Consider the following 468,117-nt stretch of genomic DNA (forward strand, 5'->3'; position numbering starts at 1 on the left):
AAAACTCCCCATATAATGTCAAAAAAACACCTTTAGTTGAGGTTTCATGTTTCAATTTTTCACGCTGCGGAATTTTATCATGTTTTTTTTTCAGTGAAAATGTTAGCACATGCTGAAGCGAAGAAGGGAAGGGGAAAAAAATGCCACCGTTTTATTTTCTTACTTTCTGAGTAGCCCAATTTGAATACATTGAGTTTTCCTTCGTGGGGTGAACGGGACTAAACTCAAATGGCTCAAATGCCTCATTTTGGGAGCAAGGAAACAATATTTGATTACCGTTGAGTGACGTGAGTCTAGTGTTTAAATGAAAGCAGGAAGTAAGAAACAACTGAGATAAACTGAGGTAAAACACTTGACACACATCCTTTGCTAAAGAATGTGTCGTGTATTTTACAATGTGACCACTTAGCCTTCTTTTACTTTTGATTTGTTTCTTAAGTATCATTCTCAAGTCTCATTGTGATAGTTTTGTCGTGATAACGTCTAAATCCGAAGAGAGAGAACAAAGACATTCCTCATAATCAACCTAAAGTTTCCTCTTTTGGATCGCAGAAGAAATGTGTTATCAAAAAGAAATAACCTAATTATTAATACATATTTTTCCACAAAAATAATCAATATAAAGTGCCAGACCTGTTTCCAAAAAAATAACTATGAATATTTCGCCACAGAATTTTTAAAAAAATAAAACATCCTGTTGTGGGGTTACAGTAGAGATCTGTTGACAAAATAAATTATTAACTTAAATTAATAAATATGTGTCCCCCAAAATATAGTCAACATGAAGTGTCAGACCTGTTCTAAAAAAGAAATAATTTTAAACAAATATTTGTCCACAGAAAAATATTCAACTCAAAGTGTCCTCTTTTGGGATTATATTAGAGATGTGCCCACAAAAATAAATCATTAACTTGACAGGTAACGAGTGGTGGCACATGACAAGTTGGGTTGAACCATTCTAGTATGAGGGGAAATCTGGCGTTTACAATAATGAAATTGAATAAGGAACTGAACATAAAATATGTTCTATGAATTTACATTCTCCTAAAACAATTAAAGAATTCAATAATTATTTCCAAAGGATTGTTGCGTGATTGTTTTATTTAAAATCTCGAGTACCCCCTGAAGTTCCTTCACGTACCCCCAGGTGTACTAATACCCCCATTTAAGAACCTCAGGTCTACGCTTTCATTGGAGTTTGGTTTTAGTTTAAGAGGCACGTGCCTGTTTACGTTACCGTCCAGTGTATTGTCATCGGGTTGCCATTCGAAAACGTCATCTGTGTGTCTACCCAAAACTCACAATAGCACACAGACGTCCGATCTCCATCTCTATTCCATTCCATGCGTTTGAAAGAAAACAAATCGGACTTCAAACCATGCAGTGTTTCCAACCCTGACGTCCCATTAAAACAATAAACGCAACTTACATTTAAAAAAAAAAACAACCTCCGAGCCAAGCAAAATGGTGAACGTAAGCGTTAAAAATAAAACTCGCTGTCATAAATCTTACGAGACTTTCACAATCGAGCGCTTGCCGAATGGTTGCAGGGGGGCTTTAACCCTTCCGTCCCATCTGCTGCGAGCCTGCTGTCTGCGGCGGTGTGGTTAGAGGAGAGTGGAGGTGAAGGTTAGCTTGGGAGGGACCAGCTGGAGGAGGTGGAGGGCTGCTTGAGCAAACCACCATCCCTCACCTCCCTCTCCCCAATGCGCAGGGACTCATCTTGTTGCCTCCAGTTATTGATCAAGTAGAGCAGGCAGGAAGCTAACTGAGCAAGGCCTTTACGGCCGAGTAAGCAGCAGCAAACACTTGGTGCGGCTCGCCTTTGGAAGCTGCCCACTTCCTCTCTCACGCACGCACACACACACACAGACGAAGAATAAAGACATTTTTCACTGTCAGGAATGCGCTAGCGGAACAAGAGCCACGGTCAAGTCTGCTGATTTCAGCAGGATAGGGGATTCAAACACCGTACCTGCTCGCCATTGTTAAAATCGCTCAATAAAGTCATCCATACAAAGTCTTTTTGTGGGTTAGGCTCCGTGCATTGCATGTCCACTGAAAATAAGCATCATGAATCTATTTTTCCAGACTAAATAACATGGATCAGATATTGGCATTTGATGGATATTATTGTTTCCGTCATCCTTTTGCTCATTACAGAGAAACTCATTGTATTATTGTGCTGTATTTTAGTGATGAGCGAATAATACAATAAGTAGTGATGTCAAAAGGTTAAAAAACTAAATCGGACACCCTAAATCATAGGTGTCGAACTCCAGTCCTCGAGGGCCGGCATCCTGCATGTTTTCCAGTTTTCTTTCCCCAACACACCTGATTCAAATGATTAGCTCATTAGCAGGCTCTGCAAGAGCTTTAAAATGATCCCAATCATTTGAATCCGGTGTTTTTGAGGGAAAGGGTTTGAAAACATGTAGGATACCGGCCCTCGAGGACTGGAGTTCGACACCTGTGCCCTAAATACTCAATTTTGTCCTTGGCCAGAGGAAGGAGAGCCACTGATTGGTCAGATTTTGATGACAGTCTTTACAAACCGGTATTAGACAGGGGCCCGGAAACTAAACCGTTTCACTGCTTTTTTATTTTTTTGCTGGTCAAGTACTGTGCTCCTTAGCCACTTGAAAGCTGTATAATATCGTAAGATGCATTAACATCAATAATCTTAATATTAGTCATTTTTTGTACCAAAAAATGGAAGAAATCTTCACTGTCTGCCAAACAAAGAATATATTACCACCTTACACAACTTGCTGATAAACATGGCTTCATGAAACTTGTTTCAACCAAAACACAACATCACATGGGGACACTTGGTCATTTTCGTTCCTTTTCAGTGATCAAGTACGATTAGGAGGCTACGAGAACAAACATACGGGCCAGCGTCCTGCCGGTTGGCTGTCGCGTCACGAGGCGCCACTTCATTAGCGGCCCCCTTCTCCAAATTGTCCCCTCTCCGTGGCGACCCCTCGACATCGCTCTTGTTTCTTTCACCTTGCTCTCGGTGTGCCGGAGACGTGCTTGAAACATACCCTGCGGACTTTAAGTCATCCGGTCCTTTAATCAGCTCGTTCATCTTAAGGACTGCGAATCTGCCATCCTCTGTGAGGTACAAACCTTGCACTTGGTTTTTATCATCCTCAGTGTGCTACACGTGCCCTTTGCCGGGACCGGCGTCTGAGGAGGCTTCAGTTGCTTAACCTTTATTCGGTGATGTATGAGCTGAGAGGGGGGTGGTGGCTGCGGGCCTATGCATCCATTATGTCACTGAGAAGTCCAGACTCAAGCAGTGGGAGGGGAAAAAAGCCTTAACGCCGCACGCTGATCTTTTTCATTGGGTTTAAATGATTAAAAAATAACAAGTCTAGGTGCAAGATGTTGGCAAGTCTGTTCCATGGTTGTGAAGGGAAAGGTTTTTCCAATTAATTGCACTCAGACAAACCTGCACTGTAGCAGAATTTTCAAATCATCAGGGTGTCCGTTTTGAGCCCAAAAAAACACGAGTTTGAATCACTATCCATCCATTTTATATAGCCGCTTATCCTCACTAGGGTCGCTGGCTTGCCGGTGCCTATCTCAGAATATAAAGTTTTACTGACAACGGACAACAAGAGGTAACCGAAAAACTTTCAAACCACAATGAATTTAATTACAACAATAAAACCAACCAATCAAATAAATGATGAATGGAATATATGAACTAAAGTGTGTAACTCAACAACAAGTGTGAAGCCAGAAGAATGATTCTTCACGTACGCTCAGACCTCCCGTAAATCAGGTGGCAGAGCTTGGAATGTTTTCCGAGATGTTTGCTCTCTCGCAAAAACTGTGATCAAGTACCAACCATCTGTTGTATTTGCACAGGTAGTTTTTTATAACGCAAAGTGGAACGTAGCAATTCTCTCTCTACCCTCACGCCCCCACAGACCCCTAAAAATCTCAAATTAATTGGGAGATTGTTGAATATTTGTCTGCAGAAAATCACAGCAAGCCCTTAATTGGGCGACTGATTGGCCAGTGCTAATGGAAGGCAAGCAATAAGCATATTGGAAGAACGGAGAAAGTGTGTGCGGGCGTGCGTGTACGCGAGGTGTTAGGGTGGTGTTGCTGACACCTCCCGCACAGGGTGAGATGTTGCGCCAATTAAAAGGCACTAAGGATGCCTCTTCCTGTTTTGCCTCGGCTTGCTAATTACTGGTGGGAGCTGCTTCTGACAACGGTCTGCGAGGAGAGAGAAAAAAAAAAAAGATGAAGAAAACGCAATTCACGGGAGAAGAAAGTGGCCGTCGAGGAAAGAAAAAAAAATCAGGTCCGTGGAAGAGAAAGAGGTGAAATCCTCGGTGGAAACGAAAGGTGACGCGGCAGATTAGCAGGACGGCCGCACTGATGGGAACAGGAACGATATCAGACGCTGGTCGGTCGGCTTGCCATCGCAACAGATGACTCGTGGCGGGAAGTCAAAGTCATGTTCTCCGCTGTCAGGGTCCTTCCTACAAAAGCGATTACACGAGAAGAGCCCAACGCCAGCGCAGGCCTGTAATTATATTTCTAAACAACTTGTGAATGTTTCACACTGAGCTTGGATCAAAGGCCTTCTCACAATGTCAATCCTCCCAACAACTTTTGAAATGTCTCTATGCTTGCAAAACACATCAATGCTGGCAGAAGTAAAGATTTACTCCTACACACAGTTACACTCAAGTGAACTTTTCAGGTGCAGCGAGGTAAGAGGGCGGACAGACACATCCAGCGACAGGTTTTCATGACCTGCCACTCGTAACATCTGATTTCTGTTAAGTTAAACACGCTTATTTATTCAACTCAATCATTTTAATTTACATGACTTTAGAATGTCAGCGTTTTAGCAGTGCTGGTGCAGAGATCAGCAAATTAAATATAATGCTTCACAGTTCATGTTTCTTTTCAAATGAAGATAAAATGAATTGGAACATGAATCAACTTATCGTCAAACTAAGTTATAGTGACTTCTTTGGAAAAAAAATGTAAACAGGGTACAGTGAAATAACATACTAAAATATTTAGGGAAACTCAAGGGATGTACTCAGTTTTGTGAGCTACAGGAAGTAAAGGAGGCGATTCAGTCTGTTTAACAGCCATTTCAGCTTCTCTGTAAAACTTCGCAACATCCTAGCCCCTCCCTCGCATCTTCCCTCGCCTTGTTTCCGCCTCTTGACATATGATGAAGTGCACATATTGAGTCTCTGGTTCCCATCTTCATTTCCCTTTATCTCCGCTGTTTGGAGTGTCACTGTTATTAATACCCGGGGCCGCAAAACAGCGAGACGCACGGCAGCGCTAGAGGAAGTAGGAGTGGCGCCACACGGCCAGGCTGGCACGTGAACTTCCGAGCGCGGCGTAAATACAACAAGTAGGCGGGGACAAAAGCCAGAAAGGAGGCGTGTCATCCGCCATGTATCACAGGCTTTCATTAGACGCCAAGCAAAAAGGTCAGGTGGATGATGACGGAAAATGCAAACAGTCCTGAGTTAGACACAATTAACCTTTTCCTTGGCAGTGATGATGTCTTCGTTGTCACTTCTGACACTCATGTAAGTCTTTCTTCTGCTTCTACCTGTTCTTTGCCTTTTTCTCCCTTCTCTGCACCACATCTTGTACAACATAATGGCCCACTCCTCTGTACACGCTTGCAAATGTCACCTAATAAAGAAAGAAAACCAAATCCATAGAAGAAGAAAGATACGAGCGTAGCTCTCAGTCTTTATATTCATCATTTATTCTCAAACGGTCTAATTTATGAGGAAACAACTCTTATCATTTTATTTTACAAGGGCCCTGAAGTAGTTCTATGGCATACATATTAACGATGGCTGAAATAACAGAAAACATTTGAATAGAATAAAAAAATTCTCCTCAGGTTACGACGGTCTCCCTTCAAAACAAGAGTGCTCTCCAAAATAAAATTAGGTGAAAGAACAAAGTTTATCCAACGAAACGGGGGCAAAAAGAGGCAGAACAATAGTACAATACTTTACAGTACAGTACGTATAGAGTAATCTATTTATTGTAGTTATTATTCATTTATTTTTGTTATTATTTGTATGGTTTTACGACTTACACTGAAATTCGGGCTGCACCGCGTCTTAAGTCGAGGACCCCCTGTATCACCAGTATATTCTTTTTCAGAAACAGCACAAAATTGACATGTGTCAGCACAGACAAAATATTATTTTTCAAAAACCACAATACACACCACTAGAGCATGAAATAAGATAGTGAATAAATATAGTCATTATGGAGTGGAGATTTTTTTTTGCCTTGTCTGTCAGCACTTGCGCTTTTGCTGACTTGACCATACTCCTTTGTTAAATTGTTTGAAAACAAGTCAGTTACGGATGTCTTGTGCATTGTCAAATCGTTCATTCCACCGCTTGAGCATTCATTTTGTTGGCAAAGAAAACACACGGCAAGTTTATCCACAATTTTGTTGTCAGTCTTTTTCTTTTTAAGGACATAATGTTTCCTAATGGACGATTTTGCTCTTGGTCAGCCATCATGCTATTAAACCATAAGTGAAACATAACAGCTCTGTGATGTCACTTGCTTCAATGAGAAAAAAAAACAAAAAAACAATGAAGAAAGAACCCTACCGGCCTTCAAAAGAAGGCTGTGGCATTATGATTCACGTTTCCTTCATCAACAAGTGGCACCATAGTGAACATTTTGATGCTCACGGTGGAGCATTCCTTTGTTCAGTCAACGCCTCACCATGAAACATCCGCCTGCCTTATATTTTTCTTCAATAGTCGCCATGGCAAAGTTTAATTAGCCGCCTAATGAGCGGTATGCTAAGTACTGAGCCGCATTCTCATGTCAGCCGACGGAGGCCATAATTGTGGTGTGAAACAAGACCCGCGGTAAAAATATAGAGCAAAAAAACAGAGTTTTGTTGTGCTTGAATTACTGAATAATGCCTTTTATTATGAAATTGAAAAACTTCTATCTTGCATTTCCTAGCTAAGAATCAATCAAGTGTGAGCTTGTCACTTTGCGAAGTGTCCATTGGTTACTGAAATGAAATCCAGAATGCTTCGCGTCAACCATCCAAAAGCGATTTCTTTCTTGTACATCGTGTATAAAAAACAAAATAACACCAAAAAAAATCTCTTAACACCGAACATTACTTTTTGCTTAATCACTCTGAACTGCACAGAGGCAGCACAAACAATGACATCACCAGTGATGCTGACAAGGCCGCAAACAAATAGGGAAATCAGCAGGATTTTGATCATTTGGGGGGAATTTTCATCCACATTCTCTCATAGTATTTTGGTTATGTGATAACTAAGCGCTGAACTTGAACACATTGAAACATCTTTAATGCAAAGATGAAAGAATTGGAGCAAATGCTGCACAAGCTTTGCAGTACTGCTCACGTAATGAGCGGTAAAGCAATTTTAAAGTGTTAGAGAAGCCAAATTAAAGGGCATTTTAGATATTATTTCTCCTTTAAATCCTTGTGAGACTTGCATATAAAGTACATAAGCGTGTAAGACTGCACAATTGGTGAAGCGGTAGTGCAGCGCTGTGCGTCGAAGCGCCAGGTGACCTTTGGGCTGGTGAGGAGGTGGCGTCTCAGTGACAGTGTGACAGAGCGAGCTTTGGCCTTTTTTGTAATGGATGGCCGTTCTCAAGGTGAACGCCAGCTCCCTCGCTACGCTCTTCATCCCACGTGTCCACTTTTTTTTTTTTTATTACCAATGGAATATCTCACATGGCTAGTCGCCATGACATTCTTTTTTATGGTTTACACATTAGATCAAGTAGGTAAACAAACCAAAACCCAATTTTGTCTTGTTATTGGTATAACAGTTCTTTTAAAAGTACTAAATCATTAAAAACATGTTTATTTAATAGATATAATTATTTTATTATATATTGGATGGATCCATGGATGGATGGATGGACGATGGATAGACGGACGAACAGCTAAAGCTACGCTAATAGGATATTATTTAATTGAATGGCAATACTATTTACAACTATTACGATGCAAATCTCTTAAGTTGGCGCACAAAATGACTTACCGATACTATAATGTCATTTAATAACTCAAGTACAGCTACAATAATTTTGATTCAACACATAGCTAATGCGCCTGAAGGACATTGGAGCACAGTTCCTGATGACGAGGTGAAATTCTAAGGATTTGCATCGTTTTAAATGAAAAGTGCCATGAAAACATGGATAAAAAAAATCCTCATCGATTCAATTATCGATTAATCGTTGGACCGCTAAATCCAACGCGCAATAACTTGACACAATTCGCTCCTATTAGGACACATTCGACATTCAAATATGATAATTCATATAAAATGTGATAAGTTTCTCTCCCGAAACACTAGTTTGCAAAATAACTGCTGCACATTAATACATAAAACACAAGATGTTTTTAAAGATAAAACAGAATCCGCCGATTGTCAAACGATGCCTATTGCCATAAGCGGAGATAAAATTGTATGCTAATGATGTTGAAGAGGCACGCATGAAACCCCGAGAGAGTTCATTCGTGCGGGTGGGATGAAGGAGGGCGTTTGCGTTGGGCCGTACAATTTTCTGGCAGTATTGATCGACGCTCGGGGGACACGCATGGTGGGTCACACCAACATATGCGCATGCTATTGATAGGGTACCCGCACATAACACCGCAAGGATCCTGTTTAGCTTTAAACAAAGCGCACAGAGCAAAACAGCCTATTGTTAAACAGTTTAAGGTTAGAATGCAGAAAAAAAAAGTACATTTCTGCGGGGTCCACAGGGGTTAGAATCTTGATTTATTTAATTCGCAAAACAAACGTTTTTACTATCTTTACGATCCTTAAGCGATAACAGGGACAACTCTCATGCTGTGTGAACGTTCAAATGATTATTCAGCAATTGTTGGCATTTCAGCAGGGGTGTGTATAGTTTTTTTTTTTTTTTTTTTTCGCTCTATTTTATGGCATATTTATATGTGAACGGTACTTGGCAGGCTTTACAAAAAGGCACTGAGATGATACTAGTTAAGGATGAAATTAAATTCGGCACAATTGCTGCTTTTGTATGTCGCCCTTGAAGCAGCTTTGAGCAAACAGTCTTCGGAGAAGTCTACACAAAGATGTCTGTCCCCGAATCACACTCAATGAAAAATAATATGCTGCCAAAAATGTGGCCTTGCGTTCGAAAGGACCTTATTTTGTCCACTTATTAAATATTATTCAATTCAGACTTTCCATTTAACCTTTTGTACAGTGGAGCACATTAGAAATAATTTACAAGTCTTTTCAACGGCAATATTATATTTAATATTATATATAATATTATATTTATTATAATTATATATATATATATATATATTTATATATATTATATTTGAGTTCATTTCGGACTTATGTGCCACTTTATAAATCACAACGTCAATAATGATGTACAGTATTGGTGATTTTGTGATGGAGATACAGGTGTAATATATTGATTTATTTCTTATTGTAACAAGCGTTTGCGACAACAGTAAATGGTGTGTTGGTGTTTAAATATGTAATTGTTTAAATGCCAGCCATTTAAAAAAACAAAATAAAATGCCAGCCAATTAGAGCATTCCAACTGACTAGATTCGTTTGGAGCCGTTCCAAACTTTTATCCGCTTATTCCCTTAAAAAATAAACACACTAAAACAGAGTAGCTGACGTCAATTGACGTCAATGGCACTCCTTGGTAGGGTTGAATTTTAAATCAAAAAAGTTATTTTTTCAGGTGAGTATTCGCTGTTTACATATAGTTACGATATGGCAAAGAGAAGGGGGACCATGAAGCATTGTTGAGGACAGTAAAGCGGTGTCGGTTCATTTTTCAGGCTATTTTCTGAAATTCATTGTTTTGAAGTGTGAAATACAAAATAAAATGGAATATTATGCTGCAAAAGTTTGTTTACTCAAAATGGGGGTTCCTGGAGTCACAAAAAGTAAAAAAAAGTTACAAAATACATAGAGTTTTGTTTCTTTTATGTAAAATATCACCAAAGGGTCATATTCTATTTGCCCATACCCGTTGCAAGGGGTCAAGTTTTTTGTCATTATGGTGGAGCAATTTACTTTTGGAAAATATTGTAAACATACCAATTTGGTAGTTCACCGCCAAGTCCCTCGCATCTCATTGGTCCCTTACAACAACCGCCACCATTGCACACATGATCACGCCCTCCATGTTCGACAAATCACTCAGCGCTAACCAAATATGTCACCCTCGGTCGCTTTAGCGATCCCATGTGTTTGCTAGAGCTCGTCTACAGAGATTAATGTTAATTGCGGGCGTCAATAACGATGCGATTATGGCGCCGCCCCCGGCAAGAACGGGCGAGCGCGGTGACCGGGAGCGGCATGATGACAAGCGGCATTCGGTACTCATCCATCACTCCGGGCTAACTTTGACGCTCATTTGAAAGTTTGCCGACGGATGCAACTTAAAGACCCCCGCTCCCAACGCACACCCCGCCCTTCCCTTTCATCAGTTCCACGCTGAAAGATGCTGAGCCTATAAGAGGCAAAGCAGTGCATTAATTAAAATACAGCAATTTGCTTTCCTTTCCTTTTTTTTTTTTTGTTGCAGGGGCGGCGGTCGGTGAGATTGATGAGGCCCTGTCCTGAACACAAAAGGCGCGATCCATCTATATCGGGGGGCCTGATGGTGATGGAACATCCATTAGAGGCTTGGTATGCATTAAAATGTCAACTTTTATATTATAAACACCGCTCGCTCACAACAATATTTGTTTGCTGAGCGGGAGTCTTTTAATATGTCGCATCACCTGAGCGGCTTTGCAAAAAATTCTGCCTATATTTTTTTTTGGGGGGGGCTCTGCTATACTGTACATTGAAGTAAGAGGAGAAGGATGAATAGTCTTAGACTCTCAGGAAGAGTCAAAGGAGCCCTCCGGGGTCTGTGTCCTTCTCATGGATCTTTGTGTATAGATTTTTACATTGGAGCACAATCATGTCTTTTTAATGAAGCTTTTCATTGAGAACACACGACAACAAAATATCCACTTCAGTTTACCCGACAGGCAAATGGGTAGTATAGATATCCTCCATCTTGAAAGTGTGTGTGTGTGTGTGTGTGTGTGTGTGTGGGGGGGAAGCTAAAGAAAACTGAAAAGAGTTTCCAGATGTTCACAGTCATCAACCTCCTGCTTTTACCAACATTTATCGGTAGGACTCATGCATTATTCAGCAAGAAATTAAAGAAAGTGTTGATAAATGTCCAATCTCGCAGCGTTAAAGAAAATGCCTGGATCGGCATCGGTCCTTAATGGGCTCCCGTTTGGCCCGAGCACCAACGTTACAAAAAGCTTAGTGGGAATCAATAAAGTCATTTATGCGTAATGCCGCTTATTAACAAACAAACTTGGTAAAGATAGATGAGCAAAGGCCTCTTCAATCAAAATGCCGGGATTTATTTAGTGATCTTTCGCAACAAAAATTTACATACGATCTTCAAATGGTTGCACAAAATGGCCGCTGATTGTACTGTGCACGTTCTGATGCAATGCATGTTGAAAACGAAAATCGTGGCCAAAAAGAGACCTGATCGGCCTTTGCCCTACAGTTAAAGGAGAAGAAAGGTAGGCAAGGTTTTACTAAACACATTTCATACACAACAAGGGGGCAGTGATAAACGCCATTCCAATTCAAGTTTCCAGTCAAAATATCACATTTGTAAGTCAATTTCAAATTGTTTGGGGGAAAAAGCAAGCGCTTTTTGCCCTCACCCTCTCTCTGATTTCAAAGCTAGTTGGAAGTGTGACAAATACACCCAAAATGTATTTTATCACAGTCACCCCTGACAGAAACTGTAACTGCAACATGACCCTCGATAAGAATGAGTTTGACACCCCTGCTCTAGGTAGACAGACAAATGCAATATCCACAGCGGCCAGAGGGAGCGCCAAAAACAAAAGTGACCCAAACTCTGTAACTGTTGAAAGATCAACAATATCAGTTCCAAAACAACACTCCACTTTGAGAATCACTGGTTTAACATATTGAAAATATTCTAGCTCGTGTATGACAGCCATTTTAAAAATGGCCAGGTACTTCCGTAAAGACATAAAAACATGACGCAAAACCGCTGCGTATGACAGCGTAGTGTCCTCAATGCACACGTGGGACAGTTTTGGGCCGTTTATAGTTAAAACACAAAAAAACGGATTTCACAAAAAATTCATTTCAGTGGCAGCGTTTGGTGTGTGGCGGCTTATCAGTGATCTTGTCGCAAAGCTCTACATCCAAACACCCGCCGCCTCCTCTGCGGTGGCCCTTCGTTCCCCGCCTCCTCCTCCAACTCCTCACCCTCCTCTCACCTTTTCACTCTAATTGATAGCAGCAGACTTAGTTAAGATGTCACCTGAACACATCCACAAGTCTCAGAACGCAGCGACAGCCCGCCCAGTTCTGCGCGGCGTCTAAGCGAGCTGCAAATTGGTGTTGTGAGGAGGGGCCGAGGGGTCCGCGCCGACCCCCTGGGAGGCTCGGACTATTTGACCCTCGCTGTCACGCGCACAAACAGGTTGACCTCCACCCGCTCGCTTCCGCGGCATCTCAATTACGACATGCGGCCGAGGAGCGCAAAGCGTTGCGGGCCCTCCGCTGACTTAAGTAAAGTTGGCAAGATATTGGCAGATTCGGACTTTCGCGATCAATACCTCTCAGATAAAACGTCGTCGAAACACCAAAGTCGCCTTTATGCCTCCTTCGTAACACGGACTACCAGCTACAATGTCAAAAAAAGACATTTGTAAAATATTTAAACCGTTTCTTTCGGTGAAAAGACGCAATTGATCTCTATGAGCAGCAGAGGCTGGGTGAGCGCGCAAGGGACCGTCTGCAAAGTACTAGATGAGGAGGGGGAAAAAACAATAACGCCAAAATTTGTGATTATGAATTCAACGAACACATCAAAGACATTAACATAATCATATTGGGACAGTGCTTTTGGATTAAAAAAAGCGTTTGTTTAATTTTGGACAATGTTTGTACTTAAAAATCATTAATAAACTGAATATTCATCTATAGCTCCAATATTGTTTAATATAATGAGTCCAAAATCACTGGGCACATTCATGACATTTTCATGATCACACTACAACACTCTTTTTTTAAATAAATTATTTTGATAAATTTTGGGAATTTATTTTAAATGCTTATTAATCATTTATACCCTCAATGAATCAGTGGCTCCCCTTTTTGAGTTGGGGTAAACACTCCTAAATCACTACACCATCAATGAAGTACTCCCAATTATCCAACAACTGCTGGTTTTCTAATAAATTCCTTTGCCTGATTTTAAGAATTTTTTTAAATGCATATTGACCATAATTTACCAATATATTGATCAATAGCTCTGCTGTTGGTTGAGTTAGAGACTCCAAAATCACCACACACATCAATGACATCCCTCCCCTTATGCTACATCCTCTGGTTTTCAAATAAATCCCTCTGCCTAATTTTAAGGATTTTATTTATGATTATTGATCAATATTTAACCATATATTGATCAATAGCTCTGCTGTTGGTTGTGTTAGGGACTCCAAAATCACCACACACATCAGTGGCATCCCTCCCCTTAGGCTACATTTACTGATTTTGAAATAAGGCCCTCTTCCTATTTTTAAGAATTTTTTTATGTTTATTGATCAATATTTATCAATATATTGATCAATAGCTCTGCTGTTGGTTGGGTTAGAGACTCCAAAATCACCACACACATCAGTGGCATCCCTACCCTTATGCTACATCCTCTGGTTTTCAAATAAATCCCTCTGCCTAATTTTAAGGATTTTATTTATGATTATTGATCAATATTTACCCATATATTGATCAATAATTCGGCTGTTGATTGATTTAGGGACTCCAAAATAACCAAACACATCAGTGACATCTCTTCCCTTATGCTACATCCTCTGGATTTCAAATAAATCCCTTTGCTTAATTTTAAGGAATATTTTATCATTATTGATCAATATTTACCCATATATTGATCAATAGCTCTGCTGTTGGTTGGGTTAGAGACTTCAAAATCACCACACACATCAGTGGCATCCCTACCCTTAGGCTACATCCTCTGGTTTTCAAATAAATCCCTTTGCCTAATTTTAAGGAATATTTTTTTATTATTGATCAATATTTACCCATATATTGATCAATAGCTCTGCTGTTGGTTGGGTTAGAGACTTCAAAAACACCACACACATCAGTGGCATCCCTCCCCTTATGCTACATCCTCTGGTTTTTAAAAAAAATCCCTCTGCCAAATTTTAAGGATCTTTTTATGATTATTGATCAATATTTACCCATATATTGATCAATAGCTCTGCTGTTGGTTGGGTTAGAGACTTTAAAATCACCACACACATCAGTGGCATCCCTACCCTTAGGCTACATCCTCTGGTTTTCAAATAAATCCCTTTGCCTAATTTTAAGGAATATTTTTTTATTATTGATCAATATTTACCCATATATTGATCAATAGCTCTGCTGTTGGTTGGGTTAGAGACTTCAAAAACACCACACACATCAGTGGCATCCCTCCCCTTATGCTACATCCTCTGGTTTTTAAAAAAAATCCCTCTGCCAAATTTTAAGGATCTTTTTATGATTATTGATCAATATTTACCCATATATTGATCAATAGCTCTGCTGTTGGTTGGGTTAGAGACTTTAAAATCACCACACACATCAGTGGCATCCCTACCCTTAGGCTACATCCTCTGGTTTTCAAATAAATCCCTTTGTCTAATTTTAAGGAATATTTTTTCATTATTGATCAATATTTACCCATATATTGATCAATAGCTCTGCTGTTGGTTGGGTTAGAGACTTCAAAATCACCACACACATCAGTGGCATCCCTACCCTTAGGCTACATCCTCTGGTTTTCAAATAAATCCCTTTGCCTAATTTTAAGGAATATTTTTTCATTATTGTTCAATATTTACCCATATATTGATCAATAGCTCTGCTGTTGGTTGGGTTAGAGACTTCAAAATCACCACACACATCAGTGGCATCCCTACCCTTAGGCTACATCCTCTGGTTTTCAAATAAATCCCTTTGTCTAATTTTAAGGAATATTTTATCATTATTGATCAATATTTACCCATATATTGATCAATAGCTCTGCTGTTGGTTGGGTTAGAGACTCAAAAATGACCACACACATCAGTGGCATCCCTACCCTTAAGCTACATTCTCTGGTTTTCAAATAAATCTCTCTTTGCCTAATTTTAAGGAATATTTTGTCATTATTGATCAATATTTACCCATATATTGATCAATAGCTCTGCTGTTGGTTGGGTTAGAGACTTCAAAAACACCACACACATCAGTGGCATCCCTCCCCTTATGCTACATCCTCTGGTTTTTAAAAAAAATCCCTCTGCCAAATTTTAAGGATCTTTTTATGATTATTGATCAATATTTACCCATATATTGATCAATAGCTCTGCTGTTGGTTGGGTTAGAGACTTCAAAATCACCACACACATCAGTGGCATCCCTACTCTTAGGCTACATCCTCTGGTTTTCAAATAAATCCCTTTGTCTAATTTTAAGGAATATTTTATCATTATTGATCAATATTTACCCATATATTGATCAATAGCTCTGCTGTTGGTTGGGTTAGAGACTCAAAAATGACCACACACATCAGTGGCATCCCTACCCTTAAGCTACATCCTCTGGTTTTCAAATAAATCCCTTTGTCTAATTTTAAGGAATATTTTTTCATTATTGATCAATATTTACCCATATATTGATCAATAGCTCTGCTGTTGGTTGGGTTAGAGACTTCAAAATCACCACACACATCAGTGGCATCCTTACCCTTAGGCTACATTCTCTGGTTTTCAAATAAATCTCTTTGCCTAATTTTAAGGAATATTTTATGTTTATTGATCAATATTTACCCATATATTGATCAATAGCTCTGCTGTTGGTTGGATTAGAGACTTCAAAATCACCACACACATCAGTGGCATCCCTCCCATTAGGCTACATTTCCTGGTTTTGAAATAAGTCCCTCTGCCTAATTTTAAGGAATATTTTATCATTATTGATCAATATTTAACCATATATTGATCAATAGCTCTGAGTTTGGTTGGGTTAAAGATTCCAGTCACCCCACACATCAGTGACATCCCTCCCCTTTTGCTACATCCTCTGGTTTTCAAATATATTCCTTTGCCAATTTTTAAGGATTTTTTATGATTATTGATCAATAATTACCCATATATATATTAGAATAGTCACCGTAACATCACTCAAACATTTCCTTATACTTTCTTTTCAATGTTATTCCCCATGTGTTCGTTTTTATTTAACTACATTCCATACCTGTGGCTTCACCTGTATTGCAATAGAACAGTTCCTCATGTGTAATAATGTATATCTATCTATCTATCTATCTATCTATCTATCTATCTATCTATCTATCTATCTATCTATCTATCTATCTATCTATCTATCTATCTATCTATATATATATATATATATATATATATATATATATATATATATATATATATATATATATATATATATATATATATATATATATATATATATATATATATATATATATATGCATAATCTGTGTGTGTGTGTTTCTGTGTGCAATTTAAATATGAGACATTATCATTGTATTTGATGTTTCTTGTACTGTCTTATTTTTCTTGAAAATAAAGAAATATATGAAATAGCCAAATACTCATGTTTGTTCGTTATTCTTTACCTGCTAAGTTTTACTGTTCCATTGTTACATTAGATAAGACATTCTTAGACCTTTTAACTACAATATAGGCCTACTGCATTTAGAATTTTATATTTAAAGTAATCAATTGATGTTTATTCAGCATTATTATTTCAATAGAGCATATTATTGATACCAAAGGCAAATGCAGTAGTTAATTACAACAAAGTAATGAATTTTAGTAGTATGATTTTTAATTAGTTGTGCAGGACTCTCACAAAGTAGGTAATAGGTCGTGAACAGCATGTGATCACTTCATAACCAATCATGAGCAAGCATCAATTAAGTTCCAGAAGGATACATCCACCCAGATACCTGCCTGTTATTTATACAACTGCCTGGAAGAAGAGCAGAAGAGAAAAAACGTCCTCTAATCACAAAAAGTCCTTACAGTCACTTCCAAGGATTTGTGTGAGTTGTTTTCGTTACAATTTTAATGTTATTTCTGTTGCTATAAAGTTCAGACCATGAGATGTGAATACATTTCTGTTTAATTTAATTAAACAGTGCTTCTCTAATACTGGGGCAGGCCCCCCTAGGGGGGTCGAGAGTTGATGCCAGGGGGGTGCGGATGACCCCAGGGAGAAAGCTGTTTTTTCATGTGACGTTTAATTGCATTAAAATAAGAATTTTCATCTTTCTTTTTCAGGCAATTTGATGCATTTCATTATTTTGTTCTGGTTTAGACTGAGCAGTAACCCATAAACGCAGAAAAGCAATAATTTGGGGTTGTTGACCGATTTATATTGCTTTTTTTCTTTTGGTAATGTTAAAAGAGATTCAGGTAAAACTTTGTTTATACAATTTTTATAGATGATCTTATTTATAGTCATTGCGTCAATTGTGTGTGTGTTTGTGTGTGTGTTTGTGTGTGTGTTTGTGTGTGTGTGAGTGTGTGGGGGGTGTCTCTTTCCTGGGGGGGCTTGGCAAAATATAATAGAGAAGCACTGCAACGCAACTTTTGTGTTGTTTACATTTGTCAGTTAATTTCACTCTGCAAGAATTTATTTAAAACATTAAATGTTTAGTCAATAATTACTACAATACTACAATAATTTTCACATATATGTGTCGTGTTTTTCTGAAATTAAATTTTTGGACTGAAGTTAAATGATTCCATTGCTATTGGCGCCCTCAGGTGGACAAGATCTAAGTTTATAAGTATATATATATGTATATATATATATATATATATATATATATATATATATATATATATATATATATATATATATATATATATATATATATATATATATATATATATATATATATATAAACTTAGATCTATATACTTATTTCTTAATGAATGCCAATCCATTTATAATTTGAAAGACAACAAGGTAGTTAAACAATTATTGCCGCTGTATATTGTATTTCATAGTGCATACTATATATTGATGTTGCTCAATGTTAATTATTTAGGTATAAATTAATTGCCAATTACTTACTGTTTTGCACATTGTTAACTACAGAGTACAAAGTGTCATATTGAAACACAGATCTAAGTAATGTAAATAAAAATTGACAACTACTGTTGAATGAATACTGAAATGTCTTGGAAATATAAAAAAAAAAAAAAAATGCCTGTACCTTGTTTCAGGATTTTGCTCCAGAAAGACATGGGAAGAGTAAAAAAGGGAACCAAATCTCAACGAAAGAATTTATGGGAAACTGCTGGTGGAGTGCAAGGTTTGGTAAAAACCCTGAAGAGTCTGATTACTGAAAAAAGAGATACTAGTTATTCTTCGCCCATATGGGCAGAAGCTTCTCAAAAAATATTTGGAGAAAATAATGTGAAAAAACGACTATGGCTGTGGATCACATGGAGTAGAAATAGTAAAGGGTTGAGGAGTTTATTAGAACAGGAAAATAAATCAGACACATGCAAAGGCCTTCAAAAGGAACCAGAAGATGTGCTACTAAATGATCTGGAGGAGGAAAAAAAACAAGAGACAGAGGAAGAAAAACAAAGAGTAAACCAAGAATGTTATGTAAAAACTGGTGAGCTGAAAGAAAATGAAACAGATGAAGAAACACAGAAGGAATATGTAGATGATGGGAAACATGTTTCCTTGGACCAAAATGAAGAAGAAACCATGGAAGAAACACAAAAGAAGGAATGGCGAGAGATGCCAGTTTGGTCAAAGAAGTTTGTTATCACCATTGATTCCAAAAAATGGAAAAAGATTGCCCCCAAACCTGGCACAACAACATTGAGACGGCCATGGACAACTATACTAAACAACAGTTTTCGGAAAAAAAATGCAAGTTGTGTTCTTTCCTTTAAAACCCAACATATAAAACCAAGAAACAGCCGTAAAATAAACAGCCCATATTTGAATGTCCAGGCAACCTGCACATTTCATTCTTGCAGTGCTAAGTACAAATTTAAAATGAACAAGGCTCCTGTGGGAGAAAACAGAGTTAAAATATTTGTTAAACAAATTGGCAAAATAAAACACAAAACTGGGGAAACAAAATTCCGGCCAGCCAGAAAACCCAGAAGGGGCAAGATTGCCGTTGCTCTAGGGAAAGGTGTGAGCAAAGTATATTACAAAAAACTAAGAAAAACCCCACATGCAGAAATAATATCAGGGAACATGACACGATGTTTAAATAAAAATGTCCTCAAAGTAATTCGGTCAGAAGTGAAAAAAAAGAAGCAAATCCACACAGACATCTTTATGGAGCTAAACTTAACACAAATAATAATGAAGGAATGTGACTGGAAATTTCACGAGATGTCTGGTTATATACAACATTTCCAGGTAAATCCTTTTGGTTTGCATTTGTACACAGAAACAGGAGTCAGCATTCTGATTCAGCATCTCAGAAAAAAGACTCCAGTGACATTATATCTCGATGCGACAGGTAATGTTGTGTCAAAAGTACCTGGCCAGAACAAACGAGTGCTGTATTATGCACTGACTCTTCCCGGAGGTGGACATAACGCACCGCCTATCCCTGTATCAGAAATGATTACAAATGAACACTCTGTTCCACCAATATCATTCTGGCTAATGCAATTCTTAAGAAAAGTTTCACTGTACACGAAAATAAAAATACAACAAGTAGAGACTGACTACAGCTGGGCTCTGATTCAGAGTGTTCTTTTGTCATTTAACAAAGACAACATCACAAACTACTTGGACAAAGCATTTGCCATTTGTAGACAGAGAAAGACATGGAAGGAAATAAATACATTTACAGTGCTTCACATATGCGCTGCACATGTCATTAAAGCTATTGGACAATCAATAAGACACAAAACATGTGATAAAGGTGTGAAAGAATTTGTAGTCTATGTTTTTGCAAGATTACAAAACAGTAGTTCACTGGCCCCAGCCCTCAAAATCTTCCACTCTCTTTGTACAGTGTTGCTCAGTAAACTTAACACTGAAATCGCACAACATCATGTGAAAGTTCTGGAGGATTTGATAAAAGAAAACAAACCAGCTGATATTCCACTAGCCGAGAAAATTGATACATGCCCATTACATAAAGAAGAGGATGAGAATGATGACAGAAATGCCCAGACCATTGTGGGTAGGTCTCCATTCACAAGGGTATTCCGAAAGGTCATGGAAGAGGCTCAAACAGAGATAGCCATGAATGAGTCCCCACCCTTGGCTATACCTCTAGACGACAATCCCTACTTCTGCCCAGAGATCATTGAACACCTTTTTTCAAATTATCTGGGCATTTTCCCACTCTGGAGTGGCCTGTTGTTAGGGAACCTGCAGAGGTTTGCAAAAGACAAAGAAAATCTGAGTTTTTTTATCAGCAAATCTAGAGATACTAACTGTCACGTGGAGAGATGGTTTGGAATATTGAAGAACTCCATCCTCAGAAAACAAAGGCGACTAAGACCAGGAACCTTTGTCAGAAAATTATACAGATCTCTGCAGGGAAGATACAGAGAGCATATTTTTTCTCACAAATTAATTGAAAATGCACTGTTAACACCAATGAAAGCGAAAGATTGTACTCAGGAAGAGGAACGCTGGTCTAAACGAGATGGAGCAAAGCCGATTGGAGCAACTCCTAAATTTTACTCTAGCCCATCAAAGGTTCCTGTGCCAAAAAAGAAAAGACCAGCCACACGAGACCAAAATAACAGCTGCAAAGGCCCCATCACCAAAAAAACAAGTCCTGCAACAGAGGTAATACACTAATAAATAGTTTTTCTTTTCAAGGAAAGATCAATTGACATTTTATTTGTAATATTAAATGAAAATGTGGTAAACCCCATTACGTGGTTGTAATTTTATTGTTCATTTCCTTTGAGGTTGATGCCCTTTGGACGTCTCACCCCACAGAAGCCGTGGTGGCAGTATTTAAAGATACACAACTAAATATAAATTTAAACCTCAGGCACTGTGAAATCCAGAGTTTGAGGCCTGAGGAACTCCTCATAGGCGAGGCAAGCTTCAAGATTTGTTGATTTACAATAAAAATGTTGGTTTGACTACAATCTGATATATTAACAATAGCATTCTGATTGGCATAAGCATTTTGCCCACTTATTATAATGATTAATGATTAAAAAAAAGTTTGCTTTAATGCACAATAGAATGGGCACAGACAAGTGACTTGAAATAAATCAAAACATAATTTTGTCATTAATTCTCATACAATTTATCTCAAAGACAATAGAATGCTACATTAGAGCTGTCCTCAACTCGGAGGATGCTGCAGGCCGTCTGTTCCAGTTGAACCACTACACCATTGGTGTCATTCTACATGGGACAAGACAGCAGATGGCCAGGCAAGGATTGACAAATGTAAGTCCAGCTTTGATTATTTTGCTTTTTTCATGTATGAGCTATTTCTGAGTGAATGCATTTAACATACGGACTTGGACCAGCATCTGCATCACATTAAAGGTAACATGCTGTATAAGTGGGAACTGTCTATCAGGACCACCAATTTTGTACCTTGAAAAATACATATCAACAATTACATTACATTTCTATGTGAATCATATTTGAACAATATTTTTTTTTAATCTTGAAAAAAAAACATTTCAGGTGAAATTTGATGAGTATGATGGAGCCATTGGGTTTGTCAACGAGAGAAATGTTCATTGGAAGTTTGTGGTGAGCATACTGCAACTTATTTGATCTGTGTGTGTTTACTTAAAGGTATAATTATTGGCGTTTCGGTTTATACATTTGTAGGTCTTATATGTAGATGTACTATTATGGGAATATAGTGGGGAGGAAAAAGAAAATAAAAATAGTGTTTTATTGTAATTGTTGTAATTTTCGAGGGCGGAATGTTTAAATGCTGTGTTATTTTTTTTACACAGTATCTCCATGCCCTAACAAACCACATATTTGTGGTTGATCCTCTAAAGGGGACTAAAGAGTTGGAGGACTCCAGAAATGCTGCATACAAATTTGGGTAAAATTTAAAGGAATATGTAAAAGTAAAAGGGAATGCAAACACTCCGTAATATGAAACAGTCAGTCCTTTTTTTTTTTATAGACAATATTTCAAGATGAGAAGAAACAGACTTGGAAAGGAGGATTGGGTGGACATCAAGTGGCAACCTGGCAAAATACCCCACAGCTATCAGAACGATGCTACAAGCTGTGGTGTTTTTGTCATGCAGGTAATATGTATGCGACTGTGTGTGTGCATATATCTGTATATCTGTATCAATATATATATATATATATATATATATATATATATATATATATATATATATATATATATATATATATATATATATATATATATATATATATATATATATATATATACACACAGTAAATACAGTATATACAGTATATATATAATATATATTATATATTAAAGTCTAGTTACTCAGAGTTGGTTGAAGTTAAAACAAACGTACCCGAGTGGTCGTATAAGACTGCTAAACCCTATTCTGGTCTTAACAAGTGCAAATGATCTTTAGAGTGAGGAGCAGCCATATATAATTTGCGTGTTTTTTCTACCTTCTCGTCTCAACGGTTACTCGACGAGTCGGCGGATTAAAGTAAGATGGGTAGACGCTTAAAAACTTAAAGGCTGTGAGCACCAGAACGTATCCTCCTCGACACCGGCTTACGCAGATGTCCGTCGCCTGGCGATACAGCGTTAGAGCTGTGCTGGACTAACGGGACGTCTTAACCCTTTACACGGAGAGTCGGTCAGGACTGTTAGTTGTCCTCAGATAGCTGACAGGACTGCGGTAAGAGCAGATCAGTCAATATATATATATATATATATATATATATATATATATATACAGTATATACAGTATATATATATATATATATATATATATATATATATATATATATATATATATATATATATATATATATATATAAATATATATATATATATATATAAATATATATATATATATATATATATATATATAAATATATATATATATATATATATATATATATATATATATATATATATATATATATATATATATATATATATATATATATATATATATATATGTAAACTTTTTCTTTCAAAAAAGGATTTGTCCATACTCCATACAAAGTTATATCATCATCAGTTTTTCTTACATAGATGGCAAAGATCACTGTAAAAGATTTCCCGAACATTCCTAAGGAGTATCGAATCAACCCTTCAAAAAAATCAATTCAACAACTCAGAAGAGATATGGCAGAAGAATTACTCCAAGGATCAGGTATCTGGCAGAATTTGTAATTTACTGTTTAGCGTTTCTCATTCATTTGTAAAAGAAACCCCCACATATACATACAATATGCGTTTGCATCTGCATTTTCAGTTTCCAAAGATGACTTCTGCTCCTTCTGTGGAAGTACAGACCAGCCAAATGCTGCAGTTGATCTGATCTGGGTAATTTTAATGTTTTTTAGATATTTTCTAGATTTGTTTTGTAGCTCTCAATCGTTAACAAGAATGAGAAAGATCATGATTAAAATAGGAATTCAATGATACAAACATGAATATTGATAACACTTTTATCATGTTTTGTGTAGATTCAGTGTGGAGCATGCAAAAGATGGTTCCATACCAACTGTCTGGGGATGAGGAGAAAAAAAATACCAAATGAAAACACAGCATGGTATTGCATCATATGCAACTCAATAAAGTGAAGATGGCTGAAGATATGGTGTTGTTGGTTATGTTACAATCATTAATGAAATCAAACAGATGGTCATTGTGATGATGTGATTGTGCAGTGATTTAGCATCTCTAACCTGACCAACTGAGAATGAACATCAAAGTAAAAAACAATTGATAAGAGTAAAAATTTCCCCAAATAAATGAAGTATGGTAAATATTGATCAATAACGATAAAAAAAAATAAAAAATAAGGCAGAACCATAAAAAAAACAAAAATTAGGCAAAGTGATTTTTTGGAAAACCAGAGAATTTATCATAAAGGGAGGAGTGTCACTGATGTGTCTGATGATTTTGGAGTTTCTAAACTAATCAACAGCAGAGTTATTGATCAATATATTGGTAAGTAGTGATCAATAAGCATAAAAAAAATCCTTAAAATTTGGCAAAGAGGTTTTTTAGAAAACCAGAGGTTGTAGCCTACGGGGAGAGGTGTCATTGATGTGATTGGTGATTTTGGAGTCCCTAACCCAATCAACAGCAGAGCTTTTGATCAATATATTGATAAATATTGATCAATAAACATAAAAAATCCTTAAAATTTGGAAAAAGGATTTATTTGAAAACCAAAGAATGTAGCATAAGGTGAGGGATGTCACCGAATTGTGTTGTGATTTTGGAATCTCTAACTCAACCAACAGCAGAGCTATTGATCAATATATGGGTAAATATTGATCAATAATGATAAAATATTCCTTAAAATTAGGCAAAGAGATTTATTTGAAAACCAGAGAATGTAGCCTAAGGGTAGGGATGCCACTGATGTGTGTGGTGATTTTGGAGTCCCTAACCCAACCAACAGCAGAGCTATTGATCAATATATGGGTAAATATTGAACAATAATGAAAAAATATTCCTTAAAATTAGGCAAAGGGATTTATTTGAAAACCAGAGGATGTAGCCTAAGGGTAGGGATGCCACTGATGTGTGTGGTGATTTTGAAGTCTCTAACCCAACCAACAGCAGAGCTATTGATCAATATATGGGTAAATATTGATCAATAATCATAAAAAGATCCTTAAAATTTGGCAGAGGGATTTTTTTTAAAAACCAGAGGATGTAGCATAAGGGGAGGGATGCCACTGATGTGTGTGGTGTTTTTGAAGTCTCTAACCCAACCAACAGCAGAGCTATTGATCAATATATGGGTAAATATTGATCAATAATGACAAAATATTCCTTAAAATTAGGCAAAGAGAGATTTATTTGAAAACCAGAGAATGTAGCTTAAGGGTAGGGATGCCACTGATGTGTGTGGTCATTTTTGAGTCTCTAACCCAACCAACAGCAGAGCTATTGATCAATATATGGGTAAATATTGATCAATAATGATAAAATATTCCTTAAAATTAGACAAAGGGATTTATTTGAAAACCAGAGGATGTAGCCTAAGGGTAGGGATGCCACTGATGTGTGTGGTGATTTTGAAGTCTCTAATCCAACCAACAGCAGAGCTATTGATCAATATATGGGTAAATATTGATCAATAAACATAAAATATTCCTTAAAATTAGGCAGAGAGATTTATTTGTAAACCAGAGGATGTAGCCTAAGGGTAGGGATGCCACTGATGTGTGTGGTGATTTTGAAGTCTCTAACCCAACCAACAGCAGAGCTATTGATCAATATATGGGTAAATATTGATCAATAATGATAAAATATTCCTTAAAATTAGGCAAAGAGATTTATTTGAAAACCAGAGAATGTAGCTTAAGGGTAGGGATGTCACTGATGTGTGTGGTCATTTTTGAGTCCCTAACCCAACCAACAGCAGAGCTATTGATCAATATATTGATAAATATTGATCAATAAACATAAAAAAATTCTTAAAAATAGGAAGAGGGCCTTATTTCAAAATCAGTAAATGTAGCCTAAGGGGAGGGATGCCACTGATGTGTGTGGTGATTTTGGAGTCCCTAACACAACCAACAGCAGAGCTATTGATCAATATATGGTTAAATATTGATCAATAATCATAAATAAAATCCTTAAAATTAGGCAGAGGGATTTATTTGAAAACCAGAGGATGTAGCATAAGGGTAGGGATGCCACTGATGTGTGTGGTGATTTTGGAGTCTCTAACCCAACCAACAGCAGAGCTATTGATCAATATATGGTTAAATATTGATCAATAATGATAAAATATTCCTTAAAATTAAGCAAAGGGATTTATTTGAAATCCAGAGGATGTAGCATAAGGGAAGAGATGTCACTGATGTGTTTGGTTATTTTGGAGTCCCTAAATCAATCAACAGCCGAATTATTGATCAATATATGGGTAAATATTGATCAATAATCATAAATAAAATCCTTAAAATTAGGCAGAGGGATTTATTTGAAAACCAGAGGATGTAGCATAAGGGTAGGGATGCCACTGATGTGTGTGGTGATTTTGGAGTCTCTAACCCAACCAACAGCAGAGCTATTGATCAATATATTGATACATATTGATCAATAAACTTTAAAAAATTCTTAAAAATAGGAAGAGGGCCTTATTTCAAAATCAGTAAATGTAGCCTAAGGGGAGGGATGCCACTGATGTGTGTGGTGATTTTGGAGTCCCTAATACAACTAACAGCAGAGCTATTGATCATAATATTGTTATAGATGAATATTCAGTTTATTAATGATTTTTAGGTACAAACATTGTCTAAAATTAAACAAACGCTTTTTTTAATCCAAAAGCACTGTCCCAATATGATTATGTTAATGTCTTTGATGTGTTCGTTGAATTCATAATCACAAATTGTGGCGTTATTGTTTTTTCCCCCTCCTCATCTAGTAATTTGCAGACGGTCCCTTGCGCGCTCACCCAGCCTCTGCTGCTCATAGAGATCAATTGCGTCTTTTCACCGAAAGAAACGGTTTAAATATTTTACAAATGTCTTTTTTTGACATTGTAGCTGGTAGTCCGTGTTACGAAGGAGGCATAAAGGCGACTTTGGTGTTTCGACGACGTTTTATCTGAGAGGTATTGATCGCGAAAGTCCGAATCTGCCAATATCTTGCCAACTTTACTTAAGTCCTCCGCTGCAATTAAACACGGCTCGCCAGTTGTGATTGGTAATTGGTAGCGTTGGTCTGACCCCGGCTGTCATGATCAATGGGTGTGACCAGGTGATTAAATAAGAACAAGCGCCCAGAAGCCATTGATTACACGCACAAACACGCGCGCACCGTTGAATATAGATCCGCGAGGAGCTTCGGCGGCACGCAATGTGTCAACCCGGCGGAATATCTTGTGTAAAGGTTACAAAAGGCTAGAAAATCTCCTCCTTAAGGATTTCCATTTCGAGGAGGACGCGAGTGACCTTTTGGAGAAACTTTGCCGGAATTGAGAGGGATTGAAATAATTGCAATGTGTGGGATAGATACTTAAGTAAAGTTGGCAAGATATTGGCAGATTCGGACTTTCGCGATCAATACCTCTCAGATAAAACGTCGTCGAAACACCAAAGTCGCCTTTATGCCTCCTTCGTAACACAGACTGCCAGCTACAATGTCAAAAAAAGACATTTGTAAAATATTTAAACCGTTTCTTTCGGTGAAAAGACGCAATTGAGCTCTATGAGCAGCAGAGGCTGGGCGAGCGCGCAAGGGACAGTCTGCAAATTACTAGATGAGGAGGGGGAAAAAAACAATAACGTCACAATTTGTGATTATGAATTCAACGAACAAATCAAAGACATTAACATAATCATATTGGGACAGTGCTTTTGAATAAAAAAAGCGTTTGTTTAATTTTGGATAATTTGTGTACTTAAAAATCATTAATAAACTGTATATTCATCTATAGCTCCAATATTGTTTAATATAAGGAGTCCAAAATCACTGGGCATTCATGACATTTTCATGATCGCACTACAACACTCGTTTTTTAAATGAATTATTTTGATAAATTTTGGGGCTTTATTTTAAATGCTTGTTAATCATTTATACCCTCAAAAAGAATCAGTGGCTCCCCTTTTTGAGTTGGGGTAAACCCTCCTAAATCACTACAACCATCAATGAAGTACTCCCAATTATGCAACAACTGCTGGTTTTCTAATAAATTCCTTTGCCTAATTTTAAGGATTTTTTAAATGCATATTGACCATAATTTACCAATATATTGATTAATAGCTCTGCTGTTGGTTGAGTTAGGGACTCCAAAATCACCACAGACAACAGTGACAACCCTCGCCTTATGCTACATTCTTTGGTTTTCAAATAAATCCCTCTGCAAAATTTTAAGGATTTTTTTATGATTACTGATCAATATTTACCAATATATTGATCAATAGCTCTGAGTTTGGTTGGGTTAAAGACTCCAAAGTCACCCCACACATCAGTGACACCCCTCCCCTTATGCTACATCCTCTGGTTTTCAAAAAAATCCCTCTGCCTAATTTTAAGGATGTTTTTTATGATTATTGATCAATAATTACCCATATATTGATCAATAGCTCTGCTGTTGGTTGGGTTAGGGACTCCAAAATCACCACACACATCAGTGGCATCCTTACCCTTAGGCTACATCCTCTGGTTTTTAAATAAAGCCCTCTGCCTAATTTTAAGGAATTTTTTATAGTTATTGATCAATAATTACCCATATATTGATCAATAGCTCTGCTGTTGATTGGGTTAGGGACTCCAAACTCACCAAACACATTAGTGACATCCCTACCCTTATGCTACAACCTCTGGTTTTCAAATAAATCCCTCTGCCTAATTTTAAGGATTTTTTTTGTTTATTGATCAATATTTATCAATATATTGATCAATAGCTCTGCTGTTGGTTGGGTTAGAGACTCCAAAATCACGGCACACAACAGTGGCTTACCTCCCCTTAGGCTACATTCTCTGGATTTCAAATAATACCCTCTGCCTAATTTTAAGGATTTTTTTTATGACTATTGATCAATATTTACACTTATATTGATCAATAGCTCTGAGTTTGGTTGGGTTAGGGATTCCAAAATCACCACACACATCGATGACATCCCTCTCCTTATGCTACATCCTCTGGTTTTCAAATATATCCCTCTGCCTAATTTTAAGGATTTTTTTATGATTATTGATCAATAATTACCCATATATTGATCAATAGCTCTGCTGTTGGTTGGGTTAGGGACTACAAAATCACCACACACATCAGTGGCATCCCTCCCATTAGGCTACATTTCCTGGTTTTGAAATAAGTCCCTCTGCCTAATTTTAAGGAATATTTGATCATTATTGATCAATATTTACCCATATATTGATCAATAGCTCTGCTGTTGGTTGGGTTAGGGACTCCAAAGTCACCCCACACATCAGTGACATCCATCCCCTTATGCTACATCCTCTGGTTTACAAATAAATCCCTCTGCCTAATTTTAAGGATTTTTTTATGATTATTGATCAATAATTACCCATATATTGATCAATAGCTCTGCTGTTGATTGGGTTAGGGATTCCAAAATCACCAAACACATTAGTGGCATCCTTACCCTTAGGCTACAATTTCTGGTTTTCAAAAAAAATCCCTCTGCCTAATTTTAAGGAATTTTTTATGGTTATTGATCAATATTTACCCATATATTGATCAATAGCTCTGCTGTTGGTTGGGTTAGGGACTCCAAAGTCACCCCACACATCAGCGACATCCCTCCCCTTATGCTACATCCTCTGGTTTACAAAAAAATCCCTCTGCCTAATTTTAAGGATTTTTTTATGATTCTTGATCAATAATTACCCATATATTGATCAATAGCTCTGCTGTTGATTGGGTTAGGGATTCCAAAATCACCAAACACATTAGTGGCATCCTTACCCTTAGGCTACAATTTCTGGTTTTCAAAAAAAATCCCTCTGCCTAATTTTAAGGAATTTTTTATGGTTATTGATCAATATTTACCCATATATTGATCAATAGCTCTGCTGTTGGTTGGGTTAGGGACTCCAAAGTCACCCCACACATCAGCGACATCCCTCCCCTTATGCTACATCTTCTGGTTTTCAAAAAAATCCCTCTGCCTAATTTTAAGGATTTTTTTATGATTCTTGATCAATAATTACCCATATATTGATCAATAGCTCTGCTGTTGGTTGGGTTAGAGATTCCAAAAACACCACACAACTCGGTGACAACCTTCCCCTTATGCTACATTCTCTGGTTTTCAAATAAATCTCTTTTCCAAGTTTTAAGGATTTTTTTTATGGTTATTGATCAATATTTATCCATATATTGATCAATAGCTCTGTTGTTGATTGGGTTAGGGACTCCAAACTCACCTAACACATTAGTGTCATCACTCCTCTTATGCTACATCCTCTGGTTTTCAAATAAATCCCTTTGCCTAATTTTAAGGAATATTTTATCATTATTGATCAATATTTACCCATATATTGATCAATAGCTCTGCTGTTGGTTGGGTTAGGGACTCCAAAATCACAAAACACATTAGTGACATCCCTACCCTTATGCTACAACCTCTGGTTTTCAAATAAATCCCTCTGCCTAATTTTAAGGATTTTAAGGATGGGTAAATATTGATCAATAATCATAAATAAAACTCTTAAAATTAGGCAGAGGGATTTATTTGAAAACCAAAGAATGTAGCATAAGGGGAGGGGTGTCACTGATGTGTGTGATGATTTTGGGGTCCCTTACCCCACCAAACTCAGAGCTATTGATCAATATATTAGTAAATATTGATCAATAATAGTAAATAATTCCTTAAAATTAGACAAAGAGATTAATCTGAAAACCGGGGAATGTAGCATAAAGGGGTGGGATACCACCGATGTGTTTGGTGATTTTGGAGTCCCTAACCCAACCAACAGCAAAGCTATTGATCAGTATATGTGTAAATATTGCTCAATATTAATAAAAAAAAAAAATCCTTAAAAATAGGCAGAGGGATTTATTTGAAAACCAAAGAATGTAGCATGAAGGGAGGAATGTCATTGATGTTTTTGGGGAATTTGGAGTCTCTAACTCAACTAACAGCAAAGTTATTGATCAATATATTGATACATATTGATCAATAATCATAAAAAAATCTTTAAAATTAGGCAGAGGGATTTATTTGAAAACCAGAGGTTGTAGCATAAGGGTAGGGATGTCCCTAATGTGTTTGGTGAGTTTGGAGTCCCTAACCCACTCAACAGCAGAGCTATTGATCAATATATGGGTAAATATTGATCCATAATCATAAAAAAATCCTTAAAATTAGGCAGAGGGACTTATTTCAAAACCAGGAAATGTAGCCTAATGGGAGGGATGCCACTGATGTGTGTGGTGATTTTGTAGTTCCTAACCCAACCAACAGCCGAGCTATTGATCAATATATGTGTAAATATTGATTAATAATAATAAAATATTCTTTAAAAATAGGCAGAGGGAATTATTTGAAAACCAGAGAATGTAGCATAAGGGTAGGGATGCCACTGATGTGTGTGTTGATTTTGGAGTCTCTAACCTGACCAACAGCAGAGCTATTGATCAATATATGGGTAAATATTAATCAATAATATAAAAAAAATCCTTAAAATCTGGCAAAGAGATTTATTTGAAAACCAGAGAATGTAGCCTAATGGGAGAGATGCCACTGATGTGTGTGGTGATTTTGGAGTCCCTAACCAAACCAAACTCAGAGCTATTGATCAATATATTGGTAAATATTGATCAGTAATCATAAAAAAATCCTTAAAATTTGGCAGAGGTTTTTTTTTTTTAAACCAGCGAATGTAGCATAGGGGGAGGGATGTCACTAATGTGTTTGGTGAGTTTGGAGTCCCTAACCCAATCAACAGCAGAGCTATTGATCAATATATGGGTAAATATTGATCATTAATCATAAAAAATATCTTAAAATTAGGCAGAGGGATATATATGAAAACCAGAGGATGTAGCATAAGGAGAGGGATGTCATCGATGTGTGTGGTGATTTTGGGGTCCTTAACTCAACCAAACTCAGAGCTACTGATCAATATATTTGTAAATATTGATCAATAATAGTAAAAAAAAATCTTAAAATTAGGCAAAGAGATTAATCTGAAAACCAGGGAATGTAGCATAAGGGATGGGATACCACCGATGTGTTTGGTGATTTTGGAGTCCCTAACCCAACCAACAGCAGAGCTATTGATCAATATATGGGTAATTATTGATCAATAATCATAAAAAAATCCTTAAAATTAGGCAGAGGGATATATTTGAAAACCAGAGAATGTAGCATAAGGAGAGGGATGTCATTGATGTGTGGGGTGACTTTGGAGTCCCTAACCCAACCAACAGCAGAGCTATTGATCAATATATGGGTAAATATTGACCAATAATGATAAAATATTCCTTAAAATTAGGCAGAGGGTCTATTTTCAAAACTAGGAAATGTAGCCTAATGGGAGGGATGCCACTAATGTGTGTGGTGATTTTGTAGTCCCTAGCCCAACCAACAGCAGAGCTATTGATCAATATATGGTTAATTATTGATCAATAATCATAAAAAAATCCTTAAAATTAGGCAGAGGGATTTATTTGAAAACAAGAGGATGTAGCATAAGGGGAGGGATGTCACTGATGTGTGGGGTGATTTTGGAGTCTTTAACGCAACCAAACTCAGAGCTATTTATCAATATATTGGTAAATATTGATCAGTAATCATAAAAAAATCCTTAAAATTTGGCAGAGGGATTTATTAGAAAACCAGCGAAAGTAGCATAGGGGGAGGGGTGTCACTGATGTGTGTGGTGATTTTGGAGTCCCTAACCCAATTAACAGCCGAGCTATTGATCAATATATGGGTAAATATTGATCAATAATGACAAAATATTCCTTAAAATTAGGCAAAGGGAATTATTTGAAAACCAGAGAATGTAGCCTAAGGGTAAGGATGCCACTGATGTGTGTGGTGATTTTGGAGTCCCGAACCCAACCAACAGCAGAGCTATTGATCAATATATGGTTAAATATTGATCAATAATCATAAATAAAATCCTTAAAATTTGGCAGAGGGATTTATTAGAAAACCAGCGAATGTAGCATAGGGGGAGGGGTGTCACTGATGTGTGTGGTCATTTTGGAGTCCCTAACACAACCAACAGCAGAGCTATTGATCAATATATTGATACATATTGATCAATAAATTAAAAAAAATTCTTAAAAATAGGAAGAGGGCTTTATTTCAAAATCAGTAAATGTAGCCTAAGGGGAGGGATGCCACTGATGTGTGTGGTGATTTTGGAGTCCCTAACACAACCAACAGCAGAGCTATTGATCAATATATGGTTAAATATTGATCAATAATCATAAATAAAATCCTTAAAATTAGGCAGAGGGATTTATTTGAAAACCAGAGGATGTAGCATAAGGGGAGGGATGTCACTGATGTTTGGGGTGACTTTGGAGTCTTTAACCCTACCAAACTCAGAGCTATTGATCAATATATGTGTATATATTGATCAGTAATCATAAAAAAATCCTTAAAATTAGGCAGAGGGACTTATTTGAAAACCAGGCAATGTAGCGTAAGAAGAAAGATGTCATTGATGTGTGTGGTGATTTTGGAATCCCTAACCCAACCAACAGCAGAGCTATTGATCAATATATGGTTAAATATTGATCAATAATGATAAAATATTCCTTAAAACCAAGCAAAGGGATTTATTTGAAATCCAGAGGATGTAGCATAAGGGAAGGGATGTCACTGATGTGTTTGGTGATTTTGGAGTCCCTAAATCTATCAACAGCCGAGTTATTGATCAATTTATGGGTAAATATTGATCAATAATGATAAAATATTCCTTAAAATTAGGCAAAGAGATTTATTTAAAAACCAGAGAATGTAGCCTAAGGGTAGGGATGCCACTGATGTGTGTGGTGATTTTGGAGTCCCTAACCCAACCAACAGCAGAGCTATTGATCAATATATTGATACATATTGATCAATAAATTTAAAAAAATTCTTAAAAATAGGAAGAGGGCTTTATTTCAAAATCAGTAAATGTAGCCTAAGGGGAGGGATGCCACTGATGTGTGTGGTGATTTTGGAGTCCCTAACACAACCAACAGCAGAGCTATTGATCAATATATGGTTAAATATTGAACAATAATCATAAATAAAATCCTTAAAATTAGGCAGAGGGATTTATTTGAAAACCAGAGAATGTAGCATAAGGGGAGGGATGTCACTGATTTGTGTGGTAATTTTGGAGTCTCTAACTCAACCAACAGCAGAGCTATTGATCAATATATTGGCAAATTATGGTCAATATGCATTTAAAAAAATTCTTAAAATTAGGCAAAGGAATTTATTAGAAAACCAGCAGTTGTTGGATAATTGGGAGTACTTCATTGATGGTGTAGTGATTTAGGAGTGTTTACCCCAACTCAAAAAGGGGAGCCACTGATTCATTTGAGGGTATAAATGATTAACAAGCATTTAAAATAAATCCCCCAAATTTATCAAAATAATTTATTTAAAAAACGAGTGTTGTAGTGTGATCCTGAAAATGTCATGAATGTGCCCAGTGATTTTGGACTCCTTATATTAAACAATATTATAGATATAGATGGATATTCAGTTTATTAATGATTTTTAAGTACAAACATTGTCCAAAATTAAACAAACGCTTTTTTTTTTTATCCAAAAGCACTGTCTCAATATGATTATGTTAATGTCTTTGATGTGTTCGTTGAATTCATAATCACAAATTGTGGCGTTATTGTTTTTTCCCCCTCCTCATCTAGTATTTTGCAGACGGTCCCTTGCGCGCTCACCCAGCCTCTGCTGCTCATAGAGATCAATTGCGTCTTTTCACCGAAAGAAACGGTTTAAATATTTTACAAATGTCTTTTTTTGACATTGTAGCTGGTAGTCCGTGTTATGAAGGAGGTATAAAGGCGACTTTGGTGTTTCGACGACGTTTTGTCTGAGAGGTATTGATCGCGAAAGTCCGAATCTGCCAATATCTTGCCAACTTTACTTAAGTGGGATAGATCTGCTTCCTTTTATGCGGAAACACACTCACTCTGGATTGGAAAATGATACGTTTTGTGTGTGAAGATGGGAAGCAGGGTCGGCTCTAGGCGGGATTTCATAAGCAAACCCCATTTCTGTTTATTTTACAATTCATTATTTTATCAAGAAGTTTTTTTTTTTTCCTGACATCAGCCACAGGCAGTCAGGTGTAATAAGGGCATTTGCATTTGAATTTGACGTTGACTATGAAAAAGCTACAAAAATAACAATAGCAAAATTGCTAGTATAAATCTGTGCGCATATGTAGCAATAGAAACACAGCACATTTTAATTTGTTTCAATTCGAATCTCGGATTTATTCCTCTTTCTGAGCGCACTATAAATGCACTATCAACAGCGGCCAGAGGTGGCGCCAAAAAACAAAGACACAACAAAAGCATTACCTTCACAAGAAGTCCGACCTTTATCTTCTTAGTTTAACATTAGACAGGTAATGTATTCAAATATTCTCATTTTTTATCCTTCAGAGACTCATTTGTGATTGGTTTATATCTTTTCGACTTATTCGAGTTACTGTACTGCCCTGCGCTTAGTATAGGACATCTTGGTCTTTGTTATGATGTCTTGTTTTTGTGTGATATGCAATCAACTTTGCTAAGAAAAAATGGACACAGAAGTGGAAACAAATAATTAGGTTCCCTCAGAAGGTTATGACATAATTGTAATTCAATGTTTCAAATTTTGTCCCTCAACAATGTGCAACTACAACTACGAAATGCATGAGGTTAAAATGCAATCGGATACGTGCGCTGAATATTTCCTTAAAATCTGTCCGGTGGCCTTCATTTATCTAACAACCGAGAGAATTGGGCACTTGTGAAGGTTTTTATTTGAGTTGAGGCATTTAGCTGTGGAAATGTAGTGTACCAGTGCCTTTTTGCAGGATGTTGGGCAGTTGGCATGACGAGGCAGCTGTCAAGTAAATGTTGTGCAGGAGCTGTGGTGGGTGGTCTCCCATGGGAAGCAAAAACACACACAGCCTGGAGATAGCAAATTGCCAGACGGAGGAACATCTGCTTACGATATCACTCCGTTATTTCCACACTTTCAAGTACTGATATTCAGGTTCACTGAGTTAACAAGTTTGACGTACTGCCAAAAGCAAGCCTCTCGCCGTGAAGTCTGCTAACCAGAAGCAAAGCTGCGCTGGGTTTGTTTTACAAAGTGGGCCTACAACAACAGAAATGTCTTTGTCAGAGAAAGCTGAAGAGCTGAAGAAAAGAAAACCAAATAAAATAGTAATTGATTTATTCCATGTCTATTTTATTTTACAGTATGTCTTTTTCAATGTGGAGGAAAAAAATGCTGTAAATGTGCACACCAGGAAGGTGGCGAGACGAAGAAAATCTTGACCAGTGATACCTTAAAAAAAAAGTTTTCTATTTTATATTTATAAATCATCGCCAATAATTGCCAAAGAAATGCTTGACTGGGATTATTTCACCTTCTTTTGCCATTAAGCAAAAGAAAACCATCTCATATGTTTGTTTTTGTTTTATTTTTGTTTTTTTTTTGGAGGGGGATAATTCATAACTGAGGATATTGTTTTGTCTAAATGTGTTGCAGCACTATTTGTGGTTTGATTAAATATGCGTTTCAAGAGCCCTAAGGTAGCATATTAAAAGTTAAGATGGGTGTTTGATATAAATAAACAACGTCTAATTCTTCTAGTGTTAATTTCAGTAAGGCTTTAATGGCGCAAACAGCGGGGCTAAAAATCTAACTGCACGTGAACATATTCTAGTATTTGTCAAAGCAAAGTCAAAGCAAAAAAACAAAAGACAAGGTATATATATATATATATATATATATATATATACTTGTATCTTAAGGCACCATTGTACTCATTTATATGTAAGAATGTATTTCTACAATAACAAATGAATTAGCAGTATGCTAATGCGGTAGAAATTCGCCTTAAAACGAACAATTGTGCCGCGCATTCTGCTTCACAAGTCTAAGTGCAGCCTTATTCCAACTGTTGTTTTAGCGTAAGATTTGGTCTTTGCAGGCCTTTTCCAAAAATACATCATATACAGTAGCTGCTTGGTCAAGCTTGTCCTTTTTCCAATCTGTTCACTCCATTTTCTTTCTGCTTCTGACCGTGTTCCACATGAGCTCAATCGCGGCATGTAGAATTTCAAAGTTAGAATGTTCTCTCAGTATTTTTATCCTCCGAGATTGCTTTATATCAATAGCATGCTTCAAGTGTTACAATATGATGAGATAGAGCAGCTTGATTGGACTGTAATATGTCACCAGATAGACATCGAGATTTCTTTTTACCAACTTTTTTCCTGATATGTATGTGAATACTTTTCAACTTGTGAATAGGCTGTTAAAGAAAGGTTTTATCGCGCCGCATATTAATTTTTTTACGACGGAGTAATGGGTTATGTTGCGAGAGAGGAAAAAAAAATGAGAGCTAAAGTCATCATGATAAGATTAAAAGACATAATGACAAGATTGAAAGTCAAAATGATGAGATTTATTGTCATCATGGGCAGTCGAATACGGTGGAGCAGAAACAAGAATGTGATTTCTTACTCATTAACCGTGGGATGTTGACTTGTGACTTTGAAATTTAGCTCCAGAAAGTCAAAACCCTGTGGCAGCGATTTCATTTTGTGTACGTGATCTTTCTTTCATTTCTGTGTCTCAACCGTTTTCAACATGACCGGTAGACTAAAATGCTCCCTTGAACCTCGTGATGACTATTTTAAATCTTGTAACGATGACAAGACAAGCCCCCTCCCCCTCAAATGAGGATTTACCTGACGAGTAGCAGATGATCAGGCTGAAGGTGTGTCGCAGTGTGTAGATTGTTCATCTAAATTCTTTCCATTGCGCGTCTCCGGGGGTGCGCCTCCAGTCTGCTGCTGGCTGTCAGTGGCGAGCGCGCGGCCTGTCTAAATGAACAAGGCCGCCTGGATCTCAGGGTGACCTTCTGCAGCACCCGGCATCCACTAGGACCACCATCACCACATCCTCCCTTCACCCCCACCTAACGCGTGATCTTCCATTTGGATGTAAAACTATTGGCTTTTGGCGGAACTTCATTTGATTTTTCTCTTTTTTTTTTGTTTTGTCCAACTTCTTCTGAATTTCAAGTCTTACTTTTGCGAAGTTAACAATTACCCACATGCATATTTATTACGACATGCTCAGCAAATAGGACACCAGAATCCAATTAAAGCGCTTAAATATCTCAGCAATTACATTCCTGCTCTCTTTGGGTTTCCACCACAGTCTTTTTTTTTTTTTTTTTAATCGATCAGAGAATCAATCCAGCAATTAATCACCTCATTAATTACCATCAAACCTGATTGTGATTGGGGTGGGGGATCAAGACTGCTACAGACACACTATTTTGGTGAGAGTAAAGAAATATCATTGATTACATGAAAAGCAGTATTGTATTTTCCTCAGTGTGGTACTAAAAATGTTTATTAGTTTGCATTTTGTGCTGAACTGTTTACTAAATTTGACGACATGAGCTACAGTGCTGTGAAAAAAAAGTCTCTCTTCCAGATTTCTGTGTTGAAGAATGATTTTCATCAAACCAATATCAATATTGCACAGAGACAACTCAGGGCTAAATAAAACACAGTTTCTAAATGTGTATATTATTTTTTATGCGAAAAGATAATCCCCGCCCTGAAAAATGGCAAAGCATCTGTGACCAACCGCAGTTTTGGGAGTTGAGCTCAATTCATCGAAATGCTACAGAATGTGTTCAATAGAACGTGATGTAAAGCATGGTGGTGGCAGTATCATGGTCTGGGGCTGCTTTGCTACCTCAGGACCAAGAAAAGCTGCTGTGATTGATGGACTGATTGATGGATTTGATATTACAATATTATGACTTTATCCTGGTAAAACCCACATTTTTCACCACTGTTAATGTCATTTCTCGTATTGCGACTTGTAATTTTTTTTGTGAAACAAATACTCATCAAAGCTGAATCTTTTTACATAATTTCAAACTGGAATGGATTGTGCGGCTATCGCTTTTGAAACACCTGAGCAAAAAAAGGACTGCATAAATTGGCTCCACCAGCAGAGGTGCTGTTGAGTCACTCACAACGAGCGTGCTGTTCAAAACATGACGTCACCTACGGAAACTTGCGTGGCATCTACCCAGACAAAATGACCTACCGTCTTTTCATATTTCAAACCGAATATAAAAATGAGAAAAAAAACGGAGAAGAATAAGACTAATCGGAAACAATGTTTGTCTGTCGTATCCCCAGATGGCCATTCAGAATGTGTTATGTTTATCTTGTGCGCAGGGAAAATCCCTTTTCCTGCAGCCGTTGTTCGTAACTTTGAGTGCGAGCGTGTGCGCGGCGCCAACAAAACAAAGCGAGATAGCATCTGTCGCCGTCTCACCTTAAAGCTCCCACCGATGGCTGGATAAGAGCCGGGCCGTGCCGCCACATTACTCATCCCGTGCGGCGAAGTGATCGTAGGGATGCTGCGCCTTAAGTGCCCAGCGGGTTGCTGAAGTTTTGTTTTTACTCGGGAAAAAGATGACCTCCTCCTCCTCCGCTTAAAGACGCCCGCCTGCGCCACGCAGCGTGCTTCCCATTAGTGTCAGCTATGCGGGGAAAAACGGAGCTGGGTTAGTTGGCTGTAGCAGAGGTGAGATTTTAACATTACATCAACATGTAATTGGCTGAAGTCAAATTTGGATTTGAATTGTCGTTGCGAGGACTCAATCTAGTCACTATGCTAATGCAGTTACGAAGGCTAACTTCAAAATAAAAGCCTTCTATTTCACTTCTATGACACTTGCTGGTGTTTGCATTTTTATAACATTCGTTTTTGGATGCATTGTTTCTGTTTCCGATGTATTTTGGACAAAAACCAAAAATCCGATTTTCCTTCACCGTTTCTGGATGCAAATTTTCAGCGGCTAAAACTTAAAAGTCAACTAAAAGTCTCGTCGCATCTACAAGCAAGTATATTTGCGGGATAACACCGCATGTCCACTTCAAACATCTTCACCAAACCGTAATACATCGTTGGCAGTTACAATCAGATTAGTTTCCCACAACTCCACGGATTGAAGGAAAAGCAGGCACACAATGTTTTGAAACGCGATTCCAAGAAAAAAACAATCATTACTTTGGCTGCTGCGGAGGCAATTCCGATGTGTCTTGAGGGTGTCGCTCGTTGGTCACGCAGAGTTAATGAGGCGGTGCCCTCAGCTCTAAGTCATCCTGCCACCGCCGCCGATCCCGACCGCGATTACTGTAATGAAACGGTCAGGACATTATTAAGCAAACGCCACCATATATCCATTTACGCACGCTCCGATGGAATCGGGAGACACGTAAGGCGGAAAACGAGACGCACAATGAAACAAGTGACAAAAGCCACGATGGAGATAATACGTAACAGACACGGAGAAGCGGTCGCTTATCAGAGCGGTTGTCTTTCGTCGCGCTGCCGCACCACCGCCAGCTACTGAGCCGCTTTTGTGTTCCCTTGACTGACACCTTCATACAAACAATTCAACAATGGAAAAGTAGACAAAAAAAGTTACATCTTGTTATTGGATTCATGCAGCGCTATGTGATTCATACTCGGGGGTGGCAAACCCCCGAGGCACGGGAGAGTTAGTTGGAGTCCTTGTCTGCTTTGAACCTTTAGCAACTCAACTTGTTAAGCACACAGAAAACAAACAAAAAAAAAAACACGTGAGCTATTCCCTAACTAATGAGCAAAAAGAAAAATTAAATGGCGTAACCGGAGCCATTAAATTAACAATAACCACAACCATCAAAATAATTGCAAGCTCAAGAACAACCAGAAGAACGACTACACTAAGAGCAAACTACCATGGCAAGGTCATCCAGTACAACTACTACAACTACAGCAATTACTACAACAGCCAGACAGCATTTATTATGCTAGCGTGCTTTTATTTTGAAAGCCAGGATTTTGACAGGACACTCCAGGCTGCTTGAGTTGTCGCAATGAAAAACTTGCTTTCTAAAATACACATTAGCATCTGTTTTTCACAGTATGACAGAAAGCTGAGTGATTCGCTCTAAAGCCTATGAAGAGGTTTCAATAAGGACGATATTTTTGGGTGACTGGATGAAATAATTTTAATTCCTCAGCGTGGGAAAATCGCTTTGGATCTTGAATGTTTTGGTTTAATTACGACTTTTTGCATCTGTTTTTCACAGTATGACAGAAAGCTCTGAGTGGTGATTCGCTCTAAAGGCTATGAAGAGGTTTCAATAAGGACGATATTTTTGGGTGACTGGATGAAATAATAAAAGAACAGTAAACACACACACAAAAAAGAACACAACTACTATCCCCAACACAAGTCCACAAGTACAATATTGAACAAGGTCATTTGGTTTAGCTTTATTTGCCCTTTTACGGTCTCGTTCAAAAAAAATGCTGTTTTGAATGTGTATTCTTTGTAATTGGATTCAATTGTCTGCATATTGTTGCTGCAAGGCTTTGCTTCTTCACAATAACGCAGCAACAATGTCCGCGCGTCTTTCGATAGGAACTTCCCATGGCGCGTGCTCAACCGGGAGAAGAATCGATGCGATAAGGGCGGGCGTCCGTCTGCCACTGTTCCACTCCCAGGGAGGGCGGGAGAGGCGGTATTTTTCACGGCATTATCTCTTCTTAATGACCAGAGGATTCTAATTAAAGGCGTGATTAGGGCTCCCTCTTAAGCACCTTACTGGAAATGAAGTGGAATCCATTCTGGCGGACGGGGAAGTCGGAGAGATACGCTTGTGCTGATGGCCCAGGTGAACTTGCTGCTCTTGCGCTTTTGCTTTACTCAAAAGGCCAAATTTGCATCGCGTGGCGGAAGTATCGAGCGTCGCCGTAAAAGAAGAAATAGTTTCGTCCGAGTTGGAGATAAACTTGATACACCTGGGCGTATTTATTTCGGAGGCGAAGTGGGGACAATAAGAAAGTGTTTTGGTACCTCTGAGAAAATGCGATCATGTAGTCAAACCAGAGGAGTCAATTTAGTCGGGCTCCCATTGGGTTGTCGCTCCCATCGCTGATTCAATTATGCAATCCATATGAGAGAAGAACAGCAATTGTCCCACTTCTGCCATTGGAAAAACAATAAAGCTGCATTACTGTGGCGTGTTTTCCTTTTTTTTTTTTGCCATGCTGTGAAAACACTCTTAAATGAGAAGCCATTGTGATCCCCGTACACAGACACACTCACGCGCACAAACAACAATTCTATTAAAGTCTATCGATTTTTCCACATGGAGCCATGGAGTATTGATCCCGTTCAATTCATTTGAAGATGTGAAATTCTACTGTTAAAGTAACATTATACTATTCTGGGCAACTTCATGAATATTAATTATAAACATGTTACACGGAGAGTACATAAGACATTTAGAACTAACGCACACATTAAGAAAACTAGAATCAATGCGTTTTTTTTCTTAGTTGCTGAGGTAGGATTCTAAAAATGTGGAAGCATGTGTCGATGTGCGCCATGATGTAAGCAAAACGGAGTCTATGGTTAACTCGTTTTTCACACTTATACCCCGTCTCTTACTATATCGATCTTTAGCACTTTTGTTTATATCAGCAATTGCAACATGCAGCTAGCTAGTTAGCTATGCCAAAACTTGGAAAATGGATCTACCCTACAAATGACTATTACTACAAATTATGCGGTGGCATTAGACAGAATTGGAGGAAAACTTCATAAAAATTAAAAAAAAAAAAAAAAAAAAACGGGATTAATATGAATGAATTGAAGTTAAAATTAGAAATGAAAATTGATTAGTTGATTACAAGTGCGCAAAAGAGCTATTCCGAGAATACTATAAAGCATGTGTGACACCTTATGAGCGTCACCTTCGAAATACTTGTCTGAAAGTTATGCCCTTATGCATATTAATTAATGAGCAAGAGTGAGAGCATTTGCAAACAATCCTATTGACGTTTTAGGGGGCGTAGTTTCATCACATTCTTTTTCACAATTTTGAAGACTCATTTTACGCACTTGCCGACTTTATCAATAAATGAAATAATGCCGGGACGATACCAACAATTCAGAAGATATTCATTTTCTCTTTAAAAGGAATTGTGAAAAATAAATATGCGTCCTATGAGTTATTTTGCACAGAAAACATATTTCTAGCTTCAAGTAGCCAGCTATTCATTCAACATGAATAGCTCATTCCATACATGTGGAATGTCTTATCACAGAGGAGGAAGGAGAAAAATAAATGGGATTATATCTGCTGATGGTCACACAGCCCACCCTGGTGAGTAAACCATAGATATTGTCATTGGGCCGGAGGGGACGCTGGGTTTACAGGGCAAGGTTAGAACTATAAAAATTGACATAACAAGCGTGGGCATGATTGATTTAAAATATCTGTTACTCCTCCTCCAGAGCCTTGGATGATATACCACATGCTGCTCCGACAAATCCCATGCCAAACACGTGATTATCTTACTACATCTCCAAGGAGCTAGCCATTCCGGATGCCAATTAAGAACCACTGTAATCACATGACACGGAGGTTAACGTACCGGCTTCAGACTTCATTCCGAAGCGTTGTGTGAGTTACCAATGAAGCAATCTGGCTGCTAGGCGGTGGGACCCGAGACCTTGAGATATACGCGAAGATGGCGGCGTAACGGCGATTAATGCAATTACAATACATGCGGCCTTGCTGTCCGTCAAACTTTATCACCACCGCCAGGATTCAATCAAGAGAATTCCATCATTCTTTTCGCTTGCAAGACAGGAGTTATATGAAATTCAATAAAGTGAGGTTGTGTGAAAGTAGACTTTTGGTCGACTATTAGCCCTTCAATAATAGGAATACAGTTTGGGGTTTACCTTTAGGTGAGGTAAAGCAGTAATAAATGAGAATTTCTCCAACAAGTACTCGAAAAACAGTTGGGTTAAAAACATAATCGAAATATGAGGAAAAAAAAATTCCTATACTTGGGTTGTTTTATACCAAACAACCCCAAATATGCATCTTTTTGTTCAAGAAAACCTCAAAAATTGGGATGAACGTACCCAGTTTGGTCAAATTGATTCTTGAGTCTTTTTTTTTTTTTTACCATAATTGGGTTATTTTTCACCCAAAGGATTTGACACTATTTAAGTCAATTGCACTTTTTGCTCATACCTTTTAGTTGCTGCTAGATTTGATATTTTCATTACATCCCCGCCATCCCTACCTCACTCATTTTAGATTTAGATTGTAGGGAACAAATGAAATTGTTTATATACTTTTGACAGGTAATGACACTCATAATTAACAGCTAAAAACACTATTATTATTATTAGTTACAATAGAACCCTAATCTTTAAATATTGAATTTGTAAAATAAAATACTTGAGTTGGCACGGTGTGTCTGCCTCAAATGCAGAGGTCGCAGGTTCGATTCCAACATTGGCCTTCCTGTGTGGAGGTTGCATGTTCTCCTCGTACCTGTCTTGTTTTTTTTTTGGGTGCTCTGGTTTCCTCCCACATTCCCAAAACGTATGGTAAGGTACCTCGATATGATGCCTTGGCCTTTAAAAGCTATTATATAAAAAAAAAAAAAAAACGAGCATTCAAAGCTGATCAGTCTGGCAGACTAGTCTAGGCGCAACTTGCCTTGCTCCTGACAGAGCATCTCTCCCGAGTTTGTGTCGGAGACACCCGCCATATCCTCCAGAGGCCATTTGTTGATCGCTGGCACCATTCTGTCATTCGACTGATTTACCTGAGGACAAAGACTTGAAACAAACCCGTCAATACCCATCAGTGTCTTTCCTTCGCTCACCCTGCGCCACTACTGTAGTCTGCTCCTTCAAAACGACGCTTCACACCGCCGCCATCGCACGGAAGCATAGATAATACGGGAATCTATTCAGAGAAAAGCGAAAGGCGGCAAGAGTTTGGACTGGAGTCGCAGGAAAAGTCTCGAAAACACACAGTAAAAAAAGAGTGCCAAATACTTCTAACTTGCCTCGCAAGACTTTTGCTCATCAAATTCCGCATAAATAGAACAATTTGTTGAAATGGTAGAAGCAAATATTGAAAAGATAGTAGCCACTCATCTTTTTTTGTGACAAATGTAGTTAGTAGAATCTTATTTTTGTATGGGTTAAAATATGACAAAAAACAAAGTTCTCCAATGCTGTAAAAATGCGTAGAATAATAAAATTCAACATTTCTGTCAACAAAGCATTGAGTGTCTTCATAATGCATAAGATCCCCCCCTCCCAAAAAAAGTGAGATCCAGTCGGCCGACAAGCTGTATTAATACAGCACGTAAATTTTCTTTTACAATAATACCTAACCGTATTTTGAATTCCACATGTACCCCTGGCTCCAAAACTGAAGTGCGGCGCGTTTCCGTTGACACATGCAAACAATGCGATTCAAAAGCAAAAGCCCCACAAAAATCCACACTCTCCTTTAAGCACCTAGCCCACAGACGTTCGCGAGTCTTGTTGAAGGTAGCAAATGTTGTGTCCATGACAGAGATTATTTTACATTCAAGACATTGGCAAAGAGTGCAATTTTTTCTTCTTACAAGGAAATGAATAGCTACCACAAAGATAAACATGTCATTAATCGATGAGACTACTGTGCAAAAAAAAAACCCTACATTTCCTGTGAGTCAACATCAGTGGTGGACATATGAGAAATATCCAAAGCAAGTCTGTTCTGAGCATTAGGTGACACGCTGGTTGGCAGAAGCGAGAAAATGTGGAAATAAGAGCTGTTTGCGAGTTTATTTTGAGCCCCATTACCCCCATTACAGATGAGTACGTGTTCTCGTACAGACCGAGGGTGCAGGTGGCCCGGAGAGCGGAGCGCCTATCAATCTCTACACTTCGCTCTGCCCATTTATTCATCAGCTGGTCGCGGCAACAATCGGCCCATTCCGCGCTACTATTCGTCCGCCCGTCCTCCATCTTTCAGATAATCAGCCCATCAACGCATCCATCTGAGCACCCGTCCGCCAATTCATCTACCCGCCCGTTTATGTGGCCGTCATTCAGCTTTTTGTCCATCAGCTATCAATGCGTCCACCTTAACACGCACGTGCTTTCAGTGGCTCCATTAGAGCTCCGCGTGGACTCTAAAACAGACAATGACCAAAAAAAAAAAAACGACACGTGGTCAATAGATGAATTGGGAGAAGCACGAGAAAGGAGGAAAAGCAATTAAAAAGCGTCAGATAGAAAAAGCCTAAGTACAGAAGCCGCGGGCCGCCTCGGTAACCGAGAGCCTCTGGAATCAATTACGAGCCCGCAGATAAATCGGCTAATTGAAATGGATTCACGCTAAAGGATCATTCTGCTGTACAAGCAGCCGTGAACGAGCAGTGGACTTTGTGCTGGAGAAGAGAAACTGCACCGTGTTATTGAGGGGCTGGTTTTACATGCACCGTGGGCCGCCGCGGCCTCAGTATAAGGAAGCCAAAAACGTTTGTGATTGGTGAGCTCATAGCTTTGGTATCCCACACAAAAGACAACCTGTCAATCTTAGTCTTATTTTTAACTTCCATTTATCCTGAATTGTAATAAAACACATTAATTACCCTGTTTGTTGTTTATTTTTTAGTAGCATAATGCTAAACGGACTGTTGTAAGGCAAAGCTAAGTGGAAACATTGATAGTTGTAATTAACAGAGTAAAGCCTTTTCTTTGAAGGCTTACTAGCTGTGAAACTGCTCCAAAACTGAAATATGTCACTCAATTGACTATTTCCTTAATAATGCAGTAGAGAGCATTTCTGCCTTTATTATTTTAACTGCTTATCCTCACTTGGGTCACTGGCTTGCTGTTGCCTATCTCGGCTGTTTATTGGTAGTAGGCGGGGACACCCTGAACTGCTTGCCAGCCAATTGCAGGACACGCAGGGACGACGAACCATTTACACACCCAATCACATCCAAGGACAATTTCGTGTCCAATACACTTACTATGAAGCCGGTTTGCCCGTAGAGAACTCATGCAGGCACAGGCAGAACAAGCAAACTCCACACAGGAAGTCCCGAACAAGCTGGAATTGAACTCAGGACTCTGAATTGTCAGGCAGATGTGCCAACCACGCATGCACCGTGCCTCTACCTACTCTGTATTAAATACAAAATACATGACACAAGAAGCCCACCACCACAGCACCAACTTATGGATCTACTGCCCCTTATTGAATCTCTCGAGTGCTACAACAACTGCACTCCCTGATATAAAATGCACTAGAGAATTGTCCATTGGAAAAAAAAAAAAATTGTGCCGAGGCTGCAAATATTTCACAGATGTTGCATCATAGGGAGGAAAGACATTGATACCGTGCTGTCAGCGAGATCTTGTTCTGAGGGCGTTATACTCAAGCCAACTAATTACAATGCTCTTGTAAGTGCGGGATTGGACTACACCACCACTCTTAAAAGATATGGGATATATCAATAAGATACAAATAGATACAATGAAATTTACTCAACCAGGAAAACACTGGAAAAAATAAAAGCTATTAGGTTGCACATCTGGATGACGCAGATTTTGCCGTTTGAGCCTGAAATAACAAAATGCTAATGTTCATCATTAATCAGAGTTCAAAAAACTACAAAGATATTAGAGTATCAGAGTAGAAAAGTATTGTTATTTAGTTTTTGAATACAAAGCATAGATATATTCCTATGTCAATAAAGCAATCATAGAATAATAGTGTACTGTAAAAGGGGGAAAAAAAACAGTCAGCAGGACAACAACAAAATAAAATGTGATAAAACAGATGAACAATGAGAATTTAATCTTATCAAAGAAAGTCCAAAGAAAATCCAAGGAGTGGGAATGACATCAGAATTAGGTCATAAAGATAAGGGATTTTTTTTGTAGTATGAAAAAAAATCGGGACATTGCAAGTCTAATGTACTATTGCAAGAAAAAAAAGTCAAGAAAAAAGTTGCACAGGAAGAAGAACAAAGTTGTGCTTTGAAGGAAAAGTCCTAAGTACAAATTCCTTTGGAAAAAGTATACTGTAAATATTTCAGGGAAATCCAGTAATATTACGAGGAACCAAAACCATAAAAAGCTGAGAAATAGATTTTTCTTTAAAGGGAAAAAAAAATAAACATCTTTCAGTTGGTTTAACCCTTTCAATACCGATTTAAAAAATACATAAATAAAACTTATGGCACCTATTACTTAAACGTATTACTTGTATATAAGTCTAGGATACTTGGAAAATGTGTTTAAAAAAATTCCCAATTCCATAGATTAGGTTACAGGCCCTGGGATTTTTTGTCCCATCGGTATTTTATATTAATAAAGAAGTGAAAATGATCACCAAACGCCTACAACACATAGTAATCTATAGTAAAATACATATATAACACATACTATGAATATATTTCCGCAGTACTAGATTGTTAATTCACGATAAATCGTACAACGCAATCTACCTTGTTGACAGTCAGCTCAGCACCGGCTTGTTGTGTATGGAAAAGTTGCTAAATGCCACTAGAATCTGGAGATAGGTGTGTAATGAACCGCATGGGATTTTTGAAAAGCTGCGGAAATGAAAGGGTTAAGTGGTAACGTGAAGTAAAATGAGTGAGCAACTTCTCATTGATCTGCTTCCACACGACGCACGGTCAAAAGGTGCGCACTATTAGGAATACAGTAAGACAACCCCGAGGGCTAAGTATTAGCAAGCAGGAGGTCGTGTGCGGCCATTTCATCATCCTTCTCTGCACACCCTCCGGCGCTCTCTTTTATTCATGTCGTCCTTTTTTCTCAAGTATTATTTTCCTCCTGCATCTCTGCTTTTCATTCTCTACCACCTCTTGGAGTAGATGGACACTTCTAGGGAGCATGCGAGTGAGCGGAGGGATGGACAGAAAGTGAGAGAGACAGAGAGAGAAAGACAGAAAGAATGAGAGGAGGGAGGGAGAGAGGGATATAGAGAGAGACAGAAAGACGGAGAGCGTTAGTGAGAGTGAGACAGGGTGTGCGACTGCGCATGAGAGCAAAGGTGAGAGTGAGTGTGAGCGTGAGAGTCTGTGACTGAGAAAGTGATTGTGGGAAAGTGTGTGTGAAATGAGACGGACTGTGATAGTGTGGAAGAAGGTTTTTGCGAGAGAGGGTTGAGAAAATGTTTTGATAAAGTGTGAGACAAAGTGCGCGAGTTGCAAAGAGTGTTCATGGGTGGAGTATGGTGAAAGTGAGAGAGAGTGAGGACGAGAGGGTGACGTGTTGGGTGGTTGAGTGTGAGAGAAGTGAGAAAATGAGTATCTGTCACAGGCTGTTTGTGAGAGTGTGTGAACCATAGAAGTACAAAAGCTCGCTCGCTCGCTCACTCACATCATCAGCTGAAATCAGACTTGACGGCAGTGGGCCCGCCCACGCCGCACAGTGTCGTGAGGAGGTGGGCTTAGCACATTATGAAACTATTAGGGCCTTAATTGACAGTTAATTAATCTAAAGTCAATTTAACCTTGGGACTGGCAGTCAACTGAAGCATCAGGAAGACTGATGTCATTTTATCACTCGCCTAATCTACCGCTGCTCCAACAAGTGATGAAATGTTTCAGTGTGCGTGTGTGCGTATGTACAGCATGTGTGTATGGCAGAGTCTGCGTTTGCGTGCGCGTCACACCTTATCTGCCTGCTGCCAGTGTATTCTGCTGAGTTAGTCGTTTAGGTGTTAATTAGTTGTCTGTGTATTCCTCAGACGTCATACTGTAGCTACTGGGTGTGGGTGTTTGCTACACGGCGGGGCTGATATTCTGGGTTATTCACTGCCCTTGTGGGGACCTCTTGTCCCTGTGGGATCATTTTAGAGGGTTCCGCTAGTATAGACCTCTTTTTCAGGGCCAAGTCTTGGTTTTCAAGGAAGGTAAAAACAAGATGGAGAAACATAAAGAGGAAATACAGCGCACCCTTCCATATTAAAAGCATGTATATCAAAATTGGATAAAACAGCTAAGTAAACAGTAAAAATTGGAGCACTTGATGAATTTTTAACACTGAATAAATCTTAATGCTGAAATTTATGAACACGGAAGGATTCAGGGTCGGACGGTGGTTCAGTCTGCTTGCTTCTTTTAATGAAAATAATGTGGTACAACATTGGTTAACAAACGCTGCTAACACACAACTGATTCTACCACTCCCACCCCCACCCCCACACATATATATATATATATATATATATATATATATATATATATACATACATACAGTGGGCCCCCTGTTTACGAACCCCCTCTCTTACGCATTTTTCATCTTACGACGTGGACCGCTGCGTTTTTTTGTCCCCCTCTTACGCAAAAACCTTTCGTCTTACGAACCAACCAACACGCCGGTCAGTGTGTCCGCACTATTTTTTTTCACTTCTCGTTTCAAAATAAGTTCTCGTTTAAAAAAGTTCCCGTTTAGACAAAAAAACTCATTGTTTAAAATCGCTTGTGGCGCGACGCAAAAGAATCACCAGACATCAGCGATGATCAACGGGACAGTTACTTTCAATTAGCGACACAACCATATGATACACAGGCAAACATTCTCATAATGCAAAAAAAAATGAAGCCAACAGTTGCATATATCCACGATGAAGTCAGATCATTCTCATTTACGTGACAGTCTGACCTTCGTCTGCAGTCTGTCCCACTGCGTCCATTCTTATCCCTTCAAACTCTTCAAGATTAAAAATTCGACTTCCTGCCGAACGAGCAGTCAGTCAATAGCCGACATTCATCAAAAACAATAAGTTTGCAGTTTTTCGGCGTCGGAATGCGTGTGGAGCGTGACAAATTTGTCTCCGCTTTGTGTCGCGCTGACAGGACGGAGGCGACGCGTCTCGGCCGACCGACTTTGTGTGATTAAAGAGACGACGGGCGCAAACCATCCGCCTGTCACGTCCATCTGTCATCACCCGGCGCTCGCCATCAGCTGCTCATCACTCAAGAAAACAACAACAATGCTGGGGAGGAGGATGAGGAGGTGCACCGTTGGAAATGTTGGGAGAAATTTGTAAAGGAGCTGCGGCATGGGCTGCGGTAACAACACATTTATTCAGGACTAGCCTAGCAGCGGTCATCTGAGAGCTTCTCAAAAACAAGTTCAATGAAAACAACATTACAAGGGAAAATGTATTGGCCGACAATTATTACGTATCGTGATAAATTGCGCAATTTTTCATCACTTTAAAAATTTTTTTAATCACTTGAAAAATCATATTTTTTCCCCGCTCTCTTAATATTGTAGTATTACAACCATTTGTTGTCTCTGACTATATTGTCCTAACAGTTCCGATTGTTTTTTTTTCTTGTTTTATAAGCATAATCTTGTAAAATCAGTAACTTTAGTTGAAAATTAGGGTTAAAAAATGTTTGTTCTTACATTCCAACATTTTTTTACATTAAAAATCCCACAGTGACTTTTTAACTCTCGTAAAATTTGATGTTCTAATTTCACCAGTGTTTTTGAGTGAAATTGTCCGTTTGCATTACTCTTTTCCGGTCTTCTGTACTATCTTTCCCTGGATAAAGACACAGTCAGCAAAGGGCCCATTGGGAATTTGTGGGCAAAAGCAGCCCTCATCTTTCATCCTCGCATTCCTGGCCGTGTTCCCTCTTTCCGCACCTCTACCTCCATCTCTGTCCCGCAGCCACAAAGCTCCCCCCCGAGCCGAGTATCTCCCTGGGATTATCGATTTGGCGTAGGCCGTGATGGAGTCTCGCCGGGTGTAATGCGGGGCCCTGAAGGTGCCTTCGGAATGGAGTGCATCATGACTTATGGACTAAGTATAGTTCTTCCGCAACACCTGAATCGCAAACACCCCAACACCTCATCAATGCAAAGCACCAAAAAAAAAAAAAAACCATTCAAAATGCCTACAAAGCAGATAATAGCTAAATGCTAACGTATAATGAGAAAAAAAAACAATTTCGCCTTTCCCTCACAATAATAAATTTCAGTTCTCGCATTACCACGTGTTAAATATTTGTTTAACATGTAATAACAGAATTAAAGCAATTGCAATAACAATAAACAGGCGAAGCTAGTGTATATATCAAACTGTGGCCCGAATCCTAATGTTGAAGACCATTATGGTAAACTATCTGTAATACTTATTTGGATTCCCGAGCACGGCGCCGAATTACAATTGATTCGCTAATGTTATTCATGCAACGTCGCTCTCTGCCGCCACATATTATTGATGATAGTTTGCGGGGCTTACAATACTGGCTGCATAATTGATTAAAAGGCGTTTATTGTGATGCCGTTTGTAAAATCTACGCGTACTTTTATCATCCATATATTAACAAACGCACTTTCTCCTGGAGCGTGCTACCAGGAGCCCAAAAGCAAAAGGGCGCTCATTGTAAATGTGTGAATCCTATTAGGATTGGCCCCAGAGTCGGCCTCTGCTTAGCAAATAAATAATAGTAATGATGATGATCCCTCATCTTGTCACCCGGGCGCACCCTCGGGAGGGATGGGGCGGCCCGGAGTATTGTGTGTGTGTGTATACGGGGGGGCTCATCGAGGCCTAATTGGTTCCAACCCTGCAGCATTTTCCCGACATCGCCTCCCTCGCGCTCAGAATCCGCTCTGTAAACCCATGTGCTTGTCTGCCGATATGTTCCTAGTCCAGGGTGGAACCATGCTCCTCTCGTCGTCAGATGGGATGGATTCTTATTACCTGCCACCCTAATGAGGACAAGCATGATAGAAAATGAATGGCGGTGCCTTGCGATCGACTGGTGATCATCCCGGGGTGGATCCCACTTATGTTACCATGTGACAGCTGGGATAGGCTCCAACTCACCAGTGATTCTGATTAGGACAAGCACTGTCCAAATACGATGGATGTGCCCTGTAATGGATTGTTGAAAATCCCGGGGTGGATCCCACTTCTGTTGCCATATGACAACTGGGATAGGCTACAACTTACCAGTGATCCTGATGAGGACAAACGCGATCCAAATATGGGGGATGTGCCCTGAAATTAACTGGTGATGAATGCAGAGTGGATCCCGCTTCTGTTGCCATACGGCAGCTGGAATAGGCACCAACTCATTCGCATGAGAACAAGCACTTTATAAATGTGATGGATGTGGCCTGGAATTTACTGGTGATCATTCAAGGGTTGATCCCGCTTTTCTTGCCATAGGTCAAATGGGATAGGCTCCAGCTCATCAGCAATTCTGATGAAGACAAGCACTGTACAGATATGATAGATGGATGGACTCTGGAATTCATTGATGAACATTCCAGGTTGGATCCCACATACAATATATTGCCATAGGTCAGCTGGGATAGGTTCCAGACCTCATTCTCACCTCGAATGAGGAAACGCTACAAAGAAAATGGATGGATGAATTTACCTTGGGAAAATTGTTGGTTGAATGGATGGATGTGACCTACAATTGTCTTGGGAAAATTCCAGGATGGATTCCACACCATCATAGTTCTGTAGACCCTACTTTCCTGACTTCCAGTTTATCTTATTAGTGATAAGACAGACTTCATTTTTTCATTATATTATAGCTTTTTAGGGTTGTGGCTAGTCTTTTTGTGTGGATCAGCTAAACCTATACTACCGTAGCTTTGTACCGTTTGATCAAGTCAAAAGTAAAATTGATTTATACAGCCCTTAATCCCAAAAGAATCTCCATTAACTCTACGAGCACACAGTTGTCAAATAATAACAATATCCTCTGATCTAAAACGGGGCATAAAAAAATGGCTAATTAATTTAACATGGATGGAGTGACAAGATCGGACAGTTTTGTATTGTACCGATTTTGTCCTGTTTTTACCTTACACTGCTAACAAAACGCCATCATTTAAGTGATGTTTTGTTTGTTTAAAATATTTATGACTAATATTTTTATTATACTATCTTAGACAGGTGTGGTCGCAAGGTTTTGGGGGTTGGATGCAGACAGAAGCAGTTCTGGCAATGACCTCCGAGCCGCCAAACATTTTTCAACAAGAATCATTAAGCGTCTGCCTGCCAGAGAATCTCTGATATAGTTATTATTTTTTGTCAGATGGTGGTATTGTAAATACTAAATATTTTAGGGCGACGGCGCTTTGTGCGAAGTGTACACGCAGATGAAGAGACACGACCCCCGCAAATGAGAGGCATTATTGATTGTTAATTAGAATCACATTTGACTGTATTTAGAATCACATTTAAATGCATTTAGCATATGTGCTGCGCATTATGATAATTGGCAAACAAACACATATTTGAAAATTAAGGCGGCATGCAACCATAATCTCAGAGTATTTAATTAATAGGGTTGATTAACAGTGCAAAACTAAGACGCAACATTTTGGTCCGTTGTGTTTGTCAAAATGTGGCGCAGGAGAGACCTCTGCTGTTTAAAAGAAACAAAACATGACATGCTTGTCTTTTTTTTTTTTTTTTTTTTAAACAAAATGCAACAAAAGGGAAAGCAAACCACATGGTTGTTGAACCAAGTTCAAGTGTGGCATGCTCGTTTACCTTCACACCAGATGATTTTTTAAGACATCTTGGGCATATTTTTCCGGAAATGTTTCTGCTTTAACAGCTTTGAGCAATCCTACAGTGTGGCCTCTGGGGCAGTAAGTTGATTCTTGGAGGGGAAGTGAGCCATGTTCAACGACTCACTGCATCTCCCTTAGATGACAATCGACAAAGACATCTGAAGAGAGAGAAAGCGAAAACACATTTGGGACGCATGGAGACAATTGGAGCAAAGGGGTGCAGTGGTGATGTGCATTTGTCTGTTTTGACATTATCCTGTGCCGACTTAGCGGTGCGCCATTCTCGTCGTTCCAGTTGCCTCACGATGTCAAACTGCCCCCTCGATACTGCATGTCGCCAGTTACACTGCACAGAAAATAGCTGCCCATCCCACCAAAGGTTTTTAGATGCCTCAGATGAATGCGTGCGCAGCTGTCAGTAATTTATACAACAAAGAACCACTTCCTACTTTTGCATGGATGAATCATGGGAAGTAAAGTCAGACTAAAGCGAATTGCGCGTTGTTTTTGCTCATTTTATTTTCAGCCAACTTGTCGTTCCTCGGTTTTTATTTCTGAAAATTTACTATCAACCTTTCAGCTAGCTAGCATCAATTAGATTAATATTTTACATAATTTTGAATGAAAGTCATTAAACAGAAAATGAGTCACCAACAGAGATCCAATGAGGTAAGAAAATGTCTATGGCTTTCAATGCGATATTGTCTCGACATTTTATTTCCTTCAATTGCATGTTTAAAATAGCCACTAAACCGCACACTATTAAACGGAATAGCACATCAGAGGTCAAATAAAACTGCTGTTGCGTTAGCACCAGCTTTAATGATCATCAGCTTTATATTGATTGAAATTGAAATTACATGAATGTGATATTAATGAACATTCATTAAAACAAGCCACTGGTGAAGCCCTCACACCAAAAAAAAACAAAAAAAAAAAACCATCAGATCTCCTGCAGTAAGTTGGTAGGGAAGAAACCCAACTTGCGTCCCGTGCTGACCTTCAGGTAACCATTCACCTCATCACCTTTCTTCACAACAATCTGCGCACACACACACACACACACACACAATTAATTTTGTGCGTCTCACACAACCTGTGTCGCGTATTGTGTGTGTGTGTCTTACCTGATCTTTTTTCAGCGTAATTTGGCCCATCTCTTTGTTGCCAACAAAGGAGCGCGTCACCTTGTACACTCGCTCACCAGCCCGAACTCGGATGATGTAGTTGGCTGGGATGAAGCCCGTCCTCTCTCCGATCTTTCCCTGACAAAAGATTGACAAAAACGCACTATTGGATTATATTGGCCAACATCTAATATCTCTGATATTAGCACTCCTATATAAGCCCTGTCATATTTTCTAACTGACTATCATTCTTTGTTTGAATAGTATCACTTGATGAAATGTAATCCAACAGCGTTAAGGGAAGCATCGTGTGCAGCTCATGGGTTCTCTCCAGGCACTCCAGCTTCCTCCCATACTCCAAAAACATGCTTGGCAGGTGTTTTGGACATACTAAATTTTCCTTAGGTGTGATTGGGTGCGTGAATTGTTGTTTGTCCCTGTGTGCCCTGCAATGGCTGGCAACCAGTTCAGGTATGTGTGTATTTTATAGAAGAAGTTCAATGGATATTTCCTAATATACAGACAGCCCCCCCATTTGTTTTTTGTGTTTTGCTGAGTAGACTGTTTCTAATGGTGTCACACATACCTGTATGCGTGGCACAACTTGATATTTGTGTTCTACCTGTGAGATCACAGACAGTTAAACGATTGTCTGTGATCTCACTCCTTTCGCTGAGCAGGCGTGTCCTTAATTTGAGGCCCAATTACAGCCTCCCTACTTTTGCCAAGTAGACTCAGCTACAAAGTTGTCATCTAATTCAACTCGCTCTTTCCGCATGTGATGTGAGACCCCCCCCCCCCCCCCCTTTTTTTTTTAACGATGTGTGACTTATTTCTAATTGGGTCAGACCTTCATCAACTAGCAAGCGCTTGTGGAAAGGCCTTTATTATTATGGTATATAAAATAGAGATATCGTTTTAACTACAGACAGAAACGTGAAGGAATTTAAGCAGTGCCATCATACAAATATCCGTTGTGTTTGTGAATGAATATCTTAATGCGAACATGAAATGGAAAACGCCACTAACTAAGTAACGAAGAGAACGTTTGTTGCCGGGTTAAGCTTTTGAGCACCTGACTTTCAAACAAAAACCCAGCATCAACTATTTACATTCTTGTTGAAAAGCCAGGCACACTCACCCTCCACCATTCCTCATTGGAGTCATCGATCACTGTGATGCGGTCGCCAGCGCTAGGCAACAAACAGGATGTCATTACTGACACATTAGGAAAAAGACGTGATAAGTGTGAGGACATGTGTCTGTACACTTACTGTACGTCCAGGTCATCTTTCTCAATTGCCTTGAAACGGTACAGAGCCAAGTAGTAATGAGACTGAGTAAACATGCCAATCTTCCCCGGCTGAGGCTTTTTACTCTGAGTAACGCAAAAGAAAACTGACATCAAATTTGCTGTTTTGTCTCATTCTAGATGAGCAAGCGCGTTCATGTATGTTCAACTGACCTTGTCGTCTGCTGGAGCCTTGTCTCCTTTCTTGTCGCCCTCTGAGCTTCCTACAACATATCCGTGAAAATATATAATAAATGCAGTCATTTGCAAAATACAGTGACAGCAACAAAATATTTCGCATGATGATAATAAATTGCAAGTTACAACCCATAAAGAGAGTATCACCATTATTTAACCACAGTGCAGATGTTTTCATGATAATTCACCAACAATACTGACCATAACAGAGAAATTAGCTAAATTAAAGTGGATCTTTGATATCCATATTCGCCAAAGGTAGTAAATGAGTCAAGATACTGTTATAAACTGATTCACTGCTATGTCAAAAATCCATTTCAATTGGGCTGGTGGTGGCGGCATCGCAGCACTAATAACTGAGGGTATCAAGTTACCAAAACTATGTCACAATACTTATCACACAACATACACATTATTCGAATTAACTTTGACAGCAATATCTACATGTATCAAAATACCTTTCCTATGAAGCAGCTTGTAGGACTGCAAATGATGAATTCCATATTTGAAAAACTTGTAAACAACAGGAATATTGTGAAAGTATGGCTCAGTGGTGGTTTGCCAACCAAGAGGCTGTGAGTTTGATCCCCTGACACTGAACCCCCCAATTGCTTTGAATGAACTTTAGAAAGAAAAGTAGTTGTCCACGATACTGGTCATTTGATAGTAGCACTTGCAGTAGGTCCTCAACCATATGGATTATATCCTTTGCCGATAACGAATTGTGTTCCAATACATTTCCAATTAGAAACTGTAACCATACTGATAACCCTTGGCAATGATACTGACAGTATCACAACACTGAACAAGAATTACTGACTCACCTCCATCACCTCCATTCTCCTGCTGTTTGGGCTGGGACTCATCTTCCTCCATCATCATCATCATCATCATCTAAAAGAAATAATATGCTCTGGCTCAGATTAGTGTAATAAATGGGATTGTAAAAACCCCGCTTGCGCACACACTGACATTCTTTTTGTCCTCGGAGCCTTTCTTGCGCTCCTTGTTGGCCATAATGACACCGATGCGCAGCGTCTCGAAAACAGGGTCGGTGCGATTCGACTGTGCTGGCAGCCCGAAATTACAGAGAAAGAAAACAACAATGCGGGGGATGGAAACAGGTAAGCAGCCCATATAATGACAACAATCCGAGTGCAATTGTGTTATTGTGTCATTAGTTTGTTTCACCCAACTAGTTCGACTCACAGAAGGGCAACAGCTGAGAGACGGTAGCATTCTGCTGGCTGCTATACAGAGGAGAACTGTACGCTCTTCTAAAGCCTGGTGGCTGACAGACACACAGCAAAGTAAAGTCATGGGAAGCTTTGCAAAAGATACTGCCAGCATCACAATACTTTTGTAATACTGAGGTCAGCAAGTATATTGCATCTCGATACTGTGTGCGAGTGATAGACGATGATATCACAATGCTGACAATGAATACAGGCAGTTTCCTCAAACCACATTGATAATATCATGATGCATCGATATTGACATGATAACTATACAGGTATAGATTGGTTAATGCAAAGAAAGCTCACAATTTTGCCAAAGCACCTCTGGAACTCCACGTACGATTGACACTGGTGGTGAATGCTGGTTTTGCAGTTCTTGCAGCGCAATGCAAATTTGTTGTTTACTGAAGACAGAAACGGTTAATAAATGAAATCAATACGTAAGGCAATAGGTCAACTGTTGTAATGCGTCAAGTCCCGCACATACAAACAATCATGCGGGCGCACACGTCACAGAATTTGGGCTTCTTGCAGTAGTGATCCTTGAACTTGTGCGGACGGTCGTTGATGGGCTTGATGGACTCGGGCGGGGGCGGCTCGTCCCGCTCCTCTACCTCTACCTCCTCATCATAAATGAAATAGACCTATAACATAACACAGGACCATGTACTGAGTTAAGACTTCTTGAAGAAAACTAATATTGGTTTGGAGATATATAGAACACTTATACTAGATGCACAGGTGGCGCTAAATTGCTGACTTTTAGCAACAAATCATATGAAACACAGCTATACAACATCTGTCACCTCAGTTCATTCTGACTAATGTCATAAAATGAGTTCAAAAAGTAACACAACCACAGGTGGAACATCTTGAAAAGGCTTAGATCCCAAAATAACTTTTGACTGGCAACCGGCAGAATCCCCAACTGAAATGTAACAAAGCTCGACGACGCTACTCCTATATACACTATTGCGCTGATTACACACACAGGCGTACATTTAGGTTTCAGACATGAGCGGCCTTCAACTCTCTGTCATTGTCAGGATTACAGGTTGTGCTGCGCTTGTCAGGCTGCGGATTAGCACTGCAATCAGCGGTTAATGCGGCAGACCGTTCGCACATTACGCCACCGTCACTCGGCGACTCTATACGGCTGTCAGAGCTTCGAAAGCCAGTGGCCACAATGGCTTGGAACATTCCGGGCCAGCATAGCCCTCGACATTCGCTGCGATAAAAGTATTACCCCAGAGAGGGGGCAATTGCGTCTGCCCCTAGTCTTCAAAGGTATAGAGAGGTTCATATGTCGAAAATAACTCTACATGGTACCACACAAGTGCAATTTCTGCACTCTACAATGTGGACTCTGATAATAGTGAGGCTGTGGTACATGGAAACGCGAGACCGCAAAAACCACCAGGAAAACTGGATTGTTTGTACTTAATAAAACAGAAAGTAAATGAATCAGTGCATGTCAGAGGTGATCGTAACTGCATATGCACTCCTCCAAGACGTGATCTGCTCCCACCGCGACATCGACCAATCTAGTCACGCTGTGAGCCCAATTACGCATCATGTACAGTCGGAGTGCCCATTAGCTAATTGACTGACTGTTTCGCCAGTCTTGTCCACTCTGTTGACTGTATGGTTGAGTACACCTCAAGCAGCTGACTGAGTGAAACTCAGCCTAACGTTTCTACAACTCAAGTGAGAGCCTCTCCATTGGCAGTGTTGCAGAATGTTAATTACAATAGTGTTGCGCGTTTTGGGCCTTTATGTGACAAAGCTGTGTGTAGCAGGCCCGAGAGAGAGGAGTGCATGAGGCTCACGGCAGGAGTACTAAGTTGCAATGTTAGTCCTTCTTTACCGAGAATGAGTAAAGAACACATGTATCTGCATATTGCTTTATACTTTGTTTGCATGTGTTGCTATCATTTGTGTTGAAACAAATTGTTTAAAGATGTATAAAACAACAGCTACCTTAGTTAGCCTGTCACTTGTTTTGCCATTAAGCATCGCCATCGACTCATTGTGTCACGGAAGAGAATTCTCGTCTTTTAAAATAGTAACAATAATGCTAGCACATCTAAATGTTTTCAAGAAAGTCCAGACGACTCTCCCTCACCCTCAAATCTTGCTAATATTGTTTCCAAAATGCATTTGTACATATATACACATGATCCCGTTCAATTACAGTAAATAACGATTTTTGGTTAGCTACCATACATAGGAATAAAACTAAAAACAACCTTCTGCCTTTCTGTTACAGATGACGACTTTGCTGGTCCGTTAATAATAAAGAGCACTGCAAACGGTGATCCCAGGCTACCATGGCAATAACTAAGACGCAGCCTTATACTCTAAAAAGAATATTTTAAAGTACAAATTTTACTTATCAGTGCTTTGATCCAAAGCAATTACAGTATAGTGTATTTCACTTGGGAGACAGCCTGAAGAAATATGTGATATGACTTACTGTGTTATCCTCCTCTTTCACCACATTATCTGGTCGAGGGGGGTTGTCATGAATATCCACAGAGTCCTTGTCATCCAACCTGTCGTCACATAGCACATTACCCTGCGGCACTCAAATAAATGGTGACAAATAAATAAAACAGGGCTTCAAAAATTACACCATTCAGATTTAATAGGAATCAGTGTAACCATGCGTACTCACGAATCATAGTTGGCCATGGTGCAATGTTGGCAGAAGGTGAGGTATCAGGACTGAAAACTGTCAAGAGCTAAGTCTTTTGGGAACACAAGTATGAAAGATGACCATTTAGTTATGAGACCTACTAGTGTTCCTGCAGTCACCGCAAACACAAATTGCATTAAATAAAAGAAACAGGGATCACACTGATTTTTTTAGTTAGTACAAAACTAACTAGTTGTGATCTGTCTGCCACTTACATTTCTCTGATGAAAAACATTCAAACATGCAAACTTAAAAAAAAAAAAAAAAGTAGAGTTAGACACACAGCGTGGTTATCAAACTGACCATTTCTAACTTACGATTCTGTCTGGCCGTCTTTTCAACGTCCGTTCCAAAAGAGACGCCAACAGGTGGAAGATTGAGAAGAATGCCAGCATGGCCAGCCCGGCCAGACTCTCCATTCGAGCGCATGCCTGACAGTTTGGGACAGCTGAGCACTTGAAAAGTTCTGAATGGCTCTCCCATCTGAATAGTCAGGAATTATACAGCTCCCCCCAATTGCACTTGGCCTCAATATAACCACTCATTTAAAAAGGGGACTACCGATGACCTATCCATTTCATTGCATCACAGAAAAAGATATTTTCTAATTCAATTTCTGTACAATCATGACAATGTATTTTTCAGTTTTGATTTTAGTTCATTGTACTTACAATCCATCAAGGGAAAATGCATCTTGTTGTCACGGTTTGAATCGCTCCGTGTTTTGGGCTCAAGTAATCTGGAATGGTCCCGTAGAAATTAGAACAGCTTCCTCTGTATACATTTTTGAATCTAAACGTCATTTCTACTCTTTTGGCACATTGTAATGATCACTACTCAAGTTTTTTTTTTTTTTTTTTTTTCCCCTAATTTAAACATAATGAGGACAATCCCTATCAAAATTAGGGATGGTTTGATTCGATCCACTTGATTGGTATCATGTCCATCCAGGCCAAAATGACTGGATCGGCATCAGATTGTTTATATTAGAACTAGGCGATCCAATTCATTAGTTCAAACAAAATCCTCAACCTTTGACCGGCACGCCATAGAAGAGCCAAGCTATTGCCACATTGTGGCGTTTTCATAACATGACTGTGTCCTGTGCTTGACTGGTGACCAGAGAGGAACGAGCATTTCTCACATCGTGGAAGTTACCCGCAACGCTAATAAGGACAGGCAAGAAAGAAAACTAGATAGATTGCAGCATCAAAAATAAAATTTAAAAAAAACTAACTTTTACTCAGCCCCAGCATGGTTTCATGGGCATAGAAGAGATAACCAGACAACTGAATGTGTACGTATTGAAGGGTAACAAAGGCACAACAAGATTTTTTTTTTTTGATTTTTCACCTTTTATATTCTTAAAAACAAACAAAAAATAACAGATTAAATAAAATATACAGTAGACATATGCAATCATTGTGCACTTCAACTACAATTTCTGATACTTTCTGCACAGCTGTCAACAAAAAAACGCAAACACAATGTGGTTGGAGGGGAGTCGGGCATTTAAAGAGGGGCTATGTGGGGAATGGGTGTGGGGGATAAAAAGGGAAGGAAGGAGGAAAAGGAGAAGAAAAAAAAGGCAAAAAACGTTTTTCACTCGGGGAGGAAGAAAGAAAAATAAATCACTGAATATATAGATTTCTTTATTCCTTACATCACTTATATAAATATATTGAACCCTCTCCCTCCCCCGAAAAGAAGAGCGCAATACAGAACCCCACAACAGCAGTAAGGCAAACAGAAAGCTAGAGAAGAGCGAGAGACAGAGAGAAAGAGAGAGTGCAGAGCAGCATGAGACATGGCAAGATGGACTCAAGAAAGTGTGTACATCAGCGAGGTGGCAGGAGATGTTTGGTGACGGGAAAAGCGCTGGAAGAAGAAAGGACGCACGGAAGGTGATGGACGAAGAGGTTTGACTGAGGTTGACAGTCCAGTGTGTTTTCTTTTCGTGTGCTACGTGACCCTGTTGTGTGTGTGTGCGTGGATGTGTCCCCCATTGAATGTATGAGATGGCATTTTCCGTATGATGGCAGCACAAACTAAATCAAGGGTGAAACGCATGCTCGCGTGTCCCTTGTGCTCTTCGGCAATATAAATACAAAAAACGAGAAATTAAAAACCAACGACTAAATCAAAATTGAAAGCAAACACCGACCACCTCAAGATTCACACCTTCCCTTTTTATATATTTGACACATTTTTTTTTTTGGAATTGTACACCAAGAGCAGCCCCCCTCTTCCCCCGACCCACCTCAGTCCTCCGTCTTTTTTCCACCGCTCCATGCCTAGAGTCAACGCAGGATGTCCTCTCACTGAGAGCTGGCCCTCTCCAGCACGCGCAGGTCATAGTTCTTTTTGGCGGCCCTCAGTTTGAAGAGGCCGGCCGCGCTGTTGTTCAGTTTGAAGGAAGCACTCTGGGCAGCCATGGTGCTGGGGAACACGGCCACCACCGTGTACAGGTGTGCTGGGTCACTGGCGCCGCAGCCACCCGCAGCCCCGGCGGGTCCGCAACCTCCCCGGCCTCCCTGAGGCTCCTTCAGCCACTGGATTTTGGCGCCGCACAGCGACAGCTGGTTGAAGAGCTTTTCAGCATCTGGACGCGAAATCCCTTCGGGCAGGTCCGTTACTTCCAGGACGCGACTCACCACTGAGACAGGAGCAGATGGGAGGAGGGTTATGGTGACAAGATAGAGGTTGGCGGGCCCCCTCGGACTCCCTTCTCAAGCGAGAATCTGGCTGAATATGATTATTCACTCAGTACAGGCCCACTTATTGAATGACTTAACGATGTCAACCCTGAGCTAGTGACCTATGTTGTGAAGTAAATTAAGAGCGCTTGAGTGTTTGTTCAGTTTGTGTTAAAGGATTGAAGAGTGCATCCATATGTGAGGGTATTACAGAAAGTAAAATTCCTTCCCCCAAAAATGATCTGCCTAATGTGATATGGGAGCCACATCGTATGATTTGCGATACACCTGCTATTGTTTTTGGGAATCCAGTCAAAATTGCTGTTATGCATCAAAGCATAAAGCACCTGTGAGGCCCGCTGGGTTTTCCATTGAACAAGGCTTCATCTTTAAACCAAGAGCACCATCTAGAGGACTCAAAAATATTACAACCCACCATTCGTGCATGTATGTCACTCATCAATGGTCACTACAGATTATTTTTTTACTTTCAAACTGAACTGTAGCAGACAAGTGTGACATACATGCTGTGATCTTGACAACAACTGATTCTGAAAAAAGACCCTCTTCTTTCATCTATCGCTCCTTGGACAAAAAGGCATATGTGGAAATATATTTTTATTTTATGACAATTGAAATTTTATGACAAATTCTGCATTGTGACATCTAGGCCTGTGTTGGTAGGTTTTCCCACTTTGCAGTCCAGCTTGTGTTGTGCCTCTGAGCTTTAAAAAAAAAAAAAAAAATAACACTGATCCCCAACATTAACATTTGTGGTATCGAATCATTATTGATAACATTCACGTTATTTACATGAATTTTGGGGATTTGCAATTTGGGAAAGGCTTCAATGCATGGATTTTTTTTTCACACCGAGGGATGTTTTTGCACATGCAGGTTTCGTTGTAGAGGAGTTCAACTGTATGTCTCTTGGAATGTGTGTGTGTGTGTGTGTGTGTGTTTTTTTTTGTTGTGTGTGTGTGGGTGTGTGTGTGTGTGTGGGGGGGGGGTTATTCCCGACATTCTTTGTATGTAGTTAATAAATAAGAATTCAACACCTGGACCTGCTGTGTAAATCCAGCCTAATAATTCCGCCTGAATCATTCTGCAGCTTTGTGATGAATACATTATTTTGCTGCATCACCTCTGTGATATTAAAACTCACCAACATCAGTGGTGCCGAGATCAGTGGATGCAGATTTGAGCGTTTGCTTCTTCCCCCGTGCACCATGTTTCATGCCTCCTTGGCCCTGCAAGCCACACATTGCATTGCACTTACATTGCAGTTTAAACACTAGGCGGCGCCAAACACAGCGTGGGAAATTTAAAATTTCCAAGTATGACCGGCCCAACCTGATGGGAGTTGTATGACGACTGGCCATGCATGAGTTGAGGAGGGCACAAGCTGTATTGGAGAGGCTGTCCCAATAGAGAGTAGCGGCCATCGCCTGAACACAAGTTGAATGTTCAAAACACAACAATAAGACCTTTCCTGCATAAAAATCTGTCGCAGCACATTTTTTTTTAAATTTTAAGATTCAATGCAATAGCTGTCTGACTTTAAAATATCTAATCCAATATAGAAAGACTATTGCCAGCACTATATATGTGTAACAATTCCAAGTGCAGATGAGGTAGCCATGTGTTATGAACAGCATGTTTAACGTGGCACATTGCCAGTCTTGTGACCCAATGAGGTGACCTGATAGCCTATTGGCTTAGTCATTACCTAAGCAATAGGGGTGGGGGGTAGATGAAAGATCAAGTCTTTGGCAAAGAGGAAGAGGCCAAGCCTTCAACATTTAATTAAACATAGAGTTAGAGAATAGAACAGGCCGAATGGAAGCTGCAAACTGCACAAAACTAGCTTTATTGGCCATTTAATGGAAACTGACCTTTTTTTTTCCTACAAATAGTTTTGGATTTTTTTGGGAAACAGCAGTGGTAAGAAAGGATGGGACGGGAGTCGTTTTCATCAGGAGATGATAGGAGTTTTTTTGTAGGAGTGAGATAGGACAGGGGGAAAAATCCACTCCTGTGTCAACCTCTAAAATCTATAGTATGTTTTACAAACGCATTATTAATTTACTTTTTTTTTTTCCTAAATAAATGCCACACTCAGTCGCAAGTGGATGCGTCATGATCACCTGGCGCTGTCCCTCCTGGCCGTGGAAACTGGGGAATTAGGGGCAATGGTCCCAAGCCCGGACAGACACTGCTGACGCTGCCAGAGGGAGATGGAGTGGGAGACTGAGTTGGTGAGGTCAGCGGACTCGTAAGCTGGGTGCTGGCCTGCAGATAACCAGGAGAATATGCACAGTAGAAAGTGAGAACTGATGAGTGTGAGAGCTTTGCTTAACTTGTGTAAACATACAGTATGTACCTGTGGAGTGTTGTCAGATTTGAAGAGCTCTCCCTGCTTGCTGGGTCTTTGCTCTATGCTGTAGTACTTGCACGGGTTCCACTGGACCAGAGGAGGATTCTGAGATGGCTGGGGTCCATTAGGGACGCTGAGCTGCATTACCATGACTCCAGGACCAGGAGCCGGGACTCCTGAAGACGCAGACATATTATCAGTAATCAAAGTTGTTAATATGGTATAGTATTATAGTACAAGTATAAAAAGAAGTTTATGGCATATTGTTTCAGTGTGTTCAGACGCAGCAAAGCATTAGCAAGGACACATCTAATACATTCTCGAGTGATAAAAAAAAAAAAAATGTTATTTTGTTTCACATTCAATCACAGCCAAATGGGTGCACAAGTCATTGGTGTTTTTCCAGCTATCCAAAAAGCTTTCAAATATTATCCAGTGGCTAACCTCATACCCCTTTTTTTCCCTGTCTGAACTTTCCCCAGGTAAACCTTCACCTGGGTTTTATGTAAACCCTGAAAACACACACAATGAGAGCTAAAGAAGGTGCACAAATTGCCTGAGGCATCAACAAAGTGATGGACTTTACACTCCCATTTTCAATAAGTAAGAAAAGGGAAACATGTCAGAATGTTAGGGTTCTCACCTGAATATTGCTGCTGCAACTGTTGTGGGTTGCAGGGGGACGGTGATGGTGTGATTTGATACTGCTCAGAGCTAGGGGCCTGCAAGTAACCTACTGATGGGCTGTGGAAAAAAGTTAACGGGCATTGGTAAAACTCTTTTATAGAAGTACACATCAAAGGCTTTCATCCATTCTAGAAAATTATTATTGCAATTATGTGAAATGGCCATTGGTTATTGCACTGCCAGGTTAAAACAGTCATTGTATCATTAAATGAATTGAATACAGATGATTCGCTACTTGGATCATGACAAACTGTACTATTTTTGGAATGGTGAAATATTATTTTTGCACAGCAGGTGGCACAACACCACTATATACTGGGACTACAGCACAAAGGAAACTTCTCTGGATTTAAATTACCAGGTACAAACAGATGCCCACAAAAGTGAATTCATACCTTGTGCTGTTCTGCTGTGTGGGTGTGATAACACTGTAGTATACAGGCATGGGTCCTTGAACCGACTGGCTGACCGGAACCATGACCTGCTGCTGGTACTGCTGCTGCACCACCTGCTGACTTTCATTACCTACTGGCACCTGCACAACAAAATATCTAATAAAACAAGAGTCTGTGGATTTGCATTTCATATTGTGACAGTATTTCTGTATTATCAGCATTACCTGATAAGATGGCATTTGCGGGTACTGCACCATGATACTTTGCATTTGTCCTCCAATGCCAGCTCTCTGAGAGTTGAGCAGGGTAGGGTTTTGTGGCTGCTGCACCCCTATCATGCCCTGGTAGCTAGGCTGCTGGCTGGTCATCATGGTCTGCAGACCTGGGAACAGCAAATGAGAATTTTAGAACAAAAAAAATATACAATAATAAAATCAAACGATTGCTCACTGTTAAAATGGAAGGCTACTAAACCGAAATATACAGATAATCTCGATAGGCAGAATTTGAGCATTTTTTCCTCCACCTTTCGATCAGTCTTATTTTAAGATTTTTGGGGGGAATGCAGTGTCCCATTATTTTTTCAGCCAAATATCAAACAAGACAATGGCCAAGGGTCAAGGTTGCGCTGACCAAAATTCATGTGGATCCGGCAGATCTTCAAACACAGAGTACAGTGTTTAATGGTGGCCTCTATTCAATACAAAAGCAACCTTAGCAAATTAGAAATGAAAGCTACAAGCGGCCGACTAGGTTATCCCAGCATATGAAAAAATATGCAAAAGAAAACATTCTATGGGGGTTCTGTGTATGGAGCATTGAAGAAAAGTACAGACCTGACTGCTGTGCAGGCTGAGGCATGGGCTGCGTGCGCTGAGCAGTGTAAGACACCTGATGGGACATGGGCTGGGCCACACGGTACTGCTGGCCTGAACTGGGATACTGGCCAGGGGGGTAGTACGAAACTTGTATCTGAAATTAAAAAAAAAAAAAAAAAACTTTTTTTTTTTTGAATGAACAGGCACTATCCAGTTACATTCAGGAAGGGGACCTTCTTAAAAGGGTATCATTGGCACGGATTACACTTTATTTTTCTTGTTAAGTGGGAAAATGACAACATACATTGTACATTTACTAGGCACATGAATGCACTTCAGGGGTAATGTGTGATTTTGACTAGGGGTACATAAGAAATGGGTTGAGAATCACTGTATAACATGATAATCATACTTTAACACTTAGGATAACGGACATGTTGTAAACTAATGATCCCTTAACAAAGCAGCATTAAGGGGAGAATATTGGTTCAAGTTTTAAAGCCTCTTAGAATAGACTATGGTCAAAGCTCCACATTCACCAAATTTAAGACTGCATCCCTTTTATTTGTCTATTGAGTGTGGAAATACATAGTCAAATGAAACTTTCCACGAGAAAAATCAATAGCCACTTGTGTCTTATACAACAAAGCTAAAAGTGGCAAATACAATTTCCAAATGAGAAATCCAGCAGGAGGGCCGAGGGGAACGCAAAAGTGAAAGAGGATCGATCAGTTCTTCCTGCACGAAAACACGTAGCCTTTTCTGAGGGTGCACCTGCCAATATCTCCACTCCTGTTACACTGGGGACTGCCCACACATTGAACAACACAGGGCAACACAAGCAGTGAGAAGAAGGGAAACTAGTGTGTGCGTGGGTGTGTGTGTGTGTGGTAAACTGTGCACTTGTACGGTAAAAAAGCTTTAGGAATGTACAGACACTGTATTTCTTTTCACCTGGATGCAGTACTATTGGCAAATCCTCTCACAATGAGTGTGCGCAGCTATTAAGACACAACTAAAAAAGCCTACCGGTCCAGGATTAACCAATGCTTTTACCAAACACTTCCCACTATGTCCATTGTTGTGCATTTAATGGCCAGTCACATGAACTTTGACATTCAGTTCCTTGCTTGAGAACAAACATAGGCAAAAAGTTAAAAAATGCTGTACAAAATTAATTTAATTTGTAAAAGTCATAGTGCATTTTGGTCTGTCCTGAATTGCTTGAGCATGGAAGCAGAATATCCCAAAATGTTGTGCATCATGTATGTTTATGATGAGTGACTTACCTGCTGGGGAGGAGGTGGCTGCATGTATCCTTGTGGGGGCGGCGCCTGCATGACTGGCTGAGACGGAGGAGGTGGCGGCGGCGGAGGGTGGGGATGCCCCGTGGCAGGCTGGTAGCCAGATGGAGGAGGCATGGGCTGGCCGGTCGTCGCCATGATGTAGCTGGTTTGAGGAGGAGCGTGCTGTGAGAGGACAGTTGGAGGAGCCTGGTACAAGGGGGGAGGCTCAGGGTTCTCGCTAGAGCCCTGGCGACTCAGCGTCATTTGGCTAAACTGGGGTGCAAGTTCTTCTCCCTAGGGGGGAAAAAAAGATTCAAATGTAAAAAAAAAAAAAAAACACTACTTCTATGTTCAGTTCTGTTTACTTATTTCACTTAAATTAAGATTTGAATTACCAGAGGAATCAAATACAAGTACACTGTTATCAGCATAAAATTGAAACATTTACTATGATCAAATATTCTCTCAGCATACTTTGTTATATGGAGCAAGAAACACTGCAGCGTTTGAAAGGTAATTAAAGTTAATACCTATACAATTTAAAAGGAGCGGAGGGTGCTAGTGTCTAGATAAATACAGTATAGTATTGGTTAATTATTGTCTCAATGTGTCAGTCAAACAAACAAACAAAAAGTAATGACATCACAAAATGGGCTAGTACCATTGTGTACTGCTGGGGAGGAGAAACTGGCAGGAGAACCTGGGGGCAGGAGGGGCTGGAGTAGGAGACAGGCTGAGAGGGCTGCAGAGATGCTACGGGCTATAGACAAGCATGAGCCCGCACACACGCATGCATACACACCACCAGAAGGAGAGCGCAATAGGAAAAACACAGAACACAGCAAGAAGAAAGGTGTCAGAAGCAGGCGGCAGAAAATTAGGATCCATGAAGACATTGTATACGTGAGTCAGATGACTGGAGAAAAGCAGTTAATGATAAGATGGATTGTTAAGAGAAAAAAAAACCTGTCACTGAATGATAAAGACTCTGAAAATCCCCAAAACATTTTTCCCACTACAAATGACAAAAAATTCTAAGGTGAACCACAGTAAAATCCAAAATGCACTTATTTGTGCTGAGTCTCACCTGAGCAATGATGTGGTTGCCAATGGGGTGCTGCTGAGGGGTCGGCAGCAGGGCAGTCTGAGGCAGGGCCTGAGGTTGCGGCTGCTGAGGCGGCTGCGTTGGGCAGGGGAGCAGGCTACGGCTAGACTGAGAAGCTAAAGGTGAGGGACACACATCAGGAATGACTAGGGGAAGGGAAAGTGCTGTAAAAAAGTATGGGACTTGATCGACATAATTGCACATTTCTGTGCACATTATGTCTCAACATTGTGAGTGCATCATATCAATTTATTGGACTGAATGGCAAGTATACATAGGATAAAAAGATTTTGAGCTTTGTCTGCTGTTAGTCTGAATGTTACTTGTAAAAGTTCTTTTCACTGTACGGTAAGGATCCTAGTTACTGGCAGAAGCAGCTGACAGGTACCGACTGGCCAAAGTGGTGCGCGGCTTCGGCGGTCACAAAGAAAAAATCTCTGGTTTTGGAGTTCGATTAGGCTTTGAGGAAATTTTGGGCTGAAGTCACCGAAATGGTCAAAAAATTCCTTGCTGGCAAGGCCCTATGGGTGGATGAGATCCACACGGAGTTTCTAACGGCTCTGGATGTTGTAGGGCTGTCGTGGCTGACACGCCTCTGCAACATCGCGTTGACATTGGGGACAGCACCTCTGAATTGGCAAACTGGGGTGGTGCTCCCCCTTTTTAAGAAGGGGGACCGGAGTGTGTGTTGCAACTACAGAGGAATCACAACAAGCTTTGCTGAGTTTGACACCTGTGCTTAAATGTTCTCTCCTTATGTACTTACAAGAGCGAGAGCCTTTGCAACTTCCATGTGAGCCTTTGTTACTCCCGAGGCTGTCCCCGCGAGTCAGGATGGAGATTCCAGAGAAGCTGCTGGCCTTGGTGACTGGAGGCCGCAGCGTACGGTTGGAGCTGTCTGAGTCAGTGCTGCTCCAGGGCCGCGGCTCCAAGCATTTCATATCGCTGTCCGTGCTGCTCTGACGACTGCTGGATGCCCGGCTGGAGCTATCACGGTTCCCTCTGAGAGGAGATGCATAAAGCGAGATGGGATGAAACAAAACAGGAAAGAGGAAGACGTAAGTAGAACATGAAGTTGAAAGGTTTGAAGTCAGAGTTGCAGAAAAAGAAACAGAATGAAAGGTTTATAAGAGCACGATGGTCTAGTCAAGTGGTAAATGAGTGCATCAACAATGTGACCGAATGAGGTTTTCAGGTGAGGTCTCAACACGAATGCAAAATACAAATCAGGCAACGAGCCACTTGACAAGAATCTTGATTTGACTAGAAATTCCACCACAATCTCTCTGAGCCACGCATACACACATACACTCGACAAACAAACAACGAAAACATGCAGAGGGTGGGAAAAAAAATGCTCCAGACAAAAACCAGACTGGTTGACAGCAGCACAGGATGAAATGACACTTAGGCAAACAATGCAGGATGGAAAGAAACAAATATGTAATGACCTGTACATGATGCAGACAAATAATGGCAAGGTTGTCAAACTGAATACTGCAGAACCTCCAATTCCAACATCTTTTTGCTTGGCATACTTGATAGCTAACTGAAGTGCTCAGTTTGGTTGAGCACTAAGATTGCTTTTACCAATGGCCTTAAGGATAAATGAGTCGAGGTGCTTGTTCAGTTAAGGCATGTTTAGCGCATTTTAATGTTTCCACTTGCTGTATTATTTTATTCTGTTTACGCAGACCTCACGTACTACCTGCACATCAGTGCTGGGTATTGGGTCTTGAAAGTGTACTGCTATATATTGCGACACAGCAAAGGCGTATTACGATTTGTAATGAGCTATATTCAACCTTAAACAAAACAGATGTGATGTTGATGAAAAAAAATATGACAAAAAACGAGGAGAAATCTATTGATCATAGTTTATCAAACACAGTGAAACCTCAATAGACAGCTACTTCTGTAAAGTTTTTTTTCATACTATGAAAATTACTGCTCTTCTACCACTACATAATTTTGCTTCTCGAGAACACAGAGGAGCTTAATTCAGGCAGCCTGAACAGGAGAAGGAAGTCCAAGAAATGACTACAATGCCTGCTGTTTGCCCTCCTGCTTTGGAACATTGCCTCACTCAAAAGTTGATGTACGGTAACATTTATTGTGGTGTTTTTGAAGCGCTTGGAATGATTTACATGCAAAACACTATTCATAATATATTCATAATACTTGGAAATCTTTTGGTCAGGCAAATAATGGGCTTGGGGACTGAGATGTGAACCACAGCAAACCAAACTAATAAGGAGGTGACTGTTGTTTTTAACACACCGTATTTTTAGGACTATAGGATGCACTAGCAAAAATTGAGCAAAAAAACATTTTGTCACAGATAAGCTGGACCAGACCATACACCGCAGGTCACAACATCAGATATTTATGCAAATAGATCTTATATGGAAGTTTTATACTTTATCAAATTACTTATCGAAGTACACGTCACTTTTATATGTGTTTTTTTTTATCTCTCTAATTCTATATTTTTAAAACTCATTTTGAATACAGCAATTGATTCACTTCTTTTGATTTGGATAAGCAGCACTGGACTATAAGTCGCAGGCCTCAAATCATGAGAAAACGTAGTGGCTTATAGTCCGAAAAATACAGTATGACTGATTTTTGGCTGCTTATACGAGTACGATATTTAATAGTGTTACCGAAATCACTGCTTCTACTGTTAATTAGGGTTTATTAATGTGGCTGTTTCAAGACACATGAACAAATAAATCAAGATACAATTAATTTGAAAAGGGAAACTTCTATATTACGTAATGGAATGAACTTATTGATTTTGGAGGTTCTACTGTACAAAAACCGCACATGCATTTTAAGTGTTGTATTGCAGACAAACAACCAAACAAATATACTTGGTAATTTCATACATGTATATAAATCTACAGGTAATGAATACAATATGTACAAAACATTCCAACAGATACTGAATAGAAAAATGTATATAATATTCAGACACACACACACACACACACACACACACACACACAGATCACCTACAAAGTCATCATCACTACCACTGGTTCACCACTACTGTTTATATCACTATGTTGCCTTATACAGTACACACAACCTTTGGCCTTTTGTAGTTTGATGTTGTGATGCTGTCACCCTGGATAAGGGGCAGCTGTTGAGAAAAGCAGCGATCACACTGTAAAGGAAAGCACCACTCCGGGAAAGCCCTCCACACAGTACAGCTGAGCTTATGATGCTAGTGATGGAGTTAAGGCTGAGGAGCGGGGATGTATATATGCATAGTGAACTGTATAGAGGCGGCTGAAAATATAGCTCCCCCCTGTCATTAATGGTCGATCTATTTTGAGCTCTCTCTCTCTCTCTCTGCACAACCTATTTTAAGCCAGACAAGATGCCATTTTCTATAAAGGTGGCTCCACAAGTGTTTACAGTTGGAGATTAAATAAAGGATGAGCCAGGGGAGAAACTAATCACATGAAATTTCTTTTGCAGCCACTCCTTATGATAGCATTCACTGCCACACAGACATACAGTCATTTCTAGTTTAATCTAAACAAGTGTATTGTTGTACTACAGCATAGGGTGGAAGCAAAAGATTAAGTCCATACATAGAGGGTCAGTTACTAATTCTGAACAAGCCTTTGACTGGACCCCACACCCAACAAATGTAAGAACACATCTTCAGCCTAGAAAAGAAAACATGGATGCAATGAGCCATTCAAAGGATGGGAGATTCTTCATTTGGCATGATTCAAAAACATAATTATGATCACATATAAGGTAAGGTTGGGCTTACTTTCAGCATGATAAATTGTTGGGGTTTTTTTTGTGGATATTCTCCCTCAGTTCTGAGGTAATGGATGGACTGATGGAAAGACTGATGGAAAATCTCTCAAAAAGCAAAATACAATGTTTCTATTTGTAAGGAAATTCCCCAATGGCAACAATTCAAACAATAAGGAGGGTGCTTGTGAGGACCAGAAATGAAGCGAATTGCAGAAAAGATATATAAGTATATCAGTATAAAAGAAAGAATATCCCTAATACTGAAGCAGGATAACTTGTTTCCAAATGAAAGACGGTCAAAGACGGTCACTTTTTAGGTTAGCAACAAGAAACCTTTTACTAATGCACAAGCTCATTAACTGGTGTTAAAACACCTAACTGTTTTGCTGCCAGTGAAGATTATGGACATAAAAAATTCACAGTAACTGGACTGGCAGCAGACGAGTTACAGTTGCAGTCAGAAGATTACGTAACTCTTACAATGTTTTTCAGCTCTACCGTCTTCTACACTTCTACATGTACAAGCCACGCTGGACTAGACTATTAGTCAGTTTGTAACATTCAAATATTCATACATGGAAGTAGTTTTTTTTTTTTAACTTATATTGGCTCCACTACTTCTTACTGTTGACAACGTGACAAACTACAAGAATAGGTCAACCACAAAACAAATGTTACTGAAGAGGCAAAGTGAGTACTTTATACAATGGTGGCGGTGGATGGTAGGCCCAGAGGAAAAGTACATAAGTCAGTCCTCAGTGAAACCACAAAGCAGCCATGCATGGGTCACAGGGAGTCCCACGATGCAGTAGAAAGAGGAAGAGACAATCAATCCATCAATCAATCAATGGCCAAGCAGATATAAAAAAAAAAAAAAACAAACACATCACCACTATCACTAATTCACTTTCAATTATGAGCATGGCAACATACAAGTACAAGTGCAGTAGCACCCCAATACCTAAAGATCTGCCTCCTCTTTTGAGAGCTAGAGCAGTAGCCCTCAGTGGAAAGTCTGTTGGGGTTAATGTTGGGAGAAAATGCTGGCATTACAAGACTGTAGTTCACAACAGGAGGAAGGGGAGGGGGGAGGTCATCACAGCGTGGCACTTTAGATCTTAAAAAGGACAAGGAAGGGAAGGGAAAAATGCACACAAGGCAACATTCATAAGTGTTGAAAGCTCAGGCTTCCCCTTTCTCTGAATGTTATATAGCATAGGTGTCAAACTCCAGCCCTTCTTGCGAATTTTCCAGGTATCTCTCCCCAACACACCTGATTCAAATGATTAGCTTATCAGCAAGCTCTGCAGTAGCTTGAAAATGATCCCAATCATTTGAATCAGATGTGTTAGAGAGAAAAGCTTTGAAAACATGCAGCCCACAGGCCCTCAAGGACTTAAAGTTTGACACCTAAGTTATAAAGTATTCTTTCAATTTGTGAGGCTTGGGTGCATTTGGAATAGAGTTGACAGCACGGGCAGTCAACATCTACAAATCATTCCACTCTTCCTTCAATTCTTTCTCAAAGACTGAAGTTACCCGTGACGCTAACCAGGTGCTTAAAAGGTACAGTTAAGTTAGGCTGGATTTACACTGCCAGTACGAGTGCTCATTTCCAATTTGCGGTGTTTGCAATTTTCAAAAAAGCCCAGTATGTATTTTATTTTTTAAAATATGTCCATAGAAAAACAACCATTTAGAGATAGAAAGTGTGACTAATAAGGTGTCAAGCATTGCAAGGTGGCCCAAATTGTTGCACCGTTACCAATAACATTGGGTCTGAGGGAGAAAAGTTACGAAAAACAAAAAAGGACTGGAGAAACCCTGAGATAAAAACTTTGATGAACATAGAAGCTGTCCTTCAGAGACTATTTAGAACCGAAGAGGAAACTGGGTCATTACATGTCAATTCACACAAATCCGGAAAACTCCCCATGGATACGACTTGTATGTGGCTGATTATATTCTATTAGTATCTAATGATGTCAAATGAGGGAATCCAAAGTTTGAGTTTGCTAGTAAGCTGGGAAGCTCCAACTTTGGTGGAATGGTTTAAGAGGTGTGGCACTTCAACATTTGGAGTATAGGATTTGCACACTTATTTTGGGACCATATGTGGAAGCCTTCACATTTTCTTTTAAGCTAAGTACAGAAATTGCTATATCTATGTAATTTGAACATATCTATCAAAATCTGCACTCAACGTCATCATAACTTTTATTTTTGGAGAGAAATTAACATTTGAAAAGTCTATTTTAGAATAACATCTTTCATTAATATTTTGAGCCAATGAAAACTATGATTGGTCACCTTCCTCACGATCAACTAAGCCTTTGCATGTAGTACTATTTTGAAGTCCGAAGGCTGTAAGAAGTAGTAAAAACAAATCCAAATAATTAAATACAGATTAAAAACGGATAATAATTCAAACACTTTATTACAGGTATACTAACCCTTATTTCACTGTACACAATAAAGGCAGAGCAGTTTTACAGTTCAACCTGAAACTGTTTAACTCCTCACAAATTCTGCCTCTCAACAGTAAATATTTTATGATTATTGTAGTCCTCCAAGCAATGAGGTCATCCACTTTGGGGTGTAATCAAATAAGACATTTGCAAACATCATCTTTCCTTTCGAAAACAAAGGTCAACATTTTTGCCTATATACACTGATATTTACTGTTTTTTTTGTTGTTTTTTTTTTTTTTTTTACATTTGAACAAATTGAGGGTTGTTTTTTTCCTCATTACACTGACATGACGCATATCCTAATTGTCCAAAAGCATTCCAAAAATTGTCACTTGAAATGCAGTATATAAATCCAGCTTTACAAGTGGTCACTAGAACTTGACATTAACTAGTCGGAGGACTCAAACTTGATTAGGCTTATGATATTTTGTAATCAACCCTTCCTCTTTTTATAACTGAAACACACAAGAAAGAAAAAGTAGCGGCACATCATCTTACCTGTTGTCGTTGACGTATCCATTTTGAGAGGACTGTAAAAAAAAGGACACCTGCACATTATGAAAGGCTACATTCACCCTGCGGCAATTTAACAACAACATTAAAAATTTTGTGAAATACAGACAGAACTGAGTCAGGCTTTGCAACACCGTTTTAGCCAATTGCTCGAAATAAAGTTTGATCATCTAACCTGTTTCCATCTACCTCAGGTGTCGGTAACTGGCAGCTTTGGAGCCGCATGCGGCTCTTTCATCCTTATGTTGCAGTTCTGCGTCGCTTGCAACAATAAGAATGCCTGGTTCAGACTGACTACTGACGGCTTAACAAGTGACGTATTTGAATTGCAGTCAATGCAGTTTGCATGATTGGTCAATAGGGCGACACTTAGGACATGTTGGGAGCGACAGCACACAATACGCGACGCGAGACAGCCAATCAGCTTCGGTAGTAAAACAGAAATATAATGAGGCCTTCCAAAATAAAAGCACAAATTTCCCTGACCTAACCATTAGGATGTATGTGGTGTGATCCAGTTTTTAAGAAGCGATTGCAATTGCCTTGCACGTATATTGGCAGGAGGCTATAGACACTCTGTGTTTGTACGAAAGCCAAGACACAAAACTTACTTCTCGGGCAAAGATCCGGTCTCGTACCCGCTGATATTCTTCCTCGCGCTCCTCAATGGATTTGCTACGCCGGCCATCCTGCAGTGGCACACGGATCTAATATTGGCACGGGGGGAAGCATACATTAAAATAAGTAAGGAAAAAATTCTGTGAAAAATCTGAACACAGTCCACTAAAAAGTATATGTAAGTTTGTATCGTACCTGATTATCATCCTTGTCCATGCTGGCGTCATCTCTCTTGAGAATGAATTTCTTCTGGAAGTCCATGTTGCGCTCATCCTTGATGTGTTCCGAGAACCTTTGCTCAGGGCTACAAAATCATAAAACAATTTTAGTTCATAGCATTACGAGGAAAAAAAAGCCAAACTGTCTTGGCCAAGGTCCTGAACAAACGCTCACATGCGCGTGTTGCCAGTCTTGTTGATAATGACCGCCTTGCCCGTCTGATCCACGTTGTGATCCATCCCAAAGTAGGCGGCCACACGGTGCAGCAGCATGCGGTGATATGACGTCATCTGAGGAAACTTCTTGTACTGGTTACTATGAGAAACAAAACGCATACAGTTGAGTGAGTACATAAGACAATGACATTATACATTTTCTCAAACACAATGCCATTTTGCAACTGTGAAGAATCTGCCTAAACATTTTAATATCAAAGTTCTGATAAGCAGCATCTTCTAAGTTACTGTCAGTTAAAAGACTGTGTAGGTTATCTTAACACCTTGACAAATCTATGAACACAGTGAAATGGGAATGAGTCACTAAAAAGACAGTTACTTACTTGTCGTCATTAATGAACTCCAGGATATCTTGTTCTAGTTTGAGCAGCATCATTCGATCCCTGGCAGCCCAAAGTAAAGCAAGATAGAGCAATATCAGTGGCTGGACTTGTTTAACGGCTTAATTTTACATTCAAAAACACATCTACTGCTCTTTGTTAATACATGCTGTTCATTACCAATTTAAAGTGTTGCTTATACAAGAATTAAAGTGAATCCCTAGGTGACCAAAATTTAGTAAAGTAAATCAATTTGTTCATTTTAAGAAGGAACAAAAATGTAATTGGAAATAACTAGAGTGCTGTAAACTGATCAAGTAGTCACTATATTTATTTGTGAATCTAAATAACAGACTATTACGTTTAACTTAAGCAACCAATGAGTGAACATGTGAGGAAGGAAAAATCTCCCACCTGGGATTGTTTTTCAGTGTGTTGACCAGAAACTCATGCACGTCGATACCCGTCGAGTCAGTGTATTCCTGACTGGAGTCTGACAAGAGAAGGACAGAACGAAAGCATGAATGCAGACAATAGAAGGATATGACATTGAAGTGAGATGTCAAGAAAGCTGCTCAGAATAATGGCCAAAGTGGTTTCTGACACCGCATTAACAATTTCTAAATTCTCAGAGAAGGGTAAACATCAGGAAAAAAAACTTTAAACTTTATTACTAATTATTTGTACTATAATTTCAGTATTAAAAAAATGCAAGTGGGTATCATCTGATAACTGAGAGTCTTGTCTGTGTATTTAAGTCCTTAATTTGTAGCAAAACATGAATATGTCATACCGGACAGAATAAAGACTAAGATGTATGTTGGAAGTAAAATGATGAGTGGTAAGGGATATCCTTTTAGCTGTGTTGACAATGTAATGTTCGCCTACATCATGTGTCAAAACTCCAGTACTCGAGGGCTGCAATCCTGCATGTTTTTGATGCTTCTGTCTTAAACACACCTGATTCAAATTATTAGCTCATCAGTAAGGTCAGCAGGAGCTTGAAAATGATCCTAATCATTTGAATCAGGTGTGTTTAAGAGAGCAGCATCGAAAACACGCAGGATTTCAGCCCTCAAGGACTGGAGTTTGAGACCTGTGGCTTACATTTTGATAACTAGGTTAAGATGGGTAATGTGTGTACTCAAGTTACTCCAATTTCTACACGGGAAGAGACCCCATGAACGATCCAGGACACGCTGGAGAGACTGTTTCTCAGATGGCCTGAGAACGCCGGATAAAGTGGAAGACAATGATGGATGGATGGATGGATGGATGGATGGATGGATGGATGGATGGATGGATGGATGGATGGATGGATGGATGGATGGATGGATGGATGGATGGATGGATGGATGGATGGATGGATGGATGGATATGTTAATAAAACTCATGATCCCAAGTTCAGGTTCCACCATGAACCTACCACGTGACAACATCTTCCGAGGAGCCTTGTCCTTCTTCTCCTTCTCTTCATTTTCATACTCATCCTTGGAGGACTTCTCCTCTTCCTTGTCTGACGGACAGCTGATATGAAGCTGGATGATATCCTAATAGGAAAAAACAACCATTCCAACAGGTTGTACATAAAATGATGGATAGCTTTCAGAATGTAAAGTTAAACTACAACAGTACCGATTCTGGAGGGCCATCATTAGAGAAGGGACCAGAAGACTCCTCACATACTGCCAGACTCCTCACCAGCTTCAGTTTTGCATTAGACTAAAACAAGAAAGAGACTATGTTATCAATCAATTAATCCGTTCCGGAGTTGGGGTCGTTAGGCGAAATCATTGTATGGCGGAAAGTAGACACCTAGGGTAATTAGCTAATGTGTATAAAACCCCAGGTAAAAACATCAAAATTGTATATACATATTAAAAATTAGAAACAAAATAGTACAGTAAGAGTGATTTATATAATATAAATGTATATAATTAAATAAAATCATAAATAAAAATTCTATAGAGGAAAAATTACATTTTATTTGCCTTTCCAGAGGTCATTTTTGATACGCTTTCCTGAGGCATATTATGGACACTCAATGAGGGCGATCCAATTGTTAAGCTAGTAAAAGTTATATTTCAGTCATCCACTAAGGCACCATTTGCGCTAATAAATCATATTCAAAATATGCATGCCACACATATTTCCGTGGCACAGTTATCGAAAACAAACAATTACAGAAATAAATAAAATCAACAAATACATAAATGTAAAGGTCATACCAGTGGCATATTTAGAGACAGAAATAGCATCACAAACGAGCAGGAATGTCAAATATTATAAACATAAAAGAACAACATATTTACTAATAGATCAGCATGCAATAACAAATTCACCTTGGCCCTTTTCCTGCCATGACTGTGGTTAGAAGCTCGTTTCTGCAAGATAATTTCAAGGAAACCTTAGAATAGTCTACAATAAAATGTTTTCAACTACATTGTACAAGCAAATTAGAAAGGCAGAAGTCTCAGTACATTAAAATAATGAATGAAATTTGGCCACACAAAAAAAGAAAGTTTGAATGACAAGCGTATTGTCAATAGGTACAATGGTACGAAAAAGTTTGGCCATCCCTGATCATTTTCAAGATTTTCCTTTATAAAACATTGGTGGTTCGGATCAGCAATTTCATTGTAATATATCATATAAATGAAATATCATATGAAGGTATTTTCTTCCGTATAAAACATCTCCAGTCCAGTCAGGCTCAATGGTTTCCGAGCTTGGACGGCCGGATTTTAATCACACCAGAGATTTTCAGTAATATTCAGGTCCAGGGACTGAGATGGCCATTCCAGAACATTGTACTTGTTCCGCTGCATGAATGCCTTGGTAGAGTTTGACCAGTGTTTAGTGTTGTTGTGATGTTGAAGTATCCAGCCTTGGCGCAATTTCAACTTTGTCACTGTTTCTTGAACATTGTTTTTCAAGCATCTGCTGATACTGAATCCATGCGACCTTCAACTTGAACAAGATTGCCAGTACCTGCACTGACCACACAGCCCCACAGCATGATGGAAAAGCCACCAAATATTACTGTGGGCAGCAAGTGTTTGTCTTGGAATGCTTTCTTCTTTTCCTGCCATGCACACAGCCCCTTGTTATGTCCAAATAACTCTATTTTGGTTTCATCGGTCCACACCATCTTATTCCAAAATGTGCTTTTGCACCCCTCAAGCAACTCTGTTAAAGGCAAGTGCGCCTTAAAAGATTTCTGCCACATTACTCTACCATACAGCATCCCCTTGCGTAAAATGCGCTGAACAGTTGAACAATACACAGTGACACCTTCAGATGCAAAATAATGCTGTAGGTCTTTGGAGCTGGTCTGTGGGTTAAGTTTGACTGTTCTCACCATTTTTCTCCTCTGCTTAACTGAGATTTTTCTTAGCCTGCCACTTCAGGCCTTAACTCGAACTATGCCTGTAGTCTTCCATTTCCTCACCAGGTTCCTTAGCTTAGTTTAAAACATTGAGAAAAATAGCCCACTTTCTATTGCACACTTTCTGTGAATCCTATGAACTTAATTTCATTTCTCAAATATCTCTGTGTTTATCTGCTATATGATATATTTTACTGAAATTGATTTGTAAAGGAAATTCTTGAAAACGACCAGGGTGCCCAAACTTTTTCATACCACTGTATGTGTCTCCACCCAACCTGTACATCCTGCGGGGAGCTTTCCTCAGGCTCCAGACCATCTCCTGTGCCTTCCTTGGGGCCCTGTGGCTGAGGAGAAGTCTTCCCCCGACCACAGGGCTCGATGAGTGGCCCACTCTCTCCCTCCTTCTGGATGTCTGGTGTCAGGCTGACTGACATCTTCGTCTGGGAGAGGGAGAGGGTGGGAGATGGGGAGGGGGTTGGGTGCAGCACCCAGGAGGTTCTGAAAGGAGAAACGACAAACATGAAAACTCAAAATAGTTGTTTGTATACAGAAATGTATCTATGTATCTATCTATGGTTTGTACCAGATCTGTCCACGTTTTAGAGTGAGCGTGATTGGGAAACACTGGAGTGGAAGATTCAGTGAAGAAGCCACTAAAGTAGTGTACTAGGAAAGACTGTAGCAGGCGGCGAAGTGCAGGCCATATTAAGCCTCGGGCTTCGGGGTTGGGCTGGAAAAAAAAACAAAAAGGTTTAGTTCATATGTGATGCTCAACCATTTATTAATAGTTCTTGATTGATGAGTACCTTTATTCGACTGATTTGCCAGACATAAATAGAGTAGAGTGTTTGTACAGTTAATATCACAGGAAGGGCTGTAAATCATATTGTGGTTATCAGATAACTGTGACTGATTCTTATTTATACATGACAGCATTTTCGATTAATTTCGACACTGTGCTGCCTCTCAAGGGTTCTTCTTGGTAATACGACAGACATCTGGTTTGTGGGAATGTTAGGGTGATGGCTCGCCAAAATCAATAGGTAGAGAATTTGTGCAGTAAATAGCAGTGGTTCTTCAAGCGTGTGGAATATTTCACTCAAAATGAGATAAAACACACGGTCATTTGTAAAAGTTGCAAATCTATCCTTAAAAAATGAATGTACGCCTAAAAAGATCTTTAATACTGGCTGCTTAGCACCCATAAAGGGAACGCCATTCCAAACATTCTATTGACTAAAATCTGTTCTATTCAAACCCAAAATTTTGATCAAAGCATTCTGATTAATACGGTCTTTGTGGCATATGGATTAGGCAGCAAAATCCACCTATTTTTACCCATCTCATGGGAAGGACATTTTGTCACACCACAGTTGCTCTTGGCTCAGGTAACGCCTAATCACGCCTCATCTTCCAAATGTCACATCTCCCAAATCAGGAACCAGGAGGGCCGTAACAGGCAGCTACCCAAGTATTGAGCAACTGTGATGGCGTTCTCAGTCGAAAGAAAATTGTGAAATGGCTGGATTATAAGAGGGATAAAAACAGGTGTATTTTGCAGCTTATTTCATATTCTATAAATGTAATATGAATTCAAATGCAAGGTTTAGACGTGGGGCTGTATGGAACATACAGTATAGTAAAGAAACATTTTGGGTTGAGTTTCCCTTCCCTTATACAAACACACAAATTACTAAGACAGTGTTTTTCTGCAGAACAGACACTCCCGTTTGTTGTCTTGTTGTAGAAAGCAGTTAACAATTTCCATATATAATATGCAAAACATCAGTCCCTCACCTCCTACGACACATTAAAATAGCACACATTTGTCAACTTAGTTCCTCATCAAAGGTTGTTCACAATTTAAGAATCAGCATCCCTCTACCCAGTTTTATCTCATAGTCCAATGAACAATATAGTTACATTAGTTAGGCGAACTGAAGGGGAGAGCAGCTCGCCCGGCCAGTTGGGGAGGAGGAGCACAACACTGGGTTTGCCACCACCTCAGTTCTCCTCTGGGGCCTCTCAAGTGTCTCCCTGTGAGTCAGTGCAGTAACATGGTCGCTCTTCCGCTTGGGAGACCTGAATAGTTAAAGCAAAAAAGAGGAAGACACGCATGACGTCATATTTCTCAAACACACACACACGCATAGACATACAGAGTGACTCATCTCTGCTCCTGCTGCAGCATGTAGCGGAAAAGAAGAAGCGGGCTTATATTCCGTCGGGTTTGTTCTCCCTTCATTTCCTCATTCAGTTACTCTTTAAAACAACCTTTAACTAAACGGAAATCTACGGCAGTGGAGTCAACTGGAGGTTGTCTCACACGTAAGCACTAACACAGATTACCTGCGTGTGCTGCAGGATGGTCTGAGATAAGCAAACAATCCAGACAGGGTTTCCCAGAGCAGGGAGAACCCGAGCAATGCTACAGCAACTGCGTCACAGCAGCGGCATTGACCGTGACACCCACAAGCGAGGCTTATACAAGACTCCCACTATTTGCCTTATAGAGACAATCATGTTCTACGTTTCAGTACATCCTCTTATGGTTATGTTTGGATTCATTGAGTAGGGAGCTTAAGGAGTTGAGTTACAGTGTTATACAAAGTGTTTCTGATATTACGGATGAATGGGATGTAAGTTGCAGCTGTGAGTCACTAAGCCAATGAGAAAAAAAAAAATAAAATAAAGAATTGGGGTAGAATTTGAAGACTTGCATTGGTGTTGGTCCGTGGGGCTACATTGTAAAAATAGTGCACTTATGAATAAACTGGCTTCACCTAGTCCCTCCTCCTCCACCCCAATCCTCTTTCATGTTCTCTCCTCACACTCCGCCCGCTTCCCGCAACACACTTGCAGCTACTGGCACACTGGGTTACCAGGGAGACGGCAACGTCATTCTTAACTGCTGCCATTTGTGTTGAGCGAGGGGGGGTTTACATACACAGCTTGTAACACGCGCTGTAAGGAACATCGATAACAGTATTCGGGTTACAAATGCTCAAATGTTTAAAAAAAAAAAAAGGCACTGTACGTCGTTTTCCCAATGATGGACAACAAATCTGTGACATGCTTTTCCTTGAACTAAAGCTGTTTTAGGAGGTGGTCTACCCACCCCTCTTCCATTTTGTCTTGCAACCATATTGCAACTCGTGTACCTCCACCAAACCCATGCTTAGAAATTCTATAAATACACACACATATACATTTTTATATATATATATATATATATATATGTGCAAATTTTCACCAGTCATCATCAGTCCACAGTCTCTGTTATCAAATCAATTATATGCAGCTCACCAGCACTGTTAAAAAAAATTAAAAACTCAGCCGAAAAAAGAACCAATCAAGTAAAAAAACAAATGACAACCGGGAGAAAAAAAGTCAGTCATCGCTTGTTCATTCTTTTTTTTTAGTGCCAGTCATTGACAGCTTGAACTTCATTTCCAAGCAACTCCGTGTGAACGTGATTGGTTTGGGATCAGCAACCAGTATTGCTCACAACGGAGGATGCTCACTCTGGGAACCGAAGATTAGATCAAATTGTTTGAGTGTTGTCAAGACTAAGCTAAAACTTCAAAATAAAAGTGTAGCAATATAACTGGTTGCCAGCCAATCATAACAATAAATAAATGAATGAATGTATGAACATAAACACACAAAATAATTCAAAAAATGATTAAATATGTATATTTTTTTTATTCATTCAGCCGCTTGATTGGTAGTCAATGTATTTTTGTCAAGTATTTGGAGTCATCACTTGCCTCAAAAAAAAAAATAATATTGATCAGGCCCTAGAGATAAATGATAGCCGCAAACCAGGAGTAAAGAGTTTGTACGTGAAAGATTGTCCAATGTTTGGAATCAATTATGGTCACAAGTGACACAGTTATTCAACACAAAGTCAGCCAACTATACACTCTCATTTGCTAAATCACCAGACCAGTTTCAGCCTTTTAAAGCAATCCAAGATTTTACAGTAACTGAGAAGATGGAGACCCAAAATGGATAAATCAGCTGCAACTTGCAAGTTATTGTGATTAATAATGTTTTTCTTTTAATGTGATGACTTCATAAATGGGATTAATTAGTGTACCTAAATCTAAACATTGAGGCCTGTGCCAAAGCCATCATAAACATAATTAAATATGTGACCAAGGGCTATGAAGACCTCACAAATACTACGCTCATCCTTTGTCGCAGCACTGCAGTGAAAACCATGCTGACACACTTCACAGACACAAAATATGCACTGACGACTCAAAAATGGGACCCTCCTGGCGAAACGCAACCGGCTGAGGCACAGAAGCCCAGTTGCCCTGCCTTGTGTCAGGTTTTCACACCAAAGGATGCTTGGCTGGGATGAAACACCGGATTTGTGTGAGCATCCATGTGTGGCCCTACTCGTGAAAGAGACAGCAGAGTGTATTGGGTCTATTCCAGAATTTGTTTTGTGTATTCAGGCTTACAGTCACATACAGATTTTGTTGTGGTATGAGCTCAGTCAGATTTAGCCACAATAGGTTGAACTGGGTCAAGTACTGTAATAGTTAGCAGTGAGACAAGCTATTGAAATGACAAGAAATTCTACAGGAAGACCCAGCGCCTTAAACAATTCACCAAAGAATATTAAAATGCCACTTTGACTGGCTAATGCATCATACAAACGAGCTTTTGTAAAGAGAGTAAGGCACAAATTAGTAGTAATGAATCTACTGATTTCATGGTGAATCTCATTTAAAATTCAACTCTAAATAATTTACTCATCGCCAGTCTGTGTACGAATAGAAACCAAGAGCAAGAGTCATGTTAAACTCATTTTCCCTTGCGTTATGCATATTTGATTTTCAAAGAGACTTTTATGAAGCAATACTCGACACTGCACACAAAATGGACAAAAATACACATTCCAGTTCAGGTCCTAGCTTGATGCTAGCACTAAGACTTACTTAAGTTGTATACGTGATAGAGCTGCCAATGTGGAGTTAAAAATTGTTTAAATGTTTCTGTGTTGCTATTATTACAACATTTTGATATGAACATGAATCTGTGAGTGTAACTGTATTGAATATAGTAACATGACACAAAGAGCACCTTTTTGTCGCTATGACCAGCAGCGTTATATCATTTGACTTGACTATGCCAGGCCAAAAATAGTGCAAAAAAAAAAAAAACAAACAACAACACTGATGACTTAAATATTTATGATACTGTCTTAGTATATTTTTTACTGTATTTGCAGATGTATGCTGTGATATACAGACTAAGTTGCAGTTTTCTGACATGTATGCTTAACCTGTATTTGTAATATTTTTCTTCTGTACATATTATTTATCAATTATTTTCCTAGTCATAGTTGATTATTGTAAATTCTGGACTATATTCCGCTACTATTTCACAAGTTTTGAACCCTGCAGCATATAATGTAACGGGATTTATACATGATAGTTTCAACAGTTATCCAGTCTCATCTTAGCTAACCAAAGAAATTATGTCATACATCACAGTAAAACAATGAAACTGTCTTGAGTCTGCCCTCATACGGAATATTCATTAGATATTTGCAGTGCACATGTGAGGGAAATGCTATAGGAGAGAGAGGGGAGGTGCAAGCGTGGGGGAGACATACACTTTACACAGAAGAAGCACACGTGCAGATACGTGGCTGTGGGAGTGGCAATTGAAAGTGAAAATATGCATCTTGAATTAAATCTGACCATAGGGAAAATGTGCAATAAATACAGTCATCTTTGTAGTGTGATTCCAGTCTAAGCTTGTTGGTGAATGTGCATGATTTGACAAGAGTGTCTGAGTTTCCAGGACATTGTGTAACTAAATTTGCTCTGGGCAATATTTGGAAGAAAAAAAAGCATCTAATTGTGCTTAAGGTAAATAATAGTTTTGAAAAATCAATCCATATGAGATCATTCTTTGCAAATATCATTAAATTAAATGGATACTCGCAGCTATTAATATGAAGGAGCCAACACACAGAATGTACAAATTAGTTTTCATGGCTATATTTAGTAGTTGCGGCTTTTAACCAGCTGAATTTCTTTTTTTTTTGGTGCAATGCATGTGAGGATTATTGACTTACAGAACAACTCCACCCCAGTCACACTTAAGAATTCCTGTTTTCTCTTACAATGAAGGATGTAGGTGAATAAAGCCCAGGAAGCATGAAAACAGGTATGTGCATGCATGGAAAAATCCACAGACAGCTGAGGGAGAGCTATCCACGGGCAGCTTGACCCAGTTCATCTTGTCTGTATTCAGCTGTGCACCTCGCCCATTTGACGTCAGAGAAACCATTTTGCAAAAGACAGCAGCAAGGTTATTTGTCCATAGAGTGAAGGTTGTCGAGTGTGAGTGCGGGCGTGTGCGAGTGCATGTGCCATAACCGAGTTTGTGCAAGTTTGGAGTCAGAGCCTCTGCATATCATATATCAGCAGTATTTGCAGTGTGCGTGTGTACGGGCGCCGCGCCTGTCTATGTCAGAGAGGATTCCCCTTTGCATCGGTTACGCAATCTTTCAGGGAGGGAACGGAGGTTCTGCGGGCTGGAGGGGACGGCCCGTAAGTTTGAGCATCACATGAGCTATTTCACACGAATGCACCACTGAGAAACATGACACACTTCTTTGTATAACACAGACAGGATAGGTTTCAAATGACAACAGAAACCCGACATACATGGTCAACGTCAGCGGAAGACAGGGTTTCTCTGATACCATCTATGTCGTGGCAACCACCCTCACTTGTCCTTCCTCTGCCCATGCGATGAGAATACCCCTTCCTTCCGTTCATTTCCTTACCTCGCTCCACCCCCAACATCTACCTCACCCATCAACACAGCTTGCTCCATCCACCCACAACAAAAGTGCTTGCTCTTTCAATCCTTTTCTTCCTCTTTTAATGTATCTTCTTAAATTGTCAGCCCTGTTGCTGACGCCATCCTCCTCCACAGTCAGCCCACTCAGTCCTGTGGGATGAGCTATGACTCATTCGCTCCCTCCTTCCCTCCCCCGTCCTCGTTACCTACCTACCTCCCTACCTTTCTGCAGATCCCCTCAAGTCTGTTTTGCCGCCACTTTTGCGACTGTAGTGAGAATCTATGTTTAGTTCTAGGTTGAGTTGCCTGTCAGGGCGTGTGAAGATTGGGAGGTATGCCAAACGGAGGGTGTGAATAGAGTTTGAAATAAGGTTATTGCATGTACAGTGGGACCTTGACTCATTCCCTGCCATGGACGTACAGTATATTTGTCAACTGAAACCCAACCACTGACAAATGTATCCATCAAGTATGGTTTTCATTGAGTAGGTGCGGACGCAGCCTTACCCAACTTGTCAAATTCAAGCTTATACATAACTGTAATGGCAAACAAATGCCAGTAGATAGCAGCAATGCTTCATTTAAGATTTGAAACAAGCAAAGCTTTTCAGATGAAGATAAAAACTAGAGGTTAAACCTTGGTTTGTCACAGATTATGATGGACGGAATCACACACGACTTGTATGATATAAACAGTGGGTGTTGCAGTAGGTAGCAGAAAATCTGTGACAGAAAAAAACCATTACTTTTTTAAAACATTAAAATGTGTTTTCTCCGCATCAGACTCCAGATCATGGGCGAAACTAAACTATGTTCTAAATCTGATGACAGCATGTTTCGTTGGAGAAATGGTCTCAAATCTTGTTGAGCTGCATTTGTTGGGTTTTGTGTAGGGTTTTATGGAAAGTTATCAAATTTTATTAACACAAAAACCAAACAAAACTCTCTAAATTTGTGATTTTAACTAACCAAGTAAACATTTTCATTTCTACTTAAATGTGTGAGTTAACTCATGAAAGATGCCTCCAAATTTCATCCTCCAAACTGAAACAATTTCAGACCTCTCAGAACCATATAGGTAGGGTTTAATGCTTTGTGTCGAGTCAACAAATTTCACTGCAAAGCTCATCTCCCACATGACAGTAAATAGCAAAACTCTTAGTGTCTCACATCTGTCCAGTACTGTATATGTACTTCGAATTTTGGATTTTGTGGATAAAACCTAAGTTAACTATATCTATGACGGGCCACTGGAGATGCTCCATATCCACAACTTTTTATTTATTTTTTTATTAGGGCCCGAGCAGTTGTGTCTGACAGCTGCTACTCCTATGAGGCAAAAATAAAGAATATACATCACTCGTGTTCAGCCAACATTTCTGTGGAAAACACTTCCAGTGCATACATAATAAACAATCCAATGTAAAACAAAGTACGGCTAGAGAGGAACGTGCCTTCTTGTGTCATCTGTCATTAAGTACTCTTTGCGCAGCATTTCCTACGTCAATACCCTTATAAACACATGACCACCTGAAAGCAAGCTGGCAGGTGTATTTATACTGTTTTTACCATTTCATATACCAAAGACTACATATATACAGTAAGCACTTAGTTCACTGGAGTACAGATATTCATGTGGAATGAAACTAACTTGTATCCCCTATACAACATCACATGCATAAAACACAGTTGTGCTTAATACAGTTGACCCTGTAAGTTAATTTCCAAGCATCACAACTTCTATTTCAGTCTTTCTGGGCAGCCAGTAGGAGGTGAGAAAGACGGAGGAGCGGCACCTCATGAGTGAGACAGGAAGAGAGAGGGAAAAACTTCTCAATGATGAAACAATCTGTGCTGTTAAGTGATTGGACTAAGCCTCCGCCAATCGGAGGAGCACATCCATGGCAACAGGCTCTGTCGCCAAGAGAAATACAGCCATATCCCTCAACACCCCCATATTTTTCCTTCCTTCCTCATCCTCACGACCTCCTCACATACCGACGCACCTTTTCCTTTATCCAATTCAAAGGCCACAATCAAAAGGTAACGAGTTTAGCAAACATTTACACCAAAGATGCGGCTAGACAATTTAGGAAAAAAAAAAAAAACCTCCAAGCGCTAACCAAACATGACTACAGGATCCCGTAGACTTAATGAGGCTTACAGAGTGATCAGAATGTGATTAATTAAAAAAAGAGTCACTAAAATATGCAGCTTCTTAACACGCATAGTTGTGTACCACTGAGAACAGTACAGTTAAAGCAGCATTCACACAAGTCAGTTTGATTCCCTCACTGACATTACAAGCATATGGTTACCAAGGTAATTCTCACAAACGTTCACATTTCTGACCTATAGGCTTGTGATACCACCCATGTTTCGCTTGTGATTATTGTATGGATATTTTAAAAAAAGTTGCACATTTACGATGTATTAAAAATGCACTCACTTTTTCAGCACTTACACTTGCATATTAAAATTGCCACTGCCTTTCTTTCTTTTTTTTTTTGTAACAGAATGATTATTCACACTTGGTACTGCTGTGAACAGAGCTGCTCTTCAACACAACACAAATCGATATCGGCTCAGTCAATTCCCACCATTGGCGCGCACACCGTGTTAGAGTCTCGAGTGTGATGGATGAACTCCTAGGGTCAACTGGGAAGAAAATAGAATCGCGCAGCCAGCGTTACACATTTCAAATGATTGGTTTTAGAGAAACACCGCATACTGCCGGAGAACTTTTGAATCTTAGCAGGTGTTCACGCAAATGTAGGACAAATGCCTTTTTATGACAATGAATAGAAATAGAAATGATGTGATGGGCAAAGATCATATATATATATATATATATATATATGAACTTTGCCCTATATAAAATAATTTGGCTAAGGGCTGCAAGTAACAATTCTTTTAATAATAGATAAATCGGTTGATGATTTTTTTTTGTCTATTCACTGTATTTAAAAACAGGATTTTTCCAAAGAACAATGCAAAAACACACAAATAAAATGTTTTATTTAATTTTAATTCAACTCAAGATAATCAACAGAATTAGACTATTTGATATTGTATTCAGTTATATATATTTGTGTGATTTATCTATTATTAAAAGAATTGTTACTTGCAGCCCTCAGCCAAATTATTTTTTCTTACCCTGACTCAAGACAAAATATTTTACTTTTTTATACTTTTCTTTTTTTTTTTTCTTTTTCAAACTGAAAGAGGATAGCACTAGTTTGGTGCATTAATTCTAACCACTTGGAGTCACTATTCTAACATTTGTTGACAGCTATCACTACAGTGCTGAATTTGATTAATATTAGATAAGCACTAATCAATGGTGTCAGTTACCCACCATAAAAAAAGTATGACGAGAATGTTAGCATTTATTATTTTTATTTTTTTTAAATGAGAATGTATAGCAGATAGGGCAAACCGTGGACATTTACCACACATTTGCAAGAACCCCAGCTACGTGTAGACAATGCTTGAGCCTTCAGTGCATGTTTTAATTCTACATGAAAAAAACAAATTCTGTCAATTATAGTCAACGTTTTCCTGGTGGAAAAGGCTAAATAAGTGGATTGTCCCTTTAAAAGATGAGCCCTGGCCTTGTGATAGACATGGGCATTAGCAAATCAGAGTGTAACTTAGGCTGGCTGGTAATTGTCCAACTCATCAGTCGATTGAGTTACTTGAATGTGCTCATAACTGGTACATATTTGTTTTCTTGTCATTTGTTAAATCAAATGAGTGAAAGTGCAACACAAAGTGTCCATAATTGACCAGTTGCGGGAGGCATTACAATACTTTCTATCAAGCATGGTGATGCTTTAAGGCAGAGCTCTTGTTGAATTAAATGTATTTCTTTTCAATGATTCATGTTACTTGATTATTGCTACCACCTTTAAAATTCAAACATTCGAACATCCGGTGACTTGGACAAAAGTCAACCGTGGTAATTATTTCTGTATCATGTACTCATCCCCGGTACAGTATAAAATGACTATTGTACAGTTATGGAAATGAGCTTAAACCAGATGGGGAGCAGCGGCTTTTCATGACATGTATAAATGCATCCATTTGTCAACAGCTGGCAGCCTGGTCCACCATGCCAACAGTGATAGACTCTAGAGAGCTGCCAGCTAGCACACTTTACCCAGGAATCAAGTAACCAACCAGTCGGAAAATCAAGCACTGTTTGTTGCCTGAGTGCAAAGTGCTAAAGTCACTCTTACAATGCGACAAGTTGAGCCCCAAAAATAGCCAGTGGGGAGGCTGCAAAAATAACCAAGACATAACTCTAACCATTATGCGGGGATTCATGCAACAACAGAAAGTAAACCAGGCTATGTGGTTGCAGGGTTACCTGCAGGATTGCAACCACTTCCAAAAATATCTTCTTGATTCTACACTGTCCCCACTGAGTTTTTTCTTGAATTTTCATTTATACTCAGAACTTTTAAGTCCTGAATGTTTGTTTTGTAAAGATTTAAAATCCAGTTTGTGATATTACAAATTAACCTGAAACTGGAACTATTTCAGTCAACTAAACTTGAGCATTGTTTGACTCCCTGTGAGCTGCCAATTAAGTTTTACTTCACACAACTCACCTAAATCCGATGAGTATTGTCATCAAAAGCGATCAGGCCACTCTGAAACGAGGCCGAACTCACCCAGTCCAGACTACATTATGAACTTGACGAGTGAGTTTTTTTCCAGGCTTCAGGTTGGACGCTGTAAACCTTCTGACTTAGAGGCAATTACAGCACTGAGTTAGTCCAGGGGTTGTCATTGATTCCCCCCCCCCCACACACACACACACACCTCCCTGCCCCCCGCCTCTTGAACATCCTCTCTTTTGTGCTTGGTCTTTCTCCCACGCACTGGCTATTAGCATGCATGCTGCAGGAGGCCCAACCACCTGGGAAGCAGTAGTACAAAGAAAAAAGTAATAAGAGTATGGATAAGTTTTTGTTAACCAACTCATTGGACAAAGTCATCATGTGTAATGCCAATGAACCTCACGGTTCACTTGACCACGTTTCAACATCGTTAAAGAGCTGTTTCCTACATTATTCCTGAAAGGACAGTACTGAGAGATGGTAGAACAGGAGAAGATCCACTGGCATTTACTGTGCCTGTAAGTCCTGTAAGCCTGTAAGGACCAATATGTTAAGTACAAAGTAGAATTTATTTATTTATTTACTTTTAATTGGGGCTGAGATACCAATTAAAAGTCAAGAAGGGTGATAACTGCCAATCGGAGTCGAAATTCATTTTCAGTAAAATGGCAAATACTGGTGTCAAAATTTAAAAAAATAAATAAATACAAATAAAAAATACCAATACCAACCCTTAATGGGCTGATGCAGCAAATTGGCCCTGTTGATGAATCAGTCTATCCCTAGAAGACAGAGCTTTGATTTTCATCATGTGATGACTGTTGAACAGTTCATTGAGACTCATCTGTGCATGCTGTCTAACAAGACAAAATGAACCCATAGTGCTTAAAGATAGCTTCAAGCAAAAGGCACTAGCTACTAGGCGAAGGTTGGCTAGCCGCCAGAGGCTTGTCACTTGTCATCAAAAAGTGTGTTGTTGTTGTGTGTGTGTGTGTGTGTGTGTGTGTATAGGAGAGAGAGCAAGCGAAAAGAGAGAGCGCTATATTTCAACATTTTACATTACATTAGAGGTCAATTCCAATTTAAACCTATTAGTTGCATGTTCAAGAATGATGTGCAAGGGTTGCATTAGCGACAGATGGTTTATTACCTAATTCTCATTCATCATTAAAAAGTATTGAAGCAGGTTGTATTGTTGCTAATGTACGAATACTAGAAATTTAATGTCTGCTTTGTGTGGCAATTTTGATTAAAATATAGTACTGTTTCTGAAGGTTTTCTGAACCAGGTATTCAAAATATAATCACTGTGAAATTTAATCAAAATGTCATGTAATAGCATGTGTTGAACTTTGAAGGTTCAACTTTTTTACATTTTTTACATGCCCCAAATAATTCACAGAACCAAATGGTTTTTTGATGCTACAATATTAAATTCAAAAATATATGAGTATGCTTGTTATAGTAGTGCCATTGTCTGACAAATCTGGTGATTTTGATACACAAGATGACTGTAGCTGCTGTTTTTGATCATTTGTAATATGGGTCTTCATGATTTCACAAATCATTCAGAGCAGATCTGTGCTGAGTAACAAAAAAAGCTCTAACAAAACATAACAGGGTTAAAACAGTCGACTTTTGGCTAGAACCACGAGCACAGATAAGGTCTTGTAAGCCAGGTCTTTTCAACCTGAAACAGTCAATGAGGACGCTTTGCTATTTATAGCCGCAGATTTTTTTATTCAAGAGGGCTCTTGTGTTGTGCTTTTCTCGCTTCTTGCTCAGCTCCTTTCGTTTTACTGTTACGCGTAAATTCAGTTTAAACGGAGCGTGAGAATATGGACGTGTGGCTGCATATTGTCTTGAAGAGATCAAATGATGCTTGAGCAGGTGTAGCACACACCCAAACTGTCATGATCACGAGCATTTGCTGTAACTCCGACCCAGGACAATCGTTGTGGATAACCGTCAAGGTCTCAACACAGGACTTCCCACATGCAGCCTTATGTAAGCAGGCGACTGTTGCCCTTCTTCGCTACACCCCTCCCCTCGCTCATCGGCGTGACAGCGATGCAGCGATGTCTACTTGCGCTTTGACCACCACCCACCGCCCTCCACCCACGCGGGGACACGGTAGACAGGAATTCCTCAATAGCGCCAACTTTATTAACTGGCTACACATTAGAAGGAGCTATCCAAACGCATCGCAACAATAACCATAACAATCCAGTTACTGCTAATTAAAACTGACAAGGTACAGGGTATGTTAATAAATATTATAAACTGACTGCAACCTTCATAAATGACCAAATTACACATACAACACATACAAACAATCATTTACTGATGTAAAAAGATATACAACCTGGGACTAAAACCTTAATTCCAATCCTAGACAATCATAGACAAAACATGCTTACTGTATGAAGAAGTCATCTCGCTTGAGCTCCAGCCAAGTCGGATCAGGTCAGGTTGTTGCTTTTGGCTTTGTTAATAAACAACAGAAAAAGCATCATGGCAGAATAAACAGTAACTCAGGACCAGAATGAACTCTTGCTGCTGCAAAGCATAGTGAATTCCATCTTTGGAGGGGATGCGAGAGGGGTGCGCTTCAAGCAAGTTCAGCTCATTTTACTTTTTCCTTACTATAACTTGTCTTATCCTAATCTTGAGAGGTGGATCTTCTTTTTAACCCCTCAAAGAAACTCACACATGCATCAGAACTTAAAACTCCTTGCTGTCTGAGTCTTTCCTGCTCTCATGCCATCCTGCGCACCGTTCGCAGCGTTGCCGTCTCTTGCAAACCCTCCTCCCATTCGCAGGGATTCCAGCGCTCTCTCTCTTCCTCCCTCTTTTGCACATCTTGTTTGCTCTCTGCTCTCTGTGCTACAATATAATTGCAGTGACAGCCAAGTGAAGGGCTCACAAGCACCCCAGCTGTTTTAAAAGGCTACATGATTCAGTCACCAAGGTTGCTTGGATGTGAAATACTTTTTTTTCCAATCATTTAACTAGTCACGACTGATCACTGCCCTTTTTATACTATGTGTAAAATGACCTTCTGAGGTAGTCAGAGATGCTCCACAGAGCGAGGACAGTGGATGTGAAGTTTCACAAGAGCTGTCAACATGAAACGATTAATCTACAACAACTTAATTGATACCGTTCCCCAAATAAGACGCATCTGTGTATAACACCCATCATTTTTGGGTCAAATTCTAGTAATTTCTATGTTTACTGTGTGTAAGACGCACCAATACTTGGGCAACAATGTAAAATCTATAACAAAACATAATAAATCTTATCTTTTGTAAACTCTACATACTTGCTTGTGATCATATCGATAAGTTATATTTGTTGTGCGTTAAGTGTTTCAGATTTTCCACATTGTGAACGGTCGGTGAACACCTCCTCATTGTAATGTTGAATGCGCTCAAAGCGGTTGTTTTCCTTTTCCATTTTTTGAGAAGCATCCGTGTTTTACCAAGTTTATGATTGTGTTCTCTAGACAGTGCACTCCTAATTGAATGAGCTGGAGACATCATGACTTGTACATGATCCTCTAATATTATACTAATACTGTATTCCTGTGTGTGAACAGGGATGCACTAGGGACAATGGTTCAGTCTGCCCGCTTGTTTTATTGGAAATGATATCGTAACAACTTCAGCTGACACGAGCTACTGTTAGCTGCAACAGGCACTTGTTGCTAACAGCCACCTGACGTCCTCTTCCTCTACTGTAGCTGGTCCCGTTACAATAATTATTCTAAGTAAGAATACGGCTGATGTAAAAAAATGCACATCTGTGCGTCAAAACTTGGCTCATGCGGTTGACAGCCTAGTTACGCCCGTGGAGAAAGTCCTATAATCCACACTCTCAAATTGACAGCGAGCAATCAAGATTGTTTCAAACACAGAAGTCATTACACATCTAATTACCGAATGGCAAGATACCGTGTTGCATCGTGAAAATGTAGTTATGGAATTATCTCATTTCACTGTGTTTGGTATAGGAAGCAGGGGGATTCTGAATTATGGGATCACTGTGTAAAGAGGCTGATGATTGAAGGGGAACTTCTCTTGCTGGGTATTAAGTGCTGACACAAACGCAGCACTCTAAAAAAGCACCAGTGTAAAAAATACAAAGGCTATAAATGGGAAGAGATAGCAAGCAAAAATTAATGAAAGAAAACAAAACTCATTAGCTGGGAAAACCTTCATCCCTCAAGACAACACATTTGCATGTTCTCCCTGAAGCTTCAGTGGCTATGAGGGAAGGAAGTCGAAAGTTCACCATCAAAGCAACTATCTGCAGTGAGCTCAGGAGAAGGTAGACGTCGAGGGATGTCTGCTTTGTGCATCGCCTGGCAAGGGTGGAACCAGGATTCTTTTGGGATCTGAGTACATAAAGCTTTGATTTACAACGGAAAGATGCAACAGCAATGACAATGAAAATATATAATCTATTAACAATCATAAAAAGAGACATTAACATTCAAATGTAACAACAACAATCACCTAGATTCAAACTACTTTACCCAAAGGTCTCAATCTGTTCAGCAACTGTTATACATTTGACCAAATGTATAACAATTGTCAATGTTGTGCAACCAGCTGTTGATGTTTTGACTTAAAGTCCAACAACACGATGTCCTAAAAGACCTCTTCAATGCTAACACCGCCAGGCACCATTAACCTGCTGTATACAATGGCAGCATTAATCTGCTGTATGCAACATTGGAACAGGACCTCAGAAGAATCGACATTTTCTTCCCCTTGTCGATCAACATGATTCAGTAAGATGCCTATTGTAGTCTTCTCGTCAGGTGCTCCCACAGCATGACAGGTTAGTAAAGTAGCAGCTAATGGGTTTGCCAATGATAACCTCTCCTACAGAGTGGTTGAAACACCAGCACTGTTTTAAAAGAGAACAATCAGGCATGCCCTTCTATTAATAGTCATTCATGTAACGAGAGAAAGAACTTGGACTTGATGTCCAAAACTTTGACTTTACAACAACACGAGCGTGGGGCACATTTTTGATGGCTTCCCCCACAAAAGTGCATGAGAAAATCCCAGGTTGGCCACATGACCGGGGCTAAAGCGGACAGCACTAATGCGGCCTAATGCTTCGCTCAAAGGAGCAGAGCCATGACTTTTGCATCCGAGCTCTTCAAGTCTTTCGTGGGACAGCAAAAGAAATACATGAAAGGCTTAGGGGCAAGGATAGATAAACAGGAGAGGCACTAAGCGAGGATCAGAGGCCAAAGATATCGCGGATAAACAGTTCAGCGGTATGAACACTATCACCGGACATGAGGTGATCTATACATCAAAACTATGAACAATCATTATTAAAAAACAATATGTTAAACTACCTCATAGTTCAGTTTCCAATATATCGCATTTAAACTGCAAACTCGTCGCCTCCACGAAAGGGTCCTCAATCCTCTTGTCATGTCCATACTATCTCATTCTGATCTCCTTCATCTTCTTTGTTGATCCTCAATTGTTGCCTGTTAATTGTCTTTAAATTTCTGCTACAAGGTATTATTTTTGCCTAAGAATCTGAATAAAACACTAAGTTTTCTAATACAATTGCAAAGTCATAATGGATTCAGTGTGATGTGGCATGTTACTTTTCGAAACATGAAATCTCAAAATCGAGTTTATTTTGAACTTGGCAGAGTATTGGTTAATGTAGCTCCTTGTTTTAGAAAAGTAAAACCTTTAGATGCGCTTTCCGCCTTGAAAGGTATCACACTAGTGAATAGACTTCACACAATGCCATGTTGTCACACAAAACAGGTTATTTTTCAGTCAGTTCAGATGGCATTAGCTTGTAACATTTTGACAGCAGAAATGAGGAGACTAAAAAGTGAGGAGACTAAAAATTTCTGAAATGCATATATTGGAGTCACAATTACATTTGGGACAATGTTCTTGACAACTGTTTTCCATGTGTGTACGTGTATGAAAAAATGTGCTCAGTTGATGATGTGCTTTTATCAGATTGTTTTCAGTTTATAACCAAGTGTTTTTCTTAGGAATATTTACTGCAATTGTGCTTTTGCCATTGATTAACATGGGTTAGTGATTTGTACACAAAATCAATTCATATCGTCCCAGATGCCTCCGTAGGGACAGAAGATCATGGAAAACCATGATTCCTTGTAAACTCAATTCACATGACCAGTGAAATGTAAAAAAGAAAAAAGAAAACACTTAAAAATAAAAATCAGCAGTAGACCAGCATCCAAGACCAACATACTGTTCGACCTTAGAGGTTGCACTTGTTCATGCATATGCATTACAGCCCTTCCAGCTTTGTAGAAAAGCCTGCGAAGTAAGCCAGGAAAAGATTTAAAGCCCATCACCTCTCCCCCAAACCTGATCAATAATTGACTTCAAAGACAACTACGAAAGACACAAGTGGAAACATCGGTTTTGGAGGGCAGGGGGGTATAGACAAACGGAGTTGAAAGATGAGAAAGAAGGAGTATAGATGGAGACAGTATGAGAGTTGAGGGGAGAGGGATGGAAGCAGCAGCAGCAACACCACGCATGGTACTCTGGCAGAGATCTATAAATAGCTCTTCAAATCTCACTAGAAAAAGCCGCTCTTCTTCTTCCACTGCTGCTGCAAACAAGACATTCAAAGACACAAGCAGATATGGATAGCACATCGACGAATAAAACCCCAAACAGCATCCTGGTGGATTATAGTTGACTATTTCATCGACATCACATCTATAAAACACCAAATTTTAAAATGCTTTCATGTCAGCCATCTTGACTTGCATAAATAATATATACTGGAAGGGGAATACAGCTGAGCTAAGCACATGTAGCATATTGCAGCATTTGGCTACCGAAACATAAAAAAGCTCAAAAAGGAAAAAGGAAAACACAGACATCCATATTCAAGTGACAATTCTGTTTTAAGACAAAAATTCATAAAGCAGCAGCCACATACCAGATATATTTTAATCATAATTTATTTTCATTTATCTGATGTGCACCTTTAAAAACTATTTCCCAAGGGCAACCATATAACATGACACACCACTAGCGCGCTCCAAAGGAAAACAATGTAAACACACCAAATAATACATGGACATGCATGCAAGATGTCGCATGCATGTTGGCGGTGCTTGTGTATCGGATAGCTTGAATCATCATCAAAACCAGTTTTTATTGTCATCACAGCCCATAGCTAACAACAAAACGCATGCATAAAAAAAGTCACACATTTTCCATTGCTGATTAAGGATGCTGAGAAACCGCTACTCAATCACATCGTCATTGTATGACATGGCAAGAGTCTCCAGTGATAGCTCTCATTAAAACGCAGTCTTGACATTTCAAACTCATATAAGAGGCTATCAATGCAAATGTATAAACAATGCAGGCTTTCTAATCTATAACTTATTCTTAGTGGAACGTCAATGAATCAAAAAATAATCCTGTTTTTGCTGTTTTCAATATATATTGTCTATTGACTAAAATGTATTTTTAAGTCTTTTCATTCAAACTCCATCACTATAACATCAGAAGCTACACTTCCTAATAATACAAACGCCCTGCTAGATGAATAATTTGTCAAGTGTTGCTTGTGAAGGCGTCTATTTATTTGATTTCTACTGTGTTTGATGTTTTGGTTTGTTTTAATGTCCCCCCATGGAATCTTTTTTAAGCATTCCTAAAAATTAGAAATCGGCAAACATCATGCAATGGATCTTGGAGCATGCATGCTTGTAATTTCTTAAACCCACATAGCAGATGTTCAAGTCAAAGCTGCGATCCCACCTTGTATGATATCAAGCATCTCTTTATCTATTTCCAGCAGTGGTGTCAAAAATTGGAAGTCACTAGTTGCCGTTTGTCAAAAATTATTTTATTTTGAAATGAAAGAAAGCAAATAAAACTTGACATGTGACAGTGGACACTGTTGGACTAAAATTGAGGTGGGTTCAATTTAACAGTGACTCTCCATATTCACGGGGATTAGGAACCAGGTTTGCCACAAAACATTTTAATTGCCTATATTAGTACATAAACATAACTCAACTTTTTAGCCTGTAAGGCTTAAATACAACCAAATATATTGTCCCAAAAAACTATATTTTTAAACTCATCTTACATTACACAGAAAAATTTGATTTCAGATGGCACAAAAGGGTTCTGGAGATGCGTTGAGAAATACTCGAATTCCACTGTTTTGCTTGGATTTTTTTTATAGGTGGCAGACAAAACATAAAAAAGTCACCCAAAAAGACTTTGTCTAAACATAAGAAACTCAATTGCTGCAGAACCGATCAGGCAATTTCCAAAATTCTTTTGAATGTTGAGATGGCCAATCCAACCAAATCTGGTACTTTGACTGTAAACTTAGGGAGATTTTGTCATATTTCTACTTAGGGGAAGAGCACAAAATCACACTGATGGTCCTTAAGAGGTTAGTGTTCACGTTAATTGTTTACGTGATTTTGTTTGTGTTTGCAAGTAAGTAAGTTAAAATATGGTGATTTGGCGGTGGCTCACTTAGTTCAAATGTTACAATAATTTCGGCTGCCATCAACTCCTTGTGCTATGATACTACATCGTGTTGTCACAGGAAAGCTGGATTTCAGCTCCTCGAAGATGCACCACCTCGTTTCATTCTCACTCAAATCATTACAATGGCGAATAATGTCAACATAAACCCGCAGCAGGTAGAAAGGCAACTTTAAAGATGGCTCTAAATTCAATGTTTGAACTTAAGACATCAGAGGGTTTCTGCTTACCTTTTTAGCTGGGTAGAATGCAAGAGGGTCCGCGTTGAAGAATCCCACCTCCTCCGTCTGTCTGTCTTTCAAGTTATGTCTGTGGAAGAGCAGATGGTCGGTGTCGTCAGAACCAGGACCGGTTGAGATATTAGCCACACAAGACCAGGGGCTAACAATAGCTAGCTCACACGGCATAAGCTCCTCGCCTCCTCCTCCCCCGGCGCATATAATTAGCCACACTCGCAGGCGCGCACATACACAGAGCACCTAGCTAACGTTAGCCTGCTAACTAGCATTTTCTCCGCGCCGACCATATACATCCACTCGCTAATCATGTATATTAGCGCCCTAAGCCATGACACGCGTTTTCGGCAAAGCACTTGTCAGGCCCACTGGAACGGGAGGGCGCTAGCTGGGTGTCATTAGCCTAGCTGCCCGTATGTGACTTACCGGGGGCTAATGCTAGCCGCTCAGTAGGTGGTGGTGGTGTTAGTGGAGGTGGTTCACTGCGACCCCCGGACTGTCAAAATAGCGCTCCGTGAGCCTACGAGACAGGGTCGCCTTGGCGACTCAGCAAGGAGTCATTTTGACACGCCGACAGCAACGGACCGAATCGACAGATTCAAAATGAAGTAAAAGTAAAGAAAAAAAAAGAAAAGGAACCTGATTTCCCCCCCGCCGTCTCAGCCCAAGATTGTGAGTGTGTGTGTGTACACTGTATGTCGGCGTCACTTTTCGCCCCCCACCTCACCGACATTTCCGCCAGTGAAGTCATCCGGGCCAATAGAGGGCGCGCTTGTGCCGAATCTTGAACGCCCAGCAAATTTTACAACGTTTCATAAAACATTTTTTTTAAGTTTAACATAATTTCGCTTCAACGAAAAATATCCAAAATAAAATCAACATTGCTATAAAATTTAAATTAACGTTTTATTTTTATTTTTTACATTTTTTGGTTGGATGGATGATAATAATTATTTACCGCCATCTTTAAAAATGATACGTGTTATTATTAGCCGTGACATGTAAAACAAATATTATGTCTCCCATATCTGTTGGCATGGTTTCTTCAAATGAGCGCAAAGATCAAGTTTAAGTGTGAGCAAGTTAATGCTGGAGAGTCTCACCGTTTTTCATTAGTGCATCTCATGGTCCACATAGGGCCACAGGCTTTCTAGCTGTACCATTATAATTATAAAAGGTTGTTTTAGAGTAAAAAAAAAAAAAAAAAGCAAAGTATGTGGTTTTAATATATATCAATTTCAAAATGCATTTCTTAATGGATGTACCAATATCCTAACCTAACAACAAAGGGTTTGCAATGAAATAAAACAACCAACTTACTGTTATTTTTCTCTTAAATAAAAATGACCATTCAAGGAGGGCACAAAAGTGTGCATCTAAGCCATATCTGCCATCTAGTGGCGACATAACAATTTCGCAAACTACTGCTCAGTCGATGCACATTTGCAGTTCGCTACCATCGAAAACATTAATGTTTTTAAATAAACATTAATTCGTTTACACACACGTGTTTGTGTGTGCCTGTGTGTGTTTAGGAGGCGTGTGTATTGACGTATTTACTGTAATGCCCCTAAAGCTGATCATGTTTACATTAAAGTATTACTGATAAATCTCATAGGCAAACTGTAAATTATTAATGATATGTAATTATCCGAGCATATGTGATAAGTTATTGTTAAATTATGTGATTCCAACAATGACAGGATTTGTGTTCCATATGCATCGACAAAGGCAAATTATGACATTTAATCTATGACATTTTTTGTGGCAATAGGGTTTTGGGATATTTAATTTGGTATTTGTTTGGCTGATATTTATTTTCAGTTCATCATTGTTTAAGTTTATCTTTTTTATTAAATTCAGTGTTACTTTTTAATGTGCATGCTATAATAGTTTACAAAAATAATAGCTATACTTTTAAGGATTAAAAGCTAGTGCGGCAGGACAGAAGACTGGTTAGCAAATCTGCCTCCCAGTGCAGAGATCAAGGACTCACTTTGGCTCACCTGAATGGAGCCTGCATACTCTCTCCTTGCCTGCATGGGTTTTCTCTGGGTTCTCTGTTTTTTTCCCTCACTCCAAAAACATGTATGATTAAGTAGAGGTTTGCTACCACCTTCCCTACAAAAACTGCTTGGAAGGTATTTGGACACTCCAAATTGTCCTTATTTGTGTTTGTGAGTGTAAATGATTGTTTTTCTTTGTGTGCCCTGCGTTCTGCTGGGAACAGTCTGACCTCAGCAAAGACACAGGTCCAGGCAGTTACATAGATCCTCCACAGATTGGCAGTCACGCACTACACTGATGGACTAATCAACACTTGTATAGGGCACGAAAATTTAAAATTGTACCCTTGCATCATACCTTTTAATCACACTTTCATCAAAAAACATCCGTGATTTAATGAGAATATGCACCACATACATACATGTTATAGTAGCACAATATGCAATACAGAAATCTATGCATACTGGCTGTGGCCATTTCTAGTTTCAGTGCAACTAACTATATTCAAAAAGAATGTACAGGTACAGGAACTGAAGATTTAGCATAATAACATTTAAAAGTGGCCCAAAAATGTCGATGAATAGAATATAAAAGCCGTAGCGATTCTATTTAACGTTGCCGTCTATGATTAGAACTAGATGACGTCCACTTGACATGTTGTAGCGTCGAAACTGGGTGAAAGGGCACACCTCAATTCAACTTTGGCCGACTGAGGTGATGGCACGTTTTCCGCGCATTTAAGTGCTGCAGCGCTGTTTCATCCCACGTGTAAGGGGCAGATCGGACAATGTACACGCTTGCACTTGTCCCTGTTATGTTCTCGGTCATTGCCAATCAGTCATCTACCTCGCCTTCCCTGCATGCCTGTTTGTGAGTGCGTGTTTGAGTGCGTGCTGTATGCGTCTGCAGATGCGCTGCCAACAAAGTTCCTCACACGGCGCCCCGGTGCGCTCATTGGTGCGTCCCTCCAACGTGTCACCACTTTTGGTGGATTACCCCACAGCAGATATCTTCACCAGCGGCACACCGAGGCATCACTCAACGCTCCAGCTGCAGACCAGGACCTCAGATTTAAAACAAAGGAAGACTCTTTTTTTCTTCTTCTCCATTTTAATTGCAGTCAAATGGCGCGGTCCTCCTTATTGCGCGCGTTTCTCATTGTGGCTCTGTTGCTCATGTGGGTAAGCGGTAGCTCCTCGGGTTGCGCATCCTGCGGCTCGGGCTCCCAGGGGTGGGACGCGGAGGAGAGACTGATGGTGGAAATTGCAAAGCGGCAACTTTTGGACAAGTTGCACCTGAAAGAGAGACCCAAGATCTCTCAGACTGTTCCCCGAGCGGCGCTCCTCACCGCGCTGCGCAAATTGCACTCAGGGCGCGTCAAGCCGGACGGCACCCTCGAACTAGACAACAATGTGCTTTCCAAAGACCAAGGCTATGAAATAGTCAGCTTTGCCGATATAAGTAAGTGTACCAAGTGATAAGATAACTTTTTTTCCCCTCGGGGTATAGCACATTCCATTGCACAAACAAGATGAATCACATAGGGATTCTTTGTAGTCTGCTTGTCAATTCCTGTTGTGAGGAAATTAGGTAAAAGTGCAGGGTAAATGTTCTCACGAGTGTTCCAGTGACTAGGGTAGGCCAGTATTAATTATAAAATAATAATTATAATAATAAAATACCAGCATTTCACTGACTACAGTTTCTCTCAATTCTGCAGTTGTTTTTCATGTGAGCAACTGGCAAATATGATTTATTTACATTGTACCTTAGCAAGCATTCAGTAATCACAAAATGCTAATTTGAAGAATGGATTTTGACCCAGAGATAGATAGATAGATAGATAGATAGATAGATAGATAGATAGATAGATAGATAGATAGATAGATAGATAGATAGATAGATAGATAGATAGATAGATAGATAGATAGATGGAATATGAGTGGTTGGATGGATGGATGGATGGATGGATGGATGGATGGATGGATGGATGGATCAGGTAGAGTGTTTAATCAGGTAGAGTGCATGCCACATAGATACGGCCAGTAGGGATCCATGACATTTTCTTATTTTGCATGTCTACTGTGTGTGATCCGCAGATGAAAGGCATGGGGATGAGGCAAATCTCAGCCTTACTTTCCAATTCCTGCAAGAACACGGCCACAGCATCCAGGTACTGCAGTCCTCCCTTTGGATCTATGTCCGTTCCTCCAAGTCGTCCATCCCAGTGCCGGCTCAAATCTTCCTCACCGCAGATGGTGGAAATCGGACCTTGGTGATAGAAAAAATGCTGGAGGTCCAGGAGAGTAACTGGCACACCTTTCCCATCAGCCGCACTTTGCAATCCTTCCTGGACGGCGGCCAGAAGCAGCTTCATCTGGAGGTGAGCTGCGATGAAGATGGGCGAAATCTTTGCTCCCTGGAAAACTCTCCCAACGGCTCTCAGCAGCCCTTCCTTGTGGCCCATGTACGTCGCCGTGACGACCCCATCAGACACTTGCTCAGGAAGCGCTCCTTGCGCTGTGGCGATGACATCACCGTGTGCTGTAAAAAAGACTTGTACATTAAGTTTAAGGACATTCAGTGGCACGACTGGATCATTGCCCCCGAGGGTTACCACATGAACTATTGTGTGGGGCAGTGCCCACAGCACCTGGCCGGATCTCCTGGAATTGCCTCATCCTTCCACGCCACCGTCTTGAGCCAGCTAAAGGTGAATGGCATCAACACTGCTGCATCTTCATGTTGTGTTCCCACGGAGCGGCAGCCTCTGTCCATGGTCTACTTCAACTCCCAACACAGTATCATCAAAACTGACGTGCCTGACATGATCGTTGAGTCCTGTGGGTGCACATAAGGGTTTGTTTCAATGTGTAGATTTTTTGTTTCTGCAGCAGTCCTGGTGTATTTCACGTGAAGTACAGATGACCACAAATGGCTTGCTGGTAACTCCAAAATTGCATGCTTTTGTAGGCACACATTTAAAAAAAAAAAAGTTGAGTGAACTAAAAATTCCCAGGAAACAAACTTATGTAAAATTTTAGGTTGGGCGATTCAACTAAATACTTTCAGTTTTGTGGTTGTGAAATTTGGCTTTTCTGTATTTCACAACAAAGAAATGAGAACTAAATGTCCACTTTATCGTCCCCCAACTTAAATATTTATTTCCATAAATGTCAATAATTCAATAATTCATCATTTAAAGTTGTTCTTAATGAACAGTTTTAGCCCTCCCCAAAATTTTAAATTGTGTGCGTTTTTTTTCTGTGTGTGTGTGTGTGTGTGAGGTGGGCGGGGGGCAGCACAATGAAATTCTCATCATATGCAATACATCAAGTACAATCATATACTTTCAGCGTTGAAAGCTGACAAACTAGAAGCATACTGTGTATGCAATGAAATGCATGAGTAATCGCTTCCAATATTTTCCACACTCTAAAAAATGGGTTAAATACTGGGTTGTTTTGTGCAAAACAAGCCTGAACGTTGGGGTAAATTGAGTGATATATTCGGTCAGTCTTTTTTTTTTTTTTTAACCCATTATTGGGTTATTTTGAACCTGACAGTTTTCAGACTGCAATAACCAATACTGAAGTCTGGAACACTTAGTGTACAATAATAAATATACGAACTACAGGAAGCACAGTCAATACTTTGCTTTAAAGTGGCTGTTATAAAATATGCAATGCTGTATTTTGGGTGGAAGGAAGGAGTGGAATGTTTGAATTAAATTATTTTTGTCTTATACTGCAATGTGTCCATGTGAAGGAAAAAAATTCCAACACATAACAACGGCAAACAAAAAGTTGGCCTGTTTTTTACGGATTTTATAAGAGCAGCCGATCAATTCTGTCACCTGGTTAATCACCTGGGCCCTCAACAATGTTGAAAGCAGTACCTTCACATTGCCCTGGACTTCTAGTGAAACCCAAACTATCCAGGGGGCACCACTGAGCAAATTTTGGGCCGTTGAGTGGGGGAGAAAAAACGATTACTCAGCATCTCCATTGTATTGTTGTCATAAGCAATCTTTTCAGTTGGTCAGCATGTGAATCCAAGGTCATGATTTAGCAAACATTGGGAAACGATTGGCTCCGTGGTCGGGTAATGTGAAGGTCTGCGTGACGAGTGGGTCAGATGGGCATATACTGTTGGTGCATACAATTGTCAAAGTCCAAAGTTTACTGGTATGATGTATAATTAGAAGCTTCCCAGCAAAACGCAGCCTGTTAATCATTCCACCGATGGGGACTTGACGTCATCCCAATTGCACAGCAGGCACTCAGTAAGCTGTGTCTTCCATTTGGGCTAAATCAAAAAGACCAGGATGTACACCAATAACCTTAAAATGTCTCAAAAAGGCCAGTATAAAATAAAACAGCACATTTTTGGTTGGAATTTTCCATTTATCTATGCTCACTTTCAACTGCAAAACTTAAGCTACTGTATATAAGGGTTAGAAGCACAAATTTCATTTATTTTATACACAATTAATAGGACATTCTGTTGCCTCTCAGACTGCACTTGAATTACCGTTTTACTTTTTGACACACAATTTTAATCTTGTTTTATCATCAACCATTTAGGCACCAGAGATTTTCAATAAAATATGCAGTTACTATTTCAAATGGTTGTAGCTTGCTTTGCTACTTTGGCACTTACAGGGTTAATATTATTAGTAGCATCTTTTTGCCATCATACCATATAAGCACTTTAACACCCGAGACAACTGTGCTCGAAAACTGGGTACTAAATTCAAATTAAACCGGGCAATAGTTTACTCTCAAGATACAAAAATCCACAGAAAACATATCAGTCTTTTTCTCATGTTTTATTTGCGTGAAAATGGGTGGCGTTTGTCTGAAGTGAAATGACTGTTTGTATTTTTTCAACACGATATATTTTATTCAATGATTCAGTGTGATTTTTTTTCTAATTTGACTTTCCAGTTTCACTGTACTGAATGAATCTATTTTGAAATAAAAGAAAATTAACAAATGCTGTCTCTCTGCATTTTGAATTATATCACTACATTCAAACTTTAATTAGTTTAACATCATAATAACTATAGTCATTTTTAACTTCCTGTTACAATAAAAATAGATGTACTGGTGTGCTTGATAAAAATTGTGTTTCTCCTTGTACGTACATTCACATTCATCCAGGTGGGTCCTGTTAACAGGACCCTTCTTCTCTGTTTAATATATTTTTTTTTTCCTTGTTTCTGAAAAATAATTTGAACCTGACTGGCAATTTTGCTATTAGGCCAAATCATTTTATTACATTAATAATTACTTCTTTTTTTTAAATCATCCACTGCATTTTCTCTGTTTGGGTTGTGGGTGAACTGGCGAGGGAAGCATAGTGCACTCCAACTCTTGTGAGCAAAATGGCAAATTAGCTAGCATGCTACCTGTCATGTCCACGGTCTCTAAGGCAAAGGGTGTATTTGCTGATACAACAGTGGAAGTGGTTTTATCAACCGTCTGTATTTGGAGTGTCAACAGTTGTCACATTCCCTTGGCATGCACTTGTTATAATTTCACTATGAGGCCAAACGAGCTCTTCATGTGAGCCAGCTCAGTATAAATTACGACATCCAGGGCATTTGCACCCTGTCTCATGGTTCTGCACACAAAGTCAAGGGTCAAATTAGAAAATAAACGTATATTTAGTTTTTTTAGCAGCTGGCAGGCATATGCTATAATAAGCCATTGACAATACGTGTGTCATTGGCCTGGATTGTACTTACTTTCTAAACTTTGCTCAGGACAAGCGAAGACAAAATTAGTTCCAAATTTTGATGCTTTTCTCCTGATTTTGAAATTGTGTTTCTTTTTTTTTTGCTCCACTTTCTGCTCTACGACTAAAGGTCAGGTAGAACCAATCGATCTGCTTTTGGTAAGGAACTGCCCTCTTTGAAACCCTCGATGACGTACCCCTGCTCCAATTATCATCCTGCACATGTTAGGTGCCACATATTGCTACTGATAGTGGGATACAGTCACACGGGCAACACAAAATGTGATCAAAATTCTTAACTTTTTTCTTCATTACTTTGCTGTTTTATAAAGCAATAATAATCTAGTTATCAGTGGACTCTCTAGCATGAAAAGTTGAGTGGGACGCCAGAGTGGGCACAAGCAGCAAAACTTAGACAATAAATTTGATTTCAATTCAAGAATACAATCCTGTAGAATGCTGTACCAACGTAGCAACTTTATTTGTAGTGGTGGCCTATTTTATTCCGCTACTCAAAAGGATATATTGGATAACATGAACTATTTTCTTTATGCTTTTTTTTAAAAATTGTGTTACTACAGACAATTTGCATATGAACAAAAAAAGCAATACAACATTTTGCAAAACACTTTAGCATTACTTTGATTGATATTGATTTGCTCTTAATTTGAAAAGAAAAAATGCAATGTTACAATTCCGGCATTAAACAGCATTAAATAAGTTGTTGAAACCTGCAGAAACCCTGTCAAAAATCCATGCAGCCCCAAAGTACTTTCACATATACTTTCACATGTACCCACATTTGATAACCACTGTCCTAACGCACTTGTTATCATTGGAGGGTCAATGGTGAGATTGAACCTATTCATTTGTTTATTATCAGTCCATCCATTTTCCGAATTGCTTGTCAAGAATTTTATCATCATATGTATCGTATTATTATACCACACAATTAAATTCTTATTCTGTTCACTTCCCCCAGCAGCAGACTACATTCCATGATTGAGTAATAAATAAATGGCAACAAGAATAGCAATAAATAGCAATAAAACAACACTGGAAGTAATGGTGCTAATACTATCATGCAAATATCATATAGTGCAGAATATTAGTGCAAAATCTTATTCATGTAAGTAGTAAGAGACAGATTAGCACCTGAGAGACTTGTTAAGAATCCGCAGGCTTGCATATCCAAGCTGTCTTTGGGCAGATATCGGGGTACACCCTGAACTGGTTTGAAGCAAACAACTATTCACGTCACTCATCACTCAGTGTATAGTAGTAATGGTCATAATAATGTATTAATGCACTAATATAAGTCATTGTGTAGTGTGCCTAAGTGTCCCATTAGTGCAAAGGTATATATATCGGTTTCATACGATCACAAGCGTTTCACACCAGGTGCTACGAGAAAATTCTCAAGCGTTGATAAACAGGTGATTACTCCTTTTCACCAGCGTTGGCACCACCAATGGAAAAACGATGACTCCGTGACCCACTCAGGGAAAAATAAAAGCCTACTGACTCACTGATATACTGACACACTGACCCACTGTTAGCCACTAAAACCCTAATCCTTCACTCCACGAAATCCCACAAAATCTCCTTTCGGGAGGCTTAATAAGGTGTGACTTTGGCTTGCAGCGTCATGACAGGCCAACCTGGGAAGATACTGTTCCCATGCTCCCTCTTCTTGGCCGGTCAATGGTGAACCTTACCAACGTAATGCAAGATGATTGGATTAGTCCCAAGGTTGAACTGTCAACAAAAGTGAAAAGAAATCGTTGAGTGCTTGAAAATCCAGCAACAAGACAAGAAGTGGTGGGCAATGAATGGCAGGGAAAGACAGGAAGTTGAAATTAAACCTCTTCATTATGATGCAAAAACAAAATCAAAACAAGCGCAAACCTAGCGGGCTCATTTTGCCAAATTTAGTTAGAATTTGGCAAAATACAAACACTGGAATTTGCCCAAGATGGCTGATTTCCTGTTAAATTTACAGCTTATGAACTGGAGACTTTTTCATGGCTCCTTATAATTGACCCGTCCACAGAGTTTTGTGTTGATTTTGCTGGTTACTTTAACAAACAGAATCGCCGAGGAAATTGTTTTGTTTCTTTACTATGATCAAAATGAAAAATAGCTCTCATTTCCACCAAGTTTCATGGAATTGTGCAGACGTGTTGATTGTAACAGGAAGCAAAAAAAAAGATGCACATAATTCAATGGAAAGTCAGTCATTTGGTTTCAAATCCTTCACTCCTAAACCAGGCTAATCTTTATCTAACATTTAACATACAATATCAGAACAGTTGACCAGCACCATTTCATCATATTTCTTTGACTAACGTCCTTTGAGCCTGGATTTTGGCAGGAACCCAGTAAGAGCACAAAAAAAAATCCACAGATCCTACACAAAAAGGTGAATTGGGGGATGACGCCAAGAAAAAGTGGGTGGAATGTGGTCAACGTTCATGATGGAGGTAACGCTTCAAATAACTTTTAAATCCACAGTTTGATCCCATTAGGACAGACCCAGTTACCTGTTATATCTTTACGTTACATCACACCGGCTCTAAACACAACAACATTAGTGCACTGCATCCTTCACTTTCTCTCGTAGCTTTGGGCTCAGATTTGTTTTTCCTCCATGTAATAGGTCTGTAGATCCCCCATCATTTCTGAAGTCTTGTGAGGAAATGTAGCTTCATTCATTCCATTTAACGAAACCCATTTGGTTCGTGTTGATAATAACATTTTATCTTTATTTTCTATTAGTGGATGCTTGTATACTGGATGGTGCTAATTTAATGTAGATAAAACACTACTTGTGTTGACAAAAAAGCCACACCAGGAGTATGCTTTGGTAATGTAGGTCACTTGGTCAAATTTACTACAAGGCAGAATCCAATTAAAATGGCGCTTGCTTTACTGTGATCACCCCAAATCCCATGACGCCTCACCTACGATCAGTAAAGACAGCTTTTTCCATTCATTCTTGAAATCGCAAAAGAAATGTCCTACAATTTGCCAGACAATATAAAACAAAGTACAGGGAAAGTCCCAAATATGGATATTGTTTTGGTTATGCTTTTTGACAGTTAGAGCAGCAGAGGGCTCGGTGCTTATTTGTTTCCAGAGTGTTCAGTGCTTTTTAACTACAAGGATCTGGCGTAAATATGGAACGTGATGTGGGCCAAACATTAAAAATGGTAAATATGGCAACATTAGAAGTACACACTTCTGTCAGTACAATCTGATTATGGTGCAGAGATCGTTGAATATGATGTAAATACAGTATATCACAGAGGCGGGCAGAGGGCAGACCATCAATTATGGTCAAAATTACGGCATAAGGATTTTGGAGCAAGATAAAATTGAGCACTTGAGCACACGCGATGTGATTTTCAGTCGACAGCGAGTGGCAAAATGTGTTTTTAATGGTATTTGTTGCACATGACAAAGGATTCAATCATCAAATTAATTGTAGACAAAATTTGAGTTTTATATGTTAAATGTGGTGTAAATTCATTATGCCCATGACCAAATGGTCCAAATATGGGACTATAAACTGTGCACAATTTACTACAATGTAAATAAATCAGAAGTGCGTAGACCATTAATTCCATTAAGTGTTAGTGAATGTAAATACAATAAACCAATATCCACACAGAGCACAAGCTGTGGGAATTAATGTCATCGCCCATGTTGTTATACTCTCACCCTACGGTATTATGGCACAAGTTCCTGTTCCTGCAGAAGACCTAATTCTGTCAAGGACAACTAAAGACCTAACACCTAATCAGGTTATTGCATCACTTTTTAACGCTCGCCGCTGCTTTCATCACTCATTGACACTGTGGATGCATGCTGCAAAGTGTTAGAGTAATTTGAAGATGGCCCACATGACCCAATTCTCAGCAAAGCACCAAATGAATCAATGGTAACCGCCTGTTTAACTGTATGTAATTTACTGAACAGACAGTGGAATGGTTTAGGTCTAATTTAATATGATTCCGTCCACTCTAGTGGTACAGTACTTAATGTCTTTATTCTTATTCTTATTCTTATTCTTATTCTTATTCTTATTCTTATTCTTATTCTTATTCTTATTCTTATTCTTATTCTTATTCTTATTCTTATTCTGTAAAGTTATTAAGGATCCTGGCGGTTGACGTTTTTGATTTGTCCTATTCCAATCGATGAGCAATGCTTCCCTCTAGTGGCAGTACTTCATGGACACACCTTTTTCTAGAACAGTTCAAAGTAGGACTTCCGGTACTGTATTGTTTATACAGTATATCATAACATCATTAACGTTATAACGTTCTTGCAGTATATTATAACAGTACAGCACCGGGATGCAGTCCACAATCCCACCTGTCTTGACATTTTACTCTTCATTCAAATTACTCTTTACGCTTGAAGTTTTTGCTTAACTGATATGTTCACGTACCGTGATCTGTGCTGCAATGTTTTTCATTCATTTTATATGCGCTTTCGAAATGTTCGCACACATTTTTTTAACTCACGTGGACAAATGAAACAATGTAAACAGAGATAGGAGAAATGCTCTCATAGAGAAGCAATAACTTTTCTCTGGTTGTAAAAGTTAAATCCTAAAATACGTACATTAGTGAAACATTCAATTACACTAACAAAATGATGTCATGTGCGCAAGCGATTTTTTTTTCCCATTCACATACACAAATTGAACGGTTTTAATGCACTTAACGTGAAGCACCCAAATACGGAACTGCTTTTATAGACACAAGTAAAAAAGTAATATTTGAGTGTTTCACTAGCGGATGTTAAAAAATAAAATAAATTAAAAAAAAATCAACGCATCTATGAGCATTAGTACGGAGCGTACATATTATGTCTGTCGTCTTGAAAACGTCTTGATGAAGTTACAAAAAATGACCAGCAGATGGCAAACATTTACCCCGACGCCATTAAAATGGTACTCCACTGTCACTGATTTGACTGACGACTTGACGTCATGATCGATGAATACAAAAAAGCAATAAACTAGTACAGTACTTGTGTTGTAGCGGCTACAATATGCGTGCCCAATTTTTAATTGTGGAGGTATACAGTATATGAATGGAAAAATCCAAAGATAAAAGTTTCTGAGATTTACCTGACAAGTCAAGTTTAATTAAGTGTTGATCCTGACAAAGTTAAGCAGTGAATGCTCTCTATAAAGACATAAGAAATATGCAGGAAAAGCCAAAAGTAATGTTGTTGTTTTTTGTATGTTTTTAACATATTTTTGTAGAATTTTGCAATTAATTTATTTTCATTTCATTTCTGTAGAATATTTTATGAACATATAAAAAGTCTCAGAAATTAATTTGTCCGAAATTCGCATAAAAATCTTGTATACTCATGTATTTCTTATCAGACTAAAACTTACAAACTCACTAAAATTGATTAAATCACTTAGTGATTTATTTTTAGATATATATGGAAAAGCCTGCAAATGACATACATTTCTGGCATATAATTCATACAGTTTTACAATTATAATAAAACATTATTACATGACATTTAAACAGAAAAAACTGTATTACTTATACACTTCAAGATAATGAGATAAGTATACTAAATATTGTTGACTTGTGCAGGTCTACCCATTGCTGTGGCTGTGCTGTTATTCTTTAAAAGCAAAAAAAAAAAAAAAAATCTGCATGGTTGGTTGGTTCAGTGCAACCATTGGTAGAACAATATCTGCAGAGAAAGCACATGCATGCACCCCCAAAGCTTTTGCATGGAGTTCCATGCAACTGATTTCTAGCTTACCTGCAGTTGGAAGTCTTCTAGCTGTGAGGGCCCAGGATTTGCACCTTACAAGAACACAAAACGCAAGAGAGAGTGCACCCTTATATAGGAGCCACTGTTACTACGGGACCCTGACCAATGAGGATGAAGAAAGCATGTGCAAGTGACCATCTGCAATGGAAAAACAAATCCCCCTAAAAGATTCTGCTGGATTTTGCTGCATGTGAGAACGGTGTCCAGGTGCCGTGCGATTTAGCAGCAGATGCCTTTTGCCGCCTCCTACGTCCCCGCAAGGGCTAGACCCGAATTTTTACTTTGTGTCCTTCACACTCAAATATCGAGCAGCTGATCAAATAAACTTCCTAAGACATTTAGGGCTTGAATTGGACCTGGGTTAGGGTTGTGTTAACATTTTGTGATGTACCCCACAGAGTTCACAATTTACAGTATAATCATATTTACATTAATGCTTTACTTTGAAAGACAAAAAGACCAATTTTAAAATTGTGAAGCTTTTATTGCCAGCAGCTTGGTTTTGAGCTTACCTGCACTGATACTTGCTCTCTTTCTTATCCGTCTAAAGCGCGCATAAGCTTTGGGAGTGGACAGATGTCGCATTCATTCACCTCCCCTCTCTCCTGAAGAGCTCCATTCACAACACCACAACAAGACATCATCTGTAAAACGCTTTTGATTCATATTTGGGGTTTTACATACAGTATACAGTTACATTCATATACTGTACAGTGGGGGAAATAATTATGCCATGATGAATTTCTACTGTACGTTCGTTTACTCTATTTTTTTTATAGTTTTTTACGAATAATCGTGTTACGTAATACAATGTAATAAAAACAGGAAATATAGTTGTGAAATGTTGTGCTTTTTAAATACATTAAATAAACATAGTAAGATTGATTCAAATGCATTTTTCCAGAATGGAATGAGAATACAGTGCAGTATGCCCGTTAAAAAAAGGCTAAATTGTTATGTGCTGATGGTATCGCTAACACTGGATTTTTTTTTTTTTTTAACCAATGCTTCTACAATAAACAAATTATGCCAAAAAAACACTTCTGCTCATCCAGTAGTCCAGCATTACCACATTAGAATGATGGTAGCCAGAGAAGATTGCATTGTTTCCCCAACAGGATGGAGTCACGACTGAAATAGCAGCCAATATTCTGACTGGATCTTGCCACTCACTTTTAATCCCATCCATTGACAAATCACTGCAGGATTATGCGTGCCGGCATATGGCTCTGGCATCTGCGGGCCAATTCAGGGGCCAAGAACTCTCGGCTTTGGCGGCTATATGCGGGATTTAAAATCCCAAGACTCTCATTGACAAAATGTTACTGCTGTGCACTGGACTTTTGCCTTCATCCAGGTCACCAACTGTTCAACCAATGACTCTCTCTGTTTATATATATATATATATATATATATATATATTATATATATATATATTGTACAAAAGTATTTTTAAGAACCTTTTAAGGAAGCGTTTAAGAACTATTTCAAGAAAAAAGATATAGCGGTGTCTCAGGACTGAGTTTCTGACCAATTACAGCACATCTGTTTCTGTTGATCATGTGACTTTAACAAGCTGTTGCATTTTGTTGCTTTAGCTTCATTTCATCAGCCTTATAGTAATGGGAACACATTTTTGAAACAGCAAAACTTTTGAAACTGCAAAAAATGTAAAAGAATAACAAAATGATACAGATTAAAGACAAAAATATGAGTAAAATTGAGTGAAATAATAAAATGTTTTAACCTTGAAAGGGCCTCATGTAATTAGTAAAATTTATGACAAACACCTTTATATGGACGTTTGTTAAATTTGTCAAGAATTTAACATGCAAAATCAGCTTCAGCTTGGACTCAACATACCCAATGCCGACGTACATGGTGAGGCAGTTTTAAAAAAACGTGACAGAAACTTCAATGATCTACAAGACATTTCATTTCTCAATTAGCAACAAAGACAAATCATCGGAAAGATAGCCAATCATCATATCTGTCTTGCAGCCATCACCAGGGAGCTGCTAAACATCTCAAAGGCTGTGGGAACATTTTGACTGCGGCCGCCAGCCTTGGTCAGAGAGTAATAAGGAACGCTTTTTATGGGCGAGGCACTGATCCAGTTATTGAGGAATTGAAATCATATCCAAGGGCCATGCAGCAGAGTGAGAGTGAGCGAGAGTGGGAGAAAATCAAAGCCAAAAGAAACAAATGAGTTACATAAGTGAATGATTGCCACAATAGGGCTCTGTCGTTGGCGCTTTTGATTTGATTGATGACACAAGTGTAAACACAAGTGTATATAGTGTCGGCATAGATTATTTGAAATTAACTTAGCACATAGCACATAGCATAGCATTCGTCTTAATGGTCTTTTAATTCGATTGAATGAAGAAAGGCTGATTTACGAGTAATTTGAGTTCCGAAAGCGGTCACAAACGAATTCACCGTCCCAAGCCGTCATATTCCGCTTCTCAAGGGCCTGTATTGTGTGTGTTTTTCTTTGCAACACACCTGACCAAGTGATTAGCTCATCAGCGAGCTCTGCTGAAGCTTCATAATTGATCCGGATCATTTGAATAAAGTGTGTTGTCAATCAAAGTCTGACTGATCACTCTGGTTGTCAAAGGTCAGAATTGCTGATACGGTTCTTGTTGGTTTCCATTCAACTGTGAAAGTGTGTACTGAAGCTAAGACGCACACGTACACACACACACACAAAGGCAAACCACGAACACGCACGAACCCACGCGCGCACACGCGAACAAATAACTCCAGTCCAGATTTTGCGGTTGATTCGGAGCTACATGTGCAGCATCCACACATGCAAGTCAGCCAGCCACACAGGATGAATTTACAGCTCAGAAAACACTCACAAAAATCCTCTCGTATTCAAATGACTTATGCAAACTAATGACTACGTGCTTGGTATGATTTACAATAACTGTTTTTTTATGTAGTAAAAGTTATTTGGGAGTTGTGTGTGTGCATTTTTACAAGCGCGCGATCAAACTTGGAATAGACAAGCAGAGAGGCAGCATCGTTTTTTTTTCCCTTCTTTTTTTTTCCTCAAAGAAAAACAAAAAGTGAACTTCCTGTTTCGGGGTGGTCCGCAGACTGTGGAGGCATGGAAGGAGAGTGGGAGGAGGGGAGGGAGGGAAAGGGAGACAGAGAGAAGAGAAGGGGGGTGCATTACGCATTACGCGTTTGGAGGGGGCCGAGCGAGGCAACTTGCGGGACTCCCTTGTTGCTGCCGAACATGGGCCGCCGACGCTGTTGCTTCCACTTGGGAAGCCGAACGACGACGTTGGCCTAAAAGCAAGAACGGACGCAAAAAGAAGAGAAAAGGGAAAGTTTTCACTAAGTGGATACATCGCGCGTGCGTGGGAGAAACAACCCGGATTTCTCTCATCCGAAATCACAAGGAGAAAAAAAGTGGAACTTGGGAAGCTCTTCCAGGGACTCGGGGCAAGTTTGATGCAGGCTGAGGTAAGCGGATAACTTTTTTTCTGCATCACTTCTTCGTGTGATGGAGTGCCTTCAATTGCTGAATTTTTTGGGGGGTGGGGGTCCATCAATTGGAGTGTTTGTCTGCCTGTGTGTGTCCAACAGCTGTTCCGTGTAACCTGAAATACTTGAGGTGCCAATATAATTCCCAAATGTGTTCTCCTTCCCTCCCACTTTTTTTTTTTTTTTTACCCCTCACCCCCACCCCTTTCTAAAACACACTCCTGTCTTGCTGAAGATGTGCACAACTTCTAGATTTAGGCCTCATTTGAAGGGAAGAGGGTTTTAATCTAATCTGTGGACAGATTAGGACGCTCTCCCTCCAGTCCAAGAGTGTCAACACGGTACTCAATAGAGCACTAATTTATTTACTACAAAAGTGCTAAACACACGCAAGCGCACACACACACAGAGACGTGTGGGCTGGATGGTATGTACACATGCAATCGAGATAACTCAATTGGTTTGCTTTCAAACAGCAAGGAGATGCATTCGAGGAGCATGGGATTTCACTAAATCTATCAAACCGATGCCATCATGAAAGCCTTGTTGAGTTACAATTTAAGTGTTCTTGACTTGTACAAACATAAGAGAAAGAAAGAAAAAAAAGCGCATTTCACCCTTGGAACAGATGGCAAGCAGTTATACAACGTGTGAAAATTAAGATTCTCCAAATTGCCTCTTCTGAAGCTGTCACAGATTTATGTCATGCAAGTGTTAAAACAAGTTAAAGAGTGTACACACCACTTTTTAACTTCTTACAATGTAGCAATTTTACTGCAGTCATCCACTGTATGCTAAAAAGTGAAAACAATAAATCACTGCCATCTATCACAGGTGTGAGCTGCTTGATGGGGGGTTTTAACAGCATTTTCAAGGACTTCAGTAACTCAAAAGTCAAAAGAAGAATTTTAACATCTTTCCTGCTGTTAACAAGTTAATCGCTGCCTATGCTAAAACGTAAAAAAAAACGGTGAACACATTCAAAGCTAAAATACGTTTGTGAGATTTCAGCATTTTATACAACTTTAATAGTTCACAAAAAACAAAGAAAAAGCATCTTAACATCTGCGATACAAGAGCAAGAACAAGTTTACTAGTTTCTCTTCTGTAACTTCCAAACAATGAAGGACTTATGTCTTAAAATGCCGAACAGATGTGAGAAGAATTTTCTTGCAAATATAAGATCCTCCCCCCCAAAAAATCAAGGTAAAACATTTTCACAACTTGTCTGCCAAAAAGATGTGGCAAGGTTAACTCGCAAGTTAACCGTTCCTCATGCAATCATGTCAAAACAATACCGCACTCGGTCTGGCTGAGGGAGTAACTATGTTTTTGTCCCCCAAAAGCCAAAGAAAATGCACTTCAGTATACTACACAGCAATGAAACTTTGCAAAAGTTAACCTCTGTTTATACCAAAATGTCAAAACAATAATGCACTTGTCTAAATATGGGTCATAGGTATCTAATTTAAATTTGAACTATGAATTTTGCAACTTTAGTTTTCCCCAAAAGTTCTGTAAAAGCAGCATTACAATTTTTGTTCCATAAAAATAAAGCACTCACTCGCTTTGACCAGCGATGACAACATTTTGTGTAATTTTAGTGTACCAAAAAGCAAACATTCCTAACAGCCCTAAAAGTATAACAACAAGTTAGCTGCCATCACAATAAAATGTAACAATAAGCTTACATCAATGAAGAGTTCAAAAGACTCATTTGGGAGGCATCCCGTTTTTTTTTTTTTTTTTTTTTTTCGTTTCTCTGCTGTGTTTAGCTGTTTTGCGCAAAGAAGTCCATTTCTGGACTGGTCTTTTACCATCATTGCTACCGGTGGTACCATTGGCAAATCAAAGATACATAGATGAATAAAACAAAGATATGGGTGGTTTATTCTCTTACTGCTCACTGACTTGACAAGTAAATAATGTGTCAACAGACTACTGTACACTAGAAAGACTACCTAGGCAACAAAAATAGCCACCAGCCTTGTTTTGATTGACATCATACGTAACAGTTCAAAATGACTTAATGTTGACTTTTTGTTCTCTTCGTTCAAGGTTGAGGGTGAAATTAGGGGACAGTATGAAGGGTGCACTTGTCCTTTGGCCACATGTGAAAAGCTCAGTGGGGGTGTGTGTATGTGTGTGTGTGTGTTTGGGAGGTGGGGCTTCCTTGTCTTTATCAAGCGTGTTAAGGCCAAAAGGCTCCCTAATAGGAACTTGTCTTAAACAAATAGAGCACACAGAGTAAGGAGTCGTCTTCCTATTAGAAGAAAGAAGCCTCCACTCTGCTTTTATCAGACACCAAGATAAGTCACTTATCAGCATACAGAGTACTGATTGGAGGCTTCACATGCGCGTGTAAGGTAGAGGAAGTTATCGCAGAGGGTGTGTGGATCACGTGACGCGGGAGGCAGACGGCAACTAGCGGTGTGTTTTTGTCCACATTCCATTTTGGGACGAAACATGTCACGTGACGCTTGCAATCTTGCAACCCCCCCCCCCCCCCCCCCCCCCAACACGCTTCTTCCTCCAATCTTCTAGCCAGAGAGAGTAAGACTAAGTAGGGGGAGGGAGAGAGAGAGAGACCACCCTCACTGGGATCACAGCCGCTCAATCAGGCCCTTTCACACCCTGTGAACCTGAAACAATCAGGCTTTAATAGCAGCTGTCTGTCCGTTCGAAAAAATATGCCTGGACAGAAGAGAGGAGGCGGTGACGACCATGCACGGGGATACAGTGCGAGCTTCCCTTTAGTCCCATCCCGCTCATGACGGAAAAGTTATTTGTCGACAGAGGTGGCCACACTGCTCTTAGTCATCCTGGGAAGTGCATTTAAATACATTTTAAAATGCCTCGCACAGTTGAACCTCGTTTGGATTCTTGTTCAATAGTTTCGACTAAAACTGAAGCAAATGAAAACCAGAGCGAAGGCTCTCTTAGGAAACAATGGGAATTGAAACGATCTTTTCCGAATACTCATAAATATTGCTAGGAATAAAGATTTAAAAAATCCTGATCGTAAAACAGTCAAATAAGAATAAATGGCAAATAAAATGACTCAATGGACATTTAACGTGAATGTCGGGGCGACATGGCTCGGCGGTAGAGTGGTCGTCTCCCATACCGAAAGGCCTTGGGTTCGATCCCCCGACCATCAAGACCATGTCTAAGTGTCCTTGAGCGAGACACTGAACCCCCAGTTGCTATAAGTGAAATTCCATTTACTAAATAAATAAATAAAAGGAGTAAGTATCCAGTTATCAAAAAGAGAAAAACATCCAATTCTTAATAATGAATTGAAAAGAAAGAAAAAAAAGATACATTCATCATATAATGACACTAATTTCACCAATATGATACTACTGTATGAAGTGGACCCCCGCTAAATTAATCCGTAATCCGCTAAAGTAATCCGGAAATTAATCTGTTCCGGGGTTGGGATCGTAAGGCGAAATCGTCGCATGGCAGGCAATAGAAACCAATGGTAGGTAGCTAATACGTATAAAACCCCAGGTTAAAACATCAACATTTTATATACATATTAAAAATAGGTAACAAAATAGTATAGTAAATGCTACTTATACATGTATACAGTTAAATAACGTCATAAAAAAATATATAAAGGATTTATTTACTTTGAGTGATGTGACTTGAGCTTGTTGTGTCAAACAACATAAACACAGTCAAGCCCTGAGGTCATGACAGTTGTTGATGTCACAAAGCGGCAAAAATGCCATAAAGAGGGGACGAAAAATGTGACAGTCCACGTCGTGAGGTGAAAAAAACGTAAGGCAGGGACGTCGTAAACTGGGTGTCCACTGTACCTACCATTGCACACTGTAGACATATATAAATGCGTTTTGAAACTCTATCAGGTCCGATTAAAAATTGGGCTCTGTTTTTCTAGAAAACATTTTTGAACGATCTACTCTTCATAATTGGGATTGGGAATTGCAACATACAGTGCGGAGTATGTGTTTTAAGGTGAAGCTAGATTTTGATTGTATCTTATCACGGTACATATTCTGCTTTCTGTTCAAGCATGCGCCTCAAGCAACATTTGGATGTGTGTGGGCGTACATGGTAGCTGCTGGTGTGTGTGTGTGTGTGTATGTGTGATTGATATTATACAGTACAGTACATTAGCTCCATACGGTATATCATAAAGCAGACTCCAGGTGGCAAGTTCCTCAGTCTTGTTTGGATTTGGCCGCAAGATATGCATTTACAGCCTTGAGTTGTTCCTTTCCACAGGGCTGCACTGAATCAGAGCAAAGATCATCACAGTAACCCCCCAAAATTAAGCACACTGAACAAAACATGATGATGTTATCACGTGATTTTGCAAACATGTTTCACGATCACAAATTTCCTATATTTTAAAGCATTTGATGTGTATGGGTTGAAGTATTAGCATAACATTTGCATATAAACACACAAAGTCCACCCATTTATGATTATTTTTTTTTTACCACTGCTTTTCTTTTTGTCGGATATCCAAAAATGGTGAAGGTGCAGACAAGATGGCGTTAACTCCATGAAACTGTTAACCAATGTGCTTTGGTCTTATTGATCTATCCTATCAGCATTGCAACTAATGGCTAAATATATAGAGGAAACATTTTAAAAAGATACTTTACATTTTTCCTACAAATAGGTAACATTGCATTAATTATAAATAGGTAAAGGTAACACATATACGTAACATAAAAAAAAAATCACAAGCATGTATTCTTTATCCTCGCAGAATAACATGCAAAAGCACTCGAGCTCCAACAAAGAGCCATGAGTTACAACAAATAAAAAAAAAAAAGATCTTCAGTCCTATGCAGCTGCACTACTTTTGAGTGTGTCATACAACAGCAAAAAAGTTTGACTCAAACATGATAAAAGATTCGGTTAATGTGACATCAAGAAGCAATTTCAAAAGATGCCATTTTAACAGCAGAGGAAGGCTGAGACGCACTCGCATCTTGCTGCGGAGCTTGCCGGCCAGCAAGCGTGCAAACTGAGAGGAGATAACATCATTGACTTGGCAGCTTTCCTCAACATGCTGTTCCTCTTTTAATGTGCACGCAGTGTACAGAATCACGTTAGCAGTTCATGGCGCTGACGTTGAAGATATAACACACTGCTGCTGTCAGTATTGTACAATAAATCCTTTTCCAATTGAAACAAATATAAACGACATGAATCCGTGTCAGCCCGCCAAAAATTGTGTATTTCACTGAGGAAAGCTAGAACTCAATAATAGAGTAATTCATAAAACATACGGTAATGATATAACACCAAGAATCACAGAGTAATTTCTCTCACATCGTAGTACGTATCGTAGGTATTTTGCTGTTTTTTATTTGTGTGTTTAGTGGGATATCTAAATTCGTCTCAGCTTACAATGTTACACAAATATTAGTCGTTTTTCATACAAGATAAAGAAGATATGACTGAGCGCACAGATTTTGTGTCTACATGTGTTGTAATAGCATTTGTCTTCAATCACTTGCTAATGGGTTGAAGTGCTGTTTATGCATTTTAAAACTTTTTTATTTAACATCTCCCATTTTATGACATTTTCAGTGCTTGGAATCTTTTAAATAAGAAAATCTTAACTGGGCATCTGTGCATGCAAATGTGCAAAAAAATCCTGAATTTACAATGATACATTTTCTTCTGATAAATACGGATTAAAAAAAAATATACAGTTTTTGTTTTTTCCTCATTTCGGGACAGATATTTGGGGCCTTAATTTTTCTTAGAATTGGGCGACATTTCAATAATTATGTTTGAAATAAATAGAGATGGTTACATTTATTTGTAATGATTTTTTTTGGATTTGTGCTCATCCAGTAAAGATAGATTTTATCGAATACATTTTCTGACTTTTTTACTTTAAAAAATTGTTGAATATCTATCCCATTTTCACCTGTCCTTACATCTTATCGTCTCATCATTTGGACTCATTTTCCTCTTTTTACCCATCTAATCATCAAGCGGCGTGCCTGGCTGGCGCCACGTCGAGTAGATCCCATGCCATAACAAGAAGTCTTGGAACGCGTGACTTGTGACCGCCGTCACCGATACGCCCGCATGTCAACCTGCCACGGGTCAAGCGTCCTAAGATTTATGACCGTGACGCGTTTGCGCCGACGCCCTTTCTACAGACTTTTGCCAGCCTGGAGGCTCCACGCGGAATGTTACGGACGTGCCGGGATGATTCCACGGAAAACCTGACACCTTGAAATGATGTGCCAGTGATTTACAAAGTAAGACGCTTCGGGAGTTTAAGGCTGATGGCCGTGACTCGGATTTCTGTTTTGACACGAATTAGGGTTTATGTTGGATTCTACGAATACTTTAAATGATGCTTTTGGAAGATTACATCTAATTGTGGGGAATGTCAATGTTGGGGGAAGGACAGCAAAGTTTTCAACTGACTGTCTATTATAACAGGATGCGCTGTAGGAAGACGTCTTAATTATTTGAACGCTGTCATTTTGGTTCCAAGATGACATTTTTGGCAAATTCCAGAACTCGCACGTTGATAAACAAGGGAATTTACCCAAACGAGCCCCAATCAAACGCAAGTATGCTGTGTAGATAAGATGATCTTTTTTTTTGAATGTGTGGAGAATGGCATCAAAGTCTGATGATCATTTTCAAGTATTTGAAATTTGTCGCTTTCAATGCAATTTGCTACACATTGCACACTTGTGTAATGTAAGAAATTAGATTAATTTGTGGGGTCCCGAACGCAATCACGTGAAAGTCACTCAGCAACATCGTCTCGACCGTTAAAAAACTATGTTCAAACGTTCACTGATCCGCGTAAAACTCGATAGTCTTAGGAACCCATGTGTGAAAATGAACAGGAAGTTGGCCATTTTGGTTTAAAGCTAGGACTTTGCGTGATTTCCTGGGCCAAATTCCTACTGAGGAATTTGTCCAAATCGCTCTCAATCAGATTCCAAAGTAGATGGGTGTCTAAATTTTTTTTTTTCTTTTTGCTTACACTGTCATGAAAGCTTTTGAGGATTTCAAGGATTGCCACGAAAGAGTGGGCGTGAGCCCCTTTTCTTTACGTCCACAAGGGGAAAAAAAAAGTAAAAGAAATACTGTGATTGGCTCTGAATGAGACCAAACTTTCCATTCGTATTAAGTATAGTATGTCTTGGAAAGGGACGAAGCATTGACAGTGAGAGTGAGATGCATGTTGTTTCAAATGTGCAGCCGCTCCAGTGTACGCCCATGGCTTGCTGCTGCTGCTGCTGCCGCTTCTTCTTGGGTGGGCTGCAGGGAGGGAGGAATGAAGGGAGGGAGGCATGACGCCGGAGCCAAAAAGCAGGGGGAAAGTTGCCGACTGCTGGCCCGGCCGCTCGGGGAGCGCGGCTGCTTTTTTTCCCCCGCCGGAGCGCATTTCCAAGTCAAGCGTTCCTGGCCCCGGCCGGCCCCGCCTGACTCCCGCACACTTGGCTTGACTTTCTGACGCTTGTTGACTAAACACGTTTTTCCGTTGTCGTTTTACACTACTATCGCTCCCGCTCCCCTCCTCGTTGTATCTTTCACGGTTTGTATTTCGCTGCCTGGATCCAGCAGTTTGGACTGAAAAAAAAGAGAAAAGATCATAACTTTGATCAGATAGGACAGCATGGCGGCATTTTGTTTTGTTTGTTTTGAGCCCTCATCGAGACATGATGGCAAGAAAGAACAGCAATTAACGACAACAGTAGACTCAATTTTATCACGTAAGGAACATTGGACCGCTAAAGTATTTTTAGACATTTTTTGATCACAAGTGACAAACACACGGCAGCTAAAAATCAGCAAGAGGCTAAAGCTGGCCTATCAAGTCTGCATTTGAAACCAAAACAGAAAGTGGAAACCCACGTACATAAAACTAGGAATAGGTTGATAAATGACTCGTTTATCCAAATGTCTGAACTAGGGCTGGGTATTGGGAATTCAAAGTGTTTTGCGATATATTGCGATACAGCGTATTGCGCATATTGGACAAAGTTTGATCAAATAAATAAATAAATCTATAGCGTATATATTCAAATGACTGAAACTAACAGAAGGAAATCATTAAAATAGAAGAATTTTTTTCTTTTTCAAAAGCCGCCCATCATTGACATCTCTGAGCACACGTTAAACATTGTTTTTCAAAAAAAAAATGTCACGTTTTTTCACTTCAAGCTGGCTCTTTACTGCGTTAATGTCCCCAGCAGTTGGAAATACTCTTTCAGATGGCACTCATGTGGCAGGAATACACAAGTAGCACTTTGCCACAAGTTCCAGCATAGGATACTGGTGACACTGCTCTCAACAGTAAACGAAACAGATCTGTTAAAAATACCACAAACACCAAGGGGAAATCTATTGTCATTTATCAAATACGGTGAAACTTACAAGACTCGGTCGCTTCGGTAGTTTTTTTTCCCCTTCATATCACGAAAATTACTAAAAGAATACAAAACAAAATCAAACAAAACAAAATTTGAAATGTCAAAATTACCATTTGATATCAACGTTATTGGGAATGCTTCATATCTTTCACATATTAAAATTCAACACCTCAGCTCACAAAAAGTTCACTGAAGGAAAATTCTATCGTCACTCGTAACCAAGATTCAAGATCCGCGCGCTAAAAGCGTCCGACTCGGCTTTGGTGATTTGCCGTCACAAAATTCACATTCCGATGTTCCAAACGCTCTATTTCCATAAAATTTACACGGCACACCGGTGTTTCCTCCTCCTCACAGACTGCCATCTCTTGCATCTGGCTGCTAATTGACTCTGAAGGTATTATGGTTATTGCAAGTCTTGTAAAGCACACGGCCTTTATTTACAAGAGAAGGAATAAAACGGCCGAAGTGGGTCGAGCACCAGCGTTGACCCCACTGTAAATGATCTGGGCAAATGAATGCGGGTGTTTCTTTGGAGTGGGTTGGGGGGGGGGGGGGGGGGGGGGGGGGGGGGGCACATCTGGTCCCATTTGTAGAAAACTGCAGGCCACTCCCCGATTACATAATTGTGCCTATTAATTACACTGAGGAGGGCCCTCATTTCCTGTCCGCCAAACAAGCTAGTAAAAATGCCTTCTTCGTTTGATTACATGGGCTTCAACATAAAACACGCATCCCTTAAAGAACAAACAAACAAAAAACGTGCTCAACCAAGCACTGCACCCATATCGCATGTGCAAAGCAGACTGCTTCCTGCCCATCTTGGAGATTTTTACCACCATATACCAACCATCAAGGTATATTTAATGTCAACGGCAAATTACAGTTGCCTGCTTTTACGCAGCCATCGCAGTGTTGTAGTTGGCCACACACAAAGCTTCCCGCAGGTCGTTTCTGCAGGAATACGGCATACGTGTTTTGACTAGATGGACACAGGTGTGACGGCCGCTGTGGGTTCCACACCGCCACCGCACTATTGAGGAGAGCGAGTGTGCTTGTGGAATGTGTGTTTGCGGTGGGGGAGGACCAAACCTGGAGCGGCCCTCAAAAAAGAGCACGCCTCTGCCAAAGAACCCCCCAAAAGATTTTTCTTTCATATGTATTCTCCTCTTGCAACATTTTAAAATAGTTTTTTCATGAAATTGCTCAAAACAGCCCAGGATGTGACCAAAGAAAACCCAAGATGGCTACATGATTCCAAACAACACCAAATTAACGTCTTCATAATCCGCTAATGTCGCTAATAAACGCAAAAATCAACAAAAGTGAAAAAAACAAACAAATGCATTCACTCCTGGACCTGGACCAGGTCTTATCCTTCCACACAGCCTTACTTAAAATTTTAGAGCAAGAAGACCAGTAAAACTTCCTTAGTGTCACAAATGATACAGTATTTCAATTTTAACAAATAAGAAAAACTGTCCTGGAATCGCAACATGACTTCTTCCTGGGCTCAAATCTCTCTTTAAATTTTTATGTAAAATATTTTGATAGTTTTCATGCTTGAGTTGATGGAACCAAAACCTTTAAAAGTCAAAATGGAAGTAAGCAATGAGATAACTTAACCGGTCTTGGTAATAACCACGTAACATTAAGTAAAAATCAAGCTCTGAAATTTGGAATTCTTTTTTTGAATTAATGGTGTTTTCTTGAAGCCTTTGACAAGGATTTTCGCAAATAAATGCATGGCTTGATGATAATTCAATTTGTGCAAAGTTCAGCTCACAAACATAAAAGACAAAACACCCTTTAAAAAAAAATCTGAGTTAAAAATGAAAACATGATTCAGGATCTTGCTCCAAAATTAATTTCTCAATGTTAAGCAAAGGTCTTGAGCGAAGTCTCTAAGAATGTAACAAATTCTGGAACTGATGTCAAGTAGCGATCCAGAGGTTGGTTCCATGCCGTGCCGTGACCTTTGCCTGCACTCGGTGAGAAACAAATGTTGGAATGACAATGCGGCTGTCACAGCTGTTGTTGTGTCAGCTCCTCCTCCTGTATTTGTTGCTCCTCTCGCTGTATTTCTTCCAGGGGGGGGGGGGGGGGGGTTCACGTGGTGGGCTTGCTTTAACACAGCGCAGGAGCCTGCTCGGTGGCGCACCTGCTAAGAGCACGCGTTTGGCGGCTGCAAAAGCCGTACTGCTGGAGATTTGTGCTGGCCCAAGACACTGTGAGAGGCCTTCTGTTTTCTCTGGTGGTAAAATAAAAGGTCGGCTGCTCGTTTAGGAACGCAGCACACAGCTGAATGCGCATGATCACAACTGGGAATCGCGCACCATGTGCTTCGACTACCTTATGCAATTACTCTTGTTTTGAATGCCACTACCGTATTTTCCGCACTATAAGGCGCACCTGATTAGAAGGCGCACCCTCAATTAATGACACATTTGAAAACTTTTTCCATATATAAGACGCACCCTCAATTAATGACACATTTGAAAACTTTTTCCATATATAAGGCGCACCGGATTTTAAGGCGCACCCTCAATTCATGACATATTTGAAAACTTTTTCAATCACACTATAGTAATACTCAAAGTAATAACAATAATAACTCAAATAATACCTGTAAACTCTCAATAGCATAATAACTCGATGTCAATACGACCAACCTTGTTCAACTGTAAACACACAAAAGAAACAGGTAAAGCTTACTTTATCACTTCATTCCCCATGTACGAATCTCAATCGCAATATTGATCCATATATAAGTTGATTATAAGGCGCACCATCAGCTTTTTAAAAAAAATTGGCTTTTAGGTGAAAAATTAGGTTTGGAAAATACGGTACTACGATCACTTTTTCTTCAACTCCTGCTAATGCTAATTCTACTGCTACTACAACTACTCTCATTTACTATTACGACTATTTCTAAACTTCTACTAAAACTATACTTTTACCATAATTCCGATGACTACAAGAACCGAAATTTTTGCTACTGTTGGTAGTACTGATGTTAATATTATCATTACTACTGTTAAAATTAGTACTGCTTAATTACAGTTTCTGCTACTTAACAAAAGCATGACCTCAGACGACACAATTTTGGTCACCCTAGCTGCGACGGCCAGGTTTTTGGCATGGCGGGCTGTCACCGCCAAATGAATGTTGAGGAAACACTGAGGCGTTAGATAAAAGCAAATGTAGCATTAATTAATATGATAAGTAAGATCAGGCCGATACCTGAATACAACAAGTGTTCCTACTACTACCCAGAATGCGATAATAAAAAGAAAAGAAGCGTAGTATCGCATCTAATTCTAGTGTGTGTCTCACAAGAAGTGTGCGTGGACCAGCATTGTCCTCCAAGCAGCTTTGCAATTTATTTGACTTTTCTCGATCCTGATTCTATTCGACCCCCTTGTCTACTACCATTACATTCCTGTTCTTCCTATTCAGCGAGCGACATGGCAGTTGCTCTGCCGCGGCACATTTATTGGCCCTTATTAGGCAGCACCTGTAGTCCATTAAAAGGCTCAGAATAGAGGTTGTGTGTGTATGTGTGTTGCTTTGTATTTTCTGTGTGGTGAGAGGAACGTTTCTTCTGGCTATTTCAGTCAGCAGAAGAACAATACCTGAATGATCAAAGTCTGTTGAAGGAACTTTCTTTAAGAATCTTTCTGTTGAACGTTGCCTTCTGCCATGCGAATTGGGTGAGTTTGTGACGTCATTGGACAGCTGTGCCGATTATTGGTGCTCTATGATCGATGAAGTTTGTGTAATCAGTTGCAATCAAGCGTCCATAGAGGGGGAAAAGGAGAACACGGTTTTGTGGCTGTTTTCAGTTCTGGATTGATGTTTTTCACGAAATTAACTACTTCTTAAAATAAGTAGACTTCCATCTTCCATTTTATTGGTTGATATGTCAATAAATAAATTAATAAACCTTTCGTTATATACAGTACATCCATCCGTTTTCTATAGCTGCTTATACTCACTAGAGGGCGCTGTCTTGTGGGAGGCAATGGACACTGAATCTGTTGCCAGCCAATTGCAGAGCAAATGACCCTTCACACTCCCAACCACACTAAGAATAATTTAGAGCGTCCAATCTACCCACCACGCATGTTTTTGGAATGTGTGAGGAAGCCGGGGAGAATCCAGGCCCTTTTTTGTTTGGTCCAGCAAAATATTTTGCAAATATCATATCTTCTTCCACTGTCAGTGTTTTCAGGCACTGTCAATCTGTCTTTCATGAAACTGCGGTATGCAAATTAAGACGATTATACATCAGCAAAGGTGTTCATGCTGTAGCTCCCCGAAAATCATGCATGGTCTATCACCGGGCAAAAAAGACATGCATCCCTGTAAAATTCTACATTAATTAACTTAAAGCTTCTTTTTGGGTGAAATGTTCACTGTTTGCCCTACTGAGTAGCAGTTAGAAGTGAGGTCAATTGAGTTTGCCACCACCATATGGCGCTCATATCTCAAGTTTGTGTACACGGGTCAAAGCAAAAAAAGTCAGCCAAATGACTTGCATGGCTTGAATTTTGTAAAAGGGCGAAATTGGATCACAGGCACAACCAATTGTTTTTAACAGCAAGGCGACAAGGTTACTGACAAGTTGACGAGATTCCTTTCCACGCAGTCAGCGAAGAGCCAGTTGGTCCTTAACTGTCTCAAAAGCTCTCGCCGCCCCTCCCCCGAGCCCACCATTGCTCGCCTTGTGTGTCCTGGCTCACACTCTGGCTTCCTGTGGGATCGAGACAGAGCCTGGAGGGCAACGGGGCGCTCTGTTTGCAAGCAGCTCACTTGCATGCCGCAACTTGTCCCAAACCTTTGGTATTGAAGAGCCCGCTACGTTTGTGCTCCTGAGATGTGTCTCTGAAGGGTGATTTTCTGATGAAAAAATGTGCACGACGTAGCTGAGGTTGCCTAATGTGTGCACAGCGTTTCCACTCAGGGGAAGCAGCATCTAGGAAACTTTCAGTAGATGTTAAAATGTTTACCTCACCTTATGCAATGGAAAATAAAGAAGAGAACCCAGTTATTTCCAATCGTGCTAGCTCATTCTCTGTGACAGACAAGAATGCCTCTCATTAGCGTGTCATCGAATGTGCTTGCCTTCAAAGTGGATTTACTTCAGCGTAATGCTGGTCAGCCATCGGGGTGGAGTGTTGATGCATTTGTGGTGTGTGGCTTACCACCGAGTCATTGCCGGGAGGGCCGTTTTTGTCCCACACACATACACAGATGCACACCAATAAAACGTACTTGTTAATCTATGCTAGTTTAGACAAACAACAATCATGCTAATATATGCACTTCAGGCAGCTACAGTAGTGAGCACATCTGCCTCAAGTAAAAAATATTTTGCCATAGAACTACTCTGATAAGTACCCTTGATCCCCCCCCCAAAAAAAAAGACTTAGTAGCATTGTATATGCAGTGAATTGCGACTCACCTGTGCCTCTTGCCTGGTCAGCAGAAATGCTTTAAGCTCCAGCTGAGACCAACAGAAAATTGATGGAAAAGAAAGAAACAAAAGAAACATGAAAAAAGCAAATAATTAAACGCCACTCTCCTAACACTCCTAATTGGTATTTCCTGAACTTAATGAAACTATGTGTACTCTAAGTACAAGCAAACAAATGCAGGCTTCGCAAATCCAAGCTGCAATATGTCTCTGGGTCAACAAGCATCTTGTTTTAACCTCTGTCAAGTGGCGTGTGTGTGTCTGTTTGGCTTTTTTTTTTTTTTTTTGCCAGTTGAGGGGGAAGCGAAATTAACGGTGAGCAGATAATTCACTGGTGTTCTTTCCTCTGCAAACACAGTGGAGAGGAAGCGTTCTCCACTTGGAGTGCTAGCGCCAGAGCTCTTCTGCTAACTGACCCGGGGCTCTGAAGAGCGCCACATAACAGGCACCCACACTGGCTTTTGTGTGCACGAGGGTCTTTACATAACCCACATAACCAAGCGCATTGTCTAGCAACCAGCCGGGCGCTGAAGGGCCTTGTAAATGGTAGGGCAGGGGGGCCCGCTAGAGCCGGGGGACCAGAAGCTAGTGGTGCTAAAGCTAGGCTGCAAGAGCTACCAGAAAAATGATTTGAATTGGATCTGCAATCACACATCAGAATTAAAGATACTTATGGAAAAAAACTGATAAAACTTGAAGAGTTGATTCAACGCCTTCTCTCAGCTCACTAACAAAACAGAAGCACAAAAAGTAGTCCTTATTTTTTTGTTGCAACAATGCTTCTTGTTACTAGTTGTACTATTTTTAATGGTGTCATTTTCTTCGGAAGAAACGTGCGTTTGAGGGGATGAGCGGCAGGCTTATATCATAAACAAGTTTTCTAATGATTTAAGAGTTCCTTCCAAGAAGAGTAAACACATGTAAAAACAAAAACAAATGTCATTTCATGTCCACCTTCTAGTAAAATTCATGTGTACTGTGAATAATGTAATGTAATAAATAAGTAGAAAGTAGATAGGTTTAAAAATGTATAGGAGTGAAAGTAAGTTCCAGGTTTTAAGAAAAATCTCTCCAGTTTAATATAGATGCCAGAAAAATCTGAAGTAGATGTACTTTCCTCTACTGATCTACTCTAATGGAAAACGACCACTTGGCAAACGTAGGTTGTCCCCGTAAGAAAAAAAAACAAAAACTCAGCAAGGCCACAAAGCCCTTCTTCACCATGCCTTCAGCACTTTTGGGCTGCAGCCAGAAATCCCTTGGTGGTGCCCAGGATGTTGAGGTAGAATTTTCCTTCTCAGCTTTTGAAATATGTTTTCTTTTTTGCTGGAAAAAAAAATGTTGTTGTTGTTAAATTACACTCATGCATCACATTCATAGCTTGAATTCATCAAACTAGACGCCTCAATATTTTATTATTAATAACCCTTTTCTTTCGTCACTAAATACTACTGGTTGTCCTTTTAAATACAAAAACAAAACTCCTCTCCTTTTTATTTTCTGCAACGAGTAAAAACAATAAACAACTTTTTCCTTTTTATTTGAACAAAGATATTCCAATTTTGATCAGAAAGGGTACGTTTCATCGTACAATGTCTGCCGAGGTCCCAACGTATCCCAGTGAAGACAAGCAGTATTTGAATTTTCATTTGTCGGCTTCGAACTGGCTCCCCGGTCAATTGTCTTCCGATGTTCTGGCCGCTATGCCGCGATTTGGATAGCAAGGCTCATTAGCAGCCCTACACTTCACCTCAGCCCACATGATAATGACCCATTCACGGCTGACACTTGATGCCGATGTCATTCTTAACAGCTCCCTGCCAGGACAGAGGAAGCTTTCACTGCCTTGTCCTGAGTTATTGCCTTTGTCCTCCAATCCACAAAGACAAGGTGTCTCGATGGCCCCCGCGTGGGCCGCTGCCGTCAGCGTGGCCAGTATCAAGACTGGAAAAAGGGGGCCGAGGAGCTGGGGTGGGCCACTGGATTGGGGCTGTAGGGGTGCTTTGAAAAGATGTGTGAAATAAGTGTATGGGTATTAAGGGTCTCGGCTCAGTCGGGGGTCTATTGTGTCAAAGGCTGAGCCCCCTACTGGCATCCATGATCTCCTCCATTGACACACAAGCACCGCTCCGCTTCCTTTGCGTTTTGTCTTTTTGTGCCCACCCTCTTTCTCGCGTCTTCTTTTTCCCTCCCTCCTTCACTGAGAGTGGCAGTCAAAGGATTCTGGAGAGTCCTACTGTCTTCTAGTCAAGTTAAATGGACAAATCACGCACACGCAACTATACAGTGTCGCTATTTTCAGTATGACAAGCAACACTTTTTGAAAGGAAAACATTGTTCTTCTGAGTCATTTGATTGGTTAAGAGACCGCCTGCGTTTTTCATTTACATTTACAATAATAAGCCAAGTATAGTTGCAGTCACATCCGCATATTATTTATTCACGTATGATTGTTGACGACAGTTCTTGCTGCCTTTTGTACACGATCAAAACTGAATATATAGTATTTATTCAAGTACAGTTTCAAACAAGTCGTTTTAAACAAGTCTTCAAGGCTTGATACTTACAAATAATAATAATAAACTAAAATAAAGAAAGAAAGAAAATAACGAAAAAAATATTCACATGGCAAAAATTTGGCACAGAGGGCAACACAGCTACCTTACTTGCTGAGTCCAAACCGATGAAAAAAAAGAACCCTATTTAGAAGCACACACACTATTTACTTTTAAGCAAATTTTAATCAATTAGCAGTCAAAATTTTAGGTCATTACAAACTGAATTTATCAGATTTATCAAAATGGGTCTCAATTGACAGCTAGCACTACAAATAAATTAGGAATCGGGTAGGAAATTCAAAGCCATTTCACACTGCCCCCTGGTGGGCGGATGACAAAGTGCTTGATTTGACATACATACGATAGCTGGCTTTTTAAACGTTAATATCGCAGAGGATCCGTTTAATGAATTGTGGCAGCCAATACCGCGATCACGATTAGAATTTGATTAATTTTGCAGCTCTAGTACAATGCGTTATCTTATCACTCCGGCATATTGCCGCCTGTTGAGCCTGTTTTCTAGATGGAGAAATTTCCTTGAGTTTGAAGATTTTTCTTGCCCTAATAGCGCTTGGTTCAGGGGATGCCAATGTGAATTTGTGAGATACCCCGAGTGATGAAGGGCTAAAAAAATTTGACAGTATATTTTTGCCTTGACTTTGTTAACAACACTTTTGTCATGAAATACTAAAGGAAATTCATCGAATGAAAGTTTAAGGTTGTTGGAGATTGTTTCCCAACATGCAGGTTTGCAGGTTTTCTCCCCCCGAAGTATAAGACACAGTGTGTAATCCTCCTAATGGATCCATCTTCCCTTTGCGGCGATTCAGATGCGAAGCAGTGAGAGTGTTTGAGAGCGTTGTGTGAATTGTGTACATACACCTATTTGCTCAGTGTTATCCAGCGTGTGTGCGAGGCCATCGGGAGACAGGCGATTGTCAATAGCAGAAGTCTATAAAAAGCCGTCATTGACAAAGTGAGGACAAACAGCCGCAGTTTGTTCAGGATTTCCTAACAAACACTTGACAAGGAGGGTGAGAGAGGAGCCCACCGAGGCAGTGAGGATGTGGATCAAGTAGTTTGGCTTTCTTTCATCCTGATTAACAATGAAAACAGCCGTTTAATTTTCAAATCAGTCAACATTTTGCAACTGTAGTTCAGGCTTTAGTAGAGTTTCAGATTAAATGTAACAGATACGGTGGACGGGCGGGCAGACAGACAGGAAAACTGAAATATTTTATGGCTTTTCTACATCTATGGCAAACCACTGTTCAAAGGTTATAATAGTTTGTATTAAAAAAGGTTTCACTACATGAAAAAAGCAGTACAACACGTAGGCCTACAGATTCTTTCTGTTTTCCTGCTCAATTCTCCTAAAGCTCCTTGTTTGACCTCATAAACATCCTCACTGACAGCAGGTCACAGTAGGCCAAATTTGCAGTGGGCAGGAAACGAGGCAAAGCTTGTAAAACCCCAAAACTATCACGCTTGTGTCGCAATTTAGCTGGTCGTTGTCAGGAAGTTTGTCCTTTTCACTTCACCGCATTCTTGCGGCGGTCATCATTTTCTCTTTGTCACTCATTCCTGCGGCTCTGTGTCATGCTTTAGTCCCAGCGCAATTGTCTTTAAGAGCACCTGTTATGTAGTCATAGTTGGTGAATGACAACCGTGTTCCTCCAGGGGGGGGAAGGGTGCCGCAGTAGGAGCTCTTGCGCAAACAAAGTATTCTTAAACCAATGATGCATTTCAAACTGATGGCTCTCCACTAGTACAATGTCAACCCCTCCCTACATCGCCCCTACCACCCCGACGTTAAACTGTCCTCGCCAGTCCCCTTGACCGCAACAAACATTTGGCCGCTGTGAAATAATCCCCAGGTCTCGCCGTTAATAAAAAGCCCGGGATTTCTGAATTCCTGGTAGCAGGGGGTTCTGGTCCAAGGTTCTTGAGTCACAAATTTGCATTCACGCCCAGCGACAGTGGGTAATTTATTCAAATCACTGATGACATATTTCAGCAGGGGTGGAAAAACCGCACTATCTACAAAGCTGAATGAAAAACAAGCAGGTTGATGAACAGAGAAGTTTCATCATTCGTTGCGACACACTGCACGAGAATGGAGCCAAATTAGCTTTTTTTCTGTATTTATATTGTATATGTATTGACTAATTAATTGATATACTTTATTGAGTGGCGTATTGAAGGTATTTTGCATCGTAATGTCAGTAAAGTGCTCGTTTTTGGCCTCGTTTTTCACTCTGTTGTAAAAGTCTCCATCTCCAAACCTCGTCAGAATAAATGGTCGAGATGAGGGGTGGATGCGTGTTTTGTGAATGGCCAACATTGAACGAGGTCATGAAGGGGGCGAGGCAGCCACACAGTAAGAGGTGCAGTCTCTGCAGATGAGGCATTTCACTTACTAGTTAGAAATATCTGTACCATATGACCCTTATTTAATAACAATTCAAATCAGCAATGTGCCAAATGCAATTTATATTCATATATCTATCCTTTTTGTTGCCATATCCCAACTTTCTTGGTACATAGACTGAACAGTACGCAAAATGGGTACAGTTGGTACCCATCACAACTTTGTTCCATTGCATCCTAAGACAGGACTCCATCTTTATGTAAATGGTGTAAAGGGCCTCTCTTGGATGCAAAAATCAAAGTTTTCTTCGCAGAACCTCAGTCTTGAATGATCGTTACATCCCAACATCCAATGAGAAAGTGGCCACATTCCCAAAGTCTTTTGTAGGTGTAATGGCCATACAGTTGAAGTCATAAACCAGGAAGTGGAAAAGGGGGAATTGAAGGTGCCTAGTGATTAAAATTCATCCCACGATGCAAACAAAAGGAGGAATGAAGAAGAAGGAGGGGAATGCAAGAGAAGGCGACAAATGGGTGGGGAGGGTGGTTGTAAAAAGATTTGGGGTGATCTCCCCCCCCCCCCCAAACGGCCGCCTTTGACTCAGCGCACAATTATCCTGAGAGACAACAGAAAAGATGTGAAAGAGCTGGAGAAGGAGAGGACGATGGGGGAAGAGTAGAAGGAGATGGATGGAGAGAGAGCGAGAGAGAGCGAGCATTAATTATTTGGCAGGCTTTTAAAGCAAGATTTGCTGAGGCAGCTTGAACAGAACAAGGAGGAGAGCAACAATTGACTCAATTACAAGACAAACTCTCCAAGGGTCCTACAACGTAGACCCCTCGGCTTAATGTTTGGCCCTCTTCAGGTACCCCACTTTGGCAGACGAAGAAACTTCTTCAGCTCTTGGTTACTCGCCGCTTGAGCCTCGCCAAGGCACTTCAACGCACCCCTCGTCTCTTCACCCACGACATGCGGGCCTTGTCTTTGTCAGCTTTTATGGCCGGTAATGAATACCAAACGTCTGCTCGCCGTTAAAGGAGACATGCTCCGGCCTTTTATGATTCTCATCCGTAGCAGACATGGAATTTCGCGTGTCTTTCCTGGACAATTTAGTAGAACTCGCGGTACGGTCCAATCCAGCATCCGAAAGTCTCGACTGAGCAGCGGGACAGTTTTAGGCTGACAAATGGAAATTCATCTAACTATTTTCTGCACTGGCTTGTTTTCATAGATTACAGCCGACGTGGGGAGAGACAGTACCGTACGTCGTGAATTTATGACGAAGGAAAAACTTTTTCTTCGAAATCAACATAAATGAACATTTCTATTATGACTTTTCTCAGTCGCTTTGGTGCCTGACCCAAATAAGAACAAGCATGCAATTAATATTTGGTTGCATACTATAAGCGTCCACAGCCTCTAGTAAGTAGCGACGTGGCTGCATGGAGGATGAAGTAATCAGATTCAGACTCCTTTTAAATGGAGTCAGGACTTCATGTTTTCATATTACAAAAGACCTTTTGTTTGAACAGGGGTTTGTAGCCTTTTTATATTCACTGCAGTGACTGTATATGCAATCACTTAACCTTCTCACTTAGCCTTAGCGATGTAGAAAACTGCTCGCATGTGAGTCCTTGTTGGTGCTGACCCTGCAATGATCAGGTGGGACAATACAGTGTGCGAAACGGGATGTCAACAGTGCTTCTTTTGTCGAGTCAAAAGGTCCGCTCAAGCATAGCGTCTCTCTCTCGCTCTCTCTCTCTCTCTCTCGCTTTTACTTTCGCTCCCTTGTCTGCGAGCATCAGCACCGTTTTCTTCCTCTTTGTCACTCCTTCTTTCTTCCCCCTTTTGGATCCCCTCTGATTCCCTCCATCCTGCCTTTGTGCAGCAGAAAGGAGGCCATGAATACCACACACAGACTCGGTGAGTCATCCGCTACAAAACATTGTGACGGACGCCAGATTTGCTTCTTTCTTTTTTTTTCTTCTTTCTTTTCCAGTGATTCACACTTACTTGTTTTTCTTTCTTTCTTTTGGAGGAGCCATCTTCATTTTAGCTTTCACTCTCATATTGATTACATTACATGCAGCCCACAAATGAATACCGTTTTAGAGAGGCAGATACATTTTACAGTTACTATTACAACTCTTAATGACAACTACTACGATGAAGAAAAAAAGAAATACATTTTAACTTTTAACATTTTATATTACAATGACATTTTGACTGTCATTAGTATTTTCATCAATATATGAATATTTTTTGGCCTGAAGTTAGTATAGAAAATCATTCAACTCTATAATGATTTGTTGTTTACAAATAAAAACATGATTATACATGCATATTGTGAAATTTTTAGGCATTTTCACTAGACAAAACAAACCAAAATAATCAGAATATAATTCAAATGATTTTGTATATCCAGTGATTTTCAAGTAACAGGCTTTTGTGGCTCTCTTGACCAAAGATATCAATTATAAATTACAAACATTCGTAGCTGAAAGGGGTATTTTTGTAGCATTTGCATAAGCATCCTTCCCTTTCTTAATGAGTCATTTGTTACTTTTTAGTGATGTTAATGCTTCTTAATTACACTCCTGGTGGGACATCTCACACACACACTCACACACAGAGCTGCTGTGACATCAGTCCAGCATGTGCATGCATACAGTAGAGTACACGTGTGTACCACATTTGAACGTGTGTATCTGTGCCAGTGAGACAATGAGGCAATAAAACGTGTGTGGGGAAATAATTGGTGCTGATTAATTACCAAAGCTCTTTGATGGACCACACCAGAGGAGAGCTTGTGTTTGGTATGGCAAGCCCATTGAATCATGTGGAAGACTATAGTCATCTGATTGTATAGTATCTGTATCTTTTAGTATCTTTTAGTACTTTTTTTTCCTGAGTGACAAGATTGTGTATGCATTTTATTTAATGAAAACATGACTATGGACAGCACAACAAACAATGAGGTCCAAGCAATGATCGAGGTGAAAGCAAGTCATGAGAATGTTGCACATGCTACCCATGATTGTGACTTTCACTTTTGAAGTCATTGTAATGTGCAATATAATAGTTGATCAAATTGCAGGGTCCTTACGCTCATATCAACGGCACGGCGGAAGACTGGCGTTTAAGTTTGTGTGTGCCTGTGACTGGCTGGCAACCAGTCCAGGGAGAGCCTTGCCTCCTGCCCTAGGATGCTGGGATGAACACAAGCGTGCCTGCGACCCTTGGGAATAAGCAGGGGTTCTCCTTCTTCTATGCTCATGTAATTAGCTACCAATTTGCTAGTTATTTGACATTAGAAAACATCCACATTTCTTCCTGATTGTCAAAACGAAAGATACTATCACTTTTTAACAAACAAAGCTGACTAAAATGTGCTGTAACATTACTCAAGTGGTTCTGATGTCTCTTTGTCTCATTGCCAAAAATTCATGGGAAGGGATTTGTCAAGAATCTCACTAATATTTAGTGCGGTGCTGCATCTGTTTTGAGTTAACGTTAAAAGAATAAAAGTCAAACAATTGTTAAATTGGTCACTCATAATTAAATGGAAATGTGTTATTTGGTATGTTAGGTTTATAATTGTTTTTCGCCTAAGCAAAAAAATAAATAAAAAATTAAAAAAGTATCATAACCCCCCAAATATAAGACGCACCTGGGCTCAAATTCTAGTATTTTCTGTGTTACCATGTAAGGGACGCACTTGGAAACAATGGGAAAACTATAGCAACATTTACATGATTATCTCTATTTTAGTAATATTGCTGTGTGCGAACAAAGATGGACTCTGATGTCGGTTCAGTCGGCCTTCTTCTTTAATTGAAAATGTTGTAAAATCCTCGGCTAACACGAGATGTTGTTAGCTGCAACAGGTGGTCACAGCGAACTGACCCACTCCTCTAGCCCGTCCCATTACGCTAATTATTGTAAGTAAGAATACGGCCGATACAAAAATGCACATCTGTGCGTCAAAACTTGGCTTATGTGGCTGGCAATCTTCCTAGAATGGTGTCGAAAAAAAAAAAAAGCTTCAAGTTGCCATTTATAGGTCACAACTCTCGTTGTTAATATTACAAATTTTGCAAATGTCTCGCGCTCATGAACTTAATCTTGTGAGACATCTCGTATTGTGCAATTTGTATCTCGTGGCATCCCTAGTATAATGCCAAATGTTACATGGGTGTGTACGTACAGCGCATGAGTCAACTTGTGCCCACTCCGTAATGAGTCGTTGTGTCACCTGGGCTACCCCGCAAAAAAAAAAAAAAAAAATCTGCCGTTGCAAACCCTACCTCTTGACAGAACGAGACTACAATTACTCAGCATTCGTAACTTGTACCAGAGTCAAAATGATCGGAATTGTACCGAAGCGCTCGGTGGAAAGGCGTCATTATGACGAAAAGAATTCCTTTGAGAGGACACCACATCACAAAGATTAGCCATTTTGTGTCCATTCATCTCTCCGGACAAATTTCATAACATAACTAAACTGACTCAACCGTTAACGCGCAATAAAATCCACATGAAGCATCCATGCCTGCTACTCCTCCGTGTGGTTTCCACCCACACACAAACGTTTGTACAGCTATACTTGTGAGGACACACAGTACATTGATTAGTGCGTTTCCTAGCTCTTAACCCTAACTTTAACCATCACAAATGATTGCCTAACCCTCAGAAAGACATCTGAATATGTGAGGACCAGCCTAAATGTCCTTACTATGTCAGTAGAACCGATTCCCACAAGTTTAGCTCCAGAGGAACACACACACACATACGTTCACTGCTGCAGGGCAATCCGACTGCCGTCTAGGTCTTTTCCCGCTTTCTGCCGCACACATGCGCCGGGAATCCACCCACGCTCCCGCACTTATTGCCATTCCCTGGTGCCCCTGTGTCTCTCTTCCTCCAGCTGTTGAGCAGCTCCGGAATATATAAGTAGCAGCGGCAGCCTGCCTACAAATATGGCCTGCCCACCCAAGACTGTTAGGATTATTATTTTTCTTATAATCACTGCGGTGCTTGTGTAAACCCAGTGGATAATGATCTGGTTTGGGGTTCCACTGAGCCGCTGGTGTCGGGGAAAAAAAAAGGCTTGGCGGTGACTGGGATGAGCCCAGGCGACCAAAGCGTAGGACCATTAGTAACTTTTTTTCCACTACCAGACTTTTGGTTTTTGGCTTACTACTGTAATATGGATCTGTGGTATAAAATTCTTAGCTTATATTTGATATCCTTCATATTTTGCTGAAAACTCTTCCGTTTGTAGACGCTTTGTTCTAACTCTTAAGACAATCTGACGCACTAGTGGCATTATTGTGACTTACCAGTGCCATAATACTTTTTTTTCTATTATTGAATGATATTTCTACTTCCTAGTAGGACAAATACATGTTACCAGCATGGGGAAATTAATGGGCACTTAGCAGGACCCAGGAGAGTACGAATGCATGACACATGCCTGCTTGTTGGGCATAGTGCTGTTACTACTGCAGCACAGGAATTTTTCTATTAAGCTTTACATAAATGTATACTATGAGGCCAAAAGTGGAACTAGTAATGTAAAATATAGTAAATAATATGTAAAATACTAGTACTATATTTCTTCTCACTCGTGAGTCTATTCAGCCCAATAGGAGAATGATTGAGTCTTACCATTAGCTATATTTACACTGCTATATGACATTTGTTCAGGTTAGTATAAACTCATTAACATACTAGAACAAGTACACATTGCATGTGGGACAAAACTTTGTCCCAGTACCTGGAGCTGTACATCTTAGCTAGGTCGTTTTAGCATTTTTTCAACTTACAGTCATAACGGTAGACCAAATGTGTCGCTAACTAGTGGCAATAACATAACTAGTGGGAAACAGTCATTATACCAGGGGGCTGAAGTGTCTTTTTTTTACCCGTACACAAACCTTAAGCCGGGTTTCCAGGTTTGCCTGGAGATGCTCCAACAGCTTTCCGTAGAAGGGTGATAATTAATTAGTCATAGCGGAGGATTTACAATGCCGCCCTCCCCCACCCTCCAAAGTTTTTCCTTTGTTGTTTATAGATGTGCATTACTGCAAACTGCTGTCTACAGCTGCGAGCCAGCTGTGTGAATCCAACTCTCTGCTGTATGCATCTATCATTCCCGCCCACCTCCGTCATTGTTTTTTTTTCTTAGTCCCGTTTCCTCCGGCGCCTCTCCTTAAAAGGAGTTCAAAGAAATACTTGCGGTTTTAAGCGGGGTTCTACCTAGCTGCTTTGTACCTAACGAACTGAAAAAAATGGTAAGGGAGAGGACGGGACACGAACCGATGTTGCTGATACATGTTGGACATGGTAGGGAAGAAAATGTGTGTGTGTACTTGTATAAGAGCGTGTGTGTAATTTGGATGTGGTTGGTACAGTACTATCTAAAAACACATTTTACTATTATTTTATTGCATGAAAACACGATAACTTGACATTACATGTTGGACATGTTGTGGAAGTAAGTGTGTGTTTGTGTGGGTCTGTGCGCATGTGTGTCTGAGGGGGCAGGAGGAGTGGGGTGTATGAAACCGCAGGTATGTGCAGCAAGTTAGCTGGGTGGCCTGCAGAGAAGCACTGAAGTTGTGCAGAAGGGAAGTTACTTCAAAAAATACACCAAAATCATTTTTTACACAAATCTTGACGTTTGGAGAGTAAAAAAATGTGTGACTGAAATTGCGACAAAACCTTGAAAGAAAGTACTACAACTCTGGCATTCTCAGAAGGAAAAATGTGGACAAATATGTAAAAAAAAAAAAAACAAAAAAAAAAAACCTCAGAAAATTTCCCCTTACATGATGCAGATTATTTGTATTTAAAAATATCTAAACTACACGTTAGAATGGTGGCTTGGTGTCACAGTGAATAGCGCGTCTGCTTCACAGGACCCAAGTTAAAATCCATCTCGCTACGGCCTTCCTGTGTGAAGTTTGCATGTTCTCCCCAAGCCTAAGTGGGTTCTTTTCGGGCACTCTGGCTAAATTGTCCTTTGGTGTGATTGGGGGCGTGAATGGGTGTTTGTCCCTGTGCGCCCTGCAATTGGCTGGCAACCAGTTCAGGGTGACCCCGCCTACTGCCCAAAGCCAGATGGGATAGACACCAGCAAGCCTGCGTCCCTTGTGAGGATAAGCAGCTCGAGAAATGTTAGAATTTGCACCATTTTTTTGTGTTCTAAAAAGTAAAAATGTCAACTCTTGCTTAACTTATTGCTTGACTTTATTCTACATTCCAAAAACATGCATGATAGCTACAGTACATATATTGGACATTCTAAATAGTTCTTAGGTGTGTTTGTGAGTGTGAATGGTTTTGTGAGCCCTGCGATTGGAAACCAGTTCAGGATGTAACCCGACTGCTGCCCATACTAGCTGGGATAGGCTAGACTCTAGATAATGGATGGATAGATTATTAAAACGGTAAAAATATAATCAAAGAAATTATTACTGTGCACATTTTCTGTAATGCAGTCAGCTGCTTTGTCGAAGCTTTCTGTCGCAGGTAAAGGCTCGATTTGGAACTTTTTCTCGCTGCTAATGCTCTCTATCGTCCAACATTTTTATTACTCTTTGCTGTGGGCCGCAAAAAAAAGGCTGGAGGGCCACAAATGGCCCCCGGGCCATAGATTGGACACCGCTGTTCTAATGCTACATGAATACCGCCAATAATGTTTAACCTCCGCTCACTACTATTGGAGTGCCGTCATGAACAAAGTCTTCGGATGCCGTCGTCATGTCTGTCGTCGGTCACTCTGGCTGTGTAGCAACAAGGGATCAACGCTTCATTTTGACAGCATGAGAAGGTCAACAGAAAGGAATCAGCAGCCGCTTCAATAGCCCAGGTGTGAATTAGCCCATTTGATGACTGGGCTAAGCCACAAAGCAAGTCGAATAAACATTGGCTTTTACTCTTTTGTCTTCGTTTCAACGTAGGATGATTTGCGGCTTTCTGTAACCTGAGGGAGCAAAGCTAAGAAAGCCACTGATTATGCAAGATTATGACAACACTTTCTCAATGAGAGTTATTTGTTCCGAAATCATCTAATTACAGACAGATGGAAAAAAAAAGTACAAGTTATTTTGGAAAATCAAGCAGGCGCATAAGTTAATAGAAATTGAGAAAATGTGACAGAAGCGCTGCATCACTGTGTGTTTTCGTGCTATACATGTGACAAGAATTTTCTACATTTGGCCTCTAGTGAAAATTCAAACACAAAACAACTTTTATCAGTCAAGTAGAATCCATGCAAACAATGCAAACAGGTGACCGTAAAATAGCTGTAGTCAAGCAAACTACCAAATCGATACTCAATACTGTTGCGTGGGGTGGACCTCCCCCCATCTCTTACTCCTCCCCCTTTTTATCCTCCTTCGTTTTCATCTTCTTCCTCTCATCTTTCTGCTCTGTGTTTTTTTTTCAAATTCGCGTACAAACCAGATACTCGCTCGGCTGCACATAAGACACAAACCAACATCCAAAACACAATTTGAGTAACTTTTGCAAAGTTTTTCTCCGGCTTTCCGTAGCAAATTATGACAACCTCTATCTGAGCAGCGCTCCGCATGTAATATAATTAGCAATTACTAGACGTGCTTAAAAAAAAAGTTGATGTGATAAAACACATGAATTTGCATGACATTGAAATGTATAGTGGGGTTTTAAATGGGTAAAAAAAAAACCCTCAGGTTACTTTACAAGTTAGTTTACAAGTTTGAGCCAACATCACACATCTGAAACAACACAATATTTGAATCCACTTTCACAATGATATTTACCCTTGTTTGATATCTTGTGAGTGTCACGCTAAACCAGAAAAGGGAATGAAAGTCATTTCCATGACGCTCAGTGAAAGTTGGACTGACACTAATCTGGCCCGCGGCAGGTCAGCGAGTCGAGGCTTATTGTACATTACGGTGATGTCTCCGGCCTGGTGGCCTTTGTGGCGGTCACATCGCCCCCCCCCCCCCCCCCTCCTCCCCTCCGCCGTCCCATTACATTACAGCAACTGCGAGGAATCCACTGAGTAAAAGGGGTAAAAACAGAAGGGAGGGCGGATGGGGAAAGGGGGCGAGGAGACGAGGGGGCGGAGGGCAAGCCCTTGAGAGTCCGTGTCGGGTGGGGTGGGGTTAACAAAACAAAACCAGAATTTAAAAACAAAGTTTACCACTGAAAGAAAATAATAGGACCGCAAAATGTCAGGAGGTTGGAGGGCGGAGAAGACTAAGGGAAGGCGAGGGCAGGGTCTTCTGGCCCTCGTGGTTGGATGAGGCTTTCCCCGCCCTCCTGCCTTAACACAACACCGTCCTCCGCAAGGCCGGCCACATCAGGAATGGCTGGCTACATTATAGCTGCCATTATCGTCTCTCTAAGTCATAACAGCCCCGAGAACACCCACCTCGATTGCACCGCCGCCAGGAGGATGGGGGAGGGAGGGAGGGAGGGAGGGAGAGTAGGAATGAGCCCAGAGAACGAGAGCGAGAGGAGGAGGAATGAGGGTGGAGGCAGCAAGAGATTGTAGACAGATACACAGTCAAGAAAAGATGGCAGCCAGGGAGCGTAGTCGCTGAGTTTTATCGGCGGGGAACTTGAACTTGTGGCCTGCGCAATCGCAGCCATCGTTTTCCACTTGTTGACGTGTCAGGCAGAACCGCTGTTGATTTCGTGAAACGCTTCATGAAACAAATAATTCAGCAGACGTAGCTCTAGGTTTTACTGGTCTCAACAACAGAATTGGTTCAAAAATACTGTTAGATTTGTTCTGGATTTTTTTTTTTCTGGAATTTTTCTTTGATACATGCGGTCTTCTTGTTGTACCGGTCTCATCCTCAAAAGTCTTAGTATTGGCTTGGTCTTGACCTTCGTAGGTTTTGGTTTTGTTTTGGTCTTACCTTGGGTTGTCCCTGAAAAAAAAAAATGGTCAAAGCATTTCAATTCTTGCCCCGATTTGTGTACACAACAGAAAAAAACATGCCAAGCCAATTGCAGTGGCCAATTGCAGTCAATTGCAATTTTGCTCTGCAAGACTATAAAGCATGAGGGAAACACAGTGAGAAGGCCAACTGCAAAATAAGTAGTTCATCAAATGATATCTGGACACAGGTATGCTTTTATTTTGAAGTTATTTCCGGCAGCATGTCATGGTTTAACAGCTTGACTAGTCTCTTTCCTGCAATTGTTGCTCCCGACTACCAATCCAAATAACACAATGTTGTTCTGAAACCACATTCAATTGCTAATTCAACAACTACATAACAAATGACTTAAATAGACTGTCAATGAGGTTAACATGTGGCATCTGTTGCCATTGTTTACCCGTGGCTCAGGCTTCGTCCTGCATAATTAGCCGCTAGCTAGCAGCAGTTCAGTATCCATATCGGCTAAAAATGGCTGTAAATGTAAATTACTCTCACACTTTAATGCTCATGTCCCGATAGTTGCTTTTTCTACTGATTGCATTTTAACAACCCAATCTCACTCAAACGTGATAATTTATTAGCCGGGAAATTCGTCTCATAAACCAAGATTTATAGGGGGAGATTGGGCGGAGAAGTCTAAAGTTCCCAACGAGGAAAGTAGTGCGCTGCATACTTTAAAATTGAATTAAAAAGCGGTCGTCAAGCATTTATAACATTTGAACATTCGTGATTTAGTGAAAATGTGGTATTAGGTCCAAATTGGTTTATAATTGTTTGTCACTGAGCAAAACAAAATATTTACTACTCAATATTGAATTCAAATTTTCTGTAGGATAATTGATTAAAAAAAAAAAAAACTCAACAATAGCAGCCCTAGTCTCAGTATTCTCTAGCCTCGCTATGTTTTGGTCTTCATTGGGTTGGTCTTGACTACAACATCTTGTGCGCCATGGGAACTGCAACTTCCGGTTGGGAAATCCATCCCACACCATATGGGCAAAAGTAAGTTATCTGACGTACCCCACCAATGGTCCTGATACAAAAACCATCCATCTGTCTAACCCAGTGGATCTCAACTGTTTTTCAGTGATCTACCCCCTGTTAAATATCTTTTCATTCAAGTACCCCTTAACTACTGCAAATCATTTTGGGGTATTTAAAAACAAAAATAAATCATTAACTTTGTTATTAATAAACATTTTTCCACCAAAAAAAAAAAAACATAGTATCAGACCTGTTCTCAAAAAGGAATAATCATAAAAAAATAGAGAATGCGCTGCCTGCCAATCTTCTCCATTTTAGAAAAGCAGCCAAATGTTGAAAGAAAGCCAGTGATTTTTTTCAAAATAAAATGTACCATAACAAGTACTGTGTATGATGCAAATGTCCTTGTTATGCTTTTATTTTGAAGTCCCTCTCGATCGCTTTGAGAATGTTTTTTTCCTCCCAGAGAAGCTCCCAATGTAAACAACGGTGTGTTTTTTTTCCGATTGACGTTATTTTTCAGTTGACATTTTTTTCCCCTCCACGTAACTCGATGTCATGCTGGTGACCAACAATGCCTCGGCCGGCCGCCGTTCGACCGCGGTGGACACATTGAGCACTCCTGCTCTAGAGCGTACTTTCTGTTGAGGATTAGCCTTTCACTGAACTTAGCTTGTGAAAGACAAGTAAAGGAGTCCATTCCAGGATATCTCCATGGTAATGGGCGTTGCAAACCACTACACTACCAATACCAGTGATCCATCATTTTTTTAAACGTATCGTGTTGTCATATGAAATGAAAGGTGGAAAACACCCAGGACCGGTTGATAATCAGTGGCGATATTTGTTTACAAATATGAAATATTCGGGTATGTACCAATTTCTAGACCATTCGACCTGTACAGATGAGCTTATTCCAGTTGACTTAGGTTGAGATGTGGATTGCATTACGGCCCGGTCGCCAGTCAATGGCGTTTCAGGAATTCCTCCCTTATCCTCTACATCAGGTGTCCAAACCCTTTCCAAACTTTTTCCTTTGAGGGTCTCACGAAGGAAAATAAAAAGACTTTTTTTTTTTTTAATGCTCCGCCAAGGAATTTTTTTAAAGGTGATGTGGTACATTGTTTGGTGGTAGATTTCGTGTTTTTTTTTTTTCCACACCTCGAACAGCAATTACCAGTAAATCTGTTTTATGTAACTTTGCCGTCCATGTCAAAATGCAATTTTAGCATATGCCATGGGACATAAAAATGGCCCTCAGGCCTCAGTTTGGCCATCTCTGCTCTTCGTGAAAATAGGCGGTGAGAGCCACTAGTCTAGCCAAGGCCGTTGAGGTGACCTGCTAGCTGATTCAAATAACCAGCCAATAATCAGCCATCCACAAATCTCTTATGACCACATATGGGAAGTACCCAATTGAAAACCTCAGTTGATTTTATTTCACATTTGATTGGTAACCCGGCACTATTTACAGTAAATACTGCATGCAGCACTGTATAGTCATTCATTCATTCATTTTCCAAAGAACCTCACTATTATATCAATCTTTCATAATATGTGCCCTGTAATCATGGCCACATGTTCCACTAATCTAATCACACATTTTGAAAGTCAGGTAAACGCAGAATGTCAAACAGAAGGCTGAGAAATGATGGTCGCTGCGCTAAAGAACATTAACGTCGGCTTGGAGCTCAGCAGTTCTCACCCCGCTTGTGTGCGCTTCATTTGGGACAAGGGTCAAGCTTGGAACTATTGGTCATGAAATCGCATCCAACCGCAAGGAGCTCCATGTTGACCACGGTTCCAAACTTTGCACATTCGGGCCAGTGTATACCCACTTATTTTAGGCAGTTGTCGGATTTATGTTTCTGGGGGGTTTTAAATCTGATGGTGCCCTATGGCTCTCAAAACCAGTCCCGCAAAATTCCAAAAGGCAGTGGGAAACTTGTGCTGAGTTTCTCATGAGTAATTGGCCAAAAATAGGACAAAGTTGTGTCACTGCAGGACAACATGCCTGTGTGGAGGACTAACATTTGTGGGACATTTCTATTCATATTCCACATGAAAAAATACTTACTTTTTTCATGCTTAAAGTTTGCCATTTTGGGAATTAGATGCCTGCTCATAATTTATGTAAGAAGTTAGTAGATTTCCAAACAAAAATCTAATCTGATGCAAAGTAAGATTATAAGGACTGATGAATTTTAATTAATACAATTGCCTCTTATCCCCAAAAATCTAAAGTGAAACAAGTAGATGCCCCTTCCTATCAAAATGATATTTGATGTTATATGACATATGCAAGCTGAGCTGTGATTGGTTCTTCCCTGAGCTCCAAGTATATGTAATGTCTTGTTCAGATGACAAAATATGGGTTTAAATATATAATTGTAAATTGAATGTAAAAAAAGTTGTCTAATTGAATACAAACAAAATATTATCTGCTTATCGCTGCTTTTTTTGAGTTAACCACTCGTACTTTTCTTGCCCTTAAAAATGAATAAAGAAATGACAAGAAAATCTAAAATGCCATTTTACTAAACCTGATTTTTTTTTTTTTTTTTTTTTAAATGAAGTGATTGGGATCTGGAGATTCCTCGTGAAGAATTTGAAGTCACAGCATACAAACAAAAAAGCATTTTAGAACTAACACCTGGATTGATAGGTTGTGGTATCATTTTTTTGTATTGTATTTGTAACAGTGAATTCTTGTACCGGCATCCAGTATGTCTGCTATGTGCAGGTAGTTGAACCCATTACGGAGCCTCATTTATCATACCAGATACATAAAGACACACACACACACACACACACACACACACACACACACTTGGCTTGCACCTGCCACTGCATTTACGCACAGTAGTGTCGTGGCCTCTCCAGACTTGTTGGACACTCTAATATTGTGATGCCCCCTTGGCCAGACTGACAGGTGTGCGTGCGTGTGCACATGTGTGTGTTTGTAAGGGTCCCAGCGTGGCATTTACGAGTCCTGGACAGCTGAAGCGCACGGTGAGATCTCCATTTAGCACTCGCAGCTAATTATCGGACATACATGTCAAGCCAGCGGCAAATACACGCAATTACCACCAGCGGGCCGCCAATGTCATTTAGCCACTTGCTAACTTTACACTCCAAATCCCCAAAGGTGACTCGGGGGCTTAAACAGCTCCCCGCTGCCCTTTTAACACTTGCGCGGCCACATAACGTTCCTGGCAACAGCGGACGGACGCTTTCATCTCCGGGCCAAGGAGACTTTTTTTCGACGTCCGTCACATGGGCGGCGGCAACATGATCGTCTGGCTCCACAAGAGGCCGGCTCATAGGTGTTGAGTGGAAGAATTAGCGGCAGCGAGTTCTGATTTCTTTTTCGAAAACACCCCAAGATGCTAAAAGATGCCGCCGCAACCTTAGGAGGAGAATGTCCGGATCGTCTTATTGAGACATCCAAGTCATGGTCTTGTGGTGTTTTAAGAAAGAGTTTTGATCTCCGATGTAGACAATTATAAATGACAAATCTGTTCAATATTGACTTGGGCTAGGCGAGTCTGGCTGTATATCAGGCCATTATTTGGCCTTACTTCAAGAATTTTGTACTATACTAATACAGATTGTGAACTATAATAATCTATTGGTCTTTCTTTAAAATAATCTGGCTTGGTATATTGGTGACAGTAGTAAACTAAAAGCAAGTCTGTTTCGTTTTGTTTTATTATGCTTTTTCATTGATCAATTATTCTCTATTTTTAAAAAAATATTTGTAATTTGTATTCATTTGTATATAATTATTTGTAATTCACATTATATTTCACCTGTTAAATACAGCAACGTAACAACCAAAACCACTTATTGAAGTTGATACAAGATTTTATACTGTATATGAATGTACCATATGTATTTAGCAACATTTTCTACATACATACACTTTTAGTATCTACTGTATATTGCATGCATACATGTAATACTGTAAATATGTACATATATAGAGTAGTACGAGAGAAATACAAATACGTATAACGTGCACACAACTAATCCAAATTTTCAAGATGATCTAGATATGATCATATATATATATATATATATATATATATATATATATATATATATATATATATATATAAATTTTTTTTTTCTTTTTTATGTGTCATATGCATGTGAGTGTTTGTGAGGAGTGTGTATGTGTGTATGTTTTTTTTGAAGATTGTAGAAATTGACTTCCTGACCCGGTAGTTATAATAAACAACAATAGGTTTCACATTTATAATCATTTTCACATATTAGACACTTGCACAAAGCATCGTACTCTCTCCAAACCTGCGTGCTGACCAGTAGTTACTACTCTGTAAATATATGTGAAACATCAAATGTAGTTGCATGAATAAACTTTGATTATTTGCAAAGAACAGAATCATGTATTCCTGCAGTACAGTGCATATGGAGGTTTCTTTGCATTCCAATAAAAGTTTTATTGCGCGGCTTTGAAATGTCAGTTACATCTGCTGTAATTCTTACTTGTCTTTCTAATATAATATATTCCCTAACCAGCGCCGCTTTTAAAATAAACTCCAACTTTGGGAACAGGCCTTCCCTTGTTTGCTTTGCTCTGTTATTAACATCCTACGCGTCCACAATTACTTCTGTCCTTCTGGGATAATTCGGTCCACTTTGGTTTGTTTTGTTTTGGCGCCGGTCCGGTCCCAACTAACCCGCATGCGTCCTTGCGTTTGGGCTGCCGGCAGGTCGGTGGCGTAAGGGGAGCAGTCGGCCGTCTCTGAGCTCCAATGCCAGTGGACATGCAGCCACATCAGGGGCTGTATCACTATGACACCTCGCCTGGACAGTCCTCCAGAGGGTAAGAATACATGTTTGAGAGATTGCACACACAATTCTTCACTAAGTTTATTTATGTAGTTATTTAATTTTTTCCTTGCTGCGGCATTACCTGTGATTTGAAGCTGAATCGATCCTAATAATGAATCAATTGGAAAAGTAAAATTAACGCTTCTTGAGGAACCACAAACAAAACAAACATATATAATAAAAATAAATAATAATCACGAAGTAGTGTTTTAATCCCCTTTGAATACATTGAACAAATAGCTTCTTTTTACGCTTTCACTCCAGCATAACGTCTCCTTACATCATATCCTCGCATCGGTGATGATGACACCTCGGTAGATGCTCTGCTTCTATTTTCATCCTGCACTTTATTCCGAGGGTGCCGCTACAATTGTTGTGGAGCGATCTCAGCCTTCACACCCCCGCTCCGCGCTATAGCCTCCCTCCCTCCCCTCCCTCCGTTCCCCATGCCACCCAGGTTGCGGGGCGGACTCGGCCTCTCTGACAGCTGCTAATTACAGGCTGACCGGCCCCCGCTGCGCTCTGCATGACTGCCCCGCGGCCCCGCCGCCGCGCTCAGGTTACCGAATTGAGCCAACGGGCCGGCCGTAAAGGAAGGTGGAGGAGATAGAAGGAGATAGACGAGGAGGGGGCGGAGGGAGAAACGGGGAAACTGAACACATTCAATGGCGCAAGAGAAAAGGGGAGGTGGGTTGAATTCTGGGGTTAGGGTGGGGGCCAGTTGTGGATTAGAGGGCGCAGATTAAGCTCCAGTGGGGAATACATGTTGTCCTGAAAGACTTAGAGAGCTGAAAGGGAGAATTAGGACAAGGTAGACGGATGGATGGACAGATGAAGGCGGCCTTTTTTTTGGAGGGACAAAGACAGACAAGGTTTCGGGAATAATGTTGAAATTCAAGGAAGACTGGAACGTTCCCTTCGATTTTGACATGGGAAATAAACTGAGAGGTTCTTTTCTGTCGATGAAGCTCAAATCAATGACAGTCTGCCCTCTGATGGTGAGGAGGAAACATCGCAGCTTTTTCCATCTGTAAATTTACACCGTTTTACTTTGTCTAATGAACTGATTCCCCGTTATTTGGGTTCCTTCCACAGCTTACTGCCCCCGGACCAGTCCCCGTACAGCGACGTCCCCTCGCTGCGAGCCCCGCTCCTCAACGGCCCGTCCCAGGACTGCAGAACTATGTACAATCCCATGACGTCCGCTATGGGTCACGGATCAGGCCCAGGACTTACGCAGAGCATTGGCCATTGCTTGGATCAATACATGAGGCCCCCCCAGGGCCCGCCTCCGCTCGGAATGATGGGCCACAGGAGCATGGCGTCCACGGAAGGTTCGTGCGATGGTTCTCTGATGATTACCGTGGTGACACTTAAGCTTGGAGGTTTTTGGGAAAGTGTGAAGATTTCCTAGGAACACAAAAGATTTTATTTTTATGACCGGCGCAAATTCTGCATTCTGGTGCGTGGCGTAACACTGCTCAGATGTGGCATCGACTCATGAGTAAGTTTGTAAACAAGTGCAGGCTGGTAGATTTGAGAGATGCAGGTCTGCACTGTTGTGGGAGTGGTCACGGCTGATTTTAATCATGGCCAGCTCAGTTTGATCCAATTTAAATTTACCATGCTAATCGTTCACTAATCTCAACATGGCTGAAGGACATTTAATTGACTGATATGATTCATTTGTCCTCTTAGGGAAATTGATTTGACACAGAAATGTCATGGAATTTTATGACACAGACCAACAAATAAACACATCCACAGCCATGCGATCAGTAAATGACCTGTGCGCTGGGCCTTTTAGGAGTTGTACTGCCAACTGGGAAAACAATGTTTCTAAAATACCATATAAGGGTTTGATGTTGGAAAGAATGAGAAATTATCTAAATGGATCGAAATAAAATAAACAAAAACAATGTATAAAGTCTTCCCACAATATTAGAAGATGGGAGAAAAACTTCACTTTGAGTATTGGTGGCGTGGCGCAATTTAAGAAGGCCGGTTCAACTACTCACATTATGAAATGAAGGATGTAAATATGAAGTTATTCGTTCGGTATTAAATGTTTACAAATAATACTTTGGACACCACCAAGTCAGTGCTCGTAATCAAGGACCTTGCTGATTTTCACAGGCAACAGTGCCCCCTTCTGTAACCAGAACAACATGATGTCCTCCCATCACAATTTCTGCCAGTCGGCTTCGGATCAGATCGGCTCAAGTGATGGTAAGGAAGCAAAAATAATAAATGTGCCTTTTATGAGTCGATTTATTTTTGAACAATTGCACTTCCAAGCAGGCTCCAGGTTCTCCACGCCGCGCTCTATGCTAAAGTTGAGCAAGAAGCGAGCATTGTCCATTTCGCCACTGTCCGACCCCAGCGTGGACCTGCAAACGGTCATCCGGACTTCGCCCAACTCCCTGGTGGCCTTCGTCAACGCCCGTTGTACGCCCAACGGAGCCAGCTCCTATGGCCATCTGTCTGTCAGCGCCATGAGGTCAGACATTGTACAACACGTGAGATATTGATGTGTGCTATATTATGAAAATATTCCCGGGTGGGCCAAAGTGATTTATTTCAATACCTTACGATCCTTCATTATCTGCAATCAAATTTGCTGCCTTGTTCCTGCACTCTTGCCCTCTTCCTTCTTCTTTCCTTCTTCTTCACTTTTGTACTTGTTGTACACTGCTTCATGTCCACTTGATTTGTTCTCAGCTCATTTGCTAATTATTGCTCTACCGGGTATCATTTATTAAAAAAAAAAAAAAAATAGGACAGGAGATATAATTCCACCTATACAGTACAAATGATTGATAGTTCTTTTTTTTTGTCTGCTGTATTGTCTAACAACTGCTAAATTGACAATGGAAGAACGAACCGTTTTTAAAATTTGGGCAAAATTCCTCATGGGTTGTGAAGGGTTGATGGTGTAATTGACCAACATTTCCACTCAGCGGCGCTAAAGTTCTATTCAGCCTTTCCCAAACTTGTTAAGACACATACCCACCTCAACTCCCTTTAGTTTAACGTTCAAAATATTACATTATATTACATTACATTCAAAATATTGTATTGTTATAATTATCATACAATAATCATTACTTCATGCCTCATGGTAAACACACTCCAGAGGGAACACCATCTGGAGTGAGTTCACCATGCACCCCTGATTGTTTTCATTTTTAATCTTTTTTTTGTTTGTTTGTTTGTTTTTAGCAAGTTTGTGTACTAAAACAAAACAAAAAAATAAAAATTTGCCTTTTTATATGTTTTATATGCCTTACCAGTCTTTATTTCCACATTACCAGCGCAGTTTGGTATTCCACACTCTGAAATGCACTTTTAATCAGTTGTGTAATTGTAATGCATGGTATACATATAATCCATATTTTAGCTTTACCCACTTCTTTATTTATATGACGGTGTTTTTAACCATCATTCTGTATTCCCCGACAGTCCATCCCTGGGCTATTCTAGCAACATGAACTGCCAATCCAGGCCTCAGGGCTCCATGTACGGGGGAGTAGGTGGGGGTACACCTCACACGCCGGGCCCGTGCCAGGCTTCCCGACTGCCCGCACACAACCCCCGTCTCCACGCCCCACCCAAACACGGACAAGTAATAATTCCTCTGTTATCTTAGCTCAGCTTGAAGTGACAAGAGCGTGTCGTTAAATGTGTTTCTATGTGCTTTACACTGTAGCTCAAAACAGAGCCTGGGCTGGGAGTGGTGATGGATGGCATGAATGTGAAGAGTCTGGAGGAGAGGTCTGAGGGAGATGTGGCTAGCCCTTCCTCTACTGGTACTCAGGTACAAGAACGCTTTATCATAACTTTTCAATCGTAACTTCAAAAACACCCGTCCAAACGTTATATAAAAATTGAAAATAAAAAGCGCTTTCCTGTAGCAGGCTACCATGTACTATTTCTGACTAAAATAAAGTAGAAAATAGCAAATTAACAAGGCCAACCTTAAAAGAAAAAGGAATGATGCCCGTTCATTCGCTTCATGTTACAAATAATTTGAATATAAATATGAAATGTTCTTATCATGGTGATTTGCTGTTACCTGCAGAAAATGGAAAACATACTGAAGCCCCCTTACGTAACTCCAGACTTACTTGCACCGATCTTTGAGAAGTGCTGCCCTAAAATATGCAAAGTGGATTCACTGCGACGTTGTTTGCTTTGCACACGTTTCATTAGGACCCCCTGTTGGGTCTCCTGGATGGCCGCGATGACTTAGACAAAGAGGATGGCAAGCCCGAACCAGAGACCGTATACGAAACCAACTGCCGCTGGGAGAGCTGCAACAAGGAGTTTGACACGCAGGACCAACTCGTTCATGTAAGAAGCAATGCAATAAAAAGCAACATCCAAATGCATCCAAATTCCTCAAACCTTTTTTTTTTTTCCTTCCGCCTCCGCAGCACATCAACAATGAGCACATCCACGGCGAAAAGAAGGAGTTTGTGTGCCACTGGCAGGAGTGTTCTCGTGAGCAGCGGCCCTTCAAGGCCCAGTACATGTTGGTGGTCCACATGCGCAGGCACACGGGGGAGAAGCCGCACAAGTGCACTGTGAGTGCACTTAGATGTGTTTCATTTTAACACCTGTGAGACTTGTAGGCTGTAAAGCAGCCTATTCCTTTTTGTTCACATTTTTTAAATAGTTGCAATTTGTCTCATATCTTTCATCAAAATACACCAAAGATCAAGGATTGATCTCACGCTAATCAGCCCACTGAATAACAGTCAACACGGCTCTGCCGAACGTTTAACTTTGACATTGTTTCTGAGGCCCAGCCGTTGCTTGAGAGTGACTCAGGATCTTCACCCAGCCAAGCCTCGAAGGAAGGTTTTTTTTTTGTCGTTTCGCCACATTGTTACATCACAATCCCTCACATTACATTTAGAGGAATTTGGGGTATTAGGCAGCGAATAGGTAATAGAGAGAGCCGTTAAAAAAAAATTCCTCTTCCATAAAGCGTCCCCTTTAAACTCCTGCTGCTTTGATGCTCCACGTATGCTATGTTACAATGTTTAATAAGACTATCATTTGCCATTTTGTTTTAGTTTGAAGGCTGCAACAAAGCATATTCACGTTTGGAGAATCTAAAGACGCACCTGCGCTCTCACACCGGCGAGAAACCTTACGTGTGCGAACACGAGGGCTGCAACAAGGCCTTCTCCAACGCCTCCGACCGAGCTAAGCACCAGAACCGAACCCACTCCAATGAGGTTGTGTAATGCAAACCCGATTGAAAAGGACTCTGGCTTTCTGAGGCATTTCCGTTCTGACTTGGACTTTCCCATGTTGCAGAAACCCTACGTTTGCAAAATTCCAGGCTGCACCAAGCGGTACACGGACCCAAGCTCTCTACGGAAACACGTGAAGACGGTGCACGGCCCCGAGGCCCACATTACCAAGAAGCACCGTGGCGACACGGGTCCTCGCCCGCCCGGATCAGCCATGACCCCTGGAGGCCCAGGCACGGAATTGTTGCTGGAGAAGGAAGAGAAACGCCGGGAGGACTGCAAACTCATGGCTCCCGATACCACCCTGGTGAGTGTCCTGGCTCGCATTTACAGTACTGTATTATTAAATTACAGAGCCAATTTCATTGAATCACGAGACAATCAAAGATTTCACCCCCCCAAACGTTTATCTAAATGAGGTTGTGTAGATTTTGTTAAGAAAATCTTTGACGTGACTTTCTCTTTAAGCAGATTTTGTATGTCTATTATTGTGCCTTACAGTACATGACCAATTTAGACAGAAATCCACATACAGGGGTGGCATACTTTTTTTTTTGCAATTGTACAGTTGTACCCGTTTCAGAAATCCCAACCAAGCCCCGGTGGCCAGTCATCGTGCAGCAGTGAACGTTCCCCGCTGGGCAGCACCAACAACAATGACAGCGGCGTGGAGATGAACCTGAATGCGGCGGGCAGCTTGGAAGACCTGACGGCATTGGAAGACGGCGGAACGGCCGGGGGAGGCGGAGGGGAGCCAGGAAGCGCAGCAACGACGATGGGAATGTCGGCGCAGGCTCTCAAAAGGCTGGAGAACTTGAAGATCGACAAGCTGAAGCAAATACGCCGACCGACACCCCCTAATCGTTGTCTCCCCAACAAGCTACCCGCACTTTCTTGTATGTACTGTTTAACGTTTTACATGCCCTCTTCAGTAAATGTTAACACTGACTCAAACTGGCCGTTTGGTGTCTTGCTCTAGGACACTGAACTGAAAAACACTGCAGACATTATACGTTACTAATACGTTGGCTTTAGTCATAACTTTCATGGCGTAAAATACTGTTTTGTTTTCAGGTTCTGGTGATTCAGTGGGAATGTGCGCCCCTTCGCCACTTCTTTCAAATCGGCGTGTCATGGAGTTATCCAACCACGATCTCGGAGGTGGGACTTCCATGGGCGCCAATGCCAACGATCGGCGAGGAAGTGGGACGAGCAGCCTGAGCTCCGCCTACACCGTTAGCCGTCGCTCTTCCATGGTGTCACCCTATTTGTCCAGCCGCCGCTCCAGCGACGTCTCTCAGATGGGCGCGGCGGCCGGGGGCGGGTGTCACCTCCTTGGCCAAGACCAGAGCATCGGGGATCCTCTCTCCCCCGAGACCCTCGGTAGAGGAGCTCCGTGTCCGGGAGGTGGAGCATTGCCGGGTCTTTCTAATCTGACTCCAGCCCAGCAGTACAGTCTGAAGGCCAAGTACGCCGCCGCCACCGGTGGCCCGCCACCAACTCCGTTACCCGGTATGGATCAGCCATCCCCCCCCGGAAGAAAAGGAGGTGTTTTGAGCGACTACCAGGGGCAACCTCTGCCTCCTTTCCTTCAGCAAGGTGGCCCACGTCGGCACAGTGCCAACACGGAGTACGGCACGGGGGTGATTTACCCCCACCAGGCTCCCGGCAACGCCAATAGGAGGGCGAGTGATCCGGTTAGATCGGCGGCAGCAGACTCGCTAGCCCTCCCAAAACGGTTCAACAGCCTCAACAACGTATCTATGATGGGCAGGAGAAATGCCTTACAGCACCAGGACCACCGCAGCGCCAGCATCGCTCGCCACATGTATTCCCCTCGGCCCCCCAGCATCACAGAAAACGTCATGATGGAGTCCATGGGTATGGAGCCCCAGCTCCCCCCTTTGGTCGTCAGAGACCGTTCCATGATGGGTCCACCTGCTGAGGGGAACTTTATGGGATATCAGCAACAGGCCCTCGGAGGAGGCGGTGGACCAATTTTAAATCAGTTATCTCCGAGCCATGAGCCCTTGGGCTGCCCGGACCAAAGTTACATGAAGGGGCATTACCAGAACCAAGGAGGAGAAGTCACTCCAAGGGTCAGTGGAAATCCTCTGAGTCAAGCAAGGCCTGTTCACCCCGAGGTTATGTCAAATACTCTTCTTCAACAGGCCGAGTACAGCATGAGCAACTGTCAACTGAGTCCGTCAGGCCACCAGTACCCGACCTCGGGACAAGGGGGCGAGGCAGGAACCGGTCAATGGCGTGACGACCGCAACCAGGTGGAGGGCTCTCTCCGGGAGCAGCACAATTTGCCGTATTCAGAAGCAAGTATGCAACCCCCACAGACACAGGTCCATTTCAACAACCAGACAGGCCTCACCATCAAGCCTGAGCAGCAGTTCCACCCGGGCATGGGAAGTGCCAATGCCTGTCAAAGTGCTAAGCTTCAGCAGCAGCAGCGGCTGCTGCTCCAGCAGGCTCAGGGTTACGCCCCGCAGTCCGGCGGCCGAGCTGTGATGAGGAACTCAAACGGCATGAGCTGTGATTTCCAAGGGCACAACCACAACTCATTTCCCAGTGGTGGTGGCTTGAGTTTGGGATGTTCTGGTACCACTCTTTCTGAAGGCCAGAGGTCTGAAACCCCCATGATGCAAGTAAAGGAGATGATGGTGAGGAACTATGTGCAGTCTCAGCAAGCGCTCCTGTGGGAACAGCAACAAGAACAGCAGCAGAGCCCTATCAAACCACCCCCACTAGCCGATAGCATGGATCTGACCGGCCAGGCGTCGATGATGCAACACAGCCCTCAGCACCAAAACCAGAACATGTACTCAAACCAGTCATACGCTTCCTACCCCAACCAGAACCTTGTAATGAGCCCCCCGGCGCACAGCCATGGTTCCGGCTCGGTTCCCCCTAAAGAGCAGCAGATGATGGGGCTCCAGGGTTCTTGCTACAATCGGGAGATGGTGGTCCCAAGGCCACCTCCTCAAGGCCGCAAACCGCTGAGTCGCCAGAACAGCTTGTCACAAGTCGGAGGAGGCTACATGGGAAGTCCGCAACAGCTTAGCCCATCAAACTCCGCTTCCAGCCCAAGAAGAGCCGTCCGGCTGCCTCCAGTCCAGCACCCACAGCATGAAATGTTCTCTCCTTCCAATAATAACGTGTACTATTCGGGCCATATCCATATGGACATGGAGAAACACATGGATACCCAAAATGGGCATTGTCTTCCGCAGCAACACAGCACGGGAGCCAACGTGGGCCCAACAGCTGGTACCAAACCCGCTCCCATGGCTCCCTATTCTGAATCCGGCCCCATCCCTAACGCCTTGGAAAATCTGGACCTGGACAACGCTCGCATTGACTTCACTTCCATCATCGACGACGCCGAGCCTTCCTCTTTCAGTCCGCTCAATCATCCCGTTCAGGGTCAGGCGGGCTCGTCTTCGCAGACATCCTCGCGTCTCACCACCCCGCAGACCTCTGTTACCCTGTCCAACATGGCCGTGGGTGACATGACGTCCATGCTCACCTCGCTGGCAGGAGAGAATAAGTACCTTAACACTCTATCTTAAAAGACAACACCGGGCCAACAATCAGAGAAACTTTTTTTTATGTTGCCCAATAGCCACAGCTCACCAGCACATAAGTTGTCCAGTTTAGTGAATATTCAGTATTTTTTTTTTCCAAATCGTTTTATGGATTACTTGTCAGAGACAAAGCCTTAAATCATATGAAGATGTTTCTCATAAAATACAGGCGTTGGACTGACAAAGATTGTTGACTAACTGGATACCTTTGTTACATGGACAATAATATGAATTTCAATGAGGATCCACTCCATCAGAACTTTAAAACCAAAGGTGCCTACTTGTTTTCTTGCTTCCTTTTTATATAAGTACGTGCCATATGGGTTTGAATTTGAATTTCTTTTGGTTGAAATTTGAAATGACAATATAATTAATTACAATATTTACTCATTTGCTATTTTAATTTTGGAGTTCCAATTAACATAGATTTTTTTAAAAAATTGGTAAAAGGAGTAAAAATGAAAAATCAGCATCTAAATTCAAATTCATACTCAGATGTATTAATATCTACAGTACAGACCAAAGGTTTGGACCTACCTTCTCATTCAAAGTTCTGAACTAATGATGAGTTGTCCAATAGGGCTGTCAACTGTGTATGAAGGTGACTACCTCTTCAATTTCCAATTTCGTCAAGAGAAAGAGAGAGTGGCTATTTTGAATATGCAAAAATATAAAACATGTTTTAGGTTACATCACCTTTTTTTTAAGTGCAAAACTCCATGTGCGTCCATAGTTATGGTACCTTTGCTACGTAAATAGTCATGAGAATAAAGAAAATGCATTGACTGGGAAGGTGTGTCCAAATTTTGGTCCTATATTGTATTTTTCGGACAATGAGGCACGTCGGCTTATAAAGTCTCAAATAACAGGTTTATTTTGGATTATTTTCCCAAATTACTGTCGTTGGGCGGAATTCTTGAATCATCACCCGCCCCCTAAGAATGGCAAGTTTAACAATTAGCGCATCGTGAAAGAAAGTGAGCCATTTTAAGCACTTTAGATTGGTCAGACTTTTGGAAAAATACGCCCACACATGGATTGACCAGCAGTTTATATCTTTGAAAAAATTTACCCAAATGAGTAGTGAAATTTCGCCCAAATGTTTTAACGGCAGGTTCTAAGCCTTAGCACAATAATAAAAACAAACCAGTATAGCAAATACCCTAAGTCAAACTTTACCCAACTTCAATTTGACATCCACACATAAGGCGCACCTGATCACAAATTGCCCTGTGGATATTTTTTTTTAGAAAATTACTAAGGATTTTCAGTGAGCCTTATAGTCTGAAAAATCCAGTTTTTACATTAGTCTCCTTTTCAGTGTTGGCTATTTGCATTATTTCCCCCAAAACGGGGCATTCCAGTGGCAACAAAGGCGACTAGAAGGATACAATGTATATAACTTATACATATCTTTATCCTGTAACATGTTGTGTATATGGCAATAAGACGACGGGCAAATGTTTTGCCTTGTGATGATGCGTTTGGGTTCTCATTCACGTGGTTGTTAATACAGTATGATGAAGTTCTTTTAGTGGTGGGGGGGTTAACACACATGTACTACTAACTATTAATCTCAGTAGTCGGTATGAGTGGCCCAGCAGTATTTCCACCAAGTGTGTTTTACAGTACACACATAGCCTATCACACACTCTCAGGTTGCTGTTTTAAAACGACTCGTAATTGCCTTAGCTTAGAGTTTGCACTCCTCGCATTTACTATTTAGTGTTGGACCGCAGCTGTGTTGCCTTCATTGTTTTTTTGTGTGTGTGCACTATTGCCTCTGCAATTGACTGTAATCGAGGGCAGGCCATTTGATGAAATTTCAATTGGTAGTCATGCCAAAAAAAAAAAAGTTCAAAAGGATGAGAGAAATTTCACAACATGCTTGTAGAGTTGAGTCAGAGAAATTGACAATTGCAATTGACAGCCGGTTGTGGGAAAGTTGCGCTCCCCTTTATGGTTTAAATTGCTTTCATGGATTATTTATCGCTAAACCGTCCATTAGTCTATATGTAATAACCCAATGGGGATACAGGTGAGCGTCATTTTAAAGAAAACATACTCAGTAGGTGTCAACGTTTGACCAAGGTAAGAAAATTGGTACGTGGCATAACATGGGCGTCCTCCCGCATTCCAAAATCATGTGAGATTCATTGAAGACACTACATTGTTTATAGATGTGAATGTGTGTGAGATTTTTTTTTTTTTGCTTTTGTCTTTTCTGTGCCACCAACCAGTCCAGATTGGACCACATCTCCAATTCATCAGCTGTATAGAAAACAGATGGCTGGATGAACTCTACAATTGCAATGAAAAGATGGTGCATTGAGGTACTCCTTTGCCAGTAAGGGAAACACATCACTCACACCGTGGCTTCGCACTGACCGCGGACTGTTTGCTTTAGAGTCATTACAATAACATAAAATGCCGTCGTTATTAAGTCACGCAAACACGTCCGCTGGACTTTGAAGGCCACGTGTGAACGGATTCCGAAATATAAGAGAGCAACCAAAGACACCCGTAGTGCCTGAGAGAATGCACTGCTTAAAACATCAACAAAAATACAGCTTGGACCGACCCATATATAGTGCTATTCAATAGAATGTACAAGATGTTTCGTATGATTTTTTTTTTTTTTTTTTTTAATGAATGAGCTTCATGGAAGCTGCCTTGGATGTGTGCTGGTGGTGTGTTTTGTTTTCATCCTTTCTTTGGGACTTTTTTTGCTGGCAAAAGAATATCACCGTTAGCAAACATAAAAGCTATGAGAGTACGTAGCAATAACTATAATAGATTTTAAAAATGTTATATTTTCTGTACAATTTTTTTTTCTACACATTTTGTTTGTTTTTATACAAATGTGCTATATTTTACAAGTATGAATAAAGATGTTCCGTTTGCAATGAATGCAGTTTGCGTGGGCAATTCTTATTGGGTACTTTTAAGAGACGTGGGAAAAATCAATTGTCCTTTTCTAGCTATGTCATGATCTGCAAGACTGGGTAAAAAATTGTAACCAAAACAGGTTTACCATTGGTCCAGCAGTATACAGGTATGTTGTGGGATGCGATGAAAGGAAAGAGAGCCTAAGAACAGTTTGTTTTCATCTAGGCAGGCCAGAAGGGTGTGTAAAGTGTGCTGCATTTAGGACTCTTAATCCTTAGGGTAATTTGTGAAAACACATTGACGTAGTTGCATTCTATGGTTGTGGAACACAATGACAATGACATTCACCTACCGCTAGAGGGAAGTATAACACGAGCCCAGCTCTTCGAAACTCTTCTAGACCAATTTTGCACACTCGCCATCAAGTTATTAATTTACACGGTGTGCTCTTGTGATCGCAGTTTCTTCAAAACAAAACTCTAAATCACGTGACTTAAACAACTAATATGGCGGTGACGTAAGGGCCGAGACGGACTCTGTGTGGTCACAACTGGATGTGTGCGTCCAGAAAAGAGAGAAGGAAAAAAAAAACGATTTACAAATCGAGCTCGTACAGTATTATATCGAAATCTCTGCTATAAAAAGTGCGGCCGGGCAGTCGCGAGTGGAAACGGGAGTAATGTTCGCCTCGCGAGGCGCGTCCAAGTGAAGTCATGTTTTCAGTATTTGAGACCACATCATCATATCCTATGATTAGTGTGAGAGCTATTTGAGCACTCAGTGTTTTCTTTTTACTTTGACGTGATGACAAATTACATACAGGCCTTACGCATTAAAACAACAACAACACTGCAGTCCCCTACAAAAACTTTAACCCTGGTTCGTAGAGGTCAATTTGATATTGAGCGCTGAGAAAAAACCTTATTTGAATGGTTTATGATTGCCGCGGCACTCCAATTAGTCAAGGATGGATCAAAGGTAGTTTATCAACACACCTGCAGCCCAAACAAAGGCAGGTTTAGCAATCTTTAACTTCTAAAATAAATGTACTATAATAGCATGTAACGTTGTGCTACCTATCATCTGATCTGTAGAAGTTCAGAAATTACAACACAACATAGAAAATGCGTCATTTTCAGATTAAAAGGTCATTTCACCAGTTATGCCGATTATGCCCCCCCCAAAAAAGAAACTTTATTATGCAAGACAAAAAAAAACGGGATTAAAGAAGAGCATGTTCAACAAAAACGAGGCTAGATTTGAAATACTTTCACTTTTCTTCTTTCAAATCAATACTGAAAACCATTAGAATGTTTCAGAGGGGGCTATTGGAAGCAAAATTTAAATTGCACCAAGAAGAAAAAAATAAAACAAATGTATATATATATATTTTTAGAAGTTTTATCATGGCTATTTTAATACAGTAACCATACAGTGGTATTTATCATTGTTTAAACATGTAACAAAAATCATTGCGGTTTTCTTTGGTGATGTATCTGACATTTCAAAGGGGAGATTTAACTTGATGGGTTAAAAAAAAAACTACAAGTATTTTTAAGAAAGCAAAACAACGTTGGGTTTTGACGTGCTATTCTTACACGGCGACCTAACGTTAGCTTTTTTTTTTCTTCAAGTGCAGCAACATGCATTATTATTTGGCATTGTGGTCTTGTGGCATGGCGTGCTTGCCTCTGTGCAGCCACTAAGGCCTGGCAGGCCTCGCCAAGGTTGACTCATTTGCTCCAAGGCAAGTGGGGGAAACGAGAGTGGGAGGGGGTTGCGGGGGGTTCACGTTTGAGATGTGCAACAATTGCAAATCGGGGAACATGGGAGGAGAGGCTGATTGGCCACATTAAGACAAATTTATACACGCAGCCCCTTGATATATGACTACTTGAAGTTTTCCTACTGCGTCCGAACAGTGATGGGAAAAGACAACAGTTTACCATTGGCCTAAATGAGATAATGAGTGTGTTTGTGTCAGTTTCGCGTTACTCGCCGCCGCATAAAAAGCCAAGGCGGCGTTAATGGAAAGTTGTCGACGCTCGATTTCTTCAGAGTAACAAATGGAAATGGGTCGAAATAAGAACGGAGCTTTTTCAAATGCAAAGAAGTGGGCAGCATAATGACTTTTTTTTCTTTTCTTGTCCCGCCATTCAGAGGGAGGCTTTTCTTTCCCTTTGTCACTTAGCTTTGGCATATAATTAACTCCTGCTTAATATGCTGTTTAAAGGCTCTCCTCCCCGGGCTGGAAAGCTTTGAACCCATAGACCACAGGACGGGACAAAACCCCAGTGGGACTGCTTCCTTCCATGCTCCTCCTTGTGCATGCGTGTGTGTGTGTGCGTGTGTTTGTGTGTGTGTAGAGAGAGAGGGAGAGCGAGAGAGAGAAAAACTTCAACATTTTTGTATTGTTGACTTAACACAACTCAACATTGAAACCAGAGTTGGGCTTTAACCAATAACTTGTGTGCTCATGTGGAATATATGGCTTCTATTTTGTGTTTGTTAAACTTAGCAGATCATTTTCCACAGTTTGGCTCAGGGCCCAATTCAGAATAGCAAAGTGAATTAGTTGATTTGTTGCTAAATATATTATTCATGTTTGAAGATAAAGTGAACAATTCTTCAAAGGCTTCTCTCTGTTTAATGCCACCCCCTTTAGAAATTTACATCAAAACTAATATTAAAAAAAGGACAATTACTCTTGCGTATTTAAAACAAATAACCAACACTGCACAAAGAGTGGCCATGCTAATGCTTCATGCTAATGCTTCATGGAAAATGAATCAAGCAGCAAAATCCGCCTGCTTTCAGCCATCTCATAGTGCGGCCATTTCGCAGCTAGAGCATATTTTGGTCAACAATAAATAAAAACTTGACTTCTCATCTAAAGGGTCCCTGTGCTACAATGTTGATTTCTCACCCTAAACACTCCCAAAATTCATTGATTGATTTCTACGCATTCCTTGCTCATTCTGCACCTGCTCAAGGCGACAATGTTTTACTGTGGAAAATGCTGAAGTGTCAAAAATGACATCCGGACATTTAATGTCAGTCACTCACAGGCGGAACTATTGTTATGAATATTGTGTTCTCACGGGGTCCCATTTGACATCATAAAGGGGGCGCGGCTGCTACACGGTGAGAAGCACGGCCCTCAGCACGACATTTTTCTTCCTGATTAGAAATGTGACGACCTTAAAACTCATATATATGTGCCAAATGTAACTTATATGTATATGCATGCGGTGGAAAGTTTAAAAATATCATAATCATGATCATGGTCATGAAAAAAAAAGTCATAGACATACAGTATATACTTTCTCTTTTATGAAAAAAAATACTTTATCACGAGTTCAATGTCTGATTGAAAAAAAAAATCATAAAGTATAAGTGAAGCTTTTGACATAAGTGGTCATCTTGTCATCATTCACTGGAGGGAGTCACAGCTGACAATTAGCTGGAGAAGCTGAGGGCCTTTCAAGTCTGGTCACCAGCCAATCACAGAGCACAAATAGTCAAACAAGCATTCAAGCTCACATTCAGACCTCCTGAAAATTTAGAGTCTTCAATGAAGCAAGACTGCATGTTTTGGAACGCGGGTGAGCCAACTCAACAAAGTAATATCTCGATAGAGATTCAAACACTGACCTCTTGACTGTTAGGCAGACCTGCTAACCACTTGTGTACCCTGGTTACATTTTGATATGTGATTACTCTGTTCCAGCATCCTGGGAAAAAAAAAAAAAAAAAGATGAATGCTATTCATTAGCCTATGCATCATCTTTTTTTAGCATTAAAGGGACAATGTGTGAGCTTGAGACCAGTTTTCATTAAAAAGGAACAACTTAAAAGACTATAAATTTAAAAAGATGCAAATAAATGTGTTCTTAACGACCTACAGTATGTTTTAAATATAATTGTAGGTCTACTCATCATTAAATGATATTACATGGGGGGTGGCACTCCTCCGGAGGCTGCCATGTCTGTTACAGCTACGGACAATGGTAAATGGAGCACCTACCGCTGTTCGTAATGAAAAACAGTCTACATTTTACACATTGTCCCTTTAAGATTTTATTAATGCAAAGCTATGTGGCTGTTTTACATCCACACGCTGTAATTCTGTAATTCTTTGTTGTTGTTTTTAAAGACCTTATGAGGTGAATAGTGAATTTATGATAATTGATAAATAGTTTCAGCCCTATCAAACTCGGTCATGACCTTGTAAAAATATGGATCCCAATTATTGCTACAACCAGAGCATTTCAGGGGTACCAAGAAGTTATTCAGAGGTACTTGAGTATACCTACAAAAGGACGCAACTAGAATTTGCATGGATCAAACAGCTGGCTTTAAGCACATAAAAACAGCATTTCAAATTCAACAAGTCAATCAATAAGTGTCATTAGCGCTATTTTGGTGAAAATCACACCCAGCGGGGGGGCACGTATGACAGACTCCCAGGACCTCTGAAGCACCTCTGCACCTTTGTGACCCTCATCTGTAGCAGAGTTTATTGCCTCCCCACCCTCCCCCCCAGTCTCTCCTCCTCCCTCCCGTGCGTCCGTCCCGTCAACAAAAGCACCCCGGTGACCCTTCTGTCCCTCTTTCTTCAAGCAAAGCCCTCTTTTTGCCCCCCTACCACTAGGATGCTTTCTCTTCCATCGGCTGTTTGGAAACAGGCGGCTTCAATTAACAGATGGACTACTGGTTTGTTGTTTTGTGTTCACTCAGGTAAAACCATAAATAAATAAATACATGTTGTATTCATATGTAATCGTTTTAAAGTCAGGAATACTGTGATATATTTCTCAAAAACACCGGTCACAATATTAGGCACACCTGGGTAGTCTAATGTAGGGTTTTAAAAGTTTTTCTGTAGGTATACAAATATACTAGAGTGAAGAATCAACTGCTCTTTTCGCTTTGCACTACAGCTTGCATATTAGTCATCCTTTGCAAAGGATAGAAAATATATGTGTGTTGGTATCTGTCTAATTGTGTTGCAGCACAATTTGTGCTCAAATAAGTGACTTTGGACAGGAACCTTCATCTAAGAGTGCGACTACTTAATGTTATGTCTGTTTGCCCTCTGTTTATTTACGAGGGACAAATTATGCATTGGAAGCCCCCCTTACAAAGAGTATAAATATGGGAGCGCTTGTCTAGATTGTTTAGAATGCCCAGGTAGGGGTTCCTACTTAGGCAAGGTTATCTTTTTTTTTTTTTTTTATAATTTATTTCGTATGCTTCTTTTTCAGTTGCAAAACAGATTACGGTCCAGGTTACAACACAATGGTTGCTCAATGCACCACTTCCTACAGCCATCCGCGAGTCAATGGGGCGCGCGACGGGGTCCTCTCCGGGGTTCTTCGCGCAGGTGTCACAAAGCCATAAAACACACTGGGGGGGGGGGATATGCCGTGGTGGTGGTGACGTTAGGCGCTAACAGTGGGCATTAACCCGCATTACTCGAGTGATAATCTCTTTATACTTAGTGCAAAATCTTGCACTTATTTTAAGAACGGGATACAAACAATGTAAACTGTGTTTTATTTCTTTCGTGTTATTCATGACATAGTTTACACGTTTTTGTTGTGTGTGCGTGTCCACGCGTCATTTAGTGAGGAGGAAGCGAAGATAATGAAGAAAAGATGACCGTCAGCGTCCAGAAGCGTTGCAATTAATTCTAAATTGAAGAAACATGCGGAAAGTATCACATGGGGACGTGGTGTTGCGCACGCGTAGAATGCTTCGTAGTTGCGCGCAGAAGTGAAATTGATGTGGTGCAAAATATTCATTCAAAAAAAACCCGAACCCAACTGTTGAACCCTTGTGCAGTATTTTTATTTTTTATATATGATTCGCCTTCATTGTGGGGAGCTCAGTGGTGCAGTGGTAAACACGTCCACCTCACAGTTAAGGGATCTGAGTTCAAATCCAGCTAGCTCCAGCTAGCTCCAGCCTTCATGTGCGGAGTTTGCCTGTTGTCTCCCCGAGCACGCGTGGTTTCTCTCTTGGCACTCCGGCTTCCTCCCACACTGGTGTCCCCTGCTTACTTTCCAAAGTCAGCTGGGATAAGCACCAGCAAGCCTATAAAAAAATGGAGGGATGGATATTAAACCACGTGACCATTGTGTGGCATGCTTCTGCGTCATCAGAAGAACCAAAAAGGAGCAAAAAAGGCGGAATCATGCAAATTAACAATGTTATGACTATTTTATATATTTTTTATATGAGAACACTGTAAAATGAATTTTCTGGAGGACTATAGACCAAAGGCTTTCCATTCATTCTCCCCATGATTGTTTTGAGCGCTGCATACCGGAGTGCGGCTTGGTTTAAGGGAAAAAAAAAGCTAAATGAATAATATAAGTTCTCAATGTGTGATTTTTCTTTCCTTTGATCAAATACGACAAATATTCAAAACCCATGTCACTTACAATTCAATTCTGAAAAAGCAATAAATAAACAATCAATCGGGAACTCCCGAGTTTCCCATCCGTCGTGCCAACCTGTGTCGGTGACGTCACAAGCGACTCCCCCACCAGCGACCCATCCGTGTGGAGTCCCATCACGAGCTGTGGGTGTCCCGCTGGGCGTGAATGCGATGCCTCGCTCACTCTCTCCGCTCTCTCCTCCTTTCTTTCTCTCTATCTCCTCTTTCTTTCCTCTTGTATCCCGAGGCTGCCACGCCGGACGAAGAGCACCGCACTCGCGCCGCCGCTTTCCACGGGACTCCCCCCCGAGTACCCCCGCGCGACCATGACGGAGGAAAGTCGGGGCAAGAGGAGGAAGCAAGCCAACCCGAGGAGAAGTCGAGGTAAGCGGCCTGGCTGGGGGCAACATTGATGGGCGGAGATGGATGTGGATGCAGTAGAGCTCTCACGGGTGGATATACACGTACAACTTTTAAACTTTCTGTCGTGGGTTCCCGAACGTGTATTTGTGCCCAAAAGTTTGCAGTTTCAACGATGTCTGCCCGCTCGCCTTTCAAAAAGATGCTCGGCAGTGGCACAAGCCCGTGTGTGGAGCTAATTAGCGCATATAAATGTGTGGCTAATATATGACGTCAGATTTGTCACTTTCAGCACAGTTACATTCGTCTTACTAAACCTCCCCGGTCAAATATCTATTTAGAAACGACTGCAAGGACTATTTGGACACGAGCCTACACTTTTGACATTGTTTTTATTTCTTATTGTTGCATTCAAAAGTTTGTACACATAACATGCACGCATAGGCTTGAACGCTCATTGCTTGCAAGTCCCCTTTCCTTAAATGTTACTTTAAAAAACTGCACTTTAGACATAAATTTAGCATGATTTAAAGCGTGACTAAAAAGGGGAATTCAAACACACACGCACACTCACACACTAGATTTATATTATAGGAGTCATGTGGAGGCTGTTTTCACATCATACTTTTGATGGTTAAATCCATTATGGAGGTCACGCGCAGTGAAAAAAAAATATGAATGGCGTTATGAATTGCATTAGACAACAAGTGCTGAGGGGTCTTATAATGTGGCTCGCTGTTAATGCGCTTCTATATTTACGCCGTCAACCAGCTGATGGAGACTTTAGTTCCAGTGTCTTTCAACAGGCGCCATAAAGGAACATAGTGAATGACCCTAGAGGACTTTATACAAAAGCAGAAATGCCCCCCCTCCATTCTTAAGCACATGTTGTGTTTAGCCAAATGCTTCTTTCATGGCTTCCCTTAATGCCCCGAAGCAAGTAAAATGATTGAAAATAGATTTATATTCAAGTTTTCATGGATCTGAGGAGACATGCTTTAATTCTAAATGAGGATTAGCGGAATTAAGTGTGTGCTTGTTTGTTCCAGATGCGCCGTGTAACCGCCGGCTGTTTATTTCCACGCTGTAGTTTATTTAAGCGTCCCCTCATTTTATTGCGAGTGTCGCCTGAGTGTGAGCAGTGACACACACGCACACCCAGAGGCATACAGGCACTTAGATGGACAGCAGCCACCTTTGACCCTCACGTAACAGTTTGTCGACCGACCTCACTCAATTTCGCAGATCAACATCACGGGCGTGCTGAAGCTGTCACGGACAAAAAAAACTGGACACACTTAGCGCACAACTGACGTGAAACTACTCTAGACCGTTCCACTTAAGAGAACGTCTTCAAAGTATCATCGGGTCTTGTTTTATACGTATTCCCCGCGGTCAGTAATCGCCTTCGCTGTCAATTGTAAGCGACGTTGCCGTGACGCCAGCATGCAAATGCGTGTAGCGTTTGGAATGCGCTTGGCTACGGGACGAGCGTTAAGGACCTTTGATAAAACCAAACGAATCTGGCAGCCGGCGACTTTCGGGACGCCGATGCGCGGGAAGCTTTCCAAACCAGAAGAGGAGAGAAAAACTGATCCGGGGCCAGGTTTTTGCTTTTTTCGTGGCGCCTCTCGATTGTGCGTCTGTGTCCGCCCGCCAGTAAAACTGTCAGTGCTGAGCAAATATCAAGCAACCTGGGGAAATTAGCACTCTCTTTGTGTTTTGGCATGGGCGGCGCGGTCTGAAATGATGACTTTTCAACAATTTTGTATCCAAACCATCACAAATTTTTTACATGAGTCACGATTATATCCATTCGTTACGGAGATAGCGCCAGATGTCAATATAACCGTCAAACATGACATGGACATGGCTCTGGGGAATATGTCTCCGAGGCCGAACATCTTAATAAATGATAATATCCAAAAACAAAAGCTCGGTGAACCAAAATAGCTTTGTAAGTCAAGTGGGAATATTCCGGAGTCTATCGCTAACCAATGCTAAGCTAGTAGTTTCACCATAATTACAGTAAATTTCTGTATAAGAAAAGATTTGCAGTATGTGAATAAAAACAGTTGTAAACAACAAGGAGGTGACAACAGTTGGTGCCTTCTTGTCGTTGGTTTCGGCCAGTTCTACACTCATATGACTGTGAAGTAACGTTATGAAGTAGCTTCGAGTCTATCGCTAACCTTAGCTATATTAGTTATACTAGTGAAATGTCTTCACTGTCAGGACGAATCCACGCATCACTGGGATAATTATTTTTCATGAAGTTGAAAAAATATATGCATATTCTTTGTTATATTCCCAAAATGTTCCATCGTTAAAAAGACGATGTTAAAAAGGCATTGCCATTAGTTGACACCATGATTGGTTGCCAGCCAATTGCTACAAAGTTATTATTTTTAAGAGCACTATCAAGGGGAAAAAATATGTAACTGACCATATTTAATTATTTATTGTTTCTGCCCGGCAGTGATTCTGTGACAATAACATCTAAATCAGAGCCCTGTCTTTGAGTAAAAAACACAATCAGTTGTAAATTTCAGAGAAAATGAAAAAAGCAACTTGGGCCTTTGCATAAACATTAGCCAATCACCAATAGCAGTGCGGCACACGCTATAATTAACTTATCCTGACACAGCTCGAAAATTACAGTTGCACTTAATATTTATACACTTCTACGCCATAAATACTTCATATAACAACCAAATGAAAGCAGTTTGTACAGTGCAAACTAAACATGGCAACATAATGCCATGCCACTGCGCAAAGCTGTTCATTTTGCGCCATATGTGGCCTTGAAATGCTAATTGTGGTGACCGTCAAACACCTGACGTAGAACGTTATCTTTTTCTTCATCTTTTATTTCAGTTTACCCCGTACGCGGTGTTTTTCAATTGATTGTTTCATATTTATGACCTCTTTATTCACTTTCAGTAAATAACCTTTAAGATTTTAACTAACCCTAACCTTGCAGTATTTATGCCTTGGCTACTGTTAGCGTAAGTTAGCAACAGACAATGGCGCGTTTCGACTTATGGTTTACTAATTTGGGTTGTGTCACCACTGCAGTTGTTGATAAATGAAAACAAGTTTAAACAAAAATAAATCAAAAGTAACTATGATCATCTTAATGAAATAAAACAAAAATACAACGTCCATTAAATGTTTTGAAAATGCTATGAAAATGTTCACTCACCACACAATGAGAGTATTTAGAAAACTTATATGGTCCCTAACGAAACAAAAATCAACTGACATGTACATGCAGATATTGTAAAAAAAATATCACTCAAACAGTTTTGGTTGCGCATTGTGCGGTTCATTTCTCAGTCTAGTGAGAGTTTTATTGAGTTTTATTGAGATTTATATTCACATATATATGCATGATAATGGCCTTTAGCTCACATTTAAGATGAAATCAGCTGGCGTAAGGCCATTTAAAGTCATGCTTTAAAAAATATGCAGCCAATAAAAGACAATAAATATAACACATTGTAAAACATGAATGATGAAAAATGGCATGCAATTGTGAAGTCACATCAAGTGAAAGTTGAAGTCGCCGTGACAACTGTCAAATAGTATGAATAGTACAGATAGTCTAGTAACATAGTTGCCTGAGTCATATTTGAAGGTTTTGAAAGCCAAGAAAAAGCAACTAATTCAACAATAGTGTCCTCAATTCAATTTTTTTGGATAACTGAGAAATGATTGTGACAAAAGAAAAATACACATTAGCATGTACGTTGATCATTATAGTTATTAATCATGATTGTGTGATATGTGTCTAACGATTTGCGGGAAGATGGTGTCCAGAAGTTTGGTGCTGATACAAATCATAAATTTTTGCCTTGCCTTGAAGGAAAAATTATCGGTGGTCTCTGTTCTTACCGTATTGCCACAACAATATTTGTTTCGATAATCATGTAATTCTATTATCATGCGATCATGAGTTTTTCTCAAAATGAATCAGACTGTCTCATAAGATTTTTTTTCCTTGGAAAAATACTTGAACACTTTGTCCTAAAAATAGGATTTATTGCTAGACATCTTTATAGAAAAAAAACTAACTAATTTTCACACGGTTTCAAAATACAGCAATGTTGACTAAGATTAGTAGCAAATTATGATGTAATTTTCAAAAATGTAAGGATTTTTTTTCAATATAAAAAAGATTACACCTTTCAAAAAACTCACTTATTTTATGAAACAAATCTCATATCATTCACATTAGATCATTTTTTAAATGCAAACTAACTTTAACCTATATTCTTCACATTTCGGAAAGTTTTTCCTTAAAATAGAACAGTTATTAAATTGCAACTTTGTCTGTTTATTATCAAAATTATAATATTTTCTCAAAAAAAAAATCATCAGATCAAGATTGTTCTAAAAAATGCTTCATTTTTCAGATTTCAACTTTTTTTCAAAGACTAATTTTGTAACAAATGTCTTTTTTTTTTACCCCAATTTACAATTATTATTATGAGATTACATTTTCATTTCACTGTTCTTCAGATTCAGAAAGCATTTGCCCTACATACAACTCAAATTATGTGATTGATTTTGTTCCACTGTACAACAACGTTCATGAAATTATATTAATCTTGAAATTGAGATTTTTCTGAAAAAAAAATCTCCTGCAATTTCAATTTTTTCCCCACAATTAAAGACTAATTCCCTAAAAGATCTCTGATTCTCTAAAAGACACAAATATTTTCATGAGACTTGGCCTTGAAAAAAATCCGACTTTATTTTCTTGACTTTTCCATAGAAAAGATGTGACTTTATTTTCATAAGCCTTTTTTTCACGACAGTATGCGGGGATGGGATTTTTCACGCGGATGTAAGTTCGGCTTGCTCATCTTTGTCGCCGTTGTCGTGTCCTGTCGCGCAAAAGTTTTCAGTCGGAGTTATCGGTGACACACCTCATGCGCTGCCTTCACGTTCCGCATTGGCTGGCCCTTGGCGGCCAAAAACGCGCGCATCTTTTCCGCTGTCTACTCATCTAACCCTTTGAAGCAGATGAAGGCTTGCGTTACACATTTAGCTCCTCTATGTTGTCCGCGTTGTCTTTTTTTTTTCTCGAAGGAGGGCTTTCTTTATCCTCTCGTCAGCCGCCTCGCTCCTTCTTTTTCTTCTTTTTTCAAGTGCCAATTTATTTAAACTCCTTTCCCCTTTTCTTCTTTCTCCTTCATTGATTTCCAAACCCCAGTCTTTGTGTGCAGCTGGGGCCCAGCTGTGTGTCTTGCGACGGTGTACGTGCGTGTGTGTTTGTGTGGCTTTTTCTGGCACATTGCTGCCACAGTGAGCATAGCGCACTGTACACACAAAGGACCCTGGCCACAAAAAAAGAAAGAAAAAAAAACAAGGTGGAAAAGTTTGGAACGAGAGAGATGGACTCGCTTGTACTGCGACGGAGCGGTGGGCCGGGTCGTTTGCATCAGCGTTTGGGGATGAGCGAGACGGCCGCGAAGAGCGCTGGCACCGCGGTTTATTAGCGGGAGACGTTTTTTGGAGGGGCGTCAGAAGCGGTGGGTGGGGGCACCGAGGGGGGAACGAAAGACGAGGATGATGACAGAGGTGGGGAGCTGATGCGGTTGACAGAATTGGAGATGGCAAAAGCATTTACTGGGCGTGGGAAGATGGCACAAAAGAGCCTGTTTCTCACCGAGCGGTCGTGTCCCGCAGTTTGCTGAGTTTGAATTGGCAAACTTTTTGATAACAGGCTTCTTCTAACAACTACACCTATCATAAACAGTTGAGGTTTTGATGTTATAAAAGGCACGAAGCCGAACTGACGTACCAAAACACAGTACTACGCTCAATTAGTAACAGGACTTATCCGCGTTAGCTAATTTCTTATGGTCGTCCAAAATCAGTTAGGATGTCTTGGAATTCCCCCTCAAATGGTCAAGGTTAGACACAGTCACTTCCAATCGCTTTATTGAACAAAGAGTAACGAAAAAAAAAAGACACACACATATAAGCACGTCATGCACAAGCCGCCATGGTCATGTGACAACTAGGTAGTCACCATGCAAACGGTTAGCCAAGTTTGCCAGTTAGCCAGCCGCTCAGCTGGGTTCACAACACCCAACTCCACACACTCATTTGCTGACTCCAAGTCAAGCCCTATCTTTTTAAAGCCGCCTACACTTAAAGTCACAGATCCTATGATGTAGCACATGGAGATAGCAACTGAAAATAGGGTAAAATAATACCTCCACCTCACATGCACGTCATATTTTTTGGGCCGGTAATGTTTTATATGAACAATTATATAAGATCAATTATATCTGATTATTTGATTGGACAATAAACTAACTGGTAGAATGCTTGGTTCTAAAAATATTTGGTTTCTACATTTGCAACAGGAATACCCTGTTGATAAAGCAATAGTCTCTGGCTTTTGCGAATATGATAACTAGAAGCACAGCTAGGTTTTGGCTACTTGTTGGAACCCATGTCTAAAAAAACAGACTTACTTACTTGTGCCTTTAAGAGGCGGTCCTGGTGGGATGGCACAACAGTGGTTAGCCTGCGTGAGTGTCTGGATGTGAGCTGTGGCCGACAGCATCTCCAGCCCGCTCATAGCGTGTTGTCCTCGCATTCAATCAGTCAAAGTAATAAATGCATTGGTGCTTTCGTTTTCCATATGCAAGGGCATTCCACTATGTAAGTATACTGTAAAAAGTCGTAAATATGATCCCTTTAAAAACCGCAATGTAGTGGTGGCATGTATGATGAAACCCATATCGCTAGAAAAAATCGTATTTAATGCTGTGTAAAGCTGATTTTGTTTGCTACAGGTCTGGTGGGTCCTCAGTTTACAATGATGTTATGCTAACACGGCATGCTAAAACTGCAATATAGCATTGGCGTGTTTGATAAACTCTTTGTAGCGAGAGAAAACTGCATGTAAGGCTTGTGCCGTCCCCTCATACGGCAGCGACGCAATCCAAATCGGTACATAAGTCGGAAGGCATCGTGTATTCTTTAGCTAACATATGCTAAAGCAGTTGTAAAGTCATAATTCACGTGAATGTTTGCATCAATGACTCTTTTTAGGGAATGAATGAGAAACAAACGAAAAACAGTCAGTCAGCGTGAACACGTGCTGTTTTTTGTTGTTTTTTTTTTCTCATCTAATGACTCCATGTTACATGTCATGTTTATCTCTTTGTTACATAAATTGGTGGGTGAGTTGTAGCGTTTCAGCTAACAAGGCCATCCCGTCTATACAAGCGTGGATTTACAATACATTTGTTGGCAGCTACACAAAGCGCACGTTATTCGTTCAGCTAAAAAAAAACACTGGACGTTCGCCATCACGCATCACGTTCTTCTTCTTTGTCAAATTCATTGGCAGGTTCGACAGCGTCACGCTGCACTGCCGTCACGCTAGTAACGCAGTTGTTGCCGCCGCTAGCACGTCCTGTCCAATGAGTCCAGCCAGATCGGGTTTGAGCGTTTAAAATCGTATTGCTGCGAGCCCAAACAAGCGCTAATCTTCACGCTTGCTCATTTGTCATTTAGCGCCGTCTCAAGTGTCGCGCCATTGGGCCCCGCCGTGGCGTTTGATCCCAGAGCTGCGCCGCACGGACGGGGAATCCCTTGATTGAGTCCCTCTGCTATTTTTCACATGTTTATTCAATTATGTCTCATCAGTCCCATGTCTTCCTGTGCATTCCTGCCGCATGGCTGCCACACTGTCCGTCCAGTCCAAGGAGGAGTTATTCGGAAAGATTTACGGTGCCAGTGCAGGATTAGTGCATGTGAAAGCAGTTTTCCCCGTAATTGCCCTCTCGTGACATTTTTGGAAGTTATAGTCGTACATTACATCCAAATATGAGCGTGGAATTTTGAATCCGAGATAACCGGTGACTGAAAGTCATCTCGATGTCTAAACAAAAAGCAGGCAGCGGTGAGCGCACGAAAGCTAAGATGGCTCACGAGTTGCGCGTAGGCGAAACCCTCACTGTGCGGCGTATTTCTTATTTCACATCAAAGCGGGCTTGAAAAGACAAACACATCGTGTTTCATTCTCATCATTGTCCTTTTCCAGAAATATTAGCGCTTTCTTTGTCATTGCGCTGGCACGCTCCTCGCCTTTAAGTTCTATTTCAAGAGCCCCCCCCTTGTCCTCACCCCTCCTTGTTTTTGAGCAGACATCCTGGAGATTGCGTGTTTGATATGCTGCACATGTTCGACAGAAGAAAGAGCCCCAAAGCCTCCACTTAGGGCGATTGCGCGCACAATTTATAGATATGTGCCGTTTTATCACGCCTCAAATTAAATTTTGAAAACGTCGCTTCAGCCCGCACGTATAACCCAGATGGGCGGGAGTGAGGGGGTGGTAGTGGGGCACCCGAGCAGTAGGACATGAGAGAATAGGACTTTTTTTTTAAATGTCACATCAAGATGGAGGAAATTGCTCAGAAAGTAACACTACATTGAAGTAAGACCATTTATACATCACCCCTATGTACTAATACTCAATGGCAGTCTGAAAGTGTTCGATTTTTGCAATTTTTTTCATCATTTCAAGCAGAGAAAGGCGTTCATATGGATTTGTTACGAAATCAAAGAAAGAATCAAAATATGTACTTTTTAAAACATTTGCTAGAAGCAATATTGTTATCTCTAGGCATATTTTACCCTACATTTACAAAAGACAGATTGTGGAACAGTATCTGTTTTATTTCAGCCTCATCTGCCGGAAAATGGAGTCATTAATGACAACGTATATCCATATAAAACCAAACAAAATAATGCCATGCAAAATTTGGAAAAGGAGCCACTAAGACACAATTTAGCAATAAATTGTTTCATGTTCTAATTAATTTGTTCTTAATTTGATTTTTTTTTTTTTTTTTTTTACTGCTCCTGGCATGACATTAAATAGCACTGAACTATGCACAAACGCTGTTGAAATCTCACCCTGAAGTTCCTTCATGTAACCACAGGGGTAAGCGTACCCCGTCAACTGATACATAAGGACTATGAATTGAAAGAAAAAAACAAATCAGATTTTTTTTTTTTAAATAGAAAAGTGTCATTTTTTTCAGCATAGTCTCACGAAAAGGTATTATATAATAAAATCTAAAAAATGTGAAGTGTGTGTGAGACACAGTACAGTACATTACTAGTACTTTTCTTTCAAAAATGCATGAAAAATTTCTATGTCCCCAAAGGGTGGTGTATACATTATACTTTACTCTAATGATGGCCTTTTGCAGAGTCCGGTACATGCAAATGTCATGGTTGTAATTTTGATTGACTGAAACAACACTATAATTTCAGAAATTGCCTCACCATGCCTTAAAATGTCTTGCAACCCGTCTGAAGCATTAGCGGGGCCTGTGACAAGCCGTGAACTAACAGACTCCATAAAACATTAAGTGTACCTGCATCACACATTTGTGCATATTTCCAATAACTTGGATCAAATCCCTATTGGGTGAGAAGTCAAAACCTCCCTCCTTCACGCCATCTCTCTCCCCGTACCTGTAATCACCTGGTACCACTCTGCTTGACCTGCCGTCCCACACACAAAACTCACACACTCGCATACACCTGCAAGGGAGTGAACACATTCCAGCCCGGATCAAAACATGCATACGGAAATTTCCTGCACCCGTAATGGATGGCTAAAGGCTGTCTGTGTTTGTTTTTGTAGGCAAAAATTTGAAATGCTCTCATCATGTTCTTCATCATTTTTTAAAAGCTTTATGCATAATACCAATAGAATATGCACATGCAGTACAGTAAGCTGCAAATATTATGTCTGGCCGCTTGAGGGTCAACCACCCTCGCTTAATGGTTTGTATCTGTGTGAATGAATGTGCATGACTTGAAATACGTGCTTGAACACATTTTGTGACCTTTGCTGGGTCTATGACTAGAGGTGGCGGAATTACAATTAATGGCAGCAAAATCCACTTGCTTATTTCCCATTATCCATCTCAGGGGACAGCCATATTGGCACATGCTGTCGACTGCAGTAACATCACATAGCATGGCTCACTTGTTTTCCGAATATGGCCATTACGCAAACTGAGCCATTATGTCTCATTGCATGAGCCCTTACCCGCAGATGTCATTTTTGTTGACAGTAAGTGGCTGCTGAGATGGATTAAAAAAGATCAATTTTGTTGCTCAATTCATTGTTTAGATTAGTGCAATTGCATAGAACATATTTTTGTAAAGAAAACCTTTAACTTGACTTGCACTTGAATCTGAAACAATCCCAAATTGATTATTGTTTATTTTTCCAGCACTTTTTTTGCTAGGTGCTCACACTTATTATTCTGAATTAAAACTACATGTGATAAAAATTACCACGAATAAATATGTACGGCAAAACATTATTTTAGATTTTTTTTAGATTCTTTTTTCGCACAATTAGGCTTGTTGTTTGAGTTTTTGGGAGTTGGAAAACAAAGATCAATCACATCCTAATGTGGATACTGATTGGGTGTCATTGTGTTTGGCATACCTGTTGTGAGTGGGAGGACAAGTTCAGATGGAATCTGTGAAAATGAAAGAGCATATAAGAGTTATTGGTCAGATGACAGATGTCAAACTTAACTGAAAAAAACATCCTGATGGCATGATGCTTACCACAGAAGGATCAAAAGTTCAGCTTACCACATAAATGCAAAGCACCCAGCTGCGACAGGAGCAACAGTTAATAATAGCAGAAATTATATATATATATATATATATATGTATTTATTTTTTACTAACAGACTCACGTTGGCCGATTCACTTTGGTATTTGGATAGCGACGGTCTAGTAGGGGGAGGCATTTCATTTAAAAATGAAGCACCGACACAAGAAAATGAAAGGGCCCAAATACATTTCTGAGGCTTGTACAAAATCCATTTTTTCCATTTTGTGGCCGACTTTGGTACCTCGGCGGGGGAAAGCGCATAGTTGTGATTATATGGTGTGTATGTGTCCAACGTTGCTGGAGGGATGGAGAGTAGGGGCGGCGGAGGGGGTTTGGGGGAGTCATAAGACCACCGGGCAACATATCAGACGGGGGAAACGTCATCTCTAAATGAAACACAGTAATGAGTATTTGAGGTGCGAATGGGTCCAGGCGTCACGCTGAGACATGGACGCTTCAGTGCCACTTTCATTTCTTTGTCCCCCCCCCCCCCCCCCCCCCCCCCCCCCCGCACTTTTCTTCTTTTACGGCATTTCTGCTTTTCATCTTTGCTTTTTTCTTCTCCTCGCCTTCTTTTGTCATCCATTTAAATTCGTCTCCATCCCCGCCATCTGTATCGGCTCCGATTACTTGCATTTCAATCCGATTTTTCTCCTCATTATCGACACGCTCGCCCATCCGGCCGGCTCGGGTCTCCTCGGTCCCTGTCCCGTCGCCGTCACGCGGCCCCCCCATTCCCTCCACCTTCGCACTGACATTGCACGCTGCCCCCGCCCCCCCTCCCCCTTTCCCTACCGCGGTTCCCCCCTCCCCGAAAACCACTTCAAACAGGCAGCGCCATCAAAGCCCACAGGCAGCCAGCCAGCCAGCCAGCAAGGCAGCAAGTCGGCCAGCCTTCTGCTTCGACTTAAAATTACTGTCGTCCCATTCGCGGGGCTGCTTTCCTCTTCTGATACACATCAAAGATCCTCTTAAACTTTCCAAGTTTAAAACCCTTTTCTCTTGTCGAGTCGTTCTTCGACGGAGCTTTTGTCCGTTCTCGCGCTCCCTCCATCATTTTCATCCAGCAGTCCGGTAATGACAAGCACGCGCCGGCTTGTGAAGATTTGCTGCCTGAGCATTTTTCTCTGTGACTTTAATTAGATTCTATTTAAAGACAATGGCGGGGCCTGTGCAAGCACAACACACACACACGCACACACACACACACAAGTCATCATGGTGACTAAATGTTTAACTCAATATGCAATATGATTTTCAAATCAGAGCTGCATGACCATAAAAACTGTGTGTGCATGTGCTCATACGTGTTCGTCCCTCATACACAGGCCATTAAAAAGTTTCCTGAAAATAAAAGTTGCAGGATGTGGACTAAAAGAGTTTTTTCTTTCCTAAATGCCACTTTGACATCACTAGAAGAAAGCAGTAAAAGTACAAGAAAGAAGTTGTAATATTATGAAATAAAAGTCCTTCATATTCAGAGACGGCGAAAGGTCATACAGGAATAAAAGCCATAGAATTCAATGGGGAGGTTGTGATTATGAGAAAAGTCCAAATATTAAGAGAATAAATTGTGTCGTGAAAAACAACACGCGAAGGAAATAAATAAAAGACACATATGGCAACTTTACACAAACAAAGCCATAAAAGTAAATTGCCAAACATTTGGAGAGTAAAGACAAAATATTATAACCATCCAATAATAATATTAGATATTACAAAAATAAAAAAAAATTGTAAAAGCTCAAACATTATGCAATCAATATAATAGTTGAAATATTAAAATAGTTTTACAAGAAAAAAAGTTGTTCAGTCGGAATGTAGAAAGTTGGTATGGATTTATAATAAAAATAATTAAGGAATGAAGTTGAAATATATCAGTAAAAATGCCGTTTTTCAGGGAAAATATCACAATTTGAGATATTTCATTATTTAGAGACATTAAATAATTCAAGAAAAAGTTGTGATTCAACAAAAATGAAAGCTTTAATTTTCCAAAAAAACGTTGTTACTCAAAAGGAGTAAAGTCAACATATTTTTTAAACTATAACTTTTCCTTGCAAAAAAAAAAGACAGCCATTTTATGGCATTAAATACATATAATTACAACAGGGGGGTTGAAATAAAAAAATTGAGGAAAAAGAGAGTATGTGAATAACGTCATAAATTCACAAGAAGTGGTGAATAAAAACAAACGGTATTTAGACTGTTAAAATAATCAGTGATAAAACAAACATTTGCATGAAAGGAACAACTTAATGCTTGTATTACTCTTGCTTAATTTTAAATGTTTATGTTCGTAATCTTGTCAGTGTTGCTTTATACTTTTTTAGTGAGGCCACTGGGGTCACTCGGAAAATTGCAACTGGCTGGATGCAGTGTCCAGCATGCGCCAGTGGATGGCACCCTATCTGTACTTGAAGTCGGTCCGAATCCGTTGCCGTCTCCCAATTTTTATTGCTCCAAAAACAAAGTCACATGAGGACTGCACTGAACGTCCCCTTGTTCTTTTTAATTAATATCTGTTGTTGTTTGTGTCCCTGCACACACGTGTTATAAATACCCACCGACGGTACAGTTAATGAGCATTAAATTGTCCCCTTTAAAAGTGCCGCTTTGCTCTGCGGATCTTATTTACAAAGAGACAAAAGCCAGCGGGATGCATTCCTAGCTCTTCAGCTAACCAAATCCCACAGCGCATAGCTGTTCATTTAAGCTCAAAGACTTTTGTTTTATTTTGCGTGAACCCCCTATATTAAAACAACTTCAGAACCTTTTGCGCTTGTCAGAGAAGGTTTTAATATTCAAAGGGAACCACTATTGTGTGTTTTTTTTCCCTTAGCCTTCGCCGGCGAACAAAATAAAGAGCCACATCAGAAAGCTGGAGCAGTCCCTGAGCATTTTCATGTGTAAAGACAAAAAAAAAAAAAAAAAACGAGAGGGAAAACAAACTTGGACGCGGGGTATTTATAGAGTGCTTGTGTGAGAGACTTTGCAATGACAGGAGCCTAATGAAGTGGAGCTTTGCTTTTGATTCATAGTGCGGTGAGCGCATGGGTCCCTCTGCGACTCCATCGAGCATTCCTGCGCCGGTCCCTCGCTACACGGAAAACCAGCGCGGGCCACAGGGGAGGGCGGCGGGCCAAGTCCAAACACTACACTCCTTGGCCAAGCCGACCTTTTTGCCGCCGATGTCAGTCCCGCTTTTAGATCAGAGCGGCGCGCAGACGGCAGGTTTTGTCCAGAAAATGCCATTGCATTCGTTGTGATGTTGATATTGTTTCAGTTTACAGACCCCATTAGTTTGATCAGGCCAACATTTCCTAACAAAGAATAGAAGATGCTAACCACACACAGGAAGGCCGTAGCCGGAATCGAACCCCGGACCTCCGAATGTGAGGCGGGCGTGCTCACCAGTCTCCAACTGCGCCACCTTCAAATCCCCTTAATTTATAACATCTTAATAATAAATTAAATTCATCATTGTAAAGATGTGCGAATAATGAAAACATACTGATAATTTCTCACAATAATTGGTCAGAAACGGATGAATATGTCATTATGCAAAACCTTTTTTTATAAAGTTCCTTACTTTCAAAACATTCCTAAAAAAAATTATACCTTCCCCTCATAGATTTTGTGAAGGAAAAATGAATTTTCAGAGTGGAGGCTAAGCGAGCTAGCTCAGTGTACGTCACAATTGCACAAAATAATTGCTGGTGTGAAGTAACACACTCAAGTTGTCATAGAGCGGGAAGCGTGACTCATGCCATACCCTTCCAAAAGTGAGGGAAACTAAAATGGTTAAATGCTGCACCTTGTTCCGTACTAGGTGCTTTTCACTCATTTACATTTCAACAACTATCTGTAAACCTGTAAACAGTCCAGTGTATGATGTATTTACAAATTATTCACCTTATAGAATCTTTAGGATAAGTTAGAGTGCATCTGCCAACCAACAGCAGTAATTTAGTCATTTAGAATCGGTTTTACTATTATTCATTTCAATCGTAATGACGGTGGCACCCGGAAGCCACGATTGGTTGTGTTGGTTCTATTTGTTAGAGAGCCAAATGATTGAATCCCTTAGGATATATTTTCGGGTCTGACGAGACCATCCCCTCGCCTGCTTTGAAAATATTGTGACCCGGATGGTGAGAATATTCACAGACCTGACGTTAGCAATAAAAGAAAGATTATTAGTAAGTAAACAGTGAAGAAATAAAGAAATTTAAATGCAAGTCGTTGGGATTTGCTTCAGAGTCAAATGAGGAAACCTGGTTTTAAGTGTGTTGGCCTGACTGATGTAGAAGGTGGCGCACGCGTGAGTCAACAAGGTGGGCTGTTATTTCAAGTGTCACAGCGGTGGTCTTCGGGACAGGTAGGACACAGGTTGCGAAACCCACGCGGGCGGCAGAGCACAGGAAGCCTCGAAAGGAAGAAGAGCTGCGACCACAAAGGTCGTTTGCGCACCTCTTCACTCACACCTTGACGCTAGTGCTGCAGACAAAATCTGATGGCGTTTCTTTTTTGGTCTCCCACATTGACATTGATGAACAGCCAGGCGTCACGTGCCTGTCGTCTAGGGCGGTTAGTCCGTGCTTTAATCGGGGCGTAGTGGACAAAAGTGTCATGTACAAACGTGTGACGTTGAAGTAGATTAGCCAAGGTTGAAGGTGAAGGATAAACTTGATGAATTACTGTATCTCACTGGGAGAGATAATAGTGCATTTTTTCTACTAAAAACAGCTCACAGCATTATTTGGAACACGTGTTGCACTCTGTAATTGTGTCGTAGTATTGCAGTATTGAGTTCTTCAAATTTGACAAAAATAAGGACATACATCAGGACATACATTAGGAATTTATTCCTGTACCCATGAGTACTGGGAAGCAGGTCACTTTCCATCATAAGCAGGAGTAAAGTTAAAGTAACACGCAGAAAAATAAACCTTTCTTTACCAAATACTACATGTACAAATGCTTTGGTTCGCTTTTTTGTTTTGAAGTTGTTGCTGGCAGCGTGTTGCATCCTAGCAACTTCACTGGTCTTTCTAATGCACTCCTGATACAAACAACACAACCTCATTGTGAAATAACGTTTAATTGAGAATCCAGGGCCCTAACAAACGACTTAATTATGCTGACATTGACATAGACGTTGACATAGGGCATCCTGTTTTCAGTGTTTAATGGTGGCTAAGGATTCGTTCTAGTTGCAGCGAGCACTAGCTAGCAGTGCTTGAGTGTCCCATATAGGCTCGATTCTGAGCACTTTTGTTACATTTGTTGATCCTACTGATCGCTCTTAACGAAACGTGCTGAATGTGCAGTTTCAGTTGTAAAATTTATCTCTCAGACCAAAGTTTATGTGAGGATGTGTCATTCTCATATCGAGTGTTTCTAGAAAGGAAAGAAGCACTTTCTAAATTAAAAAAAAATCTTGATCATGGTCATTCACAATTAACTTTCACTGTGCAAAACAAAGATTTTTATTTTCATCTGAATACTTGATATACCATTTAAATTCTTGTGTTGGATATCCAAATGCCACAAAAGTACTCGAAAGTCGCGGACTAAATTGTAGACTATAAATAAAGCAGCAAAATCCACCTGTTTTGATCCTGCCCAACTGAAATGAACCAAATGAACAATCAAGCTCACCTGTTTTCCAAGTTTGGTAATGCGACTCTTACAAATTGAGCCGTGATTGATCATCACCTGAGCCTTGAGCAACTGCAAAGTTACTTCCAGTAGCAAAATGGCCGTCCGCTTCCCTCTGGATAGAAACGATTGTTGCAGAATTAATTTCTTCCACAAATGTAATATTAATCATAATGCCATTTTTACACTAGAACACATTCTTTTCAACGTTTTTTTTTTCATCCCTTTAACTTCCCCTTTAAAAATGTAAATCATAAGGCACCGATGATATGCTGACCAACATTGTAAGCAACTGAACAACTTCCTGATACTTGGTGGCAACTACTTGCACTTTACTTTATCTGTTTATCATCTTATACATATACCTTGTACGGTATGCAGTGGATCTTTTGTATGCTCAGTATGAACGTTTTCATGTTTACGAACAGCCTTTAAAGTGCACTTGTTGCCTCACAGCCTACGGCAACAGCAGAAATCTCTGCGGTGGTTCACTGACACCTAATGAGCGGGACATCTAGGAAGGCTTCTGCATGGTTTTTAGGCTTTCCCGCGTTGTGGGAATGTGTCAGAGTCCGTTTTTGGTTCACTTGCTATCACTTCCATCTTTTTTACCACCTCACTAATACCCGACTGATGTGTCACCCTCTTATCTCTTTGTCTTTCTGTTTTAATCTCCATTTTCTCACTCCTTGTTGTCAATATAAGTGGTGTAGGAGACAGTGTTCTGTTGTAACTCCAAAGTGGCCAATTATCAAGTGTTTCCCAGAGCTTGTCCGGTTTATTTTGAGTGACCATCGCTACCTAGCCAGTCGGCCTTGGCCGGCTTAACTTGGACACTCTTGTCAACGTGTTTGTGGCTATTATGACATATCATTAGACAAGAATGTCTCCGCTTCCTCTTCTCTCGCCACAGAAATGCTATGAAAAAAAGAAAGACGACAGAGAGCTTGAAAACATCACATTCCCGCAGGTTAACGTGTCATTTTGGGCCGGGTTCCTCTTCAATCCGCTGTCAGCGTTCTTACGATAATGTATAAAACATGGCCGCGTTGAATTCAAATTAAGTGTTGCATTCCAACGTGGGGTAACCGCCAAAAAGAGGACATTGCCACACAAATGATACCCTTTATGATCATAGTGTTTTTTTTTATAGCGCGGTGACAAAAGCCGCGTGATGAATGAATCCAGGCGGCTATTCTGCTATTTTGTCACTCTTAGTGCTATTTGGTAAAAATTCAAAAGAAAGCGTCACTGCTTAGATGGAGATCAGGTGGGAGGTGTTTGTTCTTGGTTGTGGTCTTCGCCTGAGTCATCGCACCAATGTCAGTCGGCATGTATGACTCAACGGGCGGCCACAGTGAGTATTTCTCAATGTCATGTTCCGAAATATCTGTAAAAGGATACAAATCATTCATTTTCCACACGTTGATGAATACAGAGTCGTTTAAGGTGTGTGAGGTGTTCTCCCGAAAAGCCTTGCGTGGCGACGACGCACTTGTCTTCCCGTGCTTTGGTTTTGTTTATTGTGTGGGTGTCCGCGACCCTCATTTGGTGAATTATTGAGTCCAAAACAGCGAGAGGTGACTTTCTTCTAAGAGCTACGAGGCCGTCACGGTTTGCATTCTGTAAAAGCTACGTTCACGACAAAGCATTAGCTTGAATTGTAGCATGTCATTTCAAGAAGCTCTATTCCAACTTCCACGCATCATCATGTTAGTCTTGGTTATTGCTTGAGGGGATGATTCATTTTTTCAAGTGGCTGAAATTGCAGAATTTGAAAGGAAATTTCAGTATTTTAAAAAAAAAAGCCTCCAAAATATTTAATTAATGATTTCTTATCATTGCTATGCAGATGCGTTTGGAAAAAAAAAAAAAAAAAAACATCTGAAAAAGTGTTTTGTGTCGTTGGATGTCAGTAAAAAACATGGAAATAAATTGCGTAACATGTTAAAGTTATTGTATAAAGAATGAGCTGAAAAAAACAGTTTCATCACAGAAACAAACAAGCAAAATCCATTTAAGTATTTGAGACAATAGCATAACCGCTAGTCCGAAAAGGAAGAAGAAGAAGACAAACTTATTTAAATCCTTCCCATAGCTCTCACATTATACAATCTAAACAGATAAATAAAAAATTACAAACCAAACACATATATAGTCGACATAGAAAACCACATTAAATGTACATCTCAAATACAATTGTACATACTGTGTATTTTTGTGAATATACTCAACCCGTCTTCACTTTTGTACTTTCACTGAACCTCGATTCTCTGTTTTCCCGTGAGCAACATCTTTTATACCCTCTTTTGAATTGAACTGAACTTTTCCTTCGTATGTTTAACACTGTAAAATTGTGTTTGCTTAATTCATGATTTCTATCCCTTTGTCCAAAATAAAATATTGATGCTTTTCAGTAATTAGTTGTGTTTAACCTTATACACAATTGCATTTTTGGGTGGCGATGAAAACATTTCCTAAACATTTTTTCAATTAGAATAATAAACAAGATTTTCTTTGGGGAAAAAAATATATATACCAAATTTAGAGATGCAGGCTTTTTATTGTTTGTTTGTTTTTTTTTTTACAGAATGGCATTTACTGTAACATAACATACTGTAAACACTTTTTGGGAGGTACTGCACATGCTGTCATGATCTGTCTGTGTTTTGTTGTGGGTTTTGAGTTGTTTAGTTTAAGTTATAGGTTCACTGTGTTTTCCCCCGCGTGTCATTAGTAATCAACCTCACCTGTCGCCCGTGTGTGTCCTCCAGTCAGGTACCCCGCCCCTTGTTGTTCCCAGGTGTCTCGCGTTTTCATTAGTTCTGTTAGTATTTAAGCCCCAGCGTCTTGCCTCATCCCTTGTCGGGTCTTTGTACGTCTTCCCTCGCCGTCTTGCCCCGCACCTCCTCAAACCGCCATGCCCCACCGTGACACATGCTGTCTGTTGACTCCAACATTAAGCAAAAAGAAAATCCAGTCAGCAAAATTAAAACGTTTTTGTTTTAGGATAAAAGTTTGGAGATTCACAGTATTCATTTAACTACAGCGTTACACTGGAATACACTGGAAGAAAACCTTGAAAACTGCAAAATTGAGGGAAAAATGTGATGATTTTAAAAACTGTCTATCCCTTCTACACTTTATGGTTCTTAGGCATTATTTGAAAGATTAAATTGTAGAGGCGGTCGTTCTAATAATAGGACAGTGGAAACACTCAAAGAATGATGTAGCTAAAGCCTCTTAAGAATTATTTTTGAAAGCAGAAAACACAGACAAAGCCAATATCCTGTAAGGATTCAGGCTTTTTTTTTTTTTTAATAAATTAGCTTTACAGTAAAGCCTTTTTTTTTCACAACATATTGAGAATCATCAAATTAACGTAGGTTGGTAATGTAGTTAAACAAGTTTAACTATGTCGAATGAGGTCTTACTTTTTCCATCCAAAGAACAAGCAAGGTAATTTCTGGGCCTTTATTGCACACCACATGATTGTGACGCGAGATCACATGTGCCGACTGTAAAATAAATGACAGCGCATGCTGCCGTCCAGTCGATGCCTTCCGGCTCATAAACAATTTCTGCACGGTGGATTTGTTTGACTCTCTTCATTTGGCGCGAAATCAGAATAATTTCCCTTGACCTCGAGTCAAGTCGCTTCGCCACGGTTTTCAATATAAAAGAAAAAGCAATTCCTCCACGTTGAATGCACATTTTCACACTTCAATTTTTTACAGGCTGGCTATAAACTAGACGGGTCACATGCAATTCTGCTTTTTCTGTTCCTTCAGAGAAAAGTCCACTCAAAAGCTGAAAAACTTGTCCCTTTGAGGCACTTTGACATCATGTGATCAAGCTCATCAAGCATGAAACAGCAGCGTCCTTCAAGCGCGTTCTCGCTATGAGTCACGGTCTTCCCCTGCGCACTTTGTTGCATGTTAAATAGCTCTCGTCTTCTCGGCTGCTTGTTGTTTTGTGTTTACCATCTTTGCGCGGCCACTCTCACACTGCATGAATTGATCACCACCAATTCCTTTGTACCTTCGCACACAAACTCAAACCTCCTGCGCCGTTCAAAGTATAAACAAAGAAGCAGCTATTTGAAGGATGCTCGCGCCATCCAAATAAATAAATCAACAAGGCAGATAATGAAAGCCATGCCGGCGCGGTACTGCTTCAAATGGGCCGGTGTCATTCACTGTCATAGCGGGGGGAAATTAGAGCCAATTTTACACTAATCCGGAACAGACTTGTTCTTTTCGGAGGGACTAGTGGCGTGCCCTATCCTCTCACAAAAACTCCTCCAGGGCTGTAGAGTTATACATTAGATCTACATTATTCTTAACATGCTTTCAAACTAATTTCCTGCCTTGTTAGAGCGAGTTCTTTCGAATCCACGTTAGCAGTCGGGGCCCAGCCGAACGGCGGCGACGCGCCCCATCCGACGTGTCACTGATAGGCGGGACAAGCCGAGGTTAATGCGCGGCTCCTAACGGTAGTTTTCATGAGGTCAAATGGGGTAAATAAGTACGGGCTTGGACCGCTTTCCTGTATTAAATATAAATGACATAGCACAACATGTGGCAGTCAGGCTGTCAGATGCGAATCTGGTCCCTGGTCTGATCGAGAAACAGTTTCCTGAGAAATAAGTTCGGTTGTGTCCAGCAGTTTTGCAACCTGATTATCTGTATTAAATATGAAATACATTCTAATATTCATGGTTTTATGTACATGGAGTTACGGCAGGTTGGTTGAGATGAGCTTGTGTAGCTTCTCTGGAGACAATTGTTGCTGCTAAATGTCTACTTTGTATGAAACATAAACTGCATTCAATGATATAAGTAAATAGGGTAGGTAGTATAATATGTTTTGTTGAGTGCCTAGCACGTTCGCCTCACAGTGCAGAGTCCCGACTTCAAATCCAGCTGGCTCCGTCTTTCCTGGGTGGCGTTTGTATGTTCTCCCCGAGCCTGTGTGGGTTCTCTCCGGGCACTCTGGCTTTCCTTGCGCACTCCCAAAACATGCATGGCAGTTGGATTGGACACTGTGAATTGTCCCTAGGTGTGATTGGGTGTGGGGATGGTTGTTTGTCTCTGTGTGCCCTGCTATTGGCTAGCAACCAGTCCAGGGCGGGGCTAAAGTGGATAAGCGGCTACGGATGATGGATAGATGGATGGATTTTTCTTGGCTTAGCCCCGACCCCGCTGAGTTTCGAACATTTGCGATGTTAGGGAAAGGCAGCAAATGCACACTCACACCGGGGATTTGTCAGCGTTTGTCAAAATTTCTGTGCAACAACAAAAGATTTAAGACGATTTCAGAACGATTGGGTACTTGAACATAACTTGACGGGATCAGAAAGCCGCTACTTTTGCGGACGCTCACAAAAGTTGCTGCAACATGAAAATAGTTAGAATGTCTTTAGAACAGTTGAATGGATTTACTGTGAGTTTTTGCAGCATGATATGCTAACATAGTTTTAGGCGAACATAGCATAACTTTTCTTATCACTTGTTGCTAGGCGGATTTTGAAAACAGCTGTCCCGCTGGCTCAAGGAGGAATGTTTATTAAAAAGTAACAGAAAAAATGTTTTAACTAACACCCCCTTGCCCCACTTCTGACAGTAGCTTAACATCTTCTCGGATGTATTTCAGTCGGGTTAAGCTGCGATTACTTGCTCGTGATTGGATATTGCCAATCAAATCAGTGAAATGGAGACTCAGAAATGAGAGCCAACTGTTGAAATCCTGTGCATGTGTTTGTGATTGTCATTTATTGTCTTCACCATGGGAAAATGTACTCAGTTTCTTCCTGTCTGCAGCAGTCTGGGCATACGAGGATGCGACTCAAGTTTAAATTATAGTTTTTCTTCACAGAGCGATTGATCTTGCTTTCTTATGGTGACATTTCATACCACTGCTTGCAGATGATTTATTTCGTTCATGAATTTAGGTGTATTTTAAGTTACATTCATCGCGTTTTAATGCAGACAGTTGGGCTCAATTTTGGACAAATGTTAGTATTATTTAGAAATGATGGGGAATTCACTGGTTTGACACAAATATTAACAAAACATTACTTTTATTTTCATTTCATGTGGTTGAACATTTGCGCAGTGAAGGCTGCAAGGCTTTGATTTGTAAATGTATTCCAAAGTGATGCTGTAATGGTCAAAAATCACTGTAAACGCTTTTAAAACCATTGTTTTGGCTTTTCAAAATCATTCAATCGTTGGCACATTTTTATAGATCTGGCTTTTGTGTGTGTTTCCAATCCACCCAAAAAATGTATGCATGTGTTTTGGCTCATGGCGCACATAAACCACAAAAAAGAGCACAACCCAACAACATAAAAATACAAAACTGAAAACAAAGTACAGTGTTTTTTTTTGTTTTTTTTTAGGTATTGAAAAATGTTGTATACTTCAGAATTTGCTCATGTTTTGAATGTGTGTGAAAATGTATGCGCGTGTGTTTTTCCCCTGTGTGGTTTCGGTTCTCTATCAAGTTCTCTGCAGCATCATCATGTGGATAACAATGCGAGCTGCTATTTCCACACATCATGTATATATGTATATATATATATATATATATATATATTAATAAAGGAGTACAGCATTTCCCACAATATCAGCCATGTGCAGTGGCTCATATCTTCCCGATTGTCTCTCACAGTGGACGCAGAGCAAGTGGGTTCACTGGGGTCCGAGGGAGAGGATGAGGTGGGCCTATGGAGCCTGGAGCCCCAGGACTACCAGGAGAGCCTGGACAAGACAAGCCGGACTCCCAGCGAGGGCACAGAGGAGCCCGGCAGCCCCGCCCTCTCCGCGCAGCCCCACAGCCTGAGTCCCGGGAGCGGCGGCGGCGGCGGTGACAGCGGCAGGAAATTCTGGGCCCAGGTGGAGCCTGAATCCGAGGCCACAGACGACGGCGGCGTCGCCTCTGCCACCGAAAGGGAGGGGGAGCGGGGATCACTGAGGATGCACTGTAAGTTGACAATAAATCACAAGATTTTATCCGGGCCGCCATCCAGACAAGTGGGTGGATATGTACTGCGTGCATGTGAATAACGTTGCAGACGCTCACAAAGCAAACCAAATGGTGGTAAACTACATGAGCTTTTCGAATTCTTAATTCTCTCCCAGCAGTAATGTGGAGAGTCACACAAAATCAGTAGTCAGAAAACCCTGTAAGACTTTCTCATGAAATGATGTGAGGCGTTGATGATGTTGCTTGGCAGAATTCAGCTCAATTAATTGCCCTATTGAGGAATTAATGTTTGTTTGCCATTGTCATATTATTACTTTATTACCATGGAAATACAGGCAGTGTTCCTCAAATAGTGGGGCGGCCCCTCTGGGGAGGTGTGAGGTGATGACCCCAGGGAAAAGGATTTATTTTTGCCATGTATAGTGCAATTGTGATAAAGTAAGAATTGGCTTTTTTTTTCAGGCACTTTGATGCACTTGGGTTTTTTTCTGCTTAGACAAACCTTTAGACAAACCTGGATAAATGCTGCAAAAAAAGTAGTTAAGAGTTATCGAAAGTTTTTTCATTTTTCATTTTCCTTGTATCAATGTTAAGTTGAGAAGTACTGAATTTTTGTATTACATGTATTACAACTTTTAGTTCTGAATAATATGATTTTATTCTAAAATATTTTAATGTGGCACTACGTTTATGTCTACACTTAATTTATTCTCTGCTATGACTTTATTCTTGTAAAACTTCAACTAATTGGTATAAATTACTGAGCCAACAGTAGCTATTATAAAATTGGTCAAAAGCAGCTGATTTTTGCATGTTTTTCACTAACCCTAACCCTAACCCCTAACCCTTTACAAGACTAACATTCCTCAAAAAAGTCCGAAAATAAGCCCTTTTATTTCTTAAAATTGTTTCAAGTCATCGGCCGATTAATCCGGATTTTATTTTGTCAGATATCGGAATAGAACTCCCCAAATCTATATTGGTCGGACCCTAATAACAACTTTCTCTTCTAAAGCCACACATCTACTAGTCTTTAGTTTCATTGCATTATGGACAACATACTTTCTGCTTGAAATGTATAGTAATCGCTACTAATATTCAGTACAGTGTGGCATCAAAGGCCGGCGAGAGTATGACAAAAGGCGGCGTCACACTCTTTCCACGCATCAAAGAGGTGACGTTGCGCCGCTACGACGCGAGGCCTTTCCCTTTTTAATCCAGGCGAGATGAAAGCCTCACGCGGCCCGCCGACTTAACGGGCATTTAGCCCAGCCGCTCGTGTGATTTTGGCCTGGTCCCCGAGAAAAGGCACGGCGGAGTTTTTACAGAGCCCGACCGCACGGGCTCCGTCCCCAGGCCACATAAAAAAACATCTCCAAATTTGCCAACATCTGCAAACATTTGAAAAATCCACCTCAAAGTAGGCCGTCAGCGAAACTGACTGGCTGGAGGTCGGCGATAGGAGGCGTCGTCGCTCCTTCGTGGAAGTGTGTGGCTTTCTCTTCTCGGGATGAATGTCACCCGTCCGGAGGACAAAGTGGATGGGGAACCCGTTCTTTTTTCCACATCGGTCAATCTTTTAAGTCGACGGTTTAGATTCATCTATGCCATGCCCTTGGGATTCTTAACGCGCGTGTCCAGTCAAAAACATATAGAAACAAGCGTTTGGCAGGCGGGTCTGGTGGTGGTTCCTCCATAATCAAGAGGTTGTGGGTTCAAATCCCTGCTCAGGCCTTTGTGTGAAAAGTTATTAACAAAGTCAGACCAACTAGAGAAGATCTTGCAATTCCATTAATCCTAATCCACATTTTGGCCAAATATGGAGGCACATTTTCTGTTTTATTCAGCTGTTCGTTCCAGAATTTAGTACAGTTTGTATGAAAAATAATGCACTGAAATTAGTAACAAACAGTTTTAGGGGGCTACTCAAATATGTTTCTATTTTCAGTGATTAATGATTAATATGAAAATATTAGGCCACTGATGCTGTCGAGAAATTGAATACAATTGAGATTGATCAAGACCTGTAATTAAATGATTTTATTAATTTCTTTTAATCTCACCTAAATGTTTCTGAGGAAAACACAATTAGTTTTTTAGATGCACGATGACATTGTGGAAGATCAAACAATTCGCTTAAACAACCTAAACGTGCCTTCAGTAATTCATTTTCAGTAGCAGATGCAGTTGTAAGCATTTACCTTCTGCTATATTTAAGACTAGTCCCAAGTGTTCTCTGCAGCACTTTACATTTACATTTTTATTCCATAAAAATTAAGCGCTAAGCAGCCCTGTTTTGCATCCCCATGTAGGTAGGAGTTCCGACTCCCACATTGACTTGGAGGACCTCGCCCATTACGATTTCCTGGCCAAGCTGAGGAAGGCCTCAACCTCCGCCAGCCTTTTGGACCACTTCGGCCGCAACGGCACGGCCTCCGTGCGCCGTCTGCAGGTCGGCGGCGGGACCCACGAAGAGCTTCCGCCCGCCATGTGGTCGCCGGGAGTTCAGCACCACTCGCCTGAGGGAGCAGGTAGGCTCATGTGAGAAACGCCGAGCTCTACATTTGAAAATGTTACCTTTCTGTCCATTTGTTGGTACCCCAGATGCAAGGAGGAGGCTACCGGCCTGTCCCTTCTGCCACAGGACGTACCAGCACGGAGCCTCGCTGAGGGACCACATCAAATACTGTCAGGAGAGGGACCGGGGCCACATGGGGTGTCCATTTTGTGGGTACACTGCCCCCCATAGGATGCAACTGGAGCAACACCTGGCACTTCACCACCAAGTGCAGGACAAGGTGAGCGCCTCACAGTCACAAACAGACCATTGAATAAAGATGTTAGCCTTTCTTTAATGGCTGTCCGTCAACCTCGTAGGGCGGAATGACTTTGGATCAGGGGGCGGAGACCCGCAAGTTCAAATGTCTACAGTGTGGAAAGGCCTTCAAGTACAAACACCACCTCAAGGAGCACCTTCGCATCCACAGTGGTGAGACTACAGCACACTCGACTTTTTGAATACATTTTGCCCTAATGTGCATATGTACTATCATATGGTATATTACATATATATCTTATATCTAATATACCCTACTGTGAAGATAACGTTGAATGTAGTATATGTATCGTTCTTCCTTGCCATGCAAGCACAAGAAGAGTAGAACATGGACAATAACACGAGGAATAAAGTTCACCTTTGATGAATGTCTTTTTTGAAAATGAAGTCTGCAATAAGATTCACATCCGAATGTTAAAAAAAAAACACTAAACCTAACACTAAACACTAAGCCACAACTAATGATAGCGACAAAGACGCTAATGTGGTGAGCTGTAGCAAAGCTCTTCGCCGAACTGAACTCGAGAAAGTCTGGATAAACAATGTTTTGTTTTCACGTTAATTTCTAATTATTTATTTGGAAAGTGACAAAAAGAAGACCACTCCGTTCCCTCTTATGGTATCAACTGAATGTTGCAGTTAGTGCTTGGGACTAGTCTCAAATGGATTGATTAGAAGATGAATAATTACAATGTCACCTGTTAAAGTTTGTTAAATTAAATAAATGGCTGAGGCCACTATGTTGAAGATTTGCGAAAGTTGATGTTTGGGCAAGAAAATTCAAAGTTAAAGTACTATTTTGGTGATTAATTTCCTGTCTGCATGTGTCACCTTCAGGAGAAAAGCCATACGAGTGTGCCAACTGCAAGAAACGTTTCTCTCACTCGGGGTCCTACAGCTCCCACCTGAGCAGCAAAAAGTGCCTTGGCAGTAGCGGCGCGCTTGCAAGTTCAGGAGGAGCGAACACTATGTTTAACGGACATAACCAAAACTCCTACCCGCACCATTTTCCAGCATCTCCGTCTACAGGTCGAGAAAGGAACAGTAAAGTCTCTTCTTTGGTGTTGCAAGTCCAAGATGGTAGCAGGCCTCCAGGCCATGGACCGGATGTTCCTTCCCCACTGTCAGGGCAGGATTTCAGCTTCAGAACTTCAGAGCTCGCTTTGAACCCCTCAGCGGAGCTTTCTTTGAGAGCGAGCATCTTGAAAGGGACCACCCTGCTGCCTTACATCCAGTCCGGCTCCAAGTTTGAGCAAATGCTGCAGGAGATGCTCCACAGAGAGGTGAGGAAGTACGAAGGCATCGACCAAAACGGAGGAGGTCCTGACAGGAAGGTGTCGCCGGAGCGGGGGGCTTCAAGAGAGGAGTCAGGAGAGCGGGAGGCAGGAGTTCTTGGTGTTACGTGTCGCTGGTGCTCCCAGGTTTTTCCCAACGTGGTGGTTCTCCTGCAGCACGAGCGCTACCATTGTAAGATTAACCGTGAAGCCGTGGAAGTGCCTGAGGGTCTTCAAAACAAAGACCACCACTCGCCGCCATTATTCCTATCCAGGTTTGAGACTAACAAACCAAACGACGTAACCAACAGAGCCTCTGAGAATGAATCCCCACTGCAGAAGTGGACCTCGGTACCTCAGCAGCTTTTCCTGGCACTTCATTCACCTCACGACCACTTGGACTCTTCGGGCCAGGAGAAGGGGAGCCCCGGTCACACCTCGGAGTTGATGTCTCCTCACACCAGGAGACGACTCCCATCTTTGGGTTCTCCCGTTGGCCTGGACCTCAGTGGCCAAACCCCGGAAGTCTCCTCACCTCAGAACCGCTCTCAGAATGAGCCTCTGGACCTTTCCGTGCGCAAGCAAATTCCGGACCAAAGAAACGTCAACGGCAGCGCCATCAAAAGAGAGAGGACAGAAGAGAGGAGCAAACAGCTGAGTCGGCAAAGTCCCAATCAACTTTCGGAGCAATCCTTACATCCTCATCCAATGTACAGAGCACACGGCGCGCCTGTGTTTCCGGGCCCCTTATACAATGGATTCCCCTTCTTCAGCCAGTCGGCTCTGGGGTTTGCGGGGCACGACGGCATCGGACCACTTCCGTTTAGCCCGTCGCCGATCAGCCCTGGATTTCTCTCACCCTTGGCTTACATGGTGGAGACCGAGTCAGAGGCGACCTTGAAAAAGCTCCACCAGGAGAGACAAGCACTCATGGTAAGCGTGACTTTGATCCATTTGATCCAACTCTTGTCCTCCTACTGATCTGGACTGTCCGTTTGATGCCTGGCTCAGACTTGAGAATTTTAGCCTCGATATTGACCCAATTTGCTATCTCAAAACATATTCTATATCCAGCGACGTTTTTTGTAGGAAATGACAAGGATTTGGCATCATAAAATTGAACCCTGACATTGTCCAATATGATTGTATCATGCAAAATTATCCTGCCATTGTCAACATGATTGTTGCTGTTGTTATTCTAACAGGTCTATCTAGAGCCCTTGACCTAAGACCCAGCCTATTCATTTGTGTCCACTGTTGTTTCTAATTTGTCTGAGTAAGACAAAATAAATTGCGTCTCACCTAACCCTAACCCTAACCCTAACCCCCCCTAACCCTAACCCTAAACACAGGAAAAACCAATTGGAAAGGTCAGAATGTCCTTTCGTGAGAACATGTGGACTTTGTAGGGTAGTTTGAATGATTCAAAGATATAGACCAAAGACAAATGTCAATATAGTGTACACAAATAAACAGGTTGGGTCTTAGGAGGATAGCCTGATATGTTGTGCAGCGTTTCCAATATTTTAAATGGATCGGTCATAGCCTGACATAGTAACATCGTGAGAAGCTAAATTAATCCGGCAGGCTGATCAAGGCTGGAAGGATGGGAGCATTGAAATTGATTTGTGAATTTTCTAGGCTGGAAGGATGGAACATGGAAATCGATTTGTGAATTTTCCGTTCTGAAGTATTATCAGACGTAACAGATGTGATAGCTAGAACCTCATTCCTTTGAGTTGAAAACAAGAGCGGCGTTTGCAATTGAGTTTACTCCCGCATCCGCATAGGATAGAAGTCTGGCATATGGCCAATTTTCAATTATGTTACCGGAGTGGTACTTTCTTCAGAACCAAAAACCAGCGGTGTAAAATGAATGCCGTAACATCAGTGTGAACATGCACTTGTCCCTTTCTGTTTAAAAAGGCACAAAAAATAAATACTGGCTCTCTAATATAGCAATTTGCCGGCAATGTGCCAATTTGCCCTGTCTCGGACCAGCTTCAGAGACTGGTCCCTGAGATCTTCCGAAGTCCAGAGTTTCTTTGGCCGTGGAAACTCCAGGAAGGTGTCTGCAATATGGAGGAGATGTAACCTTCCTGTAGTAATTGAAATCCTGATAAGGTCTTCCTGCGGTCTTGCAGGGGGAGGTGTTAAACCGGGGTGCTCTAGACTACCTCGCAATGATGGATGAAGGCTTGGAGGGGGACGGAGGACCAGGGCGCAAAAGGCTTAAAAAGACGGACGAGGGTTTGTACGCTTGCGACATCTGTGAAAAAACATTCCAGAAAAGCAGCTCCCTGCTCAGACACAAATACGAGCACACAGGTGAGTAAAGGAAAGATGATTTCTTTTCCACCCGCCTGTAAATACAGAAAGCAACGTGTCGTTATCCGTTCCAGGAAAGCGTCCTTACGAATGTAAAGTGTGCAACAAGGCTTTCAAGCACAAACATCACTTGATCGAGCACAGCCGTCTCCACTCGGGGGAGAAACCCTACCAATGTGACAAGTGCGGCAAGCGCTTCTCGCACTCGGGCTCCTACTCGCAGCACATGAACCACCGCTACGCCTACTGCAGCAAGGATCAGGACGCCGACCAAGACCACGACGACGTGCCCCGAGAGCCCGCCGCGCTGTCCGCGGAGGACACGCAGACGCCGCAGTCCTTCCTCAGCGACGCCAGTCTGGACGGAGCCTCCGAAGCCCCCAAAGAAGACGAGGAAGAACAGGAAGGAAGAGCCGAGGAAGAGCCGGCAAGCCGAACCACACGGGAGGACGAGAGTTGTACTGAAGGAAACCCCTTCAATGGGGCGGAGCTCTGGGAGTCCCGCTCTCAAGTCCAGAATGGAGACTTGGATAAATGTGAACTGAGCCTGGATGTAACAGATCTACCCCGCATACAAGCTTGAGAGCCTTAAAAGCCAAAGCATTGAATTGTGTACATATCTTTGATAGACGTTTCCCTAAAATGCCAAAGAAACACTCCAAACCAAACACGTGACCAACAAAGGATTTTATTACGCATCCTAGACTGTTTACGTATTGTTTTGTTTTTTAATTGTATGCTTAAGCTAATTCAGGCTCGATCAAGCTCACATGCTAGCAGTGCTAGCCGAAAAGCTCGTGTACTGTACCTTCTTTCGCCTTTGGAATCTATCCATTTTCTACAGCGCTTAAAGTCGCAGGTGAGCTGGAACCTCCTCCAAGCATGGATTTAAATGTGGACTCGCGGTACCACTTACCCACCGTGGCGACAAGTGAAGCCACTGGCAGCCATCTTACTTTCACTTGCTATGAGCCTTTAACTTGAATAATGATTTATCTGCAGCGCATTCACTTTATTTAATGTCTACATCAAAAAAACAGTAATTTGGGAGAAGCACTACATGCACGTTTCATTGGTAGTAATATAATTATAAATGTTCTCTTGTAAGGTATATGAAATCTGCGAAGGGCCTATTCTTAGTCCAGTGGTCTGTGACTCAAACCAAATTTTGATTAAATGAGATCCACTCAATCACAGGGCACATCCATTTTATAAACAAAGTCCCCCCCCAAAAAAAAAAGTATGTGGGAGTTGGGAGTTTCACCCATACACACATACTCCACAATGTCATGTAACGTTCACGTACTATACTAGCCTGAATGTCTGCCATGTTGTGGTGAACGGTGATGAATACAGTACCTACATTTAAGCACAAGTCCACCATTTTGATAGTGCTGAATCATGCGCGGCACCTTTTTCCGCTTCCTTTTTTTGCAAAGTGCCTCTGACGGGTGACGAGGTCATCTGATTATCTCCAGCAACAAGTTCTGCTATGCAACTATGTCTTGCCTGCCTTTAAATGCCTTCACACACACAAGGTGCACACTTAAAAGTGCAGGATATATGTAACAGTATTTTTGTAATATTTGTTTTGTATGAATGTTTATTATATATTTGTTTGTGCTAATTTGTAATAAATTGTACATATACTTTACCGCCACTCTTCCTGTTCTCTCCGAGAAACGGGGAACACCCCAAAAGCGAACATAGGTTTATCAGATGCAAGTGCAAACCAGAACATGACGACTGCGAGGCAGATGTGCTAACCGATGGATCGCAGTGTTGTCCTGAATTTCAAAAGATTCAAAGAGACTATTAAATGTCACTAAATTGGACAAGAATGCCTTTTATTGAGGGGATAACAAAAAAAACAAACAAACACGTGATTCCGCAATATATTTCAAAATGGCTCCAAGGGGGTCAAAGTGAAATTTAAAGAGCTACTAGTGGACAAACACTATGAAACATCTGTACATGTGCACACCTCATCTCGGGCATAAAAATAGAAGGTCCATCTGAATACAGGAAAGAGAAGCGCACAATGTCCATGCACGCACACACACAATCCGAACACGGTGGCCTTGTTGGCGTGAAAACTGTTGTCAGGATAGTCGCGCAGTCTGGGCCATTTTTTTTCTCTTTTTGTTGCCTGCTTTTGTATGGATAGTGGAACTTTTATGCATATAAATTAGGAGTGCGCACATTTTTTTTTCTCTCTCTCAAGGGTCATCCTTAATTTAGCGCATTCGTGGATCAGCTTTAAATAAGTTCACAGTTCAATGTACAGTATTTATAATAATGCATTCTATATTTGAATTGTTTTCCAAAATGTAATCACAATTTATATATCCAACATTTTTACATGTAAAATTTTTTATTTTACAATTATGCTATTTTATGATTCACAACAAATCAGTGGATGTAATAAATGAAGACAAATACACATATGTAAAATACTTTAATACCGGTAATAAAAATAATTTAATAACATTTGTGACTTCATAATTGGTATTATCACATTCTAGCTTTATTTTATTCATGATAGCTCTCTATCATTGGATGACAAGTTAAGAGCAAGTACTTTCACTTAATTTTCACTAGTAGAATGCAGGCTTCCTCTAGTGGTAAGAAAAAGAATTACTGAATTAAGTCAGGATCACAAACTGCGTAACGTTAAAGTGCTTCAAAATATTGTTTTTAATCCAGTACATGTAATTTAATCAGCAGAAAGCAGTTGTATTTATGTGTAATACATTTTGCCTGTAATCTTTCAATGGACTATGTTTTCAAACGTGTATTTCAATACATTTTTTTAAAGTGTATTAATCATTATTGAGGGTTTTTTTTTTTTTTTTTACATTTTCCTATATTTAAGTACAATATTCATGTGAAAACTGCACATAATGTTACAATGTTACAATTATGCTACTAATGTTGGTCATTTCAGTGTGACAGTTAAGTTGCTACTTTTTGAGGTGGTACTTGGTGGAAAATGTTTACGAACTTGACTTACAAAGTTCACAAGCCTGGAATGAATGAATCCACATTAGATTAGTTCCGATGGGAAAACAAAGGCTCAATTTAAACGAAATTACACCGAATCGGAAGCGGAACGTTGGAGGTTCTCTACAGGAGAGCCTCGCAGACGCATGGAGGTGTCGGGAGTATGTGTTTCACAGTGGGACGGTTCTATCATGGCTTTTTTTTTTTTTTTTTAGGCATCAAGAGAGGAACGGGAAGGTGGTCTGGGGGTGGGGGCAGGGACAATTTATCATTGGCTTGGCTTCAGTTTAGGAGAATATCAAGGAAGAAGTGACAGCTGGGCTCCACATCTGCAGTCAAAAGGCAAAAAAGTATGGCTGCTAAAAACGGGCTTGTTCTACTATATACCGCTTCCAACGTTTATATGGCGACCACATGTCTCTCCTTCGTTATCATTGTGAATATAAAGAAAAAAAAATCCGTCGCCACGCCCTCCGCTTGGGAGGATCACGAGGAGGCGGCGGCCCTCCTGCCGAAGACGTATTCATACTCGTTGAGGATGAGCTCCACCGCCTGGTTCTGGAACGCCATGTTCACCGCCATGTTACCGTTGTCGCGCTCGGGCCGCAGCAGCGTGGGTCCGAAGACGATGCCGATGTTCTGCGTCGTCATACGGTTGGCGTCGGAGTGCTCCAAAACACTGCGACACACACACACACACACACACACGCAATCCAATTAAAATTACTCACATTACTTACACTAGTTTTAATACATGATTTCAACTATTGTATCATAGTAATTATCCTAAAAAAAATTGCAAAGACATTAGCACCGACTTGATTTTTGATTAGAGTCAAATATGAAGAAAGTAGAGGTTTATGTTTATGTAATTTCCTACTAACACAAAGTGACGGGCTTTTTTTTACTTTTGCAATTTTTTTACAGCCTCCTAAAAATAAGTCAAATATGAGCAAAGTAGTTGTTCACCATTTGAAATTTTTAAAATAAAATTCGCTCAATTAAAATACAAATGCCACTAGACTTCTTAAATTCAAGGCGCCAGATAGTTTAACCAAATTCAAACAGGAATAAAGTAGCACAACCATGTCCTGCCATATTCATATTTTGTATGTTTTTCGAGGAAATTTTAGTACCGTGTTGCCTTTGTAGACATCATATGCCTTTTGCAAGTCGGATGTCAAAATTGTCTTAGAAATAGTCAAATAAGAAGTATGCTCCTCTCTGTGTATGTATTGCCACCTACATTTCTCAAATTCGAATTTCATATTCACATTTTTGTTTTACAAGCTAGATGCTAAAAAAATTTTAAAAAGTGAAATATGTAGTGTATTTTTGAAAAAAATCTTACACCATTGTGATGATGTGTGGCCTATGAGTGGAGTGCTCATGTAAGTACCTTTTCCAACCTCATACAACAAAGTTTTGAGCGTCATGTTCGCATTATAAGCCTTTATTTGTTTGTTTGTTTTTTAAGAAAGAAGTTGTAAAAATAATCAAATGTGGACAAATGTTTATTTCACTTAATGTACTACAAATGACAAAATTCCAGTGCTGTTTGTGTGCCTTTCAACAATCCAGATGTCTAATTGTCTAAAAATAGTCAAATATGAGCATAACAGTGTTATAATTCGGTATAATTTCCAAGTAAATACTGGTGACGTGGTGCGTTTGAGTGGCGCGTTCATGTCAGTGCCTTTTACAACCCAGATGTCCTCCCATACGTGTCTAAATGCGTCTGCTTCCACCTATGCTCAAGTGTGTGTGTTCCAGCGTGTGCGTGTGTAGGGGGACTCAGGAATGAGTTGAAGCCACCGCATGAAGCATTCTTCTAAAAATGCCGTTCCCACCGAGCCGCAGGAGCGGCCAGCAATTGCTCAAAACTTCCACATGAAAGACACAGAGGAGGGATGAAGGGACACAGGGGGGCGGAGGAGGAGAGAGGGGAGCAGCGGCGGTGGCGGCGGCGGCGGCGGCCGTGCGCCTTCCAGCAGACGAACCGCAAGGCTCCCATGGGACCTTCCCTCGCGAGGAGCGGAGGGGGAATACGGGGATAGGTCGAGGAGTTGCTGATAAAAAAAAAAAAAAGGCGAAGCCCACCCACCTATCACACATCCTGACAGATAAGAGTGCTGACAAACGCGCATGCACACTCATTTCACTGTACTGTTATAAAAAAAAAATCCTCACACAATCCATCTGGATGTTTGACAAACACACACGGAGCAAACAGGAATGACATCAGGAGAACAGTGCCCTCTAGTGGCCACATTCCAATCAAAGTCATGAGGTTCATTTTTCTTCAAGTTTTTTCAAGTTTGTTCTCTTCGGAATTGCACGTTAGAACCTTGTAATCCACGTTCAGAATCATGTAAAACAAGCTGCTGACAAATTAGTGAACTTTGTTTTCGGACACGAGCGGAAGCTGGGGTTTACCTGGCTGTGAGCCAAATCTGCGCCATGCTATCAACATTAAGTCGCGGTTAGTTCAATAAAATAAAAAACAATAAAATAAATATTTTCCAAGCAACTCAAAAATGTTGAGAACAACCCTGTTGTAGAGGAGCAGGTTAAAGTACAGGTAACAAATGTTTACAAGGTAATATCTGCTTCGTTTCATTAGTAGAAAGCACTTAGACCTACTCGATATTTTATTATTTACGGCATAAAGTATTTTTTTTTAATTTAGTTATTCTGGTTTAGTGATTCTTTAATCTATCAGTTTGTGTGTGCCAGCAAACGTTACAGGTATTTACATAATTCAATTGTATTTAGTTATGGACCGTTTTATAAATGAATTTACAGTTATTTACTTAATTACATATTTAAGTTGTTAGTTTGTATTTGCTTGATAAATCAAAGCCCTAAAGCACATGATTTATTTGAAATTTTTAAAATACATGTAGATGGTTGTGTTCACTGTTTTACATTTTAGCCTAATTCATGCAAACAAACGAGTACAGCAAATGAGTCCAGTTGTATCAACTTTAATTTATGGCAAATTGTGGCAATTAGTTCATTAAATTGATTTCAAGTTTTATCAATTCCATTTCATTTATTAGCTACGTTTACTTTTTTCATATGATTAAAAAAAGCTACTCATATTTACTTCCAACAGTTTCACAAATTTATTTGCAAAAGTGGGTATTTTACCTGAATTATTGATTTCATTTCATATCCAAATGTATTGTCTATAAATTTGTAGTAATTAATTCATATGGGTGTTTGATCAAAGTTTGAATTTTGTTTACTTAGCTATATTGAGTTACAATGAATACAAAATATGAGTTATGAGTTACAAAATATATAAAACAGTATCCAAAATAGTTTTGTGCAAAAAAAAACCCAACTAATTCAGTCCGATGGATTTCTGTAGTGTCTTGTAAAATAAAGCAAAAACTCCTGAATGAAATAGCTTGTGTTCATTTCCCCATCGGTGAAATGTCCGTGCAATCGTTTTTACCGTTTGAGATGGCGGCAGATGAACTGCAGCGTGTCGTGGTTGGGCTGAGGCAAGCTGTGAACGACGCTCTTCAGACGCTCCACTTTGTCCGTGTAGTCTGCTATCTCTGTAACGACATAACACCACAGATGATGCATTCATGAGCCATTTCGATTGCTTTTCATTTGAACACTGTTTTGCTGGCCGTGGTGTCCAAAAGTGTGAATGGGAGTGTGACTTGTTTATCTAGATCAGGGATGGGAACCTTAAATTTTTCATCAATTTTTCATCAGTGCTACTGGAACTACACACTACATATGTATGAAAAAAATGCCATTTTCAATATGTAGGAAAAAATGCTCTTATATTTTAAATTTTCATAGAGAATTTCTCAATGTACAACAGATTCCCTATGTGAACCAAACAGATAGACAAAAAAGACTTTTTGCCCCAAGGCGCTCATGCAAAAAAAAAAAAAAAGTATAATATTATTATATATTATTAAGGTAATATTTTTCCAAGTATGTAGAAAAATTATTAGACCTAGTAATATTTTAGTTTAGGATGATATAAGACCTGGTGTAAGTTTAATGACACATCTGCCATCTAGTGATGAATGGTAGTACTACAACTTAAAACTTTTTATTTCTATTTTCCCCTCCCCATTTTTTTTCAGGATTCCCCCTTCCATTTACCAACCATATTCTCTCAGCAACAACAGTTTTTTGAATATTGTTTTGTATGGCTTTTTTATTTTACTTATTTTTTTTAGTAACACGTTTTTAATATGGGCGGCTCGATAGAGGAGTGAGTTTGCATGTTCTTCACAAGCCCAGGGGGGTTCTCTCCGGGCACTCTGGTTTCCTCCCACGTTCCAAAAACATGCATTTTTTTTTTTTTTTTTTTATTGAAATCTCTAAACTGTCCTTAGGTGTGATTGGGCGCGTGAACTTTAGTTCAGTGTTGACCCCAATTGGGACAAATGCAATAGAAAATAGATGGCTCTATTGCGCATATTTTTATCATATGCTTTCGAATCCTCTTTCCTCTTTGCCATTATCTGGTACGCTCATCTCAAATGTATGTTAGTTCGGTTACTGTAGATGAAAAGCGCCCGAGAACAAAAAAATTGATGGATGTCATGTGTTGTCCACTTACTGACGGTATCCACCACATCACTGAAGAAGCTGTAGGGCACCAGCGGCTCGGGAAGTTCGCGGAAGAACAGTTTCAAAGCTCCCGTGATGACGTGAATGTCCTCCCACTCGCTCTCGTCCAAGTTGAGCTTCTCCTCTGAGACAGGCAAGAGAGACAAGAGAGAATTTCAGCGGAAGCGGCGCCGACTAACAAATCTTAACACTGAGGCTTGTAGCTGCTGCAGAGAACGAGGAAAAAAGATGCTGAGTGAAAGTAAGAGAAGGTATTTAAGGACAGTAGAAATATCACATTCAGTATTATTTATCAAGCAGAGAAGCTGAGCAATTTTTGTTTCCTCCACTAGGGGGCAGACTTTGCCCACTGCTTGCCTGTTTTCACCACAAGTTAAACAGAGGCCTGAGGGACAAACACACAATGCTTAACAAATGTATTAGACCCCAACCAGGCGAGAAAAAAAAAAAAAAAAAACACCCAACATCATGGAACGCTTTAGTGCAGACCTATTAATTCTCAGCATTCACTCAAAAAAAAAAAATCTACGGATGTAATACATTTGTTAAGCACTTAAATGCTAGCAGAATGAGAAATTCCATTGGAGCTGGTGTAGGTGAATGCACATATGCAGGCTGGCAAGGCAAAAAAAAAAAAAAAAAAAAAATCCTCATTCATTAGGTTCTACCTTGTACCAAATCTGCTGGGAACATGTAACGGCCATCAGTGGTCACTGCTCGCTCTGAAAGAACCACAAAGTTACTCAGCAGGTTTGCCACCTTAAGCGCATGGAAAATCAAACAAAAATAACAATAAATAGAGAATTATGATTTGAAAAATGTGTGTGTGAACTAGGAAAGCCCGTTTTGATCCACATTGAAATGTGGGTTCCAGTCTCTGAAGTCTAACCAGCAAGAATTAAATCTGCTCTCGTTAATTACACCCGATTCAAATGGCAAGTTTTTATGATGTTAAAAAACATGCAACCAAGATAATTCATTTCGAAGCCTTTTTCCTCATATGGCCTTTACAATGCTAATTATTTGAAAGTTTTTTGAGAGGGTAATTAAAAAAGAAACGAGTGAGAAGATGGAGTTGGAAAAGTGTGCACACCCTTATAAATTAGAGAAATGTCTGCGTCAAGAATAAAATCATGTTAAATGAGAGTCAGTACACACCTGGAACCAAAGTTTATTTAGCCTAACATAAAGGACAAATGTTCTAGTTGACTTTAATCACTTTTTTTTTTCTATTTCTGCCAAAAATGAAAAGCGCTGAAGCAGCATCATCATTTCTTGGTAAAAGATTAATGAGTTATACGCCATAGTAGATTGCAGAGACATTAAGTACCATGTGTAAACATAAAAAAATAAAAAATAAAAAAAAAGAAGAAAAATGTATACTCTGTAAAAAGTCTTTCAATCCAGCAATACATTCAAATGAAACAGCCCGAGACTGACATCCGAAATCCAATGTTGAGCACACTGGACTGTCTGTTTGTAATTCCACCATTAAAGAGCTGAAGTCACAATAAAAACATGAATCCTCACCATGGTTGACCAGGTAGCGTAGTTTCTGAATGACTGCCAAGTTTCCAGAAACCCTGTAGATGCCATCCGTGTCCAATCCTGACAAATTATATCATAGCACACAAACAATTAAAAAGAATGACTGCAAAACTCAAAAAAATTATCCAAAAAAAAAAAAAAAAAAACATCTAAAAGTACTCCAAAATTTTTGCACTCTAAGCAAATGTCAGTGCGGCAATAAATACTGTATAAGCCAAAGAATAGGAAGAATTCAAGTATTTTCATTTTCTATACATTATTGTGTTGTAATGTGCGTTAAAATGTTCCTTCCAATATAATATGCTGGGCACAGGTGAGCTGCCAGGTAAGGGAGAACAATCAGACTATGTACTTTCTCCTACACAAGGCTAAGTCTCCACATGTCGTAAAAATTGCTCTGCAGAAGGGCACATCATCTATATTTCATCTTACAGCAGAAATAAAGCAGAAAGCTTCTTTATACGACTCGTGGACTGAGAAAATAGTCGACTGCTGCATTTTACCTCTCCTCTCCACAGTCTCGGTGCATAGCCTGACAAAGCGAGGCACCGTGCTCTTCTCCCGCTCGCACAGCATTTCCAGACGACAGCCGAACACCTGATCTGATGTGAAGCGACACACACGCACACACACACGACTTTTATTTCATTGGAGTTAAATGCAAATTCTATTTTGACAAAACCTGAAAAAGGAACAATGTGAATGAATTGCACAGAGGTTAAATACAACTGAACTGTGGTAGAAAAGCATTGTACTGGATTAAGTACTGGATAAAGTATAGCTTGCTGCCAATAGATGTTCCTTAATCCGACCTTTATTTTCCTTATAAAAATGTTTTAGTAAAATGTATGTTTTTCCTCAAGTTTGTCTTTAAATAATTGATTTATTGGAACTAGAATACAGTTTTAAAATACCTGGCAACGTATTTTCTTATCTTGACGTCATCTGCTGTAAAAAGCAATTTTCCTACATATTTTTCAACCCATGGAAAATATTTTAAAATCGATTGAATATTTCATTTTCTATCATAATAAACAAATATGACTTTTTCTCAGCCATGTCCAAACTTTTTGCAGAGCGCAAGATTTGGATGAGGTGAAAATGTGTGTGGGGGGGTGACCATTCAGTGCCTAAATTTTAGCCTGATATTCTTTTTTGTTTTTCTTTCGCAGAGGATACATCCGACGTCCTTCGAATTAAGCTAGCCCGTCGTAGCTTCTCCATGCTCTATTCTTTCACCCGGATGCGGGTTTAAGGCAACTGAGACGATCATTCATTTGGCAGGGTAAAATCAACTTCTGGCTCACATTCAATGTTTAGAGGAGCGAGGAACTAGGAATGGGCTCTGGATATTCTGATTGTGATGTTTTCCACTTCCTGTTTTGTTCTCCTCCCAGTTAGATTGAAATTATGATTGGGATATGCGCTATCATATTAAATGTTAACTGGACAAAAAACATCTCCTTGGTCAGTCACTTTTAATTCACAATTTACATTTTATCGCCAAAACAGAAATGAATGACACTCGGAAGACACCATCCAAATGAATTGCTTTACCTTTAATGAGTCCTTTCTCCTGCAGGGCTTGCAGCGGAGGCCTTTTCAGAATGAGTTTCTTCAGGCGGGTTTTCACCCGCTTCTTCTCTGTGTTCTCCAGGTTGGATGCCGAACGAGGGACTGCGAGGGTTGCAAAGGATGGGGAGGAGGAAGAAGAGGAAGGGAAGAAGGACGAGGAGGTCAGTGCGGGGTATCCCAGCAGATGCGAGGGAATGGTGGTGAGGACAAAAAGCGGGAGTGCCGGGCGACGCCGCAGGTGCGACGAGGCTGATGGCGGGATGAGCTGCCACGGCGGCCAAGCTAAAATATAAGCAGGCTGGATGGAGGAGAGGATGGAAGAGAGGATGGCGGGGTGTAAGAACCCTGCGCGGAGGTTGAAAAAAAGCCACGATGATGATGATGATGGTGATTATAGGAGAAGTGCACATTTTACAGTGGTCTTTGATTACGGCTAGACTCGATAACACCTGTACAAAAATGCTGTATTACCGCCATCTTGACATGCCAAACGACGTGCCAACGTATTGAAAATAGTTTCAGAAAATCTACTGGAGTAAAAGCATTATATCTATGAAAGTAGAGGAGTAAGATAAAAGTTCCCAGAAAGATAAGTAAGAAAGAAATAAGGAAAGAAAGGTGGCAAGCAGTTTGGTGGACACCCAAAAAACAGCAACTTACGAGACGTCCTCCTGTCGTCCTCATCGCCACTGTGCTCGAGCATCTCCAGGCTGCCCGCCCTCCTCAAGGAATAAAGCAAGACGTTGTCTAGCGGGTTTTCACGGTCCTGAGAGAACCAGAAAAGCGCCATGCGAGACACCATATGCCGTACCGGAGAAATGTTTGTAAACATTCATTTCAAGCAGTTAAATGGACCTAAAAAAAGGGATCTTCCAATGCCTCACCAGTCTGTCAATCACATTCTGGATGGTGTGGTACCATTCCTTGATCAGGGAGTCCGTCTCTGACTGCAGCAGGAATTCGTTGCCCGTCACCGTCCTTAGCTGGAACACGCGTTGGCAAATTCAATGTAATCCTCTGAGTGTTTAAAAAGTAGTGCTTTTAAACTCTTCATCTGTATTTACTTACCTTGAAGACATTTTTCTTGCTCGATAGCTCATTGGCCCAATGGAGTTTGGCTCCTCTTAGGTCCACACTGCTTTCCGGGCGACTGTTTCCTGGTTTCTAATGTCAAATGCGCGAATGAATGAATAAATATAAATATCGGACCAATTCTAAGCTGACAGCATTGCTTTGTAGGAAATTTCCCTTTCTGCAGTTTTTTTTCAAACGTCAACTTTTGGGCTTTATGAAACAACTTTCTTTGATTGCTTTTGCCAGATCAGCTTCGCAGGTTGGCGCCTTGTCATGGACTATTTTCTTCAACATCCACTACAGATTTTCTGTTGTGTTGAGATCTGGACTATTTGAAGGCAGTTTACATTGACCTTATGTGTCTTTCTTCAAGGAATGTTTTCACGGTTTTTTTTTTTGCTCTATGGCAAGATGCAATTGTCATCCCGAAAAGCGATTTCATCATCCCCTAACGCCCGTTCCAATTGATGGGAAAAGAAAAGTGTCCAAAATGTCAAAGTAGACTTGTGCATTTATCGGAGATGTAGTGACAGCCATACTGCTTTGAGTTTTCTGCCTTTAACGATCTTCCCATGTTGTTTGTACTTGATCCAGATTTGATCAGCTTTTGCAACACTCCCTGTTGATGGACTTTTTGAAAAAAGTTTGCTACTGTAATCCTCTCGTTTTATTTCTTGTTTTGGAGACGTGATTCATGTCAGTCCGCTGGGTGCAACAATTCTCCAAGGTGTGATCACTCCTGTTTAACTAACGAGCAGCTCTAATGTGATGCAAGTGTTAGTTTTGGAAATGGAAATTCACAGCATGACGCCATGACTTTTTCCTCAGAATTGAGTGATTCCACAATTTTGACTTCTGCTTGTCATAAAAAAAACAACTAACTGTTAGTGACTACCACATCTTCTTTTCCTTGATTTCTTTTGGTGATTCTCAAAGCCAGGAAGTTGCCATTTGAAATGACGTTAGGCTGGTGTCACGTCTGTGAACTGCTTTTTTTCTACAAAATCAAACAACTGCATGAACATCCTCAGAGACTGGTGATTCCATAATTTTTTCCAGGCGATGTAGTTTGACTGAATATGCTTCAACTTAGTGTAGAAATATACAGATTTTGATCTCTTTTGGAAGAATTCTTCATTATCCATCAAACTGCTACTTGTTGAGTTCAATGCCACCATCCATTGCTTGTATCTCAAGCTTGTGAAAACAAAGGTACATTCAGTCACTCATATCTCAAGGCACTATATGACTTTTGCAGGGTCTTACCCAGCTGGATGGTGTCTGTGATTTTGGATCTTTGAAGAAAACCAAGCTGTTTCCGACCAGCACCACCCAGGAAGGACTCCAATTTTTTCTGCATCACAAGTTGTTTTATTTATTATTATATTCAATTTCAGTTTCCTTGGGCAAGGATGAAACAAAGAGCTAGATGACCTTTCATAGTTTGTAACATATTCATATTGTACATATTGTAACATATTACACTGGTATGAGTTTCCATTGCATTATTCTGTAAGCGCTATAAATCTATAAAAGGGGTCACCTGAGTTTCCGGCCTCCTTCTGCAATCTTGGTCTTGTTCAAGAGGCCAGCTTTCTCCAACTCCTGGCAAGTGGACGTATTGTGTCAAACAGACATTTCTTACTGCTTGGTTACACATAGTTATGTTTCTGGAGTGCCTGCCAAGACGGGTGGTTATTTTGCATAATACCATCCACACATTCAAATTTCTTCACCTCTGATTTGGCAGAGAAGATGGGGAAAGATTTACTATTTTAAAGGATTAAAAGTGAAACTACTGTGCCAAAGGCAAAAAGTAAGCAGAGCTGCAGCGTGACGTTGCCAACATGAAGGAGAGGGGACAATTTTAAGTCTGGGTAAATACATGTTAATTTTCTCAGAATTATCAAAATGAGGTTTGCATAGTCCTTATCAGAGCTGCCTCACATTCAAAAGGTATTGGATTTGAATCTCTTTTTATTTTATTCGAATACTATTCTTTACAATGTATTGAAAACTTTCTTTTGAGTGAGTTCGCAATGACAGGCTTATCATTTGGGAATGGGGGGAAAAAGTACTTCAAAAGTTAACGCCGTCCTTTTAATGTGCAGAAGAAAAGAAGTCCTTGAAAAATACACTTCAACAGAAGAAGAAATAAATGGGATAATTGATGTGAAAGTAAAAAGGTGATGTCATTTTCCACTCACCGGAGTGCCGCCGTCGACGTCCGGAGAGCTCTCGGGAGACGGCGGTTCCACAACGATGTTGGTCACGTTGCACGAGTAGTCTCCACACGGCCGGACGAGCTGAAAGAAACCAGGAAATGGGAGTATTGGCCATGCACAATTCTGAGTACAAAAACATAGGAGGGGTAATAACGAGGCTGGCGAGGTGGGGATACCTTGCCGTTCTCTGGCAGGATCATGGACTGCGAATGTGACAGGTGTTGCTTGGCGTCATGCGGGGGGGCAGAGTCGTGACACGGGGGGCCGGCGGTTCCAAGCGCCATCGTGCAAATGGTGTCGGAGGACGCGGCGCGCTGCATGCTCTTCGCGAACACGGGAAAAGTGCAACGGGCAAGGAAAACAAATACAAAATTTGGGTTATTGCGTGGAAAATAATTAAACTCCACAAGTGCCATTTGTTTGTTTTTCCTTCTTATGTTTTGTATTTGCACAATTCATCATGCAATCATTTACTCATTTGAAACTGCTTTTCCACTGCATTTTGGCATTAACCGCTCAGGAAGTTGCCATACCCAAAATGCAATCACGTACAATCATGCACGTACGGTCGCACAACTTTTCATGCCAAGGTAGCCATAATTAAGTACCTTTCCTCAACTCCTGTAACCCACTTCTCTCAACAATCGCCCCATACATCACAGAAACTTGCAACTCTTCAAGCAAGGGAGATTAAGCAACTCAGAGCTAAGAGGAGGCCTTTACAACAGAGACTTTAAACCAAATGCACCAACACCCTACTGTGATGCAACATGTAGCACTAAGAGCTGCTTGGGTAACCACTTTTTTTTTTGTCTTAACATGAGTTGCTATTTCACCACCTTAATATGCATAAATGCTGATCTCCTGGAAACTTAAAGCGTGTAGCTGGCGTTACTTGAATGCATTCCGCCGGAATACAGTGAATAGACGCGGCTGTAGCAAAGCTAATAAGGGGGGCTCGTTTTTTTTTCATGAGATGAATTGACTCCTTAAAAGCCCCAGTTTCACTTCTCTCTTCACAGCTACACAAAATAAATACAGTGGAGTAGGTAAGGACTAGGCCGTAAGTGGAGAAAAATTGAAAACAAAGAAAAAAAAATGATGGTCTAATCTCAAGACAGCAAACTATAAACAAAAACAACCTAAATTGAGTTAAAAACAGGTTGACAAACCCTATTGAAAACAGCCCAAAATTGGTTACTTTTGTGGGTTGATTTCTGGGTTATTCTTTTTGACACATTTTGGCCTAAATCAAAAACTGGGTTGCTTGGCCTCTTTTTGACACTATTTGGGTTATTTTTGACCCGACTGTTTTTCTAGTGCAGTGTTCCTCAGTTTACAAATCATAGTTATATAATTAAAGACAGTACTAGAATGCAAATGATAGAATTGGTTTCCTGCCAAAAAAAAGAGTACTAGAGATGCACGATTTGCTTTGAGGATGTTGATAGAAAAGTACAGAGAAGATCAGAGGGTGCTACATTGTGTCTTGGTAGATCTGAATAAAGCTTGTGACAAGGTGCCTAGGGATGAACTGTGGTATTTAATGAGGAGGTCTGGAGGGGCAGACAAGTATGTTAGAACAGTGCAAGACATGTATGAGGAGAGTATGACGGTGATGAGATGTGCCGTAGGTGTGACAGAAGAGTTCAAGGTGGAGGTGGGACTGCATCAAGGATCAGCTCGGATCTCCTTCTTGGTAGCTGTGGTGATGGACAGAATGACAGATGAGGAATCTGCATGGACTATGATGTTTGCAGATGAAATTGTGATCTATTGCTGGAGGAGAAGCTAAAGTGATGGAGGCTGGCTCCGGAAAAGAGAGGAATGAAGGTTAGCCGAAGCAAGACGGAGTATATGTGTATGAATCAAAGGGATCCAAGTGGAAAAGTGAAGATACAGGAAGAAAAGATAAAGAGAGGATGCAGGAGACAGGCTTGGATGAAGGTAGTTGATTAGCTGTGACGACCCCTGAAGGGAAAAGCCGAAAGGAGAAGAAGAAGAAATAACAGCTTGTGCATCATAATTCATTTAATGCTACCGCATTATGCAGCTTGTTGTGGTGTGCATGCCTAGTCCACCAAAGGGGTATTTTTATACAGCCATATATGAGGAAAACCGCCACAACTGTTCAATATTAGTCGTTTTTCGCAGAGAATAAACAATTTATGACTTGAGTTATGCCTTCAGTTTTCTGGCTATACTGAAAAAAAGGACCTCCATTTATTTTGATGGATTGCAACAAAATCATTACATCATCAAGTCGTTAGAACAAACATTGTATTTTTATGTTGTTTTAAAAATGTCTTGATCTAAATATTGGATAATAAGATGCAATTAGTTGGAATACTTTTTCGAAGAAGATACACTCGATTGTTTTTTTTTTTCAGTGTAATAGCCGCCATGCTTTTGTATCTGATATCATTTATAAACCTTTTTAGCGCCAATTTCTTGCAGATTTTCAGTTTACAACAAAGCTCAAACTCTATCCTGCATGAATAGCGGAGGAAAACTACATCCAAAAACAAATTTTAGTTTTGGTTTTTATTCCTTCTATGGTGTTAGCTTTAAGTAATCTGATAGCAAATTAGCTTTGAAATATGTTTTCCTAGCATTAACTAGAATTAACTTAATAATAGAAATACTGTACATACATATTTCAAAAAGAATGTTTCTTTTGTTAGAGCATGTTCACAAATGCAAAACATTTTAAACGTTCAACAATTTAACATGATCAAATGTGAAATCAAACTGATAGCTTTTCTAGCAAATCTAATGCTAGTTTTCTCATGGTCTTTTCTCAAGTAGAGTTCTACAGGTGAGATAAGGCAACCTCAGAAAAAAAATGAGTGGCTTCAAGGCACATACATTGTTTAAAATATTCTAACGTGAATAAAATCACTTTTGCAACATAGAAATGGAGATAGTGCCTTGCTTGTGCTTCAGTCACAGGAGGAAGTTGAAAACCCTCTCATGTAGTGACAATTTCTAAAGTCTGAATAACCTTTTTTTCTTCCTGCTGTGCTGAAAGAACATCATGAGGTGGTACAAAGCACCATCTATTCTTTTGTGTGCCACGTGAAATTCAAGGTGACACTCATCGCGTTCCCTTTTTGCCAATGAAGTGAGGAGAAAAATGAGACTTTCACCTGTTTCATCCGCCAGCTGCCGTCTGTGTTTCTCTGGTGGCTCCCAAACAGAAAATCAGGTGAGAGCTAGAAAAAGACAGAAAGTTCAATTTGTGGCCTGAAGAAAAAATAAAAGTGAAGAATGCTGACTAAAACTGGTCAGTAAAAACAAAAAGAGTTTTGCCGGGGTTTTTTTTAACTTTTTGAAGTGTACTGCTCACATCCTGCCAGCCCATCAATGTACTGGGGTGAGCCGCCATAATGACACACGCAAAGTTGGGCCCACTGAAAGGCCGAGCCAAACTTGAAATTAATTCCTGCATCGAGTTCCAATGAAACATTTATGTGTAAAAAGACTTACTGCGAATGTGTCCATTACCACAAGACCTAAATTCTCATCTGGCTTGCCGCTTGTGTCGCCTATGTGTCGTCTCGTGTCAGGACAACACTCGTTTTCATGCCGCATTTCAAAGAGACAGAATGTCTCGTCGCTCCTTCCTTGCTGGGTTGGCCGTACTTCCCCATTGTAGGGGGAAGCAGCCTTTATCAGCACGTACAGCAGCACAACAAGGAAGGTGTGCGCGCAACTCGGTCCGTGTGACACCAGTCATATCGCCACGGCAACCGCAGCTCAACTGCTTTCATGGTGCCAATGCATGACCTGTGCGGAACTTGCCATTTAAATTCGTATGGTAACAGAAATATGAAAGCACCCCCACCACAAGTTTTATATGAAAGACTGACAAATTTTGAGTTAGTTCAAGATGTTAATAGGTATATCTTTTGCATAACTACTGGTATAAATCAGTCTACTTCCAATTCAATGGCCGTCCATTATTGCACTCAGCACTTTTCAGGATTCACCAGTGCTTCCACCCCTATCATGCAAAATGGCAAAAATATATTAGCCACTGTAGATGATCACATACTTTCAGCAATCTACTTGAATTTTGTCATCGAGATTTCTGCTTTTTTAACTGTGACATCACAAATTGAGTTGTGATCAGGGTTTTGGCACTCCAAAGACCCCCCAGTTGGTACCAACTACACAAGGAATCTTTGGAACTGTGGACTCCAACTGTCAACTGTACTGCCACTGCTTTACCAACTTTGTAGTGGAGACCAGTGTTTCACCTTTTTAATGGCGTGATGATGCAATACTCCCCACCGTGAGAAAGCCCTTTCTTAAAGCATTGATGACAGAAAAAGGAGCCTGCTTGTCAGTGGTCGAAGAGTAAGTTGTAAAACTGTCCATGGAATGACATTTAGCACAGCTTTACAACTAAAATCTCAGAATTGTTCCAAAGCAACATGGCTGAATAATACACTTTTTTTTTTAAATGTATTTAATGAATTTGCACCTTCACGTTATGGTGAAATATTTGTAGAATTCTAAAGAAAAAATTAATGCTGGGCGATGACTGTAAAAATGTGAGGATATTGTTGTAGAAGTGTGGACCGGATGCCATGCATATTACTGATGACATAAGTCTCGATCTGGTTTGCTCCCCCTCCGCCACCACCCTTTAATTTTAAACATCATTCATATTGGAGTGTTCCATGTGTTATTGGCTTCAAATATAATACCAAAAAGCCTTTTTTTTTATCAATTTCATCGTGGTAAGAATGTTTGGGCATTTAAAAGGTTTTTCACGATTGAAGTCGAGATGCATTATATCGTAAGCTAAGCTACCATGATACAATACAGTGTACAATTGCATGTGTAGAGAATTAGGAATAGAGCAAGAGTATGTTACATACAATGTATTAATTCAGAAGAGTGCTCAGATAAATGAGGTTTTAAAAAAACACGTTAACTATGAATTATTACTGAATCATGTGACACACAAGCACACAACTGCTCGGTTAGCCCCTGCACTCCAGAATGTAAAGCGACATATATGGGTCAATCCACGTGGCACCACCTTGACAAGGGAATCACACCTTCGATGGTGTTTTTTTTTCATACAATGTATTTTTGATGAGTGTTATAATCGTTGATACAACTCTGACGCAAGGGTGATGCAACAAGAAATCCCTAAACGCTCATTTAGGACAGTGAGGATCAGCCCAAGGCTAGTTTGGCATGTCACTAGTATCAACGCTGATGTGACGTTCGCCACGTCACCCAAAGTAAACGATCCTAAATCGGCCCAAGAAATGCAACACCGAGGGTTTGCATTGTTTAAAAGCTGTCCAAACTGGTGAATTAAAACTGCAGGGGTCAAGAAGAGGTTTAAGACAGATGAGCGATTTAGATGTAGCAATATTTTGGGTTTTAAAACACACACGGGTTCTAATGGCTTGTGCTGGTCTGCATCTGATCAAAGAGGCATTACCTCGTTATTCCCTGCGGGGGGATTAGCCCGTTGTAAATGCGTCACGGGGGCAGTTAGAGTCAGTCAGCAATGATGGAGCAACTCCTGAGATGTAATCCTACTTTTTAATTTCGCCCAGCTCTTAATCTGGTGCGCAGCGCTCGTCCGGAGCCTCGGTGCACTCTGGATGAGCCCGGCAATGACTTCGGAGGCTCGCTAATGTTAATACTTTATCTCGCTCTTGTTTTATTCTAGGCATGTAGAGGCCCGGCTATTTGTCTAAGCACACACTGGCACATGAATTATAATAATGTTGTTAATAACTCATGATTACTGTGGGAGTGCCTAATTAAAACAATGTTGCAACATTCTGAACCAGATGAGCACACTTGTGGCCCATAAGACCAGTAAAAGCACTTGAGAGGAATCCTTGCAGAAATGAATGTACAATGGATATAAAATGTCTACCCACCACTGATGAATGCCCGTGATACAAAAAACTGATATCCACACAAATTCTTTCAAAATTTTGCCTACTATTAATACGACTAATAACTTGTACAACTGAATTAAATCAAAATCATTTTAAGAGATTAAAGGACAACACCTAAAAAAATGTGGTTCAAAATCAACTATGTAAAAGCTAGTTCACTTATTTAGCTATTTTCCGCAATAAAACGTTATTATTTGCTGTATAATTAAACTTTTCGTGTACAATTAATACTTTTGAAAACACATTTTGCCACTTGCTGTGGAGTTAAAATGACATCACAAGCGCTGAAGACTCACGCGATGGCCAATAACTGTTCAGCTTGGAAATGTCACGTGATATACAGGAGAGCCGCGATTGGTCGTTTCTCCATCCAAGAGCACAACTGATGTCATTTTCAGTCAACGGCAAGTAGAACATGTGTTTTAAAAAGTATTAATCATAGTAATTTGTTATCAACTACTAGTTAGAAAAGTGGACTCACTTGAGCTCAAATTCAAGTTTTGTATGTGTACAAACACATTTCGGGTGACATTTTTTTAAACAAATAATGAAGCCACCGGACAAGTTTTTATGACAACATGACTCTCCCAATGTCATTAATATCTGTATTTTTGAACAACGCATTTATAGTGATTGACATATGCAGAAGGCTTACCCTGTGCATAGTACCGTTGCCAGTTGCAGGAAGCTGCAGCGTCAGGTGGCTTGTTTCTCTTGATAACATTTTAGTTTGCGTTGGAATGGCCTGGAAGAGAGATAGATTGTGGAAATAGAGAAATAGCACACTTTCAACCAATAATGCCATGATGAATGAACAGCGAACCTGCTTGTTGACGCCGGTGCCTCCACGGGCTCTCCGAGGAGGCTTCCAGGATTTTTCCTTGGTGATGCTGTTGACGTAGTAGCTTCTCAGAGAAGATGGGTCCACATACTGCTCCCACAAGTCCATGACCTGCAGAGGCTGCTGGCCAGGACTCGGACTGGGAGGCTCCGTCTGCGAAGGACGCCTGTCTACCTGTGGGTGCTGGTAGAGGGGTGAGTCCTGCCAAGAGAGCTGGGACAGATAGGACTCGGTCGGGACCTGGAGAAAGACAATGGGTATATCAATTAATGCTTTTAAAATGTGCTGAGATCTCATACATGTTATGTGATTTACATAGGCAATTACTGTAGCTGTGTAATTCATTCATATTAAAATGCAAATGGGATCATGTTTATGGCTTGTTGCTTTCATGTTAAATTGTGACGCTTTAAGAGCATAAATCCAACAAGCAATGCAGTAATACGTCACACTGTGGATTAAGACCAGAGGTTATTGGGAGGACATGAAATGAAGATCTTTTTATTTTTTTAAATAAACTTGGCACATACAGCATGCACTTCCAAACGAGAACATTGTGGCATGGCCGCCTCACAGCATCACTGCTTTACAGCTAAGAGGTTCTTGGTTCAAATCTCCATTCTGACTTCCTGTGTTGAGTTTGCACATTTTAACCAGTGGTTGTATGGCTTTTCTCTGGGTACTTTGGCTACCTATTACATTCTGAAAATGAGTAATGAGATATAAATCCGTTCATCCATTTTATATACTGTACCATCTATCTACATTAGTGTGAGACGGAGCCTATCTCTCCTGACTTGTGGTGAGAGACGTTTAACTCATTCAATCCAGCAGATTTTTTTCCCAATATTCTAGTACTTGTTTATGCATATATTTTTTTTAATTTAACACATTCATTTGCAAGTTTTTGATATGTACAATCATTGAATGCATTCCTTTTTAATGAAAACTGGTCTAAATCTTTAATATCTACGTACTTTATAGAAACAGCTTCTACTGTTGGAAACTACAAATGATCTGAAAATTCACTGTGGAAAAACTAACATTGATTTAGAAACAACCTTTGCAAAATGTGAGAGTTCTCTCCTTCATGCCAACAAACTGTATTTGTGAGAGACATTTCACGGGATAAAGAGCTGCATGTCCAGCTTACTGGGATTAAACGCACAATGAGTTCAGTTGGAAGGGAGATGGAGAGAGAGAATAAACGACTTGCATGGACTCTGATGTAATTCTGGGATGCCCTGACGTCATGGCTGACATGATTGATTCTCTAGGGGGATTATTAAAGGCACAGACAGTGAATGAAACGCACCCTCAGCTACTGTAGTATGTCATGCTGGATGGTGAAGAAGAAACCCACTTTGAACATTTTGAAATATGCTGTACTATTAATAGAGAATTGCTTTTCCTATCAAAGATGAGCAGATGGTTAAGGGCACGGAGATTAAAAAAAATAAGCATACAGTAGACAAGTATGACCTACTTTATATTTCTGGATGTTAGAGATGAGATGGAACTTGAACATTTTAATGGACTCCAGTACCAAGATTAAACAAAACCGGAAGACTAACAAATTTCTTGGCATCCAAAAAAGTCTGTTTTCCCGAAACCGAAAACCAAACATGAGAAACCTTTGGACAAACACTGAAACTTTCTTTGCGCATCTGCTCACGACCGCCATTTGACTTTGGGAACAGACTGCAACATCACACAAGCATCGACACAGGTCTGTAAATGACTGATGAAAATGAAATAAAACTGCATGCTTTAGCTCTCAATATTTCTCTTGATCGGTGTTTTAATGCCTGTTTAGGGGGAAATAATTTTCATGTGTTCCATTTCTTATGGTGAATGTTAGAATATTTATATATGACAGTCAAGTTTAATTTTTATTTTGATTCATTGCCATACCAATCGCTCGAATGGAAGAAAGAGGCATAGTTATTTGAATTGGTATCGCCATTTGTTGTAATTAAGGCGAACAGCAATAGTAATTTTATCCCTAATATATATATATATATATATATACATATATATATATATATATATATATATATATATATATATATATATATATATATATATATATATATATATATATATATATATCCAATAAAAATATGCTAAATGCATGCAAACACCTCCCCACCCGCATTGCTAGTCCCTACCTGTAGGTGGTTGTTCTTGCCTGCAGATCCCACCATGTCCCACTGACTGCAGGACTTCTTTGGGAGCCTGTAGTTGACGTGGCTGCTGAAGCTGCCGCCGACCTCGTCGTAAGGATTCTCCACCACGTTGTCCGTCAGGTTGCTTTGGCTCTGGCTGCGGGTGATCATGGGGACCACCCTGGCATTGCACGGTGCCGTTTGCGAGACGGGGGCGTTCCCGGGAATCGTGAGGTGGCCTGGAGGGGATGCGGAAGAGTTGAACGTGGAGGCAGAGAAACGAACGCCACTCATATTTCCGTCGGAGTCAAGACCTCTGAAGGCACTGTTGGAGCTGAGGTTCTCCATGGAGCGGTAGATGGGTTTGTTTGCTGTATATGGAAATGTACAAAGAACAATGGTTATGTTAAAGGAAAAAACAGTTTCGATGTTTTTTGTTCTCACCTTACCTTGGTGCTGATCGTGATAGGCGACCTCTATGGGGCTTGGCGTGAGCGCCACTTGGGGAAGGATGCGGATGTTGGAGTTGAGCGAAGCCGAGATGATAAGGCGCTGGGGCGATGGCATGGGCGCGACAGGAACTTCTGTCACGTATGTGGCTGGCACGTACAGCGGCTTTGTTTTACTTGCAGCCCCTATTCTCCGCACCTGTTGCACCACAAACACAGACCCTCATTTTAGCATTTGCTGTGGACACAAGTAGTGGCTCGTGTCACTAATGTTACTCACTTAGCTAAATTGTTTAGATACATTAACATTATTGTTTAGATACATTAGTTACATTAACTGTAGAACTCATAGGTGTCAAACATGCACTTGGGGGCACGATCCAGCCAGCCACATCATTTTATGTAGCCTGTGAAAGCAAATCTTGTGAACTAACGTCCATGATTCTTGATGAAATATACCAAAGTTTCAAATTGTCGCAGGTAAAAAAATTAAAGTCTTCCGATATTGTAGCATTTTTTTTGTAACCCCCATGTTATAGTAAACTGAAATGCTACAATATTATTCTTGACATCTGCTTTTAAAATGTATTATGCATGATCATGTTGTATATAATGGCAATTAAAAATTCTAATAGTTTCACAGTCATAATCATGCTCCGGAGGAAACCGTATCTATAATGTGGCTCGCGACAAAAACTACTTTGACATTCTGGTTTTAACCAGTTAATAAAATATTTAGCTACTAAATAGTCGGCGTGTGATAGCACAAAAATAGTTTGGTCATAATGAGCCAGCTATTTGGTCTTTAGCCAATATAAGAACTTTTTAAACTACTCAACTAATCAGGACAGTAAAAAGTCAGTTTTCAGGCTCAGCAATATCTTTACTATAGTTGCCAGTTTAACTTAAAAGAGTTAGTCAGAGCAACTGCAATTCACATCATTGATTCTTATCAGGGGTGAAACATGAAATATTTACTGTCTTTTCTCACCTGCCACCAGTCAGCATTGGTCTTCTTCAGGAGTATGAAGCGTTCGCCTTCCCGAATGCAAACCTGCCTTCCATCAGCACCGCGGTAGTTGTAATCATATTGGGCCTCGAGAACCACTGTACCGCTGGGGACGCCGCATAGCGTCACCCCCCTGGCATTCACCACGGGTGCCGCGGAAGGTTGCTGGTGGCCCATTGAGCGCCGCCATGTCCCAGACAGCATGGTTCTTCTCTGCTTGCTCAGCGAAGGGAGCGCCGATGGTGGATGACAGCGATTCTGCTTGGATTAGCGTGGGCCAGGGGAGGAGACTGAAGCTTGGCTAGTTCCATGCTCTGGAAAAACCACAGGGGAAATTGTAAGATTACTAAAAATAACAATGGTGCTCTGACCTTGAGGAGTTATTAGAGTTTGCAGTTTTATGGTGAGTCATCAATCCCCACTTCCATCCCTTGGCTATGCATGACAAATGACATATTTCTGTTCAAATATAGTCGCGATTGTAAAAAATAATGAAGAAAATAAGACATTCATAGCATTTGGACTAATCTCATGACATGGCAAATATGAGATGAGATATTAAAGGATTTCACTGGTGTGTGTGTGATAAAGATGAATCTTTGCAGGGTACACCCTAATACATGTTGCATGCCTCAAGAAGACTAAAATATTCTTCCTAAAGTGATCGGAGTGCTGCGGCTAACAGAAAGTTATTTTTTCCTATTGTAAGAGACTTGTGAATTATTTATACATTTCCAGAAACGTTTTCAAATGGCCCATCACTATGTATCAGAGACAGATAGGTCGATGTTGTGGCAGAGACACAAAATAGAAAATATAAAGAAACTGATACAAGTCAATGGTGCTGACTGCGCAACACTACTTTGCTCATTTCCCTAATGAACTTATAGGTTGCACATGAATTCAAAACAGAAGTTTTGGGGGGTATCACATTCAGGATCCCCAAACTAAACACCTCTATGAATATTGATGCGGTCTTGGCCATGATTAAACCACTATGGAAACTCGATCGCAGTCTATCGGTGGAATACGAAGTACATTTTCAGGGAGTTGTGGTGTATGTTGAGGGCTTCAAAAGTTCTAATCTAAAGTAACTAATAAGTAATAGTGGACACTTAAGAGACACCTAATGTAGAGAGAGCAGGAAGGTGTCCCCCATTTATTTATTAAATCATTCGGGGCAGCACTCGTGCTTTGTCTGGTCACTCCAAATTAGAAAAGTTCTGGGTTTGGGTGGTACTTTTCTGTGGCGGCATCAGAGATAACCAGACATAAACGCCATACTTTGGTGGCATATTTTCACGGGAAATGCGACTTTTGTAAATGTTACCACTAATGGGAGTGTTCCGACTTTGGATGGGTCCACCTGTATGTGAATAAGTTATGTGCTTGTAAAATTTTAGGGGATGAAGCCCAAAATAGCATCCATCACCTGCTTGCATAAGACCAGTCAAACTTTCTGCTTGAAACATCACAGCTTTGCATGCACACATGCACAACACAGGCCTTAAGGGACAAGTGTGGCATCCGTGGGCACCTTGCGACAAGACTTGCTCCCAATCAGCCTGCAAGAAAATGACGGGCAAGAAGAAGAAATCTCAGAGTATTACAAGGCGAATGCTGAGTTAAGACAAGATAAGGAAATAATGATGAAAAGATAAGCATGTGAATGCATGGCTAAATCTGCGTGTTGTGTGGGACAGCAGAGTAATAAGGGCAGGGTTCACGGGCTCAACCTTGATAATCTCACTGTTATTAAGGCACAGCAATGAATCAGTGAAATCCTAGGCTGCAAAGAATTACACCAAAATCCAACTGTACCGCAGTAATTTTAGTGTGTGACTAGCACGGGCTCTGTCTAAATACAATGGTGTGCCTTGAATGAGCAAACTAGAAATCTATAATAATTTTAAAAGACATATAGGAAGGAATTCTTAAATCCATCTAGGGCCAGTATAAGAAATGGACATCTCAACTCTTCTCGGGCCATCAGTACAGAACGAGTATTCAACAATTTTTGCAGAGGATGAAGAATTCATCAGGAAGTATTATTAGTCTTTCTACACATGTGTCACTGCAAAATTTTTGTCCAATCCGTTCCTCAAGAATAACGTCACAGCAGCAATAATATTTAGCATTAGCAATAAGCTAAAAGACTGAAAAATAAACTCTTGGAGTTGTTTTAAAAACACAAAGTGATTTTATTTGCTTTATTTTTAGTTTGGTAATAAACTTTAAAAAAAAACAGTTTTAAAAAAGTCACTATTTGTACATATCCTGCTTACTCAACGTGAGTTGAGTTCACTGCCATCATACAAACCCAAGTTCACCAAATATGTTTGGAAGTAGTGATTTGTATTTATGTGGGGCAATCTTCCATGTTAAGTGCTACTGCATGTTTTTTTCAAGGCATGAGTAAGATTCTATTTCCTATTGCATTGCAGTGGTGCTGTAATTCAGCTGCAGCGACAACCTGCTTCTTAAAAAAAAAAAAAGAGCGAAATGTACAGCAATAAGCAATCAACCCGCTTCTCTCACTACACTTGTCATTACCCAAAGGTGAACCTATTCACAGTAGGAGAATGTTGTTGAATGAAACTGTATTGTTTATTCTTATGTTCAGACAAAATTAGAGGGCCATGTGCAAATGGCTGGCTGTTACGATTGTGTGGCACAAAAACAGCAACTGATGTTGTTACCCAAACGGACTCTGCTTATGAGCAATTATGTAATTTACTACTTTGATTGCATGATCATTAAAACATCACAGTCACAGAAAAAAAAAAAAATTAAGCTATCAATGCATAATATCAAACTGAATTGTCTAAGAAATATATGAACGATTCGGTCCGTTCGGTCCGGAAACGATTTTGCAGTCCACGTATCGAAACCCCTATCAAACTGTCTTTTCTAGAAGCTGTACAAGGATTATATTTTGCTGGATCCAGTTAGAAAAGTCCGTCGTGAAATTTGTGGCCATTATTATTACGAAAGAAAATAGCCCTAAATAGTACTTGCGTAAACAAAGGGGAAAAAAAGAAAAGGCTGCCTTTATATGAGGATCTTCATATGATGGAGTGGGCTCATGTGGCCTCACGCACCCAAACGCAGCAAGTAGCCCATATGGTATCTGTCACACACATGGCCAATATGTCAGCGAGGGTTTGTGCCAAAGGCTGATGGCACAGAGCTCATTTGGGGTGTGAAGGCATTCAAATGGAAAATGGGTGATTCGAACCCAAATTGACTTTTGTGTTTTGGGGTAAAGACAAAAAGGGCCATCAGCGGGCTGTTAAGCGGCCATGCTAGTAAAGCACATGTTCACTAATAGTAGTGGAAGGCAATTACATTGAGAAATAAAGGCATCCATAGTGAAAACAAACAAGCAGCAGGCTAACTAATTGACTTATTGATCGGCACGCAGGGCTGCTCACGTGTGCTCATAGCTAGTAATCAACACAGACATTATGTTCTCTACACGTGATTATCTAATAATGGTATTGCCAGTCTACGTTTTTACACAGAGAAATGCCAGCTTTATATCGAGTGCACACTTGCATTTTCTTCATTTGGAATGCCTCATCTTAAAAGTTCTCTTCCTTTCACACCAGTTCAGCATATTTGCGTATATACTTGTCTGAACTAAGTTAAATTATCGTCATGGCAGCTGATGTCACTTCTTACCCCCTTCTCATCTCGATAAATCTAACAAACTTTTGTTACGATACCAATCACCTCATTTTTTTAAGCGCCTCTGTGAAGACAGAGGTGTAATATAAATTCCATTTATTTTATTTTTTAATTTGCTGTTTTACAAAGATTTAATATAGCAATTAGCAAAGAACATTTATCATTTTTTAATGCCAAATCACACAAATATAGCCAAGAACATTTTACTATTTCTTGATGTCAATTTATTATTCACTTTTATTATGAACAGAAAAACTTGTTTTAGTGGTTAAAAATTACGCTTCATCCATTTCTGACTCCCATTAGCGATAAAAAAGATCAAACCTTATTTTAAATGCTTTCTTCAAACTGGTATAATTTTAAAACTCACCGGAAAAGAAACTGCATCGAAGCACTTCATGGTGAGGCATACAATCTATCTCTATGAGATGTATAATGAGAATATTTCTAACTAGAAATCATTACACAAGTAACTCAAAACCCACATTTTGACAGCAAGCAAGTAAAAAGCGTGTCGCTGTGTCATAGCTGTTGTCTTTTCATAATGTTTGAAGTGCAAAGAGGGCAGCTTGATTATTCAAGGTCTTCAAAGCTGGATGAGACATGGTGGCGGGTTGGGGGGGGGGGTGTAAGTGAATGAGGAAGATCAAAGGCCTTCACATCATGCAGTCTCCCACTTTGACACACATGCACACACAGAGTAGCTACATCTATATGTATAAACACAGGATTGGGATATTGGATTGACGCAATAACTGCAGACAAAAAACAAAATGAGTGAAACTTTCAACTTGCATTGAATTAATACAAAAGGTTTTCAAAAACTGCCCTGGGATGAGACCTGGGAGGAAAAGTGATCACCAACTAACTTCCTCACATGGACAGTAAATGTTTTTCATTTGTTATTGCACGTCCATGTCAATGATGTGTGCACACGCCAAAAATATTAGCAGTGTCTGCTATTGGGGGGGTGTAAGTAGCACACTCAATTCTGAAGTCAAATTCTGGTATTTTCTATGTTACCGTGTATAAAACGCACCAACGCAGAATAAATATCATCTTCCTAAACTCTTCATATTTTGTTGTGTTGATATTCGTGAATTATATATTTGTCACGCGTAAACGAACTGTGTATCAGTTTTCACACATTGGGAGCGGTCAATAATGTTAGTAACGTTGAATGGGATCGAAGCAGCTGTTCATCCTATGTATCCTAAGGTTTACTACCCCAACAGCTGGAATAGACTCCAGCACACTGGTGACCCTTGTGAGAATAAACGGCTATGGTAACGGTTGATTGGACGGAAGGATGGATAGTATAAACCGATATGCTGTACTATAATATGCTTATAATAAGCTATGCAATAATATAACGGATACGTTCTTTTTTATTGATTCATTCATATTCCCATCATCATACTTTACAAGCGCTTTCAATCTAAATTAAACATGCAGACTGTCTCTCCCTTTGGCGATTACATGATCAATAACTTGATTCAGAGCAAACGTGCCAAAAGTCAATGTTATTTATGTAACCCGCGTGTGTTCTCTGCGGAGAGAGAGAAAGCGCTCTGCGTTGGCTCACTTTGCGCATGGATGCTACAGTTATAAGGCGTGATGTCTCTCTCTCCATAAGAGACACGCGCCCCGAGCCAAAACAGCCTTTCATCCTGCCAAAGCCATGCATTATTGATGATCAGAGCAAGAGCACAGAGACGTGCTCAAACACACACTGCACTTCCCTCTGTGACGGCTCATAATATGTTGGGGAATCTGCGTGTGTGTGTGTGTGTGTATGCCAGGCTTAACAGGTGGGACGGGTTCTTGAATAGCGGTCGGCCAGAGAGCCAATGAGAGGCCGGATGATGACACACCGGGTCGTCATTGGCTCACAAGCGTCATGACAACAAGCGGCATCTCTGGCATGTGTTGCTCTTTGTGCCTCACTGCGCACAACAACACTTCACATGTGCGATGCCATCATTTCCAGCCATTTCAAGCGTCAAACTGACGCAACGCCCATGTTTACGACGAAGCCCCGAGCCGGCGAGCAGCCGACACAAAGACAAACTTCTTCAGAGGGTTCCCGCTTCCTGCAAAACAGGAACAAGAAACAGACAGGCTGGCATTTGCCCGTCAGACATAGGCAGCATTTCTGTACGCTATGGAGGAATCCAGCAAGTGCATTTAAGGCGCTGCTTGCTTTTCTCCATAAAGGTGGAAAAGAATAGCATTTATATCCTTTTTGTTGTGTGGATTATATATGATATGAATATGACAACACAGTGAAGTTAACACAGTCCTCATGGGTGAGAATTGCATGTTTTCGCTCGGGCTTCTTGGATTTCCTCCTGGTACTTCAACTTTGTCTAAACTTCCAAGAAAACAAATGATTGAGCACTGGACTCCAAATGCTCCGTAGGCTTTTTCCCCAGAGATATCAACACTCCGAATAACAACAAAACAAGAACACACTGAAAATAACGACTGCAATTCAGTGAAACAATGAATTCAATTACATTCTATTTATTCTTTATTTATATGTTTTTGTCTTGTTTATTGTTCAAATTTTTAATATGCGCCAATCGAAGCAGAGCTTCCAATTTCATTGAAGACTTGTGTACAACGACAATAAAGGCGAACGAGGAGCCCCCAAAAAGTGAATGAGTACACCAGTTCTAAAAATAGCGTACCAGTGGCACAACACTGTTCTGGCAAACATTGCATTTGTAAGATATTAATTAAGGAGCCATTTTTTTAACCATCTCAGTAGGGTGGCGAGTAGGGTCACTTGCTGTGGATTGAAAATGACATCACTGTTTTTCAAGGCTCAAGTAATGACCGATCAATGAAAGTCACATGATCAGATTCAGAAAACAGCAATGATTTGGTCTTTAAAATAGCAATTGTGATGTCATTTTCAGTCGGATGCTAGTAGCAAAATAACTGCCGCCTGAATGGACAAAAACGAGTGTTTTTTTTCTACGCAATATTAAAGAGATTCTTTGTTTAAATAAGTGGTAGGACTTAGAACATAGTCTTTGCAAAGAAATTATGTTACCTGAAGTCCCCTACGCGAAAAGCGGTGCACACCCTGTATTGCTCACCAACCAATCACAGGTCACAAACAATCGTCACGAACATAATTATGAAAAAGTTATAGTCTTCAACTGACATCACATACATTATGGGTAGTGTAGTCTATTCATCACAGGCACTAGTAACTGACAGATGATTTGCTGGAACAAATCAAATAGCCTTCGGATGTTTTTTTCTTGTTTTTTTTTTCTGTAATTTTAGAGGCTGTTCTGGTACTTTAAAATCTTTCATGTTTACATTTTCCATACAAAACGACGGCAAACCAAACGTCAAGAACGCTCTTTTCAAGCCATGCGAAGACAGGCTTTGGCGGAGCAAGGGGAGGCCCTGACTGAGCCTCAGGGGATGTGCCCTGCATTGATGTTTCTAATGAAGAGTGCTGAGCTCCATTGATCCACCGTGGAAGAGAGTGAGCTGTCAAAAGCAATCAGACAAGTCAAAGACCCACTTTTTTTTTTTTTTTAATCGCAGCACTGAGCTGCCGAAGTGAGCACGATACTGTTGAGAATGAAGAGGGAGAGCAGCTCAACATCCCACAGCAACACACGCAACTTTGATGCCTTTGTGGGCCTAGTGTTGTACCGAACTTGTTCAATGAGGGAACGCCAACATCTAACAATGAGGGGTTACAAGGGTATAGACTCTAAAAGTAATGTAATAAGTAGTGTAATAAAACCATGTAAGCCAATATAAACAATATAATTAATATAAACCAATACATACTGTATCAGTCTGAAAAACACACTCAAATACACGGACAAACACCTCATAACAGTAAGCTTGAAGTCTCTCTTTAGAATTACTCGTTATTACCTGCAAAGCCGCAGCTTGTAAATTAAGTTGCGCTCGCTTCCACAAGGTTTAACCATCCATCATTGGTAATGGTAAAGCGGCTATTAATACATATTTAACAAACAGTTTATTATTTGCTACACGGTAAACAGGACATACAAAATTGAATATATATATATATATATATATATATATATATATATATATATATATATATATATATATATATATATATATATATATATATATATATATATATAGGCAGGGACACTCCTTCAGTCGACAGTGCAATTCCCTCTATTGCACAAATATCCCAGACCTACACTATAATCTGACTAGTGACACAGCACCATGCAAAGCACTTCAGCCTCTAAACCTCTGTGACACTGCGCCATGGAACCCACTGCAGTAATTACAGAATAAACTTACGAGCTCCCAGCTAATACGGCCCGTGGTATAAAGGGGACATTTTTTAATCAGCAGGGTTGTGACTGCAGAATAATCTTTCTAGTCCGGTGCGTCGACACTTGGCTGGCAAAAAAAAAAAAGGGGGGGGGGGGGCATCAAATTCCCTACTTTGCATAGATTTAAGAGGTGTTACGAAACAAACTCTAATTTGCAATGCCTCACTCAACGTGTTTTCTTTTTTTTTTTTTGTCAGGGCCACTTTAGTAAACTCGTTGACAACCAATTCTCATAGTAAGGACAGCTGTCCTGTAGTCACATTTAAAGGAAACATGCAATTATTATTTTTCCACCATTTAAAAGACTTCCCACATTTAGCATTCTTTCATCAAAATACAGCCCCAAATTCTTCATGGCCAATGGCGATCCCAACTTTTGTGAGATCAGGTTTAGCCAATCATGCACCTTTTGTTTTTGTTTGACATTAAAACAAAGATTATTTATTATAGAAAGCTGGAGGACGCTATTTATTTATTTATTATTTTATTCATTTTTTTTTTAATGTGTTTTAGAAATTTACAAAAAGGATGTATAGATGTTGTCAAAAAGTACCAAAAAAAAACAACACTATGCAAAATTCCAAAGTTATTCAAAAAAGGTCAGTTCAACATATCAGCTCTGAACAATCTATCTGTTATGTAACTTCATGTAACTTTGTTAGTGTGAGTGTATTCCTTTTCCAGTTGCTTTTAGTTAGTTGTCAGGTCATTGTGTATGTCATGCGGTCTCACTGTCTTACGGCTGGCATCAAAAACTCCCTGTTAGCTGTTCCGAGCTAGACCTATTCCTGTGTTTCTTCTCGTCAATCAACTGTTTTTCGTTAGTCAGTTAGTTCTGAGTTTGTTTGAATGCTGTCTGCTTCCTTATTTGATTTTGGTTCTTCTTTATTAAATGAGTACTTTTGAGCACACCTTGCCTCCGACTTCCCCGCATTTGGGTCCACCGCCGCACCCCACCATGTCAGACCGTGGTAAAAAGTTAAAAAATTAAGACGACTGCCTGATGGGCCAGATCTAATGATCTTGTGGGCCATTTTGGGGCCCAGCCTTGGTTTCAAAAGTATAGTTGAAGTGTTTCCACAGGATGTGGTTTCAGTGTTAGATCAGGCCTCTTTGGTGCATACATGACTTAAGCTTGGCTGTTGTGTGTCAATGACCTTTTTCCTGGCTCTGCATCTTTCTAGCGAACTGCACCATGGCACACATATCAAGTTGGAACTAGTTGAGACTCTGGAGTCACACATTCTTATGTGGGCTTGGCAGAGCATGATGTCTCAAGCTTTCTGTCCTGCATTAAATAGATCTACTGAGATTTTGCAGTCTTCTGATAGGTACTATTAGCATACGAGAATTAGACATAAAACAACCAGGTTAAAGTTCCCTGAGCTTTTCAATTGGTGCCATAAAATTGATCACGTAAGAAACATATTTTGAGGACACTTTGATGTGCAGACATTACGTTTTCATCTATCAGCAAAATGTAGCCACTTGTGCACATTTGACCTGTTAGTGGATCAATAGTGGCAATAGTGGCCTAAAGCATTTTTAGACAATAGCTACTCTGACAGCATATTGATACAGTACAATGTTTTAAGGGCTCAAGTCAACTTTAAATGAGTGCGATGAATCTGGACCGATTTTAATAGCACTGCAGAAACTTAAAGAAAGAAAGAAAGAAAGAAAGAAAGAAAGAAAGAAAGAAAGAAAGAAAGAAAGAAAGAAAGAAAGAAAGAAAGAAAGAAAAATACAGCATATGCTACATTTTAACAAACTTACCTAATAGGGTAAACGATACTTCGCAAAAATAAAACAAAAACAACCAACAACCTCCAGTTTCTGGACTTAATAATGCGTAGAAAAATAGTTGCTCTGATGAAAAGCACACAATTTCACAGCACAAATTTGCATGTGTAAAGAGGCGTCAGCACTCACCTTGCAGCAAGGTAATGTTTTTATATTGGAGAGTTGCTTCTCTGTTAGTTTGATGCGTTCTTAATAGCACATTAATCCTCCTTATAAGACAAAAATCAAACTTCGAGCATCAACTACTACGTCTGCTACTTTTTCATTTTTGCAGAGTAATAACAGTCGCTTGTGTGAGGACTTAAAGTTACTCGGTTTAGTGAATGTTGTTGCCTCCTCCAAGCTCTTTAAGCGGATAAAAAAAATGTAGCTTGCGCTGCGTGACTTTCCCAGTTGAGGATTGGCTGAACACACACGATATGGTAATAAATTCGTCCAATCAGATTCCGCGGACACGAGATGCAGTGAGGCGAGCTTCAGCAAGAGCGAAAATGGCACACCGCCCGGCTGTGCGTGTGTTTGCGTTACAACAAGCCAATCTCATTGATGTCGTCATAAGCCTGTTCTTTTTGGGAGTTGTAGTCTGCAATTTGGAAAACTACTATACAGACACCATTGTAAGAACTACAATCCGCCATGAGTCAGTGACGCGTTTTCGCCTTGCATCAGCGTGAGTGCGTGGACCGCACTTACCGGTAAAGTTGTCACATATTTTCACTTCTTCGACGTGTTTTAAAGCAGACAATTCCAAAACTAAGCTATCACCCAGCGGCCAAATGAAGCTGTTTGTTAGTGAAGGCAACCCACATTGCCTAAAAGTGTTAGCTGCTTTAGAGTTAGCCGGAGTGCAATGTGACATCCAGTTTGTCAACCACGAAGGTAAGTGGGACACTTGAAAGAATAATAATGTTCGACATTTCTAATAAGAAAAGTATAAGTTTTAACGCAAACCCTCCGTTTGCATTGCGCTGTAGTTTGAGGGGTGTTTCCGTGAAAGTGTAGCTTTTAGAACCAAATTTAAAGGCTAGCGCGTGAATGTTGCCACATGGACGCAAGTAAATGACGTCACAATTATCTTGGGGGTCTCGTTATGCACTGATACTGAACACTTTGTTGCATGAGTAGCTTTTCCAGTTATCTCTACTTGAATATTTGTCTTACAAGCTGTATTTGAACACATATATCAGTACTTTCTACTCCATAAGTTTTTACTTTTTCGACCTCCCAAGGAAGTCGCCATTGCTTTAAAAAGGATCTATTTAGAGACACTCAACTGTGGTTGAGATTTTAAGGAACAGAGGCGGCAGTGACATGGTTGAACCTGAACCAGAACCAGAACCAGAGAGCATTCACACTCACGGTGATGACGCAACAGATTGGAGAAGTGACACATTCCCCTTTCACATCCTTATCCAAGAACTTTTGTTGTTATATTCGGAATTGTTATACGTTGTCATGTGGCATCTTAAATAATATGAGCATCTAATGTTTAAAACAAAATCTCCGCCCAAACTTAATCCACATTCGGTTAGTGTATGTCTGTGGGTTTTTTGTTTTTGTTTTTTTTACTTCAGTTGTGAATTTATTTTTTCTATTAAATAGACATTATTCATCACCCCGCCCCTGATTGGACTGCTCGTCCCAGTTGTTTGTTGTTCCATCAGCAGCCATATCCCAGGAATTATTAAGCCGCCACCATCTGGCATGCTATATGAAAAATTAAGCTTATACATTTTTTACTTTAAAAAGGAGGACATTATTTTCTAATTTAAAACAGGTTTTATGTGTTTAAATGACATGTTTGTGAGATGCTGTTGAGAATAGTCAAAGGACTAAGTATTATCAAATTTTGCGCACCCAGTCTTTTGCAAATGAACAACATTATGTACCCCATAAACTGCTGAGACAGTAATGAGTCCAACCTTCATTACCATGACAACTTGAGGTAGAGCCTAACATTTGCAACTAGAATGATTCAACAAGCAGGAACAAAGCTTAGAGTGGAGAGAAAAAAAAAAACATCCACCCTGAAAAGGTAAAACAGAAGGAAGCTCGGATTACCCTTTAACTATGACGTTGTTGCTGCAGGTATGTCTGTCACTTGAAAGTGGCTCTGGATCTTCATCCAACCTTGACATATCAATGATGGAGAAACTCATTATTGGGCGCTTATGTGAATTAGCTCCAGTGTTATGTAACAAGCATAACTGCCATATGTCTAAAGAAATATAGTTTTCTTCTTACGTTTACAAGCCTTAAGGGTCTATAATGTGATTGACACAACATTTGTGTAAAAAAATATTAAGGATTGAAACGAATTTTTTAATTGCAAAAAATTCTAAACAAAATCTATGACTCTAAGCATGGCAGAATTCACTTTTCCGCCTGTTCTTTCATTACTTTATTCTTTTTTAGAGAAACTTGTGCCTTTCTTGAGCCACTCAGCTTTACCAGCCCTGCTCCTTCCTAATGGACAGCACCTGTTCAGCCCCAACGCCATTTGCCGGTCAGTAATGTACAGTTCTTCCTATGAAGTCGGTGAATCAATTTATTCCAGGATGCCATGATCTCATTTATGCTCTTATTTGTTGTTGTCTTAGATACATGTTTGAAGTGAGTGGACGAGAGTGCAGTGAGGCATGTGATCAGTGGCTCGAATGGGAGGCCACGGATCTCCAGGTAGGCTCCTCAGTGTTCAACACCAGAGTTTTAAGTTTAGCTCTTTCGCAAATAACTAAACCCTCAGAAAGATCCCAATGATTTTCAGCTGTTACGTCTGCACATTCTTGCCTGCAAAATCCTCTTACTGTGTTGTTGCTGCTAGTGGGGATTTATGTTGTGTAAAAAAAAGAATCATTCAATTCTGTAACCAGGCCCAGCGAAGAGAAAGTAATTTTCTTCAGTCGTAAACTCTGTTGTCTTATCATTACAGCCTGCCCTGCTTCAGGCCCTTCACCTGGCGGTGCTTCAGGGGAAGGAATCGGAGGCAACCAAAGTCCTCGCAGGACCCCTCTGCTACTTGGACCAAAGCTTGACCAAGGCGAACACACCTTTTTTAACTGGGGTACAACAAGCCAATTCTCTTTGAAACTCTACAACCTATTTTTCCTCTAACCCCAGTAAAAATAGAATGGAATAAAATAGTATGCCTTTATTATCGTTGTACACATGTTTACAACAAAAATGGGAGCACTGCTACGCTTGGCGCATATTAATAATAACGTTAAATCATTAAAAAACATAAAAATAAATAGAATAGAAATCATTGGGGCGGCAGAGTGGTAGAGAGATTAGCACATCCGCCTCAAAGTTCAGAGTCCCGAGTTCAATTCCAGTTTTCCTTCCTGTGTGGGGTTTGCATGTTCTTTTCTTGCCCGGAGGGGGTTTCTCCGGGCATTCCGGCTAACTCCCACATTCCAAAAACATTCACGGAAGGTGTATTGGACACTCTAATGGCCTTAGGTGTGATTGGGTGCGTGAATAATTATCCCTCCCTTTGTGCTCTACAATTGGCTGGCAACCAGTTAAGGGTGTCTGCCTGCAGACAACTGAGATAGGCACCAGCAAGCCGGTGACCCCAGTGAGCAATAATTGTCCTTTTTAATGTGTTTTTGTTTTGTTGTTGTTCAGCCTTTCTTTTTTAAAGGTTATTGTCAAACTTCGCATAAAACAAAGAGAATTTCCACCGTGTATGTTTGTAATGGGCATAATATTGTGTATTCTGCAATGGGAACAAAATTCTTGTTTAAACGCTCCTCGCATTCTAAATGAACCTTTTCCCCCCTCAGAATAACATTAACAGGTTTTTAGCATAGGAGACCAAACATTTCTTTTTAGAGGCAGCGTAAGGGCCTTTTATTACATACCAACATGTGTCCCATTACGCGTCATGCCCGCAAGCCATACACTGCCTGCAAGCAGACTTGGCATCTTATAAAGCTGAAATTCACTGTGACTTTTACAGAGAAAGTCGCATTTGCATTTGCTGTTTCATTTTGGAGACAGAGATGGTCAACTTTTCAACGTGCATTTATAGTGATTGTCCTCATTGAAGTTAAGTCTTGTCCTAAATGACTTTTAGTGAGACTTCGTAGACTGGTCGACAGTCTACTTAAAGACAAACAACCATTCAGACTGTCATACACCTAGGAACAATTTAGTCTTCAATTAAGCTAACATGCAAGGATGGGAAGCGCTCAGCATACAACTGTAACCGCAGAATTATGAAACAAATATATGTGGGGAAAAGTATTGTTAGGATGACCCCCCCATCCTCAAATGCTTGGCACTCTCCCCGCTCACTAACTTGAGGGAATATGATACAGTATTTGGCATTTACTTTATACTCTTAACTGTGATGTAAAAAAAATCTTTGTTCCGAGTGTAGTGAGTGTACTTTCAGTGCAGCCAGCCTTTCATTTTTGGTCCTCAGGATGTCCTTTCAGTTGCTGATCTTGTAGTATGTGCCGCTCTGCAACCTGTTTTGTCCTCACCATCACTCGCTTTGGGTAAGCATTGACACTGTGTTTAAATATGTACAGTATATTTCAATCTTTAAAATTATGTTGAGCTTTTTTTTTCCCAAGCAATTTTTTATTTTATTTTAGCTCTTGACGAATTTTCACCTTTGATAGCTTTGAAATATTTCAGCATTTTCTTTTGTTTTGATTTCTTTTTTTCCATCCCCATCCCTGCTCTTTTCCTAGGTGAACACAAATCAGTGAGGGTTTGGTTCGACCATGTGGCTATTTCACCGAGCTGCGTTTCGGCCTTTCACAAGGTGCTGCAGGGGAAAGGCCTGCAGGCACTCAAGAGTTTCATGCAGAGGCAGCCGACGCCACAGAGCGGCCAATGTCGAGGCGGCACACAGCCGTGCAACAGCAACCCTGCTGAGGTAACTGCCGAAGCGCCATTCGACTTCAAGGATTTGCATTACAGATGCTGTCATGGTATCAACACAACAACACCTCACAAATTCCAACAAATTGAAAAGGATAGAGAGAAAATGTATCTCCTTCTAATAGGTATTTAGTTTTATGTTACAATAGTGTTTTCTGTGTAGGATGAGGAAGGGGAACGTGCAGTGTCACAGGAAGAGATGGAAGCTGCTGCTCTCACCTGGAACAGGGGTATAAATGCCTCCCGAGCAGCCACTGACCGACTACACCCTATGTATGTTATTTAATGCTGCACTATTCGACAAGGTTGCTCTGACGATTCACGTTTTTTTTTTTCCCCTCAGTCTGCCACAGGAGGGCAAGCGAAACATCCTTTTGACCAGTGCTTTGCCATACGTCAACAACGTACCCCACTTGGGCAACATCATTGGCTGCGTGCTCAGTGCTGACGTTTTCTCCAGGTGACCAGCAAAGAAAGAGAACAGGGGGTCCTCCAGTTTACATTAAGACATTTTCAAGGTTATAAATGGCGAGTTGTAAACACGAATAAGTGATCAGAGGACACACTCAGTAAAAATAGAACGCTTATGTAGTTGTCAGGGCCCATACTGATTATTAAAAGTCAAGAAGGCCAATTTTCAATCTTCAGTATAAGTTGGCGAATTTAATAAACAAAATGAAAACACAAACTCCAGCGCTTAACTTTGATCAAATACCTTTAACCTTTGGCTTGTGCAGTATTTTGATCATTTTTGGGTCAGTTTTTTTCTACATCATCATCGCAGTATTTTACCCGCAATCCGCTTGTGCCCTGTTGGACTTTGACATGTTGTCACCATTCGGGTGAAATTTCAGCTCCCTATGCATCTTTTTTCAGCGTTTTCCTGACAATTTAAATAAATCTTTGAAATTAACGCAGCATTGAATTGATTTATTATTCGCCATTAGATTTTTTTTTTTTTTTTTTTTTTTTTTAATCAATCTAAATGCAAAATAAAGGCCTGGGCAATAACCCGTCGATCCCTAACGCTCAGTTACAGTAACACTTGATGTTTTTCATCTGGTTGCTTTGTGTATATGGCCTGGAAGTCGTTTTCATAGAAGTAGCTATAATTAAGATTTTAATTACTGCATTAGTGCTGCTTAGTTAGAGAGTAGTCTATGTCGACACCAAATTTCATGTTACGTTTTCAGTGTTGGAATGAAACTGCTAAAAATTGCAGACCCTCTGGGCTCCTAAATAGGCCAGTTGCTGCAGCATCTTGCCATAGGGTCTGAACATTTAAGTTATTCCGAGACTAAAGATAGATAGATAGATAGATACTTTATTCATCCCCGTAGGGAAATTCACATTTCCAGCAGTATCCTCAAGTCGAGATATAAAACATGAGAAATAAAATACACAAAGATAAACCCCTTTTTAATGTTCTACAAGGTACGCTCGACTGCGAGGATGGAACTCGCTGTTTGTATGCGGCACAGACGAGTATGGCACGGCCACGGAAAACAAAGCCCGTGAGGAAGGCCTGACGCCGCAGCAGATCTGCGACAAATACCATGCCATTCATGCCAGCATCTATGAGTGGTTTCAGATTGATTTTGACTTCTTCGGCAGGACCACGACTGAAAAGCAGACGGAGTAAGTTACAGGGTTAAAATTGCTATGATTTGTCTTGACTAAAATACATAGGATGTCTTAAAAAATAATATATGATTCATGTTTCTTTTTTCCAAGGTGAACAAAGATATTCATGGAAATACATTTTGTGTTTGAATATGCTCAGTCAGAGTTTTAGAAGTGTTTGTACTGTAGTGTGCTCTTTCAAAGAAATTCAATAAGTCAAAAGGGTAAAATGTCATCTCATAGGTGGTGTGCATGTCACAATGCTCCAAGTCTGACCTTAGTCCGATGCTATACTAACAGCACTTGGCTTAGATATGAAAAGGCAAACATGTTTTACATGATTATTTACATTATATAATTTAAGATTATAGTAATCTCCCGATTCTGATGTTGAACGTCTAGTCCTCTCAGCCATAAAATCTACTTAACTGAATCCATTTCAGTGTGGTTGTTGCCTACAACTTCTACAGGTCACTTGACTTTTTTGTTTTCAACACTAGATGACCTTTCTGTGGTGTCAGGGAAACGTTGCCTGCAGCAACTTTGTAAACAAAAAAAGAGACACTTGATTCAAGACGAGCAGATGTATTGATCTGCAGCAGCATAAACATGTGAAGAAGGAAACTGCCAACCGATAAGAGTAGACTCATGTTAAAAGAGCTTTTACAATGTGATGCATTTCTGTCATAGCAAATGGTGCCTCTTATTTAGGGGCTTTGGTGTGTGCCCTGTTTTAGTCTGAATTTATTCCCAACTTTTTTTTCCACTATCATTCAGGATAGCTCAGAACATTTTCTGGAGGCTCCATAAGAACGGCTTCCTGGTGGAAGACATGGTGGAGCAGCTACGGTGCGAGAAATGCCAGCGTTTCCTGGCCGACCGTTTCGTAGAAGGGACCTGCCCCCACTGCAACTACCCGGACGCCCGTGGCGACCAGTGTGACAAGTGTGGTCGACTCATTAATGCCGTGGAACTGAAGGTGAACTCTTGTGCTAATGACATTGAGACTACTTATGACGTGTGATTGGCCTACTGCTTTATTCTGAATTAACAAATAACAACAGCTGCTATAACCGCACGACCAATACTTCTATTGAAAAAAAAAAAAAAGGCAATATTAATGTGGCCCTGAAACACAAAAGATGCATTGAATGAACCTATATGCCTGCCTGTTCCCTTTAGGCACCTCACTGTAAAGTCTGCAGACAGACTCCAGTCATCCGCACCTCCAAACATCTTTTCCTGGACCTGCCAAAGGTACAAGTTGCATCATTCATACTCTCATTTTGTGTCCTGTTTCTCTGTTAAGGCAGCATGAGCACTGAAACACAATTTTTTTTGTCAATATTCTCCAGTTAGAGGCTCAGTTGGAGCAGTGGCTGGACAAGTCCACCGGCAGCGGAGACTGGACAGCGAATGCCAAACAGATCACCCGCTCCTGGCTCAGGGATGGACTTAAACCTCGCTGTATCACTCGAGACCTGCGCTGGGGAACACCAGTACCTCACCCAGACTTTAAAGAAAAGGTCTGCTTTGTGTCTCACTAGGGTAGCTCAATGTTTTGACTGAATATATTTTCAAAATTAATTACTCTACAAGCGTAGCATACGGCCAATGCACAGACCATATGTGGCCGCCTTTTCAGTTATATAGTAAACAGTAATATATAGTAAAATGTAACTACAGTACAGTATATGAAAAAATAAGAATCAACAAACTTTTTGAAACAAAGCTACAACTTGTGTACTGATTTGAATTACATTTAAGGATATTATTTAATGATGTTACTGTAATTTATGTAAAGACAGAACTTATTTGTTTCTCAGAGTAATTAGGAAACATAAATATGTAACTTTGTTCCTAGACATTTATTCCAGTATTTTACAGAAATGCAGTATTTACATTTACATTTTCATGTGATTACTTCTATCTAATGTTGGTGCTTTCTTTACACACATTTGAGATGTGGCCATTCATGGTTCTCTTGCTTCTTCTTCAGGTGTTCTATGTATGGTTCGACGCCCCGATCGGTTATGTTTCTATCACTGCCAACTACACAGACAAATGGGAACAGTGGTGGAAGAATCCAAATCAGGTAACACGAATGCTCTTAAGAGTGTGAGCGTCTGAGTGTGACATGTGATAAACTTCACATTTTGTTGCATTTGGGAGACAAGATTTAAGATTCTACAGATTGAATGCAGTGAATATCACGCTTTAAGCGTAAGTTAACTAGCTTCTACATGTTTATTAAAAAGGCATGATAAAAATCGACCAATTGCACTCACAAGCAATATCTTCCTTCACATCGGTTCATCTCATCTCTCTCCATCTAAAAACCTTAGGATTGAGCTGTGTGCGTGTGTGCATGCATGCTTGCGTGTGTGTGTTTAGGGTGGGGGCTGGGAAGAGCCGATAAGTCCTCTTTGAACGGGATGATCTCACCACCATCTAATATGATGTCATCCTCACGTTGCAGTGTTGTTTGTGTGCCGCCAGGTGGAGCTGTACAACTTCATGGCCAAGGACAACGTGCCATTCCACAGTGTGGTGTTTCCTTGTTCCCTCCTGGGAGCTCAGGACAACTACACGCTGGTCAACCACTTAATTGCCACTGGTACGCTTTATAAATGCTACTGTTAAGACTTGTATTACTTTTATTAATTAGTAAAACTGCGATAAATTATTCATGCTACAATCACACCGGACATGTAATATTCTGACTTGTGTGCAGAATATCTGAATTATGAAGACACAAAGTTCTCCAAGAGCCGTGGGGTCGGCGTATTTGGCGATATGGCCAAGGACACGGGCATTCCATCTGATGTGTGGCGCTTCTACCTGCTCTACGTGCGTCCCGAGGGACAAGACTCTGCCTTCTCGTGGGCCGACATGGCTCTGAAGAACAACTCAGAGCTGCTCAACAATTTGGGCAACTTCATTAACAGGTTGGTCACTGAAGAGCTGAAGTAAGACATTACCAACCATATGGTATCTCAAGGGATTTCATGTATGGAGCAGATCTGGAACCTTGCAAGTACAAGCATTAGGTCACAAGCGTAAGGGCAAAACTCAAGAAGAAAACTCAAAGAAACCGTAAGCTCAGTGCGGGGCGACAGTTAAATTTATAAATTTGTAGAAGTAGGTAAAACAGTGCCCCAGTTATGTAATGAGATGCATGAATAAAACTAATAAAATAATTAAATTTTTAATATCTACCTCAAAAAATGGCTAAATATATGCAACAAATGTAACAGGACTCCCAATAATGTAAATGCTCAGAAGGAAAGGGTAAAGAGCACACCTTTGCTTGTCAAAGTTAGCCCTCTCTCAGGTAGACGGTTCGCAGCAGGGATAAGGAACATTCATTGTATTAGCAAAATTTATATTGTGGTGATTTGCAGTATAATTGTATTATTAATCCATTTGAAAATGGATTAAAAAAAATGGAAAATATATAAGCTGTTGTTGGCTTCAGTTCTAATGGAACAGCTAATATTGTAGCAGTGCTATTATGCGCAGCGCAGAAATGCAAATGTCCATCACATACATGCAAATTAACTGGAAAACATGTTAAAGTGCAGCGTAGTCTGATATCTAGATGACTTAAAAAAAGAGTGCACAACTACATAAAGCACATATATTGCCTGCAAACCTGGCACAGTAGGTCAGTGGAGCTGACACTCAATCAAACCAAGCATGTCAGTCTGGTGATGCAGAACCAAAGCGAGAACATGTCCAATAACTGTCCATCCACACCAAAATGCAGGAGTCCCGTAGTTATCCGTGATCACAGTGAGATCATTTTCTTTCTGAAAACTTTTTTTGCTGTTGCATTTACTCTTCGTGAAATCAAAGGGATGGTAATTTACTTCAAAAATCCTGTCCAATTAAAATGTCAGATTGGTGGATACGTAACTATTTCATGCAATTTTCCCCATGTTTTGTAAATATGTTTGGGATGGTATAATATCACCGCCAATTAGACCGGCTCTTAATGACTTAAAAAGAGAAAGATTGGGGTTAAATCCCACATCAAAGATGTTTCCCTCAGATTTTTGAGCACCTTGATCTTCCGAAATTGTACTCAGGACGCAAGCGTTGATGCCTAATTGCTTTTAAAATATCTTAAACTGCATCCACCCGGAGATGCTTGGAGGTAGACAGTCGCCTAAAAACTAGACCTCAAATCTCAACATAATTAGTGTCATGCTGTCCAACTTGTAAGCGTAATGGGCACACATAAATTGACGAGCGCGGGTCAGAAAAAGTTCATTCCTCTCCGCATCATACCCGCAGTTCATTGTAAATATGACAATCTTGTCAAAGCATTTCTGGTCGGGTGGAATTCAGTCAAATTCGGATGGGCGTGTTGCGTCAGATGCGTCAGCCTCTAACCACGAGCATCCCGCTGATGCGCGCATCCAACTCAGCTCGATTATTTGCAATGAAGAGGCTCAAAGGGAAAGCCGTTATGTTCATTTACATCAGCAGAGCGCATTACACGTGGCAACACGATCTATAATTTATCATCAATTAGCGTGGCGGCTAGCAAGCCTTTTTTCTTATGTAGCACTTTCTCCCTACTGGTTCTCAGCTGCCTTTCTCACTCTCTTGATGACCCCTAATATTTTTTTCTTTGCTTTTCTGTCTTTTTCACCCTCCTTCAACCCCTCCGCTTTTTTTTCCTCCCCCCCCTCGATCCTCTAGAGCCGGCATGTTTGTTTCAAAGTTCTTTGATGGCTGTGTGCCCGCAATGGAGCTGCTTCAGGAAGATAAGAAGCTCCTGGCTTTAGTGGGCTGGGAGCTGCAGCAGTACATCCATCTCATGGACAAAGTCAAGTAAGACCACTTGAATTATATACAGTACATTCATTAAGGCATGAGTGTCTGCTCTCTCATGTTTGTGTAGTTTAGTGATGTTTTAACTGGTGATGGAGAACCAATTTGTGCTGGAACTGAAGTAGCGCCTGGATATTTCCACCAGAATCCGTGACGCTCTGAAGCACATCCTCAACATCTCTCGCCATGGCAACCAGTACATCCAAGTGAATGAACCCTGGAAGAAGATTAAGGGAGGAGATGCAGAACGGTAAGATTACAAGGTCCAGCTGGAGCTACACATCGTGCAGGGTTGGACAATGGTTCATATGCACTGCATTTAAGAATCCCTGCTTTTGAAAAAAAATAGAGGAATTGGCTATCACTCACTTTTTTTTTGCACACTCATTCATTCAAGTTCTAATATCACCCTGAAATTGTGAAATTCAATTTTATAGGGCCAGTAATAAGAATCTGTCATTCGCCTTCAGGCAGCGTGCAGGCACTGTCACTGGCGTGTCCATCAATGTCGCCTGCTTGCTGTCCGTCATGCTGCAGCCCTACATGCCGAACATCAGCCAAATCATCAGGGATCAACTCAACGCACCTCACTCTTGCGTCAGCGCTCTGCTATATGGCACGGGTGGCTTCACACGTGTCCTTGACACTGGCCACCGGATTGGCACCGTGAGTATGAGTGCACAATACACCTCGTTTTTTGTCAGACATTTTTATTTTTTCTCAGGAAATTCCCCAAATGTACTGACTCTGAGCTGAGATATAGGGACACACCTTTTGACGGAAATCTATCGTTTGAATATCGATTTATTTTTTGTTAAATAAGCCATTTTAAAAGTAACATGTCCCCAAAAAAACCCTCTCAATAAACACTTTATCAAAAAGGAGGCAGATTTTATATTTCTATGCAGTTTTGACATTCATCTTTAACATTGTAAAATTTAAACCTGCACCCAAATAATCCAATTTCAATATAGTACAAATAAAAGTAATGTAAAACTTGGATATAAATGCTTGTAAAAGCTCACCGGAAAAACTTTTGACTAACACGCTCCCCTGTATAACACAGCAGCTCGAAAATCAACAACTATAAAATCATTTGCCGTTATCCATTATTATCCTCTGCTCACATTTGTGCAAGTGCATCCTTTTAATAGGGAGGTAAAAAAAAAAAAAAATCAAGAATATGTTCTATGAATCCCCACAGTCTAAACACGATGTTCTGAATAATATTGTGTTTGTAAAATATGAATTAAGAAGGGGAAGAATTTTGCCTCTTGCTGTCAATTGAAAATTACATCACAGTGACTAAGGGCTCAGCATGCTAATGTCACATGTCCAAACGAAGAAAACGGCTAAACTGTGATTGCCCCCCCCCCCCCCCCCCCCCCCCGCCCCGCCACAGGAAGTAATGAATAGATAAAGGTTAAATACCAAAATGAATAAAGCTGCAAAGAATGGCCCTCATGCTCCCTTCCTCAAATTTTAACACAAATTTAAACTCATAATAGATGGCGTAGATAAAAAAGCTGGACTAGGGGGATGCCATGGGCATTTGTCAAAGTACCCGTCTTGAAATTTTCTCAAAATGGGTACTGCAGACCAAAATGTTACAAACCTTACACAACTTTATGGGTGGTAAGCATACTGTAGATATTCTTCATTTTACATTTCAAAAGGCTTTAGGCAAAGTCTGCTGCATAGTCATCATAATTGCTATGCATTTTTGAATAACTCACTTTTCCGCTACTTAGGTGAGTCCGTTGTTCCAGAAATTGGAGGCGGAGCAGATTGAAGCTTTGAAGAAGCGATTTGGTGGACAGCAGGTATGTGATAACCAAGAAGCAGGTTGGCTTTCTATTCGGTGGTGATGTCTAGCCGTACAAATGGTCCAGGCAGGCGGAGCACTCGCTTGCAGCGTGCCTTTTCAAACGTGGTACACAGGAAACCCACAATACGTGCTTTGTAGTTCATGAATTCATCAAATAGACAAAGAATAATCCTTGTCTAAACCTTCTCATCAACCGTCTTCATCTAGCCTGAAGATGAACCGCCAAACAAGAAGGTACTGTAGGTGTTTGTTTGTGAAGCATCCGCGCTTGTGCTGTCACCATTGATTAGCGCATGCTTTCACTAATACGAACGTTTTCTTATCACTGAGCACAGCGCGTCTCCGCGTCCGTTCATTCATCGGCCGCTCGTGAAATCCCATCGACGTTTTGACTGAGAAGCGCTATTGTCTGAAATGAAGTCACTCATCTCTCAGAAATGATAACACACAGTATGTTCTGATTGCACTCTCAGACGCCGACACAAAACGCTGCCAGCCCTCAGTCGGCCGCCACTCTGCCCACCCCTTCGGTCCAAGCTGAAGATGGAGCCGACCCGGAGAAAGCCCGGCGGCTGACGCGGGCCGTGGCTGAGCAGGTAATGTTGGACCTCCTCATACAGCCATTTTTTCTGGTGCTTAATAACCTCTCTTAATTTGAATTTTGTATTAATATCACGGATCGGGGGGGTTTAGTTGGAATATATATATGTGGATTATATAGTGACATTGTAATGTCATCGAAGGACCATAATATGAAAAAAATGCGCCTTGATTAATCATATTTGGATTCCTCCAATACCAATTATGCGAATGTAGGGAAAATAAATTAAACATTGCTGCAATATAGGCTATATTTGCAATGTATTTACAGTGGACCGTCTATTGGCAGGAGTGAGGGACTAGGTCAGCTCACAAATAGCAAAAATCTGCATATAGTAAATGACAACCATTAAAATGCATATAGCATAGACATAGTGACGATTTATTATTTCCATGAAGGAAAGTAGATGCTAGTAGAGTACTAATAGACCCTTTATCCCGAGAACACCTCTTTTCTGCCCCCATTATTCACTCTCTCAGAAGCAATTGCTGTAATTATGATACAATGTTGATGACAATATGTGACATCAGCCACAATTTTTTTTATTCCAGTGATATTTTTTTGTCCTAATCTTCATATTTGTCATTAAAGTATTTGATTCTTTGTCACCCTTAGTAGGTCATTTTAAAGGAGGGACGCCATGTCGTTGCACCACCCCAACGTAAATTGGATTTAATCATTAATGAAAGTTAGCACATTTTTGCAAAGTAAAACATGCCGCATTCCTTCCAGATTTTTTGTCCTCCTATAAAAACAATGCACATTTGTAAAGGCATTATCTTGTCATTGCCAGGGAGAAAAAGTGCGAGCCCTAAAAGCGCAGAAGGCCGACAAGGCAGCGATAATGGCCGAGGTGTCCACACTGTTGGAGCTCAAGAAGCAGTTGGCGCTGGCGGAGGGCAAGAGCCCCGAGCCCGCACCAGTCAAGGGCAAGAAGTGAAACATGAACAAAGGGGGGTTGGGGCACAAATGGTGGCGTTTGAAGGGGAGGAACAAGTTTGGAGGTAAGATAGCGGGAGAAGGAACGAGATATACGTGGCGAGATGAGGATGTTAGCCAAAGGCAAAGCTGTGACGGGATCTGAGACAACGCAGTGTTGGCACCGAGGGCTAATGAAATGCTAGCGAGGCCGGCGGGAAAATGAAAATACACAAAGGGAGCCAAATGAATTCTGCTACAGAATGGAGGGATTTGGGAAAAATCCCTACACCAAGAGAAACTGATTTGATACTCTCCCTGTGATACATTCAACATCAGCCTCAAAAGGTGCAAAGTGTTTTACGGCATATTTAAAGAAACATTTGGTTCCAATTTCACCTTGGGAAAAGACATTATGGTCCATTGTGATGCCATGTACTTCCTGTCAATCATGTGAACGCTTAATAAAAACAAATCATGCTTTTAACAAGCCCAAAAAAATCCATTTATTGCAAATTTGGGGTTACAGTGACATTAGAAACGTTTATTATTAAAGTACATGAATGCCATCAGTAATTTAAAAAAAAACATGCATTACCCACGTATAATTAGCAGTTTGAATAAGAAAGTAGAAATAATCGGTACAAACTTATACAGTTAAATTACAGCTGTATAAAAAATAAAGTGGACATACCACCAGTTCCAGTATTGCATAAAAAAGATCGCTACAAAAAGTTTAGCTGAGTGCAACCTGCTGTTTTTTAAATACACATACAGGTAAGGAACAGCTTATAGAAAAAGCAAAAAAAAAAAAAAAATTACTGTCAAAGCGAGGGGGCATGTTCAAAACATTCCTGAGCTCCTCTCTTCACAAATTGGGGCGAATCGAATCTCTTGCTAGCCATATTGCAGCCCTTAAGAGTTACAACAATTTATTGCAAAATGGCGGGAAGGGATGACGGCTAAATGCCCTCAAATGAATTCCTTACTTTCTTTGCAACATACAAATCAAACTTTTTCTATCTGAATAATTATTGTTCCAAACCTTGCAGCCACCGTTTGATAAGCACTTCATAGCTTGCCGTTCTTTTGCATATCACATGCTTTGTCTTTTCAGTTTGCCGCAACGATATCGCAGCTTTTCTTTAACTCTGCCTTGACTTTCATCATCTTCTCCCAAACATCTTAAAATCTCTTTGGTTTTCATACCTTCCGGCCTAAGGAGCGCGCACGCACGCACGGATAACTTCTTCCTCACAAGCTCATTTCCTGGTGTTGACAAGTCTCTCGATGAGGGCTCGCCGCGTGCGCTGTACCTCTTCGCCAAGCCTTTCGATCTCCGCTTTCAAGCGCTCGTTCTGCTCCGTCAGCTCCTGCACTTTTCTCTCGTTCTCCTGCTCCCTCTCCTTGCGACTCTTTTTGGCGGACAGGTACGACGACGACGGGCGCTGCTGCTGCTGCTGCTGTGACTGGGAGGCGGCGCCCGGGGACGAAGTGTTGCTATCGGGCAGCTCGCTCAGCCGCCGCTTGCCCGGGCGCGAGGGCGAGTAGATGGATGGGGATGAGACGGGTGACGACGGGGAAGAGCAGCGCCGGGAAGGCGACTGCGAGGCGGAAGATGAGGAGCAGGACGGCGAATCGGGGACACACGGCAACTCTTCCTCGCTGGCTGACGGGGATGCTGGATGGACGCCGTTAACCAGCTGCTGCTGCTGATGGTAATAATAACTACTGCTCGAATCCACCATTCCGCCCTCACTCAGGAACTCGAAGAACTCGGGAGGCAGCAGGTCACCGTCGCCGCTCCTGGCGCCCGCCTCGGTTTTGCGCTCCTCTGTCGGGGTCAAGCAGGACGAGGACGAAGGCGAGGTGTGATGTAGGGGCTGGGCGTGGTGGATGTGCCCCGCCGCCCGCTGGACGCCTTCTCCCCACGTTTGACCTCCGTCCGTCAGCCACGTCAACGAGCAACTCTCCAGAACATCCAGGAACTCGGGCTCTTTCTGTAAGTACAAAATCAGAAAATGTGATGTCAACGCTACGGAACCCTCGTCCGGACTACGGGGCCGGGAACTATTTGCCGTGCTTTTTATTGGCCCGCCAAGTATTCTAATTCGGCATAAGCGTCAAAATTCAGATAGTAATTTAAATTCCAAGATAGCTGATATTTGCCATGCTTTTTATTGGCCTGCCATGTATTCTAATTCGGTATAAGCATCAAAATTCACGCAGTAATTTAAATTTCAAGATAGCTTAGTTGTTTTAACGTTTACACAATATAGATTTTAAAATGTACTTTCCAAATACTGAATGAAATTGTAAATCACAATGTTACAAGCTATAATTGGTCACTTTCATATAAATGTATTTAACAAAATGTACTTTTTGTCACTAATATAAATTTGGTTAGATTAGTTTTAAATTACAAGAGCCACTTTTATTTTTAAGTGGCACATCAACAATTTTCTAATTTATTTAAAGTTATTGGAAAACATTTTACTTTCTTGGTCTAAAACACCAATCTTAACTGGCACAATTGTCAAAGTCGATTTTAATGAAGTCACACTTACTCGCAGAAAAAAAAAAAAATCGATTTTAATGAATTCGCACTTACTCGCGAAAAAATATCTTTTTTTTAAAAAAATCTTTGTGTTGATTCACTGTTGTCTAAGTCATGTAAATATGTAAGTCAATTTTAACTAAGTCACATTTATTTGCAAAAAATACAATCTTAAAAAAAAAAAAAGCTTTGCGTATGTTCATTATCATCTAAGTCAGGTAAATGTGTAAAGGCCGGAGTGAGGCAACCGGGGGTTTTTTGTCTTCCAAAAACATCCAGAAATGACAAAGACAATAACAATGGTTATTACACTTCCTAAACTGTTTAGCATAGTTCATAAATATAACTTAGAACTTGCAAAATATTTCAATATCAAAGACGATGCCCCCTCAACATGACTGTGTTTATGCGAAAACCTTAAAACACTGCTGCTCTACAAGTTGTGAGTGTTCCAATTATTTTTTTTTTAGCGTGGGCGGGCAGGTGCGCTTTTTAAAATGACTGACCTCGGCGTAGGATGGGGCGCGCGCCAGCTTTGCCCCTCCCGAATCCGAGCCCAGGATGTCCTGCAGGTCCTCATACCACGCCTCTAACTCTGCGCCACACAGCGGCCCCACGCCGGGGGGGTACGGCGGGGGCAGGTGCAGCCACTCGGCAGTCATCTCGCCAGTCAACTCGCAATGCACTCCACACTCGGTCACACGCTTCACTCGGGACCTGACAGCACCAGAGAACTCACTAATGTTAAATGGCAATGTTGCGTTTGTTATTCAGCTGTGTAACACAAATTATAAAAATGGCTTCTCGCTTTAAAAAAAACCACCACATTACATCTAAAGAAAAATGCGGAATCCGCCTAATGAAAAAGAACAAATTCATATGTAAATTAAATCTATGTATTGTCATTATGACAAGACTGCTAGGAAAAAAAATAGAATTACTCATTTTCAATTTTTAAGATGCAAATTTCATGTGAGTCAAATGCAATACACTCAATATGTTTGAATTAAGAGTTCATGTAATTAGATTGTAACTTACATTTTTGATAAAGACACACATTACAAAGCTTATATTCCAAAAAAGAATTGGACATTTATTTAACACTTATTTAAATGATTAAAATGCTGTATTTAATTGAGCTTGCACAATTTAAATGAGAGGGACACAAAAGTAACAAGATGAAGCCACATTTATGTTAAAAAATCAACATGCGTAGAAATGACATGCAATCCAATTAAATTGAACATGAAAGTCCCATATTTTAACTACGTAAACAAAGACAAAAAAACAATACTTTTACAAAGTCCAATAAAATTGTACATCAAAGCATTTATTAAGTTAAAAAAAAAATTAAAGAAAACATGTCAAATTCAACTAAAAATAGGAAAAAAATACCTTTAGGACTCCCTTAATCAAGTCTGCAAGTCTGTTTGAGATATTGTGCCCCTACAAATCTGGAAGAAAATGTTTTCAGTTTAGTTCCATTTTGCTTCAATTAACAACTGGCAGTAAAAGAGACAACTGTGAATAAAGACCCACGATCTACCTTGAACTCTAAACAAAGACCGAGCGGCTCTCACGTGCGCCCCCTGCGCCCCAAAGCTTCTTACGGCATGCTTCGTAATCGATAAACAGGATGAAAACAACGGCGACTACTCTATTTTCGACCTCGCACACCCTTGACAGTCTCACCGTTTGCTCGCCTTAAAAGCGCACTGCGACCACAGCGAAAAAAAAAAAGAATTCACTTTCAAGACTAAAACGATGAGGTTTTCATCGCTTTAACGTCTTCGCTATTTTTCATCACGTTCCGTTTTGACTCTCCCAAAAATGACGTCAAATGCGCGTTCCTTCACAGACTGTCAAGGACTTTACACGGAGATGAAAATTTGTTACATGTTGTGTTAGAAATGTCACAAAGGACGTTTTGTTTTTGTTAGCGAGTCTTGTTGAATTGACCGCTATGAACAATTACGTCATGGAAAAGGAAAAAAAAAAAAGAAGCGCTCGAATAGGCGAAACTAGAGGCGAGTGTGAAAAGACAGCGTATAAGATTTATTTTTTCACTTTAAGTGTACGGCGCAGTTCGGCGTTTGTAGTCGTTTCAGCAACACGAGTAATATGAATGACATTCCTAGACAGAATTCCCAAATATAAAAATAACGTCTTCTACAACTTCGATGTCCAAAACTTTTCTACTTTTTTACGACACATCCAGAGAAAAAAACACAGCCTTGTATAAGATGGGTGGCAACTTTTACGAATGTCGTCGCTTAAATTAAAAGTAAAAGAAAAACTTTATTAAAAATGAAAAAAACGTTTTCCCGACTGACTGAAAAGTCGCCAGGACTTGATAGAACTTTAAAAAATAAACGTCAAAGGTTGTCACTTACCCTTTTCCTTTTATTCGTTCGCCGTCTCGACTGTCGTTGGTTCGAATGTAGGTATTTTAGTGAGAATAGGTGATAGCTCATGTTAACCATTGTTCAACACTTGACAGCCGAATGTGCTTAAACGGAAACTCCCGGCGGTGTTTATAAGGAGCGAGGCCAACCGAACTATGCCAAGCGGCGCGGGTTTACCGTGACGTATCGTGTGGCGTGCGAGCGGGCCAATCGCGAAGACGTACTTAATCCGTTTTCCTTGACGACATCCAATGAGAGCGACGGAGATTCGGGCAGGGAGGTCGGGATTTGTTCGACAAGCAAGGTTGAACGTGTTCCTTCTTGGCTGTATAGTTTGTTCGAGGCGCAGTTGTGATGCAGTCATAAGACGGCCAGGACGAATTTGGGGCGTATGGGAGTCACATGAAAGGAATGATGCAATGCTTGGCAACCAGTTTCTAGCTGGGGATAACACCGGCGGAATCCGAACATGTTTTATTAAATAGCGTTGCCTCGAACGAAAAAATGCAGCTAAAAATATACATATATGCACGACGAGCCAATATCGAAGAATTGTCTTTTGACATTTGCGCCGTGATGTTCCACGCCCACTCATCTTGTTTTCCCTTTTTTAACGCGTCAAGAAAAGAGAGACGGCACCAATAAACGGACGCGAGACGCGTATTATCGAGTGGACGATTCGTCGTTCGTATTTTCTCACATGTTGAAAGCGTAAACAACTCATGCACATTTGGAGCTTTAAATCATTACGTCACTGCTGCGTGGGCGCGCGCGCCCCTTATGACTGACTTCCGGGATGACGGCAAAAACAAACGGGAGCGCGCATATGCCACTAATTTCTTGTATGAAATGTCTAGAACTAATAAAGACCATTCTTGTACTCGATATTCAAATATATTGGTGGAATTATGGTTATTAAACGCATTTTAGCTGTTGTTCTCATTTTTTACTTTTTGACTGATTAGCAATACGTTTCTAAGACACAAAAATACGACACTAAAGTCATTGCCGAATCAACACAAAGAACAGTTTATAGGGCAAGAAAAGGAACATTTGCCAGACTAATCTTCAGGTTTAAAAAAAGATTTATAATTCCATCCATACATTCTGCATGAGTTTGCAGCGTGTGTACCGCCTTTTTTTAATTTATATTTACACACACTGTGGGTATAAGAAAAAAAACTGCAAAAAAATCAGACATTGAATCTCGAAAATAATAATTCAGTAGCCTACCACACTCGGTTTGGCACGCATGGCTTGCGATGCTTGTGGATAAGCGGCAATAGATAATGGATTCATTGATTAAAAAAAAATTAAAAAATCCATCAATTCCATTTCTCCAATTTGTAATTTCTTTGATCGTTTAATTATTCATCCTTTTCATCACAATTTCCTATCTTTCATTCTTCTTTGCCACCTTGAATTCATTTTTCAAATCCTTTAAGAGGAAATAGATTGAAGGCTGTACTCATCTTTCATCCTTTATTCTTAATTTCTTCTTCCATCGCTCATTTTTTCACCTTGCGTGCACACTCTCTTATTTATACTGCTTCCTTTTAAACCTCGTTCCTTCCCTTTTCACTTTTCTTGCGTCCATTCATTCTTTCCTACACTTCTTTCCATTCTTTGCACTCCCCCTTCCTTCTTTCCGTTTTCCCTCCTTTGTTTCCTTGTTATTCGCTTCTGTTTACTTGTTTCTTTGCTTTTTCCTTTCTACATTCTTTCATTCCTCCCTTCATTACTTCTTTCCAGGCATCATTCTGTCTTTTATTCTCGTCATTTCTATCTCCCTTCTTTATATAAATTAACTCATAAATGTGTTGGTCACATTTGTATTGCAGTATATTGTTTTACTAATTTTGATAAGCAAACCCATGTGTTCGCCATAATGACAGTGGAAAAGTGGATTCAGTCAGAGACTCGTAGTTGTCCCAGAGCTGTAAAAAAAAATAAAATAAACTATGATGCAACAATCGGACAAATGGTTATTGTTGTGTCACTTTTGCGGGTAAAATGCTTTTATACGAGAATGTTTGTTTTTCGGAATAGGAGTAAATGGTGTGGCAGTCCACGGCCGTAATTTGCCTACCCATGCTCGTGCAGTTTTTAAAAAGGATAATTTGTCCGTTTAGTTGTGTCATTATCAAACCAATTATCCAACTACAGTGATCCTTTTGGCCGCGTGTTTATTTATAGCAACCGTTGGGTAAACGCGAGGATAATAAGTTGCGTTGCATAATACTCGCGTGTCAAAGAGTTCATGTAATTTATAGGACACTTTTGATAACAAAGCGGCACGTAAACAAGACGTTCACACCCCATAACCCGGTGCGCGCCGGGCTAATCCAAAACCGTGCGCGTTCACGGTGCGGCGGGGGCGCGCGCACGGCCCCCTCATAGCAACAGCGGCGAGCAGCGAATCGCGAGCTCAAACACTTGTCTCCAGGACCGGCTTACAGCACCGGCAGCGCGTCACGGCTCGGGTGGCTGTTGCTGAGTAGTTCGGCACACTTGGACCGCCACAACCCCAACGCCCCCCGCCCCACGCCCCCCCCCCACCCGGCTGTCTGTTGACTTTGTCAGGATGGGCTCTTTTCATTAGCGAGACCTTGTTTACAACCTGGGTTGCATCACTTTCATTTGTTTAACAGGCGCGCGCGTTATTTACTCCAGTCACTGTTTACCACGTGACATGCAAGTCAAAGACACTTTATAAAAGTACGACAACAAAGAAAACGCAAATACGCTGCGATTTTATTTAGACCGCTTCAGTTCTACTCGTTTTGCTTTGCTACCCAATCTCCTTCTGAGACTTGCCGACGAAATTCGCAAGAGTAGCTACACACAAATTGGCGAAATAAATCGTTCTTGAGTCAAACTCTTTTAGGAACCTTTTGTAACTGAGTAAAAATGAGTTGACTGTTGAACAACAAATTTATCGTGGAACCAACTACGTTGAATACTATCAGGCGAAGAACCGAACCGCTTGGTCAAACTGTTTTAAGTAATATTGCATCATTCCAAACTGACAAGTTAAAAAAAAAGTCTGGCGCTTGTGAACTAAAATAAAATAACATCTTGCATTTGATGCTACTCAAGTGAAACAGACGTGCAAATGTATATTTCCGGGTCAAACTCTTTATAAAACCTTGTGTGTAAGTTTTAACATTCTAAAGTGCCTTTTAAGTGCAAAAATGTACCAGGTAAATAGTCAAATAACAGTGAATTTTTAATGAATGAATTTATTCCGGGCACAAACAGTTACTGAACCCCGTTTCAAGTGGCTACTGCGTTGTTGCAGCTAAAAACACGCGTGGATCTGCGTAAATAAATAAATAAATTGAACACAATCAAGAAATCAGCGGCGGGGTTCAAAAAAAAAAAAAAAACTTTGTTCAAAGGTGGAACCTTCTATAGTGCAAGTATAAAGATACGTGTGGCGCGTTATTATAAAGTATGTAAAAATAACTCACAAAAAACTATGTTTACGTAGTTTTGCAATGAGTTAAAACGCCTCAACTGTAAAAATAAGTTTAATGCAATTAAAATCAGTCAAAGGCACCTGCAAGAGAAACATTCGAAGTTCAGCTATACTTTTGATATACGGATATTGCACTGAGCAGAAAGAGGATTTTCTGCATTGCAGCAAGTTCCATTTCCTATTTCCAGCCAAGCAAGCAAGCACCACACTGCCTTGGTCAAGACTCGCGCCACACCCAGTCAGACCCCCCCCCCCCCCCCCCCCCCCCCCCAATGCGCGCACACGCGGCAGCTGTCGGAAAGCATCCCGTCTCCGAGGCGAGACGGAGCGATACAGCTGCTAACGTGCTGATAGAAAAAAACCTAAAGTCTGAAATGTCCTCGCAAGGTAAAGGTCTGAAGTGTTCTTTGGATTAGTAGTGCTTTGTAATTGTTTTGTACGTTGGAAAGCAAGAACGTGGAGATATAGTAAACGTAGGGAAAAGTAGACTAGATACAAGAATTCTCAGTGTTTCAAAAAGTATGTACTGATTTAGTGGGGTTCTGGGGGTTAATTTTTATTACCGCTTTTGTCTATCAGTGCTGTCCTAAGGGTCCATTTGGGATTGTACAGAATTTCTTTCCCTATGTTGATGAAATTTGGATTTATTCGCTACTTCTTTTCCTCCCCAATGTCTTTACAATCCATTTCAATATGGATTTCTACAATTGAACTTGCATACTTTTAAAATATATATCTTAAATAAATCCATGCAATTTGTAGTGTATGCTTTATTGTAATGCTTAAAACACTATTTTTTCAATTGTGTAATGTTATTGAATGCAGATTTGCTTTTTAATTTTTTTTTTTTGGACAGCGCCAACATTAGTTTTAAGAGCGCAATTACGTGTGTCCCAATACTACACTCACTCAACGAGATCCATTCATCGCCATCGGTCCTCCTCCTCTTACTTGACAGTAACAGTGTTGTTTGATCTAATTGAGTGCAGATGGTCTGGCAGCCCGTTAGATGAGGACACATACCGGTACATGATACGGCACACTGCATGTGGAGTGAGGATACGCCCCGGCCCTTCTTTTTCTCCTGCGGCTGCGGAACACCCCGCAGGTCTGACTAACTTTCTTTATTAGACGTGCTTTCAAATATGGAAAAGGTATGTATGGCTGTTTTTCTCCATATACGCTTGCGTCATTTACAAAGTGCTATGCTGCCCCCTACTGCGGCTAAATGAGTATAACAGTTGGGATAAATATCAATTACACAAAGTCAAGTTCATCTGATTTATTGATCATTTTCTGTGACCACGGTACAGGTGAATTGAAGGCAATGGAGAAAAAGTGTTTAACCCCCAGTCAGAACATAAATACAAGTGAATGACTGAGCGCAAGCAAACCAACTAATGTAGACATATTTACACAATTTTCCTTTGGAGGCCACAGTATTAATTTATTTTAACACCTCTAATGTATCCTTCCGACATTTCTGTGAGCTATGTAATTGCACGTTGATACAGTAGAAATCCAATCTCCTCTAATTCTGATAATAAAATAATACAGTCAGTTCAATTAGCATGAGGAAATTTGGTCTTATTTTCAATCTTTCCCAACATTCCACTTAGTGAAGAAGGCATAGGTGGAGGAGTAAGAGGAGGAGAGGAGGCAGCGGGAGTCGGGAGTCAATGCGGTACTCTCACTCGTCCTTGTTCATGTCCAAACCCTAAGAGCTTTCTTGTATTCTCTGTCCATCTTTATTTGGACACCTTTTTCATCCTCTGGTCAAGTGTGGCAAAGTTCTCCTCTATGGCCACCAGGTTTTCCTTCATTGTCTGCTGGACCTGACATGAATAGATGGGGGAGAGAGACTGAGACCTGACTCGGGAGCTCTATGTAAACTTCTCACTTTGCTGGGTTTTAGGTGACACTATCCGTGTGCTGGTTGACTTGACTTGAACTTTGTAGTCACCATCAACTATATCTGAAGTCAAACTTTGAAGGTTCTGCTGTGGGAGTGTGAGGGGCTGAATGTGGCTGATGTGTTCCATACCTGTGTCAGCAGGGTGTTGTTATCCTTTAGAGAGTTGTTGATCATCTGCTGAGTGGTGTCCAGATGTGTGAGCAGTTGTCCAAACTGCATCGCTGTGACACACACATACACAAAGAAGTTCATCTAATATCTTCCCTAAACACACCTTTAAAAAAAAAGTATCATATCAAAACAGAGTAATGACAAACGGTTTTGAACTTGTTCAAAAGGGTGCACCGCGGAAAACCATTAAAACGCTTTGAGAACGTTGAGAAGTTTCGCAAACTTTTGAGACCTTAATGAACCCTGATGAGAATGCAACATTTGCCAAAACTCACAAATGTTTTCATCTCAGTAGGATAGGGGCTTAGTTATTTGATGCAAGGCCTATTTTGACAAAAATGTTATGCAGGGACCAGAGAACTCTTACATGTGGGTAAAAACCCCTGCTGAATGTCTCGGCGTATCATACTCGGCTGATAAATTGTCAGCTAAAAATCCATGATGATAAAAAGGCTTCTTTTACGATGAAATGATCAAATCAACAACCGCTTTGATGCATATTAAAAAGACGACGCGATATAATCGTCTCGTTCTCCCATTGTCGAGTGTTACACTCGGCTTACGCGCGATGATGCCATTTCCAACCGTTCGCCCCTCCCCTCCCCGCTAACCTAAATACATCCCCCGCCAGTGAGCTCCCACGGGTCCCGAGATTTCCAGCGAGACTACGCCGGTGCCTTGCCAACGTTACGTGCGTTGTTGAGTCTCGTCAGTTTGTCACCTTGCTCGTGCAGCTCCTTGACGGTGACCAGCCTCTGGACCACCTGAGGCACAGAAGTGGACATGGCCTCCCACTTCTGCGCCGTGTCATACAGCTGCGACAGCTGCAACGCATACACGTTAAACAACAAAATCCTAGCGTACGTGCGGGTAAACTCAAAGCGAAGCGAGTGCTAACTTTGTTTTGCGTGTCGGCGTCCTCGATGGCCGTTTTGTGTTTGGCGATCTCGTTCATCTTCCCAAGCACGCTCTAAAATGAAAGAATCCGTTCGATTGTTGGGTGTGGCAAATGTTTCAAACGTACAGAGCGAAAACCTCAAACTGTGAAAATGCTCATATTTTCTTGTGCTTTTCAGTCATTTCTCATTATTTGAAGGGGTTAGGAGACCCACTATTGGAAGACGCCCCTGCCACTCAATTTTTTCCCTAAATGCCATTTAAGCGTTTAAAACCTATATACTGTAAACTATCAATAACACAAACATATTAGCAAATGAACATTTTCTGATGTATGTTAATTGTTGAAAAACTAACTTGTGTTGAAGTGAGTTGAGGGGCTTCATTAAGACATAAATAGTACTTTGCTGCCATTGTGGTATGGTCTTGGATTTTTTTTTTCCTCAAAAAGATTTTAAAAACATTCAATAGAATTTTACATGGTAAGTCTTACTGGGATAAAAAGTTTTAAAACAATTCATCTTTGTGTTTACATGGCAACAATGGCATTTGAACACTACATTTAAAACAATGTGTAAATTGGTGTTTTTGTTGTTTTTTTTCTTCTCTCTAAATGACGTGGGCCGTTTGCCCAATAAAGTTTGTACCCCTAGGGCGTAAACCATACCTGCAGCCTGGCCTCCACTTGATCCAAAGTAGCAGAGTCGAGCGCACTGACCCTGGCCTGGAGGAGTTCCAAAGTATCCTGAAGGAAAAAAAAAAAAAAAAGGCCAATGGGGAAATTTGACAGGATGTGACATCATTATTTGGTGCAAGATTGTGGCGACGAACCAAATAAATGGGACTACTCACTGTCAGACTGACTCCTTGCATGCCAGCACTCAGAGGACCCTGCAGTGGCAATGCCAAGGACAACAGCGTTGGTTAAACAGTCAAATACTGTAAATCATGTAGATCAAGGTGGGAGGTTGTTTCCATAGTAACAAGAGCACGAATACACTGTGTGTGCGTAGTGTGAGAGAGTGTGAGGTCTGAAGAGAGGTGCGTGTGGTCTGAAGAGAGGGAAGCAGACGAATGGAATTCCTGCCAGCACCTGTTTGTCTGATGCTGAGCCAACAGCCACCTCCAGGTCTGCCAGACGCTTCTCCAATTCTGCTATCTGCAGAAAGGACAACATAGCACAATTAAATACAATGTCTTATTTTTTACTATAATAAATCGGATAGCTTTCGTGTTAGTTTTGTGTAAATATCAGCTATTTTTGCTTATTGCGAGGATGTCTGGAAAGACATCACATGGAAAACGCTGGGATACAACCATATTCTTTCTTTTACCTTGGCAGAATCATTAAACTTTTCCTGCTCAGGTCTGCTGTGCAGCTCGTAGAGGACCACTCCGTCCGGTCCCTTGGCAGACGCCGGTGCCTTGTTGTCTCCCGCAGAACAGCTGCGACTGCCTTTGGCTGCCTCTAGCTGTGTGAGCAGGCGCCTGAGGAAGGAGATGCACCCAGATGGTTTCAGGGGGGGCCTTGCTTTTTATCAACGTTCCTAAACTATGGCGGCCCCGTAAGCTAAATTTGTATGGTTCGTAGGTCAGAAATCCCTGAAGTCTATCACTAACCAATGCTAGCGGGGTAGCAAATTCATCTACAGTAAATACAGTATTTGTATGGAAAACATCCTAAGTCCCCCCCCTCCCTCCACATGGGATGGGGGCTCACCTAGCCAATGCTCCATCCGGATCGGCCAGGTTGATGTGCGCCTGCGGTCCCAGCAGCGAGTCAAGATGAGCGGAAACTAGATGCTGTTTGAGCTGGGCCGCCTGCTGGGCAAGGACCACTGGGGTCAGGCGCTCCTCCGCGTTGCTCTCTTTTGTGACGGTCTGACGACACACAGTCAGCGAGCAGCATTATAACAAACGCACGCCAATTAGTAACTGCCATTTAAGAAATGCGTATGTTTATATGTGTGTGCGACAGGCTACCTGGATGGCGTCCACTTCCTGGCATAGCTCCTGGATCTCGTTCACGAGGCGCTGGTACTTCTGCTGGGGTGTTTCCTTGACACCGCAGCCCTCTCCCAACTCCACAGCAAGGCAAGAACATAGAGGCTAGGTTTACACTACAAGGCTTAATGCTCAATTCTGAATTTTGGGGGAAATTCGATTTTTCTTTTTTGTGAGGTCGTTCACATTTCCAACTAAATGTGACCTGTGAGTAAACGCCAAACGGCCCAAAATCGTCCCGTATGCACAGAGGACACCACCCTCACGAACAGTGAGTGTGCTTAAGGTTCGTGTTTACAGGAGTACCACGATGGATGGCCAAATGGCTGTCATACCGTGGCCGCTATATTTTCAATCTATTACATTTTGGGTGGAAAGGATGGGGAAATGTGCAGTATTTGGCAGTGACAGGAACGTCTCCTTCACACTTTTGGAGCGACAGAGAGAGACATACATATACAGAACAGAAAATACACATTGCTGTCCCACACTTAGACATTTTTCAAACATCTTCACCTGGTCCACAATTGTTTTGTTTTTTTTCCAAGATGCTTTCGTCTTTTTGAGCGCAGAATTGCGACATTTGCCACTTGTTTGTTATGTGCAAGTTGGATGACCGCAACCTGGCTTTTCCGACTGAAGTCGCCTGTCAAAATATCTGATACGTATCGGATTTAGACAGAAACCCAAGTGGCCTGGGTTGCATTTGAAGGGAGGGAAAATGGGAAAATGGATCTGTGCCGCTGACACTGCCATCAAAAGATCAGATGCAGGTCAGATAGGGGCACAAAAAAATGAAATTGTGCCACTACAGACTGCAGTGTGAACCTTGCCATGGTTGCAAAGAGGTAGAAAACATTTTCGGTAAATTTTCATTGGAAGTTAGGCTGGTGACATAAAGGGACCATATTCAAACATGATTTGTTTGGATCCCGTTAGAAGCCAAACTTCAATTGGTTAAAATCCTGCTTTACTCACAAGTCACATTTGTTAAAGTTGTCTTCTCTGACAAAAAGCTTCCCTACAGATTCAAAGGCTTGTATGACCACTGTACTCACAATTTCAAATTCTCCAGATTCATAACCCACCCTTCTGCTTTTACTGATTCTGTCCGAGAAGTCTGCACACACACACACACACACACACACACACACACACACACACACACACACACACACACACACACACACACACACACACACACACACACAACAACATAAAACAAGACAAAAGAAATTAGAGTCCAACTCAAAATCACAGTGGATTTTTTTAAGTCCATCAGTCGTGTGAAAGCTGACCCAGTCCTTTGGTGTTGACATGCTTGTCCTTGAACTTGTCGTAAGCAGCGTTGGGGTTGACCACGATTCGCTCTACACTGTCGCTGCACAACTCCTCCTGTCATTGGGGTGACAAAACAAGTAAAAAGAAAACATAGTAATAATAATATACTGTATATAGGGGGTCCTCAGTCAACTAGGGTCCAGATATATACAACATTTTAAAGCTGTGAAAGGCGTGCAAAGGACACGTTTATGCGGTGAAGTAAGAATACGTCGTCACACTCACTTCGCACTATAACTACATTACTTTATATACAAGTGTGCTGAATTCCAGCATGTGTGTAGATTGAGATTTGGTATCTCCAATGTAGCCATGGAACTTGTGTAACCGTTGTAAACCAAGGACCCCCCAGTATGTATTCAACAAAACAAAACCGGCAAGTAAACGTGATCACCCACCAAACCCCTTTGGACAAATGACCTTTGAAATGAAAAAGATTGGTCATAAATGAATCATAAATGATCAAATTAAAATGATGCAGATTAGTAAGGGGTAGGATTTCCTCGGTGATTTCAGTACGATTAAAGAGCAGTGTCGCGCTAAAACTCGTCTTCAAAATGTTAAACTCATTATGAAGTCATGACACAGCTAGTACCTTATGATAAAACAAGGGGCCGATAGTATTGACTGCTTGATAATTATGATGGCGAACTGAAGAAATTGGATGAAAACACCACAGACAGATGAGAGATTATCAAACGAGGCGACACTCAGAAGGTTACAGCGATGAAGGGAGGGAAGGAGGAGGCGGGATGAAGACGAGGTGGGTTAGTCAGGCTCTTACCAGCTCCTTGGGTTTCCAAAGAGAGTTAGAAAGAGCATATAACGGTTGCAGGGCAGGAGAGAGAGACAACACGTATTAATGTGGTTATCACACACAGTCACACACACAAACTCGCACACACTCAGAGGAGGATCAGCTGACTGGGATCAGGGAAAGAAGATAAGAGAGAAAGCAGTGAATGCTTCAGTGAGTCCCCTGAAATCATCTAGGATGCCTCCAGTTCTTTCTCTCTTCAACCAGTTGTGACAGTGGGAGGGGGGCAAGAGGGGTGTCTTTCACTCGGTTCACTCTCGACGTATGTATGATCATTGACAACCATGACATACATAGGAGGAAATTGAGATTTTCTTTTCTTCGTTCCCAAATATAAAAGTGGCGCAAATTCAGGCCAGATGTGCAATGCAGGTTCAAAGGACATTTTACGCTTATTTTTAAATGTATTTATTTTCATGTGCATTTTAAATGACCCATTTGCATATTCCCGCTTTAGAAAGCATAAGTTAAAAGATACTTTTCTAGAGCTTGTCCTCAATTATGAAATAACCTCCCAGTGCATGTTGGAAAAGCTCCTATGCAATCTTCTTTTCTATTTATTTATTTAAACCAATTTTTATTATCCAGCTTTCAATGTGGTCTCTTATTGGTTTTTAATTTTGTTTTTAAAATGGTAGGTTCTGTTGTTTTATGTTTTTATTTATCTTTTCCTCTTGTTTTAATTTGTATTTATTTTTTTTAAACCTACATTCAATTTCAGCGATTGATCGATTGACCTTTGCTCCATTGCAATGGCAAATGTCGAGTACATATTCGCGTTTCATACAATTTTGGAAGAGGCCAGATTCTGACATGAAGCTATCTGATTTGATACTTTTTTTGCCCATTTACAATGCCATGGCACAATCTCCAAATGTACCCCACAAGAGCAAAACAAATTCAGACTTGCCACTCATTGCATTATAGTAGATAGGAATTTGGTTCCATTAACATGGAGATTTGACAAATGTCGAATCATTATAATTTGAGAGGCATAGCCTATTTTTAGCACAACCATGTATTCTAAATTGTATAAAAATCTGGGTACCATCCCTGTCGGAATTCTGTTGTTAATCAAGGAGGACCCAAATTAATATTGTCCAATTGTGGCACCTGACCTATTGCGTGACACTCTAAGATAAAACTTTGTGAACAAACAACACAATTTGCCCAGAAATTGAAACCTATTTCCACATTGCACATTCCACAAGGACCAACATAAGAAGTGTGTTGGACAAATTCCAGGAATAGCGTCACAAAAGATATAAGTTTAAAACTAAAACTATAAATTTTCCGCTTCAATCTGGGCCAGAGGATCAATCCGGTCGCTCCTGCTGTGTTTGCTTTATTCGGTGTGCAGGAAGTGGTAAAAGTTGTGACAGCTCATGCCTGCTAAAATACACTCACTGAGCATCTGTCAGTTCAAACAAATCTTCCAGGACTGCGTATAAATTTAGATTCCAAGGTGAATACTTTGGAAACTAAGTTTTAATTTGAATTACTCCAGATTTTGAAACATGTACCACATATAGTTTCATATCGCTTGTGGTGGAAAGTACTTGTGTCACATGCAATACGCCTGATGTGAAGATAAGGTTTTATTGAAATGTGGAGCACGCGGAGGCCTTCAAACAGCCAAGTTAGTCAGAGTGAGGTTAGCCATGAAGCAGCTGCGAGACGACATGGCAAGTTAGAGAGAGGGGGTGGCAATACAGTTAATACAAACAAACCCTTTCTTTCAACACACCAGGCAAGCATTTCACCCTGTATTTCTGAAAAGTTTAAAAATAGCAACACTTACAGCACATTAAGAAAACTATTTGAGCTTTTGCAGCTAAGTTTGAACCTCGTAATTCCCTTTAAATCAACGCATAGGAAAAGTGCAAGTGTGATTGTAAAAATCATGCAAGTAAAAGCACAGCATTGAAGGTCATAGAATACAAAACTTGGTCAATCTTACTTGTAAAAGCTACGGTCCAAGGAGAGGTGAGTTAAGAGTCAAAACAACAAGGGGGTTGGGAAGGGAAGACCGACATGGGAAGGAAAATGCCAATTAGGTATTAACTCCTCAATTCGAACATTTATAATCTGGCAAAAAGCTGTATTTACGACCCCAAAATTATTGTGATGGGCAAACAAAAACAGGACGGCGCAAATCAGACATAATAACCTTGTATCCTATATCATAACCAGAACGAATTAGTTGTATTGACAGATGCCATGCCTTTATCAATTGCAGTGCTTTCTATTTAAGTCAATATATTTACTTTGACAACTTTTCCTCCTACCAAGTGTAGCAAACATGTCATTCAGAAGTGCATAAAATGAGTATGTTGTGCATTAGAGCCCTAAAATGCAGTGATGCAGATCCTGATAGGTTAGAAAGGGGCTGGACTGAGAATTTATTCAAATGCATTTTTTTTTTTAATAATTTCATTATTGACAGATTCAGGTCAGTTTGGTTCCGATCACCATTCAAACCAAACTATTTTTTAACGTAATTTTATTTCCATAGGAGGCTTCCGTTATTTTATGACGTTTAGGACGAAATTAAACACTCGATTGACTTTTAGTGTATAATTCTGCAGCAAGCGACTTACCGACTCGAATTGAGCCTGGTCATCTTCGGGTAGGTCACCTGTCTCGTACACATCCGGCTCGTTAAAAGCCTAAATCAAGAACAGAATACAGACAATTGAAACCAAAACATACGCCCAGAGGACCAGCAGCATCCATTAGCCTGGCCAACGCCCCGGCTCACTCAAACACGATTACCATGTTTACTGCGACTTTTTGTCTAATGGTTTGCAGCGCACCACGAAGTAAAACATTTAACGGATAAAAGCTTCCATTTGTGTCATTTGTAGCTATCTCTGAGGCTAATAAAACAGCTGAGTCAATGTTAGCATTAGCTAGTTGTCTTAGCCGAAACAAGGCTAACCTGCTAAGCAATCGCTACTTACAATTCCTGGTAAATTTGCATATTTGGGATCAGCCATTGTGCGTGGCAGCGATACCGACACAAAAACGAGAGACGATAAAATAGGATATTGCTCGATCAAGTGAGTCGAAATGTAACAAAAAGGCGACCGCGGTCAGAGCTGAGCGACTGGCGGACGCTACGCAGGGTGCGCACTAGCGTCATCTGACAGTTGCTACGTTCGGTTTAATCGACAGCTTCGCGCGTTGGCGGTTTTGCAGTCGGTCCGCCATGAGAACGACGCAAAACGGCTCATCCCGATAAACGAATCAAACGCGTAGCTATCCGTAGCGTCTATACGCATGCGCAAAAGTAAGCCAAGACACGAACGGATTTCGCTTTAAAATAAATTCACTTTTATCCCGAGTCACGAGAACGAGATCGAATTATTTTTACGTCATTATAAACAACGTACGTTACTCATTTTCCTCTTTCGCTCAAATTACAACAAAGGTTAGCCACGTGATGGCGCTAAAGATCCAAGCAAAACGCTCATACCAGTGGAAGTGGTTGCCAGATATGTCGCTCCGCCCCTTTTTTAGATAAGGTCAATCAATACTGTACTTATGACGCTACAAGATTGTGTGCGCTTGCATACGAAATACAGCACATGTACTACACACTTGATTCAACTTGTTCTGTGCGAACATGATAAAATACCCATTATTTAACCATCATGTTTTATATCATGTGTGAGTTATACGTGAAGGGTCCCACCAAAGTGAAAAAAAAACAAAAAAATACTTATATTTTTTCAATGTACTGAAATACCTTTTGTATCCAAATAAAAGTGGACTAGATTTCAAACTTAGAATTAAACGGGAGGTATAAAGACTTCACCACATAGCTCATCAATCTTTTTGCCAAATAAGTCAAAATAAAACCTTCTGTGGAATTCTTCATATAACAACAAAAATGCATTTGATAAACAGTATTCCATTGGCTTAGGGTAGGAGGTGGGGAAACCCTGGAGTGGTTGCCAAATTTTCATATATTACTCAAAACTTTTTTTTTTGGCATTGCATAACAATTTACCCCAAATAAAGCATATTGATAGTTCGTTTCACACCCAAGGTAACTCAATGCGCTTCCATTATTAAAAATACATTTTGAGTCATTTGAAAACAAACAAATCATTAAATTTAAAAGCAAACAAAAAAAACCACACATACAGAGAACAGAGTCACATTTGTGACGCATACCTGGAAGCAAATTTAGTAAATATCACATGGTACAGCTCATTAACAGTAAAAATAACTTCTGGTATAAAAAAAAAGCTGTATAGTTTTGAGTCATGCATTCATTGTGCTTACATTTCCCATTGGCATGTGCTGCACATACAAAAATATTTGGAACCCATGCAGTGAAGCTCTCCAACAACAAAAATAAACACAAAGAAAACCAAGCATTATTGTCTTGGCACTAGCAGATTTCTACATTGCATTTCTTTGGCTTGTGCAGGTGTTCTGGACGGGGGTATTTTAGGATCTGACCTGGCAACCCACTTTCAGTTGAGTACACACATTTCTTTTCGTATTTTAGTTGTGAACTTTAAGATAAAATCACCTGCAACAATGTCAGCACAGTATATGCAACGATGTCAGTGTATATGCAGTTTAGGGGTTGGGGGAGGGATGGTGTCAGAACACATCTTCTTCATCTCGCGGTGCTGATGAGAGGATGTCGGATGCCCCGCCCACTCCTAGAGAGAAAGAGAGAGTGAGAGAGAGAGATGAGGAAGGAGAGAGAGACATGCGAGCACGCTGCTTTTGCAGACGCTGTCGACCAGACCAGTTTGCACTGTTCTCCCCCAGTGAAACTCTCCGCCATCTGTTCACCACCAAATTGAGCCTCGGGTTGTTTTCTTTTTCCCTCTATTTTTTTTTTACCCTTTTACTTTTTCTCTCTATTCTTTTGAATGGCAAAAAAACGCTTGTAGTGTATAGTCCAATCTTGCAAATGCACTGCCTCCGGTGTGCATAAACAAGCACTTGAGAACAGGTTGCAGAGAGATTATTTTATTTTTCCCCCCCTAAAATTGGGCTTTCTTTTCTTTCTTTTTTTTAAACAACAATGGCTGACAGTAATGCAGAATGCAATATCAAGGTGCTGTGCCGTTTTCGTCCACTCAACCGATCGGAAATCATACGTGGAGATAAGTTCATCCCGGTGTTCCAAGGTGAAGACACTGTTCTCCTTGGGGTAAGTTGCCAATATGATTTTTGTTTTTTAATTTACTAATCCTTCTCATGGTCATGTCAATTAATGCTTATTTGCACCGCTGGCCGCTCTAAAGCTTCTAAAGGAAACATATCAATAATCCAATCTGCATACTATGAATGAATGTTAATATCATGCTTTGCTCTGACCTAAGGTGTCACACTTAAATGCACTTTAAAGCCGACTCTTTGTGTCACAATTGATCTAACTGAGGACATAATGCAAAGCCTGATTGTAAATTTTGAGCTGCTGCCAATTTAATGGGACTTCTGATTATACGCATGGGTCCTTTCTGTTCGGGTAGTGCGTTTTCCTTTCGTACGGCTGTCGATTATGCAGGCTGATTTCGAGCGACAGATGCCTCAAGAAGCCACACGCGTTCAATTAGATGTAGATATGCACAGTATACCTGAGGGTGATGGAACTGGGGCTTGTCCATGTGACAGTGCGGGCAGCAGGTGGAGGATTTTGAGGGGAGTTTAATTGCAAATGTGGTCATTGTTTGAATGGGACATCTAAATCCACGCCCATCTGGTGTGAACATTGAGTGGAAGTGATAGAGGAGGCTGCAGAAATTTGCCATCGGCTCCCTCATGAACATCCGTCAGCCATAATATTTAGAATCAACATGCATTCGTCCATTTTCTTCTCAAATCATTGGGGCTCCAGCTAGGTGAGCCAGAGCCTGAGGTGAATTTTGGCGAGAGCAGAGTGGTACACCTCAGGCTGTTTGTCATCCATTTTCCATACCACGTGTCCTCATTGAGGTCACATTTGAAGAGGCCCAGATGACTTTTGGCGAGAGAAGCGGAGTCCGACGTGAACCGGTCACCAGTCAATCGCAGGGCGCGCGGCGCCATCCATTTTCCATCGTGTGTGTCCTCATTAGACATGTGGGTGACTGTGAGAGAAGCTGTCCTAGTTAACCTTTGGCAAGAGAAGCGGGATGCAGCTTGGACTGGTTATCAGTCACACACATCACACATACATGCATAAAATGTTCTACCATTTGTCCCCGATTGGATGCATTGGAGTCTATCCCAGCAGACTTGGCAAGAGAAGACTTGTCACTAATCAATTTTAGGACCCATATGGAGATATCAGTATTCACATTCACACGAGAGCAATGATTGGCAACTGCCAGCCCATGCAGCTCACAACCACACTCTGATCGATGTGATGGATTTTTCCTCCAGCAACAAAAAAGGAAAGTTTTCTTTTTTTTTCACAAATCCCCCCAAATGATAAGTATTTATTATACCATGAAATATGGTGAGGAAATCTGGGGAAAATCAATGAAAAACAACCCCAAAATGTTCAAATATACTGGGAAAAAACAAGGCAGGCAATGCCAACATTTTCACAGAGTATATTTTTGCTAGAAAAACAAACAATATGCACAGCATGAGACCTTGCACTTAAAAGAGCAGTTTGCTTAATTCATTCATCATTGGCAGTGGCCTGGCTATTTTGCAGAGGTTACATTTTTTTGCTGGTTCAACATGAGTCATTCGTCTTCTTTGTCAGTCCGACATTTTTTCAAGCCAGACAATATTGTAATCGTCGGTCCGTCAGCCCCTTGGTGTATTTTACATTTGGCTATTTTTCTTTCCTGGTTCGTCATTCGTCAGGCACTGGTCTACCTCTGTTTGCAGTCGTACTTATTCTTTTTTCTTTTTGTTTGCCTTTTTGCTCACTTTATGATATAAAGAAGATATACTGTACACTGGCAGTTAAAATGCTAAATATGGAAACTCCAATGTTTACCTTTACCTTCCGAGCATTCATGTCCTTTTGAGCGTTTTATTGTTTTACACTTGCATGCCAGTAAAGAATGCTAATCTGCAATGTGAATCACGTTCACATCACGCCTTATGTTAATGAACCATATTAATAATAATAATAATAAAAAAAATCTTCTTAAATAAGCCAGCAGTAGATTTGTGCGCCATTCATTTGCAGTCTGGTCATGAAGGTGTCTAAAATAAGACCATTAAGAAGTCGAAAGGCTGGTAAATTGGTAACACTAGCAACAGTTGTAGTTTGATGGTTGGATGTCACAGACCTTTTATGGAAAAAATGGCATAACATGTCTTATTTCAGATTTAATTCTAACAGTGCCTAACTCATTTTTTGTGCTTGTGTATGTCGGTTCAGAAGCGTTACTTAGAAATAATGCCTGTAGAGTTAATAATGGTTTTATGACAGTGACAGTTTGACCCTGCAACAGATGACTTCCTTTTCCTTTTGATATTGCTATTAAAAAAGGCTTTAAAATCATCCAATGCTCCGCTGCATTATTCATTAGTATTCAGAGCAAAATGACTTGTGAAAGGCAAAGCAGTCTGCTACAAATTGCACTTTTTCCTCTCTCTGACAAAAGTAATCACTAAAGCATTTCTAGTGTTGATCTTTTTGCTCTCCTAATTACTTTTTGTGCGGCGAGTTGAGTGTGTTATGTGCTTATAGTGCTGCAAAGAAATAACAAACAGTAAATGTTCCCTTCTATCTCCTTTGGGATAATCGCAGACAAAATTTCCCGAGAGCGTTTCATGCATCTGCCATCAGATTAAATCAGGGTTAAAAAATGTCAGGCAGACACATGCTTAGGCCCTGAATTAATTCAGATTACAACTCACAGTTTTGGACCACTTGGAGGTTTGAGAGGCTGCAGAGACAGTAATGTGTGCTGGTGATGGCAGGCTCGGAGGAAATGTGAAGAGGAGTCTTGTTGTTGTCGGAATGGATGGAAGAACATCTCAGCGGAGGGTGGAAGATGTGGTAAGAACATGAAGTGGTGATGCTTGACTGATAAGAGATGTACCATTGCTGTTATTCCCTGGCATACTCACAGTGTTATTGTTACAAGTGTCATAGTGAGAAGTGTGTTTTTTTTCTTTTTTCTATGCCTTTCATGTTGTGCATGTAGCTAAATAAGGTAACCCCATCATGTTTGAAAATTCAGCCCCGAGGCCGATTTCACTTGTTCACGTGAACTTTGCGACACCTTTCTATGACTCATAAACAGACCAACAGGAAAAAAAAAAAAACCCTCAAGAATCCATGCTTTTAAAGAGTCGGCCATTTTGGTTTGAAGCAGCAATTTTTTATTGATACGTGTGATCCAGTTCCTAAATGATGATATGTATTTCTTTGTTGCCCTTTAGTATTTTACAGTGGTTAACTTCTCTAACACTTGATTTAGATTGAAGAATTTCAACATGTTAGCTTTTGACTGGATTTTGTGAGAGGGTAAGATCCACGTTGAAGGAATCTTTGAATCTCAGCTTCATCTTTTCATTTGGGAACAAACTGTGACATGACCTGTTCATGCAGCTCGCACAATGGCCTCAATTCCATTCAAAGCGTGTCGCATTCAAGTACAATAGTCTGGCTGCACTTCCAGCATGGCTGGCCGTTCTTATTTTTTTCATACAACAGCAGTGACACTATTCCATAGAATATACGTACATACAGCAAGTCTATTCGGTCAGGGATGAAATGACACTGAAATGCCACCTGAGATGTTTGGTTCCCATGTAACCTTTTGGTATGGCTGTAGTATTGAATATGAATTGACAGTCACCAGCCATGACATTTATTACATATTCTGCCCATGATAGCAGTATTTTGCTGCAGTAGTGATGAGAGGTGTTCTGGAGCACTGATGGGCAACTTAAATTCTGGAGGGGGACACATTTCTTCGTCACGTCATGGTTTTGGAATGTAGGAAGAAAATGTGTGTCTGGCGAGAACCCATGTAGGTGCGTGTAGGTCTGTCTGGCTGTCTAGCTATATCACAGGTGTCAAACTCAAGGCCCAGGGGCCTGATCTGGCCCGTCACATCATTTTATGTGGCCCGCGAAATGCTGATTTAACTTGAGGTTTCTGGCTAAAATACCAAATTGTATTCAACTTTTGAAAAGTTTTTGGAACGAAAACAACAGTTTTTATTCCCAATCTCTCTGTTGAACAGTTTTTACTGACCTGTGATTTCAAAACTATCTAAGTGTGCTACGAACTAAACAATGTATTTAACAATAAAATTCAGCCCTCTGATAGAAACTATAACTACAATGTGACCAATGACAAAAATGAGTTTGACACCCCTGAGCTGTATCCTTTGCATGTAAAAGCATTACATTTGTTGTGCATTGCTTTTTTTTGTTGTTGTCCCACAAGTAATGGCGGCACTGAAACTGCCCTACCTGTATGACAAAAAGGACGGAATGTTCTTCTATTATTAGTTGTGGTCCCAGTGCATGGCAGCCGTTCTCATAGTCACACTCGACCCACACTGCCCTTAGGCTCAGCCTTTGTTTTTTCCGCACTCCGCTGTGTAGCGACACAGCTGTCAGCGTAGTTTCACTGTCTGCAATGATGTGGAATCACACGTGGGACCTTCGTCTAATATGCTGGTAAAAGGGATGGTTGGGGGTAGGGAGCAAGGGATGATGGGTACCATGCTTCGAACTGAATAAATAATAATGCTCGCCTCTACAGAGCAAGTTTTTTTTTTCCCCGTTGTGTGGTTGATTTATCACCATTGCATGCTCGCTGCCATGTACTCTATGAAAATGGATTGCATGCATCACACCTGGAGCAATACGCCACAGCAAGATTTAGGACTGAGATAAGTGTTATTTCCCAGCAGTTTTTTTTTTTTTTTTTTTTTAACCATCACTGTATCACAGCATCCTCTGGAGTCTTTTGCAGCAAAATGAAGTGATTTGATGGTTCGTTTGCCTGGCAATTGTCGTGCACCCTCATGATTTAATTCCAGAGATGTGCTTGAGTTGAGTGTAGCTGAAGTGGCATCTTTTTATTTTTTCACAGTTTATAAGAAGGAGAAAGCGTTAGCCAACGCTTAACCTTCCGCTGGGGTGTGACTCTGGTGGCGCTTTTAAAATATAGGTCACCGACCGTGTGGACGGTCATCGGTGGCGGCTGTGGGCCATTACTTTCTCAATTTAGTGGCTTATTTTTAATGCCCCCGAGGGACCGCCCTCACCTCTTATAAAAGATTCTCCCATAAAATAACATTCTCAGGTTCTGTATGTTTTGTTCTGGAAAATAATAGTGTGTTTAAAAAAGTGAGAGAAAGGTCAAAAGCCTTTTAGTCGCTTATCATGCACACAAATCCATATTTGATATCTTTAGCTTATTCTATCAGCCGTTTGATGAGAGAAGTAGGTTCCACTCTGGACTAGTAGCTCATTATTTGCATAGCGAATCTATCCATCCATTTTCAATACCACTTATCCTCAGTAAGGTGACCAATGAGCTGGAGCCTAGCCTCAACAGATTCTTGGTGAGAGAAGTAGAATCCATCTTGGACTAGATGCAACTTGGTGACAGGTGACATCCATCTGCTTTTCTATACCACTTATCCTCAGTTGGGTTGCAGGTGAGCAGGAGTCTATCTCCACTGACTTTGATGAAAGAAGTGGGGCCCACCCTCCATTGCTTGCCAGTTAATCCCATGGCCCATTCATTTCTATACATATACTGCAAGTTTATTACGGTTGATAAATATTCATAAAATTAAATATGACAAAATAATACATAAAATAAAAGTACTGTAATTCCAAAAACAATATGTGAAACCACACTGTACATCCTGAAAATGTCCTTTTACTAATTTTACTCAAGCGCTTTCAGGGTCCATTTTAAGTGTATTTATTTCAGCATTGCTGTACAAAAGAAAGAACATTTGCAGCATTCAACGGCCATGTAATGTCGTTCTTCCCCAGTAAGTGAAATTCCCCAAAATATGCAAAAAAAAAAAAAAAATGGAGTGCCCTAATAAACAGAGTAGAGCCTTGGTAGGTTATACCATCCCGCTTTACAAAGAGACTGAAAGAAGAAGGAAAAAAAAGCCACCGGTACCTTGACCGAAACAAGCAGAGTGGCACAGAAATCGAAAGCAATGCAGTCTATCTCCGTTTCGCAAAATCTTGTGACTCACCAAAGCCACAACGTTTCGCTCCGCTGGCGAATGAAGTTTGACTGTCACGGATGCGATAATTGCGTAAGCCTTAAAAGTGTCTTTTCCTGATACAATCACGCCGAAGAATACTCCTGCCCCCTTTCTTGTAAATATTATAGATCAACAACAACAGCATTCAATCATGCGTTTTTATTCTTCCTCTTTCGCTCCTCACGCTTTTCTCTCTATTCATACAGAACAGAAAGCAAACGGTATGTCATTAACGCAACACAAAAGTTGTGAGACGGTCAAAGATTGCTGCCATAATGGATGGATTCATGCTTCACTTGTCTTTGTGGAGGCTTTCTTTATTTCTTCACATCCCGTGCTTCTACTTCCATCAAGTTGCCGACACTTGTCTCGGTGCAACCACTTAGCTCCACTTCGAGTTTTTTTTTCGTCAACGTTGGACTAGCAGAAGAAAGTTGTAAAGTACAGTACGCTATTATTCTTGACCTTCGATCGAAGGCATGTTATTACCGCGCCCTGGAACATCTTAAATTGTGAAAAAAGCCTCCTTTAACAAAATGACATGGCATGTACAGTCCATGAAAGGCATTTTCTTCCTTTGCATATACTGTTTGTTGGTTAAGAGTGTATTTTACCCAACTGTGTCAATTACCACCCAATAAATAGCCCCACTCTGACCAGACCTCATAAAACAATAAATGGTTGCCGATTAACATTATTGGCTTGTTAATTTATCATGGATTGTTTTGAAAGGAATGTGATGGGATTGTGTAGTACTGCTGACTTGTTTGCTCTGAATTAGCATCTTCTACCCGTGTTAAATGGTCCTCTCTAAATGTGCACACAAGAGAGTTATTGATCCACTATTTTCTGCCCACTATTTACAATTCTATAGATTACCTTTTCTTGGCTGCCGTTCCCAGTGCGCTTGCGAGTCTTAAAAGTTTGTATGTTTACTAATGCTGTTAATTGGCCCAGCTATACATGGCTTGGAGTTTTCACAACCGGTCTTTTTGCGATGGTATGGGTTGAGGCTGAGCTCTAAAATAAATGTTGTGGCTCTGTGCAACAACTGGAGACGGCTTTGCATAACCATTGTTGCAAAAAGCAGAGTAATGATACCTTGAGGAATTGCGTCACAGTGCGGGTGTAGTGAAGCTGAGACACTTGTTTTTTAGCAAAACAAATTTTGGCTTTGATGTTAGAGCAGGTCCTTGTTTTACATTGGCGTTCTGTTTGCATGCAACAATGTAGACTCAATAGTGGAAATATGCCCTAGTTTATCAGTAAACAAATATTCAAGGGGGAGTTTGCAAAGACTAAACACAATAAAACAACAAAAAAAGCCTTTATACAAAAAATAATAAATAAAAACAACCGACTGAAAACCAACCCATTTTAAAATGAACTAAAATTGAGCGGAAAAATTGAAAAACATAATAATAATGATTTATTCTTATCTTTACAACCCTGGTGAGGACATACCATCATCTATCACTGTGTGAATCAATCATAATTACATTAAATATTTGTATGAAAACACTTCCAGCCCATTCAACAGAGGCATGTTTAGCTTCAACTTTGACATATTTGCCTTTGCTGGAGATTGAGTGGTACGGTTTGAATAACTTATTTAGACGCAAATGTATGTACTACCATGCCAGTCAGTGTGCCTATCCTTCGCATCTGTGCACTGCTCCTATCCTGCGGTGTCTGCTAACTGAGAGCAGAATCACAAATGGAATGTCCGAAGGTCTCCCCCGAGCACACTAAAGTGCTCTAATGCTCTCGCTACGCAGCACACACCCGATCCAATTAGGACACTGTAATGGGATTGCAGTGCGGGGTCAAGACGTGAGCTCATTTTTCCCGTTGGATGCCACAGCCGCTGCTTGGCGTCGCGGTTAATCCGCTTCCTCCAACTCAGGGTCCTTGTCTCCCACTGTCTACAACACCTCGTACCCGTGCTTGATATTTTTGTCGGATTTCAGAGAGTAATGATGTCATCTTGTCATGACACGGCGGCCATTTTTTGTGGGAGCGCTTCTTTTTATCAGGCGTGTGATTATTCCGAGTGCGAGTGACTCGGAGCATTCGACACGGAGCCAACATCTGCCCCGAATCGGTTGCCAATCAATCGCGTAGTGCGTGCATTATCGAGAATTTTATTGTTCTCGTTTAAGTCACGGTTGAGCTGGAACCTTTCCCAGCTGACATTTGGTGAGAGAAGCGGGGCTGGCTGCTGATCAATCACAGGGCACATCCATCTGCTCTTTTTCTGTTCCAATTGTCCTTATTGGGGGTACAGGTGAACCTATCGCAGTTGAATTGTGGGGACACAAGGGATACGCTCTGGACTGGTTGCCAGGCAGTCACTTTGTTTTGAAGCTTCAAGATTAGTAATGGCGGTCCCAGTTGAAGTTTACTGCCAAACTTGCATGACGGAATGAAAACTAAAATCACATATCTTAGCCATTTAGTCTGCTAGCTTCTTGTTAATGCTATCATTCATGTTGGTGAAAGCTTGATCTCAAAGTGAAAACACATGTAGACAGAAAATGTGGCAGAATTCACGGACATCATTTTTAGTCCCCTATGAGGAATGACGAATATTAGTGCTGTCATGATGAGCTGAAAGGAGATGAGAAGTCTCATTGAAAGACTCACAATCACATCTAAGGACAATTTAAGTCCAGCAGTTTTTTTTTAAAGTAAAATACAAATAAAATACTGTACACCTCTTATTGTTATCTACAATACTGTAAATAATTATGATTAGATATGAAATTCTTAAAGAAAAAAAAGTTTCTTTGGAGGGTGAGATGGCTTCTACAAAACAACTCCTTTTTTGAAATTAAACATGGGTTATTTTCAACTCACTTGTTTTTGGAGTCTGTATTTCACCATTGAATAATGAGCACTGCTCCTACTTGCTCCTTATTGTTGGACAATTGGTTCAATCGATTTTGAGTCCAAAATGAAAAATGCTAAAAAAAAAAAAAATAGATCGCCAGCATCCTCTCCCCTTTAATAAATAAATAAATGAATACATATATGTACGGTATATATATATTATAAACACTTTAAATTCCAACAACCGCTGATTCCGTCTGCACAAGCGGCATGTTCAGATAAGGCCACGCCACTTTTGTAAACACATACGCTGCCTTTATCCTCCTCAGATGGCGAAAGAGGGCATGACTGGGAGGGTTTTGTGCTTGAGGGCACATTAATGCAGCATCCTCTCAACTTTGGTGCATTGAGGTGCCCTGGAGTCAGTGAAGCACATGGTTTGGCATTTGTATCTCTGCCACATTAGCATGGCATGAGGAGAAAGTGGACAGAATCTAGTGAGCATTTCTGCCCTCTTGATTAATCACAGATCAATGTATCGAATCCGCACTTGAGTGAGCTGCTTTTAAACTTAATCCCAGCCTTTTTTTTGGTTTTATTTTAAAGCCCAAATACATTAACCTTGCTTTTAGTTAACTGTTGTTTTGTCCGTCTCCCTAAAAAAACCTTTTATCCTATATTTATTTTAATCCATGGTCCCAGCCGACACCCCTCCAGGCTGTGGGCTGCGTAATGCTGATGTGTCACGGCATCCACTTGGCATGCAGAATATTTAAGTAGAAGTGAGTGAGCCTTTTTTGAATGTACTTATTCCCCACCTCTGTTTATTCATTTTATTCTCTTATGTAATGATATGATTGTTTCTGGCCATTTATGATCCACAAGACCTCACTTCAAGGATCAATGATCATCAGTTCTCTAATCCACTTGTCCTCATTAAGGTCGCAGTGTCAACTGGATCCTATCCCGGATAGGTTTTGGCAAGAGAAGCGGGGAACATTTGAGACTGATCGCCAGTCAACCACAGAGTCAATCTATCTATCTATCTATCTATCTATCTATCTATCTATCTATCTATCTATCTATCTATCTATCTATCTATCTATCTATCTATCTATCTATCTATCTATCTATCTATCTATCTATCTATCTATCTATCTATCTATCTATCTATCTATCTATCTATCTATCTATCTATCTATCTATCTATCTATCTATCTATCTATCTATCTATCTATCTATCTATCCATCCATCCATCCATCCATCCATCCATCCATCCATCCATCCATCCATTTTTCACAGCAAACTTTTTGTGTGAGATTTGGGATGAACATTGAAGTGTTTGCCAAACGGACGCCTACATCTTGTTTAAAAAAAAAAAAAAAAGTAAAACGTCTCTGGGGAGTGAAAGCGTTCCTTCCACTTCACCTGTATAAGGAATTGTTTGAACCTATTTTCATTTTATGCTAATTCCACACTTCATGCGTATTGTTTTTCTTCTCCCCCGTGGCCCTTTTATAATCCAAATTAACTCACGTCATGGCTCAATGGCTACAACAAAAAAATAGACATGATCCCAATGCTAAATTTGACAATTCCAGCCTGCAGTACTATTTCTTGGAGTACTCCGCCTGTTTTTTCCCTTGACTAGCCACCGAAATGTCTTCTAGAAATGAGTGCCACATTTATTATTTTACAATAGCCTTTAACGGTATTTGTATTATTCATTACTAGTCCGATGTGTTCATCAGCAGGAACACGCTTCTGATGGCAAAATGCACTCGTCTTTCTGATGGAGAATGGCTCACAACGCAATCCCACGGTCACATGCACACACTGTTTAAATTTACTTAGAGCAGTTTGCACTTTTTGCATTATAGATCGGCCACATTAGTCACTGCTGCCACGCTGATTGAATTAACAGTGGAGGATAAATGATGCTTTTCTCAAAGGAGACACGAAAGTACAATAATTAAAATTTTAAATCCTTGCCAGTTGCATTCCTGATAAATAGCCCAAGCATCAAGATTCTATACAATACTATCATATTATCACATCGTAGATGAGCTTAAATTGTTAAACCAATTAGGTAAAGGTAAATAATTCGACACATATAATAAACAAATGTGTCTTCTTTAATAAGGGGAATTAGGTTTTGCATGTGAAGTTTTAATCAAGGTGCATAGTGTTTGTGTCATTCAAAAATCTATGTTAAATAATTTTACCACGTTTTTTTGTGGCTGACTTCACACATTTGTTTTACGTGCTCAGTGGCAATCTTTACAAACAACAACCTCAGGGATTTAGTATAAGCGTCTTTCACTCAAATGCCAACGAATCATTCATCATAGAATGAATTCATCGAGTAAATATGCGGCGTGGGATGAAAAGCATACAACAGAGCCATTAGCCGTTCAATATGTTTGATGTTGTACAGTGTGCCGACATCCAATATGGAGTCCCTCTCTATGGGCATCCCAGGTTGTAATCAATTGGGAAGCATTGAGAGCTACTCATTTCCTTATTTACCTTATTATTATACCTCATTATTCCTTATGTTTCTGTATGCTTATGCTTGTGTGTGTGTGTGTGTGTGGGGGGGGGGGGGGTGCATGTGTGTGTGGATGCCAAAGGGCTCCATCAAATGCGAAATTGCAAGCCTTCTGTAATCTGATGCATTTATTTATAAACACTCTAATGTTAAATTTAAAGTGAGACCTTGATTTCTTTTAAATCAATGAAATATGATATTTTCTTGCTAGGTTTATCGCATTACCTCACATACTGATCTAGAGGACACTGAATAATTAACCGCCAAATCTTATTTATATTTTTTGTTAAACGAGCTTTTTTTTCTGTCTGGTAACGCTCAACTGAATGCTTTCTAATTATTCTCTTCACCATCTTCTCCCATCCATATGTTGGCTAATATTAAGCTTATTGTCTTGTGTGAAAACTTAATGAGATTTTTGTGTTTGTGTCCTCCCTCCATGTAATTTCCCGTCTTGATGAAAAATGCAGCATCTTTCGCTCTGGTCGGTTTGTTTCTCCACTTTTTTTTTGTAAGATGGCAATTGGGGAAAAACACAGAATGAATGCAAAATAAAACCCATGCCAAATTAAAGTTGCTACATCATGATGCATTTCCAAAATAATCGTCAAACCGTGACACCATGCTTCACCCTGCAGGAGAATATGTTTGGGTTTTACATGACCTGTCTGTCTAAGGGTTGAGTGACTAAATAATTTTTGTAGTCGAAAGTTGTCAAGGTTCGAACCGCTAATGGGATTGTGTTTTTTTGGGGTGTTTTTCAGCACGGTTTCCTTCACCTTTTTCGGCCACTGACCAGTTTTTGTGCTGACATTAATATGATGCTGATGGACTGTGATTGCCACTGTTAATGATGTGGGCGCATATTGTTTTTCACTTCAATTTTCATTCTTTCATTCGATGATTAATAACAAACACGAGGATTCCAAGAGGGTTCAACACCAGTGCGTTTTCTCTCGTACCATGCATCACCACTTCTACGCACTCTGCCCTGAAGGCTGTTTGCCAGTCAACTGTGCTTCATTGGGCCTCTCAAAGGAGTGAATTAGGGGAAAAAAAGGAATGTTCTGCTAACACACTTTGACTTGACTTGCAGTTCTAATGAGGAGAGCTGGTAATGATGTTGCCTGATGTGACTAAAAGCTTATACTATATATATATATATATATATATATATATATATATATATATATATATATATATATATATATATATATAATATATATATATATAAAATACACACACACACACAATAGTGACTAAGTGAAACAAAGCAGCAGTCGGTCAAGAAAAGGAGACGAGCCAGTGAGCTTAAATTGCGGCCTCCTCGTCTGCCTCAGCATGTGTGGGCGGCTTAATCTTTTTATCTGGCATAGCTCAGCCTTTCAAATATTCAGCAATATGTCTCGAGGAAAGTGGAAAGGGACGTTCCTCATATGGTGAAGTAGAAGTCCATTTCAGGATACTCATTCCTCTTTCATTTATATTTTTTCTTTTGTCTATACCAAAGTCGAATTTAGCATCCTGCGTTTCCTGGGGCCTTTCTTCAAAGACTTTGGTGAGAGAATCAGAGTCCAACCAAAATAAGCGTGTTTGCCAAAATAAGTAAAGCACACGCATAATGATTTTTACTAAGCCTGCTAAGGAGTTTAGGTCCCAATATTTTTGTTCGAGCTTTTATTACTGCAGCGCCATAATAATCTTTTACATATCCGCAGGCGGTGCTGGGTATTATTGTCCCCTTTGTCAGTATGTAGTGCGTGTATGTGTGTGCGAGTGCGTGTGCATGTGTGTGTATGTGTGTGCTTCCTGTAAGTGACATTTCAATCTTGGGTAATTTGTCACCAGTTGAAAATGATGTGTTGGACTTTTCTGGATAAGTGACCTTTTGTGACTTGCGCAGATGGAAAATAACATGTAAGCAGATTCTGATTAGTTTATTTTTAATTGGCTAAGTTACAGCTATATTATAATATACATTTTAACTTTACTGTGATTTTATTGGGGATACATTTAGAAATGCAATACAGCACTGAATTGATCGATGATCAATTATGAAATTATCAAGAATTATTATGGATGATTTGGTAATTATTTCCAGTGTTATGAAAAAAGTATTTGCTACTTCCTGACTTTTGTTTTTTTTTTTAATCGCTGGTTTCATTTCATCAAACCAATTTTAATATCCCAATGAGACAACCCAAGATGCATTTTGTAAACGATGATTTCCCCAAAAACATGAAGAATACAAACCATTTACAAACCATCTCATTTTTCATGTTTCAACTTATTACACATGCCTCACATCTATCTCTCTATTATGTCTCCTGTTTCTCACTTTATGTTTTATGTTCCATGACTCATTTCTCTTTGTTTGGATCTCCTATCTTCTGTTTCATTTCTCCTGTTTCCCACGTCTCATGTTTTATCAGTGAACTCACGTAGTGCTGTTTTACCGATTGGCTTCTCTGATCAATGATGCCCCTAGTTGGGCAGCTGTAGGTTGGGACTTAAATAGAAATATAAGCAGTGTTGGCCAAGTTACTTCAAAACTGTAATGTGTTATTTTTTTACTTATTTCTGGCTTTTCAAAGTAATTAGTTACGTTGAAATATGACTGTATTTGAAACGTAATGCATTACACTACTATTGCATTACTTTTATATTACTCATTAAAAGTAATGCATTACAGTAATGACATTACTTTTTTAATGCATTACTCCCAACACTGCTTATTAGTACCTGTGCTGCCTTCAATTCAAGTAAGAAGCAATCCAAATAAGACTATCTCAAGTGCTGTGTTCTACCTCCCTCTATTTAAACACATTCCTTCAGCTTGATAAATCCTCAATCGCTTGCATTTTCTTTTTTGGCAGCGACATGCTCTTTAATTGTATTGATTATTCCTCTCACATGGGACTCACCCCCCCAAGCAAATGACTTCAGTAAGATTATGCAAAAAAAAAAAATAGAACCAGTAGGCTGTGGTTTCTTAAAACTGCAGTTGAAGAGGAGGGTGATCCTCATTAATTCCTGAGCCATATTTAGACATTCGGTTAATTTCTGAGAAAATGTTACACGGCTGTTTCTTGTGTCACACACCACTTACTCACAACGTCTCATGTGTCAAAATTGATGTGTAGCGCTTCATGTTTCATCACTTATCTCGTCTTTTCCCATGCCGTATTATGTCGATTTATTCATGGCACATGTTAACATGTTTTTTGTCATGTATCATATAATATTTCTCATGAATTCTTGCTTAGTCTCTCTTATTTTCAATATTTTTCCTCACATCAAGCATCTCTACTGTGGTTTTCTTTTCTCGCTCGTCCTGTAACTATCTTACGTGTCTTGCGGCAGACAACAGCAGATCGTTGGCCCATGTGGGCGTTTGACACCGTGCTTTCTGTTTATCTGAACTTCTCCATATAAATTCCACGTCTATTTTTCCGTAACTCATGCACTAGATCTTGTTGCCAGTTTTAGTTTACACAGTGCCATGAAAAAGTAGACGTCCCTCACTTTCTTTGCATAGTTTCCCCATATGAATATTAAGGATCATCAAAAAATATTTAATGTATTGTGCATAATTACTTTTTCCAGCTCATTACACGCTTAAGCCCGATTAACTCCAGATGTGTTCGATCAAGAAATCGCCTAAACGGCACCTGTTTGACAAAAAAGTTGGCCAAAGGTTCACAAGCAGCTGAAACCAAATTGCATAGCTCAAAGAAAATGAACAGATGACAGCAATTGACATCTATCACTCTGAAAAGGGTAACAAAGTCATTCCAAAAGCTTTACGACTCCAGCAAGGGCCATTATCCACAAATTGAGAAATCATGGAACAGTAGTGAACCTTCCCAGGAGTGACCAGCCTAAATAAATTACCCCAAAAGCACGGTGACGACTCACCCAAGAGGTCACAATCACACTGTGCTATCAGGAGCGTTAAAAAAATGTGAAGATTAATTCAGATTTTTAAATTTTTCAAAATTTAGATACATTGTATTATTGTGTGTTGTGTAAAATGTGTATGGTAGGTATATTGGCAATTCTAAATTATATTTAGGTGCGTTTGTAAGTATGAATGGTTGTGTTTTTGTGCCCTGTGATTGGCTGGCAACCAGTTCAGGGTGTAACCTGCCCACTGGCCAAAGATGGCTGTGATAGGCTCCAGCGACCCTTGTGATGATAAGCTTTTACGATAATGGATGGATGGATGGATGGATAGAAGGTTGGTTGTGCTTGATCGTAAGATTGATACACAACAATAAAAAAGTGACTTCAGTCATTTATTTACTTTAACTGACTTTAACCAATTACTGTAGTATTTGGGACTAGTCCCACTGCTGGCTGCAACCTTTTGTTTTAACCATCTTTGGTCAATCGCCAAATAATAAGAAAGCATTAAAATTAAAATATAACATTGTCCGTCTTGTCCACTCTGGAGTTTAGTTTGGCAAATGGCTTTGCTATGTCTTGCATTAGAGTAGATTTTTGTTGCTATCCCAAGCTGTGGCTGCAATTGCAGCTGGGTGCTTTGCATTTATGTGGTAGGCTAAACTTGACCTGCTTCTGTGGTAAATAAGCTCTACATTTATCAAAGATGCCAAAAAGTTATATGTACCATTCATCGGAACGAAAACTTTCTTGTGATCCTTTATTTTCACATCATCCTTCACACAAAGCAAAAATGTAGAGAATAAAAACAAGATTAATGCAAGTCAAAAAAATGTTGAAACTGTGATTGAAATGAATTTATTAAAATTATGTCACTCCTAAAAGAAACCCAGGATAGCATTGAAAGAACTGCTAACTTTCTTGTCTAAGATTATTGTTCATGATTCAATAATGAGGAGGAATTAGGACCAAAATACAATAACATCCATGGCAGAGTTCCATGATGAAAATCACCGCTGACCAAAAATAACATACAGGCTCATCTTACTTGAGATGCTTCCCAGTAGTTTTGGAATGAAAAACCACAGTTGAGCTTTTTGTTTGGTGTGTTTCTTGTTAAGATGATATAGATATGTTATAAGAACATTTTGTAAAAAGAACATAAAAGCAGTCAAACATGGTTTTGATTTTGTGATGGTCTGGGGTTGCTTCACTAATTCAGGACCTGGACAAAAATGCTGTGATCGATTGAGGTTTTAATACAGCTCTTTACTTAAAAATCCCGAGGGAGAATATTTTCCATCAATATGTGAACTCCAGCCGGACCACATTCGGGTACTCCATCGCAACAACGGTAAAAACAAATCCAATCCTAATAGCTAACGAAAGACAAAAGAAGATTTTGAAGTGGCCTTATTGTCCAGATATGGATCTGATTGAAATACTGTGGCACGGTCATAAAAAGGCCATTCATGCTCATAAACCGCCCACTGTTGTTAAATTAAACGATTCTGAAAGGAAATGTAGGCCAAAAAAATCTTTCTAAGTGGAGTGTTTTAAATACAACATTTGATTGTACAAATGTTGTAAGGAAAAGCCGTCTCCTCCCTCTCACAAGCATCAAATCCCTTTATGCAACGCGGCAGCTGTAAAGTGGGAGGTCATTGTGTTATGCTGCTCCCACTCTAACTCATTCAGCTGAGTAGAACAAATTACCTTTTTTTCCCCCTCTCTCTACTAATGCTTAGTGTCAGCAGTTCTTCAGGAAATTTCATAGATTAGTCCCAAACCAAACCAACACGAAGAGATGTATGTGCATGCGCAGAGACAAATATGCTCAATGTTGATGTATTAATTCAATATGTTTACTACTGCGGTTGTAAAGCCGTAGCGTAGGCAAGAAGTAAGTGATATCTATCGAGCGGAACCTTGAAAGCAGGAAGCGTCATGCAACCGAAGCAGCCAAGTGGCTCTTCGGGGAATGGCGGGCGATATTGAAAGGATGGCAAACAGAACCTCACGGCTTCAGCAGCAGTGTGGGGAAAAAGAGAATTTGTAAGATTAAGTATAAAACAGCATTGAGAGGGTCCGTTTGCTGAAGGTTTGCCAGAGTCAATATAAAATCGCCTAGTGATAAGCGAAAAGGATTCTCTTGGCAGGCAGGAACGTATTTGAAAATATAATCAGGGGGATTAAAATGTCAGTTGTAATATTGGGGGTAATTTATATTTGATGGTATAATAAGGGGATTAAACTGTAATATTTGGGGGCAACTTATTTGGAAATCACTCAAAAATCTCTTGTGACAGATTTGATAAATATTTTCGTGGTTGAAAAGGCAAAATATTACTAATATGGTATAATTACAAGTGAGACCGGGTGTCCAAATGCCGCTTTGTGTCAACTGCTTTGCTGGGAGGAAAAAAAAAAAAAAAGCAGCAGAGCCCCTCTGTCGAACTACTGCGGGGGATTATTTAGTGTGCGCTTTATCTCAAAGGATGTAATCGTGGCTCACAGCGTCCCTGTGGATTGTATGGCCTTTATAGAAAGCGCATCGAAATGCATCTTTATGTGACAGATTATGTAACTGAAAAAGATGGAACAACTGGGGATGTACAGTACATGCCTAAATGAATCTACACTGGATGAGTGGCAGCATATAGTTATGATTCAATGGCCAATATAATTGTTAGGATTACGTTGGGGATTTGCTTTAACTATGGGGGGGCATTCCCTCATTAACACCTTGAAAAAGACGGAAGTAATTTTATTTCTATAGACACTCCCTGCTCATTTTGAAAATCACTATGCCAGTAAAGAGTCAATGTATGTGCACTGCAGTATACAGTATACTGTGCGTCACGTGTGCTCCATTCACATCACAGTTATTCATCTTTTGGATGAAAGCCTTTGCATTTTCCTTGTGACTGGTTACGTGCAGTCCGTCATTTTGTCAGATCAAGATTTACATACACAGTCAAAGTTGGCAAGTCAGTTGATCAGTTGGTTGATTACCATATTTTCCGCACGATAAGGCGCACCTAAAAGCCTTCATTTTTTTTAAAAGCTGATGGTGCGCCTTATAATCAGGTGCGCCTTATATATGGATTAATATTGAGATTGGGATCCGTAGATGGGGAATGAACTGATAAAATAAGCTTTACCTGTTTCTTTGGTGTGTTTACAGTTGAAAAAGTTTGCTCGTATTGACAGTGAGACTTTAGACTTATTATTTGAGTTATTTTTGTTATTACTTTGAGTATTACTATATTGTGATTGAAAAAGTTTTAAAATATGTCATTAATTGAGGGTGCGCCTTATAATCCGGTGTGCCTTTTATGTGGAAAAAGTTTTAAAATATGTCATTAATTGAGGGTGCGTCTTATAATCCGGTGCGCCTTATAGTGCGGAAAATACGGCTATCTAGTTTCTAAGTCAGTCTTTTTTGTAGTTTATTAGTTGATCAAAGATTCAGTAGTTTAGTAAGTCCGTTGGTTGATTTATTAGTAAATAATAATTTTATTTATTTGGTGTTAGTCACTCAGTCAGGAAGTCAAGTGCTGAGTTAGTCAGTTTGTCAGTAATGATAATTTTTAATAAGATCTTTAGTAAGATTTAGATACAGTCTGTTTTTAATACGAATGCTTCAGTGGCTTTTGACATACAAGAGACTTGTTTTGATCCGCATAGTTTGTTTGGTTGCATGCGTTTCCCATCCTCGTGACACTATTTGTCCTCCTCGCTTGACTTGGCTCAGCAAGTCTTTGAATGCTGCTTCTAAAGGCTTCACCTCCATGCCTTCTCGCTCTGTGTGGACCCACAATTCACTGCAATAAAGGAAAAAGACACACAAGCACACTGTGATGATGCATGTGTGTGTAGATGCCACAGGATATATCCACCATAAAGCATGTCTGCAGAGCGCAGAGGCAATATTTATATGCTGACAGTTTTTATAGAAACATCTTTTATTGATGACGGCTGATGATGGGGTCGACCTCTTCTTTTTGAACAACAAATATTGTGTGCCTGTCTTTCACAGGGGAGGTGCTATGTGTTTGACCAGGTGTTCCCCACGAATTCCACCCAGGAGCAGGTCTACAATACTTGTGCCAAGCACATTGTCAAAGGTGAGTGTCCGAAAAGCCACGTTCTTCTGCTCGGAGGGAAGCAGCTATACATTGATATCTATGTGCTCGGCCGCTTGTTTGAAAATGTATGTGAAAAGCGCCGTTTTTCTTAACTATCGCATACAATTTCAAAATAGCTTGTGCAGTCTAGCTTCAGCTAAAGCTTTGTTGGCAAAATGGAAGAAAAAAAAAGTTCCCACATTGAACACGCTCATTTGCGTAGATCTTCCCACCACGATCGCGAGGTTTGTGAAACCCTGCTGAGCTTCCAATGCTCGCCGCATATGCAGCTGTAACTCAGTCTGCTTGCTCCTTCAGAAGACCCCGCCAGCACATGCCCAAGTGGCCTTTTTAACATTTGAACGAAATCAGATATGTATCTTTCACACTGACATCAAAAGATCAGATACAGGTTGGATAGGAGGAAAAAAATCTGAGCTGAGTCACTTCAGTGTGACCCTCGACTAAGGCCTATGTGGTACTAAATGCGATACATATTTGACATGCGACCAGTCTGAACGGCTCCAGTAAGACTCCCGTAAATGCAAATGTTAAGCGCTGTGTATGGCATCATGGTGCCCACTGCACATGCAGGGCAGTATTGAGCCGTTTGGCGTTTTCCCACAGGTCTCATTTATTTGGAAATGTGAACGAACTCACGAAAAATCGGATTTTACAAAAAAAAAATCGGAATTGAGCATTAAGCCCTGCAGTTAGTAACCCTAACCCTAAATTAGTCAGCATGCATATTAGTTAGCCACCATGTGAGTCCATCAGTCATCAGACAATTTATTTGTCAGTCAATTAGTTAGTGAATTAACAAGGTAGCTTATTAGTCAATAAGTACTAGTGAGTAACGTATTAGTCGGGAACTTAGTATGTCATTTTACTTCTCAGTCAAGTCGTCAATGCATATTCCAATTCTATCACCTGCAATCCAATTTTTAATTTGGTAACGTAGTCAGTTATTCAGTGAGTTAGTCAGTTAACCCATCAGTCATCAAGTTTAGGTGAGTTAGTAAGGACTAATTAGGTTTATTAGTTAACTAGGCTGTTAATCTGCCGTTTAGTCAGATGAGAAGTCGCTTAGTCAACCAGCCAGTTTGTTAGTGAAAGCTTAGTTATTAAACAGTTTGTCCGGTGATCAATTCATACTCCAATCCTAGCAGATGCAATCCAATTATTAATTTATTAATTTACTCGGTTAATTAGTCAGTGAGTTAGACTGTCAGCCAGTTGGTCAGTCTCAGTCAATTAGTCATTTAGTTTAATTGTTAGTCATTACTTACTGTCAGCTCGTCACTGGGTCATATATGTGATGTATTAAATATTCATCAATCTCTATTTACATTGTAGTGCCTCCTTCCATTTTATGTTGAAAGATATCTGCTGAGTGAACCCTCATGCGTTCTCCAAGACATGATCGCCCCCCCTGTCTGCAGGAGACCAGTACTGTAATTTAGTTTCATTTTTCAATTAAACGAGGGAGACTGACATTATTCTAGCCGCTCTGCCTTAGCAGAGTTTTGCGCTTCACTGAGTTCCGGAATCCTTTCTTCTAGCTGCGGGAATGAACAGCTTCTTCCAAAACGATGTAATGAGAAAACAATTTCAGTGACGCACGTTCCCGAAGGAACACGGCGTTGATCGTAGTCAGCTATTATCAATGACGGTCTTTCATCTGTCACCTTCCCCCGACAAACTGCCTCTTTTATTTTCCACCTTCAAGTTCGCATTTTTTGTGCCACGTTCGCATCAAGCGGGGCTCCATTTAAGCAGACGGAGTGAGGAAGGGATTGCTTTGTCAAGTTACATTAATTCTAAAGCGTTTCGGGTAAGATAAAATGAAAAGGCAAACACGACTGGAGTATAAAAGTCAGAAAATGTGAGTTGAAGGATTTAGCATCGACACTGTTGTGTTTGAAGTGAGATCTTTGCATCTCTTTCAGGGTCTTATATAATTTCTTCACAAGTTAGTGAGTCAGTCGGCTAGTTGAGTTATTTGTTGTTGTGAGCTAGTCAATTCGTCAGTTAACAATGCATTTTTCCAGCCCTCAGGCCTCAATACGACACTCTAAACAAGGAAGGAAAATGTTGATTTTATTATTTCTAAAATGGTCCACAAAAAAAATCGAATTAATTGAAAAAAAAAAAACGAAAAAAAAAAACGATCTCTTATCCACGCCGTATATTCTTGATTGTCTCACAATTTGATTTGATTCCAATTTTTGGGGCTACGATTCGACTCAGATTAGATTCCATTCAATTGCAAATGATTTGTAGTTAAAACTATAGATTTGCATGAGTTTGCAAAACTATCAAGACTGCGTTGCCCTTGATTTGTATATATATAATTTATATATATATATCATTTTATTATTTTATTTATGTATACGCACACACAATATATGTAGTATGTCACTCTTGACAGCCCCCCCCCCCCACCCACCCACACACACACACACACACACACATTTTAAATATGAATCTCGAAATGGTAAAAATATCTATTGATTTTTTTTGAACGAATAGATGATGAAAGAGTAAAAATGATGAAAAATGTTAGTGAGGAAAAAAATCTGAGTAGTCTCTGGTAGGCTAACTACGCAGTTCAAGGTGATCTTCTTTTTCTTCTTCTACTTTTTCCTTCCTCTTCTTTGACTCGTCTTTGACTGTTAGTCTATTACCACTGGGATTTATTAGGAACATTTTGAGGCACGTCATTGTGCCTTGCTAATTGCTATACCGTATTGTAAAAGTTTTAGACAGGCGGTTGGGTGGTTTTCACCGCTGTATACATGCTGGAGGCCATGCATTGTTTGACAGGACATTTTATTACCATGACCTTTTTTTTGACCCTGCGTCGTCAAATATATTCATTAAATCACCCTCCAAGCTCTGTATTCTTTGTGCATGTAGGATCGGATGATGGGGAATGTCAAACCAGGCTTAATCCAAATTTGATCCAGATTTGAGTGACATAAATATTTTAAAAATCCCTTTTAATGTGTCCAAATCTCATCAGATCAAGTTGTAACATTGTATGGGGCTAGTATCGGACCTCATTACATTTTCGTTGCTTGCTTATTTGAAGTCCTGCGCATAACATCATTCATAATGGTGTCCCTGTGTCTAGAATTAATCCCACAATGCTTAAAAATAATCACCCAGGCCCTCCATTGTTCGAAAAAGGTCCTGAAACACAACAACAGCTAAACAAGCATCCTTAATTAATCCTTGGACACTCCATTAACTGATTTCTTGCAGGATATCATCTAAGTTTTTCCATGTTTTTAAGTTTCCTACATCACCAGTTCTTCTCTTGTTCAGTTTTCCCACTTTCACGCGCCTCTGATCTCCCTCTCTTAGATGTACTGGGTGGATACAACGGGACCATCTTCGCCTACGGCCAGACAGCCTCAGGAAAGACTCACACCATGGAGGTACAGTAGCAGCTCATGAATAATTCAAAAGTGAGAGCCCTTGGGGGCAGCAAATAGGAGACTTTTTTTTTTTTTTTTAAATGACTAAAGCTAACTGTAAGGCTGCTTCCATCACATCTCGCTTCCCCGGGACTCTGCGGGGGAGACACTTTTTCGAGTCCCAATGGGAAGCAATTGAAAGCACCCCCCACCCCATTTCAGCTCCTCCTCATTCACATCTCATCTCTTTCAGGGAAACCTTCACGATCCCCAGGGGATGGGCATCATCCCCCGGATCGCGGAGGACATTTTCGAACACATATTCGCCATGGACGAGAACCTAGAATTTCACATCAAGGTTGGTTTCGACGAGAAGGACTGTTCTCTGTTACACAAACAGTACAATATGTGCTCGGACCTGTGATGTAATAATCCGGCTGTGGGTTAGTCAGCCAAGCATCAATAAATCACCATGTTTAGAGTGCAGTAATCCCCAAGTATTTGTTACGCTGGGGGATAAGGTTGCTGCAGAACAGATGAATCCCACTTCCGTGTGCATGTATCAATTGCCAATGTTTTTTCTTTGTTTTTTGTGTCCCTGCAGGTATCCTACTTTGAGATCTACATGGATAAGATTCGTGACCTGTTGGATGGTGTGTGGTAACTTTAAAAATATTAAAAATATTGAAATTAAAGTGTTTTTATATAATATATATATACATATATACAATTATTCCATCATTGACCATCAAGAGGAAATACAGTCGTTACATTTTTCTATCCTTATCCATTATAAAAACATGTTTTAACTGTGCAATAGCAGATTACCATTCAGCCAATCATTTTTATATGGCTTGTCATGATAAATTGTGGCTAGAAAATGGGGATCCACCCTCGACCAAATTAGGAGCAAAGTTTTGATATATATTTATTTTTATTTTTAAATACAAAAGACTTAAAAAATGCTGATACACTTTTATGTCAATTTTACGACAAAAATGTGACTAAGCATACAAAAAAAATCCCTAAAAATAGATTAAAACTCCAAAACATTAAAAAAAAAGCAAACTGGAGCTTGCTGAAGCACGAACACGCATTTACTGTAGTTTTAGTATCACATAGATGGCAAGTATTATTTTTGCATTTACATCTGGTGTTACACTGCAACATGAGTAGGCCTAATATAATTTTGTGATTTGCAGTGATATGCAGGACAAACATAGAACCTCAATAATATTAGAAATATAGAAGATTTCTGTGTGTGTGTGTTTGTGTGTGTGTGGGGGGGGGGGGGTACAAAATGAGTTCTCATCCTTTAACGTTGATTTGTGCTATTTTTTAATGTAAAGATGAGTTCTTTAGTCCATCGATGAATATATTGTGAAAAACATACATTTTGTTTCTATCCAAAGTAATATTTTTGATCCTATGTAGCCCCAGTAGCACCAATGAGAAATAACGCCCCTCTTCAGAAAAGTTGAAGCCCTGTTCTAAATAGATTGTAGGAATGAACGCGTAACTCATTTGTTTCGTCAAAAGTTGGCTTGAAATGTCCTCCAAGTAGCCCACTATTTAATCAGGGCCAGCGCTGTAAATATTGGATGGATGGAACTTCAAGGCATCACTGCTTTTCATTTCCATCTGATGGAGGCTCAGACAGACTATGATTTTTGGATGGAAATTCCAATCAGTATGCGGAGGAGCAGTTAAGGACCATTTAAAAAGAAGTGGCACCCAAATGATGAATTTACAATCTTCACACAAACACAGGCTGATGCGAACATCATTGTGCTGCAAAATGTAATTACGAGTGAGGAATGTGAACCAGGAATGTGTGGAAATGAGTGCGACACCACTTAACCTCTTGTGAATTGCACCCCTACAAAAAAAAAGTTAACAAGGAGAGCCATACTCCCACTACTAACAAGAACGCACACTGAATCAGTCTCACTAAGAAGCAGCGCAGTAAAAACTACAACCACAATTGTAGACGTATTATACCGTGAACGCATTTTGAATTTGAATTAGCGCTTGTATAGGTGTCCCTATTATTTTGTCCACCCTGTGTAAATTGCATGCGGTCCATGTTTGAAGAATGCAATTCAATGACATTGCGCTCTTTCATCCCACTTCTCTGCAGTGACCAAAACCAATCTGTCAGTGCACGAAGACAAATACAGAGTCCCTTATGTCAAGGTGAGTCACCCTCCACTCACTCAAATGTGGGTTTGATTTCATCCACCATCATATTCTTACATACTTTCCTTCAAAAAGTCATCCTTTAAAAGTTCGTGCCACTTACTGCCTACCATTTGTCTTCGATGAGTGAAAAACATACTCAATTGGTTTGGGATTTGGTCCCCTAATCAGCCATTGCAAATGATTAATTTGTTTTGCCTTCCAAAAACATCCTCGGTTATTGTTTTTTGTTTGTATGTAGGTGATTGAAAAATGTGTTCTATTGGGTTGAAGTCAGGGTACTGAAGAATATTAGATTTATCTGCCTTCAAAATGCCTTCAGTGGTTTCTTACAGCTTTAGCTTTTGTCTTTTTTCTACGTGTACAGTACAACATCACATTTGGTTGCGATGACAACGTACGGCGAAAATATCCCTATGTGCCTTGACTCTTGCTACTTTCATTTATCCTCTGATTTTATCAGTGAAAAAAAAACATGTCAGGAATATTCATATTTTCTTTGAAAATGTTTACCCTTTTTGTTTTTGTCACTTGTTTGCTACACTTATTTCTTCAGTTGGTGAAAAACATTCTCTATTTTGTTGATACGCTTATTATATTCCACTTGTTTGCTTTGAAAAATGCTGCTAATTTGTAGCTACTGCAGTCTTTACTTGACCCTTTCGGTATAATGAATACTCTATTAAATTGTGATCAAACTAACTTGGCCTTTCAAATGTTTCGATCTCAGTTTGTTTAATTGTGTCCTCTTGAGAACCCAAATTTGCCTGCGTTGGTCTTCCCCCAAGGGTTGTACCGAACGCTTTGTCACCAGTCCAGATGAGGTGATGGACGTGATAGACGAGGGCAAGGTCAACCGCCATGTCGCCGTCACAAGTGAGTTTTACTTGTCCCGTTACACGCAGTAAATGTTTATTTAAAGCCGTGAAATGCCACCGTGACCAAATGGTGTCCTTCCTCAGATATGAATGAACACAGTTCACGCAGTCACAGCATCTTCCTGATCAACATCAAGCAGGAGAATGTGGAGACAGAACAGAAGCTCAGTGGGAAGCTCTACCTGGTGGACCTGGCTGGTAGTGAGAAGGTAAGATAAGGACAACGATGTCTGCAAAGGGGACAAATGTAATACGGGAAAGTTGCTCACTTAAAATAAATTAACAGGCTCTACTTTTTTGAATGGGAAAAACGTATTTGAAAGTTAGTAATTAAATTCTTAGATTAAAAAAAACTTTGTAGACTCATTATTTCATAGTTGGTCATCAGATTTACACGCAGTAGATCATTGGGGATTTTGGACAGAAATTCTCCAAATAATAATGAATAAAGTTTCTTGGCTGGCAATTGAAAACTGGAAGATAAATATGCTGCTTCTCCTTTACTATCCTGGCACTCTGTCTGGGAGACCCATCCATCACCCAATCTTTATCTCTTTGAAGGTTTTCAGCCATGATTGGAATATACATGGATTTGTTCATTAGCCTTTTGGGAGAAACACACCCTCAAAACACAACGTGCCCTGTAACATGCTTGATGGTGCTGTTGAGGTCACATTCACATTTTTTTTAAATCGCCTGGGTTGAGTCGATGCCAGTTCAACTTGGGTCTCATCTGACCACTGCATTATATGGAGAACTTAAGGTAGACTTCAAACAAACGGCAGCGGATGATAATCATGTGTGCTTTGCATTAAAGAATAATGTTTTTCCCCGTTTCATCAAAACTTTTGTTGATGTTTTGCAAGCCATTTCCGTCTCGCAGGTCCCTGACGTGTTTTAACCTCTTGTACTTTTGCCTGTGGCAGTTTAGAGACTGGAATATATACGAAAAGAGAGCAAGGATATTGGTTTTAGTTGTAAGAGATCCACTATGTATTTCACTTAATAATTTATGACCCTCATACAGCCTGTCTGTTACCATAATCAATAAACAACCATAAAAATTCACAGGAGCTAACTTGCAATTTCAGCACAGACTCGATGAATAATTCAATGTAATGTCAATGTAAATTGCTTCATATTCTTTGAAAAGGCTTACTATTTGCTGTATTTTCTATATAATTGCAAATGAGAAAAGATGTTTTCACAGTGGAAATCATTTGTAAGATGTTGCCTCCGTGGCGTCAGAGGTCATTTTGCATGTTCTGGCATCAACTCACGAATAAACAACATCTCTGAACTTTAACCTCTGAAAAGCCGGCACTTCTCAGCGGTGCTGTCAAAAGGATTACGGATGACAACATTTCCCCTTTGCCCGAACACATACGCCCAGGACTGACTGCCTCTTATTTTTAGCAGGGGGCTGCTAATGCCTCCCTGTGATGCAATATCATGTTCAGTCTTTTAGCAATCCAATTGCTTTCGCTGTTGGAGACAAAACGACTACTTTTTGAAGGAGAATTGGATTTTTTGAACCCCTCAACATATTCCTTTATGCTCATAAAGTAGTGAAGGAATCCTAAATAAACCCCTATATGTAAAAAATAAGCGCTGACAGTGCAACTTTATGTTGCCTCTGGGGGGAATGAGCAAGTGGCTCTTTTATTAGATGTAAATATTAATTAATTGGACTGCATTCAGAAGAAAGCTACTTGTCTGCCTCGTCACTGGTCTACCTCATTATCTGGCAGGAGAAATCCTTCTCATGTTTATACGTTTTGGCAAAAAGAGACATTTCATTTTTAATTAAAGCTAAATAAAGAGAAAATATCCTGCAGCAATTCTTAAAACCGCTTTACATTTGTTATTCAAATGTTTTCTGTTATTGCGACGCCAAATTCCTTCGTCATTGATGGAAAATAAGCAGCTCTTACAATTGCTTTTTGTCTGGAATGTAAATTAACCAATGCGACCCTCTTCTTTTATTATCAACACAAATGTCATATTTGACAGTCAGATATCTCTGTTAGGTCAGCAAGACGCTCGCTGAAGGAACTGTTCTGGATGAGGCTAAGAACATCAACAAGTCTTTGTCGGCCCTTGGCAATGTCATCTCAGCTTTGGCTGAAGGAACGGTACGTGTGGAGAACATTCAAAGGATAAAGAGCTACTTTTCGTTAGAATCCTTATACACATATATATATATATATATATATATATATATATATATATATATATATATATATATATATATATATATATATATATATATATATATATATATATATATATATATATATACAGTATATATATATATATATATATATATATATATATATATATATATATATATATATATATATATATATATATATATATATATATATATATATATATGAAATTACGTGTAATGGTTTAATCTGTAATGACAAGTATTATTGGCATATACATGGAGAATAAGTCCACATTTTTAAAGTACAGTACAAGTGTAGTTGGCGGAGTTTTCACATCACAGTGGTTGTGAATCACTGATAGCAGTTGTTTCTTTGTTTTCAATGGAAAATATATCATAATATATCATGAACATGTTAGGCAAATTGAATGAGCAGAAATTAAAAGAGATTAAAAAAGATATTAAAAAAATCCACAACCGCTCGTGAAATTCAAATGCAGCACAGAAAATAACTGGATGGATGGCGCAAAATGTCCTTTCGGCTCTTTTAAACACGATTCCGTCCATCCGCTCCCTCCCGTCTGTGCAGAAGTCCCATGTGCCATACCGTGACAGCAAAATGACTCGCATCTTACAAGACTCGCTGGGGGGCAACTGTCGCACCACCATGTTCATCTGCTGCTCCCCCTCCAGCTACAACGACGTCGAGACCAGGTCCACGCTCATGTTTGGACAAAGGTAGCAGACGACAGCCCCGCCGCTTCTCGCTCGGCCGCCCGTTTGACATGCTGCTCGCGTGTGATTGCCTCCAAAGCTTTTGGAATCGCTGATCATCACAACATGGCGCAGGATGTTAAAAGAGGCTCTCATCTTATATTTGGTGATTTATGGTAATTAAAAAAATAAAAGTTATTGCAGCCTCATCATTCTTCTTGATGCAGTATATTATTAGTATATTATAGATTATTAGAAAGCCCACATTGTTTAGATTTTTGCAGTTATTAGTGTTTTAATGCATTGACGGACTTTTTGAAATGTTCAGCTGTAGTTGAATGCACCACATTAGCGACATGCACTAATACTGGAAACATGTGCTGCATCAGACAATGACAGTGCAGCTGACTATTAGTGCCTTGGCATCCTCAATCAGCGATTGAATATGATTATTTTTTAATGGCAGTGTGTTTATGTGACCTAAAATGGAGTCATGAGGATGAGTCAAGTCATTAAATGTTACGCCATCAGTAAAGCTAGCACACATTATTGTGTGTATTCATCTTAAAGTTTTTCACAAGTTTGAGGCTTTCATTTCTTTCCAGTTTTAGCCAAACAAGTTCCAAGCATTAAATTGGCTCACATGGAGACACTCACCTCCCAGACATGAGCTGTCATCTGCCTCTGCACTGCCATCATTAATTTAAAGAGCCCTTACACAATTTATTAAACGGTGAGGAGTGTTTAAAAAAGTCAATCCTATGCTTTTCCACATCCAGAAAAAAAGCCCTTTTCCCCCCAAATGAACATAGTACTGAGAATAGTTCTCTAAACATATTCCGTCAAAATGAACAAAGGTTAAAAAGTTAACCCTGTAACTCTTGAACACAAAGTAAAATATGATTTGTATGTTCACTAATAGATGCAGGATTTCATCAGTGGTATTTCAAATTATGTTTGCCATTTGCGTGCCTCTCTGTGCATGGCAAACACGGAAACCACACAAGCTTTGTCAAATATTTGCGAATGAGATGCTTACTGGATACCAGAACAGCTTGAAAATATTTGTCTTGACCCATCCTAGCTATCAAGTTTTGAGGAATGAAACTTGATGTGGGGATGGTTAAAAATCTTTTTTAGCCTCATTATTGCATCATAATTCATAATTCAAAACCCCATGTTCACACAGGCAGAGAAGACTGAATTTCACTCTTGACGGGTGGCCGGGCACTCTAGAGACCCAACTATTTGTATATGAATATTAAAAAGTCAATTTTCCATAATAATCCCCCTGTAATTGCAGATGTTTCCTACTTTTGCCTTTATTTACTAGATGTTCATTAATGAAAGAACGTAGGACTGGCTCTGTTTCACATTCACACGGGCAACGTTCCTTTATTCTTTTGGGTCGCTCGATCTGCCTCCCCCCCTTCTCTGCATGCACCGTCAAACACGGCGGGCGAAAAGCCAATTTGCGTGCTAATTAATGCCATGCAAGCGGATTTTAATTGAACGGCTCAAGCTGGACTATCCTTGCATTTTTGTACTTCTCTGATCTTTTGCTCTCGCTCCCCTCCACCCCCTTTTCCCTGACTTTTTTTTATGCCATCCAATTAGGGCGAAAACCATTCGAAACACGGTGACGGTGAACCTTGAGCTCACTGCCGAGCAGTGGAAGAGGAAGTATGAGAAGGAAAAGGAGAAGAACAGGTCGCTGAAGGAGACCGTGCACAGACTTGAGGCTGAGCTGAGCTGCTGGAGGAATGGTAATACTGAGCTCATATCGCATAAAAAAGTATCACATTTGATCCGTAATGTATAAGGTTGGATACTGTGTGCCGCAGATGTAATCACTTCATTTTCCTTCTGGATCATCTTGGCCTTGATACGGGTCTGTATATTTAAAAAAAAACATATGTACTTCAACTTCAGTACACAGCAAACCTGTCAAAATAGCAACTTTTTTCAACTCTTCAGCTGGGTCGAAATAACCAAAACAAACATGGATGAAATTACCCCAATTGATTAACATCCACAGCAACACCAGAAGTGGCTCAGGAAAACTATACAGTATTTTTGGCTGGCTCAATTTTTAGTGTTATGCGTGGATCCTTAAGACTTTAAGACTTTAAGTCCTCTTTGAAGAGCAACGATTATTATTGACATACCGATAAGCCAAAAAAAAAAAAGAGTTGAATCATCATGCACACATAGCAATGATTGGCACTATGCATAATAATGTAAAAAGTTTGACAAAAACAATTTCAGCCGATCCGTGTACTGTATGTCATTACTGCATGCTTTTTTTTTCTTTTATAAACTACCGTGTTATAGATTGCTATTTTACTCATAAAAAACTTTTACAATTGTTTTGCCAGCATTTTTAGAAATTCTAGAAAACATTACTATATCCTCTCTCGAATGGACATTGCTGATTTGAGTTGCAATTGTTTTGTATCTCAAGGCACCGCTGTAATTCGTTTAACTAAAATAGTACACATTAAAGCACTTCATGAAACTGCACGCTTTCTTTTACAACAGGCTGTCCAGTAAAACACTGTACATAAAGACAGTGCTAAAGTTAATTTATTTGAGTAGCTGTCATAAAGAAACATTAACAACAACAACAACAAAACAAGATCCATCCGGCTTCATCAAGCGATTTACTGCAGGCACTAAATCATCGTGGGCTGGCGTCAATTTACCTCCTTGGATAGGAGGGCGCTTTAACGTGCTGGAAATGTTTAGTTACTTAAAGGTTTGTGTTTATGTGCCACAGAATTGTAGAGGTTAATTGCTGCTATAGAAAAGCCATTCCTTACATTGCCCCCACAGCATGTTATCACAAACAAACGGTCAAAGTGAGTATGCGCTGTTATTTATTTACACTCTGGCGCAAACACCTTTGACTTGAAATCAATGGCAGTGTGTAAGTCTTCAATGGTAGTTAGGCTGGCTCAACATCCAGGTTGTAAAACTAATCCTGTGCCTTCTTTCTACAATTGAGCTGCGGCACACGTCGCATTTTTAATCGTGGCGATGTTAATCACCGCCAACGAAAAAGAATCAGTGCCAAATTAATTGTGCGCCATCATCGATACTCCCTTCTGGCGCGTGTCGACGTTGTACGTGTTTGTACATTATTCATGCGAGTTTTTAGGAAGTGACAAGGACAAGCCAAGTTCCATTTTTTATGGTCTTTGTCTATAAGTTGTCTATGGTGACTTTGAGCTGTCCCTGAACCGATTGCCAGTCAATTACATGCTATATCCATCCATCCTGTTTTAATAGTGCGTGTCTGACATGAAAGAGTAGACAAAATTTGTACTGGATTTGAGTAAGATTACTGTTTGCTTATAAAATCATAATCAAAAGTTGCTTTAGTAAATGTAACAGGAACGACGCTCGACCTCAACTTGTCTTTATCTGGCTTGCCGGTGAGATGAGTCTATCCCAGAATAATCAAGTACACTTATACTGTGGCCGTTATGCAATACAGTTCTGTTTTTACGAGGCTGCACACCCTCAGAGTTACATCGTCAATGGACAACACACAAACAAATAATGTCCAAGCAAACACTGCCTTTTCTTGGAGGAGGTAATAAATCCAAGAATCTACAGCATCTTTCTGTACACTCTATTTCTCCATTCCCCTTCCAGAATAGAAACACTTTCCATTTCCGTAATGGATCATTTTGACAGCAGTTTGGCTCCTCCCCACATAAACATCATCCACGTCCACCGTTGACCTCCATCCTCAAACGCGTTGTTCGAAAAAGTCATCAGTCGACCTGTCACCTTTTTATTGACGATCCCGCATTCCAGCGGACAGCGGGAGCCGGTTGACGACAGATGTCATCCAAGGTGTATTGTCATCGCTATCGATCGCTTGGAGCGCTTCTTCTCGCGCCGGCGACTCGCCCATCGATTGTCCAGATGGACATCAGTCAACGCATATGCCTCAAAAGAAGGAGGCCACAGCAAAGCGCTGCTTAAAAGGTGGTCCTGATGACAACAATGACAGAGAAAAAGAAGGATACGAAATTGCGAGGTGTACAAAAGGAAGCAATTAGGTCTCTTAATTGCCATGGGGACTTGGATGGGTCCTTTCTCAGGAAGACAACACTGGTGTGACATCAGGGCTAATTGTATGAATGCTGAGCGGTTCAGTGTTCATTGAAAGCCTCGTTGCCGTTCAAAGTAAAAAACAAATTGAGTTCTTTTTTATACACATGTACAGTAAACACACACACGCACTTGTACACATTTATAAATATTTAATTGCAAAACATTAGTCAGAAAATTGGTTTTGGTTTTAAAGATGCAAATGCTTCAAACCACAAAATGTATCTTAACACATTTTTTTTTGATGTGGTTACTGTTACGTGCTGCTACATTTCTTGGATCATTCTGACAGGTGAGGTTGAAGGAGACTCTGATGACGAGGATGGCGCGGTGCCACCGCCCGACTCCGAAGAGCCGGTGTTGGACATATGCAGCCCATGCTCCATGACCTCCTCCATCGTGGTGCACATCTCCGAGGAGGAGCGTCACAAGTATGAGGAGGAGATCCGGAAGCTCTATAAGCAGCTGGATGACAAGGTACTTTATACTTTATGCACATTCAGTTACAGTAATGCCTCTCATTGTATTCACATATGAGTGCATATGTAGACCCATTTTTCATCTAAATCAATTCACATGCATGTCGACTAATGTACTGTGCTGGAGGAACTGAACTGAGTAAGTAATAATATAAAAAGTATTAAGCTTGACAATTAGAAAATTATAAGCTTGTGCATATCTGTGTGCATTTGAAATAATTGTACATTTATTTAACACACAAAGGAGTTTATATATATATATATATATATATATATATATATATATATATATATATATATATATATATATATATATATATATATATATATATATTATATTCTTAAATTTTATTATTGAAGATCCTATTCATACATTAATACCGACCTGTCAATAAATAAGGACTATTGCTATTATTTTGTTGTCATATACTGTATACTTCTGTATAGCCAACCCGAAAGAATGAATGTTTTTCTCAACGCGTGCTTCTTTTCTGTGGCCTTGTAGCTCCATTGTTAATATCTCTTACCAACAGCAGAGCAGCAGTTTGCATTGATTGTACATAACGGTGTGGAATAATAATGATGCATCCCTTGTATTTGCCACTATAGGATGCGGAGATTGACTACCAAAGCCAGCTGGTAGAGAAACTGAAGGAGGAGATGCTGAAGCAAGAGGAGGTAAAAAAACAACAAACAAACATACACCCCTATCAAAGAGTGGGTAGACAATTCTTTGAAGGTTTATCACATACATATCTTTTAGTGAGATTAATATTCTAAATATTATAAACAATTTAATATCCAGAGGATCAAGAATTGCGGACAAGCACATTTTTGAAGATCAAACAAGCTAGCCGTAAAAGTCAGCACCCAAAAAGGCATTAAAAGCATTTTAACTTCTTGGGTCTGCACTTGATGATGATATAGTTGCTTGAAAGTGGAACTTGAGCCACCCCCGGTTGACATGTCACATGATAAACAAATTCAACTCATTGTAGTGGAATCCCAGCCATTTTATTGACACTGCAAGAAGAGCAAATGCATGTGTCAAATGTGTCATGAAAATATATCTGGAAACATTTCTGTCCCAAACAGGAAATATGCAAAAAAATGAGACAACAAATTCACACAATTGTTTCTCATCTAAATACAGATATGCAGTGAACCACCCATGCTTATAGTTAAACACTAGCTTATGTTCCCCCCCCCAATTTTTCCAATATTTGAATTTTCTTTCATTTATTTACTTACTTATTTATTTACTTTATTTTATTTACTTTATTTAAAAGAGCAGCTGAGTTGTAGAAATGCTCTTCCTTTGATATGTGGATCAAAATCCTATTTTGCTAATATGCTCCTTGTTAGAGACGAGCATGTTGCTCAAACGGGCCTGAAATAGTGAACAGCTGTACATGTATATTCAAAAATTTAGTGATCAAATGAAGTTCACCTTTAGAGTATTAAGTTCACCCTGAAATTTCTTCTGAAATATTCTTTTTTTTTGGCTAGCAGATGTCCCCTTCAAATGCATGAAACAAGAACCGCTACACTTCTCTGTGAATTTTCAAAACAACATCAAGCACTCGGCATTCACGCTTTACAATGACAGTTCATCCCTTTGACAAGCACTACGCCACAGCCAAACAACATTATTCAACACAATATTGCAGCTGGCTACTCCTCCCTGCTTGGGCTGACTAACCGCCCACATTAACTTCAATTTACATCCATTTGGCGGCGCAAACAAGCAGTAAACTACTTCCCGAGAAGAGAAACGCACACTTATGCATTCATTCAACGGACGCGCTACAGGGCAGGAGGCAAACAACCCCAAAAGTCAGTTTGCAGACCGTTAAATTGCTGTGCAATAGTGTTTGCATCTAATCCTCGCTATAGTTTGCCAGATACGTGATAAGCCCTCTAATTACGCATCATTGATGTGAACAGGTATGCCCTGAGAATAATTAAGTAAGTAATTAAGCAATTTAAAAATCTGCGCCATTGCGTTTGCAGAAGTGACATCCTGAGAGCTTTATCACATATTTGCGTATTTATATTTAAATTCTGTCTCACTGCGGTGTGTCGCCCAGTTCCTGGCATCTTCCAAGGGCGATGGCGAGAGGACGCAGTCGGAGCTGGGGCGGCTGCAGTCGGAAAACGAGCGCTCCAAGGCAGAAGTGAAGGAGGTGCTGCAAGCCCTGGAGGAGCTGGCGGTTAACTACGACCAGAAGAGCCTGGAGGTGGAAGAGAAGAGCGTGCAGAATAAGCTGCTCGCTGAGGAACTGGCCAAGAAAATGGTGGGTGGACACTTTGCACTCACCTCGCACTGAGTGAGCGGAAATTAATTGAAAGTTACCCCTAAGCAAGTTGAGGGATCCAATACAAGAGCCGCCTTGGTGGAGGATCAATGACTGTGTGAAATTGATTGCGAGCTAATGATGTCTTAAAACGATTGAGACGAAATGGAAGTGTGCTACAACCTGCTGAGGCACCGTTGGTTCACGCTCCAAAAATAAAAGACGTGAGCACGACGTCATAAAAAAACAAGCTTATTAATTGTGATTTCCCAGTGAGGTACCAAAAAGGTATGCGTGAAGAACATAATATATACATCCATCCATTCATTATTTTGATTGCTTATCTTCTCGAGGTTGCCAGCCAACTGTTGGCACACGAAGACCAACGACCATTGTGTGTGAGAGATGACATGTGGTCAAATGGGGATTTTGTTTTATTTAACCGTCATGTAAAATGGATCTTCAAGTGGTTAAGAAAATGGATGGTTGGATGGATGGACTACAGTGGTTGAAGGCTGTCTGAAACACAGTCATGCTCTCTAGTGGACATAGGTGCAGACCGTAATCTAGAGCCAGGGGAACCCGTGTGTCAAACTCACTTTTATCGTGGACCACATTGTAGTTCTAGTTTCTGTCAAAGGTCCGGAATAAATTTTCATTGTGTTTGTCACACGCTTTACCTTTACCTAGAACCCAGTAAAAAACGTTCAAGACAGGTTAGGAACAAAAACTTTTTTTTTTTTTTAAACAGCTTGCAAGTTCAGTATCTTAGCCTGAAACTTGAAGTAAAATCAGCATTTCGCAGGCCACATAAAATGATGTGGGGGGCCGGATCTGGCCCCTGGGCCTTGAGTTGAACACCTGTGCATTAAACCATTGTACAAGAAACATGTTGTTTCTTGCACGCTAGGCATTGTGATGTGGTTTTAGTGTTTTCTTCCATAAGTTTGCCTAACTCATTAGTATGGACTGACGACGAAGGAAGGGGGTCACATGTTCCTACGAGACCGTAAACTACAGACAGACAGAAATGTCCACCTTTGTTATTTAGGTTTTATTTTGCATTGGTGTAGAAACGCCATATCAGCAAAAGAGCTGCTTGTAAAAAAAAGTGCCCACCCTTAAATTGCCTGTCATTCTATTGTGCAGCGAGGCGTAGATGAAACGTACTCCCACTGAAACTCCTTCATCTTCTTGGAAAAGTTTTGTTTTGAAAAGTACAGCTTGAGCTGCGCTTAATTTGACTTTTCTGTCGCTTATCTCTCGGCCGCCCGCCGAACGCAATTATGAACAATATCCAGCCGTTACGAGCCACGGCTTTTCTGCCTTTATTTCCGCGTAATGAGCAGTGATAGTCGCTCTCATCCCATCGGGGCCTAAGTGGCGCATCAATAAAGGGAAAAACTCACGACGGGACGGCTCGCTTTCAACGCCACTGCAGCGGTTTGAGGCGCTGACGGATGGAAAGGAGTCACCGCCGGTCAGTCTTGACTGCGCGTGGGCTATTACTCACACCAAGCCTTTGAATACCGATTGGTGCTCCTTTTATACATTCTGCAAAGGATGTCCTCGCCTCAGAATTAGGTGATAAAGAGTCAGCCGCATCGCTTTTCTAACTCGGCCGCTACATTTATATCCATTCAGAAACATTCACACTGTCGATCACTGACGACCACATCGCCGTTTGCAAGGCTCCAGCCCTAATGGAGCCAATCCTACAGGCCTTTTTATTTTCTCGCCCATTAGGCTCACAGATATGCTGTTTTCTAAAGGTGTTTTTCTACAGCTGAGTGATATTTTACTATTTTATTTCACCAAACAAACTAGAGTTGCAACTCCATTAAAACAAACCAATTGAAGTAATTAGAAGCTTGGCTAAGCACACTTTAATTGAGTACGTAGATTTGATATGAAAAGTAGTGTTTTTCGAAAGTTTTGGTCAACAAATAGAGATTTCGAGCAGCTTGATGCACGAGCGGTTTCTCTGTCTGTTTCACGGTCAAAAGCTTTGCCCATTAAATGCCTCCTGCGTGGAGTTACAAATTTTCCCCGTCTTGAATTATAACTACTCCAGTTATGCACCTCAAATATTGAAAACACATACACTCAATGTAAATACAAATATATAATTGTCAGTCATACAAGTTGTTATTTGTCTAATTGAAAACAAACAACATCAAAATATTTAGTAACTGAAGTCCCCATATTTTTTATTGTATTTTCCATTGCTACTCTGGCTTCCATTGACATCATGTAGCATTTTTTTGAACACATATTGTTGTATGCAATATTAATGCGAGAGTCATTGATATCTCACCCTGTTGCACCTCAGCTGACTCCATCTTGTTCTCACGAGATGTCTTCTGGTGCAGGAGAACCGGCCATCACTCAGTGTCACTGCTGCTCCGTTGCGCCTCCAATCCGCACTGACAGCCCTATCACAGACCTCATTCATCATCCCCCTGAGCTTGCATCACCTTCCATCAATCGCCTTTTTTTAATAGAATAGTCTCAATTTTAGTTAATTATCATTCTGATGAGTTTGTCTTCATGTAATGACAGAGGGGCACCAGAAAAGAAGAATGATGATGGACACGAATAAGATACAGCTGTGTTTTACGGAGTTGCCTAACATTGTTGCAGATGGATGATGATGATGCTTTGGAATGTAAAAAAATGACACAGTAACCTTTTAAATACATTAATCCACTAATTGACACCCAATTTTAGATTAAATGACACACCATCAATAAAAGAGGGTGGAATGGCCACAGTATGGCGGTAAACCCTTTTTCAGCTAGCTCCTTCATCACCAGTGTTGTTTGGTGGGTCAAATCATTTGTTTATTTCCATGTAATTTAGTCCTGAGAGAATTGGTGCCACAGTCTAGATATTTCATCAAGTAAATGCAATTGGAGCAAGGCTGTTGCTCAGCTTGTTTACAATTTCCTCTGTGTAGAACGAATAATATTAGTGCTGTACCGACGATCTCCCGCTGTCTGTGTTATACTGCCCCCATGTGGCCAAGGTGAGCACATCAAAGGAGCAGCATATAATTGGTGCAGTTTGACAAGCTGTCCATATGTTCCCATACCTTTTAGTTACTGTTTTTCCTTCCTGAGTCATTTTACTCTTTGTTTATGGGCCACTGTACCTCTCTATTTTCCGTAGACTGACCTGGTGGCAATGGAGGCCGAACTTTCCCACATCCAGGAAGCCAGCCGCCACCAAAGGAAACGCATCGCTGACGTCCTCAATGGGCTGATGAGGGACCTGAGCGACTTTGGCGCCATTGTGGGCGCCCGGGACATCAAACTGGTGAGAGTGGATTCACGTCGAGGTTGAAAGGCAAAAACGTGACACACACATTTAAAATTCTCAAAAATGTTTCATATTTAAAGGCGTGCTTTTTAAATATTCATCAGCCTCGAGCACGTTAAGCAGTTGTTTCAAAGTCTCACGCATTTAATTATTTACAATACTGTACTTCCTTTTTCCAGCATATGAACACTGTCCCCCTATTACACTGTGTACAGCAACGCTTCAAAGCGCGCCGATGGAATTCTTAATTGTGTTACTGGAAATGAGGAAAATAGGTTGAATTGTGTTCACTGTATATTGTATGTTACAAATTGGGGGTATTAAAAATCTTATCTGTATCTTTCTTCTTTTGCCTTCAAAATGGTCCAATCAAATGCAGAAAGCTCATTAAAATGGAAAGTGTCTGCATGAATGCACTTTATGATGCTGTGTAATGAACGTGCGTGATCATTGAAGGATATAGGGATGAGAAAAGAAATAAAGAAATAAATAAAAAACTATAGAGTTTCAATTGAAGTCAAGATGAAAAAGTTATTTCCACTAATATATTCTACCAACCTCCAGTAATATAAACATGGCAAAGTTGTTGTGTTTGTAGAACATGAATCAATCAGAAACATCATCGAACTGTGAGCACAGGCCATTTTTATTCTCAATTTACCCGTTGTCATGTGAAAATTCATTTATATATTTCCTCTGTGGTGTAGTTCAGACTGCCCAATCCATTTTGGACAATGCCTACACAATCACTATTGTTTGCGTTCGCAGTCTACGGAGATCACGGGAGTCATCGAGGAGGAGTTCACGCTCGCCCGCCTCTACATCAGCAAGATCAAGTCGGAGGTGAAGTCCATGGTGAAGCGTTGCCGCCACCTGGGCAGCCTTCAGGCCGATTGCCACCGCAAGATGGAGAAGACGGGCAGGGAGCTGTCCTCCTGCCACCTCCTTGTTGCACAGGTTCAATGCACTGAGTCTACTCTATAATTGCCTTAATTTGGCTCATCTAAATCAAACTTCTACTGATATATATTTCTAGATCCACTGTGGTTAAATATGTGAAATATGTCTACTGCTGACTTGCTGTGTTACAGTTGGGGATGGGGGCATGCAAATGTTTGGCTGGCCCGAGGCATTGGCAGCCCACGCCGCAGCCAGGGAAATGAACAAACATGCACATGCATCAGTTTCCATATTTAATGGTCATACGCCTCTCAGCATAATTAAGGAACATAGCAGTCTTGCATCTGCACATGTCAAGCATAAGTCAGCGCACCGTCAGGGTGAGTGTAAATAAGCAATGTCCGCCGGAGGCTTGGCCAAAATAATTCAGCAAAGTGGCTAATGTACGGAAAGCGCTCAGATGACTGACAGCGAGAGCGTAACAAATACTTATGTTGTGACAGGAGTGAGTGTCTTCATAATTGGAAAGGGTTTGTGTTAGTCACAGTCAGAAATAGGTCCATTTGCAAGTTACAATCAACGCTAATAGTGTCCACCACTTGAAACGTTTCCACGTTCCCATTTATTGCCAGGTACATCGTCCTGTCACACCTTTGGACACTTCGCTCCAGATTCATGCCGACGTCAAATAGATGTTTTGTACGCTCTGCAGTTGACTTAATAGTCTGATCATTATAGCGCTGCACAGCGCACACCTCGTCGGGCTCATAATCGAACTCTTGAGGTCGCTGCATTTCATGTCATGTAAAATACACATTTATTGCACACATTTAGTCTTCATTCCTTTTCAAAATGGTAAAAGATAATAAGCGTGCACATTAAAGCACTTAGGTCGAGTGGTTTCATTATGACGGATGAACTAATAAATTATGCCGTCACTGTATAGTTCAGATGTGGGAATTGCCATTTTGTCTGTTCTTTAATTGTCTCATTATATTTTTCCATTCATTTCAGTTTTTTTGAGAGTCATCGAGTGACATCCGGTGATTTTGATGCACGTGCGCGACGGTGACCATACTTAGCAAGCCGATGAGGAAGGGAGAGAGGGGGAGGGAGGAATGGAGGGAGGGAGGGAGAAAGAGAGGGAGAAAAAGAGAGAGAGAAAGAGAGAGCTGCAGCTGGAGGGGCAGAATCGAGCTGGTTTCAGTGGAGGATAGCACAAATCTACAATGGCTGCCGTTTGACCAGTTGTGCCAAAATGTGACTCGATGCTTACAATTAATACCCACTGTGATGCAAGGACAGACAATATTTTCACCAAACACAAAAAGGATAAGAAAGGGGCATACTTTTTTGTGCCATGCGTTATGATTTCTAAAGGCAAACGAAAATGCACTTTTACTTGTCAGGTAAAGGGCAGATTTATTTACCATTTTAAGTGCTCCCTACAGCTACTTTTTTCAACAGAAGATATGCTTGTCTCTATATTAAGGAAAATCAAATCCTTATTTGTTCATTTTTTTAAAACAGTAATTTATTCCTTTAAAATGTAAAATGCCTGTCTTAAAACAAATAACTGGCTTGATTTTTTTGTATTCAGTATTAATTTGATGATAGTCAAGTCGAGGTCAGTCCTTCCAAATGCAAATTCACTTTCCACCATTCTTGGTCGCTCTCGCTCACCTCACGGCTTGCGTTCATGGCCTTGCAGGCAGTCGGAATCGAACATCAATTGATGTAACACAATGGCTTAGTTGCCACATATAATTTTATTTATGTATTTATTTTTAGTAGGAGGGGTGATGGCTTTGCAAAAAGGTACTAAAGCGACCCTGCAGTTGCGTTACGTGAAACGTCCCCAGAGTTCTTTAGGTGCTGGTCTTGTTACCTTTTTTTACGTGTCCATCTCAAGACGTTTGTTTTGCTTTCTCAGCACGAGGCCAAGATCCGCTTGCTGACGGAGTACGCTCAGGATGTGGAACGCAAGAGGAGGCAGTTGGAGGAGCGCTACGACTCCCTGGCGGAGGAGCTGGCCCAGGTCCAAGCGCGAGGTACAGCGCGGCAATGTGTTGTATTCAAGCTGACAAAGATGAATGTTGGACCTGCGATATACTGTAATCGAAAAGAATGCCTCAGCTTTTGAAGGGCCAAGACTTACACAGAATGGCGAGGCATTACGATACGGTTGACTATCTCTAAGCACTGCTGAGTTACATTTTTGCGCACTTTGCATTTGCCCTAAGAAGCTAGATCCATATAATTCTCTCTCTATATAATTAATCTTTGAGATGTTTTGAGAGCTCCAATGGTAATGACAGTGGATAAAACTTCCAACTTTTCTTTGAGTTTTGGGACATGTTTTTCAAAGAGAAAACATTCGGTGAAGTCCATTTTGTACCACTTTTGGGGTCTTCCATTTTGAAGATTTCAAATGCACCCTACTTTATATAAGGAACACCTAAATTGGCCTGTGGTGTGGAATTGAAAACCAAGCTTCTGCAAAACTCTCCTCACAGGCCACAGCATATTGGACACAGTAGTATAACAGCCAATACAGTAAAATGTGCAGTAAAATGTGCATAAAATGTGCTTTTATAATGATAATAATGCTCAGTTTTGACAGTGTTTCCCATATTTGTTAATCAGAAATATCCACCCATCCATTTTCGTTTGATCTTGTGTCTATATTGTGGTTGCAGCAGGTGAGGTGGAGACTATCCCAGCTGACTTTGGGTGATAATGAGTCCACCCATGAATGGTCACCAATGACTCACAAATAGACAACCATTAGCACACACATTCACACTGGAAAATCTAGTCTTCAAATGAAACTGCATATTTGGGGAACATTTATTATAAAATATTAGACTAACTAAATCAAAACTGGCCATTATTACAGTATACTCATTAAAGTTACAAAGCTCATTTGACGGTACACTCATCCCGAATGGCAGGAGAATAAAAAGTGACTTTTTGAAGCACAACGCTGCAACTCATTAGTGCTTGAAAAGCAAATTTAATTAAGCGTGAGTGCATACCAACGTTTCCTTTTTTTCAGAGGTGTGTTGACGCATCTCAGCTTTCTTGCTGGCTCAGGTTGACGGCAGCAGCAGTCAAACGCGTATTTACACTCTCTGGAGAAGGAGAGTCTTATCGATATCTTTTGAGGAGAAGAGCAGATTTACGGTGTGATAAATCAGCACTAAGGGCAGCCGGGCAGAGAATCGTATAGAATGTACAGCACAATGTGTGACATTCTTTCTTGTCAATTAGATACATGCTGTTGTCAAGCAGACATAATAACATTTAGACTGCAACAAAAGTCAAGAAAATGAATGGAATAGTGACGGGAAAAAAAGTGGGGCAGGTTGACGCGCCTGAGGCGATGTGAGTTCTTGTTCCTGAGGGCTTCTTTCACTGTAACTCAACTGGTTAGTTCAAGAAGAGCAGCTAAATCAATATGGTAGCATTTTTCCATCAGAAACTGGAGACGAGTGGGAAAAAAAATCTTCAAAGGTCAAATAAAACTTAAAGCGTATTTGTTTTTTTTAGATATGAGTTGGATTTTTTTTCTTTTTCTTTTATTATTAAAAACTCAGGTTTTTTATGCTTTGTTTATGCCTCTTTAAGCTAGTCATTAGGTCATGCTCAATATTACAAATCCAGAATGCACACACAAACCATTTTTTGCTAAAAATTCACAAGATATTTTTGTTATTGTTTTTGTGCTGTGAAAAGCTACTCATATTACAACAACAGTATTTGTTTTAGCCATAACAGCAAAAGAAAAAAAATATATCGCTTTAGCGCCATTTTGTGCCCTCTTGGTGTTGAGGAACTCAATGGAAGTGAACTGAAGAATTTCATTTGCACAAAAGTAGTGTTTCACTCTCCCTTGTGGCATCTGAAGTATGTTGATATGAGTTGAAGAGTTTCTTCCCCACAGAATTAGTTTTTTGGCACAATCTTACAGCATCTCAACAGAATAGCAGAAGAGCACTGTACATATTTGCATGTTTTTATTGGCTGCACCATGTAAATATTCACAGTGCACGGTTGAAAAAGTATGTGAGCCTTTCTCAAACAACTAGTCAGCCAACCAATGAATGTGATGAGATTGGAGGTGTTGGTGCAAGCCAAAATGTGATCATGAAACAACAACAACAAACAGACTGCTGGGTTGTTTTGACTAATCAGACCACATTTAACGAACTTTACATGCAGAAATCAAGGACATTCCCAAAGGTTTTACATACAATTTCTTGAGGAGTATATTCAACAATAGACTCCTCATAGTAAGAGGTGTGATGGTGGATGTAAACTTTTCAGACAGCTTTTTTTTTTTTTTAACTTCTTTTAGCCATAAAACAGAGAGCTTTTTATTTTGTTAGTGTAGTGAGTGCATGTGTGTGTGTGTGTGTGACATAAAACTGCCAGAATCCCTCCCAGAAATGAAAATCTAAAATTGAACTGTGGGACCGGGCTGGGACACCCACTCAAAGCCAGGAGCCATGTCAACAAGCAGAAAATGCAATCATGTTATTGTGTGCGTGCACGCGTATGCACGTATGTATGTGTCTTGCAGAAACGATGTCACAGTTGGCCAGCGAAGAAGATGACTCTGTCCAGGGATGCTGTGACATCCAGGTAACCATGACAACAACAAGAGAAAGTAACCACATGCGGCAGCCATTTTTCACGTCGCTATCAGCTAACTGCAGGCTGCCACTGTTTTTGTGTGTGAATGCGCGCGTGCATGCGTGTCTGTGTGTGTGCATTTCCACGCACTTTGCTTTACTACAACTGCATGGGCTTTGTTTGTATTCCAGGAGTATCCTGTGTGTCATGCCTGCGCTTTTTTAAACGGATTCGATGTTTGCTCGATATTGCGTTCAAGATATGTGGATAAATGCATGACAAATTTGTTTAAATTGTATCCACTTTTTTTTATTGTTGAATCGGAAGTCAACCCAAACGATGCAGCTCCACTATGCAAAAATGGATTCTGAATAGCGCCGTCAAATTAAATTTTCCATTCAATGTAACGGCAATTCTCAAATGTTTTTCTTCTGCCAAGCATAATGACAGCTAATCAGTGTCCGCTTCAGTGTGTGATTGACCTTTCTTTTCCAACTCCCTACAAATCGAGCACAAGAAGCCTGATGCATAAAAGCGGAACTAATCAGCATACAGAATAAAGATAAAGATCACAGTTAGAGATTAAAATTAGATGAGTATGACTAAAAAAATAATACTATGATTGACTATCACCAACAAGATTAGATCAACCCAGTTGTACATTCGTCATCAGTTTTTAATCAATCTATCCTGCCACAAATCTCACCGTGTACAACTTTACAACTCTTACTTTCTCTTCCTCCTCCTCCTCGGAGCATCCTGCATCCCTCCTGTAGGGCTGCAGAAAACAATTGACGTCATTTTAGTTGCATTTTATTAGTCTGCAAGTCCTTGTATGATGTCAGTATAAACACAATTACAAAAGTACAGTGAATTCTGTATGTTTTATCTAAATAACAAAAAACTGCAGCCCTACAGATGAATAACAAAACACAGAAGACCAAATAACACATTGCCACTTAATTATGAATGACCAAGCTTTAGAATTATTTTTTGGTTTTTGTTTGATGATCAACTTTTTTTAATTAAAACATAAATCCTGAGATTTTACATAAACTCGCTTCACATAAATTTGGTTAAGTGAGATGTATTAGAGCATTTTTGCGCCCTGAGTTGGCAATCAAATGTGATTTCAGAGCAATATTGTGTTGTTACAGTAACTGAATATTCAAAGTCCTGACTCACAACTTACTCCAGGAGCAATAAAAGCATTTCATGGTGCTCATGTCCATAAATTATTTGGTATGGTGAGCTTTATTTTGATGTTAGCTGACCTCAAAATATTTGGCAACATGTTTTACTATCATGCAGAGCAGTCAAAAGAATAACAGAGCATCAACAAGAAGCACATTCTATTTTGTACTGCATTGTCCAAAAAAAAAAAAAAAAAAAAAACTTGTGCTGTGGTCACTATCAAAATATTGTGGGTACAGTTTAGTGAAGTTCCTTGTTTTTTTTTTCTCTAGATATCATGCTGTATTTTGAGTTGAACGGAAAGGATCAGTTAATTGGGTATCCTCCAAAACCCTTGTTATGTTCTTTAACAAGCGAAAGCCAACATGGTGGGTAAAGGGGCTAAACTTTTCTTGTGGCGGGTCTTCCTCCCTCAGAGGGTTCTGGAGCAGCAGATGGAGGCGTGCCGCGCGGCGCACAATGAGCAGCTCAGCCACCTGCGTGACAAGATCAATGAGCAACAGAGAATCATCAACGAGTTAACCCAGTCAGTACCTCATTCATGACATTCACTGCCTTCTCATAAAATACAGGGAGGTGGGAAAGGTGTATATAAGAGAAGTCATTTTCAACTCTGAATTCATTCATTAATTTTGGTACAGGGGTCACACGGCCCTTAAAGCACAATAGTGAAGAAATCCAGCAGGAAAAGAAAATGACACAAAATTCAAGCCGCAAAATAAGATATAGTATGTCCCTTACATCCATACACGCAGACTACAAAATACAAGTATGACAGGTGTATGGATATTTTCAGTATACCTGATTTAAAATAGAATTGTGCATGTGCATCCCTTCAGCTGGAACCAGAGGCAAGAGCTGGAGCTGGAACAACTGCACGATGACTACGAGCATCTCCGCAGTCAAGAGCATCAAAAGAGCAGACAGCTGGAGGAGCTGACGTGAGTGTCCCCGCTTTCTTTTTTTTGGCTAGCTTTCAAACTCTCGCCCACCTGGGAAAGCCCGCGGGCCACCTGCCGCTTTTGTCTCATGTCTTCTATCTTGGTCTTGTTCGTTTTTCCATATTTCTGTCATATTCTCAACAGTAGTGACGGGCGACCAGATAATCTAAAAGATTACGCAGCCGTCTTCTGAGTTTGGCCAGAACATTAGGCAAACCATACACAATTTTGCCTATCCTGGTGAAAACATTTCTGTTTTAGGGGTTCTGAACATGAGTACCCCCCCTCCTAATTAAAAACAATGTTATAGCAGTTGTTTCAATCACCATAACAGGACACACAAAAACATCTCAAGGACCCATTCCCAAATTTGAACAGGAATTTGGCCCTTTTAGCTTGTAAGTTTTGATGAGTATTTCGAGGATTCACCATTAAAAAAAAGGAGGCTTCGGGGCTCATTAACGGTTGCTCGCAGTTTGAATTGTTACAATGGCTTCCAAGGATATAAAGCAACCCCTTCATGTAGCTGAATAATAAAATGTAACGACACCACTTTACTATCAGCGTACCCTTGGTAAGTAGTTGAATAAAGATGTTTATAATCTAAAACAATAACAGTTATAAATTGCTTTCTACTGTCTTCAATAGCTGTTGACTCACTTTGGGAAATTCTTCAGTAACTTACACCTAAATCTTGTCATATAAATTATTATTCTTTAAAACACAATATTTGTTTGTGTTTCAAATGTAGTTCCCATGACTTAAGAATATTTTTTCATCAAAATACACCAAGGACTGCTAGTTATTTTTAAAATTGAAATACACCTGTTTTTGTAAAACAACAAAAACATGTTTTTTCCACTTGTCCGTCCATCCATCCATGCATGCATCCATCCCGCTTGAAACAGCTGTTCATGAAGTTACAGCCCTTTGGACATGACTTGTGTACCTAATAAAACGGCGGGTGTTCCAGACACACTGATGCAATCGCCCGTTTAGTTTAAAATTGCATCCCTGTGAAGTCTGGGATTTTTCCCCATTCGTTTCTCAGCTGCCAAATAGGCTATGCACTGACCTTTGCAGTGCATTGCATCACACGGTAGATTTGTTCATTTCTTAGAAAAAAACTTCACTCTCAGTTGAATGCAAGTTGATTGTGAATTCTCCATCTTCCTGGCAACCTTTAGCTTTCTCCACGAGAGACATGAGCAGTCCAAGCAGGACCTCAAGGGCCTGGAAGAGACAGTGGTAAGTGGCTACTCCGATCACTTTTGTCTGGTGTCACGACTGCCCATATGCTGCTGATTACGCTTCGCTCCTATGGCAATGTGTATACACTGTACAGCATGTGTGAATGTGAGGCTACAACGCTCTGATAATCGGATGCTGTGGATAGAATGTCAGCGTACTCCATTTGCATTTACATTTGCACCTATTGCAGGCCCGCGAGCTGCACACTCTCCACAACCTGCGCAAGTTTTTCGTCCAAGACCTCACCACTCGAGTTCGAAAGGTAAACTTCTTTGTTGAGATTTTGTCGTTTGTATTGCTCATGTTGTATTGAAAAGCATTCCCTTTTTGCAGTAATATCAGTTTCCTATTGTTCCATAGCCACATTAAAAAAAAAATCCAAATTAAAAGCGAAACTCTTTTGTGTAGTTGGTCATTTAAATACCAGACAATTTCGCATGTAAGTCTAATTTCCTCTTCTATGGTGGAAGGTTAGATGATTGAAGGGATGGAGGAAGAATGGTAAGATGTTAAAAGGATGGTTGCAATAAAAGAATTGCATTAACAAGTATGGCATAAAAAGAAGGAAGGCTAGATGGAAACGAGAAGGGAATGATAAATAAAAACAGAAAGACACGTGGAAGAACCCATAAAAGGTTTTGCTATAAAGATGGTGGAAGAAAATGGATTGAAGTGAGCTATTTTGAAAGAAGGCAACATTGATGGTGTGCAGGGAAAAAAAGTGGGCAGGATGAAAAGTAACATTGACAAGAAGGACATAAGAATGAATGAATTAAATTGGAAAAGAAAGACAATTTTTAGGAAGGATGGCACCAAAGAAAACAGGAATAAAGGTAAAAAGGATGGAAGGAAAGAACTGGTACTGGTAGTTAGGGTAGGGTAGGGTAAGGTAGGGTAGGAAAGGGTAGGGTAGGGTAGGGAAGGAAAAGGATGGAAGGAAAGAACTGGTACTGGTAGTTAGGGTAGGGTAGGGTAAGGTAGGGTAGGAAAGGGTAGGGTAGGGCAGGGAAGGAAAAGGATGGAAGGAAAGAACTGGTACTGGTAGTTAGAGTAGGGTAAGGTAGGGTAGGAAAGGGTAGGGTAGGGCAGGGAAGGAAAAGGATTGAAGGAAAGAACTGGTACTGGTAGTTAGGGTAGGGTAGGGTAAGGTAAGGTAGGAAAGGGTAGGGTAGGGTAGAGTAGGGAAGGAAAAGGATGGAAGGAAAGAACTGGTACTGGTAGTTAGGATAGGGTAGTTTAAGGTAGGGTAGGGTAGGGAAAGGAAGGGTACGGTAGGGTAGGGTATTGTAAGGAAGGAAGGAAGGAAGGAATTAGATGGAAGGAATTGGATGGAATGTGAAAGAAAGAAAAAAAAGAGAGAGACAGAGAGAGAGGTGGGGGGGATGGGATTTGAAAACCGAACCAAGTTTGAAACCATTTATTAAAAGTATCTCCGTAAATGTCTCAATGCAAGAAAACGAAACAATTTGAAAGTGTACGTCCAATTTTCGGCTGAGCCCGTACTAAAAAAAAAGCCTGTTTTTACTATCAGAGTGCCGAGATGGAGCGTGACGGCAGCGGGGGGTACATCACCCAGAAGCAAAAGATTTCCTTTCTGGAGAACAACCTTGACCAGCTGACAAAGGTCCACAAGCAGGTAATTCCAACCGTCACATTTGACGCAGCACACAACAGCGAAAGAGGCAGAGTAACAAAGTCGTTAACTTTCTTCACCTCTGTTAAAAATGGGAACTTCGTGTCCTGTTTGTAATGCACTCGAGCCTGAAACGACTCCTTTGGAAGGTGAGTTAAAAAAGCAGGCAAATAAATTAAAAGTTAGCGCGGTGCGCGTTATTGTCATTCTCCTTTGGGTGAAAGCATCTCTCCGGATCATCAATCAGCCGTGTGCAGCGACTTCACTCGAGTCCCTGTGCGGGAAAATAAATAAATAAATGGATTACAAAAAAAAGACAAAAAAGCAGCAGCAGCAAGCGTTGAGCAGCAAGGTGCCTTCAGGGAAATTGAGCTTCACGGCGGAAAATAGTTGCTTGGGTTTCAGTGAACGCAAATGACTTCAATTTTATTACGGTGCAGACAAACATGACATGATCCACCTAAGACTAGTTAGTTTCCAAATTGCACGTGAATATTTCCTTCATACATTTTCTGCAGTGCTTTTTCTCATTCGAATCATTGATGACCTGAAGTCTATCCCAGCCAACTTTCGGGTGAGAGAAATGGGATCCACCTTTCGACTAGTTCTCCTACAGTTGCTTTTTAAATAGTTTGTTCATTCATTTGCTGGACTGCTTTTTTACATTCGGGTCATAGGTGACCTTAAACCTATTCCTGCAAACCTTTGGTTGAGAGAAGTGGGATCTAGCCAGTTCTCCTCCAATTACAGATTTAAAAGGCCGTTCATCCATTTTTTTTTTTTACTTCTTGTCCTCATTTAGGTCATGGGTAACCCCGAGCCTACACCAACTGGCATCTGGATGCCAGAACCTGAATATACACTAATATTCTTTGGTGAACATAAACTCCTCAAAGAGTTGTTCTGATTGAAGTTCAAACCCGGATCTCTTGACTGTGAGTCAGACGTGCTAATTAGTCCACCTTAATAACAAAGATGAAACACTCTACCTTAACTTTGATGTAGCTTCCCTTGTTGAGGAGTTTTCTCCTTTTTCAAATGTCTCAAAAAATACAGCTAAAGAAAAGGCAAGAATGTTCAGTTCATGGCGTAAAAGCTGAAGAAAAAAACAGATTCTCGTGTATGGTTTATGGCTTGCTGAAATTCCAAATTGTCCAGCTTCCAGTGTGGTTGGCGTAAACAAATGTAGTGGACTTAAGCCCAGAGTTGCTGTTAATGACTGCTGCAGTGATCTAATGGTACTGTGGCTTGCCTCCTGCTGATGCTGGAGGAATTGAGCACAAACTCGGTGGTCATAAATCAACACGCTCTAGGACCAAGCGCAGAGGTCTCTGCACTGCAGTTACACCAAATCAGCACACCACATTCACACTTTCCAAATCTACAATACGCCACACATGCACTCCATGCGACCTCAATAATGTGTGAAAAGAGAGCTTACCCAATATATAACGGAGGTTTTATACATACCAGAATTGTGCAAGGACTTGTATAATCCTTATTTGGTCTTCCGCGACACTGCAATAAATCACACAGACAGGTGAGTACGTCAGCATTTTTCGTACGATGATCCTTGTACATTAACAGATTAATTACGACCAATTAAGAAACAATCATGTTAAAGCATTATGCTAATCCGATTGTTAATCTGTAATCTTTTTTAAATTGGCTGTCTGTGTTTGACTTAACTTGATACTTAGGCCCCTTTTGTGGGTGGAAGGGCAAGTTCAGGGGCAGAACCAAGACAATAAAATGGAAGAGCTTGTGAGAATTCTCAGCGGTCCGATAAATGGTAAATTGAACTTTTCCCAAGGGTCACCTTTGATAAATGTAGAGTGGTATGCATCCTTTCTAAGTAGTCGCTTGCTTAACACAGAGGCAACTCAAGTTTAGCTTTCCACATAAATGCAAAGCACTCAAAGCTCTTTGCCAAAATCAACCCAAGAACACCCCGTGTTTGAGCACGTCTACAACGGAAAATATGGACAAATGATTTCCCGAGGTGGCTTTGCTGTTTGTTTCACAGTTAGTACGCGACAATGCGGACCTCCGTTGCGAACTCCCGAAGCTGGAGAAGCGTCTTCGGTCCACCGTGGAGAGAGTCAAGGCGCTGGAGGGCGCCCTGGAGGAGGCTAAAGAAGGAGCCATGAAGGACCGACAGCGCTACCAGCAAGAGGTAGAGCGCATCAAGGACGTCATGATAAGAGCTCGCCATCCCTTCCGCCGGCCTCACGCCGCACATATAGGTATGCTGCCACCTTGCAATTTAGCACGAGAACTGGTTTCGTCTCGTCAATTTAATGACACTTGAGGTCCGAGTGTTCGATTCTGAGTTAATGACATTGTTGTTGTTTTTTTTTTTTCTATTATGCCCGTGTACATTTATTGTGACCCATCCAGTATGGTTTTATTTACACTGTCAGAACGCATGAAACGAGATGCCTAAATTACAGCGATTATTTGGGGTTAAAGGTATTCTAATCTTATTTAGCCATTATTAGTGGTGAAAAGTTCATATTTGGTCTGTATTTTAATACAGCTTTTCTATATATGGTGACATTGCATGCCTCACACAACAACCAATCACAGCTCAGCTTGCAAATCATTACCTGAGCTTTGATTGCATGTGCGTCATTTGCAGTTGACAGCAAGTAGACACATTGTGTTTTTAAATGGATCATAAAAGGTTATTGTTTTGTCGATAATTAATTTGATAAGTAAATTATTCTTTCATTTACAATGAGTACTTTTAAACTGATTGTACACTTATTTAGCTTTCTTTCTTTGTGACGTTTGCAAGCTGAGCCAGGACTGGTCGATTCTTAGGCTTGAGCCTGTGTGATGTCATTTTTATTCAAGTGCAAGTGGATTTGGGGTGCATGTATACTCGACTATTGCTTAGGAAATAAAAAAGGAAGTTTTCTCTTTTTGTGGCCTAGTACCAAATAATCGGTGGCTCAGTACCATTCCATGAAATACTGCTTTAGAGCAGGCGTTTTAAACTCATTTTTGTCGCAATGTAGTCCCGATTTCTCGCAGTGGGTCATTATGACTATGAAACCATAAACATCTTTAAGAAACCTATGATATTATTCTAATGGAAACATGAAGTGGATACCGTAGGATTACAGGTTTTTCAATGGTTGTTGAAGTTATTGTTTGCAATTGTTTGCAATTTCTCAGTTATTATTTCAATTTTTGAACAGACAAGAATCTTTAATCGTGGTGATGTACATGATTTTATTTTGAGAAGCACAAAAAATAATGTGGCTGGCACAATCTGGCCTGCGATCTTTGAGTTTGACACCTGTGCTTCAGAGGTTCTATTTTAATTTCAAAGTTCACAAAACCTCAACGATTTAATCCTTGTCTAAATTGCACGTTAAAACTTTATTGAAAAATGTGTAGTCGTGCCTCAACGGAGCAAGTGTACTAAGATGCAGCCAGAGGCATTTAGCAGTGTAAATAAACACGTCAATAAGCAGATGCATAGAGCTTCTAATTGCTTTGTCGATTAGAATGGAACACAAGAGAGGCCATGTAATTATGAACTTCTCACATGTGACGCCCGCTATCTTTGTCTTTCATCACCCTCACAGCTGATAATTGCTCTAGAATTGCACCGTGAGAAAGCTCCCGCATGTTATCCTACTGTTATGTGTGTGTGCTTATGTGTGTGTGATCGGAGTGTGAGTACGATCTTAGTTTTTCCATCAGGCACAAACTTGTGTAAATCCAACTTCTTTTTTATGAATTTCAATAAGCTTCGCTAAGGAAGACGGCCAAAACTCAAAATTGCTTTTTTTTTCAATAGTGCTCGAGGATGGATTTGAGCGTTGTTGTTTATTTTAACACGTTATCCATCACATGATGTCTATAAATGATGTCTATTTAGCAGATGTATTTTCTATTGATTTTGCTTTTTAAACATTTCCATCTGATGGTGTTTTGTCTTGAACAGCCAAGCCTGTGCGTCCCGGCCACCCCTCGCCCACGCACGCCATGTTTACCCGAGGCGTCAGCAAGCTACCGCTTTCAGTGAGTGACGATGCTCCCCGCGGCAACTCGCCAATTCCACAAGCTGCCAACCTGGCATCAGAATGCGATTGCACTGCCTCCAAAACCAACCAGAACCAACCGGCCGGACCCTTGGACCATCAAAATAATGCTCAAAACATGTGAGTCACTCATTTCGTTTTGTGTGGAATGCCTGATGAGATTCGGCCATGGAACATTTGATAATATTAAGTCAGCGACGGGAAATAAACATCTCCTCTGTAAACAAACACTGTGCAGCTCAGCCTCTGGTCCAGCGGACATCATGATTTGCTTCGGGCAGCACCACCAACTTATGACAGTGTGACATGAGGAAAAGAAACGAGCGCAAGACTAAAACAATTTCCAACATCCTTTAAAAAGGTTTTACAGGGTCCTCAAATGGAGCCAGAGCAATAAAAAAAATGTGTTAAGTGTTTTTATAGCATAATAACTCACACTGTTTAAACTGTTACAGTTGAACTCTTCTGGATTCATTCATTTCCGAATAAGGAAACACACGGCCTGTTACAGTGCATCCAAAAAGCTCTTCTCCGTTTCATATTTTATGTTGACAGCATTTTCCAAACATGGACTGAATTCACCTCAGAATGACAATGTCAGTTTATTATTATTATTATTTAGGGGGGGTTATTGATGTGTTTATTCATTAGTTTTTGTCAATACATTGCCAATACATTAAAAGTTAAAGACAACATTAAGCCATTTTCAACATTTTAAATAATAATTCAATCATTTAAAAAAATGAACACGCATGCTTGTGGAGTGACCAATAGTATAGATTTTTGAAAAAGAAAAAAAAATAAATTCACCAATTTGGATGTGACTTCCGCCCAACAGCAACAATATGTTTATATGAAGATATACATGTTTGTTTAATAAAATACTGTATATACACTTATAAGTGGGTTTCAATATTTTATTCTTTTGCATTTATACCCAGTGGGCTAGTCATTAAACGTGTTCCTGTTTAAACAAAAGCAAAGCAGTTTTATGTTTCTGCATTTTTTTTCCCTGACGCCGCAGAACGTGAAGCGTGATTTTTGGCCGCCCGTTTCACCGTCGGTGTTTTGTGTTCTGCTGACGCACGAATCAAAGCTAAAGACTTTCCGATTGCTTATCTTGAGTTTCTCATCCCACCGTTTGTAGGCCTCCGCCGAGCCAAGCAGACACCGCCGAGATGCTCGATTCAGAAAACGGTGAGTTCCGACTACACAGAGCCTGCTAAAATAATGAGATGTGTCATTATGTATCTGTCAGTAGAGGAGAGGGAGTCTCACTCAGAAACCTTGACTCCTATTTTTTTTTCTTTTTGGCTTCCGTCACACTAACTAATACGGTCGAATTCATCTTCTTTCTTTGGCATTACACACGCATGTCACCCAGACACATTCCATGGAAGACATCCATGGTTGCAAAGTCCTCTGGAGGAGAAAGATAACGTTGGCCGCGTCGGTCCATGTCAGCCTCAGAACAAATGACGACGGTTGCTCGGTGACAGTCAAAACTAAAGCGAAGCGGGAATGCTGCAGCTGGATTTGGATTCTTTTGTGTGTTATTACAAATGGACCCTCAGTGTGAGGCAGTGGAGTCCAACATGAAGACATTCATGATGACATCACAGCCGCAATAGTAAACAGAGATGAACACCCCCAAGACGGGAAAAACGTTTTGAAACTTGGCAATATGGAGGGCTAATGCATATTTATACCTCCCTGACAGTATCCATAAACAGGGAGAATTAATATGGTTGTAAATATGACATTTTTGACACCGCTTCTAAAGTAGCTGTGGTGCAGTGTCCTGCTTCTTTCCACTCCCTTGGATGCATATATTTGAACTGGTGTGCCATGAATTTCAATAAGAGCAGTAAAAAATCAAGGTGGTCTACCTCCAAAGTGCTCTTTTGGTACAATTCATGAAACGAGACTTCCTAGTGCGTTTCACGGCTTCATTATTTGCTATATGGCTTCCCTAGAAACGACATAATCTTGGACACCCTGGATGTTCCTTGACAATAGCCATGTTATTGCATTTGTGCAAAGTGTCACAAAATTTACAATGGTCCCAGACACGATTAACAATGAGCCAAAGTCTATTATTCTCCACTAACCGGCCCTGACATTAGGTACGGCTGCACAATGCAATATTATTACACAAGGCTTGTCTAGCCACATACTGTTCAAGGGTTCAAATACAAAAATCCCCTCAGCATATTATATCCATCTAAATGGATCCTATTATCTTTGAAAAAGCTAAAAGGGATATAATTAGACTAAGCCAGTGTAACTAATAAAGTGCACCTTTCCTTTTTTGGTGCATAAGAAGCCAAAATGCTGATGATTCCCTCATCTGATTTGTTCAGGGACACCAGCGGAGGTAGAAATACGCATCACTACCTATATTGCAAGCACTGGATAATTGAATTGACTGAATTGTTCTCCACAGACTGCAGCCATGATGATGTCTTGGGAGTGCTTTTCTCTTAGTGTTTAGTTAATAATAAGTAATATTACATTTCGCCGGTTGTGTGGAGGGTTTTATTTCAGGAAGAAAACGCCAATAGGATCATTTGTGCAAATGTGCAAATTGACAAGTGAACTTTAAAAGTAAGGAAGAGTATCTTAAAAAAGACTTGTAATAAAAGGTAAAACAATGAGTGGCTTTTCTCACTGGAGTGCCAGGGAACACTGTGTCATATGAATTCATAAAAAACAAGTACCACTTCATGTCACTGTCTCAACAATGCCACAAAAGTCGTAGCTGCACATATCATATCATGTGCGTTTTCAATCAATGCTTTGTTCATTTATATTCACCCTCTGGATCACACACTGCTGTGGGATGGCGTTTCACTGTTTAATCACTTACTGTAACACGAACGGCAAGTGCAAGTTTTCAGTTCAACAATTTGAGTTACACAAGGCCCGCCCATACACCCATATGAAAGCCTGGCACATCATAGTGCTCAAACACAGTTGTGGGATGGCATTCACTTCTCAGTCGAGTTATCAGTCACTGTGGTTGTGTCAGCCACTATTGCACGAGCAACATGTTAAGTTCATCCCACGCATTTATATTTGAACTCAAACATTTTAATTGTGTTCGAAAGACACATAGCCACAAAAGCCTGGCACCTTTGACCGTTGACACACTGCTGTACGATGACACTTTTCTTGTCTTTCTGATTCCAAAACGGTGGAGTTTGCTAAACATCACCCTGTGGGGTGACTGTTGTCATTTTCGTTGATTGTCTTGAAACCAAATGCACATTTAGTTGGCTTTGTTGTTTGTTCTAAGATGCTCAAGGCCTGACACAGATGTGTTGCAATCTGGGATTTTGGGAGAAATAACATTGCCAGATAGTTGGTGTTAAATGCATGCGACACTGCTGCTCACTCTGCACCAGCCTGCATCCTCCCCTCACACGCCTCTCTATGTCCACAGGAAACACCGCAGACATCAATGACAACAGGTAAAGTTAAGCACTCAGATTTAGATGACATAACCCTTATAGGAAACGCTTGACAGTGTAACAAATTAAAACGTTCATGGTGAATTTGTAATTGACAAAATAAGACATTCTGACAGCAAGTCGATTGTAGCTAACAGAGGTGTGCCAAGATTCTCATTTTTTAATATTCAAAATCAATATACAATGTCCCTACGTTGATTAAAGATGAAAAAACAAATGGAACAAATCCACTTCCTGTTGGCTTCAGTTTAACCAACAGAGGTGTGAGAAAAACTAGCTTTCCAAAAGAATCATGATCAAGAATAAAGAAAACAGCAAATAAAACACGGCCGTCGATGCAATGGCTGTATTGTGCTTTTATTTTGAAGTTTCCCTTTGGATGGTTAGATGGTTGCTACCAAGAAGCTTTATCCCTCCTTGCGACTTTTTTTGTTGCCATCACATCGCATATCTACCAATAGCAACACTAAAAAAATCACTCGTTCGCAGATTTACAACTCTAAGAAACCTTTAGTCAATTATGCTGTTATTATACGATCCTGCGCAAGTGTTAGCGAAAGCCGCTAACTCTTCGGTGCATTCAAATGCAGTCGGACATTTCAAACCCACTTATGCATTAAATGTTAACTACAAAAATCTCAGAAATGTTGGCTGTCTGTCAATCTACAAATGTTGATATATACCAAAAAGAATCATGAAAGTGAAATTACCTTGATATTTTAACTACAATAAATTGTCCATCAAGCTAAAATGAACCAATAATGCTAGTCCAACAGAAATTGCATCCTCGCTGTATTCACTCTCAGGTCCATCGCATGATGATGATTTTTGATGACGATGCTTGTTAATGATTGTGTTTGTTCTTCACGGGCCAGCATGCGTATGAACGACAACGGCGTGTCCACCGGCGACGTCTGTGACAATCGGGATCCGAGCAAAATGGGCAGCTTGCACTTGGGAGGCCACCGCCAACTAATAGAAAAGATAGCAGGTAAGAAAGCTTTTGCTCTTCTCAATCATTTCTTTATCATTTATTTGCCTGTGACTGAAAACTCATAGAAACTAGAGAATCCATGAACACATTGTTTCCCTTGCATGCTTACAACAATCTTTGTGTTGCACATTGTGTTGCTGATGCTCCACTGCATCATACATACAATTTACAACTAAGAAATAAAATAATAATAACGTACATGTATTTTAATCAAAAATATTTTTATTTGTATATTCTTATCTGAACTTTTTTAACAGTTTGTGTTGACGTTTTGGTAGCATCTCATCTCCACTGCCATCTGCCTTTCGCTTCGATGGGATGTCGCTCACTGATGCTCTTTTTTCCTTTCCTCTGTCTCTCTTTCTCTTAATCTGTATGCAGCTGATCAGCCGTCTTTGTAGCTTGGTCCTCACCTGCTGTAACACGCCATCATCTTCCTCTTCCTAATTTGTAATGTCAAAGGTCTGCATGTCACTAAAACGTGGATGGAAATATGCAGTACTCAAGATGACCACTTGTTGGTGCTGTTTGTTGTTATTTCCAAATATTGTTTGTTTCTTTTTTATATTATGATGATATTTCCTCAAATAGAGTCCGCTACTTGGACTCATTCCCCGCCAATGACGACTATAGACATAGGTTATAGAATATAGGCTGTAGTCAGTGATCCATTTTAACTGGATAGCTACACAAGGCAAAAATTCTGGATTGACAATGAATGAGTTAATAGTGAAAAAAATAATAACATTATAAAATAAATAAAAGAACACTGTTGAGCCTGTTTTTGACTCAGTCGATAAACAAAAATGGCAGAAATGACTTCGCAATTGGATGACATAGTGGTGTTCTACTGCCTGTACTGAAAAATAAAAATACATGGTATAGAAAACGTATTTTTAAATATAAACAAAAGGTTCCAATTTCATGAGTATAGACAGTTGTAGTTTCCTTTCCACTGCTGGACCTTGTCATTTTGTTCCTCAGACAGGAGTGAATTATGCATCTGTTAAATCTATTTTTAGCCTTGGATGAGTGCATGTTTCAGAGCGTACTCCCAGCAGTGTGAAAATGTGTGTGCCTGTGTGTGTGTGTGCCTGTGTGTGTGTGTGAGCACATTTGTGTTTATACTACCTTGTCAGAGGGATCAAAGAATATATACATATATAATATATCAAACAGGACCAGGCTTATTCCCGAATGCGGATTTTGAAATGCTGCCAGGTTCATAACACTTCCTCGCCAAAAGTGTCAATCACAATGTCCTGAAATGACCTTTTATATTTCCCACAAAACGGATGCCATTTGTTTTACTTACATGTGACCATACAGGCACAGTTTCATAAAACATCTGTCAGCCACAACGTTACTTGTTGCAAGACAAAATCCAGTATTTGTAACAAAATAGCTTTTGAGAAACAACAGGTGTATTTGGCAAGAAAAGAATGTTAGAAATGACTGTACAAGCACTCAGTCCATACCACTTTTTTCACCACAGCGTCATCTGCTGGCTGGAGGGTGCATTTCCCGCTTTAACTACAGAACAAATGCAAAATCAGCACTTGCTAAAATTAAATATATAAACGACTTCAGATAGCTTTAACTTCCTCAAATAAGAGACTTCACATGTGTAGATTATGAATTGAATCAGTAGTGGCGTGAGCTAACGCCAATTTTGTTATTTTTAAGTGTAGAAAGATGAAAGAAAAGGAATGCCTTTTGGACAAGAGCTCGTCCGAATCAAGTTTGACTTCCAGATTTGATTCTCATTTAAAAATGACACAGATGGCGTTAGTTCACTCAGGTTCTCAGCGGATCCATTCCAATGGTATAATGTCGAATGGTGTCAGTCAGGGTTTAATGACGCCACGATACAAAAGCACGAAGACAAAGATGCAAGGCATCTATTTTTATAATTGTATTACTTCCAGTTTGAAAGAAACTTTATTTTGCTATTTCTTTATTGATAAGCTTCTGCTGAATGAGTGACATTTGTTTTTAAAGGCTTCGCATGAAGTGCTTTGCTGGATTCCGAACGATATCCTGACAAAGTATCTTTTTCCATTTTTATTATGGCTATCACAAGTTGGGCTGACGATGACAACTGAGGTTAGACGCACAGTCATACCGACTGTGACCTGATCCAACAGTCGCTCGACTTTGACCTTAACTGCGAGTTTAGTACACCCTGGATGGGTTGATTGATTACTGTCATCCATCACAGGCTCTTCTTTGCCATCTTGATTACAAGTCAGGTAGTGAGGAGTGTCCGTGTGTAGACACCAAGGTGAGCTCACGAATGCTTAGCAAGCTGTCTTTATCTTTGATTTTTTTTCACCAAGATTAGCGAGGCTTAACAAATGCATGAAGCACTTTATAATTATTGTTGTTATTATGACATGTTTGTGGCTCGTTTACGCACTTTACAATGTGTTGCATTTGTATTTTTCAAATTACATTTTCTTTCAGTCACTTAGGTGGGTTAATTGAATGTATTTACAAAATTACATTTGATTTTTCAATTGGTTTTCAATCGAAATCAGTATTGTTATTTTATTTTTGTCGTTTTATTTTTTAGTTTACTTATTTTATTTGTGTTCGTTCAGATAAATATATTTATTGTTTTACAGGGATTTAGATTGGATTTAATTGATCGTTTAATTAAGTTTTTAATTAAGTTTTTAATGTAATTTATTGAAATTTTTCTATTTACTTGATCCATTTATTTTACTCATTGCATATTGCTTTCATGTGTATCCTTTTGTTTGTTTACAGAAATTTAAATTTTCAAATTTCGTTTTATGTTTGCTCAGATTGGTGCTTGTTTAGGGTTGTAGTTTTAATTGGTGTGCTTTTTTTTTAAATTATTATTTGACCTCTTTTTAACCTATTAACGCTCCTTTCCACTATGGTGGCATACCATGCAATTCTGGCTGTATGGTGACATATTGGTTAGCATAGCAGCCTCACAGTTCTGAAGATGGATGTTTTATTCAGGCTTTGGCCTTAAGGTTTTCTCCCACATCTCAAAACATGTTTGTGAGGGTAACTGGAGACTCTAAATAGGCTTTAGTTGTAGATGTAAGTGTAAACTGTTTGTCTGTGTGTCCTGAGACTCGCTGGCGACAGGTTCAGGGTGTCCCCTGCCTGTCACCTGGACAGGCGCACTCATGAGGACTACTTTGCCCTTTTTTTTTTTTATTTTATTTATTTATTTTCAGTTTAGGCGAAGTTTCAGTGCCCCAATGTGAACTCAAGCAAACTTTGCTGAATCAATTGCAGTGTTGACACAACCTACTGAAACCATGAGCTGAAATAAACTGAAAAAACGATCACAACAAGGTGTGCCCTAACATGCACTGTGATTATAATGTGTGGAGTGTGCAATATGACATTGATTTGTTTTCAGTCTTCTTGCTATGTTTATCCATATGGAAACACTGCGTCAGTCGCTGAGATGTTCTACCGTAGCATTAAATATGCAGAATTAGAAGAATGACATGAATGTTTGGGAAGTACAAAAAAATGGTGACAAATTGTATGTTTGTATAATGGTGTCGTGTTGCATTTCCTTCTTGCCGTGTGATATTGTGCATGCGGTGCTTTCCCTTTGTAGCAGAAGCTGACAAACGCACTTGTCCTCTAACACAATCTCCTTTCAATAAAAAAAAAAAAAGGACTCAGAGTGTATACAATGTGATTGTGTTCTGTTTGCCAGCCGCACTGTTGCAACCAAACAAATCAATAAGTAGAGCAAGCTAATAAATTCCTGATGCTGGAGGTTGTAATTAGCTGCTGATACACTAGCACCCACGAGTCAGTCACTAGTGTTAATTACATAAAGGTAAAGTCAACACTTATACTCGAGAGCGCTCATTAAGATACTTGGAAATGATCTCACGTAAAAATGATTTTTCTAGTTGCAGAATGGATTTGAAGCGCATCAATTTGCTTGAAATTTGAATGAGTAGATAGATACCAGAGAACACTTCTGCCCCTAGTGGAGTGGATTTGTACTTTAGTCTTACAAAGCAAAAAATTAAAAAAAAACAGAAGCATGTTCCCCAGGTTACCTGTGCCCCCCATTGTTTAACCCCTGGTGGGGCTCACGCTTTCAATTGAGAAGGACTGCCTTATGGTATGTTCACGTTTGAACTCAATTGTATACTTTATGCACTTTTTAAACTATAGTTAAGCACGTGAAATGTTCTCATATAATCAGTTTATTCAACTTTTACATGCCCTAAACATGTAATTTGATTGGCAAGGTAATAATGCCAGAAGAGCCCAATTTATCCAGTACAATATCTGATGAAACGACGCACATATTGTCTGTGCCTCAAACTGTGACTCCTTCTGAATGACCTTGTGCAAATCAGTTCCTATGGGGGAAGAACAAGGGACGCAAGGGGTGTGTTTTTGGATGCAGCTTCAAAAGGGCAAAGTGCAAACTAGTAGCTGAGAAATCCACTTTTAATACACTGCAGTCTGACACACTCCTGCAAAGCTCTCTGCAGGAGGCGCCGGATGAAAAGGTGTCTCCCAGCCTGAGGACCTCCCAGGATTACAACACTGTGAGTATACATATATACGTTGTCCAAAAATGATGACGTGTTGATGTAGACAATCAAAATTAGCATCATTAATGTAATAAATGAGGGGCCGGCCGCTGCTGTCGTCACTTTGAAAGCTTTTTTTGAAACAAGGAGATTGCCATCGATTTTATGTATAGCACTATAAAATGTCACGAGCCTCTTTCTAAAGATTTGGGGGGGGCTATTTCCACTGAATATGTGTTTGGCTGAGGGCAGCTGATTTTGTATGCTGACAGCTATTCAATTCTAATCTGATGTTTGCGGCACATGATTTAATCGGCCTTTGCCTGCACAGGAAACTCTTGGGTATCTTGGCTGTGATGTTACAGCTGCAAATGTGGAAATGTAGAGCTTCACCCGAAATATCAAATATAAAAAAAGCATAAAGTATATCTGTTAGATTGTATTCGGGAACCATCTTTTTTGGGGGGGTTGTGGGGGTAATCCAATACGCTTGTATTTGTTTGATTTGTTATGTACTTTATTCTTATTTAAGAAAAACTCATGTAACGTAATCCATAAAATAAACCAATCAAGAAATGTAACAAATATATTTCATACATTTTATTTAACCAATTTTTCAATTAATCTAAGGTCACCATACCCTAGTTCTACTTTAAATGCAAGAAATGAAATATTTCAGAAATACGATATTAGCTGCAATCTGCAGTTGGGTTCGGACGCATCCGCTCGAACGTGTGTTCACTATAATATAGTCGATACTTGTTTACTCTTACTGATAACAGCAGTCTTTATCTGTGGAAAAAGCCCCAGGGGTTACTTCAGTTCAACAACACATGACTTGGAAGACACTGTATGTTGAGTCACAATCCTGACGATGACACATGCTCCACGTATATTGTAATTACCGAACTATTTCTATTTTAATGTGAACAGAATTTACCGGTGAAGACCCCTCCCATCTGTGTTCATCATGCCAACCACAAGGCCAGCTATCACTAATGGTGTGAGACACAGGAGCGTTTTAGCCCATACGCCGGATGAGATATCCAATTCTGGTATGACATAGCCATTACATGATTGAAATTGTATTTTTGACCCCAAAAATGGATAATAATTCTATATTTACATTATTCAGGAAATGGTGTCCTTAAAGTCACTTAAAATAGATGCTTCAACAGTTATTTCATGGGTGAACTTGAGAGTGGGGCTTCCTTTTACCAACAATGAGGTCAATAACTTCCTGTTCTTCTTCGTCTTGTTCTTAACCAGCAGACAGGGGACATTTCATGCTGCCCCATACTGGTTAAAGTTTAAACACTTAAGACTGAGCCGCTATAGATTGTTTGTAGTGGCATTATGGAATTTGTAGTGAAGTTATTTTCTTTATTTATTTTTTTAGCTTTGGGAAGCTCCATGTGCTATTACAGTGATAGATCCACGGGCGAAATTAATTTGTCCATTATGAACTACTATTATTTCAGTGAAACTCCTTTGTTTTTTCTTTTCTTTTTTTTTTTAATGACAAACATGCTCTCCTACAGATGGTAGGGGTGACAATGCAAAGATGGAGGATTCTTCACAGTGGCAAAAACACGCACAGGTAAACTTATAACATTAGTCAACATGTCCTATTATACACGGTTTGTATTTGAAAATATGAACGCGTACCTTGCAGAAGGTAAAGGTGAAGATCCTGCAGGATGTCCAGGATCAGTTGAGTGAGATTCTAGACAAGGCGCTGACTGAGCCTGTCCACGCATCACTCAATGGGAAGATGGCAAAAATTGATACATCCAGGTAATAATTGTAAATAGATAAATACCCTCACGATGCCTGCTGTAAAAAAAAAGAAAAAGTTCTACAATGCACACTAGACAAGATTTTGCTTACATATGTTTTTTGGATTTTAGATCTCAGAGGATGGATGATGGCAAAGTCTTTATGGACAGAGCGTCACTGCTAGAGTATGCATGATTTTACTGAATTATTTATGCATGTTTCATGCTTTTATTTCAATTTAGCATTAATCTCGGCAGTGCCTCTGAAATTACAAAAGATAAACGCTAGTATTCTGAGAGTCAGGTTTGGATGCGGAAATCAATAAAGTACCCTATTCTCCTTATTGCCCTCACAACCAGCGAGTTGTTTGAGATCAACCACATCAGGACCATCTACCACATGTTTGTAGCTGTCCTGCTCATCTTCTGTGTGAGCACGCTGACTGTGGACTACATCGACCAGGGCAGGTCAGTGCGAAAAATATCGCCCAAGAGCCTTTTTTTTTTTTTTTTTTTTTTTTTTTTAAAGGTCTTATCAATCCGACTGAGTATAGTCCGCCATTGGGATTCTCGTTGCAGATTTAAAGACAGCTCACTCACTGGCTTTTTTTTTCCATACGTTCCTCCTGATATTATTGATTGGGATGTGGGAAAAATGCTGGGAAGAAAGATGGCAGATAACCTTGGATTAAACACATCCCCGAGCATGCAATGAGTGAATATGTTTTCATTCTGATTATTAACGTCAGAAAGGGAGTATATGACGTTACGAAAAAAAAGTCTTCTTTTTGCTTGTCTTTGTAGAACTGAAATTGTTTTATTGTTTCTTATCTTACACATGTATTTATCTTAATGTAGTCTGTCTTTTAGTTTCTCGCATGTTTGCAAAATGCATCTTTTTTGGAATGTGGGAGGAAGCCGGAGTGCCAGGAGAGAACTCGCGTGGGCTCGGGGTGAACATGCAAACTTAACGCAGGAATCGCAGAGCAAGGAGGATTTGAACACGGCTCCCTTTAACTTTGAGGCGGACGTGTTATTCACTGCAGCACCGAGATTTTAGACCTGCTGTCTAAAATCGCCCTTTTTTATTTTTTGAATATCAAATCAAATTTGGCCCTTGAGTATTACATGGAATGAGTTGTGTGTGTGTGTGTGTGTGTGTGTGTGTAGATAGATAGATGGATATGTTTTCAATTTCAATCAAAATACCAGAATACCAGGTAGAAAAAGCCCTAAAGGGAAAATACAGGATGCACTCATTACTTTCAAATCACCAAGAGATATTTTGGTTTTCTATTTGAAGAAATGAAAACACAACAAGACAACGCCTGCAGCTAACATGAGACGCATTCATTTTGTCAAAACATCTCAGCTGCAGCTGAAAAATTGCAACAAGCTTGTAACAAAAGCAACTCTTCTGTTTGTTTACATTTGTATGCTACTCTTAATTTTACAGCTGTGTGCTCAATTTCGATTCAATCAGGATTCAGTCTGGTGGGATCTGTGTCTCTTCCCATCGCTACAAAATAGTAATGACTTTTCGTTCCCATTGAACAGGTTGGTCCTGGAGTTTGACCTACTCTTCTACGCCTTTGGCAAGCTGGATACGGTGGCCTGGGTGTGGGCGCTCATGTTCATCTACTCCCTGTTTGTCCCCTACTACGCGCTGCTCTTTTGGGGTTCTCTGTACCACCGCTGCGCCTCCAAGGCGGGGCTGTCTCTGGGCACGGCTCTGGTCCTGGCCGCCCTCCAGACCTGCGTCCTGGGGCTAATGCCCGTCTACGTGGTGGTGCACCGGCAGCTGCCGCCGGCCTCCCGATTCATTGTTATCCTCGAGCAGGTCAGTGCACAAATATTGGATTGCCAGGGCCGATTCGGAGATAAGTGCGGCAGGTCGTTTTATTACGCTGTTTCATAACCAAACTTCGTTCTTGGCAAGTCAGCCTGACATAATAGAGAATGGTCTGATAAGGTTGGAAGGATGTGTCATGACTTACTTATTTATGTTTTTGCTACATGTGATGATGCACTTCCCTTACACTGATAAACAATGTCAAGAATTATTGTAGTCAGTGAGATACTGTAGATGATAAAATGGACTCCATAAAATTTGAGCATTTTGAAACAGGAAGATGTGACATATACTACATTTATTTACAAGGTCGTCATCCAACAAGAAACCTGACCATTTCGACAGGGGATAAAATGATGATTTTTCTCAGTGTGTGTGTGTGTGTGTATTTTTTTTCTCTTTTTTTTTTTCATCCAGATTCGGTTCCTTATGAAAAGCTACTCGTTCATGAGGGAATCGGCCCCCGCCATTATGAAAAATGCACCAAAACAAGGTACGAATGGAAATGGATGCCCGTTGCAATTACTAACTCAACTCGCTTCATAGAATCCTAATTGAACCCCCCCCCCCCCCCCCCCCCCCCCCCCCCCACATTGCTACAATTCAGAATATATACGTAACTTTGGATTTATTGAAATCATATTTTTTTTGTTTGTCAGGGGTAATCACAACTTTGCATCAAATTAACTTAATCAATGCTATCATATTTATGCACAATATTTTTCATGTTCTTAAAAACTTATTAATTCCAAATTCCCTCTATATCGTAACGTGTTGGTCAAGTTTTCGGTTCCAATTTTTCCTTGGCACACATTTTTCTATTTTTAAGTCCTAGACAGGCAAGAATTTTCAGGATTTTAGAGAATTTTAGGAGAATGTCAGAATTTAAGCAACTGACACTTTCAGCTGTTTTGCATGTTTCGACGATCGGCCAAAAGTGGCTGCTGTGGCCAGTAAAGGGTAAACTTTATTTTGGTTTTATTGCAACGTGGTTGGGCGGCTCGGCGGAACGAGTGGTTAGCACGTCCGCTTCACAGAGTCTCGAGGCCTTTAAAAATGAGAGCCAAGGTCAGTGTGCCAGCGATTTCTGATGACTTTATTGTAATATACACAATATATTATATTTTAATGTTTTTTTCATTAATGGTTTTGCTCAATTCGTTTTTGATAAAAGCTTTATTTGGCTATTTGTTTGCTTGTAATGCATGAAATCTGAAAAGGAAAACTACATTCATACAAATTTTAACATGTAATTCCTAGTTCTACATAACATTTTGCAAATACAGTATCCCCAGCTGCACAAAATACAATATCCAAAAAATAACAAACTGTTTCACAAAAGACACTAAAGTTATTTCACACCAAGCACTCTACTGATAATTTGGTGTTAACCGTGTGCTCATTTCAACAATAAAGAAAACCATCTTAGGGAGCCATAATAGTGAACTGTTTCATAGTTTCCTATTATGGTACCCAAAAGCTGAATATATTATTTACCAGCATCGCTAGTGGCCATTGATGGTTTGTTTGCTCCACTGCTTTTCAGGAGAACAAGTCCGCTTCCCAACATGCTCTAGTTACCTCTACTTCCTTTTCTGTCCTACTCTCATCTACAGGGAATCATATCCTAGGTAAGATGCCTGCAATTTCTTTTTACACATTCCTAATATTCAGGAAGCATTTTTTTTTTTTTTTTTTTGAGCCAGGAGTCCTCTTAGGCACTCAGTGGTCCGGACTTATCCTTACTGTATTGTCTTGTAGGAACAAGCGCATAAGATGGAAGTATGTCGCCGTCACGTCGACTATGGTAAGCCGAGCTCATTAGCCAGCCTGCTGTTTTGCTTCCCCTTTCAAGTCCGATTGCCTCCAAACTCAATTTTGGCACGCTCTCCGCAGATCTTGGGCTGCCTCTTTTATGGCTACTTCATCCTGGTGCGCCTGTGTGTGCCCGTCTTCACGTCGGAGCGCGACCAGCCGTTTAGCAAGCGAGCCATGGTCCTGGCCGTCTTCCACTCCATACTACCAGGTTTCTGCTTATTATCGCCACTGACAACGCGCGCACACAAACCTCCGCATGCTTCCAGAAGCCAAACAGTAACAACTTGTCCGTTATCGCTTATCAATGTGAGTCAGTCAATGATTAACTGTGCTATTATGCAAGTAGATCAGGTCAACAACACCGAAAGGCCTGATTATAAATTCTCTTTGTGAGTGTTAAGAGCATTACATCATAGGAAAGATGCAGTTGAGTTTAGTTTTCGGGAGAAATTTTATGGGATTAAAGTCATATTTTGGAGACAAATTTTGTTTTACAACAACAACAACAACAACAACAACAACAACAATAATAATAATAATAATAATAATAATAATGTTATTTCTATTCAAAAAATGCTCAAAGTAATTTGTATTCCTATCAGATTGGTTGTTTTATTTCAGGAACATACGCCATGATTTTAAAACATTAAATCGAGAGGCATTCTATTTTGGGGAGAAATTGTAAAATAGGGAATAATAAAGTAAAAATAGTAATTTTATGAGTGTCACAAACAAAAAAAGTCATATTTCTTAAAGAAAAAAAATAAAATTAGCAAATTGGAAGTTGTCTTATGTAAATAAGACGATATATATGTAAATCCTTATATATGTAAATCCACAAGAGTAAAGTCATTCTTTGTTTCCTTAATTTAAGGGAAAAATTTGTTCCATGAAAAATGGTGTGGCTTTTAGAATTTGAATGTGTTTAAGGTGAAAAATGTAGCGCGTTTATGGAATTTAAGTTATCTTTTTTAAGTGAAAAACTTGATATTTTACAAAATTGATATAGCAATTTTGGATAAAAAGCTTATTCGTTTTAAACTTGGATTCTTTTGCAAAAGAATAGTATTGTAAGCCTGAAGATTTGTATGATTTCCTCCTGAAGTTCTTCCTGCGGGTCTCCCATTTGTATTCATGGGTGCGAGGCGGGCGCCGATCCATTCCTGGTTGTGTAACGTTTGTATTTCCCTGCTTGAAAACGTTAGCGACTGCTTTGCAGGCATCATGCTGCTGCTCTTGTGCTTCTTCGCCTTCCTGCACTGCTGGCTCAACCTCTTTGGGGAGCTGCTCCGGTTTGCCGACAGAATGTTCTACAAGGTCGGCAATACCGTCATTTCAACACAATGATCAAGTCAAAGCAACCCTAATGATCCATACCAACAAATCAATGAGTCCCTTGTCTCTATTTCAAGTCACCCATTTATAGTTCTGAGCTTTTCAGATTACCCAGAATTCAGTGCCTGGACCCATATTGGTATGATAACTGCTACCAAAGTGCATTGAGATGCATTGAGATGTTACTATTTTGTTTATTGCTCTTTAGCTTGCCAGGAATGTGGTAGCACAGGGCTGTCATTTTTGTTGCCGGCCACAATTTCGCTTTAAATTGGAAGTATTATTAGTGTACACAACAAATTGATGGCCTAGTCACAAGTAAAGCACGTTCATTTATTGTTGACCTTACTGTAACAAAACCTAAAGATAGTGCAAAATCTCCAATTTATTATACATGGGAAGTTAAAAATTTGGAACTGGCTTTCGCAAGAGTCATGGAAATGATTTGCTTTCGCGGGCCACATCAAATGAAGTTGCGGGCCGGATTTGGCCCCCGGGCCTTGTGTTTGACACCCGTGCGGTAGCATGTGTGTCAATTGTATTTGCCGTCCAAATTGTCCAATGATGAGAGGAAAATGGAATCGTCAAACATTTCCATTGTTTTTCTCCCGGAAAGCACAACATAATTGTTGGTTTTCGTTGGACTTGCCACGGAATGAGGAATCGATTTTGTTTGAAAGAATTCTATTGATCGGGGTACCGTCATCAGTCGAATCATTAGTTAGACTGCAGTTATTTGTAGGTGGGGGGGAGGGGGGGTGCTTGTGGCACATCCGTGTCGGCGTGGATGCGACTTGATTTTGATGAGGGTCTTGTCGTTTCACAGGACTGGTGGAACTCCACGTCTTTTGCCAACTACTACCGCACGTGGAACGTGGTGGTACACGATTGGCTCTATTACTACGGCTACAGGGACTTCCTTTGGGTCAGTCACGCCAACACACTTCTCGAGATAATATCAGGATATTAAAAATGAAAAAAAAAATGTTAAAAAATATTAAAATTTTGAAAGTTGAATTTCGACCATTAAAGGCTTTATCGTAAGAGGAGGAAAATGTCAGATTTGATTCTATTTTTTTTTTACAAATGCAGCTTTTTACCTAAATCCGACAACATTGAAGTTTTTCTGCATTAAAAGTGTAATTTTAATGTCATTAACATTTTATTTTAGGTGGGGAATGCATTTTTGATGAGTCTGACTTTGGGAGAAACGTTTGCAATAACAAAATGTCATGTAAATATTTGAGATTGCGATGGGTGGATGAAAAGTTACAAGCATCGTGTTAAAAGCGCTTCAGCACCATTGGACGATGAAAAATAATGAAAAATAAATGTTCAAAATTCTTCATCCATTTTTGTTTTTCTGATGCTTAAAACTTTTCATATCCCGATGGTACAATCTGATTTTTGGAAAAAAGATGCTATCTGGTAAGATTGAAGTGATACTATAGTTGAAAATGTACACATATAAATGTATTTTTTCCCCAATAAATTTTATTAAAAGGACATAGCATTTTTGTAGCACAAAAAATTGAATAAATACAAAAAAATATGATTTGGGTAGGGGTAAATCAGTTAAATCAGTTAAATTTGTTAACAAAAATATGTTTTTTATTGTAATACTTGTCCTTTGAGAGAAAAAGTGCTTATTATTAGGACATAAAAACAAAATATGATAGAAACTAATCGATACCAGTGAAAAATAAAATGATTCAGTAAAAAGATATTTTGTATCCACTTTAGGCTATGATAACCGATCCCATAAATATTCACGTCATGTGAGGTGTCATTTTTTTGGCTGTCCGCAGCTGTCGAAAAGGAAGTTCCGCACAGCCGCCATGTTGTCGGTCTTCATCGTATCGGCCGTCGTGCACGAGTACGCCTTGGCCATGGGCTTTGGCTTCTTCTATCCCGTCATGTTTTGCCTCTTCGCCATCTTCGGAGGTAACCTACAAATTCTTTTTGGGGCGTTTCTATTCAAATAAGTATTAACTGATGTAGACCTATCTAATTATTGGGCACTGCATTGTTTCGATTGTTTTAACATCACATTGAAAGCTTTTAAGTTTCAAATCACCAAAGGTCACGTTATTGATTATAATGCATTCATTCTATATTACTATCGATTCTACAATGAAATTAAGAATTTCACTTCACTATGTTTTTAAATGACAAATGTTTTTGTAAAAAAAAAGAAAAGTCATAAATATATAATCAAATAATAAGAAGATTGTTTACTTGTTTACAAAGACATAATATTGACATTTCTAACAATAATATCTCATTATTAACACCGTAAATAATGAGAGTATAAATAATCCAATGAAATAACAACATCAGTAATCAAACCAAATTCCAGTAAAACTTTACACAAAAAATATTCTTATTTTGATTGTAATTATATAGTTTCTATTCTAACTTATTATTATTATTAATGGAGACTGCTTTTATTCTTAAATACCATTCATAATAACTAACAGTGCAGAAGAATTAAAATTTAAAAAATGATCATTTATTATTGAATGATGACATTAACAGCCCCTGCCCATTTAATAAATTGCAAAATTGCTATTTCCATTTAATTGGCCTATGTGGTTGTTTGCCTCCCCAGATTTTTTTTCCAGTCGGCCTGTGACAGTAATCGCTATCGGAATTATTGCACTACTACATTAACAAATACAAATATTAGTGAGGCAGATAACACACAATACATATTGTATTAATATTCGAGAATACACAGTTGATCTGCTCAATGCAAATTACGCTGAAGAAAATCCAATAATAAATGATTACATCAGATTATCCTCATTTCGATTGACACATTGTCAACTAATTATTGCCATTAGGAGGACATACAAAAAAGCCTGTATAGTTATACGGTGGTAGTTTATGTTTTGACGTCAGAAGTGGTGGATAATCTCATGTTTATGCCTTTCAGTTGTCTTTAACTTCACCATGAATGACAAGCGTCAGAGCCCCATGTTCAACATCATCATGTGGACGTGTCTCTTTCTGGGTCAGGGCGTCCAGGTGTGCCTCTACTGTCAGGAGTGGTACGCACAAATACGATGCCCTCGCACCGAGGTACGAAGCTCCGACAAGCTCCGTGCAGTACGTCCTGCGAGTCGCGCGATGCCGCCGTGTGCAGACAAAATATACTTACGCATTGGGAAACGTTACAGGAATAATCACTGATCGATTTTTTGTAAAAAGCAGTCATTACATTTGAAAAGCTTGTCATATTTCTTCAAAAACATGGTATTTACAAAATGGAAGTTGTAGTTCCTTAGATGATAATAATTGTATTTTTAAATGGTAATCCGACAATATGACGTCATCTGATTTGATTTTCTACGCGTAGCAGTTCTTCAGTGAAATTGTCACTCCCGTCCACAGTTTTTGTGAACCGGTATTGATCACTGCTAGTCCATCAATCAATATTGCTATTTCTTAAGCGCCTCTATTGGCAAATGATGCATTGCTAGAATACAGTACCCCGTCCGGTATTTAACCTTGGAAAGCCTCCATCGTTTGATGAAGTGAAGGATTTACTGGCCAGATGGCGTACTTAAACTCCTTTAAGTACGGCCGGCCCAAATTCATGGTTGTGGCGTCCGGCGGCGCCGTTCTAAAACGCAGCATCACTACAATGAGATTAAAATGTAAAGTGTTAAAACGAATCCAAAGCAGGATTGTGTGTGTGTGTGATGTTACTCGAAAGAGTCTTGTTTTTTTGTTTTTGGTACAGAATAGCTTTTGGGAGCTGGTGACGCCTCGATCCTGGTCGTGTGGCTACCAAAGATGAAAGCTGGATGACTGCAAGGCACAAGGGTCAAGAAGGAGACATCAGTGTTGGCTGTATTCTTTTTGTTTTATAGATATTGTATAGATTCGAGTATTCAGTATTATTGTTTTTGTTTTTTTTTTCCAACGGAGAAAATCATATATAATCATATAAATCACAGGTGTCAAACTCAAGGCCCGGGGGCCAGATCCGGCCCGCCACATCATTTCACGCGGCCCGCAAAACGCCCATTCCAATTCAAGTTTCCCGTCAAAATATCACATTTGTAGGTCAATTTGAAATTGTTTGGGGGGGGGGGGGGGAAGCAAGCGCTTTTTGCCCTCACCCTCTTTCTAATTTCAAAACGAGTTGAAAGTGTGACAAATACACCCAAAATATATTTCATCACAGTCATCCCGGCCCTCTGACAAAAACTGTAACTGCAATGTGGCCCTCAAACAAGTTTGACACCCCTGATATAAATGTATGGTTTTTTTTTTTTTTTAAACCCTATATTTTATGTGAATACAGTATAATTTTTGTATTGCTGTTGATGGCGGTCAATGTTGTAGTCAAAAAATGGTTATACCTAATATATAACCTTGAATAACTGCAAAACAGTAGCAGTCAAAATCAACATTTTTATGGCACAAATCAGCACTTTTGACCTCCCCCCTTTTTTTTATATATATGGGGTTGGGCTTTCTTCACGCCGGTCCTTCATTTCGGTCAGGTTTACGAAGCCAAATGTACTGTATTGCCATGCCGCTCTCACATAAGCGCATTGAAAAGTACTGTACTCAGTTAAAGCACATTGCGGGAATGAAACGTCGTCATGGCGTCCTTCCTACTTCATTGAGATCAAACGTCATCCGGTGAACAATTACACACAGGACATACACACCTGCGTGTGCGTGCGTGGTTACTTGCGTGTACTAATCCCACCCCGGGTGAGGTCGAGCAACGTTGCGGTATCGACCTTCTTATCATCTGTCACAAAGCTCGTGTGTTTGTGTGTGTGTCATCGTCATGCAGGATGAGCAGGATTAGCATTGGTGCACTGTTTGCATTAGTGATATAATTCGATGTTCACTCTTAATTCCCCATGGGCTGGTAACATACTCGCTGCATTCTAGGCAAAATCTAGCTTTTACACATTCTATAACATTCAGCATTTCCTCCAGGATTTTTTTTTTTTTTTTTTTAGAAGCGAGGGCGAGGGTGTGACGTACTAAATTTGCTTTTTTTTTTTAACATTTTTGATTAACATTTTTGATTATTTGCAGGGCAAATTTAGGTGTCAATTTTTTTTTCTGTAGTATATGCTAAAAGATATAGTTTTATTCTTTATTTGGATTCATTGGCATATAAATCACTAGAATGTTAGATGGAAGTCTCATGATTTGTTTTGGTCTTGTGAACATAAGTGACGAAATGGGCAATTTATTACAATTCTGTAAAATATCAAAGTACACCCCCATCGATCTTTGTTTTATATGTCAGCTTTTATAGATTGACGCAAAGCCTGCATTGTTTAGTTATTTGCAGTTATTAATATTTAATGCACTGATTGATCTTTTTTTTTCCAGTTTAAAATGTCCGATTGTTTTTGAATGCACCACACGGAACCGCAAATCGCACCGGAGCTTTGTGCCTACCGTACAACGACAGCATTCTTAGCATTCATAATCAGTTATTGAATATGGTTATTTTATTGACTGTGTTCATGTTGAGAGCTCTATGTGACGGCAAAAAAAAAAAAAAACAAGTGTCGCGAGGATGCTCGTTAGTCTCGTGCTCAACTGCTGCTCCACTGTTGCCAGGGCTATTTTCAAAATAAAGGTTTACTATTGCTTATTCATTGTTATCTTAATATTTGGTAGATTTATGCAGCCATTAAAGAAAAAGTAATCTTTGACTCAAATTTGTCTTGAGCCACAAAAAGCTCAGGCGCAGACAAGATTGTTTTTCAAGAAAATTCAAAAAGGCACACTAAGAAGACAGCACAGCATGTGACAAATGCAAAGTGGTTTATTATTTATTATGGTAAAAGCACCATGACAGACATTTTAATAATTCATTCAGGGACAGTCCTAAAATACCAAATGAAAGCATATAACATTTGTGGAAAAAGTCAACAGTTTACAATATTTAAGGCAAAGTTTTTCAATTAGGTACTTTTGTGAGATATGCCCCCCACACCGAATAAAAACATTGAATTTAACGTCATATCATACTTAAAACTACTTCCCCAGATTAAAGTCATATTTTGCAATGCATTTTTGTAGAAAAAAACTGCAATCTCTTACATTTTATTTTGAAGAATGGAAGATTTTTGGTAAAAAAAAAAAGTTTATAAATCTTCCTAAAATTCTGTGGAGTAAAGTAAAAAAAAAGTTTTGTTTTTTTTTAGTTTTATAAAATTAGAGACTTTATGTTTTACCAGGTTAATTTGTTTTTAGGAGAAAATAAGTTACAAAGGAAAAAAAAAAGATAATTTTATAAATTTTAATTTTTTTACAGACAAAATGTTAAGACCTTCTCATTATCTTTTGGGGGGAGGAATTTTGAATCGTGATCTTAAAGTTCTTCACAAAAAATACAATTTATATAATCAATGTGTTTTTTCCAAAAAAATACATAAACTGACTGAAAATAGCAATATAATAAATTATGACCAAATTGAGTTTTCAGTTTTTGAGAATAAATCGTAGTTGACATTAAATTTTCCAGAATGTTTTTTTAGTAATGTTGCCAGATTTAAGATTTTTAAAACCACATTGTCCACTGAAAGATCTAATTAATTTTACAAGATTACATCTGTTTATGTCACAGAAAAACACAAAACGTTTTCAGTTCAAATAGAATTGACAAAATGGTTCAAATTATGGAATTAACATTATTTTTGATCCACTTTTTTCGTTTTTTTTACAACTTTCACAAGATAAAAGCATATTTTCAGATATTTTGAGATTTACAAGATCATTATACCTTTTTTCAAGAAACAAAAAATAGAAATTTTCAAGACCACCGAATAATTAGTTCAAACACACAAATCTAGGGATGTGCGGTATGCACCATTTGTTTGTGTTTTTATTTTTCTGGCACCTTCAGCAACAGCATGGTAAACTTGACCATGGATAAGTAAGACATGAGAGCAAAAGCGACCTTTTTCTTTGTTTTAATTTCTCAAAAGCACCGTGAAACCATTTTCAAGACATATTCGGGGACAGTGAGTGAAAACCATGCAAAGGACCGACAAAAGCGCTTGACGCATGAAACATTCTGGTGGGGTTGTAAAGTGGGATTATCACCCACAGTCCAGCCGGGCTGTGCGTGCTCACGCATCTGTGCCAGTTGAGGGTGGGGGTTCCGGGGGTGGTGAGAAAATCAGCTTTGACTGCTTGATCTGAAGCAAAGTGGCTCAGGATGCTTGCAATTTTTTTTTTTTTTTTTTTTTTTTTTTATTGCCCAATGTTCATGAACAACATTTATAATCAGGCTTTAGGAAAGGACGCCAAAAAATATATAACACAAGCAGAGAGGACCTCTCTCCTCCTTCCAATGAAGGCTTACTTTGCTTTTCATCATTCCTTCATGTTTTCAAGAGTCAAACTTTTGATGCAAGTTTCCAGTGCAAGACAAAAACAACTTTTGAGCGACTTTTTTTGTATAACTTGTACATGCGCTCCACAAAAAAAGGAACTGTCCATCACAGCACTGTTTTGTGTACCTCAAATCACTTGAAGCCACGTGAGAATTAAGAAAAAAAGGAACATAAAATTTCAAGTAAACACACAAAAAACGTAAAGCGTATTTCCTCAAATAGTGGCCTAATCTACATCAGCTTTTTGATGATTTTTTTTTTTTTTTTTTTTTTTTAAGGAAACAAGTCACAACATTATAAGGTTAATGTTTTTTAAAATTCAATATTACAGTAAAACGTTTTTTTGGGGGGGCATAATATGCGATTGAAAGCAATAATAAAAATGTCACAACTTGTCAAGAAAATTACTTGAAAACGTTACTTGTTTTTTATATGTATGATAATGAAGTCGAGATTTTTTTGGTAAGAGGGACCTAACATGTGATTTAGATATTTTTTCAATTATAGCATTGAACTTAATTTAAAAAAAAAAAACAGAATACAACATCAAGGCCGTGTGATGACGACGACAATGTCAACTTGCAAAAGCTGAAATATTTTTTTTTTTAAATTAGAAGAAAAAAAAAAACAATTTTACAAAGAAAAAAAAGCATCTATTTGGGGGGAATATAACTTAAGTGTGATTCTCTGAATAAAATGTTGCAACATGACAAAGTCACAATAAAACAATTGTAATATAACATTTAATTTCATTCTAAGCGTATTATTAAAGAGAAAAACCCTAAAAACATTAAAAATGAAGTAGGAATTTTTAAAAAAATAATACTGTTCTTGTTGGTGAAGGTCTTATGAAACTTTTTTTAAGAAAATATTTTTACTTGGGGTAATAAAGTATCTTTAGAGAAAAAAGATATGAGGAGAAACTGCATAATAAAATATGAGGAAAACTCAGATAAAAAAAAAAAAGGAACACATCGACTGCCATTATGGCCATAGATGTAAAATATGCATCGTATATCGGCTTAGCACTTTTAAAACAAAATGTTCATACTTTTTACTTGATAAATAAATGTTACAATGTTATCTAGTTTCCATGAAAAATGTGACTTGCTTTCTGGAAGAAATTAAACTGAGAATCAAATGATATTTTGAACTTGTTTCTGTTTTTTTTTTCTTCCAAATCTTCCCATGAGAGCCGGTTAAAAAAAAAAAGAAAAAAAAGCCAGTCACTGAGCTGTGCAGCTAGCGCAAACTTGAAATGGCTCGCTAGTTCGCTGGGAGGCAGACACAACCGCAGTGTTCAAGCTCCAGCTTTATTCCGACAAATTTAGGCCTCTTTTCAAGCAAACACCGAGCAAACAAACAGCCACTACTTGAGCAAATATGCAAAGTGGTTTTGGTCCCATTTCTTTTTTTTTTTTTTCCCATTGTTCATCTTGAGACCTTGACAAGGAATTTGGAATATTAGCTTCTTTGCAAATAAGACGAAACACTTTAGTGTCAGTGCATTTAACGTAGCGTTCCCATTTGTCTACGGTTCCGCCAGCCATTACGAATAAAGTGTCTTTGTTTTGTTTCCATCTGCGTTCCATCATGTGGCTTGTCAGGGAAAGAACATTTAGATGAATAACAACTACTTGAGTTCATGAGGAAAGTCAACATCTGGTCACCAAAGCACAAACGACTGATGGGGCACGGGGGGGAGAAGCTTAGAACAGAGAGTGCGCCAGCGGCCTCCAAATAACGTTTATAAAAAAATAAGTACAACATGTAGAAAAGGTTTGGCATCCGACGCGGCAAAAATAAGGTTATCCACTGAAGATGGAGTCCCGCGGCTATGGCGAGTTATGGCGGCTACCTCCGAGATCGCTGTTTGGCCAGACGCTTCATGAAGCAGCAGGTTACCGAGGCGATGATGACGATGCCCACCAGAAGGGCAGACGAAACACCCGCCACCAGGGGGATGAGGAGGAGGTCAGCAACTGAGGAGGAGCCAAAGGAGGAGTTTTACTCACTTACTGTATATAAATTTGGTCTTTTTTTTTTTTTGGGACAACAAAAATTTGTGTTGCCGGACACTAAGATATACATTTTGTCTTTGCTTTCTTCATCCATGTACAGTATGAGGAATATTAAAGGGTTTGTTTAAGTGTTATGGATTTAAAACAATGGCTACCTTCTTATACTCATATTTTATCTCAGGCTTCATGTTTGCGCTACTTTACTTTTTATGATCATGAATTTTCTGTAGAATTACAGTGCTGCGAAAAGGGATTCGCCTCTTTCCGAATTTCTGTGTTATTCCAGACATCCGTTATCTCTCCCAAGGTTCACAGGCTTGCTGGTGCCTATCCCAACGGGCAGTAGACGGGTGACACACTCAACCGGTTGCTAGACTGCTGCTAGACGGTTGCTACACTGAGACGAACAAACATTCCCACACCCAATCACACCTAGGACAATTTAGTGTTTCCAAATTCACCTGCTATGCAGGTTTTTGAAATATAGGAGGATGCCTGAGTGTAGGGGAGAGAACCCATGCAGGCACGGGGAAAACATACAAACTCCACACAGGAAGGCCGGCGCAAGGTGGATTTAAACTCGGGTTCCTGAACTGTGAGGCGGATGTGCTAACCACTCATCCATCGAGCCATTTTTTGAATTTTAACTCTTGGGAAGGTTTAAGGTTTTATTCAGCTAATTTTAATATGACATAGAAAAGCCAAGTTTATAAAATGCAGTTGGTAAATGATCATTTTGTTTTGAAAATGAGCATCTTACCTCGGGCATACAAGTAAACAGTGACGGCATCGGACTCTGCCTCGACGCCGGAGCTGTACCAGCCTCCGTGCGGATCCCGGCCCCAGGCCTCAACGCGGCACACGTACATGCCCTGATCTTCAACGGTGGCGGCGTGGACCCGGAGGCGGTAGCCGTCGGCCGATAGCCGGTCCACGCTGACCTCGCTGCCGTTGTCGTATATCTCCGCAATTCCGTCGTACGTGAGGGCGGCTACCAATTGGGGTTGGACCGGGAGCGCCGGCTCCGGCGTGGCTCTTTGAGACGGCCCGATTTCCGACTTGGGGAGGGGCCGTCGCAGCCACTGCACCTGAGCCTGGGCGGGGCCCGTGGTGGTGATGGTGGCGGCGCAGAGGATGGTGATGGTGCTACCCCGCTTCAGAAGAGGGCCACGAGCGAGCTGAGCCTGCGCTGACACTACAACATCTACGAAAAAGAAGCGCGTAATCCGCTGAGCTTTCGTGATAGAGATGGACAAGATACATTTTGTGTCAATCATTTGGAATTTGACCAATACAATATCATACCGACAAGTTTATATGATCGAGTTTGCCGAGAATTGAACATGCCTCGGTGTCATCTCACCTTTGGTCTTGAGATTGACCACGATGCCCTGGGACCTCTGCGTGAGCGTGGCCGGCGTAGAAGGAGCGGGGTTCCTGCGTCCGGCGTACACGTTCACCACACAGCGATAAACACCCGAGTCGGAGGGCCGGGCCGAGAACAACTTCAGGGAAAATCTCCCCTCCGCCACTTTCTCCATAGAGCCGCCGCTGGCTCGGCTCACATCATCCCCCCAGCTCACGACGCCGTCTGGGCTCATCCTGGCTACCTCGACCTGTAAGACCATCAGAGCAACAAAATGAGTCCCAAGATGTCCTAAAAGATATTTTCCTCAGAGCAAATTGAGTTTAAACCTTTGCCGGTCTGTTTGGGGTCACTTTTTGAAAGGTTAGCCATAGAAATTAGCATTATTCAACAATTTAAAATTTGATACAGTCTTGCCCATTATGATGAGAAACACTAAAAATGTCTCAAAAAAGACGCATGTCTGAAAGGACATTTTAGTATTTGGCACTCGACGACTGATTTGTCTTAACTAAAAATGTGACGTTAACATTTGGTGGCCATTTCTATCCAGTAGAATCACAAAACAAAAGTGTCTAAACCCTGCCTGGAAAAAATACATGAGGAAGTCAACCATTTTGGTTGAAAGCGAAGACATTTGAGCCATGTGAAAAGTTACTTTCCAAAGAGAAACATGTCAAAGAGCTTTGTTTTTTTTAAAATTCGGCCTCCGAAACAAATTTACTGTTGCTCAGTAAAATTAGTATTGGAGGAAATTCGGGAGGCAAGCAAAATGAAAACATGAAAATTTGTAGGTACATTCAGCACATTCATTCATAAAACGCCGCGAGAGCTTAAACTGTACAATACAATGTAATTGTTTTATATTTCTTTGAAAAAGCATACTATTTTGTTAATTTTGTGACAATCTGTATATATGTGTGAATGCTACGCCAAATGAACAACAACTTTTGAATCATTCCACTAATACAATGCAACAACAACAAATTCTGTTAAGACATTTATTGCAGAGGTTTTCACTGTTTTAGAAAGTAATAAAGTGTTCTTTAAATAAAGCAAAACAATAGTGTTATGACCCGGTTTCATTCATCACTTCCTTCAATGAAACAACATCGGAAAAATCTTACCTCCACACCTCCAGACCCAATCAACTCGCCACCCGCAGAGCCCCTCTTCATCCACTGGACCTGCAGGCCCGAATTGACGTCGGGAGGCAATCCATTGACCTCGCAGGTCAAAAGGAGAGGCGAGCCAACCTGCAGGGTCACCTCCCCTTGGGGCGATGATGTCACGCTCAGAGACTCGGCTATAGGACGAGAGAAGAGGTAGGCGGCATATGCGTCACAGTGACTAGATTGCGTTTACTCAAGCTAAGAGGTTAGCAAGCAGGCTATCGTAGTTAGCTTGTCTGCCTGAGTTATTTGGAGTATGCGGTGTTAAAGGCAACAAAAACAACAACTTTACCCCGATATATTCTGTCATCAAAGATAAAAAATGTTCAAAACAAAAAAATGGTGGCGCATTGAGATACAAGTTTGATTCACTTTATGACCTTGCTTGTAATATTTATATATATAATATCAAATATTTTTTTTTCTCCATTGAAATCAAGAAATGCCTCGAATCCATTTGAAGTTTTCATAAAAATAACTGCCGTGTATTTCAGTGACAAAAAATAATTCTGTAATTTATCTACAAATACAATAATGGTAATAAGTAGATGGAATTTAAAATATGTTTTTCTCTGCCTCTTTTGATCACCTATAAAACAGATCCATTGTTCGCTGAACATTCACAGCTCTCTCTCGAGCTCATCAGTACAACACTAATTGTCATTCTTTGCAGAAGATTGTCCTGTTACATCGCCTGCCTATTTGTGTTCAACCTATTGTTTACGATTCACCTAAAATAATCGCTAATAAGTGTTAAGATTAAGCCAGTGACCTGAAAAGACAAAGCCATGCGGGTGTTTTAAATGCGCAATGAACGAATTTACTGTCGACAACTGGTCACTTAAAAAAAACAAAAGCAATTATTCAATAAAGAGATTGGTAATTATTGGAATTTTTTTGCAAACTGTCCTATAGCTAAACCTCATACACAGGTTCATATTGTTGTTTGGGCTCACAGATCAAACGTTTCTGGTTTAAAAGCCGCATAAAAAAATATTCTTTGATGTGGGTAGATGTAGCTACTTACGAATAAGTAGTTTGGGAACACACATCCTGGTAAACACATATTCGGTCATCATTTACTCACCACTAATAACAAGAGATGCATTGTCTTTACAAACAAAAGGGAAGGTGCTGAGCGAACACGGCAACATAATGCAGGCATTGTTCCTAATTCAACTTCCTTTCAGTACATTTTATTAGAGTACAACTGCCGATATAACCCACGTCTACTGAATGTGAAACAACCGAAAAAAAGAGCTCTCAAGTTCCCAGAACATACAAGTTTGCTTTGCTGCCTTTTAACTTCGAAGTAGTTTAGCAACAAAACTTAAAGGAAAGAACAAATCCCCAGCGTCGAAAAGTGCAAGGTGGATGAAAAGAATATTTAATCCTCTAGATCCGCGTGAAAGCTTTCCGGCGCAAAAAGCGAGCCAGGCCGCGAGGCAACGGGCCGCCATCCAGCTGGTATCGACCCACCACATTCAGCTGGATCATCATCAACTACAGTAGAGAGAAAGAGCTGAGCTGGGAGCGTGTCAGGGGACTCGTGCCAGCCTTTCATGAGTTCCCTAAACTGGCCAGGTGGGCAAAGAGGTGAAGGAGCATCCAGGAAACCAATCAGCTGTCAACGAGCTCATGATTGCCTGCCATACAAGGGATGGAAAAACTACACAAGGGAAAAAAAAAAAAACCCACCACACAACTCGAAGTCTGGAAACAGTCCAATGTAGCCAGCAGCTCTACAAACTCTGACTTACGGCACAGATACAAATCGGAACACGTACGCAAAACACCTACCTTGCATGCGGTACGCTTTTTGTGTCAACACCTCTTGTGAGAGCAACATTCCTCAACACGTTTTTAGGCTCAAAAATACCATAGGAGCATGAAGTTTGGATGAACTACTTTCAATCATCAATTCAGTAACTTTCAACTGGTTTCATTAGGAAAATCAGTCGCTCTTCATAAGAGGCTGGAAGTGGAATCACAAAATAACCAATAACCACGCAGAGGTGTTCATTTCAATTTCTCATCCCATCAGCTGAACATCTCAAACTGAGATGCACCTAAAACCAAGACCTGGAAATGCTCTTCCAAGCAAGCAGGAGTGAACCACAGGCTCAATTTCCCGTACTTAGCTTGTATGAATAGCCACTTGTGCGGTCGTTTGCTGCTCATTTGCTTCAAGGTTTGAGGGATTTGTGGCTTAAGAAATGCTCTTCCTTTGTATCAAACACAAATCACTGTAAGATTTTAGTGAAACCATTTACAAGAAACGCTAAAGATGTTTCTACATACTCAGACCACACAGTCTGGTAAAAACAGCTTATAAGTCACTCAACCAGTGCAATATTCAAACAAAAAGCGGAACTCTCAAAATTCATTGTGGTGCCAATGTACTGACTGAAATGGAACTGGCTCCTCTCCATCAGTTGTCTAAACATTTCCTGTGCTATCATTCGCCTTCCAGAGAATTTTTCAGCGGGCCGCCAAAGATGCAATTCAAGACACGTTTTAGTATCTTAACATGGGATTTTAGTGAAAGTTACAGACTGGGTGATGATGTCAAAAAATACAAATCTTTTATTTTGATGTTTTATGTATTCCAATCATGAATAATAACAAAAAGAACGCTCGCACAATAATCTCCCAGTGAATAATACGTTTTTTTTCACATATCAAATTTCCGAAGACTGTCCAGCCCGAGAATGTTCCCCTGCACTTCTGGTTTACTTTTCAAATATAAACACAAATCATCTTGAAACTACTTGAAAATACCAGTGTATTGTGATTATATTTTGTGAAAACTGTTAAGGCAATGATTAAAAATTGTATGCTAGTCACTGAGCAAGGCTTTCAGTTGAAAATCATGAAATTGCACTCACCGAGTTGCTTAACAGTCAGGTTGCCGATTTCCAGCGTCCTGTGTGCAATCTTCTGCCACGTTTGGTCTGGGTCCCGAATCCACTGCGTAGCCTCACAGAAATAAGCTCCCGTGTCATTGGGCTGCAGTACCCTTATCTTCATGATGTACAAGTCCTGGGCGCCCTCTCCGTTGCGCTTCTCTAGCGTGATGTCGCCGTCGTCGTAGCGCTTTCTGTAGGCGCGCCCCGGCACCACACCCAGCAGCTTGTCAATGGAGATGATCTCGCGTACGGTGCTAAGCTCCGGCCCCGCCGAGCCGCCCGAGCCCGTTTGGCCTCCTCGCTTTCCGAAGGTGATGGACAGGTGAGTGAGCTCTTCCGAGCGGATGCTGGCCGAGCAGGTCAGAGTTAATTGGGCGCCTTCCGGGAGGGGCTGCCCGGTTAGGGCGCGGTTGTAGCTGATCTGAAGAGTGTCGGGGATCACTAGATGTGGACAAAAGTGACAAAGGAGAGAATTTTTACTCCAATAAGCCATCACAGGAAGAATACTGAGAACTGTAAAAGTGGTTTGTGCGTTTGCCTCACAGTTAGGAGCTCTGGGTTTGTTAACATTTGCTTCTTGCCGCGCCCCAAATTTTGTTGGTCTATTCCTCTTTTTTTTTTTGAACAAGTCATAGGACGTAATAGGCTAACCTGGGACTTCAACTATGCTCTTTATTTTACTAATACTTTTATTTTTAAAATACTGGGGGATCATATTTTTATGCCATAATATTTTGGTAGATTTAAAACTCGTTATTTCTGTCTTATATTTTGCATTTTCACCAAAATGTATACATTTCTCCTCTGTTAATGTAATATTCATGCTTGTCCTCTAATACAGTGGACCTCCGGTTTACGACGTCCCTGCCTTGAGTTTTTTCACCTTACGACGTGGACCGTGGCGCTTTTTTTGTCCCCTCTTTACGCCATTTTTTTTCGCCTTACGACGTCAAAAAACAACTTCTCTTCTTAAAAATGGCGGTCAGTGTGTGCGCGTGTCTACATTAGGCACCGTACACATACGTCACTACGCACGTCACTGCTTACAAGTTTATATATTTTTCATCCCATCTTTATGTATTTTCTATATGATTTGTTGTGGTAAGATGACTGACAGAAAGTGTATGTTGACAAACAGTATGGGCATATGGCGTGCGGTGCCTGTTTGGACATTTTACCTTTGACGACCACAGAGGCGCTGTAGGATCCTTGGTAGACGTTGTCCGTACTCGGCGTGTAGCACTCGTATTTGCCCTGGTCGTCCGTGCGCAGCCTTTGCACCACCAGCCGCGCGTGATCGCCAGAGTCGCGCTCAACCCTCACCTCCCCGTTTCTCACACGTGCTTGGTAAGGGGCGTAGGGGAAGCCTTTGTCTTTGGTGGACACCACGCCCATCTGCCTATCGCCCGCGTCGTCCCTGTACAGGAACCACTCAAAGTCCTGCGTGCGCGGGCCATCGTAGCCTGAGACGGAGCAGGGCACGGAGAGGGAGAAACCGGCCACACGGTACAGGGGTCCCGTGGGAACGGTCACTTCACGGGACATCACATTCTGGAGCGCTGTAAACGAAAGACGTGGGAGATAAAGAAGAGCGTGAGGTGGCGGAAGAAGCCAGTAAACTGAGCTGTGTGCGCATTTGCGTTATAAACCTTAGATTCAAAATATTCAAAATGCAGTAAAATTCAGGAAACGATAATCCCATTTCAGACAGCTGTCCGTAATACCGGTTTTGATTCTTAATGTTTATATTGTATTCCGAAATATTTTTGTCTCTTGGCTTCTTCCATCTGTTTTGCAAACAAAGGAGATGATGCAAAGATAAAGAGAAGTTGTCTTAGTACAATGAAAGGGGTGTGACTTCATTACATTTTTGTCCTGTTTATTCACCCCGTGTGTGTCATGCTTTTTTGTGAGTCATTTTTAGGTTTTTATTAGTCTTAAACTATTTTCCGTCTAGTTTCACTTGTACAGTACTTTTCCTGCAATATTTGAGTATTTTCCACTAACTTCCACCAGGGAAAAAAACCTGAAAAACACGAAGGTTACCGGAACCTCGAGGACTGAATTTGGACACTGAATAAAAGTGTATCAGAGGGCCTAATATTATAATAATATTAATATAATATTATTATATTACTACTTCTCTAATATTTTCTAAGACTTAATGTCAAATGTTTTTATCCTAATGTAATTCATTCGGCTTTGGCAATCATTCTGGATGACGACAGCCTTTTTTTCCCCCTCTTTTGTTTTGTTTTTGCAAACTGCAACAATGATTCAAATTCAGAAGGATGCACATGTTTAATGCTGGATCCTCACTCTGGAGCAGATTTTAATCTTAATCTACCAGCGGTGGCAAAAGCAGAGAAATAAATGCCAAATGCATTGCAGTGCTATCTTTAACCTCACCTAAAACGGATTACTACCTGAACCAACCTGAAAGACTGGACGTGTGCATGCAAGTGTGAATGGGCTTCCACATACGGAGCAACCGTTGGGCGAGCCGCTGCGTCATTACGACACGCCCCTGGATAATGACACGGGGGATGAACGGGCAGCCTTAAGCGGATCGAGGCCTAATTAACATGGGACGCCGCAGCTTGTGACAATACTCAACACTGTCTGGATTAGATGGGCCAAGATGGAGGGCAAGGGGACAGCTATGTTCTCAGAAAGCGATATCACAAATATCACAAAGCCCCAAGTGTTGATGTCTTGTATGGATTAAAGGTCATGCTTTTTTCAAAGCTCAAATTTAAGTTTTGTATTCCAAAGTAGCTTTTTCAGCATGCTCCACTGACCCACCATTCATCAAGTGCTTTCAGACTTTTGATTACAGTGAGCCGTCAACCTTTGACCAATTTGGAAAAGAATGTCAAACTAAACTTATCTTTTCATATACTAAGAACTATAAATTGACATTTTAGTCTAAAATACTGATCTAATTTCTTAACATTTTATCACTGACTTTATATCTAAGAAAAACAAAATAACCATTCTTGTAATATCACACTCTTTAAAAATATTCATATTATATTACAACATCATTCTCGAAAGACCTTTGCCATAATTAAAATTGCGATTAATAATGTATTTTGTCGTTTTTGCTTTTTTTTCCATGATTTTCATAATGGCATGTAGTTCCTGTCTAAAATATTAATATACTGTATATACTTGTTTAAGGAATTAAAGGGACCTTCTTAAATGATCAGCTTTGAGCTTTTTCTGAGTACATATACACAGCATATACAAAACTGAGCATGCTTTGGTCAGTGTTACATGCATCCGTCAAATTCAGATCAATAATTGTTGCATAATCCGCGAACAAACGCGCCAGTTCTTGAACAAGCATTTCGTCACTAAAATGGCTGCAGAATATGACCAAGTGCATCAATACATCAACATGAATATGCGCGTGGACACTCAATTGTGAAACGTGCACGAAGTAGCGTTAGCTCACCATAAAACAAAAAGACGAATAAAGTGCTTTTTATCCCAGCCATGGCGCGTTTCGTTTTCCTCCGTAGATTACTCCCGTCTTGGGTGTTCCTTCCTTAGATGCTCGTTGCCGCTCATCCCGCCGCGAACCCCCGATCCGCCTGATGACCAAATAACAAAAAAAAAGAAATGAATGACAAGAATATAAATTGACGTCTTCGGATTCGCACCGCCATGTTTTCATTTATTTGGATAAAACGAATAATCAGAGTCACGCACCGACGTGGAGACGCGTTGTAAGAAACACTTGTCAGAATGCGTCCAAATTTAGGAGAGAAAAAAAAACAAGGACAAATTAAAAAGTTAAATTATATTCTGCTTCGATACGAGCGATTGACTCCAGTGGTTCGCATCTTCATCGGCATAGTTAGGTTGACGGAGGGGAGGAGCCAATCCAGATCCAAAGCTTCAAAGAGGACGAGCAGCTATTGGTTGGAATGATTTATCAAAACTACAGGGGGCGCTCTGTATTTTAAAGCGGTACAGGAGTTACCGGAAGTAGCTTCCCTGTATATTCACGACCTTTCGGAATAATTTCCAGGTTGAATCTTTTTTTTCTGTCAGTTATTTCGACAAATAAAGATGTTTGTTTCGTTGTCCTTGTCACACAAGAATCAATATTCTACCACGTTCCATTCGAGGTGTGTATTAGTGTCCCCAATATTCTTTAAATCAATTGCAGTTACGTTTTATTTATTTAGCGTCAAATCCATTTTCAAATCTCAACAAAGTTATCTGGGGTCACGTTACACATGGAGCTGTAAAATGTATTTAAACCGTTTATTTTAAAAAATCGCCAACGGTGCTACGGAGTATAACATTAATTTAAAAGAAGATCGTTAAAAAAAAATTGCGTTTTAAGATGTACTCAACGGTTTCTGTTGTATAACAAAGCATTTGTATTTTCAATTTTAACAAGTATCATGATTGTATTGTATTCTCTTTTTTTAAAAAAATAAAATAGTTGTTTTAACGCACATTAAAATGATTACCTACATAATTTGTATCGGAGTGTTTTGGGCTTGTCACAAGAGGGCAGCAAAACACTTGTAATTCAAACAATCGTCTATTCTTGGCAGACAGAAATACCGGGATCCATCCTCGTCATCTTAATATCCAACAACATCGTAGTTCCCCATACTTATGCATGTTTCTGGATGCACATTCAACACAAAGATTTCACAACTGTAAGTGGAGACGGACAAGCCTTTATTAAACAAGACGTACGCATTTCTCACAATTGAAAACTATTCCCAGGGGTCAAATTGTCCATACAAGCTTTTGTTTAAGGATCCCAAAATAAAAAATCAATCAATGAACCTATCTATCCATCCATCCATCCATTATTTAAGTGCCTAAGTCAGGCCACTCTTTGTTGTTTAATTTTTGTTTGGAAAAAAAAACTAAACAAATCTCTCCAGCGAAAACTCCGAATTGTACCAATTTGGTTAGTTTCCACTGTGGAGGTTCCATGGTACAATGGATCAAGACAGGAACAGATCCTTTCCGTTACAGTTTTTCATATAAAGACACTTAATGAGCACACACTTCATGTGTTCTCTCAAGGAGGATGTATGCCACCCGAGAATAGCTCATTAGCGCTTTGTCTCGTTTCCGTTCCGTTACTTTCCCAACCTCTGACGCTCTCGCTCTTCCTTCAAGCCTTCAAACTTGAAGCAACATGGAAAAGTGGATGACTTCACTCAGCGGCGAGAGAGCGAGGAAGTCATTAGGGTGTTCTCAGGTTGATGAGGCGCCTGGCGGAATATGCAGACTTCAGCACAGAGGATGGATGAGAGTCGAGTAACTTGTGCGGGCGCAGAAGTCAACCTTCAATAGGTTCAGCTTGCCTACAGTCATTGCCTTCAGCCATACTTCCACAAACATATTTAAAGTGGGCTAGCTGATTTTTAACATCATAAACAAAGGGATGAAACAACATTTGTGTGATTACTGCTCTTACAATGGGTGTGGTGTACTCGAGATGACCAACACAACACAACTCACCGCACACTACATTTCTGACAATTGTAAGTCTCGTCCTCCAAACCACATGTCGCTTAGAAGCACGAACAGCTGTAAGAGGCTGTGTGATGCCACAAGGTATCCATATTGAAGGGAAATACAAAGAAGAAGCACCTGGTGTCCGCACCTGCACCCGTGGGGCCCGGCATGTAATTATAACGTGGGTCTCACTTCCCATGGGTTCTTTACCTGTGGGACGGGCCGAATGGGAGAGGGCTTCTGATTTGATCAGAAACAGAATCAAAAACACGTTATAATTTGCAGTTCTACATTTCATTGGTGCTTGATTTGATACTGTTCTCCAAGATCAACCTTTGACTGTCAAGTGTGCAGGTAGAAAATATAGCTTTAAAAGCTGCTAACTGCTGCTGCTGGAAATAGTTTATTGAGGGTGGTGTTTGCGGACCAAAACCATACAGAAGAATTACAGGGTGGAAAGACCAAATGGTCCATTTTATTCGCTGTTAGGAGTACACTGAATATTAGAGCAAGGTTTCATCTGTGACAGACTTTTGTGAGTCTCTCTGCATTTGACCACTCCTGTTGTGTTATCATAGTAAAAAAATAAACATCTTCTGCTGGCCTGAATATTTTAATTGTGTATCATTTAAATGGAGGGTGGCTCACTGCTTCGCAGGTCACAGTGCAGAGGTCACAGGTTCGCTTGTTGCTCAGGGTTTCCCACGTGGCGTTTGCATGTTCTCCCCGTGTCTGTATGGGTACTTAGATTTCCTCCCACATTCCAAAACCATACTTGTATTTTTGATTGTTGTGTTACAGTCAGGATATTTTACATAAAATCCAATAGTTTAAACCCAAGACTAGAAACGTATAGTCACTTTCAAGCAATGTTTATGTGTGAACCTTTTGTTGTGTGATGTCAAAGCAAAATATTAAGCAGATCTAAGTCATGGTTTCGAGGCATGGTGGTGTGGATAAGGTGGACCCAAAATGCATGTTAAGCTGGAAGGATGGTGCTCAAAAATTAGAGATTTGATGTACCACAGAACAAAAATCCAACAAGAACTGAACAGAAGGTAAAGTAACAAACCAAAACTCAAAACAGAAGCTAAACTCACAGGGTAATGACAGGAGGACAACGACTGGGAAAAGACAACAACAATGACGTTACATGGACAATGACCTGACAACTAACTGAATGCAAACTGGTGACTTAAATAAACTTCAATCTGAACGAGGAAACACAAAACAGCTGGAGAGGAGGAAAAGGGCAGAGGAAGCTGATTGGATGACACGAGGAGGGCAGTTACACAGACAGGTGGAAACTAATCACGCTAATGAGGATAGACGCGAGGGAAACCAAATGGAAACAAGCCAACTAAAAAGAGACCCACAATTTGAAAATACAAAAATCCCCCAAAGCAGAAAAACCCGAACCCACAACAGAAACATGACAAATCTTACTGAGATTTATTGGATGTTGGATTGGATTAGTATTTGCTAACAGCATCAGCCACAGGCAAAGGTTAGTGTACATTATATTCTAGCAACACAAAACATGTAATGATGCAAAAAATGGCGGCATATTGATACTGTGTTTTAAATCTATGGAGCTCTGAATCTCTTGGTGGAAACATGGCTCATCCAGACGTTACGCGCTCACTACTCCCACACTGTCTCTTTTAAGGCCACTATAGACTAAACTGTAACTGACTTGAGATTGCCTCGAATTACTCTGTTACAGTTGCTACACTCAAACAGACCTACATGCCCCCCCCCGCCCCATGTCATCGAAAGACTTTGCACCGTGTGTGGTACGGCTTTGTAGGTGTTGTAAAGCAGTTTGGTATATTTCTTTATCTCCATCCATGAACACAAAAAAATCAGTCCCAGGTTTATTTTCCTCATGTATAGAAATCATCCATCATTCTAAAGCTGTCATTCTCTCAATGCACAGCGACAATGTACACACATTATTACACACACACTCAAACTAGTAGACAAAATAAAGAGAGTGGGTGCAATGGGGAGAGAGGACATGGCTAATTTAATACTGGAACTATATTAGCAATGTTCTCTCCAAGGGCTTTGGTTTCCCTTTTGAAAAAAAGAATGCAAAGGCAAATGTTTAGCCAAGCTTCCAAGCGTGTCTTTAAGAGCGGCCAGTAGAACGTGAGGCTCCAAGAGGTCGAATCCAAATGGCCCCTAACGTTGAACTCACCTTTCTCTACCCAAATTCGTCAGGCATGACCGTTAACTCAATTTTTCATGCTCAAGAATACAAGTAATAGGGGTAGCTCAGCAGACATGTAACAAATTTTATTCGTTTTGTTTTTTTTTTTTGGGGGGGGGATAAAATATGAGTCACTCAGCAGATTATTCTTTCTGCCGCTTGGCTCTTGCTGGTTGTCCTGGCGCAATTCAATTTTATAACCTGTGGTATTCTCATGAAGCGGTCTTGTATAGAATTTTTTAAATTCATTCTATTTTGTCGACAAGTTTATTTGTTATACTTCAAATAGCTTCACAAACCCACACTTGGTAGTTAACAGACATGGCATTCATATTTGTACGTATAAGCAAGTCTACATTCTTCATGTTATTTTTTTTTCTTCAGATTTTATATACTGTATCTACTATTTTTGGCATTTGGTCTATATTCGGTCTACATAAAGCTAATGATGCTAATAATAGTTTCATGATTCATTATAGTGCATGATTTCTGTTCAGAATTGCTAACCACCTGTGGAGGAATTATAGTTGGTTTCAATTTGGGGTTTTAGGCTTTATTAAATTAGCTAAAAATGTTTACTTTAGTGTAGACATGCAGTTACTGTATGTAATTTGACAGTTGTACTTACAATAGACACTTGTTTACTAATAACACCATATAGTTATCAAATATACAGAAATGACAAGCTACATATTAGATGGATCAAATCTACTGTATCAATTCTTGTTGTTAATTCTTCTTTAATTGTGAAATGATCCCTAACTGGACATTCTGTCTTTCATTCAGTCTTATTAGTATGTCGGGTTTCGGTAAACAGTCTGTGTGGTAAAATAATTACTGCACAATGCTACAATACAATGAATAATCCACACAATACTATTAAAACAATTTTTTAAAAAATCACCAATGCAGTGATTAATGCAGTAAGGCCATAAAAACTGAACCGCAGTATAGCAAGAGACAACACAATGGTGTAGAATTGCTTGATGAATTTTAAGAGCTGCCATCTGGATTTGGATTTTTTTTTTTTAAGTGGCTTTGCTTACTGTATTCGTGTTGTGGCATTTTTCATGCTTGTCCGCAGTGAAACCAAAGGCGGAGTTCATACATTACTCATGAATTTTTCATCCAAAACATCTTCACAAGCACTTGTGCACAAAAACAGAGTCAGGGCGGTCTAAATTAGAGGAGGAAGGGGGGGGGGGGGGGGGGGGGGATTTTAATACAGCGGTGTCAAACGGATGGAGGGAGGGGGGGGGGGGTGTCGGGGGGGGGGGGGGGGCAGAACAAGAGAAGGAAAGATTAAACTGATGTGTTGCATGGGCACTGGAGGGAAGTTACGGCTGGAGGGAGGGGGGAAGGAAGGAGGAACAGGAGGAGAGGGACGGGGTTGGTGGCGGCGGCGGGGGGGCTCATTAACCAACAAGAGATTGGAGCCTCCGTCGCTCGCTCGCTCGTGTTCAACCACACTGACGCTTTGATGAGGTCTGCATCCTCCAGCCTCAATCAGTCCCACATGAGTCCCACTGAGAAGCCAGAGAGACTGGGAAATGGAGACAGAGGGGGTAATGGTAGGGATGGAGAGGCAGTTGTGCGTGTGTGTTTGGAGGGGGGGGGTTTAGATGACAGGAAAAGAGTCAGGAGAGGGGAAACCTTTCAAACGGCCCAGCGGAAAGAACAGAGCCAAAAGGGAAAGCAAATGTCAGGGATATATATTGAAATAAAAAAATCAGGAAAACTACAGTGAGAAATATTTGAGAAAAAACAAACTACTGTCTGGAGCGGGTAATTGTTTTCACAGTCCAAAAAAGTATTTCAGCGGACGCATGAGTCATTCCGACAGCGGGGTTGATAAAAGACAAAAAAAGAAAAAGGAAAAGGCAGCATAAGAATGCTGTGACCGTGCATATATTTGCATAGCTGCGGACTGAAAACTCATGCCTCTTCCCGAGTTAGTCGGCAAGCTCATTGCAACTTTCTCGACTGGTTCGCCGCAACACGGTGGATGAATGGCAAGTATGTTTGCCTCAGTCGAAAGATTGAATCTCGGCTTAGCCTCTGCTGTGGCCTTTGAATAGAATACAATAGAACAGAATAGAATTGAATAGAATGCCTTTATTTTCATTGTAACCAAGTATACAAGGAAATTGGTCTGATTTGCATACCAATATGAACAATAAATAGAATAAAGAAGACATAAATAAAGAATAGAACAAAAATCATAGTTTCATGGGAGTGCAATTGTCGTTATTTTCACTGTGTTGTTTTTCAGAGTGTTAATAGCTCTGGGGAAAAGGTTGTCTCCGAGTCTGTTTGTTCGGATTTTTTTGAGCCCCTGAACTGAACAGAGGGCAAAGCTTTGAAGGTAAGATAACCAGGATGAGTTGTGTCTCTGATAGTCTTCTTTGCTCTGCTCAGATAACGAGAGCCGGCGATGTCATCCAGGGGGGGCAAAGAGCACGTATCACGCCTTGATGCGATATGCTAGGATGTTCTCAACGGTAGTGTTCCTCGAGGTCTTTTTTCCTGAGCGCTGTCGGGAAGCGAAGTCGCTGCCGGGCTGTCTTCACCACAGCGTTGATGGTCCAGGCGAGGTCGTCGGAAATGCGGACTCACGGGAGCTTGAATGAGTGGATTCTTTCGACGGATGTGTAAAAAGTGTTACTACCTAGCAGGAATTATTTCTGAAATCGTTGTTCCTGATTTAGCAAAATGGTACAGCTGAATTACATAATTTACCACCCCGTTCCATGACACGTTCCATGATGGAATGCTGCCTCCATGAGAAAAAAACTGCATGCTTTTATTACTATCCCCACCTCATGTAGCAAACTATTGGCAAATTCTCACAATATCTTGCTATGTAGGTGTACCTAATGAAATGTCCCATGAACATTTTGCAGATGATTGCGGCATCATTTAATGGTATTCTCAAGGCTAAGGGTTACAATTATTAAGCGTTAAACCGAATCAGAACATGTTCCTTAATGGTATCTTATACCAAGTCCAGCTTGTGTAGGGTCAAAGAGGACAATAGCGCCCGCTTAAAAAAACACAACTGTCTGATGTTATCTGTACGTTAACTCGAGCCTGAATGTAACCGAAGCCGTTTGCAGTCCCAATCCCCTTCACCACTTGGCAAACGTATAGAACTGAGGTTACTTTATTGGTTTCCCTAATTGGTGCCAGTTTCCATTTTCATTTCCAGAAACGCGCGGCGGCCCAGTGTTGAGTTTCTTTTCCGAACACATCCACACGAGGAGGGCCGGGGGGGGGGAGGCAGATATCAGGAGCAGACACACATGCACGTGCACACACATGCACCAACGTGCTGCATATGTAAACATATTCCCAGACTGTTTGTGCTTTGTTCTGTTTACGTGCGTGCGCTGACTCATCAGCGACTGTGGGCAAGGGGAACACTTTTACAGTAAGTGCATCAGTGGAAAAGAAGAAGAAGATCACCATATTACTCCAGTTGTGGAGTAAATCACACAAAGAATACACAAAAGTCACCACAAAGTGAGCACAAAAACCACCGTGACGGAGGAGCACAATAAAGAATTGAGGAGTGTCCTGTGTAAACCCATGTGGAGGGGATGCGGGAAAAGTCAACAATGAAAAGACATGGTCGGGTTTGGAGATGTGAAACCGATAAACGTGAAGGTCAAAGCTGGTCAAAAGATACACGTGTCGAGAATACGCCTTTGCTGGAACAACGGAACATTTATTTCATATTAATATTTCAATATGGGGGCCCTATATTTTTTTTCTTTCGGGTGAAAAAAAAAAAATTATAATCACATTGTTACTATAAAAAATATTAAAAACATACAAACATGATTTTGGATAAAACATTTTTTAAGAGAAAGGTCATTAAAAGATTAAAAATAAAACGGTCTACAGTACAGTAGTATTTTTGTAAATAGTCGTGATTTTTTTTAAAGTAATTTTTCATAGAAAAAAAAGTCACATTATTCAAGGAAAATTATGTTTGAAACGATTTAGGTATTTTTCAGAAAACATTCACGTTTTTAAGTCATTCTTGTTATTCACTAAAATAATTTTGCAGAGAAAAAGCATTGACTGAAGTTGGTTTATTTTTTTTTACAAAAATACTTTATTTAATTTTTTTTTAAGTTTTTCAAGGAAATTTTTGTATGGAAAGATACATATACATATTTTTTAAGAAAATATTCAGTTTTCAGTGAGTTTCAGTCTTTAGTTCTTTTAGTCGGCAAACATTGACAAAAGTCAATTTCTTAAAAAGAAAATCACGTAGAATAAATCACTCTTCAAAGAAAAATAAGAAGAATACTCATTGTTGATCAAAAGTTTGAAAAAAAAAAACATAAATTTTGCCCTCCAATACATTTTGACAAGAAAAAACACCTTTTTTTTGGTTACTTAGTAAAAAAAATAGGTTATTTCCCATAAACAAGCTTTTAATTTTGTACATATACTTTTGTATTTTTATTTTCAAGACAATCCTAGTCTGACTTTTGCCTTAAAAAAAGTTACAACGCATGTCATCACGCAAATATGTAACGACGAATCAAAGGCATAAAAGATGAATCACGTTAGATGTCTTGAGGATTCTCTCCTACGCAAGCCGACGCACATCCACTGGGAGGGGCCCAATCACTGCGACGCATTACCCCTCCAAACACACACGCGACCCATTATTCAGCAAGTGTTCCTCACAAATGTGATAATGATAGGCTTTGGGCCTTGACAAAACAGCACCGACACACAAAGCGTGTAGCTTCTGTTTACTCTCATCCCATCCCGTATTATTATATAGGGATTATAATTATGCTTACATTTATCATTTCCCCCAACACTCCGCCGTCTGCCAAGACCAGTAAGCTCTTTGCTACGAAATCCCGAGCAGGGTCTTTTCTGTCTTCATTCCTCAATCTTGCTGTGTGACTGCAGCGCCATTGGCCTGTTTTTGGGTTCGGTCACAGTTACTGAATGAGGCGCAGAGTCAGATAAGTCAGGCTATTAAAAATAAATAAACATAGATATGTTTATTTAAAATTATTGTCCATATTCTATTCTTTTCGTGTTATATTATATGTCATATTGTATCCATTTGGTTTTGCTCTTTACAGTGTTTTTTTGTTGTTGTTTTTTTTAATCTAATCAGAATTCAGCTAACTTGTGTCGCTAGGCTGTATGAAATCTGTCGCCGTGTGGATGAATTGCTCCAGCGCAGCCTCCTTGGTTACAAAACAGTTCTCTCTTCTCGCAACATATTCAATTGAAGTTAGGTAAATAAAATGATGTTCTTAGATTAAACTGAGATTTTTAATTAGCGTACAATCTTGTTAAAGCTTGCCTGCTCTTGGTGGACTTAAACTTTGTGTAGTTAAAAAGATTATGATTGCTGTATTTTGTGGACCAAATCAGTTCCATCCATCTGATAATCGAAATTATATCACTGGTTTGTATAAAATGCAAAATGTGAGTGTATCCGACAAAGCCAATCAGATCTGTGTAAAGTCATCAACTCAGCCTCAAAAATGTGGGGATCGATAAGTGTTCTAGTGCAACTTCCAACACAGGGATGTCTTGGATTTGAAGTTCCAACAAAGACTGACCCCCATCCAGGTCATTCTTGAGAAAAATGATCTTAGTGTCATTAAGCCTTGTCTCAGACACAAGTCATGGGTATCCAATGGGACATGGGCTCCAAAAATAGACAATGTTACAAGCCCTCATCTAAACCCTATTGAACATCTGCAGACTTGGATTCCTGTTATTTGTGTACAGGTCACTTCGCCAAATTTATTCTTTTGTATTATTTCTGTTGGTACATAAAAACAAGGCAAGAACTGAAGGAATTCATGCATTATTCCTGGTACCACCATGCATATCACATTTGTTTTCTTTTCTTCTAACTCCCCAAAGCTACTGTGCACGCTTATGAGTCTGAAAAATTTGCCGCGGAGATGTAATTCAGTGGCCATTTCTATCATGACAGAACATGAAAAACTCTCAAGGACCCTTGCCTGATATTGATGAAGAGGTTGGAATTTTGGGGTCAAAGCTACCATTTTGGGTGAGTTCCAAGGCATGTATTTTATTAACTCAAGCTAGGAAATTTTCCCAAATGAGCCCAATCAAAAGCAGGTATGCTTGACAGATGGGCAATGCTAAATCGAACGTGTGAAAAAGGGCCTTCACTCCAATTATTATTACCTTTGTCAGTTTCAAGTTATTCAATGACCATTGTGGGCTTTTCTCTCTTTAACGAAAGGGTACACCGATAATTTTGTCCATGTGTGCAACGAGTTACTTTCAAATGACAGGAATTATGTGTTCCATTTTGACACTACTGATAAATGGTGATGAATTTCAAGCGGTGTGGAGGTGTACAGGCAGTGCATGTGTGCGTGAGTGTGTGTGAGTTGGCAGGCCGAAGCCCCATTGTGCAAAGACGACCACAGGGCCTCCTCCTCCTCCTCTCCCTCCAGCAGCCCGCCACAACAAAGAGCAATTAAACGCCGCCGCGCTGCCAGCTGAGGGGCCGACCGCCAGCCACACTTCCACAAACAGGCCCGAACCAAAGGGTAGAAGCAATAAAAGGCAACCTATCCAAAAGTAAGCCCCCTCGGAGCCCTTTTTCCCCCCGCTGATTCGAACCAGAAGGTGACTGGCTGCCTTCTCCGCCATATCGTTTACTATCGCCGCTCAGGCTGCATTACGATCACATGTGTGCCTTTTACATGGAGAAGTTTAACTCGCGCGTCGAGGTATTACGCACGCACAATCCATAGGAGTCGACGGGGGTGAAAAGTCAACATGATCGGGAGAATTGGTGCTTGACTCAAGGATGACAGGCGTGCCCTTCGGCTCCAAGCTGCTCAACTGACTGAAAACGGGACAAATTGTCCAATATGTCCGGGAATGACTGCTTTCAAACTATTAGCATTAACCAGTAACTGCTTTTAGATATTCAAATCGAAACAATGTACTGAATGCAGAATCCCAAGTGGGCAGCTTGTGCTTTGAAATCACTATGACGACCAGCAGGGTAAGAAGTGTCAATATAAGGCAACTTGTGAATGTTGGTAGCCTAAATGAGGACTTTGCTTGAGTGCATTTGACATGCACTTGAGGGTTGGGACCTATGATTTAAAAAAAAAAAAAGTTTTAGAATGTGTCTCCAATAAGGGATGTGTCTTTTGAACATATTTTTATGGAGGTGGACTAATAGGAGAAATACAGTTCAGTATCATTGATGCGCCCCCTGATTTTTGGTAATATAGATGATTTATTCATTTGTTTGTCTGTTTTTTTTTTATACTTTTCATGTATTTAGTTTAGTACGTTTCATTTTTATGTCATAATTAGATTTTATTCATGCAGTTGTCATGTCTCTGGGAGAAATATTTATTTTAAATGTGAACAGTGACATCAAAACAAGCAAAAAGTTCAACTACAAATTTGAAAAATAGTAGGAAGTAAACATTTATGAAGTTTTTTTTCAATAAAGGTAACACACTTTTTTTTCTATTAAAACACTTTTGCTGATCATTTTTGGGGGTGCATATTGCAAGCTTGAGCCAACTGTCACAGGGATTTTGTGAAAATTATGATTATTTTTTTTTTTAGGTTTTTCGATGACGCTGACTTGTCATCTCAACATTTCTTAAGGTGGTAATTTGCAGTAACCGTTTTTTTCTGCACGCAAACAGCAACCACCATATAGTTAAATTGATTTAATAAATTCCAAAACAAAAGTTTAAATTCAGAATGCAATGTGGTTGTCTATCGTCTTTTTGAAATATGTCAAAACGGAGCCGGCGGATTGCATCGTAACGACCGATTTCGATATTTCGGTTTCTCCTCCTATTCTGCCCTGTGACCCCAGCAGAGGGCAGGAGTGCAGGGACCTGCCGCAAAGACGTTGAAGGCCCCGCCGACAGCAGCGCTGACCTAAGCCCAACCCACCCCGGCCCGGCTCGGCCCGGATTCAGCGTGGGCCACATCGCGGTGTCTCTGGTCAGGCAGCCTGGAGCCCTTGGGCGCTGGCAAGGGGTGCGGGCGTCCGGGAGGGGCCCCCTCAAAAGCCATCTACGAGGGGCCACACCCACGCGGGGCCATTACGGTGGAGGCTGTTCTGGGCTTCACCCGAGGCCGCCCGACTGCCATTTTTAGCGCAGCACCAGAGTAGACCACATGCTGTGGCTTCGGGCTAGAGGGGGGAAGGACGCTTGCTTTCTTTATTTTCACTCAAAGCACCGAAAAGCTTTAGGGAGGATTTCGACATTTGCACTCCAGTTGACTCAGCCGGCGTGGACAAATTGTTCCTCACATGCACGCCAACCTTGGAAACGAGAGAAATATTCAATAGGGCCTTTTACGACGAATTCATCGTCGAAACGGCAGCGCGTAGCAAAAAAGTCAATAAATGATCCCTGCGTGATTTTAAAACACAAATATTGGCAAAATTTGGATTTTTATATATTATGTAAGCACACTTGATTGAGATGAGACAAAATTTATACCGAGTTACCCATTTTCTAACCCAAATATGTGATCGTGTAAACACAATTCTGGTTCCCTCCTTTGAATGGGTGAAATTGATAGCCGAGATAAGTAAGATAAGTACAATCTTATAAGTAAAAACCAATATGGCTTCAGGAAAAAAAAGCATTTGATAGCTCATACTGTATGAATGCGAAAATTTGAGTCACATGGAATTAAAGGTTTGGCACATAAATGGATCAAAAGTTACCTAGATGACACAAAACAGTATTTACATGTTAATTGAAAAATCCGACCATGTAAAGATAAAACACGGGGATCCCTCAAGGCTCTGTGCTTGGTCCTATATTGTTTATATTACATATTATGTAAAATATTATTTTATTGAATTTATTGAAATTTATTGAAAAGATCTCATTTTGATGCAGTCAATTTGATTGTTCGAAATTATCGGTATAAGCGATACTGCTCCCACATTTAGTAGCGGAACAGTACGGTATCTTGAGCGATGCATTGTCTTGAAAGAAAAATCAAGTTCTTTAGGCATGCAGCAGTTTACGTGCGACGTTTGCTTGTTTCTCACCCTTGCAAAAGAACAAGTTGATTCCAAAGGATTCATTTTGGAGATCTTGTGAAGTATGCCATGCTGGGTCCTGCACATTCTCATTTGAGGAGGCAGCGTGTGGGCAGAAGCTCTGGGTGGTCTGACAAAAAGAAGTCGGGCTTCCTCTTGCACACACATATGGCGCAGCTTGGCCTTTTTTGTGTTTGTTTTGATTTTTGGGGTTTCAGGTTATAAGTAATAAAAGTCCCCCATGAGCTACACTAGATGCTTATTTTACCTTGCTTGCAAGAAAGACCATTTCTATTTCGCGGCTCCTTCCTACTCCACCCGCCTCGTCTTTTTTTTTTCCTTTTCCCAATCTGAGCTACATGAACTTGACAGCCTCTCCAATTTTTGTTCATCTTGATCCCCTTTTCTCATCTTGACCAGGATGTGCCCGCATATCAGTCCCCTCTCCTCAAAAGGAAATACAAATCAAGCACACTTCACTTGGGTTGCACCCAATCACTCAATAAAAGACGAGGACATCCGATACTCTGGGTCACCCGACTCCTGCAGACGAGGAGACTTGACGCGCTTGAAGATCCCCTCTTTCCGCCAGCTCAATATGTCTCTGATAAATAAACGACAGCTCCCCGAAGATCTCCGCAAACCGCAAGAAGGCATCGAGTGTGAAGCTCTGAAAGATCCTCGATTAACAGAAAAGACGCTTGAGCGACGGACATTTTTTTGTCTTGAGAGATGTGAACCGCAGAGCAGAAGAGGCATGAGATATTCAAGGAGCCACAAGGAGTTGCAGAAGAAAACTTGTCATTTTTTTTACAAGTTAAAACTATTTCCAAGTTTTATTAAAAAAAGGTTTTGGGCTTTCTTCCATCAAAAACATAAATGTAGCATCAATATCATCATTAGCTGGATTATGTGTATGAGAGAATATGAGTGAACTTTTTATAAGTGTAGTTTTGTAAAATAACTCCATGACATGGACCGCGAGTAATAAATTGCCTTTCTCTAGAACTATGCGAAGGAATTACTGAGTTAAACAAATACGTTTTTACAGAAAATGTGAAATCGTGAGAACAAATGACAGTTTCTGAATCAATAAAATGGAGGCATGGTGGCAGACTGGTTCAGCCCACGTGTGGAGTTCATGCGAGTGGATAAATGTGTCAAAAAGAAAGGAAAGAAAGTGAGGTCTTTCGACCAATTGGGTTATTTTGGTGCATCCAGGATTTGAAAAACGGAAGTCAATTTGAGTTAAGTTGGGGGGGTGGAGGGGGGATGACTGCCGGTGGCACACGCTCCACACATGGAACAGATCATGGCGCGTATAGCGTTAAGATTTACCCATATGAAATAAAGCAGCCCAAAAAAAGAAAGCCTCCCCGATTTTTGGCGAGGCTCCACCGCGAAGTAATGAGCTCCCACCCAAACCTCAGCGGCAGCTGCTGTCAGGGTCTGGGGGCGCTGACTAAATATATAAGAAGCAGTTTTAGGGGAAGGTGCAGCGGGACAGCCCCCCCCCCCCCCCCCCCCCCCCTTGTAAAAGATGGCATTTTCTGCCTTTATTAAAATATATTTGCTTTTAGTGGCACTGACACAAAATGAGGGGCACACTGGCAATTTTCCATCATTGAAGAAATTATCAGTGAAAGATGCGTAAAGGAATCTGGGACAGGTGTGTTAGTTTAAAGGCCACGTGTTGAGGATCATTTACATTTGTATTGCTTGTACAACCCCAATTCCAATGAAGTTGGGACATGCGATGGACAGGCTACATGGGAATATTGTCAAAGCCAACATGTAAGCAGGGCTGCAGTGTTGTGAAGTTGTTGACATGGCGAGAGGCCAATTTGCATTCAAGCATCTTTGCTGCACGCAAAACACACTCTGATTCATTATAAATGACTCTAATAACACAGCTTGATGACGTTGTGCTGCAGCAATGAGTGAAAACGCAATGGATACTTGTTCTGTCTTCGTGCTAGCAAAGGCACGCTTGCAGTTATTGGCCAGTGGGGGCCGGAGAAGCAGTAGCTCATTCGCATACTCCAAGACCCCCGCTAGCTAACTGCTTGAGGCTCAAAAAATTGAGTAGATATCAAACCGTGAACATCACAAACATATCACCAAGACAATTGCGGACATGGAAAAAATGGATGATATGACTCATTGACAGATGTTTGGAATATGACTCATTTTGGGATCATATTTTTAACACTAAAACTGGAGTTTTCCAATGGATAAATTCAGGCTTATTTTGTTGTAATCTAACCATACACACGTAATGCATAATGAAGAAAGGAAATTGCCTTCTCATATGTTGAAATTCAATTCACGCATGAGACATAAATCAACTTGACCATTCATTGGACCGCCAACTCTCACTCGCGCATTTTTACGTCGTCCTTCTGCTTATGAACTTGCCCTCTCAACCAAAACCGGTTATGCTAAATACAGTGGGAGGCCGATCAGTATCCCTTCAGGGTACGATTGACCTTTTTTTTCCAACCCTTAGGGACCCCTGAGGGCAGCACAGTGGATAAGCGGTTAGCAGGTCTGCCTCCCAGTTCAGAGGTCCCAGGTTCAATTCCAACATGCCCTGACCTTGCTCGCGTGGGTCTTCTCTAGTCTCCTACGCTCATCTATTCTTATTCAACAGTTCACAATGTGATAAACAACAACAAACAGCTGTTTACTGACAGCTTAATTTTGTGCTCTAGAACCGAGACGACACATCATGCCACTTCCAAGGTAGTGACATAAACGCAAGTGTTATTGCACCTTCCACGCATGCAATTTTTTGTTGTTTTAAATCAAGTCATCTTTAAACCCTTCTTTATTTTTAAAGATAAAAATAGTAATAATGATGGGATGTGATAAACTTTGTTTTAAATCATATTCAAGCATTTTGGGAGTCCAAGTTTTGGGTATATTTTGTGTTTACAATACAGGCAAATACAATTTTTTCTGGCTTGGTCCATGGCCGCTGAATACAGTTTACTTTATGGTACTGGCATAGTGTGAGGTTCCACACGCTGAGCAAATTAGTAGTTCAACAGGTCTGCAGTACATTTAAGGCACCGTGATAAGTTGACATGCTCATACAGTGTTTCTCAAGAAAACGCTTTTCTCTTCATTATGTTATAGTTGGCTCGTACATTCATTGGGAAAACGCATGGCACCGAGCCTCTGCTGCTGCTATAAGGGTCGACCTTTCCATTTTTGGGTTTGGTTTCTTTCACTTAAACAAGGCTGTTACAGTTCGATTGTTTAGACAATTGCTAGGGTATAATATTTCTGCCGTGTAAAAATATTACACAAAGAAATGTCTTACAAAGCCAAGTAAATGTTATAAAACACAAGTCACTCTTTCATTCATCTACACAAAGTACCCAGAAATCAAACCTAAAACATACCCCACTTGGCACAGTCGTTTCACACAGAACAAAATAAAGAGATAGCAAAGGAGACTGTCATTGTGCCACCCTTAGCAACTGATGCTCGCTAGGGGTCATTTAGTTGGCCACAGGTCCCTGTGACAGACATCCAGATTACAGGCCAGGACGGTGACTGGTGTATAGCGACAAGCTGCGGACAGCCACTTGGCTGGGAGCAGGTTAAAGGGCCTTCTCGCTAGAATTTTGGAGACATATGTAGTTATGACAGTTGCTGGTGAGGTGGAGTCTATCACTGTTTAACTTTTGAAGAAGAGAAATAAGTATTCAGCATAATATTTTGTTGTTCAGTGACCACCTGGGTTTGTACATGGAACCTTTTACTTCTTGAACATGAAAATTCTCAATGAAGCAAGAAAAATTTGAGTAAGAGTGTGTTTGTCATTTTGGGGCACATTGCACAAAATGCATTGGTATAAACATTGCAGTTTAAGGGTACTTTTCTCTTAAAAAAAATAATACGCAGGTGTGAAGCCGATGACTCCGCCTCCCCTAATCAAGGAGCCCTAAGGTCATGCCACACCTATGCATGATCTCGACAGTCTGATGATAAAATGTGACCTCTGTGATTGAAAACACAATCTATGCCCGCATTTTCCCAACAAGGAAGGCGTTTGCCTAGAGGACAAACTCTAGTCTCGTGTTATTTATGAAAGTTTGACTCTTTGTTTCGAATAAGGCATCACAGACTTTATTACATTTAGGGAAAAAATAATAATGAAATGTCCCCCTGACTAAGTTATGGCTTTTGATGGCAAAGATCCGTTTTAAGTGGGCTGGCAGGGAATGAGTTAAAAACATGACGTGTCCACACTAATGTTAAAGTTTTGAAAAACTTTAACCTGATTCAAGGGCATTTAAAAAAGCCATTACGAAAAGAAAATACCCATTTTCATGTGGACATGGCCTTAGTCCAATGCTTGCTAGTGTGGAGAGGTGAGACTTGATACCATTGGAAAAACACAAAGGGGATTTCAGTCTACTTTTTAATGGATGTCGTCTCTCCGTTCGCGTCGTGCCATTCGGAAAAATCTACAGACGCGTACAGAAGCGTTACGTGCTTGCCGCCATGTCTGAATATGTTCTGTCCACTGGTTACGCTGGAGTCTACTGGCGGTCACATTACTCAAAACCGCCATCTCTGCCCCGAAGCGGAGCGCTCAGGCTGCCCAGGTGTTTTTCTTTCCTTCATCAAAAAGCACGTCGTCACTTCTCATGTCTGAATGGCTAAGAGGAGGGATACGTGACTCAGATCTAAAGCCACAATCAACAGCATGGATGCATCTACAAATGGAACCCACCACTCTGTCTCACCCCCAAGCCCCCCAGTCTATTCGTCTACACCCCCCCATCACACGCACACATTCTCTCACTCGCTCTCATTTTCCGTTGACAAGCGCTCTCAATCTTTGACCACACGGCCTGGAAAAATAGCACAAAGTCATGCTGCAAGGGGAGTCTATCCCTGACCCTGATTCCCTCACCACATTTCCATCAAGCAGCAAAGTTAAACACATCCAATCATTTTTATCCCCCCCCCACCATCGCAATATTAAGAACATTGTTAATTTTCTGAGGCTTGACAGAGGATTGGATTCACAGCGAGAAATTCCATGGAGCAGTCACTGCTCACTTTGGTAGCACGGTCACATCAAATGACACGTTGACGCGACAGATGAGGGGAGCGGACGGCAATTAACCTTTCCCGGGAAGCGCATTAGAAACAAGTATGCGGTGAAAATCAATTTGCCAAACCTCGCTGTGACTATTTCGCAGGAGAAAGCTGCTGGATGACCTTGCTAAGGAAGTCTAACGCCTGCAGAGCTGGCGACCAGTCCCCGGAATGTCCTCTCAAAAAGTCAAGGCAATTAAAAAATAAAGTGCTTACAAAGTGGGGCAACTATCATAAAGGCTGATATATAAAGTCATAGTCAAGAACTACATCATGCACATAGAGACAATCATTTAAGCACATTCACAGCTAGGGGTAATGTTGAGCCTTGAGTGAAATCCAACTTTTTGGAGCTTTCGCCCATGTTACAATGTTAATTTGGCTCCCCAGACATCCCTCAACGTGTTATTTTCCTTCTTTGAGGCATTTCCAAGAATTCCTTGCCTATTCTGTGCTCTCAGCACCAACCCCATCTGAGTAAATAAAAACAGCTTGCCAGAGGCACGATGATGATAATAGTACTGCCTTTACACCGCCCCTGTACCAGCCTCTAACAATCATTATCTTGTAATGCTTTAACTGATATTAGCCTAGGAGCCTCGGAAACCACTCAAGCGAGGATCGCAAGTAGAGACAAAGGTAGTTGGCAAAACAAAATGTCATCATGGCTTCTCATCTCGTGAAAAAAACAAACAAACTGAAAACCAAGCTGCAACATGGAACAGAAGCAGGGGAAAGCCTTCTGGAAGGCCTCTTATGAGCTTTACGCATTCCTCTAATTACACCCCTTGCTTGCCCTCCTTTTGATGGCAGCTATAAATGGGGCACACGCCAAATATTCAGAGCACAGCGACTCCTGTAAAGCTAGGCTGAAGTAGTTCTTTGCTGTTTTATCCTCACCTGCCCTGTCATTTTTACTCGCATGTAAACATTAAACATTAATGGGGCGTTAAGGAGAGGGGAGATTTGTTTAATGACTGTAACCTGTAGTAGTTCTCAAGTCAAATGAGAGGGGATAGAAATCCCTCAGGAGTACGTCAGAAGATTTGACAAGCTTTTTTAATACAGTGGATGAGTGAACCAAGGACCCCTTGTTAAACAAATTTAATTGGCCCGCCTCAATACGGACCACATACCAATACGTACGAGAAGCTCAGCAAACTAATTGAAGTCCCACTCTTCTCCTACAAAAATTGTAAAATAAAACCTATCTTGGATTTTAAGATGTTTTCGCTCAACTAAATCCTGGTTTAGAAAATACACATCTGGACCCACCTGGAAATAAGTTGTCTTGTGTGGAAGAGTGAGTGACTGAGGGAGTGAAGGTCCTGTAAATGTAGCATGAATTAGATAATGAATTACTGGCCTTAGGGCCCAAGTACAACTTACTATCAATGTATATTTTTATTTACATTTTACTGTATAGCAATGTTGTAGAAGATCCAAACTGGGGATTGGGTTTGAAAATTTCATCTCGCTTGGGTTGGGTTTAAGCCTTATATCACCAAAATCATCACTTTTCAGGATACCCCAAAAATGGCTTATTTGTTCAGTCGTTATCATTGGATCATGAATGAGTGCAAGCCATTTGAACCAACCTAAGATTGAGCAGTAATTTAAAAAAAAAAAACACCTACACAAAGTGAAAAGACCGATTGTATAGATTCTTAATAATAATAACAATAATAATAATTCACCAAAATGGTCTGACATGAGGTTTTGGCCTGTCGCCTCTGTCAAAATGTCCCTGTCAAAAAAAAGAATGGTCTGAAAAGGAAGAAAATATACTAGAGGAATACCAACATAAACCTGCAATACAAAAAGTGATGGTCATAAATGAAAATCTACGCTAGAGTGAAGCTACAAACATCAAACTGTGACACAGCGAGGGACCACTGAATCCCACATTTTATTTTGAAGTTTAAAGACAGTAAGGCTTTTCTCTTTATATATGTTTAACTACTTAGCATGTTTGAGCAACGGCATATTGAACTTGTTTTAGCACGTTTTACAAACGAAGGGTTAACTACCCCCTGTCTGTCCCTTTTTTCCATTTTTCTGCATTTGGCCCACAGTGGAAATAGTTTGGACATCCCTGGTGCAGACGGACGGACGGATTGACAGACAGCACTCGCCTTTGTTCTTCACTCGCAGTCCTCCTTGGAATGGGAAAATAAAAGCGACGGAGGTTAGCCGGAGAGCAGACTCCCAAATATAGCCGCTGTGTTCTTGTGAGGGCCAGACTCTCCCCAACGACAAGCCCAGCTCCGACCGTGCCCTGTAATTGAGGAGAAAATAAGGACAGAAATTATATGTTTATTTTTGACAACAATTTTAATCTTCTGTGCTCGCCTTCACGAAAAAATGAGACGCCCACAAGGAGATGAGAATCTGTCTTTTGACTCAAAGTGGAAAGGGTTTTTTGTGTCAGTTTTCTTGACCAACAAATGAAATAAGGCAAACAAACATAGCTTCTCAGCTGGGAAAGTAACGATATGCTTATATGCATGTACGTACATGTTTCAAACACAATAAACGACATAACCTTTAATGGAAAATAGAAACAAGTGCTACACAGCATGCGAATGAGTGTGGGAGCATGCTTCAAACTGTTACTTAAGCAGAGAAGTTGGTTGATGGTAACTTAATGCACGTACAGTGATCCCCCCTACTTCGCCGTTAATGTCAACCCCCCGCGAAGTCTGAAACCCGCGAAGTAGGGTATAAGTTCCTAGATTTCTATGTACGCACCAATATATCCGCAGTAACCATAAAGAATCCTTTTTTTTTGCGTATTTTATTTCCTTTCTCCTATTATTTAACATTACATTATCCTTATAAACATTATTAACATGATTGTATATTCATTAAATAACTAATATTACTAAGTTTGTTCAGAATTTGTTCTCAGGACTGGTTATCTGCACCAAGACTACGGTGAGCGAGTACGCAAGTCATCACGTTGAACTTCACATTTATTTTGGCTCATGTATGGTGTATCATGTAGTATCTGTTGAATAATAAACCAACAACAATGTTAAAGTCAGTAAACTAACATATAAACACTTGCCGAACTTTAATCTATGAATTGACTGTATTTTTAGCCGACATTAGCGGGTTAGCAACAACTAACAACAACTACTAACTATAAAGTGCAGCCTCTACACAAACGTACACATAAACAGAATAAACACTCATCGCTTACTTAACATAGGCAGTAGCGTGCGTTATCAACATAAATGATAATAAAGTATATATATGAGCTTACGTTGTCATTCAGTACGTCACCGTAACGAGCCGAATGACTCAGAGAACGTAAAACAGGAAACGGAAATGCAACGCAACCCGACAAATTAAAATCACACATTTCAAAATAAGATAACAAACTTCACGAACTCTAACGCTTGAAGAATTTTTAACATAGTTATTAACTAATATTACTTAGTTATTTTATGAATACAGTACTGTATAATGTTTTTTTTGCTTTTTTCAATTTGTTTTCCATTTTTGCACATTTTTTAAATTATTTTTTATTTTGAAAAATTTTAATTTTTCCCGGAAATACATGTTACTTTTTACGAGCTTTTGTATGCAAACGCAGTGCTGGCAAGGGAGAGTAAGGTTTTTTTTTCACGTCTATCTGAATACACTTGCGGAAACATTCATTCAAACACACATGCAAAATGTTTAAACGTTTTTGCAAACATGTTTGAACATATTTGATGACGGTATTCCAAACATTGAAGGTAAGCGAAGATAAGCAGTCAACATGGAGATCCAATCAGAAGCAGGTATACTAGATAGAAGGATGACTCTAAGCTGACATGTTCATTTTTTTAGGGTTGTTGTTTGTTTTGTTCTTTTTTTAAATTAATATTATTAGTAAGGGCAGCCTAAGGGCCCATTTATCAAAGTTTGAATGCTTAATACTATGGATTTATAAAAACACTTCCTAATTCTGTTGCCAAGTTGAAGCAACATAAGTTGCACACAAGCTGCTTGGGGACATGGGGCAAACTCTTCTTTCTGAACAATACCAGAGAGAAATTTCCAAGAGTTGCAGATGCAGCTTTACAACTGTTCATTCGTCATTCGTTCCCTTTTTTCATTAGTCAGCTCCTCCACCCCCAAAATATAAATGAGTTTTATGTGATGTGATGATCTCCTCCTTATTTCAACGACTTGACCCTGTTTTTTTTTCTCGGCTGTCTGAGCCGCTTCACTTGATGCATGTCGTCATGCCAAAACTTGTAGCGCATTGAAAACTGAGACAAAGCTTGAATTCAGAATAATAAAATCGAGACTAGAAAACATAAACTCTGTTTTTTGTTTTTTTTTACATACAGTATATAGAAAATGGATTGATGAATGTACTACAGTGGTGTGAGAGCCATGTTGGTCTTTTGCTATTTTTCCACGTGACTTATATTCTGCTTCCTTGCAGGGAAATGTCTCCAAATATCAGACTCAGCCATTCATCATAATGGAAAAACTGTGCTAGATAATATTGGATCAAGGACCCTTCCGACCGAAATGAATGTCCACATGGTGATTGAGGATCGACTCATTCATCTATCTGTGTTTGGAAAGGCGGGATTGCGCGCCTGCATCCACCAATCCACATCTATTTCCCTTCATCCCCCTACCCCGACTTCCAGGAGAGCCCCAAGCCTGTAATTAGAGGGGCCGGGCTCCCGGAGACTCAAAACACTTCCACGCGTTGCTGCCTAACTTCTTCGAAACCGTCCCGGGTCTCTGAGCTGCGCCTCTCCCGCTGCTCCTCCAGCTTCCTCTAGGATATTGTTTCTCAGGGATGGCCGCATCTATTCTGGAGGTAGGGAATTTCATTGTAAGTACGCAGCACTTTTTGTCCTTTTTGGAAAACCTGTTGATATTTTAAAAGAAGCCGAGTGCTTGCATGTTCCTGAAGCGACAGTAGAATGTTATTCATTGCAATGAGGAGTAAGACATAACTCTTATTGTACAACATCAGTTAATGGGAGTGACTTAATGAGCAGTAGTCTGTGCCAGCTGTATACAGTTTGACTAACAATATTACATAAATATATGCAGATATGAATGACAGACATCAACAAGAATAAATATAAAGTTGTTCAGTAGCAAGTGAATGCACGGCCATCCATAATTGCGGATGTCACTTGCTGTTTTATGTGATATTTAGTTTTAGTTTAGTTTAGTTTTAGTTTAGTTTAGTTATTTAACACAATTCAGATTAAACTATATATAGGGATGTGAATGTGAACATCAACAAAAATAGTCAACTGCGCTAAATGTACTGGTGTGAATTATCTATAGAAATGTGAACATGAACAGCAATAATATTTAACAGTACTCTGTGGAGCTACATAGATATAAAGTATGTATCAATAATAATGTTTTTTATAAGAAGTTGAGAATGACATTAACATCAACAGCATTTAACTTAATTTAGAAAAAAACGAGTCAGCAGCTTTCGCAACATTATATACGGCAGGTATAGTATTTTCATTTTTTGAAAGGTTAGCTATGTCCATAGCTAACCTGTATTTATTATAAAATAACCACAAGATTCCACAGTAGAAAAAAAAACAAATAAAACAACAACAACAAAAATACTAAAGGTGCAGTGCGTGACCTCCGCAAGTATAAACACGTGCCGGCTGCCACAGCCTTGAGCACTTGGCAAGCACAGGAAGAGCCAACGGCGGCGGCAGCGGGACATGAGTTTTGTATTAGTGTTGACACTGACAGACGCTGCGCGAGTCAGACGCGCAGTCTCATGTTTTTCCTCCTCCCCAGGAAGACGCGCGCTATGGCTCCAATCCTCTGGCTATGTTAACTGCGACCTGTAACAAGTTTGGCAGCACCAGCCCAGTGAGGGACTCTGCGACACCCGGAAAGAACGGCGGCATCGTTCCACTTAAGAAGCCCTACAACATGACCTCCGACCTTCAGACGGCCAAGAACGCGCGCGCCGCAGACGGCAGCGGCCTGACGGACTCCTACAGCGGCTCCTTCAGCACAGCCGGCGGCGGCGGCGGACTGCTCACCCCGACCGGAAGCCCCCCTCCTACCACCGGCGGCTACGCGACAGAGTACAATCCTTTCTCCCACTCGTTCCAAACGTCGGCCTCCCAGGACCCGTCTCTGTTAGTGTCCAAAACCCACGCGACAGCAGACTGCCTCACCAGCGTCTACACCTCGTTGGACATGACGCACCCGTACGGCTCGTGGTACAAAGCCGGGATCCATCCCGGCATTACGGCCGCCCCAGCTAACGCCACGTCCTCTTGGTGGGACGTCCACCCCAATTCCAACTGGCTGTCTGCGACCCAGCCTCAGTCGGACGGGGGTCTGCAGGCCTCCCTGCAGCCGGTGGCGCCGCAGGCTTCCCTTAGCCCCCAGCTGCCCAGTTACAGCAGCGATTTTACCACCTTGAACCCGGCTCCTTACCCTTCCGTGGGACTGGGCTCGTCCTCGCACCTCCTCCAGCCGTCCCAGCACATGCTGCCTCAGGACATGTACAAGCCCAAGCCGGTTCAGACCGCAGGGTTAATGGAGAGCCCGATGGCCTTAAAGCCAGCAAGGGGATCGGGGGGCTACGGCTCAGGCTCCGCGCCCACCAGGTCCTCTTGCGACTGTCCCAACTGCCAGGAGCTGGAACGGCTGGGGGCCTCAGCCGCATCCCTGAGGAAGAAACCGGTGCATAGCTGTCACATCCCGGGCTGCGGGAAGGTGTACGGCAAGGCATCCCACCTCAAGGCCCACCTGCGCTGGCACACCGGCGAGCGGCCCTTCGTGTGCAACTGGCTCTTCTGCGGCAAGCGCTTCACCCGCTCGGACGAACTGGAGCGCCACGTGCGCACCCACACGCGGGAGAAGAAGTTCACCTGCTTGCTGTGTAACAAGCGCTTCACACGCAGCGACCACCTCTCCAAGCACCAGAAGACCCACGCCGACTCCGCGCTGCAGGGGAAGACCGCCGGCGTCGAGGGTGACGTGGACCACCGGAGCGAGGAGGCGGCGGAGATCAACGCCGGCAACGGCGAGCCGATCGCCAACGGAGAAGAGAAGACGGGAGTTCCCACCGGAGTGGAGAACAGCAGCGGACTTTTGGAGATCTGAAACACGAATGAATCTGAACCATATTTTATATGTAAGCAATAAGTGAGTGTGCAGTGGTGGGCCGTGCGTTTTGTACCTGTGCCTTCGGTGGGGACTTACCCGTCTTCATCCACCTCTTGATACCGCCGCTATCATGAAACAATTATGCACTGTAAAGAAAAACATTGTATTTTTTTGGGCCTAAAACAGTAACTTAAGTTAAATAAATAAATAAATAATTGACATTTATGCAAACATTGTCAGCGCGGCAAAGCGGGCAAGTTGTTTTTACGTATATCTTGAAGTTGGGGTTCAACAAGAGAGAAAAGTTTTGTAAATGTATTCTTTTTTTTTGTGAAATGCAAGAATTCCAGTTTTCACAACAGCAAAACTTAAAAAGATTTTGTAGGAATGCCTTAATTACCGGAGAGTGGTTTTACAATGGATAGCTATTCAAAAATATTTTTCTCCTCCATGGATTCTGAAAAAATACTTTCAAATTCTGAAGTAGGTTTTCATAATTCACGAAAGTGGTATGGACTTTAGTTGCCCTGATTTTTTTAGCTCACCCAACACTTGTGAGAATAAATCTGACATCTGATTGGGTAATGAAACAATCTCAATGCTAATTTGGTGAGTTAACTTACATTGGCCACCACTACTTTTTCCCCGGGCAGATCAGACTGACATAGCAACACATCAATACTGAAATCCAATTGGACAAAAATGAATAATGTCCTCATAAGTTCAGTAGAAGCTGTGCGGGGTATTGTCAATGTTGGTCAGTCCTTCTGATGGCGATTTGGCCTCGACCTCCTACCGCTGCAACAATCATTTCATTTCCTCTTGCTTGGACTGTAACCAAGCATCTCCATGTAAATACAAGCAAAAAAAAAAACGAGATCAAAACAACAGATAACCAAAAAGCACGCTCACACATAGAGAAGAATGAAGACTCGCACGTACGTCCACGTTTCTGAAGCCAGGATGCATTTTTGTGCCTTTCAAATGAGCGCAACCACTGGGGAAACTGAATCTGCACAGGCAGAGGGAAAAAGCAGCTCGGAAGCCACAAGACGCGTCGTTTCAGAGCGAGACGTTTCGGTTGGGACGGCGGGGTTTTGAGAGATTTGATTCGCAGCTGTACTTTGATACTTCAGTCATCGCTCTTCTTGAAACAATCAACACGCGGCGAGACTCGACGCTTCTTCTTGCCAAAGACTGCGTTGTCATGTCAAAACGTTTTTCTTGTGCTTCCTAGTATGTGTAATTTAAATTCCTATTTACAAGAATAATCTAATTTATGTCTTAAATTATAAACATTGCGGGTTGCGTCGCACCTTGCGGATTAATGTAATGTCAGCAAGATGAATTGAAGCCAGCCAACTATGAAATAAAATGCCTTAATTTAAGACTATTTATTAGCTATAACAAGGAAGTTAAAGATTTATTTAAAGATCTTGACATTGACCATTATATGTATTCTTTGTATTGTGAAGTCTTTCACAAAAATGTTGAATTAAGGGCTACATACTATATATTTCCAACAATATATAGATATTTTCTGTTTATTATATTTTATATGTTGTTTTTCAATGAAGCCGTAACCTTCGGAATGAAGCCTCGCGCTTCAGTCAAAAGAAAATGCACCGTAAGCGCTGTTGAACATTTTCAGTGTTTGCTTTTTTTTTGTGGGATGTGAAATAAGAAAATATTGTACATAGTGAAGGGCATGTATGGTGTACATGTAAGAGTCCTGGTGCGTGACAATTTTGGTGCTTTAAAAAAAAAAAAAGTAAAGATATTTCAAAGCATTTGTCTTTGCTGACTGCATCCTATCAAATGATTTCACTTCCTTTTCTCGTTTCCCCCTCACCTGCTCTCATTGTCACTGGAAGGACAAACAAAGCACCCAGGCGAGCTCTTAGCAACCACACAATGACCTGTACTGTTGTTGACAACAATTGCACCACTCTTAAGACTTAAGAAGCATAATTATCTGTTAGTATAAAACACAGAAGGTGGGGAGGGTGGATTAGGACTGAGGGCGAGTGGTCGCATTGTTCAGGTGCTGGAACAAAAGAGACAATTACTCTCGACCAGGATGCAGGATGACGGACGTGATGTGGAATTACGAGTGAAGCCGGGCTAATGTGTCGCAAAAGAGAGTCAGCGAAGGTTCACTTTTTTGTCAGAATAGAAAAAATACTTGAGGTAGGTGGAGCTGGGTGTTTTTGTAGCGATAACCCAAGGAGAGCTTGAGTCTCTGCCTGTCCAAAAATAGATATTCAAAAACAAAGCATTTCTAAGTACCCTATTTAAATATTTACATGTGTATCTGTGTGTGATTCACGTGTGTGTGTGTGTGTGTGTGTGTGTGTGTGTGTGTGTGTGTGTGTGTGTATGTAGCAGTATATATACAGTATATATCTACCTATATATCTAAATCTATCTATATGTCTATTTCTATATATTTATATAAGCATTTCTAAATCCCCATTTTAATGAATATGTAATTCATTCAAATATTTTAATGTATTCTTTTGCGGCACACTTTCGAAATCTGAGTTGACATTCACGTAAGATGTAACAACTACATCTTATTATGTGACATTGGATAGTTTTTTTTTGGTCTCAGCTGACTTGAAGGTGAAACCTTATTTAATAGTCTGTGCAGTTTTAGCAGACCCTATTTTTATACCATATTTAAGGGTTACGCGCAAGTTTAGAGTTTCAATTTGAGCTTTATGGGAGCTCGGGTTTTCATCAGGCGGCGCAGGTGGAGTAAAGTAGTGGTTAGCATGTCTGCCTCACATTTGAGAGGTTCTTGGTTCTCATCTCATCTTGGCCTCTTGCGTTTTCTTAAAGGACTGTCTTAACATTTCGCAGCAAATGATTTTCCTACTTTTACAATTTGATCCACAATGGCGCTGAGTTGACAATGAAACTACAAGGAGGTTTTCAGTTTTATGGCAGAGGTCCGTCCCTATGGGTGCGGCCCGATCCATAGTCGGAACATGTCGTGTCACTACACTATATGCTAATAAAGTAATAAAGTCATCATTAAGATTCAATATTTGTATGCACAACTTCCCTGGCCGTAAAATAAATGAACAACAATATGTACAGTTGTAACTGAGCATCTTAACATACTGTGTAATCATATATAAACTAGTTCATTGTTCCTTGAAACTTTTGGAATGTCCTAAAACGAGGACACCTGTACACTTGTAGCATCTCCATAGATGACAAGGAGACAACCAACTATTGGGTGGAATTGTCTGGGTTCTGCAAAATGAAAAGACTTATAAAACGCTACAATCTCTTGATACAAATATTTGTTGGAATTAAGGTGTTGCTACTTTGTTAATGACAAATCTGATTTTGGTGCTCCTTTGGGAGAGGCCTGATTCCATTTTGCACACTCCCACTTCCTTAGTTTTATTCTTCTTCTATTCTGTATGCTTTCATGACACATTTACAAAATATGACCTATGGGTAAAAAATGGCAGTTATTTCAACCCCAGATAAGATCATTCACAACCTGCTTGTACAAATGTATTTATAGTTTTATTCTGCCGCAATAGGAAAGTGTAATTTTCCTTCTACAGTCAGTACAGCGAACCCCCCAGAAGCCACCGACTCACCCGTTGCAACATTTACACTTAGCATACGGCATGGTACCAATTTGGGGCTTCTAATGAGCTGTAGTTGAGGTCAATTTATATAAAACGTCCCGGGACCGACTCTGTCATCAAGGAGCGCCGTGTTTATGGTGGTCTGAAGTGGGTGCACGGTCGAGTCCGCAGAATAAAAGGCAAGCGGCGGAGGGGTGGGGGGTGGGGGGGGGGTGAGGATGGCTTGGGCTTGGGTGTGTCAGGCAGCTCAGCAATGAGGTAAGGAGAGTGGGGGATTTGACAAGCTGGTCAGCGCCACGGGTATTTTCTGACATTTTTAAAACACGCACGCTTCCTCTCGACAGTGGCGGTGGTGGCGGCCTAAGCTTTATTTTTACTTGTTTTATTTAAAACGGCCAGGAAACATTAAGTGTAAACCATAAGGAGGAAAATAATCACTTTGGGACACACAAAGGCAAAACCACGAGGTGGACACTCTTTTCCATATGTTTGAGCCACAAGTGCACTTCCGCTCCATTTCATTGAAAACTATAACAAACTCGGATGGAAGTGACTTGTTAAGAAACCAACAACACATTATATGATTAGATTTTAGAAATACTGTACCTACTGTACAAAGTGAATTCGTTTTTTAATTTATTTTCATCCAGGCACTGATTGGTTCAGCGTTAGAACCTAAACACTGAAATGTACCCATAACTAATAGCAACATTTAGTTATCTTGGACACGGCAGTATATGTCAAAATAAATGACTTGAATAGCACAATCCTGGTAAAGCAAATTAATTACTCTTGAGGTGTTTGACTTAATTATTTATCGTGATATAATTTACAAATTCTAACATTACTGTCAAGTTTAATCCTTAATTTCAACATTTTACTGATTACCATTATATTTACTTTGTCACGGTAATACTGTAATGATCGCTTGTCTCCTTTGTAAGACCGGTGGTTGTGGTCATGTTTTTACGACTGTAAGAAATTATACTGCAATCGTGTGGCCCAAATGGGTACTATAGTCCAAGAGAGCTTGAATGAACATTGAAGTATCATATACATACTGCATCAGCAATATGAAGACTGACAATGGGCATAAGAACGACTAAGTAAATTGATCGTAACTTATTCTGCTCTGCTCTGTTCAGTGAAGGACAAATTGATAATGAATGTCCTTTTGCCTCCTGTTATCTGGTCTTAACTGAATTGCTCTGATAGCCACAGGCACGAGTGCTCACCGCTTCCCACCGGCCTTGTAAAGGCGGGGGTTTACAGGTTAGTAGCAGGACAAAAGCACAGGTGTCTGCAGGTGTGAGCGCAACTGCTGAGAAGCGGCGGAATGTGGGAATGTTCGGAGGCTTGACGGAGAGGCCGTAAGCAACAATGACATAAGGCTGCCCGGCAAAGGGGAAAGGTGAAGTGACCCCGGGCCCCATATGCGACAGGGCTTTAAGAGGAAAACCTAAGCCGTAGTAGTGGTACTTTGTAGAAAGGTCAAACCCCGTGATAGAAGAGTCTTTGTTTGTCAGTATTATCGAGTGTAGACATCAACGGAGGTCACCGGGAGAGGAAACAAACACCGTGTCACCAAAAATGTACAATGTCTTCATTGTTTTTTCCTTTTTGTCGTACACTGGGGCCTTAATTTACGATTTGGAACAGAAAAGTAAATAATATAGTTACTCATTACTTGCTCAAATAAGTGAAAGAGTTTGTAATTGAAGTATTTTATCGTGAAAGCAACTCATTGAAAGACAAAGTAACTTTTTATTGAAAAAATTGCTTTCAAAGTGTTAGGGGTTATTATTTTTTTAGCATATAAAAAGAGTAGAGTAGATAATTGTACAAAAATGGCATTATTTATTCCACTTAAACTGAAAATAGAATATTTGTCCTGCACTTATCCTTCAATTAGTATGTAAACTTTGCGGACAAGATTCAAGCCGTCAATTTATTTTCCCACAGTTAAGCTGTCGAAATTTGCTGTCATACCGAATATTCATGAGCCATTTGTGTTAATGTGGAAGTGTGCGCCTAGTGGTGGGGGCAAAAATAAGCAATATAAGCATGTTCAGTTGAATGAAAAGAACAAAGCAAAGACGTGGCATGAATACAGCCGTCTCAACAGCGCAGTCCCGGTCTTTGCTGTTTGTTTGCCGACCAACTCCCACCATTGCGGGCAATGGAAGGTTGAATTGTATTTAAGGCCTTCTTGAAGGGTTTCAGTGACTTATTGGCAGAATGTCAAGCTGTCTGTCTATAGCTGTCATCCTATTTTCTTTCTAAGTCTATGTTTTAACTCTAGTTTCCGAGTCTAGTTTTTTGGGTCTAGTTTCTGATTTGCGCTGTGGTTGCTTTTTGGGATAGAGACTTTCTACTTTCTTCTATGATCCATCTGCTTATGGCTCCCAACTTCTGCTCCTCGAGAAAGATAAAATAATCTTTTTAAGATTTCAAACATCCTTAAGTTGAACTATGATCATGAAGCTTTTTATATCTACATAAACATTATTAAGTTTAATGTGGGTGTTCATCATCAATCATTAACAGCTGCTTATATTTTCAACACTAATCATACACATGTAACCGCTTTTTTTAGTACACTGAAGCTGCCTTTAAAGTTTTAAAAGGGAGCAACTCCTTCGCTGCCCATTGCAACAAACGCAATACTAAACGAGGCTATTTTGTTTATAAGAGGCTGTGGGAGGCTTGTGGGTGACTGCACCCCTTTAAAAGATAATGTGCGCCCCGTTTAATGGCCTCCGGATGACAAATTACTTCCAGGGAGTAAAAATTAAGTGAAGGAAATTGCAGCATGCGACACGACATGAAATATACTAATGTTCAACATCTATAATTTAATTAGAGGCAGCAAAACATTTTATCCAATGAGACATGATCCATCCATAAATATTTCCTTTATGTTTACCATCTAATAATACAAATATGATGACAAATATCCATTAAGAATGCTAGTTTATGGCCCATAATTGGTACTATGGGCTTCAATTTAACCATAACGGGATTTCTTCTTAATTACGGGGTTTTAATAAAACTATTCAGTAAAATCGTATTTAAGTATGGAAGGAAAGGCGTAAATTAGGAAATCAGAGTACAAACAAAATACAATAGTTAAGGGTGTTTCTTCTTTTTAAATCACATATAACCTATCAAAAAAAATGCTTCATAAAATGTAAAAAATCATGTTTCCTTTTGTTTTATATTGTATGTGCAGTAACGAATGTATAGTATATCAAATATACTGTACTCTATTGACTCAGCAATGACACTGGGTCTTATAGGGTCAGTTACATGGAAAGTGACATTTTTTAACCATGTTCCAATGTGGATTTCTCACCCTAAACACTCCTGAATAATTATGTTCTTTCATTGATGTATTTCTAAGCATTCATTGCTTATTCTGCACTCTTACACTGACATCGCTCGTGCAGATGATAACGGCTTGAAGTGCATTTATGACGACAGAAGTAAGACAGGAGCAATTAGCACCTCCCCAACACCTCCTCCGACTGCATGTGCAACAGAAAATACACGCCGACCCTATCCACATCTTGTAGTTTGGTTTTGGTTCCGAAGGTGAGGAGGAGAGATTTTGCACCGAGTCGGTCAAGTAAACAGTAATGTTTTATTTCTGAGCTACAACATTTTACTCTAGAAAATGCTGAAGTGGCCAAAATATGTGTTTGGGAGCAGAGCCGAACAATGGACATCAGTCTTAAATAATTCGGGCAAAGCTATTGTTATGAATACTGGATTCCCAAGGGGACTGATTTGATAAGAGCGCACGTTAGTGAGAGTGGTATATTGACGACCATTTGCATTTTAAAGTCAGTAAAACACCTGTTCTCTGCCTCGTTCTTCACGCTGTTGGAATGGTTTCCATCTGCCATGAGCCACGTGAAGATAAGCGGTCAAAATGATGGATGGACGCATCTTTCGGCATTGAACACGTCATGATGGGGGCCAGGCAGCTTCATGGTAAGGTGCGGTCTCTGCAAACAAGGAGTTTTACTTCCTGATTAGAAATGTCAGTACCATAAAACTCATATTTATTAAGAAATGTAATCACCAATGTGCCAAATGTAATTTATACAGATTACACTGTGGATAGTATTTAAATATCATGTTACGGCTCTTGTAAAGAGGGCTAGAAATGTAATTTAAATTTCAAAAGATAATTTTAATATTATAATAACGTTTAAAGTTAACGTTTCAAGTTCCTGACTTGGACCAAATCATGTATCATTTTCACAGAAGTGCAAGTTTACAATTTGTTGGGGGTTAGGCACTAAAAGGCACTACCATAGTGCAGTCTGCTCTGTAACTGCAGTATTACAGCAGTGCATTTCCTTTACATTAGTTCATCATTTCTTTATCTCCATTCATAATGCTTATTTATTTTAGAGACTCCCCCTCCTCTCTTCTAGGCACCCTCATGGTTGGAAAAACACTTAAAAGGGTTTTTGGACCATTCGGACTTAATATCCTTACGGCACAGCTATAAAATGTTCTTTCCTTCACCGAAAAAAAAAGTACTATCTCGACTGGATTTTGAGTGACGTGCAGACTAAAACGGCTCTTGTTTTCTTTCTAACGCTCAAGCCACAAAATACTTCCGTGGAACATTTCAAGAGAGGATTTAGGAGGAGGAGGGTTGATGGATGAAGAAATATAAAGTTAAAAAAAAAAAGTACAGAAACTTGTGACACATACTGGGAAGACTGTATAGAAAGTCTGGTAAAATGCCAGATTTTTGTGTTAGAAAAATGTTGCCAAGATAAATCATTCCAAAACTTATTGAGATTATTGTGATTTACATTAAGATTTTAGGAAAAACCTACATAAATGTACTGTGGTAATCAGTGGTACTTTACGTGATCGCAAGTGTAGGTTGACTCTCATTTAGCAAGTGTTTAAATATGATTGGTTGATTCTGAACACAAGTACAACCAAGAAAAGTGCGCACGCTTGGGCAACTATGTCAGATTTTTTTTTTCAATGTATATAGGTTAGGTTATATTAAATAGCAAAAAAGTGATCACTTTTTATATCACAAAAACTTGGAATTCAAAGTGGGGTGTGTAGACTTTTTATATCCATCGGTTGTGTATAGTCTGAAATGAACTTCTACTCTTGACTTTTCTTCCTTACGTGGGACTGCCAAAGCAAATTAGCTGCAAAGATATAATCTGGCACACGGCACATCCTCTCTTGGGCTCAGTGTTTTGGTGCCTGACAAATAAACAAATAAACAAACATTTTAAAAAAGACAACAGAATGGCGGTTTTGAGCAATTAGAAGGAGAGAAAAAAGCGACAGCGAGAGAGTCGAATTCTGGAACGGGAGCAACGCGGTTGGAAGCAGGAGCGGGGAGTCGGGCTTGGCAGGGTTTTAGTGGAGAGGAGTGTGGTGGTTCTGAAGTCCTCCAGCGCGAGGAGGCGCCAGCGTGTCCGGCGGGGGCCCGGACCATGAGCGGCCTCAACCCCCCTGAGCCACGGCCACAAATTCCCCCCCCCATCCAGCCCCCTTCCACCACCAGCATCAGGTCCTGCCACTCGCCCCTCCAACCCCTGAAGCCACTAGCAGCCTGCGCTTCACTATGTTTATTTAATATTCGCAAGAAATTGAAATATCTCTTGCGGCTTTACACACGCACACACAATTACATGCCACTCACCAGCATATACGCACACACGCGCACACACTGACACACATCACCGCCCCGCATATATAAATAAATAAGGTTGAGTAATAACGTTCTCTTGATCTGTGGCCAAGAACCGAATGGGAGAAAATCATTTTCAAATGGAGGGAGGAGTGACACGTCTGACACTGTGTGTTGCCTCAGCAAGCGTTACTTCTCCTTCGATAGAATATTCCCTGGCACGCAACCTGCTGAAATTGAGGTTTTCCTGCCCCCCGCCCCCACCCTTTTGCTGTTTCATAGAAAGAACATAGACACGGATTTGAAAGCTCATTTGATAGCAGTATTCCACCGTCAATAATAGAGTGGAAATGAATAGAATAATAAGGTAATCGTAAAAATGGTGAAACAGGACCATATTTGGGTGAAGTATTACTTTCAAAACAGCATGGTTGGCAAAAAATGGAGGAATTGCTATTTAATGCCAGCCTGCCGAGCTTTGTGACACAAATACCAATTACCACCTTTTGTGAGGGATTCATCTCAACTGTTTGAAAGCGCTCACAATTGAGACATTTGAGAAAAGGGCAAAGGCAGATTAATAAGTAGCTCTACACATACAGTATGTGCTATTATGGCGCTCTCAGTGGGGAAAAGGCTTATGTTAAAAATGATTACATCTCATGTGTAATGGCCATCATTTATGCACACGAGCAGAAGCGTGACATTGAAGTGGACATGATGCACATATAAGATTTGATTGAACTTTGTTGTCATTAGAGTGAAACATGAATTAGTTGCAGATGCAGCAATTCAATATGGCTAGTGGGGATGTTGTAGTGTTGATAATAATAATGATGCTACTGTGTGCTTTACCCGATGTAAAGTTTAAACCTATTACAGGCTTTAGACAAATTGAACCAAAAATACAGTGAACGACTCAGGTTTAAAATTTGGGTGCAAAAAAAATTGGATTGACAGCAAAACTGTTTAAGGACAACAGTTTTTTCGGTAGAATTTTAAGTTTTGATTAGGAGGAACTGATGTCCCGGTTTAACCGTGACAGTCATGGTTATGAGACATATATTTCTTAAGCCTCGTTTGGGCCTGTGCGTTTCAATTGCACAGTTCTGAAAATAAACCAATTCAAGTTTGCATCAAATGGAAACGAGGCCTACTTCCTGCTTCCGTGTCTAATGTAGTCTACCTGAAAGCGAACTGAACGTTTCTGATGACACGTTTCTGTTTAAGGTATAATGAATGAATAAGGTTTTACAAAAACAAAAACAAAAAAAAACCTGACAATGGCGAAAAGAATATAAAATGATTTAAAATAAAGGCACACTGGATGTTGCCTGGTGACACTGATATTTTTGTCTTTAAAAATGCAGCGCAGAAGTGATTCGTCTCGCTCCAATATAGTGGTCCCCATTTAGACCATAGTAAGCTTATGTGCTTATTTTATCTGAATCCTTTAAACGCCAAAGTGGCAATATCACACCAAGCTACTTTTACAATATCGCAAACCATTTTCAGGATACAACATTGTGAAATACTGATACAAAAAAACTCAATAATTCATTTAAAAAACTCTGGCGCCTAAAGGGTTAAGGTGTGTAGAGTGTTTGACTGCTTGGTAAATCAAGCATATAAAGTGCTAAATGAATAAAACCTTCCTCTAAATGCTTGCAAGAGAACGTGCGCACTTCCCCGTTGCGAGTGCGATCATTAACAAAGCAATTTATTCAGACGCAAATCCCTTAAACAGCCTTTGGTTTGGGGGGGTTGCACCCACCCCCTACCCTCCACGCACACTTCCCACCTCCTCACCCCCCATACAGCCACCAACCACCGCCGCTGCCAAAAATAATACGGGAGCGCCACTCGAACCCCGAGCCTCGCCACAAGCGCAGCTAGGCCGCAAGAGAGGGATCAAAACACACACAAAAAAGGAAACGCATCATATTGAGGAAAGGGGAGGGGTGGGGGGGTATCTGTTGATGATTTTGGCAACAAAAGGAAGCAGACGTACTTTTGCAGCAACCCGAGGCGAGCTGGAGGAAAAGTGTGTTTGTGGACGCGCGCGTGCATTTTGGAATGAGGCATAACGTAACAGCGAGACGAGCATTTATTCCTGATCTCATTCAGTGGACGATCTAACCGCCGACCCAGTAAAAACATAAACGGGCCAGCAAATTAAGCCTCGGCGAAACATGAGCGTACAAGGCGAACGATTAGCAAAAAGGATAAATAACGAGCGGTTTGACTCCCGTAAGGGCTGCTGCTTTTCATGGCTGGTTCGCTTTGGTGTTGCGCTTGGCAGAGCGCGTGTGGCGCGCCGACGCCGACGGATAAAGCCGTCAGAAAGCCCGGTGCTGCGACGGTGTCGCGGGATTAATTTGCCTCAACCGCAGGAGTAAAGACGGAAAAGCGGAAAAAATTCAGCAGAGATATTTCATGGAAATGCTGCTACAACAGTTGGGCCGGGGCCGGCAAACTTGTGGGAATTTTTGTGGGGGACCTCGACACTGACAAACATCCAAAGTACTAAAATCGAAAGGGGAAAATAATACAGCACTTGAAGATTTGTGTATATAATCAATAAATCAAATCCTGCTTGCTCGAATTACAAGAAACTACATTTTAACAACACAAATAGCTTCAAATCCACAATTTAGTATACAAACCATTCTCGCTGACACACGGACAGAGATGATGATTTGGCTCGCATTGTGAGTGTTGATGGTTGTTTTTCTGTATGCCCTGCGATTGATTGGTTGGCAACCAGTCAATCTTGTCCCCCGCCTACTTCCCGAAGACAGCTGGGATAGCCTCCAGTAAGCCAGCAACGCTAGTGAGGACAAGTGGCGATAGAAAATGGATGAAAGGATGGATGTTTCAGCTGGTTCATTTTTTTTAATGCGATACAGTACATCCACAAAGTGGATATGCACTACTGCATATGATTTTAAGTATGATACATTTGAATTGAATGATTGTTGAAGTACATTTTTTCTGTATTAAGCACAGGATTAACCTTCAAACTGTGCTATGTTCCAGTACCTTGCAATTACAATTTTTTCCTTGTTTTCTATAAAACACTTACAGTAGATACACTATGCTCCTATATTATAATGTTGGTCATTATGGTGGTACCTGGAGAGCCAAAGGTTTTTTCGTTTGTTTGTTTGTGTTTTGTGAGGTGGTACTTTAACTTGGTGTCAATCTTTTGAGTGCAATTGAAGAGTCTTCACAACTCACCGCTCAATTTACATCTGCATATGTGCTTTTTGGAAGGAAGAGGACAGAGTGAACCGAGAAAACACGGTTAGAACATGCAAACTCGTCATGCTTGCCATTCAATTCAGCCAAAAAGCTTCCTAAGGATGTATGATGACAAAGTGTCGCCCTCTGCTGGGTCATTGCGAACCATGCACGAACCCATTTATTTTTACGATCAGATTAATATTTTTTGTAACGTAGTTATTTTACCGTACTCAAATTTACCTCCAGCATTATCTTCGTTTAGATGCCCCATGAGGAACCTGTATTTCTGTGGTTAGCTTTTTATTTAACGTCATCTTCAAACATAGTTTTTATACTCATTAAGGCACTTATTACTTCAATGAGCAGCCTGTTCCTTACAGAAACTGTGCTTTTTATTCCAAATTATCGTCGATATTACTAAAAAAAAATACGTGTAGTATTGTGAGCTGTCTGCCGTCATCAAAAGGGTTCGAGTGTTTTACTTTAACGCCCGTTTTAGCTGCACCTTGATTCGATAACGTCCCGTGTCCGCCAAATAAATGGTGTGTCTTGGTGACTAAAACAAACAACCACAATCCAACCAATCAGAACTCAGGAAGAGGCCGCTTCGGCCTACGTCATATTTGTGCTGCCACGCTACTTGAAGAGGGACGCGGATAGCATCCCTATATGTTTCGCGGGAGAATCCGGCTCATGAAAGGCAGCTTTTGTTTTGGTGGGGGGGGACTTACCATCTGAATCCTACCGGCTGTCCGTCTGAAATAGGGAATGAACGACGAGACAGCCTCGGACAGCTGGAACAGAATCTCCGGGTGCTCCAGGTGAAACGAAATTCTGGCTAGGGCATCCAAGCAATTGGAGACAGCATTAGCCTTAAATTGCACATCATATGTAATCAATTATTGTATATTTGGTCATTTATTCTTTTATAATGTATTTGTTTGTTATCGCGTGCTTATTGTTGTAATTGGCAGAGCTGTAAAATTACAATGGATATTGATAAGAATTAAAATTCTATATCATTGGCTAAAAGTAGGCATTGCGTCCAATCTACTAGAATTTACCTTCTTACATTCACGCATTTTTTCTGGCCTCCTGAGGTCATCTCTTCCTCTTCGACGATCAATCTTCATCCTTGCATCATCACTTCCATCCTTCATTTGCTATTCCTCTTTGCTTCCCACGCCTACTTTTCGGCCTCTTTTCCTCTTCGGGCTTACGTTTTCTATTTTTTAACTGCACAACCCCTTTTTATGTATTTGGATTTACTCTTTCCTCTCCTGCCTTCAGTCTTTCAGACCTGTTAGTTATGCATCCAAATGTACTTTATTCCACTCTTATTTTGGTCACACACACACATTTTCTGGCTTCTTTCCTTAACTCCCTACATGATCCTTTCATCTAACGGACCCACTTTTCAACCTCCATTGTGGAAACATGCTTCTACCTTTCTACTTTAGTTCTTTTCTTCTCAGCCCTGTTTCTTTCTTCTTTCAGCCTTGACCTTTCACTCTTCCTTCTGACCAGGTGTAGAGAACTTCAGTTCCCCGAGAGTTGTACCCAGACAGTTTTCTTTGTCTCTGTCTCCAATCACACCTGATTCAAATGATTAGGGTCTTTATCGGGACTCCACAGAGCTTATTGAAGAACTCATTTGAATCAGGTGTGATGGAGAGGGAGGCATATAAAACAGGCAAGTTACAGCTCTCGAAGAAATGGATTTCCCTACTCTTCCTCAACCCCATTTTTCCTTTTGCATCCTTTCATTTCTTCATCCTTCTGCCAGTACCTGTTCGCTGTTGCTTTAGAATCCAATTTGTTTTTAAGACACCTGTAAAAAGAATAAATAGATTTAAAAAAATGCTACTTCTAACCCACCCTAATAGCATCTTTTGTTTCTCCCCAGTATTGAGCAAATGCTGGCTGTGAATCCCGGAAAAACACCGATTAGTCTACTGCAGGAATATGGAACGCGGTTAGGCAAGACCCCGGTGTATGACCTGCTAAAGGCCGAGGGACAGGCCCACCAGCCCAACTTCACATTCCGTGTCTCCGTGGGAGAGATCAACTGCACAGGCCAGGGTCCCAGCAAGAAGGCAGCCAAGCACAAAGCGGCCGAGGCGGCGCTGAAGATGCTCAGGGGGGGCCTGGCAGGTCCCTTAGATTTTGATATTGAAGGAGAATCGTTTATTGGGCTTGAATTCCCTGCAGATGAAGAGAGGTCAGTCGCAATGTAAAACGGGACAATTTCAAATTCCCAAACATTTTTTTTTTATTCTCGTTTCAAAAGTAACACTGGGCACTGACCTTTTTTTTTTAATTGTCGCTGGAAAGACTGTAAACATTGCATAAAGTAGCTTCTAAATCGGTATAGAAAATGGATGGATATTTCACACCGCTTGTTGCATGCAAATGAAATGTCTGGTTCTGGCATTGCAGTGCTGTGTGCAGCTCCCCTTGTGAGATGAAGACTTTAGGCACTTCACAGCAATCAGAATGTAACCCTGTTGGTGCTCTGCAGGTTTGTTCATTTTTCTGGATTAACGTAAGATCGTTCCGTTTCAACTTTTGTGCAATTATGTTTTTACCGTCCATAGCCGTTTTTATTTTTATTATTGTGCTCGTTTGCCAGGAACTGGTGGTCCAGAAAGGATGGCGTCTACCAGAGTACACAGTGACACAAGAGTCTGGTCCAGCTCATCGAAAGGAATTCACCATGACCTGCAGAGTGGAGAAATTTATGGAAATTGGTACAAAGAGCAAATGTGACGCTGCATTAGGCCATTAGGATCTCTTTAAATGAAGTGCCTGTCAGCGGTCATCAAGCGATTAAAATGTGTGTCATTTTCTGATTCAGGAAGTGGTACATCCAAGAAGCTGGCCAAAAGAAATGCAGCAGCCAAAATGCTCGCGAGGATACATGATGTCCCGGTGGATTTGAGGCCCAACAATGACGGCGACGCAGAAGACGACACATTCAACACAGTGAGAGACTTCCGCGTTTCATTCTCAAAAAGCATGCACATCACATATGGGGTGTACAATGTTTTGTCATGCTCAGTTATCACTGCACTTAGTGTTTATCTCGACAGTTTTGTGTTTTTTATACAATTATTCCCTGGCTATTATTATACTTGGCTTAAGCAAATATTTCACAAGGCTTCCATCATTGGAAAAAAAGATTGAGAACCACTGCCATGACTAATGTCTATGTTGGCGTTACATTTATTAGAGATTTGGAAGAAAAGGTTATGCTATTATCTTTTCTATCAAACAGCATACGGGTAGCAGGGCGGAGTCAGGAAAGAGTAAAGGCTACAGCTGCACATGGGATGCGCTGAGGAACTCGGCCGGCGAGAAGATTCTGCAGCTGCGCAGTCATCCCCTGGGCATGCCTGATGACTCCAACTTCTGCTCGCTGCTCGAAGATCTGTCGGCTGAGCAAAGCTTTGAAGTCAGCTACCTGGATCTAGGTAATCCTCTCCTAGATGTGCTTTAACATGCTCGACTGTTGTACGGGTGGAATAAGAACCACTGACACCTTAAAATGGGGAGGGGGGACTTTAAGCCCTAGTGAGTAGTATTTAGTTATTAATTTTAAAAATCCAATTCATTTTCTATAACGCTTGTTCTCAGTCTGAATTAAGATGAATTCTCAAAAATGTTTTGTTTGTTAAAAGATCCTTCCTTATCTTTGGTTTCAGAGGGCCGAAGCCTGAGTGGCAAGTGCCAATGTCTGGTGGAGCTGTCCACGCAACCAATCACAGTGTGCCACGGCTTCGCCATGAATGTAGAGGATGCTCGTGCCAACGCCGCCCACAACGCTCTGCAGTACCTCAAAATCATGGCAGGGGCAAAGTGACGGTCATGGTGGATGACAACCCATAATACCTCTCTTTTATTTATTTTTAACAAAAGAAGACTGAAAAAAAATGTCTCTTTCCTCTCTAAAATGCCAGCAATGATGATTTACTCCATCCCAAACGTTCATTTTCTCTCATTTATTACATACGTGACAAAAAAATGACATAGTCTATTCAGCAGGAGCTGTTAAGGATTCTGACATCCTAATGAAGTCAAGGAGATGACACACACAACAAAAACACCGCTGAAACAAAAGTTTAGCCATTTTAACGAGGTGTAAAAAAAAAAAAAAAACGTTTTCTTTTGCTGTTTTGATGTAAGATGTTCAGCTGCTAGTCAGCTTTTTCAAAAAGGGTCTAGGGTCAATAGCCATGTTATAAACATCAGAATCCTAACTTTACAAATGACAACAATGTGAATTTTGGAATATTTCTAATACGCTAATTCAGATGCACAACCTGTTGCCAAATTACCTCAGCATTCGACTCATGTTGGAAAGAAGATCATTTTTAATATAGTCTTCAACAGATTGTATTCCATATTCAGATCTGCACCAGAGTCAGCTGAGATAGGCTCCAGCATGACCGTGACCCCAGTGTGAATAAGAAAATGGATGGATATGTGGATGGACTTCCAGCATTTTGTGTGAGGCTGCACTTGTGTGTTATGCTTTGTGTACAGGCATGTGGACCCCTGTAGATGAATCCTTCTGATGTGGTGATCTTTAATACTAAAAAGAATGTAATCACCCATTTTTAATACTTTGTAAAAACATTAAAGTAATTCATGTGTTGTAAAGCTGACTGGATTCATTAGCACTTAAATATTTTATAACATGTTTACAAAAATGGGAAATATTTGCAAATTTAAATTATTTGGGAAATTTCATGTTTTTTTTGCTCCTGCAAAATTAGAACTGTGTATAGCATAAATGAAAAAAATTGATTTTTTTGCGTTTAAAAATTATGTAAAAACTGATCGGAAACCTTCGTTTACTATTTGAATTTAAATTGTTTTAAAACATTTTGAAATAATTTCTCATTCTGCAAACTGATCAAATAAATAATTGAGCATAAAATGGTAATCGTGAATAAGTAACGTCTTCAAATACTTGACCCAAGTTTTTATACATGAAAATTGTTATAACGGATTTATATACTGTTGCATTATTTTGAAAATTCTACAAAGTTGTTTTTTTTTTTAATTTTTTAAAATGTGTACTACTGGATCAATTGTTTAAGAAACTGCACAATAATTTCATATCAGAGTCACCTGTCAATTAGAGTCAGATGCATTTTTGCTGTTGTTTTTCATCTCAAATGGCCTCATTAGAGTGAAGCCATCACGGAGAAGCAAAAGTGTCTTCAACAGCGAATCTGCTGCTGCTTGACTGTATAATGTCACCTACAGTGTACAGACAAGGACACACGTCGTCAATATATAGAACATCACCTTTTGCAAGGATGAAATTGTGAATAATGCTGCACTTAAAATGAACTGGTGACTAGACATTACAAATTGTACCTTTATGTTGCTTCGTTGTCTTTTCCTCCTCCTCTGCAATCTGCATCTGTTGGCAACAAATGGATCACGTCAATATACAGTGGAACGATTGAACTGGATCGATCTTCACGATCCATTCACACTGATGGTCCACTTAGTCTTCACCGAAACCAACATGCATTCAGTATGTAATATGGAAGCAATTGGAGCACGCAATAAAACTTTAAAGATCCACAAACCTCTGAAGCAAAGGACATTTCTTTATCACGATTTCTGAAGTTGACGCGTTTTGAAGGGAGGACATTTGAAATTGAATGTTGACAGACATCCAAGGATACTGTGGGGATCTGGACCGGAAGTCGCCTGGCTTTGGACTCTGAGGCAGTTGACTCGTTTTGACTTCCGTGCCATGACTTTTCTTTGCCTTCCATCTTTAAAAAGGTGTGATGTAAGAAATTGGCCTGTTGAACACACTCTGGTTGCCTTTGATCCGCTATTGAGACGCTATCATTTCGCTTGATGGGCGTTTCAATCACCAATTGTGTTGCCACACAGTCTTCTTGCACTATTTTATTAGTCTCAGTCTGCACCTGCCGGGATAATGGATCATCTACGTCAGGCAGGTTGAACTTTGTCCTGGGTGAGACGTAGAGGCACATTTTGGAGACGGTGTCCTTCAGCCTCTCAACGGGAGAACGCGGCTCACTCCTCACGCTGTTCCTCAGGTCATTACTTGTGATCTCAGTGGCCGACAACACGGCGGAAGTGAATTGCGGCGCTCCGAGTTTGCGCAGTGGGGTGCGGGACACATGCGAGTACAGTGAGCAGAACGTGTTGGCCATCGCAGTCAGCGCTTGGACTTGTCTGAAACGGCCTGAAGGAAAGACGGCAAGGACAAGTGTCACCATCTCAATCATGCATAGAAGTGAATACCCATAAAAAGATGTGATTAAATTGAATTGGTGGGACTTCCAAGATTTTATTTCAAAACTTCTTACAGCCTTGGAAATCATGGAAAAATGCATTTACTAACTTTAAACATGAAGTCAAGTCAAAAGCTGTCTTTGCTATAATTTGCAATATGCACAAGATATTGTGATTGATATTGCATTCACGGAATGTGAATTGAGCAGCAAAATCCGCCTGTTTCCATCCATCCGAGCAGAGGAGGTTTGGGGGCATTTTACCATTTGCTGTTGCGTGAACTGGCTCAGTGGAACGGTGGTTAGCATGTTCGCCTCACAGTTCAGGGACCTAAGTTCAAATCCACCTCTCTCAGTGTGATTCATGAGTGTGAGAGAATGTTGAAATGTTTGATTACATGTATGTTTACAAATATTTTGTATTATGTGCATTCTACACTATATGATCTGTGCATGTTTAATATTTATGATAAGCATTTCTTGAGTTGTAGTTGTTTTTTTTATAATTACTTGTATGTTTGTATGTATGTACATGCATGTCTGTACATATCTTACTTTGCTGAAATACACTTATTCTAGGTTGTATGTAGGTTCGGGTCCTCATTAAACACGATGAACGAGGGATCACTGAACTGTCTCCCCGATGTCTTACTTGCTATAGACAGGCTAAGATCCTCTTCACGTATCCGTCGGACCTGCGACTCCAGGAAGAGGCGGAGGTTAATACCCCGAGCTTGAGAGGGGAAGGAGAGGAAGCGTGGGGGAATGCGCACAGTGAGCTGCGGGTCCTCGCAGCCAAATCCCAACTGCTGAAGGACTTCCTCAGCATCCTCTAAACGGGACTGGAGCACCTCTGGAACACTGATGTGAGAGAAAGGAGGGTCGCTATTAACATATCGGATCAAATCACGCTCAAAGGTTTACTAACAGGGCACAACATCAGGTACAAGACTAGTCCCTTAAATATTTATTAATCTAACATTACATTATTTTTTGTAGCTGTACTTTTGTTTATGACTACAACAGCCATGATAGTACACATATTGTTAAAATGAGCATAAATAATTTATATTCATACACTAAGATTTGCATGTCTTTTGTCATATAAATATTTCTGAAGTTTGAAAGTGCATGCAAAACCCATCCAAATAAATCTAAATACAAATTAACAACAAATAAAATAATAATTACTTGCTGTTGACATGATGATGCCTTTTGTTGCTGGGAGGTTGCATTGCAAGTCTTCAGAGTTGACGCGAATCAGGATCAAAGAAAAAGACACATGAGTGCAAACAACTATCTTAAAGTGATGACGAGGACTGATTTTAGTTCAATGAGAAATTTCTTCAAAGTACAATGGCAACAGAGTTAAAAACAACAAGGCTGAATCGCTCACTCACCCCGCTTGGGATGTAGCATCACCACCGTTTAACGACACATCTGAAATGTAGTTTGGAATGCAAAAAAAAAAAAAAAAAAGGAAGGAATGTCAATGTGCATCTGTAAGATAAGTGTTCCAAGCATGGAAGTAAATTGATGGGTTGCATTAAGAAGGACATCCTGTGTAAAAACGGTGCCACACATATCATACGTTTGCCTTGCTGTGGCAATTACTGGTAGGGGGAAGTTGCTCCTCCTAAGTTAATGGTGGTAATAAAATCATAAGAATAATTTTAAAAATCAGCTTTTTTAAGATGCTGTCATTACAAAACATTTTCTTTGAAAAGTTAAAAAAACAAAACAACATGGTAATTCGAGGGGCTGTTAATGGGTGTATGCAAAAACCTAAAAACGTGACTTGAGAAAACTGGTCTATTAAGCAACCAAGTCACTGAAAATGTTTCCTTGGCACCAAAATGCCACTAGAGGACGCTAAAGCAATACTATTGTTTGGCGTTTGACTTTTTTTTTAAGACCAAATTTATACTTAGCTCGGACACAGAACATTATTCCACAAAATGATGACATTAAATGAAAATGAACATAACTTGACTTATTAAGACAAAGAAAATGTTTATGCTACGCAAAATAATGAGCATTATTGGATCTCACTGGATTGTGTCCAGGCTGATGCAAGTTTCTGTACATACCCAAACTCATGACGTTGTTATGCAAGCAGGCTCCCAACCTGCAACACGCATCCACAACTCGGGTTATTCCCGTGATGCATACACACAAATTTGGTTAGAATTGCGCAATGTTTCTAATGAGGAAATGGCTGCATCTGCCTTGAAACATAACCTCATCAGATCTACTTTTAAATAAGTCACACACTTCCTTGTGTAGATTGCCATCGCTTTCTACAACTTTTGACTACTTTAACTCTTCCTCAGGTTGAAATGCTAATGTAACTTGTTTATGTGTTGAAAGGCATCACATAGGGTCAGTGTATAGGCCTCCGGCCTGTAGTTAGGCAACAGGATGACGAATTTTAGGAGGAGGAATATTTCTGGAAAACCTCCAGAAACATCCATGGCTGAGTGCGTTTAGAAGTTTCGTTTAATATCTAATTTCGTCTAATATCTGTGTATGATACACAGAAGAAAGTAGACTGTACATCCACTTAAAATGTAGACTATACTTTTACTTTTAAAAGGTATTTAGCTCCAGATGATTTTATTACATGACAAAATAAAATTGAGTACATTCAACACCATTTATTTTCTGTGTAAAAGCTTGATATTCTTTCTGCCGAGTCTCCGTATGTTGTACTCATTTTTTATGCTCAGTTGTGACTTTTCTGAACCTTTCCGTTTCTAACCCTGCGAACATTCTCATTGTTATCCCAATACATTGATTTCAGCTGATCAAGACCACTTGAACACCAAAAATGAGTTACATTACATATTTTAAGAGGTCTTTATATGTAACTAAATTACAGCTGTTTTCCACTGCACCATTCTGGAACATTTGACCACAGAGACTTTATGTAGCTTTCTTTAGGTTTGATACTTGGAGATTTTGGAGTCATATAACAGGTGAATCAAAAAGAAATGACTCACCCACACTTCTGCAACACGAACTCAGTTTTTCCGGCGTAGCATCCTTTAGAAAAAAACACACAAATTACAGTTACTTAGGGCAATAACTTTTAACTGCATGCTCTATCCTTCTGACTGACCATCCGCAAAGACATCATCGTTCGATAGAGATTCCGAGAGGAAACCGCAAAGTGATCCCGCTTCTTCCAGGTTGGACCACTGTTGACCTCGACTGGCCCACATTCGCCTCCTGGCAGTGGAGGATGACATTTCCATCACTGGAGGCAGGTCGGCTGAGGACAACTCTTAAAAACAGAACAGTGGCCAAAGAATATTTGAATATACGTTGCTTAATGCACATGGAGCATATTATGGACTTTGTACTTTGTAGAATATTTGGGAATACAAATAGAAAACACAAATGCTACTTTGAAATGCAACAGTGGTTATACTGTATGTCCAAGTGAACAAGACATAAAGAAACAGTCTGTTATTTATAGTCAATTGTTTAATAATCATGCAGATAGAATTCCAAAATAATTTACCTCTGTGGTCGACTATTTGCGTGGACTGCTCCAAATGACGAAGTTGCAGCAAACGACTGACTAGCCGACGACACACGTGATGCTCCACCGCTTGACAGAAAATACTGCATAATATTGTTAACTAATAGGGTGTGGTTTACAATTAAAAAAAAAACCCAGTAAGATGCTTTTCTATCTTTGGAACTTACTGCTATATGCTATTATAATGCTGTTTTCTTCTAGTATAGTTAACAGAGTCCTTTTACTGTTCATTTACATGCAATTAATGAAAATATAAAACAGTATTTAATGAAAAATAGTATGATGCTGTTGTAAATTTACCGGAATGTTCTCTTAAATCACAGTTATCTACAGTTCTTTTGAATTGACAGGACTAACTGTTTATGTACATATAGTGCTTGGCTATTTAACAGGACTTTATAACTATTACAAAAAAAGAGTAAGATACTGTTTTAAACTCACTGTGAATTCACTGAAATTTGTTACAGTAAAAAGTGGTTTATCTACTGTAAAATGACTGTTCACAAAGCTCCATTTTTTAAAATCTTTTTAGGTGAAAAGCAACATTACCTTACTTGTAGACAGGTTTTGGTTTAAGGCATATTTTCGCTTTATATTTCCTAGGAGGTCAAACTGAGCTCACCTGAAGGTTATTTGCAATCGTAGCTCAGCTAATGCATTGTATGCTCAGAACACTTCTGCGTTGCTGCGATTAAAAAAAAATAAATCCATTCTGGACTCTTATAACAGTTTACAAGTCACAGACTGAGTAGATGGAGTGACTGCAAGCATTTCCAACGAACACACTGTGTGGGACGCACACCGACACACATCCTGCAGAGATAACAAAGTCATGCAGAGCATCAGGAGCAGTTCACATTAACTATTACTCTAATAACATAAGAACAATAAATACGACTTACCTTACAACATACCTTAATACTCACCAGAGAAGCCAATTAATTTATTTAATATTAATATGTACATATCACTTCAGCTATGTTTTGCCAAATGAACTTTCGTCGCTTTAACCCAGGGGTTACTACCAAACTTTTTGGAGTCGGGGACCCCGTTTAGAAAGCACATTTTCCAAGGACCCCATTGCAAATGCATGCGGAAACAAACAAACAAACCAATAAACAAAAAAAATCCTTTAAGCCAGAAGTGGGCAATTCCAGCCCTTGAGGGCCGGTGTCCAGCATGTTTTCCAGTTTTCTCTCTCCAACATACCTGATATAAACCGTTAGCTCATCAAGAAGCTGTGCTGGAGCTTGAAAATAATTCTATTCATTTGAATCAGGTGTGTTAGAGAAAGAAAACTGGAAAACATGCAAGATAGAATTGCCCACACCTGCTTTAAGGCAAACATAAGTGCCCTTTTTACCCCAGCACCATATTCTATTTGACAACAAGTATATGTGTTACTTTTCAGCTATACTTAAGTTTAGCAAATAAAAATTACAAATTCCGTGCCCCCTGATGACAAACCGTGTCAATTTCCCCCAAGAAGGTTGCTGCCAAATATTTAGTCAAAAACAGCATTAGCTTTGCTGGCTTCATTGCCTCGTTAGCAAGCAATAGAAGACACAAAACACATTTTGACAAATGTAAAAATTAACAGCAGCCAGAGGAAACGCCAACAAACAAAGGCTAAGACAAACAAGACACAAATCTGTAACTTAAAAGATAAAATAAATCAGTTCCAAAACACCCAAATCATTTCACGGAGCCACTGCAGTCAGGCCGCGGACCTCGCTTTTTTTTTTTTTAAGTTGGAGAAGTAAATCAAAAGTTGTGCTTTAGTCAAATGTCTGGAGCAGCAAATTGTCTTGCCCGCCTTGATGGAATCGATAGTGTGGCAAGACGAAGAAACCACACATTGCTGTTCAAGTGTACGTCTTTACTCTTCGCATGCCATCACAAAACTGAGTGCTCAACATTGTCCAAATCATCAAAGACAAAGCCACAAAGTTCAAAGTATCATTCCATCATGCCTACTGGCTGAGTCATTTTTGAACATTTTCATTTCATTTTTACTTAAACATGTTGTGGAGAAAGAAAGGAACGTGTAATTTCTTGTATTATTTACGTAATTATTTATTATATGTTGTCATGTTTCTATTTTTTTAACTGAACGTGAACAAGAGTGTAAATAAAGCTGACTTGATTTGACTATTGCGCAATCATCGTCTCGCGATACTACTGTTCCGCGAAAGGGCAAAACATCTCGCCTCTACTTTTCGCTTGTTTGGATCCTAGCTTCCGCGGGTGACCGCGTGCAGTATAAAGGGCTTTGTTTATATGGATACATGTGCTGCTCCACCGACAGTCCCCTTGCGCGGCGGAATGATCCAAAAACCCTCCCACGACAGCCATTCCCTGCCCCCGGCGTGGCTCTGGCCTGTCCTCGCTCTTCAGCCATAGCCGCCCCCCGCCCGCCTCCGCGTTCTTTCCCAGCCCACGGGGCGCCACCAAGGGAGTGGTTAGCAGCCACGGAGGCAAGACTGAAAATAACCAGCCCGCCTTCAGTCGTCCACACCCGCCCAATTTCGTGTTTACATGCACTTTGTTTCTATCGTTCGCTGTCGAGCCGTGATAAGGTGATCAAGTAGGCGCGAGGGGAAAAATCGACATGTATTAAGTGTAAGAATAACATGGCGCCTTTAACGAGGCGGTAAAACAAGAAAACCCACGTCTGGCTTATTCAAGAGGCGCAACCTACATTCAGTGGAACCGCCCCTTTCTTGTGTACTGGCCAATTATATTAGCAGATTTATAGTTTTTACGGAAATCGCTCAAAAGGACGATTTCCATTGGTTCAAAAGGCAGTCGTTTGTAAAAGAGGTGCGCTTCTTTTCTATTGAACGTTTACAGAAAACGTTTCCACTGTATGTGTTCACCGCCTTGATAAAGCAATACAGTAATTAAAAAAAACTAGTCCTTAAGGCGTGAAACCATAGGCGTTGCAAAACTACAATTTGCCAAAGGAATAATGCCAACCGTACATCTTCAAGATGACAACAAACTTACCATGAAGTAATAACTAAATTGGGGCAGGCAGAGCAGAGGCGTCAAAAAAAAAAGAAAAAAAAAGAAAATGTGTCTTAGTAAACGGTGTTCATTTATGGAATCATTATGAAGCAGAATTGAGGAGGTGTGAATCCCTTGCTATGGTTAAAAAGAAGTAAAAAAATAAAGTGACTAAGCTATATCAAACAATTGTCTGAACAGTCTGAGAAGATGTGCAAAATCGTGCAATTTTTTTTCATTCATTCATCCTTTGTTTTCAAACAATGGCAGATATTTCTTATATCTTTATTTATGTTATATACTATACGTGTAATTCTACTTGTACATTTACTGGATAACACGATTGATTTTATTATTTTTTTTATGGAGAACATGGAGTAGCATTAGATAAACTTTGCACTTCTTCCGGATTCAACGCCTTGATTAAAAAAAAAAAAAGCAGGGAATATCATATATTATATATATAAAATCTATTCCATGAATGAGGAAGGTCTTGTCTCCATCTCCACACCCATTTTTTTTTCTCTTGTAACGTCCCAATCAAATCTGGATCAAAAGCTCAACCACAGTTGACTCCATTTGCACATTTTTTACATTTTGTTGAAGTTGAAGAAAAGTAACGGATTTTTTTTTACATGTAGGTATTAAATTTAAGACATCGTCAGGAAATCAAAGCTCAGCCTCCTAAACACATAATACAGCGAGTGTAAATAAGTGAATTTAGTCATTCCTACGCTTGGTGTGCGTTCACACTCAATGGAGTCTATTCGGGCGTCGCCGTGTCGCAAATGAAGCGCACCCCTTACGGTCTCCTTCATATGGGGAAAAGAGGGTGCGACAAGTTTGTGTGAAGTTGGGAAAAGTTGTCAACTAGAAAAAGAAGAGAAACTCCTCCCGTCTCGAACATTATGAGCAGTAAGTCAACTTTTTTTAAAGCCCAAAGTCTACTCCGCACAGCCGCCACTCAGACACCGGTTTGAAAGGACGGCCTTATATAAAGTTTTGTTCTGTATGCAAAGAAAAAAAAGTGTTTCCTTTGCTTTTCTCTGCGGCTTTCGCGTCTCTGCTGTTAAACATAATTACTTTTGCTGTCAACTGTCTCGGATTTGGCTACCGATTTTCCTTCCACTCCGTTCAAAGGTTATACAGTTAATTTCAAGCCCAAGGAGTTGGGAACTAGCTTGTGCGCAGTGATCTATGAGTAAATGCCCTACTTTATGAAGTTCATGTTAGCGCTGCTAATACGCTAGCTGGTTAGCCCCTTCCAGCATTTTGGACTTATAGTATGGCTTCGTTTCTTGTCGTAATATATGATTCGCAAAGTTGAAACGGTGTTTGTCAGGCCAAAGGGAGCGCGGCTCGGTGCCACGTCGTTGGCCCTAATGGCACTCACGCGGCGACAGGGCGAAACGTCTTAAGTGATCTTTTAAAAAAAAAAAGTCTTCTTCCGCAGATCAGCAGCAGGGTGAAATGGCCGCGGTGGAGAGCGGCGGAGGCTTTGGTCAAAAGCGAAACTCACAAGTAAGTCAACCCGATCTCAACCGCGCTCGTTCTTGTGTTGATGTTTTCGGTGTGGATTTTCATTGTTTCGCTCAGTGTTGTTTCTCTCCGCCGAGCACATGTCACTGGGTGGGACGTGGGCAGGTAAAGTTCGCCCACAAACGGGGTGTTGCCGGCAAACCCCCGCGCCGACGGTGCCTCTCGCTCGGCCCATTTGGCTGGCATCGGAGAGGGGGTGGCCATCGGAGCTTATAGGGCCGCATTTCAAGTGGGTGGGATTGGGGGGAGGGGTGACCAAGCCCGCCGTTGCGCTGGTAAGGGGGGAGAGGGCAAAGAAATGCGGGCCCTCCCCCATCCGCCCCCCCCCCCCCCCCTCCCCCGGTGATTTAAAATATTATAACCGGTTCATTTTTAACTATTTACAAAATTAATACGGTTGTCATTGCTGTAATTGGATGCGTAGAAATGTCATTAATATAGTTTTCCTAAAAATGCTACTCGTGCCAAAGTATACATGGCTATAAATTGCCAACACAAGTGTTGCAAAGTCATTTTGATTTCATTTTCCTTCAAACACCTCAATTGAACCATAATAGGTCTTTGGCTCCGTATTTTTCGGACTATAAGCCACCATTTTTCCCTCATGATTTGAGCCCTGCTGTGTATAGTCCAGTGCAGCTTATCTGCTTTTTTGTTTTCACCGGTCAAGCAAATGTGTTCAAGGAGTCAGTTTATGGAACAACTATGAAATAGAACTCAAAAGATGTGAATCAATAGCTGTGCTCAAAAAGAGTTTTAAAATATACTATTACAAATATTTAAAAAAATATATGTCTAAATTGAATAAGCTCTTGTATAACGTTTGTGACGTTCAAATTTGCTATACAGTTGAACTTCTATTTAACTCGGTTCAGTTGGTGATATGCAGGTAATATCGATCCACCCATTTTCTATAATTAGAATGTTGGGACTAAACATACAGGCGTGTTCAATCTGTTAAAGAGAGGATGTTGCAGTTAGTAGACAATTAAAAATATAACTGTATAAAAAAATAAAACTTTCATTTACCACCTTTTTGCATAAATATCTGATATTATGACCTGCAGTTTATAGTCCAGTGCGGCTTATCCATGGCAAAAGATGTTTTTTTGCTCAATTTCTGCTGCTGCGATTTATATACCGGTGCGGCTTATAGTCATAGCGTATGGTGGAAAACGATAATTTCAGTTAGACACTTAATAAATTAAATACATACTTTGAGTTTAAGCATAATTGTATGTTTTTTGTCCAACTTTTCCTCATATTTTTATAATTTTAAAAATAAATAATTTTGCTTAGACAATTAATTTTGTACCCCTTTCGCGGATTCCCCTGTACAAGAATTAACGGCACATCGTTTTACACAGCTATATGTTGTAATCCCTTTATCTGAACATGTTTATTTTGTTTAATCTCCACCATTTTTGTTCAGGACTCTCAGCAGCCATCTCCACTGGCCATGCTGGCAGCCACTTGCAGCCGCATTGACACGCCAGGAGAGAATGACTCTCCTGAAGAACAACAACAGCAGCAGCAACCGCAGCTGGACATGAGTCAAGGTGTCTTCACCTCCAATCCCAATGGCTGGCAGGTTGTCCCCATAAGTGTGCAGGCGTCATCATGTGGTAACACGGTCACCACCGATTCTATGAGCGCGCAGACCCGCGGTGAAGCCGGCAAGGGCGGAGGGTTATTGTCCCCATCGACATCGGTGGCAGTGAGCACGCAGCAGCAACAGCAGCAGCAGTACGTTGTTGCTCAGGCGCCAGCGCTTCAGAGCCAGCAGGTGCTCACCGCCATCCCCGGCGTGATGCCCAACATCCAGTACCAGGTCATTCCTCAGTTCCAAACTGTTGATGGCCAGCCGCTGCAGTTTACACACAGCCAGCAAGACTCCACCGTGGCCGCCGCCACAGCTCCAGGACAGCAGTTCCAGATCGTCTCTTCTGCCAACGGTCAGCAGATTATAGCTGCCACTAACAGAGGAGCCGGGGCAGGGAACATCATCGCCATGCCCAGCCTCATTCAGAGCCCTATCCCCCTCCAGAATATCACCCTGGGCAATGGCGTGTTGCAAAACCAGGCACCGTTTCTCACAAATATGCCCGTTTCGCTCAATGGTAACATCACGCTGTTACCTATCAGCACTGGAGCGAGCGCTCCAGCAGCAGATGGCGACACAAGCGGAAGCCAGCTTGTACAGCAGCAGCCCACGTCGTCCAGTGGCGGTGCGGTTTACATGACCAGCGCGTCCACCGTTACCACCCCGACGTCCTCGTCATACGGAATGGCGCAGAGCAGTAACGGAGCCGTGGCGGCAACTTATCAACAGAGCGTCCCCTCTCTGGGTGTTCCCATACAGCCGGACAACAGGGAGCAGCAGCAACAACAGCAGCAGCAACAGCAGCAGCAACAGCAGCAACAGATCCTCATCCAGCCCCAGCAAGTCCTTCAAGGAGCAACGCCCCTTCAAACCATTCCGGCTGGTACCATCACAACCGCGGGTGGCCAGGTGTTCGCCGCCCCGACACTAAGCCAGGAAGGCCTCCAGAACCTCCAAATCATGCCAAACACCAGCCCCATCCTGTTGCGCACAGTCGGGCCCAACGGTCAGGTCAGCTGGCAGACCCTGCAGATCCAGAGTCCAGCGGGAGCGCAGATCACACTGGCCCCAGTGGGCCAGACTCAGGGAGCCCCTGCCGCCGGAGCAGTCTCGGTCAACACCGTGCAAATCCCTGGACTGCAAACCATCAATCTCAACACACTCGGAGGCTCTGGCCTTCAAATGCACCAGCTCCAGAGTGTTCCCATCACCCTCACTAGCACAGCAGGTCAGTCACGCGGGTGAAATGTACAGTGTACATATTGCAATTCACCACACATGGATTCACCTATTACCTATCAATCACAGTATTGCTTCAGTCCCAAAATCATGCCTCATCAGCCATCTTAAGCATAGGAACGTCCTCAACACTTGACCCTCCAAATGTCTTGTAAACATTTTGGCGTCTCAACAATAAATTCCAAGAGCCCTATTCTCGTAGACCGGCATCCGTGTGCTCGCCGTTAGAATGGGCGCATCTTGAGTTTTGTGGTGGGGCAAGTCTATTCTAGTTCAGCTTGTTTGGAAATTTGGTAGACTGCGCTACGCCTAGCTGAAGCTGCTAGGCCTCAAGCACATGCGGCAGTTTGGTAACAAAAAGTAGACTTCATTTTAAATGCGCAAAAAGCAGATCTGTGATGGTGTAGGTGGTCACACAATTTTTGAGGGATTTGATCAAAGTGCTCAATGATATACTGCGCTCTGCAGACATGTATGGTGGATACTGATAATATCTTTATTTCATAAACAACTGCGTGAGACAGTCCCTCTGAATCATTGTAAAACTCAATTAACTTGAACCACTCATTAACTTTATCAGCCTACCAAAAAAATCATAGCACCCTGATCATCTGCGGAGTTGTCTTTCGACACAAACATACACACAATTCCAGGTAATTAATTTATTTACAGCAAATTGAGCTTGCTACCATTTTACCTTAAAGTGAAATACCTCCACTGAATTTACTTCCTGCAAAAGACATGACAATAGGAAATGACTTTCGACAAACTTTTGGGAAAAAACTGCTCCTGAGTAAACAAGCTAAATAATCATGTCAACCACATCCAAAAAGACATGTTTACTCTTCCCAACGCAAATAGTCTCCCATCTCAGTTTGCCCGTCCGCGTGTGGTTTTTATTTGTGTGCGCACAAATGACATCTCTGGCGCAACCTGTCCGACCGCTCCAACGGCTGTGTCAATGTGTGTCCCGCGTGTCGTCATCACGCTCAAGCACAACTTCCGTGGAAGACGGATGGGGTGTAACTTGACCCCTCCCGCTGCTGTGTTGCAAATTTTACTCCCGTTAGGTTTAGACAGTAGAACCCTCCAACAAAATCATATTGGCAGCCAGAAATTTTTTACAACAGGGGACTTTTCACTATAACAAATCTATGTCTCGGAAGGAAACATAAAAAAGTGTTGTGCAATCTACAGTCTCACTGAAGGCAAAAACAAAACCGTCCAACATAAAAATAATTAGATAAATAGCCAAAGCTACAATAAGCATTTGTTTCATACTTACATCAATTTATATATATTTATATATATTTATATATATAGGTGCGCGCTCAATAAATATGAACTTTGTAAGTTCATTTATATCATTGTATGTTATCTATTTCAGTATGAGATTTCATCAAGACAAATGATTTTAAAAAATCATGACATATTGGTATAGAAATCATACAGTATGTGTTACACTTAAAAATGAAGTTTTCCATGAGCTTCTCAATTATTGTGTTCAGTTTGGTGCTAATGTGATCGAATGTGGCCCCGGCAAAGGCCTGCATTCACCTACATGTGCCTCGTTACAGTAGACTTGGTGGGAGTTCTTACTTTTTGAGGTTACGCGGTGCAAGAAAATGTCATCCTATGATGCAATAAGGCTAAGATCTTACTTCCCCTTTTCTCATTTCACTGTTTGATATTAACGGCCTAGATGTGGTTTTGTCAAAATATATTTAAAATTTCAGCGCTGCTGTGTTCTGACATCAACAGTGGATGCATGGGGGATGGATAACAAATTTAGACAACTACTTTTTTTAAATGGAGTGGTATCATGGTGCAACATGGCATCCAAATTGCTGGAAAATACATGTAAGAATGAGTAGTAATGGAAGAAGCAAGGCTCTGTAGGTAGTTTCATACATACAGTAAGCGTTATGAGCGTGTTTTCCCATGTGTATAAACACTACAGGAGACCAAACATTGCAGACAGGCGCGGAGAACTTGGACGGTAGCACAGCCCTTGACGACGAGGACATCAGCCCGCCGTCGCAGGGACGCCGTAACCGCAGAGAGGCCTGCACCTGCCCTTTCTGCAAGGATGGGGAAGGACGGTATGTCACGGCCACATAATGACCTAAACCACCCAAACGAGGCCGAATTCCCATTTTAAGTCACATGTTGTTGTGTGTTTGCGTGCTCTGCCTCAAAAAAGCAGTGACCCAACCAAAAAGAAGCAGCACATTTGCCACATGTCGGGATGTGGCAAGATCTACGGCAAGACGTCGCACCTTCGAGCCCACCTGCGTTGGCACACGGGCGAGCGCCCCTTCGTCTGCAGCTGGTCCTTCTGCGGCAAACGCTTCACACGCTCCGACGAACTCCAGCGCCACAAGAGGACGCACACCGGTGAGAGGAGGATGAAAAGTGACATGGCGACGGCCTGAAAAAACAAAAGGCTCTCAAAACGCATCCTTTCACTGAGTCCATTTTAGCCTTTATTTATGGTCATGTGGCACGGGATGGTTTTTAAAACCGGGCCGGGTGCCCTGATAATTGTCATTTCTGATACATATTTGTATCTGTTTTCCCCAAGGTGAGAAAAGGTTCGCCTGTCCGGACTGTCCCAAGCGCTTCATGCGAAGCGACCACCTCTCCAAACACATCAAAACCCACTTCAACAAGAAGGGGGCGCTCCCCAGCAACAGCGTGGCCACTACCGCAGCTGCCGCGTCCGACACTCCTCCCGCCGCCCGGTCCCCGGAGGGCGAGGCCTTGACAACCGGCGATCAACACTCCATCGTAACCATGGAGTCGCTATCACCGGAGAGCATAGCCCGGCTAGCCAGCAGCGGGATCAACATGGTGCAGGTGGACCTGCATCATATCAACGGCAACTACTAAGAGGAGCGTGCCGCATTCAGGGACCGCTGACATTGATCAAACAAGATGCCCATGATGTGTTTAGATTAAAAAGTCGAACTGCCTATTTGTTTACAGAAAGCATGAGGCCCCCACAACTACAATCATCTCCATATTGAGACGGCAATAAAATAACTGCCTCGCCACAAGAATAGGGCCCCGCAAACCTAATACTACACAAGCCATGAGTGTGTTCAGCACAATGAAAGCACAACTAATTTGTTTTATACATCCTATAGCTCTTAAAATTGCAGCACAGGGTACCCCGAACTATTCACACATTTTCTTAGTTGCTTATCTTCCAGAGGGGTGCAGCCTCGCCGGGGCCTATCACCGATCCCATCGCTCTTTAAATTGCAGCACAGCGTTCCCCAAACTATTCATACAGAGACGAACGACCATTCCCACTCACAAACACAGGTGATTTGGAGTGTCCGATATTCCTACCATGAATGTTTCGGGGATTGTGGGAGGAAACCTGGCGAAACCCCACGCGGGCACGGGGGGGGGGATATGCAGACCCCGCACAGGAAGGCCGGAATGGAACCCGTGACCTCTGCGTGTGAGGCGAATGTGCTAACCCGTCTTCCGCCTTTCCCCGAAAACAAGGGCGAAACATTTTTTCCGCGTATTAAAATGTTATACTGACTGATTAATAAGTCAAACCTGTTCACGTTAAAGAACACATTGAGCGAAGGTGATTTTCATTTGTGTGTTTTTGCTGTTCTCTCAAACACGCTCGATTGGTTTCAGGACTATTGTACATCCAATCAATCTTTAATGCCAAACGGAATATGTCATTTTTGGGAGAACTGGATTTTTTTCGCACCATCCTGATCATGGTAACTGTGACTGTTGAGACTTAATGTCAGCCATTAGCGTGAACGACAAGAGTACATAAATCCTGAGATTATATACAGTAGGTACACAGCCAAGTTTAAGTGCTATGACACAAAACGCAACATAAGTTTGTGTATGTATATAAAATATATATTTGCTAAGAAAGAAAATTCCAGCAGATTTATCCTAGGCTGGGATGGTTTTCATTGATTGTGAGAGAATTGCCTTTTTAGTTGTCCGCCTCTCATGCGCAATGTTAATCATGTTATGAATTTTGTTGGTGTATGTAGATCAAGTGAATGATGCGTTTGCATATGGTCATGATGTACCTAGAACTTTTCCTCCGCTCCCTTTGTCGTACCAGCTGTCACTTTGCCTTGTAGTTACTTTTATTTGTCAAGCATTTTTGTGCAAAGCCGCATGGCACAAACTCTCAAACCAAAGGTTCACATACTAGGCAGGAATAACGATTGGTCGTGTTTTTTTTTTTTTTTTTTGTTGAGTTCGAACTGGACTGTGTAAATCGGCTCAAGATATTCTGGGTCCTCGATTAGGATGCTGAGTCTATTGAGAGTTCTGAACTGTCATACTCCAATCCAAGATGGCTGATGTCCTGCATGTTTTCGGAATCTTTTTTTGCAACACACCTGATTCAAATGAACAGATCACTAGTGAGCTCTGCGGGAGCTTAAAGACAGGCCTAATCAGAGGTCATCGTGGACTGGAGCTTGACGCTTCTGGGCTAAAAGGTCACAAAGGTCAATTTAGAACGGGATGGGCTACTCATTCCTGGAGAGCCGCAAACCTGTATATGTTTAATGTGTCTCTCCTACATCACACCTGATTCAGATAATCAGCAAGCTCTGCAGAAGCCTGATAAGGTTCCTGATTATTGCAATCAGGTCTGTTAGAGAAGGGAGACATGGAATACATGCAGGATGGTGGCTCTCTAGTTTCCTACCCGATTTAGAAGGATGCTTGTCACCACTATGAGGTCTTCCTTTACCCTGAGTACTGCATTTTTTTTTTCAAATGCTACAGACAAGTGCTCCTTACCGTTTTCTCCCCATGCCCATTTTAAATAAGGGATTTTATATTGTATACTACTGCAAATGCAAACAGCTGGATTAAAACCTCATATTCTCTTGCTTGTTCTTGCTTCAATGAATTTGTGTCCCACTTAAAATCAACTCAACCGTAAGAAAAGCCTTTATTTGTTCAAAAGAAAATTCCAAAGTTCACATCTCTACATCGTCACCAGCTCTCTTCATGTTGTTGCGGAGGCTGAAAGACGAGATGTGCACGTTACGCATTTGATATTAACTCACCGTCTGCAGCCGTGGTATAAATACCTGCAAAGGTAGGAGTGGACGTTTGAGAAGCCGTGGTACCGCGCAAGGGGTAACAGGATGCCAGTGGGGCAGCGGCCTTGTCTTTGTCGGCAGAAGCTGCAGTTGCAAATGCCTCGGCAGGGAGGGCATTCCCACTCCTGACGATATGCACAAACAAGTCACTTAAAGCACGTATAGCATAACACGTTTTGATTAGGGGGTTATGAAAAACCCTGCATATTAGTTTAGAATAATTTAGAATTATGAAATGAACATGAAATTAGCAAAAGGAAAGAATCAGTATTGTGTTATTACCCCTGTCTAGGAAGACAGAAACGTAATGTGCAATTACGTTGTAATATTTTGAGATTGCTGACTTGTATAGGTTGTGATTATTTTAACACTGTGTATTTAAGCGAAACATTTAATTAAGCTACTGAACAACTGCATCTTCGCAAGTACGTGGACAACTTGTGACTTATTTTTCTTTCCTAAATTCCTAGGTCACATTTGTGTAGCTCACTGCTGTTATGCAATTAGAGTTGAGCGTAAAGCTGTGAGTCAGAAGCATGGCACCAAACAATCCAGGACGTAGCCTACTTGTATAGCCTAAAATCAGCTGGGATCTGTTCTATCTCACCTGTGACCCCAACGACGATAAGCGCTAAAGAAAACAGATCATGTATTTCACAGGACATCGTAGTAATGATGTTGTGTTGGAGAGTCTGACCGGATCCAGCAACGCCTCCTTGACGTCCTCCCCATATCGGTTCCTCAGACAAGGCCCGCAGAACTGGCCCTGGATGCCCCGGCAGGCCTCGTTACGGCAGCAAGTCTTGGTGTCCACCGTCTTTTGCCGACATTGGTGGCAAGTGGAGCCCTGAAAAACAAAACGAAAACAAACACAGCTCTGGTAATATACTGTACCAAACACCTCCAAAACTAAACATCGCAAAAATGGTATCAAATAGTTTGTTGTTTCAAAGCTCAGCGGGCACCTTGGATACTTCACGAGAACATTAAACACATGTACGTAAAAATATTAAATTACTTAAAACCATGCATATTTATCTAAAAAACTGGGATTACAGTAGAGATCTGTTCAGAAGAGTCATTAACTTAATTATTAATAAATATATTAAGCACAAAAACTGTCAGACTGAACGGGAAAAAAATATATACATAAATACTTGTCCACAGAAAAACAATTTAGTGTCTTCTTTTGAGAGAAGAAATCTGTTCACAAAAAGAAATAATAACTTGACAGGTAACGAGAGGTGGCACCTGACAAGTTGTGTCGAACCATTCTAGTATGGTGGACAATCAGGGTTTTTAAAATAATGACGTTGAATAACCTGCTGAACATAAAATTTGTTTTATGAACTTATACTTTCCTAATAATTCCAAAATTATTTTAAAGAGATTTTTGCACGTTTGTTTATTTCTTTTTTTTTTAAATCTTGAGTGCGTCCTGGAGTTCCTTCAAGTACCCCCAGGGGTTCCTGTACCCCCATTTGAGAACAACTTGCTCTATGTCTTCAAGTTGTCATTCTTTCTGGAAATAAATAGTAAACATGGCTGGCACAAATGTTTTTCGTCAGTGAAGCTGAGGCTACATCCAAGTGAATCTACATCCAAGTATAATCACTTTTATACTTTATTAGATTGTATACTGTACCGCCAAATATTGGAATTGGCATCAGATAAAATCCATGATCAATTGGTCTCTATTTATGATTGCCACATTTCTATCCTATTCTGGACTAATTAAATTGTGTTATTTCATATGAACAAAAAGTACTAAGCATTACGTTCAATTAATGAAGGAAACTGCGGCGTGAACCTACAGTGACTTTGTTGTAGATCTTCTCTGTCATACTGTCGGCCACAAGTTGGAGCTCGTCCTCCGTGATGTCGCGCACGGGCCGAATCACGTGAGGGGTGAGATTGGGGTGTGAAACGCTTCGCCTCTGCGGGGCAGGCCGCATCTGAAACCCGAAGTAAAACACATCATATGCTCGCGCTAAAATTTGCTGATGCTGTCAAGAAAAACTAAACTACCTGCAGAAGCTCCTCTTCCAAGCTGAGCTCCAGCTGAGCCTCCCGGGTGTCAGAGGGGACCTCACATGCCCCCATGGAGCGCGTCTGTCGGCGGGTCACCCGCTCCGGGTTCTTCTGGAGCTCCCTGGTCGAGCGGGGTGCACGCTGCAGGCAGAGAGAGACTGACCACACAATATTTGGTAAACGTGCCTTATCAATGAAGTCTATCTAGTACAAGAGCTAGTTTTACAGCCATACTGTTGTTGACAGAGCTCTTGTTCCAAACCTCGTTAGTTTGTGTATATAAAGATAAGTTTTTCCATCTCACAGAGATTTTGTCTTTGGGCCGCTTTGCTTTTTGTTTTTTCATTGGACTGCCATCCCCCCACATCTTCTGCAGGTCTGCCATCAGCTGAGCCAACTATTTTAGTGAAGAAAAAAAAAACATGGTGGCTTTCTTACTCGAGCTGCAATTTCATGGCTGCTGCAAAGTCGTATGTGAACGCGAAGATCTCAGTGTGTTTTACCATGGCCTTGTTCGCTTTAATGTTCAGCTCTCTTTTCACCAAGAAGGAGTCAGAAGCATCCTCAGATTCTTCAGTTTGGTCCTCCTGCTCCAAACTCCTGTGGGTCTTCCTTTCCTCCTCACAATCATCCTCTTTGTTATCATCATTGGAGTTGTAAGCAGTTAGAGTCATCCCAAAGATTTTGGCATTCTGTTGTGTGGCGGTAACAGAAGGGCAGTCTCCATCTTGATCAGCATGTTCCAGGTCACCACTCTAAGTGGGGGGGCGGGGGCTCAATTTAATGTCCCACACCACTTAAGCACTATATAAAACAACTTCCAGGCACAATATATAACGTCTAAATCAAATGTAATGTATCCTCTTATTTGCATAACTGCCTTGACTCTTTATTATTGCTTACCTCGCGTTTGCTAATTGTAAATTTATAGATGTTGACAATCCCTCCCAGTGCTCTCCAACATGAATTTACAAATCATACGAAAAAAATGCCACTTATTCTATGGTAACATGAGGCAGCTTCTATTTTAATAGAGACATTACCACGCGTTAACATGAGAAAAAAAAACGTATAGCTATTTTGCAAGGAATTGCGGATTAAAAGGCGGACCTCTTCGCAGTGGTCATTGACTTCGTCTTCACAAAAACCATAAAACGTGTTTTCGCTGTCTGAGTCCTCTGCAAAAACCTCAGCCAGCTCCTTCGTGAGACGCAACATCCCAAGGCAAATGATTCCAAGCGATTAAAATCACAACAACAAAAGCAAAATCACACCGTCGGTGACACCATTGTAGTTATGACGAAGCAGAAAGTGCAGCAGGTGTGCTGGCCTGCCAATTAAGACCATTGACGCTTGTTTCGGTCATAGGAGCGCAAATATTCGGGTATGAACCCCGCCCTTGTGGGATTTGAAAGTTCTCCCCATGCCCGCGTGGGTTTCTTCCCGCAAAACATGCATAGTGGCTATTTTGGACACTTTAAATGGTCCTTAGGTGTGTTTTTCGTGTTAGTGTATGGCGTATATATACCCAAGTATTAACTGATAAATCGTGATCTTGATTAAATTACATTTAATTTAAATCTTGATCCGAATACATTTTTACGTATATTCTAACTGAGTAAATTCAGTTTAAAACAAATTCAGCGTTTTAGTTTCTTTCGCGACGCAGTGCTTTTTCTTCGCCCTACTTGCTGGAGCCTGCGACACCTGTGCAATTGTGAAGTTTACTGACATCTAGTGGCAAAAGTTTGTAGTACCATTGTGAGTTAATTCAAATACCCTCCAGAAACCTGACGGGTTTATTTCCCATTTCAAATCTGTAACAAAAACAGTAGTTGATGAATTTAAGTAGTTTACTGTCCAAAATTAAGTATCACACTAAACAATGACCTGTGCAGTATTGTCTCGTACACATAGTATGCCTGGTGGGGTTATTGCTGAGAGGCTTGTCGAGAAACTTCTAGTGCAAATCTCAGCTCAGAATGTGTGGCACTTGCAAAGGATCATTCAAAAACCATGCAGTAGGAAAAACTGGAAGGAAGGTCCATTATGAAAGCAGACGGAATGACAAAACCAAAACAAATACAAAAAACCCCACCTTCAGTAACGCTATTTCTTTATTTTGTACTTTACGTCAATATAACTTGTCATGTGACTTGTACCAAATGACAGTCAGGGTAAACAAACAAAACAAACAAAAAAAAAAGCATAATTCTTTTTTACAAACTCTTACAACCAACGAGAACAAATATGTGTAGTAGTAGCTCAGAAAACGCTAAACTTGAAGCCGTGTGGGTTTATCTCCTGAGATTTCTTTGCGTGGGAGAAGTTGCCACCAAGCCTTTTAGTCTTTTAGTCGATTTGCTACGAAAATGGCATGGCTCAAGAATCAAAATGCTCACAAAACCTCATCATCATCATCCTCAGTCTGTTTTCCACCCAAGCGGTACAGTTTTGTGTTAAAGAACGGCTACCCCGGAACCTTCAATTGTTTATGACACTTTATTGTATATAAAAACCATAAATGTGATTCTACAAAACAATCATGTTCTAAAAAAATACAAACAGTAAATCCAGTGCATACCATAACTGATTCGTATTGTGCTACTTTTTTTTTTTTTTAAACCACCCTACTGTCGGGACATATCACACAGGTATGCAAGTGAAAGGTGGGCTCTTTGGTCCATTGTTTAGTGTGACTCTAACAAACCAGTGAGAGGATCAGTGTGTAAAGTTGACAAGCTAGTTTTTGTGGCTGTGAACCGCACCGGGGGAGACTCGACTCAAACCTCAAGTGTACCGCTTGGTGGAAGCATCCCTCTGTCAGTGTTTTCCTGAGGTCCTTCTTAAAAAGTAACTTTGGTGACGCCAAAACAGTTGGAAACCCAAACGCTTCATGGTATCATATTGCTTTGGAAAAAAAAATGTTTGAAACATTCACTCAATCTGGAGTTTTTTTTTTTTCTTGGACTAAATCTGCTTCGTGGCTGGTTTTATTACACGTAACCCGCCTCCTCACTTTGAAATGTGTACACAAAAAAAATTGTAAAGGAAAACTACTTCAGAGGAAAATGTACATTATTTTTAATCTCTCATTTTATAATAATTTTTACCCTGCTGCCGTAGATGGGTGATCAGTTTGAGGTTTTTTTGGGGGGTGCGGGGGGCTATAAACAAGTTTCCATCCGTCAGGGGAATTTGTTGGTCCAAGGCGAGTTCCACATAGTCTGTCGATGATGATGATGAAACATCTGCTGTTCTGGAGTGATAGCGGAAAAAAAAAGTTCAGACATGTTCCTCCTCCTAATGTCCATTGGTCTCGGGCCCCGAGGCTGGTGTGGAAGGGGTGGACGAGCGAGACGCCGCCGCGGCCTTCTCCCCACCGGGACTGGACGCCGAGGCCGCGACGTCGGCGGTCGTGAGGCCTGCGGGGGACACCCCGGCGGCCGCCGCCACTCTGGCGGCAGAGATGGCGGACACGGGTTTGGGCTGAGCCTGAAGTCCGGGGCTACAGATGAGGTGGTGGCGCTCCCAGTCCTTGTGCTGGCAGAAGGAGCCGCAGTAGCGCGCCGCGTTGCAGCCGCTGCACGTCTCGCTGGCTTTGCGCCCGCAGTTCCAGCAGCACTGGAAGGAAGGAAACACAGGACGGCACGTTAGTAAGGGGCGTGCTAAGTCCAGACTTTGCGGTCCGTTTCGAGCTCATTTTTATGTTCCACGCGCCACCGTTTCAGGAAACAAGAAAATTGAAGGTGACAAAATGACATATTTGGTCGCACTGTTGTTGCAGTTTGATTTAGGGCATACTGACTGATGTTTACATCACACTTGAATATTGTGTAAGTGCCGTTATGATAGCTTAAAAAGACTGCAAGCCAAAGTGATTGGTAAATTAGATCGAATTTGGAACCATCCTTGATTCATGGGTAATTTGCCATTTTTTAGTCTAAGCCTTGACCACATGACTAAAGCAATTACTACAGGCCTGCAACAAATGGTATTTTAATAATCGATTAATCCGTCTATTATTTTGATGGATAATCAATGAGTTGGATTAAGAAAACACATTTTAATTCCCATCCTGTTATTGAAAATCAGAACATTATTTCAAATTGACAGTGCAAAACAAATAAAATAAGATTCATTTACTGGCAGAGTCCTTGTCAGAAAAAAAAACAATTTAGATTTTTTCCTCCCCAAAATGAATTCAGATGTTTTATTTCTACGCAATACACATATACATCTGCATACTCGACAACGGAAGTGACAGAATATTTATGAGGCTGAAATTTGGCCAATTTCACCATCTTGGTCTCCAAATGATGAATGAGTTAGGGTTAGGGTTAGGAGTTGAGAACAATGCGAGGGCATTTCCCCATGGCTCTCACCTCGCTGGAATCCTCTTGTTCGTTGATAACCATGATGGCGTCCTCCTGAGCCTTCCTCTTGGCATCGGCCAGCGTCTTCTCCATCTTGGCTCGCTCGGCCGCGATCATCTCAAAGGCCTTCTGCTCGGCCTCGGCCACCGCCTTCTGCACCTCGTCCATGGCCTGCCTCTTCACCTCGTTCACCGCCTCTTCTGCGCGCGGAAATAGAGAGGCGCCGTCGGATTGGTTTGCGTGGCCGACGGCGACGGGCGGTTCTGAAAGCCACTTCTCACCTGCTTTCCTCCAGATCTCGTCTGTGACGTACGCCGAGCCGGGTCGCGGGGCAAAGTCGCGCTGAGACTCTGCAGAGAAAGCGCACTTGGGTCGTGAGTCATTGTTGGATTGTAGGTTTTAGCCAAACGTTGTTATTTCACTGCTGGGAACATTTCATGTAAACCGCCTATTTATAGACTAATAATTGATCCATTTATTGTTTATTTTTGTCACCAAATGCCAGCAGCTACTTTTACTGCCTTTTGTTCACATTCATGCTGACATATATTGTGACACACATGTATGTGTCCCTTGACTGCTGATTTTTTTTTTATTAATGTTATTTCACTCAGAGCTACGTAGACAGACATTTTGTTCACACAGAACATGTCTAATTTTGTGGCATTGAATAATGATTACCACACCTGCTTTCTTTTAGTCCTTCATGTAAGGTGATGGTTTATTTTGTTCACAAATACTTTTCAATGTAAAGTATTTTTTAGTCCAGGTTCAGTTTTGTGAAAAACAATGCTTGGATTTACATTCAGAACCAAAAATTCTGTTGATACCGTTTTCTCATAAATCTTCGTCACACCATTGATGATTTGAAGTATTTGACGCAAAACTGCATGTATACTGGCTAATTATTCATAGATTTATAGTGTGATAAAATAGTGCTGACTGTTCTTCCTGTGTTTTTGTTATTCTCATTGTTATTAGTGCTAGTATAGGTTTTTTTTGTTTGTTTTTTTGAGTGAGCTTATCCAACTCACAAATGCTCATTAAAATATCTTTGATCTTTGTTTTTTCCCAGCAATTTAAATGGCCTACGGTATGAAAAAAAAAAAGGTTGTCCACCCTTTACTTCAGCAACTATATGTGCAATGGAATCAGGGCCCCGATATCTGGTTTGGAGAAGCAACAGAATCGTTGTTTATTGTCGTCTGATGTGAGATCTGACAGCCTACGAGAGGAATGTATTTGGCTTGGACGTTGGAAGGCGGGCCTACAAGCTGTGTCAACATTCTGTCCCTGCTTGCAAATCTCTCCCCGCCTGCAAATCACCCTCACTTCACAGTGTGTCATCTTATGCGTTCTGCATCATATACACTCCCGAGCCTCAACATCAGGTATGCTTGCAATATATAGTTATATTCTTAGTAGACCCTGTAGTCTCTGTTGACATTTGTTTTTTTTCAGAGCCTGGGCTGGCTTCCCGGCTTGCGCAGGGACCCAGATGGTACTCGCGCATGTTGGACAGCTTTGTCTCTGAGCCTGCAGGACGGCCCTTCTGTGGCCGATATGGCCCAGACCGGTCCTGGCACCTGTGAATGTGACTGTGGCCCAGCAGGGGACAAGTCAAGGCTGGCCTGGCAGTGCGCAGCTGAGGTGGACGTCCTCCTATCTCCGCTAGAGGGCAGTGCCAGCCCTGAACCCAATGGGCTTTTTGAGCGTATTAGAGGCTTCTTGGAATTGCTGTTAATGGGAAGCTCGTCACAACTCACCACATATCGCAAGCGCATCTATTCCGGTGGCAAAGTATGTACTGTATTTGAGAGGTTCTAAACACAAAACTCACAGCTCATACTTTGACAAACTTACCACGGAATTCATCCAAATGAGCCCAAATGAAAGCAGGTGTCCTATACAGATGGCTGATGCTAATTTGCCAACCTTTTCAGCCTACGCCAAATTTTGGTGATGACTTTGAGTAACGTTGAAAACAAATTTTCCCGGCAAAACTTATGGTAATCTGTGAGTTGAGTCTATCGTAACAAGGGCAATGAAAAAGTCTTGAAAACCCAAGGTTTTCCGACATACTGAAGAAGAAGAAAAAAAATCCTCACCTGATTCTCCAGAGTGGGGGCTGTGCGTTTTGGAGAAGGGGGTCGAGCCCCCTTTACGAGCGTCTTCCTGCTCGCTGGAGCGCCGCCTCCAGTAGTTGAGCTCCTCGCGATCCGACTCCTGGCACCGGCGCAGGACGCTCACAGAACGTCGTGTCTTTTCCACCATGTCCACAATGGAGTTCAGCACCTGGACAAAACAGTGTTAACTCCTAAAGCTATAAATTTTATGAAATGTTGTGGTGGATATGATTGTGGATGATTTATGGCATTGAGCTATAGCCACATATGATTTTTTTGTCCGATGGGTGAAATCATGACTTCAGAAGGGCTCCTATTCCATATAGGTGTTTTGTTATAGTATATATTTCTAAAATACTCTTAAAACATTTTTTAAAAACTTCACAGTTAAATAAACATCAGCGATACAGTCACTTTCTATCTATTTATACATATATCATATTTTCTCATATGGGTTTTCAGATAAAAATCAAGCATTTTTTTCACAATTCACAATTTCACATGGCAGGTGATCAATTCAACAAGTCATTTTTTTAAAATATTTGTTATTTGTAGGTTTCATATTACATTATGTAATTCTTAAAGTATTTTTGACACTTAACGATGGAAGTAAAATCTGACAGTTAATCAAGAAAACGTATTTAATGATTGTATTTCACTGTACAATGTATGTAAATCATTTATATTTTTATCATTTATAAATCGTCAAGTATTTCTCCTAATGCACAATGAAAATAAAACGTTAACTACTCAATAACAATAATGATCAAGACAAGCGCTTGGATCGTTTTCACTGATGACATTGGGTGTTGCTAGGCAGAGTTACGGCGACTGAATTGCTTCCGCCCAGCCGACCATTCGAAAAAAAATATCCATACAGTCGCATCTCGTCACACACGAAAAACTCACGAAAAAACACTGCCAGAATGATAAAACCCGTTCATGAACTGTACTGCAATGCATCTCTTAGCCAATCAGAGGAGACACCAAAAACGCTTACGTGGTCTAGATGCCTCCATTCATCAGCCCACTCCCTGTCAGTCAGCCTGTGGTCAACCGGCTCCTCGCGGTAGCCTCCGTTCGTTCCTGATTAAAAGCACACAAGCGAGACAAATAATGAACATTAACGCAGAAAATTATGTCGTCATTCCAATCTCTAATATGACAATGTCCTCGCACGGGATGAAATAAATGGATTTTAAATTTTTGGTGCAATTTTTGCACTCGAGTGACATCACCATTGGAGCATTAGGGCAAGAAAAAACAAGCTCGGGATGAAGGATGAGAAAAGAGCGAAATAAAGAGGAAAAGAGAAGCCCCGTGATGCAAAACAGACTTTCGGCAACCGGTGCCGGAGCACATCTGGAAGTCAGCTGTCAAACACACACTCGCGCTCACACACACCAAATGTCTCTGCTGGCACCCTCCCCTTGCGGAGCTCCCAGCATTCCAGAAGGGAGACACTCAGACTGAATGCAGTGGCTCCGATACTTAAACACAACCAGCCGCGCACTGTTTGCCATCATAAAAAAAAAAAAAAAAAAAAAAACACATGCGCACACATATACACACGCACACACACACGCACAACAAAGACATAAGAAAGCAGCAATCTTCGTAAAAGGCCGAAACAAACAGCCGACAAGAAGCCACATGCACACTGGGCCTGTTGAGAAGAAGAATGATTCCTATGTAGGCTCTCCTCGGCCTCCTGGTTCTCATCAGCGTTCATCAGTTCAAAGCCATGCGTGTGTGAACTAGTGTGTCTGTGAGTGTGTGTGCAGCCAGTTAAGTGGCGGCAGGCGGGCGGGAGGCTGTGAGACAAGGGAGTAAGATCTCATAAACACAGCACCTCCACCAAGAACATATCAAGGTGTGTGTGTATGAGCTACTGCCGTTTCCAACGACAGCTGACAAGCCCTCCAAACGGAGGGAAGATATTCACCAGAGTCCATCCAGTCGGTCATGGACAGCGCAACTATGTTTAGATGTGACACGCGGGCGATACACCGAGTCCCGATTCATGGGGGGGTGCCAAAACGCAAACACAGACCACCCTTAATCAAGCACGCTAGCTAGTGCACATAAAAAAAAACAAAAAAAAACAAAAAAAAAAACAGTTGGTGCTTGGTGATGAAGTGCTATCCCCTGGGGTGAAAATACAAACTTTTTTTTGGGGGACTTTTCTACAGTTACCCAACCTAAGTTTTAGCGTTAGTTGCAAAGATAACAACAAGCAGTACTTTACAGGAGTGAGCAGTGGCTCATTTGCAAGAGAAAGGACCGATCCTTCATGTGAACACAATAGAATAGATAGCCGTTGTTGTCATTTTGTGGTGCAGATACAAGAAAATTGGGGGAGAAATGCTGCCATGGATGTTCTTCGGACAAAGTACCTGGCAATTTTGTGATCGAAAGTAGACTAAACTTTATCCAGCGGTACCACAGTAAGTCTTCGTGGAACACATTGTCATTGTCATGAATATCATTTTTTTAAATCATCTCGCTGGCTGCGGCATTACAGGTATGGAGAGCAGCAGATGGTTGTTATCACGGCCACAACGGTGCAAAATTACCTTTGGAAATGCTCCTCTCTCGCACAGTTGTGCAAAAATATCCAAACTAGCCTCCTTCTGCGCATATCTAAAACTCATTGTGTGCTAGACTTGCATTGGGCATAAAAACAGAGCCTCAAACAATCATTTCGAGTAAGTTAGCGCTCTTACAGTAATTACCTGGTAGCCTGGGTCTGTCTTTGAGCTCTCGTATCTCCAACATGCGCTGGCTGTGCTCGCGGTGCAGGATGTGCGGGGCGGCGATGTCGTCCAGCGCGTAGTGCTGCAGGGGCGGCGGCGTTGGGTGAAGCTGGGCATTGAGCGGCAGCGGGTGCGCGGGGCTATGGCGGGGAGCCGGACTGATGGTGCAAATGCGCTTGGTGGCGGGCTCCATGGCCACGGGCGGCCGTTCGTGGAATCCGTTCTCCTTCACCCTGAGAGTCGTCGGATTTGGTCAGACGAGTCTCCGCCCCCCGCCGAGTTGTGCGGGGCCTTAACTCCGGTCACGCGAGCTCACCTGCTAGGGCTGGGCCTCTTGACGGCGGAGTCTGAGGGCTCCATGAGGAGCTCGGAGGAGTCCGGAGAAGAGGCCATGGTGGTGCTGAGCAGGAGATGCTCATGCTGGGACAGGTACTGCGCCGGGGTCTGCTTGGCCGCACGTGCGCAGTGGAGCAGCTCCCTCTGTAGCAAGGGAAGGTTCGCCTGGAGATTAAAAAAACAATTTGAAAGAATGAGTTGCCGCAGGCAATGTGGTAAACAGGCTTGATTTGGAAAAAAAAAAAAAAATTAGGTGCATCAAATTGAATGTTCCACTTTAAAATGTACTGTCCGAGAACCGAGGACACTAACTGTAGGTGGAAATCTTCTCCTTTCCTCCTTAATGTACAGCTTCAGGTGTTGAACAGTTTGGGGTCTCCATTGTCCTACTTTACGCTTTATGATGCGCCAATGGGAGACAAGTCAGTCTCCTGTGGTACCTCAACTCTTTTACTTGTAAGTTGTCACACCGTTGTGCCAAATGTGACACATAAATTCAAACATGGCGCCCCCATGCTCCTAATTAGCCCATTCACCTGTGAATGTTCCAAAAAAAGTTTCCTGAACGTTCCTCAACTTTATCAGTCCATTTTGCCACCTGTCCTGTAGGAATAATTGTATATTTATTGTACATTTGCTCGCTGACATCCCAATGATTATTTGCCAGACATGATCAATTTCATTTTACAACAAACCCTGAAACCCCCTGCCTCCATGTTTTTTTTTTTTTCTATTCAGTACTTCTCTGTCTCCATCCTGTCCTCAGCATTTCTCTTCCCCCCCCCTTTTCTTCGTCATCCTTAATCAGGAGCATACGCCGGTGTGCTTGCAATTACGCTACTTCCTCTCTGGTGAGTAAAACCCAGGAGCGGCTTCCTTTTTTGTTTTGCATTTTCAAACCAACAAGAATGAGCATTTTTTTTCTAACTTTTGTGTTTGAACTATAACATGTTATTCAAACACAAAATATCTTTAAAACTTACATTAGTATAACATAAATTGGAGTGTATTAAAATGTATTATTTCGTAATGAGGTTTTTGTTATTTTTTTATTCATTAACTATCAATTAATCACGTGCTATGATATATTTATTGTAATTTAATATGCGGCTATACCACATTGTACAGTTTGTTGTCTTCGTATATGCTTTGTTTTATTCTGCTGTCTGCTGCCAGGTCTGCATTGTGGGTGAGAATATGTTCCCATTGATCAAATATTACATGTCTATGAATAGTCCGAAGATGTGTTTGAACAATCCATGTCTATCTTCATTGTCTATGAATAGTCTTTGGTACCATACAGTATTCACATGTTGTGCTTTTTTTTTTGTTTTGTTTGTTTTTCATTTAAAAAACATGACATTAAAGGAATCCTAAATAAGAGAAAAGTGTTTTTTTGTTGTTGTTGTTGCCATTTACAAGGGCAAAACACCCTTTAGTCCATCCCAAATTTGGAATCTCAAGATTTTGCTTGCTTTTGTGGAGCAGGAAAAGAAAAAGGGGGTCTTCCCCAAACTGTTCCCACAAAGTTAAGAAAAAAAAAAGGGGCCTGGCCCTAACTCCTGCGCGCCTAACCAGCGGACATTTGAGAAGAGGCGCTCTCTCATTTTTTTTTTTTTTGGGAGAGGAGGCAAGATTGGCGGCGCCTTGGCAGCTGAGTTCTTCACAGGACAGCGGAACAGAGCCCATAAAAAAATGGGGAAAAAAAGGGGGTAGGAAGTGGAAGGCAAGACTTTATAGGCATGTTTCACACTTCCGACTTTCTGTTTCTCCCCCTCCCTGTCCCATCTCCTGAGCAAAAAGTCTCTCTTCTCTTCTTCTAAAAGAAGAAATTTGCGAACCCCCCACCATGTCATAAATTAGCAAAAGCAACAGAGCTTTCGCATCTCAGCGCAGATGAACGGAGGCGAGCGAGAGGGGAAAACATGCAGAATGGAGCTGCTGAAGCGAGATTTACGGGCTGCTTTCGGGACAGAGAGGGGAGCTCCTAAAAAAAAAAAAGTATACACTCGAAGAGACGTCTCCCAGTTACAAAAAGGGGTTCTCGGGGGAATAGTCAAACACACGGCGTCATCTGTTGCGTATTTGGTCGGCACTCAAATCATGATGGTTAAACCACTCAGGAAGCGTTTGCTCAGTTCAGTGCGTCACGGGGTCGAGTGCGATCGCCTCACAGCTGCCGTGAATTGAAAAGGCAGATAAGAATAATGGTGCTCACTTCATTACGTTCGAGAAACACTACAAGACACGTTTGCAGTGCACCGCAGTTTTTAAAGATTTGAACCATAAATTTAGGACTACACGCCGAACCGCTATATAGCCCGAAGCAGAAATAAATTGCCACGGATAAGCCGTACCAGACTATAGACTGCAGGTCTTAACTTCAAATATTTATGCAGAAAGATGGTATATGGAGGTTTTTTTTTTTTAATTTTGTTTACATTTTTATTTAAAGCTTTTTTTTAACTGCTCCAATCCTCAATAGACTGGACATGCCTGCATATTTATAAATTAAAGTTCCATGAATCGACACCTTAAACAGATACACACATTTGCTTTTGGTGAATTGCCCCCTGGTGGCTAAAAACTGCAGACAGGCCGCACTGGACTGTAAGCCGCGGGGGCTCAAAGCATGAGAAAACAATTGTAGTTTACAGTCCAAAATTTACAGTATATTCATCAACTATTCAACCTTTTTATTTACATTTATTGTTAAACATACACAATATCTGACCATGTATCTTGTTAGCACACCCACCATTTTTTATTTAACAAAATATATTTCAAGAAGAATTCCAAAACGTTTCGTTATGTATGTATGACTTTTATCATATTGTTATTATCATTATTAAATGATTAAACTCTTTAACAAGGTGTCCTCATCATGGCTATACAGAGTAACTGCAAAATATGTCATCAGACAGTGCAGGTGTTCCTTTTGTTGTGGCCTATAAGGCACAGAGAAGGTCGAGGTGAACTTTGAATGTCACACTTATGTTTTCAAACCAAAGCATAAAACAGTCTCGTTAAAAATAAGAAGGAAGTAGACCAAGCAAAAACAAAACACGTATTTTTCGGGTGAGAAGGTCGAACGCGAATGTTTACCTTGAGAAAAGGAATAACAAATGGCCTCAAGGGGAAGTTGGTGGCCTCCTGAAGCCGCGAATGAAACTCCTCGATGGTCACCGTTGAATTCTGTGAGCCAGGGAAAAAAAAACAAAAAAATAAGCAACATAACATCCATAGAAGACGTTAAAAAATGCATTTATTTATTTTGTGCCGCGTACCACTAGAGCCAGCACTAAGCTGCGGACGCTGTCGCCGATCTCCGGTGAGATGTCATTGCCGAACTGCTGCAACGTGGTGAGGAATCGCTTGAGCTTGCTCAGCTGCCGCGCGCCACACGTGGCCGGCAATTGCTGGTTGGCCAGCGACGATGACGAGGATGACGAAGGCCCGTTGCTGTAGCGCTGCGGCGGCGACGGCACCGCGTTGAGCGTCGGCGGCGAATTGTGGTTCCCGTTGGTCACTGCGCCGAAATAACACCAAAGACATTCTAAGAGACTCTTGCTTATGTGAACTTCGACCTCTGCGCTTGACTGGCTACGGCCCTTCGTGTGATCCAATCACGCAAGTAATTATCCTGTGAAATAACGTACATGCTGTGGTGGAGAAGGAGGCCAGGCGGGGGCCACTGGGGTTGATGGAAGGCAGGGGGGGCATGATGATGGCGGCACTGCTGCTGCTGCTGCTACTGGGAGCTGATCTGGAATGAGTCTTAGCATCCACAGGAGAACCGGGCATGGCAGGGCTCTTCTCTCCACTTTCTGCAAGAAACAAGGGCAAATTACAATCTGGTTTTGCTTTAAAATCAATAATTAACAACAACAATGGATTCAGTGCGCTATAAACAATGTTCAATAGAATGTTCCTGACACTTTTGGGTAAGCAAGGGTGCACCAGGTCAAATTGACCCGCTACTACAACCACTTGACAAGGACAAATGTAACAGAGGGGTTGAAATTGAGATATAGAAAACGTTTATTGAGATTTTGCAAAGTTTCTGACACTTCTGGGTATTCAAACAAACCCGGGTCAAACTGACAGTTTCTTTATTGCTCTTCCTATGGGATTTCAAAAGAGATACAAATCGTGATTGTTTATCGTTACTGTAGACTCTAAGTATGTGTTAATTGTTCCTAAGAAACAAATAGGAGGTTTAAAAAAATAAATGCAATTGTTTGTTTTTTAAATAGTAATTAGTGTTGACAGATAGGTAATTAAACACATCAGTCTAATTCATTCAATCAGAAATGTTGCTGTCCCTGAGGGGAAAAAAAAACAGTAGTTTTAAACAATGTACATTGAAAAACTTCAAGGTTTCTGAGACTTTTGTTGAAAAAAAACATGTGTCCCAGGTCTAATTGACAAAGGAACAGAATAAAACATGAGATAAGGGTCCCAGAGAAACTAATGTAACAGGAGGGTGTGTCTGTACATTTTTTTTTTCTGAAATTTGACTAAGAAACAACAGTCATTCAACAAAAAAGATTATGTATACTAAATAACATATTAAAACAACGTTTGATTTAATTATTTTAATTGATTCAACGAAAACCCGGGACCAATGTTGCTATCCTGAGAAAAGAATTCAATCGTAGGGTTATAATAGAAACTTCAAATAGTATGTCATGTTATTTGCTTTTTCAGCAATTAAACACATACCTCAGATCAAATTACATTATTGGCGTCCCTACCAAATGAATATAACAGGTTATAAAATGACAAAAAGCTTCACTTGTGGTCACATGCCCAGGCATTAACCACTACCCCCATGCCCCCCATCAAAGAGCCAGATGTCTAAAGTTTAGCCCCTCACTCTCAACCATTCAGATCACTAACAGAAGAAATGTTAAAGAATGCTATTGTGAACCCCGAAGAATGCCCCTTCATTGAGCGTCGCGGCCGAGAAGGGGAGTCGGGGGCCGTGGTGGCGGCGGGCCGCGAGAAAAAAAAAAAAAGAAAAGAAAAAAGGGGGCCGAGACTATTTCACGCTTTACTAACAAGATCGTCAAAGCTTTTGAATGTTAAACGCAACTTTTCAATATGCCATCGCCGCTGAATGAGACCACCAGATAAGGGGGCAAGGGCCTTGTTTGGGTACTGGGGGTGTCATTAATGCGGCATGAGGAGATGCCTTTGTTTCCTGCGGCTCCACGGAGGCGCCGCACCCCCCTTTTAACCCCCTCCTCAACCACCAGCATCTCCATTTGGAGTGGATCAGACTTTTCTAAGTGCTTCAAGAAAGGACAATTAATAGACAGGCGAGGCCCGGCGGGGTCGAAGTTCAGTCTCGGAGAAAGCCTTTTAAATACGGTTTCATGCTCTATTCCAGCGGTCCCGCCGTCAATGGCGCCCTTTATGTCTCTTTCACGGCCGATGAACTCTGAGCGGCCTTGTGCAACAGGTTCCCAAGTTTATAAAGATGGAGGCCTTAAGATGTGAGTGGGCCGCGCATAACAATGGAGACCGAGTTAGGCTCTCACAAGGGCGTCGGGATCTCCCAGGGCTCAAAACGCAAAACTTCGCCCATTCGGAAGAGTTTAAGTGGAACATATCGACAACGTATTGCAAGTACCAACAATCCCGAAACGGCAGATATGATATTATCCGTACCGACATGATATGGAAACGTTTTACTTGTCGTGTTCCGATATGAGTTTGAGCCCCAGTTCATAATATTCGACGACATATATACAAGAGGGTTTGGCTTAATCATTGTATTGTTTTCAGTTACCTCTTGTATGCGTACACACAAACACGTACACATTTATAATGTACATGTATTGAAAATGCTATTTAAATATATACACAGAATATATATTTATAGTTTTGTAAATACCCAGATTATGAAACATTTTATGTTTATCAAAGTACATATTTTTAATGTTAATAAATCATTTAAAAAGTGTCAGTTGATGCAGTAATAATATTTAATTAAAATGAGTTACATATGAAATATTAATATTTTAATGTATATTCTGTATTTTCATTAAAAAAGAGAACTATTTATTCATTACTATATTTGATAATACTGATAAATATGAATTTAAATTCTCACACAAACAATGCTCTTAAAAAATACCTATTATTAAAAAGTAAATATCTTTTATTTCAAGATTATTTTTATTATATGTATTCTAATCATTACAGTTCTCTCTTGTAACACATTTGCTGCAATTACTTTATCCATAGTTATTTTTGTTTATCATGTTCCTTTAACATGCATCATATTACTTAATGATGGCATAAAGGTCATGGAGCATTAGTAAAATATTCTACGCAATGTATACGAGCATAAGTCAAGTTCAGGCATATTTTGTCAATATGCCAATATGCCAATTTTTTCAATAGCATGAGGCAGACTATCACTTGCGTGACAATACCCTTCAAAATATAATATATAATATAATAAAAGACTTAAAACATCCATTAAATGTCATGCTACACAAAAATATGGATGCGCAAGCTTGCGGTATCCATATTTCTGCCTCACTCCCCCTCCCCCTTGTGCTGCCCATCTGTCAGGCGCATGCAACATCTTTGACTGTTCATCCTGCTTCTACGACTACACACTGTGGCTTGGCTGCCATCGCTCCACCTGTTCACCGACAAGGGGTACAGGAAGGATGGATACACACAGACACACACGCACATGCATGTATATGTATGCGGTGCCAGTTCACAGCAGGATGAAGCCCGCAGCACACACACACACACACAATGACACACTTGCGCATGGTCAGGAAATTAGACTGACATCTCAATAACACAATCAATGGAGCATATGGCCTTCATGTCAACACTGAGAACACACAACACTTCTTAAAGCGGCGTACGCACATACCAGGCCATATTTGCTCGGGTCTATTTATCGGATGATTGAGCATTTTCTTGTGTGTTAAAAGCAATCTTTCCACCCTAATCTGCTCTGTATATGATTTACAATTGTTAATGTAAAACATGCTCAACGTCGATGGTGGCAAATCCTTATGTGGTCAAAACCTAGTTGGGCTGGACCACGGAATCTGTCAATGTGAAAGAAAACGATAACCAGGAAGCCTTGAGCGGGTGCCAGACACAAATAAATGAGCAACTGGTTGTGATGAGTGTTTTGTATGACATGTCACACAAGTCATTCGCCATGAGAAGAAGCTAAAGATAACTAAGTAGCGCGGGAGTAAGAAGCTGACAGTTAGCCTAGCACAAAAGTGGACAAAATGGCAAAATTGTATTTATTAATTTTTACATTTTTCATTAATTTAGTTCACTTATTGTTTAGCTGAAGGCGGCATGGTGGAAAAGTGGTATCTTCACAGTTCAGAGGTACTGGGTTTGTTTTCCACTTGCCTTCCTGTTTGGAATTTGCATGTTTTCCCCTGCGTACTCCAGCTTCCTCCCACACTCCAACAACATGCGCGCTAGGTATATCGGACGCCCTAATGTGTCCTTTGTTGTATTTGTGTGTGGGAATGGTTGGTAACCAGCACATGGTGCACCTCACCTGCTGCGCGAGGGCAGCTGGGATAGGCTCCAGCACACCCATGATCCTGGTGAGGATAAACAGCCTAAGGTAAAAATAAGAAATAATTCCCGTGAGGAGTTTGCATGTTCTCCCCGAGCCCGCGTGGGTTCTCTCCGGGAACTCCGGTTTCCTCCCACACTCCAAAAACATGCGTGGCAGGACGTACTAAATTGTCCTTAGGTGTGATTGGGTCAGTGAATTGTTTTATTTTAAAGCTCGAATACAACCCTTGACCACAAAATTCTATCTAATACTTTGGTGCTCTATTTATTATCCATCGAGGTGTGTTATGAAAATCGGTTAACACAACAGGGAGCCTCAGGTGTTCGCCGGTTAGACGAGCACGTACAGTCGCGTGACTTCATCTAGGCGATCAGCACCTGAAAACAGCTGGATGAAACCAACTCATTCTTTAGATTCTTCAGGGCGATTTACCCCCCCGTTAATTTCTTATACAAAAGGCAAAGCGAAGGTCATCGGCCGCCTCTCAATATCATCTTCCATCAGATTACTTGGGCTTACGTAGTTTCCTAACAATTGTTACCACAGCAACCTAAAGGGAACGCGCATCTGTCCCCTGGTTGCTAGCCAGGTGCTGCTTGTTTGTTCAGCTTCAGGTGACGGACGTGCGCTTTAAAACATGTAATTGCCCGAGCGGCTCATGATTGCGAACAAGGCGGAAAAAACAGTCCCGCATCCGCCAAGACGATGAGCGGCTGCCCCATTTTAATGGTAATTGAGGTGAAATGGAGGAGTCGAGATAAATGACACATAAAGAAATATGTAAACAAATGCGCAGGGTTTATCATACGCGGCATATGGTTTCATTATGACGTCGACTCTTAAAGCGAGTCTATGTGTGGGTGTGTATCTGTGTGCTATCTCTCAAACGCCTTTTGGAGATGAGGTGAGAAGAGACGTAACGCAGGCAACACTCATTTATCAGTGACGCAACGTGGGAAACATGGGAGAGAATTCACATACAATCTTAAATCTGTATTTAAAACACATTTGATGAAATCATTTCAAACTATGCCAAATTGTAGTATATAAATGCCTGAATGATTAGCAGAGGTGAAATTCAAGTGTTACAGCAAAACATAGCAGATTACGGAATCCACAACTACTTTTTTGAAAGAAATGGGGATGTGGTTTTTTTTTTTAGCCATAGATAAAAACAGAAACCGATTAGTATACGTTGCAGATCTACCAAGAATAGGTGAAAATCAACAACAACAAAAAGAGACAATATTAAAAAGTACTGTATATGTAAAGACTTTCTTATATACAGTATTAAAACAGATTTTAAACACATGGTGATTCTATAGTACTTGAACACACACACGACATTAAAAACTGCTGTACATATACGCCTAGAGTCTGCAAATAAGTATCTGCGTGAGATTGCTCAACCAGTCTGAATTGTTTAATCTCTGCATAGATAAAACAGCAGATTTTTATTTTTTTTTAACATAAATGGTTGAAAAAGTTGTATTATTTCTCATTTTATCTTCCATTTATTTCATGCAGAATCTTGTATTTTATACAACTTCGACGAAGCATCCTGTGGATGTTGAGGAATAGCCCTTGTGCTAAACAAGGTAAAGCTTTGGTTTGTCCAGTTTTTTTGTACTGTCCATATTAAAAGAGCAAACTCCAATCTGATTCCATATTCATCATAGAAAAATAATTTATGTTGCTGCTTTTGCATTTCCATTGTATTTGCATACGCACGAGGAGCCGCATAATGGGGCGCATGAAATCATGATGCATTAAATGTTTACTTCATCAAATTCTGATTTTAAAATCTAGTTATGATTATGATTTAAGTACACTAATGTAAATGCTGTTTTTACAAAACCTCTGAGCGCTGAAATGGATGAATGGCATTGATATTATTTCCAATGGGGTAAAGAGCGTTTTTAGTTACAAGCGTGGTAACGGACCAAGTTAAACTCCTAAGTCAAGGCACCATTGCAATTTCCTTGACAGAAGCAAAGTGGACTTGTGTCTCTTCAGAAAGGTGACACCACACACACCCCCAAAAAAGACTTTGAAAACAGCACGCTCATCCGAACTGTCGAGTGGCGCTGAAGGTTACGGCGACAACAACTTGACACCGAGAAGATCACGCGCCGTCGAGTGGAAGTGGTTTGCGATGCTTGTGTTGACACTATTTGTGTGTGTGCGTGTGTGTGTGTGTGTGTGGAGGTCAAGAGGGAGCGCACGACAGAGGAACAGATGTGCTCCGCATTGTGGTGCTTGTGCATGGACGGACGGGGACCAGGTGCGGCCTTTGTCTGAGCGGCATTTAAGTCCACTCGCTCGCATTCAGTCGTCCTCGTGCCTCACGTGCTCCCCCCCTCCCATCCTTCCATGTGCTCACAATCGCTCACTAAAGGGTGGGGGGCTTATGGGAGCACACCTCCCCCCACCCTTCTATATCTGCCTTCACAGGTGACTGTTGGAGGTCCCAGCTGGCCAAAGATCTCGGCACATTAGATCCATATTTTGCAGTCCAACAGTTCATCGGGGCCACGGTAAGGATTTCGATTCCCCTTGCTCCACTTTGGCAATTTTTATGGGGTTTCCTCATGATAAAACTTAATGTCAATAATGGGCCAAGTATGGTCCAATGGGTTTATTAGAACATCAAGAGACCTGTAACACAGTTTTCCCTCATTTTTCGCGGTCAATCATTCTTTGACAAAAGGTAAAAACAAATCGATGTTTTTGTGGTTGTTCTTTTTAACATTATCTATGAATGATGAAGTTTATCCATTCGGTTTGAAAAAAAAATTGGCCCATCTTTGCTTATGTCGACCTGTTCCGATTGGATTTCAGTTGGCCCGAACGTTGTTGTTTATGGACACTAAGTCATGCGCTTTTATTGGATTCAAGTTTTCATCCAACAAGTGTTAACAGCTACCCGTACTAATGAGTTAAAGTTACTCAAATATGTCTTACTAGATTATCTGTATACATAGTGATGGTCGAATAGTATACAAATTTTTTGCCCAGTACTTGTAAGAAAAAACACCATTAGCCTGTCAAGATTTGCCATAGCAAGTCACTCACATGATATGTTTGGCACAGTTTTTACAGCAGATGCCCTTACTGATGCAGCCCACCCAGTTTCAGCCAAGCCCGGGACCAGCTGGAAATAGCATATGGCATAAAGGGTCTGCATACGGACCAAGTTGGATGCTACTGTTTACCCAGAATGGGATTTAGACCCCGGTCCCCGTGTTTAAGGTCAGCACTCGCAATGGGCAAGTACTGATACCAGTTAACGGTATTTGAGACTGACCGATACTGGTATCAGCCCTCTTGTGGATGTTTTATGATGTGGAATTAAAGCCATACATGTATGACATGAACCCGAAGCTCCATGCATGACTGCATGGAGCAAAATAAATAATGCAACAATAACCCTTGCAGTATTTGTTGGATTCTTTGATCTTTATATCATTTTTACATCAAAGAAAAGCCATGAAAGAAGACACTAGGGAGCTGAAATTTCCCAACCTGTCAAAGTTCAACATGGTATGACCACTTAGTTACCACACTAGCAGGAGTGTGCCATCCTTAGGTTAAACTACAGCAAAAGAAGGATGCGGATAAAAATGACCAAAAATGATCGAAATACCTCACAATAACTCCAGTCCAATTTGCAATTTGCCTGACATTGTTTGAAGTATTTCTAAAACTTCTAAAACGAGCATCGACACAGTAACAATGAGGAATCTACAACATATAATATCTGTATCGAAATAGAGAATGATAATAGAAAATAGCGATTAATTTCATGCAAACTTAAAGGAAAACGCTATAAGCAGATTTAACTGTATTTATTTAACTGTCATTGATTTTTGGTAAATTTAATGTGTCACAAATAACAGCTGTATCGCTATTTGGTATTAACCATTATTCATTGAACCTTTCTGCCACCAACACCATTTTCCAGGACTTAAACATGAGTACACAATACTGTCCAAAATGGTGACCAGTTTCAGGACTTCAACCCGCCCAAATGCGATCAATTTCGCCGGTGAAAAACGGAACCGGAGCTTAGTTAGGAGTAACCCAAATCAGCAGCTATCCAATGAGTGTGTTAGGGATAGGACTTCACAACTCGGAGTGTGAGACCTCAAAAGCTCATAACTGTGACATAGATAACCTAACCACTAAGTCTACCACGGCGCCAGAATTTTAAGTCAACATTTTGCTATGAGCCATAAACTGTCCGGCGCATCAGATCATCACAGAAGCACCTTTTTTTTTTTTTTTTTAGAAGGCGCAGCAACACTGACTAGCACGAAGACTGGAGATGGTTTGTTGATTGGGTGCGAGCGGGGATAGGCAGATGGAGAGCTGGCGGGGGGAGGTTCAGGAACAAGGCTAGAAAATACTGTTTTCATTTAGTTTCATCAGAAAGACAAGTATGGCTGTCAGACTCCAAGCCAGGCTGTTTTTCTTGGCTCAGACAACTGCCTTCCTGCGCCATCGGCTACATATTTGGCGCAAGCCCAACGTCAACACGCCGCTTTCCTCCCTCCAGCTCAGGGAGGGGGAAGAGGCACCGTTGCGGCGCAGCCGAGATATTTAAAGGTGAGAAAAGTATCGCACTGCGCCAGAGGATAAGGAATCAACGAGGGGTAGGGGAGGACAAAGACAAAGTGAGGTGAAGGACAATGTGTCGGGATAAAAATGTTGGTAGGACTTCCACATGAGAAAGCGCAGATGTGTTCCTGGATGAAGAAGAAGCCCTCGCGTAACCTCGTTGCTCGGCGGGTTGATTAGAAAAACACAGCTGTATTGCAGCGTGCCGCGTATTATGGAAAGAGAAGGAACCGAGGAATGGAATTGTACTTAGTCGGAGAGGAACTGCGAGAGGCCACTGGCAAGGCACGCAGACGTTATCCATTAAACTGAAAAAAAGGGAGGGGGACTCGAGAAGCAGAGTGATGTCGACCTGGAAGCAAGGGAGGATCGCATGGTGTTGCGCATGAGGTCAGGGGAGAAGGCTGATTTTGGTTTGCAAAAGTAAACCAAAAGTTGGTTAACCAACGAAAGACTCAGATTATCAGTACAACACTAATCTTTTCTAATTCTATGCAGATGACAAAAAAAAATACTGTGAGTACTGTTGTCTTGTCTGTTGCTTCAATATTCATTTGAATTCATTGCTAAAAACGGTTAAAGCACAATGACATTGAGGTTAATTAGTCTTAGCATTATTCTAGCCGTTCAAAATGCCCAACTAAGTTGACTTAAATATTGAAGGTATAATTCTCTGTCTTATGTTTGTTTTGGTGGAGCAGTGGAAGACTGGTGAGCATGTTCAGAGGTCCTTCCTGTGTTGAGTTTGAGGTCCTAGTGTTTGCCTTGTTTTCTCCTGGAACTCCGGTCTCCTTCCACATGTCAAAAAAATGCATGGTAGGTAAATCGGACACTCCAATTGCCCTTATGTGTGATTGTGAGTGTGAATGGTTGTTTGTCTGTCTCTGCGGTTGGTGGGTCCAGTCCAAGGTGTCCCCCTTCTACTGCCTGAAGATGGCTGGGATAAACAGCAACTTTAGTGAGAATTAGTGGCTAAAATAAATGGATGGACGTTTAGTTGGACAGTAAACTTCCAGGGAGTGGCAATGAAGAGGTTGAAGCATTCTTTCAATAATTCTTCACTAATTTTATCTGGCAAACTTCAACCAAAGGTCTGAAAAACTCTGAAAAAATTTATCAAATTCAACCATGTCAACAGCACGTTTGTAAACTTGGCCTAAATCAGCAAAAATTGGTTAAGATGTGATACATCTCATCAGAGAGCCACACATCTCTATATGATGGGGTTAAGTTTAGCCTGGGCTGTTTATAAGTCTTTTGTTGAACGTGAATATTTTCTTAAACAGATTATATGGAAGGCATGTATTTTTAATAGTAATGCAAGTCATCTCGAGCTTCCAGGGTTCCAAAGGTTATTTCTCTGCAATAAATTCACTGGTCATAGATGACCAAGTCAAACAAGCAAACCAACTAAATAAGCATGACAGCATGCAGTTCCCTGAAAAACCAAACCACTGTTAGAGACATTTTGAGGTTTGATGCTCAGTTTTCTGCTTGGTTATGCTCAATTTCCAATCCTGGATCTGCGGTGGTAGACTCATCAACACATCATCACCGACTTTGGGAAAACACATTCATGTTATTGGCGAATAAACCGAAAAGTAAGTAAGCCCATGGAAATAAGGGAATTCAACGCAGTTCCAATCATGGTTCCGCTTGCAAATGTCATATAACCAAACGTAAAAAACAGGTGAGCTGTGATTAACCATGACCTGAGCTCTGAGCAACTCTAAAGTCAGTTTCAGTCAACAGCAGGTGGCAAAATGGCTAACCAGTGAGATGGATTAAAAAAAGGGTGGATTTGACTGCTTGGTTCATATTTTGGAAATTCAATATTATTCAAAAAGCCGTCTATATACAAGTGGAGACACATTTTCCTTGACTTCTACTTCAATGCGTTTGTGTTAGCCACACATACCAGGTGTTGTCTGCTGCCTTTGTCACACATACCTGCGAAACGGCCAGCAGACACCCACGCAACTAACAACTGTGACATAACGGGGAAGATTCAAAGCTGCCAATCATCACATCGCATGTAAGCAGTAATACGTACAAACATACACACACTGAAGCTAATGGATTAACTGCTTATCTGGTTACAAGCCTTCTTGCCTTTCCATAGCTAATTGGTTATCCTGCCTATCAGTTGTCATTCCTTTGAGCCAGCATCCAAAACTGAAGAGTGCATTCTCATGGATTTTAAAGCTAGAAAATCTACTTCAACCAAAAATAATTCTAGACGCAAACAGGTAAGCCAAAATAGTTCATAAAGCAGAACAAAAAAACGACTGACCTAGAAAAGACAACGCGTCAGGGGACCGCACAGTCCCAGTGTCGGGACCCGACCAGATGTCGCCATCACCACGTGGGTCGCGCTGAAAACGTTTTCCCAAAACTCTTCGACCCCATTTCGCATAGTCGCATGACCTCCAATTTCTTCTTTGACATTTATCCAGGGCAATAAATTCCGGTCAGAAGTTTCCCTCGTGGAGGACAAAATTGAAAACCTAAGGTCAGGGTTTAGGTAACGCAGCCCCACGGCGAACAGACGGGTGGGCGAGCGGAGCCCAGCTGTACACCGCTGGGAAAGACAGAAAAGTGAAACAAAGAAGCCAGCTGTGCTCTGGAAAATTAAGGGGGGGAAAAGGATACATCTGTGGAGGATGAGCATGAACGTTAGGGATGTTGCGTGCGTGTGTGTGTGTTATCGACATACGTGCACACTGTGAGCTTTCCCCGGTTTAAGAATACAAAGCATTCTTCTGTTTTTTCAAGTCTTCTTTTTTTTGGGGAAGGAACTCACAGTGACTGAAATATAACGATTTGGACAGACTGTTTGCTATGCTGCTTACATGCACACGTCCAGTCTGTCCCTGCAAGGTTTAGATTAGTGAGAGTACAGGTGTGTCAATCCCACAAATCCACTTGAGATGATTGCAGGGCCGTCAGCATTCTTTTGTAGGAGGATTAGCACGGATGCTAACACTGCGGCGGGTTTATCAGAATCTGGACGAGGCGTTTTTTTTTTTTTTTGCAATATCCATCAAAGAGACACATGAATTGTCAAACATGTCCACGAGCACTACGTAGTGCTGTTCCTGAGAAACAACCCCAACAAGAGGGTTAAAAACAAAAACAAAAAAAACTTGGAAACAAATCATCTGGTCAAGCTGAGGAAGAAAAGTAAAAAATAAACAAAAATAAAATATAACCTATATATATAACACACACACACACACACATATGCCTCCTGGACTTCAACAGTCATCTAAGCTCCGACCACAACTTCCTGGGTCACTGAGTAGCAGCCGTGAGGCCGGCTCGGGGTCATCAGGCCCCGTGCACGGTGTCAACGAGGTTGCAAGGTTGTTGGATGCTCTCTGACACGGACATCACTTCAACCACATTGTTTGAAGGCATCATCTTTGAGAAGCTGCTTAGCAGTATGACACGACAAGGTCGTCTATGCAAGATGCCAATGAGCCAATCCGCGAACCCGCCCTTCAATCGCCATCCTCGGGGGTCAGATATCACAGCCCTTGCCACTGGAACTAATAGAGAACTTCCTGCATCCGCACTTCTAAAGCAGCTGCTGCACGCTGTGTCTATGGGTCTATGTTTGCAGGAAAAAAGGGGACAGTGGGTGGCAGTGATGGTAGTGGGGGGTGATGTGTAGATCAGTTCTTTTGATAATAAGAGGTTTGTGGTGGTTTACTGTTTTTTAAATACATCAGTCATGAAATGTGCCTCAGTCTGGCTAGGAGGCGCCAGAAAAAAGTATGAAATTGATGTGCAACAAAGGGCTGAAATGATTAGATTCCCCCCAACCCGTTTTGTGGGTACTTGCATGCAGTAAGAACAAAGACAAAGGCAGGCGAAATTCTCTCGGACCCTTCGGTTCCAGGTGACCGCTTCTTCTTGCGTTTTCCTCTGGGTAGATGCAATCAAAATATGCACACTACAAATTGTATGCGAATGACTGCGCTATTGGTCATTTTAAATTATGCAACAAATATCTGCACACCTATCCTTGTATTGAAAGAAGCACACTACCTTGCTTGATGACTCCCGTATCGTTTGCACAGCTGTCATCGGTTGGTACTACAGCACAAATGGCATTCTTACATTCCGTAAAGACTCTCTATGCTTATGTGTCACGTCTTTGTGATAGTTGCTTGTTACTGCAGCACTAGAGCAGCTGATAAGACTGGAGACAAATTTCTTGTGGGTTTTTTACATCACCGACCAAACTAAAGATGATTCTCCATTCCTACGTTGACTGGAATATCTGAAATCTGCAAGAATGGAATCAGACAATTTGCCCTGAGTTTAGAATATGACGACATCAAGTTCGTACAGTACAGGGTACGTACATTGTGTGAGTCATTGAGCATGCCCTGCTTTTCCACACAGCAAGCGGTGCTGTCAGGAGGGTGACACTGGCCAGCAAACCAGACGGGGGTCTCTGGTTCGGCCGACAGTTCGTCGCTCCTATCTCCCCGAACGGGCCCGGTGTGACACTCGCCAGGTCTCTTCTGTCTTTTGTGTATCTAACCCCCACCTACTCTAAACACCCCCCCGCCCCCAACACACATAGGGCCTCCTCTATACCATGCAAAAACAACCTCAAATCCTTTGGCTTCATACAAAAACACATCGCTGTTGTGTAACAGCTTGACGCATAAGATGCACAAAGCGGATTCCCTGGCGGCTCCGTGTCCATATGTCCTGGACACCATACAACAGATGTGCATGTGTCTGTTCCTCTGGAGTGCTTTCTTCAGCTCTGTTTGACACGTGAAAAATAGAAGTGATGGCTATTTGGGAGAAAATGACAGCTGAGGGGAGTCAAAGCACTTCTCCTCCTTGCTGTTTTTTTCTTTTCTATGTGACACGTTTGAATTGAGGGATCTGTTGAGGGGGGAAATAAGGAGTACGCAAGATATACAGCGTGAAGGGAGTAAGTGTCAGTAAATAGAACCTCAGCATTCCATTGCTCGTAACATCATACATTATTGGAATTTGATTGAGGCTTCATTGAAAACACACCTTAGAATTGCTATAGCGTTGGGGAAAAAATGTAAATGTGAATTATAGAAATGGATTACACGTCTATGGCTGCATCAGCAATTCAAATTTAAGTATATAATATAATGTTGAGGGTAGCATGGTGGAAGAGTGGCTAAAACGTACACCTCACAGTTCAGAGTCCCAAGTTCGATGTGTGCAGTGTACATGTTCTCCCCATGCCTGTGTGGGTTACTCCGGGCACTTCAGCCTCCTCCCAAGCATGGTAGATGTATTAGACACTCTAAGTTCCCCCCACCCACAGCATCTACCACACAACATCAAAGAGTAAGTGTTTCATTTAGTACCTTATTGCACAATGGGTAACTTCTTTTTGTGTGTGAAGAAACTCGCCTCCCAGTAGAGGCAATAATCTGTTTTTAATCATCTGTTAGGCATATTCAAACATCCGTCTTTAAGCTAACAAATTCAGCAAGCACATAAACGACTAATTAAATGAATACATTTTTGAGTGACAACATTTTTTTGTACAGCGGAATTTGTTGTTTAATGAGAAAGACACCTCCCACAGGGAATAAATAATTGGTATAAGGAGATGAATTTTATTTGACGAGACTCACCTTCCTGACACAAGGTCGTTATTGCTCACCACTGCGTATCCATCACGTCATAAAGAGCGAGTATTTAATTCAGCAATTTGTTATTAACTTACGGAAATTCCGGTTGAACAATAGCGTGGGAAAAATTATTCTAACATTTTACATCACACTTCTACGCCCTTGTGCTAAAAGGTGTCTTGTCCTATCTTCATTTACTGATTCGATCAACATGACTTCCTTTGTAGGAGGATTTTTTTTTCATGAACAAAACAGCCACTAGCAACAGATTGCGATGCACTGTACATACATTAATTCCTCATTAGCTCAGAGGACAAGGATGGAGGGATAAAGAGGACAAGATGAGGCTACACCATCTGCACAGTATAGGGCAGCACAAGGAACCAAAACCAGCACACACAAAACTAAAGCAGAAAAACACACAAGGCATTTGGAAGCCGTCTCGCTCCTACCTCCTCTCTAGTCGAGTCCACGTGTCCAAAGTCCTGCAGAGAAAGTCAAAAAGCTGCACTTGTGGCTTCTTCTTCGCTTTTATCCGTTGCTTTTTGCCTCACCCGCATGTGTCACGCGTGTGTTTGCATTCCCACAAATGTGAGGCGGCAGATGGCACCCAGATGGAGCGACACGCACGCACATGCGTTCAATAGTGTTGCCTTCACGTCCCCTCTCTCGCTTCTCTGTGAGCCTTTTCGTCTTTACGTCCACTCGACCGTGCGTCCTCCTCGGCGTGGGCACTCGCAGATTGTGATCCTCGGAGCACAAGAGCTGAGCAGACCCTCCTCTTGCGGCTTAAGCCCTGCCCACATTTTCCCCACCGGGAGTGACGTCACTAGCCCCGCTCCTCTCCTCCCAGGGTGGCTCCTGTCCAAGCAAGGATCCAGTAGTGCCTTCATTCACTGAGATGGGCCCGCCAATTAACATAACTAATTGCTTTGGCACCGAAAGGCTAAACAAGAAGCCGTGCCAAGGGTGACAAAAGTGTGCGCATCTGCATGTGTGTGAATGTGGGGATCCCCACCCCCCTTTTTTTTCTCTCATTGATACCTTTTTGTCTCAGCCCTTAATGCAGTCAACCAACCTATTGTGTGTGTGTGTGTGTGTGTGTGTGTGTGTGTGTGTGTGTGTGTGTGTGTGTGTTGGGGGGGTACTTGAGAAACCTGACTCATATCCCCTCCCAGCGCAAGTTAAACTTAAATCACTGGCAGATTTATGCACACAAGGAGACAATGCAGGTGAAGATAAATGAGGCCATTTATGAGTCCCCACCCCCCGAAGAGCCCCACTTTTAACATTTACAGTAGGCCTACATTACAATATGGATCAGTTTCAATAGTCACACGTGGAAGGGTCTCTGCAGGCACAACAATACTCAATTATTTAATCATCAGCTCACAGAGACGCACGCTACTGGGGGAAAAACTCTAGGGAAATGACTTGATTATAGTTAGGGTATTGCTCAAAACTACAAATAACATGTTGCAGTGAATGCATCACTGCAAATGAGACATGCTAATAAGAAGAACGGTCCTGGATGAATGTCCCTGACGTATAGCTCCATTTTCTAGAGCCGCTTATCCTCACAAGGGTCACAGGCTTGCTGGCACCTATCCCAGCTGATTGCCAGCCAATCCCAGGGCACGCAGAGACGAACAAGCTTTCACGCACCCAATCATACCTAAGGACAATTTAGTATGTCCATTTCCCCTGCCATGCATGTTTTTGGAGTGTGGGAGGAAGCCAGAGCGCCCAGAGAGAATCCACGCAGGCTCGGGGAGAACATGCAAACTCTACACAGGAAGACCGGAGAGAGGTGGATTAGAACCCTCGAACTGTGAGGCGGACGTGCTATTCACTGCGCCACCGAACCGCCCGACATATACATAAAAACGTTACTAAATACTTCATTTACTTCACCACAAATTTTATTCAAGACAAAACCAAATACATGCGATACAACAAAATTGAGACTGTGGAGACTGGAGATCTAAGAAACAGGTTGTGAGAGCCTATGAAAAGCACACATCCTAACAATCAACATTAAAGAGGAACCTGCAGCATAGTAAAGATGGCGGCGTTTAATACGGCCCTGTCCAGAGCACTCTTAAATTAAAGTAAGGATCGTAAAACACCCAGCACCGAATCCTCAGCCGGACGTGCCCAACTTTGAGGTTTTGGTATAGAGAGGAAACCTGAACTCACAGGTCAGTTCATAAGGACTTAAAGGAAAACCTTATATAAAAAAAAAAAACCCAGACTTAAACTCCATCAAACATCCCGGGGTTGAACAAGAGCCTGTGAGCCACATTCCCGCAGACACACTCCACTACCTGTTTGTTGTAATGACCAGGTGTCCCTGCACTGTACAGCGCACACACACCCAGAAAACAGAATTTGTGTGAATAATCATCCGTAATAACTTGGCCTTGTCTCCTCTTCTCTATTCAGCGTGCATCTGGTCAGCCAGCAGGCTCAGAGGCAGCGCCAGGTGGCGGCGAGCAGGAGGGAGGATGAAGAAGGTGGGGAGGGCAGCGGGAGACAACGGGGACGGGGGAGGGTGCCGATGAGCCAAAGAGGAAGGCCTCTCATCTGATGCTAAAGCTATTGTGCTGCTGTGAGTGTTGATGCGCGAAGGCTAACGGATGCGGCGAGTCAAGCAAAGTCAGGTTGGGACTCGTTTAAATCTCGATGAGCGAAGGAACTCAGCTTGTACATGGAAGGCGCCGCATCGCTCTTATCCTCAAACAATTTGTGGGAGACCTTATTTTCTACAACAGGTTAGCTTTAAGAAGTGAGCGGATTCACGCTCAGTCACGGAAGTGTGCAGTGAAGGCCTTCGATGCCTTCTTTGCTGACCTTAATGTGATCAAAAGGGCTGACCTATATTTAAAACTAACATGAGATTTTATGAACGCATTTCCAACCGGCCTTTTTTTCTTCATTTAAAAACTTTTTTAAGCGCTTTTTGAAATCACATAAGAATGGCAAGATGTTGTCGATAATATAGTCACTTAGTTTTCTCCATTGGTAACAAGATTTCACTAATTGCACACTCAATCATGCTGGCTGCAAACGTTAATTACAGAACAACATTGTACCAGGGCCCGCGCAATATGGATCTTTTTTTAGTCTGATACCAACTCTAATATTTGCCAGATTTTCAATGAGCTGACAGTACTGAATAAAATCCAAAGTTGTTGGTGGTCCATTTATGCCTTTTTTTTTAAATAAAATTGAAGACATGGATTACTGCTTAGGTGTGAAACTCTAGTCCTCCAGGGCAGGTTTCTTGCATGTTTTCCAGGTTTCTCTCGCCAAAACACCTGATTCAAATGATGATCATTACAGGCACTACATTTGACTGTTTTACAATACTTTGTCCGATAGTATTTGTTTAACTTTACAACAGAGACAAATCAGCCAAAAATCTGCTACTTTTGATCATTTCTTTGGTGCAGTTATGATGTTTGCATGTTATTATCTTTGTCTTATGATGGAATGATTTACTGTGTTCAGAATTCAGCAAACATACAGCCATTATTTTCACATTTTTGGGACTTTCAAAGAGCCGTAATGGGCCAACAAATTCACCTTATTGGAACCTTTCATGCTGTCCAAAAGTTTGTTTGACTTTTTTACTCGCATCTTGACGTTTATGGCCATCAGATCACACAACATATCACAAGATATTATCATAAAAAAATCATATTCAATTGCTGATTAAGGCTTTTAAGAAGCCGCTTGTCAAATACATTCAAATGCAGCCAGAAATTTCAAACTGAGGCCGAAAAAAAGTCCATCGATATATTCAACTAAAAACAAGGAACTCGGCTTACTCGACAGCCGCTTCCTGCCTGTTTTCTGTCATCTTCTCCCATCACACCTGATCCGAATGATCATCTCACCAGCAAGCTTGCTGTGGAAGCCTGATAACGATCCTGATCATTTCAATCAGATGTGCTGAAAGTGTGAGTTATTGGAAACAGGAAGGATACGGCTCTCAAGGGACTGAATTCCCTATCCATGCATTAAATGTCAATAGCAGCAAAAATCTAAACCATGTGGGCTTTCTGTCAATTTATAAAGGTTGAAATCGGCCAAGGGGATTGACAGAGGTGAAATTGCTTTGATATTTCACTTCATTACAACACAGTGCATCCAGAAAACATTCACAGCACTTCATTTTTCCCATATTTTTTCATCTTAGAGCCTCATTCTTAATTGTACCTCAAAATTCTACACAAAATACATCATAGTGACAATGTGGAAAACGTTTTTTTTTTAATTCATTAAAAATGGAAAACTAAGAAACCACATTTACACAAGTATCAGCTTGGATCGGAGATGTACCTGCACAGCTATTTTAAGGTCCCAAGTCTGGGCTCTGACTCTTCTCACCTGCTTGGGAAACTGATTTGGAAGACCTGTTTTCACTCTTAAGAGCTGGACCCTCTGCATTGAATAAAATTGTATTCAAATAAAAGCAAAGCCTTTTTTCAATGTCTTTAAAACTCATACAAAATCATTGACTCGTTTTGCCAACTGCTTCTTACTTCCGACGGTCCTTGTTACAGTATGCATTGTTTTGCAAGTCATATCAACGTTAATCATATGAAATTACGGTATGCCGAGTGTAAAGACTATAACTCGGCGAATATGGTCACGGTGAACCTCCGAAAAAAGGTGTGAAAGACTTGTTAGCACTAATACTACCAGTGCGGATGGTTGACACGTTCATAAATGTTAATACATCGATACAATATCAATACCCAGGTGGTAACGTCTTTTGTGGGGTGACGCTGAGCCAAAACAAGGAACCCATTTGATTTTGAATGGTGCTTTACTATTATCTTTAACCAAGAACAATAATGATTTTCCCACAGATTTGTATGTATTATGTGTCAACTCTTCAGCTGTCCCGATTTGGAACACTTCCAGCTTACTTTCCACTTTAAGCCAGAACCCTATTGGTTTTTCACTGTGGCCCCCCAAAAAGCAAGTGAAATCATGCGTCTTGCACACAGGCAATCTTGTGCTGGTCTTGCTGGCGTCGCAGCTGTTTGCTATTGTGTACATGTGTGCGCAGCCAGATGAAGACAGAACAAGGGAGTGTGTGCGGCATCTGTTTTAGTTCACACGCTCCCTCTCCAATTTTCCCCTTTTAGAAAATGTAAACAGCATTTTTTTTTCTCCTCCTCTACGAAGGGACGGAAGAAAAGGCAGCAGGAGATGTACGAAAATGAGCGTTATGGAAATGTAGTGAGGTTTGGTCGTGAACGCAGCTTCTTGGAAATACTCAGTTTGGACAGAATTCAAAACAAAATCATGCTAATTAAGTAACACATAAAAGATGCCTTCATAACCTTGTTTTTAAAAACGATCGTCGAAAAATGACAGTATGCTTTGTCCCAACTAATTTGATATATATATATATATATATATATATATATATATATATATATATATATATATATATATATATATATATATTATTTATTTATTTTTTTTTTCAGGGACAATTAGCTTCTATATGCATGCAGAAGCCACTGTAACACTGGATGAATAATGAATATAACATCTTCGCTCACTACCGGACTATTTTCAAAGGCTCTTTAAAACATCATTTGCATTTTTATTCCCATGCTGCCGTGGTCCTGCATTGACATCTACATTAGTGGTTTGTAATTTAATCAACAGACGAGGAATGCAACGTAATGGCTCATAAAAAAATAAAATAAAAATATCTCCCCGGCGGGCCTCATCAGCGGCAAATCCGGACGCCGAGAAAGAAAACACGTGTCATGTCTGTTGGGTTTTTGGCGGAACTTTTTGTTCAAGGATCAAAATCAGGGAGAGGAAAAAAGGGACAAGTTCTGAAGATTAAAAATACTGAATTCGAGACAGAAGATATATTAGCGAGCAATTCTGGCTAAACACAAACCTGATGTTCCTGCAGAACACTCAGTGACTCACCCAGTGGATTGCTTGTAAAAGGCCTTCAAAACAACTTGATTGTATGCTCAAACAAAGTACACACACACTGATTTTCAACATTTTAACCCGTTTTGAAATTGTGAGAGACCTCACACAAGACAACATCCAAATTGACGTGTGTGTCCTTACCGTTCTTATGATGTGTTGTGTATTCGGGACTATCGACATAGTACACAGTGACACGTTATATTAACTTCTTCGTGAGTCTTCATTCTTAATTTAACGGCCCACCTCACGGGAGAATCGAGATAATAGCTCGGGATAATCTTTTGGAAGCAACTGCTAATTGGGTCATCAGTGACTTAGCCATGAACAAAAGGATTTACCATTTACATTTTTGAACATTGTTGGATCAATAGTTTTCCCAGCAAATCAGCATCAATTATCTGAAACGAAATAATAATAAAAAAAAGCTTAAACTTGATCAGATGGATGAAAAAAAAAGTTCAAATTTGGCCGGATTATTAGGATGTATGTGCGTACTCAGCCTTCAGTGCACACTTACCAAAAGTCTTCTGCTCGCCTTATACGAGTACACTTTTAAGGTGATAAAAGCCTTAATCAAGGTCTGCAGTTCTGGGCATTCTTCCAGTCAGCATTTTACTTTGGTATTTTTTTTTCCATTGAGGAATGGGACTTAACAGTTAGAAAGAATATCAGCCAAATGTCTTTAAAATGATGACAGTGATCTTTATGAGCTGAAGAAAAGCTGCCATGGTGCCACTCTTAATATTTATTCCAGCCACTGTTCCCTGAGGTTCAATTTAAAATTTATCACATGTGCGAATCCATTCCGTGTTTTTGTTTAACCCAGCATTTTCATAACTATACAGACATCTATGTGAATAGGAATGATCATTAAAAAAAAAAAAAACGGGAAAAAATTGTTCAAGGAGTTGAAAATCAAAAGTAAATCTACAGCCTGTCCTCCAAACTTCAACTGTGCAGCCATGTTTCAAATCAATAATCATCATTATATATAATAACAAATGTGATGTTTACACAAAATCAGGCTTATGTCTCCAAAAACGAAAACTGAGATCATGATATATTCTATTTCTACACCGAATTCCCAACAAAATGAAATATAAGACATGGGGGTAGCTAAAAAATTGACAAGAGTACAGCACTTTGAAAGTTACCATTTTGAAACCCTCTTGTTTTGACAAAAAATATAAATGTTTAAAGTTTTGGCTCATTCATCTTTCAAATGTCCACATAGCAACCAATACCTTAGGAAAAACAAATTGCTCTGAAAATTTTAGGTTTAGAGTGATGGCATTTTTTTCATATTTAAATATTATTTTAAAATATTTAAATATTATTTTCATTTATTTTATTCATTTAGTTTCCTTTAAGCAGTTTACCTTGCGGTCTCTTTACTTTTAATACCTTTAAAATATTCCAGAAATTTACCAACCAAAATAACTGCTACTGCCTCATAATAATAGTAATAATAATAATAATAACAATCATAATAATAATATCCTTAATCACGTGCTTGATCATTCCCGAAGCCACCCAAGAACGGCGCAATGGCGTCATCCCCCATGTTTTTCAGTAAATGAGTCGTCACGTTCAGTGTCACGCGGATCATACGAACTTCCCGCTTTTCTCCCGTTCCCGGACTTTCCGACGCCACTGATAAAACAACACATTTGTTTGATTTTTCAGATCAAACCTCTTCATTACTGCTCCCTTTGATTCGCTTAAAGCACCTTACCGGCAAAGCTTCCCTCCCACCACTATCTCAATGTTGGCTAATCTGATGCAGTCACAGATTTCCCTGTCTGATCTTGCACATTTTTATCCATTACTTCCTCTGCAGTGTTTATCTATTAGGGACACTTCACTTCCAAGGCCCGTAATTTGTCCAGAAGTCCATTTACTGTAATGGAAGAAAAAAAAAAAAGAAATGAAATAAAAGGATTTTTTTGGGGGATGAAGTGAATGATAGGTGGCGTAAATACAAACCAGATTTGACCGTTAGTCTCCGAAACGATGCGGGAAAGGAATGCGCTTTCCCGAAATAAAGGCGCTCATTTAAAATCTATTCTTCCTCCTGCACTTTGAGTTAAAGAGCAGTTGAGAAACCACAAAGCAGTTCTGGTAAGTAGCCTGGCTCGACGTATTCACAATTGACTTTTCTTAGCCTTGCGGACGACCAGAGTTACTCAAAAGTGCCTCCGTGTACAACGGGGATAAAAAGCGGATAAGAAAATGGAAAAGAAGAAGGATATTTCAGATGATATTTTCCCAGGTTTTATTAAGTGAAACAAAGTCTTGACCCAACTCAAACTGTCCGCATCAACTCAGCTGCTCATTTCCTGAAATCGACCCCCTGATATTAAACAAAAAATCAGTACTGCTGTGAGATAAAAGTGACAAGATGCACAAATTAAGATACCAGCAGTCATTCAACCATTTTTTTTTTCACTTGTTATTTTTTGGGTAGTGGGCTAGACCGTTTAATGACAATTTTATGAGGCATCACTACTAACATTTTCCAAGCAGGAATATTCGATTTAAATATGCATTTTGGAAAAAAAATAACATACACCGGCCACAACCAACAAAACCTCTCATTACATTGTGCCAATGACGTGCGAACATTTTCAACCAAAGAGTGAAACAGTGGTAAACGTTTACCGCTGTTTGAACAAACTGGCCGATTACATTTCTCGAGTCAAACTCCCACTGCGCTGTTTAATGACGTGTCAAAACTGTTTGGGCTGGTTAGACTTGAGGCTAATTCGATCATTATAAGCACTGCCAATTGTGTGACGTTGTCCTGGGAAACAGATCATACTGTAAATGACTTGCCATCAGCGTTGTTTCCGTGGAACGCATTAGCAGTCATTACCGCACTGTGCTGCTTTCGGAGGTCATGCGCAATTCGTGTTTCTGTCTGCATGTATGTGTGTGTATACAGGATATATATAATATGTGCAGTCAATTTTTTTTGCATAGTACTTTTGTGAATCATTGTCTTAATTTGAGGAGCAATTTTCTATTTTTGTGAGTGACCAGACTAGTGCGCGCCTCGCTTCACTTATAGTCACACGCGACCCTAATACGGTTAGGCAGTATAGAAAACGGATGGTGGGACGGGCAGACGGATGGCTGGATGGACGGATGGCTTATGCGCCGGAAAATGGACGTACGACAAATTCGTAAGACGGCGATCGGTCTGTGACGAACCCCGCTTCTCTCGCCGACAGCTGGAATAGGCACCAGCTCGTTGGCGTCTCCAATGAGGACAAGTGCTCTCGAAATGAAATGGGTTGATGGATAAACATATCGTTTGACGACAGGCTCTGTTTCTGGCTAAATTCCCTCGAGGCTAGTTTGCTAGCAGCCCTATAGGCGCTTAAAAAAAAAAAAAGAGGGGACGATCATCGAGAGTTCCCAGGCAACTGGTGTTTTACCCCCTTCTGACAACCTACTAGCCCTATCATGCCTCTCCCGCTCTGTATCTCTTCACCCCCAAGTCCATTGTGCCCTCCTTTTCAGGCAGCCTCATATCACCAAAACAAATGGGTCCCTCCTCCCTTCTGTTCTCTCTCTCTCTGCTGCACTCCCTCACTTTTTCCTCTTCTGACTCGGTGCCGATGAAAGGCAGGCATTGAGCCGGCAGTGGCATTCCAAAACCTCAGGCCTCGGCTCCAGCGTGTCTGGCTATTCAACACTGCTGGGAGCCATTAGTTTAAGTAAGGCCTGACCCACCTACTCACCCGCGGAAAACCCTCAGATCTCCTGTTACACTCGCATACAGGGGCGGGGGTGGCTGCAACACGCCCGTGCGTGAATGACAAAGATGGGTTAATACGAAAGGTACAGGTATTTTTGTTCCGGGTGGGGAGGGCGGGCAATCGGGCTGTTTGAGTGAGCGCAAAAAAGTGTGAGTGAGAAAGTGGCTGCATGTGTAATTCCACTTTTTTATGAGCTTCAGGGTCACATGCTCTCTTGGCCGCATATTCCCCGAAAGTTTCCAAACGGAGAGGCCAAGTGTGCAGCCAGATGCCAAAGTCCAACCCCCAAACTCCTCAATCCCAATCCCTTTGAAGCAGAAGTTTAACCATACCTTCAGGGTTCCCCAAACCATTTGAAATGAATTGATATGAAATGTCTACCACTGTGTGCCGCAACAAGTCGAGCAAATACTGACGTTTACTAGAAGATTTCCAACAATTACAAGAAAGACAAAGAAGCAGAGAGGATTCCAATAGAGTTGAGACATAAGCATATATCATAACAGAATACAGTGAACCCCCGTTTATCACAAAAATAACATACGATAGGTGAAATCCTTGAAGTGGTCAGCTTTATCGTTTATAATTACAGTGAGCCTTCATTGCATTAATGGATAAGTGAATTTCACCAAGCAGGATTTGTACGTACATGAAAAAGCTGCATAAAATGTGTTAAATAAAATCTTTCCATTTTATATTTTACAACACAGCTGTCGAACTCCAGTCCTCGAGGGCCGGTATCCTACATGTTTTCAAACCCTTTCCCTCAAAAACACCTGATTCAAATGATTGGGATCGTTTCGAAGCTCCTGCGGAGATTGCTAATGAGCTAATTATTTGAATCAGGTGTGTTGGGGAAAGAAAACCGGAAAACACGCAGGATGCCGGCCCTCGAGTTCGACACCTATGCTCTAAAATGATATGCTCACACGTACGAAAGTTCTACACTCTACAGGCACTTACGACTAGACTTCTGCTGGAGGTTGTGATGGGGATTTATGACGGACAAGTCACATTGTGACGGGAGTTGTTGCTTCATTTTTTTTTCAGTCAAACTGTCCTTAAATAATGCCGCGACTCAATCAACACGGTTGCTGAACTCGATGGCTCTCACCATGTTATCAGCAATCACTTGAGCCGAGTTTGACCCCCGTTGTGCCCTTTGTCATCTGATGTCATGTCGGAAATGCCTTCAGGGGCTAGCATTGAATAGCTAGCAGCTAGCATTACCCACGGCCGAGTGGTGGACTTGGTTGGGCGTGAAGCCTGCACAGTCCTGCGCGACTTTAGGCCACAGTTTTTGTCCAACTCGAGTTCAGTGTCTGTTGCTTCCGAACGTTGGTCACGAATGTTGCAATACTACATCCATGCCAATATTCCTTTAGGGCAGTGCTTCTCAATTATTTTTTGCAAAGCATTAATGCAAAAAGATACAGACAGGATTTGAAGAAATGTGGCTTCATAGTAAAAGAGTCTGCCATTGAAAATGTGTAACGCATTAGGACATGTAAAATAGACGTAAGCAAAGACGCCTGGACTGTTCCAGCTGGAGTTGTACATCAAGTAAAAATGGGGAACGCAACTGTGAATTAGCAATAAAAAGTTTGAAGCAAGCATGATTTGTATCTTACATGAAAACTCGAGACAGTCTCCTTTTCATTTCCACTACCTTAATGCTGACATACAATGGGAAACTCCTTAGGAACATTAACCAAGAATGACAATTTCTGCAGTGTTAGGGTTAAGTTTTACGCGTTGGGTAGCTGAAAACAAACAGTGCAGCAACACATGAGGAGAGACATAATACAATACTCACAAATCGTTTGTAGCACTAATGCTTTGGAAATGGTGGATCAAATTGAATTGAATTGAACATTGGAATTCATTAAATCATTTTCTAGTAAATTCTGGTCATTTAGAAAATGCAAATATGCAAAAAAAAAAAAGGAAAAAAAGGAAAAAGAAGTTAGGTTTATGAGAGGGTCATTGGAAAAAAAATTCTCCTCTGTAAAAGGAATGCGAAACCATGCTTCAAATGATCTCTCTTTCCCAAACCACAAGCACTGCTGTGGACATCCATGGGATGCTCTCGGCAGTTTTCAAGCTGTAAGCGCAGCGGTTTTGGGTAATTGGGGTGGAAAGGATAGCAGAAACGTGCTGCTTGCTGCTAGCGTCATGGCCGCGCTGGCACGTAAACACGCACGTTTCTCTAAACAAGTCCATGTTTGGGGAAGGAGAACACTTGGCCGGGGCCCACACACAGTCATAACACATACAGTGAGTAAATCCGCTCACCTCGCCTCGTGCTGGAGGTGTGCCTGCTTTGGGAAGCTGTAACAGTCATTTTTATGTAAGTTTGTTTATGTCAGCATTAGCGGCTGTAAATCATGGCTCCATACGTACCCTGCTTTTAAGGTCACGATTCACCATTCACATTGGGTTCGATAAGATGACCAAATTTCGCATATTTTTGGGGGGGTGAAAAAAAAGAGAAATACTGTGATGACGTGGAACTACTGCAGTACACATATTTACTTGAATATTAAATGATTCAACCTTATACACTGTACAACGGTTCCCCCTTTCATTTGAAGTCTCGCGCAGTTGCGGTCATATTAGCAGCGGACGTTGAGTCAAAGTCAAATCTTGTGCGAGACTTCAAAGGAAAGGGGGAACTGTTCACTTACTGTACAGTGTATAAAGTTTGATCATTAAAGATTTAAGTAAATATGTGTATTGCAGTAATATATGTCTTAAATAACATGTATATTTTGCCGGTTTTCCTTATCGTGAGGGGGGGACTCCGGTCCCAATTAACAGCGAAAAACAAGCATACTCTAAAGAAGTGGAGTACAGCCTGGACCAGTCATCAGCCAATGGCAGAATGTTTTGAGCATATTGGAGAAAAATAAGGAATCCCATGATGTAGCGACTGCCAGTTTTCCTCAGCTCAGTTTATATATTAAAAAACAAAAAACAAAAAAAAACAAGCTTCCATCTGGTTTGTTACTCTTCAGGGCAATTCCTCTTCAAGGAAATGAAACCCAAGCCAAAAATATCACCTCTTCCTAAGTATCAGTAATAAATGTAGTTACATGCAGCGTCAAGAGTCATAACATTGGGGTCTGAACCGCATCGCATATTTTCTGTCATTTGCTGAGAAGAGAAAGTCAGGCGTCGACAACAAAGCGTCATCCTATACTTCCTGCCACCATTCCAGATAAACTTTCCATCTTGTGTGTATGTGCGCGTGTGTCAGCGTGTGTTTTTTTTTTTTGGTTGTCCCCGAGGCCACTGCAGCAGCTGTGTTGTTCACTTCCCCGGCGGCCGTCGCACCTGTGATGTGCAGGTGGCTCATCTGGCAGCTAACAGGAGAACACCTGGCCTGGCAGCGGATCCAGCCTTCAGGCTTTGTGCCGTCACTCTGTTTGTGTGCGCTCGTGTAAGTTGGGGGGGGGGTTGTGAAAGGATCAATTAAACCTAGAAGAAGATAAGCTTCACACACAGACACACATGCAGGAAGATGTTGGTATTTCCCAAGGTTGAGCCTCTGGGATGTTTGGACTTGTCAGAGTCGCAATCCAAACCTCTATGTATGCAAGAGGAGTATTTACAGTTTGACTTGCATTGTTTCTTGAAGAAACCCATAACATCCCCCCGTGGTTGGATTATTTTGTTGAAACACTGTAATGTAAGGCATTGCTAACACAACATCGGGACTGTTTTGCCTCTCTCGGTTTTGGAACTAGTATCAGCCTCCAGTCCCTACATATAGTCACTATGGATACATAATTGCACGCACAGGTGGCGGGTGGTGTGTGAAAAATGTACACATAATCTAATATTAAGTGGCAATGGTAATAAACACACACACACATATACAATATATATATATATATGATTCATGTAATATTACAGGAGCTAAAGAGCATATCCCTTAGCTTAACATTGCACATAAATCTCCAGCAGTGCATTGCGGCAACCCCCCTGCAGAGTTGTTGTTGTGGCCCCCGTGGTGACATCTTGCTCCAGAACTCAACAAGGACCCCCAAGCAAGGACACAAAGCAGAGACACAAACTGACAAGATTCATAAACAACAGCGGCCAGAACACATTCCACCCATGGGAGGAAGATAAGGAACTCAACAATGGTCTGAGCCACACAGAAACTGACCAATTTAAACCATATGCAACAAGTGACAAAAACAAAAATCACCTTTTTTATTTTTCTCTCAAGTAGCACAATCAAGATATGTGTCATGAGATGGGAAAAAAAGCACATACATGCAATTAAATATTCTTTGAGCAGAACAAGAACTCTTGGATTTGAACTTTTATTCCCCAAAAGATGAGATCTCTTGTTCTTCTCCAGATTATTATTATTATTATTATTATTATTATTATTGTTTGTGAGACATCATCTCTGAACAGAGTTTGGAAACTCTGAGTGGTAAAGGAGGGTTTAGCCTTCCTGCTAAAGCTGCTATCAGCTGTGGATGTTTCAGAAACCTCACCTTAATAATCAATGACAAAGTGAACATTTCAATGCAGTTCTAATTCAATCCAGTTGAGAAACGTGTGCATGGGGGTGGTTTCATGTGCAAAATCAATGTTTACACAGCCATATGGGATTCATGTCACTTAAGTGAACATGGGAATAGAAAAAAAACAGGATATAGGCATTAAATGGCTATTGGGCCTACAGTGCAGATCCAGATCCACAATATTCCAGCAGAAGTGAAGAAAGAAGCAGTACAACATGAGGTGAACTTGACAAAAGTCATAAATCTCCTCACAGTCTGGTTGGGTGGTGGCGCTCCAACAAACCAGGAACTAATACAGCTCCCCTGCGGTTTGTGTACTTGATGAGCGTACGTGTCATCTCCGCTCATTAGCATGTCACGTTTCTTTCTTTCAACTGGAGATGCTCATGTGCTTCCCATCGGGCAAAGACCGTGAAGATGATGAATGGCAACTTTTGACTATTAGCAAAGCTGTGAAACGCTGCCTTGAAAGGGAAGTTATCATTGTGGTACAGAAAGGGGAGTGATTGTGTTTTTCTTCTTGTGGTATTTACTTGTTTGTTAAATATTTAAGAACAAAGAAGAAAATTGTTTCAGCAGATAGGTTTTCAGACAACTGTGCATGTTACAATTGAGAGTAAAAAATAAGGCGTCATTTTTCCCAAGTCAGAATATTTCATTCAGATCAGTTTAGTAATTAGTATATTTTGAATTATTTGATTTGAAATGGAATCGATCTTGTGACTGATGTGCATTGAGGAATAAAGTCAGTATTACAAGATGGAAGTTGAAATTGACAATGAAATAGTCATTTTTGTATTCATTTCACTCACCATATTTTGTTTTCACCATCATGAAATGGTGATCTGATAATTACACACACTTTAGGGACTTTAGTCCTAAAAATGACTTGATTCTTGGAAAAAAAAAAGTTTAACAGGATTGCTTATCAGCATGCTTAAAAATAACAAATAGCCGGTCACCCATTTGATCAAAGGACTAACATCATAATAGTTAAAGATATGTAAAGGCGTACAGTAATAAACTGTTCAATTAAAAGGATGGTTGAATGGATGGATTTAATTGGGGCAGAAATACATGGAGGGAAGGAAGTGTCATGGCTGAGTGCCACAGAGACGTCTTTTGTCTGGGTTTAGCCATAAATTCAAATAGACAGAGACCACTTGGGATGGCGGGGAGAGGGGGCATAAAAAAAAAAAAAAGCAAAATAGGACAATAAGTTGCTCTCACTTGATCTCCTTGTCTCGCCCTGAAGCGGTCAGACCGCTCAGTCGGAGCCCGGTGGCCGAATGCTTTTCTAAAAGTCACATAAAAACATGCTAAATGCTGCGCGCTACATTAAAATCAAAGTTATTTGAGAATGGTCCCATGCATCAAGGTGATATTGAGACCACTTAGTACAAAATGACAGCGCTAACAGCAGGCCTAGCAGAACGGGGGGACTATGCAATCAAGCACAAGTGGAGGCGGTCGGGTTATGTTCCATAAAGGAAGAAGTTATGTTTTGTCAGGGCACCCTAAATAGCCCTCAGACTCCTGTAAGCAAGGCTGGTATTTGTGAGGATTGTTGTTGGCGGGCGATACCTCGGCGCGGGAGCACATCTGGATCTCATCCTCCGTCGTAGAGGCGCGCAGCAACAAGAAGCAGCTGTGCGAGAACTGGCTTCAATTAGCCTCACATTCTCCCTGACAGCTAATCCCTTTCGACTCGTTTCTCTCACCGTTTTTTTTTTCTCCCCCTCCCCACTCGACCCGGCACCTACCCCACACTTTTATCCGCTCGCTCGCTCCACGCTCCGAGTTGCCACACTGTCTGCAGTCATCGGCAAGGAGGGGGAGACAGCGAGCTCAATTGGAAACAGACGTCGGCGGCGAGAGTGCGCGAGGTCTCACGAAACACGCAACTCGACATTTCCTATTGGGTTGACAAGGCCAGCGGTGTTTTTTTTTTTTTTTTTTTTGCAAAACACCAGGAAAAGGGATCGGTTTTAGGACTTCAACGTGCCTGAAAACGTCACTGCTGGAATCTTACTAAAAATGTTACAAAAAGTCAGTCTCTGACACCAGATTTACTGATAAACATAAAAAATGGAAGCGGGTATCCTCAACGAGTAGTTCTCAAATAGAGGTATGAGTTCCCTTGGGGTTATGTGAAAGCACTTCAGGGGGTACATACGATTTTGAAAAAGGTTTTGGCAGGTATGAATAACTCATGCTTTTTAATGCAGTGACAGGAGTAGTACATCTTTTTTTAGTAAATAAGAGCAAATTAGTTGGAACATGAAACTGTTAAAATGTGTTTGAGTGAGTCCTTTGCAAAACATTGTTTGCATTTATTTGATAAATGGATAATGTGTAAGATTTAGACCGGTTTTCATGCAGGAGGTGCTGCATTTACCATTGTCAGTAGCTATAACAGACATGGCAGCCTCTGGAGGAGTGCCACCCCCCCATGTAATATTATTTAATAACTAGACCTACAATTATATTTAAAACACCGCATTGGTCGTTAAGAACACATTTATTTGCAAGTTTTTGAAATGTATAATCATTTAATTTATTCATTTTTGATGAAAAATTGGCTTAAATCTTACACACTGTCCCTTTAAGATTAAGATGGATGTGCATTGTCATTATTGACCAAAAAAAAAACAGATGGTGCTACACAATCTATCTTTTGGCGTTTCGGAGTAAAATATTGCATGCCTGTAGATAACGTGACATATCTACAGTAAGTCCAACATTTATGAAATCAGAAATGGATATAACAGCACTGTTTTAATTCTTTCCTTTTTTTTTTAACTCAAAAGGTTTTGCCATGGTTTGAGTTTGAGGGTATTTGTCTGAAAAAAAGAATTTCACAGGGGGTACATCAATGAATGAAAGAAAGTTGAAAACCACGGTAGTGGACCATTTTTAGAGAGACCGGTTCATGGCAGTACAAATTTTTTGCAGTTCGGCAATTATTCCTCAACAATCTGTGGGGTGTGGCCGGGGCAATGAGAGGTGGTTGGTTGACAAAATTTCCAGATTGGAAACCCAATAATCACCCAATTGGCTCAGTTTGGTGTTTGTGTGTTGTATATACCGTAAATATATATATATTCTAATATTGATTCTGCCCCAGTGTCACTGTTTTTAAACTTGAAAGTGAAATTCATTATCAGCGTACACATTAAATGATCTTAAAAATCTATGCTTAAAAAGAGACAGGAAGTGTGAAATTTTGGGCATGAACTAATCCTGGAGGTGCTAAATTTGAACCCCAAAATAGGTTTTAATCATTGTTGAGCAGGGATCTCAACAGCAAAAACATAAAATCAAATTTTTGACCAGATAGTCTGCGTGGGTTTCCATAATTGGGCTGAATCTGGTTTTGGCAACCCACACTATGTACGGCACTGACTGAGAATGTTTTCTTTGAATTTAAGAATACATGCGTGACAAACCCGTGGCAAGCTCCGGCTAATTTGCCGGGCGGCCACTTTATCATTTGAACAGAAGTAGCCAGATTTCCTTTGTTGTGGTGATCTCACGGGGAGAAACGGGCAACAAAATGGCCCCATAAATTTGCTCCATTCTCACGAGAGCTGTACTTTGCAAACATCTTAAAAAGGGAATCCAGCCGGGCGAGCTCGCCGAACAAAATTATTGCCGGTGAGTCATTAATCAAACTTGGATCAGCCTCTTGACTCAGCTGAAGTGCAAAATCCAACCCAGATTGGATCCTGTGATGCTAAATGCGAGCCAGATTCGAGAGGTCTGACGGACCGCGATGAGCAAATCTGGAAGGTTCTGGAGTCGGTGTAGCCTCGGGGGCCCCGGAGTAAAACATTAACAGGTGGTGGTCCCGATGCAAAAGACCCACGCGGTGACCAGGGGGAGCGAGAGTGATACTTTGCGGGCTCGCAAACCCTTTCTCTCTCGCACACACATGCAAAAAGCCCCAAAACAAAACACGAGCAACCGCATACATGACGCAGGCTCTAACAACTGTTGGCCGCCAGAAGAAAGCACACAAATCTTGACAGAAACAACACGCTCTCATGCAAAAGACAACCGGACAAGAACGGGGGGGGGGACTGCAGGTACCGG

General features: G+C 40.5%; 17 protein-coding genes and 1 long non-coding RNA gene across 55 annotated transcripts; 9 read left to right on the plus strand and 9 right to left on the minus strand.

Annotated features, from left to right (window-relative positions):
• Positions 1-55,209: 55,209 nt before the first annotated feature.
• On the minus strand, positions 55,210-61,593 carry LOC148419396 (SH3 and cysteine-rich domain-containing protein 3-like). Its single transcript, XM_088423819.1, has 13 exons — positions 61,395-61,593; positions 61,057-61,129; positions 60,856-60,934; positions 58,867-59,023; positions 58,686-58,783; positions 58,351-58,432; positions 58,114-58,211; positions 57,966-58,035; positions 57,118-57,167; positions 56,927-57,030; positions 56,794-56,845; positions 55,653-55,790; positions 55,210-55,567 (listed from the first exon to the last, which is right to left on the minus strand). The coding sequence occupies exons 2-13, from the start codon at positions 61,071-61,073 to the stop codon at positions 55,469-55,471; spliced, it is 1,044 nt and encodes a 347-aa protein (XP_088279945.1). The 5' UTR covers positions 61,074-61,129; positions 61,395-61,593; the 3' UTR covers positions 55,210-55,468.
• A 1,115-nt stretch (positions 61,594-62,708) lies between these two features.
• On the minus strand, positions 62,709-102,936 carry r3hdm2 (R3H domain containing 2). 7 transcript variants are annotated; one of them, XM_088423672.1, is made up of 28 exons: positions 102,677-102,936; positions 102,245-102,323; positions 83,916-84,074; positions 82,576-82,722; positions 82,268-82,490; positions 80,944-80,985; positions 80,237-80,323; positions 80,028-80,151; positions 79,016-79,094; positions 78,605-78,664; positions 78,220-78,360; positions 78,022-78,130; positions 77,820-77,915; positions 77,194-77,225; positions 75,186-75,239; positions 71,208-71,443; positions 70,424-70,557; positions 69,998-70,096; positions 69,340-69,630; positions 68,069-68,204; positions 67,457-67,614; positions 67,233-67,372; positions 66,794-66,894; positions 66,157-66,326; positions 65,921-66,065; positions 65,127-65,221; positions 64,939-65,023; positions 62,709-63,733 (listed from the first exon to the last, which is right to left on the minus strand). In XM_088423672.1, exons 5-28 carry the CDS (start codon positions 82,424-82,426, stop codon positions 63,396-63,398), a joined length of 3,111 nt encoding a protein of 1,036 aa, XP_088279798.1. In that variant the 5' UTR covers positions 82,427-82,490; positions 82,576-82,722; positions 83,916-84,074; positions 102,245-102,323; positions 102,677-102,936; the 3' UTR covers positions 62,709-63,395. The 7 variants fall into 7 exon arrangements, with proteins under 7 accessions (XP_088279798.1, XP_088279796.1, XP_088279800.1 ...); XM_088423670.1 differs by having other exon boundaries at positions 77,194-77,243; XM_088423674.1 differs by lacking the exon at positions 75,186-75,239.
• A 1,805-nt stretch (positions 102,937-104,741) lies between these two features.
• Positions 104,742-115,846, minus strand: LOC148419398 (uncharacterized). Its single transcript, XR_015866504.1, has 5 exons — positions 115,805-115,846; positions 106,875-107,098; positions 106,595-106,801; positions 106,394-106,528; positions 104,742-105,552 (listed from the first exon to the last, which is right to left on the minus strand). It is a non-coding gene; the product is annotated as an uncharacterized LOC148419398 (long non-coding RNA).
• LOC148419399 (inhibin beta C chain) lies at positions 105,007-109,255 on the plus strand. The gene is made up of 2 exons (XM_088422343.1): positions 105,007-105,718; positions 106,357-109,255. The coding sequence occupies exons 1-2, from the start codon at positions 105,118-105,120 to the stop codon at positions 107,112-107,114; spliced, it is 1,359 nt and encodes a 452-aa protein (XP_088278469.1). The 5' UTR covers positions 105,007-105,117; the 3' UTR covers positions 107,115-109,255.
• A 3,309-nt stretch (positions 115,847-119,155) lies between the features above and the next one.
• On the plus strand, positions 119,156-165,697 carry gli1 (GLI family zinc finger 1). 2 transcript variants are annotated; one of them, XM_088422729.1, is made up of 13 exons: positions 119,156-119,299; positions 153,807-153,919; positions 155,023-155,261; positions 156,064-156,156; positions 156,229-156,427; positions 157,390-157,552; positions 157,637-157,744; positions 158,140-158,280; positions 158,364-158,513; positions 159,009-159,173; positions 159,256-159,498; positions 159,775-160,087; positions 160,266-165,697. In XM_088422729.1, exons 2-13 carry the CDS (start codon positions 153,849-153,851, stop codon positions 162,770-162,772), a joined length of 4,392 nt encoding a protein of 1,463 aa, XP_088278855.1. In that variant the 5' UTR covers positions 119,156-119,299; positions 153,807-153,848; the 3' UTR covers positions 162,773-165,697. The 2 variants fall into 2 exon arrangements, with proteins under 2 accessions (XP_088278855.1, XP_088278854.1); XM_088422728.1 differs by lacking the exons at positions 119,156-119,299; positions 153,807-153,919; positions 155,023-155,261; positions 156,064-156,156; positions 156,229-156,427 and having other exon boundaries at positions 157,411-157,552; positions 159,760-160,087.
• A 6,618-nt stretch (positions 165,698-172,315) lies between these two features.
• Positions 172,316-204,121, plus strand: LOC148419401 (zinc finger E-box-binding homeobox protein zag-1). The gene is made up of 8 exons (XM_088422735.1): positions 172,316-172,505; positions 195,505-195,816; positions 198,132-198,350; positions 198,424-198,617; positions 198,697-198,808; positions 199,493-200,862; positions 202,074-202,257; positions 202,332-204,121. The coding sequence occupies exons 1-8, from the start codon at positions 172,448-172,450 to the stop codon at positions 202,838-202,840; spliced, it is 2,958 nt and encodes a 985-aa protein (XP_088278861.1). The 5' UTR covers positions 172,316-172,447; the 3' UTR covers positions 202,841-204,121.
• arhgap9 (Rho GTPase activating protein 9) lies at positions 204,078-236,878 on the minus strand. Of its 5 annotated transcripts, XM_088422734.1 has the most exons (22): positions 236,677-236,876; positions 226,682-227,013; positions 225,691-225,889; positions 225,556-225,612; positions 225,245-225,480; positions 223,056-223,313; positions 222,888-222,977; positions 219,443-219,508; positions 216,470-216,616; positions 216,276-216,374; positions 215,612-215,673; positions 215,335-215,422; positions 214,063-214,158; positions 213,879-213,977; positions 213,655-213,760; positions 212,977-213,096; positions 211,923-212,021; positions 211,402-211,479; positions 210,540-210,593; positions 209,861-209,995; positions 208,724-208,829; positions 204,078-205,939 (listed from the first exon to the last, which is right to left on the minus strand). In XM_088422734.1, the coding sequence occupies exons 2-22, from the start codon at positions 226,901-226,903 to the stop codon at positions 205,747-205,749; spliced, it is 2,610 nt and encodes an 869-aa protein (XP_088278860.1). In that variant the 5' UTR covers positions 226,904-227,013; positions 236,677-236,876; the 3' UTR covers positions 204,078-205,746. The 5 variants fall into 5 exon arrangements, with proteins under 5 accessions (XP_088278860.1, XP_088278856.1, XP_088278858.1 ...); XM_088422730.1 differs by having other exon boundaries at positions 212,977-213,339; positions 225,245-225,612; positions 236,677-236,878; XM_088422732.1 differs by having other exon boundaries at positions 225,245-225,612; positions 236,677-236,877.
• Positions 236,879-237,176: 298 nt separating this feature from the next.
• mars1 (methionyl-tRNA synthetase 1) lies at positions 237,177-251,748 on the plus strand. Of its 2 annotated transcripts, XM_088422598.1 has the most exons (22): positions 237,177-237,426; positions 238,963-239,053; positions 239,148-239,226; positions 239,480-239,611; positions 240,980-241,055; positions 241,254-241,441; positions 241,610-241,719; positions 241,790-241,906; positions 242,881-243,084; positions 243,847-244,048; positions 244,252-244,326; positions 244,425-244,595; positions 245,069-245,164; positions 245,569-245,686; positions 245,804-246,017; positions 247,780-247,911; positions 248,057-248,161; positions 248,382-248,577; positions 249,663-249,734; positions 249,947-249,973; positions 250,213-250,335; positions 251,134-251,748. In XM_088422598.1, exons 1-22 carry the CDS (start codon positions 237,324-237,326, stop codon positions 251,278-251,280), a joined length of 2,778 nt encoding a protein of 925 aa, XP_088278724.1. In that variant the 5' UTR covers positions 237,177-237,323; the 3' UTR covers positions 251,281-251,748. The 2 variants fall into 2 exon arrangements, with proteins under 2 accessions (XP_088278724.1, XP_088278725.1); XM_088422599.1 differs by lacking the exon at positions 249,947-249,973.
• On the minus strand, positions 251,737-256,362 carry ddit3 (DNA-damage-inducible transcript 3). Its single transcript, XM_088422601.1, has 4 exons — positions 256,209-256,362; positions 255,211-255,269; positions 254,322-254,532; positions 251,737-253,258 (listed from the first exon to the last, which is right to left on the minus strand). Exons 3-4 carry the CDS (start codon positions 254,475-254,477, stop codon positions 252,521-252,523), a joined length of 894 nt encoding a protein of 297 aa, XP_088278727.1. The 5' UTR covers positions 254,478-254,532; positions 255,211-255,269; positions 256,209-256,362; the 3' UTR covers positions 251,737-252,520.
• A 4,606-nt stretch (positions 256,363-260,968) lies between these two features.
• Positions 260,969-270,107, minus strand: dctn2 (dynactin 2 (p50)). The gene is made up of 14 exons (XM_088422600.1): positions 269,810-270,107; positions 269,447-269,515; positions 265,987-266,083; positions 265,747-265,808; positions 264,668-264,766; positions 264,405-264,565; positions 264,019-264,172; positions 263,778-263,843; positions 263,537-263,575; positions 263,352-263,429; positions 262,686-262,757; positions 262,509-262,611; positions 261,746-261,837; positions 260,969-261,536 (listed from the first exon to the last, which is right to left on the minus strand). Exons 1-14 carry the CDS (start codon positions 269,843-269,845, stop codon positions 261,450-261,452), a joined length of 1,215 nt encoding a protein of 404 aa, XP_088278726.1. The 5' UTR covers positions 269,846-270,107; the 3' UTR covers positions 260,969-261,449.
• Positions 270,108-271,608: 1,501 nt separating this feature from the next.
• Positions 271,609-333,810, plus strand: kif5ab (kinesin family member 5A, b). Its single transcript, XM_088423588.1, has 29 exons — positions 271,609-272,028; positions 291,359-291,446; positions 294,816-294,889; positions 295,122-295,226; positions 295,473-295,521; positions 297,009-297,064; positions 297,856-297,943; positions 298,030-298,154; positions 299,976-300,080; positions 300,708-300,856; positions 302,450-302,598; positions 305,250-305,434; positions 306,046-306,114; positions 307,527-307,733; positions 310,905-311,051; positions 311,823-312,011; positions 313,888-314,005; positions 316,540-316,601; positions 318,203-318,312; positions 318,626-318,727; positions 319,915-319,975; positions 320,169-320,240; positions 321,510-321,614; positions 323,638-323,857; positions 325,573-325,789; positions 326,817-326,866; positions 329,115-329,142; positions 330,018-330,133; positions 330,518-333,810. Exons 1-29 carry the CDS (start codon positions 271,900-271,902, stop codon positions 330,535-330,537), a joined length of 3,195 nt encoding a protein of 1,064 aa, XP_088279714.1. The 5' UTR covers positions 271,609-271,899; the 3' UTR covers positions 330,538-333,810.
• A 753-nt stretch (positions 333,811-334,563) lies between these two features.
• On the plus strand, positions 334,564-347,116 carry soat2 (sterol O-acyltransferase 2). The gene is made up of 16 exons (XM_088423998.1): positions 334,564-334,707; positions 335,626-335,747; positions 336,234-336,292; positions 336,368-336,489; positions 336,603-336,656; positions 336,831-336,938; positions 338,028-338,310; positions 338,740-338,815; positions 339,869-339,953; positions 340,084-340,129; positions 340,219-340,348; positions 341,360-341,457; positions 342,302-342,400; positions 343,284-343,419; positions 344,414-344,559; positions 345,224-347,116. The coding sequence occupies exons 2-16, from the start codon at positions 335,663-335,665 to the stop codon at positions 345,278-345,280; spliced, it is 1,584 nt and encodes a 527-aa protein (XP_088280124.1). The 5' UTR covers positions 334,564-334,707; positions 335,626-335,662; the 3' UTR covers positions 345,281-347,116.
• A 156-nt stretch (positions 347,117-347,272) lies between these two features.
• igsf8 (immunoglobulin superfamily, member 8) lies at positions 347,273-403,118 on the minus strand. 21 transcript variants are annotated; one of them, XM_088423979.1, is made up of 19 exons: positions 400,505-403,118; positions 400,224-400,431; positions 399,917-400,121; positions 398,981-399,747; positions 398,648-398,754; positions 397,337-397,500; positions 394,157-394,237; positions 392,846-392,997; positions 385,447-385,519; positions 385,002-385,366; positions 384,699-384,932; positions 380,381-380,523; positions 359,795-359,933; positions 357,513-357,893; positions 356,314-356,775; positions 353,381-353,559; positions 352,251-352,503; positions 351,648-352,091; positions 347,273-350,848 (listed from the first exon to the last, which is right to left on the minus strand). In XM_088423979.1, the coding sequence occupies exons 13-19, from the start codon at positions 359,835-359,837 to the stop codon at positions 350,721-350,723; spliced, it is 1,890 nt and encodes a 629-aa protein (XP_088280105.1). In that variant the 5' UTR covers positions 359,838-359,933; positions 380,381-380,523; positions 384,699-384,932; positions 385,002-385,366; positions 385,447-385,519; positions 392,846-392,997; positions 394,157-394,237; positions 397,337-397,500; positions 398,648-398,754; positions 398,981-399,747; positions 399,917-400,121; positions 400,224-400,431; positions 400,505-403,118; the 3' UTR covers positions 347,273-350,720. The 21 variants fall into 21 exon arrangements, with proteins under 21 accessions (XP_088280105.1, XP_088280113.1, XP_088280111.1 ...); XM_088423987.1 differs by having other exon boundaries at positions 385,014-385,091; positions 385,176-385,366; positions 400,224-403,118; XM_088423985.1 differs by having other exon boundaries at positions 385,002-385,091; positions 385,176-385,366; positions 400,224-403,118.
• sp7 (Sp7 transcription factor) lies at positions 383,059-385,717 on the plus strand. Its single transcript, XM_088423999.1, has 2 exons — positions 383,059-383,094; positions 384,045-385,717. Exons 1-2 carry the CDS (start codon positions 383,059-383,061, stop codon positions 385,368-385,370), a joined length of 1,362 nt encoding a protein of 453 aa, XP_088280125.1. The 3' UTR covers positions 385,371-385,717.
• tarbp2 (TAR (HIV) RNA binding protein 2) lies at positions 398,557-403,516 on the plus strand. 2 transcript variants are annotated; one of them, XM_088424001.1, is made up of 7 exons: positions 398,557-398,737; positions 399,823-400,137; positions 400,356-400,437; positions 400,549-400,666; positions 400,774-400,901; positions 401,194-401,389; positions 401,621-403,512. In XM_088424001.1, the coding sequence occupies exons 1-7, from the start codon at positions 398,685-398,687 to the stop codon at positions 401,776-401,778; spliced, it is 1,050 nt and encodes a 349-aa protein (XP_088280127.1). In that variant the 5' UTR covers positions 398,557-398,684; the 3' UTR covers positions 401,779-403,512. The 2 variants fall into 2 exon arrangements, with proteins under 2 accessions (XP_088280127.1, XP_088280126.1); XM_088424000.1 differs by having other exon boundaries at positions 400,356-400,666; positions 401,621-403,516.
• Positions 403,517-411,582: 8,066 nt separating this feature from the next.
• Positions 411,583-420,040, plus strand: sp1 (sp1 transcription factor). Of its 3 annotated transcripts, none has more exons than XM_088424450.1 (6): positions 411,583-411,677; positions 412,216-412,283; positions 413,734-415,132; positions 417,104-417,245; positions 417,347-417,540; positions 417,728-420,040. In XM_088424450.1, exons 1-6 carry the CDS (start codon positions 411,671-411,673, stop codon positions 418,033-418,035), a joined length of 2,118 nt encoding a protein of 705 aa, XP_088280576.1. In that variant the 5' UTR covers positions 411,583-411,670; the 3' UTR covers positions 418,036-420,040. The 3 variants fall into 3 exon arrangements, with proteins under 3 accessions (XP_088280576.1, XP_088280577.1, XP_088280578.1); XM_088424451.1 differs by having other exon boundaries at positions 417,350-417,540; XM_088424452.1 differs by having other exon boundaries at positions 411,629-411,677; positions 412,203-412,283.
• Positions 417,496-423,562, minus strand: LOC148419412 (cell division cycle-associated protein 7-like). Of its 2 annotated transcripts, none has more exons than XM_088424453.1 (8): positions 423,399-423,562; positions 422,792-423,043; positions 422,593-422,685; positions 422,286-422,429; positions 422,072-422,212; positions 420,955-421,104; positions 420,246-420,382; positions 417,496-417,574 (listed from the first exon to the last, which is right to left on the minus strand). In XM_088424453.1, the coding sequence occupies exons 1-8, from the start codon at positions 423,504-423,506 to the stop codon at positions 417,496-417,498; spliced, it is 1,104 nt and encodes a 367-aa protein (XP_088280579.1). In that variant the 5' UTR covers positions 423,507-423,562. The 2 variants fall into 2 exon arrangements, with proteins under 2 accessions (XP_088280579.1, XP_088280580.1); XM_088424454.1 differs by lacking the exon at positions 417,496-417,574 and adding an exon at positions 420,095-420,177.
• Positions 423,563-424,387: 825 nt separating this feature from the next.
• On the minus strand, positions 424,388-450,462 carry cbfa2t2 (CBFA2/RUNX1 partner transcriptional co-repressor 2). 2 transcript variants are annotated; one of them, XM_088424486.1, is made up of 12 exons: positions 450,290-450,462; positions 450,188-450,220; positions 435,542-435,709; positions 435,170-435,411; positions 434,988-435,077; positions 431,863-432,047; positions 431,526-431,779; positions 429,791-429,876; positions 428,773-428,959; positions 426,946-427,014; positions 426,674-426,864; positions 424,388-425,912 (listed from the first exon to the last, which is right to left on the minus strand). In XM_088424486.1, exons 3-12 carry the CDS (start codon positions 435,684-435,686, stop codon positions 425,592-425,594), a joined length of 1,770 nt encoding a protein of 589 aa, XP_088280612.1. In that variant the 5' UTR covers positions 435,687-435,709; positions 450,188-450,220; positions 450,290-450,462; the 3' UTR covers positions 424,388-425,591. The 2 variants fall into 2 exon arrangements, with proteins under 2 accessions (XP_088280612.1, XP_088280611.1); XM_088424485.1 differs by having other exon boundaries at positions 450,188-450,462.
• Positions 450,463-468,117: the final 17,655 nt, after the last annotated feature.

Source organism: Hippichthys cyanospilos, chromosome 9 (genome assembly GCF_059441005.1).
Source record: "Hippichthys cyanospilos isolate Australia breed blue-spotted pipefish chromosome 9, RoL_Hcya_1.0, whole genome shotgun sequence".
NCBI classification, from domain to species: Eukaryota; Metazoa; Chordata; class Actinopteri; order Syngnathiformes; family Syngnathidae; genus Hippichthys; species Hippichthys cyanospilos.

Coding starts and splice junctions, on each gene's coding strand:
- LOC148419396 (XM_088423819.1), bottom strand. Junction 59,024..60,855: donor TGAAAGAGGAGGATAACACA/GTAAGTCATATC, acceptor GTTATGTTATAG/GTCTATTTCATTTATGATGA. Junction 56,846..56,926: donor AAAGATGACCTGGACGTACA/GTAAGTGTACAG, acceptor TTTGTTGCCTAG/CGCTGGCGACCGCATCACAG.
- r3hdm2 (XM_088423670.1), bottom strand. CDS start 82,426: ATGTCAGTCAGCCTGACACCAGACATCCAGAAGGAGGGAGAGAGTGGG. Junction 80,324..80,943: donor ATGGCAGGAAAAGGGCCAAG/GTGAATTTGTTA, acceptor TTCTTGTTTTAG/TCTAATGCAAAACTGAAGCT. Junction 65,024..65,126: donor CGTCATACAACTCCCATCAG/GTTGGGCCGGTC, acceptor TGTGGCTTGCAG/GGCCAAGGAGGCATGAAACA.
- LOC148419399 (XM_088422343.1), top strand. CDS start 105,118: ATGCCTGTTTGTGAGTGCGTGTTTGAGTGCGTGCTGTATGCGTCTGCA. Junction 105,719..106,356: donor AGTCAGCTTTGCCGATATAA/GTAAGTGTACCA, acceptor TGTGATCCGCAG/ATGAAAGGCATGGGGATGAG.
- gli1 (XM_088422729.1), top strand. CDS start 153,849: ATGCCAGTGGACATGCAGCCACATCAGGGGCTGTATCACTATGACACC. Junction 158,281..158,363: donor CGCAGGACCAACTCGTTCAT/GTAAGAAGCAAT, acceptor CCGCCTCCGCAG/CACATCAACAATGAGCACAT. Junction 159,499..159,774: donor TGGCTCCCGATACCACCCTG/GTGAGTGTCCTG, acceptor TACCCGTTTCAG/AAATCCCAACCAAGCCCCGG.
- LOC148419401 (XM_088422735.1), top strand. CDS start 172,448: ATGACGGAGGAAAGTCGGGGCAAGAGGAGGAAGCAAGCCAACCCGAGG. Junction 195,817..198,131: donor GGGATCACTGAGGATGCACT/GTAAGTTGACAA, acceptor ATCCCCATGTAG/GTAGGAGTTCCGACTCCCAC. Junction 198,351..198,423: donor CCACTCGCCTGAGGGAGCAG/GTAGGCTCATGT, acceptor TTGGTACCCCAG/ATGCAAGGAGGAGGCTACCG.
- arhgap9 (XM_088422730.1), bottom strand. CDS start 226,903: ATGCTGTCTGGGACATGGCGGCGCTCAATGGGCCACCAGCAACCTTCC. Junction 225,890..226,681: donor CCAATGCTGACTGGTGGCAG/GTGAGAAAAGAC, acceptor GTGGTGCAACAG/GTGCGGAGAATAGGGGCTGC. Junction 215,423..215,611: donor GAAGGAGGCCGGAAACTCAG/GTGACCCCTTTT, acceptor CTTGTGATGCAG/AAAAAATTGGAGTCCTTCCT.
- mars1 (XM_088422598.1), top strand. CDS start 237,324: ATGAAGCTGTTTGTTAGTGAAGGCAACCCACATTGCCTAAAAGTGTTA. Junction 237,427..238,962: donor CCAGTTTGTCAACCACGAAG/GTAAGTGGGACA, acceptor ATTCTTTTTTAG/AGAAACTTGTGCCTTTCTTG. Junction 241,720..241,789: donor ACTGACCGACTACACCCTAT/GTATGTTATTTA, acceptor TTTTCCCCTCAG/TCTGCCACAGGAGGGCAAGC.
- ddit3 (XM_088422601.1), bottom strand. CDS start 254,477: ATGACTGCCGAGTGGCTGCACCTGCCCCCGCCGTACCCCCCCGGCGTG. Junction 253,259..254,321: donor GCGCCCCATCCTACGCCGAG/GTCAGTCATTTT, acceptor TTGTACTTACAG/AAAGAGCCCGAGTTCCTGGA.
- dctn2 (XM_088422600.1), bottom strand. CDS start 269,845: ATGGCTGATCCCAAATATGCAAATTTACCAGGAATT. Junction 264,566..264,667: donor AGGAAGTGGACGCCATCCAG/GTAGCCTGTCGC, acceptor GTGTGTCGTCAG/ACCGTCACAAAAGAGAGCAA. Junction 263,576..263,777: donor GCTCAGCATCAGACAAACAG/GTGCTGGCAGGA, acceptor TTGCCACTGCAG/GGTCCTCTGAGTGCTGGCAT.
- kif5ab (XM_088423588.1), top strand. CDS start 271,900: ATGGCTGACAGTAATGCAGAATGCAATATCAAGGTGCTGTGCCGTTTT. Junction 295,227..295,472: donor ACCTAGAATTTCACATCAAG/GTTGGTTTCGAC, acceptor GTGTCCCTGCAG/GTATCCTACTTTGAGATCTA. Junction 318,313..318,625: donor ATCATCAACGAGTTAACCCA/GTCAGTACCTCA, acceptor GCATCCCTTCAG/CTGGAACCAGAGGCAAGAGC.
- soat2 (XM_088423998.1), top strand. CDS start 335,663: ATGCCAACCACAAGGCCAGCTATCACTAATGGTGTGAGACACAGGAGC. Junction 338,311..338,739: donor TCATTGTTATCCTCGAGCAG/GTCAGTGCACAA, acceptor TTTTTCATCCAG/ATTCGGTTCCTTATGAAAAG. Junction 339,954..340,083: donor TACAGGGAATCATATCCTAG/GTAAGATGCCTG, acceptor ATTGTCTTGTAG/GAACAAGCGCATAAGATGGA.
- igsf8 (XM_088423979.1), bottom strand. CDS start 359,837: ATGGCTGGGATAAAAAGCACTTTATTCGTCTTTTTGTTTTATG. Junction 352,092..352,250: donor GGTCAATCTCAAGACCAAAG/GTGAGATGACAC, acceptor TCTTTTTCGTAG/ATGTTGTAGTGTCAGCGCAG. Junction 350,849..351,647: donor TGTTTACTTGTATGCCCGAG/GTAAGATGCTCA, acceptor GCTCCTCCTCAG/TTGCTGACCTCCTCCTCATC.
- sp7 (XM_088423999.1), top strand. CDS start 383,059: ATGGCCGCATCTATTCTGGAGGTAGGGAATTTCATT. Junction 383,095..384,044: donor TGGAGGTAGGGAATTTCATT/GTAAGTACGCAG, acceptor CCTCCTCCCCAG/GAAGACGCGCGCTATGGCTC.
- tarbp2 (XM_088424000.1), top strand. CDS start 398,685: ATGAACGACGAGACAGCCTCGGACAGCTGGAACAGAATCTCCGGGTGC. Junction 400,902..401,193: donor AAGACGACACATTCAACACA/GTGAGAGACTTC, acceptor TCTATCAAACAG/CATACGGGTAGCAGGGCGGA. Junction 401,390..401,620: donor AGTCAGCTACCTGGATCTAG/GTAATCCTCTCC, acceptor CTTTGGTTTCAG/AGGGCCGAAGCCTGAGTGGC.
- sp1 (XM_088424450.1), top strand. Junction 412,284..413,733: donor GTCAAAAGCGAAACTCACAA/GTAAGTCAACCC, acceptor ATTTTTGTTCAG/GACTCTCAGCAGCCATCTCC. Junction 417,246..417,346: donor TGCAAGGATGGGGAAGGACG/GTATGTCACGGC, acceptor GCCTCAAAAAAG/CAGTGACCCAACCAAAAAGA.
- LOC148419412 (XM_088424453.1), bottom strand. CDS start 423,506: ATGTTGCGTCTCACGAAGGAGCTGGCTGAGGTTTTTGCAGAGGACTCA. Junction 422,686..422,791: donor TTAAAGCGAACAAGGCCATG/GTAAAACACACT, acceptor TCACTAAAATAG/TTGGCTCAGCTGATGGCAGA. Junction 420,383..420,954: donor AGGAGGCGTTGCTGGATCCG/GTCAGACTCTCC, acceptor GCATATCGTCAG/GAGTGGGAATGCCCTCCCTG.
- cbfa2t2 (XM_088424486.1), bottom strand. CDS start 435,686: ATGCCCGGTTCTCCTGTGGATGCTAAGACTCATTCCAGATCAGCTCCC. Junction 435,412..435,541: donor CTCCTTCTCCACCACAGCAT/GTACGTTATTTC, acceptor ATTTCGGCGCAG/TGACCAACGGGAACCACAAT. Junction 429,877..431,525: donor AGACAGACCCAGGCTACCAG/GTAATTACTGTA, acceptor GCTTTTAATCAG/GAACGAACGGAGGCTACCGC.